The sequence below is a fragment of the Homo sapiens genome, chromosome 13, assembly GCF_000001405.40.
Source record: "Homo sapiens chromosome 13, GRCh38.p14 Primary Assembly".
NCBI classification, from domain to species: domain Eukaryota; kingdom Metazoa; phylum Chordata; class Mammalia; order Primates; family Hominidae; genus Homo; species Homo sapiens.
Window position 1 is genome coordinate 97,034,047 of NC_000013.11, and position 490,604 is coordinate 97,524,650.

At 39.8% G+C, this 490,604-nt stretch overlaps 2 protein-coding genes, 5 long non-coding RNA genes, 1 other non-coding gene and 2 pseudogenes across 63 annotated transcripts, besides 20 other annotated features; 4 read left to right on the forward strand and 6 right to left on the reverse strand.

Annotated features, from left to right (window-relative positions):
* Positions 1–23,332: 23,332 nt before the first annotated feature.
* LOC124903264 (small nucleolar RNA U13) lies at positions 23,333–23,434 on the forward strand. Its single transcript, XR_007063963.1, has one exon. It is a non-coding gene; the product is annotated as a small nucleolar RNA U13 (small nucleolar RNA).
* A 6,354-nt stretch (positions 23,435–29,788) lies between these two features.
* On the reverse strand, positions 29,789–35,559 carry LOC124903196 (uncharacterized). The gene is made up of 2 exons (XR_007063842.1): positions 35,010–35,559; positions 29,789–30,584 (listed from the first exon to the last, which is right to left on the reverse strand). It is a non-coding gene; the product is annotated as an uncharacterized LOC124903196 (long non-coding RNA).
* Positions 75,957–76,136: a silencer, noted in NCBI's record as "silent region_5449". NCBI's record gives its function as "represses an Ori minimal core promoter by ATAC-STARR-seq in GM12878 lymphoblastoid cells {active_cell/tissue: GM12878}" and the evidence as "EXISTENCE:reporter gene assay evidence [ECO:0000049][PMID:35858748]".
* Positions 98,329–98,853: an enhancer, noted in NCBI's record as "H3K27ac-H3K4me1 hESC enhancer chr13:97784629-97785153 (GRCh37/hg19 assembly coordinates)". NCBI's record gives its function as "activates a minimal SCP1, AML or CMV promoter by ChIP-STARR-seq in primed H9 embryonic stem cells {active_cell/tissue: H9 hESC(primed)}" and the evidence as "EXISTENCE:reporter gene assay evidence [ECO:0000049][PMID:30033119]".
* On the reverse strand, positions 102,989–119,526 carry LOC124903197 (uncharacterized). Its single transcript, XR_007063844.1, has 3 exons — positions 108,473–119,526; positions 105,925–107,962; positions 102,989–103,029 (listed from the first exon to the last, which is right to left on the reverse strand). It is a non-coding gene; the product is annotated as an uncharacterized LOC124903197 (long non-coding RNA).
* Positions 107,788–360,074, forward strand: MBNL2 (muscleblind like splicing regulator 2). 55 transcript variants are annotated; one of them, XM_047430004.1, is made up of 11 exons: positions 107,788–107,861; positions 187,391–188,485; positions 241,586–242,363; positions 300,230–300,394; positions 308,970–309,170; positions 312,758–313,021; positions 322,750–322,803; positions 323,436–323,589; positions 331,090–331,125; positions 332,413–332,507; positions 357,276–360,074. In XM_047430004.1, the coding sequence occupies exons 3-11, from the start codon at positions 242,190–242,192 to the stop codon at positions 357,288–357,290; spliced, it is 1,158 nt and encodes a 385-aa protein (XP_047285960.1). In that variant the 5' UTR covers positions 107,788–107,861; positions 187,391–188,485; positions 241,586–242,189; the 3' UTR covers positions 357,291–360,074. The 55 variants fall into 55 exon arrangements, with proteins under 55 accessions (XP_047285960.1, XP_047285958.1, XP_047285962.1 ...); XM_047430002.1 differs by lacking the exon at positions 332,413–332,507; XM_047430006.1 differs by lacking the exon at positions 331,090–331,125.
* On the reverse strand, positions 138,336–145,576 carry LINC00456 (long intergenic non-protein coding RNA 456). The gene is made up of 2 exons (NR_125725.1): positions 145,281–145,576; positions 138,336–138,818 (listed from the first exon to the last, which is right to left on the reverse strand). It is a non-coding gene; the product is annotated as a long intergenic non-protein coding RNA 456 (long non-coding RNA).
* Positions 188,309–188,368: an enhancer, noted in NCBI's record as "active region_7887". NCBI's record gives its function as "activates an Ori minimal core promoter by ATAC-STARR-seq in GM12878 lymphoblastoid cells {active_cell/tissue: GM12878}" and the evidence as "EXISTENCE:reporter gene assay evidence [ECO:0000049][PMID:35858748]".
* Positions 193,023–193,805: an enhancer, noted in NCBI's record as "OCT4-NANOG hESC enhancer chr13:97879323-97880105 (GRCh37/hg19 assembly coordinates)". NCBI's record gives its function as "activates a minimal SCP1, AML or CMV promoter by ChIP-STARR-seq in naive H9 embryonic stem cells {active_cell/tissue: H9 hESC(naive)}" and the evidence as "EXISTENCE:reporter gene assay evidence [ECO:0000049][PMID:30033119]".
* On the reverse strand, positions 201,365–205,504 carry LOC107984573 (uncharacterized). The gene is made up of 2 exons (XR_001749968.1): positions 205,422–205,504; positions 201,365–201,818 (listed from the first exon to the last, which is right to left on the reverse strand). It is a non-coding gene; the product is annotated as an uncharacterized LOC107984573 (long non-coding RNA).
* LOC101927385 (uncharacterized) lies at positions 208,808–264,167 on the reverse strand. 2 transcript variants are annotated; one of them, XR_001749966.2, is made up of 4 exons: positions 261,197–264,167; positions 260,476–260,606; positions 244,851–245,047; positions 208,808–208,859 (listed from the first exon to the last, which is right to left on the reverse strand). It is a non-coding gene; the product is annotated as an uncharacterized LOC101927385 (long non-coding RNA). The 2 variants fall into 2 exon arrangements; XR_007063843.1 differs by lacking the exon at positions 208,808–208,859 and having other exon boundaries at positions 244,391–245,047; positions 260,491–260,606.
* Positions 256,844–256,903: an enhancer, noted in NCBI's record as "active region_7888". NCBI's record gives its function as "activates an Ori minimal core promoter by ATAC-STARR-seq in GM12878 lymphoblastoid cells {active_cell/tissue: GM12878}" and the evidence as "EXISTENCE:reporter gene assay evidence [ECO:0000049][PMID:35858748]".
* Positions 261,329–261,623: a silencer, noted in NCBI's record as "tiled region #6469; HepG2 Repressive non-DNase unmatched - State 14:Gen5'". NCBI's record gives its function as "represses a minimal TATA promoter and a strong SV40 promoter by Sharpr-MPRA in HepG2 cells {active_cell/tissue: HepG2}" and the evidence as "EXISTENCE:reporter gene assay evidence [ECO:0000049][PMID:27701403]".
* Positions 274,327–274,471: an enhancer, noted in NCBI's record as "145 bp enhancer 219 fragment used in the MPRA reporter construct; PK_construct_883". NCBI's record gives its function as "activates an SV40 promoter by MPRA in HepG2 cells {active_cell/tissue: HepG2}" and the evidence as "EXISTENCE:reporter gene assay evidence [ECO:0000049][PMID:23512712]".
* Positions 274,394–274,405: a transcriptional cis regulatory region, noted in NCBI's record as "FOXA motif; enhancer activity is reduced when this motif is scrambled". NCBI's record gives its function as "necessary for full MPRA enhancer 219 activity {active_cell/tissue: HepG2}" and the evidence as "EXISTENCE:site-directed mutagenesis evidence [ECO:0005528][PMID:23512712]".
* Positions 325,674–325,743: a silencer, noted in NCBI's record as "silent region_5450". NCBI's record gives its function as "represses an Ori minimal core promoter by ATAC-STARR-seq in GM12878 lymphoblastoid cells {active_cell/tissue: GM12878}" and the evidence as "EXISTENCE:reporter gene assay evidence [ECO:0000049][PMID:35858748]".
* On the reverse strand, positions 328,926–329,055 carry RNA5SP37 (RNA, 5S ribosomal pseudogene 37; annotated as a pseudogene).
* Positions 399,220–399,359: an enhancer, noted in NCBI's record as "active region_7889". NCBI's record gives its function as "activates an Ori minimal core promoter by ATAC-STARR-seq in GM12878 lymphoblastoid cells {active_cell/tissue: GM12878}" and the evidence as "EXISTENCE:reporter gene assay evidence [ECO:0000049][PMID:35858748]".
* Positions 399,220–400,238: a biological region, named in NCBI's record as "H3K27ac hESC enhancer GRCh37_chr13:98085607-98086538".
* Positions 399,307–400,238: an enhancer, noted in NCBI's record as "H3K27ac hESC enhancer chr13:98085607-98086538 (GRCh37/hg19 assembly coordinates)". NCBI's record gives its function as "activates a minimal SCP1, AML or CMV promoter by ChIP-STARR-seq in primed H9 embryonic stem cells {active_cell/tissue: H9 hESC(primed)}" and the evidence as "EXISTENCE:reporter gene assay evidence [ECO:0000049][PMID:30033119]".
* Positions 399,510–399,639: an enhancer, noted in NCBI's record as "active region_7890". NCBI's record gives its function as "activates an Ori minimal core promoter by ATAC-STARR-seq in GM12878 lymphoblastoid cells {active_cell/tissue: GM12878}" and the evidence as "EXISTENCE:reporter gene assay evidence [ECO:0000049][PMID:35858748]".
* Positions 399,660–399,709: an enhancer, noted in NCBI's record as "active region_7891". NCBI's record gives its function as "activates an Ori minimal core promoter by ATAC-STARR-seq in GM12878 lymphoblastoid cells {active_cell/tissue: GM12878}" and the evidence as "EXISTENCE:reporter gene assay evidence [ECO:0000049][PMID:35858748]".
* Positions 399,860–400,219: a silencer, noted in NCBI's record as "silent region_5451". NCBI's record gives its function as "represses an Ori minimal core promoter by ATAC-STARR-seq in GM12878 lymphoblastoid cells {active_cell/tissue: GM12878}" and the evidence as "EXISTENCE:reporter gene assay evidence [ECO:0000049][PMID:35858748]".
* Positions 400,123–435,082, forward strand: RAP2A (RAP2A, member of RAS oncogene family). The gene is made up of 2 exons (NM_021033.7): positions 400,123–400,738; positions 430,159–435,082. Exons 1-2 carry the CDS (start codon positions 400,425–400,427, stop codon positions 430,394–430,396), a joined length of 552 nt encoding a protein of 183 aa, NP_066361.1. The 5' UTR covers positions 400,123–400,424; the 3' UTR covers positions 430,397–435,082.
* Positions 400,240–400,299: a silencer, noted in NCBI's record as "silent region_5452". NCBI's record gives its function as "represses an Ori minimal core promoter by ATAC-STARR-seq in GM12878 lymphoblastoid cells {active_cell/tissue: GM12878}" and the evidence as "EXISTENCE:reporter gene assay evidence [ECO:0000049][PMID:35858748]".
* Positions 404,151–404,344: a silencer, noted in NCBI's record as "fragment chr13:98090451-98090644 (GRCh37/hg19 assembly coordinates)". NCBI's record gives its function as "represses an EF-1alpha promoter that drives an FKBP-Casp9 reporter gene in an ReSE screen in HepG2 liver carcinoma cells {active_cell/tissue: HepG2}" and the evidence as "EXISTENCE:reporter gene assay evidence [ECO:0000049][PMID:32094911]".
* Positions 414,735–415,236: an enhancer, noted in NCBI's record as "NANOG hESC enhancer chr13:98101035-98101536 (GRCh37/hg19 assembly coordinates)". NCBI's record gives its function as "activates a minimal SCP1, AML or CMV promoter by ChIP-STARR-seq in primed H9 embryonic stem cells {active_cell/tissue: H9 hESC(primed)}" and the evidence as "EXISTENCE:reporter gene assay evidence [ECO:0000049][PMID:30033119]".
* Positions 425,815–425,864: an enhancer, noted in NCBI's record as "active region_7892". NCBI's record gives its function as "activates an Ori minimal core promoter by ATAC-STARR-seq in GM12878 lymphoblastoid cells {active_cell/tissue: GM12878}" and the evidence as "EXISTENCE:reporter gene assay evidence [ECO:0000049][PMID:35858748]".
* Positions 426,225–426,334: an enhancer, noted in NCBI's record as "active region_7893". NCBI's record gives its function as "activates an Ori minimal core promoter by ATAC-STARR-seq in GM12878 lymphoblastoid cells {active_cell/tissue: GM12878}" and the evidence as "EXISTENCE:reporter gene assay evidence [ECO:0000049][PMID:35858748]".
* PSMA6P4 (proteasome subunit alpha 6 pseudogene 4) lies at positions 441,657–442,585 on the forward strand (annotated as a pseudogene).

A 490,604-nucleotide genomic window follows, 5' to 3' on the forward strand; every position in this document is an offset into this window, starting at 1 on the left:
GCAAAACGTAAGTTCTGGAATATTGAACATTTATTCCTTTTGTTTAACAAATCTACTTGTGAGTCAGATGGCTGAATAGAACCCTCCAGTAATCTCTCTCCTGCAGGAACACCAATTTGAACAACTATCCACATAAGAGAGTACCTTCATGAGAACCAAAATATCAGGTGAGTAATCACAGTACCTTGTTTGAACATAATATAAAGGAAGGAGGCACTGAAGAAGGTAGGACAGACAGTCTTGCATTGGCTATACCACCCGTTCCCCAACCCCAGGCAGCATATGGAGAAAGAATCTGTGAGCTTGGCAGAGAGAGTGAAGTGAGGTGTGACTTTGCATTGAAGCTCAGTCCTGCCTTGTCATGGCAAAACACAACACAGAGCATAATTCTGCTGGTGCCCACCGAGGCAGCATTTAGACCAGCCTGGGCCAGAGGAGATTTCCTCATTCCAGCAGGAGGAACGTGAGTTCTAGCCAGCTTCACCACTGGCTGGAACCCAGAATAAATTTGAGTGGCAGTCAGGCCACAAAGGACTGCAGCCCCTGGGCAAGCCCTGGTGCTGCACTAATTTCAGAGGCAGTGGACTTATGGTACAATCCAAAGGAGCTGTGGTGGCCAAGGGAGTGCCTGCATCACTCCTCCCCCAATTCAGGAAGTACAGCCCTGGGAGAGACTCCTCTGCTTGGGGGAAGGAGCAAGAAGATTTGAGGTCTTTTTTCCTGGATGGAATTTCTAGACCCACCCTGGGCCAGAAGAGAATTCACTGCCCTGATGGTATGGATCCAGTCTCAGCAGAATTCACTACCTGCTGATGATAGTGGTCTTGGGCCTTGAACAAACACGAGAAGCAACCAGTAAGTAGTCGCTGCAGGCCTTGGGTGAGCCCCAGTACTATGCTAGTCTGCAAGACTTCAAGTGTGTCCTTGTGCAATGCCAGTTATGGTGGCCCCAGGAGTGCTTGTGTCACCCTTTCTCTAACTCCAGGCAGCTCAGAGCAAAGAGAGGCTCTATCTGATTGAGGAAAAGAGAGGAAAGAGAGTAAGAGACTTTGCCTGGTAACCAGGAAATTCTCTCTTATCTTTCCCAAGTCCACCAAGGCTGTGTATCTAGGAGTCTGAAAGAGTTGCAGGATTCCTGTGCAACTCTTAGGACAACAACCCTTAGGACAGTAGTCACTGTCTTAAGCCAGTGACCACAGGCTTAGAACACAACACTCAATCCCCTTTGGATTCATAGAAAGCCCTATCAAGATGGATGAGTATAAATAAGCCCAGACTGTGAAGATTGAAACAAATACCTAACTCATCAATGCCAAGACACTAACAAATGTCCCCAAGCATCAAGAACATCCAGGAAAACATGAGCTCAACAAAAGGACTAAATAAGGCGCCACTGACCAATCCTGGAGTAATGGAAACATGACCTTTCAGATAGGGAATTCAAAATAGCTATCTTGAGGAAGCTCAGTAAACTTCAAGATAACACAGAAGGAATTCAGAATTCCATCAGAGAAATTTAACAAAGAAATAGAAATTAAAACAAAAGATCAAGCGGAAATTCTGGAGCTAAAAAATTCAATTGACAAATTGAAAATTTTATCAGTTTCTCAACATCAGAATTGATCAAGCAGAAGACAAAAAGTAATGAGCTTGAAGATAGGCTGTATAAAAATACACAGTCAGAAGAGAAAAAAAAATTTAATGAAGCCCACTGACAAATTCTCAAAATGCCAAATCTAAGAGTTACTGGCCCTAAAGAGGATAGAGAGAGAAAGATCAGAGTAGAACAAGAAGGTTAAAGAACACCAAAATGATTCAACCCAAATAAGACTACCTCAAGGCATATAATCAAACTCTCAAAGGTCAAAGATATGGAAAAGATCCTAAAAACAGCAAGAGGAAAGAAGCAAATAGCATATAAAGGAACTTTGATATGTATAGCAACAGATTTCTCAGCAGAAACCTTAAGGCCAGGATTGAGTGGGATGACATATTCAAAGTGCTGAAGGAAAATAAACACTGGCAACAACCTATAGTATTATATACAGAAAAATCATCTTTCAGATATGAAGAAGAAATGAAAACTTTTGCAGACAAAAGCTGAGGGCTTTTGTAAGTCAGTAGAACTGACTTACAAGAAATGTTAAAAAGAATTCTTCAACTTGAAAGAAAAGGACGTTAATGACGCCTGGTGTAGTGGCTCATGCCTGTAATCCTAGCACTTTAGGAAGCCAAAGTGGGCAGATCACTTGAGCTCAGGAGTTTGTGACCAAACTGGGCAACATGGCAAAAACCCTTCTCTACAAAAAAAATATAAAAATTAGCCAAGTGTGGTAGTGTGTGGTGTAAACCCAGCTTCTGGGGAGGCTGAGGTGAGAGGATTGCTTGAGCCCAGGAGGTGGAGGTTGCAGTGAGCCGAGATCATGCCACTGCACCTGGCATCAGGCCACTTCTCCAGCCTGGGAAACAGAGCAACACGCTGTCTAAAAGAAAAGAAAAGAAAAGGAAAGAAAAAAGAAAAGGGGAGGGGAGGGGAGGGGAGGGGAAGGGGAATGGGAAGGGGAAGGGAACATTAACGAGCAACAAGAAATCATCTGAAGGTATAAAAGGATAATAGTAAATATGCAGACAAATACAGAATACTCTAACACTATAATTGCAGCATGTAAACCGTTCATATATTTAGTGGGATGACAAACCTATCAAAAATAATAATTACAAAAACTTTTTAAAAGATAGACAATATAAAAATATATAAATGGAAACAATAAAAAGTTAAAAAGTTGGCCAGGCGCAGTGGCTCATGCCTGTAATCCCAGCACCTTGGGAGGTGGAGGTGGGTAGATCACCTGAGGTCAGGAGTTTGAGACCAGCCTGGCCAACAGGGTGAAACCCAGTCTCTACTAAAAACACAAAAATTAGCCAGGCATGGTGGCGAGCACCTGTAATCCCAGCTACTCAGGAGGCCGAGGCAGGAGAATCGCTTGAACCCAGGAGGCAGAGTTTGCAGTGAGCCAAGATTGCACCACTGCACTCCAGCCTGGGTGACAGAGTGAGACTCTGTCTCAAAAAAAAAAAAAGCCAAAAAGTTAGAAGGGAGATGTAGTTGAAGTGCAGAGATTTTTAGTTTTATCTTTGCTCTTTTTTCCTTTTCTTCATAATCAGTGTTAAGCTGACATCAGTTCAAAATAATTGCTTATGTTATTTGCAAGCCTCATGGTAACTACAAAACAAAAACCTATAAAATATACAAAAGAAGAGTAAGAAATTAAAACATTTGACCAGAGAAAATTACTTTACATAAAGAAAGCTAGTAAGTAAGGAAGAAAAAAAGAAGACCAACAAAACAACCAGAAAACAAATAACAAAACAGTAGTGGTAATCTTTACCTGTCAATAGTAACATTTAATGTAAATGGACTAAATTATCCAATTAAAAGATATGGAGATAATGAATGAATAGAAATCAAGACCCAACCATATGCTGCCTACAAGAAACTCACTCTACCTATAAAGACACACATAGACTAAAAATAAAGGGATGGAAAAAGATATTCCATGCAAGTGGAAACCAAAAAAGAGCAGAAGTTGCTATATTTATATCAGATAGAATATATTTCAAGACAAAAACTGTAAAAAGAGAAAAAGAAAGTCATTATATAATGATAAAGAAGTCAGTTTAGCAAGTAAATATTTATGTACCCAATACTGAAGCATCAAGATATATAAATCAAGTATTATGAGAGCTAAAGAGAGACATACTCCCCAAGTCTCCAGAGGAGAGCCCTTCAGCAGATAAAAGGGCAACTCTTCCGCACGGGAGCAGAAAGATTCTTTTTTTTTTTTTTTTTTTTTTTTTTTTTTGAGATGGAGTCTCGCTCTGTCGCCCAGGCTGGAGTGCAGTGGCACGGTCTTGGCTCACTGCAAGCTCCGCCTCCTGGGTTCACACCATTCTCCTGCCTGCCTCAGCCTCCAGAGTAGCTGGGACTACAGGCGCCTGCCACCACCATGCCAGGCTAATTTTTTTGTGTTTTTAGTAGACACAGGATTTCACCATGTTAGCCAGGATGGTCTGGATCTCCTGACTTAGTGATCCGCCTGCCTTGGCCTCCCAAAGTGCTGGGATTACAGGTGTGAGCCACTGAGCCCAGTGGGAGCCGAAAGATTCTAAGAGGGCTGTTCCACAATGAAAAGAAACAGCATTTGGCCACAGGAGTTTTCCTGTTCCTGTGGAGAGTTTAAATAAAAATATTAATACAGAACAGACATAGTCAATTTAGCAAGCAAAAGATAAAAGAGGATAACATAAAACAGGCCAGTTGTGATGGCTTATACCTATAATCCCAGCACTTTGGGGGACTGAGACCAGTGGATCGGTTGAGTCCAGGAGTTCAAGACCATCCTGGGCAACACAGCAAAACCTCATCTCTACAAAAAATACAAAAATTAGTCAGGCATTTGGCGCATGCCTGTGGTCCCAGCTACTTGGGAGGCTGAGGTGGGTGGACTGCTTGAGCCTGGGAGATTGAGGCTGCAGTGAGCTGTGATTATGCCACTGTACTCCAGCCTGAGCAATAGAGTGAGACCTTCTCTCAAAAAACAAACAAAGAAACCAAAAAAACAAAAACAAAACCACAAACCATTTATTAATTAGATAAAAACAAGACATGAGACAAAAAAATACACAATATTGTTCACTTGTAATATTTATGTCATAATAATAGAAACTATGAATATTGACTGAATGAATAATTATATTAGTGTTTTGAGAAAATGGGGGGAGATAGATGGTAGAAAATTAAATCTCATCTACCAATATATATACCTACTATGTACCCACAAAAATTAATTTTTTTGAAAAAAGTTAAAAAAAAAGAAAACCTCATCTATTATAATACAAATCTATAGATATCTAAAATTTAAAAATGAAGAAATAACATTATGAGACTATTATTTTAAAACATAAGGTAAATTCCCAAAAAAAGCAGAAAGATTTTTAAGTGAGGGTTAAAAATGGACAGGACAAAGAATCTTTGTTTTTCCTTATAAATCTAACAGGAAATTTTGACTTTAAAGAGCATGAACATGTTTTACTTTGATACAAAATAGTAAAAATATTTATCCATAAATAATGGAAGAAAGTATTAAAACAGATCTTTTTAGTTGTAATACAGGAAATCTAAAAGCAAAAATGACTGTTTAATGAAACTTTGTTTCCATGATCTGGTTTTCTGTTTGTTTCCATGGTATTTTAGCAAATATTTTCATACAGTCTGAAATGGGCCTACTAAAACCCACTACAAAAACTAGATTCTTTGAAACATTAGAAAGGTTTCTGAAAAGAGAATTTAAGCATCTTAAGAAAAAAATGTACTGGAAAAAAATCTTAAAAATTAGCAATCTCTATGGTAAGGTTTCAGTCACCTCAAGAAATTTCCCTCTTTAAAAAATAAAATTATAACCTCTCAAAGAAAAAAATACTTTAAATTAAGTGATAATCTTTATTATTTTATAGTTTGTTAATAATTTGATAATAATTTTATGACTTCCATGAGCCCTCTATGACATATCATTTTTCTGGGGAAGCTATGTATGAGAATTTAGGTATATTTTTGGAATATAATGATAATTTGTAGTATTTACAATATAATATTGAAATTATGACTTTATGATTCATCTTATGTTCATATTCAAAAATAAAGTTGTGTTTTCAAAAAAGGGATTGAATCTATGTGTGTGTGATGAAGATTTATGTAAATAAGTAAAATAATTTCTAAAGTTGGTCTTTCTAACTTTTTTTTTTTATTATACTTTAAGTTCTGGGGTACATGTGCAGAACGTGAAGGTTTGTTACATAGGTATACACGTGCCATGGTGGTTTGCTGCACCCATCAGCCTGTCATCTGCATTAGGTATTTCTCCTAATGCTGTCCCTCCCCTAGGCGCACACCCTCCAACAGGCCCAGGTGAGTGATGTTCATCTCCCTGTGTCTACATGTTCTCATTGTTCAACTCCCGCTTATGAGTGAGAACATGCAGTGTTTGGTTTTCTGTCCTTGTGTTAGTTTGCTGAGAATGATGGTAGAAGAACCCTTAATAAGCTTACCAGGAGCGTGGTATCATGCAAGTAAGGACTATGCTTATAAAAAGATTTGGCTTTGAATCCATTTATGTATGCTCCCTCCTGTCTTCCTTCCCACCTCTTTTCTTCCTTCCTTCTTTTTATTCTCATGCAAAATCAAATGGTAACTCGCCAGAGAGGGTATGTTCAATAATAGGTTCGTGTAAACAGCAACTATATTGATTATCTTAGTGAATCACCTTAATAATGACTGGGTTGATAATCCTGGTTATATCTCTCTTGGAAAAAGCAACTATTAATACTTGTTTAAGAAAATGCTTATAAGGATATATAGTAATAAGCCAATTTTCCCCTAAACATGGTCCTACTTAAAACCTTTGTGTCTTTGCAAGAGTTGTTCCCTCTTCTGGAAGAGTTATCTTTCTAGTCTACCTAGAAAATCTTAACCATCTTTTAAATTTGGTTTCTCATCAACTCTTCTGATATTATTATACATGGTTTCTCTTAACAATATTCACTCCTAAACTCTCTTCATTAGCCAGCCATCTCTCTTGCTCTGTAAAATGCCCACAAAATGCCCAATACAGGCTTCTACTAGGATGTTCTGCAGTGCCACAACTGGCTTTCCCATTAAATAAATGTTGGCTAATTAAAAGTCACTTCAAACCACTTATACCAGTGGTTTCTGTTGTTGTAATCTTACAATTTAACTAATGCTTATCCAAGCCAAGAAAATGTGCATAGGCAAAAGATATATTTAATATCTTTCTGAAAGCTAATTTGAATGTTCTTTTGCGAAGACTCCATGAAGACTAAGTTCAAAAACACACACAAAGAAGTTCAAAAACTAAATAGGAAAAATAGGTTTGAAAATTTCCAAAACAATAAAAATCTAGAGGGATAGGAAACTCTGATGTTTCACAAGAGTATATATTTTTTTGTAATTGAAAAAATAATTGTACATATTTATGGGGTACAATGTAATATTTCAATACATGTGTACAATGTATAGTGATCAAATCAGGGTAATTAGCAAATCTGTCACCTCAAACATTTATTATTTCTTTGTGTTGGGAACATTCACAATCTTAGTTCTAGTTCAATAGCACTGCACAGTGACTATAGTTAACAAAAATTTATGAGTCTTTTTCTGTTCCCTGCTCTATAAATACATTGAAACTGAAAATCATGGAAGATACATTATAAATGTAGTTTACACAAGAAAGAGGCCTGTTTTCCAATTTGTAGGGTTGGACACACAAAAAAGATTCTTTGGTTCTTTTTCCAAAGATTAATGGAAAATGAAAAAAAATTAAAATTTGATGTTTTTATTTTTTTTTAAATGCTTAAGGCTTGTATGTCTTCTTTGGCTACCCATTTCAACTAAACTTTTGGATTAACCAATTAGCCATGATAACGTAAGTTGTTTTTTGTTTTGTTTTGTTTTGTTTTTTTGAGATGGAGTCTCGCTTTGTTGCCAGGCTGGAGTGCAGTGGCACAATCTCAGTTCATTGCAACCTCCACCTCCCGGGTTCAAGCGATTCTCCTGCATCAGCCTCCTGAGTAGCTGGGACTACAGGCACGTGCCACCACGTCCAGCTAATTTTTGTATTTTTAGTAGAGACGGGGTTTCACCATGTTCGCCAGGATGGTCTCAATCTCTTGACCTCGTGATCTGCCCACCTTGGCCTCTCAAAGTGCTGGGATTACAGGCGTGAGCCACTGCTCCCAGCTGATAACATAAGATTTAAAAATGGCTTCTATCATAATCACTTTCTCTTCGGCAGTACTGTTGCTCATTAACAAATACTACGAATGTTTATGTCACCCCAAAATTCATACATTGAAACCCACTCCCCAAAATGGTAATGTTAAGAAGTGAGGACTTCCGGGGATTATTAGTGAAGCGGCCACGTTGTCTGGGGTATATACTCTGGGGTACGTTGTCATGCACCAGGAAAATTTAGGACACGGACACACATGAGGAGTTTAGGAGCGGAGGTTTAATAGGTAGAAGGGAAGAGAAAGAGAACCAGTTTCCTCTATAGAGGAAGGGGTCTCCGAGTGGAAAGGACAGGCTGGCAGTGAAAGTGCCAAGTTTTATAGTCCAGTTTGAGGAGGTGGTGTCTGGTTTACATAGGGCTCACAGACTGGTTCAATCAGCTATGACGTTTACATAGTGCACAGGGAAGGCTGGTCACCCCACCCTAATCTTCTTACGTAAATGGGCTTTCCAGTTGATGGGTACCATCCTGTCTGCTCCTTACAGCACATATGGATGGCAGAGAAGGGAAGATGGAGCTGCCATCTTGAAAATGTCTAGTCCTTAGTTCCTGCAGGCATTCATCCATGGAAGCTCCCAGCTTGCAGGCTGCTCTTTGTTAGAAAATGATTTGGGGCTGCTTTTCATTAAAAAGAAAAACCTTTCCAAGGACCCCCATACCGTTGCTATTTGCCTAAGTGATTTCCTCTTAAGCCCTATATCATTAGGTCATGAGGAATCTGCCATCATGTGCAGGATTAGTGCCCTCATAAAAGAGGCTTAAGCGAGCCTGTTCACCCTTTTCACCATTTGAGGACTCAGCAAGTAGACACCATCTTCAAAGCAGAAAGTGAGCCCCCAGCAGATACTGAATCTGATGGAAAATTGATCTTGGATTTCCCCATCTCTAGAACTGTAAGAAATAAATTTCTGTCTTTATAAGCCATCCAGTATCTTGTATTTTATTACAGCAGCCCAAACAGACTAAGACAACAAGTTAAATACTTTTTCACTATATTCAATGCTTTAGGCACTAGGCTAAGTTCTGAGATAGAGCTATGAGAAAGGAAAATGTGGTCCTGCCTTCATGGGGCTTAAAATTGTTTAAGTTATATTATTTTTTAACATCTCATTGAATTATAAATATGTTTACATATCTGTTTTCCATGCTCTTTGACAACTGCCTAAAAGGTAGGAAATATAATTTCCATTTTTTACAGTTTCCATGCCTTACAAAGTATCTGGTACTTAGCAAAGACTAACTAAAAGTTGGTTGAACTGATTTACTAGATAAAGGCAAAAACTTCATTTTCTCTAAAAGTCCTAATACCTATGAGCTTATCTAGATCAATATTTTGCCTTATACTTTGTATATTTGTCTGCTGTAAACCAATGGCTGGAATTGAAGTTTAAGTGCATCAGTAACTTTTTAATGAAAAAATGACTACATGATTGCACAATTACGTATTAATTGGGACATCATTTATCAAGGAAAGTATTTACACAGCAAGCACCTACTTTCGGAAATTTTCACCATAGTCTGTCCTCAGCATGTCTCCAGTACAAAAGTTCAGCAAGGAAATAACCTCACAGTCATGCAAGTGCTTGAAAGTTAATGAATTTCATCTGCACAAAAGATGAGTCAGAATAACAATTCATTTCTAGTGAGGGAGGGCCCTTGAGCTGAGATTCTTCAAATGTTGTGTTCCTCCCCACACTTAACACTTTAATCCTGTAATAACAGCCTGGAATATACATAAGAATTCCTCAGAACAGCTTGTACTTTTAACAAGTTTTATTCAGCTAAAAATTCTTTTTATTCCTACCCAGAAGAAAAATCAATGAATAATCATATGAAACCTTAATCAATATCATTGATAATTTAACCTCAAAGATCTACATTATCCTCTCTGACTCTACAACGAAATCTGGTTTTGTTTCCAGGATCCCTTGCTTAATAAAATAATCTAAATGTTGTCAAGTATATTTGCTCTGTCATGTGGTCTTAACATTAGTTTTTGATGTTTCTTTGCTACCCATGGATGTCAAGATTTCTTTAACAGATGGTGGAGTTTCACACTTCTAGTTTCTCAATATAACTGGAGCAGATATCTGGGTAACATGCAGCCATAATTTACTAAAAGTACAGTCACCTTATTGTGTTGTTTTTCTTGAGAAATTTAAAAATATAGACAAGTACAAATAACATAGCAAATATCCAGGAACCTACCACCCATCATTGAAAGCTGTTAACATTTTGACACATTTGATTTAAATCTTTTTTTAGAAAGAAAATACAATAAGCGTTATGGACAAAATCAAAGTCCCTTTTGCTCTCTATTCCCAGTTCGAATTCTACCCTTCCTTCCCCAAAGGTAGCCTTTATCATGAATTTAATATATATTTTTTAGTCTCTTAAAAATACATATATGTTTGTTTTCAGGAACATAAAAGAATATTTATTTGTATGAATTTTTATTAATGTAAATGATATATATTCTGTATATTTTATATATTTTGGGATCTTTCCATCTATAAATATATATGTTTCCTTTTAGTGACTAAATGGTATTCTATCAAATCAGTATTCCACAATTCTATTACTAATTCACTTAATGGACTATTAGATTGTTCTAATTTTTAACCATTGTAACATGATTTAACCATTTATGTTTCTTTGTCCACAAGGTCAAGTTTCTCTAGACTGATGCTACTTAAAGGGTAGTCCACAAACTGGCTGTTCATCTACAACTTATTACAGTCTATGGAGAGATAAGGATTCTGTAATCAAATAGCATCAACTGTGTCCCAAAACACACTTTTTAGTTCACCTCACATCTCATAGCAAGTCTTTCTCAGGGGAGGAAGTTACCCTGGTTTACATTCTGATACAAGCTCTTTATCTAATCACGCATGGGGTAGGACTGCTTTAGATCACACACGTGGAAGTGGCATTTCTCAGTCATAGGGTGTGTGATATTTGATTTCACTCTGTAATACTAAACTGCCTTCCACAGCGATTGTCTCTATTTACTCATCCACAGTCTCTGAATCTTTCAATATTTTCCGCATTCTTACCCACTCTTTTTCTGGCATTTGTTTATTATAACTTTATTAATTTATAATTTGCATACCATATAATTCACCTAAAGTATACACGCCAATGGTTTTTGGTATGTTCATACAGTGGTGCGACAATTAATTTAGAACATTTTTTGTTTGTTTTGAGATGGACTCTCGTCCTCTTGCCCAGGCTGGAGTGCAGTGGTGCCATCTTGGCTCACTGCAACCTCTGCCTCCCAGGCTCAAGCAATTCTCCTGCCTCAGCCTCCTGAGTAGCTGGGATTACAGGTATGTGCCACCACATCCAGCTTATTTTTGTATTTTTAGTAGAGACAGTGTTTTGCCATGTTGGCCAGGCTGGTCTCGAACTCCTGACCTCAAGTGATCTGCCTACCTCGGCCTCCCAAAGTGCTGGGATTACAGGCATGAGCCACTGCACCCAGCGCAATTTAGAACATTTTAACAACCACTCCAAAAACTCCCAACATTCAACCTTCCCATCCCTTCAGCCCTAGACAACCACTTATCTACTTTCTGTCTCTATTGATTTGTCTATTCAGGACATTTCATATACATGGAGTCATATAATATGTAGTCTTTTGTGACTGACATCTTTCGCTTAGCATAATGTTTTCAAGATTCATCCATGTTGTAGCATGTGTCAGCACTTTAGTGCTTTTTATGGTCAAACAATATTTCATTGTATGTGTATACCACATTTTGTTTATCTGTTCATTAGTTCAGGGACATTTGGGTCATTTCTGCCTTCTTGGCTATTATGAATAATGCTGTTATGAATATTGATGTGCAAGATTTTGTGTGAATATATGTTTTCATTTCTCTTTGGTATATATCTAGAAATAGAATTGCTGGGTCAAATGATAACTTTGTGTTTAACGTTTTGGAGAAGTGTCAGACTATTTTCCAAAGTGTTTACACCATTTTACAGTTCCACAAGGAGTGTGTAAAGGTGGTAACTTCTTCCCATCCTCATCAATGCTTACTACTACCTGACATTTTGATCATATCCATTCTAGTGGATGTGAAGTAATTTCTCGCTGTGGTTTTGATTTATATTTCCCCAATGACTAATCATGTTGAGCATCTTTTCATGTGCTTATTAGCCATTTGTATATCTACTTTGGAAAAATAGCTATTCAGATCCTCTATTCCTTCTTTAATTAGGTTGTTTGTCTTTTTAATATTGAGTTACATAAGTTCTTTATATATTCTTTATACAAATCCTTTATCAGATGCAGAATTTGTAAGTATTTTTCCAATTAATTTTGTCCTATTCATGTTTTTATAATTGTAAAAAGGGTATAATATGTATATGAGACTGATATGAATCTTAAGTGTACAGTTCAATTAATATATAAAAAATTAACATAAACGTTGGTGTATGCATGTATATGTGTATGCATGTAAATATATTTATCTCTGTGCATGTATATATACAGATAAGTATATGTGTACATATATATATAATATGTGTCTATATCTTGCTAATATATTGCTGAGTTTGATTTTTCTAATACTTGGTTAAGGATTTTGTATCTATATTATGAAGAATATTGGTCTGCAGTTTCCTTTCATTATAAGGTTTTTGTTTTTTGTGCAAGTATGCTGGCCTCATAAAGTGAGTCTATTTGCTGAAGAATTTGTGAAGGATTGTTTGATTTCTTTTTTAAATGATGAGTAGAATTCAACAGTGAAGTCATCTGGGTCTGATACTTTCCTATGGGAAGGATTTTCATTACAAAGTATTTCTGTATTGGATGCCAGACATAGTGGATTTTGTCTCGTTGAATTCCAAGTTTTGTTACCTTCCTGTAAAGCATATTGAACTTTGCTTAAGAAGGTACTTATGTTACTTGTGGACCACTTGATTATTGTCAGGCTTATTTTTAAGTTTTGTTCAGTGGGCTTAAAATAACCTATACTCTAGGACTAGCTCAGTCCCACCACCAAAGCCAGACCCCTCTGCTGTCTTTATTGAATGTCCTGGGTGTGCAGTGCCCTGGCTGGATGGAACTTGAAGTTCTCTAGTTCTCTGTGAGCTCTGAGACTTGCTCAGCTTAAAGCTCCTTGGTAATTGGTCAATTCATAGAGTCTCCTACACTTAACAAAACTTAATATTCAGCCTAAAAGGGAACCCTACTCATAATTCTGGAGCCATGTAGCACTTCCTCTCTGTTACGCTACCCGACAAATTTCAGAGGTTTCCTTTTTCCCACATTCTCATCTCTGTTGCCTCATCTCACAGAGAGCACCACACTTTTCTCTGGGAACCCCTCCTTGCACCGTTCTCTAGTAAGTCTCTCTAAGAAAAGAGCTGCGTCCCTCCTCATTCCTTCTCCTCATCTCAGAGATCACAGACCTGTGCTTCCTGCTGTCCAGCATCTGAACATAACTACCTCGACCTTTAGTCTGGCTTTTGATTTGTTTATGATGAGAAGGTAAGTTCACATCCAGTTACCTATCATGCCAGAAGCAGAAATCTGCACATAAAATCCAAATTACTATGAATACCAGTCTTCATCCAACTAGCCAAGAGAAACCCGTTCTTTATTTTCTTGCATCCCCTTTCTGTCATCGTTTGGGGCTCTTACTCAGGCCAGGAGACCAGTACTGATTTCTGTCCCCCGAGATGAGAAGAAGAGACATGCCCTATGCCTGGAAGACTCTGGCTCTACCCAGGGTTGTCTGCTATCCTGGGGATTGCCCTATCATGTCCCCATCATAACAGGAGTTGGCCGGGCGCTATGGCTCACACCTGTAATCCCAGCACTTTGGGAAGCTGAGGTGGGCAGATCACCTGAGGTCAGGAGTTCGAGACCAGCCTGGTCAATATGGTGAAACCCCATCTCTACTAAAAAAAATACAAAAAATTAGCTCGGCGTGGTGGTGCATGCTTGTAATCCCAGCTACTTGGGAGGTTGAGGCAGGAGAATCGCTTGGACCTGAAAGGCAGAGGTTACAGTGAGCCGAGATCGCACCACTGCACTCCAGCCTGGGTAACAGAGTGAGACTCTGTCTCAAAAAAAAACAAAAACAAAAACAAACAACAACAAAAACAACAACAACAACAAAAAAACAGGAGTCAGCATCAGGGGCTTATCTCACACCTGGTGTGGAGTTCTTCACTGTTTTACCACCCCCGTCTCTGTACCACAAAATTATCGTTAGTAATAATCATGAAGTAAAATGAATATATTTCACATTTGAACTAAAACATTCATTTACCAAATAAAAATATAACCCCTTTCAGTGAGCTCTTTGTTTCACAGGTTTTAAAAAATTTATATAGATTTAGGGGGAACAAGTGCAGTTTTGTTACATGGATATATTGCATAACAGTGAATTCTGTGCTTTCAGTGTAATCATCACCCAAAGAGCACACATTGTATGCATTAGGTAATTTCTCATACCTCATCTGCCCCTACTCTTCCACCTTTCTGAATCTCCAAAGTCTATTATTCTACTCTCTATGTCCATGTGTACACATTATTTAGCTCCCACCTATAAGTGAGAACATGCCATATTTGACCTTCTGTTTCTGACTTATTTCACTTAAGATAATGGCCTCCAGTTTCATCCAAGTTGCTGCAAAAGATATGATTTCATTCTTTTCTAGCGATGAGTAGTATTCAGTATTCCATGTTGTGTGTGTATGTATATATGTGTGTGTGTGTGTGTGTATATATATGTATATATCTCATATCATATTTTCTTTATCCAATTATTCATTGATGGGAACTTAGGTTGATTCCGATCTTTGTTATTGTGAATACTGCATTAATAAACATGTGAGTACAAGTATCTTTTTGTTATAGTAATTTCTCTTCCTTTGGGTAGATACCCAGGAGTAGGATTGCTGAATTGAATAGCAGTTCTAATTTTAGTTCTTTGATAAATCTCCATACTGTTTTCCATAGAGGTTGTACTAATTTACATTCCCACCAGGAGTACATAACATTCCCTTTTCTCCCCAATCTCGCCAGCATCTGTTATTTTTTGACTTTTTTATAATATCCATTCTGAGTGGTGTAAGATGGTATCTCATCATGGTTTTGGTTTGCATTTCTGTAATGATTAGTGAAGTTGAGCATTTTTCCATATGCTTTTCATTTGGCCATTTATATATCTTTGCAAAATGTCTGCTCATATCTTTTGTGTACTATTTAATGGGTTTTGTTATTTTTGTTGTTGTTGAGCTGTTTGAGTTTCTTCTTTTTTTTAAATTATACTTTAAGTTCTAGGGTACATGTGCACAACGTGCAGGTTTGTTACATATGTATACATGTGCCATGTTGGTGTGCTGCACCCATTAACTCGTCATTTACATTAGGTATATCTCCTAATGCTATCCGTCCCCCCTCCCCCCACCCCACAACAGTCCCCGGTGTGTGATGTTCCCCTTCCTGTGTCCAAGCGTTCTCATTGTTCAATTCCCACCTATGAGTGAGAACATGCGATGTTTGGTTTTTTGTCCTGGCAATAGTTTGCTGAGAATGATGGTTTCCAGCTTCATCCATGTCCCTACAAAGGACATGAACTCATCATTTTTTATGGCTGCATAGTGTTCCATGGTATATATGTGCCACATTTTCTTAATCCAGTCTATCATTGTTGGACATTTGGGTTGGTTCCAGGTCTTTGCTATCGTGAATAGTGCCGCAATAAACATATGTGTGCATGTGTCTTTATAGCAGCATGATTTATAATCCTTTGGGTATATACCCAGTAATGGGATGGCTGGGTCAAATGGTATTTCTAGTTCTAGATCCCTGAGGAATCGCCACACTGTCTTCCACAATGGTTGAACCAGTTTACAGTCCCACCAACAGTGTAAAATGTTCCTATTTCTCCACATCCTCTCCAGCATCTGTTGTTTCCTGACTTTCTAATGATTGCCATTCTAACTGGTGTGAGATGGTATCTCATTGTGGTTTTGATTTGCATTTTTCTGATGGCCAGTGATGATGAGCATTTTTTCATGTGTGTGTTGGCTGCATAAATGTCTTCTTTTGAGAAGTGTCTGTTCATATCCTTTGCCCACTTTTTGATGGGGTTGTCTGTTTTTTTCTCTTGTAAATTTGTTTGAGTTCTTTGTAGATTCTGGATATTAGCCCTTTGTCAGATGAGTAGATTGCAAAAATTTTATCCCTTTCTATAGGTTGCCTGTTCACTCTGACCATAGTTTCTTTTGCTGTGCAGAAGCTCTTCAGTTTAATGAGATCCCATTTGTCAATTTTGGCTTTTGTTGCCATTGCTTTTGGTGTTTTAGTCATGAAGTCCTTGCCCATGCCTATGTCCTGAATGGTATTGCCTAGGTTTTCTTCTAGGGTTTTTATGGTTTTAAGTTTAACATTTAAGTCTTTAATCCATCTTGAATTAATTTTTGTATAAGGTGTAAGGAAGGGATCCAGTTTCGGCTTTCTACATATGGCTAGCCAGTTTTCCCAGCACCATTTGTTAAATAGGGAATCCTTTCCCCATTTCTTGTTTTTGTCAGGTTTGTCAAAGATCAGATAGTTGTAGATGTGTGGTATTATTTCTGAGGGTTCTGTTCTGTTCCATTGGTCTATATCTCTGTTTTGGTACCAGTACCATGCTGTTTTGATTACTGTAGCCTTGTAGTATAGTTTGAAGTCAGGTAGCATGATGCCTCCAGCTTTGTTCTTTTGGCTTAGGATTGACTTGGCAATGAGGGCTCTTTTTTGGTTCCATATGAACTTTAAAGTAGTTTTTTCCAATTCTGTGAAGAAAGTCATTGGTAGTTTGATGGGGATGGCATTGAATCTATAAATTACCTAGGGCAGTATGGCCATTTTCGTGATATTGATTCTTCCTATCCATGAGCATGGAATGTTCTTCCATTTGTTTGCATCCTCTTTTATTTTGTTGAGCAGTGGTTTGTAGTTCTCCTTGAAGAGGTCCTTCACATCCATTGTAAGTTGGATTCCTAGGTATTTTATTCTCTTTGAAGCAATTGTGAATGGGAGTTCACTCATGATTTGGCTCTCTGTTTGTCTATTATTGGTGTACAAGAATGCTTGTGGTTTTTGCACATTGATTTTGTATCCTAAGACTTTGCTGAAGTTGCCTATCAGCTTAAGGAGATTTTGGGCTGAGACGATGGGGTTTTCTAGATATGCAATCATGTCATCTGCAAACAGGGACAATTTGACTTCCTCTTTTCCTAATTGAATACCCTTTATTTCCTTCTCCTGCCTGATTGCCCTGGCCAGAACTTCCAACACTATGTTGAATAGGAGTGGTGAAAGAGGGCATCCCTGTCTTGTGCCAGTTTTCAAAGGGAATGCTTCCAGTTTTTGCCCATTCAGTATGATATTCACTGTGGGTTTGTCATAAATAACTTATTATTTTGAGATACGTCCCATCAATACCTAATTTATTGAGAGTTTTTAGTGTGAAGGGCTGTTGAATTTTGTCAAAGGCCTTTTCTGCATCTATTGAGATAATCATGTGGTTTTTGTCATTGGTTCTGTTTATAAGCGGGATTACATTTATTGATTTGCATATGTTGAACCAGCCTTGCATCCCAGGGATGAAGCCCACTTGATCATGCTGGATTTGGTTTGCTAGTATTTTATTGAGGATTTTTGCATCGATGTTCATCAGGGATATTGGTCTAAAATTCTCTTTTTGTTGTGTCTCTGCCAGGCTTTGGTATCAGGATGATGCTGGCCTCATAAAATGAGTTAGGGAGGATTCCCTCTTTTTCTATTGATTGGAATAGTCTCAGAAGGAATGGTACCAGCTCCTCCTTGTACCTCTGGTAGAATTCGGCTGTGAATCCATCTGGTCCTGGACTTTTTTTGGTTGGTAAGCTATTAATTATTGCCTCAATTTCAGAGCCTGTTATTGGTGTATTCAGGGATTCATCTTCTTCCTGATTTAATCTTGGGAGAGTGTATGTGTTTATCCATTTCTTCTAGATTTTCTAGTATGTTTGCATAGAGGTGTTTATAGTATTCTCTGATGGTAGTTTGTATTCCTGTGGGATCAGTGGTGATATCCCCTTTATCATTTTTTATTGCATCTATTTGATTCTTCTCTCTTCTTTATTATTCTTGCTAGCGGTCTATCAATTTTGTTGATCTCTTCAAAAAACCAACTCCTGGATTCATTGATTTTTTGAAGGGTTTTTCGTGTCTCTATCTCCTTCAGTTCTGCTCTGATCTTAGTTATTTTTTGCCTTCTGCTGGCTTTTGAATGTGTTTGCTCTTGCTTCTCTAGTTATTTTAATTGTGATGTTAGGGTGTCAATTTTAGATCTTTCCTGCTTTCTCTTGTGGTCATTTAGTGCTATAAATTTCCCTCTACGCACTGCTTTAAATGTGTCCCAGAGATTCTGGTATGTTGTGTCTTTGTTCTCGTTGGTTTCAAAGAACATCTTTATTTCTGCCTTCATTTCATTATGTACCCAGTAGTCATTCAGGAGCAGGTTGTTCAGTTTCCATGTGGTTGAGCGGTTTTGAGTGAGTTTCTTAATCCTGAGTTCTAGTTTGATTGCACTGTGGTCTGAGAGACAGTTTGTTATCGTTTCTGTTGTTTTACATTTGCTGAGAAGTGCTTTACTTCCAACTGGTCAATTTTGGAATAAGTGCGGTGTGGTGCTGAGAAGAATGTATATTCTGTTGATTTGGGGTGGAGAGTTCTGTAGATGTCTATTAGGTCCACTTGGTGCACAGCTGAGTTCAATTCCTGGATATCCTTGTTAACTTTCTGTCTCATTGATCTGTCTAATGTTGACAGTGGGGTGTTAAAGTCTCCCATTATTATTGTGTGGGAGTCTAAGTCTCTTTGTAGGTCTCTAAGGACTTGCTTTATGAATTTGGGTACTCCTGTATTGGGTGCATATATGTTTAAGATAGTTAGCTCTTCTTGTTGAATTGATCCCTTTACCATTATGTAATGGCCTTCTTTGTCTCTTTTGATTTTTGTTAAAGTCTGTTTTATCAGAGACTAGGATTGCAACCCCTGCCTTTTTTTGTTTTCCATCTGCTTGGTAGATCTTCCTCCATCCCTTTATTTTAAGCCTATGTATGTCTCTTCACATGAGATGGGTTTCCTGAATACAGCACACTGATGGGTCATGACTATCCAATTTGCCAGTCTGTGTCTTTTAATTGGAGCATTTAGCCCATTTACATTTAAGGTTAATATTGTTATGTGTGAATTTGATCCTGTCATTATGATGTTAGCTGGTTATTTTGCTCATTAGTTGATGCAGTTTCTTCCTAACATCGATGGTCTTTACAATTTGGCATGTTTTTGCAGTGGCTGGTACCGGTTGTTCCTTTCCATGTTTAGTGCTTCCTTCAGGAGCTCTTTTAGGGCAGGCCTGGTGGTGACAAAATCTCTCAGCGTTTGCTTGTCTGTAAAGTATTTTATTTGTCCTTCACTTATGAAGCTTAGTTTGTCTGGATATGAAATTCTGGGTTGAAAATTCTTTTCTTTAAGAATGTTGAATATTGGCCCCAACTCTCTTCTGGCTTGTAGAGTTTCTGCTGAGAGATCAGCTGTTACTCTGATGGGCTTCCCCTTGTGGGTAACCCAACTTTTCTCTCTGGCTGCCCTTAATATTTTTTCCTTCATTTCAGCTTTGGTGAATCTGACAATTATGTGTCTTGGAGTTGCTCTTCTTGAGGAGTATCTTTGTGGCGTTCTCTGTATTTCCTGAATTTGAATGTTGGCCTGCCTTGCTAGATTGGGGAAGTTCTCCTGGATAATATCCTGCAGTGTTTTCCAACTTGGTTCCACTCCCCGTCACTTTCAGGTACACCAATCAGACGTAGATTTGGTCTTTTCACATAGTCCCATATTTCTTGGAGGCTTTGTACATTTCTTTTTATTCTTTTTTCTCTAAACTTCTCTTCTCGCTTCATTTCATTCATTTGATCTTCCATCACTGATACCCTTTCTTCCAGTTGATCGAATCGGCTACTGAAGCTTGTGCATTCATCACGTAGTTCTCGTGCCATGGTTTTCAGCTCCTTCAGGTCCTTTAAGGACTTCTCTGCATTGGTTATTCTAGTTAGCCATTCATCTAATATTTTTTCAAGGTTTTTAACTTCTTTGCATTGGGTTCAAACTTCCTCCTTTAGCTCGGAGAAGTTTGATCGTCTGAAGCCTTCTTCTCTCAACTCGCCAAAGTCATTCTCCATCCAGCTTTGTTCTGTTGCTGGTGAGGAGCTGCATTCCTTTGGAGGAGGAGAGGCGCTCTGATTTTTAGAATTTTCAGTTTTTCTGCCCTGTTTTTCCGCATCTTTGTGGTTTTATCTACCTTTGGTCTTTGATGATGGTGATGTACAGATGGGGTTTTGGTGTGGATGTCCTTTCTGTTTGTTAGTTTTCCTTCTAACAGTCAGGACCCTCTGCTGCAGGTCTGTTGGAGTTTGCTGGAGGTCCACTGCAGACCTTGTTTTCCTGGGTATCAGCAGTGGAGGCTGCAGAACAGCGAATATTGGTGAACAGCAACTGTTGCTGCCTGATCGTTCCTCTGGAAGTTTCGTCTCAGAGGGGTACCCAGCCGTGTGAGGTGTCAGTCTGTGCCTACTGGGGGGTGCCTCCCAGTTAGGCTACTCAGGGGTCAGGGACCCACTTGAGGAGGCAGTCTGTCCATTCTCAGATCTCAAGCTCCATGCTGGGAGAACCACTACTGTCTTCCAAGCTGTCAGACAGGGACATTTAAATCTGCAGAGGTTTCTACTGCCTTTTGTTTGGCTATGCTCTGCCCCCAGAGGTGGAGTCTACAGAGGCAGGCAGGCCTCCTTGAGCTGCGGTGGGCTCCACCCAGTTCAAGCTTCCCAGTGGCTTTGTTTACCTACTCAAGCCTCAGCAATGGCAGGCGCCCCTCCCCCAGCCTCGCTCCCATGTTGCAGTTCGATCTCAGACTGCTGTGCTAGCAATGAGCAAAGCTCCATGGGCGTAGGACCCTCCAAGCCAGGCATGGGATATAATCTCCTGGTGTGCCGTTTGCTCAGTTGGAAATGCAGAAATCACCTGTCTTCTGCGTTGCTCATGCTGCCCCCCTTTAGTTTCTTTTAGGTTCTGGATATTAGTCCTTTGTCAGAGGTATAATTTGCAAGTATTTTTCCCCATTCTTTGGGCTGTCTGTTCACTGTGTTATTTCTTTTGCTGTGCAGAAGCTTTTTATTTGAGTTAAATTTGTCCATTTTTGTTTTTGTTGCATTTGCCTTTGTGCTGTTAGTCATGAATTCTTTGCATAGACCATTGGCTAGAATTGTTTTTCCTAGGTTTCCATCTACAATTTTTATAATTTTAGGTCTTACATTTAATTCTTTAATGAATCTTGAATTAATTTTTGTATACAGTGAGAGATAAGTGTACAGTTTTATTCTTCTACATATGGCTATCCAAATTTTAAACCCAAATAAAAAGTCCAAGAAATCACATAGATTGATAGAATTGGAATAACATAAATTTTCTTTGTCATTATAATCATTGTACTGTCATTGTTTATTTCTAACTTGCAGCTTAAACACAGAATGTGTGGTGCCATTGAGGTTGGTGACACAAACAGCTCCTGAAGCAAACTCAAACTTTTCCAAACCAGTACAGCATTACTCTTGAAAAGAATCCCATGGGGCGAGTGGATCACATAAGGCCAGGAGTTCAAGACCAGTGTGGGCAACATGGCAAAACCCCGTCTTTACTAAAAATACAAAAATTAGCCCAGCGTGGTGGTGCGTGCCTGTAATCCCAGCTACTCAGGAGGCTGAGGCAGAAGAATCTCTTGAACCCAGGAGGCAGAGGTTTCAGTGAGCTGAGATTGTGCCATTGCACTTCAGCCTGGGCAACAAGAGTGAAACTGTCTCAAAAAATAAATAAATAATAAATAAAAGAATCCCATGTAGCTAATTATGCAGATGTTGAGGGCTGACTGTATAACTGAGAGATCTTTGAAATTAACTTCATTTAAAGCACAGCATTTATTAAAGAATAGGTAATGAAATTGTGGTTACCAGGGGCTGGGGAAATGGGAAAATGTTGGTCAAAGTGTATGAAGTTTTAGTGGGACTATAGGAATGAGTTCTGGAGATCTGTTATGTAGCATGGCAACTATAATTAGTAATAATGTATAGTATACTTGAAAATTGCTAAGAGAGTAGATTTTAAATATTTTCATCACAAAAATAATAAGTATGTGAGGTGATGGATATGTTCATTAGCTTGATTCAAACATTCTGTATTTGATACATATATCAAACCATCACATTGTCCACCACAAGCGTACACACTTTGTCATCTGTAAATTCACATAAACAAATAAATACAATTTTTGAAATCTTGTTTAAAAATGTAAACCTGGAAGGAACTGATTTTTTTCCACAAGGGAGGATTTTATCACTGACATTGTTTGAAACTAGACTCATGGTGATAACATAAAGCAGACTAATGCTTGGCTGTCTTTACTGTTGTTTCCAAAACTGTCCACAGGCAATACACTCCTTATGACCTATACTCTGGATGGATTTCTTCCACTGCCTTACCCTTGTTATGCCATCTTAGCAGTCCATGACAGTAGCCTCTCTTGAAGAAGGCTGGTGATAGTTAAGACACCACAATTTGAACCCAAGCAGTCCAATTTAGTTTCTGCCCATCCCTGGGACCCCTTTAGTACCCCTGGGCCTCCATTTTCCTCAGTCTAGTAGAGGTTATTCAGGGTGTCAGAGACAGGGGAGGAGAACATCTCCATGGCTTCCATGCAAAAGTATGCTAGGCTCTTGATGTCCACACAACTCTCTTGTGACCCCAACCCCCACACCCACACCCACACCCACATGGCTGGATTTGAAAGGGTGTGGCCACCTGAAAAGATTTTACTTATCATTGTTGCATCTATCTTCAAAGCGATTGATATGTCTGTTTTTTGGTAGTTAATTGTCTTGGTTTGGTATCAATGATATATTGCAGAACAAGTTGGAAATTTTCTAGCTCTCTGTTCTTTCAAACAAAGTAAATACAGCTCCTTGAAGTTGTTATAGATTTCACCAATAAAATTCTGTGGACTGGAACCTTTGGGTGGGGTAATATTTGACTTAATTTTTTTAATTAAATAAAATTAAATTTAGCTTCTGTAAAAATTACATATGACACTTACAAATAATTTAATTAATACAGAAAAGACAAAGATGAGAAAGATGAAAGTAAAATACTCAAATCCCATCACACGTGAATAATCATTAACATTCATACTTTTGTAAAAACCAAATAATGTATTTTTCAATAAAAGGATTAAATGTAACTTATCCAAATTTAATAGAAGAAAAATAAACTGAAGTAAAACCAGTGAGATCACTTCATCCTCACATAAATGTTTCTTCACTCCATGAGATATTTCCCAACAAAAGATTCTTCTATAGTCTTCCAGATTCTTTTGTGGTTCAGAGCATGATAATTGGGTTTTCATGCTATGTGTGAGATGAACCTCCCTCAAACCTTGTTAAGACGTCAGCACATTACCAATCTGACATGAAGATACCAGGGAAGATACCAAATAAAACACTCAGTGTAGAATCATTACATCTCATTAAAAACACAATATGATTTTAGGTAGTGTCAAGTGCTTACCTGCAGGGCTAGATGAATGCACTAGCAATTTCATTCTTCTTCCTGTTTCAAGTATTTGTATTCTGTAACAATAATTCCCAAAGTTGTTTAGAATTTGTTTTATATATAAATCAGTTCAAGGCTCTCCACCAGTGCAGAGCCTTCATTTCTAAGCTCTTTATTTAATTTCATCTCTAGGTTTTTTGTCATCAAGGAATTTGCTGAAGAGGGCTCACACTGTATTTCATGGGAAAGCCTGAAAGTTTCCTAAATCTTTGAAAGCAGGGCTGACTTTGTTAGTGTGCAGCCCATGCAGCAACACAGAATCTTGCGCTGAGACAAGAAGTACCCCATGCTTGGGCTAATTCATGTTCTGCTGTCATCATTTTGAAATTCTTAATATATTTTGTATCTAGGGGTACCTTGTTTTCATTTTGCTTTGGGCCCCACTATGTAGCTGGTTTTGATGGAAAGACATTTGTTCTGACACGGTAGCTCTCAGTCACTCTCTCCTTCAGAACATAGTAGCAAATGCCTTCTAATAATTGACATCACCATAGAGAAGTTGGAGGTCTGCCTAATGGCTTTCCCTATTTAGGCTATTTGATATTGAAGCCTGGATGCCTGAAGAAATCCTTTTTTACCTTTGAAGCGCAACCACTAAACCAGAATATTTCTCTGTGTTAAGCCTCCTACATTGCAGAGTTTGGGGACCACAGTGTGCCCCTGCTTCAATCTGCAGATTTGTTTCAGGGAATTATTCTTGTGTAATATATTTAGGTATTTTTTTCCGACAGTTGAGAGGCCGACCCACACCTCCGTATGTTCTTGATTAAGCTGCTCTCCCCTTAGACCTCAAACTTCTATCCACAACAGCCAAGGGGAGGCTCAAACCCTCTCCCTCCAGGAGCAAGGAGAGAAGTCTCTTGAAAAAGCAAAATGAAACCCTGACCCCAAATCCCTCTCCAACTAATTTATGGTAAAATTCCTTGAAAAAGCTGTCTATTATTACTGATCCCAGCTTTGGAGCGGTGGTGGCTTCCTGCTGCTGCTAATCTCTTGGCTCAACAAAACCCATCTGTCATTGCAACTCTTCTCTCACACGTGGAACCAATTTCTTGCGCTCTATCCCCCCAACCCTGTGTTAAATAATTAAAGTGGTTTTCCTTTCTTTGGGTGACTCCTGACTGATGGACATGTAGGAGACTATTTTAGTAACAGCCATTAGATTGTGTTTATTATTCTTATTGTTTAAATACTGTATATCTTTTCTGATTTTTTTTTTTTTGTCTGCCTGGTCTATCAGTTGCTCGAGAGCTGAAGTTTCCCATCGTATTGACAGTTTTGCCAACTTTTCCTTATAGATCTATAATTTAAAAAATATTTTACTATGGTTCATTAGTATATGCTATTCAAGGAATATAAGATTAAAATAGTTACATGTTTCAAGTTGGAGCTCAGATCAATTTCTGCTCAAAGAATTGCATGAGCCTTTCCAGGCTTCAGTGGCCCGAAGGCTCCAGTGGGGAAAAGTGTGGTTTTAGTCTGCACATTTCTTTTCTGTGTGTAATATTTTTCTTTCTCTGGTTTCTACACCCTTCTGATCCAGTCTTCTTTTTCTTCCAAACATTGCTCAAAGTTTCTGGTTCTCTACATTGCTCAAAGTTTCTGGTTCTCTACTTTTGCACTTTTCCCCAGAAAGGTGATGGATGTAGTCTTTCTCATTGTGTGTGTGTGTGTGTGTGTGTGTGTGTGTGTATTTGACACACACTTACAGATATTTCCATTTCAGTGGAATGAATAAAGCAACTTTATAGGCTTTTCCTTTCTGGGACTGTTTTTGTGGTATTGAAATCATCAGTTTAAAAGCATTTACTGCTAAAATAATCAGGGCTTAACTTTGGAGAAGTAATTATTCGATAATGGTTTTAATTTTTTAATAGTTATTATTTCTATTGAGAGAAATAGAAGATTTCTATTCTTTCTCTCAAGTCATTTTGATAATATATCTATTCTATAAAAGTGAACTTTTATCAAGACTTTCAAATCTGCTAGCGTTATTTTATTCTAATTCTGATTTAATTTTTAAAATGTAAAACTCCTTAGTTTAATTTCTTTATGTATTCTTCTGCATAACTAAGGAGAGTCAGTGGCTTATTAACTTCATTGCCACTTTTATTCTTTTATAAATAAATAATTTTAAACTAAATTTTATAAAATATATTTTAAAATACAAGATGCATAAAGAAAAACTAACACCCCTCCCTCATTCTACCCTGTATTTCCCTGAGATCATCCTAACAGATTAGTGTTACTGCATTTCTCTCGTCTTCTGCAAGCCTGTGTGAACACAAGCACACACACACAGGTTTTTGTTGTTTGCTGTTTGCTTTTTGTACACTATACACATTATCCTTTAACTTCCAGTTTTCAATCTTGTGGTATATTGGGCACCCCTTCAAGTTAGGATGCGTAAATTTCCTTTACTCTTTTTAATAGCTGCATAGTATTCTATTGTGTGGACATATCCTAAAACATTCAATCTCTCTACTATTGAGGGTCATTAGAATTTCCATTTTTGAAATTGGTGGAAATTATGTTAAGTGAAATAAACCAGGAACAGAAAGTTAAACACCACATGTTCTCACTCATATGTGGAAGCTAAAAAAAGTTGATCCCATAGAAATAAAAAGTGGAGCAGAGGATATGAGAGGCTGAGACTGATAGGAGGAAGGGAGGGACAGGGAGAGATTTGTTAAAGGATACAAAATTACAGCCAAATGGGAGGAATAGTTCTAGTGTTGTATAGCACTGCAGGACAACAATTTTAACAATAATATTATATTAGTAGTTACAAATAGCTAGGAGGAGGATATTGAATGTTCCTAAAACAAAAAAATGATAAATTTTTGAGATGATGGATATGTTAATTACTCTGGTCTCATTATTATCTATTACAGGCATCAAAACATCACTATGTACCTCACAAACATAAACAATTATTATTTGTCAATTAAAAAATAAAATTTAAAAAAGAATGTTTACTTTTGAATACTACAAGCAATTCTGCAATAGAGTTTTTTTTATGTGATTTTAAATCTATATTATAGATTCTCTCTAGAACATTCGTAGGAGTTCGCATTTTTCACATTAATATTTATTACCAGATTATTTTAGTAGCAATTTAAACTTTCTCCAGCAGTGTAAAATAATGACCATTTCCTCATATCTCCTTCAGCAGTGAATAGTATCAGTAATTTTTAATTGGTACTAATCTTCTAAATGGAAAGGTTATCTAAGTATTTTAATATGCAGTTATGGGGACACTAATGATATTGATCTTTTACAATATATTAGTACGATCCGTCACATTTCCTTCTTTATCAATGCCCTGGTCACATCCATTCATTCCTTGGATTGTTTATATATTGTAGGCACTCTACGTTTGGCAGATTAACCCACCGTGTGGGTCATTTATTCATCTGATTTACAGCCATTGAGTGCCTACTACTTATCAGGCACTTTTGAAGGTAGGGAGTGCAGTGGTAAACAAAGCACAGTATATGTTCTCATGAAGCCTACATTCTACTGGGAGAGGCAAGGAACAAGTAATCTAAAGTCATATAATTTCAGGTAATGTCAAGCAGTGTGGGGAAACATCATGATAGATGGAAAATGACAGGGGTGAAGGGTTTCAAATATGGTTTGGGTAAACCTTAAAACACTTGAAAAAGTTTCCAAATGACATGAAGAAAAAGTCATGGTAAAACCTGAGGACGGTGTATTCCAGGCAAAGGAAGTACACATGCTAAGAGACAAGCTTGACTTCTTTGGAGGACAGCAAGAAAGTCCATGTAGCTGGAATGCAGTGTTGAAAGTGAGCTTGCAGAGGAAAAGGCTGGGAGCTTGAGGAAAGCCAGGTCATTTAGGGACTTAGAGGCATGGGGAAGAGATTACGTTTTATTTTAAGTGAGATGGTATTATACTGGAGGCTTACAACTAGAGGGAAACCATGGTCTGATTTATGTTTTCTTTTGTTTTATCATATTGGTCATTTATGGAGAATAAAATGGAGGAAGTCAAGAGTGTGATGGGGAATGTAGTTACAAGGCCATTGTAGTAATCTAGGAGCAAGATTATCGCAGTTCAATGATGAGAACAGCGTAACGAACAAGGACAAATGGGTGTCTAGGGAATGTATTTTTTTTTTTTTTAGACAGAGTCTCGCTCTGTTGCCTAGGCTGGAGTGCAGTGGAGTGATCTGAGTTCACTACAAGCTCTGCCTCCCAGGTTCATGCCATTCTCCTGCCTCAGCCTCCCGAGTAGCTGGGACTACAGGCACCTGCCACCATGCCTGGCTAATTTTTTGTATTTTTAGTAGAGATGGAGTTTCACTGTGTTAGCCAGGATGGTCTCTCAATCTCCTGACCTTGTGATCCGCCAGCCTCGGCCTCCCAAAGTGCTAGGATTACAGGCTTGAGCCACAGCGCCCGGCCCTAGGGAATGTATTTTGAAAATAATGCAAAGCAGCTTTTTCAGTGGCTAGATGTAGAATGTGAGGTTTCAGCAGGAAGTAAGGGTGATTCTCAGGTTTTTGGCTTAAACAAAAGCTTGGTGCTATTAATATTTACCTATCTTAGTTCATTTGTGTTGCTATCAAAGAATACATGAGGCTGGGTAATTTATAAAGAAAAGAGGTTTATTTGGCTCGTGGTTCTGCAGGCTGTATAAGCACGGCCCCAGCATCTGCTTCTGGTGAGGCCTCAGGAGGCTTCTACTCATGGTGGAAAAGGAAGGGGAGCCTGCATGCAGGGATTGCATGGTGAGAGACAGGCAGAGGAGGTGCCAGGCCTTTTTCAACAACCAACAACCAGTTCCAATGGGAACTAAGAGCAAGAGCTCACTCATTATCACAAGGACAGCACAAGCTATTATGAAGGATCTGCCCCCAAGACCCAAATGCCTTCACTGGGCCCCTCCTCCAACACCAGAGATCAATTTCAACATGAGACTTGGTGGAGCCAAATAAACCATAGCAAACCATAACATTAGCAAAACAAGTATTGCCAGAGTGGGGATGGGGAATCATTTTGAGAATGAAAATCAAAGGTCCTTGATTGGACATGTTGAGATAGAGATGCCTATTAAACAACCACAGGAAGGTGCTGGTTGGTGTTGGAAAGGTAAGTTTGGCTGTCAGGGAAGCAGTTCAGGTGATGTTAAATTGTGAATCTTCAGAGTGTAAGTGACCTTTGGTGGCATGGGATCCCATGGAATCACCAAGGGGGCATCTGGAAATATAAAAAGAGCTAAGAAATGAACTCTAGGGTACTCCAAAATTTAGAGGGAGAAGAGAGGAGTAAATTGGGCTGGAAAGCAGCAATCAGTGAGTGAGGTAGAAAAGAAAGCATGAGAGTGTAGCATTGTAGATAAAATTCAAATACTTGGAGATATTTCAAGGATGATGGTGCAGTCAACTCTGTTAAATCCGATATCTGTTTAAAATATATTTTCTGGTCCACTGTTCATCTTCTGACTCTCTTTAGGATTTAATTCATAATAAGATTTTTTAATATTCAAAATTTTTTTTACTTTATGGTTTTTGAGTTTCCTAATCTGTGTAAGAAGTTCTTCTCCAGCCAAGGATATATAAATACATACTTTCTTCAAATATTTTTACTGATTTTATTTTTACATGAAAATATTACATCATCATGGATATTTTTGTAGATCGTGTGAAATCGGGGTCTGGTTTCATTTCTTTTAGATGGAGAGCAAATTATGCTAGCACCAGCATTACAGTGTCTTTTCCTCAAGAAATTGAAATATGTCCTTTGTCATCTGTCAAATTTATACATTTTTCTGGATCTATTTCTGGATACTCTATTCCACTAAATGGTTTGCCCTGTTTATGATGACTCTAGGGTAACAATTATTATTAGCCCATCTTGGGTCAGGTGTCCATTCCTGGTCTAATCAACTCTGGCCAGGAAAAGTGGCATGATATGGCTTCACATCTCTCAGCTGTAGACACAAATGATCTGAGAAAAATGTGAGCAGAGCAGACAGATTGATCAGCATTTTCACATACTCCAGCAAAAATTTTCCTCTCATAAGTATGAAAGAGTGTAAGGACCGCCATATTTATAAAGTCTCTCTAAGTATCATTACAGATACAATATTTCCATTCATTTAATCATACAATTCTAGTCTCTGGTAACAATCAGTGAAAAACAGAAAATACTCATATATGTCAAACAATCCTTTAGTTTTTGTACCCTTTCAATCCTCTTTGGATTCTGAAATTTATTTTCAACCCACAGATAATAAATAGTACATAAGATTTTGTGGTTTTACAGATAATAAATAGTACATAAGATTTTGTGGTTTTAAACAGAAGTACCTTTTGAGATTACATTTCTATTAATTCCTTTTGTGTTGCTCTGTAGCTGATTCGTATTACCCCTGGAAAGCTAGTTTCGTGCCCTGGAGGAAATTCACCGTCACCACTACCAGTAAACCACAGGCAATTCTCTACCTTTCTTTAAGTGGGATGGAAAGAAATAATAAAATCATGCAAGATAAACTTACAGTTCAAAATCTAAATGGCGCTAAAACTAGCATGAAGTCACATGCATAATTGAGCCGTAGTGTTGTTAAAATCATCACATATCCACATAAATTCAGGGTAGCACAGAAATAGGACATAGTCAATCTTCATTATACACAGATTCCATATTTGCTAATTTACCTACTTGCTAAAATGTATTCGTGACCCCAAAATCAATACTTGCAGCTCTTTTCCAGTCATCTGTAGACATGCCCATAGGGGCAAAAATCCGAGTCTCTGGCTGCTCATGTGCCAGATGAGGTGGAAACCAGGCAACCCTACCTTCTAGCTTCAGCTCTCAGACAGCCAACAGGTGTCCTTGCACAGCCTGTGCAGTGCCTTTTTTTTTTTTTTTCATTTTTGTGCTTGCTGTTGGTGCTTTCACTCCTCAAAGTGGCCCTCAGAGCATATTGTGGAAGTGCCGTCCAGTGTTTCTGAGTACAGGAAGGCTGTGATATGCCTTCTGGAGAAAATACATGTGTTAGATAGGACATGAGTTATAGGGCTGTTGGGTATAAGTTTAATGTTAATGAATTAATATATAGTAAATGGATGCCTTTAAACAAAAATGCAGATAAAATAAACTTACGTATTGATCAATGAATGAAAATGTTACCCAAGGCTCACAGGAACTTAACCCTGTGTTCTTCCTAGGAGCAATGATTCAATATTTGCTAAATCAGTGTTTACAGCAACTTTCTAAAACATAGCTAATGTGAATAACAAGAATCAACTGTATTTCAGACAGGTGCACTTTTTGAGAACAAATGCTTGACGCTCAAACCATTTTTAGCAGTGTTCACACAAAATAGATAGAGTAAGATCCGGCTAGTTACTTTCTTTTAAAATCCCACACACAAAACCCAACTGATGACCAAGTTGATGCTTTAATATTAGCTAAGAACCATTATTGCCTCCTTCTTACCGAGCCAATCCTGAAAGGAGAGTATTGGACTATTAGAGGCACATTTCCAGTGGAAACTGTAATAGCAGTTGTCTTAGAATTTGGAAGGTGTTAAAGACACCTTTTTATGTTTGTTTTTAATAGCCATTCAAAGTGGGTCTAGTTCATGAATTATTCTACCATTGTATTGATGCTGAAAGTAAAGCACAGATCATCCAAAGAAATATTTTGAGATCCATTTTCTATTGAACAGGTGATACATTAAAAACACACATAGCAAATAATCCAGGGAGTCAACACAGAACTAAAGTGATCACTTTTAGAATAGGAAGAGGATTGATATCTATGGTACCTTAACATTGCAATAATAGTCATTATTAAGAACCTGAACCCAGCAATCTAAACTACTGAGTTTTCTGTCTAATGGATATGCCTCCCATTACTTTAGAAAGCATTTTATTAAAAAAAGAGGAAAAATGAGAGTGCCTCATTATTTCTCAAAATATAAATACAGCACTGACTGCAGATTAACTCTGAAGTGTTCCCAGGTCAGTTCAAAGGGTGGGTGCTCTCATGTATATGAGCATACACAGAAGTAACACTAATAATAAATTAAATGATACAAGAGATTACTTTCCAAGCTTTAAACACAAGCTAGGTTTTTGCTTTGTTTTCATACTTAGACTTTTTCTCTCTGCTATTATAAAATTCTCAGTTTAGATGTATCAGATGTATAGTCCACATTGACTATTAAACATAGAAGATGAGAATTTAATTACGACTACATCGATGGTCCTTCATAATCTTATCCCAGCCTTGAATCTCTTCACCACCCTTTGAACCTCCTTCAGTTGCTCTCACCTCCTGTCCCCTTTCTCTGTCTACCTCCCACAAGCCCTTACCCAAGTATTCTTTGAACTTCACATTGTCATTATCTTACCTGGGACTGTATCTTCCTTTTATATTATCCTTCCAGTTCCCATCCATTTCCTAAAGCATTCCAAGAACCCATTGAAAATATGTCCTCTTTTTCCTGCCTACCAAATTGTACCTATAATTTGCCCCATCTATGTGGCATTTTAGAAAATAAATTTACACTTTACATGTATGTGCATGGTTGACATACCTGTAGTTATGTTATGTAAGGTATTTCTACCTCAGTAAGATTTTGCGGGCATAGGTCTCTTGTTATATTTTTATTCTGTTTTCCTGAGCACGTAAATTTTCAACAAGTTCCTGTGAGTTACATTGTATTTCTTAATGGGTATAACTACAAACCAGGTATGGGAAAATCAGACTGAAGATTCAGGGAGATTTTCCAGGAGGAAGTTGGGAATAAGATAAAGGATTAAAGACAAAAATAATTTTACCTAAATGAATGATATAATTCCTTTTATAATCATCTCTCCTAATTTTCCTACTTATACGCTACATGATAGCCAAGCTGCACACTTCCCCAAATATTGTTTCCTCCCTCCATGGGTTTTCACATAGTCACCGTGAGCTGGGCTCAGATCCCTGCTGCTCGATGTAAGAGCTGCATGACCTTAGACATGTAACTTAACCTCTCAAAGTCTCAGTTTCCTTATCTGAAAAACAGGGATAAAACTGATACCTATAGCATAGAATTTCTGTTAAGACTGATCGATATTCATAATGCAAAATACCCCATCCTTGCCATCTTTTAAGGCAGTGTTTATTAGATAATAGGCAACAACTCATTGCATTGGGAAATAAACTTTATGGGTCCCAACCAGAATTTTTTGTTAAGTGGAAATCAATAGAGTATAGTAGAGTAGAGTGGGACATAACAGAGCATATATCTCATAATATGGGAAGATATTGTTTTGTGAAATTTTTATTCCAGATCTACATTAATGTGTGTTCTGCACTATGACACAAAATGTATTTCTCACTGAGGGTATAGGAATAAAAATGTTTGAAAAACACTTAGTTAACATTAGTTTCAATTGCATATCATTCATGAAGCTACTCCAGATTACATCACCCAGAAATGAACTCTCCTCTTCTGACCTTGCACTCTTTTTTTTATGCCACATTCTATATCATATTAGAGCTGTTTTTGTAAGTATCTCATTTTTATAGCAGAATCTCTTTGAGCATCTAGGGCATGCATTGTTCATCTCTGAATACTTGGCAGGGCTACTCTGAATACTCTTAGCATATTTGTTTGCACATTATAAATGCTAAGTGCATATTTTGTTAATAGATGACTAAGTTTCACCCATATTTAATTCTAGAGGTGACAAATTGACAAGGGATGCCTGAAAAATAATCTAGAGGCAAATGTGCGGGAATGTACTTCAATAGAAGAGAAAAAAAAACAATATCTACTTATTTGTTGCAATGAGGAATTCCTACCTACCAATATAAAACATTTTTGAAGTTTTCAAAAGATTTTGTTATTGGATAAAGCATTTCCCTCTTAACCTATAGAGGGCAGAACTTCTTAAACTGGGCTTTATGGATAAACTTTAAGAGTACATAAGCTCTGCAATTGTATGTAAAATCTGCTTATGCGTGTGTATATGCATATGCATGCGCACGCACGCGTGCACACGCACACACACACAGCCCCCCGGAGTGCAAGGGTTAAAAACTTTACATCCTCTAAGCAGATGTTCCATGATGTAAAAAACCACAAATATGCCTGTGACACATCTCTTTTAGGAAAACCAAATTTTTCAACTTTCTGCATTTCCCCTAAGCCTCAACCCTCTTTCCTCTTATCTTAAAAACCATCCAGCTAGGGTTAATAATCCAGTTTCTCTCCCTAGTCCAAAGGACACCCTCTGCTATGAAATTAGGCAGGGAGGGAGGCACTGTGACTCTTTCAGGCCATTAGGAAATCATTTAGCCACTGATGTCCTATGGCCTGACCCCTTCAGTAATCTCCTATTGGCTTTCCACAGCAGTAAATCACCTGTTGGCCCAGCACCTGGCCGGTTTTGGGAATATGTGATCATCATGCTCATTCGCCCTCTCTGGAGCTACAGAAACCCGATGGGTGGTGCAGAATCTCACTATGGTTCCATTTGCTTTTGATCTTTCGGCTGGATAAGGCATGAGCAACAGGAAAGCAAGTACAACCGATGGCTATTTGGGACCTCCTACATAATGGGTCCCCTAGGCGGGGGGCAAGTATAGCAGCATCCAGAACAATTGGGAGGGGAGAGCATCCAGTATTTAAGTGGAATTTAATGTCTGCTCTTTGGTCTGCAGCTCTGACTTGGGATTCCCCCTACCAGCGGGGCTTCTTCCAGCATAAACAGGAGAATGGCTGGGCAGCAGTGATTAGGATGATGTAAACACTGTGGCTATTTAAACAGCTGCTTCCCTTCACCTTGAAGCTCATCCTCTCTCCTTCATACTAATTTCCACCATTAAAACTGACCTTGCTCTCCAGAGATGAGATGCCAGAGCCTTGGGGAACCTGACCTAAGGTTTGAAACCCACGTAGAGATTTCCAGCCAGCCAAGAAGTATACAGACACCTTACTCTCTGATTGTTCCGGGGCAAAGTGTGCCACCTCTATATGGAAGTGTTCTGATTCCAACTCAGTAGTTCTCCAAACCTGCCCTTTGCCAGCCTACATGTCATCAGCTTGCAGGAAAGTAATCCAGGTTGGATGCTAACACAAGAAGGCTGGACTCTCCCAGCAGCAATTAGCTGGAGGAAGGGAAGCGTCATTCTGGCAGGTGAAAGAAATAGATTCCTGGTTTTGTTTTTCTACTGCGTGAGATCTAAAAGCTTGAAACATTCTTCTCTTCACATGCCCCTCCCCCTTGGCCTTAACTGACGACTTACCTTCTGGGCAAACAGTTTCGTGGTGAAATCAAATCACCAAAAACGTGACTCTTTTTGGAGGAGCGGATCTTAGGACAGCAGCGCTCTCCTTTGTCCCTTAGCCCCTGAAGGTGCCGTTTTCTATTCTTGGCTGAGTTTTTCTTTCCCCCCACTTACCATTATACTTCATACTGTTTGACTTTCAGCAGCCACAGCCTGGGGAACATCTGAACTTGGCTACCTTTCCTCTTTGCTGTCCATAATAACTCCCTTCCTTCTGGACGGGCAGGATATTAATTCTCCACATGGTTCCTGATGAATTGGAAACAGAACAGGCGGTATCCATTCGCCAGCGGACTCCCATTGACCCATAGTCAGTTTCCAGGGTAGAATTTGCCAGTAGTCTGAATTTTTCACACAAACAGGAAAGAAGGTTTCAAATTCCCATCTGTATCCACAACCCTCAGCAGAAAGAGGCGCAGTGGCTCTCTGCCCTCCTGATGGCCATTCCAGTCAGTAACCATGTAGTCTTGCGTGGTGAGCTCATCAAACTTCCTTCTGACCTAGAAATATTGGTGTTAATGGTAAAATAATAAAGATATTTTGCAGACATTTCTTCCCATTTGCCTGCTCTTAGCACTCACTTCCAAAACAGGCCTGTTTAGACTTCTCTGGAGAGGTGGTTATCATGGATGCTTGGAATTTGGGAGTTCTGCATTCCTCTAACGCAGCTGCTCCCTTAGCTTCTATTCCTGCCTTGGTTGGAGTGAAGAGAGCCTCACTTGCTCACTCCTCCCTCCCCAGCCCTCAGCCTCACCAAAGGGTAAGCAGTCTCAGCACTCATTCCATCCTGTCCACTGCTCCACTTTACTTTAAGCGTCACAAGCAGCCAGGCACTTTGGCTCACACCTATATTCCCAGCACTTTGGGAGGCTGAGGTGGGAGGATCACTTGAGGCCAGGAGTTTGAGACCAGCCTGGGCAACATGGCAAGACCCCATCTCAACAAAAATATTTTAAAAAATAGCCAAGCATGGTGGTGCACACCTGTAGTCCTAGCTACTCAGGAGGCTGGGGCAGGAGGATACCTTAAGTCCAGGAGTTTGAGGTTGTGGTGAGCCATGATTATGCCACTGCGCTCCAGCCCAGACAACACAGTGCACAATGAGACCTCTTAAAAAAACAAAAAGTACCACAAGGAGTCCAAAGACCTCCATGTGCTTTAACACATGAATTTCCATCCCATGAGATCCCCCAAATGACCCTATCACAGACCACCAGCCCCTCACTGTGCTCTTTCAATGAGCCACTCAGTAGCAAAACACTCTCTGTTCTCAATGCTTGTTCTAAAGGAGACGTGGTTGCCTCTGAGGGCAATTTGCTCCCGGCAGCTTCTTGCTCTCAGCCCTGTTAGTCCCAGGTCTGGGCTTCTTCCTTTGCTTTCAGACCTTTCTCCCCTTTCATCATTGAAGCATTCAGTCTCCACTCCAGTTACTCTGCCTGATTAGGCTTACTTATACAATGACCCCAGCACCGTCCTCTGTCACAGAAAATTGTAGCTTCTGGCCCACTAGTTGTGTCCTGAAATAGTTCCTGCTGATTCAACAAAAATGACCATCCCAACTCTCCAACCTCTCAACTCTGTGGTCTCCTCTTCTCTAATGACCACTGGAGAAGAGGGCCGTTCTCCACCGGTACTCTGCCGTGTCTTGGCCTCCCACCCCGACAGTCACACCCTAGACCTGTGCATTAGTAAGTACTGCATGCACTGTGCATTAGTAAGTCCTGATCACAATTTCAGTCCCCTTGCTTTGACATCATCACCTCCCTTTTGCCAGATCACTCTCTCATGTACCCCAACTCCAAAAATTATCCTACCCCACCAGGATTTACAAACCAATGAGGCCTGGAGTTTTCACTTGCCTTACCCAACTTAGAGCCTATGGTTCACATTCACAGTTACGTATTGCTCTGCATGTGCCCTTATCTTCTGTCTCCTTCCCTCCCTTTGCCATCATCTGGGAAAGCCCAGACCCTGGATTCATCCCACTTTCTGCCTTCTCCCTATCTCCACAGGAGCAGCTGGCCATGGCTGGAAAAAACATAAACCCACTTTGTCATGTCACTTTCTATTCATGATGTGAACTTTGAGTGTGTCTTTGTTTTTGGTTTATGTTCTCAACATGTTTGTGAGATTTACCCAGGCTTTGGGTGTAGCAGTAGTACATTCGTTGTTGTATAGTAGTCCATTAGATGAATATACCACTATTTTTCCATTTCACTACTCATGGACATTTGAGTTTTTACTGGTTATGAAGATTTTTGTAAATGCCTTTTTTTGGTATATGTGAAACCATATATGAGTAGAATTCTGGGTCATAGAGTGTACCTCTGTTTAGCTTTTGTAGGTCTTACAGTACTAAAAAGCACTGTATCGATTAATACACCCATGAACAGTGTACAAGACTTCCTGCTGCTCCACATTTTTACCAACACTCGATAATGTCAGGTTATTCCATTATAGTCACTCTGTTAGGCATATAGTAGGATCATATTTTTAGTTTTAACTTACATTTTTCTGATAACTAATGATGCTGAATAACTTTTCATATGTTTATCGATCTTTTTGGTAAAGTGACTGTTCCAATCTTATGTCCATGTTTTGTTTGGGTTGTCTATGCGTTTCTTATCATGTAGAAGTGTTTTCAATATTCTGGATATGAGTTCCTAGTCATTGAAAATACAATCATGCATCGCTCAACCATGAAGATATGTTGTGAGAAATGTGTCATTAGGTGATTTTGTCCTTGTGCGAACATGATAGAGGGTACTTACACACACCTAGATGGTATAGTCTACTACACACCTAGTCCATATGGTATAGCCTATTGTTTCTAGGCTATAGACCTGGGTAGCATGTTACTGTACTGAATGCTGTAGGCAATTATAACAGGATGGTGAGTATTCATGTATCTAAACATATCTCAAGGTAGAAAAGATGTGGTACAAATACAATGTTATAATCTTATAAGATCACTGTTTTGTATGTGGACCCAGACTGCATTGCAATTATCTCCTTATTATGGCTTGTCTTTTCATACTCTAAATGGTGTCTTTAGATGAAGAAAAGTTTTCAACTCATTAGTCTTCTCCTTTATGATTAGTGCTTTTTGTATCCTGTTAGAAAATGTTTGCTTTGCTTATCTTATGGAACACATTCTTCCATATTGAAAGCTTTATTATTTTATCTTTCACAATGAAGTCACTCTTTAATCTACCTGAAATTGACTAACAGATTTTTAAGTATGATGTATATATGAGTTAAGTCTCTGTTGAAGATTACTTTGGAGTGTAGGATATTTGAAGGTAAAAATCCTTAATATCCCATAGAGAAAGACTATGCCTACAGATACCAAAGCATCTGTTCAATTTAGGGCAAAAAATCTATTAATTTGATGGTTTCATATCATGTTGACCAACTAAATGAATGATATTCTAACATTTTGACTAAAATGGTTCAATTGCCAGTTTGGTTTTTGTCTTGTGTAAACACAGCAAAGGGACTAAACATAAAACTCTACTTGGAAAACAGTGATCTTGAAACTGGCTTCTGGCCCAGACATAATTACTCCCAAGATACACCTGTTAACAAACTTGGGCTTGATTTCCTTAGTCACCTCTTATTATGATTATAAATTAATCATTTTCCTGGCAGGGGGCTGAATCGAGTCTGCTAAGTTTCCTCTGGCTTTCGTATCCAGTGACTATATCTTTCTCTGCTATTCCAGGCAAATCAGCTGATTAATATGAAATTAAAACATAAGTAGGTTTAAAATTGCCACAGGCCACAATGGATAATGTTAGGTTTTGTGAAGGGGGCAAGATTATTTTTTAAGGTCCTTTTAGCTGTAAGAGTTTATATGTATATGTGTATGCATATGTAAACATACACTTATAAATAGATATACAGAGATACACAAATTTTTATGTGTACATTTATATATAAAACTATAAATTGTAAGAATTATTTATTAGCAATTATAGAGATTTCTGTGAATCATATTGCTTTATTTATTCAATCTTAAATCTTACCATTACTAATGTAACCTAACATTTCATAAAATTAATAAAGTAACCATCTATAATTCTATCACTCAGATATTACCAATTTTATTACTTTGGGGATATTTTAGATTTTGTGAAGGAGGAAAGATTATTTTTTAAGGCCCTTTTAGCTGTAAGAGTTTATATGTATATGTACGCATATATAAACACACATTTATAAATAGATATACATATCTATACACAGCAGTTAGAAATCCCATGGACAGAGCAAGCAATAGTGTCTTCAGGCATATGCCCCAATCAAAGTCGTGGGTGGAGGTGACAGCACTTAGCCTGAGCAGCTTCTTGTTTGGGCAACTCAGGCATCAGCTCAGTAGCAATGGGGATTTATTTAGTCAACGGCTCTCAAGGCTTCTCCTGAGAGCCTCTGAGCTCAGCAAAGGGCTGTTTAGTTGTAGAATTGTTGGATTCATTAAGATATCATTAAGAGTTTACATTTTAAGTCTTACTAGCTCCCTCTCATGACTGAATTGTCCTGACAGCATTCTCAATACCAGTTATTTTAAAAAGTAAGAATCTTAAATATTTGGGAATAGACTTGGCCTCCCTCTCTCCATCCCATTTCCCTAACATTTTATTCTTGGTCATGAAGTAGCCAGCTCAGATAATAGGGGGCACGGTTTCCTGGGAAGAAAGTTAGGTGGGATGTCCCTTACTTGTCTTACACTGTCTGTGTCTTGTTTTGTCCATTATTAGGCTTGAAATTTATGTGGGAGTGTTGACAACCATCTCAGGCTGGTAGTATGATGGAAACAAAGAAGGTATACTTTAAAAAGCTAAAGCAACCCTTTCTTCTCATCAGGACTTTGTTATGTAGCTCTGAAAACAAAAGTGACTTCCATGTTTCCTTAACTTTTTGGGTAGTCATTTATTGGTTATGTATAATAATATATATTTAAATGTTGATCCAGTGTTTAGCACTTTTCAGCTTTCCACCTTACCCCTATACCTTTAGCTTCTCTGCACTCTCTAACCTCACCTGGGTCACTCAGAAGCAGGCCTGCTTCTTAGACCTGGTCCATTTCCCCCTTAGGTAGTAAATCTGCAGTGTGGACTTACCTCTTATGGATGTATTTTCTCCTAAGATTCATTTGACTGAAATATCTTTATTTCACCTTAGTCTTAAAAGATATTTTAATGAGTATAAAATTCCACTTGCAAGTTATTTTCTTTACATGTATTGAAGATATCACTCCACAAACCTCTGTATTCTATTATTTATGTTGAGAAATCAACTGTCAGTGTTACTGTAGTTTCTTTGAAGGTAATCTATCTTTATTCTCTGTCTGCATTTAAGATTTTCTCTTTGTCTTTGATTTTCTGCAGTTTCTCCATAATGCATCTAGGTGTAGATTTCTTTTTATATATCTTGCTTTGGATTCATTGGGTTTGTGGGATCTGTGCACTGGTGCCGTTTGTCATCTTTGGAAAACTCTTAGCTATCATCTCTTTAAATATTGGCTTAGTCTCATTTATTCTATCCTTTTCTCCTGGGGCTTTGATTACAAAGATCTTACATGTTATTGTTCTGCCCCATATCATGAATGCTCCTTTAGGTAACTTCAAGTGTTTCTTCTCTCTATGACTTCAGTTTTGATATTTCTTTTGACCTATTCATCAATTTTGCCTTCACTGTCTAATCTGCCATTAGTGGCTCTTCAAATATAGCTTCTGTCCCATTCAATTTTTTTTCTTTCTTGAATTCTGGTTCTATACATTTAAAATGTTCTCACTTTATCTTCTGACTCTTATTCTCTCTTCTCTATTACCCCTAGTTTTGTTTTTTGTGTGTATTTAATTTATTCTAACTTATCTTCCAGTTTAGGAATTCTCTCTTTTAGGGTGTCTAATTTGCTGGTAAAGCCATCTTTTAAAAAGAAAAAAAAACAAACTCGGTTAATTTCTTTTTAATTTATAAAACTTTTATCTGATTATTTTTCAAACATGCAATGTTGCATTTTTAAAAATGGTTTTGTGTTTCTGCAAATATATTTAAGCTTATTGAGTGTTTCTTTATACATAGCCCAGTTGTTTTACAGTCTGTGTCTAACAGTCCCAATATATGAAGTATTTTAGGGTATTTTGCTGTTTTCTATTTTTCTGGTTTTACTCATGAAGACTAATTTCATTGGGTGTTTGGTTGTATCTTTGGCTGTGTGCTACAATGCATATGGAAAGTTATTTGCAGAAATTAGTTGAGCATATAGTGGAGGTACTTCCCTCTAGAAAGTGTTTAATTTTGCTTCTCCAAGGCACTTGTGGTCCCTATAATTCTATAATTGCCTTAAACAAAATTCCAGGCTTTACATTACCTGTGTAACCAAATAATTCAAAACTAGCAGGAAACTCCCCTTGAGCTTTACTACTTTGGTTTGCCCACACCTTTGAGTACATTACTTGGAATCTCAGCAGTTATTTTTTGAGGGGTGTGTGATAAGGGGTGCAGGGAGTTGGACTGCAGAGCATTTCTTATAGCATGCTCCATCTTGTACAGGCCATTGGATTTCTGTCTAGTCTCTGTCCACTGAGAAGGCCATCAAAGATTATAATAAATTGGGATTGCCAAACTCTCAAAACAAAAGTGACTTCCATGTTTCCTTAACTTTTTGGGTAGTCATTTATTTGTTATGTGTAATAATATATATTTAAATGTTGATCTACTTTTTAGCACTTTTCAGCAGCTTATGCAAGTAGCAGAATGCTCTGTGAAATACGTTCTTTCCCATGATGTTAAATTAAAAACTTGGGCTGGGTATGGTGGCTCACACCACCTATAATCCTAGTGCTTTGTATTCCTAGCACTTTGGGAGGCTGAGGTGGTTGGATCACCTGAGTTCAAGACCAGCCTGGCCAACATGATGAAACCCCGTCTCTACAAAAATACAAAAATTAGCTGGGTGTGGTGATGCACACCTGTAATCCCAGCTACTCAAGAGGCTGAGTCAGGAGAATCGCTAGAACCTGGGAGGCAGAGGAGGTTGCAGTGAACCAAGATTGCACCACTGCACTCCAGCCTGGGCGACAGAGTGAGACTCCATCTCAAAAAAAAGGGAAAATTAAAAAATAAAAACTTGGATATATTTTGGGATACAATTTATATGTGCAATAATTCTAAAAACACAATAAAATGTTTAAAATACAGTTTCTGCTTGTCGTGGATCACCTGATACTCCACCTGTGGCAGCCTCTGCTTCCTTTCCCGACAACCCTCATGCTCCCCAACATACACACAGATGCATAGAAACACCTTTTTTTGTTACTGTTTTTCTGTAGGAAAATAAATGAAGACAACTTTCCTATTTTATTTATATTACATCTCTTGGATCTATTCTTTTTGCTTTTAAATTTTTTATAGTCATTACTTGTGGGTTTTTTTTTTTTCTCACTCTGAGCTATGGAGAATTTCACAAGCTGTTTATCTAATTTCTTGATTTACTATTCATTCTGTTCTTTAAGGCCTCCACTCTATTTGCCATTTTTAGTCCAACAGTTTCTCTCTGAAAGTATTCTTTCTTGTTCTCAAATTGTTCCTTTTTCATTTATATAATACCTTATGGAATCCATTGAGAATATAAATTACATTTTAAAAACAGTTTTCTGCTGAAGTCAGCTTGGTGCGTGATCTGTCTCTTCACAGAACGTTTCCTCCGATAATTCAGATGCATCACTTTTTTTGAACTACGGAATTTTTTTCTTGTATAATATTTTTCTTTGTTTTGTTATTCTTTTAGATGTTTGTGTGCATCCAATATGTGGAGCTCAAATAAGTTGTCTTGAAAAAATATATAGAGAGAAAGAGAAATAATATATTTTTATATTCAAATCTTTTCATCCTTAAAAAGGAAGGAAAAACTTCTCTCTCTCTCTCTTTCTCTCTCATATCTATTCTTTGCCCAGGTAAGACTTTATCTACCTGTGGAAGTAGGAAGAGAGTTGTTCTGCAGAGAGTTCCACTGCTTACCAAGTTTTCTCCTCTGTTTGCCACTGCACTGCCTTCATTAGGAGCCCCTGTGACTCAAGGAGCTCTTGCTGCAACTTCCTGATCGCTGAAGTTACGAAAACCAGTTCTCTTCTCAAGGCTACCAAAGCAGTTTCTGGGCATGCTGAACATTTCTGTTAATGTCTCACAAAGCCCACTGCTAAAGAATATTTCCCCTTCTTACCTCACAGATATTCCCGTAAAGAGCCGTCCCTCCCGCCTGTTCTCTGGGAAGCCCAGCGTAATCTCTTCCCGTATTTAGGCTTTCACAAAAGGCAGGAAGAAGAGCCTAGGGCTTTTGCGTTCCGCTCTTCAACAATTCCCTGGGCAAGAAAATATTAAGGGCTTTCCTATGTGCTTGAAATTGGAGAATTAAAAGATAAAGAGAGCAAAATACAGCTTAGCTCAAGAATGGCAAATTGCTGTAAGGTATCTGGTTATCAAAATATAGAAGTCACATTTAAGTACATATTCCTTGAAAGAAAAAAGGAAGTAAGAACAGAAACAAAAAGAATAGAAGTTACTTTTTCATTTCTTCAGGAAGCTGTTTGACCAGTATTGGGACTGGTGACGGTTTTATTTCTCCTATTTGAAAAAATCAAAGCAAAAGAGCACATAGTTATTTTTAAATGTATGTTCTGAGTATGATGAAGAAAATGCTTTCACCAAATGTACCAAGTTTATTTATCATCAGTTGATGACATGGGATTGATGTCATCAGCAACTCTTAGGTGGTCTAGAATATGAGTTTTGATTACTGCCATGAGTGTCTAAGTTTTGATAAAATGTTAATAAAAGCTATACTTTGGGTCATTTCCATAGGAACTTGGGAAAATTCAAAGTGAAACAGTGAATCAAATTTTTAATGTGGTTTTGCTATCACCATTAAAAGCTGTAGGAGATAAAGAAACCAATACATGCCGGGCGCGGTGGCTCACGCCTGTAATCCCAGCACTTTGGGAGGCTGAGGCGGGCGGATCACAAGGTCAGGAGATCGAGACCATCCTGGCTAACAAGGTGAAACCCTGTCTCTACTAAAAATAAAAAAAAATTAGCCGGGCGTGGTGGCACATGCCTGGAGGCTGAGACAGGAGAATGGCGTGAACCCGGGAGGCGGAGCTTGCAGTGAGCCGAGATCGCGCCACTGCACTCCAGCCTGGGTGACAGAGCGAGACTCCATCTCAAAAAAAAAAAAAAAGAAGAAGAAGAAACCAATATATGACAATACCAAAATATGCCTCTGTGCTCCTTACATACTGGGTTGAAACTCTCAAGCATGTTTGATGGCACTGTATTTCACTTCAAATTGAAGTTAATAAGAGATCTCCCCAAACAATTATTTGGGTATTTGTATAAATAGTCTAGGATGAAGCTTTAATCTTAACATCATGGTCAAATCTAACACTACCCATCCCTGAGACACAACAGGAGGAGGTAAAGCTAACCTTCACCAAGTGCATCTATGCAGCTATGGTTAGCCTTCTTACATGGCTTTACCAAGTAAGGTGGGAAAATCACTGAGATAGTAGGCCACCAGGTTATTTTCAAGTGGTAGCAGGCCGTTTTGGGATGGTTGTATCTATTTTGAAAGTATGTAGAAACTTAGTTTACCACATGGACAATTGGTAATTGCCAATTCAACCTTGCAGATCTGAGAAATTTTGATTATATACCACAACTGCTAGTACCTGATATACGGCAAAGAGGATATATGTATCTGAAATACTAGGTCCTCAGTCCCAATATGGAACTGTTAAAATTGTGACTAAGTATAGCATTTAAATCACTATTAACATCACCAGCTTCATTATTAGAAAATTTAATGCAGTAATATGAAAATTTCAGTGAATAATAATAATAGCTTGTATTTACCAAACGCTTTATATGAGCTGAACATTGTGGTAAGTATTTCACATTTTTTTGTTCTGATTTAAGCCTCCTGACAACTTTATGACCTATTTTGCATAATAGGAAACTGAGGCTTAAAGAGGTTACGTAAGTTACAGGTGTCAAAGCAGGGTTTTGAATCTACATTTCTCAAATGCTAAAGTTGGCATCTGTATTAGTCAGTTCTCACACTGCTACAAAGAAATAACCTGAGCAGGGTAATTTATAAGAAAAGAGGTTTCATTGGCTCACAGTTCTGCAGGCCGTACAGGGAGCATGGCGGCATCTGCTTCTGGGGAGGTCTCAGGGAGCTTTTTTACTTATGGCAGAAGGCAAAGTGGGAGCAGGCATCTTACATGGTGGGAGCAGGAGGAAGCAAGTGAGTGGGGAGGTGCCACACACTTTTAAACCATCATATCTCATGAGAACTCACCATTGTGATAACAGCACCAAGGGGGATGATGTTAAACCATGAGAAACCACCCCCATGATCCAGTAACCTCCCACCAGGCCCCAACTCCAGCCCTGGGGATTACAATTGAACATGAGATTTGGGTGAGGACACAGAATCAAATCACGACAGCATCCTTTTCATTAAACCAGGTTACTTCATGCATAGACTTTCTATTAAAAGATCCCTTTTGCTGCAGTTTATTTACATTTGAGGCTTTGATTATCTAAACTTGGAGTGGATCTTTAAAAAGGGTAAAAAGTTGTGTATAAGACTTTTTCAAACATCGTAATCTGTCATATCTACCCTTAAATAAGAATGAGTTATAGTCAAAGTATGTGTAAGGAAAATATTGAACATGTTTTACTTTAAAGTATATAATGAATCTGTAATAACTTTGAACATATGAATAAGGATTGATGGATGCTTTGAGTTTTAAGTGTTGACAAACTTATCTTTGGAGCAAAATAACTGATTCAATAATATTTACTTTCTAATAACTCTAACCATGCTTTTGGAGAAAATAAATAAAGATATGCTTCTACTGTGATGCAACAGCTGTGGAGAAGAGAAACTGTTGGGGATCAAGTGATGTAGTAGAACAAGATTATACAGCCTTGTGAGACCCGATTACTAAATTTTCAAAAATTTTATTGCACATTCTCACTCATATGTGGGAGCTAAAAAAGTTGATCTCATAAACTAGAATGATGGCTACAAGAGGCTGGGAAGGGTAGGGAGGAGGAGGATGAAGAGAGGTTGGTTAATGGATACAAAGATACAGTTAGAAAGAAGGAATAAGTTCTAGTGTTCTGTAGCACAGTAGGATGATATAGTTGACAATAATTTATTGTATATTTCAAAATAGCTAGAAGAGAAGATTTTGAACGTTTCCAACACAAAGAAATGATAAATGTGTAAAGTAATGGATGACTTAATTACTCTGACTTGATCATTACACACTGAATGCATGCATCAAAATATCACATGTATACCATAAATGTTTCTAACTATGTATTGATAAAAAAATAAAAATAGGCCCGTTGGGGCATAGTGGCAAGGGGAAGGAGAGCATTAGGACAAATACCTAATGCATACAGGGCTTAAAACCTAGATGATGGGTTAATAGGTACAGCAAACTACCATGGCACATGTATACCTATTTAACAAACCTGCACATTCTGCACATGTATCTGAGAACTTAAAGTAAAATAATTATAATAATAATAATAATAATAAATAAAAAATTTCAAGAATTTTGTAAGCAAGTTGTTAAACACAGCCTTTATTTGTTTATTTATTTATTTAGATAGGGTCTTGCTCTGTCACCCAGGCTGGAGTGCAGTGTCATGATCTCAGAAATGCAGTCATTATTAAAAGTAAATTATATAGTGTTACAATTAAATTACATAGTCTTGCAATTAAATTACATTAAAAACACAGGTGATAAATACACGAGGTTACTTCCTAATTATTTTATTACATTGTAGTATCATCTATGCTCTTGCAGTTCTTTCTATTGCATATGAATGGTGGAAATATCACATGAGACCGTGCTACTGCACGTCTTCCCAACTCACATCAGCCTGGCATTGGCCATGGTGGGAGTATTTACACCACACAAACTGACAAACCCTACAAATCAAGGCTGGATTTATAGTTTTTTTGATTATCTAGACAAGGCTTGGCGAACCAAAATCAGTGGGCCAAATTGAGCCTATGGTCTTTTTCTCTAAAGTTTTATTAAAGAACAACCATGCCCACTTGTTTCTGTTTTGTCTGTGGCTGCTGTTGGACTACAATGGCTGAGCTGGGTAGTGGCGAGAGAAACTATGTGGCCCACAAATCCTAAAATATTTTATATTTGTCTCTTTACAGAAAACATTTGCCAATCTCTCAACTAGACTTAAAATACTGATGGAAAAACATGTTAATAATACAGGTTAAACATAAGAAAAGGGGTCATGTGGATTGCCATTACACTGTCACTAGCATACAACATTGGGAAAATATTCTGACGGTATTCAAAAACTATTAACTAATTCAGCAAAACAGTTGTTCATGTAATTCACAAGTGAGTAAAAATCTAATATATGTAGTGCCGAAGTTGAAAGAAGTTTCAGTTTAATGAATATAATTTGTTTGAAGGTGACAAATAGTTTAACGGCAGACCATATATCAGATATAATGATGATAAATGTGTTAGAAAAAGAGCTGGCAAATTGGGATGCAACTCTATGTGTCAAATCATGGTTGAATTGCAATAGTAGTTTGGCCGTAGATGCAAGAATTTGGCAAAAATCAATGAAAGCATTCTGCAAAAGACAACTCGCTGTATAAATTTATTATAAAAATATTGTACATTTTATTATTACTTGTGAATTGTGTGCTGCATATTCTTGATATCAGTAAAATTAATAAATATATGTACTTAATACATATGCATATAATTTTTCCAAGAGAACCAGTTGTTTAACATTTACCAGCATACCACCAATCAGGCTTCAATAAGTATCTAACTGGTGCTTGCCTCAGTGATGTCAGGAGACCCAATTTGTCCCTAAAGATTTTTTCTACAGGCAAACCAAGCAAATAAAAGTTGGATAGTGGACAGTAGTCAAATCAGACAGGACACTTGATAATCCTTGGTCACCATAAAGTGATAAGCATCATACCTCTCACAGCTACATCCAACCCAAAGGAGTATCTGGTACAATTAATTACCTTGAGGCCAGAGATAAAGAAAGTTGACAGTCAGGTGGTTGGTACCTGTGTTGATCAGGAAGTGAAAAATGCTATGGATTACAAACAACTGTAGAAGCTCAGTGACTCAAATAGTTTTATTTCTTGCTCACCTCACAGTCCAATGTGGTTTAATGAATTGGGGGTAGAGGCTCTGCTCCACACTCACGCAGGGACCCAGTGGCTCACTATCCCAGGGGTCATGAGTCCTCATGGGATGTCCTGTGTCAGGTTAACCCACAAGGAGTGTATGGCGGTTTGAGTGGGCGGTTTTAGGCACTAGATCTGGGAGTTACATGTAACACTTCCAGTTCATATCTCATTAGTCAGAATCCAGTTGGCAGTGGGGACTGGAAAAAGGTAATCTTCCCACTTTCCCAGGAAGAAAACGAAACAAGAATTTGTGAACATACGGCACTGCCTCTGCCACTACTTCCCTTTTTCTACTTTGCCTAGCAAGCTCCAATAAACAGGACATTTTCCCTTCCAAATATGCCAATGAGGATCCTTGATTTAGTCGAACTGTGTGGTAAACTTGAAATGACTTGGATAAACTAATCAACAGTCATCTGTTGCAGACATGCAGGTTTTGGGATGGTCCCCAGATTTTCCAGTATATGCATGTTGCTGGGAGATTGTGGGAGGAATAAGATGTGAGGTCAAAAGGACATTCTTGCTTTTATGTAATTGTTTTTCTACTTAAAGTTTTACAAAATAGTTACTCAAAGTACTTGCCCAGTTAGTGCATATATCTTTAGGTCAGTGTGTTCCTTTATGTTCTCGCAATCTCTTGATGTTTTTTAAGCTTTATATTTATGTAAGGGTGGGTGGGGGATAAAAAGAGATATTAGAAGTAGATAAAGCATAGAGAATACTAAGGAGAGGTCCAGGAACAGACCTGCATCCTGAAGAACATAATTATGTTGTTACATTTGCAAAATGCAAAGACAAGTATTCAAGAACGTGAACTAAGGGTAAAGTGCTCGCCTGTGTGTATTGTATGTCTGGGTGTGTGTTGGTGGGTGTGTGAGTGACTTGCTGAACTCTATTTCTGTAAAACTTAAAGTAGAAAAAGTATGATTCTAAGGGCAGCATAGTAGGAATGAGCTCCTGGAACAGCATCAAGCAAACAGGCGACCTTCCTCTTCCCAACCTGGGTGCCAATGGTGACATATATGTGAGGGAGGTGCCTCCACATGCCTCTTCCCATCTGCTTCCTAGGTTTTTTTAACAGAATGGAAATTCTGAGAGTCACAGCAAAGCCAGAGCCACTGCTGTCAGTTGGCCCAAGGACACCTGCCCTCACGGTGTTTGGCACAACCCAAGTCACCTACACTTTAATAAGGTCAGCAATCCAGGCCCGTCCGCTGCAGGAACTGCACGTGCATTAGAAGGCTGTTGTTCCCAGGTGTCTCTCCTTAGGAGAGCAAAGAAGCCATGAAACAGAGAAATTTGAGGACCCAGAAAGTTAAGCATAAGGACTGTTTAGCATCTGATGGGGGCCCTCTTTAGACCCTTGTTTCTGTGGAAAGTCTCCCACCTGTGTAGTTCTTGCCTGCATCTCTCTTCTGGGTCTCTCCTGGCGTAATTTTACCATCTGTCATAGGGAGTATTCTGGGAGAGGCCTTCCTATTCTTGTAACCTGCAGAGGAATGACAGATGAATGTGGGGGAAGGGGAAGCACATGTCCTCCTCTCTGAGTGGGCTTGTGTGACTTCAAGTCAAGCAGAGCTATAATTGCAAATGAGCTTTTGAAAGGAATATACTCTCAAATGTCAAGGGTTGCATCTTCCTTAACTGTCTTTCTGTTTGCCGTCTATCTTTTTTTCCTGAAATTTGTTTTTGATAAAGGGGAGAATCTTACTCCCCAAAAATAAAAATATTGGGACTAGGTATAGGGGGAGAAGTTGACTACAAAAGAGCAGCACAAAAGAGTTTTGGGAGGTGAGAATTTTCTATATCCTGATTGTGGTAATGATTACCTGACTCCATGCATTTATTAAAACTCATGGAACTCCACACCCAAAAAGTGACTTACTGTTTATAAAGTAAAAAGTAAATTTGCAAACACTTCAGACATGTCAGTAGGCATTGTAGCTCCCTTTATGAAAATGATAATGATGTTAATTAAAGGGACAAGAAAACATTTATTTAAATCGATTAAATTGTCCTACTCTATCCAATATGGTAGACACTAGCACATGTGGCTGTTGAGCACTTAAAATGAATAGAACAAATGGAAATAAGTGTAAAATACACAGCCATTTCAAGGACTTCATGCAAGAGAGAATGTAAATATCTCATTAACATTTTATATTCATTACATATTGAAATGGTAATGCTTTGGATATATGGGATTAAATAGTATGTATTATTAAAATTAATTTTATCTGGTTCTTTGTATTTATTATGGCTACCAGAAAATTTAAAGTTACATTTGTGATTCACACTGCTTCTATTGGACACTGCTGAGCTGATACTATGTACCAAGAGTAAGAGAATTATGGAATTAGTAACTAGTTTGGAAACTCCCTTGTCACTTACCCACTCCCCTGCAATTTTATACTCGTTATCCAAAGCTTGTTCTTAGCCATCAGCTATTTCTTCTCTATGTTCCATTTTGTTATGGAACCAAGACTTGAAGTATAATCTGTAATCAAATGACTCCTAAATATTGATATCCTGATCCTACATCTATCTAAACCAGTGGTTTTCCAACCAGGGCTGATGTTGTGCCACCTCCTCCCCCAGGGGACATCTGACAATGTCTGGATACTCTTAATTGTCACAACTTGGGGAATGAGAATACTACTGGCATCTGGTGGACAGAGGCCAAAGATGGTGCTAAGCATCTTACAGTAAGCAGGACAGCCCTCAGAATCGAGAACCACTCAGTCTAAAATGTCAATACTGCTGAGGTTGAGAAACACTTGTAAATATTTGTCAATATCCTCATTGATATAACAAATGTATATTGATAACCTATAATGTAAAACTATGCCAAGTATTTTGAGGAAATCAAAGATAAATTAGATATAGACCCTACATTTACCATACTTACAGAGATAAAATTCACAATTGTTTGAAACAGAGTAGGTGATCAATGATGTCAAAATAAGATAATGTCATAAGAAGAGATTATGATAAGTGATAGGTAAAAATATGGATGAGTTCTCACTTGCATTGTTTTCAAAAGCCAACGTAATATTTCTAGTTGGATATCCTTAAATCTTACACAGCTAAAACTTAACTCACCAACTTTCCCTATCACCACAAGAAATCATTTTCTAAGTATATCATTATTCATTTAATCTCCTAGGTTTATCTCTTCTGTCTTCTACATTTCTTATTAAGATTTTTAAATTAAATTCTGTAATGTACTTAATATCAATAATCTTGCTCATTTTTCTTTTTTTCCAAATGTGGGCAAACAATTTTAGGAACTTACTGGTGCATTAAAAAGTTTAAATATACAATATGGTCCCAGCAAGTAATTTAGTGAAGGAGGTATGTGAAATGCCAAAATAGGATGACTACTATGCAGATAGTAAATAACTGACAAATAAATGATAGGGATAAATATCATAGAAATTCTGGGGAAAATAATATCAATATAAAAATATGGAAGCCTAGAGCAATTTGCACATTATTCTATTTCAGATTCTCATACCTGTATTGCTAAAATAGACTGTTCTACAATTCCTGCTCTAAAACTCCCAAGTGTTATTTTTAGTTAAAATTTCCTAAAATATATATTTTATCATGGCATTTCTTCTGCTCCAGAGTCTACAATCACTTCCTCTTCTCTAAGACATTAAACATCTAAACTCCTCTTCTCATGTTTAAAGGCATTCTACAATTTGACCCAAACCTATCTTCATTTCCCACTATGCCCTAATATGCAAACACCACACCAGCCAGGTTGGCCTATTCATAAGCCCCGGCCTCTGTGTTTTTGCAGGCCTCTCTCCTCTCCTTCCCTTTGTTAATATTAATTCAAGCCATCTTTCCAGGTTCATCTCAAGCTCCTTGAAGCTTTCCCTGCCTCTCCAGGGCATGCTCTTTCCCTTCTTTGAATTCCTTTGCACTCATAATAAATACTGTAAAATTTTGAATATTCTTATTCTCTAGAATTTGCACTTGGAATCAATACTGTTTAAGAGTAAATTTTCTTATTCTCTGGGGTGAAAGAAGTCATGTTGAAATGTCCTTCTGATACCTGAGTTCACTTAACGGAGTCCCTAGAAGGTACTCAATGTCTATTTGCTGGTCAAAGAAAGAGTTATTGATGTTGTGCAATTGGAAGAATACTACTATGATTCTTCTATCAAAAAGGTATATAACTGATTCCTTTAAATGAACAGATCAAAAATCTCTTACATGTAATAAGTGTTACATTTCAAAGCAATTAACTTGAGGACAAAACACATTCTAATTTTCACATGTTTTTAGTACTCCTCTTTAAGAATTTCTTTGAGAGCCTGTAACACATCCTTTAATATATTCAAAGACTATACATCTTAATTCTGTGAAGGTTAACTTGGCTTTTCAAACTGGCATATAGAGCCAAGTTGGGGGATTAAGATGGGTGAAGCTGGGAATATCATAAGTGATTTAAAAAAGATGTGCAAAGGGGATCAACAGACTCAGTTTTCCTGTTGATTTTAAACTGTCTCTGAAGACAGTTTTAAATAAATCCTTGAGTTCTGATTTCACTTGGGATGTAGAAATCTATAGAAGATGTCCTTTCAAATCCAATAATGAAAAAAGTTTAAAAATTTATAAAATAAAAACTTTTTGAGCCAATCAAAAAGGTAAGGTGTCATAGCAACGAATTAAATTGAGTTCCAGTGAGTTACAAGTCCCTCCAAGGTAAGATGAAACACATAAATGGCTTCATCTTAGCAGAGTATGGAAGGAAGAGGTGAATATAAGTGGGTATAAAGAAATAACCTAAAATGGTACATGTTTAAAGGCCAAGTATAGGTAACTAAACAAGTTAGGTATAGCCAGGGGACCCAGATATAAGGGTAATTCATATACACTTGCAATCTCTTTTTCACGTGCTTCCATAAGATGTTCACAAGAAATATTGAGGGCAGGGAAAAAGACCCAAGGGACACCTGCTTGGTGGCCCAGGTATTCATGAAACAATTGTACTTTAAGTACAGAGAAACAAAGATAAGAGTGACAGTATTTTCTCATCAGGAACAATGCAACTACCAAAAGACTTATAAAGACATGAAGAATGCCAGGAAGGCTAGAAATGAAGGTAAATATAAAATACTTTCTTTTTCTTTCTTCACATTAAAATATAATTAATGTTATAAAGTAAAAATAGCAACACTATATTGTGAGGCTTATAACATGTAAAACTAAAATGTATGATAACACTAGGCCAAATAATAAAAGAGATAAAAAGAAGGAATTAAGCCTAGAAATCAATAATGAAAATATGTCTGGAAGTCCTCAAATATTTGAGAATAAAACAATGCATTTTTAAATAACAAATGGGACAAAGAGGAAATCACAAGGAAAATAGAAAATATTTTGAATTAAGTAAATAAGAACACAACATCAATATGTGTGGGACACAGGTAAAGCAGTGCTCGGAGGCAAATTTATAGCATTAAATATCCGTATTAGAAAACAAGAAGACTCTCAAATCAGTAATCTACATCAGAGGTCAGTAAACTTTCTCTCTAAAGTTTACTGAGAATGGCCAGATCATCAATATTTGAGGCTTTGTAGATCATATAGTCCCTTTTATAACTACTCAGCACTATGTTTCAGTGTGAAGACAGCCATAGACAATATATAAACAAGTTTATCTATGTTTCACTACAACTTTATTAATGGACACTGAAATTTGAATTTTATCTAATTTTCACATGCCACAAAATATTACTCTTTTAATTTTTTTCAATCTTGTAAAAATGTAAAACTGATGCTACAAAATTTAACAATACCAATCAACATATCAGCAGGAATTTTTTTGGTAGAAATTGCTAAGTTCATTCTACAATATATATGAAAAAGCAAAGGACCTAGTGGAGAATTCATACTATGTAGTTTCAAAGTTTACCAGAAAGATGTACTGATCAAAATGCTCTTGTATTGGCATGAGGATAGACATAAATCAATGGAATAGTATAGACAGTCCAGAAAGAGAACCAGACATTTACTTCCCTTGAGTTTTGACAAGGGCGTCTTGGTAATTTATTGAGGAAAAGATAATTTTCAACAAATTATATTCAAATTAGATATTCAGCTAGAAATAAAAAATATATCTCAATCCATATATCATGTTATAGATATGAATTAACTCAAAATGAATCATAGACTAAGTGTAAGAGCTAAGCTATAAAACATCCATTAGAAGAACACATAGGAAAAAATCTTTGTAATCTTTGGTTTGAACATATATTTTTAGATAGGACACAAAAGGCACAAACCATAAAAGAAAAAATTGCATAACTTCACTTCATCAAAATTAAAAACATCTGCTCTGGAAAATACTGTTAAGAAAATGAAAATACAAGACAAAGACTGGGAGAAAATAATTTTAATTTTAAAATACATATCTGATAAAGAATGTGTATCAAGAATATATGAAGAACTGAAAGTAAGAAAAACAATACAACTAAAGGACAGCCAGAAGATTTGAGCAGGCACTTCATAAAAAAAGAAATACAGGCTGGGTGTAGTGGCTCACACCTGTAATCCCAGCACTTCGGGAGGCTGAGATGGCAGGGTCATTTGAGCCCAGGAGTTTGAGACCAGCCTGGCAACATAGACCCCTCATGTTTACAAAAATCAAAACAAAAATATTAGCCAGGTGTCGTGGTGCATGCTGGTAGTCCCAGCTACTCTGCAAGCTGAGATGGGAGGATCACTTGAGCCCAGGAGGTCAAGGCTTCGGTGAGCCATGATCATACCACTGCATTCAGTCTGGGCAACAGAGGGAGATCCTGTCTCAAAAAAAAGAAAAAAAGAAAGAAAAGAAACTAAAACAAAAAAGAAGAGAGATACAAAAGGCATATAAACCAATGAAAAGATGCTCAATGACATCGAAAAACTATTAATACAAATTAAAGCCACTATGAGACACCACTACAACCTATTAAAATGGCTAACATTTAAAAATAGGCCAGGTGTGATGGTTCATGCCTGTAATCCCAGTGCTTTGGGAGGCCAAGGTGGGCAGATCATTGAGGTCCAGAGTTTGAGACCAGCCTGGCCAACGTGGTGAAACCCTACTAAAAATTAAAAAAATTAGCCCAGTATGGGGGCGGGCACCTGTAATCCCAGCTACTCGGGAGGCTGAGGCAGAATTGCTTAAACCCAGGAGGCAGAGGATGTGATGAGCCGAGATCACGCCACTGCACTCCAGTCTGGACGACAGAGTGAGACTCCTTCTCAAAAAATAAAATAAAATAAAATGGCTAAGATTTAAAAACTAAAAGCTGACAATAGAAAAGACTAGAAAAGATGCAACACATCTGAAACTCTCACACATTGCTGGTCAGAATGCAAAATGTCACAGCAACTTTATAAAATGATTTAACAGTTTATTGTAAAGTTAAACCTACACTTAATGTACAACATACAACCCAGCAATGCCACTCCTGAGTATTTAGCCACACACAAAAAAATGTGGCTACACAAAGGCCTACCTGCAAAATTTATTCAGAACTGCCAAGAAATAACTATCAACTGATGAGTGGATAAACATATTACTTTACACTCATACAAGGAGATATTACTCAGTGATAAAAAGCAACCAACTCTTGGTGCATGCAACAACATGGATGAGTCTCAAAAGCATAAAACTAAGTTTAAAAAGACAGATGTAAAGACTACATACTGCATGAGTCCGTTTACACGACATTCTGCACAAATCAAAACTATAGTGTAAGGAATCATATCAGTGATTTCTCAGTGCTGGGGAGTTGAGGAATGGTTGACTCCAAAGGAGCACATGGAAATTTTGGGGTGAAGGAAATATTCTCTATGTTAATTGTGGTAGTGGTTTCCTAACCATATACACATGTCAAAGTTTATGAAATTAAACTCTTAAAATGATAAATTCTGTGTTATGCAACTTCAACTTCAACAAACCTGACTTTTAAAAAATAATCAAAGTAGGAATAAAGCATAATTAGAAAAAAACATACAAACTCGATGTGCTCAATCTGCATTACCCTTATTTGACTACATTAAAAAGGCAATGTTGACCCAGCATGGTGGTTTACACCTGTAATTCCAGCACATTGGGAGGCCAAGGTGGGTGGATCACTTGAGGTCAGAAGTTCGAGACCAACCTGGCCAACATGGTGAAGCCCCATTTCTACTAAAAATACAAAAATTAGCCAGCTGTGGTGGCACGCGCCTGTGGTCCCAGCTACTTGGGAGACTGATGCAGGAGAATCACTTGAACCTGGGAGGTGGAGGCTGCAGTGAGTCAAGATCACGCTACTGCACTCCAGCCCGGGCGACAGAGTGAGACTCTGACTCAAAAACAAAAAACGGCAATGTTTTCCATTGTTCCAATTATGCAACAGTCATATTAAGCAATTTATTTTTATTTTTCACCTGTAATAGTGGGGTAGCTTTGAGGTAGCAGAATACTTGGTGATAAGAGCCTTGTCCTTCCAGGCAGGTCCCACAGATAGCTGTTAACTGGCAAAGCCAAGGTTTCTGTGGAAATCTTCATCTGCCCTGTTTGCTGCTATGTGCTACTCTCAACTCCAACTTTCCCTCACTGGTCAAGCACACTCTTGGGCAAGATAAATGTGTGATTTGCAACACCTGTAAAAGCCCTGCTCATTCCAGGGCAGCTATGATGATGGGGTGGTGGGAGTTGACTGCAGGTCATCTCCCTTCAGGTCTTTACTGGCAAATTTTAGGATTCAGCGACCTCTCAGTGAAGCTAAAAGGTGGTAGAAGATGGTAATCAAGTCATCAGAAGTAGAATGAATGCTATTGGAAAAGCAGAGCTACCTTAGCTGGGGAGAATGAGACTGAAGCTCTCTCTTCCTGCACCTCTTTGTGTGTGTGTGTGTGTGTGTGTGCATGCTTGCGCACGTGTGTGTGTGTTGGAGGGTAGAGCAGAACTCAGATAAATGGGCCAGATCAATTAAATAAGACCTCAATACCAACATTTAGACTTTTAGCACTGCCCATTTGTATTCATACTCAGCAACCCATTTGTCAAACTCCCATCACAGTTGGCTATGTTGGTATGTAATAATAAATTGATTTTAGGCACTACTTGACATCTGGGTCTTTTGTGAGCATTGCCCAATTGTATGAGCTGGCATATAGGACTCCAGCAGCAGGAAACAGGTGCTTTCTTGTGCAGTGGTTTCTTTTTCACACATTTATCTCTTTCAATCCTCACAGCGATGATCTGAGGTGAATGCAATTGTCCTTATCTCCAAAAATGGGGATCTTGACCAAGATCAGGTATATCACAAGTTATAAGTGAAACCACAGATAGCCAGGCCAGGCCCCCAAGCCTTCTGATTGTAAGTCTAAATGTGTGAGTCTCCCTGGAAAACCTGCCAGTGCACTCTCTGCAGGATTGTCTATTTCTGCTGGGTCTTCTGCAGAATCCTGCTCTGCCTTCTCCATGATGGACTGCCAGGACTCAAAACCTCTTTGAATCGGGGGCTCTTTTCATCCAACTGGACATTGTCAGTTCATGTCTACTTGTCCTTCTTGTTTTCTAAGCTTTAATGGAGATCTTTATGTCAAGGGAAATAAGCCACAGGAAGACAAATATTGCATGTTCTCACTCATATGTGGGAGCTAAAAAAGTGGATCTCATGGAGGTAGAGAGTAGAGTGACATTTACCAGAGGCTGGGGAGGGAAGGAGGAGGAGAGGATGAAGAGAAATCTGTTTGGGGGTACAAGAATAGTTAGAAGATATTTTTTAAAAGACAAAAAAAAATAGTCCCTTTCTATATTTCCAAATCTTCAAACAACCCCCTAGAACAAAGGCTTTGGCATGATAGTTGACATAGATAGAATGATAGTATGCATGTAGTCTTTTATGTCTCTCTGTGTTAACTGATTTCCAAGTTTTGAGAATCATTCAAGTTGTGTATATCACTCTATTGTATAGATACACCTTCATTTGATTGTCCATTCACCAGATGATGGACTTTACCCACTATTTTTATAAGGTTGTTTGTCTTCTTTTATTGAATTTACAAGTTTTTAGTATACTCTGAATGCCAATCTATCAAATGTATGTATTACAATCTGTATTGCAGATACAGTTAGATAAAAGGAATAAGTTCTAGTATTTGATAGTATAGTAATCATAGTTAATAATAATGTATTGTGCATTCCAAAATAACTAGAAGAGAAGAATTGTACTGTTCCCAACACAAAGAAAAGATAAATGTTTGAGGCAATGGCTATCCCAATTACCCTGATTTGATCATTATACATTGTATATTTGTATCAAAATATCACATGTACCTCCCATATTTCTTAAGTGGCATAAAAATAAAGAGATAAATGAGAGTGAACAATGCAAAATCACATTGTGATATTCTGTGGGTTTTCTCGGCTTCATTATGCCACTAGGTATGTTGTTGTGTGAGAGGCAACGTATAAGCTATTTGCTGAGTACATGAAAATAGGCTTATTTTCCTCTTTACAATTTAGAAAGCATTTCACATGTGACATCTAATTTGATTTAGCCTTGGCAAAAGAGACCAGGCACTGGGGCCAACCATTTCCATAGCAGGGGTTAATCGAGGTTACTTCTTTTAAATCAGTATTACTGATCTCTGTACTAAAAGACAGGCATGAAAGAGAAATTCCCTTAATAACTTACTGATGGGGCAAGCAAGGAACTATAAGCAAACCATCTTAAACCAGAGTTTCTCAACCTACTTCAAGTCATCTGGGGTGCTTGTTAAATATTCTGGGCTCCCATCCATGACTTACTAATCCAAACCTCTAAAGACAGTGTCTGGTGATCTGCATTATTTTAATAAGCTGTCCCATTAATTTTTTGCATAATAGTTTTTATTTTTATTTTATTATATTGAGACTGAATCTCACTCTGTTGCCCAGGCCAGAGTGCAATTACAGCTCACTGCAGCCTCATCCTCCTGGGCTCAAGTGATCCTCCTGCCTCAGCCTCCTGAGTAGCTAGGACCATAAGTGTGTGCCACAACAATTGGCTAAAAATTTTTTTGTATTTTTTGTAGAGACTGAGTCTTGCCATGTTGCCCAGGCTAGTCTTGAACTTCTGAGCTTAAGCGGTCTGCCTGCCTCAACCTCCCAAAGTGCTGGGATTATAGTCATGAACCACAATACGTGGCCAATAATTTATTATTATTATTGTCCAGCCAGTGGTCATAGGTTGGCTGATTTTGTACAAGATGATACTTTAATGTCCTTCTGATATATTTTCCATGGTCTGCAGTATTCAACTCACTGAGACTGAGGGAAATATTCTGCCAGACGCCTTGAAAGAGTTAATTAAAATAATTGATCGTGAGGCTAAGTTGAGTGCAACTGTCTTTATGAAGCCACTGTGGTCTCTTATTAGTTCCCTCATAGTCTGAGAACCAACACTGACATTGATTTTTTGTTAGTTTTGATTATTTTTTTCATTCATTTATCCAAAATTAACACAACTAGACTGCTTCAGAAAATAAAAATGTTTAGATTTTGAAGGAAAAAGTGAAATCCTTAATCACTGTGACATTGATACACATTCCGTCTTTGCACTAGATTTCCTCAGTAATACAAAATGAAACACTTTTGGCTCTGTGACTCCTGGAGAGTTAGGCAGCTAAATTTGGTCACCATCTGAGCCAACAGATGAAGTAGTGGAGGACAAAATGAAAGTTTCAAATAAGGCATTCTACGAGGTAACGCGCTCGTTGACTACTGAGAAACATAAATAGCATTGACCCATTTGGCTAACTACACAAGGAAAGAAGGCTGTCATCTGAGGAAGAACCAATGAAGCTGATGCACATTGTCTAAGACTTTTATACTCAAAACAATAAAAAGGCTTGAATATCAATCAGCTTTATCTTCACTGTTAGTCTGCACCAAGGAGTCACACCCTCTGCCTTCCTGATATTTGGGACTAAATAATTCTTTGTTGAGGGGGCTGTCCTGTGTGTTGTAAAATGTTTAGCAGAACCCCTGGCCTCCACCCATTAGGCGCCCACCCGAGACCCAGTTGGGACCAAGAAAAATGTCTCCAGACATTTCCAAATGTCTCCTGGGGAACAAAATCACCTTGGTGTGAACCACTGATTTCTACCACTAATTTCTGTAATTTTAACTTCTGCGATAAAAATTCTAAAAATTAAAGGAATTCCTTAAGATATGCTTAGCTTAAACATATATTTAAATATTTGAAAGCCACTCAAGAACTATGTCAAGATCAACGATGCAGTAGCAGGGCTAAGCATTCCTATTTCATGTGTAATGAAACAACTTCCATAATGAGCGGGTGCAAATTGGTATCAGTGGTAAGTGAAGTCTGAAACTGTTAAGATTCAAAGCACGATTAGTTTCAGCATCCTAAATGTCATGCTTCTAAAGCACTAAAACAAGCTTTTATATGCAAAACAGACTCTGATACCATCCAAAAAGTTGGAAAAGGCCGTTGTTCTCCTCCTTTTACATGAAATCCCTTGTAATTCAAATGTATGGATTTCAGAACTCATTCTGTTTTCCCGAACTTAACCTCTGTGAACATCAATCCTTCTGTGCCAGGAGTATATTTCTTTACCCATTTCTACTCCATTCCCCAAATCAGTGGAACCAGTGATTTCACTCCTTATGAATTCACTCTTTCCCGGTTATTTCCCAGTTAGGTGGTGTGTAAACTAAGACTAAGTCCCAAAGCCACAGATGGTGGCCAAAAGAAATAAAACTTCATCAGGTGCGGTGGCACCCCCCTGTAATCCCAGCACTTTGGGAGGCCAAAGCAGGTGGATCACCTGAGGTCAGAAGTTCCTGGACAACATGGTGAAATCCTGTCTCTATTAAAAGTACAATAATCAGCCAGGCATGGTGGCGGGCACCTGTAATCCCAGCTACTTGGGAGGCTGAGTGAGGTAGGAGAATGGCTTGAATCTGGGAGGCAGAGGTTGCAGTGAGCTGAGATCGTGCTAACGCACTCCAGCCTGGGTGACAGACCAAAGACTCAGTCTCAAAAACAAAACAAAATGAAGCAAAACAAAATAACAACAACAAAAAAAAAACTCATGAAAAGGAGAACAGGAAAGAGGGAATAAGAAACCTTGGTAGAAACTCCAGGATGAGGGGCAGGAAACGGGACCCTTGGGAATGAAAGCATAGAACTACCAAGGCCTCCTCTTGAAAAAGAAAAAAAGAAAAGAAAAATACTCATTAGAACACTTTTTCTTATTGTATAGGCAATGCATACCCATGGAAGGATCTCTGGTGGCTAAAAAAAGAAATGTAAAAAGAAGATACAATTATTTCACCTTTCTGCATAGTATTACCATCCTTGTGATATACATTGTTTGGGTTTGCATATTTTTGACTTTTATATACACAGAATTCACTGGATTTTTTTTTGTGATTTGGTATTTTCAGTCAACATGAAATTTTAAGACTCATCTGTATTGGTGCTTGTAAAAAATTATTTTCACTGCTGTTTAATATTCTACTCTAAGAATATACCACATTTATTTATTTATTCTACCCTTGATTTTGGTTGTTTCTAGCATTACCTATTACAGATAAGGCTTCCACAACTATTATTATGTGTCCATTGAAGCATATGTTCAAGAGATATTCTTAGGGTGAAAATGCTGGATTTTAAGTGATGTGCTTCTCCAAATGACTATACGATGCCAAAACATTTCTTAAATTGTTTTTACCATTTAATTCCTACCAGATCACCATTCTTATCAACACTTGAAATTGATAATCATTTTTTTATCCATCTGATGGTATGTCATATGGTTTGCCTGTGTCCCCACACAAGTCTCACCTTGAATTGTGCTAATCCCCACGCGTGAAGGGCAGGCCCAGGTGGAGATAATTGAATCATGGAGGTGGTTCCCCCATACTGTTCTTGTGGTAGTGAATAAGTTTGGCAAGATCTGATGGTTTTATAAGTGGGAGTTCCCCTGCACAAGCTCTCTTGCCTGCCGCCATGTAAGACTTTGCTCCTCATTCACCTTCTACCATGATTGTGAGGCCTCCCCAGCCATGCTGAACTGTGAAACAATTAAACCTCTTTCCTTTATAAATTACCCAATCTTGGGTATGTCTTTATTAGCAGTGTGAGAACAGACTACTACAGTATGAAAAGGTAGCTCATTGTGGTTTTAATTTGCATTTCCATGATTACTAAATAAGTTGAAATATCATATTTGAATGAATATTTATGTTTCCCCTTTGGTCAAAATTTTAGCTGTTTTAGATTTCATTATTTTTTCTTTTCTTGTTAATTCATGTCTGTTTGTATATGTCCATTCAAAAGATAGGAATTCTTTTTCCAGTTATACATATTTTCATGTGGTGTGTGTGTGTGTGTGTGTGTGTGTGTGTGTGTACCAGTTAGTGCTCTGTCTTCTTAAGGTCCTTTAAAGTTTATATAGGTATTGAAACTCAGCTGTAATTTTAAGATTCCAGGTGAAGAGAGAGGAAGGAGGGGAAACAAAAGGGTCATTCCTGGCTGAGGCAGCGCCCTTTAAGGATCTTTCTCAAAATCCCACAGTGCATTTCCACTCATATCCCATTGCCTAAGGATTACTCTCAGGGCCACAGCCAAACACAGAAAGGCTGGGAGATGGAATCATATAACTCAGCACTACTATTCCTAAAGAAATTCAGGCTCTGTTGCTAAGGAAGAAGGGGAGACTAGATATTGGGTAGCAACTAGTGGCTTCTGCCAAACGGACTGACTTTCCTGATTTTAGCTAATTTTAACAACCGTTGCATAACACTTTTCTTCCTAGTGGTTTTTACTTTCTTTGTTATTTATTTACATCTTATATATAACAAACCTATAAGATACTATTCTGTTTCATTTGTCTGTATGTTTTTTCAATACTGGCATGCTGACTTATTTATTATAATTTATAGTAAGATTTTGCTTGGGGAGCAGATTAATTCAATATCATTATTTCCTTCCTTCAGTTTTTCTAGGTTATTTTCACTTATTATTTCTTTTTCTATATAATGCAAGATCATTTTAATAAATTACAAAGAAAATCTTGGCTTTTATTAAAATGCTTTAAATCCTTATTAAGTCTTCCTATCCAGAAATATGAGCTTCTCCATTTATTTAATTCTTAGAATCACAAATTCATATATGTCTTCTGTATTTCTGATGTAACATTATTTCTACATATTTTATGATTTTCTTGATATTATGAGGAGAGATTTATTTCTTGTATTTTAAATTACTGGTGATACATGTGAAAAATAGATGTGTTTTTTGTTTGTTTTTTAAATTTGGAAAACTTTTTCTTTTAACTTTTATTTTAGGTTTGCGAGTACATGTGAAGGTTTGTTACATAGTTAAACACGTGTCATGGGGATTTGTTGTACATATTATTTCATCATCCAGGTATTAAGCCCAGTATCCAGTAGGTATCTTTTCTGCTCCTCTCCCTCCTCCCATCCTCCACCCTCAAATAGAGCCCAGTGTCTGTTGTTTCCTTCTTTGTTAAACTTGGATAACTTTTTTAAGGACTCAAAAGAATTTTATTGTGTTAGGGTTTCTTGGATTTTGGGATTAACTTTTGGATTAATTTTTTTATATTTATCTATGACTGCACATTATATAATACATGTATATATAATTTGATAATACAAATAATTGCTACTTCAAATAAACTTGTTTTATTAGTTTATATTTTTTCTATTTGGGAACCCTGGATAAGAAGTCTTATATTTCTACTACTCTTTGATTTCCTTCTGTGTTTTATTTATATTTTTCTTTTCTAGAAATGATATTATTCAATAACTTACTTTAGTATTTTCTCTTTTATTGAGTCTTACTTTTTAAAAAAATACTTTAAGTTCTAGGGTACATGTGCACAATGTGCAGGTTTGTTACATAGGTATACATGTGCCATGTTAGTTTGCTGCACCCATTATATCGTCATTTACATTAGGTATTTCTCCTAATGCTATCGCTCCCCCAGGCCCCCGCTCCATGACAGGCCCTGGGGTGTGATATTCCCTGCCCTGTGTCCAAGTGTTCTCATTGTTCAATTCCCACCTATGAGTGAGAGCATGCGGTGTTTGGTTTTCTGTTCTTGTGATAGTTTGCTCAGAATGATGGTTTCCAGCTTCATCCATGTCCCTGCAAAGGACATGAACTCATCCTTTTTTATGGCTGCACAGTATTCCATGGTGTATATGTGCCACATTTTCTTAATCCAGTCTATCATTGTTGGATATTTGGGTTGGTTTCAAGTCTTTGCTATTGTGAATAGTGCTGCAATAAACATGCGTGTACATGTACCTTTAGAGTAGCATGATTTATAATCCTTTGGGTATGTACCCCGTAATGGGATCGCTGGGTCAAGTGGTATCTCTAGTTCTAGATCCTTAAGGAATTGCCACACTGTCTTCCACAGTGGTTGAACTAGTTTACAGTCCCACCAACAGTGTAAAAGTGTTCCTATTTCTCCACATCCTCTCCAGCACCTGTTGTTTCCTGACTTTTTAATGATCGCCATTCTAACTGGGTGAGATGGTATCTCATTGTGGTTTTGATTTGCATTTCTCTGATGAGCAGTGATAATGAGCATTTTTTCATGTGTCTGTTGGCTGCATAAATGTCTTCTTTTGAGAAGTGTCTGTTCATATCCTTTGCCCACTTTTTGATGGGGTTGTTTGTTTTTTTCTTGTAAATTTAAGTTCTTTGTAGATTCTGGATATTAGCCCTTTGTCAGATGAGTACATTGCAAAAATTTTCTCCCATTCTGTAGGTTGCCTGTTCACTCTGATGGTAGTTTCTTTTGCTGTGCAGATGCCCTTTAGTTTAATTAGATCTCATTTGTCTATTTTGGCTTTTGTTGCCATTGCTTTTGGTGTGTTAGTCATGAAGTCCTTGCCCATGCCTATGTCCTGAATGGTATTGCCTAGGTTTTCTTCTAGGGTTTTTATGGTTTTAGGTCAAACATTTAAGTCTCTAATCCATCTTGAATTAATTTTTGTATAAGATGTAAGGAAGGGATCCAGTTTCGGCTTTCTACATATGGCTAGCCAGTTTTCCCAGCACCATTTATTAAATAGGGAATTCTTTCCCCATTTCTTGTCTTTTTCAGGTTTGTCAAAGATCAGATGGTTGTAGATGTGTGATGTTATTTCTGTGGGCTCTGTTCTGTTCCATTGGTCTATATCTCTGTTTTGGTACCAGTACCATGCTATTTTGGTTACTGTAGCCTTGTAGTATAGCTTGAAGTCAGGTAGCCTGATGCCTCCAGCTTTGTTCTTTTTACTTAGGATTGTCTGGGCAATGAGGGCTCTTTTTTGGTTCCATATGAACTTTAAAGTAATTTTTTCCAATTCTGTGAAGAAAGTCATTGGTAGTTTAATGAGGATGGCATTGAATCTATAAATTACCTTGGGCAATATGGCCATTTTCATGATATTGATTCTTCCTATCCATGAGCATGGAATGTTCTTCCATTTGTTTGTGTCCTCCTCTATTTCATTGAGCAGTGGTTTGTAGTTCTCCTTGAAGAGGTCCTTCACATACCTTGTAAATTGGATTCCTAGGTATTTTATTCTCTTTGTAGCAACTGTGAATGGGAGTTCACTCATGATTTGGCTCTCTGTTTGTTAATGGTGTATAGGAATTTTTGCAATTTTTGCACATTGATTTTGTATCCTGAGACTTTGCTGAAGTTGCTTATCAGCTTAAGGAGATTTTGGGCTGAGATGATAAAAATTAGATGTATTTTTATACATTTGTTCATACCCATTCACTTTACTTTCTCTCCCAGGCATTCTGAAAGAGTGTCCATGATTTATTTTGGGTAATTTGTATATCCCACAAGTAATTATAACTTTTTCCTCTTTCTTGAAGGATAGTTAAGTTTTATGAATTAATGCATTAGCCACTTCTTGCAGAATACTGTAAATTAATCATTATGATAGGGTGGTCATTACTCTAGGACCTGATTTTAGTAAGCATGGCTCTAGTTTGCGCTGTTAAATACGCTGCTGCCTGTTGCTTTGAGGAAAACTTTATGTTTTTGAGAAGTATGCTTCCATTCCTCTTTCTTTTTAAAAAAGAAATGTTTTTTAATTTAATTGCATGCCTTTTCCTATATACAGATAAATATTTCTGATATGACTTATTAAACATGTTATATTATTTTAAACTCTGATGATGTTTTTGGTTGTAGTGAATTATTTTACTACCTGTTAAAAATATAGTTTTCTAGTAGTTTGGTGGGACTTTTGTCGAAATTTTTGAGCTATCAGTTAACTTCAGTCGATAGTTATATTTGTGTGTGTGAGAAGGAAAGAAGGAATGGGCACAGGGAAGAAAAGATAGACAATCAGAGGAAGATGTTTCAGGATTCATTAACAGAATTGTTCTGACTTAATAAAATAAATTGGGTTAATCTAAATTGGTCTGCATTTTTCTATGTTCTTAGATTCTTTATGAAAAATAGGAAGTACATCCCTGAGGATTTGAAAAAATTCACCTAAAAATAATTAGTTCCCAAACTGTTCTGGGAGGTTTGATAATGTTTTGAGAGTGTCTAAGATAATTGAATTATTTGGGATTTCTACTTTTTCTAATGTCAGTTTTGACAATACACATTTTCCAGCAGCACATTTTAGTCCAGGCCCCAATCCCCCTCCTTTTTCTCCCTGTAGTTTACTTCTCTTTTTATTGCTTCCTACAGTTGTCCTCTTCTCTTGGTCAACTGCATACAGAAAGTCTATCTTAATTTTCTCCTATCCTCCTGACCCTGTGGTTTCTCAATAGCTTTTACAGCTTTTAAAATGAAAGTAACAATGGAAGTAAGAAACTGGAAGTAAACTATCTTTGCTTGACATTCTCATTTCTTTTTTATCCTTACCTCTGTCTTTTTCTACTCTATTGGTAAGAAAAATATCATCAAAGTTTCAAGCTGAATCTAAACTTTTGGTGGTATCCAAGACTAAGGTTAGAATTGATCTGTGTATCATGGGACAAACAGATTTACTTGAGATCCTGGGTTTTTCATTATAGATATTGGGCTGTGTTCCATACTCAACACACACACACACACACAATTCAGATTTCAAATTTTAATCTAACCTTTTGTAGTCATAACTGATTCATGCACTGCTCTGCCCATTTGCTCTTCCTTCTTTCTCCAAGGAATAACTGTATACCTCAGAACTAGTTTGAAAAGCTAAGAAAAGGAGTATAGTGAAGAAGAAAACAGTGGTAAGCTTTGTGGAATATCAGTTGTGTTGAAGAGAGGCAGGGGGCATAAAACTGGGAAAGGAGGAGAATAAAAATTCCTATTGCCTCCAGGTCTTCCAAAAGTGGCAGCTATTTGGGGACTCTTTTTTAAAATATATGGGAAATAGGTAGAGGTGTAACAATACCAATGCATCAGAGTCACTTGTGGAAATATATATAAATACATACATATATGTCTCTCTAGCTAGCTAGATTGATATAGCTACAGGTAGGTCTATATAGCTGTATAGAGATCTATGTATTCTGAGTCCAGTGATCTGGTGTGTAGCTCTGGAGTCTATATATCTGAAAGTGCCCGACAGGGGCAACTAATGAGAACTGCTACAGAATAAGCATTCTGGGATAGAATCCAAGCCCTACTCTTTCTTTTAACCTTAGAATGTTTAAAATGTTATTTTTTTACCCACTTAAAATTTAAAATTCAGTGGTTTCAAGTATATTTACAGAGTTGAACAATTATCACCACAATCAATTTTAGATCATTTCCATTGCCCCAAAAAGAAACCCCATATCTCTTAGTCATCACCCTCCAATTTCCCCTCCCTTCCTCCAGGACTAAGCAACCACCAATCTACTTTATCTTTCTATAAATTTGCCTATTCTGCACTTTTTAAATAAGTTGAATCATACATTATGGTGTATTTTGTGACTAATTTCTTTCATGTCACATGTTTTCAGGGTTCATCCATGTTGTAGCATGCATCAATACTTCATATTTTTTATTGCTAAATAATATTTCATGTGTGTGTTTATATATAACATTTTCTTTATACATTCATTCATCAGTTGATGGACATTTGACTTTTTCCCATTTGACTCTTATAAATAAAGCTGCTATGAATATTCATGCACAAATGTTTATGTGGACATGTGTTTTTACTTCTCTTGGATGTATATCTGGGAGTGGAATTGCCAGATTGTATGACAACTCTGTGTTTGACCTTTTAAGGAACTATCAGACTCTTCTCCACAGTAGCTGCATCACTGAAACTCCCACAGCTGTGTATGGGGTTATCTCCAGCTCTTAACATAGTATCTGATGCATAGAACATTCTCAAAAAATATTTGTTGAAGGCCAGAAGGAAAGGAAGGACAGGGGAATCAACATTCATAAGTGAGTGCTGGCTGTGAGAAAGTTGAGTTTAGAGAGAATCCTGATCATGGCTTCCCCAGCATGGGATAGGGGACAGGCCACAGCACTGACTCCAGGAATGACATAATGGCTTTGTGCATGCCATCCTGCTCTGATTCAAATTGTACTTTTTCTCTTTAATCTTCAGCTCTCTGCCTTTGTTTCTTGGGCTCATACCTGATATAGGTAAGCAGGAATGTTCAGGCCTCTTGGGATTCTTGTCATCCCAATAATTCCCAACACAGAAAGTCTCTCTCTCTCTCTTTCTCTCTCTCTCTCCGCGCCCCCCCAACCCGCTCCCATCACACACATACATACACATACTGTGATTGTATTAGTCCATTTTTGTATTGCTACAGAGTAATACTTGAGGTAAGATAATTTATAAAGAAAAGAGGTCTGTTGGGCTTATGATTCTGCAGGCTGTACAAGCATGGCCTCAGCCTCTGCACTGAGGCCTCAGAAAGCTTTCACTCATGGCAGAAAGTGAAGGGTAGCTGGCATCACATGATGAGAGAGAAAGGAAGAGAGAAAGCAGGAGGTGTCAGGCTGTCTTTAACAATGAGATCGCTCAGAAAACTCACTCATCACCATAAGGACAACACAAAACCATTCATGACAGATCCACCCCCATGACCCAAACACCTCCCACTAGGCCCCACCTCCAACATCAGGGATCCCATTTCAGCATGAGATTTGGAGGAAACAAATAACCAAACTGTATCGGTAATAAAAGTTGTTGAGCTCATGAAGATGTAAGAATGCAGCGAGAAGCGAACATGGGAGCAACCTGGCCCTGTCTGGGTGCTCTGCTTCCTCTGAGGCCCATTCCAGGGTGGGTAGCTGACATCTCTCCCTCCCCTGGGTCTAGCCTCGGATAGGGCTGGGAGGCCAGAGACTCACTGATATGGTTTGGCTGTGTCCCTACCCAAATCTCTTTTTGAATTGTAGCCCACAATTCCCACGTGTTGTAGGAGCCACTGGGTGGGAGATAATTGAATCATGGGGGCAGGTCTTTCCCATGCTATTCTTCTGATAGTGAATAGTTCTCATGAGATCTGATGGTTTTATAAAGGGGAGTTTCCCTGCACAAACTCCCTTCTCTTGTCTGCCACCATGTAAGACGTGCCTTTCACCTTCCACCATGATTGTGAGGCCTCCTCAGCCATGTGGAACTGTGGGTCCGTTAAACCTCTTTCTTTTGTAAATTGCCCAATCTTGGGTATGTCTTTATCAGCAGCATGAAAACAGACTAATATACTTGCTTATATCTTATTAGGAGAAAACTGGATGCCAGGAAAACAGCTACCAGCAGCTTTATGTTTTATCACACAAATTCTTACACCCCCAGCAAAGGAGAGTGCGTCTATATGACAGCCCCTAATTACATCAGATCATAAGTTATTGTGACAGTGGAGAGTGGGCCTGACCTATTCAGCCAAAAACGATGAGGACCAACCCTGAGGTGGTGATGTGCCAGCTCCTCTGGGATGGGATGTCACTGGCAATGCAGATTTGAATTCCCACTTCTGAATTGTTTTTATTCACAGTACTTTTGACACCAAAGGTGTGAAGTTTTTCCTCACACCAATCAATTCTCCAACTCTCTGGACACCAACTAGGTGTCCTACAACTCAGTTCAACTCTGATACTAACTACCTGGAGTTAGCACAGGCCCCACAGGTAAAGGGCTTGGTCCCATGAGACTGCCTACTCCCTAACCCCCGACCATGCTTCAGATGCCGATTCCAAGTCTAAGCCACCCATGCTCCTGACCAACCAGCTACAAAGTCAGAGGCTGCTCACAACTCCCTCCTCAGGCTTCAAATTTTGCTAGAGTGGCTCACAAAACCCAGGGAAACACTTTACTCACATTTACCTGTTTATTATAAAGGATACAACTCAGGAACAGCCAAATGGAAGTGCCACCTAGAGCCAGAGATGAGGGAGGGGTGCAGAGCTTCCATGACCTCTCAGGGCATGGCACCCTCCCAGCACCTCCGTGTGTTCACCAACCTGGATGCTCTCTGGACTCTGTTGTTTAGGGTTTTTACAGAGGTTCCATTACATGGCTTGACTGACTAAATCATTGCCCATGAGCGATTAACTCAATCCCCCACCCATCTCCGTTCCCTGGAGCTCAGGAGGTGGGGCTGAAAGTGCCAACCTGCAAAGACTGTTGTTGGCTCCTCTGGCAACCAGGCCCCATCCTGAAGCCATTTAGGGACCCCAGCCACCAGCCATCTCATTAACATATTAAACTCAGATAAAGGGGCTTATTGTAAATAACAAAAATAGTTCTTCTCACCTCTATCTCTCAGAAAATTAAAAGAGTTTCAGGAGCTCTGTGCCAGGAACTGGGGACAAGGACCTATTACATATATATACATATATATATATATATATATATATATATATTTTTTTTTTTTTTTTTTTTTTTTTTTTTTTACTGTATCTCAGCCACCCTTGCTGGAACTCCAGGCTCATCTCTCTCCATGACCTTCCCAATATTCCACTGTCCAGCATTACCCAGTGGTTTCCAGTTTCTGCTGCCCCTGCCTGCAACCCTGTCTCCATCACCAGCATCTGATGGGTCTGCCTCAGCTCCCAGCTTAGACCCTTCACTTCCTCCTGAGGTCTCTTCCAGTTCCCAAGGTCTGGCCTAAAATCTGCTCTTGGGTGCCATGCATCAGGCTCTATTTCACTTGGTTGAGCTGCATTGCATTTGCTGGTTTATCTGCCTTCCTTCCTAGATGGAAAGTTCCATGGTGGGCGGGAACCTGACGGTGGTTGTTCATCGTTATATCCTCAGTGCCTAGCAGAGTGCATACCACCTGGTAGGAATTCAGTAACTATTTGTTGAATGACTGAACGATGTTCTTTTCCAGTTAAAACAGAATGAGGGCATCAAATCTATTGGAAAGACCAGCAAGTGCCCTCACAGAACCCAGAGGAGAAAATAGCAGACCCCTGTGTCATGAGTGTCACATTCAGACCTCCATAAATAAACACTCCTTCACATCTGGGACTAATTAGACCAAAGAGAAGTTTTCTGTTTTCATAAATGAAAAACTGTCCAAATGGTTTATTGCCATAAATAGGCTAAATTAAATCTTAATCCTTGTATTAGTTTGTTTTCACATGGCTATAAAGAACTGCCCAAGGCTGTATAATTTACAAAGGAAAGAGGTTTAATTGACTCACAGTTATGTGTGGCAGGGAGGCCTCAGGAAACTTACCATCATGGTGGAAGGTGAAGGGGAAGTAAGCACCTTCTTCACATGGCGGCAGGAAAGAGAGAGCGGTGAGTGAAGTGGGAAGAACCCTTCATAAAACCATCAGAGCTCATGAGAACTCACTCACCATCATGAGAACAGCATGGGGGAAACTGCCTCCATGATCCGATCACCTCCCACCAGGCCCATCCCTGGACTTGTGGGGATTACAGGTTCGAGATGAGATTTGGATGGGGACACAGAGCCAAACCGAATCACCCCTGGAGTGCCACAGATAGGTCACATGTGTGGTGTTGGTCCCTTCAGTTCCTAGGGTGGTGCCGGAGGAGAAGAGGGGAGAAGCCTGGATTCAGACCTCTATAAATGAAGGAGCCTTTATCTATAGAGGTCAGAATGTGACACTCATGACACAGGGGTCTGCTACTTTCTCCTCTGGGTCCGGTGATGGCACTTGCTGGTGTTTCCAATAGATTCGATGCTCTCAGTCTGCTTTTAACTGGAAAAGAACATGATTCATTCATTCAACAAATACTTACTGAATTCCTTATTGAAGAAAGGAGATGCCTGGGGTAGCTGGACCCCCATGCCAAGGCCACTGGCCACGTACAGCCTCGTCTATGTGCCCCAGCATGTCCTGTGAATGTTAGCGTGGGGCATCTGGGGTGAGTTTGCACAAGCTTGAGAACACTGATGGCCACCATGTCAGCAAATACTCTGTGTTGTTATTATTTCTTACTATTTTTAGCCATTAGTACTTCTTAAATAGATATTTCTTTAGGCGGGAAGTCAAGGAAAGCACTGTATTTTCAGGCTCTGCAGAACCTAGCAGTGGTCCTGTCTCTCTGGAGACTGGGGTCTTTTCCGATTTTTAAAACAGGAGAGAAAGGGAGCACATAGTAGTAGTAGTAGTATGACTCTCAGACAATTTAACAGGAAATTTAGTGGTAGAATTTGTAGTGGTAATTGTGGTAAGAATAGTAATTAGTAGTAGAAGTAGAAGTGGTAGTAGTAGTAACTATCTTTCCAAGGCAAAAAAATAGGTAGGATTAAATATCTGTATTAGGGTTCTCTAGAGGGACAGAACTAATAGGATAGCTGTATATATAAAGGGGAATTTATCAGGGAGTATTGACTCACACCGTCACAAGGTGAGGTCCCACAGTAGGCCATCTGCAAGCTGAGGAGCAAGGAAGCCAGTTTCAGCCCCAAAGCTGAAGAACTTGGAGTTCGATGTTCGAGGGCAAGAAGTATCCAGCACGAGAGAAAGATGTAGGCCAGAAAACTAAGCCAGTCTAGTCTTCCCACGTTCTTCTGCCAGCTTATATTCTAGCCTTGCTGGAAGCTGATTAGATGGTGCCCACCTAGGTTGAGGATGGGTCTGCCTTTCCCAGTCCAGTGACTCAAATGTTAATCTCCTTTGGCAACGCCCTCACAGACACACTCGGGAACACTACTTTGCATCCTTCAGTCAAGTTAACACTCAATATTAACTATCATAATATCTAATCTTATATTTTCCATATGTGGGCCCCCAAGAGGTTAGAGGCCAAAGCTTGAAGCAACCAGGTACAAACAAGAAATTTTGTTTAAAATGTAAAGGAAATGTTAAAAAAATTAAACAACATTTTAGAATATTGTGTTTCATCCTAAAAACCCATGCAAAATTTACTTGCTACTTCATAATATTTCTGTGTCATCTCTCCCTTCCTCACCCCCCAAAAGCTGTGAGTTATAAATGTGCTCCTGGGGCCAGGTGCAGTGGCTCACGCCTGTAATCCCAGCACTTTGGGATGCCAAGGCAGGTGGATCACCTGAGGTCAGGGGTTCGAGACCAGCTTGGCCAACATGGTGAAACCCCATCTCTACTAAAAATACAAAAACTAGCTGGGCATGGTGGCGGGCGCCTGTAATTCCAGCTACTTGGGAGACTGAGGCGGGAGGATCGCTTGAACCTGGGAGGCAGAGGTTGCAGTGAGCTTAGCTTGTGCCATTGCACTCCAGTCTGGGTGACAAGAGGGAAACTCTGTATCAGAAAAAAAAAAAAAAAAAAAGTGCTCCTGGAACATGGGCCAAGTTCATCCTGGGACTTCGTGACAATCCCTCCTGTCCTCTCCTGCCCAAGCCCTCGGGGGCTGCACATTCCTCAGCTGAAGAAGAAACACTGCCTGTTGGCCCAACTTGATTCTTACATAGTTTCTTCTCTGGATGGTATGATATAAAAGTCAAACCACAGAGGTTCTAAGTTAACAGAGAAAATGGTGAAGGGGACCAAAAATAAAGAGAAATGATTATTATTGTTATTATTTTGAAGTGAATAGGAATAGGAGTTTTCTCTGGGCTAGCATGACAGCATTCGGGGGATGGAGCTGGCCTCCTGGTATCTTGCTGCAATATCAGAATGGTGGGGAACCCTTGCCCTGACAGCATCGCAGACTGTCAGTGATCCATCACTGTTTATCATACTCACATTAAATTATGCTTGGCGTGTACTATAAGTCTGGAAACCCTGCCAGATTCGGTCTCTGGCTGCAACGTGGCTGCCTCTGACTAAGGAGGCTTGATGGGTATTTTATCATCTTTTTAGAGATGGACGTCGCTTGGGCCTTCTTAGGTAATGCGAGGTATGGTGTTTCCATGAGACCAGAGTAGCTCTCAAGGTGTGATATTTTTCTAGGGGAAGAGCTCTGGGAAAGGGGCTCATGTATTTTTGGCCCTAGACCTGACTTTTTTTAGCTGGCGAATGTGATAAACAGGCTGAATCCTAACTTTCTGTTGGCTGCCCTGATTCTGCGCTGACTCAGCTTTCTTTGTGGCTTCCTGCCAATGCATGTAAGGTACCATCCAAAGTCTGGGAGAAGATGCTCAGTCATCTTTTTATTGTTTCTAGAGAAATGTCCTTAGTGAACAAATAGCCCTGATTGACAGCCATAAAATAAGAGAATTATATCATATAATGTCTACGGTGCTTTCCAGTGTGTGCATTTTTAAACTTTGAAATTTCCAGTTAAATTGAGAGGGAGAGATGCTTCATAGCCCCACAAGAGGTGGAGAGGGGGAACCTTAAAGTATTTCCTGAGCTGAAGTTTCCAATGAAGCAGAAGCATGTTGTAAGTCAGTATCCAGACTAGACAAGACTAAAGTGTCCACTCTCTTTATATCAGAGAGGAATCAAACTAAAACTTTTTGAGGGAAGGTTCAGATTGAGAGTTAGTCTGCTTAATAAGGGATAAATGACCCCACCAGCTCATTAAGTGGAACCTCAGGGACTCACCCTGGAGAATGTACAAATGTGCATCTCTCTCTCCTGGACCCTGATGAGCATAGGATAAACATGCTTAATTTGTAATATTCCTTTCTCTGCAACATAAATGACGTATCTTGGGCAGGCAAGGCTGACCCTTTGATATATTTCACCCATGGTAGGATCTTTAAAACATGAAAGTTTGTTCAGAGACCACAGCTCTAAGCCTGTAGATCATTTTGGAGAGGATGGAAGCCAGGTAGCCTTTGGCAGGGCCCCTGGCATGCTTGGTGCTGTCTTGCTTGATGAGAAATGTGTGGTTCCACCGCCGGGGGTGGGCGGGGGGATTATCCAACAATTTATTTCTACACAACAACGGCACATGAAAAAAAAAAAAAAAGGCTTGGCTCAGAATGTGAGAGCTGAAATGAACCTTCAGGGTCACCTCCATCAACCCCTCTCTCCGCAAACAAAGAACACCAGGACCCCACACGGCTAAGTGGGTGGGTCCCGCTCCCATAGCTAATTAACGGCAGACTCAGGTATAGAAACCTGGTATCTGTAATCAAAATGGCCCTAATTCAAAACCTGGTCGGGCCACTCAGTAAGCCATGTTCCCCTCGGTAATTTATCCAGTCCCCCCTGAGCCTCACTTTGCTCCGCCACAAAACAAGAATGACCCTCCTTGCTTTTTAGGGCTCCTCTGCAGATTAAATTCATTAGCACCTCGAACGTTGGAAAGACACAATATTTTCTTGCCCTCCCCTCCTCTTATCAGCTTGAATCGATGCGTCATGAACTCAGTGATTTCCTCTTCGCAAGCCTGCTCTGGATGCAGTCTGGTGTTACATAACCGGCTGGCTGAGGACGCAGGTCCCCTGGGCGCTGCCGGCGCGCTGTGACCAGACACGCGGGCGCGGGTGGGGGGTTCCGTCCAGCAGAGGGCGGCAAAGGACGCCCGGCGCGGTCCCACGGCCCTGCGGGCGAGCAGCAAGCTACTGCGTTCCCTTCGGGAAGGCCTAATGAGCTCTTCCTGCACCGTGTTCTTTTCGGTAGAAGCATTTTTCCTGCCTCACTTAAGTGAGTACACAGTGTTTTGGCAACTGCCATGTGTCCATATTTTTTTTTAGTTTTTGCTTTGTTTGGTTCTGGTTTACTTGAGGGGCGCTCATGACATTTGCTAAGCATTTCCACGCTTATGGTCTTCTCGCAGTTTGATGTCTCCAGTGCCCCAAAAGGAGTCATTTTTATTCCCAATTTACAGATGATGACGGCGATATTCAGATAAGTTTAGTGACGTGGCAGAAGCAGATGCCCTTTCTAAACCAAGGAAGGGGCTGGGATGAGGAAGGGGAGGTATTTAATTTGACCGTTTCTGCCTCCTTCTGTCAGACATATTCGACAGGATTTATTCGGTGCTTGAGGTAAGTCAGGTACTTTTGTAAGTGCCTGGGAACATGAAATAAAAAGGAGGTGGCAAGTCTTCAATTTAATTCGAAAGACTGCATAATTTTTTTGACCTCTGAAAGTGGTTTGGGAGGAGGTAGAGGCTGGGTTTCCTGCAGTGTAGACAGGGTCTGTTACACCCGCTCCCTCCCAGAACTGCTGGATCCCAATCTGCAGTTTCACAAGCCCCCAGGTGACTTATCCACACACTTTAAAGTGTGAGATGCGCAGCCCTGGAGGGCACCCAGGAGCTCCATTCAAATATTTGGAAGGCCAATATTTGAAAGAGTAAGTGTATTTGTTTTGTTTTGCTCTAAAAGATAGGTTTAAGTTTAATTAACATAAGCCACAAGAAAACGAGATTTCCAAATCCTGTAATGAACAGGGGATTTGGAGTCGGGCCTTCTCCTAAACCTTACTAGCTTGTTACTAGTTGCCAGGTGAGTTGAAGCTGGAGGGACTTGGCGAAACTTCTTCTCTCTGATTCTTATGACTCCTAAGATGGGAATGTTGTTCTCTAGCCCCCACTGGGTGACTGCTGTTGGCTTTTCCCCATCGAATAAGATAGGAAATTTGAAAGTTGTAATTATTAACTGCCCGGGTCAGAGATAGAGCGCTCTGCTCTGTGAGGTAGTAAGTGGCTCTTCACACATTGAGGGACAGTGCAAATGGAGGTGGGGATGTATATTTGGGGCTCTTATGAAATTCAGTATGGTTGGGGCATGTAGTGGGGATGGAGGTGGAGGTGAAGAATGCGAGAGCTGATGGCACAATTAGGACTAGAACCCAGAAGTTCACTCATTTCATAGTTATTGTGTTAGAAGTAAGAGCAGTCCCCACAATGCCCCACCCTTAGTTTGGCTCCCCCGCTCCCCCCGCCTTACAGACAGGGTCTTGCTCTGATGTCCTGGCTGGAGTGCAGTGGTGCCATCATAGTTCACTGTAGCCTTGAAACCCCCCTGGGCTCAAGGTGTGAGCCACTACACCTGGCCTGACGCCTTAAAACTAATGCTAGATGACATCTGCTTAGTTGGGAGCATCACAGACCACATACCAGGGGTGTCCAATCTTTTGGCTTCCCTGGGCCACACTGGAAGAGGAAGAATTGTTTTGAACTACACATAAAATACACTAACACTAACAATAGCTGACATGTTAAAAAAATAAAACAAACTCATAATGTTTTAAGAAAGTTTAAGTATTTGTGTTGGGCTGCATTCAAAGCTGTCCTGGGCCACATGCCACCCATGGGCTGCAGGTTGGAAAAGCTTGACCTGGATTCTTCTAGCTAATTGTGAGTATAGGAGAAGGCCGTCTGTTTACTGCTTCTGGAGCCCTCTGCGTAAGTGCAATTAGGAACGAGTGGAAACAATGAGGAGGGGAGCATAAGAATAGCTTGGTTGTGACCACTGGAACCCAAAGCAGCACTTGTCTTGTCAGCGCTGTGTTATCAATCAGGAAGGCAGCCGTGGCTTCTCCCGGGAGGCAGGCACCAAGATGAGGAAGCCTGAAGTTCTGGGCCCTGCAGAGTCCTTTCAGTGCAGGGGGGCAGAGAGAAGGAGCGTGAGGAGACCCACATGGGAGGCATGCAGGAGGCCCTCTGTGTATGTCTATGGAATGGGCCCCTCAAGGAGCCGCTAAGCAGCGGGAAACTCCACCCACTGGCTTATTCTCACCCCTGGGCTCCTCCATCCCCTCACCCTTCATAGAGCCCAAAACAAAGACAAAACTTGTGCCAGCTTCAGAAAGGTCAGTTCTGATTTAGACCTTTGGTCTGACTTGAATGGCATCTCTTAAATACTGAGTTAATTAAAGAAAGGGCACAATCTACAGAAACCCATTCTATCAAGTTCTGCCTCAGAGAACGCCCGTTAGCCTGACATAGGATGTTTCCTTAGTGTTGTCGTTGCCTGTTGTTGGGCCCTCCAGACAAGCTCAGCGCCGTAGTCGCTCCATGTTCGAGCTCTGTTTTGTAAGCCATCTAGCATTTTGCTTCCAAGGGTGGAAGGCTGGAGTGGCAGAGGAGCTGAGAAATGTAATATCAGCCAGTGAGGAATGCAGACTGGAACCTGAACCGTCTTTGGTTTACATAGTCTTGGTTGAAATGATGTGGTCATTTATCTCGATGGATGTTTATCCTACTCAAGACAGTTTCTTCCTAAACCAGGGCAAGACTTTCCCCCTCCCCTCCTTTCTCCACTTCTCTTCTTCCATCCCCTCAGCATTGAATCCTTCCAGTGCCCAGGAATTCCTCCAGATCCTATACGTTCCAGAAACAGGCAACCTCCTGCTCATTCAAGGAATGCTGGAATTTAATACTGTCTGTGCCACCTTTTTTTTTGCCCTGAATGACTGAATGAGTGAATGAATGAATGAATCACATAGAAAACACCTTGTCGTTTCAACTTAATTCTGAAAATACATTCAAATGTATTTTTGTGCTTTTTGCTGAGTTTCTACCTGAAACAGATGCCCATCCTTTTCACACCATTGGCAGTTTCGTGTGATTTTATTTTTTCCCTTCCTCAGATTTCCTGGTTACTTTTTTTTTCAAAGCATGAAGCTGTAAAAAGAGTGTGGGATTTGGAACTGGGCTGCCTGCATATTAGTCCCAGACTTGCCCCCGACTCGCTGACAAACCCTGAGCACGCCACTCACCCTGTGAGCCTCAGTTTCCCCACCAGTGAACAGAGACCCAGCCAAGCTCCCGTGAGTTCTGTGAGGATGTACAAAAAAGAGCTTTGAAAAGGTGACATGCAGATGACTCTCTTTCTTTTCTTTTCTTTTCTCTTTCTTTCTTTCTCTCTCTCTCCCTCCCCACCTCCCTCCCTTCCTCCCTCTCTCTCTCTTTCTCGCTCTTTCTTTCTCTTTCTCTCTCTTTCTTTCTTTCTCTTTCTTTCTCCTTTCTTTCTTTTCCTCTACTGTGTCATCTCCATTTGCTTTCTCTAATGTTCTTCTCTTTTCTCTCCTGAAAACTGGCATTTTAAAAACTGTTGCTGTTGCAATGAGTACTTGCCTTTTAAAAATCTTCAAGTTGCTAAGCAGCGTCAGCCCCCCCTTCCCCTTTTGTGCAGCCTGGTTGCCATAGTATCATCTGAGCATGGTAACAAGAGGCAAAGAGCAATCATTTTTCACTAAATAGGGCTGGGCAGACAGATAAACATGCTGCAGTGTTTCCTTACAACCTGTCTCGAGGAAGGGGGGATGCTGCTCTGTAGTACACAACTCTGTTGCTTTCATCAGCCGCTACCTTGGTTTCCTGTTGGCTGAGAGCGGCTCTCCTCACCTGTAGCTCCTGGCATGTCATCCCACCCCTGGCACAGCACTTCCTAAAAAAGGCTTTTGAAGGGATGCTGCTGCTACTCCCTTATTTGTAGCTATTTAGGGCTAAATGCAGACTCAGATCCTTCTCAGATAGTTGCTAAACATAGAACATTGAGTGTGAATCAGTACTGTGACTAAAGTTTCTTGTGTCGTAGCAGGTTTGGAGAAGATAATTAATAAACGTCATCGGAGTGACATCAAAGGGTGTTCTTCAAAAAATGGAAGAGGTTAAGAGAGAGATGAAAATAAAGAACCTACTTGAAATCAAACATGTATTTGAGAAATTTAAATCCAGATTCCTGTTCTTCAGCTCACAAGGTCAGATACATGATTAGCAAGGTTATGAACTGAAGCACGGGGCAGAGTGGGAAGTTTTTCCCCTTGGTCCATGTAGGCAGGGAATGTCCACAGGTATGGGTTGACTCATTAAAATACTGAGACATTTCCCTCTGCATTGGTGCTGCTCTAGCGCACAGTGTCCTCTTAGTGCCCGGCCACCCTCACTCCAACCCCAGGACCCTAGGGGGTCCCCACAACCCACTGTCAAAGGGTTAAGGCTGGCACAGCATGGGGTTCTCCAGGAGCCTGCAATACCCCCACCCCAGCCCCTAGATCTGAGGCCAGCAACTGTTCTGGTGGGTCAGGGTCCCTGCCTTACTCCCTTGTTAAGTCTTAGGAATATCGGCTCCTAAAGCTACCCACATGTACGCCTAACCTTTTTCTAAATAAGTCCATTTTTCTTGTGGAAGCAAAATTTACTCTTCCAGATTAAGCCATCAGCGGAGTGTGCCGCCCTCTGCAGACACTCAGCCTTCTTTGGGAAGACATTCCCTTTGAACTTGGGTTGCAGGATTGAGATGAACAAGCACTGTCACCCCTACTCTCATGCTCGACTGCCCCAGGACAATGACACACAATTGCCAGGCAGCTGCTTAAAATGAGGAGCTCACTCCATGGCTTCAGGGGGCTGTGTGTGTCGATCCTCTGAGCTGATTTCCCTACATCTTAAACATGCATGGCTCAGAGGGACCTACAAAGAGGCCTTTTCAGGCAAGGGCAGGGCTATCCCCAGACTCCTTTAAACAACTTCTCCCTTAAAGCGGAACCAAGTTTCCCCTTCCATGAGTTTTCCAGGACCTTTCCTATTCTTGTGTTTAACAGTTTCTGCCCTTCTTCCTTCCTGCTGGAAGCCACGTTAGGGCTAATAAAATGTCTTGTCAGAGGAATCCTGGAACCCAGGAAGGGAGAGAAGAGATTCCGCAATCTGCACTGGCCAGGCAGGAGCCTCCGACATCAGAGACAGACGGCATCCATCCAGCGTCTCTCAGAAGGAACTGCAGCTGCCTCCCTCAGTTACCCCACCCAGGGTCTGCTGAGCCTTGCTCAAGGAAAGTGCTCTGTGATGTCTAAGGAATGCCTCGTGGAAGTCTGATTTGCTTTTGTCTAGACTTGGGAGGAAGCAGAGGTTAGCTGTCAGAGTGCCCTGTATATATGCCCTTCTGAATCCCAGCTTTCTCGACTCACCCACCTTATTCGTCTATTTGGACTCCCTGATCAAATGAGAAAAGTTTCCCTGTCCATGTGAGTGGTACCTACCACACCCTCCTTAGCATATTGACTGGTAGGTCCCTTGTCTATAGCCTTGTCTGACTGCATAACAAAGCTGTGTTTCCCAAAAAGAACTCCTTCCCCTTTTCCAGATTCTACAAACTTCCACGCTATCCCTAACTTGACTGTGCCTAGAAGGCCATTGGTCAGAGCTTCACAGGGCTTTGGCTGTTTTGCTGGCCAAGTTATTTTTGGATTCAGTCCCAGTGGTATGCTGATAAATGTTTTATAACTGACTGTCAGGGGTATTGAGGGGGGGGCAGCAAAAGAAGAAAAGCCCTGATTTGTGGCAACTGGCGATTTCTCTTTCCTTTCTTTCTTTCTGTCTGTGTTTCTTTCTTTCTTTCTTTCTTTCTTTCTTTCTTTCTTTCTTTCTTTCTTTCTTTCTTTCTTTCTTTCTTTGTCTTTCTGTCTTTATCTCTCTCTCTCTTTTTCTTTTTCTTTTTTTTGATGGAGTTTCTCTCTTGTTGCCCAGGCTGGAGTACAATGGCACAATCTCGGCTCACGACGACCTCCGCCTCCTGGGTTCAAGTGATTCTCCTGCCTCAGCCTCCTGAATAGCTGGGATTACAGGCATGCACCACCACGCCTGGCTGATTTTGTATTTTTTGTAGAGATGGGGTTTCTCCATGTTGGTCAGGCTGGTCTCAAACTTCCAACCTCAGGTGATCTGCCCTTCTTGGCCTCCCAAAGTGCCGGGATTACAAGTGTGAGCCACCGTGCCCGGCCACATCTGACAATTTCTATGGTGTAAAAACTCCCACCATGGTCAACAATAAACTACCAAACTGGAGTCAGTGAATGCCGGACTGTGGGGAGATGTGCCCAGTTGGTTCTTGTGAGCTGGTGCAAGCTGGCTCTAGCACACCACTGAAGTAAACCCTTCTTCACGGGAACGTGGCTGTCCATCTTTTTTCGTGTTTTCTTCCTGTACCTTGTTTCCAACTAACATCTGTCAGGTGTGCCAATTCTTTCAGCCAGTGGTTTCCAATCTGTTTTTGGACAAAAGTCTTAATGTTCATATAAATAAGTGAAGTACATAAATGCAACAGCAGCCTGGTTGGGAAATTGGGGAAGGTTCTGGGCCCTACACTTTCCTAGAACCAGGGAGAACACTAGGAATCACCACTTTAGGGTATTTTCCTCCACTCATTGATGACTTGAAACAATCCCGAATTCTGTGGCGTATATGACATAGCTCTTGACCCATGATTGTTGTGTTGAACTCTTTGGCATAGTTGAAATGAACAATCTTGTGGATTTACTTGGAACCATTTGTAACACCCATTGTTTTCGGCCAGGAGGGGTTCTCAGGAGCTTCATTAATCAACATAACAATGATGACCTTATATGCACTGCAGGACAGGCAGTTACAGTGGGAGCCCTTGCTCTACCAGGACACCTAATTTAAGTGTTTGTCTACAGCTCTGAATGTTCTCTGGCTTCAGCTGTCTACCAAAAACTGAGAGCTATGAGTCACACCACTTAGCTGGCTGCAGGTTTCCAGTCCTGCTTTTTTTCTCAGTCAATACCTTTCTCTCTCTCTTGTTTTCTCTCTCTGTGTTTGGTATTATTTCATGTTAATTCAGATAGCCCTAAAAGATTTTTTAGTATATTTCCCCTCCAACAGAGTGCTTCCATTTTTATTAATCTATATTAATGTATATGTAATATACATTACATATAATGTAAATCATAGTTTAATGGGAATGCACCATTTAATGCATTTCTTTCATTTTGATGGGAGAAATAGCCTTGGAATTTCCTGAGGCTTCAACAATCAAGTTATTAATAGAGAAATAAAGTAAAAATTATAAAGCAGGAAGGGGGCCTATAAAGAAAGACAGAAGACAGAGTTGCAGGAAGGTTTTCCCAGTCTATGAACCCTTGATATCTCTCTGACCCATCGCTGCTTTATGTAGGATCCAAAGATTCTTCTTGTCCCAGTTATTCAAGGCCATGTTCTTAACTCTGAGAGCAGTTGTTAACTGGGACATATCAATGTTTGGGACTGTCTTCAGGCTAAGTGTGAGTTAAGTGGCCTTTCCAGTCTCCCACGCTGTAGGGAGGTACTCACATGCAAAAGCTTAATAGGCTTTAACTTTATGCTAACAGTGTGAAGTGCTAATAGTTGGATTTCAGACATCAAACTGGTTTAGGGCATAGAATGAGGAAACAACTTCTCTAGATGGATGGCCCTTATCAGCGCCTCCAGAATCACACCTGTAGGTCATTGTTACTTCCATTTGCATGTGTGGCCAGCTGTGTTGGTCCGTCAGGAATGCAGAAGACCAATCTGCCCCACATCTCCATTGTTGCTGGACTTCTCCATTTATACATCCTAACGGGCTTCACACAGAACCTATCCAAAACAGAACCACACAAGTTCAAGTTGTATTCCATGCTCCACATCTCAATGAGCAGTTGTTACTCAAGGTTACCCAGACCACAGGTTAGTGAGTCCCATTTGGACTCCTCTCTACCTGCTCTCCATTCAGTTGTCAAGTTCTATCAACTTCTTTTTCAATTTCCTTTCACATTTCTCTTTCTTTCTAGCTCCAATACTATTGCTCTAATTCAGGCTACTTTAATTTTTTCCTAGTCTGGAAGAATGTTTTATTCATAGGACATTTTCAATAACTATCAGTTAAATGGCTGGACGACTATAGAAGCTTCCTTTTAACTGGCAATCCTGCCTCCCAGACAATTGTGCTATATGCCTTTCATTTATACCCCATGCTTTAATGAAAGTTCTAGAACATAAAGTGGATCATGTCGCTCTTGGAGGTAGTAGCACTGCACACACCATACACCCCATCTTGCTTGTCTTACCCAACATGGTCTCACCTGCTCTTCAATCTGTCCTTCCAAGCACTTACGTAGCATCTGCTGCCTCCACAGGATCTACTGGACTTTGTTCCTCAGTGTTCATCCCACGCCCCAGCCTTACCAAATTCCTGTTTCAATCTGACCCATTTCTGGGAGTTATTTTAGTATCACATCTTTACCTCCACTCGGGATATTGTTTTTCACTTAGGCCTTGTGCCAGATTATCTCTTTCCCCCTTTCTGTGTTCTGGATCACAGGGGCTTCGAAGCCTGGGAACTACATTTCCCAGAAGCCTCCTTCAATTCTGTGAATAGGAAGATCTTAAGTGAAATTCAGAGGTAGAAGAGAAGGAGACAGAAGTATTGTTCCTGTGGCAGCAACAGTCAGGTTTAGGGACTTTTGCAGATGGCCTGCGTGAGATTTGACCATGACTTCCAAGAGTCCTTTTGTAAATCACCTATAGGGCTGTTGCAGGCATCTGAGATCTTGATTAAAGTTTCCTGCAATTCCTGAACTTCCTGATTTCCTAAATTCTTTTTTAATATTTTTACTTTTTAATTATTAATTGACAAATTATAGTTGTAAGTTTTCTTAAATTCTAAAAGCAGCTCTTACTGACCTTTGTTCCCTTAGCCTCCCAAAGGTCTTGTGAACCTTAAACTCCCTGCATCAAATCTTTTCTGCTGGAAATATCTGCAGTGGTTTCTCCTTTCTCAACCAAACCTTGACTACCACAAATCAGGCAGTCTATTATATGGAAATGATTTTAAGCCAAGTCTCAGCTTCAAGCTTGCTAAGATGTAGCCTTTTATTCCCTCTGTGGTTGCAGAAATCTATAAGATTCCATGCCTGCTTACGTTCCTGGCTTGTGTTTTGGGTCCATTGCATGCATTCAACCCCACGTGGTGGATCCCAGCCCACTTGGCTAAGACTTTGGTGCCTTTCCTAAATTTTACTGGCCTGTCATATGAGGGAACTTAACTCTCACCCCTTAACTCTCATGCCTACTCTACCTCTTGAAGTCGTGCTCTGAATTGGACAACCTTTCTGGAACCAAAGGGCTGCCATCACTCAACTTCAATATTTACTACTGCCTGGAAACATCTGCTCTAGTTCTTTACTCATTCTTTGGCTATAATCTCCTTTTTGGTTCCAGTCAATGTGATTAACCATTAAATCCTCGCCCCCTCTCTCCAGGTGACAAATCATACGCCAACTTTGCTGTTGTGACCTGGTCATGCCTCATCCCTCTTTTGTTCTAGTCTCTTTTCTTCTATTCTAGTCTGGACTTGAAGTCCCAGCACACTCCTCAGTTGGGCCTGTCAAGGTTATAGCATTAAGCTAATAACATAGCAATTCCTTAAAAGCATAGCATTTTTCTATCCTGTCATTTCACTTCAAGTCCTTCTTGTAGCCAGCCTCAAGTTGGGATATAACTTATAATTACAAAAGGAAGTTACTAGGATCATAATGCATATATATTATATTATTGAACATAGAAGCATTACTCTGGTCAGAAACACTCATGGCAGATCTTCAAATTCCTGATGGCACCTGCTCTTTTCTTGCTACATACAATATTACATCATGGTAACTTGTTTTACTTTTTTCTAATATACACTATTTCCAAGAGCGTATTCATTGTCCTGAGGAATCTCTCATTCCATATTTCAGGGATCAGTGATATGTGTATACTCCACTTTTGAATCAGCCCTCTGTAGTTCCTGTGTGATGCTGAAAGAGTTCTTTCTTTTCTCTGGCATTCTCTCGGCTTTTCCTCTCTGGAAAATTTTTGTAACCACATGTGTACATTTAGTACCACAGACTTTTCTTCAAGTGATAATTTATGGAAAACCAATCCATGTGCATTACGAGTGCCAATGTTGTAAGTCCATATAATCATATAATTTCAGGATCAGTTTCAGCCAGAAAACAGAGAAATCAATCTTTGGTATGCTGGCACAATCCTCATATCCACATTCAGAAGGGGATACTGAGTGGGAAAAATCATGGCAGTAATCATTTTACCTGCCTCTGCTCTTAATATTTCAGTGGAGAAATAATTTCTGCTAAAAATTAGGTATGGACATGCTACCTATTCTTCTTGGAAATATTTTAAAAGAGATTCCACCCACCTATCACATGGTTCTGCAGGATGAATCATGAGCTCTGTAATGCCACCAAAAGGCAGATTCTCACACATTTGCTCATGGACCTCCTGGCTGGAGAGATTGGCTGTTCAGATCTGTCATGTTTAGTCATGTACCAGTGATGTGCACTTTCCTTGGCACAAGGGCAATGGGGTCACTCCATTCGTCTTCAATGTCTGACTTCATTTTAGGGCTTCATCCTTTTCTTCTCTCTCTTGCCATCAAGTCTTGCTTCGGTCAGTTTCCAAAATCCAATTGCCTGCTTGCTGATGAGGGTTTCCATGGCAACTTCCATTGGTGGCATTATTGCCTCCATTGCTCCATTTGGTCTCTGCTTTGTGGCACTAAGCTCTTCTTTCCAGGTTAGACCTAAACATTCCTGATTCTCTTTCCAGCCTCTTTGTTCTTATATTGTGCTTGACTTGGATCAGAGCCTCTCTGAGTTCAATTTCCATATTGAATTTTGTTCTCAGACCAACCAGAGAGAATCAGAATCCCAGTCCACCCTGCAATAAACATATACCCATTCCTGGACCCCACCTAGAAATAATTCTACATGTTAACTACTTGAAAACTCACTTAATCATCATTTCTTTCTTATTGTCTTATATATATCTTTTTTCAGGTGCATTCCTCTGGTTGGAAATGTTTATTAGTCATTCACTCCTTAGTGTAAAATGACTCTATCACCCAGTGAGAAATTGGCAGTCCTGAATAAAGGTGGAAGATTGAGAAGTGGGCGTGTGGGGCAAGAGGTCATTTTTAAATGTAAAAAACTATGAAACAAGAAGGGAGATGATTCCTTCTATAGGGAGATGTTCCAAAAACATAAAGATTCTAGAGCTGGAGGAAATGAGACAGCACTTTGAGGAACAGAGTTTGGCGGTGCTGTTGATAAAGGAAGGTAAAAGGACAAAATCATTCAATTTGTAGACTTCTTCAGCACATTGGTGACAGTGCCTGCAACTGACTACTGGAAGCCACTGCCTTTTGCCCTTGACATGCTTTGGTAGGTTGTGTTGCCTATGTTTGTGCTGTATGTTACCAGATACAAATTTAAATCTTCCTCATGTAGTATTCTTAAAGAAACATCAGACGCATTTCAGATCTATCCCACTCTACCTAGAAGATGGACTTCGTTTCTTCCTTCCACATTCTTATTCTCTTTCCTCCTCTCCACTTTAATCTCTTCAGGAAAAGGCACATCAGTAGCCAGGCACAGTGGCTCATGCCTGTAATTCTAGCACTTTTGAGAGGCCAAGGAGAGAGGATTTCTTGAGCCCAGGAGTTCGAGGCTGCAGTGAGCCATGATCACCGCACTGCACTCCAGCCTGGGTGAGAGAACGAGACTCTGTCTCAAAACAAACAAACAAACAAACAAAAAGGCACATCAGTAACCATTCTCATAAGGCTTGTTGCCTTACTATCTAGAAGCATATAGTTAACAACATAAACACAAAAAGGAGAAATAAACACACAGTCTACTTAGTCACATAGGATGAATAGGTATTTAGAAATCTTTGAAATACCAGGCATCTTGCTCTTTACTCTCTTATAGTAGAGAGTAAAGGTTCTGTCTGGACTTGGCATGATCAGAGTGTGGCTCCTTATCCTGCCTCTTATCTGGCCAGAAGCCCTTGAGGAATTTATTTAACCTCTTGGAGCCCAAGATTATCCAGGGAAAAGGAGAACAAAAATACCTCTCTCTTAGGGTTGTGAAGATAAAGAGATAAAATTTGTAATGTGTCTGGGAGTGTTAATCCATATTAAATTTCAAGAAAGGTTATATTTAGTACACACTGGTGAAAAAAATAAAGACTCTTTAGTTCTCAAGATCTTTTGTCTTGAAATTTTTCTATCAATATCCATCTAAAAATTTATCTAACAAAATAATTATTCAGTGACTCATGTGGACCAGCCAGTATAAAATTTGATATCATTCCTTTTTCTGGATTTCAGTTGAGTATGCGACTTAGACTTATTTTGAAACCAAATCACGGGAACAGAGTCACCTTCATTAGACTCATGATATTTGTGCTCTTGTTGGCTGGTTTAGCATTCTCTGCTTGCTTACTGTATTTGAAAAACCAGTCATGATTCATCATAGAGTCTCAATTGTCTTGAGAGCCCATTCGTTTCAATGCAATCAATATTTATATGCCACTTTCTGTGTGCAGAGGGTTGTGCTAGACACCCAAAGGCAGGGAGTGGTTAAAGAAGAAAGAATAAAACACTGTTCTGTTTCAAGAAACAGTAAATATGGCTGAGAGCCAAAGCATCAAGCAGATGACTAATAGAAAACAATGAAGTGAATGCGATGAGCAAGTGATATGAAAAATATGGAGAGAGAGAGGTTCATTCTGGCTGGGGAAACCAATTAGTAGATGAGGTAGCATTTCTACCTAACCTTGAAGAATGAGCAGCACCTGACCTGGGAAGATGGAAAGAGAGAGACACCTGTGTAGACAAACAAGGTAAGCATCTATTAATATATTGTCATATTCAGGGAAATAGTGAATTTAGCCTAAGGTATAGCTTTGGAAGCACAGAATCACTAAATTTTATAGCTGGAAGGGACTCTAGTATCCGATCCACTCATTTTAAAAGCATGTGTTCAAGGAAAGTATGGAGATATGTTTTGAAAAGCATGCTGGATTAATTCATGGAGAGCCTGGAATGTCATTTGAAAAGTCTGGACTTCATATCACAGGTGATGGATATTTTCCAGAGGTTTTTGAGTAGTAGAATTGAATGCATTTATAGCTCTTATTTCTGCTTTGGATACTTCTATAACAGTTGTTCTCAAAGCTGGACCAGTATCTGGAGAGTTTGTTAAAATACTGATTGCTGGCCCCCAATTCTAGAGTTTCTGATTCAGTAGGTCTAGATGGGGCCCAATAATCTGCATTTCTAACAGGTCCTCAGGTGAAGGTGATGCTGCTGGCCTAAAGACCACATTTCAAGAACCACTGCTGTATTGCACTCTACTGGTTCTCAACCATGGATGTTCATTAAGGTCATCTGAGGAGCTTCTAAAAAGTACTCAGGCCTGTGCCCTGCCTCAGACCAGTTGACCGGGAGGCCCTGAGGATGGGAAATAGGTGGAGGTCGTTTTTCAAAGCTCCCAGGTGATAACCCAGGTCAGCACTTCTCATATTCTCTCGTGCATAGGAATTTTGTCAAGATGCAGGTTCCTTTTTAGTAGGTCTGGGTTGAGGCCTGAGGTTATGCATTTCTAATGAGTTTCCAGCAGATGTCAATGCTCCTGGCCAGTAGACCAGCAAGGCTCAAGGAAATTCAATATTCTTCTTCCTTTTTCTTCCCACTTTTCTCTCCAAGTTTCTATTTAGTGCTTGATTCAGTCTCTCTGCCCCCAGTGCAATGTCTCAATGCAATGCTGCCCCAACACACCATCCCTGAACCCCAATTTCAATTATGCCTCAGAAAAAAATCAGACCAGGCCAGGTGTGATGGCTCATGCCTATAGTCCCAGCACTTTGGGAGGCTGAGGCGGGCAGATCACTAGAGGTCAGGAGTTTGAGACCAGCTGGCCAACATAGTGAAACCTCATCTCTGCTAAAAATACAAAAATTAGCTGGGCGTGGTGGTGTGTGCCTCTAATCCCAGCTACTTGGGAGGCTGAGGCACGAGAATCACGTGAACCCAGGAGGCAGAGGTTGCAACGAGCCAAGATCACAACACTGTACTACTCCAGCCTGGGAAACAGAGCGAGACTCCAGCAAAAAAAAAAAAAAAAAAAAGAAAGAAAGAAATCAGACTGACTTGGGATTTGGCCAGCCATTGAGTTGATCTGGAGATGAGACTCTGGGCAGACACTGATGCAATGCAGGTGAGTGTGCCCCCAATAGCCCAGGCCTAGATGACTCCTTCTGTCCCCACCAACTCCTGCATGTGGTGCTTGGCAGGCCACCCACACGCCTTCATCGAACCTTTTCCTTACAAGCTCCTGAGCTCTGCCTGCCCACCTTCTCTCAGCAAGTTGCTTTTTTGCACAAATTACTCTTTTTTATAAGCATAATTCCCAAAGAGAGAATAAGAAGCTTTCTGGCGTATCTATTAATCATGAGGGAGATTGGAAGCTGGGAATAAGGAAAAGGGAGAAAGAGACCTATAAACTAAATAGAAAATGCCCATCTGAAACAAGCCTTCTCCGACAGGCCCCCGGTAGGACCTGCACTCCTGTCCCTTACCTTAGATGCCTCTTCCCTTTTCTTGCGTGTGTGTTGGGGCGGAGGACGGACGGGGTTAGGCAGGGGAGCAAAGAGACTTTTCCCCTTTTATTTTCTTCCGTGAATTATGACAATGGTTTGAAGTGCTCTTGCCTAGAAAACTGTGCTTGGAGGAGTGAAAATGAAAACATTTCAAGGTTGTAAGGTGAATCTTCTTCTCTTACAACCTTGGGTAGATCAACACCAGGACACCCAAATTATTTCGATTAAAGGAAGATATCTGAGTACAAGCTGCACTGTGCTGTTAATGAACAAAGAAAGAAAACAGTAATTGTTTTGCTAAGCTGTGTTTATATGAACAAAAGCCTCAGAAAGAGTTTAGCCCTTGAAATTCTTCATGGGACCTTGCGACATCACCACTTAGGAGGGGGAACTGATAATATGTTTGCTGATTATATGTGGGTGAGGACATTTTTGCAAGGGTTCCAGGGGCGACTTCCAAATGGACATGAATATAGACTCATGCAGAGGCTGCAGGAATTCAGGCCAATTGTGATACTCTGTGATACTCACAAATTTGGGTCACTCTCTCAATTAGTTTAGCTCCTCATCTGTGTGAGTACAGAAACAAAAGCTACTTGGAGGCCTTGTGGGTTGGCAGAGCATCTTAAAATACCCTCCTAAAGAGGCAGTGCTGCAAATTCAAAACAGACTTTCAAAATAAACTCAGCAGGGCAGCACTCCGGGGGTGCTTCCAGAGCCAGCCCCCACCCCACCCCCAGTTCTCAGTTCTAGGTGTTTGAAACTGCAGTACCCTTGGCTGTTACAATCCTCCCCTCCCCCATGAGCCTGCTTCTCCCTGGAGGAATCAATCATTCTGCAATACAGCTGAGATTTCTACCAGTCCAGATGCAAGCTTTCACAAACCCGACACGCCCCCTGTCTTCTGTTAGTCATTATCAATCTTCCCGTTGTGGTGGAGGGAATTAGGTGTACTTAGTGAGCTCTCAAATAAGTAAGTGGTCATGTGAAAAGCCAGGCATATGATACATACAGTCGGATCAGGACTTTAATCTTGGAAGTCGTCTGGGACATGGGGTGTTTTGCAGTAACAAGGACAATTCTCTCAGAACTAAATCCAAATTCTGTCTGTCCTGTTTGTCTCAGGCATTTCTGCCACCAGAGCAAACTTTTTATGCTTTGGAGCATAAGTACAGATCATCTGTTGTGCTTTAAAGTGGGTGTTTTTTTTTTTTTTTAAGGAGCTAATTCGGTTGTGCAATACCATCAAGAGGCGCCACTTGTAAATTATATTTAGGTGTGTGTGTGTTCCTCCCCTCGCGGGGCTGATGAATCATATCCATCTTCGTGTCATTATGTAACTCTACACTTGCAAGAAGGGCTGCGAGCCCCTGCCATACACCAGAGGCTCCTGCCCATCTGCGCTCCACCCAGCAGGAGGGTCTCTGCTCTTCCAACACCAGCCTTGGCCTCTCTGCGGAAAAGCAAGTGTAGTGACTAACTCATCCTCTGTTCCCAGTTTTAACTGAAGGTCCTGTGTTCAAATGGGATCAGCTGGCCACACTACCTGGTCTGGCTCTTTGCCCATTTCTGGCCTCAGGCGCTGAGGGTGTGGACATTAGCACGGGTCCTATGGGCTTGGGGTTCCATCCAGGCCTTCCTGTTCTAACAAGAAATCTGGAAGACTGCACACCCTGGAGGCAGGAGGCAGGCCTGGGGTACAACAAGATCTGCTGTGGTCGTGGAGAAGAGGACAGCACTCCCTTTCCTCGTGGAAGTATGGACAGGTGTGAAGGAGTTCCCTGTGCCGAAGCAGACAGGGGCCCTACAAGTGAGAGGTTGCTATTTCTATTACATGGCAGTAAGAATGAAACCAAGAGTCATTGTGTATGTGGGGGAAGAACACAAGGTTGGGAGCCAAACTGGGTTTATATATTAGTCATGCCACTCATTTATTGTTTCTGGGATGAATTATTTAGTCACTGTCAGCCTCAGTTTCCTTGTCATTAAAATAGAAATCATAAGTACTATACTCAAACCTCAAGACAGTATTTTCTGTATTAAAAGGCCATCAAATTCTGATTTGCTTCTCCTAGACTTCAGAATAAGGGAGTAACCTTGGCTTTTGGACCAGGCTTGCTTAGTCTCTGGTCCCTCTTCTTCCCTCCTCCTGCCCCATCCTGCCGTCTCTTGCAAATCTAATGTGCTTTGGCACTCAGGCAGTTGTTACTCTGTGTGCTCATTAAAGCAAAACAGCTGCTATAACAATCAACCCCCAAACTTCAGTGGCTTATTGTAATAGAAGTTCTCTCAGAAGTCTGGTGCAAGTGGGGAATGGGGTGCTCAGCTCCACTTGGACATTCAGGGACCCAGGAACTCCATCGTCCTCAGCACATGGCCTCTAAGGGTGAAGAAGGTACATCCACTTGTCTTGGAAGGGACACATATCACTAGAGTTCATTGACAAAAAAGGTAAACTCTGTAAAATGTTGGAAGAGATTTATTCTGGGCCAAATGTGAGTGACTGTGGCCTTTTACACAGGCTCAGGAGGTCCTGAGAATATGTGCCCAAGGTAATTGGGTTACAGCTCAGTTTTATACATTTTTAAGGAGACTGAAGTTATAGGCACAGACATAAATTATTAATGGAAGGTATACATTGGTTTGGTCCAGAAAGGCAGGATCTCTGGGTGAAGGAGGGGGGTGCCTCACAGGTCATAAGTGGATTCAAAGATTTTCTAATTGGCAATTGGTTGAAAAAGTTAAGCTTTTCCTAAAGAATTGAAGTCGGGAGAAAGAAATGTCTGAGGTAAGATAAGGGCGGTTGTGGAAGCCAGAGTTCTTGTTGTATAGATGAAGCTCCCAGGTAGCAGACTTCAGAGAGGATAGATGGTAAATGTCTCTTACAGGATCTTAAAAGGTGTGAGACTCTTAGTTAAATCTCTCTTGGATCCTGGAAAGGGAAGGGGATGCTCTGCAGAATGCAAATTTCCCCCACAATTTGCATGGCCATTTCAAAATAGGTCAAATAAATATATTTTGCAGTAAAGTACTTTGATTTCCTTCAGGGTTTGTTATCTGTCTTGTGATACCATACCAGAGTCAGGTTGGAATTTTGTATCTTACTGCCACAAAGAGTCTGTGTTGTCAGTCTTAGGATCTGTTTTACTGTTAACCCTGGTTAGTTGTGCCTGAATTCCAGAGGGAGGGGGTACAATGAGGCATGCCTGACCCCCACCCCCAACTCTTCTGTCATGGCCTGATCTAGATTTTCAGGTTTCTGTAGGATCCTATTGGCCAAGGGAGTAGGGGTAGGGATGTCCATTCAGCTGGTTGTGGGCCTTAGAATTCTACTTTCGGTTTACAAGTTCATACTCAGTTGCAAAAACTAGTCACATGCCCCCACCTGGAGGCAAGAGGGTCTAGTTGTGCAACCACTTCCCAGCCACCATTCTAACTAGGAATTGTCCTTTCATGTCCTAAGTTTTTCAGACTTCTAGATTGTGTGGGGCACTGTGCTGGGCATTCAGAATAAAATACATGATTAAGACACAGTCCTTGAAACTGTCCCCACAGGGTTGACAAGAATTGCATGCTTGGTTCTGGACAGAAAAATAGTTACAATTAATCAGGCTGCAATCTGGTCCACTTCCTTGTTGCTAAAAGTCACATGGCACTGGATACTATTTGCATACCGTTGTTCCTCTAGATAGGATTTCTGACATTAGAGTCCTAAGATTGCTTAAGAATTGAGTTGCATTCGTATTATTCCTATAGACAGGATCTCTGAGATTAGAATCATATAAGGCTTTTGTTTAAGGGTCAGTCATTTAAGATGTTTTCCAGACCCTGAATTCCAGCAACCAGTTTGAGGACCCTCACAAAGAAATGGGATCAGCATGAGAACACAGCTTCTTCCCCTCCCTGTCCCATGACTTCGCCCTGGACTCTTCGACTAATCAACCGTCTCCACACTTCAGCCCACTCCAACCCCTAAAAACGCTAGCCCCAAATTCCTCAGAGAGATGGATTTGAGGTTCCCTCCCTTCTCCTTGGTCAATGACCCTAAAATTAAGCCTTTTTCTCTGCTGCAACTTGGTGTCTTTGCATATTGACTTGCTGTGTGCACCAGGCAATGAACCCATTATGGTTACACCCATACCTCCAAGGAACTTGCCTTACATATTGGTAAACTATACTCCTCTTCCCTGGCTTGCAGCAATAAGATTCAGCCTTTTGGCATGTCTTTTGATATATAGGATAATGAATACAGAGTACAGGGGAAAAGAAAATCAGCTAGTAACCAAATTCAAAGCTGGGAGGGATCTTGGAGGTCATCTGTACAAAAAAAAAAAAATTGTCAATGGATAAGAAACATGAGACCAAGAGAATTTAAATGACTTGCCCAAATTCTTCTAGTTGATTAGTCCAAGAATCAGGTTAAAATCCTGCTCCTTTCATCTTCCAGTCTTTAACACTTCCTAATATGTCAGAATCTTTCTGACGACTGTGTAACATGTAAGAGTTTATGAGTTCAGTCCTGTTTTAGTATGTGTTTAGGCAAAAGGGGCTAATGGTGAGTCCCAATGTGGTGGCTTTTGTAGATAACATAGTCAACATTCACCATCATACCTGCAGAACATGCGGACATCATTGCCTCATTGGGAAATTATGTTGCCTCTTTGGAGTATGATCTTTGCCTCTTCTTTTAATTCTCCCTGCATTCAATAACACCTCAGCTCATGTGCCAAAAACCTGTCCAGTTCACCTCAGGTAATACTACCTGTCAGGTTTCATCTGTCCCATTTGAAGCCTAATGAGCCTCAAAAGTTTGAATAATGTTTTGTTTTCAACACACAGTGCTGTCTACCATGTACCCAAAGCGAATGGCCATATGTATAAATTGGTTTAGCTTATTTCTAAAAGCATAAATCCCAGAGGGCATAAGTGTATGGGTTCAAATGGCCAAGTCAGTATGATCTATCAGCTCTGGTTAGATTGGCATAATCAGCTTTGACATAGAGATATAAGGGGCACTTGGGGACTTTTAAGAGTGAGTGGTAATCCTGACCTTTGAGTCCCTGGTCAAGTGGCATATCCAGTATGTAAGGGAGTCATTTTTCTTAATGGAGATTTCCTTTCATGGAGATGCTCCTGACCAGAAAACTTTTACTTCCAGGAGCTCTCAGACTGGAGTATACTTCTCAGAGACACACTGACCTATGAGCCTGAAAGTCAGGCTATTCCTGAGGATTCCAAATCTCCTTTCTGGAAAAGTAGGAGTAGTGGATATATTTAAGTGAAGTGAGAAAAAAGAGTTTACCAATGTAAATATAAGCTTCTTGAGCGTAAGGCCATGTCTTCCTAATGTCCTAGTCTAGAGCTGTTGAGTGAATTCCACTTCTATTCCTAATGAGTCTGGCAATTGAGACCCTGGAGAAGCTTGGTAAATGGTTCTGAGACTAAGAAGAAACTGTATATGCCCTGCAATTCTGAAGCTACTCTTCTCAGACAGTAGGTTTACATCGTATCAGAGCATATGACTGTGGCATTTCTATAATAAACCAGACCAGTTTAAGGGCCTTGGAATAATCTCTCTCTCTCTCTCTCCTGCCCCACCCCAAAGTGCCCATATCCAACTGGGAAAGGCTAGAAACTCTATAACCTATTTCCCAATATGAAGATGTATGTGTTTCTGGACATGTGACTGAGTTTAAATTCCCTGGAGAGTCTCTGATTCTACTGCAGTCTAAAATTCATGTACTCAGCTGTTCAGCTGGAAGAAACAGGGCTGGATGGGAAGACTGATTTCTTAATATATAAATAAAATGAAGTTTTCCTACTATCCTAGTCTTGGAAATTTTACCTACAATTAAGTATTTACCTACATTTCTCCAGAAAGCTACCTAGACACTGATTTATCTTCTACAGACATGTTTTAGATTGTGCTGAAATGGCCAAGTTTTTCCTAAGTTGGCAAAAAAAAAAAAAAAATCCATTCCATGTGGCTGGAATCAAGCCCACTGAGATTTTCACCAAGGGCAAAAATACCTTGTATGTGTATCAAAAGCAGTTGGAAAAAACTGGCTCTATTTTTCTGCACCAACATCATCAGACTAATGGCATTCCAGTCAATTAGTTGGCATTGTTCTCTTTGGTGTGCATCAGAAGGGCCCAACTTAAGCTGGACTCAAAATCCTGTCCCTTCTTCTGGATTCTAAATCTGAATGGATAGTTTATGTTCTTGTCCTCTCATATGTTGATTCTTGAAGACTGCATACTACTGTTCATTCAGTCATTCAGCAAAGATTTATTTTGAGCTTACAATTCATGGGTCACTGTGTTGGGCATTAGGAATTCAAAGATGAATAAGACATGGTCTTTATATTTAAAGAGCTTACCTTAATGTCTAGAGAAGGAAACAAATATCTTCCCAGATTGACTTCATTTTGGGAGAGAGATCAAGTTCACTTAGGATGGTATGCAGTACTGCCCTACTGTACACCTCTAGCGGGGTTATGTATCTGATATTCTACATGACTTACAGCCCCTAGGATACAATGTGAATAATATTCTGGACATGTGCAATGAAGCTGCTCTGGGAGGGGTCCGCAAGTGCAATGAAGCTGCTCTGGGAGGGGTCCCCATGTGCAATGAAGCTGCTCTGGGAGGGGTCCCCATCCTAGGAGATGAGACACATGAGCTTTGAAAAGATGAGTACATAGACAAAACTTAGAAGGACATTGCAGAGAATAAGCAAAGGAACACAAACATGGAACGATCAATAAGCAAAGGTAGAATTCAGTGGATGAGAAGAAGTGTGGTAGGAGATGAGGTTGCAGAAGGAGGCAGAAGCCAGATAGCAAGTGTCTTGCATGCCATATCAAGGAGTTTGAAATGCATCCGGTTAGTGCTGGAGAGAGTCTTTACAGGGCTGTAACTGTGACTTGCATTTTTGAATGTTCACTTTGGAATCAGTGTGGAAAATGAACTTGTTTACGAAAGGAGTAAAGGGGTGGGCTGAAGAACAGGGAGGTTAGTGAGGAGGCATTGAAATAGCCCAGTAGAGAAACGATGGAAATTTGAGTTAAGATAATGAGTTGAAGATTGACTCAAGACCTTTGGGAGGTGAAATTCACAGGTCTGTGTGACGAGTAAGACACAAGAAATAAGCAAAGGGGGTTGCTGAGATTGAAAACCCTATGGGTGGATGATAAATCATTTTACCAGGATAAAGGACCAAGAACGAAGGTGCCTTCGGTAACAGAAACCATGAGTTTGGTTTTTGAATATGATAAGTTGGAAATTGGGACCACCAGGAGGGCTGCAGAGATAAGTCTGGAGTTGGGGAGAGAGGTCTAGGCCACAAAAAACAATTTAGAACAATCGGTGTTTAGGGCATGGTGGAAGATACTCTCCTAAATTCCTAATTTCTTTCCTTCTCTGCACTCTAAAATGACCTCTGATGAACTTTCCTGATGATTTAACTTTTTCAAAGCCACCACTGGCAGTCTATTCAGTCTTAGCTGTCAGATTGAATTACCACTTACATGGCCCTCTACTCGGTTTTTGCAACTCCAAGCCCCTTTCTGAGCACTCGTGCTCGCTCTCTCTCTCTCTCTCTCTCTCTCTCTCTCTCTCTCTCTCTCTCTCTCTCTCTCTCTCCCTCCCTCCCTCTCTCTCTCTCCCTCTCTCCCTCTCTCTCTCTCCCTCTCTCCCTCTCCCTCTCTGCCTCTCCCTCTCTCCCTCTCTCCCTCTCTCTCCCTCTCTCTCCCTCTCTCTCCCTCTCTCTCCCTCTCTCTCCCTCTCTCTCCCTGATTGCTTCTAGTGAGATAGTTGAATAGACTTTCTCCTGGGCTCTGGCGCATGTAATCCAGCGAAAGATCGAAAGTCCGATTTCCCACTCTCCCACTTTAGAGCTTGTGGTCTTGAGCAAATTCTTAAACTTCTCTCAACCTCAGTTTACTTATCTTTACAAGGCACTCCAGTAAAAATCTCAAAGATGCACTTTTTTGAAGTTGAAATGAGATAAAGTATAATAACATTCAGCATGCCACACCAATAGATGCTCCACATTGTTCATTCGATCATCAGTTCTATAAATCAGAATCTATTAGAGTTGAAAGAAAACTTAAAGACCATCTCACCTCATTCTATCAAATTCAGGAGAGAACTGGGCCCCAGAGAAAGAATATCACTTGACCAAGTTACATAGTCAGTTAGTGACAACTTTAGCCTTCATATTCTCATGTTTAACATTATACTGTGCTCCGACCTTCCAGGTTTTTTTATTTGTTTTTTTTAAGGGGATCTGTATCCCAATATATCACACAACTATATTGGGCTTCCTGTGGAAGATGGGAAGATGAGGGCTGTATTAATTATCTCTTATGGCACAAGAAATTCCCACTAAATTGTGGCTTAATGCAACACTTATCTATGGTCTCACAATTTATTGAATCAGAAGTTTCAGCATGGCTTAACTGGACCCTCTGCTCAGCTCTCACAGGGCTATAATCAAAGCGTTGGCTGGGCCATGTTCTCATCCAGCAGCTTGACCAAGGGAGAATGCACTTGCAAACTCATTGTCAGGTTGCTGACAGAATCCATCGCCTTATGGCTGTAGGACTGGGTGGCTGTTTTCTTGCTGGTTTTCAGCTGGGGGGGCCACTCACCCTGGGTTCCATCGGCCTTCTGACTGGTTCTCCATGATGTGACATCTGACTTCATCAAGGCCAGCAAGAGAGCATCTCTTTCTCTACTTGCAAGTCATATATATATATAGTGATGGGACATCATTATGGGAGTGACATCCCATCTCCTTTGCATATTCCATGGCTTGGAAGCAAGTCCAGGTCCACCAGCCCTTAAGGAGGAGAATCACATAGGGCAGGACACTGTAGGCCAGACCCTGGGTGGGGGGCACCTCAGAATTCTGCCCTCTGCAGATGCTGTGGTAGATTTCATTGCGAAAGTGTCACAGGGCACAGTCCAGTTGGCCCTTGGTCTCCTATAATCACAACCAAACACACGGCACTGCTTTCAGGAAAGCTGCATCTGCAAGGGCTCTGGGACAAGTGTGAGAGCAGAGCAAGGTATCCTCAGGAGATGCTGTTGGACCCAGAGTGACACCACAGGTCAGAGTGGTGCTGGTGCCACTGAAAGTGCACATGTGTGAATGTGTATGTGAATGTATATGTATGCATGTGAATGTGTTTAAGTGTGTATATGTGTGCGTGTATATGTGTCCATGTATATGAGTGTGCATGTGTCTGTGTGTGCATGTGCACGCATGTGTGTATATCAAGTGTCAGAGGGGTCCTTCCTGGAAGCTCATCAAGTGACTGCCTGCCATTTGACATTTTCTGGAGTGGCTCTTTCCAGAATTGTTGATACACTCTGTGACATGAGTCACGCTGCCTCTTTATTAAAATTCCATCTTCTCCAGCTGAGGCAAAGCAAATATTTACCCACATCTAACCCTGGTCCCAGCCTTGGCAAATGTCTGTGCTTCTCCATGGAGCTGTCCATGCCCTCAGGTGTGGCTAAGTGAAGGAGACATTCCGCTTTTCCTCAAGTTCCCTGGAGACTGAAAAATCAGAGGCTTTCTCTGCCTCCAGGCCCCTGCCTCCAGTGAATCCTGCCCACCGCCTGAAAGTCTTCTTGAAACTCTGCTTTCACCACGGTACTTGCTTGATCAAGGTGTTCGGTGGCTTCTTCTGCCTAAATCCATATGCATTATCTTATCCTTGAAGGTCTACCAAGCTTGTAACCCTTCTGCTCCCCACCTCTCCCCCTTACATACTGTAATTCCCCAATGTTACTCAGCACCCGCTCCAGTGAGGCCAGGCATGTTAAAACTGAATGACACCAGTTGCCGCATATCTGCTAGTGTGGTTCCACTGTACCCCTTCCACCCCACCACAGTCCGCTTCTCACAGTACCTCCCATCGAAAGCATAATGCTTTCTAAGCCCACCTGAAACCTCACTGCTTCCCTGATTATACACAGTGGCATTCATCTGCCCCAGCTTTGACCTCTCTTAGCATTTGCTAACTGAACTTGAGTGACTGTTTTAGGCAACTTATTGTGCTGCGTGTTGCATTATTTAATTATTTCATGAGAGTGTGTCTTGTTGCTCTAGAGAGGTTATGAGTCTCTTAAAGATGGCCAGATGCGGTGGCTCACGCCTGTAATCCCAGGACCTTGGGAGGCCAAGACGGGTGAATCACTTGAGGTCAGGAGTTCGAGACCACACTGGCCAACATGGTGAAATCCTGTCTCTACTAAAAATACAAAAGCAAAAACAAACATACTTGGCCAGGTGTGGTGGCATGCACCTATAGTTTCAGCTACTCAGGAGGCTGAAGCAGGAGAATTGCTTGAACCCAGGAGACAGAGGCCGCAGTGAGCTGAGATGACAGCACTCCATTCCAGCCTGGGCAACAGAGTGAGACTCTGTCTCAAAAAAAAAAAAAAAGTTTTTTAAAGATAACATTTACATTTTTCCACTTTTTCTTTCTCTCTCCCTAGCTTTTGCCTTTTCTTTTCATGGTGTTTACAATTTGGACTTTGGGCCTAGATGGACTTGTATTTAAATATCAGCTCCACCACTTTCGACCTGTGTGAAACCTCTGTGGTCTTCATTTTTCTCGTGCTTAAGTGAGGATAGCTACCTCATATTGTGGTTGAGAGAAGCCAGTGAAATAACATAGGGAAAGAAATCCCTGGCACATAGTAAGCATTCAATTAATGAAAGAAATCATAGAATCCTTCATTTCATGTTAATGACCATTTCTGTTCATTCCCGCAAGAAACAGCTGAGCACCTTCCGTGAGCCCAGAACTGTGCTTAGGTGATGGAGAGAGATCAATAAATAAAATGATCATGTTCCTATGGACTGTACAGGCTAGTGGCTATTAAGGCTTCCAGGAGTCTGCAGAATGTGTGATCAGAAGCCCTAAAAGCGACCAAAATAGTTAGTGATTTTTATTAAAAAAATTGAAGGAAACCACTCACAATGAATCATTATTTTAAAAAAGCCTTTTCATTGGTAGTGTGTGCCAGCGTACCTGTAAGCATTCATGTTGAGAGTGGCATAGGACTCCCAGCCACTGGTTTCCCCCACTATCCCCTGCTCCATGCAATGCTGTTAAAAGTGGAAATGGGGGCTGCCTCTGCAAAACAGGTGACCAGATGGTGCTGTTTTGACGAGTTGGTAATGAGATGAAGACGGATGCCTTCCCAATATGCTGGAGGTGGAGAGAGGGGCTGATCACCTTCAGTGTCCTCTTTCTCTCTGCCAAGCCCTTCACCCTCCCCACACGCATTCTTCATGCTTTTCAGAGATGGGGGAAATGTCTCATGATTCAAGTGCCTTCTAAAGCTCCTGGGAGACATTCACCTAAGGCTGGTAACTAAGGTTGGTAATGTCATAAGTGCCTAATAAATATCTGCTGACTTGTATCTCATTCTTTCGAGAGCTATATCCTATAGAACCTGCCCCAAATGAAGGAGATCAGCCTCCTGACAAGCTGCACTGAAAGTTAAAAGTGGAACTCAGGAAAATTATCTTAAAGCTGCAGTGTGAATGTTTATTTGGTTGTTTTGCTCAAACGTGGGCTTTCTGAAGAGTTCAGTGCTTTTCTCTCTCCCTTTTGTGGGTGGCTCAATGAAATGGAAAAGCTTCAACTTTAATTCCTATCAGAGTAAAACTGTAAGTGGTAGAAGTTATTGACTTTCCCTTTTATGGAATAAAAAGTGCCTTGATTATTGAAATGCAATACCACATTATGAAAGTCCCAAAGGAACAGGAGGTTTCTTGTTTGAGAGGCACGCACTGAGCCAGGAAGTCTAGTGCCAGTCATTGCAGAGGAGAAGGAGAGCATCCCATTGCCTGCCAAACCCCCTAAGCACCCTGCAGTGGGCACTCCCACATTTCTCCCTGGCATTTGGCATCCTAGGCTGTCTGAGCTGAGGAGTCGTTCCATTGATGTTGGTGTGTGCCATACGTCACCCATAGGCCTGCTGAATACAGAAAGTATTCCCCAAGGAGATTAAAGGAAAAGAGAGAGCTTCAGGCCCCTAGAATCCCCATGGTGGAAAAGAGCAAGAGGCAATTCTGCATCTGGGAAGCCCCCAGCCCCATGTCATTAAAGAAGAGACAGTTTTCCATTCTAGCTGTTCTTGCACCTATTTCTGACCCATACTTGCTGTGTAAGTCTGTTTTCACACTGCTGTAAGATACTACCCAAGACTGGGTAATTGATAAAGGAAAGAGGTTCAATAGACTCACAGTTTCACATGGCTGGGGAGGCATCAGGAAACTTGCAATCGTGGCAGAAGGGGAAGCAAGGCATGTCCTACATGGAGGCAGGAGAGAGTGAGAGCGAGTGAGCAGGGGGAACACCAGACACTTATCAAACCAGAATCTCATGAGAACTCCCTCACTATCATGAGTACAGCATGGGGGAAACCACCGCCCCACCCCCCACCCCCGTGATCCAATCACCTTCTACTGGGTCCCTCCCTCAACACCTGTGGATTACAATTGGAGATGAGGTTTGAATGGAGACACAGAGCCAAGCCATATCACTTGGATCAGGTCAGATTGGGGGAATTTCTGACCAAAACTCCTGACTTCCATACAATGACTGATTCTAATGGGTTTCCCTCACTCCAGACTTTCCCAAGACATCTCTTGTGAGAGTTTAATGGGAAAATAGGCACCAGCAAATGACTGCTGAATGCCTTGCTGGATTTAGCAATAGTAGCAACCTCTATATGGTGATCTTTTCCTGTGTGCCTGGCACTGTGCTAAGAACTTTACATACCGTTATTTGCCAAGGAGCCAGACTAGGAAAGTCTCCTTAATGTGCAGTTACTGGTGAGAAGACAAGGTCCAGTGATGTTACATTAGGTACCCAGGAGCACACAGCCAGAAAAGACGACAGTTGGAGTGTGAATCCTGGTCTCCTGATTCTAGAGTCTCAACTCTTAGCTACCATACTACATGACGCTACAAGTCTAAAAAAAGTCTCCAAAAATGTTGGCTTTCATCCCTCCATTTCCCATAAAATGTCCACTCCTTTGTGTTCTCTTTTCTGCTTTATGCCCTCTGTCTGAGTCTGTTCAGGCTGCTCTAACAAAAACATCATAGACTGGGTGGCTTACAAGCAGAAACTTATTTCTCACAGTTCTGGAGTCTGGGATGTTGAAGATCAAGGCATCGGCAGATTTGGTGTCTGGTGAGGGCCCACTTCCTGGTTCCTAAATAGCTATCCTTTCTCTGTGTCCTCATATATGGGAAGAGGCCAGGAAAGTCTCTGGGACCTCTTATCAAGGCATTAATCCTACCTCCATGACCTAATCACCTTCCAAAGGCCCCTCCTCCAAATACCGTCATGTTGGAGGTTAGGTTTCAACATGGAAATTTTTTATTTTTTATTTTTGAGACAGATTCTCATTCTGTCACCCAGGCTGGAGTGCAGTGGTGCAATCTCAGCTCACTGCAACCTTTGCCTCCCAGGTTCAAGCATTTCTCATGCCTCAGCCTCCTGAGTAACTGGTATTACAGGTGTGCACCACCACGCCTGGCTAATTTTTGTATTTTTAGTAGACACAGGATTTCACCATGTTGGCCAGGCTGGTCTTGAACTCCTGACCTTAAGTGATTGGCTTGCCTTGGCCTCCCAAAGTGCTGGGATTACAGGCATGAACCACCGTGCCCAGCCTCAACATGGGAATTTGGTGGAAGACACAAACATTCAGTCCATAGCACCCTCCACTCTCCCATCAAACTAGATTAGCCCATATTAATTAGTTCATTAAATATACCTACTGTTTTGGCACACTAGGTGCTGGAGTTCTACTCGACTTCACTGGATACTTATGCTAGCCCTTATTGCTGCCAATCATTCCACGAGCACAAGAAACAGAATAATGGTCTCTTGGTCTAGCCCAATGGGAAGGGTCCAAGAAAGGGGAGAGTGGTGGGGCATGGGACAAAGGAGCCAAGGGAGACTTTGGCCTGGGCTTTGTGACTGCTATAAGCACAGAAAACTTTGCCAGTGGGCAGTTTATTTGGCAAGTTTGAGCATTAAGAGGTAGGATTATGCTAGCTATGTTGATCAGGTTACCATCACCTTATCCCAGCGATCACTTTCAGCATCACGAAAAATAGGACCACCTGTGGATCCTGATGCAATTTGCTACGAAGTATGCAGCAGCATCTGTGCAGTCATTTTGCCAAATGTATACAATAAATTTTATCTAACTTCCGGTTTATAGAAAATATAGGGGTTAGAGAACCAAGATAAATGACTCAATGAGCAATAATCAGACAAATCCAGAAGGTAGAGCATTCCCCAAGACCCCTGCTAGTCTCTCCTCCTGGTCAAGAACATGAAAAGAAACATGCAGGGAAGGAGGTGTGGATGGGCTGATCGAGGTTAAAAGAGAATAAAGAAATATAATGAGTAAATGCAATTTGTGAACACTGATTGGCTTCTGCTTTGAATAAATGAGTCATAAAACTCACTGGGGCAACAACTGGGGAAATTTGAATAGAGAACAGGGATGATATGATATGCAGGTCTTATTAATTGTGTTAGGTGCCCTATGGGTATTGTGATTATATAGAACAAGATTAGTTTATAGAGATGCTACTAAAGTCTTCAGAAGTAAAATGTAGTATCTTGAATTTACTTTAAATACTACATTAAAAAATTAAAGTATATCCAGCAAAATGCTAACACTTTAAAATTCTAGGTGATGGGTATATGGTGTTCATTATATGAAACTATCATAACTATGATAAATCTAATGAAATGGAAAATTACAACCTTGGTTTGGCAGTGTGAAAGCAATGTAGTGATTTATAAAACCTCTTTAGGGGATAATTGCCATGAGTACAATGGTTATTAGGGACATTGTGAACATGTCAGATTCATTTTGGGGAGTCTTTTTGATTTTCAAACCACCATGTCCAAGTGCACTCAGAGGGCTTCTGTGCAAGGAGCGGACAGAATCTCCTTGTGTGTCATGGCCCAGCTTCAGACGCACATGGAGGGAATATTGCCTGAGACTCCAAAGATCCCCACAGCCAGAGGCCTCCATGAGGCACGTTTGGGAGGCTGATCAATCCATTTCACTACCAACATTCAGCCCCATCACAGCAGGGAGAGGCAGCAGCTGTGGTGGGCAGGGAGGATGCCACATTCCTGACCTTCAGCCATCACTTCCTCTATCTCTCTTACCTCTTGGGATTTCACAAGTGGCTGTTCCCTTCTTCTGCTTTCTTCCATAGGCTGGACCCATCCTCTTGCCTCCCTTACAGGTCCATGGCATCTGTCACTCAGCATTTCTCCCACTTCACTTTTCCAAGCTTGCTCCACTTCCTGATGCTTTCCACCATTTCCTCCACGGTTTTTTTTTTTTTTCCTTCAAGCTTTTCTTGCTGAATTTTTGTACGATTCTCCTGTCCCATTTTTACTCAACTTAAGAATTGTATCACGATTTATATTGCGGTTCTCTGTCAGCTTTTTTTCCCTAGTACCATCTGCCTCTTTGTAGAAGACTGGTGATATACAGGCAGATACACACACAGACACACACACACGCCTTTGGTAGATGTCATGTCAAGTTTGAGTTTGTGCATGTACTGAATGACGCTTAGGAAAATGCTTAGTGAGGAATGAATTTGTTCTTCAAAACCAGAGCATACATTTAACATTTGGATCATATTTGTGAGTTTCATTTTTGTTTGCAGTAACAGTATTTTTCTCTCAGTGGTAAGAGCAGCTCATATTCACCTTTCCCTAATGCTGAATTCTCCACTTACTTCCCTTATGTTGCATCCCGGTTTGTTTGGGGTAATTTAGGTTTTGAGCCATTCTTCTCTTGTTAGAGTCTATAATGCCTCTTCTAAATTGAAATTCTTCCTTTAGGGAGCCAAGAACTCGGATGCTTCTAAATTTACATCTGGGTAACAGATTTGCTACAAAGTTGGACTACTGGGGAGCAAATTCAATGTTTCAGAAATTTTACAAAGAGTTACATTCCTCAAGGTCTCATCCAGTGAGTTCCGTCACTGGGGACAGATGGTCTACTTTAAGTATAATCAGGAAGTTTCAGAAACATGACATAATGTTTATCTCTCCTAAGATTTTTCTCTTTGATTTGGCGTCTGAGAAATACTCCTTGTGCCCATCTCTCTCTCTTTCTTTGGCAGATTCTGACAAAAATAATGTCTAGAAAGGCTTTTGCATTGTCTTTTATAAAAAGAACATATTTGCTTCTAATAATACATATTGGCTATACTTTAACACTTTTAGATCACATAAGCTCAGTTTCTTTTTCTCTTATGAAAAATAATGTGCTTTATTTTGAGCAAACGAATAAGCCACAAGCTCTCTGAAAAAAGATGATTATAGGAGAAGAACCCAAAAGGTAATCATTTTGGCCCAGAATTGTGATCAAAGTTGTCCTTTATATCTGTCCTACATCTGACATTTAGACACAAGCTCTCACTGCAGGGAGTCTCATGAGAGCGTGCCTAGGATGGCAGGAAGGATGGCATTTCTTAAGATGGGTCTGACTACATGATGTATGTTCAGTAATTTACAAAAAAAAATCTGAAATGCAAATCAAATATAAACCATCTTCATAAGAGTAGGAAAATGCTCCCCGCTCCCAGCCAACTGTGCCAGCTCTTTTGAGGAAATAGTATTTATTGAGAGGAGATAATACATGTTTGAATTTTTCCAATTGTTCTTTATGCTGAATATTCTTCATTTAAAAGTAGCTCACATATTTTTTCTGCAGTCTTTAATTGCAGATGAGTTAGGTCTACAACTTCTTTGGTGCCTCTGTGCACACTACAGTTTGCACACACACACCCTGTCACTACTCTCTTTTATTCTATAGGATCGTTTTATGGAGTTCAAAGTCCTCAAAGCTTGCAGGGAAGGGAGGAGGGCTAGGGAAAAGGACGATTGTGCTAAGCCTGAGTGTAAACTCCCCTGGAGCAGAGAATGACTCACATTCTCTGTGACATGAGTCACTCCCATGCAAAACTGGAGTTGCGAGCTACTACTTTGCCTGTAGCTGTTTGTTTGTTCAGAGGCAGATGGAAGGCAGAGGCTGCGCAGAGAATGGAGAGCTGTGTCTGAGGAGCCTTGGAACATTCACCCAGGTAGAGGAAGGCCACCGTGTGATCACCTTTTCTCCTTGGCTATAGCTCAGAATATTCAGTTCCCTAAAGTAAGGCACTGCTAGTATTTTTTACCTAAGGAACTGAACCAGAGAGAAGGTTAATTTGCAAAACAAAAAAGAAAAAAAATTGACTAGCAACCGATAGAAATTGATAGAGAGGGAAAAGGGAAAAACTAATGGGGTAAAAACTCAGAGGGTTTCTCTATCAATTAAATTAAAGCTTTCTCATTTAATGAGAATTGATGCTTATTATAACTGTGCTTATTTATTCTTAGCTGTATATAAAACAGTAGAAAGTTGTTGATTTAATATGAAAGTTTAGAAAAGATAAGGTATTAATTCTGCATTCTAAAAACTCATTAACCAGGAGTGCTTGATTTCCTAGAAAGAATGGAACTTCGCCTGTCATAATTATTGAGACGATAGATTCACCTCTGATTTCTCAATTATAAATAGAATCATCAAATGCTGAAGGCAAGGACCTTGTCTAAACAATCTCCACTAGGTTATGTATTTGAAAGTGTTTGGAACTACTGTGAAAACTCGATAGTTCTTAGGTCTTAGTTCATCAAAACCTAAAGTGAAACATACCTCCACACATAGTGTGGGTGTTCATCCCTACATATTCCACCTCCCCACACTGGCCTCCTCGAAGGAGGCTTGGAAGAGTCTATGGCTGGCTCTGCATTGGTCATGCACGCCTCCACGGCTGCTTTGCTCTGTGCCCCGGCTTTCCTAGGTATCTCCTCTCAGCCTGACCTCCGCTTCCGCTTCCTGTCCCACGTCTCTAACCAACAACTTAAAGGGACCCTACCCAAGGAATTGTAACCTGTGGAATTTCCCTAAAGGGAAATCTCAGATATAGCTAGGGGCTCAGGGAATGCAACTAACATGCAACTTTGGGAAGATGGGTTTTGCTTTTTTATCTTAGACTTTTTTTTAGTTTGCCTTGAGAAAAATCAGAGCTGTTCTTTAGAAAAAAACAAAAAAATGAGAAGGTAGCAGGTCTTGTCTTCAGTCTTTCCCATTTCCCAAGAAGCACCGGATCAGATCCTCTTAGGACCATGAACTCTTCACTTCCTACCTAGCTACCTAGCCCAGATTTATCATGTCAGTTACCTCTGTAATATGGTGTTGGTTTATAATAGCTTAAAAATGAGTGTTGTGGCTCCCTGCTATATTTTCTTTTTTACTGGTTCTTCTTGAAAACTAAAAAATAAAAATAAAAAATCCTAAAGGAAGAATTCTCTAGTTGTAAAGTTTTGTCAACATAGTCAACACTGAGGGAAGCATTTGAAAACCTTCCCTATGTCCTTTGTCATCTCATATAAGCAGCTATTTATCTGTAACCACTCCCAATATTAGGCCAACTTGTATTTGATCATACCACATAGCCATTAGCTGATTTGGGTCTCAGCACTCTTGGTAACATGTTAGAATTCTTTGAAGGACCTTCCTGCCATCAACACTTCCTAAATTCCCCAAACCCCTGTGCCGTTGAAATCTATCCAGGAGGGGAGTCTAACATGCAAAACTGCATGTGACTCTTCAGCAAGGTGGAGAACAGGAGGCAGGTATGATAGGTTTGCTGGCTTCTGGTTTACTAGTCCCTGGTACAGATGAAATGAATAATGTTTGTACTCAAGTAAATGTACTCACCTTTCTTTAATTCACAGATGATGTTTTGTTGACAGCTAAGATTTAACTTTAACTTACGGATTTCCGTATAATTTTACAATGCAGTTACTTCCTAGGATTCATTCTAACTATGATTGATACTGAGTAAACTCTCTTTTATTTTTGCTTCATTTAATTTCTCTATATGTATAAAGTATAATGGGAATGGTTTTACCCTGACTTATTTTTCGATAGTTCAATGATGGCTATGGAGGAAGAGTGTTTAAATGAGTTTTTTGGTTTGTTTTGATTTTTTTGAGACAGAGTCTTGCTCTGTCACCCAGGCTGGAGTGCAGTGGCATGATCTCCTCTCACTGCAATCTCTGCCTCCTGGGTTCAAGTGATTCTCCTGCCTCAGCCTCCCGAGTAGCTGGGATTACAGGCTCCCGCCACCATGCCTGGCTAATTTTTGTATTTTTAGTAGAGACAGGGTTTCACCACATTGACCAGGCCAGTCTCGAACTCCTGACCTCAAGTAATCTGCCTTCCTCGGCCTCCCAAAGCACTAGGATTACGGGCATGAGCCACCACGCCCGGCTGTGTTTAAATGATTATTGATGTGGTGCCACGTGGAGTGGGAAAAGGGAGCGGCTGCTCTGTCTGAGCCTTCAGAAACCTCGCCTTAGCAGCAACAGCTGGGAATGAGCAGAGTCTGCTAGGATCGCACCTCCATGAAGGAGGGGTCTGAGCTAGGGCCAGATACCCGTAGGATCCTGATACTGCCTTCTCTTCTGCTTAGAGGACTATAACCATGTTATCCCAGAAATTGTGCATTAAAAACCATGAAGCTCCTCTCCCTGCCTCTAGACATGATACTTCTTTTTTTTTTTTTTTTTTTTTTTGAGACAGAGTTTCGTGCTTGTTTCCTAGGCTGGAGTGCAATTGTGTAATCTCAGCTTACTGCAACCTCTGCCTCCCGGGTTCAAGCAATTCTCCTGCCTCAGCCTCCTGAGTAGCTGGGATTACAGGCATGTGCCACCACGCCTGGCTAATTTTGCATTTTTAGTAGAGATGGGGTTTCTCCATGTTGGTTGGTCAGGCTGGTCTCAAAACCCTGACCTCAGGTAATCCGCCCACCTCAGCCTCCCAAAGTGCTGGGATTACAGGCATGAGCCACCCCGCCCAGCCTAGTGATACTTCTTATAATTACTCTTGGTGCAGCCACCACATGACGGCGGAGGATGAGGAGGAAATAAGGAAGATCTCAAATAGGAACAAATAAGGAGGTCAAGGTGCAGGGCTAGAGGGAAAGAACATTAGAAGCAAAGTATTCGGAAGGACCCTGACATAGAGCTGTGAAGGTTACATAATGACAGTGGTACTCATTAGGCGAATTTCAAATATTTGAACCCTCTAAACTTACAGGCACATGGTAGCATTGTGCTTCCCCCACCAATTTAAATTTTGTCTGTGTAATTTGCTTTAGCAATAAAATATGTGGGAAGTGATGCATATTTCATATCTAGGTAGAAGCTTCAGGAAAGAACGCAGGCTTCCCTACATGCTCTCTCTCCAACATTTGAGAAAATGGCTGCTTCATCAGCCTGGGTCCCTGAACAACTCCAATGAGCAACCTGTGACGGGCCTGTGGAAGGACTGTAAAATTAACTTTGTTGCTTTAAGCATCTGAGATTTGGGAGATGTGTGTTATTGCACTGTAACCTGACCAGGCCTGACTGATCCTGAAGGAGCAGATAGAAGCTAAACAAAGGCTAAAAAAAGCAACATGATAAGAAAGAAAAGAGAAAGAAAGAATTGGTAATGAAAGAGAGAAAAGAGAGGTCAGGGAAGATATGGAGAAAAGGAGGGAGCAAAAGGGACTGTAAGAGGCAAGAGAGAGGATGATGAGAAGAAAGAGAAAAGTGTCCAAGGAAAAAGAACCTAGGTGTCTGAGGATGCAGGTGCCCAGTAGCTTGCAGTGATAACTTGCCATATGAAGTGAGGGCATGGGCCTTGATGTTAACTGCATACTTTATTTCATAACTAGTTGGCAGCACGTATTCTGTTACTTATTCCTCAAGCTATATATTTGAAGCCATCATTATTTTTCCGTTGAAAAAAGCTAAAAGATATGGGCATTGGATGGTGTTTGGAACTGCACAGTGTAACTATATTATGAAATAATAGTTTGTTGCAGAAAAGAGCCTGCCAAGTGGTCTAGTTCTGAGTTCTTGAGCCCTTGCCCTCTGGTGCTATAAGGCTTCTTCCTGGTTCCCTCAGGGGCTGCTCCCTGAAACAAGGCAAGGCAGACCAAGCAGTTGATCTACCTTGATTCTCACCTGAGCAGTTGCATTTTTATTGGATGTGTATAGCAGGCTTCCATGTCAGGTTTTACTTGCAGACAGGGTTCTACTCTTTTCTTTTCTTTTCTTTTCTTTTCTTTTCTTTTCTTTTCTTTGAAACGGAGTCTCACTCTGTCACCAGGCTGGAGTACAGTGGTGTGTGGCATGACCTTGGCTCACTGCAACCTCCACCTCCCTGGATCAAGCAATTATTCTGCCTCAGCCTCCCGAGTAGCTAGGACTACAGGCGTGTGCCACTACAACCGGCTAATTTTTTTTTTTTTTTTTAATATTTTAGTAGAGATGGGGTTTCACCATGTTGGCTGGGATGGTCTTGATCTCCTTACCTCGTGATCCTCCCGCCTCGGCCTCCCAAAGTGCTGGCATTACAGGCGTGAGCCATCGCGCCCAGCAGGTTCTACTTTCTAAAAGAGTTTTGCCAACAACAGATCCAGTCTATTGTGAACAAAAACCCCACAACACTTCACTAACATTCCATCCAAGCATTAGGCATGAACATATGTATTTGTTCAGAATGAAATGAGGTTTGTAGCTTACAAATATTACCTATGAATGAAAAATGAGCACAGAAGGAGTGCTGTTGGCCAGGGATCTCACTTGATTGGTGGGCTTTCAGAAAGCACACTGGGGAACAAAAGACCTATGGAGAGGATTGTATGGAAGGAAGGACCTTAATCTTGTGGGGATAATTGAGACAGAAAAATTGCCTGAAGCTCTGACTTTAGAGAAGCCTTTCCCCTGTTCAGAATCCAAAGCCACATTCTAGAATATTCATTATAATGCATGGCTATTCTTCCCTCCTACCCAAAGCCAAAAAGCAGCTATCTGGGATGCTCAGGATGTGTTGTTCCCAGGTGACCATGGCCAGTGACCCAACAAGAGCACTGATGGATGAGGTGGGCAAAACCAAATAGAAGCCCTGCAGGCTACTTCTGGCTTGGATGTTTCCCTCTCAAGAAAAACCATACTGCCATCCCTCAGTTGAAAAGGCAACTCCCATTGGATCTGTCTGTGAATGGCATGGGGGGTTCCTGCTATGCTATGGACCACAGCAGACCTCTTTTTGTTTTGTATACTTTGGTAGGAATATGGCAGAGGTCAACAGTATCTGGAAGAGAGTGTTAGATACAAGATTACATTGGAAACAGAACATAATGGCAGTTATCCAAACAGAGACAAGAACAGCATCTGGAAACTTGAAAAGGTTAATGAACTACTATGGTTGGCTCTCTTGCTCCTTTGGTTGCTGGAAAAGTAGGCAGGTTGCAGGAAGCATGAGAAGTACTGAACAGTATTTGTGCTGAATGCACTGTCTGTTCACTTTATATTATTCCAGACATAGATACTTAGAGGAATGTTTTTTCTCTGTCGATTGGTGAGATTTTTAAGTTCAAAATGTATGAAGGTAATTTGAGCTGTGTTTATAGAATGTATGTTCATATTGGCAGTTGTCCTTACCTCTGTTTCCATAATCATTCCTCCCCACCAAGCACTGTAACTTTGGCTGAGTGTAAAGCAATAGTCCACCAGTGGCTAGGAATGGTCCTGCTTTGATCATCTGGAATGATTTTTTTTTTACCTACTGACTAAATAAAGAAATGCTCATATTTACCTGATTCTTCATCTTGTAAATGAAATAGTACATTTCACATCCATTTCTCATGTTGTTTAAAGTTTAGGAGATATTTGGTATTGTAAAAATATAATAGAGCCAATGAAAATGACAGCTTTCTAAGTCCTTAAAATCTAGGGAGGAAAGAAATAGCATTACAGCCAGAGTCCGTGTAGGTATCCAGGAAGGATGGCATTGAGCTGACACAGTGGAGATGCAGATCTTGGTTTACCTGATGTCCAAGGCTTGTTTTCATGAGGATAAAAGAAGAAATTCATGGTCTGAAGGCAAGAGAGGCAGCTGATTGCAAATAAGGAGGTAAGAAAGTGGGTTCCAGAGTTAGGGGGCAGTAATAAAAGACAAGACACAGAATGCAGGAGCAGGAGAGTAGTGGGAAGAGGAAGGCGGGGGACGTCCTGGCTCCTGGCAGCAAAGGGAGGCAACTAGAAATGGCAGCAGAGTCAGACGCCAGTCAATGCTCTGTTCACCCTGAGCTGCCAATGTACAGGTTTGCCCTTGGAAAGAAGAGGAGTCGGCATGGTTAAGGATACATGGTTGAGAAAGAAGATGCTGAGCGACCGGTTACATAAGAGGAAAAGAATAACAAAGCACAGTAAACTCCTGACATAGACAAGTGTTTATTCACAATGTCCAGTTGAGACCTCTGGGAAGGAAATTTCAAAAAATAGAGGCTTCTTGTATGATTAGCAAATGTTCTGCCTAAAAAGGTAGCTCTGCATTTCTTAGCTGAGACAATTCTGCCTGTAGGACCTGAGAAGAAGGACAACCTCTGTTAGAGTGCTTTTCTTTTTTTTTTCAATTTGGTAAGGCCCAGAGAACTATTAAAACAACCCATGGTTACATACCATTCATTATATATTTGTCCAAACCCACAGAATATACAACACCAAGAGTTAGCCTTTATGTAAACGATGGACTTTGGGTGATAATGATGTGTCAATGTAGGTTCATCAGTTGTAACAAATGTACCAGTCTTTTGGGGGATGCCAATAATCAGGGGAGGCTATTCATGAGCAGGGGCAGAGAGTGTATGGGAAATTTCTGTACCTTCTGCTCAATTTTGCTGTGAAACGAAAACTACTCTAAATAAAGTCTATTTAAAAAGAAAAAAATGATCATGCAGACTAAGAGGCAGCATCATAGAAAAGACAAATCACCATTATTGTCTTCCATGGGAAATATCAATATATTTATGCTAAGGTATACCTTGTATTTTCAGAGTTAGTGAATGTCGTTCATAAGATGTGATGGAATCCAAAATGAAATTCCGTAGTAATAATTACTGGTATTCAAAGTAAAAGTGGGTTAATTAGTTCTATTCCTAGGGTGAATACATACATGTACATTTGCGTATGCACTAACATACACATACTTGTACACATGCATACACACAAGAACATTTCCATTTCACAAAAATGCCTAGACAGGAGCAGAGGCTCCAACTCAACTCTGAACTTGGGGACTTTCCACGCAATATGTTTGCTGTGTGTGTAGATTTGGTGAAACAAGCCTGTGCTGAAGCCAAGATCCACTGTGGCTGTGGCTGTTTATCTTGGAGATGCAGGGCTTTGCCAGTGAACTGTGTGGGTGTAAAACAGAGGGGAGAGAAAGTGATAGGACAAGATTCAGCCTTGGCAGCCATTACGGAAGCGTAACATTATGCTTCCTAAGGTACCTTCTCACTAGTGATTAAATGATGATATGTTCGGGCTTCAGATGGAAGTTTAATACCTTGTCTTAAGTGAAGTGCTCCTGGAGCTCCTGGAGACAAATTCATCTGCTTTCTCGTACACTGCGCATGCTTAGTAAATATTTAATGTCAACTCTGCATCTTCCTCAGGTTCACTAAGTCGTTCTCTGCTTGCTAGAGAGCAGCCCCAGTGCTCCCCTAAAACCTCATTGGGCTATAGCTTCACAAGTAGCCACCTTGGTATGACTCTAGCTGACTAGGGGCAGACATGCTACCCACAGTCATAGCCAATAATAGCAAACACTTAAGAAGCTTATGAGTTAGCTGTGGGCTAAGAGCTTTGCCTCCTTTTTTACCTACTTTTACAGCAGCTTAAACAGGTAGTTCTTATTATTACCTCCAATTTACAGAAGAGAAGGAAGAGGTTTAGAGAGGGTCAGCTGCCCAACACAAACTAATACTAGAACTTGGTGGAGCAGAGGTTGGGACCTGCAGATTTCTAACTCCAATTGTGTAGACTTAGATCATGGACAGACAGCTTACTCTTCCACCCCTACAGTTTTTTCTAATGGCATCATTTGTCTGTTTTGGTTCCCATATTTGAAAGTTATTTCCTAAGAGGGCAGATGCCTCTCCCTCCTCTCTCTGCAGGGGAGTCGTTCTCCCAGAAGCGAAATTAGGAAATCCATTGAATGATTGGCCTAAAACACCCCCCTATATCACACACCACAAAATCACCTGAGGGTCAGGGCTGACAACTTAGAACGGGTTTTCCAATTGTGCTCTGGCACTGCATGGCTGCCTGCAGCAACAGGCGTGCTTTTGTCTCAGAAATTGTTGCCAATCTCGTAACTAAAAATGGAGAGTTTTTCCAATCCACAGTAATCAGCCATCCTACACTCACTGCTGGTGGGTGCACAGAACACAGAATAAAAGGAATCAGCAAGGCTTTCTACTTGCCCACCATATGTTTACGTTAAGTGATCTGCCCAGTAATGCCATTTGTTCTTCAGAGTTATCCATGCTGAGATGCCTCCTCACTTTTTGGAGCTGAAAAGCCGAATTTAACAAGATGAATGGTATGACCCTTGAGGCTACATGAAGCAGGAGCAAGATTATCTATTTCTCAATTGCCAAGTACATTCTAACGAGTTTTTAGACCTACAGGTCATGGGTCAAAGCCACATGGTCTCTTCAGGTTGGCCTGATACATGAAAAATTTTCTAAGACAAAAAATAACATGTATTTTACAAAGGCCAATAAGAGTAAAATTTCAGGAAGTTAAAGAGTTACCAAGTTTATAGCAGTTGGTGAAGACTTGAATATAGTCAGGCAAATGCTTACCTATACATGAGGACTTCATTTTCACTCAATGCGGTTCTCACCTGCCCTCAGTTGCAGTCTTGACCAACAATTGGGGCTGTTTATGCCTGGCCTGACAAAGCTACGAGTTATTGTTAGAGACGAGATCTTGCCATGTTGCCCAGGTTGATCTCAAACTCCTGGCCTCAAGTGATCCTCTTGCCACTTGCCTTAGCTTCCCGAGTATTTGGGATTACATCTGTCAGCCACCATGCCTGGCAAAGTTATTAACTGTAGTTCAAGACAGGTAACCTTGACTGTGGGGCTGCCCAGGGCCCAGGGAAGTCAGAGTATTTCTGAACTATTCAGGACTTTTGGCCTGCCCCTAACACAACATCCTCCTTTCAGTTAGACTTTTGGATAGAAAAGGCAGATTGACCTTGCATTTTCAAGGTCAATCTTGAAACTACTCAAGCTCCCTCAAACTACTAAAAGGACTATAAGAGGTTAAAAAAGACAGAAACCCTCAACAAAGAGGAGCAGGGGCAACAGAAGCCTAACTTTGCAAGTTGGAAAGCAGGTGGCTGAATGGTCACTGCCTTGGCAGATCCCAGAAAGCTGAAATCTAAGCTATCAGTGGGTGAAGCCAGGAAGCAAACTGAATTGCACTTCAGAAACCAGGAATGGCGGTGGCAGATGCTTTTCAAAGCGGGGGTGAAAAGGGGGCTGCAAATAGGGGATGATTTAAAAGTATATTTAAAATACAGTAAAACCCTGGATTCCCTCTCTCACTCTATACAACCCTGTGATCATGTTTCCTTTCCCCAACCCTGGCAGATGATGACAAGTATATTTCTTCAAGGAGGTTAAAAAAAAGAGGGGTTCTAGCATGGGAAAACACCATACACAGCAGATATAGTGTGTTCGGTGGTGCTCTGCGTATGTTTCACTATCAGCTTGGAAGCTGGGAAGCAACTAGGGCTCTAATTTGTAGTCATTGCCAATTGCAGTGGTGTAAATACTCCCACCAAAGCTAATTTCAAATGGACAGCATAAAGTCTCTGGTCATGGAGTTGGGAAGAGATGCACACAATCAGCTTTTTGTGAGCCTGTGCAAACTGGTTTCAAGTTTCAGGTTTGATGAAAATAGAGAAATTAAATGGAAGTTTACACACCAAACTATCAGACAGCCTCCATTTTCATCCCCCTTCTTTGTTTGATGCCCATGTTTAAGCAGCCAGGATAATACCTTTTAGGTAATAGGTTACAAGATTTTTCCCTGAAGAACCTGAATGGTTGGAGAAGATATGGGAGACCTGGAAATACTTATAGTAATGAGTTACCCCATGAAATGCTCAGCCAGATTACAATATAGTATATTTCATCTAACAACAAGCCCACCTACAAAGATCTTCCAACAGCACTTTATCAGCCCACTCATCTGTAAGCAGACAACCAAGGATGACCAGTAATTTTAGGAAATCTGCCAACCTGAAAGTCAGAGATGAAAATAAAGAGATAAAGAAATTTGAAATTAAAAAAGACAATGCAGTGAGAACACTTCAAAAAGATTAATTACATTCATGAAACAAAGAAGATGAAGTCTTTTTAAAGGAACATTCAGAACATTCTTGTAAAAGGAATCTAGAGATTAAAAAATACGTACAAAAAAGGTAAAGCTTAATAGATGAGTTAGAAGATAGGGTTCAGAAAACCTTCTAGAATGGGGAAAAGGCAATAAATGAATGAGGGAAAAATATTTTTAAAATGTGGTGTTAATCCAGAAGGCTTAAAATCAAATGATAAGAGTTTCATAAAAAAAGAGAAAACAGAGAGGAAAAAAAATCCAAGAAATACAACAAATAAAATTTTGAAAAGTGAAGTACATGAGTTTTCACATTAAAAGTACGGCCAAGTGCGAACACAATGGATAAAAAAGGCCCAAGCCCCAAGCACATCATTCTTAAATTTCAAAATACTAGAGACAAAGAAAAAATTGTATAAAGCTTTCAGAAAGTAAAGAAATAATCAACATTCAGAATAGCATCAGACTTCTCAATACCACACTGGAAAGAAGAGAAAAATAATCAATGCCTACCTTCAAAATTCTTAGGGTATGATTTCGAATACACTATTCTATACCTAGCCATATCATCAATTAATTGAGAGGATAAAATAAAGACATTGTCAGACATTCAAGGTTCAAAAATTTTTCTTGCACCTTTCTTGCACCTTTTCTCAGGAATGTAATGGAGAATAAGATCCTCTCAAATGAGGGAGTATATCAAGAAAAAAGACACTGGATCCAAGAAACAAGTAATCAAGTACAGACAGGCACCAAGGGAATCTCCCAGGATGCTGGCAAAGAGAGGTCCCAGGATGACATCTCAGTGGTAAATCTAGAGAATATTAACTCTAGATTGGAGCAGGAAGACAGAGCTCTGGAGAAATCTCTCAAAAAAGAAGAATAAATAGCAGACCTAATGTGTCTATATAAGAAGATTTACATTTCTGGTAAAGAGTTTGTACAATTAGCAATTGGCACATAGAAAACCAAGCAGCACCCCTCCAAATAAAAAAGTAAAAAATTACTAACTCCAGGGACATAAAAATGTAGTATAAGAAAAGAAATGTAATAATAGTACATTACATGGCTCAGCTGTGAATAGTGTGTTCTTGACTCAGAGCAATGTAAAACACTGTCTCTCAATCCAAACATCATAATATAATTATGTAGAAAGAATGTGGAAAGAGGAGCACATGCACGTGTGTTTGAGCGTGTGTGTGAGTGTGTGTGTGTGTGTGTATTTTCTTGGAGGGGGAAGAAGTGAAAAATCAAAAGTTTAGTCTTCTATAAAGAGTTTAAAAATTAAGAAGAAACAGTGTAAGCAAATTATTTAGGTACATGTAGATATAATCCAAACAAATAGTTAAAAGTTAAGGTAGCTGGCAACAGGTGAGAAAAGATTGTTGGGATTTTTAAAAAATGAACCTCGTAGAACAATTTTCATTTTTAAGCTATGAACGCATATAATTTTGATTAAAAAGTAAATATACAGTAAGAAATAAAAAGACCATTTAGGAAAAAACAGAAAACCTTTTATAAGGCTACAATTATCTGTGAAGGTCTAACTAGTCTCAGAATGATTGGATCAAAGCATAATATGTACCTCTGGCAGCCACAAACCTTAAAGCACTGCACCCAGCCCAGAGTCCTGGTGCCCATTTACAAGGGGGAGAGAACAAAGTAGACAACTACTTGACCATGTCTACTTTACCAAGAGACTTCCTAAAATTTGGACAGTTTGTCAATGTGCTGGCTTCCAAACATGTTGTGCCTATAAATTTCTCCTATATATCACTCCTATCCTTTGACATGCTTCTATGTAGAAGAGACTTTCCAAACTCTCTTCCAATGATGAGTTTCTAAGTCTGTGCTATCCAGTAAATGTTAACTTTATGAATTGTTTCATGTAGTAATATTTCTGTAGGATAAATATTCTGCCAGACTGTGCAGTATGCTCAGGAATAAAAGGCATTCATTCACTCCTTCATTCATTCAACATTTCTGTCTAACATGTCTAGAAGTTGGGGAGACTTGGTAAGTGAAATAAACAGAATTTCTTCCTCTGGAAGCCCAAAGTCATAAAAGAGAATTTGATGTGTAAAAAAAGTTAGACTGGAGATGGACTGATTCTTCCCATTCTCATAAAAATTTTAAATAAGGCTTTTAGCTTTCACAGAGGCTTTTAACCCCATTTTTTACCCGTTGGTTTTTTGTTTTTTGTTTTTTGTTTTGTGAGACAGAGTCTTGCTCTTTTTCCCAGGCTGGAGTGTAGTGGTGCAATCTCAGCTCACTGCAACCTCCACCTCTCGGATTCAAGCAATTCTCCTGCCTCAGCCTCCCGAGTAGCTGGGACTACAGGCATGCACCACCACACCGAGCTAATTTTTGCATTTTTAGTAGAGAATGGGGTTTTGGCATGTTAACCAGCCTGGTCTTGAACTCCTAGCCTGAAGGAATCTGCCTGCCTTGGCCTCCCAAAGTGCTGGGATTACAGGCTACCCAGCTGATTTTTTAAACATATGGATTAGCAACAGGAGTACAAAAGAGGGAGTGATTAAATTCGTTTGGATGATGCGGGGAAGGCAACACAAACTAGAATTTGAGTCTTACTCTGCCTTTATCCCTCATGTCTAGCAGAACTAGACACATAGTTGATACTATGTAAATGTTTCCTGAATAAATAAATGGTATAAGGATGGATGGATGGATGGATGGATGGATGGATGGATGGATGGATGGATAGACAAGCTGATTCAACTAAAATTCACCTTGGCTGAAAGAGGTGATTCTAAGATTAGAGGGACCAATATTGAGTACTGCACAAATAGTATTGAGGAGGCGATGCTGAGAGTATTGGGGACTTTTTTGATTAAAAAACCTTTTGGACAGACCTATGACTCCTATGCAGTCAGAATTATGAGTAATCGTCCCTTCAACTGTGGTATGTTCAATTGTGAGATGAGCCCAAACTCCTGGGAGACCACGCTTTTTAAAAGAACTCATTTTTAGAGCTTTTTGTTTCCTTAGTTTAGATTTCAGGGAACCATGAAACTAATTACACACATGGACTTTGGAATTTTTTTGTAGCTATTTTCCATTGAGTTGGAAATATGTTTTCCATTCTCTCATTCTAAGTTGTTCTCTTTATCCATGGTTAATATATATTTTTTATATCCAGGTTTTAAATAATTTTTTTTAGTCCCAAACCAAGTCTTGCTTCATTCATACTCACCCTTGTGTAATTCCAAGGTCATTATATTTACTGAGAAAAAAGTAATTTTCTTTTTTTTTTTTATTTTTTTTTTTATTATTATACTTTAAGTTTTAGGGTACACGTGCACATTGTGCAGGTTAGTTACATACGTATACATGTGCCATGCTGGTGTGCTGCACCCACTAACTCGTCATCTAGCATTAGGTATATCTCCCAATGCTATCCCTCCCCCCTCCCCACACCCCACAACAGTCCCCAGAGTGTGATGTTCCCCTTCCTGTGTCCATGTGATCTGATTGTTCAATTCCCACCTATGAGTGAGAATATGCGGTGTTTGGTTTTTTGTTCTTGCGATAGTTTACTGAGAATGATGGTTTCCAATTTCATCCATGTCCCTACAAAGGACATGAACTCATCCTTTTTTATGGCTGCATAGTATTCCATGGTGTACATGCGCCACATTTTCTTAATCCAGTCTATCATTGTTGGACATTTGGGTTGGTTCCAAGTCTTTGCTATTGTGAATAATGCCGCAATAAACATACGTGTGCATGTGTCTTTATAGCAGCATGATTTATAATCCTTTGGGTATATACCCAGTAATGGGATGGCTGGGTCAAATGGTATTTCCAGTTCTAGATCCCTGAGGAATCGCCACACTGACTTCCACAATGGTTGAACTAGTTTACAGTCCCACCAACAGTGTAAAAGTGTTCCTATTTCTCCACATCCTCTCCAGCACCTGTTGTTTCCTGACTTTTTAATGATTGCCATTCTAACTGGTGTGAGATGGTATCTCATTGTGGTTTTGATTTGCATTTCTCTGATGGCCAGTGATGGTGAGCATTTTTTCATGTGTTTTTTGGCTGCATAAATGTCTTCTTTTGAGAAGTGTCTGTTCATGTCCTTCGCCCACTTTTTGATGGGGTTGTTTGTTTTTTTCTTGTAAATTTGTTTGAGTTCATTGTAGATTCTGGATATTAGCCCTTTGTCAGGTGAGTAGGTTGCGAAAATTTTCTCCCATTTTGTAGGTTGCCTGTTCACTCATGGTAGTTTCTCTTGCTGTGCAGAAGCTCTTTAGTTTAATTAGATCCCATTTGTCAATTTTGGCTTTTGTTGCCATTGCTTTTGGTGTTTTAGACATGAAGTCCTTGCCCATGCCTATGTCCTGAATGGTAATGCCTAGGTTTTCTTCTAGGGTTTTTATGGTTTTAGGTCTAACGTTTAAGTCTTTAATCCATCTTGAATTGATTTTTGTATAAGGTGTAAGGAAGGGATCCAGTTTCAGCTTTCTACATATGGCTAGCCAGTTTTCCCAGCACCATTTATTAAATAGGGAATCCTTTCCCCATTGCTTGTTTTTCTCAGGTTTGTCAAAGATCAGATAGTTGTAGATATGCGGCGTTATTTCTGAGGGCTCTGTTCTGTTCCATTGATCTATATCTCTGTTTTGGTACCAGTGCCATGCTGTTTTGGTTACTGTAGCCTTGTAGTATAGTTTGAAATCAGGTATTGTGATGCCTCCAGCTTTGTTCTTTTGGCTTAGGATTGACTTGGTGATGCGGGCTCTTTTGGTTCCATATGAACTTTAAAGTAGTTTTTTCCAATTCTGTGAAGAAAGTCATTGGTAGCTTGATGGGGATGGCATTGAGTCTGTAAATTACCTTGGGCAGTATGGCCATTTTCACGATATTGATTCTTCCTACCCATGAGCATGGAATGTTCTTCCATTTGTTTGTATCCTCTTTTATTTCCTTGAGCAGTGGTTTGTAGTTCTCCTTGAAGAGGTCCTTCACATCCCTTGTAAGTTGGATTCCTAGGGATTTTATTCTCTTTGAAGCAATTGTGAATGGGAGTTCACTCATGATTTGGCTCTCTGTTTGTCTGTTGTTGGTGTATAGGAATGCTTGTGATTTTTGCACATTGATTTTGTATCCTGAGACTTTGCTGAAGTTGCTTATCAGCTTAAGGAGATTTTGGGCTGAGACAATGGGGTTTTCTAGATATACAATCATGTCATCTGCAAACAGGGACAAATTGACTTCCTCTTTTCCTAATTGAATACCCTTTATTTCCTTCTCCTGCCTAATTGCCCTGGCCAGAACTTCCAACACTATGTTGAATAGGAGTGGTGAGAGAGGGCATCCCTGTCTTGTGCCAGTTTTCAAAGGGAATGCTTCCAGTTTTTGCCCATTCAGTATGATATTGGCTGTGGGTTTGTCATAGATAGCTCTTATTATTTTGAAATATGTCCCATCAATACCTAATTTATTGAGAGTTTTTAGCATGAAGGGTTGTTGAATTTTGTCAAAGGCCTTTTCTGCACCTATTGAGATAATCATGTGGTTTTTGTCTTTGGCTCTGTTTATATGCTGGATTACATTTATTGATTTGCGTATATTGAACCAGCCTTGCATCCCAGGGATGAAGCCCACTTGATCATGGTGGATAAGCTTTTTGATGTGCTGCTGGATTTGGTTTGCCAGTATTTGATTGAGGATTTTTGCATCAATGTTCATCAAGGATATTGGTCTAAAATTCTCTTTTTTGGTTGTGTCTCTGCCCGGATTTGGTATCAGAATGATGCTGGCCTCATAAAATGAGTTAGGGAGGATTCCCTCTTTTTCTATTGATTGGAATAGTTTCAGAAGGAATGGTACCAGTTCCTCCTTGTACCTCTGGTAGAATTCGGCTGTGAATCCATCTGGTCCTGGACTCTTTTTGGTTGGTAAGCTATTGATTATTGCCACAATTTCAGATCCTGTTATTGGTCTATTCAGAGATTCAACTTCTTCCTTGTTTAGTCTTGGGAGAGTGTATGTGTCAAGGAATTTATCCATTTCTTCTAGATTTTCTAGTTTATTTGCGTAGAGGTGTTTGTAGTATTCTCTGATGGTAGTTTGTATTTCTGTGGGATCAGTGGTGATATCTCCTTTATCATTTTTTATTGTGTCTATTGGATTCTTCTCTCTTTTTTTCTTTATTAGTCTTGCTAGCGGTCTATCAATTTTGTTGATCCTTTCAAAAAACCAGCTCCTGGATTCATTAATTTTTTGAAGGGTTTTTTGTGTCTCTATTTCCTTCAGTTCTGCTCTGATTTAGGTTATTTCTTGCCTTCTGCTAGCTTTTGAATGTGTTTGCTCTTGCTTTTGTAGTTCTTTTAATTGTGATGTTAGGGTGTCAATTTTGGATCTTTCCTGCTTTCTCTTGTGGGCATTTAGTGCTATAAATTTCCCTCTACACACTGCTTTGAATGCGTCCCAGAGATTCTGGTATGTTGTGTCTTTGTTCTCATTGGTTTCAAAGAACATCTTTATTTCTGCCTTCATTTCGTTATGTACCCAGTAGTCATTCAGGAGCAGGTAGTTCAGTTTCCATGTAGTTGAGCGGTTTTGAGTGAGATTCTTAATCCTGAGTTCTAGTTTGATTGCACTGTGGTCTGAGAGATAGTTTGTTATAATTTCTCTTCTTTTACATTTGCTGAGGAGAGCTTTACTTCCAACTATGTGGTCAAGTTTGGAATAGGTGTGGTGTGGTGCTGAAAAAAATGTATATTCTGTTGATTTGGGGTGGAGAGTTCTGTAGATGTCTATTAGGTCCACTTGGTGCAGAGCTGAGTTCAATTCCTGGGTATCCTTGTTGACTTTCTGTCTCATTGATCTGTCTAATGTTGACAGTGGGGTGTTAAAGTCTCCCATTATTAATGTGTGGGAGTCTAAGTCTCTTTGTAGGTCACTCAGGACTTGCTTTATGAATCTGGGTGCTCCTGTATTGGGTGCATATATATTTATGATAGTTAGCTCTTCTTGTTGACTTGATCCCTTTACCATTATGTAATGGCCTTCTTTGTCTCTTTTGATCTTTGTTGGTTTAAAGTCTGTTTTATCAGAGACTAGGATTGCAACCCCTGCGTTTTTTTGTTTTCCATTTGCTCGGTAGATCTTCCTCCATCCTTTTATTTTGAGCCTATGTGTGTCTCTGCACGTGAGATGGGTTTCCTGAATACAGCACACTGATGGGTCTTGACTCTTTATCCAGTTTGCCAGTCTGTGTCTTTTAATTGGAGCATTTAGTCCATTTACATTTAAAGTTAATAGTGTTATGTGTGAATTTGATCCTGTCATTATGATGTTAGCTGGTTATTTTGCTCGTTCGTTGATGCAGTTTCTTCCTAGTCTCGATGGTCATTACATTTTGGCATGATTTTGCAGTGGCTGGTACCGGTTGTTACTTTCCATGTTTAGAGCTTCCTTCAGGAGCTCTTTTAGGGCAGGCCTGGTGGTGACAAAATCTCTCAGCATTTGCTTGTCTGTAAAGTATTTTATTTCTCCTTCACTTATGAAGCTTAGTTTGGCTGGATATGAAATTCTGGGTTGAAAATTCTTTTCTTTAAGAATGTTGAATATTGGCCCCCACTCTCTTCTGGCTTGTAGGGTTTCTGCTGAGAGATCTGCTGTTAGTCTGATGGGCTTCCCTTTGAGGGTAACCCGACCTTTCTCTCTGGCTGCCCTTAACATTTTTTCCTTCATTTCAACTTTGGTGAATCTGACAATTATGTGTCTTGGAGTTGCTCTTCTCAAGGAGTATCTTTGTGGCGTTCTCTGTATTTCCTGAATCTGAATGTTGGCCTGCCTTGCTAGATTGGGGAAATTCTCCTGGATAATATCCTGCAGAGTGTTTTCCAACTTCGTTCCATTCTCCCCATCACTTTCAGGTACACCAATCAGACGTAGATTTGGTCTTTTCACATAGTCCCATATTTCTTGGAGGCTTTGCTCGTTTCTTTTTATTCTTTGAAAAAAGTAATTTTCTTATGTTTAAAAAACACTATTGCTGTTACGGGAAAGCTCTCTGTTGTAACATTAATTCTACGGTGAAAGAGCCTTCTGCAACAAAATGGTTGCCTGTCAAGCCAATTACATCATTTCAGCTGAGTTGTAAGAAAATTCCAAACTGCATTTTGCTCACCTTGTGAGCTGGCTGCTCTGTGCTTTCTGCAAAAGGCAAGAAGAAGCCCCTCCAATAAATCTCAGAGTGCTTTTGCTGAAAGGAATTTTTGCTGCAAGTTAAGTATAAGTCCACTGAAACAGGATGCCACCTGCTTACTAGAAATTAAGAACAGATATGGCCTAATTTCTTTGCTTTTGTTGAACTGCATTTAGTTTGTACTTAACTCTTTGAAAACTCAGTATAGAAAATGAGGTGACACTAAATTTAAGTAGCTGGATTATGAGGCACCTAGACACGCACACACACACATGCACACACACACATACCCATAAAATTAGGCAGGGAAGCCCATAAATTTGCTTTCAGTTACATGGCTACTCATCGCTTTGTTAGAGCTGAGCTAATCCATATTTATTGGCATTGGCTTTTCATTCTTAAGAATAAACTCCTTAGAATGAGAATCAGGAATTCTGGCTTTCCAAACTTGTTCTTATTAGCATGGGTGCAGCCAGAGAGTTGTTGATTTTACAGCCTTCTGAAGAGGGATTTATTTTATTTCACTAATCAATAGTTTACTTCTTTAAACTTACATTTTTCTAACACTATAGTTTGGGCAAAAGTGGAAAGAGTTAATTCTCAATTTTTCAGTTGAGATAGTGTCATGCCAAGTTCTGTCCAAGACTAAAGATGGAATTTTCTGTGGTTTTTTGAAGATATTTGTTGGTTGTCAAATTGTGGCCTATGGACAACAGCATCAGTTCACCTGGAAACTTTTAGAAATGAGGAATTGAAAGCTGAAAGTCCCACCTGAGACATACTGAAGCCCTTTATCTTCTTTTTGAGAAAATTCCAGGTGATTCATTTGCATAGTAAGGTCTGAAAAGCACTGGTTTGGATGTTGTCTTTTACTGAAGCCAACACAGAATGGTTCCCAATGGCATTTAGCATTGAGAGGAAATTCAATCCCGCTGGAGTGCATACTCTGGTGGCTAAGAGCTCAGCACCTGCTTTTGCCCACCACCTCTACAAGCTTTGGGGTCCATTCTCATTGCTTACCCATTAGAATCATCATCTCAAATTTTTTTGCAGCTACATTGAACCTCACCATTGAGGGTAAGGATAGTCTTTGAGTAGTTTCCATGCCAGGGTTGGACTTCAAGTCTGAAACTCCCAGAACATGTTGGAACTTCCAGCTATTCTAGTGACTTTTACTGTAGTGTGAAAGTCAAAGGTACTGCACTGCCCTTAGTGCAGTAACACCTTGGGCTCAGTTTCAGGATAAATTTATACAAACAACTCTGAGTATTCATTATAATTAATACTATAACTGTAATTTATGAATGAGCAGAAAGTTTAAGCATCACCTTGGAAGTGTCAAAAATACATATCTATCATAGAATAGTATACTCTAGATGATCATGAATTATATCATCACACTGATAGAATATAAACATTCCTGAAATAACTGGGAACTTGAGAGCAGCTGACAAATGAGTGCTTGCCATGTCTTCAGTTGCCGTGAGCTGTACAGATTACCTAGAACTGGTACACACACTTGCATGGTGTTTGGGATTTATTTTTGAACACATAGTTATTTCTTACAAAGATAAAAAATTTAATGCAGGATACAGGGTCTGAGGAGTACATCTGTGTCAGTCCATTCTTGCATTGTTATAAGGAAATACCTGAGACTGGGTAATTTGTAAAGAAAAGAGGTTTAATTGGCTCGTGGTTCCACAGGCTCTACAGGAAGTACAGTAGCATTTGATCAGATTCAATCATGGAGGACAGCAAAGAGGAAGCTGACTGGCGTAGGAGGAAGAGGAGAGAGAAGGTGGGGAGGTGCTACACACTTTTAAATAACCAGATCTCATGATAACTCACTCACTCTCACGAGAATAGCACCAAGGGAGAAATGCGCCCCTAAGAGTCAATCACCTCCCACCAGGCCCCACCTCCAACATTGGGGATTACAATTTGACATGAGATTTTGGGCAGGGACACAGACCCAAAGCGTATCAACATCCAACTAAGATCTACATCAAATCGACTCTAAGAATGAAAAGTATGGTAGGAGAAGAGGAAAGAGACGGCTTACTGGATTGCAACCTTGCATAAGTGGAAATGTTAGGTCCATGAGTTGGGGCTTATATACTTGGATTCTTGCAAAGTAACCTCTCATAGGTGGAGAGGTGGGTGTATTTTTCTATTTCACACCTGTTACTTTTAACATGCATACTCATATGTAGGTTGCTTTGTCTTATGGCTGCAGTTCCTGCTGCTTATGGCTGAGGGAATTATAAAAATACGAAGAGCAGGTTCTAAAGCCCTGGGATAGATGTGTATCTAGCGCTCCTCACTGTTTCTTCACTGTTCTCAAGAGGAAGTCAGCAGTCATTATGGAAGAAAAAGAACATTGTGCAGCTCAGCCTCTCTCCACCAGCACAGACTGGCTGGAGTTAACATACTCATCTGTGCATACTGCTCACAGGAGTGTAAACCTATGAAAGATAATGTTTTTTAGTAATTTATCTTTTGAGATCTATCATAAAACAGGTTTATTTTTGAATGACTAGCTAAAATCTATAATGGGAGAAGACTATAGACTGAGTGAGAGAGATAGGAGAGTCAGGATATTTGGGGAAATGATGGCAAGAAACAAAGGTCGTGAGAATCTTGTTTCCTAGGAACCAGATTCTGAGGTTCAGGGGAAGAGGAAGGGATCAACACTGAGATGCTCGAGAAAACCATTTCCTTTGTCAACCTGAGCTGCAGAGTGATGGGATTTGTAGACCACCACCACTCTCAACAACACCAACAACAAAGAATGTGCTGTGTGCTTAAAGGTTTGAGGGTAACAAAGCAAGAAGCAGAAGAAGCATTACAGCATCAGGGCGTAGGGTCCGGCTTGAAGGATAACATCTTTGGTGATCTGACTCCACTCTTCCTTTCTTTTTTTTCTCCAGGCTATAATATTTGTGGTTTGGAAAAAAGGACAAATCGAGGTCCAGATACCATGTATTCAAACTTGTAAACAATAAAATAAGCAGTCCAGCAGCTAAAGAAGCCAGGCTTTCCCTAGAGCAGCCTTGCCCTGTGGAAGCCTGAGAGGGAGGTAGCCCTCACCACCTAACTGGGATGGGACAGGGTGGAAGCTGGTCCAGGCACACTCCTCAGCTGTGGTAGAATTTGGCAAATCTGGGAAGGGGACTGATCTCCAAAACTCTATGGGGTGCCAGGCCAGGCAGTTGCCCCTTCTCCGCACCTTGTATTTCCAGCTCAGGATTTCTCAAAACTGTTCCACCTGAGCAGATGGTAGGAGAAGAATTGCAGCATCAAGGGAGCCTAGTTTACCTGAATACCCACTGGGTGATTGGGGGTGGCCAACTTTATACAAAAGCACCTGCTCTTCCTCTCGCTCACACGGCAGAGGCTGTGATTGTAATCTCCCTGCACACACCTGCACACACTCTCAGCAACCACCCCCTATCCTCAGGGAAGGGGTGGGCCCTTAATCCACTGTGATGGGTGTCCTTATAAGAAAAAGGGAAATTTGGACACAGGGACACAAACAGACACAGGGAGAAGATGCTCACATGACCACAGAGGCAGAGATTGGAGTTTTGCATCTACAAGCCAAGCAATGCCTGGGGCTACCAGAAGCTGGACTAGGCAGGGAAGAATCCTCTGCAGAACTTTCTAGCACAGTTCCTTGGATATATTTTATTTTTCTTTTTACTTTTTTACTTTTTTCTTTTTCTGAAACAGGGTCTCGCTCTGTCACCCAGGCTGGAGTGCAGCGGCACAATCTTGGCTCACTGCAGCCTTGACCTCCTGGGCTCAGGTGATCCTCCCACCTCAGCCTCTCAAGTAGCCTGGACTATAGGTGTGCACCACCATGTCCAGCTAATTTTTTGTATTTTTATTAGAGACGGGGTTTCGCCATGCTGGCCAGGCTGGTCTTGAATTCCTGGACTCAAGCGATCCACTCTCCTTGGTCTCCCAAACTGTTGGGATTACAGGCATGAGCCACCGCACCCAGTTGGTTATATTTTATCAAGGCATTAATCAGATTGGCATATTAGGATTTTTATGCCTTTTGGTTCTTTTCAGTGCCACGACTCTGCTTTATTAACTGGTGTCTCTTAGTGCAATGCCTGGTACACAGAGGCCCTTAATAAATAAGGAATGAGCAGATGAATGAATAAATCAATCAATGAACAATTAAAAAGATGTGTGCAAAAGAAAACAATTTAAATGCCTAATTGCAAGTTTAGGTGAAGCAGCAGCCAAAATGCAAAGAGAGAAGTGAAAATGGTACCATGTAAATATCACTATTGTGCTGTAGCCTAACAGAAACTTTTTTTTTTTGGTAAAGTGGTATATTAATGTTTATATTATCCTTTAAGACAGAGCCAAATTTATACAAATTTTTACAATTAAAAAGGAGGTGATTGATTTTCTCTGTTTCTAAATAATGCCAAGGGGAAAAATGTCTCTTAATTCTGGAGAAACCCTGTTCTGATTTTGCTCCTGGTCTGATGCCCATCCATCAGTGACCAGGGCTCCTTGGCCACATATGAAGATTTGGTGTGGCCTTCCTGTGGGGCTGAATCGAGCAGTTCTCATTAAGTTTCCATTCTTAGAAAAAGAAAACAAGGCTGGGCGTGGTGGCTCACGCCTGTAATCCCAGCACTTTGAGAGGCCGAGGTGGCGGATCACTTGCGGTCAGGAGTTCAAGACAAGTCTGGCCAACGTGGCAAAAACCGATCTCTACTGAAAATACAAAAATTAGCCAGGCATGGTGGTGATCACCTGTAATCCCAGCTACTCAGGAGGCTGAGGCATGAGAATTGCTTGAACCAGGAAGGTGGAGGTTGCAGTGAGCCGAGATCATGCCACTGCACTCCAGCCTGGGCAACAGATCAAGACCCTATGTCCAAAAGAAAAAAAAACCCTTCATTTTCAAAACAAATTTTAAGGGTCTATGCTAAAATATAGCCTGAAGGAAATGAGGAGAAATGAATGTTTTTATAATAGTTCTTTAAAAGGGGACTGTCACCGTAATTTAATTGGGGCTTTGCTATTACATTTCATCTCTATCTGTGACACAGTTAAACTCTATTATCTAAAGCACTGACCCAAGATGAGCTACTTTTTCTTAAAAAATCATCCTGACATCATTTTTAAAATGCCTTTTATGGGTCCTTTAGTTCTGAATTAATTATTTGGAGGAAGGGAGAGTGAATCAAAATTTCAGTTGGGAGGTTTAGGGTTTACATAGCTTGAAAATCATATTCAACATTGTAATATGGACTTATTCCTAGAAAAAATTAAAATGTTTTAATAATGCAAATTATGAAATGTAAAGGGTAGTGAATCCGCACTAACAGAGACACTCAACAAGTCAAACATCTGAGTCTTAGCGACTCCCTAACATCCAGGACACTCCCTCAAGAACAATGCTATTTATCAGAATCTAGAACTTGAAAACTGTGTGATATAGTTATGCTTATTGAAAAGAGGTGTATACTTCAAAAAGCATGCCACCTTGTCTAGTCTCTTTATTTTCTCTTTATATAATTCTGACTGGCCATGACATGCAGAATCTCCTCTGTATATCAAGAGCCTTGAAGCCTGTTTCCAAACTCAGGAGCTGTAAGCTATTACTTTGTGTAGACTTTCTCCATCATTGAAATTCTGTTTGCCTCCTCTTTGGCTACTGTTTATCAAGGTTTTCTGATAAGTAAATAGAAAGCCTTTCTGGGTGGAGCATGGTTGCTATGCAAACACAAAGTAACAGTTGCACTGTTTGTTAAAGATCTAACAGGAGTGGAGAGAATTGTATGAGTCTCTTTGGAATATCAACATAGCATTCCATGTTGGGTAAAGAAAATATTAGGGGCAGACATGGACTTTTTTAAAACTTAAAGGATGTATTATTTGGGATATTTCCTTCTGAATTAAATAATGAGGTAGCACATGAATAGTATGAACTGAAAACAATCCTTGTGGTCTGTTAACATATTCATGCACTTACAGTAGTGGATCCCCTTTATCTTTACCTTAGTATAGGTGTGGATGAGACAGGTAGATAAGGCATAAGGTAGCCACAGAGTGAGAAGACACATGTGATGGTTAATACTGAGTGTCAACTTGATTGGATTGAAGGATGCAAAGTATGGATCTTGTGTATGTCTGAGGGTGTTGCCAAAGGAGATTAACATTTGAGTCTGTGGGCTGGGAAAGGCAGATTCACCCTTAATCTGGGTGGGCACCATCTAATCAGCTGTCAGTGAGGCTAGAATATAAAGCAGGCAGAAAAATGTGAAAAGAGGAGACTGGCCTAGCCTCTCAGCCTACACCTTTCTCCAGTGCTGGATGCTTCCTGCCCTGGAACATCAAACTTCAAGTTCTTTAGTTTTGGGACTCAGACTGGCTCTCCTTGCTCCTCAGCTTGCAGATGGCCTATTGTGGGGCCTTGTGATCGTGTGAGTTAATACTTACTAAACTTCCCTTGATAGATAGATAGATAGATAGATAGATAGATAGATAGATAGATAGATAGATAGATAGAAAGATAGATAGAGATATATATCCTATTAGTTCTGTCCCTCTAGAGAACCTTGGCTAATACAACACAGTTCTTTCCAATTCTGGGTAATTCTGATTTGTAGCATTCAGGGGAGAAAAACTCAACAACCTGAAATTTGTACTACCCAGGTCTTGTTCTAATCTGATTCTCCCCATTGGGCTCTGCTTCTGGTAACAAAGTTGAGAAAAGGGAAATGCCTTGAATATTACAGAGCACAGAGTAAATGCTCAGTAATATTTGTTGAACTAATGAATAAATAAATGTAAAGAATTAGGCAGCTGCTTGTCTATATTGAGAATAGCAATTAATAAAATAGCACAGAGTCATTCAACTTAAAATCCCAGGAATCGAGGCCAAAACCAAAATAGCAAAATAAATTACAAAGAACATATGCAAGAGGGTGCCTTTAGCTTAAAGAGGTAGATGAATTGCTGTCAGAACTGTCTCTTGATTGTATGAATTCATTTACATGCTCCACAATGTTGCCATCATCGTTGTCCAAACATGGAAAGATTCATTAATGCTTTATGTAAAAAAAAAAAAAGAAAAAAAGTGTGTCTAATAAATGAAAACCAGAAAGTAGATATTTTTATAGGAAAACCTAGAAAGTAAAGGGGATAAAGCGCAGGCAAAGAAAGCTAGAAGAAATTAATTTCCTTTATTTATAAAAGTCTATTGTTTTCTAAAAAGTAAAATTAACCTCAAATTGGACTTATCCATTATATTTTCCTTTTTAAATAAATCAGTTCCTTTAACATATTTAGGTGGGTAATAGCTAATTACCAATCTAATTTAATCATAAAGCAGAGGATTTAACTAAAGGTCTCCATTCTATATATATCATAGGCCTGGTCTTAGAAGTAATGACATTCCTGTCTTTCAGAGTCTTTTGTGCCTCATCAAGTTGAGACCATTTTGAAAATAGAAAATGAGGTCAGGGGAATGAGTACATTTCATTCTGTCTCAGAAAGGGTCTGTATCATGTTTAAAAAATTATTTGTCCCTTAACCTATATATTTGTCAAATTAAATTAATATATTGTCACATCAACACACTTGGTAACAAGAAAAGAAAAAAGACAAGGTCTATAATTTTTGTTTGGAGATATATATATATTTTTTTTTGAGATGGAGTTTGGCTCTTATTTCCCAGGCTGGAGTGCAATGGCACAATCTTCACTCACTGCAACCTCTGCCTCCCAGTTTCACGTGATTCTCCTGCCTCAGCCTTCCAAGTAGCTGAGATTACAGGCATGTGCCACCATGCCCAGCTAATTTTGTATTTTCAGTAGAGATGAGGTTTCACTAGTTGGTCAGGCTGGTCGTGAACTGCTGACCTCAGGTGATCCACCCACCTCAGCCTCTCAAAGTGCTGGGATTACAGGTGTGAGCCACCATGCCCGGCCTTGCGTATGTTTTAATTAAAAACAAATGTAATCCAGAAGTTTAAAAAGATCAGCTTCAAAACTTATCAAATCTAATTAATTCCTAAATTAACTTTCATTTCCCTTGCGGCTCTCCAAAACTGTCAATAAATGAAGAACAATGAAGAAAAAACAGATATTATATAAATAAAAGAGAATATTGTATAAATTTTGCACTCCCCATCCTTATCTCTCTTTTGTGCTTTATTTTTTCCCCTGGGACTTACTAGCTTATCATATTCTAAATAATTTTTAACTTGATTTGTTTTCCTGTGTCCCCACTGGAAAACCAGCCATGAGAGTCTGGATGTTTGTTTTATTTTCCAATGTCTCCCCAGTGTTTAAATAGTGCCCGGCACGCAATAGGCACTTTATGTATTTGTTGAATTGATTAAGCATAATGAAGAGATACCAATATAATGTAAACAAATAATCACTCAGGGTCCCAATTTTCTATCTGCATTTATTTAGAACAGAATATGGTGCAGTGTTTTTTCAAGGACTGCCAAGTCATGTTTTACAGAAACAGTAAATTTAATAACATTTCTGTGGCACTTCAGCAATTTACAAAGTGCTTTCTCATGCCTTGTCTCATCTGATCTCTCAGAAGCCTCTTGGGGACCTTTTACTATTCTCACCATGTTACATAGGAGGTATCTGAAATTTAGACAGGTTACAGAAGGTGTCCCAAATCACCAAAGACAGAAAGTGCTGGAGCCTAGACCTGCAGCTGTGTCCTTTGTGGGCAAAGGTCGTCTACTCCCCCCTTTGTCGCATGGCTTCTCATTTCTGGATTTCTTTCAGAAATGTACAGGGTGTGCTCAGAGATGCCCTCTACACAGCCTCCCTGTCAACAGCCATTTTAGGGACCAATAACTTCTTATTGATGTATCCAAGTCAGATTGCTGAATACTCCATAATCTGGGGTAACTCTTACTTGATTACTCTGTTCTTGTAGTTCTTACTGGACACTACTTTGTCAAATGAAACGAAGGGGCTAATCAACTCAGGTGGTTCCATTTTCTTACATTCAGATCCTCCAAGAGTGGATTGAAAAACCAAATAATGCAATAGTGTTTCAGACACTCTGCTGGACACCAGACATAGAGTGGTGACAAGAAGGGCTTGAAAAATGGATGGTTTAATTTCTATCTATCAGTTTTCGAATACTTCCTCCATGTGTCCCCAACCAGAGGCAGATTGGTTGGAAATTTCACAAAAGCAAGATTTCTCTGATCTCATAGTTTTCTGAGAAAACTCAAGCTGGCTGAAGCCAAATGTTTTATTCTGAAAGCGTTTTGTGTTTCTAAATGGCATCATGAATTCAGAAATGACCACATAATAGTCTTTCGCATTTGAAGATCTTCCTCCTTCCCAGGGCTTATGGTTGTATGGGTGAGAAGGTCAAGTTGAAAAGTATACACTACTCTTGCAGCCTGCCCTTCCATTTATGACTGTGCCAATCTTTCCAAACCTTGTCTAATATGTATGCTTAAAAGGAGCTCCATCATTTTATTTAACTGATGATGAGGTGGTTTCCTGGGAGGTTATTTCCCTACAATGCTGCCACAATGCTTGATGTGGCCCTTCGTCATGGAACTCACAATGCTGCACTTGATTTCTTGACTTTAATCCAAATGTGATGGCTTCAATTTAGTGCATTTTGGGAAAAAGATCCAGTTGCTAATAAAAAAGGATCTCGTCATCCTTTACTTACATTGTGACTTCATCCAAACAACCATCACCTTACTGCATGACTGAAATTATTATCATCTTAACAGTGGTAATTCTGGTCATTCTGACACTGCACTTCATAGGGTTACATTGACCCCTTTCAGTTTTTTGTGACTAGAATGTCAATTTCCTTACTTGCCTGAGTTCATCTTAAATTCTACATGCTGAAAGACAAGAATTATATGTAAGCTTGTGATTATATGTAAAGCATGTGTATATGTGTGAATGATACTGATAATTACCACTCCCATTTATTATTAACTGTGAACCAGTCATTTTGCTAAGTGCTTCACATGTGCTATCTCATTTAAAACTCTTAGTAATAATTATGGAACATAAGTATCCCATACTTGTAACTGCCCAATTAGTTTCCCTGCCAGTTGCACAAACAAAGATGACAGCATTGCTGTAGAGAGAGTTTAATTGACATGAATCCAGCCACACCACGCAGGGATATAGACTTATTACTCAAATCAATATCATGGAAAGCTCGTAGGTTAGGGATTTTACAAAGGAAGTTTGGGGGTGGCTAGGCAGTGGGTGCTTGCTGCTGATTGGTTGGGTTGGAGGTGAAATCATAGGAGCTGAAGCTGTTCTCTTGCACTCAGTTGCTTCTGGGTGGGGGCACAGAAGCCACTGGTTGGTGGATCCAGGTGGAGCCATGGGTATCAGACATGCAAAAAATCTGAGAAAAAAATTCTCAAAAGGCCAATCTCAGGTTCTACAATAGTGATGTTATCTGCAGGACCTCTGGAATAATGGCTGGCAATTGTTCATGTCTACAGTTTAGCAGAATTCAGGCTCCTCTCCTCTCCCTAGCCTGGTGGTCTCTTATTAGCTTTACATAGGTGGTTAAGTTTTTGAGAAGGCTTATTATCATTTAAACTATAAACATGTCTCCCAAAGCTATCTTGGCAGATTGAAGGCTAAAGACAAGAGGGAGAGGAGCTGGATCAAATCTCCTCCATTGCCATAATTTTCTCACTGACATAATTTTTGCAAAGGCAGTTTTATACTGAGTAAGTAACTCACCCAAAGTTGTACAGTGGAAGTACTGGAATTCAAATGTAGGTTGGTCTGATCTCACAGTTTGCACAGGACTGTCTCCCCACTTCAACCCTAGCTCTTTCTCCAGAGTTCAACTATGCCCACTTAAGTGTAATAGTAGTTCATATATAACACTTCCTATAAGCCAGAAATTATTGGAGCTTATACGTTATCTCATGTAATTCTCATATATAAGGCAAGTGCTATTATTGTTAAGGAAACATAACTATAGAGGCATAGAGTCGTTAGGGATCTTGCCAAAAGCCACACCATTTGTAAGTTATAGAACTGGAATTTGAAAGCTGACAGTGCCAGAATCTTTGCTGGCAACTACTATATTATATTGGTTTCTCAGCTTATTAAATTCCTTTGAAGACAGTTTTGCAAAATCATTAGAGCTGTAAAAAAATTTTTTTGAAGCTACCTAAATATATTCATGTGTACATACAATATACAACACACACTGTCATACTTCATACACTTTTCTTGATATCCTCATTACATAAATCATTTAGAGTTGAAACCAAGCCAAATATATGCCATCTGCCTACAGGGAATACATTTAGAATTATGCCCCTTTTCCCAACCAAGTCTACCTAGATTCCTGCAGTCAGCAAGTCAAACAGGATAGAAAGGAGGATGGACCTATGTAAAATTCATTCTGGGTCTTGATATGGTTTGGCTGTGTCCCCACCCAAATCTCATCTTGAATTGTAGCTCCCATAATTCCCATGTGTTATGGGAGATAATTGAATCATGGGGGCAGTTTCCCCAGTCTCTTCTCATGGTAGCGAATAAGTCACATGAGATTGATGGTTTAATAAGGGGAAACTCTTTTTGCTCGGCTCTCATTCTCTCTTTGCCTGCTGCTATGTAAGATGTGCCTTTTGCCTTCCACCATGATTGTGATGCCTCCCCAGCCACGTGGAACTGTGAGTCCATTAAACCTCTTTTTCCTTATAAATTATCCAGTCCTGGATATGTCTTTATCAGCAGAGTGAAAACGGACTAATACAGGTCTGCCACTTTATTTTCATTAGTCCATTTCAAGATGAGGGTGAAGAGCTTGTTTTTGTGGTATCCACCAGGATCACGGGCAGTGGAGCAGAGGTAACCAGGGTGACCCCAGCCACAGAGTGCTTAAGGAGCTCTGTTCACTGAGTCCTGTGTGTGGACTTTAAATAGTAGCACTCTTGTTCCGGGGCTGTCTTCCACCTAGCCCTGGGCACATTCCTATTTCCTCTATTTTGTTCTCCAGGTAAAGTGCTAGCAATCTATTTAGGGCAGCATTCTGATTTGGATGTCAAATAAAACTGATTGATTTTATGATTCTGTAAAGGTCACCTGAAAAGGTGAAACGATTTCTGCTGTGGAAGAGCACCCATAAATCCAAGCTATCTGTGACAAGTCTTGTCGCACTGTAGCAAGATGAATTCTTGGGTCTTCATCTAATCCTAGAAGAGACTGCAAATTTTCCACTGGACTTGGCTCAGGAGCTCACACTCTTTAGATATCAAGGAAGCTTACATATATGAAGACAGCATGGTTAAATGAGAATCTTTTATCAAATTGGTCGTAGCATAGAACTGTAAGAATGAAAACTTAATCACACTATTCAAAGGAATAGTGTGTAAATAAGAGGACACCTTTCACACCTGTTGGTGGCTTCATCACCATCAGTTAAGAGCCTAGAACATGAGGCCTCCAAATGACTGAAAAGGTCAGCATGTAACTGTAAGTCTCCCATCTCTTCCACCTCTTCCAGAGCTCAGTGAAGGCAGAGTTTTCTTCTTTGGTGCTTCCTATTTTGCACAGAAGAGTGTTTAGCACAGAGTGGAGGCTCGAAAAAAAATATATAGATATATATGTAATTACACAAGTTGCATGACCATGACATCTTTGATACATCTTAAAATTTCTGGGTATCATCAAAACTCACTGGGGTTCTTCGTCCATCAAATGGAGGAAAGGAGCAGTGGGAAATGAGTATGGAAGAAAAGTGAGGAAGAAAAGGGATGTGTTGTATGTATATGTGTGTGTATGTATACAAGCATCTATAAAAATAATATAACGATGAATGGATGGGCTTTGGTCCAGGCTAGTCTAAAGCAAAAGGATCCACTAAGACTGTTTCCTTGTCATTCCAATTTTCTTAAAACAACTATGAATCAAAGGTAAGACACTGAGAGGAATTGGAAGTTACTTAGAAATGTGGAATGAGGAAAGGGATAAAAACAACTGCTTATGTGCCAAGTGCTATGTCAGGCAAATATGGACTAGGTCACTGTCTTCTCTAATACAAAGAACTAACCAAAAGGCAGAGATTGTGGTTCCCACTATGCAGGAAGGAGGCTGAAGGACTTAGTGCACAAATGATTGGCAGAGGAGTGAGGTCCAGCCTAGTGTCTTGGCTCCAATGACTGCCTTTCATTTGTCCCAGTTTTTGGCATCACCAACATGGTTCAGGCCATCATTTCCACTTGCCTGCCTGCCCTGGCCTCTCCTTAGTCTTTATAGCCTGAGTGATGTTTCTAAGACCCAAATCAGACATGTCACTCCTCCTCTTTAAGTGGAACCAAAGAAGCCCGTGATCCAGCCATTTCCCTTTTCCAGCCTCCTTTAAGTCCACTCTAAACCTACCACTTCCTCCTCTTGCCTCTTTGTTCCCCCACAAACAGCAGGATATGTCTCACCACCACATGCTAGCTAACCCATCACCTGTCTCTGGAATATCTGCGCCTTCTATCTTTGCCTGGCTAATGTGGAATCATCTTTCAGTACTTATCGGATACCTCCATTCCTTTAGGAATCTTGCTTAAGTTCCGGGTTGATGTTAGGGCCCTCTTCTGCATTTCCATGGAACTCCCTAAATTCATGTGCCGTAAAAATTTATCACATTCTGCTAAAATTGTCATTTTATATCATCTGTCTCACTAGTTTATAAGTTCTTTAAAGGCAAGAGCCAGATACTGCCCATTTTTGTACCTATAAAGCTTTGTACAAAGCATCTGCAGTAAAGTAAACTTCTAGAAGTTGCTTTTCTCTATTCTAAGGTAAACACAAAGAAAAATGAGATTTCTCTTAGGCAGGGTGAAAAATGCCATTATTAATGTAAGCTGCTTCTGGAATGAAGCTGGTGGGTGGGCAGCTGGGCATGAGATAAGACAGGGCATTCAGGAGGGAATGGCTTTAACTTCCTAACTCTACAGCCATACTTTTCAGTACCTGATTTCTTCTGTCTGTCTTCTGGTTACACAGAAAAGTTGACCCTTCTCTTGACTACAGTTGCATCTATTCCTTACCTCTACTCGCTCCTCCAAACCAATAAGAACAAAGGAATAAAAATTATACAGACTCATTAGGACAAAGAAAACCAGAAACAAGGTCTACAATGAATGAATAATGTCAACCAAGTTTGGAAGATAAAAAGAGGATGGATAAGTGGTGATTGACTTAGCAGAGGGAAAAGAGCTGAAAGCTACATGTCTTCATAGGGAGATGCTAACAAAAAGCAAATCAATATGTGCTGCAAACCCCAAGACAAACTGAGGGATCAAAGGCAAATAGGTATTTTGGAAGGCAGGCTCACAGAGCATGGCTGAAAACAGGATTGGCTGTAGAAGAAGCAGACTCCTAGATCACATCTGCACACTTCAATGCCAATTAATGATCTCCCTTATCTCAGCATCAGAAGGTTTCTTTTCTGGAAAAATGAAAGCAGAGACTCTCTAGACTCTGGAATACTAAGGCCAGTGGAAACAGGTGGTGAGTCACTACCCTGGAAAAAAAAAAGACTCAATGACAGTCCACAAACTGATGATGGCATCTTCAGTCCTTTCTCCCACTTCAGCTCACAGATTACTGGGAACCAGACTTGGATCCCTGGGAAGGAGACTATAGAATTCTCATGTTGAGAAAATAATTACCTGTGGCAGCTGTGGAGGTGTGCCTCAGGTTTCCTTTAAGAAAATACCCTGCAGAGAGCATAGGAGCATTGAGGCCATGTGTCCCTGGGCTACATTCAGCCAATGACTGAACATTACAGTTGTGGAAGACTCTTCCAACAGGCAACCTTTGGGAAGTCTCAGGGACTTCCCAACAGCCTGGCCAAGCCACTCTAAAAACTACACTGCAATCGTGGGCTCTTCCTACCCAATCCTTCCTTCCTTCTCTCCTCTCACAGGTGCCAGACCTGCACTGCTGCCTGAAGGCTCTTCCTACCCACTCCTACTTCTTCCCCGTTTATCCTTCATAGGTGTCTCCCCCAGCAAATCTCTTATACAACGAATCCTGACTTGAAGTCTTCTTCTCAGAGGATTTGAACTGACCAAGTGATCCTAACAGTGATCCAGGAAAACGGGTGCAAAGATGGGCCTGGGGACTGACCCACACACCACCTGGATTGCAAAGAGGACCCCATCCTGAGTAAACATGGAGAACAGATTGCCCCTGGAATGAGATGGTGGCCAAATTGCTGAAGATGTCACTGGTGTTGACCTGGAAAAATGTCCCAGTAGAAGTTAATATCCTTTGCTAGTGTGATGATTCCAGATAATCAGGTATTTAAAAGCTAAGTGGAGAACAATGCCCCCAACAAGAGCAGAGTTGGATGGTAATTACAAACTTGTATTGCCACCCTGCAAAAGGGTGATGAGAAGCTGAGGGCAATAAGTGTGAGAGCCAGAGGGACTCTCTGGTAGCTTAAAAAAGAGGTACTTATTTTGCTGCAGTTGAAAAGTGGACACAGCTAAGGGGCACTCAGGACCTGATAGAGTTGCAGACCTCCAGTGATGTTTTAATGCATAGCCAAAGCAGGCTTGTTGTGCTAAGATCAGGGTCCTGGTTAGGAAAATCTGAAACCCTGAAACATGAGATGGGTATATCTGGATGGATGCCCCCCAGGATTTTGGCTCTGCACACACTGAATACTCAGAAACCCCTGAGGTGGCCAGCCGTCCCATCCCTAGCAAAAGCTATTACTCTGCCATGCTGGAAGAATCTGTAGAAGCTTCTCCTCTAAAAGTAAACACATGCTTCCCTCCTCTCTTTTCTGCCAGGCAAATAGCTCGAGTTAAATCTCAGCATATCCTGGCCAGGGACATGCTGGGTCTGACAAGAGAAGAAAGAATGCTCATCAAAGAAACTGAAAGAATTAGCAGGGATATATTAAGTCTGTATAGTACCCCTGGCATTATATTTTGAGGGTGATTGATCAAGGAGGTCAGAATATAAAGCTGCAGAATACAAAGCAAAAATACATTAACTTGGGGGCACTTTTTTGGAACACAGAATTAAATACCCTGGCCAAGGTCCCAGGGGTTGGGGCAAACTCACTGCTAATAGAAGCCTGAATATGCTTGGTCCACAGTAAAGTGGAAAGGCCTTAATTTCCACAGTAGATGGTAGAGGGAGGCATAAAAGATGGAGCAGTGCAGCCCTGCCCATGTGAACCTCAAAGCCTCTCCGGAGCATTATACTCCTCTAGAGGGTTCAGAGGATGCAATACTCACCTGGACTTCCACGAATGTATTGCAAGAGGGTAAACAGCATCATTAATGAGTACAGCTTAGCCTGCATAAGAATTTGTAGATACTTTGAGGGGAAAAGTTCTAAAGAATGCAAGTCTCACTTCAAAATGTTTCTCTTCAGTTAGAAATTTCAGTCCTTCAAGTCCTGAATACCTTAATAGCCTTTTCCTACCTCCCAGCAGACTTTCAAGGTATATTATATTTTTTCAATTATACTTTGTAGGAGAATTCCCCTACATCGACCTACTTTGCCACTACTGCAATTGGACATCTCACCAAACAACGTTTTTAGTCTCTCACTATTAAATATAAACCAATAGTCAAGGGTCCACAGACAATAGAGAAAATTCTCTCTCTTGAAGGGCAGAAAAAAAATATAGAGAATAAACAAATGGTGAGAAATGGATACGAAGCAAGGTACAAAAAATGTATAGTTATCTTTGCCATAGAAATAAGAGACACTTTGGCCAGGTGTGATGGCTCATACCTGTAATCCTAGCACTTTGGGAGGCTGAGTCAGGTGGATTTCCTGAGCTCAGAAGTTTGAGACCAGCCTGGGAAACATGGAGAAACCTCATCTCTACTAAAAATCCAAAAAATTAGCCAGGCATGGTGGCATGTGCCTGTAGTCCCAGCTACTCAGGAGGCTGAGGCAGGAGAATCACTTGAACCTGGGAGGCAGAGGTTTCAATGAGCTGAGATCACGCCACTGCACTCCAGCCTGGCTGACAGAATGAGAGACTCTGTCTCCAAAGAAAAAAGAGAAATAAGAGAAGCTTTTGCAGCCATGAAAGAACAATATGATGCCATAAAAATAGAACTCTTGATGAGGAATTAGAAGCTTTTGAAACTTAAAAATTATGGTAACACAAATCAATAACTCTGTAGGAGTTTCAGAAGATAAAGTCCAGGGTAAAGTACAACAAAAAGACAAAAAAGAAAAGGCAAATGGAAAAGAATAATATAAAAACAGGAGACCAATGCATTAGGTCCAATGATCCAGAATGAAGAAATAGAGAAAAGTTGGAGAAGAAAATCATCAAACAAATAATATGAATATTTTTCCAAAATGAGAAGATATGTGTTTTTAGAAAATGCCTGTTAGATACAAAGACTGAAAATGTAAACAAGACACATCACAATTAAACTTCAGAATGCTAAGTAAAAATATAATCTCAAAAATTTCCAGAGACATAAAATGTGTTAACATATAAAGGGTCAAGAATTAGAATAACATCAGAATTCTCAATTACAGTATTGAGGGCTAGAAGAAAATGAAACAGTATCTTCAAATTGTGGTAGAAAATGATTTTCCACCTAGAATTCTCTAAGACAAACCATCAATTAAGTATAAGCGTAAGTTGCATCCATTGCCAGACATTTGAGATTTCAAAAATTTACCTCCTATGTATGTGTTCTTGGAAAAGCTCCTGGAGATGTTGCACTACCAAAATGTCAGAATAAATCAACAAATAAAAAGACATTGAGTCTTGGAAACAGTGGATACTACACAGAAAAAGTCAATGGAAGTAAATCCACAGGATTCTGGCAAAGAAAATGCGAGGAACATAGCACTTTGGCATGAGGAGGGACCAACTAGGGTAGATTTGAACAAGAGGCTAGATGGAGGATGACACTGAGAATGGTTTAAATGGTAGCCATGACTATGAAAATGGAACTGATTTATTTATGTGTTTAACTATCTGAGACGAATATACAGTTCTATGAGACAGTATGTGGAATAATTAATGATCAGCACAGGGAAATTTAATGAAAAAACAAATAAGCTGTACAAAATGGAAAAAGCAGTAATAGTGTACTTTGTGGCTCAACATGAATAATAATTACATAGTAAAGACTGAATATTTAAGTAAAAAATTGTTATACAACCATTTTGGGAAAATAGAGGAGAAACGTGTGTGGGCCCATGTGATTTCTCCAAGGGTGCTTCAACCTCATCTTTCATAGCAGAGAGAATCAATAGAAATGTCTAAAATAAACACTGCTTAGAAATACAATAGTAAGCCAGGCACAATAGCTCACACCTATAGTCCCAGTACTTTGGGAGGCCAAGGCAGGCAGATCACTTGAGCCCAGGAGTTCAAGACCAGTCTGGGCATCATGGTGAGACCCTGTCTCTACATAAAATTACAAAAATTAGCCAGGTATGGTGGTGTATGCCCATAGTCCCAGCGACTGGGGAGGCTGAGGTGGAAGGATTGCTTGAGCCCAGGAGGTCGAGGCTGCAGTGAGCCATGATTACACCACTGCACTCCAGCCTGGGTGACAGAGAAAGACCTTGTCTCAAAAACACAAAAACAAAAAAGAAATACAATGGTATATATCAAAATAGCTTTAAATGTTTAATTTGAGATAAATAGTTGAAGCTGGGAATTATACATATTCTTAGTAGTCTTTGAACCACTTGAATCACTTTGGTGAAAACAAATAATCAAAGACCTGATCATTTCCACAATAAGGAAGAACAAGGAGTAATTCACAGACATATCAACATGGATCAGTCTCTCCCATTTCAAAACAAGCAACGCCTCCCTTAACGTAATGCACCACTTCTCTTTACAAGCCAGCTTCATTAGTGTTCACTACTCACTGCCTCTACTTCTCACTGGCCACTTAGTTATTCACCTGCCATTATTACTGACTTTTTTGTTGTTCAATACCATGAATTCTCTTCTCTTATTTGACCATGTTAAATCATCTTCTCTTTTGACTTACCTACTGCAACTTCTGACTCTCTATTTTCCTCTAGTCACTCTTCATTTCTTCACACCTCCTCCAAAAGTTCTACTTTTGCTATTTGACATGAAAATATACTCAGAAAACAACTGTTAGGCCACAGCAAACTCATTTCCTGGGTGGCATCAGAGTCGGGGGTGGTCTTCCCATTGCACTTCCTTAACCTAGGTTCCTGTCTGGACTGTCTTCTGGGCTGATTCCTTAGCAAAGTGCTTTCTCCCTGCTTCCCTGGACTTAAATTCCAGGCTTGCTTGCTTCCTGACCTGCTGACATGTAAGAGTACATCACCAGGTTCCCTTGAACTATGCCCTGACTCTCTGGGCCTTTTGCGCCTTCTTCTGCTCAGTTCCAACTCCTAAGAATGCTGCTGGGCCAGAAAATCCAGTTCGTGCTTGTCCCAGCTAAGAAACAACATGTGTGATGGCCCCAAGGAGAAAAGGAGCATGGAATGTCAAGGGGACAGAAGAAGAAGTCCAGGGTGGCCACAGTAGAGAGAGTTAGGGGGTCAGTGACCAGAGATGATGCTGGAAAGATGGGCAAGGGCCAGATGTCACAGGGCCTTTTGTTCCCCTTATAGATTCTTGTCTTAAAGAGCAATAGAAAACCGTTCAATTGCATAGAGCATGAACAATTTCTGACCAGATTTTCATAAAAAAATGAGTTTGTATGAAGTACAGAGAATGTATAAGGTATGAATGAGAGAAAACCAGTTATGAATTGTGCAGATGGAAGATTACGGTGGTAGAATTAAGGTGGTGAAGATGGAGAGATGCAATTGAAACAGAGAGAATTAGGAGGTAAACTCTACAAGACTTAGTAATGACTTGGTTAGGGATTTTGAGGGAACAGCATCAAAGATGACCTCCAGGTTTCTGGCTTGAACGTCTGAGAAACTGATGGTGCCAGTCACAGATAAAGCAGATACTGGAGGAGGACCAAGTTTGAGGGAGAAGTTACCAGTTTTTGAGCTTGAGATGTGTTTGTGACCACTGGGTGATGATTTACCAGAAGTCATTTGGATATACAATTCTGGAAAACATTGAATAGAAGAATGGGCTGAGTTGATATTTATAAAAAATTTACCATTTTTTATCAAATGGTGTGATCGGCCAGGCATGGTGGCTCACACCTGTAATCCCAGCACTTTGGGAAGCTGAGGCAAGCAGATCACGAGGTCAGGACTTTGAGCCCAGCCTAGGCAACATGGTGAAACCCTTCTCTACTAAAAAATACAAAAACTAGCTGGGTGTGGTGCATGGTGGTGCACGCCTGTAGTCCCAGCTACTCAGGAGGCTGAGGCAGGAGAATCGCTTGAACCTGGGAGGCAGAGGTTGCAGTGAGCCGAGATGGCACCACTGCACTCCAGGCTGGGCGACAGAGTGAGACTCCATCTAAAAAAAAAAAAAAAAAAAAAAAACATGTTGTACCAGTTCCTATCACTGCTCACTGCTATACAAAATTGAAAATTGTCACAATCTATCTGTTGGTGGCCTTAAACAACACAGATCTATTATTTCACAGTTCTAAAGGTTAGAAGCCCAAATGGGTTACATTTTATTAAAATCAATCTGTTAGCAGAGCTGCATTCCTTCTGGAGGCTCTAAGGGATAATCTATTCTCTTGCCTTTCTCAGCTTCTAGAGGTCATCTGCACTGTGTATTCCTTGGCTTATGTCTCCTTCTTCCATCTTGAAAGCCAGCAGCACAGTGTAGCATCTTCAACTCAATCTCTCTCTCTCTCTCTCTCTCCCCCCCACCTTCTCTGACTTCTGCTTCCATTGTCACATCCCCTTCTGTGACCCTTCTGACCTCCCTTTTATAAGGATCTTTGTGCTTACATGGAGCCCATTCACATAATCCAGAACAATCTCCCCATCTGAAGACCCTGAATGTAATCACATCTTAATTTAACCATGCATTTTGCCATATAAGATAATATATTCACAGGTTCCTGGATTTGAATGTTGACATCTCTAGGGACCACTGTTCTGCCTGCCACATGTGTAGGGACACGACTCTGTAAATGCTTATTGAATAGGTGGTTTTAAAAAAGGAACGCAATTTTTAAGTGAGATGGTGTTTTCCCCTAATCTGATAGAATCAAACTCAGAAACATAGGGAGATTTAATGGATGAGCCAGGGGAAATGATGAAATGTATAGTAGTGCTGAAACCAAGTTGTTTTTACCAAAAAAAGTTTTACGTGTTTTGCTCCTAAAAAATTCTCCCTTTTGAACACGTATAGGAAAGATAATTTATGCCTAAAGCCTGTCATCTTAGAAATTGGTTCAGCTTTTTTCAGGAGGCAGTCTAAGCATGACTTTGGTGAGTGTAATATATGATATATCAACCTCAGTTAAGCACCATTCAGTAAGAGGACAGCTATTCCTGGTCTTCTCTCTCTGGCTACTCACATCTTGACTGACATTGTTACAGCCTCAATACACAGAATACAAAGCCACCATGAAGATGATGTCTCTTATGGTTATGTCCAATGAGCTACTTGTGAAAGCTTTGTTTCCTGCCCCTGTAACTGAGATCTTCTGGTTGAGAAGTTTTAGTGCCCAAGAAAGTTGTCCTTCCATCAATGGATACAGAATGGTTCTAAAGGCGTAGTACTTCCTTGTAACCTGGTTATTTTAGGCTCATCATTGCCACTGGACAAACAAGCAAAAGAAGGGTTAGTAGGGGTTTTTTATTTTTAATTTATTTTTTCTCCCTGTCTTATGGTGCTGAGGGTTAGTGTTTAGGATGATGTATTTTACTTTGACTATTAAAAGATAATAGGATGCTGCCACAAAAGTGGAAGGAAGGCATATGGATGGAACCCAGGCAATCCTATGGATGCTGCCTTGCAATACCTTATATACTGATGACTCATGCAAACTAAACAGGTAGATCTACCAGGGCTCAGAATATACACATGTTAGAGAACCCCACACAAAGGGAAGTCAAAGCAGCAGGTGGACGAAGGAAGTCATAAATATTCAGTTAGCACTGGTGACAGATAACAGAACTAATCTTTGCAGCTATTACTTATTTTTCCTTCTTTGCTATGCAATACATATATTAAATGTTTTATCTGATTTTCCTTCTCTTTCCTCTACCTTCCTCCACTATCTTATATGGTGCATATTGGTGACACTTATGCCATTTAGCTTTAAAGTGGAAAACTGATGAGACACCACAATGGAATGAGAGGAGACATGGACATCACTCAGATAATCTAGGCTTGGAGATGAATGGGGTAACTGGTAAGACTTCGGGTTATCTTCCTTTAGGAAGAGGAGGTTAACGCACTTTTGACGTGTTAGGAAAGTTAACTTTCAGACATTTTTTGAACTGTCAAGATAGAAACGAAGATATGGTGAATTTTAGGCAACAATCAAGAAGAGGTTATAAGGGCACACGTAGATTTTTGTTGGTGGTGGTTGTTATTGCACAAAACACATTTCCCTCCCAAGAGCATCTTGAATTCCTTCTTGAGAATTATTCCCCTCCATTGTGTATTTAGTCTTAGCAAGGAAACTGGGTTGATCTTGGGGGAAAGGGGAAGAATAAATGCTCATTATGAGTTACCCCAAGTATAGATATATCTACTGCTATGTTTGGAGAATAAATTCAAGATTTTTACAATATCAATAAAAAGTCTGACTTCATTACTACAGAAGGAAAGTACATACAGTTTAATATGTAATTGCTATATAGTTAAGTCAAACATAAACGCAGATGCATCAAAATCAAAGGTTATGGACTAGGGTTGTGTTAACTCTAATATCTTTTCAATAAGGAATTGAGGAAATCTTAATCCATATGTGGCTATGGATGTTTTTCTAATTTGATTTTCTCTTCTGTTTTCATGGTTCAGTATCACTGATCTCTGTGTGTCTCTCTATCCCAACAATTTAGTCCTTGTATTATAATAGTTAATAGAAATCATGGCAAATTCTATCTTTCATAGTAGTTACCCAAAATTCAGCAGCTATGTTTCCTAAACTCTAGTTACCTCTGTTCTTAATCACATTGAACTTAAGAAGACTCATTCGGTTTCCAGTGCACTCATAAAATGTCTTCCCCTTCTTGCCTGAAATACAGGTTTGGCAAACACCTTCTCATCATCCTACTGATCTCTCCCTCTACCCTTCTCTGAGCCCTCTCCAAACTGTCATCATATTCTGCCAAATACCCAAAGGGATCCTCTCTGCCCAGATACCATTTGCATTTCTCCTAAGCACATAGTGGCCAGCACCTGGTGTTTTACAGTTTGACAATTTTACGCCCACAGTTGGGTACGCCTCCAAAAGCACCTTGCCCAGCTCTGACAGGAAGGTAAAATGGGCATTGTCCTGTGCACCTTCTTTAATTTTTCTCTTAATGGCAATTTTCAATCCTTTGCCTAGGTGGATGGTGGGATTTACCTGTTATCTGATATTAATAAAAGGGAGGAATTATTGTTCCACTTCCTCTGGCATTACCAATCTTTCTCAGTTGTTGAATTGCTTCCATAAACATGCTTCCAGGCAAGTGAGCTGATTATTTGGCCTGTACAGGAATGAGACATTTGGATATGAAACCAAATCCCCAGTCTCTTTTTTTCACAATCATGCTTTGGTCTAATCATTCTGATGAGAGAATGAAACTAAGACTTTTTAAATGGAGCTAGAGACTTCAGAGATGGATATAAAGTATTACAGCTTCAATGATCATTAGAAACTATCTGATCCAAACCATGGGTTTTAAAAATGAGGAAACTGAGGTTCATTGAATGGAAGTATCTTTCCCATAGCTTGTTAGGGGGAGAAAAGACTATTCTCACATTCATTCTGCTACCAGGCACTGTTTCTCTATCCTACAAGATATAGAGAGTATCAATTTAGGAAATTCTAAAGTGTGCATGCAATATAGTCTAGTTCTTGTTACACAGATCTACTTAAGTTTTGGTAAGACGTGAGAATAATCTCTCTTTTCTTAAAAAAATTGTTTTTCAAAAGAAGAGGACAATAACAAAAAAGCTTACTTAACCTTACTGCTCCCTGGGTTCCATGATGTTTTGCTCTCATCTTTCCTCCCTAAGCAATGATTTCCAGCTGTCGTCCTCATGGTCTCCAAAATAACCATCCCATCCTTCCGTGTTCCCCCCTCACCCCTGGAAATAACCCCTCCACTACCAAGCATCAGTGACTATCCGATTTCCAGGCATGATCTTGGCTCACTGCAACCTCCACCTCCTGGGTTCAAGTGATTCTCCTGCCTCAGCCTCCTGAGTAGCTGGGATTACAGGCACCCACCACCACAGCTGGCTAATTTTTGTATTTTTAGTAGGAACGGGGTTTTGCCATCTTGGCCAGGCTGTTCTTGGGCTGGGTGTGGTGGCTCACACCTAGAATCCGAGCACTTTGGGAGGCTGAGGCGGGCAGATCACCTGAGGTTGGGAGTTTGACTCCTCCATTTTCACTGTTTTCACCTCCTGTCTGCAGTTGGCAATAATAATTTATTCCTCCATCTTTTCCCTGAGTCAGACACATATTCTTTGGCATGTCACTTTTCAAAAATAGCCAAAAATTTTTTTTTTACTGTAGAATGCTTGAGAATTAGAGAAAAGGACCAAAGTGTGACATATTCCCATGTTTCTAATGAAACAACAATTATTCATTTTACATATTTCCTTTTGGGCTATTTTCATATTGCACATATGTTATCTCAATTATTTCTTGTGTTTCTGCATGTTTTCATGCTTTTAATTGTTGCATAATATTCAACAGAGTGTTCATACCTTAAGTTATGATGATATTTGATATCCAAAACAAAGAATAAAATTTATATCCATGATGTCCTGAATTACTCTAAGAAGAATCCCAAATTGAGAGTTAAGTACAAAATGTGGTGACCTGAAGTTGACCTGCAGTAAATAATTCACATCACTGAATAGAGAATAACTTAGTTTTATAAAAGAAATATTTCATAAATCTGAAATACCTTGGAATGAGAATCAGGTTTTTCCAGAATGCCTTTACATTCCTCCAGGAGGCTGAATAATCACTCTCCCAAAGATGTCCACATCCCAATTCCTGGAACCTGAGAATATGTTACCTTACATGGAAAAAGGGACTTTGCAGCTGCAGTTAGGAATCTTGAGATCTGAAGATTATCTTGGATTAGCCATATTGAGCTCAATGTACTCACAATGGACCTGATAAGAGGGAGATAAGAGGGTGAGAGAAGGTACTGTGACCACGAAAGCTGAGGTTGGAGTGAGAGGCTTTAAAGATGGAAGGAGCCATGAGCAGAGGCATGTGGGCAGCCTCCGGAAGTTGGAAACGACAAAGAGATTTTCCCCTAGAATCTCCAGCAGGGACATGGGTCCCCCACACCTTGATTTCAGCACAAAAGCACATTGGGGCTGACCTCCAGAACTATAAGCTGTAAATGTGTGTGTCTTAAGCCACTAGGCTTGTGTTAATTCATCACAGCAGCCACAGGAAACTAATCAAATTCCCTCCACCCTGACAGGCAAGGCTCTAGGCGCTCCATAAAAATCACCCATGACTTTCCTCTGGTGGCTCCTCCTTCCTTCAGAATGCTACCTCTCACCCGGCATTCCACTGCTTCTCTTCATTTTGCTACTTATGGCCCATGCCTGGGCTTTTTCTCTATACCCAGCTCCTCCAGGTTTAGATTCGTGAGCCAGATTGCCCTCAGCCTAGATGCTCTCTCTTGATAACTCAGCCCTTGTCTCTTCAATGTTTGGCCTTAATACCTGGGATTCTAGCCCAGGAACAGTGCTCAGCTAAGCACCAAAAGGGGAGGTGAGACGACGGTTTCCAGATGGGTAAATTTCATAACCCCAGAGCTTTCCTGATTTTTAGACCCATACTTATTAGGCATGCTACCGTAGATGCTTAAGTTCAACACATCTGAAACTGAGCTCGTAATTTCCCCAAATCCTGCCCCTTCTCCTGTAATCCAATCCTGGTTACTGGCAACACCTAGTCATCTCATCCACAAGCCTCAGAGTTCCATTAGATCTCTCTGACTTCCTACGGTGTACACTCTATTTTCCTGCTCCTACACGGAGAGCTGCTCAGATGTTCATTTTGGAATATTTTTAGTTTACCTAACCATCAGGAGCCCTGGTTAGAGTAGACCTTGGCTATTATTTTAGTATAATTGAGCTACCATTATCTTTTAATAAAAGTTATACATTATATATTCATAATATTAAAATTGGTTGATCAATTAATAAAGCAGGTCAGAATGACTATCTAACCATATGACTAGAAAACTATATTGGGCCTTCATTGGTCTAAACACGGGATCTGCCATCTCCAACTATGGATACTTTCAGATTCATCTGGAGATCACAGCAAATCATCGTTTTAAGATTAGGTTAGTATTACAGAAAGAAGTGATTCCTATCATCATGTTACTCTGATGATAAAACTTCAAATGATCATTCTGTATCACAATACAGGCATTGATATTTTGATCATACACCAAAAAAAAGGGGGTGGAAAGGGTGGCATTTCACACGTGACACCTCCAGTGCTCAAAGAGTATCACCAGGTTGAGATAATATATTAATTTTGGATCTCAGAGGCTCCCAAGTGATCACTCAATGACTTTGTTTTGTAGGGACCCACTGGCTTCCCCTGCCTTATTGCCACCCTCAAAATAGTGAGAATTCCATCTTCAAAGAATTTCTTGTCCTGTGCATTCTGTCCTATGGGGAATGAGATTCTTGGAGATCCCACCTGATCTTTACTAACAGATGAGTACTTAGAAAGTGCAGATGTTAAGAAATGCACAAACCAAGTTTCTTTTGGAGTGTAGACTAGAAAGTATGTAATTTTTGTTTTTTCACAAAGGACCCAGCCTTATTGTTTTTCTGTTTATAAAAGATAGTCTTATTACCAAAAAGAAGAGATAAGTACAAAGTAATAGAGACATATAATAAATACCATCTTAAATCCACCACTGAGATTTAGTCCCTGTTCACATTTCCTTTATATTCTTCCAGGATTTTGTCTAAGTAGCAAGTCACTCAAAGGCTTTTGTCTGTGCCAGAGATGGGGAAAATGAAAGAGAAGCTAAAAGGTTCAAAAATAGGAGAAGCAATCTCCTATTTTTGCTGTGGCAGCAAACATTAGGAATGAGGTCCCAGAGCCATGCATAGTACTGCCTAATGTAATTAGGAAGCCAAACCTGTCTGTTGCCTTCTGCCACTGGGAATCCTCAAACTATGCAGCTTAAAAAAAAAAAAAAAAAAAAAAAAAAAAAAGAGGCCGGGCGCGGTGGCTCACGCCTGTAATCCCAGCACTTTGGGAGGCCAAGGCGGGCAGATCACCAGGTCAGGAGATCGAGACCATCCTGGCTAACACACTGAAACCCCGTCTCTACTAAAAATACAAAAAATTAGCCGGGAGAGGTGGCGGGCGCCTGTAGTCCCAGCTACTCCGGAGGCTGAGGCAGGAGAATGGCGTGAACCCCGGGACGGCGGAGCCTGCAGTGAGCTGAGATCGCGCCACCGCACTCCAGCCTGGGCGACAGTGAGACTTCGTCTCAAAAAAAAAAAAAAAGAAACTGGCACAATATATTTCTTTAAATGCACTGAGGACTGAGAATTGATGTAGCCCTTGATTTGCTAGAGAAATCTGCTGGGAAATATTTTGTTTCTCATCACCACCACTGACAGATTCATGCTTAGAACAAGGCTGTTTTAGGTTTCAGAGGGAATATTTTCCCTAGATTCACCCGCAGAGTAATTGTCCTTAAAATGAAGTTACAAAAGGTGAGAGGAACCTTAGGAGGTACTTGGGCTGACAAATGTCTCAGCTGAAGCCATTACCAAGGAGGGGGTGTGATCCCATCACCACTCCAGACCTTGGTTCTCTCCTCTGCACCGGGGGCTCGCGATCCATGTTCAAACACCTCACAGGATGCTTCCCCAAATAACAGTTCCTAAGTGGGCATACGGGCACTCCCAGACAAGTACACTCATGCACAAATATCAGGAATTATCACCATTCCTGGGGCCATAATCATACCCATCATCTCAGAGTGGAGACATTTGCTGGGAGATACACCGGCTCTCCTTTTCCCCTGCATTTCTGTTCAGATCATAGAAACCACACCTGCCGCACACACATATTGAAATATGCATGCCTTTTCCTTAGCTTGACCTACTGCTTCCTGCAGCTTTCTGAATCAACCAGCTGAGTGAACCAAACATCTGCACGTGTCTGATGCACGTATAATTCCCCCAGAACACTAACACACGTGAAAACCCAGCCAAAAGAGAAAGGAAAAAAAAAAAAGGCAAAGAGAACATGCATGTTTGAAAGCTTATTTTTCACTCAGCCCACCCTGATTTCTTTTAGGCAGAGGGCCAATACTTCTCCAAGCATCTTATCCTGACACCCCAGTTCTCCATCACCTGATTCCTATCAATCTGTCTCCTCTCACTGTCATACTCCGTTGTCCACTTCCCCCAACCCAGCCCTCATTCCTTCCTTTATTTTCAGCCAAGACTGCCCAAAATTCCTGAAAGATCCATGCCCTCTGAAACCGCTACACCTTGACCCACACAGACTCATCTGTCCCTCTGGGACCCTTCTATTCCCGTTAACACCATCTCATCCTTTGAACAATTCATACATCCCTCCATCTAGGGAGACTTTGTCACTCCAGGGTGGACAATGTGCTCCACCTTCTACTTCTGTATTTTTTTTTTTTAAGAAATGTGTTCTTGCTGTCACTCAGGCTGGTCTCAAACTCCTGGCCTCAAGCGACCCCCTAACCTCAGCCTCCCAAAATTCTGGGATTATAGGCGTTAGCCACTGTTCCTGGCCATCTCCACACTTCTTATACTTAACTGTCAAAACACTCAGTCACCGAATTCTAAGGTCGATTTAATTACCTGTATCTCTCACTCATTGTTGATGGAGACTGTGCCTTCCATCTTGGTTCTACAGGTACTTGGCATATGGTGGAAATCAGTAAATGCCTATTGCAAAGAAAAAGGAAAAAGAAAGGGAGACAGGGAGGGAGGGAGGTAGTTCAAGGTAGATGGAGTACATTTTAGTTTTGTTAGGATGAAACTAAATGTTGTCGTAGGAAAATAACCAAAATAATTCCTCATTTGTGTACGGGAGGAAATATAAATACATGTAGGTGTGTATATATACTCATGTGTATACATCTGTACAAATGCATATGCATATACATATATGTATGTGTGGCTACATTCCTGTATATATGCATGCACACATGAGCATATATGTAAATATGTATGTGTGTCCATTTGCATACATATATGTGTGTAAATGTGTATGCATATTTTATGTCTATATATACATACATGTGTGGACACATACATGTTTTGGTCTTCTTGGCTCATCTATCACCCTATGTACAGAACTCGCGGTACACACAAATAAAATTAATATGATCACAACTTAAAGGGACAGATAAGGAATTTTAACCAATTTTCAGCAAATGGTTATTAATGTTTACTTTCAGAACCACACGCACAGCATGTGCAGCTGGTGACTCTGCGTGGGCCACCTGCTACCTAGTGCTTTTTCAATCATGCCTGATTACAACGACGAGGGAGAAAAACACCAGATAGCTCAGCCTGATATGTTTTTTATCATTCAGTCTGCTTTTGGGCAGAGGAGTTCAAACCACGAGTGTCAGCAGTGTGTAAGACAGCGTGGGGCTCGGGCCACCTGCCGCAGTGGACCCCTGGCTTAGTTTCCATGTGCTATCTTAGCATGGCAGAAAGCGGATTCCAACCAGCCACAGCAGGTGACAGGAGCTGAAGCTCAGCCCTTCCTGAAAGCAACCCATGCCCTCGAGGATGCTGACGGTGATCTGAGTACATTTTCCAGCTCCCTTGTTCTGTGTAAATAAATGTTTAAGAAGAAATAAGCACTAGCAGCGATCCCTAGCACTTTATGAAGACCAGGATACTGATACTCCCTTCCCGTTGGATGGCACACCACAGTTTGTTTGCATTTCATTTGCTATTTATAACAATAGAGGAAGAAAGACAAAATGTTTTTGTTTTTGTTTTAACACGTGAAGAACATGAGATCGGAAGAGGTAAAGTTAATTTCCCAGAATTATCTATGCTAAGCCTTGAAAAGCCATGTTTATTACAGATCAGATATTTACTCTAAAACAAAAGTGTAGAATAGCAGAAAAACAATGGACTTAGAGGTCAAAAGGCTATAATTTTGTCCACATACATCTCTATGATCCCAAGCCAGTCATTTACTTTCTCTGAGCCTGATATTCTCATCCATAAAGTGGAACCACCTGTCTTTTGCATAGTCAAGGAGGCAGTGCCCATGGAGGAGCACTGAGTTATAAAGGGCTAACTCCTGTGAGGGATGACTCCGGTCATGGTGACCAGTTATCCTCTCCTCTGAATTTTGTTCTTCAGAGGCCAACTTGAAAGAGTTTGAAGCCTGAGGTTGGATTTATAGGCACTAGAATACATCAGCTTCAAACATTCACAAATCAGGAACTGATTTCATCTCCTCTTGAAACCTATCATCTGTTAGCTAAAATAGCTCTGGTTGCTTTTATTCCAGATAATAACACTTAAAGTTTTAATGAGAGATGAGCATGTTCATTAAAAAACAAGTCAAATGAAACTAAAAAAAAAAATCATTTACTTGGAAATCCATGCCTGTAATGAAGTCATACTATTGTGTAGACAACAGTGGAATGATTAGGTCTGATTTTAAAAAAAGAGTTGTCACCAGCACCCTATGTAGAAAGACTTTTTTTCAATTTCCATGAGAGTTGTGTTCACTTGCAAATTGGTTGTGAGGCAGCCAGGTGGGAGGGGGTCCCCGGAAAAATTCCAACCAGACTGCGCCCTGGGAAGGGTGTGCACTGGGGTGGAGCCACAGAAGTGCGAACCCTTTGCAGTGGGGAGGAGCCTGGCCCCTCCTCTTCCTGGGTGGAGCTGGGGATTCAAGCTGCGAGGCAGTAAGCACACTAGATGAACTCTGGCCTTGAGGAGTCCCTGTTTCCCTTTTTTCCTTTTCACCCAATAAAACCCTGCTTTACTCACCCTTCAAACCATCTGCCAGCTTGAATTTTCATGGCTGTGGGACGGACAAGGACCCCGTCTTTAGCTGAACTAAGGAAAAGTCCTGCGGCAGTTGTGTGAGGTTATTAACACAAGCTACACAGAAACACATGTTATCCACGTTAGGCCAGCCTCTCCATGCCTATTTGATGGAAGTGCAGGCAAAATGTAAGAAGAATAACTCTGCTGTGTTTTGGATTAAAAGGATTTTTGTGGACTAGCATGATTATTTATTTACTGTACCTATAGGCAAATGTATTCATGAATGGTAGCTCAAAATGTTGCAAGTAGACATCAGCTGTTTTCAGAACAGCTCAGAGAGATGCCACCCTGCCAATGAGAAGAAGCTTAGGAAGGGGGAGCCCTCTGCAGCTGCTCCGGGTACTTGGCACATGGCCAGAAGGGATCCCACACCCTGCATCTGCCATGGCCTCTCAAAGAAAGAGAAGAAAATGTTTCACCCATGCATCGAACATGCCTCTATACAGGACAGTCATAATTTGGGTGTTTATAGGTCAGGGATGACTGTGATGCATTTCCTAACTTTTATTCTCTGCTGTAGCTATGTAAGATGGGGAGTCTTTAGCTATATGCCCTAAAACACAGAAATAACCTGACCCCAGGCCTGTTACTGTGGCAGCTTGGTTGGCCTTTAGAGGTTAACATTCAAATCCTCAAAAGGAAGAAACTCGTATGAGAGAATAACATCTTCAGATACTGAAGCAGAAAGAATATTAAAGCATATGGATTCAGAAAAAAAGAGAGGAAAAAATCTTCATTGTTCACGCTTTCCCAAAAATGTACCAGCTATTTAATTTAGATCAGATCTGACCCCACCCCTACGTTTCTGTGTTATCTTCGCTATTAGAATAGATATGACCCTGGGCTGGAACTGGTCTGTCACTAGAGGAGATAAGATCAGACCTGGTCCACCTGGCAGGTGTCAAATGCAAACAGTCAGAGGCAGAAGTGAGAGTGAAGAATTTGGAATTGAAGGCTGGGCTAACACCAGAGCTTAAGAAAATAATTAATACTCCAAGGGTGAAACCAGTTGGAAAGCAGAGGAAATTGAACTCCTCAATATAGACAGAGGGTGCCCAAGAATTATTGAACCTGAACAGCCTCGTGGGTGCCCAGCTGAGCTGCCCTATTTCCTGTCCATGGTTTGGCAATCAGGAAACCCATGATCCTGAGAAAAGGCTGAAAAGAGCCTTTAGACACCAAAGATTAGAATTAGCCAAGGACCTGACCTGTAGAGATTCTGACTTAGGGTGGGCCCAGGAACCTGTGGCCACAGTTCGAAAAACATAGTATTAGCTTTCACTCTCAAACAAGCAGCTCAGCTGCAATGCCTCTAAAGGTGTAAGTTATGATAAAAAGGAAGTGAAGTCAAGGTGTGTATGGATGTCCAGTATCCAATAGTTTCACCCGAAGGCTGAAACAAACCCAGGAAGCCAGCGGGTGAAAAATAGACGTTAGTTTACAATTCTGGGCTTTAGTCCCAAGACAATTCAATCAAGAGAGACCCGGCAGCTATTTTGATGTGATAGCTTTGTCCAAGCTGCTGTCCACTTCCCACCCAAGTCTAAAGAACCCTGACATTTTTTTAGCTCAGTGGTTACATGGAGGACAAGAGCTGTTTTGAAAGAAGGCTGCAGTTGGGTGCCTGGTGCAAAGGGTCAGACTTAATGTAGGTTGTCAGGAGGAAGTCAGAAGTGAAGAAAAGAGAAACCCAGCAGGTGAGAAAGGAACAGCAGTTCCGCTCTCCCCAGCGGACCAATGCATTCTCTGAAACACTTTCCATCCTAGACATTCCAGCCTGGGGGCAAAGATACCCTCTTTTAGTTGGATTTTGGTTCTGCCAAGTTGATGGGGCCCAAGGGCCCTACGACAGTTGAGGGCGAGATGTGGCAAGAGTGGAAAAGCAGAACACTGAAAAGTATGTTTGGTAGACACTGGGCTGGACTTGGCTTCCACTGAGATTAAAGTTGACAAATGGGGAGGATGTATTATACAATGTATGGGTTAAGAGCACAAATCCTGCAGCTGAACTGAGTTTGCAAATCTTGGCTTAGGTAAACATGAGCAAAATATTTGAACCTCAATTATTTTATCAGTAAAATGTAGATAACTATAGTTTCTACCTTTGGGATTTTGTGGGGATTAAACGTGATAATCAAGGTAAAGTGACTCTGGCTACTAGGTGGAGAATGGATTGCAGGTAGGCAAGAGTGGGAGTGGAGAGATCAGCATGTGGCAGTTGTCTGGAAAGGAAACCACAGTGGCTGAGACTTTAGTGGTGGTAGGAGAGACGTCAAGAAGCGGGTAGCCAGAGTCAGGCCATGTCATCACACTGCTTACTGCCCTTAACTGTCTTTCTCGAGCATCTTCAATGAACCTCACAGCCTTCCAAGGGCAGACTCCTGATCACACCTCCCACATCATTTTGGGTCACTTTCTTCTCTCTCGCTATGCTCCAGCCTCCCTGGTCTTTTAGTTTCTGCAACAGGTCAAACTCCTCTCCCATCTCAGGGCATAATGTTACTTGGAACATCCTTCCACAACATTCTTCACTCGACTTTGTGTATGAATGGATATTTCTCAGCTTTCAGATCTTTCTTTCAATGATACCTTCTTAAAGAGGTCTTCTCTGAACATACCACTCAAAGTCTTCCCATCATGCACAATTCTCAATGCCAGCATCATAATTCCATCATAGCACTAATAACAAATTGTACTTACTTTACTCATCAAATTGTTTTACTTTCAGTGTCTGCCCCATTGCATTCCTTTTAGAATATAAGTTCCACAAGGAGAGGGATCCTTTCCATTTGGTTCACCTTTATATCTTCAATGCCTACCACTGTACCTGGTACATAGGTGGGCTCCTTAAATACTTGTTAAGTGGCCAAATGAATTAAACTTATTAAAAATGTCAGTGATCTCCAGAAAATACATAGCACAAGTCAAACCCTTTGGCAAACAAGACCCCTGCCCACCCATTCAGCCCCTTTTCTCATACACAAACATCTCTTTGTATAATCCTGGAACTGTCAGAGGCATTCCGACCATAGCAACTTCGTCTTGAATAAGGGCAGGGTAAAATGAGGGTGAGACCGACTGGGCTGCATTCCCGGGAGGTTAGACATTCTTAGTTACAGGATGAGATAGGTCAGCAGGGCTGGTATCACAAGATACAGGACATAAAGACCCTGTTGATAAAACAGGATGTGGTAAAGAAGCTGGCCAAAACCCAACAAACTCAAGATGGTGACAAAAGTGACCTCTGGTTGCCTTCACTGCTTATTATATGCTAATTGTAATGCATTAACATGCTAAAAGATGCTCCCACCAGCGCCATGACCATTTACAAATTCCATGGCAATGCCCGGAAGTTAACTTATGTGGTCTAAAAGGGAGAGGAACTCTCATTTCTGGGAAATCCCTGCTCTTTTCCCAGAAAACTCATCAATAATCTACCCCTTGTTTAGCATATCATCAAAAAGTAACCATAAAAATAGCCAATCAGCAGCCCTCAGGTTTGCTCTGCCTATGGAGTGGCCATTCTTTTTTTTCTTTGCTTCTCTAATAAAGTTGCTCGCACTTTATTCTATGAACTCGCCTCGAATTCTTTCTTGTGTGAGATCCAAGAACCCTCTCTTGGGGTCTGGATTGGGACCCCTTTCTGGTAACACAAATGCAGCCATATCAATCTGGAGGCGACCTCTCGATGGAACATCGTCGTCTCAGGACACTACTTTTTACCTGGAATCTTCTGCCTGTGCCTTGTTCTCGAGAACTCAGGCATCATCTCATTTGTGATTTCAGTTGTCCCCCAGCCCACCCCAAGGGTGCCAACTCATACCTTCATGCTCCTCATATTCACTCTACTGTGGCATGGCCCCCTATTTAGAACATTTGTCTCTCCCAACCCTGCTCTCCTGTAGACTGTGTGTGCCTCAAGGACATATTATTTGTCACTGTTATCACCAGAATCTAGTACCTTACATAGCACAAAATTGGTGCTCAGAAAAAAAATTGTCTAATAAATTCAAAAATGAATAAATATGCTTGTTTGTAAGGCTCTTAGAATAACTGTCTTTGACTGCTCATTTTTAGTCTTGCTGCAATCAGTATGTTGATAATTTTAGGCTAGAAATTCAATATGGCATATAGGGTGAATTAACATGATCTAAGCCATGGTACTAAAATTATACATAATAGCATAATTATAATACCTGGTATCAGATAATTAGATGTGATAAGTGACTTTAAAAGGTTTTAGGTGCATTTTCACTAATGGTTGATTCTTGGTAATTCTGGACATTTTTAATATTGCCAATTGACATGTAACATGGTGAGGATCCATTTTAATTACGAGAGCCTCATATTCTACAGCATGTTGTTTTTTTCTCTAATGGTACAGCAAGTGTTGCTGTATACATGTACTACACTGGACAACATCAGTAAAAGGTAACTGAAGAATAATCTCCAAGGACTGCTATAGTCCCAGCAAGACAAGTGTGTATAAGTGCTGCATTCGTTTTAGCCTAAGGAACATTAGTTTTCAAATAATTTCAACCTTAATCTTACCCTTGCCGTGTCTCATATCAATTCCATAAAACAATAAGAAATATAATCTAATCTACCCTTTTGTGCCCTCCAAGGTTGAAGCTCTGCCCCTCTGGTATCCTCTGTGGGCAAGGTAGAAAACCGTAAAGGCTGAGAAATTACTGTTGAGAGACTCATGGATCCAACTGATATAGGAAATGCACATCTTTGCATACAGCCTATAATTCACCAACAATTTCTGCAGAGAAGTATTAAGATTGCACTACATTTGAAGTATCCTGGAAGGTATTCTAGGGATTCTAAGGCTATACAGTTCCTGCCCTTCCCCTTTTTGTTGCCATTTTAAAATTATTTAGCACTCCTTTGTCATTCAAAGAAGCAGAATTCAATTTAAATGGTTCAGAAAATTTTGAGGAACAGACGGCTATTTAGAGGTGTAGGCATAGTAAAGTGAACCTACAGGCGGTATTAAGGCACCCAGAGATTAGCAACAGCAGCAAGCCATTATCACCTTTAGGTCTGGAGGGGACTAGAGGGGAAGTGTTACTGGAGCCATGGAGGAGGGAGCCCAGGACAACACCTATAGCTATGGAGGTCATAGTGGCTTCTAGAAACGATGCTCAAAATGAGGAAGAAAAATGTCTTCCTCCTGAGTGTCCGGGTGATGAATCCTGGGTGTCCATAGGGGATCAATTTCTGGGCACAGAAAGGTGGTGTGAAGGAGAGACAAAGAATAACCAGAACATTTCCACAATTCTCATTACTGTGGTATTCCTTACACACTTTCTCCTTAACTGTCCTCATTTCCAAGGTATCTTTTGCCACCATATGGTTCTGAAGATCCCTCTTTGAGGACCAGCAGCCTAGAAAGATGCAATTTAAATTGAATGTCCCTTTAATGTCCCTTTTGTGATCTTTGTTATTCAGATTGTTTACATAGACCAAGGGTCACCAATTACTTTGCCCCTAGAGCTAGATTCTGGAATGCCAGGAAATTGCTTTCAGTGATACTGCAAATTAAAAAGCAGAGTCACAGAACCTCAAAAGACATTGATTATTCAGCCTGCTACTTGACTGGGAGGTCAGATGCCTCCCATATTAACTCTCCTATCTGTAAACTCAGCTCATTGTTTTTCTCTAGTTGAAGTAACAAATGCACTTTATTTCTTAGGTAGATACATTGTCTTGATATTGTGTTTCTATTTTTATTAAAAAATTATTGTCCTTTGCAGGCACGATTATTCTGCCTTATACCCCCTACACTTTTACTAAATCAGAAGAAAAAAGAATGACTTCCTAATCTCTGCAATAGATTCATATTTTTGTGAGACTATCTATTACACATCTTTGGTTAAAAATGATTTCTGGTTCCTAGTTATTGAGTTTCTATGTATATTCCATTAACATGTCAAACTCAGTTTAATGTTTATTCATTTTCCTGGAACAGTATTGATAATCTCTCAAAGTTCTCTGCTATAACCAGTTTTCTTTTCATTTGCCTTAGAGATGGTTTTTCATTTGTTCAAGCAGTTTTTGATTAGCTATTTTTTCTCTAGCCAGTTTTGCTCATTTTTGGTGCTTTCTTTCTCTTATTTAATTCTCTTGATAAAAATCACATGAACATTTGTTTGTGTTCTTTGATCTATGAATGCATTACTACTTTATTTGAAGTATTTCTAATTCCTCTAATTTTTATTTTCAGTAATGTAACGTTTCTCTAGAGAATAATATTATTGGGTATTTGGATTATGTTGGGATCCAATTAAACAGTTAAGGTTATTAACTACTTAAGCATTCGCCTGATTTTTATTCTTTGTTTTGTGGTTGTTTTTATTTATTTAATTCTATGGCTGTGTACTGAGCTCCTACTTCTATGCTGTATACAAATGTTTAGCAAGTTAGAAAGATATTAGTAGAAATAAGACTCTTGCCAGATCTTTCTTCTGAATCTCAGACTCATATTGAGTTGCCTTCCTCTGAGCATCTCATAGGCATCTCCCATGGTTGATTTTATATGTAAACTTGACTGGGCCATGAGATGCCCAGATACTTGGTCAAACATTATTCTAGGTGATCCTCTGAGGGTGTTTATTGGTGATATTAAAATTTAAAGTAGTAGACTGAGTAAAGCAGATTCCTCATTGATGAGACTGGATGAGATTCAATGTCATTCAATCAGTTGAAGCCCTGAGTAGAGCAAAAGTCTCATCCTCCCCAAGTTAAAGAGAATTCTCCTGCCTGATGGCCTTTGAACTAAAACACTGGCTCTGTTCTTGCCTTCAGACTCAAAGTAAAATATAGGCTCTTCCTAGGTCTCAAGCCTGTTGGCCTTCGGACTGGAAATACACCATGGGATCTCCTTAGTCTCCAGCTTGCTGACTCACCCTGCAGGTCTTGGGACTTGCCAACCACATGATCATGGAGGCTGGCAAGCCCCAAGATCTGCAGGGTATATAATAAATCTTTAATATATATATTTAAGATATATTTAATATATAAATTAATGATAAATCTATATATACACATTATATTAATTCTGTTTCTCTGAAGAATCCTGATTAATAGAGCATCTTAGACTTAACAGGTCTTTAATCAAAACCTTGACTTCCCTTCCACTCATTTTCTTTTCCCATAGTCTTCTCATTCGCAGTAAATGGCAACTCCATCCTTCTGGGCACTCAGGCCAAAATCCTTGGAACCATCATTGGCTTCTCTCTCTTTTTCTTTTCACAACAATCCTTCAGAAAGACCCATTGAATCTATCCTCAAAATATATGCAGACCCTCCACTTTTTACCATCTTCACTGCCACTGCTCCAATCCAAGCCAGTACTGTCTCTTGCCTACCACCATAATCAATAACCTCCTAACTGGCCTCCTGCTCCCACCGGTCCTCCTACCTATTCTCAGTGTGTGAGTCAGATCAGTCACTTCTCTGCTCAAAACCCTCCAGTGGCGTCCCATGTGACTCAGAGGACAAGCCATAGATCTTACAAACTGCTTGTGGAAGGTCCAGCATGATTTGCCCCACTGACTCTCTGACCTTATCCATATCCACCTTTCTCCTTGGCCAAGAGTGCTGGTCACACTTGCTGTTCTTCAAACATGCCCAGCCTCCTGCTGTTTCTGGCCTTTGCATTTGCCATTCTCTCTTCCTAGATACTGGTCCTCCAGAGATCTGAGAACTGGCTCCCTTACATCGTTCATGTCTCTACTCTGGCATCACCTTGTTGGAAAACCTTCTCCTAACCACCCTTTTGAAAAGGGCAGCACTTTCCATATGGCAATTTCTATCTTAGCCTTATTTTTTCCATAGCAGCTATGGCCACTTCATGTATTATATACACACTCTTTGATCTGATGTCTGTCTCCCTACTAGAATGAAAGCTCCATGAGGGCAAGGAGTTTGTCTATTGTGCTCCCTGATATGTCTCTGGCATCAAGATCTATGCCTGCCACAAAGTAGGGGCTTAAGTATTAATTGTGGAATGAATGAATAAACATGTGCATAGACAACCATTATCGAACACAGAATGTGTAATTGCTATACAAGACATTTAAAAAATGCTGTGGGTATGGAGAGAGATTACTTCTAACTAGAGAGACCAAGAAATGCTCATCCCTGGGAAGCCTCTGATCCGTATCTCATGGAATGGAATGCTGACAGCGCAGTGGCTAAAAGCTCAGGCTCTCTGTCAGATGTACCTATATCCAAATCCTCACCCTGCCACTGACAAATGTGGGGACTTTGGTGTCTCCTTAATTTGGCCTTGAATAGTTTTCTTATCTTATAGGGTTGTTGTATCACTCAAGGTTTGATCAAGAAGCAGAACTGCTTTGTATGATAAAACCTAAGGGACTCATTGGGGTTAGACCTCCCTGCAATTGTGGAAGCCAGTGGGGAAATCTCTGCAGGCTGTTGGCTCTGCACCTATGTTGAGCCTGAAACATGTGGTCTTTGGATCTGCCAGACTGGCAAATGGAGATGAAAGCTGGAAATAATTGAGAGCAAGAGCAAATAGGAGTCTACATTGATGAATTGAAGCCCCATAAATTCAACTGGATCCCACAAGACAAATGGGAGCCTGCATCTTTCTCTAGCCACCTCCAGCCTCCATGCTGTGGGCCACTTGCTGGAGATGCTGGTACCTTTCAGCACAGAGCTGCACGTACACCCACTCCAGGCCTTGGAGAGGTGTAAGGAGCAGATCTTTGGGGAATTGGAGGAGCGGTCAGTTGAAATGCTGAGCCACACCTACCAGGTGAGCTGGTCGATTAGCCTCATCATGCACAATCCACCACAGTGCCTGGGACCTGCATTAACACTCAGGATGCAGGAAAGATGGCTGCTGGGTCATGTCTACATCTCATGTCAAATATCTCTTGTGGCAAGTACTAACCCAGAACCATACAAGGAAAGGAATCTGGAGAAACATAGTTCCGGCTTAGCTAAGTGGACACACCACATTTGTAAGAATTTCTACTTATAATATTTACATTACAAGTAATCACTCCATATAGAATATTAATAGTCATTGGACAACAAAAAAATCCTCTTGGATTACATTTTTCATGATTTGACAGCAAACAGTTTTAAAGACATTTTAGCCACATCTCTTTAAAATTTGCAATTCACTGAATCCCTCAAACATTATTTGTGTTTGAGTATCTTATTTCATATTATAGCACCTACAGACACCACTGAAAGACGAATGAAGGAATTGTGAAATATTTTAAACTAAGTAGGCTTATTGCATTGTCGTGGGCTAAGGAAGCATGTCACTCTACCCTCCATTCCTGGAGAAAAACTCCAGTTGCTTTAGGGAGGTAGACTGAGTGACTTTTTGGAGAACCTTGGCTGCCTGACCTTCCACCCAAGGTCCTGCAATACTATGCTATGACTTATTTCCTTTAAAACTCTACTTTTGTTTATGAAAGTTCATTTCTCATCAACTATCTTTACCCTTTTTTCCCTACTATGACCTCAGACCCTCTTCTCCCTCTGAGATTATTTCCTCTATCTCTCTCACTCATCAAGCTAATGGACCAAAAAGAAGAAGAAGAAAAAAAAACTTTCTTCGAAAGCCACTTCTTCTTTGGAGCCCTTGAGTGATGAGTTTTTAATGATCTATCACTTTCTTCTTGGTAAAACGAGCTGGGGTCAGAGTCATCTGCCCATAAGAAGAAAAGTGGGACTTCAAAAGACCATCTTACCTTTAGAAACACATAGTCCTCCTGTCTGATTCGCATTCCCGTTTCCAATTATTTCTTTTTCTTTTTCCTTCATGTCACATAACAAAGTATGATTATACTTATAATGTTGCACCTCACATGCTTGACTGTGTTTTCTGTTCTTTTCACATATTATTTTAAAATACCTTTAGACATGCATCTTGCTAGCATAGAAGTAGGCACATAGATGGATGAACAAATGGATTGATAAATGGATGGATGGATAGATAGACAAATATATTGAATATCAGACAGGAAAGAGGCTATTTGAAATTATTTACTTATTATTCCTTTTGGACACCAATGATTCTATTTTTTTCAAATTTAGAAAGCTCTGTCTACTAAAAACTTTTATCTATTCATTATAATTTTTTGGAGCTTTATCAGTAGATACATTGAAATTATAATCTTCAGAAGGTTCTATAAGTTGAAAATTCTGAATTATTTATCACTGATAGTTCAAACCCCTTTCTATATATAGGAAACTGAGGTTTTATGAGTATAAGTGATATGCTTAATCACAGCAACAATACTTGAACCTAAACTTTCTAAATCCTATTACTTTCTACTCTGCCACATGGAGAAATATATGGCCTAAGCAACTTGCATGCAAAATAGTCTCATTTGATCAAACACCATTTAAGTGTTAATGCTGGAATACAAATGATGTGATTAGTGGGTTGGTAGATTTATTTCTTCATATGTACCAAATCATATTACACCTAAAAGATTATGACCTTATAGTTAAATCACAGCTTGAGGCTGGACATTTAAGACTGGAGGCTTTTAATGAATTATTGTTAATATTTTTAGATGTGATAATGGTATTGTGGTTATATTTTTTAAAGTTCTCTTTTAGAAATACATATTGAAATGTTTGTAGTTGAAGCGATCTGATATCTTGGATTTACTTCAAAATAACATTGTGTTGGGCTGGAAATAGATGAAATAGAACTAGCTTTATGTGATATTTACTGAAATTGGGTGATGCATACATGAGGGCTTATTATACTCTTCCCACTACTTCTATTAATGTTCTAGTTTTTCCATAACGAAAAGTTAACTTTAACAAACACTGCCACTAGAGCATTAAGGTGATGAGTTTAGGCTCTGGTGTCAGATGGGCCAGATTTGAATTTCGGATCTGCCAATTACCGGTACTCCATCTATAGAATGGGTGTAAAGTACCTACCTTCCAGAGTTGTAAAAATTAAATGAAATAATACACGTAAGTCCCTTAGAATAGCCCCTAGCACATTCGTAATCACTCAAATTTTACCTAATATGTAATGACTGTTATTGTCATTGATGCCTTATCTCCATGGTTTTCTGTTTCCTAGAATCCTTATCTACTGCAATGTTTAAAAAAAATAAGTATTAAATTAAAGACGTGAATACCATTATCCTAGGTTTTGAGATAGAAAAAATGCTCACTAAAGTTTTCAAATGCCATGCAGCAAGGAAGTCAAAAGGTTAAACTGTAGAACGTAGAACGGAAAAGGCAAGAAATGCTCTTGACTATAAAGATGAACCGTTACCCAAATCAAAGCAATCCCTTTTCCTCCGTTCAGCTGAGAAGTGGGTGCCATGGCTGGGTTTGAACTGGGGCTGGACAGTGGCTGGGTTTGAACTGGGGCTGGACAATGTGCTGTCTGTCACAGCCAGTAGATTTTGTTTATTGCGAAAGGAATTGCTCAGTGTTGACTCCCCTTGGCTCCACTTCTTGTTTTGTGCTCCTCCTCCTTCAGGTCTCCTTCCACCTCTGAGCTTCTCTTTCTTCCTTTGGGGAGGAGTGACATGATTAGAGTAATGGGTAGACCAGAAGGATTCACCGACAAGGGCTGTGCTGGACAATGGGAAAGCTGTAGGGAAGTATGCCTCTTACCAGAATTAAGGGTCTAGCACTTTATTCATAATATAGACCATTTGCAAATAAAAAGGTCAAGATTCACTGCTTTGCAGAAGACATTTCTGGGGGTCATCAGAAATTTACCAGTGCCCATATTAAACACTATTATGTGTATAGATGTGAAAACAAGTCCTGGTGTTGTTAATTCACATACAAATTGGCAAATACAAATGGATCAATAATTCTGTGAATAGAGGCGCAAGTCTTTATTATATTATATGACTCTGTACACCACCTGCAGCACCACTGGCCATCACCCCATCCCACATTGCTACTAGTTTAACCTGTATTCCTACCACGTCCATCCCCAACCCTCTGTGCTCCGGGGAAAAATGCCTCTATCTCAAGGTCTTTGTGCTGGCTTTCCTCTACCTCAAAAGCTGCGCTCACGGGTAACTCTATGCCTTGCTTCCTTACTTCCTTTTGGTGTTTGATCAAATATTACCCTCTTGGCATGGCCTCCCCTGCCAACTGATTGATACCGTCAAGCACCGCCTGACTCTTCATTCTTCATCCCTTTTCTCTGTTTTACTACTCTACCTAACCTTCATCATTTTTAAATACTCTATGTAATTCCTTTAGTTAGTTAATTATCAATCTCCCTCTTCTCCATGAGGACCTGTATTTAGTCTTTAAAAGATTCCAATGCCTAGAACATTGCCTGGCATATAGTCAGTATTAAATAAACACTTAATTGAATGAATGATAAGTGAATGGATGGATGGATGGATGGATGGATGGATGGATGGATGGATGGACGGACGGATGAATGGATGGACAGACGGATGGATGGACAGATGGATGGTTGGATGGATGGATGAATGGACAAGGTAAATAAGTACTAAAAGAAATACAAAACTTGTAATTGCAAGGTGTAGTTCAATCCTTTTTAAGTGGCAAAGGCCAGTTCCCTCTCCTGATGACCTGGGGTCTGTCTGCTGAGTCTAGCTGTCTCTCTGAGGATTGGATTTACCCGAGACAGAGGCAGCAGCAACACACGTACTCTTTCTGGGAGAAAGCAACCATGTGACCTTCTCCCACAGGCCACAGGATAAGGTCGTCTTCTCAACGCAGTGAGCCCCACTTTTATGTGAAAGACTCGCAGGTGAGGCGAGGGCTGGGATTTGTTATAGAGTCCCAGATCTCATCCATAGAGAGTTTGAAGGTTGGGACTTGAATTTAGTGCCTTGGTCAGTTATTAAATATCTTAGAAAAAGGCTTATCTAAAATAACAAAACATCCATTTAAAATACTTTATAACACACATTCAAAAGAAGACAATTTTGTCATTCTAAGTACACATAAGCTCTTGAAGCCATTAGCAAAGTATTACCTATATCAGGAACTCCTAGCTTTATTTCCTTAAATACATTAAGTTCATTTTTTTGTGAAGCATTTATTTGCATAAATTGCTTAAATTGACTTTCAGGAAGAAAAAAAACTATACTTTCTTAAGAATCTTGAAAAAATTCTTAATTATGTAGCCACTAAATGATGTATAGACTTATTTAGAAAACGTTTTCTTCTTGAGGAGCAGGGAGTGGGTTGCGGCCCAATCCATTTTGGCCTCACTCTGGAACTCCCTTCAGTGCTGGGTCCCCCAGGTCAATGTAATTGTCGTCTATTAGGTATTTCAGGCCAGGTGCGGTGGCTCAGGCCTGTAACCCCAGCATTGTTTTGAGATGGGCAAATCACCTGAGGTCAGGAGTTTGAGACTAGCCTGGCCGACATGGTGAAACCCCAACTCTACTAAAAATATAAAAATTCACTTTGGGAGGCTGAGACAGGGGTTCATGAAGTTAAGAGATTGAGACCATCCTGCCCAACATGGTGAAATGCCATCTTTACTGAAAATACAAAAATTAGCTGGGCATGGTGGCACGCACCTGTAGTCCAACTACTCGGGAGGCTGAGGCAGAAGAATCACTTGAACCCGGGAGGTGGAGGTTGCAGTGAGCTGAGATTGCACCACTGCACTCCAGCCTGGGAGACAGAGTGAGACTCTGTCTCAAAAAAAAAAATTATATATATATAAATATATAAATTATTTATATATTTATATTAAAAATATATATATAAATTAGTACCTGCTTGGTGACACATGCCTGTAATCCCAGCTACTCAGAAGGCTGAGGCACAAGAATCACTTGAACCTAGGAGCCAGAGGTACAATGAGCTGAGATTGCGCCACTGCACTCTAGCCTGGGTGACAGAGCGAGACTCTGTCTAAAAAAAATAAAAAATAAAAAAAAGATAATTCAGTGGTTTCTACAGAGTAAAGTTCTGCATATAAAGTATATGACAGAAGCAGAGTGTTCTCCTTGAACTTCTTGTCTTCTCTAATGTTCCTTCTTAGCAGGAAGTTGGAATCTTTAAGTCCTTCATTACTTAAGGGAGTATCCTTTTAAAAGACTCTAAATATGGCATTTCTGTTGGATTACACCTTAGATCAATTTTTCCTTGTAAGAAGAAAACTCTCATTTGAAATACAATCTGTCAGAAGGTGACAGCTGTTTTTTGTTGGATGTAGAATTAAGTAAACAGTTAAGACAGTTGAGCTTTTACTAAGATGATTTAATAAAGCTCATTAATGTTGTTGATTTACATAGCTGACCCAAATAGAACACAAAATTCAACTCTGTGTTATCAAAATATATGGAAGAATTACATGCACGACTGATGTTAAATTCTAATTTCAAATTTAATCAAATTTGTTAAGACAAAAGACAACACAAAGAAGGAAATCTTCGAAATATTGGGAAATGTTTTACATGTATTTTTCTTTGTTTTGTAACCCATGTGAAGTGCTTAGTCTACCTCATCAGGAAAGTACTAATAGCTTCACTTCTATGATAAAAAATGAGTTATTTTTGAGATTATAGATCAAAGCTATTAAATCAATCAATATAAAAGCCAATGAGTAGTCAGAGAAGGGCTTTAGTGCTCAGTAAACATCCTCCCTTCTCTATCAGTCATATCTACAGTAATGAATCAGAGAGAAAGCATTTGACCCAGCAAAATTTACTCCCCTGTCTGAATCGTGATTTCTACAGTTCTGATCCTCAGAGAGCAAGCCACGTAGATTTTTTTTCTTTTTTCTGTTTCCATGCCCAGTTCTTTCAATCTTTGTTCACTGCATCGTGACTGAGGATGTCATACAGTCTACTAGATAAGCATGTGATTCACTTTTCATATATTAAGATCTCTCAGCTTTCCTTCAGCTTTATGGGAGTGGAAGGGAGGGGGATTATATTTTATTTCTTATTCCAGTAGCTCCTGAGTGTTGATAATTAGGTTTGGCTGTGAATCTTGTGAAGTGTGAGAAATAAGCTATGAATTGTCATAATAAAAACAATTGGCAACATTTAATATTTATTATTTTCTGAGCACTAACTCCTTTAATCCTCCCACAATCCCATGAGAATTGCTATATCCTTGTTGCAGAGATAAAGAAGAATCTTAGGGACAGGAGACCCCAGGCAATGGCACATGCTAATAGTGAGAGAGATAGGACTTGAACTTGAGAACTGATTGGAGCCTGCTCAATCAGTTGTAGTAATAATGATAGTAATAATGATAATACTAATAACATAGTAACAATGATAACAGTGTAATATTGTAGTAATAATGATAATAGTGTAATACTATGCCAAATACAATGAAATGGAAAGAGAATGGCATGGGGTTCAAAGTCTGCAATATGGGTTCAGGTTAAAGTCATGACCAAACTAGTAGTGTGACCTTGAGCAAGTTATTTAACTTGGCTAAGCCTCAGTTTCCTCCTTTGAAAAATGGATTTAGTAATACAAGGGCAGGTAACAGGCTTGTCTTCCTTGAATGCCTGTTGTCCCTCTGCTGTGTTTCCTTTCCCTCTACTCACAACTTTCTCCCTACCTCCTTGGATCCCCTTCCCTTTCCTGCATGCATTCATTTTGAAGCTCAACTCATTATACAGCTAAAGTGCTAGAGAAAACCTGTAAATGGCCAAGGTTGTGCTACACACTCTATGATGGGCACTAAAAACCAGCAATCAATAAGAGTGAGGTTAGGGGATAGTCTTAAATTATGCAGAGAAGCATTATTTATTGAACTTGTTATTCTGCAGATTTGCATTTCCCAATGTGTATTTTTTATATTAACAGGAGTGTATTAGTCCGTTTTCATGCTGCTGATAAAGACATACCCAAGACTGGGCAATTTAGAAAAGAAGCAAGTTTATTTGGACTTACAGTTCCACGTGGCTGGGGAAGCCTCACAATCATGGTGGAAGGCAAGGAGGAGCAAGTCACATCTTACATGGATGGCAGCTGGCAAGGATAGAAAGCTCATGCAGGGGAACTCTTCTTTTTAAAACCATCAGATCTTGTGAGACTTATTCACTGTCATGAGAACAGCACGGGAAAGACTTGCCCCCATGATTCAATTACCTCCCACCAGATCCCTCCCACAACAGGTGGGAATTCAAGATGAGATTTGGGTGGGAACAGAGCCAAACCATATAATTCCACCCCTGGCCCCTCCCAAATCTCATGTTCTTACACTTAAAAAGAAATCATGCCTTCCCAACAGTCCCCCAAATTCTTAATTCATTTCAGCATTAACTCAAAAGTCCACAGTTCAAAGTCTCATCCAAGACAAGGCAAGTCCCTTCCACCTATGAGCCTGTAAAATCAAAAGCAGGTTAGTTACTTCCTAGATACAGTGGAGGTACAGGCAGTGGGAGAAGTTGGCCAAAACAAAGGGGCTACAGGCCCCATGCAAGTTTGAAATCCAGCAGGGTAGTCAAATCTTAAAGTTCCGAAATGATCTCCCTTGACTCTATGTCTCACATCCAGGTCATGCTGATGCAAGGGGGTGAGTTCCCATGGTCTTGAACAGCTCTGCTCCTGTGGTTTTGCAGGGTACAGCCTCCTTCCCAGCTGCTTTCAAGGACTGGTGTTGAGTCCGTGAAATTAAGTTTGGAGATAAACAAAATTAAACTTTTGTTTCTTGCAGGACTTCTCAAAGCCTTTAATATGCTCATGTGCAATGTGAATCTCCAAGTGGACAATGTAGTATGCATTGATTCCCACATAAGCCCAAAGGGGAATTCTTTTTTATTTTCCGAGATCATGTTGTGGGACCATTATTTAGCAGGAAAACGATGAGAAAGACTTGGACAGGAATAGTGCCAATTAATAGATGTAGGAATCAATGATTGAGGATCATTATTGTGACTTAGGCAGGGGACAACATACCTCTGATTCCTTTGTAGGGCTGGAACTTGAGCCTTTTGTGGAACCCACAGCTTGGCCCAGATTGTACAATAGAACTGGATAGTTCCTAGAACTACAAAAGTAAAAGCTGATTCATGGATTTCTCTAATCAATCTCCCGGGGTGTAGAAACCCTAGTCCCTAGTCTTTACCCTATTACAGGCCATGTAAAAAAAGTCTCAGTGGTAGATGCATGTGGGTCAGGGACTTGAGAAATTTGGAAAAATAATGACAAAACTAGGAAAGAGCCAGGGCAGAAACACAAAGATTATCCAAAGGTGAGAAGCTCCTAATAATGAGATCAACCTCTAATAACATTCACCTTCCTCAACCCTAACCTTAATCTAAAGATGTTAACTGGGCAGATGTGTACAGTTGAGTAGGTTGTGTACTATACAACTCCAGCGGTACATATACTTCAAGAATGTGGACTGTAGAATGGTAAGTATGACCTAAATAATGCTCTAGAGATTTTCTGCATGCAACCTTCATGGTCATACACAGTGGCCCTGGACATAAACTCAGCAATTAAGTAAACTGAGAATGTACACTTAAAAATTATTATTTTGATCAAACTGTGAGTGGTTTTTATATCCAACAGAGTTCTTAAATGCGGGGGCAAACAAATCAAACTGGCCAGCCAACCAGCTAAAAAGGTACAATAAATGAATTCAAAATCCTTGAAAGACATGATTTGGGTAATTATATTTTAAATTAAATCCCTATATTTCCTTTAAAATATTGCAGGAAGTTCTCTGTTTTCTACTTCGAGGATAATGTCACCCATTATTATTTTCTTCTATATAAACAAGAGAACCCACCAAAATTTGCCAGCTTGCCAACTCCCTGTCAAAACATGTTAATAGAGTACGAATCTTTGCTCCACTTTTAGGATTAGACTGTGAGTATTTGCCCCACTAAGAGGCCTAAATTTTACACAGAATCCACTTCAGCCACTAGGTTCTTTAGAGACCCAGGATTAAGTCTTTAACCTGATGTGCCTCAACTTCTCTACTTGTAAAGTGAAGGTAAAGAAAGTGACTTCCCAGATTGAGTGAGTATGAAGTGATAAATTACTGCAAAGTAGTGTTCAAAGGAGAGTGTGCAATTAATGCTTTATAATAATCTTTCCAATATTGAAGACATAAAGATAAATTAGTTAGCCCCTTTGTCTTCTTTGAGAACGATGATAAAACCCTTATTTGGGTGTCAGTGAGTCTAATTAAGGCAATTAATACTTATTAGTTTATACACTATGAAAAATGTGTACTCATTGCTCATTTGGTAAAATTTCTAGTTTTCTAGAAGTTTGATGAACTTTTTGTTTGGCTATTGTCAATATTAAAAAGTTCTTTAAAAAAAGACACTGACTTCTTTTTATTTTTATTTTTAACTTTTTGAGGCAAGATCTTGCTCTGTCACCCAGGCTGCAGTGCAGTGGCACGATCTCAGCTCATTGCAACCTCCGCCTCCTGGGTTCAAGCAATTCTCATGCCGCAGCCTCCCAAGTACCTGGGATTACAGGTGTGCATCACCATGCCTGTATAATTTTTGTGCTTTTAGTAGAGACGGGGTTTCACCGTATTGGCCAGGCTGGTCTCAAACTCCTGGCCTCAGGTGATCTGCCCGCCTTGGCCTCCCGAAGTGCTGGGATTACAGGCATGAACCACCACACCTGGCCGACATTGACTTTTAACCAAAAAAACCCAAAGTGTCCTCAGTATATTTAAATGTGAAATCTTAAGAACAGAGATTTTTTTCTAAGTGTGGTCCAAAGTATTAGCTCAGTGATGTTACATAACTCAGAGTATGTATCTATAAAGCAAGGTTATAAATGCTTAATTATGTTAAAAATAACTTTAAGATTCAAATAGATTAAAAATGTCATCTGTGTTTCTTAGTCAGGGACCCAGCAAATTGAGAACTTTTAAAATTACTTTTAGAACATGACGGTTAGTGTGTGATGAAAGCTTATAAAGGAAGTCTTTGTCTTTGTGGCATAGCTTGTGGTTTTGAAAACGGAGAGCCTGATTTTACCAAAGTGTAGTATGTATGTGGATAGTTTTCTATTCATTGACAGTGAATTTTTCATATTGATATATACAAATTTTATAACTATACATAAACACAATTTAAATGATTCTATACAACTGTGAATTTTTTTTTTTTTTTTTTTTTTTTTTTTTTTTTTTTTTTGAGACAGAATCTCACACTGTTGCCCAGGCTGGAGTGCAGTGGTGCAATCGTGGCTTACTGCAACTTCTGCCTCCCAGGTTCAAGTGATTCTCATGCCTTAACCTCCCAAGTAGCTGGGGTTACAGGCATAAGTTTCACCACATTGGCCAGGCTGGTCTTAAACTTCTGGCCGCAAGTGATCCACCCGCCTTGGCCTCCCAAAGTGCTCAGTTTTTTAAATGTTATTTGCTGTGAGACCAAAGTCAGTATTGAAACTTCTAAGTGGAAGGGACTCAGTCCAGTTCCTGGTGTGGGAAGGATTTCTGGCTGCTGTGATTTAGTGACTTGGGTATATGGGATTTTTGTGTATGGAGAAGAGGGGTGGTGAAAGGGTAGCAGGGAGAGGAAGGCAGGGGTTGGGTGGGGTGAGGGAAGGGGTGAGGTACATAACATTTGATGCATGATCTGACACCCTATGAGAATCCTCATTGAAATTTTGAGGAGCCACAAACTTCCAGGGAGTTAAAATCTTTTCTGTCTTTTACAAAAGTAAGCCTTGTCTTGCTGTCTGCTTCCTCATCTTCAAATAAGAAGCTAGGGTGTAGATGAAAGATTTCTTCTAGCCCTAGGATCCATGATTGTAAGCTCACCATAATCGTCTCAGGATTGGACTGCTTTGCGAAATAAAATCATTCTATTTGTAAGTGATTAGGCTTGTTGGAGAGGTTGGCAATCCCATGGGTTGGGGGTATAGAGCAGGAGTGTGTGGGCCTGAGCTTGAGAGAGACGAGGGTTGCAGGCAAAGCTGCAGCAAAAACTGGAGTAGAAAAAGCACAATTCTCATTTTGTTTTGCTGTGGAAAAGGGACCTGCTAACAGAGTTCAAGATTAGAATGACTCAGTGAATATTTAAGTATGGTTATTTCTTCCTTTTTCATTAAGCCTTCTAAATGCAGAGATCTATAAAGCTGTGGCTTGAGATTTTAGAGAAAGAATGCAGTGACATGAGACCAAAATGATGTGAGGTGATGACATCAGCATCAGAATGCTGTTGCTAAGGTGAGCCTGTTTTTCTCTCTAATCCAGCTGGAAGGCAAAATAATTGCCCATTTCTGGTAAAGAATATACCCATGACATGATCCCTTTTCTGTAGCAGATAAAACAAAGCCAGATGCCTTCTCTTTGCACAAATTATTTTAAAAATAAAGATTAAAATTTCATTATAAAACATAGCACATGTCCTTGGGAGAATAGGCAGAACATTTTACGTAAGTTTGAAATTTTAATTTATCAAGACTATATGCCGAGATCTAAATGGATATCGGAATGAGTTAGTGTGATGAATCTACTGGGAAAGAGATAGCAGTATTTTGGATTTAGGGAAAGGGGAGATGGGGAAATATCTAAAGGTGTCAAAGAAAGATCTCCAAGCTTATGGTGGCTGATAGAGGGAAGAGAGTGAGGAAAGTCCTGGATTTGAAGAAAGACAGGCAGAAGCCACCGTGCTATGGCTCTTGATAATGGTGCCCTTTGTACAAAGAGAACAGTATCAGTGGAATTCAGAAACAAGGGGTGGGACTCAGGCAAACTAGAGGCCAAAGTGGTTGCATGCAGAAGTCCCTCCCACATGAACGTTTTCCAGAATTGCTCCTGGGGTTTGAATATTCTGCTTGGAACACACTTCTCCAGAGATTTCTATTCATTTGACAGTGGAAACACACTCCCTCACCCCTACATGTCTCTGTTCAGAGGGCGCTTTCTGCATGAGCCTGTCCTGGCCCCACGGTAGAAGCCACAGCTACCCCCACAGTAGAAGCCACAGCTACCCCCTCCCAGCTCCACCTGATTGCCTGATCCCCTCTACCAGGCCCAAATTCTCCTTTTCCTTTTACTTTTTTCTTTGCACTTAGCACCTTCTGATTTGCCATATAATTTTTCTATTACATTTAGAGCCAGTGAGGTGTCGCAGTAGAGAACATGGCCTCTGAAGCCAGCCTGCCTGGGGCAAATGGGCTGCACCACCTGCCAGCTGTGCGACCCTGGAAAGGTTACTTAATCATTCAGGTGTTTTCCCATCTGTAAACCTGAGATAATAATAGTGTCATGGATTTCACACAATAGCATTGTGCTTGACTCAGTATAATCACTATGTACATATTTAATAAATAGATGTCTCTCTTTGTCGTCAACACTATGTGAGCACCCCAGAAGTGCTTGTCATGAGTAGCATTTGATGGAGGAAAGAGATGAGTAACACATTTTCCAGAAATTGATGTTTTCGCTGAAACATGGAATTTAGACAGGGTTAAGCTTTGGAAGGGTAGTTATGCCCATAGGTCACTAGACAGCTACCAAGGGCCCTCTACTGGTCAGAAAAACCCGGGCAAATCTTCTCTAAGATTTGCCTGAGGAGAAAGGCTACTGTGAAGATCTGGTCCAGACAGGAGATCCTGGAGCCACAGGGACTTCCCAGATAACCATGGTTGTGAGAAACAAATAGAAAGTAGCATTGAGGTGTGCTAGATGCCTCAAGTTAGTAAAGCTAAGGACCTCAGTCAAGTAAGAACATATAGCATCAAATAAAAGAGGTTGAGTTGAATGAGGTTGAATAGAGGTGACAAAGAAAGATCTAGAAGCTATGGTTGTTGACAGAAGAGAGTGAGGGAAGTTCTGAATGTGAAGAAAGATAGGCAGAAGCAGAGATGGACACGGTCTAATGAACAGGAAAAAAAAACCATTTTACCTGGGCCAGAGTTTTCCAAAATAAAACCCCCAAGAACACCATACTAGTTAGATTTCTTTTTTTAAGTAAAAGAGCCTCTGGTAAAATTAATTCTCAGACACAGTGAACTAGAAAACCCCGTCTTGGAAATTTGCAATGCACATTCCCAGAATCAAGGCTCTGAGAGGTCCTTCGGTAAAAACACACATTTAATGAGTGATTTCAACGGTTTCCAAACTTAGCCCTGGGTCCTTTTCTTCAGAAACATTTGAGATGAGTGCCCAGAGATCTCACTTTGGGGATCATGTGAAATAATGTGAGATTCTCGGGGTCCCATCTACATCTTGCTTATCTTTACATCATGAATGTTTCAATTGGGACCAACATGTAGCAAGTCACGTGATAAACCCTAATCAGATGAGTGAACAAGTGGATCTAGGTAGGGTGGTGATCCTAAAATAAACAGAAAGAGATGGAGAGGGGAATAGGAGCACTGACAAGTCTTTCCTTCAGGAACGGTATATTGTAGTAAATCAAAACCAGTTGCATTTAATTTTTAAAGTCAAGATTGTCATCACACTACAATAACACACATGCTATATGCTTCATCTATTCCCCACGTCCATTCCATACTCCCTGTTGGAGATGACAATGTCTTCATCAGGCAGCAGGCTCACATACTTCCACTGCTACAGAGACTCCTACAATCTCACCACAGTCTTGTGCTAGAACCCACCCACTTCTGAACCGTTGAAGAACAAGTTACGTTATTCTCATTCCATTAAAGAAAAGGTTATTAAAGACCCTTTGATTCCATTAAAAACTCTTTGTAGGGATCTAAGCTGCTCATCAAGCATCAAAGAAATAGAAAATCCTGATTCTGCCATAGCATACACTATTTGGTGACACCAAAGTGATACTCTCAATTGGTAGTTTTGACTTTTCGACTCTTTCCTGGTTTTTTAAAACTTGGCTTTAATGACCCTTGGAAGTCCCTTAGAAATGCCACATTAGCTTTGATCCTTGGCCTTGTGTCTCAAACCCAATTTCCTACTCATCCTGTACCATATTTCAGTCCTGCTAAATTTTGTTTAACAAATATTTATTGTCAGTCCCATATGTTGGGTACTGGACAACCAGTAATGAGTATCAAGTAGATTATAAATTTTGACAAAAGGCAGTAAATGCTCCAGAAACAAAAGGAAAAGTATAGCACATGAGTGTATGTCCTTCCATCCGATAGCCACTGGACCCATGTTCAGCCTGGCCCCTCAGTCAGAAGGTGGGCAGAAGGTTATAGACAGAAAAATCTTACTTTCAAGTATCCCAACAGGAGGGAGATCACAGCCCTCACCTGCAGCTTAGAGACCCACCTTTCAGGCTTGGACATTCTCTGTCAGAAACACCACTTTCATAGAAGGAGGTGGAGAAGGGGCTGAGAATACTCATCCTTTATTATAGGAGAAAGGGCGAATTCTAGTGAGCACAGTGACAGATGCACAGTGATCCCTCAGCCAGCCCAGAAGAATAGCAGTCAGGAGCTGCAAAAGAAGTCTGTAATTTTATTGAAGACAGTGACAGGGGAAATGCTCATTGCTGCTTCCTCTTTGTGCTTATATTTACAATTCACCATTTGGAAAGGTGGATGATCCTGGCAAGTTCCCAGGCCCATCAACTGTGGGCAGATCACTCAGCCCCTGCCTCAGAGTGTTCTTTCTTTGGCCCAGAGAACATCTGCAATCCTGGAGAACCATAGGCTTCGCCCCCATCTCCAACGCTTGGAGGATTTCACATGACCACAGCTTAAGGGCTGGGCATGTCCTGTAACCTTTGACCTGACCTCCTCTCTGCGACTTCAAATGCCCTTAGGCCTGGGTCAGGAGGCATGATATGACCATCAAACCAGAAAAACAATGAGACAGTTAACATTGGCCAAACTATTGGGACTTTTGCCTTAGTGCCATGGTTCCCAAACCATGCTCTCAGGCACCCTAGGAAACTGTAGTGAATTCACTGGGGTTCCATGGGCTGCTGTACATTTTCTAAGGAAATACAGCAATATTCATCATCTGTCAGACACTGTGCGACCTACTAGCTCAAGGTAATTCATGATTTCAATAGAATCACACTTTGTTCCTTTTGATGGTAACATATATCTTTGCAAAGCTGGGTTTTTAGTAGTTGTTAAGCTGATAAAACAAGTACCATGCAAGAAGCAATGTGGAACAGGAAATGAGAGTTGTGGTTGCAAACTGATTTCAAGCTTTGAGATAGGCATGCTACAATCCATTAAAAACTAATTCGAGTTAAGCATGTAAGAAAAATGTTTTTTTTCAAATATTTTGCATTAACTTTTCATATAACTCCTTACTTGTTAAAACATAAGCACTTACTAAGGTATTTGGATATAGCTATTTAATAAATGGAACAATTAGGTATTATTTTTGGCCTAGGGACACAGTGAAAAAAATTATGGAATACCAAGAGTGTCATGAAGCAAGGAAGTTTGGAAATCTCTACTTTAGTTATCACTTTTTTGGCATACAGAAATCACTCTCACTAGGATTCTAAGCCCTAAGGGCTATGATGATGTTGATAATGATAATAGTAGCAGTAAAAATAGTGGCTAACAGACATTGAGCACTGCTATGTACCATGTTCTATGCTAAGGGAGTCTCACACATGATTTCATTTACATGCTTTATGCAATTTGCTTCCTCCTATTTTCCTTAACCCAGAAAATGTTAGTCCTAATTTTCCCATCTTCTGCCTCTAGACCTACTGGAGAAAAATTAAAAACCAGTTGACATTTCTTGCGATAAATTCAGGAAAAAACACCATAACTTTTTTTTTCTGAAAATTATAAAACCAATTTTCTATTCCCTGCTGCATTTTCAACCAACATGTTAAAAAAAATACTAATCTCTTCGAAAGTATGTAAATTTTCTCCAGAATCCTAAATAGAAATCAATCAACCAAAATGAATTCAGCACCACTCCATGTTCGGCATTGTGGATGACGAAAAGTACTTTAATGCAAGGTCTGTACCCTCAGGGGGCTTATGATTTGGTTTATACATGAAATAACTAGAAAAAAAAGTAAAAAATAGCAGTACATACTAAAGGACAAAGAGGCGGGATAGGCTTGAAACATTATGTTGAGAGAGAAATAAGCCCTAAGATTGAATAATCACAGACCAGGCCCGTCAGCAACTTACCTTTCTGTCTCATCTCTCTCTTGCTATGAACAACTTTTTCTTCCTTTCTAGGGACCAGGCCATCTCTTCCAGTAAACCAAACACTACCATCTGTCCTAAGACACCTATCCTTTTCTATTCAAAGGGAGACTCTGTTTCTCAGGAAATCACCATGATTTTAAACATCATCAAACATTAATTTTCTCCTTGACTATAAGCTTGCTAACTTTGGTATGCCCAGCAAAGGAGATTACTTCATAACTGCATTGTGCCTTTCAGCTTTTATGCATTGCTTCTTTTCCTTCTCCGGTCCAACTTTAAATTCGTGCATGTGTGCTTGTGTGTGTGTGTGCATGCATGGATATATATTATTACATATGTAGTATATTTACACATACATAGAGTATAATATATAATACACATATAATGTATAATATGCATATTATATACATAATATAAAATGTATACATAATACATAATATATACGTAATACATATTATAGAATATAGAATATACATATAACATAATATACACATAATATGTAATATATACATATATACACATATGTGTTGTATATAATATATGATATATACATATCATATACAGTATGCATATAATATATAGTACACATATTATATATAATAATTATACATTATACATAATATATATGTCTCTATGGCTTCTCTACCAATTTTTTTACTTAAGCCCTGTAACTGTCTTTATCACCTTATTACCAGTGCCATTTCCAAGTTTATCCATTTAACCATTCAACAACTATTCAGAAAGTGTCTGCTATTATGCAATGCATGTTCTAGGCACTGGGGATAAACTGATGAATAGGAAAGACATGGTTCATTCCCTCATAGATTCTAGCGAGGTACATAAACAAGCAAGACATGTTTACTATGTACTGTGACAATTGCTACGATGAATAAAATGTCAAGGTGCCGTGAGAGTCATGGTGGTCAAAGAAGGCTTCCTGGAGGAGGTGATGTGTACATTGGGTGTTGCTGGATAGAAAGATGTTAGATGGGTGTGAAAGGAATAGAAGATTTTTCATGAAGAAGGAATCCAGGCTCTAAATTAGAAAAGACATGACACACCTGAGGGACTAAAGTTAGTTTAATAATACTGGATGTAAAGGTAGGAAGGAAGTGACTTCAAGAGGAGGGTGAAAGAAGATAGTTGGGAACTAGTTAGGGGACTTCTCTGGAAGATAATGAGGAGACATGGAGTGAGTTTATGCATGTAAACATTTTTAAAAAGATGATTTTGGCTGAGGTGTGGTAAATGGAGTGAAAGGTGAGGGGCAAAATTGGAGGCAGAGAGGTAAGGAACAGGTAAAAGGTGGTGGGGGGTTTAATTAGGGGCCCAACAGTAAAGATGGAGAGGAGTGGATAGATTCCAGAGACAGGAATTCACAGGGTGTGGGACCATTTGGTTGTTGGTGATGATAAAGAGTTAGGCATCAAAGATGGTGGCTCCATTTACCAAAGTGGGAAACGTAAGAGAAATGATGCTTTCACTTATTGAAATGGGAAATGATCAAATAAAAAATGATTTTAGTTTGGGACAAGGTAAAAATGAGTCATCTCTGGTACATTTAGGTGAAGAATTGGGCCGGCTGGGCACAGTGGCTCACGCCTGTAATCCCAGCACTTTGGGAGGCTGAGGAGGTCGGATCATGAGGTCAGGAGATTGAGACCATCCTGGATAGCACGGTGAAATCCCATCTCTACTAAAAATATAAAAAATTAGCTGGGCGTGGTGGCGGGTGCCTGTAGTCCCAGCTACTTGGGAGACTGAAGCAGGAGAATGGCGTGAACCCGGGAGGCGGAGTTTGCAGTGAGCCAAGATCGCGCCACTACACTCCAGCCTGGGCGACAGAGCGAGACTCTGTCTCAAAAAAAAACAAAAACAAAACAAAACAAAACAAAAAAAAAAAACTGGGCCTAGAGGTCAAAAGAAAAGGATGGAGTGATAGATCTCGAATTTATCAAACTGTACAAGACAACTGACAATTTCTATTGGGCAAATTCGAAGGTACTGTTTTGTATTTTCTTTCCTCTGGCCACCTCCTTTACTTGAATATAGTTGATATCTTCTTGCTACTTGTTCTTTAGTTTCTCAAACATTCTGCTTTCTAGTTAGCATGTCATGACCTCAGGAAAAATTAAGCTTCTATCCAGAGTTTCCAGGAACTTATGTAGATATAGAAAAATAAGGAAAGAAGAAGGAGGAGGAGGAAAAGGAGAAAGAAGAGGAAGAAGAGAAAAAAGAAAAAAGATTAAGTCCAGCTTGGATCTGTAGGACATTGTACCCATCAATTAATTCATTTAACATACATGTGTTACGGAGCGCCTCCACCGTGTGCCACGAACATACTAGATTAGATGTTAGAGAGTCAATTGTGACTTCTGAGGCCAACAGTCTGGCTCAGAAGGTAGACCTTAAGTAAATAAATAACAATAACCAAATTAATGTATAACCATCCCCTGTAATAAGTGCTATGAAGCAAACAACATCCATAAACATTTTGGTGCTCAAAGAATAGTCCGTGGACAAGAGCCATCAGTGTCACCTGGGAGCTTGTTAGAAAAGCAGAATTTCAGTATCCACCCAAGAACTATGGAGATGGGATCTGCATTTTAACAAGACCCCTGGGAGATTTGCATGCACATTAACATTTGAGATGCACTGCTCTGGAGTTCACAGGGCTATGAGAGAAAACAAGAAGTAGATCTGAACTCATCCTGTGGGTCAGGGAAGGGTTCCCTGAACAGACGGCCTCTGGCTAAGCTAGAGAAGCAGGCAGGGGCTACATGGCACAGAGCCTCATGGGCCATGTTGAGGGCTTTTATCTTTTTCCTAAAAGCAATCTAAAGAGAGTTAAAGGTTGTCTTAGTCAACTCAGGCTGCCATAGACTGGGTGGCTTATACAACAGAAGTTTGTTTTCTCATAGTTCTGGAGGCTGAAAGTCCAACGTCAGAGTGCCAGCATGGTCAGGTTCTGGTGAGGTCTCTGTTCCTGGCTTGCAGAGAGCTGCTTTCTTGCTGTGTCTTCACATGGTAAAGGGAGAGAGAAACAGGCCTCTTTCTGGTGTCTCAGAAGAACACAAATCCCATCGTGAAGACTCCACCCTCACGACCTCATCTAAATTGCCTCCCAAAAGTCCCATCTCCAAATACCTTCCTATTGAGGGCTAGGACTTCCACATATAAATGTTAGGGGGACACAATTCAGTCCACAGCAAAGGTTTTACACAAAGGAGTGTGGAAAAATTAGACTTTTGTTTTTTAATTCCTGTTCTGACTGAAGTGTGAAAAAAGGTTTGAAGGGGTCAAGAATATATTCAGGAGACCAGTTAAGGGGCTATTTAAATCATCATGATAAAAGATACCGATAGCTTGGACAAAGCCACTGGTAGAGATGAAGCAAAGTGAAACATTTCTAAATATTTAGGTGTTAAACCTGAAAGACTTTGATAATGGATTTCAAATGGTGGTTGAAGAAGGAGGTTTAAGAATGACTGCCAGGTTTTTAGCTCATGCAGTTGGATGAATATGATATCAATTCTTGAGATAGGAATCATGAAGTCAGCAAGTTTGTGCATGGCATTTTGCTAACTGCAATGAACAATGCATTTAGAAATACCAGTAAGAATGGCTATCATTAGTGAGCATTTATTATGTGCCAGTCACTGCATAGACATTTTGTGTGCATTATCTTAATTAATATACGACACAAGCCTTGATTTCTGAGATGGAAAAATCAACTCAGGCAAGCTAACTACAGAAGACTACATTGTTAAGGGTTTCAAAGCGTCTGGTACAATAAACAATACAGAATGCTTTCACAGGAGAACATCAGAGAGGGTAATGTGGCCACAGAAGACAAGACAGAATAAAGGGAAAGGTAAGCTGAGGTCTAAAGATTGAGTAAGGCAGAAATAAGCATGACTCCATCAGGAAGTTCACTTGGGAAAACAGTGGAGAAAAAGTTGAGTTGAAAGGGAGAGCCCAGATTATGAAGGCCCTTGAAAGTCTATAATTCAGATTTTATAGAGAGAAAGGTTTGAATGTGAAAGGAACATGACTTTACATGATTTTAAAAAACCCGTCTGGCAACAAGGGAGCTTGAAGATGAGGAGGCCTGAGTTCCAGAGACTGCCTTGTTAGCATTTGTGTTTTCCAGGTAATAGGTCAGAGTTCTGGCCTACCTGGGAGGGAAAATCAACAAGGCTTAGTTTCATTGGTTGAGAATGGGGGAATGTGTCAAAGATAACTGAAGTTTCAGGAATGGGATTCATGGAATGATAGTTTCAAAGACAGCAGAGGGAGATGAGGAAGAGGAGAATCACAAATCTGTTTAAGTATATTAATAATTAAAAGTAGTTTGTATCTGTTTGACCACAGAACTAATTTAAATTTCCAGAAGTATTACAGTAGATGAAAGCCTGCAAGTTAGGATATGTGATAGAATTACATGGGGAAGACAAAGAATGTAAGTATAAAAACTGAGGGGAATAAAGCATGGTAGTTATTGAAGAAAGTAGCCTAGAAATTATATGAAATATTATGTTTTTAAGATGCAATGGCAAAATAAAAAGAAAGCATTCCATTGCATTCTGTTGCTTCATTACAGATGCGCTGAACAGTTGCTTATAAAAATCGTGCATTGGGTTCAACCTTTCAGATGAATAAAGGCTTTGTTCTGTCTTGGTCTCATCATGTAATCATCATACTTTTTTTTTCTCAAAATGTGGTATTTAGGGGAGGAAAATGTATGCTTGTTGTGTTTGCTCAATGCCATATGTTTTTGAGTTTTTGTTTTCAAGGCATACAGAAATGCTGTAGACTGGGAAATAAATAAATAAATAAATAAATAAATAACCCTTCCTAAACTTTCTCTTCTTCTGCTTTATCTCAGGAAACTCCAGCACCTCCTAGAACATCTTTTGTGGAATGGCACCTCATGGGGGCCCTTGGATCATGTACCCCTTGTATTCAACAGTAAACATCTTCCTATAATCATTGCTTCATTAACGATAATGTGAGCCAATGCACAGTATTTATCAAATGGCATCTAAGATGGTTAAAGCACACCTAATCCTCTCGTGGGTGCCTGCCAAGAGTAGAAAAGGGTAGTGTATAGATATCAATTTTATTGTCCAGCATTCCCTAATCGAAGTCCCAAGTGGTCTGAAAACTTAGACGAAAGATAAATGGGCCGCAGTAATTAACCACTGCAATAACAGATGTTATACAGGAAACCTGTGTGTGCCAGAGCTATAAGCATGTTTTGATTTTGAATACGCACTTGGGCTAGCACATTCTTCCTCAATAATGGAAATATGTAAATGTTTTGTAAGGTATTAACTGCCATGGCAGACGTTGAATTATTTTTCCTTTAAAAAACATATACATATGCTTTGTCAGATAGTCCAAGGACTTCAGTTTCATGTACAACCTGGATTTCTTTGGAATCTGCGGAGTTTCACATTTTCCCAAGTGTTCACGGTGAAGCTCCTGGCTTCGAGCTGGCTGTCTTCAAGGGTGTTTTCTTGAGCTACCCCTCTCTCTGCTCTGCCAATTATGTGCCACTTTGTCTTGGTGCTATGATTGCTTTCTTCTGAGAGGGAAATTCCTCTTTCATCAGTATGGATGCACTGTTTTTACACACTGCAAGTGCTGTGTTACTGTGTCAGTCATCCTATTAGGGCCAGTTTCAGACGAGTAGGGCTGACGAGCTGGCTGGGGATTGGCTGGCCCCGGCTGGGAGGGATTTGTCGGAAGGAAGGGCTGCAGCTTACAGCAACAGAGTTTAGACTGTCTTTGCTTCATCATCTGAAGGTAAAATTTTCCAGATACGGCAGACGGCTTTCAGAGTACAATAAACAGGGAATGAGAACTATTTACATGGAAGTTTCTTTCTCATGATGCGGTGGAGAAGCCTCGGCCACTTGGTTCTGCCAGATGTTCCTGGGGTTACTGTAAATGGGAAGGACAGGCAGAGCTAAACAAGGTAGGAGAATCGCCCCCCTTTTTTGAATGTTTAAAGAGTTTGCTGCAGTATGCTGCATTCCATGTGTGCTGCTTACGGGAGCCAGGGAAACTGGATTCCACTAATTCAATTGTAATACTTGCGGGGGACCCTGGAGTTTTACGTAACATTTTGATTTGAGAAAAAGAAATGGCAAAGCTTGAATCTATGCCGCCTGTTTGGGGTGAGGCAAGAAATCGAGTTTTTATGCAAAGAATCGATTCATTTATTATATTATTTTTTAAAAACCATTTGAATTCTTTGGAGCAATCTTATTTTCTTGCTGTGAAAAATTGTTATATTGCCATAGCTAGTTCCCAAATAGATAAAGTTTACATGGATCCTATTATTTGAAAACAGACTTGCAATTAAGGATTAAAAAAAAATTCATGGTAAATAATCATCGGTTGAATGTTTGGCCAAACGTATGTGTCTATTTATTAAAAATTAGGGACCTACCTAGCTCTACAATGCTACAGCTTTAATTGAGTTTCAAAAGCACATTTTAAACAACCTAGCAAGAGGTAGCTTTCTGGCAAGTTTTCGATACTGTAGTTCAATGTTTACATTTCTTTTCCTGGCATGTCTGAGCCTTTGTTTCCAGCTTAAAAGTGGAACCATTATATTCAAAAGTAAAGCTGGGTTAATAATGCTTACTGCAATTATCTGATCTTTATGCATTTTTAATGAGAACACACAGCCAGCAGAATAATTTAATGAGGGCAGGCTAGCTTTTAAAGCTGTGTTTTCACTATGCCGAACCATATCAACTTTCTCGCTGAGAAGCAGCAGTGAGAAATGATGGAGAAGATTTATTTTTAACACACTTGGCCCAGGAGAAGGAAAGGATATATTTGCTAAAGAATTCTTTCTGCCCTTTTCCGTTTTAAATTTCTGCCAGGCATGAGGAAACTGTGCTTTTTTGTTAGGCCTCGGAAGCATGTGTTTACAATAAATGTGTAACATTTTTAGAATAGTTAGCAAGCACTGAAGCGAAGAAAAAAATCTGACTTGCCTAACCACCACCACCTTGAATGTTCTACAAGAAACATTACTGTCCCTTTAAAAGACAAAGGTTAAGTGGAAAGCTATTTGTTAATTGGGTAATGTGTGTGTTTTGGGGACAATAAGGTTTTTAAAAAAGGCAGGGGGAACATTCTTATAATCTTTAAATAAGAGGAAGTTTCTTCAGCTATCCTACTTGTTTTGCAAGGAGCAGTAGAACTACTCATTTAAATAAGGGCAATGCCACGTAGATTCTTCTAGACCCACTGTTTTTACTTTCAAGGAGAAGTGCAGGACACTAGCCCAGAACTTCTGACGTCATCCCCCAACTATTTCTGCTGTGTGTTCCTTTATTCGAGCTTGTGGAGAGGAATATTTCTTTATGTCCTGGCCAGGAACATTCTAACTCCCCACTGGCAGGACTTAAGTTATGTCTTTATATTTTCGCCTGTCTTTTGTAAATTGTAAACCTGTCCCCTCATAAATAGGGCATCTTCTTGTACCTGCCACATGTCGGGCCGGTCAGCACAGGTTTTCTGCAGGGCTTCTGGCTGGGCTGGCAAAAAGCAGCAGGGAGCAGGGCAAAGCTTTTTTTCTGGCCTGACTCCCCCTTGGTGCAGCCCAGCGCTGCCACCTGGGTGGATGGTCCCCGGGGCCCTATTCCCAGTTGCTCCAGAGCCACTATTTAGGATCCAGGTTGTGCCACCAAGTTCAAGGCTGGTTGTGATGGTGAGAACAGCTGCTTTCATAGAAAAATCATCATGTCCTAGCACAGATGGCCCCAAGCAGGGGAAGTACAATACTGCAGGCTGCAAATCCATGTCACAGGTGGCAACCTTGGTCACAGAGATCGGGGGAAGGGTAATGTTTACAAAGGAACCTTTTAAAAAAGATTTTGACTGGAGCACATTGGAGTTCTCGGGAGTTCCCAAAGCTAATTTGTGTCTCCTCTCTGACTACTCACGTAGTTTTGAGCAAGTGCCTACCTTGATTTTTCTGTCTTTTAATAGAATTGAATCATACTTGCTACACTTTCCCTCATCATTTAGCATTTTGAGACCTTGACCTTTTACCAAAAAAAAAAAAAAAAAAAAAAAAGTTGTTTGTCTCTTGGCACATTGAGCTATTTAAAGTACAAAGGGATAAAACCTCGGTATTAAGAAACTGTTGGCAAACACCTTAGAGTATTAAGATACATAGTCATATACACAAAACCCTTCACTCTACTTTGTGCTCATGTAAATTTTTTAGGGATACTTTTTCTTAGTTCAACAAATGAAATTTCCAAGGAAATCAAAGCGTTGTTGTTTGCATTTTTTCCATCGATCTAATCTAATATACTAGAAGCTCTGCAAAGCACACTATTCTGGCCACAGGCCTTGTAGTGCCCAAAACATTTAATGCTGTTTTTCCTTTGACTTTTGTGTTAAATTTGTGAAAGTGGAGTAAATAAGAGAAAAAACAAGAGGGAAGGAGAAAAATATGCTTGTGAAATATACTGGTTAGGTAGCTTTACTGGTTAACAGCCTGCCTTCTCTCTGCTAGTTGTTTCAATTTGCTGTTGCTATGGTGAAAACAAATCAATATCACATGGCTACCAGCCAGTCCCGCGCTCAGGGAGTGCCATAGAAATTCAAGATCAGGTACTCAAGATTCCAAGCAAGAATTGGGAAAAGAGGATTTAGATGCTGAGCTTAAGAGAATTCCTTATAGTAGAATAAGTAGGTTCAATCTCTCATGCATTTTCTCTTCCTTTTTTCCTGTACTTTCCTACCGATAACAAGAAAAAGATGAAAAGGAAGGTATACTGATTTGTTTACATTTCCAAAATGACAAAACAGATTATCAACATAGAAATAGGTTGGCAACATTGCAAGGGGTGAAGGATTCTGATTCGGGAAAAGGTGGATAACTACAAGACATGTTGGTTGTTGAAAACATAGTTTTGGGGGCCTTTACCATCTTCAGGTACAGCTACATGTCAGAGCTGGCTGGGTTGTGCCAAGCAGAGAAACCTGGCAACTCTAGGGGGCAGGTGGGCAGTGGAGATAAAGGGGGTTATAAAAAGGTAGGGAGGTGTGGGCATAAAAATCAACAAGCAAGAAAGCCCAGAGAGAGCTGCAGGTCAAGAGTCAGGCCAGGCAAGCACAGATCCCTGGGGCATGGCAGAACAGGAGAGGACAGTTCGCCCTGTTCACGAAATCTGCTCAAGACCCAAGCTAAAGGCCTAGCAAAGAAAGGCAGGAAATAGCTGCAAAGAGAAGTAAAGGTGTCATGGGCCCAGGCATCCTTTCCGGAAGGGTCGACTCAACTGGATGAGCATGGATGTCCACTGCTGGGGAGAGCAAAGAGCTTGATATTTTAATGCTTTGGTTTCTCTCAGAAGAATGAGGCAGGAAGACTTAACCGGGCTTTGTAAATTAGTTAACATACTATTTTTTTTTCTCCAGTTTTATACTCTTCTCAGTTTTTTTTTTCTTTTAAAAAATGTGCACAAACTATTTGTTGCAGCCGTGATAATATTCGTAGTAAAGAGCCAAAGGTGCTGCGTGGCTGGGTCTGCATCAGGCCTGGGCCTCCGACTGCACGGCTCCAACTACACAGTTGTTTATGGAGACCAGTCCCGGCCTCCTCTGCTGAGAGTAAAAACAGGTGTGAAAGGTAAGGCCTAAGGGTTTCTTTTGTAAACCTGAGCTCTGAGGCTGATGGACGAGTTTTGGGCTGGCCTGCCCTCCTCAATACAGCAGAAACGCTTGGTAATAAAAGTGGACTCAATAATTTACCTTAGTGTTTTGACAAAGAATGCATTGTCTGAATTATACTAGGTAGTATATTCCATCAATCAGTCAACAAGTGTTTATTAAACACCTCTGGGCTTCCCTGGCTTTTGCTATTTGGTGAGAAACCCAACTCAGTAACCTAATACCTGCCTTTGTGTGTGTGTACAAAAATAAATGATGCAAAATTGTAAGTTTCAAAGACTTGAATAACTTTATTGGCTAATATTAATTTAGCATTGTTAACCATCAGATTAATTTTAGGCTTGGGGCAGTTTTAGTGATTGGGGGAGAACAAGAGATGGACTTTTGAGTTTTAGGTATCTGTATGTATGTACTTTCTTGACCTCTGTTATATTTCTCCAGATAAGTACTGTTTAAATAACATATAAAGATGTCAGATGAGCAATAGATAGATAAGAATGGTGCAAAAAAAAATCAAAATATGAAGCTACTGAGAGCAATTTCTGAGTCTCAGCATACTGAGTTTTGGCCCCAAAGTGCCTGGGGAAAATGGACATATCATCTAAAAAGCTGTAAATACCAGCCAACAACAGGAAGTCTTAGACTCCTGTCCCACACTTCTGAGCTGCAGGGTGTGGGGGAAGCCCCATGCCTTTATCTCACTGTCTCTATCTCTAGCAAGGAAACCTGTTTCCTGACTCTGCAGAATTTCGCTTTCCCCCTTTTTCCTTAAAAGCAGAGTTACAAAAAAAAAAAACAAAAAAAAAATCAAAAAAAAAAAATATATTTCCTTTTGAAACACTAAGTTTTGGGTTTATTTGTTGGTTTTACCCTAACATCACAGTTAGTGTGTATTCTCTGGGCACAGACAAGCTGCGAGGTTCAGGGACGCAGCCTGGGGGAGAGCTGAGAGAGGAGGCTGAGGATGTAGCCATGTTTATAGAACTCTTTTCAGGCATGGGTCTTGGCAGACAGATGGGCAGGTCCAAGGTTTATGGGCATTGACTGCAAGCTGGTTGCTGTAGAAGAGCTCCAGGGTGGTACATGACCTCAGAGGAAAAAGGGAGGAGTCAAGAACACTGAAAATGCTGCGGCCGTTTGCAATCCACAATAGCAAGGAAACAAGATATTTACAAATGAGATAAGGATGGTTAAGCACTCAAATGTCTTCAGAAGGAGAATTAACATATGTGTAGTTTCTTACACTTTACAAAGGGCGTTCACAGGCATTATCTTAATTAGCAGTTCAAATAGAAAGTTAAAAAGTGGGAGTCTAAACTTAGGGCACTCTGGCAAGGATGTGCTGGGTAAAGCTGCTGGAGGAGATGCATTATAAACTGGATTTTTAAAACTTGGAGTTATTGATTTTTTTCCAGCAGCTAATTGACTTGAATTTTGAAGGACAGGAAAAACTTAGAACTGTCCCTGGGGGTGCACATGCTTGTCCCCAAATGCCTTCATGGGCAGCGTGTGCATTTAGACTAGACTTTGGGACCATTGGTAGCCTAGATGCCAAGGAAGAGCAAGAAGACAGGTTGATTTGCTTTGCTTTTTCAGCTCTGACTGCTAGGCATTCAAGCACAAAACCTGTGCTGGCTCTGCACCCCAAATGGTCACACAGAAGTAAGGTGCTTCTAGAACAGAAAATCCATGCGTAATTATGAATGGTCTGCAGATCTGGGAAAAACCAAAGTCTACAAGGAGACCAAAATTCAAAGCATTCAATTTTCCCATGAGAGCATCTCATTGAGTTCTCCTAAGCCTGTTACAGGGAGTTGGGGGGGAAATGAATATTTCAAGGGCATGTGTTAGAAACTGGCTGTTTTACATACATATCTCATATAATTTGAACCTAAGAAGAGCAGGAGAGCCCCACAAAGTTAATACTATCCCCAGCTGGCCAGTAGAAGAGAAGCTCTGAAAAGCTCTGACAGCCATGATCCCACAGCTAATACTTGGCTGAGCAAGTATTTAAACTCAGGCCCATAAGACCCCCAAGCTGTATAGGTAGGTGACATTATGTTTTTCAGCTGAACGAATGAAATTGAGGACATAAAAATAATTCATTTGCAGAAAAAAAAGCTCAAGGTGGAGGTAGGAGATTAATTATTTTAAAACTCTCAGATGTACTTTATATAGTTTACATTATAATATGCAAATACTGAGTGTACTAGTGATAGTAACATATATATATCTTACATGTATATATAATTTCAGTTTTTATATTTATTATCTTTTTTTTTTTTTTTTTGAGACAGAGTCGCACTCTGTTGCCCAAGCTGGAGTGCGGTGGCACTATCTCAGCTCACTGCCAACCTCTGCCTCCCAGGTTCAAGCGATTCTCCTGCCTCAGCCTCCCAAGTAGCTGGGATCACAGGCGTGTGTCACCACACCTGGCTAATTTTTGTATTTTTAGTAGAGACAGGGTTTCACCATATTGGCCAGGGTAGTCTCGAACTCCTGACCTCAGGTAATCCACCCGCCTCAGCCTCCCAGAGTGCTGGGATTACAGGTGTGAGCCACTGTTCCTGGCCTATTATCTCTTTTAATGGTCACATTTTGCCCTCTGTTTTACAGATTCAATGAAAACTCAAATTGAGTAAGGTTAAGCAATGTGCTAAAAGTCTCATTGGCCACAAAAGTAGAAATAGTAGTCCTCAAACCTCTGGGAATCCACACGTGATATTTAATGAGATAAATGAAATTAAACTTCAGTCTGACTTGGAGTTTTCTTTTAATGGATGTTGCGTAATTGAGTAGAGCCCAACCCAAGCAATTTTGAGAAGACAGTAATATTTTTAATTAAGATATTGAATTATTCTAAAAATCTATAAATTTCTGGCATCCTAGATGCAAGCTTCAATTAATCAAACTTAAAGTATTGATGCAATATATATTGTCTAAATGATTTACTACATATAATTTTCAGTGTTCTCAGAGTTCAGGAAAGTGGAGCTCAGTTTGGGTGGGAGTAAGAGATAAGGCTTCCCACAGGAAGAGCTGCCTCCTCTGGGTCTGAATGGATGTATTTGGTCTGGATCCATGTCTCTAATGTGGTATGTCCACACCCCGGGCCAAGGGCAAGATTATTCACTTGGCAAGGAAATAGGTGAACTTCCATCTTATATATTATTTAGCTCATCCTTTAAAAATGTCAGTTTTCATGGATGTTTGATAATGTGTGTAACATATTAGCAGGGTTATGCAAGAATAATATTTATAAAGTAACCATCCTTAGTGGTTGTTTCTGATCTAAAAAAAAACATTCTGATAAGAATGTATGATCAAAAATGTTTGGAGAGGCCAGTGGTCAAAATCTCAGGAAGGAGGAATAGCATGATGTGGTATAGTGGCCAGGAAGGAACCTTGACCTTGGAGATGGAGATGAAGTGTTAGGGTGCAGTGGGGAATAAAGTTAGATGGAGGGGGTGGAGTCAGGATATGAATGAGCTGAAGGGCCCTGTGGAAGAGTTTAATTTCATTACCTATAACATCACATCTAATGCTTTATAAAGATTCAATTGGGACTTGTAAGATAGGGTTAGAGGTCAGAACATTTGTAACTAGTGATGTCACCGGCTAGAAAACTTTCACAATATTCCAGGTACAAAGTGGAAAAGGGTTGCATTAGCATGACAAATGAAGGAGAAAGGGCAAATCCAAAAGGCATCTTGAAGGAAAAATAATAGAACGCAGTGAGAGCTTAGAAGAGTGAAACTGGGCCAGGCACAGTGGCTCACGCCTGTAATCCCAGCACTTTGGTAGGCCAAGGTGGGTGGATCACCTGAGGTTGGGAGTTTGAGAGCAGCCTGACCAACATGGTGAAACCCCATCTGTACTAAAAATAGAAAAATTAGCCGGATGTGGTGGCACATGCCTGTGATCCCAGCTACTCGGGAGGCTGAGTCAAGGTAATCCCTTGAACCCAGGAGGCAGAGGTTGCGGTGAGCTGAGGTCACGCCATTGCAGAAATTCTAGGAGGAGTGATATCAATGGTACCCTGACAGAAATGGGAGTGGTCTGAAAAAGGGACCAATAAATGGGAATAGGGTTGAAGGAGGGTGGGCGATGATGAGTTTTTAGACTTGAGAATGGTGTTTTTAGCTAATGATGAAACATCTAAGTGGAGATGTCTCATAAACATTTGACAATGTGGGAATGAAGAACAGCCTGGACAACAGGCTACAAATACAAGCTCAGACACACCTGTGTTGAAGCCGTAGTTGAAGCCATTGGTGCTCACACCTCGTGAAAGAAGGCAGCGTGAACAGAGATAGGCAATGACAAAGGATGAATCTTGGGGAACATGGCAAGGGCCCAAAAGAGAATAAGAGCTAGCAAAGAATCAGAAAAATAAATACCCACAAAGGAGCAAAATTGTTTTTAAAAAATGAACAACCAATACTATTAAGCACCATAGCCTAATCTCCAGGATTCCATAAGAAAACAGTGTAGTCTCCTGGGTTGAACTACTCTCCTGCACATAGCTTTTCCTCTCTGGCAAGGGTTTCTGGCTGTGGTCCTTTTGGGGCAAATATTGGTTCAGAATCTTGTTTAGAGCCACAGAATATTAGATAGTTAAGGGAACCTTTGTAGCTGTATCTCTCGTATATACAGTTGACTTTTTAAAAGTCGATCTTCACTAATAAGCAGAGAGAGTATTTAAAAACCAATAATTATCAATACTTCTGCATCCATCTCTCAAAATGTATATATTTTGGGGATGTTACTGGTTAGAACAGTAATTCCAGAGTGATTGGAGATATCACTTGACACTTGTCATCCTGTTCTCAAAGACCCTGGGGATTCATTTATTTCTGATTCTAGCAGTTCTCAATTGAACCCAGCCATAAGGACTTCTCTGAAGAAAATAGCCTTTCATGATGAGAAAGTACTTGAAGTATGCAAATAGATTGATGCCGTCACACCAGACACCTACCATAAGTAACCAGACAGCACTTCTCAAACTCTCATGTGCCTGCGAATCACCTGGGGATCTCATTAAAAATGTAGACTCTGATTCAGTAGGGCTGGGCTGAGGTCAAGATTCTACATTTGTAACAGGCTCCAGGTGATAAAGCTGATGTTCATCCAGGAGGCTCCAGAATACAATAGCTGCTTTGGAAGTGTCACTGCCACAATGTGAGTGGCAGCAGATCACTGGGTCTGGGATGGCTCCTTGGAGGATCTTCTGGCAGTCTGGAGACTGGGACCTACCTCCTCCACACAGCAGGTCTTTCCAGGCTGTTCAGCCTCAGAGTGAAGCTGAGGTTGAACTGATATATCCCACCAGCCTTGCACCAATGTGGCTGGGGCTGAAGGCATGAAGCCAGGGACTTCAGCAGCTGCAAGCAGTTCTGTGACTACACACAGCCTGTCTCTGGCTATCTCCCCATTCCCGAGACGTCTATCTTCTCAGTGGACACAGACTCTCACAAGTTCCCCAAGAGATTTGGTTACTGCCTCCAGGGAAGGCTGTTGTGTTTATCTGTCTGCTCCAGAGTTGTTTTTTTTTTTATTATCCTAAGGAATATATGCATTATAAACCGGCCTTAGATTCCTTTTCTTCTGGATGGTGGTCAGAACTGGAGCCCAGAAGTCTGATGTGCCTACTTGCATCCTCACATCCTTGGTGAATTAGGTCCAGGAGCTCTGACACATTCATTCCCTAAGATGTAGATAGCGCCATTCTCTCCTCCTCATCTCCAAAGAATGTGAAGGATAGAGAGGAAGGGTTATATGCCATTAACATCGCATTTATTTAAAAAATGCTAGTTTTAAAGTCTTGTAATAGAAACGAAGACATTATGAGAAGAGACAGCTGTCTAACGAAGTAGCTTAAGTGAAATGCCCAGGCCTGATTGTTGAGTCTCATACCTTGTTATAGGTCATCCATCTCGTGCCCCTGTCTGTCCTCCCTCCTTTCAGATGCCTTGTTTTCCTGTGTGTCCCACATGTGGCCCCCTCTTTCCTAGAACCAGGAGTCAAGCTAAACTGATTTAGAGGAAGTGTTCCCTACCCAGATGCTCATTTAGTCCACACACAGATGGCCGGTATTTTTATGCATTTTTAATTTACCAATAACCTTTTAGGAATGAAACAGAACTAACATTTATTGAATTTATTGAGCACTTACTATATGGAAAGTCCTCCTCTGCTGATAGCTTCCTGTATATCAACTCAGTTAAACCTTTTCATGAAGAAAATGAAGCTTAGAGAGACCAAGTTACTTGCCAAGGTTACAGAATAAGGGGTAAAACTCAAGATGGTAGGATGGAAACATGCAACCCTTGTCCACCAGTTCTTACTTGGGGATTGCAGCAAAAAGGGTTTGCTTTAGAAAAACTTCCCCGACAGTTGTAAGTACTGTTAGTGGAGCTCACTAAATAGTTAAATAGACATAAGCAATTACTGGCATACTGTGCAGGCATGAGTTCAGTTTTAGCCAGAAGTCCCTCCTCACAAAGGGACTTGGTATATTGCCAAGGATAGCTAGGGCATCATCTCCACTATTTGCTGTGATTATTTGTCGGCCTTTTTCTTACTCTTGACGCTATGTGTGTGTGTGTGTGTGTGTGTGTGTGTGTGTGTGTGTGCGCACGTACACTGAATGAACTTAAACAACTTGATGGATCTCAACATTTAGACACCTTAAATAGATACCATAGGTAAAAGCTCGTTATCAACTGTAAGACCTATTCCAAAGTGAAATGTTTGTGCTGTTGTGATTTTGTTGCTCTCTATGAGAATTCTTAGAGATCCCTTTTTTCTTTGACTTCCCTTCCTGTGCAGTGCCGTTTTCTTTGATGCTCTCGCTTCAGGCTCTTTTTCATATATATATATATATATATATATATATATATATATATATATATATATATCTTTTTATTATACTTTAAGTTCTAGGGTACATGTGCACAACATGCAGGTTTGTTACATATGTATACATGCGCCATGTTGGTGTGCTGCACCTATTAACTCGTCATTTACATTAGGTATATCTCCTAATGCTATCCCTCCCCCCTCCCCCCACCCCACAACAGGCCCCGCTGTGTGATGTTCCCCTTCCTGTGTCCAAGTGTTGAGCAGGCTCTCTTTTTCTAGTGCTCTGCCTGCTCCTGCGCTAGCCCATGGTCTCTTTTCTAATGTCCTGTTCTCTCTTCGAAGTCTGTACCTGGCACCCCTACTAAATGGCACACACAGACACCTCATATTTCTGGGGTTCTAGTCACACCTGAGTCTTAGCTGGTGGAAGGAACTATTTATTTTCCCCTTTAGGAAACCAATCATTTGAAGCCTCAAGTATCAGCCTCCTGGCAGCCACCACAAAGACCATCCCCTCAGGAAACAAAACAAGCTCTATCTCTAGAGTTTCCCTGTTTTTTTTTTTTTCTTTAAAGTTCCCTGGTGCAAGTAGGCTGCAATTAAGAGTCAGGATCAAAGGGACTGGCTGCCTCTGGGGCTGCTGGGACCAGCAGAGAGCTTTGGTCCTTTTAACTACTTACTTCCCACAATGCGTGCTACTCTAGCTGCTTCTTTGTTCTCCTGGGTACTCAAGTACCAGAATGGTGGTTTGCTGTGGGAAGACACATTAGAGTCAATGGAAGAACTTTTTCACATTACACAGGATTCTGACGGCCCCACCACACCACTCCTTGGAGATCTACCCAACTGACAAAAAATACAAATATAAGGTAGAAATTAGAAGGAAATCCCAAGTGGGAAGGCATCTGAGGGATTATTAGCACAATTCCTGTCTACCCTCTTCCCCAGCCCTGACAAGCTGTTTCCAGCTATTGTGTATCTTTCTTTATTGACCGGACAATCATGACCCTATGGCGCATACAAGCCATAACATTTTGTTAGAAAATTCTTCCTCATGCTGAAATGAAATGGGACTCTGTAACCTGCACTCTTCATCCTTGTTCAGGCCTTTGGAGTAACCCTAAGCAAATCAAGTGTCTCTTTAGGAGGCGAGCCCCTTCACGTACTTGAAGATGTCAGAATTCCTCTGACAGGACCAGTATGGCACCTCCCTAATTCATGATAGAATACCTTTATATATGCAACCCAAGACACTGAGCTTCTCTGGCAGTGTTGACCCATTGTAGACTCAAATTGAACCTTGAACCAGCTGTGATAAGAGAAAGAGGTGGGGCTCTTTAACTTCTCTCAGCTTGGTTCAGGCCTGAGCACAGTGCGGGGGCGGGGGGTAGTGAATAGATGAAGGTAAAGTGTGGCGGGACAGATGATCTTCCACAACTGCATGATGGGATGCTTTAAAATTGTTTTCAGTCCCAACCACAGGTAACAGCCCCCTCCAGAAATCCCTGGCAATGTGCGGGACACTGGCTTGCAAAATTACCCACAAGGACAATAGACTGATGGATCGAGATTTAAATAAACATACATGCAGAGATAGATTGAGGTATTTCTTCACATCAACCATTTGAATAACACACTCGGGCAGTGTTTAGAGATAAGGTACACGTTTTTGGTTTTCTTCCGTCATCGTCTATGTGTTTTGGTTCAACGAGCATTTTCGCAGTAGCGCTCAGTCCTCCCGAGTTTCTCTGCGGCTCTCAGCAGCTTAGAGACACACTTCGCCATCAGTAGGTGCCAAGGTCACTGGAGGAACTAATTAATCCCAGCTCCAGTCAACAGCAGGCTGCACTAACCTGCCCTCCTTCCTCGTAGAAGGAGAAACCAGGAAGGATTTTCTCCCTCAGTTCCGCCCAGGCCTTCTTAGGGACACGCAGAGCAAACAAAGGAAGGGTGAGGAGGGGTGTTGAACCATTTCTCTATGAGGTGACCACATTTTCATGTAGAGAAGGCCCAGAGCTTGATCTGAAGCTTTCAGACTTGAGTTGATATTTAACGTAGAGATCCCCAGGCCCCTACTCTATCACAAACTCTGTCTTTTTTTTTCCTCTGTACTAGTATTAGTTTTATTAATGCCCTATAAACCCAGCAAGCATGATTTGCCAGGCCAAAAATTTGCATTTTTAACAAAAATTGCCAGCTTTCTAGCTGACCACTCAAGAGCATGAGTTTTCCCCACTCGGTGAAATTTATGTTGTATAACGCAGACCTCATTCAATAATTGATCAGAAAATGTAACTGAGAGGAGTGATTATTTTTGGAAACATTGACGACCAATAACCCAAGATACAAAGTTAGAAAACATTGCCATTTAAAACCTTGTAGATACCGGAATTCTTGTGAGTCCCCTTATCCAGGTACATGTTAGGTCTTGAGTTAATTGCTCTGTGGCTGTGGATTTTTATTTGATGTTCTGATCTCTTCCTTCCAGTTTGATAAATTAGTGTAGAAAGTGGAAGAAAAACATGCCGGCGCAGCCTGTGCGCTTTGTCAGGTTAACAGAATGGAGTCCTGCTCTGGCATCAGTCAGTGCTGTTGTCCGAACCCTCTGTGGCTCCTTCCTCCCTCCCTGGGGCCCAGAGCTGCAGACGCTAGAGGGGCATCGGCCTGGGAGTGAGGTTCCCGCTACAGTTTGGAGAACCCAGCAAATCCTGGAGTTAGGTTTCTGACGCTCCCCATCTTGCTCCCTAGTTACAAACAGAAAAAAAAAAAAATCAAAACCATATGTTCAATACACTGTCAGCCTTCTAGTGAACATGTTACCGTTAAATAATAACCGTCAGCCTATCCGCAAATTTGACGGTGATGGGCGTTGGAGCTGACCTGCCCTGGCGGAGGCTGGGGAGGGTGGAGAAGGGCGATTGTGTTTGCTTCCTTGCTCAAAATGGCATGTCGCTGGAAGCCTTCCAGCTCCTAATGGTGGAGGCATAGCAAGGACTGCATTTACCGACTTATTTCCCTCTTTTTTTTCACGTATTCTTTCTTCCCCTCACATTTTCAGGACTGAAAATTAGAAACACTTTTCTCCTACACACAAAATTACTCCCTCACACACACTTTATTTTCCCCCTGCTTTGAAGTGACAGTTGCTGCAAGAAAAGGTTTCTCTCAGAAGAGCACAGGCTGTCCTGGCCAGAACGAAGGGGTTAATTTAAAATACAGCCAGCTAGGTAGTCCTAGGGGCATGCTTTCCCTTGGGGTTGGGGGTGGTATCTGAAAGGTTGGAGGGGGTGCTCCTGGGGCTCTGCTAATATTTTATTTCTTCATCTGGGTGTGAGATGTACAGATGTGTTCACTTTGTGAAAATCCAGTGGGCTGGATACAGGATATGTGGTCTTTTTTTTTTTTTTGTCTTTAATAAAGTTTTAAAAATGTAGCTGGCTACCTTGTACTTTGTATTATAAGATAAAGTTCGTGGGAAGGTAGTCCTATATTTTTATTCTTTTCCCACTTGGACCTCCGCTTTTTATTCATTTCTCTCTTCTGGAACCTTCTGGGCTTCCAGCAGTGGTCTCTGTTCCCGCCTATAATCAGAACCATGAAGGGTCATGACAGCCAGCTTATCATTCTACCCTGGACCAGACGGAAGTTAATGCTCCAAATTAGAAACTTGAAAGGAAATGATCAGTGCTAACTAATAATGATGCTGACAGTAATAATAACAGTTACTTTGTCATTATATACAAAACATCTCCTTGTTTCTCCCTATTTTTATTTTATTCAAATGCATGAAAGCTTTGCTTAAGAGACTTTTTTTTTTCTATTTGGCAATCAAGACAAATGGAAGGAAGGAAGAGTGTGGGGACAGCAGATGACAAAGCCCTTTGCCCTTTTCTGGCGGTGTAGCCCTAGATTAGCCTGTTAGTCTGTTTAAGTCAAGGGATTGCAGATCTCAAAAAATAAATAAGGATGGCTAAGGATGGCAGGAATGCAGTTTGTGGGTCATCAACACAGATTTGAATCCCGGGGTCCCGTAGGAAGCACGAGTTACCAAATTCATTGGACCTCTGGTTTCTTGTGCCCACCTCTCAGGATTTTTGTGAAGATTTGGTAAAACAATGGACCAGAATTGCCTTATGCATGGTGAGGGACCCTTTGTCAGTGGGAAGGAGCTGATGGCATTGTTAATTTAAGGACCTGCTCTGCCAGGGCAAATGTGTTCTCCTTAATGAAGCTTTCATTGGCTATAGAAAAGTTTGCAGGAAAAAGAAATGTATGAAAGATAGTGGATGAGGAGAAAATTATTTCTTAAGTCTTTCCCATTTCCTTTCCCCTCATGGAATTTATACTCTACCGTTACAGGTAAGATGTGTAAATAAATCACCATGGTGAAGGTATTATGCCACAAGGGAGGTATAAGATGCCTGTGAGATTAGTGCCATCCAAGTAAGGCAGTCAGGGAAGGCTTCCTGGAGGAGAAAACATCTGACATGGCCTTGAAGGATAGATAAAATCACATTGTGTGCACCTGAAAAGCACCCATGCAGGTTTTTCTGGAGCATGAAGTGCAGTCTAGGGTGTACTTGGCATGGACTAAATTGTGAATGACTTTGAATGCCACCCTATGTATTTCAAACTTTATTCAGAATGCAGCAGAGAGCCACCAAATATTTTTAAGCAGGTAAATGAGGGGTCAGACAATGCTTTAGAGAGATAATTCCGTGAGCAGAGTTTAGACCTGAGAATTGCAGACGCTCAGGCAGGTCATGAAGGCATGGGCTGGGATAGCAGCAATGAGAATGAGGTGCTGTGCTGAGGCCAGGAGCAACTTACGAAGAGCATGGGCAGGATTGACTGGGGCCAAGGGAAAGGGAGGGAGTCAAAGCCGACCTGGACACGATCAGCTTAGAAAACAGAAAAACCAGTGATGCCAATGGCATAAACACACAGGAGGATGGGGGAAGACAATAAAATTGGCTCTGATCATTAAGAGTTTGAAGTCGGAATGTCCTCTGAGAAGTATGGGTCTAGGCTTCTGTAGCGTGTGGAGCCCAATGTATATTTGGAATTCATCCACAGAAGACTGATGTTTGAAATCATAGAGGAATTGAGATAGCAAAGAAAACAAGTGCAATCTAGAAAATGGTAGACGACACAGGCTTGGGTAGATGACACAGGCTTGGGAAAGCCTTACATTGAAGGGAATTTCCTAGGCACACTTCCACTGGCACAAAAATCCAAAGTGAAGAGCATTTCATCCAAGGTGAGGGCACCTTGGAACAGGTGTATGGGCCTCATAACCTCTCTCATTGCCTTTGGATCTGTGACAAAGGATCATGCTATTCACTGTGTCATAGATTAAGGCTTCCTGAAACCAGGTGAGAATGGGAAATGGTGGCAGATCCTAAAGAAAGTTCAATAAAGATGAAGACCGGGCCCAGTCCTATGAGGTGCAGAAGCCAAGACAACGCCTCTGACCTTTGGGAAAGTCCCTTTTTGGAAGAGTGCTGCGTGGGCTGCTGAACTGCAAGGCACCAGGGAAGTGGAAAGTGAAAACGATTAGGTAGGGAGTGGGAGACAGGTAGCACAGCCAAAGGGGAGATGGCGGTGAGCAGAGAAGAGGCAGGGATAAAGTAAGCAAGTTTAGGTTGGAGGGCAAGGTGTGCTGGGCTGCCTGGTGGCACCTGGGGCAACTTTTGGCTCATTGGAGGCTGCCTGCTGGGGATTCATGAGCTGAGGCCACTGGGAAAAAATGGTTTTTGAAAATTGATAGGCTTAAGTATGATTCTGCTCTACCAGGAAAGGTGAAAAACATTAGATAAATGTGAAGGAAGGTGGTGAGGTGAGGTCTAAAGGCGTCTCCAAGGAGGCTTCCAGAGGCCTTTGCCTTGAAATGAATTCTGCTCTACTCAAAATAACCGTTTCGGAGAGGGCTCAAGATGCTACATCCAGCCTCACTGCTAATCAAACACGATCTCTGTATTACCACAGGCATAACTGCAATACAGAGACTGCTGCTTCTTTCTAAAGTGCTATACAAATATTTTTTGTACTACTGTTTATTATTTTCTTTAGCTTTTCCCTTCATACTACAGGGTATCAGCAAAGGCTAATTCATGTGCCTAGATAACTCTTCTCCTAAATAACAACCTGCCAATATAGATACCTCATATGGAATATTTTTAATGTCTCCTTATAGTAATCTCCATGCATTTTAAACTTGAGCCAATGTCTGATAAGTAGTAGATGCTCAATAAATAATGTTTGTGGAATACTTGTGAATGGCTGAAGTGTTTTAGTATTGAGGCAGGCATTTCTCTAGATAATTATTAGCTATGAGTCATACTCACAGAAATCCATAGTCCATCATCTATACAAATATACCCAGAAGTTTATATGGTGATGAAAAATGAATGCATTTTCCCCCTGGGAACATATGCATCTCTATGAAGTTGTGCTTTAGTGCTAAAGAGAGGCCAGCTATGCTCCAATCCCTTCAACCAGGGATCTTTTTTCATTTAAACTTCAAAGAAGTTTGGCTGATGAAGGCTGTGGACAGAGAGAAACTAAGTGTGAGATACGTGAACTGTGAGTTCTCTGGAGCGTCCTAACTCTTAAAATAAGTTTTAGCTGCTTGAGTGCTGTAGGATAGATACTTCTGGTTATGTGTGGCTGCACAAAATGTACAGCACGTCTGACAAAATGGATTGACCTATTTCTTTGCCCTTGAGGGCCACTCGAAAACTTAATAAAAGACAAGCACATCTACAGACAAACCCAGAATAAGATTTGTAGCCACTGGTACAAGGTTGTATTTCTGGACTATATTCACCTCTCCACCCAACTCCAACCCCAGGAGAAGAAGTTGTATTTTCTTTCCATACCCATTTCAAAAGCTCTCCCAAGTTACTCTGAAGGTTGATTTTGTTAGATACACATACTCTTGGGAAGCTTGTTAGAAGGACAGATTCCAGGGCCCCACCCCAGACTTCTGAATCCTAGGCCCCACCTCCCATGATTCTGACTCGGGGAGTCTGAGGTGGGGCCTAGGAACCCACATTTATTGCTAGACTACACAGTGATGTTGACACAAATTATTCACAGACCTCCTGGCACAGGGGTTAGGAGAACATTCAAATCCTGCACCCAAATCCTGGCTCTGCCACAGACTAGCTGCACAACTTCAGGCAGATTTTGACATCGATTTGAATCTCAGTTTTCTTATCTTTAAAATGGGAGTAATAATTCCCACTTCTTTGGGCGATGCTTGGGATTAAATGAGATCACCTCATGTAACTTAATTACATGAGAAAGTACTTTCTACACTGCACAAAATATACATTAATAAATAAGATATAGTTATCTGGGGTGGACATAAAGCTATTAGAGAATAACCACCAATGAATGCTATAGACCCTCTAAGCAATTCTAGAAAGAGCAGGGGCTTTGACATGACTATTTCTGCAAATTCTTAAAGGCTTGATATCCCTCACAAAGATCCCATTGTTCTTTTAGCAAAATGCAAGAAGGCTTTTTATTCTACAAAAGACTTTTGGGAATGTTTACATTTGAAGGAGATGGTAAAACACTGGAGCATGTTACCCAGACTAAAGGAATCATAGTATTTCTAGGATGATTGAAATGTAGCTGCTTTTGAAAACAGGAGGGCTGGGCTACATTTGGAAAGTTTCATGTAGTGCATGTGTGAAAATGAAGCACTTGAACGAGCTCCGTGATAGGCCATGCCTTGAGCTGTTTTGGCACAGATAAAATTGCTTCTGTCCTCACTCGGGCTGTTTTTAGGTTGTTCAAGCAGATGGTAACTGGCTCACACAGGGGCCAAACTCCTGAGCTTAAAACTTTTGGAAATGAATGACTGACTGACTGAATGAATGAATGAATTTCCTCTGGGTCCAGGAAACACTCCCATTATATCTGCCGTTCCATTCTAGCCCTCTGGTCCCTCAGGAAAGGTTAGCCTCTTTGTTGCTCAGAGCATGAATATGTAAGGATTGGTTCAAGGTGTTTCCTGGAACTGAAGTCCCCTTCCTTCCTGGATGTGCTGACCCAGTTGCCTGTGTTGGAAGACTCAATATCACATGTCCTTTTTTTTCCCCACTGAGAACCCATTAGCAGCAGAGATACTTTCACAAGTTAGGTGTTTGCTGGAGCTCTGGGTCATAAGATTTGGGTCACACACAACCAAGAGGAAAGAAGTGTGGTACAGAGTCCATTTGATCAGCACACAGGGAGAAATAAGAACAGAAACGTGAAAAAAATTCAAAACAGAGGAGGGAGTGCAAAGAAAAATGTATGCTACTCTGAAATCTAAGTCTCCGTTTCAGCTTTCAGTTGAGAAAGGTTTTCAATATTTTCCAAATCAAAGTATATCTACAGATCTTCAAATCCATTGTGAATCATTTTCAAAAGGCTTAGTCCTTTCATTCAGAGCACTGATTAAAATCCAACTGTGTGCCTAGTATCCTGATGCTAGGTAATGAAGTGAAACAATCATGATTGGTAGCAATGGAATTGAGCAGTTAAGACACACATATGCATAAACATTGCACACACGCACGTGTGCAACACAGGCATGCACCCCAAAAGCCATTGGAGAACCCTGAGACCAACCCTATTTCACTTGGGCCCTGGATACTTGCTGCTTCATTTAAGGTGGGAAGGAGGGAGGGGCCATCAGAGTTAGGCGAGTTGGGTCTGACTCCAATTGGAGTGGGCCTTGTGTTGAGCTTAGAAGGATGCCTGGTTTGAGATAACTGTGCAGGAGAGTGGCATACATCCCATATCAAAGGAAACCACTCAAACAAAAGCCAATAGGAGGAAATGAGCTCTTATTGTGTGCACACATGGGGTTCCTCCGAGAGGAAATTGCCTGATTGAGGACACTTCCGATGCCTTCTGAAGCAACAAGGAAAGGCTAGGCCCATGTTCCCACAACTCGGAGAAGGTGTCTCCCTCAACCCTGGGCTAGCTGCAGTGAAATGGGTAGGATTTTGACGACACCACTGCCCACCCCCAACACACTCCTAGACCTCCAGAAACTTCAATTACAAAATGTGTCTTTGGAACCCAAAAGGCAATGTTCTTCTTTGTGCTTTAGGGTGTTTAGATCTAGGAAAGAGGAGGGAGCGGGCACGTGGCTCAAATATGTTGCTCTCTTCATAGCCAAGGCTCCCGCATTTCTTGGGCTGCATTAGGCAACTGAGACACAGCCTGTGCCTTGCAGGGTCACCTTGTTACCAGGATCCTGTTGACTCCCTGGTGCAGGTCAGGCCAACTGAGATGATGTCCCTGGATCTGCTCAGAGGGGTTTTACATTCAGTCCCCTCAGCTAGACAGTAGAGGCATCAACAATCCTGTTACCTGCCGTCTTCTACCCAAAATATAATCCTGACCCTGAACTTGTGATTTTGCAGGGCACAGAGTGGTGTCTGAGACTTGTCCTCGGCCCCATGTGGAACACAGAAACATCCCCAGTCCCCGAGAAATGTAGGGTCTAGAAGAGGAGCATACATTGCAGTTGACATAGCAGAATGAGGACTTCCTGGGTCCCGGGAGCCCCCCGGGGTTGGGGATGAGGGTACCTAAGAAACATTAAAAGAGCTTGGAATAAGCAGGACTTACTTGTTCCTTTTTTTTTTTTTCCCCCCTCCTGTACGTTGCTTGATTGACAGTTTGAGAACAGTTAAGCTTGGATCTGTGGGGATGCTACTATAACTGGCATGTATTATGGAGTCGTTGTCCAATGACATCATCCTCTGAAATTGGTGCTGGTGGAAGGAAAATGAAAGCCGACTGAGCAGGGCTCCGCACGCGGCAGTCCCTCCCCTCCACTGAGCGCATGCGCTCCTGTGCAGGCGTCTCCTTCTTGCCCTCTATCAGCCTGAAGCCCCAAAGCTTGGGCATGAGCTCAGAGTGTCACCAACCCAGCCAACCCCTCCCATATATCCCCCACTGCCCAAGTGACTATCTGCAGCGGTGGCCAGTGGCAGGCACGGACAGTGGATGTGGGAGAGAGAGTTGAACAAAAGACAATGTCCCTTGAACATATCAAGTTCCACTGCAGTTTAGGTAGATGCATTTTCAGTTTACCCTGGAGGATGAAAAATCAAGGTTCTTAGATTGCCTTATGGACTGCTCCTGACGGCTTATTTATTTAGTCAGTCAACAAACCCTAAGTGAGTAGCCAGCATGTGTCGGATGCTGTACTAGGGGTTGGGCTACAAAGATGCATTAGCCTGGCTGCTATTCTGGCCAGGTACAGCAGCAGCAAGGTCAGCCTCAAGGAGGTGAGGATAAATGGAAAGGGGGCACAAGGATCAGGGAGGACAGGACTGGCTGGCTGGGGTAGTAGGGGTAGGGGACAGGGCTGGTCATGATTTTCCAACAAGGGATTTGAACTGGGTCTTGGAGGATGCCCCATATGCCAGAAATCAACGAAAGTGGAGAAGCACGTCAGTCTTCTAATTAGCATGTTCCTTCTAATTAGTTGCTTCTAAGGCATATCAAGTTGCATCTATAAGCTAAAACTAATAGACAATTGAGCATTTAACAGTTTCTTTTTCTTTTCTCTTTTTCTTCTCTCCTCCCCACCCTTGGAGGGGGAAAAAACAACAAACGAATTAAGAGCTAAATTTGCCAGCAAATAGCATTATGTGGATGCAGAGAAAGAGGACTATTTTGCTCATCCTGGATAGGGCTGGGTAACTGAGAATTTTATCCTCCGGCATGGATCTTATTTTGTTATCATTCATCAGAAGTGGCAGGAGAAAAAAGGTAGAGGGAAACTTCTCTGTGGGCTTCTACATGTTCTCCCTACACTTCTGTCTTTCACAGTATCAGAAAGGCAAGGGGGAAAAAAACACACTCTGGTTCTTGATCATAGTAAGGACAGTATTTTACCCTCTCTTTTGGCTAAAAATGACCAAATAAAAAACAGATTCATCTCATGTAACAACGAATAATGGTGGTTTCAAAGTCCTCACAGTTTAAAGGCTAACTTACAGGATTAGGTCATAGACATGCTTGTAAAATTCCAATGTGATTCTTTAGTCATATTTAATTTCAAATATTATCACACACCAACGATAAAAATTTTAAGAAACCTGCTAGTGAAATATTTTCAATGAATTTAAGTTTTCATGCATTTCAAACACGATGACTTTTGTAGCTGTCCTGAATAAACACAAGCTGTAATTTTGAAAGCAACAAATTGACGGATGCAGAGAGGAAACCAGGCCAGTGTCTCGTTAACACTGCTGAATAGATCAAGATCAGAAAAGCCAAGGAAAGCCTGTCATCTGCTAAGAGAAATCGGGAAACAAATAGAGACAAGTCAACTTATAGTCAGTATGAATCCCCTAACCATTGAACTTCACTGAGAACCATGAAACTTTGACTTTTTTCATGTATGAACAGCACTTTTGTGCCTTTGTTTTACAATGTAGACCAACGACTAGATAATGTGCCTTGTTCTTCATTGACTTTGTAATCTCATTCTTTGCCACAAATATAATGGCCTGTTTGTTTTGCTGCTGGTGCACATTGGTCAAAGAATCAGACATTTGTTTCACGGTGCTTGTTTTGAAGAAATCAGTTCTGGGTACATCTTTACACTGCCCATAAAAACAGGGGCTTATCTGGGTGAGAGATACACCAGGTCTGCACTGGGATGGGCTTACATTTATCCACTACTATAGAAAATGAAATTGAAATATAATAAAACTGCATTTTAATCTAATTACTGAAGAGCTTGAATTATAGACTATTCATAAAGATGTACAGTTTTATTCATTATAATGACACACAGCAATTTGAGTTGGCCAAGAGTATTTTATCTAATAATGACCATTAAGAAGTTCTTATTAATAAAGAGATAAGAATGATTTATAAGTAAGATTACAGGTATTTTATCTAAATAAATAGTAATAAAACTCCTGAGAAGTTTGGTCTCAGAAGTAGGGTAAATATTCCCATTAGGATTAGGTTAAGACTTAATTTCTTCAACAAGCACACCCTCTCTGCCCTTTTGTTAATAAATAGTTCAAAAGTAAACTTTAGCCCAGTCTATAAATGGTTTCAACTCACAAAGGAATTCTGATCAGTTGGTGGTGGCTGTCTGCCTCAAAACTTGCTTGAAGAAGTTTTTGGGTGCCAAGTCTAAGCTCCCAGGGAAAAAGTGCTGGGATCACTTAGTGATACCTGCCATGGACAGGATAGGGGGAAGGGAGGAACAGATACTATTCATTTGCTACCCTTGGCATATCATAGGCTATTCCAAGTGGTTACAAAGCTAGGATTCTCACAAAAGTCATCCCCCGTCTTCTCCCTACGAAAGCGTAATAACTTTTATGTTGCTGGTAACAATGTTTCTAGATGTCACCACAATCCTGAAGTTGAAGGTTCTTTCTGCAAGGGTGGTAGGCATTTCACTATCTTAATTGATTTAGACCCTAAGTAAAGAAATTGAATTTACTAAAGGTAGCCATGTACAATGCATTTTTATTTCTACTAAGTTGGAGGAATAAAATTATTTAACAACTCTTCTTTCTCCTGAATTTGATATTTAGGCAGGAGGAAGGGCTGTTACATTGGATTGAGTCCATCGAAATGGTATTTTAATATTTCATTTTAATTTTGCTTGTAATTATTATTGCACTTTTTGAAAGAAAATACTTAGTTCCTTCCACTGAAACAAATCTGAAATTCAGAGCCAAGTCCATGCAGCAGCACAATTTTCCATTATTTTGAAGTTAAGTAACAGATGATGAGTAGGACAAAGGAAGGGAACTAGTGCCTTTAAAGCACCTACTATGTTTCAGGCACTTTGATTTACTTTCAGAATGTTTTTCTCCCTAATTTAATGCTCCCAGCTACCTAAGAGATATATGGTATTACTACATTTTATAGATAAGAAATGTGAGGTTTAGAAAGGGACTGTTTGTTCATTGTGGAACTTAAATTGGAACTAGCCTCCAAAGTTGGCTGAAATTTCTGTTTGGAATTCAGAATTTGAATGCATACCACTTGTCCCAACTTATAAACAGGACTCTTGTAGTGAAGTTTTTTGGATTGACTAATATAAATTTAAGAACTTTAGCATTTTTGAAAGCCGTTAATAACTGTTGGCTACTGTTATTTCACACACACACACACACACACACACACACACACACCTATTTATGTGGGTGAATCCCTATTGAACTTCAAACATTTATTGCAAACCACTTTGCCTTTTTATTTCAAAAAGAAAATGTGAATGACTACTCCTTATGTTAGAAAATTATTTAAAACCTAAAAAAGTGAAAATTTTACATGAGGATAAAGACTGTTAACGTATACAATAAAGTCAGCAGTGCGTGTAAGAAATCTGAATATCGTCCTGACATTTTATATGTGTGTAAATTGAACTTCTAATCCAGAGAGAAGTCTGCTTTTAGTTAACTACTGCGAATAAACTTCTGTTTCTAAAATTCTCAGTCTCTGTCTTTGGGTAGGAGGAGGCAGCGGGATTTGTGGCAGAGAGATCCCCTTCCACCCCACCCCGAAGAGGCATTTTATTAATTTCTCTTGCTGAATTTTTGACCCTGTAAAGAAAAAAAGATGCATTGTACCAAACCACGCTACAAGACAGGCTCCTCCAGACGGGCTTTTTCCTTCCTGCTGAAGGACATGGATATCGGCTTTATGAGCTGGTTACAGTCAGCTTTATCGCCAAGCCAGTAGATTTTCTTAATATACTTATTGCTGTTCTGTAAATAGCACAAAGGCAATCATGAATCTGAATCACTTATGGGGTCACAGTGAGATTGATAAAGGTAATCTTGGGAAGAAAGTGTTGAGTAGCCTAAATAATGAAACTAGTAATTGAAATTCTTTCTTATTGTGCAGGCTGACAGTCTCGAAACCAATTCTTTGAGTACCTATTGTCTATCTCTGAAATTTAATGAGATAATGCATGCTAGAAACACTTTATTCACCATACACAATTCTATGTAAATGCCAGCTGATAATATTAAAGATAATAATTGTATTAAAAATTTTAACTAACACATGAAGAGAGCTTCGAGATTGTCTAGTATGTTTCTTTACAAAGTTGATTGATTAAAAACTGCAATATGTTTTATTTGTTTCCTTATTTTCAAGAATATTTGGAAGAAAAAGCACTTGAAGCCTGGCTTTATGGTAATAATATAAAAACCAACAGGGCACTGGGTTTTTTTCCTTTAAAATGGTATGCCACCCTGATTTTTAAAATTCCAAGTTACCCTTTGATTCCCCTTAAAAGTGAGATAGGAGAAGAGATATGCTGTAAGTTCTAGGACAGGAGATGGCTAAACATGAACCCCGACATAGGTCTTCTTTGTGCTCTTAGGGTTGGCTTCATTTCTCTCATACCTGTTTCTCTTGTTTATTGATTGAAGTTAATGATATAACTTGGAGCATTAGAATATTCCAATGTAAAATGTCATGGTTATTGAGGCAGTGGTGTTACTTATAAAAAAATTGTTTAGAACTCTAATATTTTCTTTAGTGCGTTCATTAAACAGCTAAAAGAAAGCAGAATGGTTAATTAGCAATATCATTTATTCCATATTTTAAATCACATTCTAGTTCATTCATCATTTTACTTCAAATAGCTTCATAAGCAGTTAATATTTGAATCTGCAGCCAATTAATTGCTCTACCTGTGAATTTTACCCCAAAATATAGGTTTACCCAAATCTAGAAAACATTTACTACTCAACACTTTCTCCCCAATTACCTTTTCAGTCTCAAAGCGTATACGACAAACCCTTCATCACATGTTCTAAACTTTTCATCAGAAAACCTTGTTCTGGTTTAGTGTTTTAATGCTACATTAGAAATGATATTTCTTGGCAAATACTCCTTTCCATATTTATTATCTGGATTTAGCATGTAATTATTTATTATTTGCATAGCAATTCACTTTTCATTATATATACGTATGTGTGTGTATACACACACATATACACACATACATATATATATTTTAAGATGGAGTCTTTCTCTGTAACCCAGGCTGGGGTGCAGTGGTGCGATCTCGCCTCCACCTCCTGGGTTCAAGCGATTCTCCTGCCTCAGCCTCCCAAGTAGCTGGGACTACAGGCGTGTGCCACCACAACCAGTTAATTTTTGTATTTTTGTATTTTGTATTTTTAGTAGAGATGGGGTTTCACCATGTTGGCCAGGCTGGTCTTGAACTCTCGACCTCAGGTATCTGCTGCTTCAGCCCCACAAAGTGCTGGGATTACTGGCGTGAGCCACCGCACCCGGGGCCCCATAATATTTCATAGTCATGGTTGAGGCTCTTGTACATGGGTGAATAGCTTAGTTGGTTAAAGCAGGAGACAGTGATTATAAGTCCCTGATACCACAGTCTCATATTTCACCCCAGACCTGAGCCAACCATTCCCAAAACATGTGCTATGGGTCTCCAAAGGGACAAAGCCCTAGCGTAATATCTCTAACCATTTAAAGCACAAAAAGAAAGAAATCTTGTGTTTATGATTACTGTAAAGAATAATAAAATCAAGATAACTTTTTTTTTAGAATCCTCTCTTTCTTCTAAAATCCTATAAAATCAGATAAAGAAAAGGTGGGACAAAATCCTAAATGTAATGTTCAAACTGTCATATGTGGTGCCTTAATGGTTAATTTTCTATTAGTTATGTTTTATTATTAGAAGCAATAATGAGCAGTTATAATTTAACATTTTTATGCCAAGTCTATGGAAAATGTTATGCAAATTTTACTATTATTAGAAAGCTACAATTTGCAAGCCATTGTCACTCCATTCTTTTATTTAATCTCTTTTCTTAAAAGTGGCCACCCCCAACCCCACTCATTGTGAGTTGAAATTATTCAAATTAATGTCAAGTTGTTTATATATTAAACTATATTTTACCTTGATACTTAGTTTTTAAAAACACATAATTTCTGCTACACAATTTGGACAGCAGACTGTGATATATGATATGCCTACTATATCGTCGTAATGGGCAAGGTTCATTATAACAAAAATGTGTCCAGACTTAGTGAGATAATGTGAATTCCCTATTTCTCAACTTGCTTGCATTTTAAGATGTTCAGTCTGGAAAGTGTTTCCACTGTTTGTGAATGATTGTCCCTAGATGGTGGTGACATTTGACCTATTGTTCAGTTTTGAAGATGGAAATGACATGTTCGCAAGCATAAAAGCCCAGGGGGCATTTTTAGAATTTTTGTCTTAGAATGTTTTTAGTTTTATTTTATTTTCTGATGATAAAATACTTGCTTCCTCAAGGAAAAATATATAACATTTAATATCTTCTGGTAAACACTGGAGCCTGACAGTCTCCATTGCTAGAACACATGGTTTTTAAGAGCTGCTTAATGTCTGATGAAATGAAGATATCATTATTTATTTTAGCATTTCCTGTTGCTTAACATTTACATTGGTTCTAATTGCTTATTTTCATAAATTGTGCTGTGATTAACATGCTGATACATAAATATTTAATCCCATGCCTAATTTTTTCCTTTAGGATATATCCCTAGAAGTGCGAGCTTTAGGAGCCGCTGAATTTTCTTTACCCTTTGCATATCTGAGAAGGTTTTTCATTTTCATGTTGGAAATAAAATGCAATTGGGTGTACTGTTTTGAGTATTAGGTTTCCCCCCTCAAAGTTCTATAGACATATTTCTATTGGCTTTTGCTGTTTTATGCTGCAAAAGAGAAGTTGGAAGCCAATTGATTTGTTTGTAGTTAACTTTTTTGGGCAGGAGGCTAAGTAACTTTAGAAATCTTCCTTTGTCTTTGTGATTGCTACGAGGTTCCAGCTTGGCAAAGCTTTTTGCTGGCTTAGCCCAGGACACGGAAGTCTGGTTGGTTCTTCTTTCTCAGCTTTTTTTGGAACTTTCCAAGATTCTCTAAGCTACAGCTTTTAATTATTGCTTCTATTTCATTTGTTCTTTATTTCTTTTTTCTCTCCAGGAACACCAATAATTCTTAGGTTGAATCTTTGTTTTCTGACTTCCATATCTGCCAATAGTTCTCTGAGCAGTTTAATCTCTTTTCCATGTTTCTCTATATTGTGTAAAAAAAAGTTTCAGGTATATTCTCCAGCTCATTGGTTCTATTTTATTTGCTGACAGTGCACTTTACTGCATCAAATTCAGGTTTTAATTCTGCTGTTGAGATGTTGGTTTCCTCTCATTCCTTTCTTATGTCAACCAACTGCCACTTTTATTTCGGGCTGTCTCTTGGTCCCTTTTCAGCTCAGTCTGCCTTTTCCCCATCTTTACTGTTCTGTTGTATAAGTTCTTTAACAGGCATTGAGCTTACTCAAGAATGAAGTTCTTGAACTTCATTAAAAACATAAACCAAAATGCTCTCTTCAATTTTTTTTTTAATGATAAACCTTGAGCTCCCTTTCTGACCCTCCTTTTAGTATGCAGAATCTTTCCATCAGTCATTTTGGATTTTTGTTGCATGTTGAGCTATTCATTTGTTTGCTTTTTATTCATTCAATGATCTTGAAAGAAAAGAAGTCTGTCCAGGCTTGGCTTGTTTTTATTTAAGACAGAGCTGAGAAATCATTTTAGACAGCCTCACTTCCTGCCTGATATCATTACAATCCTCTCCTCCAACACTAAGTAGAAGGCTCCTTGATGGAAATTTGATTTAGCTCAGTGGTACAGCAGCTTCAAGATAGTATGGAGGGAGTTTTAGCCATGGTATATACAGCACAAGTATGTCATCTTTGCTGAGTTTCTTATTGTAAGGGGTTACTTCTCTCCAGCCAACTTTTTCTTTTCTTAACCTGGATGCCAAATATACAACTCAGCCAAGCCTCCTTGCCATTGCTATTTCCACTGCCCAGGAAGAAGAACTCTTGTACGGTCAGTTTTGGATTTGGTGCAGCTACTGGGCAGAACTTAGGAGTTTTCTGTAAAACTACTAGGAGCATGGAGACTTCAAGGCATGTGGCTGAGGGAATGGTTAATAGGTACAAAAATATGGTAATGTAGAATGCGTGAGATCTAGTATGTGATAGCACAACAGGGTTACTACAGTCAACAATTTATTATAGAGTTAAAAATAACTAAAGGGGTATAATTCGAATGTTTGTAACATGGAGAAAGGATAAATGCTTGAGGTGATGGCTACCCAATTTACCCTGATGTGATTATTACACATTGCATGCCTGTATCAAAGTATCTCATGTACCCCATAAATAGATACACCTACTATGTACCCACAAAAATTAAAAACTAAAGAAAAAGACATAGCTGATACACTTTCTTAACCCTGCTTTAAGTTTTCTTTTTGCTGGAGATTAATAGGTAAAGTCAGATAGCTACTTGTGCTCAAGTGGATGTTGCACAAAAAAGTCAGAAGCTATTAGTAAACACGCACTGAAGTGTTTAAAGATTTATTTTTGTTGTTGTTATTCTTCTTTGCATTGTTTTGTATTGTTAGAAGGACTTGTATGTCTATTATCCATGAAAGATTCTTTTTCCCTTTGTGGATTATATTTTTAATTAGATCAATTGGTGAATCGATTGGTGAATAGAGCAAGTTGAGTTTATAAATAAATTTATTCTTTATTTTCCTTAACTTTTCAAACAATACTTACTGAAGAATAAGGCATCCTTTCTCCATGTGTGATATTTATTATCTTGTATCCTCAATTCTTTTTTTTTTTTTTTTTTTTTTTTTTTGAGACGGAGTCTCGCTCCGTCGCCCAGGCCGGACTGCGGACTGCAGTGGCGCAATCTCGGCTCACTGCAAGCTCCGCTTCCCGGGTTCACGCCATTCTCCTGCCTCAGCCTCCCGAGTAGCTGGGACTACAGGCGCCCGCCACCGCGCCCGGCTAATTTTTTGTATTTTTAGTAGAGACGGGGTTTCACCTTGTTAGCCAGGATGGTCTCGATCTCCTGACCTCATGATCCACCCGCCTCGGCCTCCCAAAGTGCTGGGATTACAGGCGTGAGCCACCGCGCCCGGCCGTATCCTCAATTCTTATATATACTGGGATCTCTTTCAAGAAATTATTAGTAAATTTCATTGATTTTTCTGTCTATTCTTTCCATAATAACAAATTGTTTTAATTGTTTTAGATTAATAGTACATGTATCCAGATATACCAAAGCCAATCCCATAAATTGTGATTCTTTTCAGGAATTTATGTTCTGTCCTCATCTGCTGTTGCTTCCAGAGATATGCCACAATCATTTTTCAGGTTCTTCCCCATACCCATACAGCCTCCCCAACAATAAAAAATCCCTTTGAGGTTTTATTAAAATAGGATTAAATCTACAAATTAATTTAGTAAGAACTAATATTTTTAGATGACAAGAATCTACAAATATCTTTCAATTATATTCAAATATTATTTTACATCTCTAAGTAAATTTTGTTAATTTTTTTGCTTGTCCAATACATTTTCAGTTAGCATTATTTCAAGCTGTCTTATTTTTATAAAGTTATTATAAATGAAATATTTTTCTATTATATATTCTACTTGATTATTGCTAGAAAACAAGAAAATTATTGGTTCCATTTAATTTTATTTAGTTATCTCATTTCTGGCAACTTAACTGAACTCACTTTTTCCTTGTGAGAACTAAATTTAATTCTCTTGAATTTTCTGGCTATATAATCATATCATCTGAAGATAATGATAACATTTTCTCCTCTTTTCCAGTAGCTATGCCATATATTACTGTTACATGTTAATGCATTGGCTGCACCATTTCTTGACTTTTTGAAAATTTCGAACAGCTTCTTTTCTGAAAATTCTCAAAAATAAATGGTTAGTGACAGAGGTCTCTCTCTATTTTACATCTTGTTGTGAATATGAGTTTCCCACTGGGAATTTTAAACTAATTATAGCAACCAGCAGCAGATTTTTCATCTTGCTAACTGAAATCTGAGACACTCAAGCATCTCATAAATATCAGTTTTATGATATTAAAAACAAAGTTCAGGATAGTACATTTAAGACTAATTACACATCAGTTTCCTGCTGGCATAGAAAATACAAATTGATATATACATTTAAAATAAAGATAACCAACTTGGTTTGCTTTGTTTCATCTATCCATCCATATATCCATTTATCTACTGAACAAATATTTATTAAACTCTGTGCTTGAAGCAAAGAAATGAAAAAGTATAGTCCCAACCCTACAGAATCTCATCCTAGCCTTATTAGGGATGCATAGTTCTGCTCATATAATTGTGCCCCAAATGTTCATGGCTTGAATAGATGATATCAAGTGAAAATGTATATACTTATTAAGTTCTTATTATATTCTAATTATACGCTCCTGAGTTAAAATTTGATCCTTTGAGATAGACACACCTGTGGCAGGTGAGTAAAAACAAATATCACTTGTGGATCCTTTTCATTCATTACCAAAGCCCTCTCCAGTTTCTTGTATTCTTATCAAGGTTTCTCAGATGAGGAAAGTTGGGAAGAATGCAGGAAAATTAAACATGTTTCAAATTTACTAGTTTTATCACTCATATAAAAAATTCTTTAGTTAATTCTCTTTGTAAAATAGCAATACACAAAACTTCTCATTTGAGACAGTAACATTGTATTTATTAATACGTATTAATTTATTAATACGTATTAATAAGTTCTTATTAATACTTATTACAATACAATGTTATATTGTGTAATGTTCTTTGGGCATTTACATTCCAGGAATGTGCTGAATTTTTTTTTTTAGGAATTTTCAATACAATTTTTATTTATTTGTTTTTGAGACAGAGTCTCACTCTGTTGCCCAGTACAGTGGCATGATCTTCGCTCACTGCAACCTCCGCCTCCTGGGTTCAAGCGATTCTCCTGCCTCAGCCTTCCAAATAGCTGGGATTACAGTCACGCACCACCATGCCCAACTAATTTTTGTATATTTAGTAGAGACAGGGTTTCGCCATGGTGGCCAGGCTTGTCTTGAACTGACCTCAGGTGATCTGCCTCCCTCGGCCTTCCAAAGTGCTGGGATTACAGGCATAAGCCACCATGCCCAGCCCAATGCAAATTTTTAAAATATGTAAAATTTTAACTATTAAATGCTGCTGAGTAAGAAGCATTTAGATATTTAGATTAAAATGTTATAACACTGAATAGTTTCCAAATGTGAAATGTTAATATTTCTTTCTCTTTGAAAAATAAACTATAACTTACACATAAAAATCTAAAATATAATTATTTTCAATTTTTGAAGCATGATAAGGGATTTTGATGCATTATGATTGAAAAGTATTTATCAATATTCTGAAAATAGCTCATGAAAATTTTGACTGTGAAAGTTTCAATTTAAACAAAATCCAGTGTTATTAACTTCCTCTGTCTCTAAAATGTCCACTGAAAGGCATTTGCCTCTATTCAGAAATTTTTAGAAATCTAAACATCTGATTTTAACTTCTGCGTTGACTTCTTTTGACCCTAAACCTACCCACCCCTCCACTGTTCCCCCCGCCTCTCTTTTATATGGGATCATAGGGATCGTAGGGATATGAGACCCTCTAAACTTCCAAATTTGCTTTTTAATTACTGTAGTATTTTCAGCTATAGCATAAATTTTTAACAAAAACGGTCAATGTGATGGATTTCTCAAGGCAAGATTGAGTCTTGTCAAATATGAGCAAACACGACTGAAACCCAATAGATGCTACTTTTCAGCAGCAGGAACAGCCCAGGTACTCTTGGGTGGCCCTGATTTCAAGCAAATAAATCAGTATTTCCAGCCGCAAAGGTGACACTAAAGCCAGAGCATACATCATGACCATTTCAGGCATTTAGATGTGGAGAAGTATTATTTTCTTCTCCAACAAGGGTGAGTGATTCAGATGAAATCATCAACCTTAATGAACCTGTGCTTCTGCTGCAGGGTTAACAAACCAAACCCCAATGAGTCACAAGCAGCTCCCTAAGGATCCCTCCAACTGCGAGGCAGGAAACATGATTCTTGGCATGTCCAAGGTAGAAAGCACCTTGGAGACCCTGCTGTTCACTATCTCAAGTTTTTCCACTGAAGCACCCTTAGAGCAGAGCAGAGTTAGAAGAACTGACAGAAGAAATCTGCTTAATTATCTAAAAAAGTCTTCTAAATCTTTCCTTCTACTCTATTGTATATCTTTGCTCTAATATAAAAAACACATTTTAAATTGCATACCACTTCAATTATTTGACTTTTCTGTTTAACCCTCATCAAGTTTTTAAGTAAAATGAATGCTTTCCTAGACTGCACTATGTTTTCCTTGGGCCACGTAGCCACTCACGTCTGAGTATGAAGACTGCAGCTTGGTCCAGAGTCGTCTTTTAGGATTGGGTAGACTGAGGACTGGACAGGAATTGTGACTTACTCTAAATCTCCCAGCTAGCATGTGACTGTGCAGGAACTAACACTCAATCCTTCTAACTCCCAGACTTACCCATTTTCAAATAAACAATTAGGCAATGAGGCTACCCGTAGATGGCAGCCAAATGTATTTCAGAGAGCCTTCACTTTTTACATTTTCCCACTTTGCAAATAGGAAAGCTGGTTGATCTTTTATTCAAGAAACTGTTTAGGACCTCATGTGCTGTGTTTAGATATAACACAGGAAGGGGAGGGCTGAGCCAATTATCCGTGAAGCATCCATAATCTACCTACTGACTTGCACATCCACTCACTCTTGGTAACTAAAGTGCTTCCCTTTCTAAAGAAAACCACTGGGGAAGCCAAAAGCATCAGCTAAGATAGATAACTGTGAGCATGATCGTTTAGGAATGGATATGGTTTGAACTTATTCATGTTTAGAGAGAGTGTCAAATTGAGAACTAGGCAGATTCACCTACTCTACAAATGACTCTGAAGCAAATTGGTTGAAGAAATTAGATCTGAAAGATTCTTGGTGGAGAATTTTGAACTTTTATCAGTATATCCATATTTAAAAGGAGATAAAAGAAGACAAAATAAAAAAAATTATTGCAAGGCTGACAGAACAGTTGGATTAAACATCAGTTCAATTAAAAAGGACTAACAGATAAATCTTTTGAAGATAAATTTTGACTCCAGTTCTTTAGAGAAACTAAGGTGACCTTGATGGGCAGTGGAAAGAATCATGACATGTGAAATTCCTTGAATAAAAATTTATTGACTTTAAGTAAAAAAAAAAACTGCCAGCTTGGGACATGGATTTTTTTTAATCAATTTTTTTTTTTAAATATTGGAACTACTATTTGTGAAGCTGGGTGGAACCTTGGAATGCCTGTTAGTAGGCTTGCTGGGAAATTGGTTATAGCAACCAGCATAGTAAAGAACTCATAGTCAGACGTAATAAATATTTGCTGCTGATGAGTCATTCGTACTGGAAAAAGTGAAGCAGACAGGAATATCTCCGCCAAATGCTGCAGGTTATCAGAGTGGCCTTAACCAAAATTTCCATGAGTAATGTTGCAATCTTCTTACCATGGCTTGGTAAGACCTCCAGGAATGATAATGCCTTATACGAGTGTTCTGTTTTAAGTCCTCCAAATCTTCCATAGACAGTATGTAGATAGAATCTCAGGACAACCTGGTAGAGAGGAGGAAACTGAAGTTTTGAGTTCATTGGCTTGCCCGAGGGTATAGGGTTGTATAAGCTGTTTCTTTTGATTCTTAGCAGTGTGGATTCAAGTAAGCAATCATTTCTCATTTAGAGGCACACTTTCGTTAAATGCTAAGTAAGTCATTTTGATTACCACCAACAAGACACATTTCAGTAAGCAGAACATCATTCACATCTGCACATACAGAGGGTTTCATTGTAATCATAAAAATTGTTTTGCATTTATTTCATCGTTAGTTAAAAAGAGACTGTATTGGCAAAATAATACTTTAAATCGGAAAGCATTACTGCATGGCCAATTTGCTTTTTCATGCATGCCTTTTGGTGATTGGAATATGCAGAGAGCATGAATAGGTAACCCTGTGATAATCTGCATACCAGTAAAAGGTATTATTCAGACCCTACCTTTTTTTTTTTTTTCTTCCTCATTTTATCTTGTCAGGTTGGGTTTGATTCAAAGTCATTGGTTCTCTTAGAGAAGGAGGTCAGACCAGTTTAAGGAACAAGGAGCAGGAGAAGAGCAATTGAAGCCTGCACGTAGGAACTCAGATGATAAAATCGTTTTGGAAAATAATGAACAAGTAACTTGAGAGCTTGTCTTGAGGGTGGTATCACAGGTTAGGCCAGGTTATTAATTTTCCTACTCAGCAGTATGCCTCTTAAAAAACACTTACAGGGAAATGGATATGTTTTTGAAAGAAATGCAATTGGCAGAAGGGAATGACGGAACTGCATGGAGTCCACAGGCCAGTGGACCTGGGAGAGCAAAACTACTTCCATGTAAATAAGAATTGCATAACTGAGAAAATACCCAAAAGATACAGCTAACAGGACAGTGTTTAGTACACCAAAGTCGATGTCTCAAGATTTCTTGGTTCATCTTTATGATGCCAAAGCACACACCCTCTACCTCGTTTGTTTCAGTCACCCTGGGTTCTTGTTGGAATGGCCCAGGGAGCTCCATGTAAATCATGAGCACAGGCGCCTGTGCAGGGTGTGCTCCTCAGATTTTACATTTCACTCCTCCATTCACAGGATTTAGGGGGGCACTGGCCCATTCCTCAGCTTCCCCTTCCATAAAATGTGAAGAACCACGTGTGCATCTCAGAAGTTGCTCGCGCCCAAGGGCAGATCAGTGACTGTGATTTCGCCTTTCTCCCCATTTCTCTGTTGCACTCCTCAAAGTGGTGGCCTGTTGTTACCATGGAGACACAGCACAGGGTGACCTTGCTTAGAAATGATGACAACTGGTGACGGCAGGGAAGCAGAGCCCAATAGTGACGAGCCTCTGAGGAGCGCCCCCCGTCTGGGAGGAGAGGAAACAGAAGGATCTGTTCCCAAGTAAAGGAAGGGGCGGTAGGATGCAGGATTTCATGAGTCCTGCCTGATGCATTTAGCAATAACATTACCTAATAACTCGTGGTGTCACATTTTTACAGAAGATATGCTTTGTTGCCAGGGTTTTTTTTTTTTAATTCCTCTGAACTGGAGGCTTTAAACACAGTAAATATTTGTTGTTGATTTCAATACCTAGCAGTTAGCTTAATTTCCTGAAAGATAAGAGGAATTGTTGACTCATTCATTTCTGTAGGCTACTTCATACTTGTGGTTTGAGTCATTGCTCATCGATGGCGATTTTTAGAAGTATGGCAGTACTTTCTTTCTTTCTTTCTTTTTTACTTCTAGGATGAAAGTAATAACAACAAAACAAAATCTTGTTTTAATAAATTACCCTCTTCCTGTTCCTAGATTACTGGGTTCTGCTTTTTCTGCTGAAGTCAAATAGTGGAAATTATATTTTGTTAAATATTAATAAAACCCCATCACCTGTGTGTGAGATCCTGCTGCTATCTTTCCCACAGTGTTCAAGTAAGTGACTAGCATTCTGTGTCCTTCTGAGGTCTTCTGAACCCTTGGATCCTCCAAGCCACATATCCCATATCAGGTTCTGTGCTAGAATAATTGGTTTCTGCAAAAATAGTGGGATGGGGCTGGATGTGGAAAGAGTTTGGACAACTGGATGGCTCTTTCTGGTAGATTATCTCCGGCATAGGATCAATAGCCAGATCACAGATCTTAGGAAGGAGACCTGTGGCCACTGCCTCAAGGGCTCAGGCCAGAGGAAGGCCTGCTCTCTGTGACCTGAGTTCAGACATATGTTAACCCCCCAGGCCAGAGGAAGGCCTGCTCTCTCTGGCCTGACTTCGAGATATGTTAACCCCCAGAGTATGCAATGCTGAAGGTTCATGTGACTCAAAAATGCAGTCTTTCCTTGTGAGAGAATACCAGAGCCAAGGAATGGGGCCTCTTGGAGCTTAGCCTTAATGAGAATCATGTTCACATCTTCTCAGACTCTGAGCAATCTTTTCTGCTGATGGCCTTCAGGACCCAGCACTGCCCCCATTCAAGTTAGAGACCCTTTTCTAGGTCCAGGACCGCAGTATCTCCCACCACCACATCATGAAGACTGGGCTTGGGTGTGCTGGTGAAGTCTTGGTGCACAGTGGCATTCTCTATATATTCTGTGCTAGGAGAAGAGAACATGTAAAGAAGAAGAATAAAACCTCTGGGGCACCAAGTCCCCCAGCTTTTGTCCTTTTCACAGTCCGGGGCATAAGCATTCCAAATCTACCTCCCCAGTCCTCTTCACCCCTGCACCGACTCCTCAAGGCGCTGAGTGCTACAGGCAGAACCTGCCACCTTTTCACCCTCCCTGAATCCCCTTTTGTGCTCCCTCCTTGGTTCTGGACTTGGGAGCAGGAAGAAAATGGGCTCCATGCATGTCCCCCTTCCCCCGATTCAGATGCTCCTTTTAGATCCCACGGCTCAAAAGGCCTGCTGACAAATCTAGGCCAAACTCAGCCGAGCTGGTAAGATTTCCAGAAGAGTTCCTAAAAATACACTTCTCCTTAAATCAGCCTTGCCAATCACTGTACAATCACAGAACTTTAAGGACAGAAGTGGCTCTAGAAATTGTTGGGGCCTCTCTGTTTTAAAGCTAAGAAACTGGAGTCCTAGCGTGCTGAAATAATAGCAACAACAGCGGTTGAGAAAGATTTCAAATCCCATCGAGAAGATGGAACAGAGCAAACCATGAAGGCGGGCACAGACTGTAAGCTCTGTGGCGTATTCATTCATTTATTTGCTCATTCATTCACTTGCTCACTCAGCAAATATCTATTCACTGCTCACTGTGTTCTAAAGTTAAATGTTGCCCTAGATGTTAAGGATACAGACAGACCATCCCCTTACAGACATTACAGTCTGGTTGAGAGAGAAAATGCACAGATAAACAAGTATGCATGTGAGTGTTAAATAATGATAAGGACTTTGGAGGGAAATAAAGCACGGTGAGTCAGAGTAAGGAGGTAAGACTGATGCAATATTACATCAGGAAAGACTGCCCCATAGGCTGACCTCCAAGCTATGTGACTATCTGGGACAAAAGTATTCCCAGCAGAGGGAACAGCGAGGTCAAAGCTCTAAGGCAGGATGTCCCTGGCTACTGAAGGAGCAGTCAAAGGCCAGGATGGTTGGGGGGAGTCAGAAAGTATGGGGCCAGTCACCGAGGTCAGTGTAGGCCGTCAGAAGACTCTTGACAGTCCCGCTCTGTGAGGTGGGGAGCCATTGGAGGTTCCTGGGCAGAAATGTGACATGATCTGATTACATTTTCAAAGAGTCCCTCAGGATGATTTATTGAGATGTGGCTGCAGTGCGGCAAGGGTAGAGGCATCAGTAGACTGGTGAGGAGGCTTTGCACTCATGTTGTGAGAGAGAATGCTGGCTCCAAGGCAGGGGCCAAGTGCAGCTGGTGAGAAGTGGTCAGACTCTGGCGCCGTTAGGAATGTGGATCCAGAGGCATCTGCCATTGGATCAGATGTAGGGTATCGGAGAGAGGGAGGAGGGGAGAAAGAAAGAACACAAATGTCACTGTCTAGTGGGTTTTAAAGCCATAAAACTGTACAAAAGAGTGCATTTGAAGCCATAAAACCACACAAGAGAGTGGTTAAACAGAGGCCTGGTGGATTTTGCAGCCAAACTGCCTGTGTTCCAGCCATTCCTTCTCCTCTCCACCTTCCCCATCCACAGATATGCTAACCTCCTTATTTTTTTTTTAAATTAGCACAGGCCACCAGGCATAAACCCTTGGATCACTCTCATCTTTATTTTCTTTCCCTTTAAAAACATTATCTCAAACACTTCTCAGTAAGTGTTTGTTCTGAGCTCTTCGAGGGTGTTGTCTTGCCAATGAAGATGCTAACCCCATCCCAGTAATCTATCAGTTGGCTCCCCACACTGCTTCCTCCAACACTGTCCAGCACCTGCCTTTTTCTTCTCCTTGATACCTGTGTGCATTCTTACTGCACCTTCTCTGCAGCTATTCATTCCGATAGAAAGGAAGCCCCCGGCTCTTCCCTCCTGTGCACAGCACATGTGATTATGATGTGCTGAGCCCATGATGGATACAAACCCTCTTGGTGGGGAGTATCAGCGATGCCCACTTCTGACATCATTCACTGCTGCCACTTGGCATGTTCACACTCACACACATGCACACACATCAAGAAATTTAACGATACACTCAGAAACAAATTGCAAGATCACAGATAAAATTTCCACCCAGGAGAGAACAGCCCTTTTATCCACCTCCTCAACTGCCGTCACCTCCATGTGTACTAGCCTCATACCTCAGGCCTTTTTGTTCTTTTAAATTGTCCCATCTCCAAGACCTTGACCTTTGAAATTTGGCAGCACCCTTTTTCTGCCTCTGCTTTCCACTGGCCAAGGGTAGATGGAGACAGCATAACCATTCATCTCAGAATAAATTAACGCTCTTTCGCTGAAGTTGTGCCTCCTGGGCCACTTGAGATTCCCTGCCTTTCTCTTTCCCTGCCATCTTCTGTAACTGCCCACCAAAGATTTCCCACACTTCAGGCACTGGCTGGAAGGCCCCAGCACCACTTTTGCAGCAGGTAAAACAGCTCTGATTTGACTGAGACGATAAAGGCTGCAGGACTGAAGCTGCCCTGGTTTCATTTCCTGCTGTCTAGCCAGGCTGCATCCCTCACTTCCCACCTTCTGTGGGTCCTGTGAGTGTGAAATGAGTGTCTCGTTTCCTCGCTGAGGCTGGGCCTCCATGACAGCCAGCCACCCTGTCCTTCCCCCTTCTTGAGGCCAGTGGCCGCACGCTGGCCCATACCTCTACCTTGCCATCTCCCCAAGCTCTTGTCCTGTTTTTCTCCTTCCATTAAAATGAAAGAAACGTGGGAAGGGTCAGGGGAGAAGCAGGTGGTCTCCCACCCTCCCAGGGGCTTCAGAGAGTGCACCCTTAAAACTCTCTTTACAAACCTGAGGTTCCAAAAGGGTAGCTGCTCAGGATCCCGCAGGCACCAAAGCATCTCTGACTTCAGAGCAGAGAGTGCAATCCCTGCCTTGCCGCCACACTGTTCTTGCAGCAGCAAGTGCTCCAAATTCTCCAGGCACTGAGTGCCTCCTTCCCCAGCTCCAACAGCGTCATGTCACAGAAACCACCCCCTTGAAAGCCAGCAGGGACTTCCCCTTCGTGACACCTAGCCACCACAAATTGTCCACATGCCTTGATCTCTCCGTGGCAGTGGCAGTGGACGCTTTTCGCTACTCCCTCCTCTTGAAACTCTGAACCTTTCTCCCTCACTGTTGCATTATTGGAAGGATCTTTTGTCGCTTTCTTTTTCTGTGGTTTGCCTTACTCCTCTTCCTTCTTTCACCTCCAAATCACTAAAGAAACTGTTCTTGATCCAGTCCAAGCCTTCCTGTTTTCTGTCCTAGATGTATACAAATAAATCCCTTCTCCCTCTCTTATTTTTGCCATTCCATGGTTTTAGCAGTCATTTCCATGGCCATGAACTCCAACTCTGGATCCATGCCCATCACTTCTATACCCGTTTCTAGCTGCCTTCTGCTTTCTCCTGGGCAGAGCTTTGATGTCCTTCTGCACACACAGGACCCACATTTTGAAGTCCTCCCTCGCTTTTTTTTTTAATAATTTTTTTTGAGACAGAATCTCGCTCTGTCCCCAGACTGGAGTGCAGTGGCACGATCTCAGCTCACTGCAACCTCTGCCTCCTGGGTTCAAGCAATTCTCCTGCTTCCGCCTCCCAAGTAGCTGGGATTACAGGCATGCATCACCACGCCAAGCTAATTTTTGCTTCTTTTAAAATTTATTTTATTTTATTTTTTTGGTAGAGTAGTTTCACCACGTTGCCCAGGCTGGTCTTGAACTCCTGAGGTCGGGTGATCCACTCGCCTCGGCCTCCCAAAGTGCTGGGATTACAGGCTTGAGCTGCCACGCTCGACCTTGAAGTCCGTTTTGATCCATCTATTTCCTACACGCCTCATTCCCAATCCCCAAAGATGAATTTGCTTCTAATGAATTGACCTCAGCAGTAACACCTCCGTTTTGTTCTCACCACTGCAGTGTAATTTTTGACCTTTCTGCTCTACCATGGCTGTAACCTTTAACCAATTTCCCCTCCCCTGCCAACCTTTTCAATTCTAATGTATCCTAGGTGGTGCTTCCAGAAAGAGCTTCCTCCAGCTGGGAATCTTGTCAAGATCCTGCCAGTGTTCCCCACTGTCTACTATACTAACTATGCTGATGTGTTACACCTGGGCCTACTTAGTGATACTTAGGCAGACAAAGCCCCTATGTCACTATTCATAATGAGGACCACACTACCCTGAGGGACATGGTGGAAACTTAAAGGACCATTTTTAAAAAAATTGTCCAAATGCCTGGGGGGCATCTCTGGAATTTAATGGACAGGAGTACAGGATTTTGATGTCTTGCAATGGACGTGACTCCCTTGGAGCGAGGAACCAGCCTGTACCTCTGTTGTTATTTATTGAGACGGAGTCTTACTCTGTCACCCAGGCTGGAGTGCGGTGGTGCTATCTCTGCTCACTGCAAGCTCTGCCTCCTGGGTTCAAGTGATTCTTCTGCCTCAGCCTCCCAAGTAGCTGGGATTACAGGTGTGCACTACCACACCCAGTTAATTTTTGTATTTTTAGTAGAGACGGGATTTCATCATGTTGGCCAAGATGGTCTCGAACTCCTGACCTCAGGTGATCTGCCCGCCTCGGCCTCCGAAAGTGCTCGGATTACAGGTGTGAGGCACTGTGCCCAGCCTTACTTTTATTTTTTTAATTATTAGACAGTTGTAGTATAATCGAATTTTTCAAGAATGCAACAACTGTGTAAACTGAGAGAAGATTATTCTTTTTCTTTTTTTTTTTTTTTGAGATGGAGTCTCGCTCTGTCACCCAGGCGGGAGTGCACTGATGCAATCTCGACTCACTGCAACCTCTGCCTCCCGAGTAGCTGGGGCTCGGGACCTCATGCCATTCTCCTGCCTCAGCCTCCCGAGTAGCTGGGACTACAGGTTCCCGCCACCACGCCCAGCTAATTTTTTGTATTTTTAGTAGAGATGGAGTTTCACCGTGTTAGCCAGGATGGTCTCCATCTCCTAACCTTGTGATCCACCCGCCTCGGCCTCCCAAAGTGCTGGGATTACAGGCTTGAGCCACTGTGCCCGGCAGAGAAGATTATTATTTAACTTGTTAGGAACTTCATCAGAAATTATTCAGCAATTTGATAAGCCATGCCTTTTATCAAACCTGTGTCAGTCTACATTTGTACCCGTTACATTCATTACAGTGCTGCAAACAAACAGGTGACAGCTTCTGACACTTCATTCTGTCTTCTAATATGCTTGTGCCTTAGCATCAAAATTTTAAAATACATATTATTTATTGTATAAAGTAGCTTTCTGTTGATATGTAAATTACAGTATTTATAGTTATGGCAATATATTGATTTTGTTTTTAAAGTGTGTCTGTTGGTTACACTATGATTTTCATTTGGTGATAATAAAAGTTGTGTTACAAACATTTTGTCAAAAAAGGGGTTATTAGTATTTATAGGTAGGTGTACAGGCCAATGAAATGGCCATTAGGCTGGTCACTGGAGAGAGAGAAAAAGACAAAGGTCAGCTGAAAGTGGTTCTGTCCACCCAAGGCTATGGCCGGGGAAGGAAATGGAAGTTCTAACAAAGAGTTCTCTGGGAATTCAGGGCTAGATTTCAGCTGACAGATCGATCATTGTTCTGTCTGGCTACAGCCATTGGTTCCTGGACATCCAGGAAACCGGTAAGTGCAATGCAGTTTTCAATGGTCTCTAATACAATTGCTTTTATTTCTAATAAGAGCATCTCCTAACTGAATTATAAATATTTGGATAGAAAACACAGATGCAGTGAAAAACATAATTTGAATACAAATACGTGTTGAATAGATTACATCTGGCTGTAGTTTCAAGAATATATTTAGAAATTTTCACTCTTTGAATTGAGGATGTGATTTCTTTCTCTACCCATTCCTGGAAATGGCAATGAAAAGAGATTGGAAATTTTTGCATGTTAAAATGAGCCCTGGATTTTATGACTTTTTCACTTGTACTTTAAGACATAAGATACATGAAAAAAAAGTTGGAAATTTCTCCTTTTGTTATTTTTATCATAAAACAAAGGTTGGCTTATCTGAGTCATTGAATGGCCTTGGGTAACCCTATGTTTTATTTCCCTTATATTAATATATCTGAAAGTATGTTCCAGAGGACAAAATACCATGTAAAATGAAGATATCATTGTCAGACACGGTTCTTTCTCTAGTTAGAAAGAATGAAAGTTTGGAGTTAGTTTTAGAAGACAGTCTATCAAGGGCGTGTCCAACTCACATGCTAGGCAGGACTTCATAGCTTGTACCTACCTTCAGAGAAAGAGCCTTTCTACTTTCTTTTACTTATACTTCGTTGACTTTGGAGAAAATAACTTTTAGTAAAAAAGTTATTTCCACCTGTCATTTTTGTGTGTGCGTGTGTGTGTACATGCATGTGGATGTCTCAAGAACTAATGTTGATACAGATTAGGTACCACATAGAGATTATTGATAGTATACTACTAAATATATTTTGGTTGCAGTGCATGTATTTATGGCTTAAGTGTTACTATCCCTTTGAAGAAAAACAAGGAAAATGAAGCTCAGATAGAGCAGGTGACATCACACAGCTATTCAGAGGCAGAGAGAGTAGAGTCCAGGTTAGAAAAGCTGGTCTTGTCCTTCAACCAAGCAGAACATTCAAGGCACCATTTTATTTATATTTTCAATAAATTAGGCCGGGCACGGTGGCTCACCCTTGTAATCCCAGCACTTTGGGAGGCCGAGGTGGGTGGATGACTTGAGGTCAGAAGTTTGAGACCAGCCTGGCCAACATGGTGAAGCCCCTTCTCTACTAAAAATATGAAAATTAGCCAGGCTTGGTGGCAGGTGCCTGTAATCCCAACTACTTGGGGGGCCGAGGCAGGAGAATCACTTGAACCTGGGAGGCGGAGGTTGCAGTGAGCCGAGATTGTGCCACTGCACTCCAGCCTAGGCAACAGAGCAAGACTTCATCTCACGAAAAATAAATAAATAAATTAATTAATTAATTAAAACAAAACCAATTTAAAGGTATCTAAAAGAAAAACCATTAAAAGAAATCTCTTTTGCTACCTGCCTCAATGTTTTTCTTTGCGAAGTCAATCGAGTTCTCTATTCACTTGCATTTGCATCTCATTCACATCTGTGTTTCCCTTGGTTCACTGAGCTTCCTATGGGCAGGCCCCAGTTAGGAGCCTCTTCTCCGAGGCTGTGATTACAGGGCAGTCTTACACCCTCCTTCTGGAGATCAAGTGGCTCTCAGCCCCAGTCCTTCAGCTGGCAGCTCCTCCAGGGCCCTCTCCGCCCAGGCGTCTGCATCTGATAGGCTTAGGATGCGGCCAAGTCATCGATCAACAGAGAGAGCACATTGAGAGCTATTTTAAATTAGTCTCCAGAAATAGAGTGGGGACGCTCCAACATTGAGCCACTCACAGGAAGGAAACATTATTTTTTAAAAATATATATTTTAAGAATTTAAAAATTAAAAATAGGAAACTCAGAGATTCCGAAAATTAGAAATAGGAGAGTCAAGGAGACAAGGTTTCTTTCTTGTAATTAGATTTATATAAAAAGAATTAAAGGCATCCTATAAATTACTTAATGGATAATGAGTTCTTGACTGTCTGACTCAGAAATAGGCTTGTTTTGCAAAGATCCTTTAATCAGCTCCCTAGGAGGCCGATGTCTGGCAGGCAGCTAAAATATCATAGATGACCCGAAAGTAAACTGGAGGAACTGTGTGCTGCAGAATTATTTCCCTTAAGGTGGTCTGAAATTTTGATCAATCTCAGTCTCAACATTGGACATGACTGATGTTTTTCCCTTAAAAAATGTACAAACTATCTAGAAAGCAATGGCACGGAGGAGACACCTGGGGTCCACAGCCCCAGCTTGTCTGAGAGGCGTGGAATGGAGGGAGGTCGCCTCCTTGCAGAGTGAAAAGCCAGGCTTTCCAGACTCACCCTGCATAACTTAGCAGCTGCAAAAGAATGTGAGCGGCAAGTTCTTTTATACAGTCAAAAGTGAATGCTTTCTGAAAATCTAACACTTAGAAGAGTTCTTAAATACATTTTGAAAAATGAAGTGTCATGTAAGTAAAGACCCTAAAAATAGCTTGGGATTATTTTGTACAGTTGAACGGCACATCCTTTGGCATTTCAGGAAATACTACAGAACCTCGTTTCTTTCTTCTCGAACTTCAGTCTTGCCTTTTCTTTAAAGATGAGTCAAGCAGTGAACCTGGATATTCCTTAAATCACACGCCTTCTGGAGAGGATGGGGCACTACAAAGCAGCTCCTTCTGATGGCTGAGCTGCTGGTCATCAGGCCACTAGTCCCTTTAAAGTGGTCCTCTCTCAGGCAAGTGTCCGTAAAACAAGGCCGCACCCACCCCCTCTAGAAGGCTATGGGTCATTGTCTTTCCTAATTCTCACAGAAGGAAGTCTTAGCTGAAACAAATCTCTCAGGTGTTTTCTGTGAGTCTGGCTGTTTTGTTGTTTTGTTTTTATTGATCAGAAACAGCCGCTGGGGGCAGCCCGGCCAGCACTCTTACAATTGTTTCTAGGGAAATCAGTGAACTCAAAAGCCTGCAGGTAACTCCAGGTGGACATCTTTGTTCTTTTCAGCAAGCAGCAGGATGCCTGGCACACAGAAGGCAAGGAATGCTTCCGACAGGGGTTTTCAAGCTTGAGCCTGCATCAGCCGCCCCCTGGATGGCTTGTTAAAACACAGATTGCTCGTCCTCGTTGTCAGGGTATCTGATCCAGGACCTTGGTGGTGGGGCCTAAGAGTGTGCTTTTCTTTTTTCTTTCCTTCCTTCCTTCCTTCCTTCCTTCCTTTCTTTCTTTTGAGACAGCGTCGCTCTTGTCATCCAGGCTAGAGTGCAGTGGCACGATCTTGGCTCACTGCAACCTCTGCCTCCTGGGTTCAAGTGATTCTCATGTCTCAGCCTCCTGAATAGCTGGGATTACAGGCGTGCGCCACCATGCACGCCCGGCTAAATTTTTTTCTATTTTTTGTAGACATGGGGTTTCACCATGCTTTCCAGGCTGGTCTGGAACTCCTGACTTCAAATGATCCATCTGCCTCGGCCTCCCAAACGCTGGGATTACAGGTGTGAGCCACTGCGCCGGGCCGAGAGTGTGCATTCCTAACAAGATCCCAGCGGATGCTGCTGCTGCTGGCCCAGGCACAACACTTTAAAAACCGCTGGACTAAAGATCTGGGCATTGAGGCTCACGGTGTGCATCCCTGGGGCAGCTCCCAGCCTCAACCTACCTGGCAGCCGCAGGGTAAGCCAGTGGCATCTGCTGGAATTTTCCTACAGATAATACTGGAATTCCCCATTCAGAGCATTAGTCCTTTAGCTTAGACTTTGGTTCTTATTAAAATGCAAATATTCCTTGGAGGAGGATCAGGAGCTCATTCAACAAACATTTGTCCAGTATATTCTGCATACCAGGCACTGAACTGAACTCTGGGGATTCAAAAATAATAGGCAAAGTCTATCAGATACCTGAGGCAAACCCTGTAGGAGTTTACACTGTGGGGAGGCAGATGGAGAAATCAGTATTTACAGTTCTTGTGAATTAAGGAATAATGATACCTATTTAAAAATAATGACCAGGCAGTATTAAAGATGGGCTGTAGGAGAGGGTGTCAAAAGGGAAAGGACGAAGGAGGGGGCGCTGTTCCGGATGCAGGCCCGTGAGGAGGGCCTGCCGGAGGGTGGCTCAGCTGAACCTTCCTGGCAAGCTCATATCCTTTTCCAGGAGGTGGCTTAGAAAGGCAGGAAGTTTCTAAATGCCTGAGGAGAAAAAGGAGAGGGCCTGCCAGAGAAATAATCGGGGGCAACTACTCCCAAACATTGCCTAGGTTCTGCACTGGAAGGAGCTAATTAGGGTAGGATTGTTTGGGACATTGGAAATACAACCAAAAAAGTCAAAAGAAGTGAAAGAAATGGAAGCTAAAACACACCAGTGAGAGAGACTTACACAAAACTGGAAAATAATGTGGGCAGAGACCCTGTTCCCAGTGCAGCCTAGAAACTTCTGGGAAAGGCTAAGGGTGCCCTGCATATAATGGGGCAATGCCGTTATACATGGAATCTTGATGGAAATTTTCCTAATTTCCAAAATTGTGGAACGTCTGGAGGTGCCCTCTCCAGACATTATTAACAGGGGCACCTCTGGGCAGATGAACTTGAAATGCCACCCCTTCCTCCCTGCTCATCCAGGGCACTGTGAATGGAAAAGCAGCTGCATTTCCACCGTGCCCTCAGGGAAGCAGGCTCCCATTGGTGCTACCAGAGTATTCCAACCCTGCTTCCCACCCAGGGTGACTGTTGGCCCCAGAGGTGTTCCCTTCACTTTTGGGTGAACAGCAGCTGGAGGAAGAAAGCGGGCTTAAGGTTTTTGTAGTGACACTTGGAAAAACCTCTCTGAGGCTCCCTTTGGTTGCAAAATAAAGGCGGTGTGAGAAGTGAAGCCTTCTCCAGATAAGAGGTCCAGGTACTGCTATGCAGTCAGACCATTGATCTCTAGGCACCTCCCTGCTCTCAGACTCTGTGGCTGGAGCAGATCTACACCAGGTCTAATCCTGGTCATCATATGGAACTATCGTAGAGAGAGAGGAAGCCTGAAAGTAGATTTTGTTAATACAGATTGGTATAGTAACTTTTAAAAATCACAGAATACTTTTATATTTCCACTATAATCTGTCTTTCATGGCAGCAACCATGTACATACAGGCAGGAACTATTATCGACATTTAGATGAAGAAGGTGGGTCTCAAAGAAATTGACTTGCCCAAGGTTATGTGACGAGATACCTTGGCAAAGTGAAGGCTGGAAGCTAGTTCTTAGGACTTTCTATCACCCTGGAAGTTCTGTTGACTAATAGAAGAAATGCAAAAGCCCTTGAGACAGCACCGTCAGTAGCAATAGAATGTGAGCTACTTAGACAATTATGAATTTTTGAGTGGGAAAAGGAAGCAGGTGAGATCAATTTTAATATTTAACCCAATATATTAAAAATATTAATTCAGTATGTAATAACTATGAAACAATCTTAATAAGATATTTTCACATTCTTTTTTTTCTTACAAGGCATGTATTTTTGAATTCAGTGTGTATTTTCTACTTGGAGCACATCTGAATTTGGATGCTAAATTTTCATTGGCAGTACTCCATCTGTATGTAGGTTTCATAAAATTTAAAATTAAAAAAGTAAATTTATATACTCAACTTGGTCTAATCACACTAAAAAGTTTTCCAATGACTGAATCAAGGGTGAGTTTTTAAAATTTAAATTCATTAAGAATAAATAAAAATTTAAAATTTAGTTTCTCAGTTTCACTAGCCACAATTCAGGTGCTTGATTGATATGTTGCTGGTGATTTCTGCCTTGAACAGCACAGTCTAACACATGCCCCTTCCTCTCAGCAACTGGCAGGCTAGTAAGTCCAATATTCTATTACATCTATATGTTGGCATATCTCTCAGTCCCGTCTCTTGATGGCCATGCTGAAATGTGGTCTAGCCCATCCTTACCCTCCATTGCTCTTATCTTTGGTAGAACCATCTAACCTAGCTCAAGTGGCTCTCTCCCTTTTCCCCACATCTGCCTGCCTGTACCCACTCCTTGGTACAGGTGCCTATGCTAACAGTAGCCGTATAGCTTTTTGGAAAGGAACAGAGAACAAGCTGGGAGAAAGAGTGGATTCATGAGAGGCTATGATAACAGTATGTTGTACCTGTGATATAATGCACACCTCTTTCCTTCTGAAACATCTTTGCTGTACAAGTGACTCTGGCCATCAGAAAGCTTGGGTACACCTGCTCTTTTTTGTTTTTTTTTTTTTGTTTTTTTTTTTTGAGACAGAGGCTCTCTGTGTTGCCCAGGCTGGAGTGCAGTGGCGCGAGCTCACTGCAATCTCCACCTCCTAGGTTCAAGCAATTCTCATGCCTCAGCCTCCCAAGTAGCTGGGATTACAGGCGTGTGCCAGGCTAATTTTTGTATTTTTAGTAGAGACAGGGTTTCGCCATGTTGGCCAGGCTGGTATCAAACTCCTGGCCTCAAGTGATCTGCCCATCTTGGCCTCCCAAAGTGCTAGGATGACAGGCGTGAGCCACTGCACCCAGCCTACTCCACTTTTTAAGATTTATTTATTTATTTATTTCTAAAAAAAAACAAACAAAAAACAAAACAAAAAAAAACAGGATACATGTGCAGAATGTGCAGGTGTGTCACATAGGTATACGTGTGCCACGGTGGTTTGCTGCACCTATTGACCTGTCCTCTAAGTTCCCTCCCCTCACCCCGTAAACCCCCAGCAGGCTCTCGTATGTGATGTTCCCCTCTCTGTGTCCATGTGTTCTCAGTGTTTAACTTCTACTTATGAGTGAGAACATGCCGTATTTGGTTTTCTGTTCCTGTGTTAGTTTAATGAGGATGATAGCTTCCAGCTTTATCCATGTCCCTGCAAAGGACATGATCTCATTCCGCTGCATAGTATTCCATGTTGTATATGTACCACATTTTCTTTATCCAGCCTATTATTGATGGGCATTTGGGTTGATTTCATGTCTTTGCTATTGTAAATAGTGCTGCAATAAACATAGGTGTGCATGTGTCTTTACAGTAGAATGATTTATATTCCTTTGGGTATATATACCCAGTAATGAGATTTTTGGGTCAAATGGTGTTTCTGGTTCTAGATCCTTGAGGAATCACCATACTGTCTTCCACAATGGTTGAACTAATTTACATTCCCACCAACAGTATAAAAGCATTCCTATTTCTCCACAGCCTCGCCAGCATCTATTGTTTCCTGACTTTTTAATAATCACCATTCTGACTGGCATGAGATGGTATCTCATTGTGGTTTTGATTTGCATTTCTCTGATGATCAGTGATGTTGAGTTTTTTTTCATGTTTGTTGGCTGCGTAAATGTCTTCTTTTGAGAAGTGTCTGTTCATATCCATTGCCCTTTTCATATCCTTTGTATGTTCATATCAGTTTTTGATGGGATTGTTTGTTTTTTTCTTGTAAATTTGTTTAAGTTCCTTGTAAATTCTGGATATTAGACCTTTGTCAAATGGGTGGGTTGCAAAAATTTTCTCCCATTCTGTAGGTTGCCCGTTCACTCTAATGATAGTTTCTTTCGCTGTGCAGAAGCTCTTTAGTTTAATTAGATCCCATTTATCAATTTTGGCTTTTGTTGCAATTGCTTTTGGTCATGAAGTCTTTCTGCATGCCTATGTCCTGAATGGTATTGCCTAGGTTTTCTTCTAGGGTTTTTTATGGTTTGGGTTTTAAATTTAAGTCTTTAATCCATCTTGAGTTAATTTTTGTATAAGGTGTAAGGCAGGCCATCCCTGCTTTTAAAAGCAAGTTTATCTTAAAGACAAATAGGGTGTGATCTCACTTAGAGGTTCTAAGTGTTCTCACAACTAAAAAATGCTAAGTATGCATATGTTAATTAGCTCAATTTAGCTATTCTACAATGCATACGTATTTCAAAATATCATTTGTATATAATAATCCTATACAGTTTTTGTCAATTCAAATAAATACTTAATTTTAAGCAAGTGTATCTTGGTAGAGTCTGATCATCTGAATTCTGGTGGGATTTTCATAGTAAGTTGAAATGGAAATTCTCCCAGGGGGAAAAAATATATATTTCTTCCAGGGGGAATGAAAAAGGCTTCTTACCTATAAGTATGAATAAAAATGTACAGCATTCACTGAACTGCATTGGAAGCATAGCTCCTGGAGAACTTTTAGGAACATCTGAGTAATTATTCTTGCCATCTATGCAACAGTACCTATGTTTACCTCTTTCTTTTCCTCCATGGGAGCCCTTGGGAGAGACTCTGCTGCCTTTGAGGTTGAGCATCTACCTTGGGTCCTGGTACTGAGGACTTGGGGACTCTACGTAATATTTTTCAAACACTAAGTGTGTTCAGCCCATCATTTGAAATATCCTTGTCATTGGTGCCTCATCTCCCTTGATGCAGGCAGAAATATGTCCTTGTCCTTTGCTTTCCTCATCCTTTGTTCTCCATGGGAGCTAGAGGTGCAGGTTGAGGTAATAAAGATACAAGTCCAGGCTGGTCTATGAAACCCAACCCATATTAAATTTGGTTATTAAACTCATCTTCTTAAGCTCCCTAGCTTAGGCTAGCTGATATTAGCTTCTGTGAATGCAGCGTTGCCAAACAGACATGCAGGAGCCTGCCTGGACCCCTCAAATATTTTATAATTGAAGTTTGCTATGTGTCATAGCTTTCAAGATTGCCAACTTCCTTAAATGTGCATGCAATTATAACTCATGCAAACACTTTTATTAAAATGTAAAAGAATTATTGGGATGAAGTAGCAATTCCCACCAGTCCCAAGAGATGTCCTGCTTAAATAAATGTTCCATCATCAGATAAGCTTGAGACACCATTGAGGCTTCTCCCTTATAAGGGACCCATCAGACACAGCAGCCAAGAAAAGCCCTATTGCAGGCCGGACGCGGTGGCTCACGTCTGTTGTCTCAACATTTTGGGAGGCCAAGATGGGTGGATCACCTGAGGTGAGGAGTTTGAAAACAGCCTGGCCAAGATGGTGAAACCCCACCTCTACTAAAAATACAAAAATTATCTGGGCATGGTGGTGGGCACCAGTAATCCCAGCTACTCGGGAAGCTGAGGCAGGAGAATCACTTGAACTCAGGAGGCAGAGGTTGCAGTGACCCAAGATCACACCACTGCACTCCAGCCTGGGCAACAAGAGTGAAACTCCGTCTCAAAAAAAAGAAAAAAAATTAAAAAACTTAAAAAGCCCTAATGCAAGGAAGCTCGTCTGGCTTGATTTACCCAGAGTTAAATAAACTTAATTGATTTGGGGTCATACTTTTTAAGGGAACACTTGTGAACCACTTAAAAATTATTGGGCCGGGCACGGTGGCTCACGCCTGTAATCCCAGCACTTTGGAAGGTTGAGGTGGGCAGATCACCTGAGGTCAAGAGTTCGAAACCAGCCTGGTCAACATGGTGAAACCATGAAACCCTGTCTCTACTAAAAATACAAAAATTAGCCAGGCGTGGTGTCAGACACCTGTAGTCTCAGCTACTCAGGAGGCTGAGGCACAAGAACTGCTTGAACCCAGGAGGCAGAGGTTGCAGTGAGCCGAGTTCATGCTACTGCACTCTAGCCTGGGTGACAGGGTCCAGTGTGGGTGACAGAGAAAGACTCCATTTCAAAAAAAAAAAAATTATTGCTCTCTGAACTTATTTGTTACCTGCCAATTTAAAATAATCTACTTCCAGTCTTCATTAAGTTCTTCTTAGGTATAAATTTTTTAGAAAGACATCAAGGCTCAGCAGGTATGTAAGGTCATTTGTGGCATATCCTATTTATGAAAATAATCAACTTCTGGACTTTAGTCCTTTATTCATGCTTGTCCCAGTAACTGGAATTTAATGTTTAATGATTTCATAACCCTTGAAAAAGTTAAAAGAAACTGAAGGTGCTTATTTTAGACATCTGAACTTACTGACTATATTTTTGTTGTAGCCATGTGTTTTAACTCCAGCATTCCATACTACAGAGCGTTTTTAGATTATGACTCAGTTAAAAACTAAACTGAACTCAACTAAAACTAATTTACATTCCTGCACTTAGTCATCAGTTAAATTGGTCAATAAATATTTCTTGAGGGTCTAATATACGCCGTAGACTAAGGCACTGGGAATACAGAAATGAAAACTACAAAGAATAGTCTTTGCCCTGTGAATGTTGCAGTGTAAATAGGAAGATAAACATTAGGTAAGTCATGGTGGAGAGGAAGTATTAAGATACCTGAGAAAAAATATCAAGAGGATCCTACCTACCCATCTCCAAGTCCACATCTCTGTAAACTAGGAAGAACATAAAGAAGAAAGAGCCCACACTTCATTCAAAATGACAATATCTTTATTACATAGGAGGGACACATCCCAAATAATTGTTTATAGCATTCCCAACAATAAAATCAATGGCCTAAATGTGAAATTAATTGGAAGCCACAGTCCTAATACACTGTTTTGGCGATTAAGCACATTAGATGGGATTGTTTCAGAAGGCCTAATTATTGTGTCTGCCACACTCATCTGTTTGAGTCATTCCTAACTTTTGGACTGCTGCCTAGACAATTCTGCAATACGGTTTCCGTTGCATATTCTTTTTTTTATTTAATGCATAACTTTTCTCACTATACTCAAAGCTCAAAGCTCTAAACTGTGCTTTTGCAAATTCTAGATAAGAGTTCAATAGTTCGTTGAAGTGGTGATTCCATTGAGTTTGTGTAAAGGTTAATATTTCATTTCTGTTTTGCAGGTTTATCATTTAAAAGTGCCTGTGTGAAGTCACTTTTGCTGGAAAACTGCAGCTTGGGAGCTTTCTTTGTATTCACATCCCACTCTTCTGTCAAGTACACTTTACCCTGACCTTATGAGTGGATGAAGATACCTCAGTTGTCTGACTTTGCCAATTGCTTAATTTCAGAATTTAAAAAGGGGAAAGAAAAACATCCTGCTAAAATATGAACATCTGAGTGTCTTATTTTCCAACATCGTCAATAGCTGTGAGCGTCAGCATTAAATATTCTCCCAAGGAGTGCCATGATATTGAAGTCACTTTATTAATAACAGCTGTATCTGCAAAACAGTCAAGAGACTCGGACGTTGAAAGCCAGAGATGACACTGAGCATGCTTTTATTGCGGCCTACCATCTTTAAGTGGGACATATTGATTGATGAGTGATTGCCTGTCCATACACTCTCTCATCATCCTGTTCCTTGGATTGGACTTCACTAAGCAATTTATCACTCACCTTCAGACTTACATGTGGGAGTTTTCACAACAGTAGTTTTGGAATCATTAGAACTTGGATTGATTTCATCATTTAACAGAAACAAACAGCCCAAATTACTTTATCACCATGGCTTTGAACGTTGCCCCAGTCAGAGATACAAAATGGCTGACATTAGAAGTCTGCAGACAGTTTCAAAGAGGAACATGCTCACGCTCTGATGAAGAATGCAAATTTGCTCATCCCCCCAAAAGTTGTCAGGTTGAAAATGGAAGAGTAATTGCCTGCTTTGATTCCCTAAAGGTAAGAGAATGCGTTTTATGTGTCATTTCAATACCACATTGGAATTGCAAACAGAAGGCTTTTCATTGCATTTTTACAGAAGTTTAAAAATTGCTTTTAGATTCTATTTTCTTGTTTGTGGTGACTGTTGGGAGATTTTTCACTCAAATTTTTTCATATCAGGCATATATAAATTTTTTACATACCCATGTTTAAATTAAAAATACATGATGATGTATTTCTGGTCTGGCATGACATTCATGTACCCAAGAGTTTTAAATCAAAGTCTGGCTTGTGACAACTGAAGATAAATATTTTATCAACATTTGATCTTCTGGAGGTTATATAAAGGTGAAGAAATTGAATGTGTCACTTTTAAGTGCCAGTTATTCTGGCTTAGCTCTTGAAGAGTTTTCTATTCTTATGGCTTTTTTTTTTTTCCTTTGACCGAGTACTTCCTAAAACGCTTTTCTGAAAATGTGTCATGGCTAACAGAAATTATTAAGTACACGCTCAATACTCAATACTTGAGAATCTACTTCATGTGAGTTATATGACAAAAGAAACTAAAGTGATTCAGATGGCACCTTTGATGAGCTTACTGTCTGGCAGGGACAATTCAGCATATCAGCAAGTATCTACAATGCAAGAAGGGGACACATGCCTTGTGGGAGGAACAGACAGCAAAAACATTTCTATGGAGTCCATAGAAGAAAGCTGGTTTCCAACAGACTGTTTCAAGAAATGTTTTTGGAGATTCAAGGCATCTGAGTCATATACTGAGTTGGGTGGAGTTAGGAGGATGGAGAGAATTTAATGAAAGATCTAGAAGTGGCATGAGTTAACCGCTAATGCTGGGGGGTGTATTCAGCCCTAACATTATGAATCTGAGATTGTCTAGGGCGTTCCTACAGGCATAATAATATTGTTTTCAGGAGCAATAAGTAAGGCACATAGGTTAAAAGAGCTCAGTGTTTACATCTCTGCAAGACTTCAGCAAGGTTACCAAACAGTTAAGAAAATTGTTTATCAATGCTCTTGACATATGACTTGAGAAATTATAGAGCTGTTAGTTTACAAAATAGTGACCCTAGCCTATTCTTGGGTGTTAAAGAGACTGAGTTGTCCTTTGGGATAATTTTGTCTTAAGTAAAAAATTATGTCTCATAAGACATAAGTCAAAATTTATAATTTTGTAAGACTTCAAACTTATATTTAAGTTTTAATATATCTTAAAGGGAAATTTTGTCAATACACTCAAAGCAGGAAAATGTATTTCTGACCCAACAAAAGTCTTTTAAGGGTAAAATTTTGACAAATTAGATCTGTAATCTACATCAATACCTACTCCTATTTTATTCCTTTTTATCATAAAAGGTTTATTAGACTAGACTTTAAAATGATGAATTGTTTTGCCTAAAATGGAAATGAATAGATGGATAAATCACAATTCATATAAACTATAACAGTACAAGCATGGTTATATGTTAGTATTTATTTTGCCTTAGTCAAAAAAGTAAAACAAGTCTGTATTTGCCTCTACGATTATCAGCAATAGAAACATTCACTATGAAAAAGCAGTGTAGGCCGGGCATGGTGGCTCACACCTGTAATCCCAGCACTCTGGGAGGCTGAAGTGGGCGGATCACGAGATCAGGGGTTTGAGACCAGCCTGGCCAGCATGGTGAAACCCTATCTCTATTAAAAATACAAAAAATTAGCAGGGCATGGTGGTGCATGCCTGTAATCCAGCTACTTGAGAGGCTGAGGCAGGAGAATCACTTGAACCCAGGAGGCAGAGGTTGCAGTGAGCCAAGATTGCCCCACTGCACTCCAGCCTGGGTGATAGAGTGAGACTGTCTCAAAAAAAAAAAAAAAAAAAAAAAAAAGCAGTGTAGATTTAAAACTAGATCATAAAAGCTTCAAGATATGAAAACAGGTCAGTGATGATAAATTAATTTTTCAGGTCATCCCCAATTTTTCCATCTTATTAATCCAAACCTTCTCCAATTGGGTATTTAATATTAAACATCACAATTTTTGCCAGATTTTTAAAAACCTTATATTCTTTAATGTAATTCGAGAAATATGGGGAAAATAATTCCTGACTTATTAAGGCCAAGTATTTTGTGACTATCAACTGGGCAACAACGCCTAGATCCTTGTTATTCATCACATCACTTTGGATTCAAGTAATCCAGCCCCCAGAATAAAGGGTCATGAATCATTTGTTCAGCATAAAAACATAAGCCAAGTTGTGAGAATGTTGAACAGCATTCAAGTAAAAAAGGGCTTTAAAAATCATTTTCAGAAGTGCCTGCTGGAGCCTTTTTGAGGTGTTGAAGCATAGTTACATAGTGCCTCAAGTTATCAGTTCCCTTTCAGAATTGCAAAATTTCAGGTTATTTAATTTGAGTGCAACATTACACATTTTTAAAACTGTCCAACTGAAAAGAATGTGAAAACGGCCCACAGGCACAGGAGTAAAATAGACCTGAGTCTAAATACCTGCTCAACCACTTCCCAGCCTTGGGTGTGTCATTTATGACTTCTTGACTTGGTTTCCTCATCAGTAAAAGGAGGATATTCAGCAGAGAAATTGGCTGAAGTAAGCACGGTCTGTAGCAACACGCTGGCATATTCACATTACGAGGTTCTTGTGAGGATTGCAAGCTGTTTCCACAGGACAGACCAAAAAATAGTAGCTAAAAAGAAAAATAATGACAATGATAATTATGAAGCTGTTTAACTTTATTTCATAATAGATTTTAAAAAGACAATGTTGCTCAGTGTGCAACAGAGAGAACCAGTGTGCAATACAGAGAAGCAGCAAGGGCTTTGAAATCAGAAGGACCAGGGCTTGACTAAGCCTGGCTGGGACCTAGGCAAGCTTCATTACTTGGGACGAGTTATTTTACCTCGTTGGCTTCAGTTTTCTCTTATATAAAATCGATATAATTCCTACTTCATAAGGTTACTTCAAAGACTGCCTGACCTGTGGCATCCCACATAGTTAGTCCAGGACCGAACAAGTTAGGACCTGGCAATATTAGTTTCTTTCCCTTCATAATAAAGTATCCCAGGATAGTCACTGATTTTGATGACCAACTTTAAAGGCAAGATCTTGTGCCCAATTCTTAACAAGTCCAAACTTTCAAGAATTAACTGTGTGAATGATAGTACCTCAATTATACAAATTAGTCATGACAAGAAAAAAGATTTGGGGGACACAATATTTTTGTTATTTATTACAAGATATTTTGTGCAAACACTGTGGACAATTTATTTATAACTGCGAAAGGAATCTATGTTGGCCTATCAGTATGGGGACAAGTCAATCTGAGTCTTTTTTTATTGTTGTTATATGTTATTTACAAATATGAGTAAACTTTTCCGTAAGTATGTACTAAATTTGTTGGTGGAAAGTGATTTGCTGAGTTCTTTGGCATGAGAATTATACATATATAAATGCATTTGTAGAAGACATTTTGGAAAATATAGTACAGTTCTTACTGTGAAATTTGTGCATTATTCACATACCTCGTTGCATTTTATGTAAAACACTGAACATACAAGTGGCTGTGATTTTTTTGGAAGTTTCAGTATTATTATGAACAGTAGACATTGTTTAATGATTTTTCTGGAAGGCCAGGTCACATTCCAGAATGCTGTGTTCCACGAGTTAGGTTAACTTGACAAAATGCAAACTGTTTTATGAGCAATCATTTCCCTTGGAGCAGAGGCCTTGACCACATTAACCGTGTCTCTGATGCTTTTACGATCCATGAAACGCTTTCCCTCACAGCTAAAATGTTTGAGATTTTTGTTTCCAGATTCTTTTTCCTGTGATTGATAGGAATTAATCTGAACCATTTGGCAAATTGAACATCAAGAAGGGGGTGCATAAATTAACTTTAATGCTTATTAAGACTAAAAGTGTCAGTATTTACCACTTTCGGGAAGTATTTATTTGCTTAAACATTTGAATTCACACTCAGCTTTAAAAAGGGACACAATTTTAAAAATAGTATTGCTAATTTTGGTTGAAAACACTCAGAGTATGGGGGAAAATTGTTTAGACAATTTTTAGAAATTTAGACATAATCTTTTGTAATAAAAATTCATTTCAAGTACAGCGAGATCCTTTTTAACACCTGCATCAGATGATGTCACTGCTCTGTTCAGGATCTTCCAGTGGCTTCTCACCACACTCAGAGTAAAGAGCAACACTGCAAAGGCTGCCTAGGCCCTGTGAGATCTGCTTCCCCCTCCCGCCACCTGACTTCATTTCTATCGCCACCACTCCCTCCAACCCACTCCAGCCACGCATCTTTGCTCTCCCCTGAATATGCCAAGCAGGCTTTGCCTTAGGGCATCTGCACTTGCTCTTTCCTCTGTTTGGAATACTCTTGCCTCAGCCACACAAAGAGCATGTTTCCTGGTTTCCTTAAGGTTTCTGATTAAAAATGTCAGCTTGTGAATGAACCCTTTCTGCCAACTTATTTCAAATAGTAATGCTGCCATTGCTGGGATCCCATTTCCTTCTCACCTGGCTTTACTGCTCCCCCTAACACGAGCATTTGATATGAGAGATGCTTACTTGTTTATTGGTTGATTATCTGTCTCCCTCCTCCACTCTGCTAGAACATAAGCTCTATGTGGATAGGGACTATGTCTGTTGTGATCACTCTTGTATTCCTAGAACCTAGAACAGTGTCTCATACATAACAGATGCTCAATAAATATTTGTTGAATTGCATGTTCTCCATGTTCATCAGGAAAGTTTTCAAGCCTCTCAGATAGGGCTGCTGGATTTGATTGTACAGGGGTGCACTGCACTCTAGGGGTGCCTTTCTCATCACAGTCCATGTGATTGACACCCCCTGGAGTTGTGCAGTGGACAACCTGTACAGACATGTGCTATTGCCCTGGTGTCAGTATCTCAGTAGATTTCAAAATCAGGGAGTTCTGTGTAGGAATTTCAAGACTCTGGAAGTATAATACAACATTGACAAATTTTCAAGTAAATAATTTGATTTCCTCTTCAGGGTAATTCAAGCAGCATATGATGCAGAAACTACTTTTTTTCTACCCTCCTTGTCTGTCTAAATTTCAAAGATGTCAAGTGTAAGTTGCTCATTTACCTATGGGATGCTGTCTGTAATGTAGCTGATGGCAGTATGTAATTTGCCAAGACCTTAAGTTCATGTTCTTAAATTGCTGCTGGGCTCCTTAATAGCAGTGAATTCTTTGCAGAAATTGTTTGAGTATTTTCTAAGTTATTAATTTTGGCCTGATTTGCAAATATAATCTCAGACAAATTGTTTATTATCAATAGTAATCATTGTAGTAACATAGAGCCTACTATATGCCAGGTACTTTTCGTGCATTATCTATTCCAATAACTCTGTCAGGTAAACATGATTAAGTCACCCTTATAGATGTGGATACAGGTTCAAAAATTTAAGTAACTCACTTGTGACTACCAAACTCATGAATGGTGGAGAAGGGGCCTCACTCCAGGTAAGTGTGGCTCCCAGCCAGCACTATCCATTCCCTTCTCGTAACTGCTCTTACTGAATAAATCACTGATGTGGTTAATTTCAAAATTCTTAATAGCTTAATAATATTCATATGTAACAAGATTAGCATGTTGAGGTCCAAAAAAAAAAAACATTCTAGGCCAAGTGCAGTGGCTCACACCTGTAGTCCCAGCACTTTGGGAGGCAAAGGCAAGAGGATTCCTCCAGCCTTGGGAGATCAAGACCAGCCTGGGCAACATAGTGAGACCCCATCTCTACAGATAAATTTTAAAAATTAGCCAGTTCTGGTGGCATGCACTTTTGATTCCAGCTACTTGGGAGGCTGAGGCAGGAGGATTGATTTGGCCCAGGAGGTTGAGGTTGTAGTGAGCCATGATTGCACCACTGTACTCCAGCCTGGGGGACACAGCAAGACTTCATCTCAAGAAAAAAATAAATAAATAAAAAACCATTGTAAAATAGAAGCTCCCAGGAGTAAACCTGTTTAGATAGCAGAAATTTCAATCTTTAAAAGACAGAGACACTACAAGAGAAAGTAAGGCATATGTTGTATTTGTTTCTGTTTTTGTCTGTATATAAATATTATACCATCACCTACTAAATCTCTGTAACAAAAATGGTTTTTGTCCAAGGCATTGTTGGTGTGTGTGTGTGCCCATGTGATTTTGAAATGCTTAAGTCAGTTTTATAATGCAACGGAGTACAGGCAGGTTCATGCTTAAAGATTCTTGGACCCACCAGTTGTACTTCCTGAAAGCAAGCCCATCTCTCTTTCATTTGGCTTCAGCTGTTCTGGGTATATCAACCACTTCCCCTGTGCACCCTCTCTGGACACTATTCAGACTTCATGTCATAGTTTACTCCTGGAAATCCATGCCCAGTGAGAGCCCAGAAATCCCATCTGAAAGATGGGATTGTGTCTTACTTATTGTGCCCCAGCACCTAGCGTGGCATCTGGCACAGAGCAGAAGTGCAGTCATCCCCAGAGAATGCAGACATGAACAAAGAAACCCTTACAACTTTTCCAGTTGAACCTAGTGCTGCTCCATCAGTGATCTCCAGACCAAAACCTTCCTTTTATGTCGTTCACCATTTCCTTTAACATCTCCGTTTCATTTTGCAGATTTGGTCATTCGAGGAGGATTCTCTCCTGCTACTTTTTGCCTGTGTTGTTTTCCTAGTTCTTTCACCACGCTCACCGCCCTTCCTACTTTCCCTCTAATGCCACCTCTTCCTCCCCTTGCTCCCTCAGTGTGGATGCTCTCCAAGACTTAGGATCAGCCTTTCCTAGTTCAGGTTCAGTCATCAGCTCTGAAAGCTTATCTGCTTTCATGCATTCATTTCCCACCTCTGTGCCAATGAATTCCAAATCTGGGTGTGTGCCCTTGCTTGCCACCACCATGGCTGCAACTACCTACTGAACATCCCCATCTGAATGGCCCATTGTCACCTCCAGTGCCACATCTCTAAATCCAAACTCTTGCCTTCCTACTACAATCCACCCCCACCCCTGGGTGCCTTGTTCCCTGGGCACAAAACCTGACCACTATGGCCCAAACTCTTGGTCCTTTCTTTTTTGTTGTTGTTTTTCAGGTTGTAAGGAAGTATAATACCTTTAAGAATTAATCAAAACTAAGAAATCTTTACCCAGGAAAGTATCCATACTCACAGACTATTTCAAACAATCTGCAGGGTTTCATGTTTGCTTCTAAAAATTATCTATACATTGCAAGTTAAGAAATCTTCATCTTAAGAGAAGTCTGAAACATTTAAGAAGGCCTGAGGATCATTAAAAAAATCTTTGGGTTACTTTACAAATTTTCCCAGAGTCAAGAGTAGCACCAAATTCCTCCCAATACCCAAGATATTCTGTGCTAAGGAAGGAGAAACATGCAGCTTTCAGGATAAAAGCAGAACCGTGACTCCCTAAGAGCAAGTGGAATCAGTTTCAGTGCCTTCAGTGAGCAAAGGAGTGAGGATTTTCAGGGCATCAGGCACCTCCAAATGTCTCACTTAGGGATGGCACATATGCACCATAGAGAAAGCCCTTTATCTGGAGAGAGAAAGCCCCTTTCCTGGAGACAGCATCCTCCAGCAAGATGCCTACATTCTAGCCCAGTTTACAATTTAGAGTTAGACAGGATCATCTCTGTTTCAGTTTCCTAGGGCTGTCACAACAAAGTACCACAAACCGTGTGGTTTAAAACACCTGAAATGTGTTCTTTCTCAGATCTGGAGGTCAGAAGTCCAAAATCAAAGTGCTCTTGGTCCTTTCTTTTTTGTTGTTGTTTTTCAGATTGTAGGGAAGTATAATACCTTTAAGGGCCACGCTCCCTCTGAAGCCCCTGGGGTTGGGGAAGTTGGGGGAGAGGGGTGGAAACCAGTTCTTGCCTCTTTCGGCTTTTGGTAGCGCTGTGTGTTCCTTGGCTCATGGCAGCATCACTCCAATCTCTACCTGCCTCTTCAGATGGCCATCTTGCTGTGTGTCTCCCTTCACATCATCTTCCTGGTGTTTGAGTCTGTCGTCAAATTTCTCCTTCTTATAAGGACATCAGTTATTTTGGGTTAAGGCCCTGCCCTTCTTTGGTATGACCTCATCTTAAATTACATCTGCAACTACCCTATTTCTAAATAAAGTCACATTCTGAGGAACTGGGGGTTAGGACTTCAACATATATTTTGGGGGAACACAATTCAACCCATTAATATAATATATACACCTAGAAAACATCAGAAATTCAACACTGTAGTCTAAGTCAATTCTAATGATCGGATTTGGCAAGAGAGAGGAGGCTTGCAAAACTCCAGAAAGTCTTTGGTACTGAATCGAAGAAGGAATGATGACAAACTGGCGTTCCATGATTACAACATTCTTTGGTTAAAACATGTAAAAATAATTCATGGAGAAAAATAGCAACACTTATTTTCACCTATAAATGAATGGAGTACAATATCAATGTTTATTTTAATTGTAGTTTTTAATAGTTAGGTTTGTTTTTACTCATTTTGCTTTGGGCAGTGATGCTAACTTTTGTTAGTCGGTGTATCAGTTCTTATGAAACCATTTATTATTAAGGTGTAAGGAGAAAGAAAGAAATATTTATCATGTTACAGGATTTGTGTAATATTCTATTCTTTCTAAAAATGAAAATAGTCAGCATTTTGTCAGTACACTTCTTTCAGTCAAACTTTTATTTATATTTTAGGATTTTAAAAAATGACACAATAGGAAGCAAAGATTTAAAATAAAAAGCCCTGGCCTGGGAATCTGCATCTGAGCCCTGGCTTTGTCACATGTAACTTTATATCGTTTCACCTCTCTGGGATCCCAGTGTCTCACAAGCAAATGTTCTTTAGCTCACTCATTCATTCATTCGTTCTCTCTTAACTAAACAAAAGGGGGCAAATAAAAAGGAAGGTGATATGAACAAATGACTCAGCTCTCTGTGTTGGAGAGACGCAGGAATTGCTGGAGACAGCAGAAAATTAACTGAGGAGCTCATGACCCCTTTAACGACAGCAGCTGCCACTCAGCAATAGACAGCTGTTGCCTGCCTTGTGATAATCTGAATAATTAATTGTTCAACAGAAACAGAAATTCAAATTTTGATGTGATGTTTCCCAATTTCTGAATCTTGGCGATCAATTAAAATCTTTTTAAACCTTGGAGTCCAAATAAAACACATCTTCAGGATGGATTCAGCCAGTAGACTGCCATATTTAACCTCTGAAATAAACAAATACATATTGATCACGTGCTCCTAAACACTGGGAATATAACAGCATACATTGTTTCTTCCATCAATAGAGATCATTGAGGGCACAGTGAATTTATCAACTGCTCTTAATCATCCTTGGAAGACTGTATTCACACTGATTTGGTGATTCACTCTCATCTGGTTTTCACCTCACCTCATTGGCCACTCTTCTGTCTCCCTTCCTGAATCTTTTTCCTTCTGACCTCTAAATACTGGACTCTCTCCAGACTTAGTCCTTGAACATCTTCTCTACACATCCATGGTGGCACCTGACTCTTCTTAGAACTCACCAAACACGTTCTTGCCTTAAAGCCTTTGTGCTTGCTGGAGCAGCCACCAGAACACTTGGCCTGCCACATGTCTTTATCCAATCCAACGACCATAAACATTTCTAGATGCTAAATATTTCTTAATTTCTATCTCAGCCCTGATTTCTCTCCTTAACTCTAGTCTTATGTATTCAACTGCTTACCTGACATATCTACTTGGATATTTATTTAATGACATCTCAAATTTAATGTGTCCACTAACAACTTTTTAATTCCCCATTCAACCTACTGTTCTCATTGGACCCATTCTCAGTAGATGGTACAATTCCTTGGGTGGATCAGATCAAACACCTTGAAACCTGCCTTCATTCTCCTCTTGTCGTTGCTGCCATATCCAATCCATTATAAGTCCTGTTCTCTCAGTCTTCAAAACAGATCCTAAACTAGAGCACTTTTCATCACTTCTATCATGACCACCCCAGTCCAAACCACCATCGTGTCTCACATGGACTATTATAGTAGCCTACTAGCTCTCATTTCTGTACTCTAGCACTCAGCGATCCTTTTAAAACATAAGTCACAGCATGTCAGTCTCTTGCTCAAAATCTTCCAGTAGTTTCCATTTCATTTATGAAATTCAAAGTCCCTTAAGGACCTATGTGATGTGGCACCTGTTGCATTTCTGGCCCCACAGATCAGCCACCTGCTCCCCAGCCCCCCACACTGTGCTCCAGCCACATTGGCCTGTTTATTCTTCAGGGCCTTGGCACTGGCTGTTCCCTCCACCTGGAATGTTCTTCTTCCAGGGAACTGCAAGCCTCAGTTCTTCATGTTAGTCTGGTCTTTGCTTAAATGCCACGTTTGCTCACAAAAGCACCCCTGGAATTATCTTTACGTGACGCTGTCTATCTACTGTGTCTCTCCACTTTCTGTTTCCTCCACTGAATGTAAGGCTGGGAGGCAGGGACCGCGTTGTTGTATCCCTGTGCCTGGCAGCTACTGGCTGTACACCCATACTTGCTAGTGAAGAAATGTATCCTTATATCCTAAATTTTTAGATTCTAACTGTTCCAATAAAATTCAAATCGCTTTTCTGGCTGACTATTACTCAGTTTTTCCCATTAATGTACAAACAGAAAAACATCAGTGCTACAGGCTTTGTACAAAGAAGGCTCTTTGGTTTACAACTCGAAAGGTGTGGCAGGCTCACTCGTGTATAGCTGTCCTAAAAGCAGGTCACATGGAGACTTGCTCACAGGTGTCAGCTAGAGCTATTAAAATTCATGGATCGGCTTGTTGGGAAACTTCATCGTTCCCAAAAACTTGGCCCTAGACTGATGCTGGTGTTTGATAAAATCTTCACTAGTATGCTGTGAAATAAAGACACTGAAATACGTTTTTCTCATTAAAGTAAATTCATTCAATTTAAAGGCTGTTTGTTTAAACTGACATATATTGTGGGGTACCTAGTGATGTTTCGATGCATATAATATATAGTGATCAGATCAGGGCAATTAGCATATCCATCAAACATTTATCATTTCTTTGTGTTGGGACATTCAATATTCCAGCCATTTGAAACTATAATTTATATATTATTGTTAAGTACAGTCATCCTATGGTGATATAGAACACTAGAACTTATTCCCCCGATCTAGCTGTAATTTTCTACAAAACGTTGTTTTTTATTCCAAGATTGTTTTCTTCTTATTCTTCTGATTATTATGTTTATTTCTTTCTATTTTTTCTTTTCTTTTCTTTTCTTTTTTTTTTTTTTTTTTTTTGAGACAGAATTTCACTCTTGTTGCCCAGGCTGGAGTGCAGTGGCATGATCTCGGCTCACTGCAACCTCCGCCTCCTGGGTTCAAGTGATTCTCCTGCGTTCAAGCGATTCTCCTGCCTCAGCCTCCTGAGTAGCTGGGATTACAGGTGCCTGCCACCAGGCCCGGCTAATTTTCTGTTTTTTTTTTGTTTTGTTTTGTTTTTTTTTTTTTTAGTAGAGATGGGGTTTCACGATGTTGGCCAGGTTGGTCTCGAACTCCTGACCTCAAACAATCCACCTGCTTCGGCCTCCCAAAGTGCTGGGATTACAGCCATGAGCCACCATGCCCGGCCTATGTTTATTTCTTTTATAAAATGATTGTCTTAGTAGGTGAGTCTTGTTCTTTTTCCATAATGCCTTTACTTGGCAAAAAGAAAAAATAAACGGGCAACTCTGTCAGTTTCTCTCTCTTTTTTATTATATATTACTGCTTCATAAAATTCAAAGGCAGGGATCTATCTGTCCATACTACTTGGACTGAAATCCACACCAGCAAACTCACTCATTTGAGTCATACACACTGGAAGAGTTTTGTCATAAGAAAGTCACTGTGAAATCCACATGTTACCTGAGAGGACCCAAGAAATTCCTTAAGCCATTTTCTGTTAGCAAATGAGGACAGCTTGATCCATCAAATAAGCTAATATCCATTTGAGGGTGGGGAAGGAAAGAGCCCAACCAGAAACCTCAAAACCTAGAATGGCTTTGTTTCAGTGCACATAATCAAGTCCCCAAGAAACTGAGAGAAGCCAGCGGAAAATGCCAAGGTCTAAACAAAGGCCAGCGGGCATGCCCCTGGGACTGGGGAGACCAGGTTTGTTCTGCAGGAGTTAGATCAATGATGAACTTCACCCATTTCACAATTTTTCCATTAACTGACCCTGCTAATACTAAATAGCACATTCTTTCCACTTGGTTTGATTCAATTTCCTCTGGCTCAAAGATTATAGTCCAGTGTATATTAGTCTTTCTCAGCACCATCATGACCAAGAAGAATAAAACTGATACTCCTAGGACAAATCCTCCCCTGAGCACTGACCTTTGGGATTCAGGGAATGAGTAGATATTGACATATTTATTTGTGATCAAACTTACCTAAGCCATCCTGCCTGACCAAACAGCATTTTGGGGCTAAGACTGATGAGACCATTTTCTTATGCCTGAGGTTGTACCCACACAATATTAAGCTCTGTAGAACATGATATATTGCCAGGGGAAGGAGAAAAAGAAAATGACTTAGAGGCCTTAACCTAGTTAAAGCAAAACAGAATGGCTAGATTCAACTTCAGGGATGATTATATTTCATTTAGATTATTATCATCTCAATGGAGCATTTCTTATTCTTAAAAAATACATAATGCGTCTAATTTTTTACTGAATACTGATGTGGGTGCTTAGGTACATTAGTAATCAATCTTAATATAAAAACTTATGTGTTGAAAAGTAGAATAGAATATATAGATGCTCTTAAAAAATGACCATCTGGTCTACATCTCAAATCTCATTTGGAGGAACATTTCAAGTGCTCCCAGCTCTTAGTAAAATCATTAATAATGACACTAAAATAATCATTTGCATACCTGCCATGAAACTAGGCATTGACCCAGATGCTTGGGATCTAAAATTAATCAGTAGCAGCCCTCATTGGAGGCATTTAAATCATATGGCCTTTCCCCCATTCCTGCTAACTTTCGGTTGTTAACAGAAGTTGGGATAGCTGGAAAATACCAGGAAAACAAAATTCTTAATGAAGAATTCTAGTAGGTCCAGAATCTTCTGAGTGGTATGTAAAGTCAAGGAGAAAGACATTTCACTTTCTAGGGAACTTTAAATCTCTTTATTCATTTATTTATTTTACAAATAATCATTGAGCCACTATTTAGTGCCAAGCACTATGTTTGGTGACCAAAGGAGAGGCGAGGACCTTGCTTTCGTGGACCTTGCAGCCCAATGGGGTAATCAACAGTATTCCAACACAGTGGTAAAGTAAATTAAAATGGAGACCAGGCCTGAAGAAACTATAAGCAGACATAGCCAGCAAGACCTCAGATGTGACCTGAACCTAGCTTGATTTGCAAACATAAGCAAAACTTAACTTGAGCAATTTCTTGTAAATGCCTATATTAAAGAAGAATACAACTTAAACTCCAACTAATCAGAAGTAACAAACAAATGTGTAATTATGTAACTAGGGAATTTCCAACAGGATAGATGAAATAAGGTAACTGTATAACTGCAATCAGTCAAATATTTTCTCTGCATTACTTCCATGTTTCTCCTATAAAAGTCTCCCCATTGCAATCCCTCATGGAGTTCCCAAACCAGTTCTGGTTTGGAGCCACCCAATTCTTGAATCACTATTTGCTCAAATAAGCCCATTAAATTTTTATTGTACCTCGGTTTACTCTTTAGCAAAAGTAAACAAACTAATAAAATAATCACAATTTCTGAAAAGTGTGATTTATTTATGAAATTTGGAATGCCCCAGTATGACAGGCAGTGGGCACACCGCTGGAAATACAGCATGTTAGAAAGGAGACAAATTTCTTGACCTCGTGGGATTTTCATTCTAGTGGGAAGTGACAAAAAAAAATCAGCAGAAACAGCCCTCCTTGGCCGGGCGCGGTGGCTCACGCCTGTAATCCCAGCACTTTGGGAGGTCGAGGCGGGTGGATCATGAGGTCAGGAGATCAAGACCATCCTGGCTAACAAGGTGAAACCCCGTCTCTACTAAAAATACAAAAAATTAGCCGGGCGCGGTGGCGGGCGCCTGTAGTCCCAGCTACTCGGGAGGCTGAGGCAGGAGAACGGCGTGAACCCGGGAAGCGGAGCTTGCAGTGAGCCGAGATTGCGCCACTGCAGTCCGCAGTCTGGCCTGGGCGACAGAGCGAGACTCCGTCTCAAAAAAAAAAAAAAAAAAAGAAAGAAACAGCCCTCCTTTCCCACCCAACAATTATTTATTTACCTACTATGAGAATTACTAGAAAGGAAATGGAGCAAGGTACTCTGATAGAAAACATTGTGATGGGGGAAGACTTTTGCAGAAAGGGTGGCTTGTGATGTGTTCTCCAAGGAGTTGCTTTCTGAGCTGAGGCCTGAAGGAGAAGAGAGGAAGGCTTCCCAGATGCAGGGGAAAAAGCTCTAAGCCTGGCTGGAGATGAATGCGTTTTGCCAATTCCTGGAAACAAGAGGCCTGACATCATGAGTAAGACAGAAACTGTGTAGGTGTTTGAATGTTATGCTCAGCACTAAGATTTGAGTACAGGGATGACAGGCTCTGATCTGTCTTATGGGAAGGCCAGTCAGCCTGGAGGAGGGATGGTAGGAGGAGGAAGGGCCAGGTGGTTGGTTAAAAAAAGCCTCTGCATCACTCACATTACTAGCAATGCCACCCGGCTGGGGTGGAGGGGGCAGAGGTAGGTAGATGTGTGGATTTACAATATGTTTTGAGGTAGAATTATTATTATTATTATTATTTTGAGACAGAGTCTCACTCTGTTGCCCAGGCTGGAGTGCAGTGGTGCAGTCTTGGCTCACTGTACCCTCTGCCTCCCGGGTTCAAGCGATTCTCCTGCCTCAGCCTCCCGAGTAGTTGGGACTACAGGCATGTGCCACCACACTCAGCTAATTTTTTGTATTTTTAGTAGAGACCGGGTTTCACCGTGTTAGCCAGGATGGTCTCAATCCCCTGACCTCGTGATCCGCCCACCTCAGGTAGAATTATTAATATTAGAAAAGCTGATGTGTCACGACAGGTTATTAAAAAGATCAAGTAATACACATCCCATCTCCATTTGCTCTTTACCTTTGTGGCATCAAGAGTGATTGCTTGGGTCGGGCGCGGTGGCTCACGCCTATAATCCCAGCAATTTGGGAAGCCGAGGTGGGCGGATCACTTGAGGTCAGGAGTTCGAGGCCAGCCCAGCCAACATGGTGAAAACCCTTCTCTGCTAAAAATACAAAAATTAGCTGGGCATGGTGGCATGCACCTGTAATCCCAGCTACTCAGGAGGCTGAGGCAGGAGAATCGCTTGAACCTGGGAGGCGGAGGTTGCAGTGAGCTGAGATCATGCCATTGCACTCCAGCCTGGGCAACAGAGCGAGACTCCGTCTCCGTCTCAAAAAAAAAAAAAAAAAGTGGGCTGGGTGCGGTGGCTCACGCCTGTAATCCCAGCACTTCGGGAGGCCGAGGTGGGCGGATAAGGAGGTCAGGAAATCGAGACCATCCTGGACACGGTGAAACCCCATCTCTACTAAAAAATACAAAAAAACTAGCCGGGTGTGATGGCGGGCGCCTGTAGTCCCAGCTACTCGTGAGGCTGAGGCAGGAGAACGGCGTGAACCCGGGACGCGGAGCTTGAAGTGAGCCGAGATCGCGCCACTGCACTCCAGCCTGGGCAACAGAGCCAGACTCCATCTCAAAAAAAAAAAAAAAAAAAAAAGTGATTGCTCGAAGAGGGAACGACCCTTTCCTCTTACGAAGGCATCTCTCCTGGCCCCATTTGCACTGCTGGTAATTTTACCCTTCATGTTCTCTAAGGCCATTCTTGCCATAGTCACTCAGGAGCTGGGTGTAAACCCAAAGCTTGGGGAGAACTCGGTTTATCATCTGAGCAGACTTCCCTTGGACTGCTTCTGTAGAAAATCCTACTAAACATATCCTGTGTAATTGAAGCTCCCGTCACTAATAGATTTATCTTGGTTCGTCTTGAGATTGGCTCCAGTCTCCTTAACTTTTTCTTTGCCATTTTAAACAGAAAGTTCTATTTGATCATTTGTTTTTTAGAATTATTTTTTATTTCCAATTTCAATTCTAAATAAAAATCTAGCTCATTTTTACATGAAGTTTAAGCCCACTTCTTTAATTAAATTGTAGAAAGTGTTGTCGATATCCAAATTCCTCTCTCGGTGAGCCCCAGGTCCTTCCAAAACTTCTAAAATCTTCACTTGAAGTAACTGTACTTCTTGATACATAGTACAATTTCTTCTTTATTTTCCTGTAGGATTTCTTCCATTAAGTTCATCTTGATTTACATTTTTCTCAGGGAATTATTTATTTCACCAAGATTTTCAATTTTATCACTTAAAATTATTTTACTCTATCAGTCTTCTCCCTAAATATGACTACATAGATAATTTATAAATTATTTGTTTTCCTTTTATTTTTTAAATTAAATTTGCCAGAGGTGTGTCTGTTTTATTTGAAGAACCTGTTCTTGATCTTAGCTACCAGTTCTACAAAGGACAAATTATTTTATCTCATCATCATTATTATTATTTTTACTTCTGTGTTTATTATTTCCTTTCTCCAGCTTTCTTTTTAATTGTTTTGTCTTTTTGCCCATAAATTCTGAGTAGAATATTTAGTTCTGTTCTCATAATTCTTTTTTCGTTGAAGTATTTAGGACTGTAAATCTGCTACAAAAAATAGTTTTGGCTGTATCTTATAGATTTTTGTTAAATAATATTCTCACTTTTGTTATTTTCTAGTTTGCTTGACTGCCTCAGTCATTATTTATGCAACCACTTCTAAAATATCCAAGTAATTTGGTTTTTCTTTTTCCTTTGAAATTCTAGTAATAGTTTGTGGTAGTATTTTATTATTAAAATAAAAAGGTACAGTTTTTACCTTAGAAATGCACTAAAGTATTTTTTTGGTGCAGATGATGATCAATGTTTGTACCTGGTACATGACACTTGAGAAGATGCATTTCCTGTTCTTAAGGTACAAGGTTATATCAGCGTGCAGATATTTATCCAAACATTAAATAATTCAAGTGCTTTGTGCCTGTAATTATTTATTTTTGTCCCCTTGACCTGCCAGAGAATTATGGTGATGCAAGAAATTTTAATACTCCTCACATGTTTCCTTGTATTTCTAACAATTTTTGCATTTCATAGAATGATACTGTGTTGTTCTGAGCTTAGTATTTCCTGAGTCTCGTACCTTTTTTATGGCTCTTGTGTATCAATATGCAATTAACCTTTTTTTCAATATATTCTTTATTTTTGTTTTTGTTTAAAATTTTTTCTTTCCATAGGTTTTTGGGGAACAGGTGGTATTTGGTTACATGAGTAAGTTCTTTACTGGTGATTTGTGAGATTTTGGTGCACCCATCACCCGAGCAGTATACACGGAACCCACTTTGTAGTGTTGTATCCCTTACCCCTTCCCATCCTTTCCCCCGAGTCCCCAATTTTCTTCAATTTATTCTTTAACATGAATGTACCACTCCTGCTTTTTTTTTCTTCATGCTTTCCTGATATATCTTGTTTCATTCTTTTATTTTCAACTTTATTATATCTTTTTCATCTCGTGTAAGCTTCATTTCATTGAATTTCATTTTTAATTTGAATTAATCTTGAAATCTTATATTTCTCTGATATTTATATTATTTCTAGCTTACGCTTCTGTATCTACCTTCCTTTATTTTCTTTTTTCTCCTACTGTTTCCAAAACCCCTCACCAATTAATGAATGACTCTGTTCAATATTGTGCCATACTCCCTGCAAGACACATGGAAATGTAACACTCAGTTCTTGTTCTTAGGGATTTTATAAACTAACTAGGAGACAGATAGCCATGCAGAATTTACAATTAAATACTAAACCATGTGTACCGGTTATTAGCAGAAGAGACTTTTTAAGAATATGGAAGTGTTAGCTGCAAGAACAACCAAAAAATGTCATAGCAGAGAGCATTACGGGCTAGGTAGAATTTAGCTAACTGGGAAGACAGACCTTCATGTTATTTACCCTATATCAGTGGCTGCCAAATGATATTCCTTCGGGGACTTATGGAGGCATCTGGTCAGTAGGTCTGGGTATGGATCCCAGTGTTCTGTATCTTTAGAAGCTCTCCAATGCTGTAGCTGCATGGCCAAATTTAGAAAACATTACTTGAAATAGTTATATCACCTACTCTGAAACAGTTATTACACTGTATAAATCTAGTAACTATCCCTGAAGGTCTTACTTAAAGTTTCCATTTGTCATAAAATGTTCAAATAAGGCACAAAGACTATGTTAACTCATAGATTACATTTCCCAAGTCAGGATAAAAAAAGATCAAGCACCTGCCCTACACCCTTTGGCTTTTTATTCTTGTGACAATTCTAATTGCAGTGTCCAACTATGCAGAAGCCTATAAGTCATTAACTATAACTATAAACAAAACAACAACTGCCCAGTTATTAACCACCCAGTTATTGCCAGTTTGAAATGTTATGGTATCATTGTGAGGGGAAAGTAAGCAGTATGTGAAAAAATGGAAATGAATGAACTGGATGTGTTCACCCTGGAGAAAGAAAGATTCGGAGAAGACATGATAGCCCTCTACAAATGTTCAGAGTTAGCACAATGAAGAGGAAGTAACTTGCTCTGTGTAAAGAACAGGGCCAATGAATGAGATCTGTGGGAAGACACATCTTTGTTCAATATGAGGAAGAAGATACAAACATACCTTGAGGGATAAAAGTTTCCATCTCAAGAGCTGCTCAAATAGGTGCACACCTGGGATTAGTCTTCAGACTGTCTTTTAAAGTTTTTTTTTTTCTATACCAAAGATACTAACAGACAGTCCCAAGCAGAACTAATTGCTAAAGTGGCCAATCCCAGCTTAGCAATAGAAGTTTTCCCCTGTGCCAGCGTTGAAATATTTGGTTGCCTAGCAACCATTATGTATCTATGATGTGTTGGAAAATCATTTGTTTGTGCCTGGGTTGATGTAGTTCTTAACACCATACTTGGTTCATTTCATTCATGACAAGTATCCCCATTATAGTTTGTTACATATCAAAAGGGTGTTGAGCTGCAACGTGCACCGTAGTAATCTTTATCAAACCCTACCCAGCTGGCAAGCTTAGCCATAATGATCACAATAGAAATAGATGTTTGATCCATGCAGGAGATGACAGGATAGGACGATGAGAGCACAGTAACAGTTTGGGGACTCATAAAACTGTTAACATACATTTAAATCTAGTAGAGTTCTTGGAGTGATGGTACAAGTTTAATCATGAACTCTTCAACATTGAAATCCTGTGAATTTTGAATAAGTGACTAATACCAGCATTTAAGGTATAGAACAAAGTTTAAATACATAACATACTTAGGTCATAACTTTGCATTTACAGTCTCCTAGGAAACCAACAAAATATATCTGGATAGTTTAAAAGTATGATCTCATCTATAAAGAGCTGCTTTATATCATAAGAACCAAAGAACTGTTATTTGTCAAACTTCCACATTAAATATCTGCCAAGATATCTTATTAGGTTTTCTTAGTAATAATGACTCAGTACATAAAATAAACCATGGAACTCTGTCAGATTCTATCCACGCTAAATAATTGAGACACTCATTTCCTCTCCTTTGTTTGATTTCTCCAACCCAAATCATAATGTTACAAAGTGATTGATTTTGATTCATTTCTCTTTCTCTCTGAAAGATTTAGAACTGCTTTAGGTAACTTTTTATTAGCCAGTCCAAGACATTTGTACAACAATATAATTAATAGCATTTTTAATGAAAATGATGGCATATTAATTGGTAATTTTTGGATGAGTGTTCTTCCTAATTACTTATTAACCTTTAAATCAGATATACACAAGGGAACAGAACAAGATTCATGTCTTTGAGTATCTGAAAGCTTTATCAAGGTGCTTTTTTTATAAAAAGAATCCAGAGAAACTGTTTTTCCCCCCAGAGGGAACTTAAAATTATATCAGGAGCTAAGTGTGGTATGATGCTCAGCACATTAATATGCTACAGAATTTTTCAGTGTAGCTATTCATGGCCCTTCAGTGAATCATCATTAATAGAAGTACGGTTTAATAGATAGTAAAGAGGATGCTGTCGATTTTTCTTTACCATTTAAATTTGAGCTAGTTGCAAAAAGGTGCTTAAAAGAGAAAAATACTATTACCAGTTGAGATAGTCTATTTGAAGATTTTGACATACATACTAGAAAATGAGGGAGGCTAGACCAACAGAAGATTTCTAGATCTTTGGCCCCAAACATTAAGTCTGACTTCATGGAGCTGAAGAAAGTTCTATAGACAAGGTGTGATCAAGCTGACTCATTGCCATTTAAATAATAGTCCTATCTAAATGGTTGAACATCAACTAGATGAAGAGACAGATGTGGATTTTAGAGGACAAAAGTCCAATTTCATTTTCTCAGATAGGAAAGGGCATCCCAGTCAAGGCTCTTGTCTGTGGCCCTGTCCTGATCTGAGTTTCTGTCTGGCCTTTTTGTCCATGTGGTACCATTGAAAGAGAGTTACTATTTGAAGGTCAAAGTTGCTTTTCCACTCCTTCTGCACATTCATTTTCTACTTATGCCTTACCTCAATGCCTTTGTTCTGTTAACTTTTCTGCTTTCTTCCTCCATCTCTGCCTTCATTCATTTATGTCATGGGCATTTATTGAGGGCCTAACATACATGAGGTTCTGTCTTTGACATAGAGGGTTCAGCAGTGAAGACAACACTACTGCCTTCAAATTGCTGATAGTCAGGAGAGGCATCAAGATGAGTATCAGCCAACTGCCGTACAGTATGATAAGTACCAGGAAGGGTCTCCATGTGTCCTGGAGTATGGTAAGATCTATGGCATGAGCTCTGGAAACACCTTGTGGGCTTAACCCCAGTCCAGGGGTTGCGGAGGTCAGAAAAAACATCTCATCAGACTTGACTGGGAGAATTGGGGTGGGAATGGGTAAGAGTGGGTACCATGGCCATCTCTGACTCTGCTTTCTCTAACTCCATGAAGCTGCCTATTCTCTCAGCCATCCCCTCCCTGTCCCTTCATGTCTCCTGCTTCCATGTTTCCCTGCTAGATCATTATCTGCCAAAAAAGTATCCCCAGCCAAGACGACCCATCAGACCACTCTGCAACAATAGAGACTAAGATGCTGCTTAAAGGCCTTGCTGCATGTTGAGGAAGAGTTGATGAAGGAGTCTGGATATCCATTCTTTTTCTATGGTTTGCCTCCCAGTTTCAAGAGGTCTGAATGCAGTTGCAGACGAAGTTTTAACTGTGGCTCTGCCTGTCATTCTAAACAAGCAAAGGCTGCCAGAAATAAGACGAAAAGACAAAATGCTAAACTATAGCTAGAGCAGCAATGAATAAATAAATAGGTCAATAAACACATAAGCAAGCACATATAGAAAATAAACAAAATATTTCTCGAAAGGAGAGGGAAAACAGACACATAGAAGAAAATGATAATAATAGCTGCCATTTACTGAGTGTATACTACACATTGTGAACTTTCTCGGACCTCTTCAGTATATTAGATATAGTTAATGGGTGCAGCACACCAGCATGGCACATGTATACGTATGTAACTAACCTGCACATTGTGCACATGTACCCTAAAACTTGAAGTATAATAAAATAATAATATAAATAAATAAAAATAAATAAATAAAAAAATTCTTAAAACAGTCCTGGAAGGCAATTTGTTAAAAACAAAATAAAACTTCTGGAGCCATCTTTGGCACAAAGTAGGAAGGCAGTAACTATTTCTTGAATACATGAATAAATCTGTCTATTTGCTTGGTGTCTGTCTTCCTTCTCTCCCTGGAATATAAGCTCCCTCATAGCAGGAACCTTGTTTTGCCTTCTGCTGTATCCCAAGCACCTAGAATGCAGGCTGGAACATGGGAGGCACTGAATGAGTATGTCTTCTCTAAAAGATAGAAAATCTGAGACTTAACAAGATTCAGTATCTTTTGCAAAATCACACAATAGCTGGGAAGATCTGGGACTGGACCCAAGTTAACCCATGCTGTTTTTCCCTTTACATAATGTCTGTCTCACCTTTTCTTTCTCCTCCCACAATCATTCTCTAGTTATCTCAGACCTGTTTATATTCCAGATATTCTTTTCTGTCAATAAATCACCAATAAGTTTCTGTTTAAGGACTTAGCACAAAAGCATGCATTGGTGAATGAATATTTCACACGTACCTATTAAAGTAGGGAATGATGGGGAAGTTTTATTCTTCTGTTTGTGCCGGAAAAGTACTAGAGGAATACACGGCATTAAGGATTGCTTGTCCCTTGCAGCTGCAGTGGGCCTTCTGCTATGAAGACAGTGCAGTCAAACTCACTGATGCATTACAGCTCATTCTCAGGATCACCTGAGGTCACATGGTCACCTGATAAGTGTAGGCAAGCTGTAATCTCATAGTATAATGATCATAGTGAAGAGAATAGCTTGTAGTGTACTTGGCTGGTTTGGGAAGAAGTCAGAAAGAAAGCAATGGGATGTTAGGAATTGCAGGATTAGGACTGAAAATTATTGTGCTGGTCTGAAGAATCCACATGACTCAGAATTTCACAAAGCATGGGCATTGATGGTTTTTGTTAGTACTAGATTCCAGCTACTTTCACTTTTCTAGTTTTTTTTAACATTCTTTCTGTGTTAATTTCTTCTCTGTTTTTCCTATTAGCTGAATGAAATTTAAAGTTTTCTAACATTGACAGTGTTTTAGGGAACTATGCACTATCATAGTGCATGATAGTGTGTAAAGGCAACACAAGGTTCCTGCCATCAGGGAGCTTATATTCCAGGGAGAGAGAGAGGAGACAGACACCAAGCAAATAAATAAATTTATGGAATCGATTGATGTAGGCTTTTTGGAGCACAATTTGTAAATATATATTAAATTCTGAAAGATTCACAATGGTTCAACTCAACCATTCCATTTCTAGATATTTATTCTAGAGAAATACTTGTGCATTTGAACAGAGGCATGTACATGGATGTTCATGTCAGTATCATTAACACTTGGTTACATGAACTATGATTCATTGATACTGTGAAATACTGTATATTTAGAAATAAGGTAGAATTACTATATCTATCTATCTATCTATCTATCTATCTATCTATCTATCATCTATATCCAAGATTACAAACACATGACTTGAAAAAATCTTCAAAACGTATTACTTAGTAGGAACAAAAAAGCTTGCTGTACTATTTTTATGCCATTATCTTTTTTACTTAAAAAACATTCTAAGAGATATATTCCATAGGTACATATGTAATGTGTTAATCAGGTTGTAGCAGCTAAGCTGTAATAAGAGACCCAACAATCATATGGCTTTTAACCATATGGCCTAAACCAGTGAGCAAAAAGCTTACTCTTGTCTCATCACAGGATGTTGGGGGTGTTCTTCCATCATTCAAGGCCCATATTCCTTCCATATTGTGGTAGTTCTGCCATTTTTCAGGCTCTAGGGCCTTAGAATTGCATAGTCAAGGCTGGGTCACTGATACAGCCAGGTCCCAACCAGCCGTAAAGGAAAGGAGAAAATGCGGGAGAGGACTATTCACTACCTTAAGGGTCCCACCTTAGGGACTGTACACATCACTTCCACTCACAACCTACTGGTGAAAACTTTGTCCAACAGCCATCTCTTACAGCAAGGAGGGTTGGAAATGCAGGCCCTGGCAAGATGACCATGTACCCAACCATAGCTCAATGACAGTGAAAGTAACAGAGAATAAGTTTTGGTGGACAGCTAACTATCTTCTTCACCATATAGGGCAGCAGCATCCCCAACGTTTTTGGCATCAGAGACCGATTTCATAGAAGGTCGGTGGGGGATAGTTTGGGGATGAAATTGTTCCACCTCAGATCATCAGGCATTAGAGTCTCATAAGGATTATGTAACCTAGACTCCCCACATGCGCAGTTCACAATAGGGTTCCCACTCCTGTGAGAATCTAATGGCTCTGCTGATCTGACAGGAGGCGGAGCTCAGGCGGTAATGCTTGTCAACCTTCTGTCTAACTCAGAGTCCGTAATACCTCCATGAAGCCCACTTAACCTCCGAACTGACCTCTCTTGCAACATTGCCTTTCTCTTCATCTTCTTTTTCACCTTCAACATCTTTACTCCACTATACTCTCTTCCATGCTAACCACCATTGATCTGCTTCAAAAATTTGGGTGCTCAATCCCTACTGGATTATAAATTTGTAAAGAAGTCAACCAAATTATAATCTGGTAGGAATTATACCTGTAACTGGCCTTTTACCCTTGCACTCGGATTTTTTTCACTCACTCCTTTACTCACACAAATATATTGGGCATCTATAACTATGATAGATAGATACAGTAGGAAGTTGGAGTGATGAGACGGAATTGTCATTGACACCAGCTGTCCCCTTTGGAAACATCTGTTGAATTAGCCAAACAAGACATCTGTGTCAGAACAGATGAATAACAAGGGCAGTTGATGTGCCTGAGTTAGTGGTAAAGCTATTAAGCTAAGTAGGACTTCAGAATGGGAGATGATAACTGGAGATTCCTTAATGAGATGAGACTGGAATTGTACCTCCAGGCATATGTGATATTTGTCTAGACATAAAGACATTAACATGTACGGTGGGAATGGAGTGAACACTTATTGACTGCCTGCTACAGGCTGTGCACTGTGCCAGGCATTTTGCCTGCGTTACTCCATTTATCCCTACAACACATTATTAAAATAGGTACCCTGATATTACAGAGAGAGAAAATGAAGCAGAGAGCTTATATTAATGCCTCAGGATCCCCAGACTGGGAAGCAGAAGAGGTGGGATGTATGTTCAGAACTATTTTCTAGATAGATCTAGATCTGCCTGGTTTCTAATGACCTCACCGTGTCTTGGAGCATTTCAGGCAGGAGGAGAAGCAGGAGCAATGTGATGGAAGGGAGCTAAGTGTGGTCCATCAAGGGACAAGGAGGAAGGGAGGACAGCGGGTTGGTGGCAGGATGTCATTCCATATGCTTTTAGGTTGAGGTCACCCTGGTGTCTGAGGTGCTGTGGTCCAAGAGAATTGAGTTACTTGCAGGAAGTGCTGTATCATGCTTCACTTGGCATTGAGTTCTCCGCCAGCCCCGGGGGAAAGAAACCCCACAAGTCAGTCCAGCTCCACTGGCCCAATTTAACAAACCAGTTTAGATGCGGGGTTTAGTTAACAGAAAACACCACCAGCCTATATTAGTTCGTCAACAGCAAATGCTGACCAAGAGTCCTACAACCTTCCTGTTTCGTGAGCATCAGTTGCTCTGGGTGACTTATGGTCACTAGGACATAGGGCAGACATGTCTTCCTGGTCCTTGACCTACATAGTCTCAGAGCAGTAAGCTCTACTCCTCTCAGATTTCTTCCGGTTGGATACTTGCTCAGCTCTTCATGAGGTGACCATATTCCAGTGTTTTCTCAGAGATCATGTTCTTTAAAAGTCCTTGAGATTTCTGCAGCAATTCCTCAGCACATACTTGGAGGTGTGTTTCTCCCTGGTCCTGCAACTATCTCCCCTTGCTTCTGCCCCGTGAAGGCCCTCTCCTCTGGAAAGCTGAAACAAAACTATCTTCCTAAGCTAGTTCCCCTTCTTTTACTCTCTGACCCAAGCCATAAACAATTCTCAAATGCTTTCTAAAGACCTTTTCTCTAGAAGTGGCTCATTATTTTGATCAGTCAGATGAGAGGAAGAGAATCCCTTTCAATTAGAAAGGCATAGTGGGTAATGCTTTTTACAGAGCGTTACCTCTGTATTATGGGGGACCTGAATGTTGAAAGTAGTTTGTCCTTTTTTCTAAAGGTATTTTAGCTGTGGGGTGTGGTTGGGAGGGGAAAGCCTTGGAGCTCTCTGAGTAGGAAAATGATAGGAGAGAATGGACGTAATCTGGTAATCTAGAGTGGTAATATGTGCCCAGCACAATGCCAATTTCTTTAAAAGTGTTCTTTCCCTTAATCCTCACAACTAACCCTATGATATTGGGCCCATTTTGTGGATGTGACAGATGAACCTTAGAGAATTTTATTTTTCCTATGACTGGTATGTGGCAGAGTTGAGTTTGATCCTGATAATTTCAATCCAAACACAATGGGTGTAAATACGTTACTAGTGAGGACAGAGAAACTTCTAGGAGGCTGTAGTGGAGTCTGTACTTCAGCTGGGGCCCAGACTCTGTTGGCTCTGTGAATAGAATAGAAAGGAAGGGTGAGGCTGTTGACAGGAAAGGCTGGCAGGCAGAGAGTGAAAAGGACAGTGAAGAAGGGAGGGAGGGGCACTGACTGAGTGCCCTGCAGCCAAGCGTGTTCCAGCGGCTGTGCCACCAATCCCTACAATCATGTCATGAAAAAGTTCTTATTTTCTCCATTTTGTGGTTGAGGAGATAGGTTCAGAGATGTGAAATGACTCTACAGTGCCCAAGTGGCAGAGCAGGGATTCGAACTGGGCCCTATGTGATTTCCAATTCGGAGCATTTTGTACCTCTCTGCACTCTTCATATGTGGCTTCAAGCTTCAACCTTGGGCATGAGGAGGAATCACGAAACCTTTCCCAGAAACAGGGAAATCGTGTCCCAGTGAAGGACATGTGGGCAGGCTTTGGGATCATGAGTTCCTCGGGGAGGTGGCAAAAGTCTTTTGGGGTAGAAATTTCTTAAGTATCTGGGGACAGGAGCTGGCAATGCAGATTTGGATGGCAGAAGTCACAAGGCAAATACCAGCCCCCAAGGAAATTCAGGTGGAGTCAGGAGGGTCCTCAGGGCTGGGCAATGGGTGGGGGTGCCCATAAGCAGAAGCGAGGATTAACCACAGGACCAGCAAAATCATGGAGAAGGGACCATTAGCACCATAGAAGTAAATAAGAAGGTGCCAGGGTCAGAGACAATCAAAATGGAGAAGGCATAGAGGTCGGAATCCAGGCCCACCCCAGCCAGCTAGCTGCCGGCTCTCTCAACCATGCAGGCTGCACCAGTGATATTTTGGATCGTTTCAAATTTATTAAGAATATATTACATTCCATTAAATGCTGCAGCCATGAAGGACACTGAAGTGTTTCCTCTCTCAGGCCTTCCTGCTCCGGTGGCAGAATGCCCCATTTTCTCAGGGGCTCCGTCTGACGGGTTATTGTTTTCCAATAAAGTATTTGCTGAATATATGCCTCACATAAACAAATAGAAAAATAATAATAATGTAGACTATCTCTGAACCTTAGAAGAAAGTGTAGGCTTTCATTTAATGAGCTTTGGAGACAACATAGCAATTTTTGATGTCCTGTCAAGTTTGTTAAATTGAAATTCTACCAGGATTTTACATTGAGCCAGAACCAGCATGTCCCAGGGTATAAATTAGGCATAATTGGATATACACCGACTCTTTTGGTCACTGGATATAATTTAAGGCTATAACTGAATAAGTGACACTGTTGTGGCCTGACAAGCCCTCTCCCAAAACTTCTAGCCCACTTTCAGGAAGTAACTGGGGAGGCAGAGTCCATCGTATGACTTGATACCAGTGTTTTCCAAACCTAATCCCACACCTGAAGAAAGGCTCCAACCCATGGCTATTGGTTTATATTTTCAATAGAGGGGACAGGAATTTGCATTTTAAAATCTCTGATTAATTCAGTTGGAAAGCTGTATTAGAAAACACTGTTTTATGTTATTCAAGGAGAAAAGTCTTTGTCACATATTGTATTTACCTAAAGTTTGTAGGGATTGACTTGGTGAGGCTTAGCAGGGAAAGTGTTTATTTGATTATTGCCTACACTGACTATTCATATGAGTTTAATTTTATATCAAAAATATTTACTTACCTTCTTACATATGGGGTCAAATGTAAAAACTCATTTATTTGCTTTTTTATTTTTAATTTAATGATAATTGCTATTATCCTTTGGCATGCTATCCAGAATATCTCATATACTCTAACTCTGAACAAGAATGCAATGATCTGACAAGTGAAGGATTTCATAGTGGATCATAGTATAAGATCTTTAAAGACTTGATTTTGGATCCCAGATCTGTCATTTATAAGCCAGATGATCTTATGCAAGTCATTTGCAAAGTGGCAATAATAATAGTAATATCTAGTCTGCTTAGCTCATAGAATTGTTATAAAAATCAAGTGATGTGATGAAATGACAGAGCTTTGCAAACTATTAAATGCATTATTACATATATATTATTACATATATAAATGCATTGTTACAAATACATTATTACATAAACAAAATGCATTATTGCATAGAATTAAAATAATAAGTTCTATAGTGTTACTTCCACAACAGTCCCTGAGGGGAGAAAGTTGGAGGGATACCAGCTCTGCCTAATTTAGAGAAGCTCTGTTTAACCTTTATACCTTAAGATCTGATTTTTATATTGACCTTCTACATGAGGCTTCATTGGAAATCTGCTGCTTAAAAAAAATAAAGGTTGAAAATCAGTCTTCTGTGTTCTGTTGGGCTTTCTGCCCATATTCTTCCTTCTTTTAATTACCAGCCCACCCTGGATCAAGTAAGTGCTAATTACCACCTTCACAGATATTGTAAAAAGGTAAAATTCCAGTTAGCATCTTGACTTGACTTCTTATCAGGAGTTCTGGTTAAATTCTTAGGTTTAGTTGAAAAACAATGGCTAACATATATTTTTAGATGAATTACTCTTATTTTCAAATTTTCTTTCTACTACCCCTATGCATAATTAAGAAATTGCTATAACAGGAGAATTTCTATTTACAATCTACTACTTGGAAATAATAGTGAAATCTAAGAGGTACACATGTATCAGATGATATGAGCAAATCAGAAAACATATCTATCCCCAATACTCAGCCAATATTAGATTGATGTAATTTTAGATTAACTGTTTAAAAGCCTAAATCATGACTTCAAAATCCCAAATCAGCTGGGTATGGTGATTCATGCTGGTAATCACAGCACTTTGGGAGGCTAAGGCAGGCTGATCACTTGAGCCCAGGAGTTTGAGACCAGCCTGGGCAACATGGTGAAACTCCACCTGTACAAAAAATACAAAAAATTAGCTGGATGTGGTGGCACGCACTTGTAGTTCCAGTGACTCGGGAAGCTGAGGTAGGAGGATCCATTACTTGAGCTTGGGAGGTTGAGGCTGCAGTAAGCCGTGCGCACACCACTGCACTCCAGCCTGGGCAACAGAGGGAGACCCCGTCTCAAAACAAACAAACAAACAAACCAAAAATCCCAGGATTTTTATATTTTTTGTCAGAGTCTCATGATGAGTTTCTTCATGAAAAGTTCAAGATATTTGACAGAGAGCTACCCAAGCAATAATTATTTCTAAGAGGAGCGGAACAGGGAGGAAGGGGAAGAGAAGGGATAAAAAAGGGAACAGAACAAATGTGTTAATTCCAACAGATTCCGGTGGGCCTTTCTCTGCCCTGAGCCCGGAGGTGTCCTGGCATTTTTTGTGCCCTCACTGAGCAGCTTCCACTGCTAGTCTGCACATGTTCCCTTTCTCTCTTCACACAGGGGAAAGGTGGAGAAATGAAAACATTTTCTATGACATTAAAAATCACTTCCTCTCCTCTTTCCCCAGTGTCCCTAACCAGAAGAACCTAACTTAATAGGAGATTTCAGATGACAGAATTGTCCAGTCTTCCTCACCACCACCTCTTAACCCTTGCTCACTGCAGGGCAACCTGGTTGTTGCTCTCAATACTCCACCAACTGCCCTGGATGAAACCACCATTAACTGTTTAATTGCCACATTCATTGATCATTTTTGCAGCCCTTCATTTTATTTGACCTCTCAGCAGTATTTGACACGGTTGAGCACTCTCACTTTTTCTCACTTTCTTCAAACCTTCCCATCTTCTTTCCTCTTCTTCAAGGCACATATTTCTAGAGCCTTCCATTACCCTCTGAGAGCAAACTCATGGTGGTCACTCCTTGCCAGGACTGTGACATAAATGACACCTCTTACATTATATTGCAATGATTTGTAGACATGATGGAGAGGCTGGGACTGGACCACCAGTGTGACTGCCTGGGACATAAATGGGAAACTTACCCCTTGGTGGTCCTCATTTCACTTTCTCCATCTAAGCAAGGAACAAAGAAGCAAATACTTCCAGAAAAACTTGAAGGGCTTCCCAGCACCAGAAAGAGATGAGGAGAATAGGTGTCCTACTTATGAGCTCATTTTTCATGTGGAGGAAACCTGCATGGGAAGTAGACAGCCTTTGGACATTGGTCTCCTGGGGCTCAGTAGAGTCTGGTGTTGTTGCCAGGCAACAAGAACAAGGCTCAAGGACTATAAGTTCTTGTCTAGTTGGGAAGAAAATTTGGATGGATTCTCAAAAGGATTTCAGGAATGTGTGGAGGCTCTGCCTTGGTTGGATCACTCAGTGTTCATGAAGTCTCCTGCATGCCCAGCCCTGTAGACTTTTGATTTTTATCAATATAGCATCTTATTCCTTATTGTTCAAGGCATGTTCCTGTTATCTCCCTGGTTAAATTGAAAACTTTTCTGAAGGAGAGAAAGAAAGTCTAAATCTCGTGGGTTCCATCTCCCAGCATCCAACATAAATAAAAACGTCTTCAATAAAACCATGTTGATTGATTGGTTGATGATTGATTATTTGACCTGCCATCCTAGTTGGTTGTCAGAAATCCTCTCCTTATTTTTCTTGGTGGACACAAGTTTAGTGATACTTGTAGAGGCCAACTTTGCCTTTCAACTTTGAACTTCCATTGATTTTTCCACTGTGTGTGCCAAAGCCTTAAATTGGTTCCAGTTGCTTAAAAGAGATGTATATTTTTCTTCTACACATTTTATGGAAAAAAAAAAACCTGGAGCGTATTTTCCCTAGACTCCACCAAAACCAGATAGTTTTTCCAGAAATGTATGAATGAACAACAAAGTGGTTACTTTGGAAGCCGACATACCGTTATATTGGATTTCAGAAAAGTCAAGTAATCCCATATTTCATGTGATTCCAGGTAAAAGAAAAAATATTTAGTCCACAACAGGAAGGGAAAAATAAATTCAAAAGCTCCCTTGTGCAGATTTGTGATATAAACACTGAAAAATTTAATGTAGCAGCAGTATGACAAATTATATTAGTAAATATGAATTGCTTTTTAGACAAAAGGATATTCATGACATTTTTGCTGTTTAAAGATAAAATGATCTCTTTCTTCTTCATTGAATCATAAAATCTTGGACCTGGAAAAGACTTTAGAGAATTAAATTATTTTCCACCCAAGTGCCAAGATAGTGACTCCTCGAGGGCACGGATCGTATTTTCTGCTCCCTCTTCAAAATGTCCACAGTGCTGAGTCAAACGCTGTGCACTCAGTTCCCTTAAATAACAGTCAATGATGAGAATGCTGTTCACAGATACAGGGGATAAAAACAAAAATCTTATCCTCACTTTCTGGAATTGTGTTTCTCTTTGATAACAACCCATTTTGAGCCATAGAGCTATTATAATAAAAGGGATTACATCTTTGGGATTTTCCTTGTATCACTCATTAAAATGTCATGCAAAGAACCACACTGGTCCTTTTGTTGCTGGACGAACACTGGCTGGCTGCCACATGCCTGCAGGCCCCAGTTCACAGAGGCCCCACACATTGACCTGCTCATTCAAAACTGTTGCGAGGGCTTTACCTTTATATCACCACAGTACAGTGACTTACAATGATTCCAGATCAATACTCCTCTCAGAGTTTGTCTAGGAAGTCCTACCAGCTGTCATGTAAGGGTAATTAACACATCTCTCTCAATTATGCATGCTGGTGGAAGAATTTCAAACATTTGGCTGGATAACAAATCCATCCCCTCTGTTAGAGAAAGGTCATCCCTCTGGCCATCTGGGTATTTACTTTTCTTTAGAAATGAGCTTCATGGAATTTTCTGTTGGAAGGGGAAAATGATGAGGACAAAGGGAATTTCCTAGTAAAAATGATGATGGCCCATTTAACACTGCTCATACCCACACACCAACAATCTTAAATCTTACACCTAATGCTTATTTTATTTATTCCACTATCTACTAACCTACATCATGTGTGGCCTGCCCACTATTATGACAAGAGCTGCTTTAGAGGCCCCTGAAGTTTTATGATGATCGATCTGTATAACAGAATATTTCTTTTTCCTCTGATTTGTTCACAAAAGATACAAGCCTTCACTTTGGGGGAGTTGAGAAAGAAAAGGCACTGAGAGGCATGCAAGGATGAGTAAGTTCCTGCTCTTAAGGAAGGTACAGTCTAGCATCAGGGAACACACAAGTGACTGTGACTATGACAATGGTCATAACCCTTCATTTCTAGCAAGATAAGCAAAAGAAGCCCTGGGAAGGAGGAGACGTTTCTGAGCGGGACTGAGGAGTCATCATGGAGAAAGGGCATCAGAGATGGGCCTGTGGGGGTGAAGTAAGAGGGCAGTCTGTGCAGAAAGAGCCCATGAGCATAGGCGCAGAGGCAGAAAAGTGTGGGTGTGTTTGGAATCTGAGAGTAGCATGGTTGGACTGCAGCATAAAAAACCATGGGGTATGTAGGGAGATAAATAACAACAACACATAGGAACAGGGCTGTGGGGAGCTTGCACGCCCAAGTGAGGAATTTGGACTTTATTTGGTAAGTGGGGACAATGGAAGACTTTGAGCACGGAAATGAAAAATGTCAAAATGACCTTTGCATTCAAGGGCAGTTGCATCACATCTCCCCCAAAATTCATACCTTGAAGTTCAAACCACTGTTGTTGACTGTAACTTACTTGGAGACAGGCCCTTTACAGGGGTGGTCAATTTAAAATGAGGTCATCAGGGTGTCTTAATCCAATATGACTGGTGTCCTTATTGCAAGTAGAAATTTGGACACGGAGATAAGCATAGATGGAAGACAGTGTGAAGAGACAGGAAGAAGATGGCCATCCACAGTCAACAAGAGGGTGCTGGGACGGATCTTTTCCTCAGGGCCCTCAGAAGGAACCAACCCAGCACACACCTTGATCTTGGACTTCTGCCCCTAGAACTGTGAGGGAATAAGGTTCTGTTGTTTGAGCCACCCAGCTTGTAGTACTTGGTTATGGCAGCCCAAGCAAACCAACAGCTGGGAATGAAATAATGTGGGCCTCTCAGAGGATGGTAGCAATGGGAAATTCAGGGAAGAAAGAGAGATGAAAAATATCATAGCGAGAGATGCTTGAGCATGGCTCATGCCATGGGGATTTGAAATTTTAAAATTGTACAGTGTTTCAACCCAACAATAAGAGCTAGCTCTTGTTCATTAGTTGGTTTCATTCAAGTTAACACCAAGAGTAGAAGTTCTTTCCCTTCATTCAAAGAAAAAATAAGATCGAGAATAGCACAGAGAAGGACTATCTGTAATGGAGTATGGGGCAGGCTATGCAAAAGGCGGAATATTGGTGTTTGAACATTCATTTGAAGAGATTTAACCAAAGTGGAGGCCTAGGAGGGTGGTAAGGACAGAGGACTGTCGGGCAGAGGACTTAGCCCCTGGCAGAAATGTCAAGGTGTAAGGCTCAGCAAATAACCAGCTTCTCATGCTGCCTTCAGGGTTCTGATTGGGCTTGCAAAGGCCTGGGTTAGGGTTAGTTCCGGCTCTGACTCCAAAGAGTCGTGTGATCCCAGACAAGTCACGTTCTCTCTCTAGCTTCAGGGTCTGTACCATAAAAAGAGGGGATTGTCCTGGATCATCTTAGAGATTCCAGTGCCAAGAACATTTTCATGATACAATGCTAATTATGTGAAGTTTTATGTTAGATATAATAAATACATGTTTGTATATATGTCTGTGTGTATGTGAGTGAGATTTGTAGCCCTCCTATTTCTTTTTTTTTTTCTTTTTTTTCTTTTTTTTGAGACGGAGTCTCACTCTGTTGCCCAGGCTGGAGTGCAGTGGCGCGATCTCGGCTCACTGCAAGCTCCCCATCCCAGGTTCACGCCATTCTCCTGCCTCAGCCTCCTGAGTAGCTGGGACTACAGGCACCCGCCACCATGCCTGGCTAATTTTTTGTATTTTTAGTAGAGACAGGGTTTCAGCGTGTTAGCCAGGATGGCCTCCATCTCCTGACCTTGTGATCCACCTGCCTCAGCCTCCCAAAGTGCTGGGATTACAGGAGTGAACCACTGAGCCCGGCCTATAGCCCTCCTGTTTCTAAAAGGAATTTGAAAGAACTTTTGAAATTCAGCATCTTTTTTTTTTTTTTTTTTTTAAAGAACAACTAAGTAGAAAATCAACCCAAAGGAAAAGAGAAACATATTACCGGTCACCTGAGATGAACTCTTTATTAGATAGAACTTTAGCTCTGAGTTTCCTGGCAGTTAAGGTAAAAAGAAAAACATGTGCTCATTGTCTGATAAAAATCAATGTAATATGATTAGGTCTTGAGAGAAACATGTAGATATGCTGAGTGCTCAGATAAGATTACGTTTGAGAATAGGCAGATTCAAGACACATTAAAAGCCATGCAAAAATCCATACTCCTTAATCTAATAATTCCAGTTACACTGAGGAAATAAAAAAGAGGGGGAGGAATGACTATGTGTGTGAAAATGCTTTTCACAAAATTATTTATGAAAGTGCAGAACTGTAAAGAGCCAGAATGGGAGGTAGAGTTAATTGTGGTGCACTCATTCAAGCAAACACAATGCCGGCATTGTAAACAGTGAGGTTCTCCAGCAGCACAGAGAAGCAAGGTGCGTGATCGGCTCCATAAGAACAATCAGGAGATAAAATTATTTGTTCACCAAGGTTCTAACTATATAAAAATATGAAACTGTCAAAAATGAGTCTTCAAACATGGTGGTAATTATGGTAGAGTGATGCTTTTAAGCGTGAATCCCCTCTCACCATGTTTCCCAATGTTTAATGATGTTTACAATTAAATTTAAGCAAACAAGCCAGCTCACACACTTAAGCTTTTCATTCTAGCTATGCTTTATGGGATTACATTTTTTAATTAAAAGAAAAGAGATTTCATAAATACAAAAATAGCAAACTGAAATTGTATTCCTTAGAAAAATCAATTTCTTGAGATAGCGTTGGATTTTTAGAGGGGATTTTTTTTCTTTTTTTTTTAAAAAAAAACCATGTGTAGATGTGTGGTGCTCATGCAGAAGTCCTCCTTGTTTGCTTTGAGGTCATGGAAGCTGCCTGAATTAAACATGTGAGGAAATACCGTTAAGGGGCTACAGGTGGGTTAACGTCCAACAGTCCTCTCTCCTTAGCAGCCTCCTAAGCCTCCTCTTCGGTTAAATCTCTTTAAGTGAATGTCCAAACACCAATATTCCTCCTTTTGTATAACCTGCCCCACATTCCATTACAGATAGTCCTTTTTTGTGTTATTCTTGATCTTATTTTTTCTTTGAATGAAGGAAAAGAGCTTCTACTCTTGGTGTTAACTTGAATGAAACCAACTGATGACTAAAAACTAGCTCTTAGTGTTGAGTTCAAACATTGTAAAGTTTTAAAACTTCAAATCCCCATGGCATGTGAGAACATTCTGGAAACGATCCAGCATAGACAATAACTTGAAAAACAGATTCATATAAGAAAAGTATAGCTGCACATGTCAACAGTTGCTCCAGCCTTTGGCAAAGTGCTTCCGAGTGCATGAAAATCAATCAATGGAATACATTCTGTTAATGGAATAAGGGGACGGAAAACATCATCTCAGTTGTTACATAAAAAGTATTTGATAAAATCCAATATCCTCTCATGATTAAAACAGAGAAGTTTCTCTTCTACTTGCAGCATTTCTTCCATTTCACCTTCCTTTTTGAGTACTTTTCCTTATTTCATGTTTTTGCACTTGTTTCTCATGAAGTCTGTTATTTTCTCTCTATTCTAACATCCTCTTTTACTGGAGGTAGGTAATTAACAAATTACTTCACACTGAAGCTTTAATGATTTCAGGATTATTATCATTGCAAAATTCCTGGATCATGAAGAATAGGAAATATCTCCAAGAAACGAGTCTATAATGGTAGCTCTCAAAGACCAGGAAACCCTAGAATGTCTCTTCTCCTCATTGGTCTTCATAACCCATAGTTTGCTCTAACCACAGCCATTGAGTTAGAATTCTAAGTAGCCCACAACTTAGATTCATTTTATTACTTATCATTTACTACTCATATGTTTTCAAAGAATTAAAATTCCTCTTTTGGCATTGAAAAATTTTCTCTGTGCATCTATATTACTAAGTATGTTTTCACTACCTGTTCATTGGGAACACACTTTACAAAAATTACTGTGAATTCAATTAAAAATTATATGTCTGAATCTGCATTTTATTCCTCACAGTAGAGTTTATAACTTTGGAAACTATCATACATGTACTTACTTGTAAGACAGTATTTATTCAGTCTACAAGCAGTATTTGGTGCTACATGCAACCATGTTCCCCTGGTGACAACTTGCATCCATTGGGGTAGCAATCGTCTACAGAGGGAAACACTGAGAAGCACAGAGGAAAATAAATTCTAGAAATTCTTGGGAGAAATTGCAAATAGATAGGCCAAAAAGAAGTCAATTCCTCTAGACCTCAGGACCATGAATTGGAAAGTGGAGGCTCCTAGTGGTGCTCCCTAAATTCTAAAGGTCCAACGGCTCTTTGAATCTTTGCCTTTGTCAGGATAAAGGCAGGTCCAAGGTGTTAACTCTAAATCCTCAAAATAGAATCTAAGCTATCAATTTGCTTATTCTGAAGCAATTTTCAATGGTTTTCCCTGCTTTTCTTTTCCATGCATCTAACTGCACTCTTGTCTTCTCACAACACATAGGACCCACTGCTGCACAGAAGGAACTTGAATTCTAATCAGCCAATGTTTTATTTGTGGGACATCCCATCAAATTTTTTAAAAAAGATCTTATTGAACAGAAGAGGGAAATGGAATTTGAGGATGACTTGACATTGTGAGATTAAATGGGGTTGGCAGAAGTTTGACCAGGACTTTTCCCTGCTCTGCTGGAGAGACTGTCTCTCCTCTTGGTGCCCTTCTTGGAGGAGCATTTTCAGCCTGCTGCCTAAACAGCTGTTGATGGATAGCTTTCTCCCTGCAGCACTGCTCCAAAAGCTGGTAGCAGAGATGGCTGATCTATTCCCAGCTGTCTGGATTTTAAGGCTGAGCTGTAGGCTTCAGGGATAGCCACACACATTCTTTCAAGGTCTGAGGCAGGCACACTGGAAATAGTGTGGCCCACTACACCTGGGCTTCTTACATGTAAGCCCTTTATGCTCTCCCAGGCTCTGACCTGCTCTGTGATCACAAGGGCAGTCCTAAATGGAGATCTGTATGAGATCAGCAGTATTTAGCAATTGGGAGTTTGACATAATGCACTTTCTCATAATTTATTAAAGTTGCTAATACATTTAAAAAATATGTGAAGAACATGGAAACCTCTCAGTAATATGTTCTAGTGCATTAACCCTCCATTGATTTTGCATCTCAATCAGAGTAAAAGCCAAAGACCTTATGATGACCAGTAAGGGTCACCATCTGGTCACCTCACTCTCCCCACCTCTCCAATCTTAAGTTACTGCTCTTACCCTCACTCACTCTGCTCTAGCCACACTGACCTGGTTGCTATTCCCAGAATATTCTAGGCATGCTCCTGCCTCAGGACCATTGCATTTCCTCACTCCTCTCCCCAGAAGCTATCAGACCTGCTGCCTGCCCCCTTAACACCTCAAATGGCATCCTCCCTTTGAGATCTTCTTTGTTCATCCTATGAAAACTTGTAAAGTTTTCTGCACACACACTTCCTGTCTCTCTCAGTTCTGTTTTTCTCTCTAGCACTTATCACCATCATCATATTCACTACATGTTGTATTTATTGATCTTGTTGAGTGTCTGCATTCACCCATTAAAATGTAAGCTCTATGAAGGCAGGGACTTTTGCCTGTTGTGCTCATTGTCTTGTCTCTAGTGCTGAGATCAGTGCTACACAGAGTACCATACATTAAATATGCACCGAATAAATGAACACTTATTTATCACTCAATCATGCAATGAATGGATGAATGATTGAAAACTGGTAGTCAATGCTGTCCAAGAACATGACTCTTGGGAGACTCTTGCCATGCTATTTTTTCTTCTTTGAGATAATCCGCAGCTCAGGCACTGAGGTCAACAACTCTAATGTTCAAGATCTTCCAAGTAGGAGGGAGGAGGTTGGATAAACAGAGTTTGAGTAAATTTGCCCTTGGCTTTTGAGAGAGCTAAGTGAGAATCCTGGCTTTCCCACCTCCTAGCTCTGTGACCACTGATAAACTATTCAACTTAGGTCAAGCTGTTCAACTCTGGCCTTAGCTCACTCAATATGTAAAATAGAATGATATGAAATTCAGGGATTTATAAGAATCAGGGTTGAAAACATTGGGCATATAGTAATATACTCTTATTAAAATGAAATGTATTTTCATATATATAAATAATTTGTATTAATTTGTAGAAGTTTGCTTATTGATAAAGCAGACAGTCATATATTTATTGACATTTTCATTTTAGGGGACACACCATATCTATATTTAAAATAGTATTTTTTGTCTTACTGGAAAAAAAGCCTCCTATGTATACTTTGATTAAATTATCACATGTATTTCTGTTATTTAAGGATCCTAAAATGAAAACAAATAGCTTCTAAAGCAGTTAAAATAATTATCAAGGTATATTTGTTCACTCCAGATCTCATCCCACAAGGTTTACAAGAGTCTTGGCTTTTGAAATCTGTGTCTTCCAAAAATTCATTTGTTAAGCAAGCACTGAGCACTTGCTCTCTTCCAGGCACCGGGCTCTACATTACTGGCTATTCCCAATGGCAGGAAAGAGCTTCTGCTCATGAGAAACTTACAAGATAGGCCCAAGATGGGATCTGACATCAATACTGATATTGATAATGGTTAATAGCAGGCATTAGGGGTTAAGTGCTGCCCCAGAGGTGCAGATTGTTACAGACATGCAGAGAAGGGGAAAGATGCTTTCTCAAGGAAGCTTGGAAGTGGTCAGAGAGTCATTCATGTGAGGGAAGGTCAGGGGACCAAAATAGAGGAATGGAAACAGCTTGAGCAAACTCATAGACGAGGAAGGAAGGCATAAGTCTTTGGATTTTCCCAACTCCAACTGACCTCAGCATGAAAAGAAAGCAGGGCTTGGACTGGAAAGGAAGCTCACTCTCTGGCAATGTGGAAGGCCTTGCTCATGGGTGAGGATGTGGAAGGCCTTGCTCGTGGGTGAGGATGTGGAAGGCCTTACTCGTGGGTGAGGATGTGGAAGGCCTTGCTCGTGGGTGAGGCAGTTGGATGCGATTCAGGAAAGAATGGGGGTTCTCTGAGGGTTCAGTGGAGGAGAGAGATACACTCATGGCCATAACCAAGGGTTTGTTCTCAATTTCTTTCATACGCCAATGACTTCCAGACCACACCTCTCTCCTGGACTCTAGATTCCTGGACCCAACAGCCTGCTTGGCACCTCTCTTTCAATGTCTTATAGGCATCTCAAACACCACTCCTGCTATTTCCCCCACATTTGCTTGAGCCGTGCTTTCTGCACCTCGACTGATGACAAAAATCCCCTTCCAGGGGCTCAGGCCCAAAACCTTAGAATCATCCTGACTGGTCCCTTTTCCACTTCACATTCAGTGTGTCAGGAAATCCTATTGGCTCCACCTTCCTCCACTGCCAGCAGCCTGGTCTGAGCCACCGTCTTCTTCCCCTGGGTGACCACCACAGCCTAACTGGTCTCCTGATGCCACCTCTGGCCCCTTCGGTCCATTCTCACACAGTAGCCAGAGCCATCCTTCTAAAACACCAGTGAGATCACATCACTCCTCCCCTCAAAATTCCCATTTCCTTCAAAGAAGAAAACAAGTTCTTACAATGGCCTGCAAGACCCTACCTGGTCAAACCATGGTTGTTTCTCAGAACTCCTTTCCAGCTTGGCCCTGGCTCATGGAGTCCAGATTCTCCAGCCTCTTGGCTGACCCTCAGATGCACCAGGCATGCGTCCTCCCGAGCCCTTAGTGCTGGCTGTTCTCTCTGCCTGGGATATGCTTCATCTGGATACAGGCAGGACAACTCCCCACCTCCACAAAGTCTTTGCTGCTGAATTACTTTCTTAGTGGTAATGGCCCTGCCTATGTAACTAAAAAGGGCCACCCAACCCACCAGCACTCCCCATCCTACTTACCCACTTGTTCTTCCCCAAAGCCCTCAGCACGTTCTGCTGTGTAACTTGTGTATCATCTTTATTGCTTATTGTCTGTCTCCCCTAACTAGAAGCTAAGTTCTGTGTGGACAGGGCCATTTGTGAGTTTTGTTGTTGATATCCCATGTCCCTGGAACACTGCCTGGCCCAAGGTAGACTTGCAACATATGCCTGTGGAGTGAATGAAGGGGATAGTGCAGCAGAGGGTATAGGAAGTAGAGAAGGCATCTGTTGGCAGCACTGTCACACATCTGATGGCCTGGACCAGCCTGACAATGCCAGTGGGAACGGAAGGTGGCAGGGGATGCAGGAGACAGGGTGGGTATGTATCTAGGGCTGGGTAACTCAATGTGGGAGATGCCAAGCTTTGTGATGGATGATGCATCAATTGGGCTTCAGTCCCGTGTGGTCCTATAAGTGTCACTCTGTTCCAGGGCCGGGGATCATATGCTTTTCGCTGCTGAACTGTCTGTGGATCACAGAGGCAACCAGGTAAAACTGGGTGGATAAAATGAACAAAATATCAATCCTGTAAAAATAGCTCAGAACTGCGTACCCTCCCAGTGGACCCCACAGAGTGTCAAAGTATGACATGCTCAGGACAGGCACGTGTTTCATATTGGGGTCATCTGAAGGAGGTGGACAGTTCTCCCACCCTACTGTTCCTAGGGAAAATTCCCTCATCTGGGGCTTTAGTCTTTTGCCATAAGCAAAGCATTGATATGTGCCTAAAGTATGCATGCAGAACTCTTAAATGATAGTTTTATGTATGCATAATCCTTTTGGCTGTCTGAAATCCAGGTGCCTCATTTGCAGATTCTGAAAGCTTGTGATCTCCCTGTAACAGGGCAGTCCCAGAGGCTGTTAGTGGTGCCTTGTCTTGCCCTAATAGACGGAGATATGATGGCAGTGGCCTACTTTGGTTATTCACTTCAATTATTAGTTTGAAGTATTAAAAGCCAACCATATTTATAAAATATACTCGATCACTTTAATGGGATTTTGAAAACTGTATGATTTATGAAACATTACATAGATCCTTCTGGCTAATATTATACTTAAATATTACTTATTACCATGCTTTCTTCCCTTCCATTCATGTGTATATGCATTGCAGATTTATGTATGTAGAGTTTCTCAAAGATAAGAACAGTTTGCTTTTCATCTTTGTAGCCCCTTGGGCCTAGCACAGTACCAGACATAAAGTAGGAATCAATAATTTGTATTCAGAGAGTGTGGTGGTTCTGGAGCCAGGCTGAGTAGGTTCAAGTCTGGATCTTCCTCTTACTAGCTGTGTCACTTTAGACAAGTTATCTAACCTCTCTGTGCCTTGGTTTCCACATCTGCAAAATGGGCATAAAAATAAGACCTACCTGAAAGGCATATTGTGAACACTAAGGAGATCATTCCTGTAAAGCACTTAGAGGCATGCTTGGCACATTGTGAGAATTCGGCAAACATAATTAGTTTTTATAACCATATGAATGTGTGGAAGAAGTATAGTGATTAAGAGCAGTGGCTTTGGAGTCACACTGCCTGGGTTCAAATCCTGGTTCTGTATCTTGCTACTTGCACACCCTAGGACAAGATCATTCATCTCCTCAGGCCTCAGTTCTCTGTCTGTCAAATAGGGATATTAAGAGCACCTCCCCCTCTCAAATGTTTGTCTGAGATTTTGCATGTGAAACAGCACGGTGTCTAGCATGCATCTAATGAGTAAAAATAATAACAATGGTATTTGACTGCATTCAAAAGCTGTTACCAAGTATTATTACCATCTATGTAATTCCTTTTTAAAAAATAAAAAATTGGACTTCATAATAATGCATCAATTCAGTTTGTAAATACATTTGACTAGCAGTTTCTGGACTACCCAGAGCTTAAGTATCCAGCCAGCAGTGACAGATGAAGAACAGCTGGGGTTTGCTGAGGGAAAAGACTTCTTCCACAGTTTACAGGCAGGTCCTAAGAGAAAGAGGAAGTAATGTCATAGCTCACTAAGTTGGGCTGAATTTGACCAGAAGAGACCCCAGGGTCTGAAGTTAGTTCTGCCCACTGGGACACAGAGATGGAGATTTCAATGCTGTGAGCCTGGGTGTGTTGTCTCAAGGTCTCCGCCCTCTCTAGGTACGTACTGGAGAAACATGCAGCAGCAGGAATTCTGAGAAAAATTAGCAGGTATCTACTGAGGGTGGACCACAGTGAAGAAAAACCCTGGATGGGGACCCTCAGAAAGGGTGAGTGAGCAACAGCTGCACAGCAGGGGACACAGGACCCCAGCCTACAGGCAGGGTTTTCTGGAGGCAAAGGCAAAAGGCAGAGCTTCACTCTGGTAAGGAGCCTGGAGGGAGGCAGGTTCTCAGACCTTGAACTTGGAGGCAAAAAGAGAAGCCTGCGGGACCCTGTAGCATAAGACGTGGGACACCCGGCGGGTGTTAGGGCTTGAAACAGAGCAGCTGTCTAGTCAAAGCTAGGGCCATGAGTCAGCATCAGCTGGTGCAAAGATTCAGTGTCACTTGAGGATTGATTCTGGGGACTTGGGTCTCACTGGGGGAGTGCTGGCCAGGCGGGAGCTCTGGCAATGACCAAGGGCACTAAAGGCTGGGCCTGATGAGAAGGAATGAATAGGCAGGGTGGTCGTGAGGGTGATAGAAGACTCCAGCTGAATAGAGCAGGCCTCTCCCCTGTCCTCCTCCCTACCACTGTCCCTCTGTATGTCAAAGTGCCAGCGAAGATGACCCCACCCGTGTCACGGGTGAGACTCTGCCAATGCACATCTATCTAGCTTGTAAAAGCAACTCCAAATTAATTGCTGGCCACATTCACCCATTTTCTTTGACTTCCATCCTGCTAGACTGAATGATTTTCTTTCCCCTCCATGCAATTTTAATATCAAGGATGATTTTTATCAAGTCATTCTCTGTAATCAGAATACAAAAATTATCCCAACATTTCTCTTTGAAAATGGATCTTCAGAGACCCAGTAGCCCTTTATGCATTACTAATGAGTTCTTTAGTGAAACATTTTGTCTTTTACTAAAATAAATCTCTTCTATTAAATCTTCCGTGGGAAAAATCGGATGGCATTTAAGCTGACTAGTTTCACTGGTAGAAAATCATCGTACTTGTTAGGGATTTGGGGGTTGTTATAGTTTATTTTTGAGCAAATAGGGAGATCTCATTACCTAAGATCATGAAAAAAATTGAATACACATTCACAGAAACAACTCTTAGTGTTGGAGGAGACTGTAGTATTTTGCTGGTGTAACCGCCAATCTCAAGACAAAATACATTATCTAACATTTGTTAGAGGTGGCTGTGCTCGCTTCCCAAGGCTGCTATAACCAGTATCATAAACTGGATGGCTTAGAGCAACAGAAATTTATATTCTTACAGTTGTGGAGGCCAGAGGTCCAAAATCCAAGGGTCAAAGGCTATGCTCCCTCAGAAGATTCTCTGGAAGGGTCTTTTTTTTTTTTTTTTGAGACAGTCTCTCACTCTGTCACCCAGGCTGCAGTGCAATGGTGCGATCTCGGCTCACTGCAACCTCCGCCTCCCGGGTTCAAGAGATTCTGCCTCAGCCTCCCGAGTAGCTGGGACTACAGGTGTGTGTCACCATGCCCGGCTAATTTTTTGTATTTTTAGTAGAGCCGGGGTTTCACCATGTTAGCCAGGATGGTCTTGATCTCCGGACCTCATGATCCACCCACCTCAGGCTCCCAAAGTGCTGGAATTACAGGCGTGAGCCACTGCTCCCAGCCTGGAAGGGTCTATTTTAGACCTCTCTCACAGCTCTGATAGCCTCAGCCATTCCTTGGCTTAAAGATGGCCATCTTCGGCCACGCAGGGTGGCTCATGCCTATAATCCCAGCACTTTGGGAGGCCGAGGTGGGTGGATCACCTGAGATTAAGAGTTCGAGACCAGCCTGGCCAACATGGTAAAACCCCATCTCTATTAAAAATACAAAAAATTAGCCGGGCATGGTGGTGGGTGCCTGTAATCCCAGTTACTTGGGAGACTGAGGCAGGAGAATCGCTTGAACCCGGGAGGCGGAGGTTGCAGTGAGCCGAGATCGCACCACTGCACTCCAGCCTGGGCGACAGGATAAGACTCTGTCTTAAAAACAAAAAGATAGCCATATTTTCCCTGTGTCTCTTTCACATCGTCTTCCCTCTATGCATGGATCTCTGTGACTAAATTTTCTCTTTTTATAAGGACACCAGTCATACTGGATTAGAGTCCACCCTAATGTCCTCCCTGTAACTTGATTACATCTGTCAAGACCCTACTTCCAACTAGGATCCCATGCTGAGATTCTGTGGGTTAGGACTTCCACATGCAGGGAGACACAATTCAACATGGTCAACCAGGGCACTCTGGCCTTGTCACAGTATATTTATAATAAGATGTGATATTCAAAATATTTTACCATAAGTACCTCCCAGATGGGCAGCAGCCAATCAGAGTGCACCACAGCTAGTCCCGGAAACCCCCTGCTGTGTGGGTTTAACTCTTTGATTGCTGGGGTCCAGGAGGGGAAGATGCTGGGACTGTGGAAGAGGCACTGGAGTGGCCAGAGAAGCAGGGAAAACACTTGACATTTAACAGGCTTGGGACAGTGTCTGTTTTCTACTATCCACTGTCACCTCCATCGAGTGCATTATCATGCAAAGTCACTCATTCTGTTTTAAACAAATCTCACATATTGAGCCAAAAATCTGTAACCCCATAGTGTCTCCCATGGACCACAGCAGGCGATGGAGAAGGCACGTGTTTTGGTGAGGGAAGAGCAGTATTTAGCCCTGGTTGACTTTAACAACATGACCTGGAAATTACCTTAAATCTCTCTGAGCCTCATTTCCTTACCTTTAAATTGGGGTAACAGAAAACAAGAATATTGTGAAGGTCTAATAAGACAGGGTGTGAAGAATGCTTTTTAAGGTGTGATATAGAAGTTCCATCGTGAGTTTCTTAAAAGCAGCTCTGGGTAGTGCTGACGGCACAGAGTCCCAGGCCAGCCAGCTTGACTGACTGCACAGATCTGCCACTTACTTACTAGCTGTATGCCCATGGAAAGTTATCTCCCCCTCTCTGTGCCTCTGTTTCATCCCATAAAATGGGATTATTAACATTACCTCTGCTAAGAGCTTGTAGTGAAGACTAAATGGGTATGATCTCTAAGAAGCACTTAGAAACTGCCTGGTAGATGATATGTACAACGTTATATAAGTCTCTGCTATTTTTATCGAGGGCAGGGCCACAGCTTACAGTCCTGTGTGCAATTCCTTCCCAGTTTCTGGCATAGAGCAGATGCTCCAAAACTGTCAGATGAGTAAAGGAGGAGGCACACCGCTTCCACCCTCAGGAGGTGCAGGATAAAGCCCACACCTCTTCCCTGTACCTCTGCTCTGCATAGCCTTCCCCAGCCGGTGCATAAATGCCCACGCCATGGTGCAAGCTGCCATGCCCTCCATCTTCCCAGGCTGTTTTTTCTGAAAAAAGTGCAGCTTCCCCCTGCTGCAGTCCAGGACTGCAATGCAGGTCTTTCCTGAGACATCAAGTACAGAAAGTCCCTGGCTTATAATGGTTCAATTTACGATTTTTGACTTTAGAACAGTTCAAAAGCAATATGCATTCAGCACACTCCTGGACTCATGATGGGGTTACATCAGAAAAACCCATTGTAAATTGAATATGTCATAAGTTGAAAATGCATTTTCAACATATACTATTTTCCATTAACCATGGGTTTATCAGAACTTGAGTCTATGGTAAGGCAAGAAGCATCTGAAATCCAAAACCGCCTAAGAGGAATGTTCTTTTCCTGTGTTGCTGAAAACGAAGGAACTCTTAATAGGATGCTCTATTTTTCCCATCTTCTTCCAGTGTTTCTTAACCTAGTCTTCCTTCCCCTCCAGCCCACCCCTTCCCTATTCCTGTCTCCATAGGCACACAACCCTTCTCCCACTTCTTCCCGGAAGCATTCCCAACTCCGACACCAGCAACCAAGGCACTCTGGCCTTGTCATAGTATATTTATAATAAGATGTGATATTCAAAATATTTTACCATAAGTAACCTCCCAGATGGGCAGCAGCCAATCAGTGTGCACCACAGCTAGTCTCAGAAACCCCCTGCTGTGTGGGCTTAACTCTTTGATTGCTGGGGTCCAGGAGGGGAAGATGCTGGGACTCTGGAGGAGGCACTGGAGTGGCCAGAGAAGCAGGGAAAACACTTGACACTAAACAGGCTTGGGACAGTGTCTGTTTTCTACCTGAGATGGAAGTCATTTCCAGTGTTTAAGTAAAATGGCACAGCTGTGCAGGAACACACCCACAAAATGTCGGCCTTTAATACATGTGTCCAAATTCCAGGCAGCCTTCTGTGGGGGTAGGTGATTCACCATATAGTATTGCAATCAGTTTGAAAAAGGCTGTAACAGAAGATGCATAATAAGGTTTTGTATCTTTGGACAGATTTCACTTATTTCAAAAATTGACTAGCTTCTGGAATTGCTAAGGACTGATGATAATAAAAATAGAACCCAACATTTACTAAACATTCAGTTGGCCCTCAGTATTCGTGGATTCAACCAACTATGGATTGAAAATACTAGTTAAAAATTGCGTCTGTACTGAACATGGTCAGACTTTTGTCTTGGCATTATTCCCTAAACAGTAAAGTATAACAGCTATTTACATTAGCATTCACTTTGTATTAGGTGTTATAAGTAATCTAGAGATGATTTAAAGTATATAGGAAGATGTGTATAGGTTATATGCAAATACTAGGCCGTTGTATATCAGGGACTTGAGCATCCTGAATTTTGGTATCTGTGGGAGGTCCTGGAACCAGTTCCCCATGGAAACTGTGGGATACAGATGTCATGTGATGGTGTTTATAAGGCTTCAGGAAGTAAACCCCCATAGAGTGGTTGTCAATTACTCTGGCTTCTTTTAATTCTCTAAATGGCTAGCTCTAATTAAAAAAAAAATTTTGTGGGTACATAGTAGGTGTATATACTTATGGGGTGCATGAGATGTGTTGATACAGACATGCAATGTGAAATAAGCACATCATGGAGAATGGGGTACCCCTTCTCTCAAGCATTTATCCTTTGAGTTACAAACAATCCAATTATATTCTTTAAGTTATTTAAAAATATACCATTAAGTTATTGTTGACTATAGTCACCCTATTATGCTGTCAAATAGTAGGTCTTATTCATTCTTTCTGTTTTTCTTGTACCCATTAACCATCCCCACCTCCTCGCTCCAAATGGCCAACTCTAACTCCCACCTTCCTCCCCACTCTCAACTAGATAATCTGATAAATATCTTAGCTTAAATGTTAAATGTCCCATCCTCTGGAGTCATCCCTGACCTCTAAACTAAGGAGAGCTCCCTGCAATGCATTCACACCGCCTATCATGGCATTGATCACTCTATTTTAATTGTCATTTTAATATCACAGGGCTTGGCACATGGAAGGGGTTCAATACATATTTGTTGAAGGAAGGAAGGAAGATCACTGGATAACATGCACCCGTCGTATGAGGTTTCCTGTACGGTTGGGGTTTGAGGAGAAGTTCGGGAAGTAGACAGAAAAGGCCTGCCCTCCCTAGCAGGAGAAATTCCAAGGCTCAGATAAAAATGTTTCATGGGATTTCTATTCACCCATGGGGCTGCAGACATTAATGAATGTGGTATCAAAAAATCTAGACTCTATGAAGTCAAACAGCCACTAGATTGGTATATTTGTCAGTGTTCTCTAAAAAACAGAACTAATAGGATAGATGTATATATGAAGGGGAGTTTATTGGGAGAATCGACTCACACGATCACAAGGTGAAGTCCTGCACTAAGCTGTCTACCAGCTGAGGAGCTAGGAAGCCAGTCCAAGTCCCAAAACCTCAAAAGTAGGGAAACCAACAGTGCAGCCTTCAGTCTGTGGCCAAAGGTCCGAGAGCCCCTGGCAAACCACTGGTGTAAGTCTAAGAGTCCAAAAACCAAAGAACTTGGAGTCCGATGTTCGAGGGAAGGAAGCATCCTGCATGGGAGAAACATGAAGGCCAGAAGACTCAGCAGGTTGTTCATTCCACATCCTTCTGCCTGCTTTTTTCTAGCCTTGCTGGCAGCCGATTAGATGGTGCCCACCCAGATTGAGGGTGGGTCTGCCTCTCCCAGTCCACTGACTCAAATGTTAATGTTTGGCAACACTCTCTCAGACACACCTAGGAACAATACTTTGCATCCTTCAATCCAATCAAGTTGACACTCAATATTAACATCACAACTGGTTTCATGTAAGGTTGATATATGATTATGGTCCACACTAACCAAACTACCCCCGTGACTCAGAAGACATTGATATTCTCATTAAATAAAATAATTTCCAAATGAAGCATCTGGTGCCTGGAAATTTGTTTCCCTGAATCTCTAAAGAACTGATGGGCTATTTTTAGTCTCACTGATTTCTCTTAACTGGCACATTTTCAGTTAATGAATAAAATTAAGAGAATTAACAATCCTTATCGGTAAGAGGGGTTTCTCCCTTCATCAAGCCAACAAACAGCTCTCCCCATCACAAGACACAAGTAGTATGAGAAATTGGAACTGCCCAGCCAACCAAAATGCATTTAAAATTTTTTTAAAGACTGGGTGCAGTGGCTCACGCCTGTAATCCCCGCACTTTGGGAGGGCAAAGTGGGAGGATTGCTTGAACCAAGGAGTTTGAGACCAGCCTGGGCAACACAGTGCGAACCAGACTCTACAAAAATAAAAAAATTAGACTGGCATGGTGGTAAGCACCTGTAGTCCCAGCTACTTGGGAGGCTGACGTAGGAGAATTGCTTGAGCCCAGGAGGTCGAGACTGCAGTGAGCTATGATTGTGCCACTGCACTCCAGCCTGGGTGACAGAGTGAGACCCTGTTTCAAAAATAAAAATAAAAAATTTTTAAAAGGCTTAAACATGCTATGAAATGGCAAACTACAAACAATTCACCTACTTTGCCTTTCTTCCTCATTTACTAGTTGTTATGCTTTGTTTATTTAAAATAGTCACAAAATTAATGTCAGGGGCCAGTGCCAGTGGTGCTTGAAAGAAGAGGGCAGTTGCATTGGCCTAATAAGGAATGAGTCACAAATCTACTCCCAAAGCACCTGTGGTGGCCTGAAGGTTTTTCCCAGCCCTCAGGTGATAGCAAGCTATCCTAAATGCAAATCCAGAGATGAGAACACTCAGATTTGCAACTCCCTTGAAGAAAGGTAAAAGCACTATCATTAGAGAAGAGCTCTGCCCCATAGTCCAGGTGATGCAGTGGAATGATGCTCTACACCTATTTGTATGGGTTTTTGGAAAGAAAATGCAAACTGATTTGGTCCACTTACCTATGTAACTTCATTCCCACTTTTCTTTATCCTCTCCTAAACCCGTAGCAATTGGTGGTGGTGGGTAAAATTGGAGGTAGTAGTGACTGTCTACCACTATTTGTGTTTTTCCCTCATTTATCCACCAGGCTACACTGCCAAATATTCCTTATATCATTCTAGGCATTTCTTCCATATAATGGAAGCAACAGAGAAAAAGAACACACCAGAGAAGAAATGTAAATACACCATTTTTATCTGTCATTAATAAGTACAAAATGTTGTGGTATTCACCAAAAATTATTTGCATATCTAGACTGTTAAGGATAAATTGTAATATATGTTGAACCAAATAATAAACAGAAAGAGCTTATTAGAGGCTTATGCATAATCTTGATGATACTGGTAATTATTCATGTTGATAGACATTCTGGTTATCATTTGTTTATAATGATCCCCTGAATCTAAAGTTACTTTCTAATTCTGAAGCCGTTATGTGATTGCATTTTATTTGCTATATTAGGTAGTTGGAACTAATAATACAAGGAGCTCATGTGGTTCAATTAGCTTATTTAAATTCAAAAGAAGCCCAAAAGCCTAATCTGTCACTTGCCTTAGAGTAGAGCTATTTCAGTCTCATAGTTAATGTCATAAATTAAGCCTTGATGTAAATAACCATTTTATTCCCCTACACTTTTACTTGCCCATATCCTTCTGGAAATGTACTGGGAGGAAGAAGAGGAGGTTCAGGCCAAATGTTAGACTCAGCCTTGGCCTATGTGACTGAGACCTGTATAAATGGACTAATAAGAATCGGCTCACCCACTCTAACCACAGCCTTTATTGCTTCCCCACTTTCAAAGACCTTGAGAGCTTTTGAAACTATGGGGAAACTGAGGCTGGGAACATCTGATACACCCAGTCAGCTTAGTCACTTAGTAAATAACTGCTGAACAACTTACGTGGCACAAGGACGAAAACAGAGGTCTGTTTGATCGAAATTTTCACTTCCAAGCTGTGTACACTGTGGGTACTTAATAAATCCTCCTAGACTTAATTGATTTTGACTTAATTCACCACTTCTGCTGAATCTCCTCAAACCTCATCACGTAGACGTCTCATAATTCTCAGAACATACCTGGACCATTGCCAACATACATCCCTGGTGTCACTTTTTACTGTAACTGTTGTTTCATGTGGCTTTCCCCTTTTACTAGATTAGGAGCATTCAAGGAGAAAATAGATCTGGAAAAAATATAGATAACAATTTACGTTTCTTCCTGAGCAACTCCTGCTCTAACAACTGTCAGAAGGAGTTGAGATATAGGAACAGGATCACCCCTATTTGACAGATGAGAAAATTGAGGCACAGGCACAGACTATTATACGTTATTTGTAAAAAAAAAAAAAAAAAAAAAAAGTTCATATAACCATTTTGGAATGAAGCCACAGCCAGAATTTTGGGATTTTCCAACCACAATACATAGCTGCTTTACACTCTAGATAAGTCATGCCATGTTGATTAGCCCTGGCAAGTTTCAGCAGGGGAGATATCAAAGAAAAACAGATCTGAGGCTGTTTGAAGAGATAAATGACCAAAGTTGGCACTGACAGAATGAGAATAGCAAAGGTTTAAAGAGATTGGTAGACAGGCCAGAGAGGAGCACAGTGATAAGGAAATGGAGCAGGTATTAGAGAAGTTGTTTTCAATACCATATATTTTTACCTACTATGAAAAGAAAGTGTCAATAGTAATAGTGATGATGATGATGATTATGATGATGATGAAGCTTAGGGAATGCCTACTATGTGCCAGGAACTGTTAAAACACTTTATATGCATTAACTCTTAATCCTTATTGAAAGTCCGTGAGGCAGAAACTATTCTTAGCCCCATTTCACAGATATGGCAGCTGGAAGCCACAAGGTCCCACTTGCCCAAGGTGCCCAAGAACAGCAGCGCTGCATTTTAAATCCAATTAGTCCAGTTCTGAGACGGTTTCCTTAACCCTTTTTTTTTTTTTTTTTTTTTTACACTGCTTCTCCAGGAGAGGTTGCAAGACAAAACAGGCTTCTGAAATGTAACTCCAGAGCAAGAGCCTTTGTCTTGACCTCGGGATTTCACCAAGCTGGCCTCAGCCATGTGGAATGCGAGGAATTTCAGAGGCTCTTCCATGATTTTCCCTGGCCAGCTTTGGGGTCTAAAGCAGGCTCCAGGACTCAAAGTGTCCCTGAAGGCTGCGTCTAAAGCACATGCCATCTGCCCTTAAACCTTAGGGCCAGCACTTGCCGTTCCGCGGCCTGGCCTGCTTGCTTGAAAATATCATCATGCACCTACAGCAGCAAGTGCTGCCAAGGTGGCACTGAAAGAGGCAAAATTCAGAAAATCAGGTTGGGATTCCAGCCCTTCGCTAGAATCGTTTTCCCCAAGAAAAGTGTTGCTGGAGTCTGCCGGTCAATGACTCAGCCCATGTAAAGACACAGTTCAAATTATTCCAGCGGAATACAAATGGCGGGGGCCTGTTAACTGAATTGTAGATCGTAGAAATCCATTGCTTTTCCCATGAAAAACTAATGGGATGCAGTTGTCTGACAGCTATTCCTATGGGCAAAAACTATTGTTAATGGGAGAGTCTTTAATAGTCTTCTATGTTTTCTTTTTTGTGCCCATATTTTAATTGATTTTTTTTCAATTAGGAGCATACTAGAAAAAGATTCCAAAAATTACTTGTTTTAAAATAAGCCATTAGGAAATCTCATCCTTCAATTATGCTTTTTCTTTCTCACAGCAGCCTGATTCTGAAGTCTTTTCTTAGCCAAAGTTGCATTTATTCTATCCCATGCCATGTAATTTAATGGCTATGTAATTCCAATAGCACCAATCTGTTGTTCTGTCAAGTACATATTACAGTTATTTAGCATCTTCCTTCCTCCTGTCGAGAATCAACATGAGTATTCTGTATTAGAATCTTTCATGGTTGCTGATTTTAATAAAATTAATTCAGCTTGAGGTTCGAACTTGATTCTAGCCATCATCCCTAATCTAAATATTCCTGGAGTACAGATTATTCTTGGAAGTAGAAACTGCACAAATCCAATGTCGACTCCATCAGAATTCTGTTATTGTTTTTAAAGAGGTGGTCTCCAAACAATATAAACTATAATAAAATTAGAAATATGAAATATAATAATCAGGGTGCGATTTAAATGTAGCATAAAGCATAAATCTGATCTTGTTATTCTCCTGCTTAAAAACTTTCAACAGCAGGAACTTCATACCCCTTGGCTCGTCTCCCATTGTGTGGCTTCTTCCTGCTTCACCTCTTCTCACTCCTCATGCTCCTCCCCACACCCCTTCTCTGCACTGGCCTTAGAGAGCTGCGTGCCTGCCCCTAGATGGGACATTCTCCTGGCACACGCTGCTCCTCTAAAGAACATTCAACACCCACAACACACACACACACTAGACACACAACACACACACAATACACACACATGCAGCACACATACAACATACACAACACACACAATACACACACATGCAGCACACATACAACATACACAACATACAACACATACACCATACATACTACACACACAGCACACACACAACAGGAAACACACAATACATATAATACATACAACATACATGCATACACATGCAACACACACACACACACACACACTTTGACCACCACACACTCCCTTGCCAAGTTCCTACTCATTTTTCAGGTCTCAGTTTAAATGTCACTTCTCCAGAGATCTCCTCTGACCCCTGGTCTCAATTCTGACCCTCTCCCACCATTCCTTCTCAGCATTCTTCTCTAGAATATGTATCACAACTTGTAACAAGACATGTTTTGTTAACATCTGTCTTCCCCACAAGACTGCAGGCTTCATGAAGGGAGACACCATGTCTTGATTTTCCTCACCTTTGTTTAACTAGCACTAAGCACAATGCCTGGCACATAGTAGAATCTCAAGAAATATTTGTTGAATGAAAGAATGAATGAGATCGTAGCCTGGAAGTATATGACCACCTGCTGGTTCCATACCTGGCATGTCCCACGTGGGATGAGCAAAGGCCCTGAGGGCTTATGTGACCCATGAGCTGGTCCCTGGTGTGAGCCCACCTTACTGGCCCTAGCTGAGGCTCCTAGCTCCCAGTTCCTGGGAGGCTCTTCACAAGCACTCTGCAATGGCGCTCTCCATCCCCATCTCCGTCTCCACCCCACAGAAGCTGCACCAGTCCCTGCCACTAGGCACTGGACCCTCCCTCCCTTATCTCTCCAGAAATAGTGTGTTACCAAGAACTAAAAGGGAGGAAGAGTTAAAACAAAACAAAGCAAAAAACAAATCCTAGCTGCCACAAGGAAGATTTTTCCCAGACATTTTTGTCTTTATTTCTTGGAATAAAATCAGAAGACACTATTTTTGACACCTCTGTTTTGTTTCACAATGATACACAAAGACGCTTTACGCTTCTGCACACTGCCCTGTACCATTTGGCTATGACAAGTTGCTTTGATAACCAACAGCTTTTGTACACTGATGCATATCCTGGCAAATCTTATGCCTTAACAAAAACTTCCTTACAAATTGTTCACTGTGTCAAATAGCTTGTTTTATTTTGACAATAGCTTATCCATTAGGATTTTACAATCCTATAGGATCCATTACTAAAATTCTGTTACGTAGAGTCTCCGAGGGTTTGAATTAGTGTGCCTCAGACATCCGTGGTGCATAATTCTTCAAAATATTAATACTAGATTGTACTAGGGTTCAGGGTTGTCTCTTAAAATGTGGACACTTACACAAATACCCTGTAGAGTTGAAAATAATTTTAAACATAAAATATTTGAATAAGTACAATTAAGTAGCTTTTAACATGTTTGGTGTGAAAGTTTATTCTGTGGAAGAATCAAAGAGCCAGTCAAAATACTACTAAATGTATGATTCTGTACTTACTGAAAATGAAATATCATATAGAAACATTTATCTTTCTTTTGATAATAACATTTACTCAGTGCTTACTATGTGCTAGGCATTTTTCTAAGCCTTATGCATGTGTTAACTCATTTAATCACACAACAGTCCTGAGAAGAAGATACAATAATTATTTCATTGAACGGATGAAGAAAAAAGTCAAGTAATTGCTCAAAGTCATGCAGCTAAGAAAAGGTCGAGCCAAGTTATGAGACCAGAATCTGTGAGCTTGATTACTCCTCCATCCTCCTACCAACGGATAGGTCCATGCAAATAATTGTTTCCCATTCCCAAATCCCTATATATACATATCTTATTATATTTAAAATTTTGTTATGCATCCCATTATTATACGAAAGATCATCATAGATTTTTATCCTCCCTGGATTTTAACTATTGCTAATGAATAGCTTGGCAGCGTGATGTAATTGGGTCAGGTAGGTCTGGATTTAAAATCTAGTTCTACCACTTACCAGTTATATATGGCCTTGGGAAAGTTTCTTTATCTTCTGAGCCCATCTGCTATTTTGTAAAAATAGGGATCATTACTGCTGTTATAAGGAGAAAATGAGATGACCATATATAAATTGCTTGGCATGTAGGTGATCAATAACATTCTTTACTCCAAGTATGTAAGTAAGGACACTAGGAAATTACAGCAATTCTCACAAAAAAGAAGGTTTCATTGATAAACTACTAATTCAATGTTGTAAAATACTTTCTATTAGCTGAAATAGCTTATATGGTTCCCTATGAGTCCCAGTTTTATCAAGAGATAAGAGCATTTATAAGAAAATTGTATTTTTCCAGCCAAATTGAAATGTGTGTGTGCAGCCACAAAGCATTACATTAAAAAACTAGTGATCAAATTGACAAGTATATGAGTGAATACAATATAACAGCCATACTGGTAGAAATGTGGACATTTCATTAATTCCATCCTCATTTTCTGGAATTCTGCTTTCCCAAGTCTCTCCATTAGACCCATCTGTGCACCTTGAATACATGAGCCTTTCTGGGTGTCAGCTTCCAAGAGCAGTGTTTGTGGCTAAAGAGAGTTTGGAATGAGGTTAGAGAAACCTGGGGTGGCTTATCCTCTAAACAAGAAATGCATTCTGTATAACCCTCCTCCACCCCAGCTGATGGGCTGTGGCTATGTTTTGATCCTCATGGATACCTCACATCACAAATGATAGAATTGTATTTGGCCACCTGATATAAAGGCAGCCAATTCAAAGACTTTGCACACATGAACTTTGTAGGAGCTGGCTCAATCTGAATGCTCTCTTGGAGATTTGATTTTAACAAACAAAGAGACAAGCAATTGTCAAGGAAGAAAAGGAAGTAAAGTAAGAGATGCCTGAAGCAAGTTGACAGGGCTGGAGGGACCCTGGCAAGTCATAAAGCAAAGAGATTTAGGATTAAAAATTTTAAAAAGATTCAGTTTGCAAGAGAAGCAGATGAAGAGAGAAAAGAGAGATTCGTATACTACTTTGATTTAGATTAGTGTCCACTTCACCTCTGTCTTTACAATAGACTTTCCAATATTTTCCCTGGAATGTCCATGTATACATAGGAAGCTGAATGAAACATCAACAATATGAACTTGAGACTAAGGAGACATGTTGGCATTACCCATTGTTATAGACTCTTATTAACAGCAAACAAGGACCTATTCCCTTTGGTGTCCTTGGCACCTGCCTGGTTATCCTCCCCAAAGAGGGTGACGCAACTATTAACGCTGCTAACAGTAGATCCTCAGGACAGCATTTGTTGATTAGCACAGATGCCCGGGACTGAACACAGGGCCCATGTCTGCCCTTCTCCATGGTGGTGGGGGAAGATTCAAACTCCAGAGAGGAAGTCTGAGCTGCCAAAAGTGCGGATGAAATTAGTGGGAAGCAGAGTGAGAACTCCAGATGTTTAGAATTAGGATGACTATAAACAAATTCATTTCCCCAGATCCCCCAAGCTTGCTTTTTAAAATTATTTTTATATCTGGTAAACAAATCAATACTCTCTTTTCTTGGCTGCAAATGGACTAATTCTTTAGGGAAGTATGATACTCAAACTGGTTCACAGTTTGCTCTTCTTTCTCCAGAAATTGTATAATTCACACATCAATGTAATTCTTTCAATTGGTAGTTTTGAAAACTTGGGGATGAAGTATAAACACCGCCATATGCAATTACCCTTCCAGACTGGTTTTATGTACCCTGTCACCTAATTATTATTTTCCTTTGTTTTACCAGCTTTGGCTTCCAAATATTACTTTAGCCATAAACACTCTTCACTATGTCACATCATGACATCAGATTTGATACTCCTGTCATGGGAGGAACTCCTGTCATGAGGGCAAGGCAGGTATATAGAGTGACAGCTTTTGTGTAGCAAAGTAATCACTTGCAGATGATTATCTGAGCTCAAGCCTGAGAATTTCATCTATGTGTATATCACCAAGAAATGTCCACCCCTGCACACTATTGCCTCTTCATCCATAAGCTGAAAGAAAGAATGTCTTCAGCTAATCTGGAACACACATTTAAAATTCTTATTACTCTCTACTCCACAAATTTGTTACATAATTATTCATATTTGGACATCACTCTAGCATGTACAGACAACTGTATAGCAAGTTCAAAGACTCCTTCTGATAGCCCACAATAGATATGCCCTTCTGATTACCTTCCATACTGTGTAGGGGAAGGACCTTTCCTTTCTCTCAGCAGTCACACTTCTTTGGAATCTTTTGTCAGGGTTTAGAATCTGAAAGGAAGAAAGGAAAGAAAGAAAGAAAAGAAAGAAAGAAGGAAGGAAGGAAGGGAGGGAGGGAGGGAGGGAAAGAAAGAGAAAGAGAGAAAGAGAGAGAGGGAGGGAGGGAGGGAAAAATCCTCAGGAAGCTTCTCTACTTAACATGTTCTTAAGATTAGCAACCTTGATAATCATGTAATGTTTGATTCACTTTTCCCCAACAAACACATGAGCATGCGCGCGCACACCCACACACACACACACACACACACACACAGGATCCTTGCTTTTGTGCATAAGAAGTGATTGTTCAGTGGTTGACTTTGGAGTTGCAAGCTACTTAAAATAGTCCTAAAACCAACACTTGTTTTTACAGGGCCGTTGTTCGAGAGAGAACTGCAAGTATCTTCACCCTCCGACACACTTAAAAACTCAACTAGAAATTAATGGAAGGAACAATTTGATTCAGCAAAAAACTGCAGCAGCAATGCTTGCCCAGCAGATGCAATTTATGTTTCCAGGAACACCACTTCATCCAGTGGTGAGTACATCTTTATTCAGTGATGAGTTGGATGGTTACAGTGTTGGTATGGATGATGCCACGTTGACCTAGGGTGGCCTCTCTCCACTTTGTCACTTTGGTTACAATTAAAGCAAATAGCTTTAAAGCTCAATAGATGAAGGAAAATAGGCTTTTAAAAAAATTAATAGAAAAATATTTGTGGAAATAGGAGGCAAAGACAATTTCTAATCAATATCTGGGAAATCTGTATCACTCCAACTCTTTTCACCAGTAACTCTCTATCTCAGCCATCTTAGAACGGAAATAGTTTTAACATGTTCATTTACAGTGTGAATTAATAATCTATGTATCAATGAGTTTGTGATGCCTAAAAATATTTTGAGCCATGTAGTTCTATGGCACCATTTAAAGGATGAGGAAATTGAGAAACCAGAGAAGTTCAATGATTTTCCGCAATGTCATGCAGCTAATAAATCTTGGAGCTGGGACTTAACTCAGACATGTTAGCAGAGCGCTTTCTGCAGTGTGTTCCAGGAAGATCCTAGTAACAGCCCCCAAAGAAGGATGTCAAATGCAGCAACACCAAGGAAGACCCTACCTGAGTGACTTAGGTCTCAACCTGCCTTTCAGAGGCCTGCAAAAGCTGTGACAGTTCTGACCATTGTCACAAGACCAAATGCCGGAGGGACTTAGCATATAAATATGTATTGCACAAGATTTTTTTCCCTGATTTCACCCTGTCTGAAAGTACTTCCTTAAAGGTCTGGAAATTGTTTTAGGAATGATATCCTTGGGGAAAAGGAGTGCATTTAATTTTAGTAGGTTTCATTTACATTTGTGAATTATTTGTCAGAAACAAGCTCTTTTTTTTTTTTTTAAAGAAAGGCAGTGAGTGAAATGTGTTTGTTTCTAAAAAGTATGTGCACAAAAGGCTTTTGTATAAAAATCCCTTTATTGTAGGAAAAGTCTGCATGACTGAAACCTACTAAATTAGGAGGGATGGCTACCAGCAAATTTGATTTTCTTGTTGTGTTCCCTGTGAGATGGGGTGTGGAGGGCAGGGCCTGCCCAAAGGAGAGTAGAGAATTCCGGCAGGTTGTCAGCCATTCTGCTTGTCTCCAGGCTTCTGTACAGAGTAGCCAGGAACCAGCTCTGCCCAGAGTAAAAGAAATGCCAGGTGCAGAGGGCTCCAAGATAAATAAGATACAGTGTTTTGGGGATAGACAGACACAAGAAAAGGGCAAAGTAAGATTCAAGCACAGGAAATGACGAGACTGGACAAGGAAAGCCTGCCTGGAGGAAGTCTCAAATAAGCCTCTTGTAAAGGGTGAGTAAGAATTCGCCCAGATTAAGGACTAGACGCAGATAGAGTTCTGAATATATTTAATCCCCAAAATAGGCATTTAAGTGGTTCTGTTTAAACTACACACATGTATAATTTATGGTTCTCTCTTTATTGATGCTCACATATAAACTATTTTATTAAATTACCTAAATGCTAAAATAATTTAGTTATACATATTAAATAATGTCTATAGCAATAAATTTAGAGCCAGCAAAGTCAACATAATACCACCACATTATGTGTCTCACTTATTTGACTCATACACATCCTATCTATTTAGAATTAATAAAGACTGACCCTGGTACTCACTGGTGGCCGTGTTAACGAGAGAATCCCATCCCTGCTGTTAACTATTAGTTGAACTTTTTTTGAAAGTTATGGTTATTATTGTCTCAAATATTAATTAGAAGCTCATAATCACCATTTCTCTATGAAAAATGAATATTACACTTAAATATTTTAATAGAGGTTTTTAAATCACTGGAAGTATTAGAATAAAAACTGTGACATGTTTAAAAATTACCAACTCTACAAACAAATTAATTCAGTCTCAGAAATGAATTAGTGACCTAGTAGAGTATACGTGGCTGAATAATGGCTCTCGGAGGTACCTGGAACCTATAAATGTCACCTTATAAGGAATCAGGGGCTTGACAGATGGGATTAAATTAAGAATCTTGAGATGGGGAGACCCTCCTGGATTGAATGCAGTTGCAAGCGTCCTTATAAGAGACGCTCATATAAGAGAGAGGGAGAGTTAGCACTGACAGAAGAGGAGCAAGGCAGTGTGACCACAGAGGCAGATTGGATTGATGTGGCCACAGCAGAGGAATGCCAGCAACCACCAGAAGATGGAAGAGTCAAGAAATGGATTCTCCCCTAGAGCCTCTGGAGGGAGGGCAGTCCTACCAACACCTTGATTTTGGCCCAGTGAAACCGATTTGGAACTTCTGGCCTCCAGGACTATAAAGGGATAAATGTGTGTTATTCTAAGCCAATGGGTTTATAGTAATTTATAGCTGTTTACAGCAGTTACCGGAAACTAATAGATGCAAAAACTGCATAAGACAAGTCAATTGATAAAGAGAGTCAAGTATCATTCCATTTTAGGTCTCATAAACTAAACTTCTTTACAGTACTGTGGATATTTCTTCATTCCCTCCTTCTTCTGTCCACTCCTGAACCCATTCCCCTGCAGTCTCTCACCAGTGTCCTCCATATTACCAAACCAACGGTCACTTTTTGCCTTTATTGTTGCTGTGGTCTGAATGTTTGTGTCCCACCAAAATTCACGTTGAGTCCTAACCTCTAAGGGCCTATGGGGAGGCGACTAGATCCTGAGGGTGGAGCCCTCATGAATGGAATCAGTGCCCTTATAAGAAAAGACATGGGAGAGACCCCTCACCCTCCTGCCATGTGCGGACACAGCAAGAAGGCACTGTCTATGAACCAGGGAGCTGGTCCTCATCAGACATCAAATCTGCGGGCACCTTGATTTGGGGGGTTCCAGCTTCCAAAACTGTGAGAAATTCAATTCAGTTGTTTGTAAGCCACCCAGCTTATGATATTTTATTATAAGCAGCCAGAATGGACTAAGACAATTTCTTCTACCTCTCAGCGGTGCTCAAGTCATGTGATGAATCTCTCCTTTGTTAAACACTCCTTCCTCCGTCTCCTTTGCCCACCATTTTCCTCTTCCATATGTTGAGGTTCCAAGAGCTGGATATTTCTTTCCATCTGTCCTCTCCCTTGTGGTCTCATCCATTCCTGTGTCTGTCAATCATCTATAGACTGAGGACCCCCAAAAGTATGCATCCAGCCCAACCTCTCCTCTGAGCCCCAGGCTCACATATCCACCTTTCTACTGGCCTCACCTTTAAATTTCTTAAAGGAACTTGACCCGTTCAAAATCAAATTCTTCCCATTTTAATAAATGGTACTATCAACTGGCAATCGAAAACCAAAACCTAGCAGACTCTTTCCTGAAATCACTGGAAGTATTAGAATAAAAATTGTGACATGTTTAAAAATTATCAACTCTAGAAACAAATTAATTCAGTCTCAGAAATGAATCAGTGACCTAGTAGAGTATAGGTGGCTCACTGACATCCAGTTCAACAGCAAGTCCTGTCATATCTGCCCTGAACCCCATCCACTCCCCTGTTTCTCAGCTCCCTCATCTAAGCCACCATCAACCTTTTATCAAAATATCATAAAAGCATTTACTTCCTAATCTATCAATATCCACTCTTGCTTTACTCCATTATATCCCACAGACAACAACCAGAGGAATCTTTTTAAAACATAAATAGCATCCTGTCACTCCCTTATGTGCCCCTCCATGCTTTTCCATCTTACTGGGACAAAGCCGAAACTCTGACCTTGATCATGACCTATGGCTTCTGTGATCTGGTCACGACCCTGCCTACATTGCTGGGTGAACACACACAGCTCGTGTGTGTCCCAGCCTCTGCCTCTGCTGGCCTGTCCATGTCTTAGTGCTTTTCACACATTAACTCACCTCATTCATAAGGACTCCAGGTCCACCCCTGTAACCCACATGCAACCCCCAGCATTCTCTACCAGCGAGCCCTCCTCCTTCTTTGCTTATCCATACAAATGAACTGTAATTTTGTTTGTTTTCTTCTTTCTCATTAGGGCTTCAGTTCAATCAATGTACACAGTGTTCTGGCACCATGTCTGCACCAATAAATATTTATTAAGGGAATGAAAATTCAAGCCTTTCTCTCCCCTGACAACCCTTCTGTCTCAAATTCACAGTGTTTGAAAAGTCCCCTTCATTTATTCCTCCTAGCAGCTTTTCTCTCCCCAATTCCTGATAGAATAGGACAGGAATTCTTCCCTCCTTCCCTTCCCAGAGCGCGCACCGCCTTCATATGTGCACTCAAGATAAAGAAGCAAGTGTGAGCGACCTTTAGGAGGATGGAGGTGGAAGAACCACGAGGGACAAGTCTTGCATGAGTCTTGTGCCCTCCGGAGCTGCTTCTGGCAGTAGAGGGAGGAGGCTTAGGAGACGCCGTGTGTCAGCCTTTTAGCGTGAGTGCCAGGCACGTACCCTTTAAAGCAGACGCATTCTAAACGAGTGGGACGACGGCATTCTCGCCTACTGACTGCACTTTTGAGCCATGAAATACCTCGGGCCACTTGGCCATTACCCTTGGCTAAGCCCCCTTGCTGCTACAAAATAGCAAAGAATGTGCATGTTTGCGTGAGAGTGTGTTGAGTACGTAAGTATGAATGTGTAGTTAGTGTATATGTGCAAGTGTGTATATGTGTGCATGCAGGTGTGTAGTGAGTGTATATATGTGTGCTAGTGTGTATATGAGTGTGTTGTGTGTGAGTGTACGTGTGTTGAGTGTATGGGAGTGTGCTGTGAATGTGTATGAGTATGTATTGTGTATATGAGTGTGTTGTGTGTGTGAGTGTATGGGAGTGTGTTGTGAATGTGTATGAGTATGTGTTGTGTATATGAGTGTGTTGTGTGTGTGAGTGTGTGTGGGTGTGTTTGTCATCTTTGAACCTGGACCTGATGTCCTGGGAGGGAAAGCAGGGCATGGAAGACTGCGGAGAGGAACACGGGAAGGTGGAGTAGAGAACAGGGGCAGGAAATCGCAAGACCAGCATTTCAGAAGCGATTTTCTTCAAGAAGGCTTCCCGCGAATCTTGTCCTCTGGCCTTTTTAGCTGTGGCTTTGAGCTGAGAGATGACGTGGACCAAATGGATCCTGTCTCAGACAGCCTGGCAACAGCACTTCTGCAGAAACTGTAGGGCTAATTCTCCCAAGCTGTAGTTGGTGCGCTTCCAGGAACAGAATCATTGGAAGGTGCTGCCCTTCTCTTTTCTCAGCCGCCAGCTGAGAACCAAACTCAGACACCGGGATCCGTTGTTGGCCGAGATTCTACCTCGGGAGTTTAATTTGAATTCAGGATCTGAGAACCACTTTTCCAAGGCAGCAGGCCCCACACCTCACACCTCCTGTCTGTAGAAGGCCCAGGCTGGCTGTGGGTCGTGTTCCTGTGCAACTCTCCACCAAACGCTCTCTGCATTCTCTCCAGAAACATACGGGCAACTGATTTGTGTGTGGGCGGGGGGGGCGTTGTTTTTCCTCTTTTGTTTTAAGAAATAACCAACAAAATCTAGTAATCGCAGAAGAGTGGACATGGCCTCAGACTAGGAGCCAGGAGTCCCGGGTGTTCTGCCTTGACTTTGCCTTGCAGCATTGACCTTGGGTTATCCATTTAGTGGCTCTCCTCTAAATTGTTTTCACCTGGAAGGCTGAGCAATTCTTGCTGCCGCACTTGCTTCTCATGGATTTGAGAAGATTAAAGAAGACAAGTGTGAGAATGCCTTGAGAACTACCAGAACCTTTCACAGATGTAAAGCATTATTATCCACAATAATATTAACACGGAGTGAGCCTCTCTGCAAATCACCGTAACTGTATTTTTTAACTAATCAACTTCAATGAAAAACATGCTACATCAAAAAGGAACATATCCAACTGCGTCTGTCTTCGTAAGGCCTATGAACTTGCAACTTTCAGTTTCACGTGACAGAAAATATTTTTTTCAGTCCACATTTCAAAAGGAAAGGGAAATTTGTTGCTATATTTTTACTCACTTTTATACCCTTACTATACTGCTATGCTCATTACATCCCTGTTGCAGAACTGTTAGATAATTTGAGGCCAAAAAAACCTTGATGGACATTGATTTTTACAGTATTAATGAGAGCTGCTTTTTACTGAGTTCTGACCATGGGAAATGGGAGTGCAATAGCGCCTTGTTCTGCCCAACCCTTTCAGCTAAGTAGTTTCACTTACTCATTGCAGATAAGAAAATTAAAGCCCAGGGAGGTTAATTTCCTCCCCAGGTTAATGAGTAGTAAGTGTCAGAGTGCTAGGTTTGAATTCAGGCCTCTCTGAGTCTAAAATCTATGGTTTTACTTTAAAATATTACTATTTCTCTGTGAACTGTGTTATTGCCATCATCAATAAAACATACTGGGACATTGATTTTAGACTATGAAATCAGATGAACAAGTGACATATATTTTTGAAGACAAAAGTTACCTAATTGGAATAGATTTGTCGATATCCAAAATGGTTTTGGGAAATGAGTTTTGAGGTTCTCAATCCTATCGACAAAGCAAAGTACAACCCGTATTTATGGTACCACACTAACCCTAGCTTCAAATGATCTAGCATCAAATGATCTGTGGGCTGGGAGGGTTGAGAATTTGCTTCCAGAGAAAATAAAAATGGCAGTATGGGGGAGGGCTCTTTTATCTAAATGTTTACGTTGATAGTCTCTGGGTTAAATTACACATTTAGTGCAAGTTTTTTAATACTATTTTTACTCCTCACATATGACAATGCTCCCCAAATTTGGCCATGCATCAGATCATTTAGTAAAATTTCTAAAATTCAAGTATCAAGGTCTCAGCCTAGATCTACTGGGTCAGAATTTAATCACTATTTGTAAAATCTCCCCCAGGCATTTCTGACAGAGCTAGTCCACTGAATCACTGATGTGCTGTGATTTATGACCTTTCAGAATTGATTCTTTTTAAAAATCCTAACATTACATAGTCCGTAAACCATTTAAATCACTTGGCTTTTTCTCCAGTAGTACTAAATTATAAAAGCTACAGTTACTGAAAATCATAACTTTCTATAATTATGACTCAGTGAGTAACATACACATATAAACATTTGTTGACAGTAGAGGAAGAAAAAAATTCTAACTGCCATCTATTTCCCACATTCAGACCTCATATTGCAACTTTCTCCCAAAGTGGATTTTACGTCTGAGCCATAGAGATCTAACAGCATCTTGTGGGAGTACTGAGCCAGGACCCCTCTAAGACCATTAGAACCACCCCTTCTAGCCACTTTGAAAATAGGCTTTCCTGCCTGTCTGATAACTGCCTGCACAAACTATCAATAATTTACTCTTTTCTATAATGACTTTTCATAAGAGATATTTTTCTGTTACTGCTATAAAGAAAAAGTATGTTTATTAAACATAGGTTGTCATTTTTCCCATATGTTAAATAATCCATCCAGGGTCATAAATAGACAAGAAGAATGTCACCCACAATGTAGAAACAGAGAACAAGCATGACACAGCATAGTTCAATGTTAAAAGTGTGACAAGCAACAGTTAAGTTCAGTGTTAAAAGACTGCATTAATATGTAATTGCAAATTGAAATCAAATAGGTTAAAAATCATCTATAATTAACAACCAACCAAACAAATGAAAAGAAGCATTCAGGTCCAATTTGGTGTACAATTTATTCTAAGAAAAATCTTTAGAATTTTAAATTACTTAACAAGGTTTGTTCTCTTAAATGTACATTATTTACTTTCTAAAAGGCAGAATTATTTACATATTATTAGGTGGAGCTTTTAAAAATAATCATCACCTCAACCCACTAGCATATTTCTTCTTATTCCTAGATGAGGAATATAGGGACAGAGAACAAATTTAATAAGATTCTGTATGCTCTTGTCACTGCTGTGTTGATTTTGTGACCTAGGAAACCAAACCAACTTTTAATGGCCAATCACAATATTGTTTGATTAAAAAGCTCTTCCAGAAAACCTTTCAGGAAGGGAAGACTGACTGGATCTAGATGTAGTTGAACTACAGCAAAAAATCGTAGGTTTATTTGAAAACTACATTTGAATTTTGGGAATATACATGCTAGTGATGGAATACGGAAACATACTGGTGAGTCTGGACAAAATAAAATTCCAAGTAACCCCACTGTTTGAGAATGCATAGACTTGGCCAACTTGAAAATCAGGCTGTAATCAAAGGGTTTTGTGACTCCTCTCCCTTTGAGAAACATGTAGAATAAATCAAAGATTATTAGTCAGTATTCTATAGCTTTTACTACCTTAGTGTTATAACATTTAATAGTTTGGAATGTTGAGTAATTAGAGTTGAAATTATTTTCTTTTGTTGAGAACACTTTCATAGGGACAAAAGCTTAATCTAGTTCCTGTAACTAGAGGTTTTTTATGATGTTCTCTCATATTTCTGTATGGTTTGGGGAAGAGAGGGTCTACATGGATGTCATTTTTATTATAGGTCAGCATTGAGCTATACAATTAACACAGAGTATATGATGAATACATTTTGCTCAAATGACATTTGCTGGTAATTTTTTAAAGTTTTATTCTAAATAACTCTTTCTCCTGTGTTGTCTTCCTTTAACAGCCCACTTTCCCTGTAGGTCCCGCGATAGGGACAAATACGGCTATTAGCTTTGCTCCTTACCTAGCACCTGTAACCCCTGGAGTTGGGTTGGTCCCAACGGAAATTCTGCCCACCACGCCTGTTATTGTTCCCGGAAGTCCACCGGTCACTGTCCCGGGCTCAACTGCAACTCAGAAACTTCTCAGGACTGACAAACTGGAGGTACTTCAATTCTACTTGTGTTTTGACATGCATTTGTGGTAGAAATATACTTCTGTGTAAGTGATTGCTTGTAAGATATTAATTCAGTCTTGCAAAACAGCCATGTAAACACACACACACAAACTCACCTAAAACCCATGTATTCATAACTCTGTGGTTTGAAGTTAAGGCCAAGTATAAAGGAAATTAGTCTATGGAAAAGACTAGTTTTAACACAAAAATCAGCTGCATGGAATATGCGTTTAAGGGAAAAATATTAAACAATCAATGGAACAGTGACTCAATCATGATGCAGCCCATAGAGATGGCTCCAGGTCCTGAAGGCCTCCTCATGTCAAGGTGTAATCCTTGCAAGACCCTGGAAAGTTCTGGAAACTGGTGGATCAGGAGCCCAGCAACCAGGGCAGCCGAGGACACTCAGGGACACTGGTGGGAGTAAGTGGGACTACAACTATTTACCAATTGGTATGATCATATTTCAATGTCTCAAGAACAAGCATGGCTGCTCTAGTGTGTTCTGGCATATTAGTTCTGATTGTGTTGTTGCTAAACAGGGGAAATTGGAGGATGAGTAAATTTAGTTTTTTGTTTTGTTTGGTTTGGTTTTGAGACGTAGTTTCGCTCTTGTTGCCCAGGCTGGAGTGCAATGGTGCAATCTTGGCTCACCACAACCTCCTCTGCCCGGGTTCAAGTGATTCTCCTGCCTCAGCCTCCCAAGTAGCTGGGATTATAGGCATGCGCCACCACGCCTGGCCAATTTTGTATTTTTAGTAGAGACAGGGTTTCTCCATGTTGGTCAGGCTGGTCTCGAACTCCCAACCTCAGGTGATCCGCCAGCCTCGGCCTCCCAAAGTGCTGGGATTACAGGCGTGAGCCACCGCGCCCAGCCCGTAAATTTAGTTATTAATTGAGATATTTTCTTTAACTTCAATTGTTCTATAACATTCAAGAAAACAAGTTCCTATATATAAAAAACATCGTTCTTAAGTTATGAATCAAACCAAACCTCCTGTACTTTGTTGGGTAAAATTTCTCTTTAATCAGAGCTGTAGAACTCATCTATGTATCTTACTGCTATATCCCTATGATATTCACTACAGCATTTCATAAGGGTGTATAAAGATTCTCATAGATTTTTCAGAGAGCTCCTTTAATTCCATTACTGATTAAAGGTGTTAGGTGATGCATCTGGTTAGGACGTACACAGTGCTTTCTGTTAGTGGGATTATTAGAGAATGTTCTTTCAATGTGCATTTGTTTAAATATTAACCCAATAAACCTTGAAGGCAATAAAATGTGGCTGCCTAATAACCTGTGCAAGTTTTAAAACTCAGAATTTCAAACTGCAAATATTTTAGAAGATATTTATTTTTTCACTTAGTTTCAATCTGGATGCCCAGATGAAGAGAATGGAAACTCTAATTGTTACTATTTTGAAAAGATCCAGCCTACCCTTGTCAATTACTGAATAGACCTTTCACAGGACTGGAAAAGTGTTTTGGGCTCCACCTGCTGGACCCACGGAGCTTTTGTGTTCAGTATGTGACTGTACTTTAGAAAACAAATTAAATCAGTGGAATTGGGAACAAATTGTCCTTCTCAACAGGGCTGGTAGACAAAGACATGTAAAAATGAATCACAATGATTTTAGCAGAGCGGCTTTTGGTTCATTTCAAACCAGGAATGAAGTCAGCTGCACACAAAGCACCTTGGTAGGAGCCTGATGGCTGGTCCACACCTATGATGCTATCAGACAGAAGTCATTCCATTGATGGAGGAAGGCTTGCTCAGAATCCGTGGGAACATCTTAGTGATTTATTTTGCGCATTTTATGAACTAAAGTTAGAATGTTGGCTAATATCCAAAGTAGGAGGAAACAATTAACAATCTGGTGATTTATGCTATCTACCTTCAAGCTGGCCTGGTCACTGGTCAGTGAAACAGTATTTCCTAAGTATGTCTGACTTCCACAATACTTGAATTTCATGTCAGGGGCCCTTCATATAACATCACTAATGATCAGCGTGATGATCATTTACATATCCACTTTGGAATTGGAGCCTAAAAATAAATAACTTACGATTCTACTCATAATTATTTCCTGCTAATATTTATGAGCAGAGAAGAATTATATAAGCAACATGCATATGTTATTTATGCTATTTTATGTTATCTATATGCAGGGCATAATTAAGAATACTCTTCAAATTCTAAAGAAATATTTTTTCATACAGTAAAATCTTGATCCACCAGAATTCTCAGGGGATAGAGAATCCTAGTTACTTGAGATTTCAGGATAATTTAGCATTAAAGAATTTTTAAAATAAACTATTTCCCTCCATTTTTCTTTCTCTATATCTCTTGCCGTATTTCTCTCCTTTTGTCTTTTTTTTCTTTTCTGTGCTGTCAAAAATAGTATAGTGACCTTAAAAATGAAAATTTTGGTGTCTTAGATATTGTTCTTCTGATTTATGATTATGTTATCTTTGTAGAGCAGGAGAGAAGGAGTGGGAAACAGGAGTGTTCAGATTCCCCCCACCCCACCCCACCCCACCCCCTTAGAGAGAGGAGGAACAAGTTTGTCGTCATTTTCTCTGATTCTTTTTGTACAGCTATGACCTGGTAGCTTGATATAGGTGAAATTATCCCTCCACACACACAAAAAAAAACCTATAGCATTGTCAGAATTGTCATACAAGTAGGTGATTGAAGATATAGAGAGAGGTAGATAGATTATAGGTGATTGACAGATTAAATAGATAGATTATAGGTAGGTAAGCAGGTATATAGATAGGTAGGTAACTAGATTAGATAGATGATTAATTAATTGATAGATTTTAGATAGATCAGTAGATGATAGATGATGGATGGCTGGATGGATAGATGATAGATGGATGAATGAATGGCTGGCTGGATGGACGGATAGATAGATGGTAGGTAGGTAGATAGATGATAGATAATATTAGGTTGGTGCAAAAGTAATTGCAGTTTTTACCATTAAAAATAATGATAGATTAACAGATAATAGATGGATGGATGGATGGATGGATGGATGGATAGATGGATGGGTGGATGGATAGATAGATGGATAATAGATAATAGAGGGATAGATTGATAGATGATAGATAATAGATGATGGATGAATGAACAGGTGGATAGATGATTGGATAGATTGATTGATGGTAGATGATAGATGAAGGAATGGATGCATGGATAAATAGATAGATGATAGATATATGGATGGATGGATAGACAGACAGACAGATCGATAGACAGCTGCATAATATGCTACCCAGGGACAATGGAGGCCTTGTTGCTTTTCCTTTGTTATTTTAGCTGAACTGCAGATTTCGTATTATTTTCTCAATATAGATTTTCACCCTAGAAAAGGCGGTAAAACAAAACTCAAATGACTGTGTCAGAGATTGTGGTTACCTGGGCTCCGCATAATCAATCTTTTCTTGTCAGTGGTACATGAGCCACCATTGAAAGCGAGGCAGCCTCCGCTCCTCCCGCGGTGGCCGGGGCCGCAGGGGCGCCTGGGCTCAGGCTTGCCTCTGCAGCGCGGCTCTTCTTCCCTGTCTTAGGTATGCAGGGAGTTCCAGCGAGGAAACTGTGCCCGGGGAGAGACCGACTGCCGCTTTGCACACCCCGCAGACAGCACCATGATCGACACAAGTGACAACACCGTAACCGTTTGTATGGATTACATAAAGGGGCGTTGCATGAGGGAGAAATGCAAATATTTTCACCCTCCTGCACACTTGCAGGCCAAAATCAAAGCTGCGCAGCACCAAGCCAACCAAGCTGCGGTGGCCGCCCAGGCAGCCGCGGCCGCGGCCACAGTCATGGTAAGTGCGGCCGCCCGCCGCCCCTGCACCCCGGCGCCTCTGCGGAGGCCGCTCCGGGCTGGGACTTGGATGTTCTTCCAAACACTCGGGAAACATGGAAGGCTGCTATTCCTGCTGCTCCGCTGCCTAAGTTTTGCTGTTGTTTTCCCCCTTTTTGTTTTGTTTTGTTTTCCCCTCCTGCCCCCCTTCAGCACAATAAGTAAATCCCTCAGGTGCAGGGAAAGTCCTGGGGTCCCTGAGCTCCGTTCCCCCTCCTAGGGTGGCGGAGATTGAGTGTGCTCACTTAGGGTCTTTTTAAGAGAGGCTCAGGGGCCTTGTAATGAACATGAAGGTGGGCACCGCTTCGGAGAGGGGAAAGAAAGGTGCATTTCTGCACCTGAGCACGAGGAGGCACCCAGCTCCTTGGAGCAGCCACGGAGGACATCTGTGGCCTAAGAGAAGCCCAGAGAGTGATTTGGCTTTTCGCTACTCCCATTTTCTCCTCTTCTTTCACTTATTACAAGGGCAATGCTGGTCAGATTCCCCATCTCAATGAGGTTTTATGCAGAATAGCAATGCATGAAACAGATGAAAGTGGAGCCATCCTGGCTGGTGCAGAAAGAAAAAAAGACCTGTGACCTAGGCTTGCTTCCCTGAGTCACCCTACTGTCATTAGAGACCAGCAGTACATCATCATTATCATCGCCTGGGAGCCTGCTCAGAATCTCGGAGAGCCTAACTGTCCCTTAGAGACCAGATGCACCATTATTAGGATCACCTAGAAGCCTGTGGAGCCTCCAGAATCCTCAGCCTCACCCCAGACCTCAGGGAATCAGAATTTAAGTTGTAAAACATCTCCCAGGTGTTTTGTATGCACATTAACATTTGAGAAGCACCTGCCTAGACATTGCTTATCAAACTTGGCTACATTTTGGAACAACCTGAAGGGTCTGACCTGACATCTGTCCCTTTCCCTGAAGTTTCTTATTTTCTTATTTAGTTGGTCTGGTGTGGTCTGGGCAGTGGGATTTTTTTTTTTTTTTTTTTTTTAAGACAAGGTCTCTGTCACCCAGGCTGGAGTGCAGTGGAATGATCATGGGTCACTGTAGCTTTAAACTCCTGGGCTCAAGTGATCCTCCCACCTCAGCCTCCTGAGTAGCTGGGAACATGCCCATCTAAGTTCTAATTTTTTTTGTAGAGACAGGGTCTCACCATGTTGTCCAGGCTAGTCTCAAAACTCCTGGGATCAAGCAATTCTCACACCTTTACCTCCCAATGTGTTGGGATTACAGGTGCGAGCTACCATACCTGGCGACAGTGGCAGTTTTTAAAAGCTCCCAGGTGATTCCAATGCATCGCAAAGCTTGAGAACTTCTGCATTAGGTTGCAGAAGTTTCTAATTAATTTGTTTTCATGTGAGCTCTCTGGCTTATCAGAAGTCTATGTTAATATGTGATAGGCACTATGCATTCATTCTTTCAAAAAATTTTATGAGACCATGCATCAGGCACTTGCTGGGTAGAATAAATAAATCAGTCAGGTTTCCTTGCCCTCAAGGAGTTTGGAGTTAGTAACTGAGAGCAATAACATGCTCCTCAGTGACATGATAGAAATAGTTAATCGGGTCCAGAGGGCATGAAGGACTCAGTGGCCAGTCCTCCCTCAAGAAGGAGAGCTATGACTGCAGAGATGAAAAGTACAGTTTGAAAACACTTTGTTCTAGTTAGCAGCCATCACCTCAGCCATCACCTCATACACTGATTACTGATTAAAATGGAAGGGTAGCTGTCACACAAACAAGTTCACAATTACTCAACATTGTTTGCGCAAATGTTTATTAAGGCATGGACCTGTGATCAGTGATAGGGATACAGCGAGAAAGGCACCATCTGCCCTGAGGTAATCACCACCAGGTGCGGAGTGTGTGGTTCTAGAGACCTTTCCAATTTGAGCTGCTTATTTCCATACACCTTGAGCACTGGCCTCGTCATCTAAATCACTGTTTTTGTTTTTGTTTAATCTCTGAGTCCTTTTCTTGTCCCTTTAGTGTCCTTTCCTCTCGTCCTTCTCATTCATATGTTATTGGACCTAATATTTTTTTATTTTGCTGAGTGTGAATTCCTATATATGTGGAGATGTATGTATCCACACAAGAGGGTCAATAAAATAGAGAAATTCTCCCTTTTTTTCTTCTAGTAAAAGAGTAGTTTCCGAAACTCATTATAATTGGGAATGGGAGGAGGAGAGTAAACTGATCACTTAAGGCTGATAAAAAAGGAATTCTTTCAGAGCACAAATGAGATCTTTTACACATTTTGCCAATGCGACATCCATTCTACTATCAACCTGGTGAGGATCTCATCCCATAGGAAGCAAATTTTTTTTTCATTGTAATCATTATTTTAGGCCAGCTCCAACTTATCCTAATTGGTGTGTTGATTGATGGGCACTAAGAACACATTTTTCCACAAAATTTGTTTATTTATTTGTTTTTTGAGACAGAGTCTTGCTCTGTCAGTCACCCAGGTTGGAGTGCAGTGGTGCGATCTTGGCTCACTGGAGCCTCCGCCTCCCAGGTTCAAGTGATTCTTATGCGCCAGCCTCCCGAGGAGCTGGGACCACAGGTGCATGCCACCATGTCTAGCTAATTTTATATTTTTAGTAGAGATGGACTCAGGAACGCCTGGGTTCAGAAACTTCAGAACCAACAGGTCACTCTCTTCTTTCCCCTGCCTGCTTCTCTTACTATGGCCACACCATTCTCTAAGGTCAGCTTCTCTACAAGACCCAGGACCAAGGCTTTGGACCTCTATAGGGATGTATTCTTACATCTTTTGACAAGAGAGAGAATGGTGTCTTTTATACCAGCTCTAATTAGGTATTGGGGCAGGGGAAGAAGTTAAAGGTCATTTTGGTGGCTGTCCCTGTGGTCAGTGACAGGATGCTGTGATTGACTCAGCCTGGGTCCCAGTGGCTATCCTTGGTCACTGAGGTATGGAATGAGGCCCTGATAATGGAAATATTAGTCCTTCAAGTAAAAGTTCAGTTCCAGACCACTGCAATGAAGCGAGTATCACAATAGAACAAATCACATGAATTTTTTGGTTTCCCAGTGCATATAAAAGTTATGTTTACACTACACTGTGGTCTATTAAATGTGCAAGAACATTATGTCTGAAGAATATATACACACCTTAATTTTAAAATGTTGCTTAAAAGATGCTAACCAATAGTCAGAGCTTTTAGTGAGTCGTATCTTTTTGCTGGTGGAAGGTCTTGCCTCGATGTTGATGGCTGGTGACTGATTAGGGTGGTGACTGGTGAAAGTTGTGATGGCTGTGGTAATTTCTTAAAAATACAATTTCTTAAAACACAATGAACATTGCCACATTGATTGACTCTTCCTTTTATGAAAGATTTCTCTGTAGCCTGCAATGTTATTTGATAGCATTTTGCTCAGAGTAGAACTTCTTTCAAAATGGGAGACAGTCCTCTAAAACCCTGCTGCTACTTTATCAACTAAGTTTATATAGTTTGCTAAATCCTTTGGTATCATTTCAACAATGTTCAGAGCATCTTAGCCAAGAGTAGAACCCATCTCAAGAAACTACTTTCTTTGCTGCTCCATAAAGCGACTCCTCAACCATTAAAGTTTTATCATGAAATTGCAGCAATTCAGTCACATCTTCAGGCTCGACTTCTATTAAGAATTCTAGTTCTCTTGCTATTTCCATTACATCTGGAGTTACTTACTTTTTCCATTTAAGTCTTGAACCCCTCAAAGTCATCCATGAGGATTGGAATTAACTTCTTCCAAACTCCTGTTCATGTTGATATTTTGATCTTCCATGAATCATGAATATTCTTAATGGCATCTAGAATGGTGAATCCTTTACAGGTTTTCAATTTACTTTGCCCAGCTTCATCAGAGGAATCACTATCTGTGGCAGCTACAGCCTTACAAAATGTATTTCTCGATTAATAAGACTTGATAGTTGAAATAACTCCTTGATCCATGGGCTGCAGAACAGCTGTTGTGTTAGCATGCATGAAAACAACATTAATCTCCTTGTACATCTCCACTGGAGCCCTTGGGTGATCAGGTGCATTGTCAATGAGCAGTAATATTTTGAAACAAATCTTTTTTTCTGAGCAGTAGGTCTCAACTGTGGGCTTAAAACATTCAGTAAACCATGTTGTAAATACATATACTGTCATCCAGGCTTTGTTGTTTCATTTCTAGAGCATAGGCAGAGTAGATTTAGCATAATTCATAAGGGCCCTAGAATTTTCAGAATGGTAAATGAGCATTGGCTTCAATTTAAATTCACCAGCTGCATTAGCTTCTAGCAAGAGTCAGCTGCTGTACTTTGAAGGTTTGAAGCTAGTCCTCCTCTGTAGCTCTGAAAGTCCTAGTTGACATCTTCCAATATCTGGCTTGTCTACGTTGACATCTGTTGTTTACTGTGGCCACCTTCATCAGTGATCTTAGCTAGATCTTCTGAATAACTTGCTGCTGCTTCTCCATCAGCCCTTGCTGCTCACCATGCTCTTTTATGTTATGGAGATGGCTTCTTTTCTTCAACCTTGTGAACCAATCTCTGCTAGCTTCCAACTTTTCTTTTGTAGCTTCCTGTCTCCTTTCAGCCTTCATAGAATTGAGGAGAGTCAGGACCTTGCTCTAAATTAGGTTTTCGGCCAGCGTGGTAGCTCATGCCTATAATCCCAGCACTTTGCGGGGCAGAGGTGGGTGGATCACTGGAAGCCAGGAGTTTGAGACCAGCCTGGCCAACATGGTGAAACCCCGTCTCTACTAAAAATACAAAAATTAGCTGGGCATGGTGGTGCACGCTATAATTCCAGCTACTCGAAGAGCTGAGGCATGAGAATCGCTTGAACCTTGGAAGGCAGAGGTTGCAGTAAACTGAGGTCATGCCACTGCACTCTAGCCTGGGTCACAGAGTGAGACTGTCTCAGAAAAATAAAAATATAAATAAATAAATAAATAAATAAATAATAAATAAATAAATAAGGTAGGCATTGGCTTAAGGGAATGCTGTGGCTGGTTAGATCTGTCCAGCCCAATAAAATTTTTCCCACACTGGCAATAAGGCTGTTTTGCTTTCTTATCATTTGTATGTTCACTGGAGTAGCACTTTTAATTTCCTTCAAGAACTTTCCCTTTGCAGTCACAACATGGATAACCTTGGCACAGGAAGCCTAGCTTTTAGCCTATCTTGGCTTTCGACATGCCTTCCTCACTAAGCTTAATCATTTCTAGCTTTTGATTTTAAGTAATAATCTGTGACTCTTTCTTTCACTTGAACACTTAGAGGCCATTTAAAGTTATTAATTGGCCTAATTTCAATATAATTTTGTCTCAGGGAATAGGGAGGCCTGAGGAAGGAGAGAGAGGGGTGATAGCCAGTGAGTGCAGCAGTCAGACCAGGCATGACGTTTATCGATTAAGTTTGTGGCATGGTTCATGGTGCCCCAAAACAATTAAAATAGTACATCAAACATCACTGATCACAAATCATCATGAGAGATATAATAACAATAAATTTTAAAATATTGTGAGAATTACCAAAATGTGACAAAGACACAAAGTTAGCACATGCTGTTGGAAAAATGACTCTGATAGACTCAACATAGGGTTGCCACAAACCTTCAATTTTAAAAAACTGAAGTATCTGCAAAGTACCATACAACAAAGTGCAATAAAACAACCTATGCCTGTACTTATTAACACAACATATCAAAGTACTAATAGTGACCTTAGGGCTGAGCCCTGATTTCATCTGCCTGTTTCCTCAATGGACCAGTTTTAACATCTGCAACCAATATATACTTCAGTCATTAAAGGAACAATACACCTAGTATATATCAGTGGTAGATGACCTGGGCTGATGGGGATAAGAGGGAAAATGGCCATTTACACAAACAGGTCATTTCCCTGCTGCATTTCTTCAAGTCAAAGCTGTACTCTTCTGTGTACCCTTCTACACATTTTCACATTACATTCATGGTTACATTCATCAAGCTGCATAAAGATTATTGCAGTGGATGCCAACAGTGTTAGTTACCATAGTTTCTTGGATTGTTACACTGTGCCCAAATTTGGAGTTCTGATAAGTCAGAGGATCTTGCAGCATTGTCAAAGACAACCCAAAGGAATGTAGTTTCAGAACAAAAGCCAGGTTCTTTCTGACAATGACATGAAAATTACTGAATCTGTCATGTGTTTTTAGTTGAAGTGAGAGGCTCATTTGAAACCAGCCTAGGTGCTGTTGGATAAAGTCAAAGTATTGCTACTCTAATAGCAAAATTACTCAGTACACAGAAGAAAAACTATTACTTTATTTCCTTATTTAAAAGGACAAACAGGAGTGATGAATAGAGTTAGAAGATATTAATATTCCATTCGCCTGACTTCCATATAGAAACCCCAAGCATTTCCAGGGTGAAATTTTTATTATTGTCTGGAGATTTCCTGCTTATTTTGATTCATTAGATCCTTAAAAGGAATGGAAAGCTTTGACTCCAGAATAAAAGACATTTATTTCCTTTGGAGTCTTATTCTTTTAAGTACTTCTTAAAACATAACCATCACCATCACCAGAATTTTTTAAACATGAGAATAAGACAGACAGAACTTTTCTTTGGTAGTGTTAACACAAAAGGTGTCTGATCTTCATACAAGCAATCTTTGCTCACATACATCAAAATGGAATGACACAAGGAAAGAACCATTTTGCAAAAGGAAACAAGACAAGCTGCCGTCAGCTAGATACGTTTCGATTGTTCAGGAAAGTCTGTACAGGAACTTTGATTGGCATCCTGCTTGTCTACCTTCTTTCCTACTTTAAAGTGGTAGCTCTGATCATTGTTGTCAGTGTTTTCTGACCCCTCAGATCTGGTCTTTGCCTATCATGTCTGATGTAGGCACTTGGTTCGATTACCTTGATTTGCAGGTGAATTGGTCCTCAATCCAAAAAAAAAAAAAAAAAGCCTAGCTGCCCATAGGACCTCTTCTGACTCATCACTCATGCACACCAAGCTGGAGAGGCCCAGAGAAGCAAAGCCTCAGAATGTTGGTGAGGCCAGTCAGATGGATTTCCAAGTGGCTGATACATAGTGAGGGCTCAATTACCTGTCTTGGTGCTTAAGGAGGATCTTAGGATACACTAGGCTTGGTGACCTGTGAGATCTGTTCTAAGCCTGAAGATCTTTCAATGTAGGTAAACATATGCAGCAGTCAAAATCACCAAAAACTGAGCATCTGTATATGAAAATGCTACATTATAACATGATTATTCATCCACATGGATTTTTAAAATACATTCTACACATACCTGCTTCACAATGCGAGATGAACAACATGTTAATATGCACACCCCGCCCTCCAAGACCTCAGTGTTTACTTTAAAAGGAGAGATCTGCCTCTAATAAAGAAAACTCCCACCACAGAGTGGTAGAAAGAGATACACGTCACTGTCCTGCTCACTCTAGAGATCTCAGTTTTTTTACATTCCTAGATTATTCTAAATTCTATGGAAATTAAGTTTCATCACACTAAGACAGGAAGAAGAAGAATATTAACCTTCCAGGTGACAATCCTAAAGGGAAATATTTATTATTTTTCATTGTACTTGGAGATTTCATTAAATGATTCTTTGTTAAGTCAAAATTTTGTTCATGAATATCAGCCTTTAGAGACATAATCGCTCATCTAGTTAACATGTCAGAAAAGATCAACCCATTAGTGGATTCATTCTGTAAATACTTAGGACTGCAAATGGGAAGGGGAAAAATTGAGTCCAGAAAGTTAAGGCCAAAATGATTTTGAGTTTAACGATCCAGTTCATGTTCTCAATGTGCTCTATGAGAATAGGCTTTGTAACCTTCTTTAGCTGATGCAGATTAATTGAAGCTCAAAAAACAAAACAAAAGAAAACCCTGCACTACTTAACAATGCAAAGCTGTGCAAGGATGGAAGATTCGAAACAAAAATGGCATTATGGAAGTTACATGATGTCAAAGTTACATGCAAGGAAAGAATATCCAGTACACAGATGTTTTGTCAGCTCATTGTTTTTAACGTTCACAATTGTACTTTCACAACATTGATTTCATGTTATTCGATGACTCCGATCAAAACTACCTTCCCAAACATTTTCTTCTCCATTGGCCGTTCTAAATCTCTTCTCTGCCTGTAGTCCTTTCTACTTGATTTCTAGTCTCTTCCCCTCCATAGCTCTCCCCTTATCCCCTATTATCTCCATACTTTTTATCCTGAATTATAAAACAATAATAAACATCCTTTATTTATCCAGGAAAATGTCATTAACTGTTTCCCATTTTAAAGGTTTAGTACTGTCTCATGTCAAATGACAAAGTTCTATTTCAGAACTTTAGAATATAATATTTGTATTTATTAGAGAAACCTTAGGGACTTACCTATTGTGCTAAGCATAGAAAAGGGTATTTCATTTTTTATTTGCATTGGAGCAATTCCTTTGAATTATTTTATTTGCAAAGAATTCCATCATAGAATTTTTAGTTTTTTTTTTACAACAATTAACAAAGAATAGGAAAATTTTTCATTGTGGTCTAAATCAATCCATATTTGTTTTTATTTCAGTTGTTTAAATGAAACTGTCTTCCCAAAATTATGGTTCAAAGTTAAAGATAGTATTTTACTTCTAATCTTTCAAGCAGTTCTTTGCTATTATTTTTAGCTGTTTGCTATTTTTAGCTGTTGTATTTGTTCTTTCCAAGAGTTCCACTTTTCATTAATGGGGTTGCTCACTGATTGTAGCTAAAAGTACAAATAGAATTACTAAATAGAAATTATTTTGATAGCTGGGGACACTACATACCTTTTAAAGGTTATTTTCTTAGTATAATCCGGTAAGTTTTTTGAGATAAATGAAATGAACATTTCAAATGTAGTAGAAAACAGAATGGATGATAAGTTGGTTGTTAGAAACAAGATGATGGAATACAAGTGGGGAATTCTGGAAACTCACTATTTAAATTCAAGGCACTAAATTTGGAACTTTAGTCCACATTACAAGACTCGCACTAGCAGAGTGAAGACAAGAATTGAGACAATTATCCACATGATTCAGACAAAAAATAAAGATCCAAACCCAACAGTTTCGCCTAAATAATCTTGTGTTTGAATATTTTTTTGCCTGAATTTTTTGTCTCAGTTCGCCACTTCATTTTGTTAGGCCAGCTATGAATTTTAAATTATTTTTATGAAAAATTTCAACTTGGGTCATATCCTTACTCGATGGACTCATTATTTCATATTTGAAAACTAACTTATCAGAAGTTCTTCGATCCTATGGCCCTTACAAATTTTGCATTTTTTTTTCTGAAGCAATATAAAAAATGCTTATGGTGTGTATGCAAGCTGCTGTTTTAATTAACTTTCCTGAATTTCAAACATCTATATTTTACTCTCTTATATGCTTTTAACTAAGGTATAGTAGATGCATTTTTGCTTCAATACTAATTTAAGGTGTAATATTCATTTCTTTAGAGAACATTTTTGTTGTTGTGCATGCCTAGTGTTTTGTACGTTGTATATTGCATTCAGAATATTTTTTTCCTTCTCACCTATCCACAATGCAATGCCGTTCCCATGATGCACCTCTGCTTGCTGTTTACCTGTATGTTAATTCGCTTGAATCCCATTGGCCCACTGCCATCATGTGCTCGCTGCCTGTTATTAAAAGACTCAGTCGACTGCCAAAGCAATGAAGCGACCTCTCGAAGCAACTGTAGACCTGGTACTTTGACCTTTCACCTTTCGCTTTGCATGTAGCTTTTCAGAGAACCATCTGAGATTTGTATTACTTGTAAAATACTGGTTGCAAACAATCATTATTATTAATTTATGGAAAAAATCCAATAAGGTGTTTAGCCATCTCATTCTCATATGTAATCTGTGAAATAAATTAATCCTAACAAATTTTAATACCTTTTCCAAAAGAGTGAAGCAAATTTAAATTATTTGACTCAGAAAATGTTCATTATAATTCGTATTAACCTTTAAATTCAAGAAATTGCCATTTAGTTAAAGAAAAGAATAGGTATTAATAATAACACCAATGCTTCGTCCCCCCTTAGAATAGTTTAACTCATTTTAAAAGCTGAAGCCATTTTTTTTGTTGTTGTTGCTTGATAGTTTTTCTTTTCCTTAGTTGAGATGCTACCGTTTTGGGTTACAGAAATCATGCTTTCGCTCTCAATAACAAATTCTCACTCATTCGACATTGCCGCTGTTTAAATTAAGGTGCATGGCAGAGGCATCTCCTTAGCTGTCATTTTTAAAAAGAATGTTGCAATTGATGATCTCTGTGAACATGGAAGGTGTGTTTGCTTTAAGTTAGACATATCTTATCGAATTCTTCATTTCTAGGCCTTTCCCCCTGGTGCTCTTCATCCTTTACCAAAGAGACAAGCACTTGAAAAAAGCAATGGTACCAGCGCGGTCTTTAACCCCAGCGTCTTGCACTACCAGCAGGCTCTCACCAGCGCACAGTTGCAGCAACACGCCGCGTTCATTCCAACAGGTATGTGCCCTTACTGCCCTACGTCCTGTGCCCTTCTGGTCATGTGCTTTCTTCTCATTTCTCTAAGCTGTTTGGTGGCATCTAGTTTGCTTTTGAAGGTATAATACAGTTTGAAATTCATCGTTGTCCTAGCTATCTAAATGTATTTACCTTACTTTGAATGATAGCTAAAGACTGTTAGGATTCTAAAGCCAAATATTTGATAGATTGAAGAGACAGATTTAACCCATGAGAAACAGCAGTTAGGGCTTTTGGTTTCTTGTATTTGCACAAGCCCTGTAAAATTGTTTATGTAAATAAGACCTTTTATGTGTGACAATTGAAATTTGTCCTTAACTCTGAATGACCTAAAAATAGCAATTCCAGTAAATACTAACCATTTTTTTCTATTTCTATTCAGAGCACTAAAACAATGAGGCTATTCAAATTAAAGCAATTCTCTACTCATATTTTTATATTCATTCTATCTCTTTCTCCATCCTTCTCAACTTTCACCAAGTTCACAAGTATATAGAGCTCTTATCCTCAGTGTCTAAGCCAATGCCTGATACTATTACGTACGATGTGCATTAACTATGATTCCACTAAAAGATCCATTGTAATAGTCATAGAATCTTAGAGTTTAAAGGACTCTTAGTGATCTCCTCATCCAGCTGATTGTTTTACAGATGAGAAAACTGAGGCCCCCTAAATGAGAAGTGACTTTCCAAGGTGCCACAACTAATGAGAAAAAGAACTGAGTTTCCCTGTGACCAAACCCATTTACATCACATTCTACCACCTGGGCCCGCCTATATATACACATTCCACAGAGTTCTCCTGAAAAAAGAAAAAAGCAGATAAAAGTGAATTTTTAAATAACTGACCCCAAAAAGTCAGATAAAAGTAAAAAAACAAAAGTATAAATCATGTCATCCCTCCCCCATTTGCACCGACATCTCTAACCACAGACACACACACGCACACCATACGCAAAGATAGTCACCATAATTGACCATGTTTTTCACCTTTTAGTCAATGTTAGAAGCAAGGGGTAACTTAAGTCCTGGTGGGAAGACCATCCATTGAGTTCTTTGAAAGTCAACATTTTTCAGCCCACGATAGTGAAATGAAAGTAAATATAAATGAATAACAATTCTAACAAAAAGAGTTTTTTGATTCAAATCCATTAGTTTGAACTTTTCGAGCTTATTATCCATTTCCTTAAATCCCATAGCTTATCAGAGTTAACATCAGAGGGAGGTAAAATATTTCTGTGATATTCTTTGTATAAAATCTACACTTTGAAATGGATTAGTAACCTGTGAACAATACATATTTTAGTTAACATATAAATTATGTGAGCAAAGTGGTTTTCAGTGTTTTTTTCTTATTTTAGTTTTGAACCTGTCTTAAACTCACAGACTTGTAGAAGAAATCTCTAATTCAGTATTTATTAGGAGTTCACTTTTGCCCTATTACAGCCTTAATTAGTGACATCCCAGTGCTGTTACAGCATAGCAGTGTCTTAATATGTAATCTAATTGAAATAACACATTTGTAAAATAATTACTAGAAGGTAAACTTACGTTAATGTCCTGTGTGGTTTCTACAAAGTGTGTCATTGTAGACCTCTTGGCCACTAGATATTTTAAGATAAAAAAAAAAAAATTAAGGAAGAATATACTGAGGGGAAAAACGTAAAAGGAGAAGCCTGTTTCTGAAGAATGGATGTTACTGCCATTACCATGTCCTGGGAATACCTATGAAGCTCTGGTGCTAAGCCTGCCAAAAGAATCTGAAGCCCTCCAGCACATGTTTAACTCTCAAACCCAACAATGACTGATTTGTTAAATCACTGAAAGAATCATCACTTTAAAATGTTTCACCTTTTAAACATTTTAAAGCAAGGATAAACATTTCCAAAGCAAGGATAAACAACATCCCTTACGCAACGACCTGATTTTTGTTGATGAAATGTATCTCATGAAGGACCCATACGGCTACATTGGCTGCTGTGGTTGTGTACTTCCGCCCTCTGGTGGATTCTTTAAGAACAGCTTAAGTGTGTCTGGCAACCCTCAATACAGTGGGCTTTGGAAGCCAAAAAGTGGGTCCTAGCGCACCAATACAGTGACTAGAAGGGTTTCCATTTCTTACATGACATGAATATCAGAGTGAACAAGCATGTGGATCTAGTGTTCTGAAATGGTATTTCAACTGCTAAGAATTTTCACATTTCTCTTAAATGAGGAAAGAGAAAATAATTTTATTAAAAGGAAATTAAAATAATCTTTCTCCCGCTTAAACCCATACCAGGAATTTTATTGTTCATTTTAGCTTAAGTTTTTGCTTCTGATTTTCTTTCTTATAAACCCATTTTCAACTTTATTTCTAAAATGATAATGGTAATAATCAATCATTGTTCATCATTGTTGGTTTGAAACCTCTGCAAATCAAGTGAAGATGTTCAAAAATAATTATTATAACTTGGTACATAGAGGACCCATTACTTTTAAATGAACAGATTTTGATTTTTCTATAAATGTTTTACGTAAACATAAATATGAAACAAAAATAGCATTTTTGTTTTAACCATTCATAGTTAAAGCTTTTGATATGATACTAAAATTCTCCCATTGACACAATGTGAATTTGGATTTTAGGAATTCTGCCTCCAGGTTGCAAAGATATTAATATAAAATTTTATGCAAAATATGAGAGTCTTCTCCCAAACTATGCTAAGATAATTATTGCCCTGCTTGATGGCCTAGCACATTTGCCATGGGTGGGAGTTTTCTTTTTTTTTCTTTTTTCATTGGGATTATTTTAACCAAGTAGTTAGACTTTTTCTTTTCTATGTTAGGAAAGTGGCAAAACCACACACACTTACAAAAATAGCAGCATAATAATTCTTGGCATTTCTCTGACAGGTTTATTCTAAGTTACTGTAAGTGTTCTTATAGACATTATCTCATTATTCTTCAAGATGTTGCAGTTCTGTTAGTGGCAGGCACGGTTATTTGCATTTTGCAGATGGAAAAACTGAGGCTGTGTCTACACCGCAAAGTGGAACTACCCAGATAATTCTGGCTCACAGATACGACAGCTGAAATATTTGTGCAACTGAAGCAGAAAACATTTGAGAAGTCTTTGTTCATAGAATTGGTGCCTAGTGAAGTGCTTCAGCTGATCAGAACAAAGGCAACCCACAGAAGCCTTCCTTGATTTATTTCATTATACTGGAAGTACAGAATAAGTAGAACAGGGGACAGTGCCCAGATACAGCCTAATTATGAGAAACGTGTAAATGTTACATCAGATTATCACATGACTTGGTGAAAGATTGATCAGTGTTTAGTGGCATCTGTATCTGCATAAGCACAACAAAATTTATTCCATTCAATTCATTAAAACATACCTTGAACCCGTGGTATGTTCTGGGTTCCAGAGCCAGTAATGAGAATACAAAAGAGTTCATAAAGAGGTGAAAACCAAATATTATACAGAGGATGAAGGAGTACCTGAGGGTCTGGGCAAAGCTATTCGAGAGTGAAGGAGAGGAGACAATGAATTCTGCCTTCAGCATGTGCACCAGGTGGTGGTTACGAAGGATATGGAGAAACAAGACTTTCTGAAGTAGGAGAAATTTGCCTAGGAGTTTGAAGAGAAGCAAGATTTTATCAGTGGGGGAAAAGCATCCCAGTTGGGACATGGGAAGAGTGTACTTGAAGAATAGAAAATTGTCCATTGTAGCTATAACATGAAGTACATACAGGGTATATGCAGAGAGTAGAGGATGGGAGTGTTGTACAAAGGCAGAGATGGGGCTTGCTAAGAAGATCAGGACCAGAATCTGGCATTAAGGGAGCCACACATGCATAAGTTATGCATTTCCAATATCACATCACTATTAGGCCACTTAGAGAGAGAGGCTCATGGAATTAATTTGGTTAAGGATTTCAGCCACATCCAGGACTGAAGCCAAAGTAACATGACTGATCCTAGCCCAGTGTGGCTACAGGAGCTGTGGATTATTTGCAATCCCAATGATATTCACATGCATGGCACAGCAAAGCTCTCCAAGACACCCCCCTCCACACTGGAATGAAAGAAAAATAAGAGCGGATTTTTATAGGCGTAATTTTTTTTTTTTTTTTTTTTTTTTTTTTTGAGACAGAGTCTCGCTCTGTCACCCAGGCTGGAGTGCAGTGGCATGATCTTGGCTCACTGCAACCTCCGCCTCCCGGGTTCAAGAGGTTCTCTTGCCTCAGCCTTCCAAGTAGCTGGGGTTACAAGCGTCTGCCATCACACCTGGCTAATTTTTTTTGTATTTTTCGTAGAGACAGGATTTTACCATCTTGGCCAGACTGGTCTTGATCTCCTTGACCTTGTGATCCACCCACCTCAGCCTCCCAAAGTGCTGGGATTACAGGCGTGAGCCACTGTGCCCAGCCATTTTTTTATGAGTACAAGTTGAGTGCCCCTTGATCCAAAATGCTTGGGACCAGAAATATTTCAGATTTTGGATTTTTTTTTCAGATTTTGGAATATTTGGATTACATTAACAGTTGAGCATCCCATATTTGAAAATCTGAAATCTGAAATGCTCCAAGAAGGATTTTCTTTGAGGGGTATGTCAGCACTCAAAAAGTTTTGGATTTTAGAGCATTTTGGATTTGGATTTTCAGACCTGGAATGCTCAACCTGTACTATGAATGAAAAAGTAGAGTTCAGTGAGATTAAAAATAGAAACTGACTTGATGGCATGGGGAGGTAGGTAAAATAACAATTGAGCATTTTCTAAAGAAGTGACATATACCCTGAGATCTGGAAGATGAAAAGAGTGGGGTGAAGATTATTCTAGGCCAAGGGGACAGCTTGTGGGAAGTTCAAAAATAGGGCAAATGTGTAATGTGTTCAGTTCAAAGAAAAGAAAAATTAATCTGTCTGGAGCATGGTGCCAGGGAGGTGTAAGATGGCCTGGGGAGGTAGTCAGAGACTAGACCACACGGGACCTTTATCCTAAAAGCAATGAGAAACCACTGAATGGTTTCCAGCAGAGGAGTGGCCAGGCCTGCATTTGGAAAGATCTACTCTGCCAGAAGCTGGAGAATGAACTAAGGAGGGACGAGAATGGAAGCAGGAAGACCACTTAGGATGTTATCACATAGCCAGCCTAGAGATAATAGTGACCAGGACTTCAGATGTGGCAGTAGTGATGGATGAACAGATGAATGCAAGCTGCATGCTAGAAGCAGGATTGCTTTGGCTGATTGGTCAGCTGGACCCAGGAAGTTCACAAGGGGAAGGGGTGTGAGGCATAACTTTCAGTTCGGTCTAGAGTTCTAGTTAGATGGTGATGCCCATCAGGCATCTTCTGAGGTGTAGAAAGTTTCTCCCATCCAAGTACTAACCAGGCCCAACCCTGCTTAGCTTCCGAGATCAGACAAGATCTGGCGCCTTCAGGGTAGTATGGCCATAGACCGAGGTGTAGAAAGTTTCTGTGAGAAAGATCAAAGTTTGTCCCTGTTACATTTGAGACACTTATGAGACATCCAAGCAGAGAGGTGAGGAGGGCAGTTAGAGGAAAGGACCTGGAACTCTGAGAAGAGATCTGCGTGGGATACACAAACATGGAAGCTCCTGGAATCCAAACCCATGAAGTGAATGATACACCACAGGAAATGTAGCGTAGATGAAAAGGACCCAAGACTGAGTCCTGAGGAACTCCAGCATAGAGAGGGTGAGGGAAGGAAGATCGTTCAGCAAAGTAGACAAAGGGAGTTGCCAGAAAGAAAAACTGTGTGTGTGTGTGTGTGTGTGTGTGTGTGTGTGTGTGTGTGTGTGATCAAAAATCTAAGGGAAGAAAGTGGCTTCCGATGGAGGGAAGGGCGGAGTGCTGAATGCTGCTGAGAATTAGGAACAGTGAGATGAGGACAGGAGAGTTCCTGCTGGCTGCAGCAATATGGGATTTTTCTGTGGATTGGCATTCACAATTTAAGTGCAAAGGTCAAATGAAAGCCAAATTGAAGAGGAATGAAGACTCAGTAGGGATAGGGAAGTAAACATTTATGTGTAGGTAGATTTCCAGAAGTTTGATTGTGAAGATGAGAGAATAGGGCTGGAGAAAGGTTTAAGTTGGATGTATTGGCACACATTTGTTGAAGAATCTGGCAGTAGCCCAGTTAAATAGCCCCCTCCTGACTAGGTCATGTTAGCTTGATCGAAATGTAGTTCAGGCAAAAAGTCGCCCTCCAGCGTGAACAGCTCCACAGAGAGAATAAAGACCTACACATCTCAAATTCTCCAACTAATATCTCAGAAGTCAGTTCTGAAACTCTAAGAGGGCACTCCTACATTTACGAGAAACTACTTCTCAGGCACCTACATGACACCCAGTCTTCAGTGATCTAAATCCATGTATTACCTTGTTTTTCATGGAACTGAACCAGTAGCAGATAATTCCTCAAAGCTTTCAATACAGCTTTCTTTCAGTTCTCCACAACATGCCTGAATATAATATTCATGGTCAGAGTCATGATGCGTGTATGTTATTATGACCACCACAAGTAAGACAGCTATTTCTAAGAAAGGGTTGAAATTGCCCCTCCCACCTCCTACCTCCCCACTCAGATGCCAACTTGAGATTTCCTAGGAGTTTTGCCAGAAATCCCCCTCAGGGATCACTTTGTAGTAGTCATGACCAAATTCCTTAGCCCTGGTCCTAACTCAGCCCCAACTCTGCACTATTTTGCTCTACAGTGTTTAAGCTTTATTGCCAGGCACTACTCCTTTATCATAATGAATCTTACAACAGAGAGAAGACCACGTACTCATACAGGTCATTCCCTGTAAGAACCTCAGTCTTCTTAGGTTATTGGGCTTTCAAGCAGCAATCTAAAATTCACCCATCCTGCCCTGCAAGCTTCTGATTTGGAGAATATCTTAAATCTTAAACACTGTTATTTTCATACCGTTGGTGACACAAAACATTTACAGTCAAACAAACAAGTAAACGTTTAATGCAGTAAGTTCAGTGTATTCTAGTGAATATAAAAGTTGACCTGGATTTACGAAGAGAATTCTATTTCTAGCCTTCCCCTTGACCCACACCATGCATGGCCTTGGAGGAGTTACTATGCCTCAGATTTTTCATCTGTAAAATACCTACTTCCTACCTTGGAGGATTAACTTGATAATGTCTGTAAAATACTTTGAGGTCTTAGAGGAAGGACACCACGGCATTATCACATGTCATTCTTATTAGAATCATGTCGATGCATATGAATAGAAAGTGTGAACAGTGGTCTAAGGAGTGAGCTTGGAATAATACTGGCTTAAAATAAGTCAGATATATTTGTGTCTGTACTGACAATGTGAATGGCCCTAAAAGACTGTGTTAACTAACCCTACTTATTTCTGGTTGTGCTTCAATCTCACTTTGAATGTTAACTCTAAACCGCTAACCTGTTTCTTTCCCTTTATTCACTTTTTCCACCCACCATTGCATGACATCAGGGTCAGTTTTGTGCATGACACCCGCTACCAGTATTGGTAGGTTTCAACCTTTTTTATTTGTCTTTTATATGATGTACAATACCTTCACTTGCTTGAAATTTATTTCAGAGATGGTAGAAATGCTATAGGAAATAGTAGATTTGAAGGCTTATTTGGCTTTAGAGTTAACATATAGGTTTTTAAAAATGTACTTGTATATTTAAGAAAATGACGGTTTTAATGTGACCTCTTGTGCTAGAACAATCACTACAAAAACATAAAGCCACAAGTACGAGTCTGCTTTTTAATGATTTGTGTTTTGTTTCTCTTTATAGTTTATATGGTATAGCGTAAGGAACAGAGCTTACTCTATCAGCGAGGCAGGCTAATTTCATCAATGTTTGAAAGTTTCATAGTGGTGTGCCTTTATCTCCTCTTTGCTGTGTGTTAGAGCGATCAGAGTTTCCCAGAAGTATTCATTTTTTACAAATTATAAATGGATGTATTTTGAAACCGCATGTCTGAGCTTCCTAACTTAATTATCTTTTCTAATTTTAAGTGCTGATTTATTTGGGATGATTTTTCTGCACCTCAGCATTCCCTTAGCCGTTCAATTTTAATAGCAGATAGTTGTCCTCACACACATGAATGCCTTGGTACAAACGTCTGTCTTTAGGACATATGGATTAGATCTATTTAGAGTCAAGAAAAAGAAACATTGCAAATTTTGCCTGGCTATTTCAGAGTAACTGTATTAGAATTTGCATCAAGGCTATGATGTTTGCTCCATCATTTATTGATTCAAATAAACCACAACCCACAGCAGTTGCATTTCATATAAGCAGTCCTAAATTGAAAAAAAAAATTCAATTTAACCATAATTCCAAAGAACATCCTATCCCAAATTAGGTCTCCATATGGAGACTTGGATGTCTCAGAGTTTATGATTAAAAGTGATGATCACATATTCTTACTTCACTGGACATCACCTTTCACAATTTTAGAAACAACCATTATTGCATACACTGTATACACTGAATTGGGAATGGATCTATTGTTAGAAATAAAATGTTTATAAATACATCAACCAAAGTAATCTGCTTTGGCCTTTCTGGGAATCACTGATTATGTTTTAAAACTTCCTTTAATTGTACTTGTAATAAGCTATTTTCCCTTTTTTATTTCTCTCCCATGCTTCCTTGCTTTGCATTGTGATTGCATGCCATCTGCTGGTTTAACCCATGATGGCTTGCTGCTCTGATATTCACCATGCCAAAATACCACTTCTATTACCATAATGCTACACCCTCCTGTTCATTGCTCCCATGGTTCCCCTCCTGAAAGTACCCATGATGCACAGCGCTACGTCCGCCACTGTCTCTGCAGCAACAACTCCTGCAACAAGTGTCCCCTTCGCAGCAACAGCCACAGCCAATCAGGTTTGCTCCTTTTAAAGCTTTCTTTCACAAATCCCAAACTCTAAATGAGTGCTGATATTTAAAAAAAAAATTCTCGGTGAGAATTTTTTTTTCATGTTTATCCATCAAATTTTATTTTTTTAATTAGTTTATAGCAAGCATTTACAGACAGGTTGCACTTATTTAGAGTTAACATTTACTGCAAATAATGATGTAGCTATGTTTTGTGTTGCACTGTTTGTTTTCGTACCTAATATTGTGTAATTAACCTGACAGGCTTAAATTCCTTTTAGTACAGCATTACCTATCCAGTGGTTTGTGAATGGCCACATAAAAATTGTAGACGCGCACCCATGGGTGCTTCAAAACTGGCTATATTTTAATTCGGTTCATTCAGACCCTATCATCTGTGTGGAGGAAAAAAATCTCCTCTTAGAAAGAGTCATATTTGAGGCCTAAGTGTCATATTTGAGGTCTGAATAATTCTTATGATCATTTGACCTCAGTCTTAGGTTCTGCCAAACTCACTTGGTTCCCACCTTACAATCTGCTCCAATACTGGCCTAAGAGCCAAACCATCCGGAATGAAGAGTCATGGGTGCCGCTGAACTCACAAAGGCTGGATATAACTGATGAGGAGCATTTAACTCTGTTGGTTTAATGCATGTGCCAGTGAGACCATGGATGTACTATTTCGTAGTGACAGCCAGCTGCTATTTCCTACTCTGTGGTCACAAGCTGATTGTATCCGTGACCCTAGCCTCCCAACTTGCAAACATGTGCTCCTAGCCACAAGGAGACAGCGTGAGGGTGAGTGAGCAGAAACTCTCACCTCGCCTGGAAGAATACTTCATTGCGCATGCCCTCCCTTCACAGAAGAACAATTTTGGTTTGGTTTTTAGTTTCATGGGTTTTTAAAAATAAAATCAGCTCTGCTAATAAAAGATGACAAGGGATAAAAGAAATTAGGGGAAATCGTGTTGGGGGATCACGGCAGTCCCAACCCGCATTCTGCAGGCTGGGAGGGCTGAGTCATGCTGCTTTCCACATTCAAGTGAATCCACGATTCCAGCTCTGCAGATTTCATCCCTACAAAGAGAGGCGTGAGTGGACAGGAATGCAGGAATAAAAGTTAAACCCCGTGACAGTGCTGACTGTGGCCTCAGCATTGTGACAGAGCAGGAGAGAGCAGAGAGTGGGGGAGGGAGGGGAGGCCGAACAGCAGTGCAGAGGCAGGTGTCAATCAACTGAGGACGATTCTTCAGCAATTCACTCCCACCTCTAAAATGCCAACCGGTCCTCTAAGGAAAACCAACCCAGCTTCGAAACAAACAGAACAAAGAACAGGCAAGGATTAGTTCCTTAGCTGGGAAGATGATGATGATGATTATTATTTAATGTGGGATGGGAGAAGGGAGTGAGACTGTTTGCATCTTTCCATTATTAGGTCCAAAGCTCTTCTCAATCACTCATTCTTAATAGGGAAGCTGGATACCTGTTTCTTTCAAGTCTGAAGTCCTGCCTCCTTGAACTATGTTTATGTGATTTTTGACCCAATTTTTATTACAAAGTCCTTTTATAAGAAAACAAGTTTGGACTGAGTGCAGTGCCTCATGCTTGTAATCCCAGCATTTTGGGAAGCCGAGGGAGGAGCATCACTTGAGCCCAGGAGTTGGAGACCAGCCTGAGCAACATGGTAAAATCTGGTCTCTACAAAAATATGAAAAAAATTAGCCAGGCACGGGGTGCCATACACTGTAGTCCCAGCTACTTGGGAGGCTGAGGTGGGAGGATCGCCTGAGCCTGGGGAGGTCGAGGCTGCAGTGAGCCATGATCATGCCACTGCACTCTAGCCTGGGTGACAGAGTGACACCCTGTCTTAAAATAAAATAAAATAAAATAAAATACAAGTTTGAAGTATAATATAGCAGTATTTGTTACAGTGAAATTCTATATGATAAGTTTAGCCTTTTGGGCACTTAGAGATCTTTTTTAAGAAAGGAAAAGAAGCCAAGATAAAGAAATAGTTTGGAGTTGTAGGATAAATTATTTTAGCATAATAAATATTTGACCATGTGTCATATATATTGTTCAAGCCTAGTGATTCTTTGGCTCCATTTAGTAGAAAAAAAACTTTGAGAGAGAGATTCCATAGGTATATTCAAGTTTGTGTGTGTGTGTGTGTGTGTGTGTGTTCGTGTCTGTGTATGTGTGTGTGTAGGGAGGCAGAGGTTGGAAGCATGGAATATTCAGAAGCTAAAATATATCACTTTCAGGAAGGGTGCGAGTGGAAAAGGAAATAAGTTGAGGTTTCAACTTCTTTAATTGCAAGCATAGCTGAACTCTGATTTCAATTTAATCCAAAGAAATGTAATTAAAGGAGTACCTGACAGTAGCTTCAAGAATCCTATATTCAGTGTTTTGCAGTTTATCAGATGTAATAGTTGCTGCTGGATTGCACTTAAATGATGAAGAAGAGAAATCCTTTAGCAGCTCTTGATGCAGGTCTGCTTGCAGATAAAAACCATGGAAAAATAAATAATAGTGAACACAAATTTCCAGATATGATATTCTTTATGTATTTTCAATAAGTTTCAAAGAGCAAAGCATCAGCAAAAGACCTTGGCAATTATTTTAGCATCCAGTCATAGGAAACCCAGGGCTTGGTAATGACTGAAATAACAAGTTATCATCTTGTTAAGATTTCACTCTTTAAACTCAAATAGAATCATACCCACGTGGATTATGTAAGTCATTTAAACATAATGAATCTCAGTTTCCTCATTTGTGAAAGGAGGAGTAGAACTAGATGCCCCTGGAGTCCCTCTCAGCTCTGAGATTCAGTGAACCAAAGGTTCAGTGACTATTATTTTAGGCCCAAAGCATGAGATTACAAAGATAAACACAAACAGAATGAAAGTGAAACTAATGATTCCAGAGTTCGATGACCGATAAGCACCCTGCCTTCTTTTCTGTCTTTAACACAAAATATAGTGGGATTTTGACAGATTTTTTGTTAATTTGATCAATTCAGACTGTCAGTTCAAATATTTAAAATCTCACAGGCATTTGTAATTAGATACAAGTCATTGATTGAAGAAAGAGGATAGATGAAAACATCCCATGACAGCTTCTTAGGTCTAGTGCTATTTACACATTACCCCACGGGGAGCCAAGCTGAACAAGCCACTCTATCCTCAGGCTGAATCAAGGTGCCACCAATAAAAGTTTTCACTGAATTTAGACTGGTGGTTTGAGATTAAATAAAGACAGAATCCAAATATGTTTGGGAAATATAAAATGTTTTTTGATTATTTAGCTTTGGGAGCAGATAAGGAAACAAAAATACAACAAACAGATTTACTAAGCACTATTTTCTGTTTCAGTTAAGGTATTTGGGCCTTAATAGACAAATTATACCTAATAGTAATAATATTATTATTATAAACCTCTTATTATGTGCCAGGTATGATTCTAAATGGTCTCTCTCATGTAATATATTACATATCATCATATATTCTATTATATACTATGTAAGACAGGATAGTTACGTATAGATGTAGACACTCAATTCTTAACAATAGTTTTATGACATGGGTACAATGATCATCATCCCATTTGATAGATGGTAAAACTGAAACAAAAGTTAGCTACCTCAGCCAAAGTCAGACAGCTTCTAAATGGTCTTGCTGGAGTTGAAACTTGGCTCCAGAAGACTTGCTTTAACCATGATGGTATACTGCCTTAGCAGCTCAAGCTAAGATGAATCTTACACTGGAGAGATGAGCTGGATTTGAACAGAGCTTTGAGCTAGTTATGTAAAGTAGCCAGGTCATCTTTAGAAACCATATAATGGGCCAGGCGCAGTGGCTCATGTCTGTAATCCCAGCACTTTGGAAGGCCGAGGTGGGCAGATCACCTGAGGTTGGGAGTTCGAGACCAACCTGACCAATGTGGAGAAACCCTGTCTCTACTAAAAATACAAAATTAGCCAGGCATGGTGGCGCATGCCTGTAATCCCAGCTACTCGAGAGGGTGAGGCAGGAGAATTGCTTGAACCCAGGAGGCAGAGGTTGCAGTGAGCTGAGATCGCGCAATTGTACTCCAGCCTGGCCAACAAGAGGGAAACTCCGTCAAAAAAAAAAAAGAAAGAAAGAAAGAAAGAAACCATATAATGGACCTTATTATTTCAGTGTAATAAAATAACCAGTGAAAATTATCAATAATTTTTATAGAAGTAAGATAACCTAAGAAAAAGTTAGTCCTTTGTCTTAGGGAAACAGGTTCATGGGTTTCTTTTGTCATAGACTTTGTTCCTAACCTCTACTAATCATCTCACAAATAGCTTGTTAACAAAAAAAATTGGTTGGGGGGGAAATGATAGGTAGCATGTAAATTAGTCAATCTGAGTCCATTGACCAAGGACCAGAATATGTAAATCTGTCAAAGATGCCTATATTGAAACAAATTTAATCTTAGAGTGTACATTAGAAGAGGTAAAGCTTAGTAATGGATTACCTGCTTTTTCATATGAAAATAAATTTTAATAAAATGAGAGTGCAGAGTAAAATTCCTGAACTTGAATTATTATAATATTCTAAGTTGTAATTTGTTTAGTATTTTTTATTTCAAAGTTACATTCTATTTCAAAGGGAGAGAAAATAATTTTCAAATAAATATACTTTAAGTTTCTTCATTTATAAACAGATCATTTAATTTACTTAATCACATTCTTAAAGGCACAATTAAAATACAATTTATACTCCGAATCTTTCCCTGAACATCTCTCTCCTCCTCCCCCAGCAAGAAGTACTTTCCCTGTCCTCTGAATTCTACAAGGACTTTGCACATTCCTTAAGGCACCATCATTAAATAGAAAGAAAGACAAATGCAAGTCTACAAAGAAAGCTGGGGAAGTATCAAGTTCAGCTGGAGAATAACTCCCATTCAGATTGATCAGAGCATCCGTTTGTGGGAGCGGCTGCAGCGTAGGTTTGATTCTGATTGATTGTGTGGTACCTTGATGCCAAGTTAAAGGGTTCGGCCCTGACTTGGCCACTGAAGGATTTTCAAGCAGAATAGTGATGGAAACAGTACTCTAGGAAGAGTGAGCAGATGGATTCGAGGCGGGAGAGTCTGTAGAGGCCATTAAGAGGTTTTAACAAGAGCCTAAACTGGGACAATGGCAGCTGGCAAGTGGCCTACTTTGTCTTGCCTTTGCCCATTACAAAGGGAGGTTACTTTTAGCAAAAGAGAAACATAAAAATGATTTTGTACTATGGCAAAACCTGTCTAAATAAATGTCACATGGTAGAAAGAGAGATTGAGGCTGATGTGAAACTCAGTCCCTGCCAGCACAGCAGTTGTGTGGCCTCGCTGTTTGGACACATGCAATGTGCTCACCTTTCACATGGGCCTTCCCATTTCCTACCTAAATGAGACTCAGAGCCACAAAAGCTCACCCTACCTCCAACCACAGGCTTCTGCTTAAAGGAAAGAGTCCCCTCAGGTGTAGAGTCAATGCATATTGTCCATGTCTCCAAATCAGAGCTCTATGGACAGTGAACAGATTATCCATCTAATTCATTCTGGCCCGTGAGTCCCTGCTAGGGAAAGAGATTCTTACATATTAATATTGGGAATCTTTTTACGGAGCATCACAAGAAGTGCCTTAGAAGCTAACGAAATCAGATTATATTCTGGGCAATATGTTAACCAACACTTAATCACATCTCCAAAAATGATCATTCATGTTTAATATTATGACCTCAAAGTCTTACCACATCTTCTGAACTCTCCTCCAAAGATTAAGTACATTCAACAGAGAGTTGGCCTTAGGAAGAATTTATTGGAAATTAGTTGATAATATGTCATAAAGGTCTTACCACATCTTCTGAACTCTCCTCCAAAGATTAAGTACATTAAACTTAATGTACTTAATTGGCCTTAGGAAGGCCTTACAAAGTTGGCCTTAGGAAGAATTTATTGGAAATTAGTTGATAATATGTCATATACATACAGCCCTCTATTTATATTTGATAAATTAGAAAATCTCATTTTCTAGACTTACCTGACATAGTTTTATTATATATGATCATCAATTTCAATGATATCTTATCAGAAAGATAACATGTAACCAGACATATATTATGTTTTATCTGGCCAGCTATAAAGTATTGAAGAGGGAAGAGAAAAGCTTGTTTCTCACCTATAAACATGAACATAACTTTAAAGTTATTTGTATATGGGTTCTTGGATATATAAATTAACCTATACTAACCAAGAAGTCTAGAAAGGTAAGATCGTGTTTTATTTCATCTCTCATCTCAGAGTTTTATAAAACATCTATTATTCAATGCCATCTGTCTGGACTATATTCAGACAAATGTAGGAGGCATTAAACATTCCCCACTATTCACCACTTGACCCATTTTGGGGCCTGCATTTTGTTTCACAAGAAAAATCTTGGTTCAGCAAGGCCCCAGTGTGGGAGGAGTAGGATCCTGTCCTCTCTCTCTCCTGAAATACATGGTAAAGTGGCCAGCCTCTATGGATGGCTGATCAAACTGTGAAATACTCCTTTCTCGCAGTTTGCTTGTGCCTGGGAACAGATTACAGAAAGCAGCTGGGCCCCACGTATGTTGTTCTCCAAAAAAGCAGAGACAGCAACTGTCAGAATCCAGCCCTTGTAAACAGTAATCAGGGCCGAGACATCTCTCTCTGCCTTATGCTGCCTAAGTCGTTTAGCCACCTCTAACTTTTTGCTTACATTCTAACTGTAGAGGGGGGATTCAGGTTGGAGAATGGATGTGGTTACTTCAGATGAGGGAGAATTGCCATATCAAACATTTTGTAGAGAAGGCAGGAGAGAGAGAGAGAGTAGAGAGAGAGAGTGGAAGGATTGAGATTGAAACCTGCACAATTTCTTTGTGTAAAAAAAAAAAAACTATAAAAATTGCAGCATTTGCATTCAGTTAACACTATTCGTTAAAGCTCCTTGGCAGTTTGAGGCTGAATTCCACTGTATGCATGGCTAAGGATAGCACAATCCAGACTTACTTAGTATGCTAAAAATATATATATATATATATATTAAGGGTAGGAGGAGGTTGGGGGATACTCTGTCTATCTTAGGTGGTCTTGGATCTATGAGAACAATATAGATGCACATTAATTTTTCTCTTCAAGAAATTAGAAAATAAGTAGACAATAGACTTTTTATTTTCCTGCCTCAGCAGCAGCTGCTTTGCAGGCCTACCCTGAAGTTTAATTAATAAATGCATCTGCAGATTCTCTAAGAAAAGGCTCAGTTATGTAAGTGTTGTAATCTAGTACATTTTCATTTTTCATGAATAATTTACACCTCTTGGTGAGAAACTTGGGTAGAATTCTTTTGTATATAGCACATAAAGACATCATATCAGCTCCAATTCTGTGCAGCTGAAGAGAAAATGTCAAGAGTCCTTATGCGGCACATTCCTGCCTGTGGACGGTCCTTTGCATAACACCTCAAATCCCATCCTCCTTTGCATTTTTTTTTTTTTTTTTTTTTTTTTTTTTGAGATGGAGCCTCGCCCTGTCACCTACGCTGGAGTGCAATGGTGCAATCTTTTTATTTTATTTTTATTTTTTTGAAACGGAGTCTCGCTCTGTCGCCCAGGCTGGAGTGCAGTGGCGCGATCTCGGCTCACTGCCAGCTCCGCCTCCCGGGTTCACGCCATTCTCCTGCCTCAGCCTCCCGAGTAGCTGGGACTACAGGCGCCCGCCACTACGCCCAGCTAATTTTTTGTATTTTTAGTAGAGACGGGGTTTCACCGTGTTAGCCAGGATGGTCTCGATCTCCTGACCTCGTGATCCGCCCGCCTCAGCCTCCCAAAGTGCTGGGATTACAGACGTGAGCCACCGCGCCCGGCCGCAGTGGTGCAATCTTGGCTCACTGCAACCTGCGCCTCCCAGGTTCAAATGATTCTTCTGCCTCAGCCTCCTGAGTAGCTGGGATTATAGTCGCCCGCCACCACGCTCAGCTCATTTTTGTATTTTTAGTAGAGACGGGGTTTACCATGTTGGCCAGGCTGGTCTCAAACTCCTGACCTCATGATCCACCCACCTCGGCCTCCCAAAGTGCTGGGATTATAGACATGAGCCCCTGTGCCCGACCTCCTTTGCAGTTTGATGGGACTGGAGGGGGTCTTTTATAGGCTGAAAAGTCATATTCCCAGTCGTATTTTGGCTTTTGTTGATGGTAGTAAAATCATGTTCCATTTCTCCAATTTTAGGTTTTCTCATTGGAGCAAAATGAATATATAGTTCATCCTATATGGGTGTTTATTTCCAGCTCTAGATTTGTAAGGAAAGAGAGACTAGCTACAGTGAAGGAATTCAGGTCCATTTTCAAGGGATGAACAACGGGCAGGGTTTTCTTCTCTATAAGAGTTGCTGTGAGCGGAATGGAATTCCTACTCATGGGCACTTATCTACCCAAGCTCTGCCCCCGATGCCTACCTTCTCACACGTCTGCCTGCGCATTTGGGGAAGTTGACAGCTTTTCTGTGCAGGTGGATGTGGAGGACGGACAAACCCAAGACTGAGGCTCCACTTACCAAACACATAAGATGCTGCCACACGTCAAAGACACACTGGCATTTGCTCTGGTCTCTCAGCCCCTTCTGGCATTCCTCTGGGGTGACATTGCTGGAGGCAGTGACTCCCAAGGTCAGACTGGACTGGGTCTGCTGACCACTCTAGAGGCCACCAGGTTGGGGAAATGCTAACGATACTTAAGAGCTCACTGCCTAGTCAAAGAGATCTGAAACAAGCAGAGAATGTCATAAAACACCAAGTCCAGCTGGCAAACGTTGCTGCTGGGAAAGTAAGCGCCATGGCATGGCCTCATCCCTGAAGTGTCATAGGTCTGAGGGGTGTGTAGGAATGAGACAGAGAAGGGACAGGTGAGGTTATTCCTGACACCATGACCAGCTGGAAATTGAAGAGGTGGAGATGAGGTAGGGCAAAGAGAAAAGGGAACCCATGCTTACCCATGCACCAGCCATCTGCTTTCCACACGCCATTATGTTAAACCCACCGGGACTCTGTTTCCCTGTTTTACATGTGAAGACGTCACATGTTTGGTCACAGCTCCAGTAGGTAGCAGAGCCTGCCTTTGGCCTCACATCTGTCTGACTTTGAAGTCAATGCTTTTCCCCTTGTTTAACATTCTTCCTCGATAGCATGTGTGGTTTAGAAAGGAACTTCAGAATCCATCTCAGACTTTATATCTCATGATAGAAGAAGAGAGAACAGCTGTGATTGTGTCAGATCTAAAGAAGAGGGGACACTGTGGCTTATGTGAGCCAGCGAGTGGGGTGAGTGGGAGACACCAGGGAGCGTGAAGAGGAGGATATGGTGGGGCAGTCCTAGAAATTGCAGCTGAGTGGATCAGAAGGTCGGGTTATGGAGGGCCTTAAAGTGCAGGATGAGAACAGGACAGGACAGGTTCCATGAGAGGCTTGGAAACTCAAACCAACTGAAAGTGAATGGGTAGAGGTGTGCAGGGACAGCCAGCCCAAGTCAAGCTAACTGGTGAGAAAGCTGCTTCATCGACAAAGTGATGAAACTGGGATAGAGAGAAAAGAGAACATTTGAGGGGAAAAGGGTGAATCATTCTGAAGCAGGGAAATTCAGAGAGGCTCCATGATCCCTGGCTTGCCTTTGCTCACCCAGAGGCTGTTCTCTGACTTCTGTGGTGTCTGTGGATTTCACTGCCTTTCTCCTCTCTGTCACATAACGCTCCTATGAGACCTCTCTCCCATTGACCATAAAAAGGATGGTTCTCATCTATACCCCTTCATTTTGATTTGTACTATAAAGGACAAATTTGTTGACTGGCATTTTCTAACACCAGTTTATGACAAACTATAGCTAATCTAGCAGTTAGAATTCATCATGCTTTAGCATCAAGAACAAAATGTAAGAGCTTTTGGTCTCTTTGTTTTACTTTCGATAATCAAATTATATTATTCCTATCATTGCTCCCCTTGCTCTGGAGTATTCAAAGATCTCAGAGCACATGTCAATGAACTTCCTATAATCTTTACTGCTTGCTGCAATGCATTTCTGGAAGCAGCATCTTTAAGGCGATCATTGTAGAATGTTGCCCATTTTCCCCTGATCACAGGCACATCAGGCATTGTAGGTCTGACTTGAGACCAGCATCAATTACATCATAGATATGAAAGGCAGTAAGTCTTAAGAGCAGATTTTCCACCATCATACCATACCTCTACAAAACATAAAAAAGAAAAATTATGATGCAAATTACATTATAAATTGGAATAGGAGCCCAGATGGGCAAAGTGGCTTACCCAATTCACACACATAGCAAGAGAGCCAGGCCCAGGACCTGATCACCCATGTCCTGCCTAGAACAATATTATTTCCCTTCCCAACACTGCCTTCCTGAGAAAGTGCTTTAACGGATCGTGTAAGGGGCCTTGAACTGCTCCAGGGCATACAGACAGCGACAACATAACTCAGCTACCCTCACAAAGAACCCACCACGTGCCAGACACTGGGTTAAGCCTTTTGTATGAATTATGTCATTGAAACCCAACACGTCCTGTAAGGGACCATTATGATCCCCTCTCTAGCGATGAGGAAACTCCAGTTTAGAGAAGCTGAAGAAATTGCTCAAGATCATACTATAACATTAAGTGGCAAAGCCAGACTTAGAACTTTCCAGAAGCTCCTAATATTTCATATTTCCAATGAGGAAAAGGACCTAGAGTGGTTAACTGACCTTAGTCAAGTTTACATAAGGGATTAGGATAAAACTCAGTCTCCTAATATGCTTAGTCCTCTTTCCCCTCCATCAAGCCGCAATTCAGCTTGAATATGCAGGTTCTACATTTATTTGAACTTTGTTCAATAAAATAAATTTGCTTCCTCCCTACAATTTAGAACAGTTTTTGAGGAATCAAAAAGATACTTGAAGAAGTCAAACCTAATTCCCTCCTTTTCTCCAAGTATTTTTTCCTAGTAATAATTTCATAACAGTTCCATTCATCATTCTTTCAATATTTGTCATTGTTATACTGAAATATGCAAAAGGTCCAGAGAACCGCTTTAGCTTAGAGGATTTAGGACAGAAGGAATTGTTTAAATCGATTCCTATTGTTCATATTCTTTTCTTTGCTTTTCTCTGAACCTCGTAACGTGAAGAATGGCTTTGCACAAGGAAAAAAGTTAAAATAGGGAAAGCGAAGAAGTGTGTAAAGAATGAGAAGAAAAATTCCATTGTATTCCTTTGCCTTGGACAAAGGTATTTAAGAGTTGTTGGGTTGGAGTTTTTGATCAGTTGGTTGAATGGTTTAACGTGAACTAGAAAGCGCCCTCCATCTTTCCGCTGCTTATGTGGAACTTATGTGGGGAGAGGTGAAGGCTTGGAGCTTGAAAGACAGATGTTTATTAGATGAGACTGGATGCACAGAGGTGTCCGTAGAGAGTCATTTACTCTCAGCACACTGATCTAAGAATTATTAATAAACACTGTGCCTTTTCAACATATTCACATTTTGTGGCTTAGACCAGGAAATGAAAATAATTGAAATATTACTATATAATATTACTTAATTGAAACATTACTTGAAAATAATTGAAATGTTATTATGTAATAACACTGGCATTTATCATATGCTTACTATCCCCAAGCACTTGTTAAATACATTATCTGATCCTCACACCAACCCTGTAAGTTAGAAACAATTTTTAATTCCCACTCCAGAGATGAGTAATACTAAGAATAAAATATGTTTACTAACTTATGTATGGTAACATATCTGTTAAGCCTAGAAGCCGGGTTTGAACCAAGTTTAACTTTAAAGAGTGGGAAATCCTGCCCTTCATGGGATGTCAACTTCCTACTGCAGTGGACACTGATTATCATGAGCTGGTGGCTGTTGATGCTTTCATAATAAAATATTTTAGTTTGAAAAATGATTAACATGAATTGACAGTCAATACTTTCAGGAAAAATCAGAGAAATTCGGTTTATACTTTATCATCAGTGACAGTTCAGGAGATACACATACAGAAAAGGAATTAAGTGCTCATATTTAAGAATCTTAATCTCTTCAAAACCAAGTTTATTTCCAACATACGGGGTGCCATACAGATCGTATAATATTTAAGTTAACCATAGTATTATTTGAATGTCTATTTAAATAGAAACTGAAAAAAAATTATTTAGGATTATGAATCCTAAAATAATAGCCTAAGGAAAGAGAAGCAACATTTATCAAAAACCACTATTACATATCAGATGTGTATATACATTATTTCTCTTACTACTCAACATAACTCTGTGAAGTTTCTTATCTATTTTATATAAGTGAGCACATCTTAGAGAATAATTTGCTTAAGATTCAAGCAGGTAGGAAGCAACTGGATCTGTGTAGACCTCAGGCTTGCATGCCTGCAAATCCTGTTCTTTTGTGAACCCACCTTGTTTGAATTAGATTGGAATCTATGGTCAGTGTAGGCTTGGGATGAACCTCTTCATATGACTCCCCTTAAAAACTCCGAACTACTGAGTTTATTGCTTTGAAAAGTTTTGACTAGTTGAGAAGAAAGTTTAGTAGAAGCGAAAACTTTTTAAAGTCCAAGCTCAATATCAGAAATGGTGTGAAAATATTGTTGCTTGGTGAGAATAGCAAGAGAATCCAAATTTCAGTCCAGTGAACCAGAGCTAGAAAGCACTGAGAAAAGGCACCATTCACTCTTCCCAGGGTGGGAAAACTGGCACACAACTTCTGCCTGAAAAGAGTCTATCAAAAAGAGTCCTCTCAATCGAGACTCACTTTTTAATTTTTAACAATAATAATTTAAAAATAAAGATACTATTTTTCTTCACCATCCCCACAGAACCTCACTTTCAAATTGATCTCAGGTAAACGTAACAACACTAGTTGAGGATGAATATTTTAGGCAGCCTGCAGGAGCGACTGTAAAGGGAACAACTAGAAGTTTAATTCAGTTGTAAGTGAAACCACAGAGCTAAATGAGGAAGCAAACGGGGATCTTAATGATGATTCAGATGTACAAGCAGAAAGAGCCAGGGGTCTCACTGCGAAGCCCCAAATGGGAAGGAGAACAGAAAGGGTGGGAGGGTGGGAAAGAAGGAATGGAAGGAGAAAGGGATTCAGGATTGGCAGGAAAGGGGGATGTGGAGTTATTCTCTAACGGGGGCAGGTTTCATTTGGAATGAGGAGACATTCTGGAGATGGAGGGTGGTGATGGTGGCACAACCAGGTGAATGGAGTTAATGCCACTGAACTGTACGCTTCAAAATGGTGAAAATTGTGAGTTTTATGCTATGTCTATTTTGCCACAATTTTAAAAAATAGACAAAAGATCTGAGTGGTCATTTCTCCAAAGAAAGGATTAAGGAGTGACAAGGACAATGTCTGATTGGACCTAGGTTTTCATTTAATAAAATCTTATAGTATAAAATGGTTCTTCTTGCATTAAAAATTCTTTATGGCTGCCACATTTCCCTTTAAGAATTCTGTTTTCATAAGGTAAGGAACTGAGTGCAAAGACGTATTCTTTCTAAATGAAACCATGTCTGTGGCAACATATCTTTATATCTTCTCTCAACAAATGTACGCTAAGAACCCACCTTGAGCTGGGCGCAGTGGCTCATGCCTATAATTCCAACACTTTGGGAGGCTGAGGTGGGCGGATCACATGAGATCAGGAATTTGAGACCAGCCTGGCCAACATGGTGAAACCCCATCTCTACTAAAAATACAAAAATTAGCCAGGTGTGGTGGTGGGCATCTGTAATCCCAGCTACTCGGGAGGCTGAGACAGGACAATCGCTTGGACCTGGGAGGCAGAGGTTGCAGTGAGCCAAGATTGCGCCTTTGCACTCCAGCCTGGGCAACAGAGCAAGACTCTAGCAAAACCAAACAAACAAACAAAAAAAAACCACACCCACCTTGAGCCATGTACAGTTCAGAATTGTGGGAATACAGCAATGAAAACAGTAGTTCCTGCTCTCATGGGTCTTACATGGTGAGGGGGACAGGCGATACACAAATGTACAAATAATTACAGTCAGAGTCCTTATCATATGAGAAGGGTCATCTCAGAAAGTAAATGGTGATGCTGAAAGAATGGGCCTCACCACCGAGCTTTAATGGGGGATGGTTAGTAATAAAGAAATACAAGATAATGTGGGAGCTCTCCTCCTCCTCTAAACATTTTCCTCCTTTGGTTTCCATTTTGCCGACGATTGGCTATTTTGGCACTTCCTGAGGGCTTACTGGGGAGGGCAGATGGTGACCTGGCTTAACTACTTACCGCACTGCAGAGGTGCCAGCGTGATACAAGCCAAGTGAGGAACTAAGGCTCGAAAGGGCACAAATCTGACTGGTGGCACAGACAAGCCTCCTGAAATTCCCCTCCAGTACTCTTTTTGATTTTTCCTTTGCACCTAGATTTTACACACAATTGAGTGGTTTTTGTTAACCTCTCTCTCTATCTCTCCCTCTCTGTCCCTCTCTTTCTCTCTCCCTCTCTCTGACACACACACACACACACACACCACACACAGGCAAAGAACTAAAAAGAAAAAAACACTAATTTTTTTGCTGGAAAATTTGTTATATGGCAGCAGCATCCCACCAGTTTGAGAAATGTGTAAGATGATGACGATACACAAAGACACATGTCCAAGTCCAGTACCTTACATTAATCTTACTGTTCCTTTTACTGCATTTTAGCATTTGGTTGCTTTTCTCCCTTTGATGCCTTGAAAGCCAATTCTTAGCAGGCTAAATTACACATTCTACTCCACTGTTAAAATGGGTACTGTGGCCAAAATGTGCCCAGGATTCTAAGTCCAACATAATGGTAATGGATACAAAAGCAGGGCATTGAGCAGGATTGGACATTTTATGTTAAATCCAACAAGATCTTGTTTCTGTGATTTTTCTTGACCTGAATCTTCAATTTATTACTGGGAGCAAAATCTCATTTTGAAAAAAACCCATATCATATATGAATGCTTTTGAAATTTCTTTTCTGTTGCTGCATAAATGAATTTTTTTGGAATTCCCTTGTTGCTTTAATTTTTTTAACTTTCACGTTTATTAAATTTTTATTTTTCACTCCTGAGTTGCCAGTTCCTGTTCTTTAAAATATTCCAGATATACTTATATCAACAATAACCATGAACAAAAATAGATATATTAGGAAAATATTTTCAATGTATACAACAAGGTAGGTCTTAATATTATGTTACATATTATATTAATTAATATTATGTAACATATTGTCTGCATATTACATATATTACATATTATGTTACATAATATTAAGACCTACCTTGGGAATACAGCAGTGAATACAGTGCTGATTTTTAAAGGTATAAAAATGTTTTCTCAGATTCTACTTTATGTCCAGGAGTCATCTTCAGTGAAGCAGCCTATTTAATCTCAGAGAGCCTCACTTCCTACACAACTTACTGTAAATATTTTAAACACTTTCAAATATTTTCTTAGTGTGTCCCACATATTATATATTTTTTCTTGATTTAGTAGAGGAATTTATCCTGCTTTAGTACACATACAGTCCCTAATTTTAAACATATTCAAAATTACCTTTGTCATTTGGTTTGAAATTCAGTTCTCCTACAGAGACAGCCATGGCCTTGGTGGTTAGATCTCTGGGCTGGCCTACAACCATTTTATTTAGTTTGTGGCATTTTTATAAGTAACACAGTGCTAAAGCATGGCCCAGGCCAAATGCCACTCATGTCTATGATGTTGCTATATCTTTGGGATTCAAGAAACATATCACCAAACCCCCAGATGTCCATGCAACAGAAAATAGAAAATTCCGTCACCTCCTCCACCTGCTGGAGCTGTGGAGGCGCCATAATCCCTGGTGAATTCCATGACTAGAATGTCATCCGGGGAAAGCCTGTGGAGTCGGAATGGGAAGTATGGTGTGGAATCACAAATGTTGGGTAAGGAATAGGAAGATAAAATCTCGGGCCTGCTTCTGGGTAGCCACCAGACCCATTCACACCACCTTCTTCCCCATTTCTCTTGATGCCATGGTTTCATCTGCCAACTATTTTTTTTTTTTTTTTTTTGAAAAGGGTGTCTCACTCTGTCACCGAGGCTGGAGTGCAGTGGCGCCATCTTGGCTCACCACAACCTCCAACCTCCGCCTCCCGGGTTCAAGTGATTCTCCTGCCTTAGCCTCACTTGGGCCATGCCTGGCTAATTTTTTTGTAGAGACAGGGTTTCACTTTTTTTTTCCTGGCTATCATGCAGTCCTTCCAATCTAGGGTTTTGTTTTGATTTTACCTTTTCTGGCACCTGCTGAGGAAACACAGTCGCATAACTCCCCTCCTTCTGAATAAATACACAGTGCTCTTGAATATGTCTTTGCTTAAAACACTTCTAGAACGCCAGCGGAAAGGGCCAGGAAAGAAAAGTCTCCTTCTCATGCCTCTTTACCTTCATCCTCATTTATATCATATAGGAGAAGAAAAGTGTTCACCCTTGGATGACATATGGGTTGTTAGATGGTCTGAGGACAAGATTCCCATCTCAGCATGAGAGCCACAGAAATGATCCTCAGAATTCCCCCAGGGGAGCTAGGATTGAAGGAGACTGTCTGGAGTCAGGGAGGGGATTATAATCAAAGCCTAACTGCAATACTCATAAGAACCTAGATGTTTTTACATGTGACATGGACTCATGCAAAGAGCAGAATCTTATTCAAAGTTGAGCATTCCCGTTTATGAATTTTATCCAGATACTCTAAGTTGTCAATGTGAACCCTGGTCAGTAATCTTCAGCGAGGACAGTATTATTGCTTTTCATGTAAAACGTCAATTATTAATAGTTTTAAATGACAATTTTTCTTTAGTATATCTAAAAATATTTTGTTCAAATATAATCAAGTGGAAAATATTGGACAGAAATGAGTCATCCACAAAAAGTATCATTGAAACTAGGGGAATTAGAGCTTTGAATATAAACTTTCTACTAAACAGCAGAGGACAAAACAATAATTCTGGCAAAACTCCTCTTGAAGGTGCTATGAAATATTACGGACATTACAACCTCAGTGTGCTCTTCTCCAGAGTAAAGCTGATTGTCATATTTGATAATTTTTCCCCAGGACCTCAGTGTATGCCTTTTCTGTGCAAATAAAACTACATTTTGAAAATAAGTCAAATATGGCATGACACTGCCCAACCTCCGAACAATATTCCCCCAGAATAATGAATCAGACTATTTTTAAGTGTCTTTTCATATACTACTGATGATCTCTGAGCTTTTTATATAATTAATTTTTTTTTTTTTTGAGCGGGAGTCTCGTCCTGTTGCCCAGGCTGGAGTGTGGTGGCGCAATCTTGGCTCACTGCAACCTCCACCTCCCAGGTTCAAGTGATTCTCCTGCCTCAACCTCCCAAGTAGCTGGGATTACAGGCGTGCACCACCACACCCAACTAATTTTTGTATTTTTAGTAGAGACAGGGTTTCAACCACGTTGGCCAGGCTGGTCTCGAACTCCTGACCTCAAGTGATCTGTCCACCTAGGCCTCCCAAAGTGCTGGGATTACAAGCATGAGCCACTGCACCCGGCCTATATTTAAAATTTTATAGTCATGAAATAGGCCAAAGAAAGTTCTTGAAAGTGTACATTTGTTAACATGTATAATTATAATTGCTTTAATTACTTTTTTATCTGATACCATATATTCACTAAGAGACTAAGACACTTCTTTTGACTTCAGTAATCCATACTGTGATTAAGTACTGAATTATACTGGAGTCAAAATGTACACATGTCCCTTTGCCTCTGTGCAGTTTGCTTCAACTGAAAGATCTCACAAGTGTAGCCTCTCAGGCAAGATCAGGGCATTTCAGACAGTCATGGCTGCTGTGGAGAAGAGGTGTGGGGCAGTGGGGAAAAGGTGGAGAGAATATTAAATGGTGCACAGACTAAAGGAGGAAGCAATGCTAACAGAGAGTGGGAAGAAGGAACTTGTGAGACAGAATCAGAAGAAAACACTGGATGAAGAAACACAGACTGGGAGGGTGAGCAACGTGCGAGCCTCCTTAGCTTAGCCCTATTTTTAGGAAATGCCAATTAATTGCCTATTTTTAAATTAATAATAAATTTTGTTTAAAGAGGCAGTGAAATATTATTAATATCTTTAACTGCCTTCTGGGGAAACAGGGCCTTGTAACCATGGCAAAAGATTTCTAAGAAACCTACCAAGTCTAGAAGGTTACTTTAGGTGAATTTTTATCTGCTGTATTTCCCTTCTCTGTGAGTGATTCTGCCCCCAGCCTGGAATATTTTCCCCTTTATCTATAATGGGGAGTAGGGAGAATGGGAGAATGGGGAGGGAATGTTTATTTCTCTTAGATATTTCTGAGTCCTTAACTACCCTAACAAGGTGCACAGATGACACATCTTGTGCAAAGGGTTCTTTTTCTGCCCCATTCCTGTTTCTCCCATGAATGGTCTGGTGGTCTTCTGTTGATGCCAGCATTGTGGCACTGTGTCTTCAATGACTTCAATTTATTTAGCCATCCATGCAAGCAACAATTAATAAATTCCCAGCCCTATCCTAGATACTGGGGCTATAAAGATGAATGAGACAGTCCCCCTGTCCTTAAAGAGCTTGGTTTGGCTGTGGACCCAGTTAGTGCACCAGCCCTGCTTGGAAGTACCCACTTGAGATTCCATGTTAGTGACATCAAGATGCATTGAGATTCCTTAGTAGTTTAGCAAGGCTGCACAAATATGTTATAAGGTATTTTTTATCTATGCCATCCAAACTCAACATTACAAAGACAGTCCTAATGGCTATTCACAGGAAGACTGAACCAAAACATCCATTATTTCTCTTTTCTAATTGCTTGATGACTTGCATATATGGAAATTCTTGGCATTTTCACTGGAATGTTTTCCTATCAATTAAGCAGAGCAGGAACAGTTCTTACCAAATTTAATATTGAGCTATCATTTTAAAAAATAACTCATCTGACATCCTTGAATCTTTGAAATGAGCACTTTTACATAAGAAGTATAAACACTTCTAGAAGTCACCTAGAAGCCCACAGTTTCCAAAGTTATACATACGTACAATTCCTGGAGATCAACCTCAAGGTAGAAAACCCAGAATGTATTAATACTTGGTACCTCTGAAATACTAAGGAAATTCTACGTTGATTTGTCTTCTCTTGCACCATTCTGCATGAGGACTGGTTAGTTCAGCTGTTAAGTTCATGGTGCTGATTAGTTCAAGTTCAGTGTTTCAGTCTCTGCAGAGACTATTTTGCTTTGAACCAAGTGTGTTTCTCACCCTGTTCAGCTCTTTTTTGAGCGCACATCATGAGTGACAGGTATGGATGGCTCAGCCTAAATCCATCATCACATGGCAGAGACAAGAAAACATGCATGTTTCATAACTGATGACTCAGTCAAGGGAGGGTTGGTATTTTCTTTTTAGGTAGAGGGTGCCTTGTTGGTCACATACTCTCTTTCTTTGGGCGAAAGCCAAATGTCTGAAAGTTGTAGGACTAACTCTCCTGTAAACCTGCTCTCCTGGTCTCACTCTTACCACTGCTGCCTGCCATGATGTTGCCTGTAGCGTTGGCTGATGCCAGCTCAGGAAGCCATCCAGACTTAGTGAATATAGTGGATATTGCCTTCAAGAAAGTAAAGCTGATGAGGACACAAACCAGCAGCTCTTAGCTGAATTTAGCCCAAAGATATATATGATCCTTCTGTGATGTGAATTCATTGCTGAATTTCCAGCTTCTTTTGGCAAATGAAAAGGTCAAGTAATATGGAGCCCATGTTTCCGCAGGTAGCACTTGGCTGGGGCTGAGTGGCTGTTGCCACACCCTCGACCTGGCCTATTCACTTACATATCTTTCCTGCCTGGCCCCAGGAGGCTTAGTATTAGACAGTACCTAATCTGGTCCACTTTTTAGTAAGGTTGGCTACCACTGCACTGTGAGTCAATGGCAGGCAATTCACTGAGGACACTATAATTATTAAATGGCTGCTCATAACATATTTGATAGAAAAATAACCCATTTGATGCTTTTGAAGCCATTCATGCTTTGTCTTCAACAAGTAAATATGAAACTAATCAGGTACTGGATTCACATTGGGGTAACTTGAGAACGTATATTGAGCAGAATCATCAGATTCTTAAATCCAACCACCTAGGGGAGACAGTTTAATTCACTTAATGTGATTTCCTTTCCTTATTGATAAGCAGACTCCATTGTAGCCAGCTGATATTTTTGCATCAGAGATACTCTTGTTCCACCCAGAGGGGCCACTGAAGATTTAGAAAAGTACTCATGATTTGAGATCAAGTGTATCTTTGCCTTAAAAACAGAATCACAGATACTGTGGGCATCAGCTATTCCTATTTTTGTCTGTTCTCCTTTTAGTGGAAAAAGGAATTGAAAATAATGCTTGCAGTTCAGAATTTTGATTTACCATACTAGATTAGCTAGAATCTTATTTAATAATTTAACTTCCTTCTCCTGTCATGGTGCTTTGTTATATAAAACACTACTTACTTGAGGCAATAGTCTCCCAGGGAGACAAATAGAAATATAGCTTGTTGAATATCTTTGATTTCTTTCCTACCGTCATAGTTTGCCAAGATTTCTCAGCAGCTGAGGCAGCGGCACTGTGGTGCGGTAGGGTGTTCTGATGCTATAAGCAGACACGTTTGCAACATCCATCTGGAGGAGCCCTGGGGCAGGATGTGGTTGACCACCCAGGCAAGGATGCCCTGAATGAGAGGCCCAGCAGCCTCACAGTCCCCCAGCAATTTCCACCCATCTAGCCCCTCCAAACAGTCTCACTGTCTCCCCTCTAAAGCTCCAAGTGCATTTGCTGTAGGTTCCACCCCAGGGCCTCGCCTTCCCCTGATTCCCAAGCTCACAGGGGTTCTTCTAAGCACCCTCTGAAGCAGGCTCCATGAGGCACAGCCATGCTCTTTGGAACCTCTGTGTCCCGTCGCCCTATCTCAGACCGTCCCCATGCCCTGGAGGGGATGCCTTCACCAATGAGCAGAGTGACATCTCCAAACTCATGCTGGTTTGTGCAAGCACTTTGTACATTGTGCAAGCCAGTTAAAATTATGCACGTCATCTTTTCCATGTCTGCAAAATATGATCACAATACTGACCTAGCTTGTAAGACTCTAGCTTGTAAATTCTCAGAGCCTCCTGAAAATCAAGGGGATATATCTTAAAATTCAAACAAAAACAAGGGTGCTTCAGAGAGGAGACTGGCAGGAGACCCCCAATGTGGTGGCTGTTTCTCTGACTTACGCATACCCTGGCAGACCCTATGAGTTTTCCACTTCCCTTTCAAGACAGCATGGGGTGCTGTGCCTTGGAGGTTGAGTAGGGAACTTTGGGCACCAGCTTTGACCAAATGCAGGACAGGAAAGAAGTGATGGACAGTTGGTCTGTTGAGCTCACTTTGGTGAACTGTATTTTAATTAGCATTTTAAGAAATGGAGAAGTTCAAAATTAAGGTTGATCCACATCAGATGAGTAGCCCATGTGCCAGGGCCACATATAAGCCTGGTATTTTAAGAAGGTATGTTTCTTATCTGTAATGAAATATTCAGGCACCCCATGAAGGTTTTGATCCTCCTGGCCACAAAACTACAATAAAGATGGAAAAAGTTTATACATATACATACATACATATATATATATATATATATATCATTGGTATGGGAGAAAATCTCTGAAAAGAGGTAACAGGAAAGCACACAAAATGTATCTATTCATCAAACATTAAATTATGTTTGTTTAGTGCTAAATCAACATATAATCTGAATAAAGAAAAGCCATGTTAAAAACTAGACAAGAGGTTCCTCTTTCTCTCAAAGCAGCTTCTCCTCTCCCTCCCGCCAGTCCCCACAAGCACACACACTTGGCTTTCCACTTTCCTCCTGTCCTGTGGGTGGTCTTCCGGCTAGATCTGTCCCACACTCCCCTGGGACTCTCGGGCCTGTAAGGTCCTGTGCCTCCTAACAACAGAAGTGCAATCAGATGGGTGCTAGTGATATGACAGGCCCTCAGTTGATAACTGTTCTTGATCTGTATCCCTGTTCTGTCTATATCTCCAGGGCATATTTCACCCCAGAGTACAGATAATACAGACTGTATCAGCAAGCTGTATTTCTCAGGAAAAAAAAATTTAATAATCAGAAGATATTTCCAAGAAAAATGCTGCCACCCAAAAATGGAACCTATAAGGAAAAACACCCAAAGCTTTCCCACCTTCTAAGATTAAATCTGTTGAACCTCTTGAAGTTCACAGATGCCAAGAGTGTGATTCGTTTTTTATACCAAATGACAGCCAAAGACAAAGACCAGGGGATGGCCAGAGTTTTCTGGCCTAGATGCCAGGCAGCAGTCACAGCTGAGAGTTCAATAGTCCCAGGGCTCATTTTTATTGATGTCTTTATTCATATAATAGCTCATCGGTAGACTGGGGCAGAGGGGAAGTGCAGTCTGGGTGAGACTAGTTTATGCTTTAGTTAGCTCCAAGACTGATTTACAGTCCAATTAAATTTCAGTGGTCATTTATGTCTGTTCGTCAAATACAAGTTCAAAGCCTTGCCATAGGTAACTTCCATAACCCACGTTTGCCCATTCTAATTTGCCATTGCTATGCTTTTCATAGAATACTTCTTTTCCAGATGGTTAGGAATTTCATTCTTTATAGCATTTCAATTTCAGCAAATAAGCAAGAATCTAAATGCATTCTAAAATACATATTATTATATATCAATTTAAGAAACTGGCTGGGTACAGTGGCTCACGCCTATAATCCAGCACTTTGGGAGTCTGAGGTGGAAGGATTTCTTGAGCCTAGGAGTTTGAGACAAGCCAGGGCAACACAGGAAGACCCCATCTCTACAAAAATAAAAATGGAAATTAGGCAGGCATGGTGGTGCGTGGTTGTAGTCCCAGCTACTCAGGAGGCTAAAGTGGGAGGATTGCTTGAGGCCAGGAATTCAAGGCTTCAGTGAGCTGTGATTACACCACTGCATTCCTAACTGGGCAACAGAGGGAGACCCTGTCTCAAAAAAAAAAGAAAGAAAGAAAGAAAGAAAGAAACTGCAATTTTTTTTCCAGAGTTATTTTAGAAACTTTTTTTTTAAAAGTAAAAGAAAAAGAAAAATCAGACATGATTTGATGGACTAGGGTGCGTTCTTATTTGGAAAACTTACAGATAGGCTTGAAACTAAGGGATGAAATCAAAACATTTCTATTTAATATCTAAATCTAGAAAATTTGAATATTACCTATTGGCAATGATAATATTCAAAGATAATAGTATTCAAATACTAGATGCTGTGTTTACATATAAAATAATATCTTATTAATTTTATTCATGTCTGTTAGTACACAAGACAAGGAATGCTATTTTTCCCAGTTAATTTTACATTCCTAGGAATATTTAAGAATCAAAGAATGACCTTATCTGAAGTTTTAAGTTTCCATTTACTATAAATATTTAATGTAAATTAGTTCTTTCTCTATTTTTATGAATTCTCTACACATCTGTCTGTTTCAATAAAATAAAGAATACTCATGTTTATTTCATGGGAGGAACATATACTAAAATTGTTGCATATAAAGTACAGGAGCACTCACTTAAAGGGAAAAAATATCCACGTGGAGAAATTATACATAACAGGATAATACAGTATGCTTAGGAAAATAAGGCTTTTGTTGGGAATTGAATCCTAGTGTGCAGAAGTATTAGCTGACTCTCATTATAAACAAATTTTACCAGTTATTTCCTAACAGACTCTTGTTTAATGAATAAACGCTTTGCTTATTAATTACACAAAATTTGGTCAAAGCATTAGAAAAGATTAAATAGTTTTGTTACGGTGTGTTAAAAACTTGGCTTTTAACCTTGACATTTAATGGATTGGACCACACGGGCCAAGTTCCTTCTCCTTTGCAAAGGTATGGAGCTGGAAATGAACTTAGAGATCAGACTCAAGGGACCACAGCTTGCACTTAATAGTTTACCTTTATCTGTGCTTTAGCTGTGCTTTTGGATGTATTAAGAACTTTTTAACTGCCTTAATAGACTGTTATCCCTTTTACTCTTTGATATGTGACATTTAAATATACCTTGAATTTGAACTGGTTGTCGTTATGTGTTGGGAACAAAATTACTTTTGATGGGAATACATTTTTGAATTAAAAATGCAAGTTAATAGATAAATAATATCTGATTATTATAGATTTTGAAATATTTATATTTAAGCCTTACAAATGACTTTTCAGTACAAACAAATTCTCTGATTAGACTTTCTGATCACCGTAGCAAATATGAATTGGACAATAATGTGAATGTATAATAAAGAGCTATAAAGCAAAAATTTTAAAAAGAAATTGTGGTCTAAACATGCATGCCTCTCTATATGCTGCCACAGTTTTCCAGAAAGTACTGTGCATTTGAATCATCTTTCTTTATAGTGGCCACATAGCAGAAGTGGTTAAGTGTAAAGTTTTTCAGCATGAAGGGCGGGTATTGTGCAAATTTATAATTGCATCAAAATAATGAGAGATTGAAGAAAACTCTGATTTTCAAATGTCTATTTTTGAAGAGTAAAACTTAAACTCATTATTTTTCCTCCCAGAAGGATACCTAAATCATGCTTGTCTTTCTCTTTAACAGATAATTCTGAAATAATCAGCAGAAACGGAATGGAATGCCAAGAATCTGCATTGAGAATAACTAAACATTGTTACTGTACATACTATCCTGTTTCCTCCTCAATAGAATTGCCACAAACTGCATGCTAAATAAAGATGTAGTTCTTCTGGACAGACCACAACTCTAAGAAGCTAGTGCTGCTATCTCATATATGAGTATTAAATATGGTATGCTTAGTATATTCCAACCTAAGATAGTTAACTACCTGAGACCAGCTGTGATGTTTAAAGACATAAAGGATAAAGTTTACTTTTAAAGGGTTTCTAAACATAGTTTCTGTCCTAGGAATATTGTCTTATCTCCATAACTATAGCTGATGCAGAAAGTCCAGCCAGTTTACTCATTTCGATTCAGAATATTTCAAATTTAGCAATAAACAATTAGCATTAGTTAAAAAAGAAACATATTCCAAGGGCAGGTTCGATTCTAGCTCTAATTACTGTCATGTCATTTACCCACTGGATCAAAGGGTATGTTTCACTTCTTGACAATATAAATGCTGCAGCAAAGATGAGAGGTGAAGTAAAACCGATACCTGTCCTGCAGGTCTAAAATTTGAATGGAAATTCAAGCACAAGTACTGGGGACACATCAAAGTGTGGTGTTTGGTTTGCCTGGAGATGCCACGTTGAATCATGTGATTCTAGATTAACATTAAATAGATTGAAAAAGAAACTTTGCACGGTATGAGCTTCATACCCCACCAAACAAAGTCTTGAAGGTATTATTTTACAAGTATATTTTTAAAGTTGTTTTATAAGAGAGACTTTGTAGAAGTGCCTAGATTTTGCCAGACTTCATCCAGCTTGACAAGATTGAGAGGCCCATGCCAACAGTCTAATCTAAGAGATTAGTCTTTCAAACTCACCATCCAGTTGCCTGTTACAGAATAACTCTTCTTAACTAAAAACCTAGTCAAACAAGGAAGCTGTAGGTGAGGAGATCTGTATAATATTCTAATTTAAGTAAGTTTGAGTTTAGTCACTGCAAATTTGACTGTGACTTTAATCTAAATTACTATGTAAACAAAAAGTAGATAGTTTCACTTTTTAAAAAATCCATTACTGTTTTGCATTTCAAAAGTTGGATTAAAGGGTTGTAACTGACTACAGCATGGAAAAAAATAGTTCTTTTAATTCTTTCACCTTAAAGCATATTTTATGTCTCAAAAGTATAAAAAACTTTAATACAAGTACATACATATTATATATACACATACATATATATACTATATATGGATGAAACATATTTTAATGTTGTTTACTTTTTTAAATACTTGGTTGATCTTCAAGGTAATAGCGATACAATTAAATTTTGTTCAGAAAGTTTGTTTTAAAGTTTATTTTAAGCACTATCGTACCAAATATTTCATATTTCACATTTTATATGTTGCACATAGCCTATACAGTACCTACATAGTTTTTAAATTATTGTTTAAAAAACAAAACAGCTGTTATAAATGAATATTATGTGTAATTGTTTCAAACATCCATTTTCTTTGTGAACATATTAGTGATTGAAGTATTTTGACTTTTGAGATTGAATGTAAAATATTTTAAATTTGGGATCATCGCCTGTTCTGAAAACTAGATGCACCAACCGTATCATTATTTGTTTGAGGAAAAAAAGAAATCTGCATTTTAATTCATGTTGGTCAAAGTCGAATTACTATCTATTTATCTTATATCGTAGATCTGATAACCCTATCTAAAAGAAAGTCACACGCTAAATGTATTCTTACATAGTGCTTGTATCGTTGCATTTGTTTTAATTTGTGGAAAAGTATTGTATCTAACTTGTATTACTTTGGTAGTTTCATCTTTATGTATTATTGATATTTGTAATTTTCTCAACTATAACAATGTAGTTACGCTACAACTTGCCTAAAACATTCAAACTTGTTTTCTTTTTTCTGTTTTTTTCTTTGTTAATTCATTTAAACTCATTGAAAACATAGTATACATTACTAAAAGGTAAATTATGGGAATCACTGAAATATTTTTGTAGATTAATTGTTGTAACATTGTCTTTCTTTTTTTTCTTTTGTTTCATGATTTTGATTTTTAAAATTATTAGCACACAACTATTTTCAGCCCTTTAATAATGGAGCATCAAAAACATCACCTGTAACCCCAAGCAAATATAGAAGACTGTATTTTTTACTATGATATCCATTTTCCAGAATTGTGATTACAATATGCAAAGAGTCATAAATATGCCATTTACAATAAGGAGGAGGCAAGGCAAATGCATAGATGTACAAATATATGTACAACAGATTTTGCTTTTTATTTATTTATAATGTAATTTTATAGAATAATTCTGGGATTTGAGAGGATCTAAAACTATTTTTCTGTATAAATATTATTTGCCAAAAGTTTGTTTATATTCAGAAGTCTGACTATGATGAATAAATCTTAAATGCTTTGTTTAATTAAAAAACAAAAATCACCAATATCCAAGACATGAAGATATCAGTTCAACAAATACTGTAGTTAAGAGACTAACTCTCCACTTGTATGGGAACTACATTTCACTCTTGGTTTTCAGGATATAACAGCACTTCACCGAAATATTCTTTCAGCCATACCACTGGTAACATTTCTACTAAATCTTTCTGTAACACTTAAAGAATTCCCTCATTCATTACCTTACAGTGTAAACAGGAGTCTAATTTGTATCAATACTATGTTTTGGTTGTAATATTCAGTTCACTCACCCAATGTACAACCAATGAAATAAAAGAAGCATTTAAAAGGATTGTATAGTCTTCCTTCTTTTTGTGTTGAGACAGATTGATAATTCACCAAACAAAATAGTTTTCACCTTCACACATACAGTATTTGTTAACTTCAAAGAAGACCAAACTCGGGTCTTCGAATGGAAAACTGATAGTTTTTGCTTTTGGCTTTGGCTTTTTAGCAGCAAGAAAAACAATTAAAAATGGTAATTTGAGAAGTATTTTTAGTATTCTTTAAAATTAGAAGTGAAAATAAAGCCCACCACTCAGCCCTCTTCTTCACATCTCAGACTGATAATGAAAAGATATGGGATCAATGGCATCAGTAACTAAATGGGAAACAAAATGTCAGTTTCATGAATAGATTAGATTTTAAAAAGGACCCATTAAGGTATAATAGAGGCTTCTGTAAGAGCTTGATGGGATAACATGAATCAGACCTGAGGCTGCAGAAAGAGATAGAATGGTGAGTTCTATTCTATGCAGAGGTCCTAGCTAGGTGGCTCAAGAATAGAACAGGAATTCAGCAAAGAGAGGGTGATGAGGGTCCCTGCTATTCTGTCAGTAAGCAGTCTCCTCCTAAGAGGTGGTGTGTGGGCAGAAGGAGCAACAGAAGCTCCTTCTTCAGCCTTTTGAGACCCACCATATTTGTCAAGGAAGGTGCTATTGGCCTTTTGGGTGGGAACACTCCTTGTCACACTGAGATTAGCAGAAATTGCCTTCTCTGTGGGCCAAGGCAGAAACATGAGTTTTCTCCATGGCAGATTTAAAGCTTCAGGCCTCCTGAGTGGTTATGATATAGCATAGAAAACACCCATATTCAGCAGATACAAATAAAGCTGCTTGTATTTTTTAACTATCCCATCAGGATTTCCAAGGCTAAAAATACTTTTAACACCTCTGTGGATATTTGAAAAAATGGCTATATATTTGGATGAGTGATTTTTGTACTGTAATGCAAAGGAAAACCTATCTCATCAGTCACTCCCTGCAAAAATCATTCTGTTAATAGTAAGTTCAAGATGTCAACTTCAGAGAGCAAGTTATTATTTTAAGTGAAAAATCTAAAACTGTAGTTCATGAAGTATAATTTCTATCAGTAGACTGGCTATTTATGGTACTACATCAAAATCAAAAACAAAACTTAAACCTCTCAGGATAAAAAACTATCTCTTCAGCATAGAAAATATTTGGGTATAAAATATCAATTATCTTATAATTATCTGACAAAAGAGAAGTGTCATTTCAGTTTTGGGCTCTCCAAATTTAAAATGATGTTTCAAATCAGAAATATACTCTTTATGATTAAAGTTCTATTGCAATGCCACAGATTTTAGGGGCAGCTAGGAAAACCAAAATAAAGTTCAATGTTCTGATATTTACAAAAAGACGGTAGTGGTTCCCTGCAGAATGATTTCTGCAGGGGCAACCCCCACCCCCTCTCCCCACCTCCAAAATATCCTAGGGTGTCTCTGAAATATTAGGCAATTTTTGCTGGACTGATTTATCTCCATAGAAATGACTGAGTCACTGTGAATAAGTATGATTCACACAGAATGAAACATAGTAATGATTCCCTCTATGCTCTTAGTTGGGGAGATAGATGGCAAGGATGGGAATGGGTGGAATTGAGAATGTTCACCAGGGACCTACTTATGTGCCAAGTTCTATGCTAAATATTCTATATATGTTTCTAACAAGCCCACCCTGTGTTGGAGAGAATTACTAACAACTGATAAGTGAATTCTGACTGATACAGAGATTCCTCTTCAACGTACATAGAGACTCTGCTGTGAGAAGCAACTTGCTTCTAGATCAACACTACTAGTGTCTGCCCTTAGGGTGACTAGCTGCCCGGCTCAGCTGAAAACCTCTGTCCAGTACGTGTCAAAGCTTTCACCAACTGGCTTGTGACTTCAGTTTCCTCCACTGTCAGCTACTTTGAAAAATGTCCACCCATTTGAGGTGTCCCTGTGGCACCCACCATGTAAATTGTATAAATGCTACTTGGCCTAAATTATAATGAAACAATTTCAGATATCCCATCAAATCTGGTGAAAACCCATATAGTTGTTCACATGAAATAAGGCATAAACAGAGAGTAACTGGTTTTGTTCACATACATTTTACGTAATCCTTAGGGTTACAAAGAATCTATTATACCTATAATGTAGATGAAAAAAATCAAGACTCATAAAAATTAAATAACTCTCGAAATCACATAGAGCAAACCCTGGCTTGCCCCAACTCTACAGCCAAGTTGAAATGAGCTTTATTTGTGGTAGCCTTCCAGTCAAAATTTCACTAAAAAATTCAGAGTGAAGCATTTATCCAGGTTTAAGTTGAAGTTATAAGAATCCTTTACTTGGTTACTTAAGATAAAGATATTCTTCCCTATCCCAAGAATATGATTTAGGAAATATTTTGAAACTATGGGCTACAAAGTACTCTGCCAGATTTAGGACATGGCCCAATTCTTTATTCGGACCGGAGGCAATAGAAGAAATGTTACATTGTACCATTACTCCAGTGTTACCCAGAGTTTTTTTGTTTGTTTGCTTGTTTGTTTATCGAGCTTCTATGTGGTTCTCCTGAAATAAAATATATAATGATGGTCATTGAATTTCTCCTAATAATAATGTGGCATCAAGTCATGATGCAGTTAGTCACGTGGAGGCAGCACGTGAAAAGATAGAACTTGAAAGTCTAGGGAAAAGAGACAGAGAGAATAAATTTCTGCATAAAGGCCACACATGAATGTGTACCCCTAAAATCCAACTGCATCCAGAGAGGCTGAGAAATTGAATGTTACTATTGTTGATCCCTTTCTCTCATAACTTTTCTGTGGGTTTTTCCAATTCTTTGTTTTATATAAATGAAGGAAGAGATTTATATTTGTCCTTGTGTGTAAACTAAAATGATCTAAATCAGAGCAGTCTAACTTTTCTTTTGCTAGAGAACATCTCCTTCCAACAAAAGGTCACCCTACAAAAGTCCACAAGCCAAATCGTAGCAAAGTGCTCCTGTTGCAAGGAGGTCTCTTTCCTGAGATCCGTGAATAAGCTCTGCAGTCCAGAGATGGAAACCCATGCATTTAATGTAAAATGTGTGGCTTTACAGAGGGAGAGAAATGTATTCAAAGTAGCGTGACAGCTTAGAAAAGCTGCCTCTTAAGCTCTAAATATGTCTGAGCAAATTGATCAGATATATACGGAAGTAACAAACGTACTACAGAATAAATATATTTTCAACACTCTCACACGCATATATTTATATAGAGAGCAATCTAAACGCATTAGCATTCATAAACACAAAGTCGAATGTTTTTCAGAGCTACAGAATGGAAAGATCAGTGTCTGCATTCCACAGTAGTTTAAGAGCTGGTTAAGAGCTAAGTTTCTGGTCATGCTGCCCAAGTTTAACTCTCAACTGTACTTTTTAACAGCTCCTAAGCATCAAGGTTTTTTCGCCAATAAGCCGAGTCTCACAACCGAATGTACCTTGCTGGGACATAATGAAGATTAAGTGAGATAATATATGCTAACCAGATAGAGCGGGACCCGACACTTAGCAAGATTTCAGTGAATATCAATTATTATTCTTAAAATAATATTAAAATGAGCTCTTGTGTTTCCCTGTAAGTATTTATTTCCTTTTTCTGTCCAAACATCTCTTGGCAACTAAGAGGCGCCTCTTCTATTTCCTCAATGACAATTAATGCCAAAAACTGATGGGCAAATTATAGAAAATTCATAATAACAAATAATGAGCCAGATTATTTTTGTGGAAACCTATAATTACTTCAATTCAACAACTGTTCACTGAGCACCATCTAAGCCCTGCTAAGCCATTAAAGGGATGTGAACATGGCCAAAGTCCAATGCTCTGCCCTCAAGAAGCTTATCATGTGGCAGAACAGAACCTGTTAAAAATAGAGAAAGGAGGAAGAGGATTGTATCAGTTTCCTAGGGCTCCCATAACAAACCACAAAAAGGGTGACTTAAAACAATAGAAATTTTAGGCTAGGTGCAGTGGCTCACACCTGTAATCCCAGCCTTTTGGGGGACTGAGTGGGCATATCACCTGAGGTCAGGAGTTCAAGACCAGCTTGGTGAAACCCTGTCTCTACTAAAAATACAAAAATTAGCTAGGCATGGTGGTGCGCACCTGTAATCCCAACTACTTGGGAGGCTGAGGAAGGAGAATCACTTGAACCCAGGAGGTGGAGGTTGCAGTAAGCTGAGACCGAGCCACTGCACGCCAGCCTAGGCAACAAGAACAATAACAACAACAAAAACAATAGAAATTTATTCTCTTACAACTCTGGAGGCTGGAAGTTGGAAATCAATGTGTCAACAGGGCTGTGTTCCTCCTGAGATTCCAGTAGAATCCTTTCTTGACTCTTCTAGCTTCTGCTGGTGGCTCTCAGTCCTTGGCATTTTTTGGTTTGCAGCTGCATGGCTCCACTCTGTCTCTGTCATTACATGGCCTTCCCCTTGTATGTCTCTACCTTCATGTCTCTACCTTCACATCATCTTATGAACACACTTGTCATATTAGATTAGAGCCCACCCTAATGTCTTCTTCTTAGCTCTATTATATCTGCAAAGTCCCTATTTCCAAAAAAAAAACCACATTCACAGGTATGGAGTTAGGACTTAAAACGTATGTTTTTGGGAGGACACAATTTAACCCATAGCTATAATAAGGGGGGTTGAATAAAGATTGCTTTCTATAGATTGCAAAGAATTAATAAAATATTTCGATCATGGTTTCTGTTGCTTTTCAGTTAGGAGACATGACCCACAGGGAATGTGATGGCCAAAGCCACAATGCCTCAGGGAGAGCCTTATGTTTGTTTGTTTGTTTCTGTTTTGTCTGCAGAATGAAGCAATTGGAATACAAGATCTTTTAACTTCCATTCTGGATACAACAATCTGTGATTTATCAACATCTAGCACATTTCTGACTGAACTCAACATTTATTGTACTTGGTAATTTTGATTTGCAAATATATTTCATTGTTTATAAGTTTGCATTGACCAGACTAATTTTACTTAGCCTGTGTTGTAGGGGTAGGCCCTTGCTTTCTTTCAATACACATAAGAAACTTCAGTAACCCTTCCTAAGACGTCATAGTCAAGTTTGGCCCAAAAGGCCAAGTGGGCTGTCTGCAGCTAGAACAAATATATCTAGCATTTTTTGTACCCTTATATTGTGATAACCTCTTAACATGAAGTGTCTCATTTAATCTTTACAATAAATTGAATGATTGATTCTATTATGAGCATCCCTATTTATAGATGAGAAAACTGAGGACTAGAAACTTTAGATAACTTAACAAGTCACAAAGTTTGTAGTGAAGTGAAGATTCAAACACAGCCAGTCTGCCTCTAGATCCCTAGTGTTTTGCTACCTTATTACTCCAAATGTGGTCCTTGAGCCAGCCACAGGACTACCTGAAGACTTGCTAGAAATGCAGAATCCCAGGCTGCACCCCAGACCTACTCCCAAGGGACCCATATGCACATTAAAGTCTGAGAAGTGGTGCTGTGGTACTCAGGACCAATCCCCCTTCAGATACTCTATTGACTCTGCAAAGCAGTGAATGAAGACCAATGACAACACTGGACCATTTTGATGTTCCTTGTTAGTAACAATTCAAAAGAATTGTCATTGGATGCAAAGACATCCAAAGACATCATATGTCTCTAATTTTACTCTTGTTCCTTCTTGATCTGCTCTCCCTCCACATGGCAGCCAGCACTTTCATAAAATAGAAATCAGATCACGGCATCATTCCCATCAGAGATGGATCCAGGCTTTGTGAGGCTGGAAACTTATAAAACTGGGGAAGGGAGTTCTTAAAGAAAAAGAACCCCCAAATAAATATAAAGTTAAATACAAAACTAAATATATAGAAAAGCCATTTTTATAAATTATCCATTGGACACACTACTATGATACGTTTAATTTAAATTTCTCACGGCATCGCCTTTGATTACATCCTCATATAACACTTTTTTGTAATATCATTTCCTATACAGATAACAAAAAGGTAATTCAATCTTACTTGTAGTGTGGTTGGAAGAAATTTGCTTTTTAATGTAGATGTTTTTGTATTGATAATTTAACATGCAACTTCACACATATACATACGCACACGTATCCTCACTGCTTATCATACAAACACAAGAATTCTAAGTTCTATTTTACACAATTCTTATTTGAAAAGGAAAAAAATTGGCATTTATAATTGTGCTTTGTTATCCTAAAAGATAAGTATAAATAAAGAATAAATCCTCTGCTTAGAATTGTAGGCATCTGATGACTAGAATGTCCCATGGACTAGCATTCACCACATATACCTCAAATCGTTTCCTTTCCACTACCTGCTTACTCCCAGGGCTGAGTGCTGTAAGACACACTCACATTGCGATGAAAACCAATGGTCGTACACTGTACTTCATGTCATAGTACTGGGTAAGCAGCACCTATACTGAGATGGCTAACAACATTAGCCAAACACAGAAATGGCTATGAGCCATGTAACTGTATTTCACCAAGCCCAAGCTAGATGTATACCAGTCAACTTCTTTGGAGCCAAAGATCAAAAATGACTATGGCCAGTCCAATGCCACTCCACAAAAGGGAGTGTGATGGAACAGATGTCAGTATGGAAAAAGAGAGTGGTCCTAAACAATTGCCAATTTTATAAAACCATGACCTTGCATGACCTTGAACACATACAAAGCTACAAAAGCTACAGTTCCTCCCAGGTTTGGTTTTCTTTTCGTTTTCTTTCTGTTTTTTTTTTTTTTTTTTTTTTTTTGAGACGCGGTCTTGCTCTGTTGCCCAGGCTGGAGTGCAGTGGCATGATCTCAGCTTACTGCAACCTACTCCTCCAGGGTTCAAGCGATTCTCCTGCCTCAGCCTCCTGAGTATCCGGGATTACAAGAGCATGCCACCACACCTGGCTAATTTTTGTATTTGTAATACAGACTGGATTTTACCATGTTGGTCAGGGTGGTCTCAAACTCCTGACCTCATGATCTGCCCACCTCAGCCTCCCAAAGTGCTGAGATTACAGGTGTGAGCCACCTCCCAGGTTCTTAAAAGGACTCACACAAGTGGTAGGTCCTGAAGCTTAAGCTTCATTAGTTTCATGGCAAATCTGCCTCTATCCTCTATTTTAAACAAACAAGTAACAATGACAAGAAACTTTCACTCTTCTCTGACTTCCCACTGCTCTTAGGATAAAATTCAACCACTTTGCCCTGACCGACACCTTCTCCAACCTCATCCATTACCATGTTCCCCTGAGCAAACTACCATCTAACCCCTCTGAATGCTTCCATTTCTCAAAGGACACAGAGTTCTTTCTGCCTCCTGAATTCCCTTCCTTCTGCCTGAAATGCTTGTCTTCTCTCTTGGGTCGTAGCAAAATCATTTTCTTCTGAAGGCGATATGACCTCATCCCAGACCTCAGGTGGCATATTTCATCTCTGCACTATGTTTATTGCTGCCATAGCAGCTATCACATTGTGTAACCATCTTGCTCATCTCTGTATCAGTTGCATTATCTGCCTCTCATTGGAATTTAATCTCTGTGATGGTAGGTCCCTTGCTTTGTTCACCACCTTTATTAGTCAGTTTTCATGCTGCTGATAAAGATGTACCTGAGACTAGGTAATTTATAAAGAAGAAGAGGTTTAACGGACTCACAGTTCCACTTGGCTGGAGAGGCCTTACAATCGTGGTGGAAGGTGAAAGGCACATCTTACATGGTGGCAGGCAAGAAAGAATGAGAGCCAAGCGAAAGGGGAAACCCATTATAAAATCATCAGATCTCATGAGACTTATTCACTACCATGAGAACAGTATGGGGGAAACTGCCTCCATGATTCAATTATCTCCTACTGGTTCCCTCCCATAACATGTGGAAATTATGGGAGCTACAATTCAAGATGAGATTTGGGTGGGGACACAGTCAAGCTACATCACCACCATATCCCCTTTGCTCACAACGGTGTCAGAACACAGCAGACTTCAATTCGTATTTGTTGAGTGAATCATTAGTAAATCTGGGATGTCAGAAGAGATAGGCATAAATAAAAAATCTAAAACTATGAAATTAAAATAGTGATTCAATACATTTGCTACACCCACTCTACATTCTTGGCTAAGGAGCTAAGCAGAGATCCACTTATTTAACAAGTATTTTTGAGCCTCTAATGCGTGTATTACAAAATGCTAGAAAACATGAAAAACAAAGGGCTTATTTCCTTATTAGATTGTAAACAATCTGAAACCATCATAGTCTTGCTATAATTTACAGAAAGAAAAAAACAAACAAATGGAAACAAAATACATGATACATATTGAGATATCTCATGACGAGTTCCAAATTATTAAATAGTGAATGTCATGGGCGATTGGTGAGAGCTGGAGATGTGATGGAAGTCTCCCTAGAGAAGTCTCTTGAAATGGATCTGGAGAAGTGGTAAATACAGAAATTGGCCAAGCGAGAAGCCTGAGAAGCAATAGGAATAAAAATGCACAGGTGGGTGATTAGAATGGATGGGGGTTCTATGCTCAAAGGAGGGAGTGGCACACAAAAAACGGGGGGGGGGGGGACATTGGCTTTTGCAAGACAGCCAGAACCGAAAAAGTGAATAGCAGAGTGGAGCTGCAGTGTGCTGTCAGATCCTCCTGCAGACTGAAGTACTTACTCTGCAGGGTCCAGGAGTGCTGCAGCAGTCAGTTCTTCTGGAATTGCATTAACTAAAGAGAAATGCCTGATCCAAAGTCTCACTCCGTCTCCTCGCATGCCCCTTGTCCAGTTGGTTGAAGGAAGAGGATGAAGGCCCACAACCTTGCCCCAAATCAGAGTAACTCTGAAGAGTCATCCTCAGGTGTTCATGGGGCCAGCTGAGGCCTTTTTGAGACTGCAACAGAGCCCAGCTTCTCCTTCTGCCTCACTGTGCTTCCTGCCCTCCCTTCCACATGGGTTGGTCCCAGGTGTCTTCCCTAAAAATCTTCATGCCCACTGGTCCCCACCTCAGAGATGACTTCCCAGGGAATCCAAACTGCTATCAATAGGTAAATCCATCATTTGTCAATTCCATTATTGAAGCACTTGATTTTCTTTCAACTGATGCAAGAAATAGATTTTAAATTCATAATTCGATTCTTTTTTGACAAAGAAAATAATTTGCCTGTAAATGTATCTTGCCTAAGATAGTACTAAATTAATCACAAAGAAGAAAAAGGAGAATGATGAAAAGAAAGAACTCAAAGCTGAAATATTTTTTATTATGATTTCAAAAAGTAGCAAATTTTCACACATTTTAAGGAGAAATATAGCCTTTAAAAAAAAAAGGCACTAGTAAAAGTCATGTTTCACTTGGTCCAATTTTTTTTTAGTCTTTTACATTCCTGAGCCCTGTGGCAATACTTCTTTCAAAAGAAACCAGAAAAAATAACCAAATTAATTCTATGTAAGCCAGGTATCATCATATAAGATGAAAGTTTGTATTTGTTCAATACAATTCTGGAACTAAATTCAATTGTAGAACACAAGGGATATAAAACTCTAGAATCTGGTCTACCCAACCCATCAAAGCCATTTCACAGCTAACTGAAGTGATTTGTCTATGTTGTTACATATTGTCTGCAAGCTTGAGTGGGGCACACTTGGGAATTAATACAGTTGATGGGTACTATTGATAAAAGCAACCCTTAAGAAAGCAACGAGTAATTAAAGAAACACATATCAGTGTTCAGATAATCCCAACTCCTTCAAGAGTCATCAATATGTTTTGAAAGCAAACGATATATGAGGCGGTTTTACTCTGGTAAAAATCCTTACAGAGGTCAATTAACATATTTAGGGCATGAGCTGATTGCTAGCTGTGGACACAGGGACTATAACTTTTACATGTTCTACTCACAGGAGCCACTGCAGGAGACAGGAAACTGGGTTAATATGAGAACCCTTTGTTGATCATTGGTCTGTGCTACCACTCACTAACCACACTTCATTCTGCGATCCTAAAAGGCAATAGGTATAGTGTTTACAACCATAGAATTGGAAGCAAAGCTAGCTCAAATCCTGGCTGTCCACTTTCTGCCCATGTGAACACAGGCAAGTGAGTGAACTTCCAGTCCTGTCTTCCTTCTCTGCAAAAGGGAGCCAATCCTAATGGTATCTATCATATAGGATGGTTGTGAGAATTTAATGAGTTACCATATAAAAACTCTTGGAACTGTGCCTGGATTATAAAGGCATTAGCTGTCCTTGAAAAACAAATCCAATTTTTAACAGTTTGCCATTTGAAATGAATTTCTGTGTTTGTGTCATTTCCCAAGCAGGATGACCTCTCAGCATTATTCCTGGTAAAGTTAACTGGGACAGTCTGGTTGCCTCACAGTGGAATCAAGTAACCCAGGAGCCAGCCATCAGGCACTGGCTTGGCTCAGCAGACAACTCAGGTTTTTATATCTTACAGTAATAAACATTCCAGAGTATCATTTCTGGAGGCACAATGGGATAAATACATTGAATGAGCCTCTGGAGGAGAATAACAAAGACAGCTGGATAAAATATTAAAACTGTCTCTTTAAAAGCACTTTGGAGCTATCAAGAAAGGAAGAAATGCTCAGAGGCTTAATAAAAAACAAGAACACTTTAACAGGAGCTAGGACAAAATCTATCCTCTGCCTGGTGGCATCTGCCCAGCTCCAGTACATCGGAGCCTCCACAGGCACAGGAGACCAAGAAAAAGACTTGGCCTGGACCAAGCTGTCTCCAGGGCTGGATCACCACTTACTCACCTGTCTCAGGTATAGTAATTAAGGGAGCACCAACAAACCCAGAACTTGAGATAAAGAATATTTTAATGTAATATTTTTAAAAATCAAAACTAATACAAAAAAATGCCATGATGAACAAAATAGCAAAACTATAAACAAAGATAAACTGTTGCTGTTTATTTGATTTGCAACCCAGCCAAGGACAGTAAAGTTATGATTCAATGTAATTCATGAAACAAATATATCCACACATTATCAATTTCATGGAGAAAAAACATCTTTCCAAAGATGCAAACACATCGTTAAATAACATCCATTTATGATAAAATCTCTTTACAAACTAGTAATAAGAGAACTTTCATATTATTGTAAAGAATATATACAAAATACCTACACCAAGAACAGCAGCTAATGGTAAAATGTTAAATAACTCCCTTCCTTATCAAGACCAAGGCAAATGGTACACCATAGCTGGTTTTATTCAACATTGCACAGGAGACATCAGCTAGTACTGTAGTATAAGAAAAAGAAATAAAATGTGTAAAATATAGAAAAGAATATAAGCAAAGCTCATTATTACCAGGTAATATCATTTGCATGCAGAAAATAAAGAATCAACAGGTAAATATTAAGATTAATAAATGTTTATCAGATTTCCAAGATTAAAATTAATATGCATTAATTAAGATAATCTTATTTGTTGTAATAGATACATCTCAGTGGCTTAACAAAAGAATTTGTTTCTTAGCAGGTAAAGCTAATTTAATGGGAAATAGGTGAGAGATGGGGCTCTACTCCACCAAGTCACTTGTGGGCCCACTGATGGAGATGCCATCCTGTTCAACTTGTGACTTCCAAAGTTATTGTGAGCATCCAACAACATACAGGGAAAGAAAGACTGGGGAGCTGTAAATGAGGTTTTTATGAACCAGATGACATACCTAGGAATTAATATGACAAAATATGTGCAAGTGCTTTTTGAGAAAATTTTCAGCTTTTTTGTAAGATCTTAATAAGCAGAGAGATATTCCATGTGCACAAATGGGAAATAAAACAATATCATTAAGATATCACATCTTCCCATATTAATCTATAGCTTTAATGCAATTGAATCAAAATATTAACAGCATTATTTATGGTACCTGGAAAACTGATTCTAAAATGTATACAGAAAAGCAAAGAACTAGGAACAGCCAAAACACTCTTGAAGGAGAATAAGGTAAAGAGCTCTCCCAACCCCTACCAGGGCTAATTCAAAAACTGTAGTAACTAAGGCAGTGTGGAACTGATATAGTGTTAGACAAGGAAGACCAATGGAATAAAACAGAAAAGCCAGAAACAGCCCACATTTTAAAAAAAAAAACAAAAACAAAAAAACAAAACAAAAAAAACCTTGGCTCATGACAGAGTGACAGGCATTGAAGATCAGTAGGGACAGGGGAATTATGCAATAAATGCTACTAGGGAATTTGGTTATGCAATGGATTAAAAAAAAATTTAGGTTGAACCCTTACCTCCCACCATTCATAAAAATCATCTATTCAAATTAGATAGAAGGTTTCATTGTGAAGGGAAAAATTATACATTTTTGAGAAGATAGTGCATAAGAATATGTTTCCCATCTTGGGGGGAGGGGAAGATACATGAAATGTTTTTATAAAGTTTAGAATCTTCGGGGAAAAATTAATAAATTCAACTCCTTTGAAATTAAGAAATTCTACTTGTCTAAGGGCTCTAAAGGAAGACAAGAAAATGAACTAAAAGAAGATACTTGATACACACACAGGAGATAAAAATTAATATTTGAATATGTTAAGGACTCCTACAAAACAATACAAAAAGGGATAAACAACCCAATATAAAAATAAGCAAAAGACATGAACAGGCATTTCATAGAAGAGGAAACATAAATGGCCCCGAAACATGAAAAATTCTCCATTAAAAATCGGGGAAATGCAATTAAAACCATAACGAGGTACCATTTCATATATATCAGGTCAGCAAAAAATTTAAACATTCAACAAAAGGTACTCTTATGTAGTGTTTGGAGTTTAAATTGGTATCACTTTAGAAAACTATTATGTGTTACCTAGTAAAACTGAGAATGTGCATCAGTGAAAGGCTGAGGTAGAGATCTAAGCCGCAACTTACCAGTGATAACAGCAGCCAGGGATGTGACAGAATCTGTCTATATCAGTCACTCACGCCAATGTCCCAGTTTAATGTCTTCAAATATGGGAAGAGAAGTGGCTTTGAGGTCAGATTGCCTAGGCACCAATCTTGTCTCCCACTAGTTACTAACTGTGAGCCTTTGGCCAGACCTTTAACCTCTCTGTGTCTCAGTTTTACCATCTACAAATGAGGACAAGAAGATTGAACACTTAGCGAGTGCTGTCATGATGATGAATCCTGTGAGAATTTCACTGGAGATGAGGATGAAAGTACAAGGAGCTGGGGTCCCCGCTAGAACATCACCAACTCAGGACACTTAGTTGATATCCCTTAATATCTTGGCTCACCATCGCCTTAGGACTGTTCCGTAGGCAGTGGGTGATGTCTCAGGTGAAAGCCGAGTTTGGTACATCTTTATTTCTTAGCTAGAATATGGCGTGTCCCTAACAATTTCACAAAAGTCAGAAAAATTCCCCACAAATTCCATGTCCAGCTTCCAAGCATAAATGAAGAACATGAAGTCACTTGCTATTTTAAAAGCTAATTACTAGTAAAATACTTTCAGATTCACATTTCCTGTGAAATAAAATTCTGCCTTTGAAATGAAAGTCTCTGGCAGAACTACTCAGCAACACCTTTGTTCCAAGCAGGGGTTTTCCTTTAGTACAGAACACACTGTTCCCTAGTCAGAAAAAGATTTATTTAATTTTAAAGGGGAGACAATGAAAGCATATAACTGTTAACACACATTTAAAAATATATGTGCCACATCACCAGCGAGACATAGATGTTGGTGAGCTCTTTTGTTTTTGTAAGTTTTATGGCGAAGACATGAAATAAGATATGTAAAGATATCCAGCTTAGTGTCTGAAATTGAAAATAATAATGAAGTATTTGACTACTTTATCATTTTCCAAACAATCTACCTTTGGACTACAAATCGTAGGAGACCTTCATGTCATCAAATTTCAGCTTCTTTGGAAAAATACTCCTTATAAATAGGTTCAATGACTGAATATTTTTAACATTGATACTTTTTCTATATGTATACTATTGATTCTTCTCACAAAGCTAGATTAGTTAGAGAATAATAAGGAATATGAAGAAAAAAAATCACCTCCAGCTTGTACAGACCAAATAATAAACATTATTTCACTAAGTTAAATATATTGAGTTTAAGCACATAATTCTACAGCTTCAAATGTTGGTTTCCCTAAAAAATTGTACAGACTGTTAAATTCTTCCAAATCATTTGGTGTCAAGAAATATTTTAAAAATCATTCTCTTCTTTTCTTCCCTTCCACTGAAAAAAAGGTGGAAAGAATAGTCCTCTCCTGCCCTCTCCATTTCCTCATCTCTAGTTCACTCTTTTCATTTTGGAAAAGCATTATGCAATGTTTCAGATCTAAAAAGGTATAAAGTCCAGGTGTGGTAGCTCACGCCTGTAATCCCAGCAGTTTGGGAGGCTGAGGCAGGTGGATCCTTGAGGTCAGGAGTTCAAGACCAGCCTGGCCAACATGGTGAAACACTGTCTGTACTAAAACTTCAAAAATTAGCCAGGACTGGTGGCGGTGTCTGTCATCCCAGCTACTTGGGAGGCTGAGGCAGGAGAATCACTTGAACCCAGGAGGTGGAGGTTGCAGTGAGCCGAGATCATGCCACTGCAACCTGGGTGAGAGAATGAGACTCCATCTCAAAAAAAAAAAAAAACCTAAAAATATAAAATAAAAATAAAAAGATATAGAGAATACAGCAACAAATGCCCATCTACCTACCTCCAAGCTTAATAAGCAACCTATTTACAACACAGTTGAAACTTTCTGTGAATGCTTCCAGATCAGATAACTCTCCCTCTTGAATTTGGTTTATACCATTCCCAAGCCTCTCTTCATAATCTTATTACTTATGTATCCTAAACCACATGAAATATTGCTTGAATTTTAAATTTGATATGAATGATGTCATAGATTATGTATTCTTCTGCAACTTACTTGACTCACTCAGCATTATGTGTGTGAGAATCATCCATGCACATCCCGAGAGTTAATGTTCATTCATTTTCACTGCTGTATAGCATTCCACTGCATGAAGATGCCATAACATGGTCTAGATTAGTGACTACTATAAATACTAACTCACTTCTGTGAATGGACACTAGTTATCTCCAGATTATGAAACCCTAAGTAGGTTTCATAATCCCGCTTACTATTTCCAGATTTTTATGCCACATTCTCTCCAATGTTTGATATAGTCTACTTACCTTTTTGCCAGGTCATTTAATTTACATATCTCTGATTACTGGTATAATTAAGCCTCTTTTTTTGTAATAAGTTTTTGGTTATTTAAGTTTTATCTCCTGAAAATTGTTCTACATGTCAATCTTTTTGGGGGAGAGGTTTTTTGTTTTGTTTTGTTTTTTACTTTTAACATTGTCAAATTTATCAAGCCTTTCATTTATGGTTTAATAAATTCTTCTTTATCCTAAGGTCATAAAGATATCTTCTTATATTTTTCTTCTATAGCAATTTTGCCTTTCAAATTATTCCACTAAGGATTGATTTTTGTATATAAAGTGCAGCAGGGATCCAATATCATTTTGTTTTTCCCTGGAGGACAGTGAAATGCCCTAGCACCATTTATTGAATAATGTATCTTTTGTCCACTGCTCTGCAATACCCTTTCAGACATAAATCAGTTTTCCATATATGTGTGGACTTCCTACTCCTTCCTTCTGGAAGGAAATTTCTCATTTTTTTTTAATTGAAGTGAATCCCTTAGCAGTTGTTGCTAGAAGGGTCAGTGGGTAGTAATCTTTCTTAGAAATGTATGAAAATGTTTGCCTTTTCTTAAATGACATATAAGTGGATATACAAAATCTAGATTCCCCCAGCATCTTGAAGATATTGCATTGTCTTCTGATATCTATGATCACAGAGATGGTACATGAGAAGTCAACCCTTGATTTGGCTTGTTCCTTTATACATGATCTCTCCTCTAGCTTTGTTCTTTTTCCTCTTTATCTTAGGTGTTCTGCAATTTTAATATAAGGTTTCTAGAAGCAGATTTTTAAAATTTCTTTTGCTTGGGGTTCTGCATGACTTTTCCAACTAAGGATTCTTTTTTGAACTCTTAAAGAGTTGTAATCATTCTTTTTATTATTGCTTCCCACCAGGCTCTTTATTTTCTCCTTCCAAACATTCTATTAGCTGTATATTGACTCTTCTCAAGTAGTTCCCATGTCTCTTCTTTCTGCTTTTCATATTTTCCCCCTCTTTGTCTCTCTGTGATGCATTCTGTATAGTTTCATCAGCTATACTTTACATTTCACTAATTTTCTCTTCATCTGCATCCACTCTTGTTTAATCTATCTTGATCTTTAATTACTATGTCTTTCATTGTTTAAAATGTCTGTATGCTTCATTTTTATAAGTCTGTGTGCTCCTTTTCCCCAAAAATAAGTCCCACTATTGAATTAGGAATCTTACTCCTTATTTTCTCCCTTTGAACAATTTAAATGTTTATTTTAAAGTCTCTGAGATACTGCACTATTCTGTTTTAAAGTGTCTTTCCCATACAAGTAAGTCTCCTCAGTCCTTTGAGTTTTTTCCTCTAAGCTTCTCTCAGCACCACTGTCTACTGTGGCATCTCTGGGTTCTGCATTCAGGAGATTCGATTCCTGCCCAGCGTCCAGGGCAGATGGAGCAAATCTCGCATCTTTTTCAGGCCAGTCAGTGAAGTTTTTCTGGGCCACTGACTAGATAGCCCATTTGTTGGTCCTGGCTCCCCACTAAACAGGGAAACTATAGACTTGACTCTGGCCCTAAGTGGGTTTCATAATCCCACTTACTAAGATATGTTTCCTGTCCTGGAAGCTGAGTATACATTCTTGACTCCCTTATATTCACATCTGATATGCTCATCCTTGGGAAATCCATTCACTTCTTTGGGATAAATAGTAATATGCAACTGTGTCAACTTCTGTTCACTACTTTAGCTGAATTCCTTCCTCAATTCTGGAAACCAGAGAGAATACCTTAGAATTCTGCTAAGTATTTGGTAAAATTTGTAGTTCAGCCACGATTTCCATATGTCTACATGGAGAGTTAACATTTGTCAATCCAGCTCATTCAACCATTCGTAAATGGGAACTCTCCCTCCTTCCTTCCTTCTTTCCCGCCACTTCCTCCCTCCCTCCCTTCCTCCCTTCACCGGTCACCATCTTCTATCTCTGTCTCATTCTCATGGCCTTTCCTTCTCATTTTTTGGTGCTATCTTTTTTCTCTGTTCACAACACAACACATGGTCTCTAAGCTTCTGACCTTGGCCCTCTTATCTTCATTTTCTACAGGTACACTCTTGAGAAATTTGTTCAGTTCCTTGGCATAAATTCATTCAATTCTTTGGCAGAGTAACATCCTAGTGACCAACAAATCCAGGACAGATAGACCCACTGAGCTCTAATGCCATGCATTTACTTCCTACAGCATATATAGGCACTGCAAACCTCCCAGGCACTCCCATCTCAACATACCCAAAACAAAGTCATGATTAGCCTTGTGAAAATCTTTATATTTACTCTTTTTTTTTTTTTTTTTTTTTTTAGCAGAGACGGGGTTTCACCATGTTAGTCAGGATGGTCTCGATCTCCTGACATTGTGATTCACCCACCTCAGCCTCCCAAAATGCTAGGATTACAGGCGTGAGCCACCGTGCCTGGCCTATATTTACTCTTACATTTCCCTTCCCTTTGAGTGACACTTTCATCTATCTGCTCAGTCACCAAAGCCAGAAACCTGGGTAATACAGCAAATGTACCCTTCCTCTCAGTAGCTATATCCAATCGACAATAAACTTCTACATATTCTACCCATTTGGCAACTCTCATGTCTATCCTCTCTTCTCCATTTCCACGTGATGGCCTGAGTCCTGGTCCTGAGTCCCTCTCTCTTGGGCTGCTGTTACAGTGGCCCAGATGATCTTCCAACTTCCCTTCAGTCTCACCTGACTTCTGTAAATAATCACAGGCAAGAAATATATCGTGCAATTTTCTTATTTCCATTGTAACAGGAAATCACCAAAAGGAACTTCAAAATATCATGTGCTCATTTGTGGTCCAAGATGACATCTGGATAACAGTTCAAGATTCAGCCTTTCTCAACTTTACACTGAAACGTACATGACACACACACAAAAGAATGAAATGACAAAAAAAGAATGAAAACAAAGACTGTCAGAACTGTCAGGCATCCTACTACCGCCAGGCTATGGGAGGAAATTTCACAAACGAAATTTACGAAGCCGAAATGAACATCAAAATCCATGATGACACTGAGTCACACTTTGAGTCCTGAAGAAGAGCACATGCAGGACTGCAAGGTAGCAGAGAAAAGCATTGTTTGTCCTCCATCACCTTCCTTGGGGCTCAAGGGCCCAGCGTCTTTATGAACCAGGCCACCAGGTAACCAGCCTCTTCTGCAGATAGTAAGTTTTAATACAACCTGAGCAGGATTTGCCCCGCTTCCAGCCAACAAAACCCTTGTCCCCACCTCAAATAGATCCAAGCCAAAAACCTCTAGAGAATAAGAGGACCAGACTAAAAAGAATACTAAGAACTGAGCTGGCCTCCCTGTTAATCTCTCACCACCTCTTCAGAGTAGAATTCCAGCTGTCTTACTAAACCACACTAAACAAAAACTTACTAAAACTCAGATCAAGGTAAATTCCCTAATATATCCTATTACAGAATAAAGCCCAAATTGCCTTATATAGCGTTTGAGGCTTACTCTATACATAGGCTCCATCTACCTTTATCATCTACTCATTATCTCCAAACATTGCAAAGTCCAGCCACACAGTATTATTCAACGTTTTTTAAAGCATCCTTCATGCTTTCCTACCTTCTTGTCTAGGTTTCCCATGTTCCTTCTGCCTAGAAGACCCTCTTCTTCCTCTTTAAGCTCCCTGAAATCTTCTCTATTATTATTATTTGAGATGCAGTCTCACTCTGTTGCCTAGGCTGAAATGCTGTGGCACGATCTCAGATCACTGTAACCTCCGCCTCCTGGGTTCAAGTAATTCTCTTGCCTCAGCCTCCTGAGTAGCTGGGATTACAGGTGCATGACACAACACCCAGCTAATTTTTGTATTTTTAGTAGAGACGGGGTTTCCCCATGTTGGCCAGGCTGGTCTTGAACTCCTGACTTCAGATGATCTATCCACCTCAGCCTCCCAAAGTGCAGCTTCTCCATTATTAAAGATCCACATTTCAAGGTCCAAATCCTTCCTCAAATCTTCCAAAATCCCTAAATTGGTATTAGTATCCCCTTCCCCTGTGCTTCTATAACATTTTATTTGTACTTCTATTTTAATACTTATCATTGTCTGTCTTAGATTGATAACTGCAACTTTGCTCCTCCCACTAGACTGTGAATGTTTTCATTTTATTAGCTAACACATACTATAGTGCCTTCTGTATCAAAGATATGCAATGGACATGTGTTGCATCAATTGGAGATGAGATGAAAATAAACTACAGAAAATTTCTTGCTCAGGTCTCAATTTTTACTATTTCATATTATATTTACATTTAAAACAAATGCTGGGTTTTGTCACTAGGCCAAGCAGCAGGCTGAAAAGGAATGAAACCTTGAATTTCCTTTGCAATTTTGAAGAGGAAATCCATAGGTGACACCTTCCCTGACAAAGGAAAGAGGAACTAAAGGCCATAAGGGGTGGGGAGGAGGGGGCATTGAGGTCATAGAACAAAAGGAAATCCCATTTTCTAATCTCTACAAGATAGTCGTGTTGCTGATCTCTCCTGCTGCAATAGAGCAATAAAACATGTCCTGGAAGGTCAGCAGATATTACAGCAGTGGGAAAAGCAGGATATAATTATCAATGATCAAGGCACTCAGTGGGTCCATCTCAATTTTCTCCTCTTTCATTCTTCCAACCAAATGATAGAAAATTGATATCAATTCCAAAGCCACTTATGTATTTGTGGCACGATAACGAATCATCCATTCAAACATCTTTCATAGTTATTTCCTAATGAGCTGACACTCTATGTGAAGGTTGCTGTTCATTTGTATAGTCATCCCTGTGCTTAAAATACTAAGGAAAACTTGTCCCTTCTTATTGGCCTCAAGGATACTGATTCCATAATGGTTATAAAAGGCACAGAAGTTGTGTTTTGCATTCCTTTTTCCACCAAACTCAAATGCATAATTGCTCTTGCTTTTCAGTCACTGATTCAACAAATGGTAATGGAGTTCTTACTCCACTGCAATCACCACGCTAAGAACTAGAGGTAAAATAATGAGACACCTGACTTCACGGAACTTACTTTCCCTTTGGAGAGACAGGCACCAATAAAATAATACCATGGATAAGTGAAAATTTTACGGAAATCAAAAGAAGTTTTGTGGAAAGGATATGAGAATCTATAACAAAGGGATCTTTGTTCATCTGGAACGTTAGAAGGCTTCCCTAGAAAATCTTGTATACTGAGATTAGAAGGTTGAGTGTGAGTTAAATAGGGAATGAGGAAAGAGAATGTTCCAGGCAGGAGGGAAACAGCACACATAAAGACTTTGCTGCCTGAGAAAAGATGTTTATGAACACAGGAAAAACCAATCATTATGACCTCAGCATACTGAGCTCTCTATCTGCAATGCTATTTTGCGGCCAAGTCCCTGGGATTCTACAATAGTATTCTATTTAATAAAAGTTCATATTTAGCTGTTTGGAAACCTTAAAAAATGAAGACAATTTTATGAAATTGGGTGACAAACGTAAGTCTTAATATGAGGCGAGGCAAAAAAATGATGTGAATAGCCGAGTGTGGCCTGAAATTTTTGAGCTCGGGTTCTTAATTTGTAACCCATCTTTGTCCCTCCTCTGTCCTCCCCAAGTCCAGATGCATAGTCCAGGGCCTAAATCTTCCTTTACTATGCACTTTCAAGTGAAGGCAGCAGACAAAACACCACTCAAAAAGGATTTCATTAGCAGTTTTCTGAGCATTTTGTCACTGGACTTACTGATTAAGCTTATTGAACATTTTGCTTGGGGATCTTAGGACAGAAACCAATATTATTTTTTTAAATGATCAGCTAAAGCCAGGCCTGGTGGCTCACACCTGTAACCCAAGCACTTTGGGAGGCTGAGGCAGGTGGATCACCTGAGGTCAGGAGTTCGAGACCAGCCTTGCTAATATGGTAAAACCCCATCTCTACTAAAAATACAAAAAATTAGCTGAGTGTGGTGGCACATGCCTGTAATCCCAGCTACCTGGGAGGCTGAGGCAGGAGAATCACTTGGACTTGAGAGGTGGAGGTTGCAGTGAGCCGAGATCATGCCACTGCACTCCAGCCTGGGCGACAAGAGCAAAACTCTGTCTCAAAAAAAAAAAAATAAACAAAATAAATAAATAAATCAGCTAAGCAGAGGCTGGTGGGTTTTCACACCTGAGAGTTCCTTTCTTAAAATTTCCAAAGTTTGTTTCACTGATTCAGAATGACTTTTGAAACCATTATTTAATTAATTTTTTTTTAACTGCTGTCCAGCATGTTCTAATTTCTGTCTTGGCAGGAACAAAACATTAATCTCCCCCCATAATCCTGACATGCAGGATTGGCACAGCATTTATTAATTCACCTTTCACTTAAATTGGTTTTCTTTTTAGCTGCACTCCATCCAACATCTTGGACTAACCATATCTATATTTTTAGCATAATATAAGATGGGGTCAAACCTCTACTTCTTGAGCTGGGTTTAATAAATAAAACTAATAGCTGAGATTGATTACCCGTGTAGACAGCAAACTACAAAACCCAAGATGAATTGTGTAATTTGCAGCTCTGTGACATGTATTAAATTTTGAGACATAAGATAAATAATTCATGTAAATAAGCAAGTGAGGACACCCAAGAATGAAGTCTGTGGTTACTCTTTTACAGCAGGTGAAATAAACAACAAATTTCGTTACCTTTTGACTTAGGCCTTTTAAATACATTTTTACTAACCACTGCCTAATTGAGACTGCTGTATAAAGAAATTCTGTTATCTGCCCTTAACTAGAGACATTTTAAATTCAATATCTAGACCCCTCAAAAAGTGGTCACTACATTTACATCTTACTTATGCTAAAGTCAGCCTACCACCTTCAGATTTAGAGAATTAAAGTCCCTCAGATAACTGGGGGAGGTTAAAAAACAAAAACAAAAAACAGGAGGCATAAATGATAAGGTGCTAAATTTTTCTTCTTTGGTACCTGCCAAGTAGAACCCAGTGGATAAAATATGGAGCAAGTGTTGAATGTTGCTTGCACTTCTTATATGCCTAAATTAGTATGCCTGACATAATAATTTAACCAAACAAGTTTTTCAACTTGCAAGATAGGGATGAAAAGGTCCACTAATTCATAGGGTGGCTTCATGGTTTAATTAGATTTGAAGAAGCCAAGATAATCCTGAGATCCTCCAAGGAGGATGTATAAGAAATGATATGGTTGTTTTTCAGAGCATTTAATGAAGAACTGTGCTCATCTCCTCTGCCACTGGGATATTCCTGCCTGGGATCAGAGAGTGGTAAGATTTCTAAGCCATCAAGAACGGGACCTGTGACCAGGTGGCGTAGTTTTATGGCCCCAGGGATACAAAGAGGAGACCTTCCAAGTCTTCCATAGCTCAGAGTACTGGTACTAAGTGCTCAGCTGTGGACACGATTCTTTGGTCAGTTAAGTACTTCCTCCCTGAGTGTCTACAAGGCAGCAGACTAGGTTTTTCTGAAATGTTCTAAAGGCAAAAGGAGTCCCTGCTTTCCAAGATTTACAGTTTGTGATGAGAACTGTGAGTAGTGGCCGGGCGCGGTGGCTCACGCCTGTAATCCCAGCACTTTGGGAGGCCGAGGCGGGCGGATCACGAGGTCAGGAGATCGAGACCATCCTGGCTAACACGGTGAAACCCCGTCTCTACTAAAAATACAAAAAATTAGCCGGGCGTGGTAGCGGGCGCCTGTAGTCCCAGCTACTCGGGAGGCTGAGGCAGGAGAATGGCGTGAACCTGGGAGGCGGAGCTTGCAGTGAGCCGAGATCGCGCCACTGCACTCCAGCCTGGGCGACAGAGCGAGACTCCGTCTCAAAAAAAAAAAAAAAAAAAAAAAAAAAGAGAACTGTGAGTAGCTAACATGATGTTTTCTAATCTTTAGAAGAATTTTTATTATTATCCCCATTTTACAGATGAGAAAACAAAGGAACAGAAACAAGAGTTTGGTGATTTGTCAGGTGCAGCCTTCACCTCATTCTCCACCCTGCTGTTTACAGAGCTGTAAAGAGACTTGCAACTGAAGATTTCTTTGGGGCTAAATGTTGTCTTCTCATAGGATTAAAGGTTAGCTAAACTTTACCAGGTTTGAATTTTAGAAATTCTCAGGTATTTGTTTAAAAGTGCTGGAATAATGCCAGTTCTGGGTATAATTTCTCCTGAGTAACCATACTTACTTGGGATAGAATCACCTGAGCTGGCTCGGTTTCTGCAGACACTGTATTAAGCTGCAATAACCAAGGCGTCCCTCGCTACATACTGTATCAAACCAGTCTTTGAAATTTTTTGTGAAGATTGGAAATGAGGCAACGTTTTGTGTACAAATGTACTATTTAACCTGAATAGAGTAAAACAAAAGTTTTACATAATCTGAATAAAGGAAAAATTTAGGGGAGTCAATGGGTGTCTTTGAGATCCTTCCAGCAAGTTTGCATCCACAGTGATCTGGGGGCTACTCCCTAGGCCTAGAGATCGAGTCACCCTATTGTAGCTCCACCTCCTCCCCTCCCTCAACAAATAAGAAACCAGCACCTTCAATGTCAAGCCTTTTACTCAGGGCCTTTTTTTTTTTTTTGCCTGCAATTATTGGTGTGTTTCCAAGCGGGAGACTTCTGCAGCACGCAGTCTGGGTTATATGAAGCAAAAAGAAAACCGAGGAAACTCACATTTGTGTCATTTATTGGATCTCAAGGTCCCTGGAGGCTTTGTTTTCTTTTCTCCACCTTTTAGACTCTTCTGTTTGTTCTACATATCATGCATGTCCAGGGGTTTTAGCTGTGCTCAGTGAGAAATAGAGAAAAGTGAATCCACTCCATCTTTCCAGAAGTGGTAATCCCCTCAACTTGCCTTTTTAAGAACTGTGGTTTTACAGACAGAAGCCACTTTAAGTGGCTTTAAGTTCAGCAGCATTAAATACATTCACAATGCTGTGCAACCATCACCATCATCCCTCTCCTGATCTTTTTCATCAACTCAAGCAGAATCCTTATACCCATTCAACAACAATTCCGCATTCCCTTCTCCCCCTAGCCCCTGGTGTCTTCTACTTTCTATATTTATGAATTTGCCTGTTCTAGATATTTTATATAAGTGGAATCATACAGTATTTGTTTGTTTGTGATGAGTTTATTTCACCATAGCATAATGTCCTCAAGGTTCATCCATGTTGTAGCATGTGTCAGAATTGCCTTCCTCTCTAGGGCTGAAACTCGGCTATGTGGATATAGTACATTCTGTTCATCCATTTAGTCTGTTGATGGACACTTGTGTTGTTTCCTAACTTGCCTCTTTGGTGCTGAGAGCTGATGTGAGGGGGAAAGTGGAGGTTCGTGAAACTCTACCTTGGTTTCCCCTACTCCTTTCCCTCAGTAGTAAAGGCAGAAGAATACAAAGAGCCTGACTTTTAGGATGCAAGTCCTGGCATCCTGGATCAATCTTCAGGCCGCTTTCCTTTAAGCAGCCTGCTAGAGGCTACTATACAGCTTATGTGGTTGGCAGACTGGTGCTTAATGACTTAAATAACCTTCCAATATGGATTTATTCACAATGTAATCTGATGCTTTTTAAATGCCAAAAAGGAAAAAGAAAAAAGATATTGTGAGTCGTGCACATCCCTGCTCCTCCAGGCCTCATCAGTCCCTGCCAGAGCACAGCCTTACTCTGACTGCCTGGTGTCATCACTGATCCCAAGAGAACCAGCCATCCAAAACTGCAAAGGAAAACAAATCCAGGAAAACCCTACACAGGTCAGTGAATGCCTCTACACCAATCACATCTTGACTGAAGCTACCGTGAAGGTACCCAGTCCTATAGTTCAGGGTACCAAATAAAAAACGTGCTAAAACACTGTGGACACTGAGGATCTGAGAACAGTGTGGCTCACTGATAGGAACTTGCACACCATAAAGGCAAGCATACATCTGCATCCTGATGCATGCTCCATGTCCTTCAAGGGTTGAGTTGATGTGGACAGAACTTCTTGTGGTGACCCCCGTACTCCTACTCAAAAGTGAACCCTCCACAAATACTACCTGACCCGTTGTGATTATTCCCAGTAAAACAAATAACCCCAGCTCCTTGGCAAAGTTTAAAATTCGCAGTTTCACTGCCATCAGGGTTTAAGGTTGGTGGTTTTAATTCAAGATACTAAGTATTTTAGGGTAGGAGACTGTTTTATTTTGTTTTCCCAAAATATTGTGATGGACTATATCACAATATATAATGGACTCTGAGATTTTTAGATCCTGGCGCTGCTATATAGTGATGGACTTTGAGATTTTAGATACTGGCTCTGGTTTCCTCTGTTAATTCTGTTCATGAAAAAAATTAGAAATGGCATTCTGAAAGATGTGAAGATCAGGAGAAGTCTAATCTTCACTTATACCAAAATCTGGAGACTAAACTGCTGAGAAAGGGCCCTTGGCCCCATTCCAAACACTTGTAATTATTGAACAACATATAGCAAATATAATTACATTAAAGCCGGGATTGGAAGATAGAATGGGAACTCACTAGATACAGAAACAGAGAAGAAATTCAAACCTGGAGTGGAAATTAGGTAGTGAGGTTAAGGCTATCCACAGGGCCAGAGGACCCCAATTTAAGTCCAGGGCTTGAGGAATGGAGGCAAGTTGGGATTTTAACACCAACATGCTTCCGATAGGTCCCATCTCAGTCAGGGAGCTGGAGGGCTGGGCTATAGCCAGAAACTTTAAGGAGCTGTCAAATACATGAAGGAGAGACTAGAAGTTGGCAAAATAATAATAATAATAATACTCTACTAAATCTAGACCCCTCTCCTCTGGAAGAATTGGATGGCAAACTTTGGATTCAATTGGAAAAGGCCTCAGAAAAGGATCTCTTGGCATGAGAAAATTCCAAATCTTTACTAAGCAAAGACCCTTGTCTGGGTCTTGCATTTGTCTGTTTTCTAAAAATTAGGATTAATTGAAACAAAGCAGGTAGAAAAATCAAGTTGTGATTTTTTTTTTTCTGATGCACATGAATTGGATCGTCATCATCCACATTGTCAGTCTTCATTAATATCACAGTTATAATTCTCTAAATGTGATCACCAATACTCCATGCTAGACTTCTTATAAACAAATTGTAGGAGTGGCTTTCTCCAAAATAACATTTACAAAACAGATAAGTGAGGCTCAGATAAAACTGTTGTATTACTAATCAACCTGTTGTACTTCATCAATAAAACGATTAAGAGCAACTTAACATTGTGATATGATTTGGCTGTGTCCCCGCCCAAATCTCATCTCGAATTATAGTTCCCACAATTCCCTCATGTTGTGGGAGGGACACAGTGAGAGATAATTGAATCATGGGGGTGGTTTCCCCCATACTGTTCTCGTGGTAGTGAATAAGTCTCATGAGACCTAATGGTTTTATAAGAGGAAACCCCTTTTACTTGGCTCTCACTTTTCTCATCTGCCACCTGTGAGACGTGCCTTTCACCTTCCACCATAATTGTGAGGCCTCCCCAGCCAAGTGGAACAGTGGGTCCATTAAACTTCTCTCCTTTGTAAATTGCCCAGTTTTGGGTATGTCTTTATCACCAGTGTGAAAACGGACTAATACACATTGTTCGCAGAGTTTATCAATCCAAGCCTTTGATTTCACTGTCAGGAGCCCTGGATGGGTAAAACACATCTGCAGCCCTACTGTGAATCTGAAGGTGTTAGAATTCTCAGGAGTCATAGTATCATGACCAGTCCATAATCGTTCCACAATGTCCATGAAAGACATTATTCTCAGTGGGAATAGCACAATGCTGCTGTTTAGCATAATGCTAAACCCACGACATGCTCATGGGTTTGCTTTCTCAACTATTATTCTTCACTTATAGTCACTTCTGAAGTCCACATGCACTATAAGCTCTTCTTATGGAAACATCTCTCTCACCTTTAAATGGAGACTTTTAATTTCTCTTCTCCCATATTAACAATAATGAGTAACAATAATGCATATTATTGAATATACACTAGGACCTGTGCCACGTGATCTATACACATTATCTCATTCATTGTTGCAGATAAGGGAAGAGAGACTCTGTAAGCCTAAGTAACCTCCCAATGTCATATATCTAAAAGAAGAAAGAGGGCTTTTGGGTCCAGGTGTGTTTGACTTTGATGATGCCTGTAATCATGGATGTGCTTCCATCCGACGTAATTGCTCTCTGTGTCAATAAAAGCCAATATTGGGAATAGAGAAACTCATTGGCAATATTCTTACTTTAGTTATAAGAAGGTGCAGTGCACATTTATGACCTAAATATTCAATAATGACACTAACCTTCTAATAGGAAGAGGAACTAGTATTTAATGATCATATACATCTATTTATGTGGTATATATTTGATACCTTCACACACTACATATCACTTAATTCTCATAACATTACTAAAAAGTTGTTATTCTTACGCCCATTTTACAGTTGAAAGTATTCCAGTTTAGGCATCCAGGATGGTTTGGAAACCTCGGCAAATTCACAGAGGAAATAAGTGGCTAGATTCCAGTCCAGGTGTTTGTTGCTACGCCATGCTGCCCAGTATGATTTTATAATGTGTACAAACCTTATTCATAATATTCTTTTATGGATATTCATATTCTGTATCTTATATTGAATATGAATCAAAATAATACAAATTTCTCCAAAAAGTAAAACTCTTTCATAGATGTGTCATTGATTACGGACTATTCAGTGCTGAAAGGGATTTGGAGTTACCCATTCAATTGTAAAGGTGAAGAAGCTGAAGCCCTAGAGAAGCTCATTTCTATAGCTAGTGACTCGTGGTGGGATCGTGGGCCATACTCCAAAATGGCGGCTAAAATTTGATTTGGTCAAAAACCGTGCCAAAAATTGTTGGGCTTCCCAATATGTGAGTTACTCACAAACCAAGAATGCAAAACCTAAGAATAGGGTAATACTATCATCCAGTTTGCCTGGGTCAGTTCCAAGGCCTGCTTTCATTTTATTATTAATAGCATCCCGTTTTACTCTCAAAAGTGTCCAAATTTAGTAGGTAAATTATATGGTCTAGCAGTTTCATTTTCAAGTTAATTTAAAATATAAATACAGCTATTTTAGACATTATGTCAAGTTTTAAAATGTGACCGAGGCTATGATCCAGAAGCCCTGAATGCCCCTCCCTGCAGGTAGGACAATAAGGAAATCCTTGCATTCACAGGATCCCAAGTACTGTCTTAAAGAGGAACTAGATGATTTCATATTACTTTTCAGTTTCTCCAGATGACAACTGGAGAATTGTTGTTGCATAAGGACAACAATAAATAACTATTTATTGTTATTGAAGCAAACCACCTCTCTGTATTTGTTGAATAGCTGAGGAAATACTCAAATCCTCCTGGATTGTCCACTTGTTGTGGGGCTGGCACGGGGTTCTATGTCTGGGTTTGTGAGATAAGCTGATCCCAAGCCTCATGTCACATGACCTGGCTAGTGCCTGGAGCTTTTGCACTGCATCTTGTTATTAAACCTGCACGAGAGACATTATTTCCAACATTACAGAAAGGACAAACTATCTCCTCCAGGGAATCTGGCAGGACTCTCTAACTAACACTATCATAAAACAGCTCCAGAAGCCACTGTCATCAGCTATATGCAATTAGGTTCTGAAAAATTATTGGGCCATACTTTATAATTAATGCTGACAAACTGACAATAGAATGCTGTTCATTTCCAATGTACTTCTAACAGAGATATAAGAGAACATGATCTAACAGGATAATTTTGTCTTTTTCAGGAACCTTCTGGTTGTAATAGAAAACCAGAAAACCACTGATACTAACTTAAAGGAAAATTTAGTGTAATGTTGGGGTAGAGGCGGGGATCTCAATGCCAATGGTAGAAAATGCAATTGGATCTCCTCATGAGTAGGAAAGCTCTCAGGAACTAAGTGAGCCATCACTACTTCTCTAAGAATCGACTTTATTCTTTGACATTTCTCTGTATATTGGCATTTCCGCTGAGTTGTACACACAGCCCATCAAAGGCTTTCCCAGTGTGGCTTTCCTTACTTCCTAGTTCAAATGCCCAGCCCCACCCTCTGGACTCCAGTTCTAAATTCCTAGGAGGAAACAAATCTTACTGGCTCATGAGCTAGGCACCGTGTGCCAATGACCACATCAACGATCTACGACCAGAGAACTCATGTGCTACAAACATGGGTCCCCTGGAGCCTGATAAAACTCCCAAGAAACCTACAAATGGATAGAGTCATGCGCATTTTTATTGTATGTCTCTAGTACTAAGAATGCCTATTTTCTATTTTTCTCAAATACATTTGAAAATAAGTTGGGCATATGGGCACACAGAAGCATCATGTTCTGAGTAGGTAGTAATGCCATTTTAGCACACTCAACTGTGCCTCTAAAATCTTCTGTACAGAAGTAGATTAGATTGTGTAATTCATGAGAACCATGCCAAAAGCTCCCGACCAAGGCAGCCACTGTGAACTCACAATGAGGCGGCTGGCATCTTTCATTCTCTCTCCTGTCTTCTGGATATTCTTGCCTCAGCCCCTATGAAGGTTCTGTGCCTCCCACCATCTGTAAGCTTTCCTATCCTGCCTATACCAGCCCTCAGCTGGAATGTAAAAGGGGGTCTTTAATATGGGGACTGAAAACATCATAGTTTCCTTTAGGCAGCTTGTCAAAGTCCTGCCAATCAGATGTCCTTGATTTCTAAGCAACAAGAAAAGCTACTGAAATTTTAAGGGGACACAAGACAAAACTATATCAAGGACATGTGTAAGTTTTTATATATTTTTCTAATTTTTTTTAACCTTGATGACTCATATCTTTTAAAACTCGTTTGCCTTGGTGATTTGTTTTATTCTCGTTGGTTTTTTTTTTTTTTTTAACCAGTTAGAATTGCCCTATTGGCTATTTTTGATTCAAATAGAAGTGGAAGTGATTCTTTTTAAGAATGATTTCACACACAATGAGATAGAGAAAATGGGAGTTTTTCTATATTTTCCATTACTTTATCACATTCAGCAGTTGTTTCTGTTTTAGTATAAGGATTTGGTTAGAACATTAAAAATGACTGCTTAAAGGATGAGACCCCATTGCAGTTCTTGTGAATTAAAGCCTATATTACTGTTTTATGAAGAATAATACTGTTTAAAATTTCACATTGTTATGATTTCATATAGTTTAGAGTTTCAGTTCAAAGTTGAAAAACACCATTGATTTCCCTTCAATAGAGAGAATCATTTGATAATTTGAAAATTAAGCATACTTTTCATAACATTTAATGTTTTATATTTAATCCAATTCATTCAGCATTTATTGAATATATACTATTGACTAAAGCATAATAAAGATTAGAAAGATGAAAAAACTTATAGATTCTCCACCCTCCTCCCCATCAGACATCCATGAGTCCATATACTAGCTGAAATCACAAAGATAAATACAATGCAAGACAAATTGCAGTACATATGAGAAGAAAAGTATAACATTTTTGGAAAATATGGTGAGAGATTAGTTTAAGGAAAACAGGGGGAGGTGGAATTTAAGTTAAATTCTGGATTTGGGGTAGGCCATCTCATTAGTCAGTATCCTTGGTAAAAATTTCCAAGATCACCAGTTACTTTAAGTGTGACTTTTACTTCAGAAAACACATAGTATTGTTAAATTGATTTTCAACCCAGAGGCAAGTCAGAATCATTTAGAGGATTTTGTTCAATATACACATTCCCAACCCTCCTTCCCCCAGACTATTCACTGATGAGACTTGGGAAGGATTTGGGCATTAACAATGCTCCCCCTACCCCAACCCTAACACACACAGAGCCAGACAAAGTGTGAATGCCAAGGTGAAATCTATTTAAAGAGATGTACACCAATGTGCAACACAGTTTCTGAAAAAACTTATTTTGAATAGATAATGTTAAGGTTTCTTGAAACAATCTATTTGACCCTAAAACTGGAAATGTATTAATATAGATCATTTTTATTGAAGGTTTTCTTATTTTTATTTATCTTGTATGTATTTATGAAATGTACTTTAGTCCTTCTGGAATCAAGTGGAGGAAAAAAACAAAATAGATATGTTAAAATAGAGATCATAAGACTAATGGAACAGACTCCTTGTGGCAATAAAGTACCAAATAATAAATGAGACCTAAGGCCATGCCAGAAAAAGCTGAAGTCACGTACCCCTACCCTTATAGAATAAACTATGCTCTAATTGCCACAGGTTTTTCTTATTCTCTAGCAGCTAAACAAGCACTGGCCTCAAGATAAGCAGTATTGAAACAATCGTAGCTCACTGAGCACCAGATGCTGACTAACTGACCCCTCTGTTCCACAAGCCACAGCTACAGCTTTGATTGGATAAAAGACTGATTTCAGTAACTTTCTCCTGATAAGAGACCACTGACCATCTTCTGGTTCTGTCTGGTTTACAGAGGCTGAGCACTGAGTGCCTTCCTGTCCCTGCTTCACCTTTTGACATATAGGGCTTAATTGGAATGCATTTAAATGTGAAGTCTGCACCCCAAAGTGAACAAGGGATGCATGTAACATCCATGTTTGCTTACTATTCATGCACATGCCCCCTCTTCATGGATATGTATAGCTCCTCCTACAATCTGTTAAATAAATATACTTGGCCAATCCATTCAGCATAAATTCCTATCTCATCCTCCCTTGAATAACTTGCTTTTGGTCTCTGCCTGAGGTTACACTTCCCAGCCAGTTAGGATGGCCACCCTGCTGGCTGCAACTCTTGGTAAGAAATAAAGCTCTCCTCTCCAAATTTATAGATTTCATGATTTTAAGTTGACAGGTAGATGGTAGACATTGAAACAGAGAGCTAGTTAATGTTCGCTATTTCTATGTTTGTGAGAGCCAACATTTAAGGAGTATTATACAAAGCATGGTTAAATGTCTTACTAAGCCTCAGCCCAGCCTCCACCCTATCAATCACATATCCAGATAGAATCCTCGGGCTTAAGAGAGTCTACAGCCCTAATGTAAAGAGCAGCACTGAGCACTTTGAAACTCTGCAACTTTAATATAAAAATCTTAAGAATCATAACCTTACAGCACCACAATTTGTCCATTTTAGTTCCTTTCACTTTGTCAGTGTGCAGTATAGAACTGACTTAATCCATTCCAGCTTTGAAACTAATTGTTGCTTATATAATTTAATTACATTGACAGATTAATATTTCTTAGGTAATTTACATGCAATGTTGTATCTTTTCATTGGAAACATTAGTTTGCATGGAAAATGGCCAAAATCTTTATTAAAAACCTAACACCAGAGACCAGTCCCCAAAAGAATGTAATCAAGACAAAGTATAAAAAAATACTTTAACTTTCCTTGACTACCTGGTACACCAAGGAAATAAAAAGGCTTACTATTTCTGAAATGTCTCCCTCAGCTTCTCTCATTCAAACGTAGACTCTGATCAATTTCACCATCAATGCCATTGCACAGAGACAGCGCTTTGACTAAGTAAACAAGACATCTTTTTCAACTAGTGCAGCCCAATGAATGTGGTTAATAATTAAGTGACTAATATTTTGTAAGGCTGTGTGAGAAGCATTAATTAGGATAATAGTAAAAGATGGTGTACTGTTCTGTGAAAAGCAGGAAACCGATTTTTGAGGAGATAATTCTAGAGAGCAGGATGAGTAACTTCCCTTGACAAGATAACTGGATGGCTGCTGAGAAGAGTTGGATGGTCCTTACACCATAACTCTGCTCTGTCTTCCCCAAGATGCCTCCAAACCATTGCTGAACACAATAATGTGAGAAGCAGAAGAGAAATGGAAGGAATCAGACAAGGCATGCAGCTTCAAAGTTTAAAAAATTCTTATAATCTCATAAAAATTAAAAAGTATTTGAAATAAGTTTAAGAATCTAGTAATTGTAAAGGCTGTTATTTTTCTTGTTACACCATGTGGAGTGATTAACCTTATTGAAACAAATTAATAAGTGTATGACAAAAATACAGTGGATTTCCATGGCCTTCTTATACTCGCTCTGGGCACATACTCATGCCATGACTTATCCCCCAATTTAAACTACGTTCTTCTATTTTACTTTCTTCATTTTCTTTTTCATCCAGGTAAGCATAGTTGCATGCCCCGAAGTTGACAGACTGATGGTACAATTTAACTGTATATCTCCTACTTACATTTTAATTGGAAAAAAATAACTTTTACATCAAAAGACTAAAACCTAAGTGCAGAATTTCAGACAACAGTCAGTTGATAGAAGACATGATTTTTCAGATCTTTCCTGGCACTCCTAAATTCCAGGTCTACAAACTGCCATTGACTTTGCCTGTTGGAGACTTACTGTTTTTGAGATACAAGCTTCTTTGGAGATTAGACCAACTTTGGAGGACATTTACATCAACCTCACCTTGATTTGGGGAAAATCCTTATTCCTTTCCTTTTATTCTCATCTTCTCTGTGTTCAAAACCCAGGGTTTTTAGAAGCAACATTATAGTCCACTCAATTGCTCATTTATTTACAAACATTTTATGAATTCCCACAATTGTTTTTAGGCGATGTGCTGAATGCTGGTAAAGCAAAAATGAACAAAGCACTGTCCCTTTCCCCAGTCACTGGAGAAGACAGTGCAATCATGTGTTATTGGTGTTAAGACAGAAGTCTGTTCAGGGTTACACTTGGGGTCACAAAAAGTGAGTGGTAAATCCTACCTCCAGTAATATCAAGATGTGTTCATATACCTACCATAGCTTAATTTAAAAAATTCTTATATTTGTACAGAAAATAGCATTAGAAAAATTAGTACAACCATATTTGACCAGAAACCACATAATGCCTAACAAGTTCTGATTTTTATTACAAATATTTATTATTGTTGCTCTACTATTACATTTGGCACATCTATGGGTTTTTTTTTATTTCAAAAATGCTTTGCTAATCTGTAACTTATTATGACTTACAGCTTTTTTTGTTGAAAAGATTTTCCTACAGGAAGGTACAAAAAGGCATTCTAGTGAAAACATTTTAAATTACACTATTTACCAAAAAGCCTACCTTTATGTATTACTGCTCTATTGAAATTTTTCTTTTCAAACAAATTCCATTCATTTCTACATAATGCATGTCAATAACAGCTATCATGGAAAAATAACAAGCAAAAACTGTTTTTCTACCTGTCTTCATTTTTTGCCACTCCTCATGTTTCCTTCTATTTCTATTTGTGAAAGTTTGAATCCCTCCTTCTTGATGCCCTTAAATCCATAATTACTTCTTATGACAACTCTTTTGACGCCCACATTATAAATTATTCATTATTTTGAATGACGCCTTAATTTCAAATGCACTCTTGTACTCCTACTTTGTCTTCTGTATTTTTCTCCTATATTATTTTTATACCTTTAAATAATCTTGCTTTGAGACTTCTGGCATCTTTCTGTCTTTTTCTCTGAGAGATGCCCCTAGAATGCTGTTGCTACAGGGAATTTAAAAAATCAAGTGATTCTGGTATTTCCCTCATTCACTCTTACTTCATTCCTGCTTTCTTCCTTTGCTCTTCTGGTTCCTTACATCTAGAGTGCTCTCTTCTGCCCCATCTAGCCTGTCCTTTCGCCACTTCCTTCAAAACCTGATACAATATTAATTTGCTTCAGACAACTCTCCTGGACTAACCTACTCCAATTTACTGTTTCTCTCGACCTCTGGGAATGTCAGTAAAAACTATACATTTCATTCTCATTTACTTGGAAAGTGTTTGTTTTTGTAATTTCATTCAGTTATTTAGTTATATATTTTGTAATATTTTATTATTTATATAATTACTATATACCCTTTCTAATTCCTGATTTTTCCTTATTAGTTTTAAGCATAACCATTATTTTATAATATAAACATGTAATTGGTTGCTTAATATCTGTCTCTCCTGCTAGAATACAAGCTCTTTTGGCTAATTGCTTATTGTTTTATCCCCAGAGCCTAAAAAATATACACAGTAATTACTCAATTAATATTATAGTATCTTTGAACTATCGTTCAGATATTAGTGAAATGAAAGTGCTCACAAATGCTTGCTGATTTTTTAAAGCCCGATTTTGGCTGGAATCCCTCATACTTTTTGTTAACAGGTGGGATGTATTTTGCTGTAAGATGCAGAAAACCTTACCAACACACACTTAAATTGAAAGACACCAGCTGTTTACTTAGCCATAAGTCCAAATGTGGGCAGTTCTAATGTTGGTTTGACTGTCCAATGTTGTCATGCAGGACCTAGGTTCTTCCCATCCTCCTCCCTGGCCATCCGAAGTTGCTGGCTTTCTACAGTATTGCACCATAATGTCATAATGCATCATAGCCCCCAAATGGAGGCCACATTCTCATATTTCAATGTGTAAAGCAGGAAGCAAAGAGAGCGACATCAGAAAACGGGGATATTTCCTCACTCTTGTCAATATCCTAGAAATCCCTCCAGCCCTAGCAGCCTTCTCCCCATTCCAATGACAAGAACTGAGTCACGTGCCTACTTTTGGACTAACCGTGGGCAGAGGGAAAGCAATGCTATTAAAGTCCAATCCTGATTCATCCCAGCTTCTTTGGCAAAAATAAAGGGAAACTGCTGGGTACGCAAGCAACACTGTGCCTGCTCTTCTGCTTTGTTAAATGAACCACACTGAAGCTCTGTTTTCCGCAGAATCCTCTAGCTCTTAAGATTCTTCAGGCTTTTTCTTTTTTCTGCCTACATTTTAATCATTACGTCTTTTCTTTCAGATTTTTTTTCTGATTAAAATGGCCTTTTGAAACATCTACTCTCTCCACCCATACGTTTCTTTTATTGAGTTGTTTCCATACTCTTAATTTCTGCATTCTAATTCCTTTTCTTTTCAAAAGCACTGAGACATATCACATTTTTTAAAGGAAGAACAAAGTTTATTTTGCCCCTTCCTTTCCACTCCACATATATACTGCAGATTCTCAACTGTATTAGGAGCCTCACAGGTCAAGAAACCATCGTCTGCTCTCCTTATACTTGCCAGCAGCGTTTCACAGGTGCTAAATGTACTTGACATGCCCTTCCCCTTTATGTTTAATCAGAGGCATGCAGGCTTTAATAAGAAGCATTAGGAATCAGGGTTTTACAGTCGAAAAGTACCCCTCGCATTACAAACATCCTCTACTAATTTGTTTCTATTAAATTATCTGCATATTTGCTTCTTGCTGGTGTCAGGAAGTCCCAGAATACAGTACCTTTCCCACTTCATACCACCTTTTCCAACACCTTTTACAGAAAGAAAGGATGGACTTGGGTTTCCACGGTAACACAAGTGCGATAATTGAAGGTATCTGGCTATAGGTGAGATAACTCCCTTTCAGATTTAGTGGAGAGAGGAGAAATGAAGATTTTCTTTCTTTTTATTCTCCTGGCAATGCACTTTGGAAACTAAAGGGATCCTGCAGTGTCAGTTACTGCGTTAAGTTTTCACTATCTTACAGATTTACAGCTCTTGGGAATAATTCAAATTTCTTTTATATCATTTTTATTTTTTATTTCCCACAAACAAATGAAGATATAAGTTATTTCTATAATCATCTCAAAATAGAGTTTATGCTGGCATCGGAATGAACATGACTAAGGGGTTAGAAAATAGACATCCATCTCCCACCCAAGTCCTCTAAATTCTCTACACGTCCTGACATCCTTTTTATAGCAGCTAATCTTTCACCCAACATTTCACCTACAACCACAAATCAGGTAAGTACCATCATTTAAGCCAGAATAGGTGAGAAAATATGCTCCGACCTGTCATGTTTCTTTTGCCTCTTGGTGGTTAAAAATCAACCTTTATGGTACTGAGCATGAAATCTGAGGCCTGTCAATATAAGGCCTGTAAATAAATGAACTGTAACCACCCCAAGGGCTGCAGTCTCTATACCCCTTCTTATCAAAAACGTCAGCATTGATGAGAGGTCAGGGGAAATAGCCTGAGAAATGTCACAAAGCTGTCCTACTCTGTATTATGCTAAATGGAGTGACTACGGAGCCCACTCACTATTTTTGTGACAGCTTCAATCCAGAGCTTCTCAACATCTAGGGACCTAGGAGTCATGAAAACAGTTACTTAAGGCAACCTTCTGGACCCCACAATCCCAATACAAATTTCTCAAAAACATTAATCACTGGAACTTCATTCCTTGCAAAGTAAATGGACTTAGAGCTCCTTTGTAATGCAAGGTACTAGATGAGTTGTCATGATCTAGAGAGAAAGCTTCACGCTTCCTGGCTCTATTTAACAACCCTAAGAACTTCTTATCACCAAGATGCACAGTTAGAATCTTAAGACAGTCTGTCTTTCCTTGGAAAAGAAGTATAGCTTCTACTAACCCAAAGTAACCATGAATAAGCATACCAATTTTACACAAAATATGAGACTTCTGGAAAGCTAGGTGAACACCATACTTACCTACATCCTCTTGAAACATCCCTGCCAAAGTAGCTCAGATATGAAGCATCCATGTAAGCTCTTTCAATTTTAATTCACTATTTCATGTTAACTAGCCTAGGATGAAATAGTAGATCCTCTTCGGTTCCAGTTCCCTTAAAACAGTCCTGATTCTTAGTCCTTTTTATTAATATAATACCTTCACTGCTGATTCTGGTGGCTCAGATAGTACCATTCATATTTTAATGATATGTAATCAAGAAATGCTGAGTTATATTTTACTACATACACATTTTTAAATTCAGAGGACATTTGTCCTTGATAATTTTAAATGAAAACTTGGTGTGTGTTCATTACAGCAAGGTAATGCAAATATAAGTTATCCATTCTAATATAACGAAGCTATAGGGAAATAAGAAACTACTAAATTTGAGTAGTCTTTGTAGTAGTTTGACTATCGACAGAAAAGATGGTGAAAGAATACCTGGCTTTTAACTCAGACCAAAATCCCCTCTGCATGATGACCTTGTGGGAAAGAGGAACGGGGAGAGGTATGCCAGGCTCTAACAACAGAACTACAGAAACGTGTTATTCGCAGGAAATGTGCGACAGTAACGAACAGGTGAGACTAGTTTGAGAAGGACATAGTTTAAAGAAAGTAAACTGAATAACCAGTTACTGCAAAAAATAATGCAGGAAAGCTTGGGGATGTATCGTCTCCTAAATTTGACGTTATGGGTGGGAGAGGATGTGTAACTAAGATGCAATGCTAGCGACAGAACGCTAAGTTTTAAAACTCAATAGTGAAAGAAAAAAAATAATGTTTTGGGAGGAACGCCTGGAAGACCCATGCAACTGCTGCACGATGTTTCCTTAAGGACCGGAACATTTCTCACCCTGAAGACAAAAGTCCCTGTGTTCTCGATTCAGCCCACATCCCTCAGCACCATTTCCATGCCCATCATTTAGGCAGAATGCCACGGAGGCGACGTGAAAAGTGGAATTCATCATTCTGGCTTGCAACGCATCTTGTTCTTTTGCCAGAACAGGGCACAGCAACTGGCTCCTCAATCTCTGCCCCTCCCAAACCCCAGCAGCCGGTCCCTGTCTCCATCCCGCCGGCCTCGGTGGCAAGGGGCTCGCGAGCTCTGGTTGGCTTGGCCGAAGCTTCCGTCACTCGCCAGCTCACCTACGATTGGTTGGCAGAGCGTGCGCGAAGAGCCCCGCCTGGCAAGGCACTGGGAGGTGGGCTTGCGGATCCTACGACTAGCGTTTTTCTCGATTGGTTGAAGGAGTAAAGGCACGTGGTATGGGGGCGCTCTCTTATTGGTCGTGAATGGTACCTTGTGGTACAGAGACGTGATGTGGTTGGCTAGAATGAATCCCAGCTTCCCACTAGATGCCCCTAGCTGGCTGTTGCTATGAGGAGTCCAGGGCCTTCCGGCTGCCGTTCGGGATTCCGCTCTCCAGGTTTTCAACTCACCCGTGGCTGACAGGGCGTGGGAAGAGCTCGACTTCAGTTCGGCACCGAAAGGGGCGGGTCTAGAAGAAATGTGGGCGGGTCCAGAGGGTTGGTGGGCGGGACCCCGGCGACGTCAGCGGGCTTGGACCCGACTTCCGTGGTGTGTGGCCGCCTCTGACTCGCCCCTCTGGCGCGCTGCTAGAGGGGGGCGTCACCCTCCCATCAATGTCCTAACGCTCCAAAGCTTCATTTTGTTGCGTTTACACAACTTCAGTCAGAAGCCTGTAGGTGCCCCCCCCTTAAAGCTTCACATGCTAATACAAGATAAAACCAAAGCTCTAGGAGTGCTGACAGACTGGGTGGCATCGGACAAAGGCCCTCGCGGCCCCTCTTGGGCCTTGGGCATCTCTCCTTCACTCCCCGCCTCAGGATAAAGCTTGGAGGTAGCTCTAGCCCCTCTACCATCTCATCCCTTCCGAATTCTTAATGTCTCGGGAGTCTCAGGTTGACGCTGCTCCTGGCTTGGGCGGGAACTGCGCATGCTCGGTACACAGGCCCTGGGGTCTGACTGGGCGCGCTGGGTTCGGCGCTGCTCGGCGGTCGCGGTGCTTGTTTATCTCCGCGCGGGCAGAAGCTTCCGAGCCCCGCAAAGCCTCTCGGGAGCGCTCGCGGCCCGTCGCCTAGGGGGCGGGGGCGGGGCTGCGCCGCGGGCTCCGCCCCGGCCGCCGGACCCCGCCCCTGGCCGCGCTGCGGCTGGGGCTCGGGCGCGCGCTCGAGCGCTGGGGGTAGCGGCGGCGGCGGCGGCGGCGGCGGGCGGGGATCTGGGCGTGGAGGCGCGAGGGGCGGGGCGGGCGGCACTGCGGGCCCGCGGCTCGGGCGGCACCAGCGGCTCCCGGTCTCTCTCTCTGCTCGCCCTCAGTCCCACCCGGTGCCTACGGGGCCGCATCGCCGCCCGGCTCGGCCCGGCCCATGCCCAGGGCCGCTGCTCCCTCAGTTGCCGCCGCCGCCGCCGGCGCCCAGGGGGCCGCCGCGGCTGTGAGGTGGGGGCGGCAGCGGGAGGCGGCGGGGCGGGCCGCCGGGGCCGGGGCTGGGGGCGCAGCGCGGCCGGCGTAGGTCTATGTCGCGGGCGGCGGCGGCGGCGGCGGCCGCGGAGGGACGATGCGCGAGTACAAAGTGGTGGTGCTGGGCTCGGGCGGGGTAGGCAAATCCGCCCTGACCGTGCAGTTCGTGACCGGCACCTTCATCGAGAAATACGACCCCACCATCGAGGACTTCTACCGCAAGGAGATCGAGGTGGATTCGTCGCCGTCGGTGCTGGAGATCCTGGACACGGCGGGCACCGAGCAGTTCGCGTCCATGCGGGACCTGTACATCAAGAACGGCCAGGGCTTCATCCTCGTCTACAGCCTCGTCAACCAGCAGAGCTTCCAGGACATCAAGCCCATGCGGGACCAGATCATCCGCGTGAAGCGGTGAGCGAGGGCACACGGGGGCTTGGCGGCTGCACCCCGGAGTCACCGTCCCGGGGCTGGAACTCCCCGCGCGGGGCTCCGGGGAAGGGGCTTTCTGGGGGGTGGCTCCAAGCTGGAGGCTTTACTATTGTCATTCTGCTCCTCCTCCTCAATCTCAAATTTGAGTGCTTTGTTTCACAACTAAAATTTGGCATCGTGTTAGCCCACAGAACAGCTCTTTGTCTCTTGGACGTTGTTAGCATTGCTTGTTACAGAGCCCCCAAGGAAACAAAGTTTAAAACTTGCAGGGGGGAAAGGGGTGGATAGATTTGTCTTGGGAAGAGAGGAACTGTGCAGGTATAGTCGAGACATTTGCAGACTGAACAACAACAATCTGCCTTGGCAATGTTTGACAGTAAAAATCGCTCACACACCTATACAGTAAAGTCAAGTCCAGAGGAAGGAGACCTTTCTCATCTCGTTAAAGGTTTATGGTTCCAAGGCGTTTTACAAAAATTAAGTCTCTAATTTAGTGCAAAACTTTAAAGACAGATTATTAAATTATTTGAAGACATCATAAGCTAAATGGGGTTTCGAGAATATTAACAGAGGAGTACAAATAAGCCATTCACAGGAAAAGAATGCAGCTTAACTGTTTGTTTTTGTTTTTTTGTTTTTAATATAGCCGCCTTAACCCCTTCCAAAAAAAAAAAAAAAAAAAAAACACCACCACACCACCACCACCAGTTCCTGGAAACAAAACAGAAGCTTCTTCAAAAGTGTGACACAAGTATTAGCTAATTTAAAGTTAATGTTAATAAGCCTTTATATATATATATAAATTCTTTTCTAAAGTATACATTTTGGAAATATGGCTGATAAATGATTTAAAATGTTTGTTTTCTCTTAAATTCACTGAATATATTTTTCCGTGTAATTTTAAGCATTAGAAATGTGATAATATCTTAGTTCAAAGTTTTGGCAAATTTTTCTAATTATCATTTAATTACACATTACTGTTTCATCTAGTTCTTGTTAGTTAATGCCTGCTGATAATTTTGGTGTCCTTTTTTTCCTGCCTTATTCTACCTAGAGCCTAAATCTGAAGACCTTTACTGAAAGATGGTTGTAAGTGCACCGTAGACACAGTCACATTGTAAGTCAGTTTGAGTCCACTCATTTTGAAAGAGCAAGGACCAAGTTATGTGTACCCAGGGGATGATCAAAAATTCATTACGAGTAGTGAGTTTTTAATGCAACCTATGAGATCAAAGAGAAGGCTCTCTCTCTATTGCTCCACCCCCCCTTAACTGAGTATGCACTTTAATCGCTGAACTAAAATCGTGCATGTTATTCATCCTTGTGTTAAATTCCAAACTAGAATAAAGCAGATATTTTCGTGGTCTCTGCTGCTAAGATTTGTAAATTTGATAGCTTTGTACTTCTCCAGTATCATTTTCCTAAAGTTAAATGTTTATAGTTAAGAGATGAACAATTCTGGTGTTAAACTTAGTATGAGGATGGCATTTAAGGGGCTACATTTAAGTTACTTAAATTCTTATTACCCCCTCCCCCAACCACTCAATTAAAAAGAAACAAACCAAACCAACTGCAGGGTAGTCTGATACATTGCCACATGTCAATGTTAGGCCAAATGCATACATCAAAAAATAATCTAAGTAAATGCCCCAACAGCCTCACCCTTCACATTTAGATATATATGCTTAAAGATATGAAGATGCACATATACACTGATAAAGCCACATACCCATGGCTAACTTCTTGACACAAGCCTAGGGAACAAATATGGCAAAATATTATTGGATAATATGGTCCACATAATTTTGTAGTTTCTTGTAATTTAGTGCAGATTACTTTTCTCAGTTATAATAATAGGTTAGTCTAAACTCAGCATATTGGAGCAATTTGTTTATTTTCACTATGACCCAGAGGAAAAACATAGAGTAAAATTCTGCATGCCCAGTATCATTTTACTCACTAGTCTCAGTTCTTGATATAAAAAGATCATTGATCAGCTGAAGTAGAGTTCATAAATTCTCTTCACCAGAATTCAACCGTTGTATACATAAGAACCTCTTGGACCCTCACTTGTGTGTCTTTGTAATATGGTAGTAGTAAGGTATTTTACACCTCATCCTAACCCCAGCGTCTGGCTTCCCATCATTGATGGAGAGGACATGTGAATGCAGGTGGCCTCTTCTTTACCAGTCTTTCAGTATTTGATATCTACTGTCAAATTCAGTATTCAGCTTTAGGTCTAGGTCAGCACTTTTCAATAGAGATATAACGTGAGCCACATATGTAATTTTAACATTCCTAGTAGCTGATTTTTTAAAAATAACATAAATATATGGAATTAATTTTAATGTATTTTATTTAACCCACCATATTTAAAATAGAATCATTTTGACATGTCAGTATTCAAAAATTATTAATAAGGTACTTTACTTCTTTATACTGTGTCTTCAAAGTTTGGTATGTGTTTGACCTACCACATCTCAATTCAAACAAGTCACATTTCAAGTGCTCAGTAGCCGTATGTGGCCACAGGCTGCCATATTGGACAACAGAGGTCTAAGGTGTATATGATTTGGGGAAATGCTTGCTTATTTCTCTAAGCTTCAGTTTCCTTATCTGTGAAATAGAGATTAGCATGCACCTTCCAGAGTCCTTGTTAGAATTAAATGAGATAATGTATTTTAACATTCCCAAAACAATACCAGTACACAGAAATTGCTCAAAAAATTCTAGCTGTCATTCTTACTTTAATAACTTTGTCATTTATCTTCCTTAAATGTTACCCTTGATATAAATGTAATTTTAGAAGAAATAAATTTGTAATTGCATTTTGGAATTCATTACTTAGTATATTCAAGATGAGACTAAAAAGCAATGAGGTTAAAATAATCCTTGGAAGAATTGTGTTGGTATTCTCTTGAAATTATTTCCCCTTATGAAGGATCTGATGGAAAAGGGCATGAGAATGAACATTTAACTTCAAGTACAGTATAGCAATAATGCATAGCACTAATGCATAGCCAAACAACGAATGGAGCTTTTCATTTTTCATTTTCATTTCAAATAATAGCAGTCATTTTCAAGGATTGCTATTACTTGAAATGTTTCACTTTTAAGAAATGTGAAACTGACCCATACTCCCTTAAGTGTCTGTAAGTGTACATACCTCCGTATACATACATGACCTCTTGTCAAAGCCAAGTGGACCAACTGAAAATGGCTATATTTGTAAATTCATATGCTTTCTTTTCTTAACTTGATTTTGGGTGAGATGACACACACAAAGAAGAGTAACAGGGATATAGGAAATGTTTTTCAGTTGAAATAAAACTAGAATTTTTTTCTGATTTTGTAATTGCTTTTTTCATTGTTACCCATGCCAGGATCAGCCATGGTCCTGACATGAAGTTCTTGGAACATGATATACAAGGCCTCTTTGCTGTTAGGAAAAAGTCCAGAAATCTTCAACATGACCTTTCACAGTCCAGCTTGCTCTTATCCCTCCCTGCCTGTGCAGCCTCACCTCTTGCACCCATCCTTTTATTCTAGCACCCAGACCTTAAGTCCTTGAAAGTACCTTTCTCTGGGCTCTCCTTTGGCCTGTGGAAATCTACCTTTTTGCAGAGTTAATTCCTACTCCGTCTTTCACCCTCACCCCTGCTTAACCCATTTATACCGGAGGTTGCAAATGTTTTTTGTGAAATATCAGACCTTAGCAATGACCTTGAACAGTAGGATATAAATAACTCCCACAAGCTTAGTGTTCCAATAATGGAACACTAGGCATAGATGAGTTAAAAGATTTTTCCCCACTGAGGGAAGATGTCCTCTCAAACCAAAGTAACCCCTTTCCTGTCTTCCCTTACTAAACTTTATGCCTCACCTCTTTGCTCAATCACACATACCCTGTCCTTTCCCTTTTCTTTGAAGCACTCATCCAAATTTAATTATTTGTGTGATAATTTATGGGTAGCCAGCCTTTCTCACAAAACTCCAAGCCCACGTAGGTGACACAGCTCCTACTAGCACATAGGAAACAAGAAAAAATGTTGAAAAAATGAATGTTCAGAAAGAAAAGTATTTGTATTGTTGTTTGGCCTCAGTTTCCCTAAACATTTTGATTTCATAGATGGAGGAGATGATCTTTTAAAGTTCATTTTGCAGATGGAGATGATCTTCCTTCAGCTCGAACTTTCTGTGAGAACACTTCCAGTTGGGGCAGTGTTTAATACGAACCTCAAAGAATCAGAAACATGATGTATTCCAGATGGAGGAAATGGCACAGGAAATGCATAGAATATGTTTTTTGGATGTTAAATAGAGCAGACTGGCCAAATGGGGAATGTATATAGAAGTGTGAGGGGAGGTAAGGTGAAAATTTTTAAAGCTAAATTACTGAAGGTTAAAGACTTAGGAGTTGATCATGTAGTCAAGGACCATAATCACAATTGTCATAGGTATAGCAATATGTAGTGATATGGTAGATGTCTTAGTGGTAATAGACTACTCTGTTTCATAACAGGAAGAATAGTCATAAATGTTGTGATAATCCAGTTTTTACGTGAAGTGTGAAAATCCTGAATTAGCATGGTGTCTGTAGTAACAGGAGAGAAAGGATGCAAGGAATGTTGTAAAGAATGAAGTAATCAAACTCAGTGGTAGAGGAAGAGGAAAAGGTCAGAAGTAACCTTGACATTTTGAAATGAACAAATAGGATTATGGAGGAATAGCTGGGGGAGATTATTTTCAGTTTTGGAGATGGTAATTATCCAGATAGCCAGCCTAATAAGTAATTAGAACATTTGAATAAAGCCTGAAAGGTCAGGTTATGTATGAATATGAAGACTCAGGATCATCTGCGTAGTTCAGATTGGGAGAGTAGATGAAACCTACTGGGTAGAGTATAGAGACAGAAATGAATGGATATGGCTAACAATAGAAATGAGGAATGAATGAATATAGCCAAGGATAGAACTCGAGAGTTGTAAGATACACAGTGGAGACTTCCTATATTGCAGTAGGCGAGAAGGCGTGGGGTGTTTTAAGATTGGGAAAAAGATAGTTGACTAGCACTACCCAAGGTGAGTAAGTTGTTTTTTTTTAAGATTATTATTAATTTTCTATATCACTTAAGTGGTCACTTTCAAGTGAGCTGGCTGATTGTTTACACTTTCCCCCTTACCATAAGTAGCTATTAAAGCCTACTCTAAAACAGAAGCATATTACCAATTGTTACACATAGATCTTTGGCCCATGACAGTTTGGTGCTGGAGAGCCGAAACGAGAGTATACATCAAAAGATGTCTGTCCCAAGTAAGTGAAACTTCTGGAGCTCTGCTACCGTTTTTCCCTCTAAAAATACCTGCTTCCCCAGTACCAAAACTTAATTCAAAGCTGGACCTCCCAGGTACAGAGCCTAATAGCTGTGGGTCACTTTTTTTTTGTTTTGTTTTGGTACTGGTGAATTAGTAGGAAAAATTTTTAATAATAAATATATATAACATGAAGAATTGATGACTAAATCCTGAAAGTCAGACATAAATCCAAACAAAGAATTTGGGTATGAAGATAAGGACTGATGGTGAAACCTCTATCCACTTAAATACAAAACTAAGATAAAAGAATTGTGAGAATTATGGCTGCCAAACAGAATATTAAAGTTAAAAAGACTGACAATATGAAACAAACAATATAACTAGTAAGTCAGGATGAGAGGAGGGAAATAGTTATGAGTGCTCACTTCATCTTTCATGAGAGGGATTTAAATGGTCAAAAAATTGAAATTTGTTTTGAAAATGACTCGAAGAGCTCAGTGTTTTTCATGATCTTTTTTTCTTTAAAAACCACTTTATTGAGGTATGATTGATGTACAAAAAGCCAGACATATTTAATGTGTACAACTCAGTGAGTTTAGAGATAAGCATACACTTGTGAAATCACCACAATCAATGCTGTAAAACTATCCATCACCTCCAAAAGTTTCCCCCTGCTTTATTTATCTATCCATTCATTCATTCATTCATTCATTTTTTTTGTAGTAAGAACACAACATAAGTTCTGTCTTCTTAGCAAATGTTTATACAATACAGTATTGTTAACTAGAAGTACTATTACCATACAGATGTCTGGGACTTACTTATCTTGCATAACTGAACTTCATACAGTGAATCACTTTATGTGGCCCAGAAGTTTTTCCTGAAAAGGAAACTTTTGTTTTGGCTGCATTGTAAAATTACAGGTTACAGTATATAGTTTTCTTTTTGCCACTCCAGGATTGTAATTTTTAAAGCTCAATTTGGAGTTGGAGGAGATGATGTCTCTTCCTCTCTAACATTCTGTGAGAGCACTTTTGTCTGGCCGGGGTGATGAGGGAAGGGGTCAAGTTTAATATGAACCTTAAAGAATCAGCAGCCTGTGACCCACAATTTTGTCTAGTTAAGATTTGATAATTGTATCAATAAAATCTACAATAAGGAATAATTATACTAATACTTATTTTTTAATGGAGGGCAAAAATAATTTAAATTATTAAACATTAAGGAAGAGGTAGAGGAACTAAGAAAAATCACTGGATTTCACAGCCAACAGGAAGAGCCAACAAAGTTGGAATCTATTTGCTAAAGTTTCAGTAGCAATATACTTGAGTGATTTAATTTCTGTGTGTGAAGTTCTGGGAAATTACATATGGCACAATAAGGTGCATATATTATGCATGTATATGTACATATTTTTAAGCAAGGATCTTTACATAAAACCAAGTACACTGTACTTAAGGGAATTTTTTTTCAGGGGTATTTTTTTCTTTTCAGTTCTCTTTTAGTCATTGTCTTTAGAACCTTACTGCCTAGGGGAGCATGTATGCCTTACTCTGGGGTTTTCTTTGCTTCTGTTTTGATTTTTCCCTGTTTTCTGTTTCTCTCCATCTATTCTTACCTACTGTTTTTTTACACACTTATATTTTTCAGGCCTATGTTGTAAAAAGAGTTTTAAGTACTCTAAGTTTTTTTGGAGTAATAAGAGTTTGAATACGAGCAGACTTTCAAACAAGGTAAAACTGATGGTGACTGAATAGTTACTAAAGGAAATGTATAGATATTGTGTTTATGTAGGAAATTTATCTTGAAATTTTAATGGTGTGCAGAAATATGCCATATATTATATATTGCCATTTCATTTGTTACTTTGACACTTGTGGTTCATATCATTAAAAATTATTCTCAGCCTGACAGAGAGAAGTTTAATTTCTTAAACATCCTTTCTGCTTTACCAGATCAAACTCAGCCTTTTAGTAGAGTAATATCAATAATAGTAATGCTGTAATTGTGGACATCTGCATTTCAGTCAAGTATGTTAAATAAAGCATAAATATATTAGTAAAATTTAAAGTAATCAAAATAACTAAAAACAATATTTGAAGATTCTAATACATAATCTAGCTAAGATTTTGTCATGGTATGTATTAAATTCTTTCTCTGGCATAATTGTATAGATGGGGATTTGTTTTTGTTTTTTATTTCTCTAATACATTTAAGATTTTAAAACATACCAAAATTTATATTTAGGGAGAAATAAGGTGACTTATAATTTTTATTTTTAAATTGTTATCTGTCAAAAAGCCAAATATTGGAAAAAATTAATAACTATCTCTATTTTTATAGATCCACTCAGCAGGGGATTTCACATTTTCTTAACCAGGGCCCTCAGTAAGAAGTACATTTTATATTGTGACTTAGTGCACACATAGGAATAAATACATCTAGCCGAAATCAACATTTCATAAGACAGTAAACTTGCTATGTTGCTTGTATTACTTTTTCTATTTATTTTTTTCTATTTTATTTCGTTGTTTTTAAGTGCTTTTCATGACCCACCAAATTGATTTTATCACACATAGCTTGGAAACTGCTATCCTAGGACATTTTTACTCTAAGAAAACTAAATGTAACTATCTGTTTAATATTTCATCTTCTCTCTCCTGCTTTTCTGGTTCCCAGCAATGCTGTGTAAGATTACGAAAATGAAGTACTTCCCAATGTGAGTTAGTAAATACTACCTGTAATTCAGAGAAAGATAGCATTTAGTCACTGAACAAAAAGATATAGCATATCTTTTGAGAAAGCATTTATCTCTGTTGTGCATATTAGAAATATGAGAATGTATTTCTCATGTAATGTTGTTCATTCTAGTAATTCAAGATAACTTTTGCCTTGTGAAAACTTAGAACAGAGAAAGGGAGGTTGTGGTAGTATTCAGACTTGAATACATGAGTGCGGGATTATCTATTTCAAGAACAGTTGCTGAGGAGGTTCAGAAAACTCAAAATAGAGGTCTGCTGCATCTATCCAGGATAACACTGATTCACCTCTCCCTGTAAGACAGTAAAACTATAAATATCTTAAAATCACTTAGTAAAGTTACCCAAGAGAAACATTGAAAAACCTTTATTTAAAACATTTAGGAGTGTTCTCATGCTTTCCTGACCCTTAGAAATTAATAATTCAAATGTGGAAATACTATATTAATAATTCAATGCATATTAGTATTTTCTCTACTAAGTATCTTTACAGCTCTCTCTCTGTAAATGAAATCTTAGAGTATTTTAAGAGACAGGGTCTTGTTCTGTTGCCCAGGCTGGAGTGCAGCGGCGCCATCAGAGCTTACTGCAGCCTCTAACTCCTGGGCTCAAGCAACCCTTCTGCCTCAGCCATCTGAATAGCTAGGACTACAGAGCAGGCACCACCGCATCCAAGTAATTCTTTAAAAATTTTTTCTAGAGATGGGATCTTGTTATTTTGCCCAGGCTGGTCTCAAACTCCTGGCCTCAAGTGTTCCGACTACCTCAACTGCCCAAAGCACTGGGATTACAGGCCTGAGCCACTGCCCCTGGTCCTAAATTAATTCATCTTTAGGTTTCCAATGAACATTATGAATACTGTATGTATTATAATTCTCGAATGGAGTATTTTATTGTATATACTTATCTTCTCATCCATGAAGACAGCGAATGTTAATCTCATTAAAGCTGAGATCCAGCACTTATTAGTTATGTAATTAGGAGCAAGTTGACATTCCTTGCATTTTAATTTCCTCATTTGTAATATGAGTATGATGTAGTAACTCGTGAGATAACGAACGTAAAGTGTTTCTTTACATAGTGAACCTAAAATATTAATAATAAAGTTTCACCAAGAATCACAGAAATAGGAATGAAACCCAGCCTTTTATCTGTATACTGCCACGTGACTTCTTAGGAATTAGGCTCAATTGTCTTACTATATTGAGATGAATTATATACCTAGTATAGTATAACATTTCTGTTTTTCCCATTGCTTTCTCCTCTGTGTTTTAAGTGCTCTAACACTACGTTATAGAACTTATAGCATAGACCTTGAGTGCTTTGTGTTTTTGCCTTCCCCTAGAGACCTAAATATATTGGCTATAAATGGTGGCGGTAAATTTTTTGACTCATGAGGAATTGTGATGATTTTTAGTACACATATTTTAAATATTAATATGTGACATAAAAAGCAATCAGCATATTAGTATTTGTTAACACTTCTCTTTTTAAAAAAGTTAATAATGACAGTAGACCTCTTTATGAATACCAAATATGCATGGGGTGAAGATAATTTTAACAGTCTTTATGGCTAGTTATATATAGTAACATGCTGGCATAGCTTTTTAATAATCAAATTGAGAAAAGTTTTGTCTTTGTATAAAAGTCATCACTATCAACTAATATCATTTAAGCCACCTCATTTGCATAGCATTGCCTTGGGCATTATACAGAATAAGAACAAGATACTATCTTTGTCCTTCTGGTGTGCCAAAATGTCCTATAAATGGGTATATATTTTGCAGTATTGAGTTATACAGAAATATATTTTTAAAGACACTTTCATTTCTAAGTTTCAAAATATTTTTGCACCAAAAACATTGCTCTTATTAGGCCACCTTTTCTAAGGAAGTTTTTATTCATTTTATGGAAATTCAGAATTTTGTCTACAAGACTAATGACAACAATTGTATATTTATATATAATCGCCTTTTTGTATATGTCTTAGTCTCTTCAGGCTGCTATAACAAAATTCCTTCGACTGTGTAATTTATAAACAATAGAAATGTATTGCTGACAGTTCTAGATGCCAGGAAATCCAAAGTCAAGACACCAGCAAAATTCGTGTCACAAATGGTGCCTCTTGCTGCATCTTCATATGGTGTAAAGGGCAAAATGGCTCCCACAAACCTCCTTTATAAGGGCACTAATCCCATTCATGAGGGTGGAGCCATCATGACCGAATCACTTCCTAAAGTCCCCACCTCTTCATTCTATCACATTGGGGATTAAATTTCAACATATGAATTTTAGGGAGACAAGCATTCAGACCACAGCAGTATATTTAGTACATTTTTATCCTCCCTATCTAAAATATAATTTCTCCTTCCCTCAATGATCCACTTACACTCCACTGCTTTCTTTTTCTACTTCGTGAACCAACAGTCCCAACAAACTTTGACAATCAGTAATGTTGACTGGTAAAGTGAAGCACTGAAATCCTATTGTTAAGTAGCCACATACATACATACATGCATACATACATAGATACATGAAAGCTAACCAGAAAATGAACTAAACTTAATTATTTTTAGTTTATTTTTTATGAGCAAGTGATGAGAAAATAATTTCTAATGGTTAATCCAGTTTATGCATAATACCAATGATATAAAACTTTTTTACAATGGTCTAGCATTAAGGAACTATAATGTTTGCATAAACCCTATGTCTGTTCTTGCTGGATGGTCAACTAGTTTTGGAGTGCTGTTACCTTTATTGAAGAAGGATGTAAACAGAGCATTATCTCAATAGGTGCAGCTGCTGTGTGGAGCTCTGTGCAGGGAGAGTCCCCCAGCTGTGTGTGAGCTCAGTCATGGGAATACTGTGATCCACCAGCAGCATTTGTCCTGAGAGAGGCAGCCAGGATGTTGTATGTTTACCATCCCTGCTGAACAAATCAGTATCTTAATTATGGTAGGATGCCTCCCAGAGGTATATACATTTTAAAAGGCTACTCTTGATGACAGAAAATGTTTATTCCTAAGGCCACCCTGAGCACATCATCTGGTTTTATTGAAGGAAATACTTGTACATTTATGGAGGGAAGGAAATTTATTTTATTGCTTGCATCAGCATATCCTACTAAGTAATGAGTCCTGAAGCTTTTCTTTATAGGCCACAGTGAGTGGCTTCTTAACAATCACATATCTATTTTCCTTTGAATAAGTACCATTGCTTCAATCTATTCCCTTTTCTCCAAAGGTGACTGTATGTCTCTTTTATCTGGGACAGTTCAGGTCTATGCTTGTTGTTCTCTACATTTATTTACAGTACCCCTTTCCATCTTGAAAGTATCTCAGTGTGGGCAATAAATTTTATGGTCACTATAGACTGTTACCTCAAACTCTCTCTTTTTTTTTAAATCATGACAATTCAAATCCCATTTGTGCATATATTTTTGAGATACCTTGTTTAAATAAACAGTATCTTTCTTTGACCTGGCCAGCTTCCTTTTTTAAAGCTTTTGTTAATTTGGGTAAACAAATCCTCATGAACTGGAAATGTTGCTCAGTTTTGAAAGATGACATCTTTTTTACTAAATGCTCTTGATTAAAGATGGCTGCAGATTCTTTGACACAACTTCCATTGAGAAGTAGGATCTGTTTCCTCTCCCTTTGAGTCTGTGCTGCCTGTTAAGACTGTGTTGATCCATAGAGTATGCTGGAAGTGATAACCAAGCCAGTTTGGGGCCTAATCTCTGAGAAGACTAACAGCTTCCGCCTTACTTTCTTGAAGCCCTGAGCTACCACATAGGAAGTCCAGCTATGCTGCTGGAAAATTCACGGAGAGGCCCGGAGGCTAGATAGAGAGGAGGAGGGAGCTCCCTTCCAGCCATTCCTACCAACGTGCCAGGCCTCAAGTGAGGCCATCTTTGACTCGCCAGCCCAGCCTTGCTCACTATAACTAAAGACCTCTGAGTGGCCCCAGTCAATATGATGTAGAACAGAAGAACTGCCCAACTGAGTTCTGCCCAAATTGTTGACCCACAGCATCATGCAATATAGTAAAATGGCTATTTTAAGCCCCTAAGTTTTGGGATAGTTTTATGCAGCAGTAGTTATCTGGAACAATAACACATTTTTAGATAAACATGTTATTTTAGAAATTATTTTGGTAAGAGTACTATTGATCCTTTTGGTTTCTTTGTGAAGATCTTTAAAAAAAATTTATTGAAGATGATTGAATAAATTTTAACTCTTAAAATAACAGCAAATTTATGGAGCACCTACCAACTGCCCTTGCAATTGATCTACCCGATGTCATTTGACCACTCTCACCCATGCATGATTAACTGTACTTTGAAGATCACATTTAATCGTATTAAGAATGTAGTGTATTATGGCTTAATTTCAGCAGAAAATTCAAATGTATGTATGTGCCCTTTGCAACTGTTTATACTCATAGTCTGAACTGCCGTCTCCCCCTTCACTCTACCCACAGGGTGTACTGTTTATAAAAGTAATTGATGTAAACCATCTAATTTCTGTTGATGAAGAAAGAGTCTATTATTTGGTGGTGCTCTGCCTCAATTTTGATATCTAGCACCTGACACATAGAAAATATCTAGTAAATATTTGTTGAATTTATAAGTAAAGATCCCTGCATTCTGTATTTTGACAGTTTCCCTCCAGATCCCAGATCTCTGGAGACCCCTTATGCATCAAATCAATTTAAGCATTTCAGTGTCTAACACAAGGCATGATAAAGAAAAATAATAAAGCATTTTAGATAGTGTACATCCAAAAATGCGTTTTTAGCCTGGTGGCCATGGACATGTTTGCATTGATTTTGTGACATTTTTGTTACTCCAGACACCATGGACTACTTAAGGAAAGTGTCAGATTTGAAGACCATCACTTCATTATCTCATTCTACTTTGTGTGTCTATAAGTGTCAAGAACTGATTCCAGCACTGGGGATACAGCTGCATATAAAACATTCATTGCCCTTGCCTTCCTCAGGTCCCAGATGTAACTTTAAAGGTAGCACACCTGGCTTCAGGCAGAAACAAGACTTTAGCTCAAAACTCCTTATACTACTCAGAGTTCTTGGGTTTTTTTTTTTTTTCTTTTTTCTTTTTTTATTAACCCACCTTGTCTTAGCTAGGCCTTCAGAGCCATGGTTCACAGCTAGTGACTTGACTTAGTATTTACTGCAGGAAGATGAACAGAATAAGGAAAGCTACTTCTGTTTGGAAAAGATGGTATTAGATATTAGAGGGAAAGGTATCTATCCTGTTTTTCTCAAATCTTTTCCACAAGAATAATGGTTTTCAGACTAGATGGTTAGTTTTGGCCATCCTTGGCCAGAGGAATGGAAGCCAGAGATAGGAGATAAAACATAAATAACAGTTTTGGTACATTTTTACAGCTATATCACCATTAAGATTCTAGAACTGCCTTACTAACAGACGATTTGAGAGAACTTAGAGAAGGATAATTCTCATTTCTGTAGTATTTTACAATATCCACAGTACTTATTAATTCACGTATGGCTGTAGGGCGGGAGGCTGTAAAACAGGCTGATTGCCCAAGTGTGGTGTGTAACACCACACTAAGCTGTTAGTAAAGTCATCATCATCATCTTCCTTAACATTACACCTAAGTATCAATTAATGTTTGTTTCACAAATAAGGAACCTGAGGCTCAGAAAGCTCATGACGTATCCAAGGAGGCAGAGCTGGGACTTATTTCTAGGTCCTCTAACTCTAGATCCAGCTCTCTCTTGTGGTACACTTCATCTTAATTTTCCCCAGTGACCAAATTGTGGTTGGCCTGGACTGTTAATCTAGAAATAATTTACCCAGAAAAAAACTCAGGTTCGCTCACTTGATGAGTAACAAAGAACTCCCCATGAGAATGTGGGTTTTGATCAATAGGAGTTTTATTACTTGGTGCTAGGAAGTAGGACACTGTAAGGATTCTTCAAGGCACTGCCTCCCTAAGGAAAAGCAACAGGAGGGCTTTATGGGGCAATGGAGAGGAGAGAAGGGTGCAGCCTTGAATATGGAGGAGGGATCCCAGGTGCACAGATGCAGTGAGCCATCATGCCAGCACATAGGTCGCATGTTATGGTAATGAAGCTGTTGCCTCTCCCACAGTGGAGACTTTAGCATAGTAAGTTGCAGGGGTCTGTCAGGAGCTAGTTTAAGCCAACAAAGTGACCGCATTCCACACAGGCTGTAGGGCAGGAGGTTGTAAAACAGGCTGATTGCCCAAGTTGATGAAATTCCTATAAACCCTGGAAACCTCCTTGTCTGCTTACAGATAGGCTTTTAGCTAGTCGCTGTAGATCTGCTACATATTTTTATGGGATAGTTGGTTGGGGGAATCACTGAAAAAGCAATGTTTTAAGGTAATTATTACGGAAGTAGCATAGGATAGAGTAGAAGAGTGAGAAATTGGAGGCAAGACCAGTTAGGAGACTGTTGCAGTGTCTTAGGTATGAGTTACTTTGGAAATGAAAGCGTTTTTGTAGTGGGAGTGAAAATGATGGGACAGATTTCCTCACATCCAGTAATTCCTGTTCTGTCCATCCCTGTAATCACTACTGGACTAGACCTGTTGTTGCGGCCTCTCATTACACCTGATCATGCTTAGAGACTATTGGACACTCTGTTGCTTACCATCCACTCTCCCTTGCCCCACAGTGAATTCTTAAAACTATCTTTCTGACTTCTTTCATTTCAGTGTTGGCTTGAACCCTGTCAAAATGTAACTCTTCATTCTCCATTGGCTGCTGTTGAGGGCCATAACCTCTGCCAACAATGATAGTTTTCAGCTCCTTTCTTCATTGTGCATTTGTTTTATTTTTTTTTTCCATGTCATCTGTTACTTCTCCTGGTTCAAGTGAAAAGACCTTTTTAATAGGCATCGCCAATAAATCTCATGCCAGTTGAACCAACCAGTTACAACAAGCCATGAATAATGAAGGTACTCCTCTTCCTCTTCTGAGTTGTTTATTGCTGGGCAGAAGAAATGCTAATTCTGTTGGCCTCATAACCTGAGTTTTCTAGAAAGCTGTATTATAGAGATTCAGTGTTTGGGGTTTTTTTTTTTTAAGTTTTATTTAGTGTTATGTGTACTGAGTGATTTAGAAATGATAAATATTCTAAGATCTTACTACAACAATAGAAAAATCTTGCAGGATAAATACTCTTCTGTTCATAATTTAAAAGTTCCTAAAAATCTTAGCTCTTCATAGCTTTCAAGCTTCTTTATTTAAATCTTCTTCATTCAGAGGTAGCTTTAAAAAAGTAGTGTAATTGAACTTTGTGTACTGAATTTTCATTCAAAACATTTTGCCAAAGATGCTGAAAATGAAGAGGTGTTGAAAAGATATATACTATAATTTAATCCAGATGTAAATTTAGGTAGCAGTTTCAAATAACTTGCCTATTCCTGAGTAACTGACTCAATTTAATCTTTTCAAGTACAATAGTCAGGCCTGTTTTTTAATGCACAGGTTTCAGATTTCAGTTCTCAAAAAGATAAAATGGATGTTGTATGTCCGAATACCTCTTCCCCTTCGAGAGATGAAAGCTGTGTGTTCTCCATATATGTGCCCGAGCTTCAGTTTTCCTTACTATTTAAATTATGTAAAAAAGCATGCTTTGTTGACAGATTTTTAAATGACATATTTTTTATTAAAATGTACACTCTAGCTACACATTCAAGTATCAAATACAGATCAATGACCACTTTCGTCCACCTTATTTTGAATGACTTAGATATTACGCTTAAAAAAAAAAAAGAATCAATTAGTTTATTCAGATAGGTTTTTTACATTTGGTTTCTAAATGATAAGGTTTGGGGCTTCTATTTGCAAACACTTCCTCACAGATAACACATTACTGGCACTTTACAGTGGAAAATCTCCATTTCTAATTAAAAAAACAGATTAAATGTAGTTTTATTATATTCCTTTTTCTTAACATGGATTTTTGAGGTACTGTGACATCTTGATATGCCTGAAGAGCACTGTGGTCAATTGGATGCAATATATAGATCTAATAGTGAAGGAAATGTTTAGAACTATTGTTTTTATTTCCAATAACATGTTGTACTTCAGTGTTAATATTCATTATGCTTTCAGTCTTTAGCCAGTTTTGGATATAAATTAAACAGTACTGCATTGTACAGAAGTTTAAAATTGGTTAGTGATATTCTGCTGAGTAAGAAACTGACTGTGATCAGCTTAATCATGTGCCTTCCGTGATGTAAACACACAGCCAACAGGCATGTGCATGCAATTTGTCTTGAAGGTTATATTACTTTTCCTGTTTTAATGAAGAAATTGTTTATAATCTTACTGATTTTTTTTGTTTTTTTTTATTGAGGTAGAAATTTTATGCAGTAAAGTGCACAAATTGTAGGTTTACAGCTGGGATGTGTACACCTGTAACCAAATCCCAAATGAAGATGGACAGACATTTCAGGCAACAAAGCAGGCTGCCTCATGTTCCATTTCAGCCACTTCCATACTCAGAGACCACCATAAATGAGTCATGCCTAGTAATGAACTTCTGGCTTCCATCATTCAGCATCCTCTATGGGATTCATCCGTGTTGTTGCATGGACCAGTAGTTAATTCTTTTTAATGGAGGTGCAGGATGCCCCTTGCATGAATATACCAGGATTTCATTAATTGTTCTGTCGATGGGGCATCTGGATAGTTTCTAGGTAGGGGTTATGAATGATGCTACTAAGAACATTCTAGTACATATCTTTTGGTGAATGAATATGTGTATACTTTCTTTTGGTGTAGCATTATTGGATCATAAGTACATGTGTTCAGTACTAATGTATACTGCCAAGTGATTTTTCAAAGTAGTTGTAAACAGCAAGAGTAACAATTATTCCACATCCTAACCAACATTTGATCAAGTCAGTCTTTTTAATTTTAATCAATCCGATAGGATTCTAGGAACCTCAGTGTGATTTTTATCTTTGTTTTCTTGGTGTATAATGATGTGGAGTACCTTTTCATATGCTTTATGACCATTTGGGTATTTTCTTTGGAGAAATACCCATTCAGGTCTTTTGTCCATTTTAAAAATTGGATTATCTTTTTTTATAATTTGTAGAAATTCTTTATACATTCTGGACACAAGTTCTTTATTAGATGTATGTATTGCACATACCTTTCCCCAATCTTTGGCTTACCTTTTCACTCACTTAATAGTTTCCTTGAGTGAGCATAAATTCTTAATTTTATTGAAGTCAAATTTTAAATTCTTTTTATGGTTAGTTCCTTTTTGTGTCCTGTTTAATATATCTTTTTCTACCTCAAGGTTCTGAGGATCCATTCTGCATATTTACTTCTAGAAGTATTATAACCTAACTTTAGTTTCTATGATCCATCTCTAATTTGTACGGGTGGTGTGAGATAGGGGGTCAGGGGATTTGTTTGTTTTGTTTTGCATATGGCTATTCAGTTGACCCAACATCATTTATATAAAGGACCATCTCCCCAGTAAATTGTAGCCGTACCTTTGTCATAAATCAGGCAAATCTATCTGTGTGAGTCTGTTTCTAGGCTATTTTCTCTTTTGCATTTCTCCCTTCTTATGCCTAAACCACAATCTTAATTTTTGTAACTTTATAGTAAGTATTGATATCTGGTGTCTAATCCTCCAGCTTTGTTTTTCAGATTTGCTTTGGCTCTTCTAGGTATTTTGCATTTCTGTAGAATCCTTTGCATTTTCAAGAATCAGTCACACACACACACACGCACACACACACACACACACAACCAACGGAACCTTCTGGCATTTTGATTGGGATTGCATAGAATCCATAAGTCAATTAGTAGAGAAATTATGTGTTAATAATATTGCATCTTCCAGTAAGTAAATGTTATATATCTTTCATTTTATTTAGATATTTTTACATTTCTGTAAGCATTGGTTTGTAATTCTTGTTGTGAAGGTCTTTTACATCTTTAACTAGATTATTTTCAGTATTTGCTGTTCTTTGGTGCTACTGTAAATGGTTCATTTTAAATGGATTTTCTAATTGTTTTCTAATTCTAATATGTTTGAATTCTAAGTGTAGATTAACCTGGTATCCACAACCCTTACTTTTTAAAACACTTTATAAGTTATGTTTATAGTTTTTGTTTGTGTCTTTTTTTTCTTTGCCTTTTTGCACTGTCTGGGAACTTAATTGTACATAACATTTCCTTTTTTATACTTAAATATTCTTTTAATCATTTTGATTATAAAGCATAAATTACATATGTAATTACCTTTTTAAATTAAGTGTTTATAATTACATGCAGTTTTATGAAATAATCAATTCCATGTACTCTTTACCCAGTTTTTCCCAGTGAGGTAACATCTTGCAAAACTGTAGTACAATATCACAAACAGAATATTGGCCTTGATACAGAACATTTCTATCACCACAGGATCTCTCGGGTTGCCCTTATAGTCACACTTACTCCCCTCCTTCCTTCCATTCCCCTTCCCCATCCTTAGTCCCTGCCAACCATTGGTCTGTTCTCCTTTTCTATAATTTTGCCATTTCAAGAAAGTTATGTAAGTGAAGTCATACAGAATGTAACCTGTTCGGATTGGCCCTTTTTACTCAGCTAAATTCCCTGGAGATTCATCCAAGGTGTTGTGTGTATCCATAGGTCATTCCTTATTATTGCTGAGTAGTGTATCTGATATAGATTTACTGCCGTTTGTTTACCCATTCACTTGAAGAAGGACATCTTGGTTGTTTCTGATTTTTACCTGTAAACATTTGTGTACAGGTTTTTATGTGATCATAAGTCTTTATTTTTCTGGGTTAAATGCCCAAGGGTGCAATTTTTCACTCGTGATGATTATCATGGTTAATTTTATGCTGCCATACTCTTCTCTAAAGTAGTTGTCTAATTTTACATTCCATCAGCAATGTATCTAGTTTGCGTCCTCGCCAGCATTTTAGTGTTGTCACTATTTTTTATTTTAGCCATTATGATAAATGGCAAATGATGTTGCACATCTTTTCAAGTTCTTATTTGCCATCTACATCCTCTTCAGTGAAATGTCTATTCATGGCTTTTGCCCATTTTCTAATTGGATAGTTTGTTTTTACTATTGAGTTTTGAGAGATCTTTCTATGTTCTAGATATTAGTCTTGTCGGATCGATGTTTTGAAAAGTTTCTCCAAGTCTGTAGTTTGTCCTTTTATCCTCTCAGGTCTTTCACAGAGCAAAAATTTTAATTTTGATGAAATCTAATTTGGTTAGTGTTTATATGATATATCTTTTTCTATCCTTTTATCTTTAACTTATCTATTATATTTAAAGTGGATTTCTTCTTGATAGCATGGATGTAGGTCTTTTTAAAAAAATTAAGTCTGAAAATCTTTTTATTCATGTGTTTAAACCTGCGTTTAATGTAATTGCTAATATGCTTCAATTAGGCCCACCATTTTACTGCTTGTTTTCAATTTTTTCACCTGCTTATTTTTTTCTTCTCCCTCTTCTGCCTTCTTTCTGGTTATGTCTAATTTTTTATATTTTATCTGTTGTCTTTTATGTTTTTTAAATGGTTGTTGTAGGTATTACATTATAAATACCTAACCGTTCACAGTCTACTTAGAGTTTGTATTGTACCACTTAGAGTAAAATGTAAAGAGCTTACAACCATGTAGGTCTCTGCTTTCCAGAGTTTTTGTATGCGTTACATCCACCTATATCAAAATCCTCAAAAAGGACTATAATTTTTTGTACGTTTATACATATTGTAAAGAACTTGAGGAAAAAATAATCTTATATTTACATAGTATTTACTATTTTTCTTTCCTCATTTTTAAAATTGCAAGATTGCTTTGATACTATTTTCCTTCAGCCCAAGGAATTTTCTTTAGTATTTCTTTTACAACAGATTTGCTAGTGATAAATTTTCTTAGATTTCCTTCACTTGAGAATATTATTTTCCTTTAGTTCTGAAGGATATTTTTGCTGATACAGTATTCTGTGTTGACAGGGTTTTTTGTTTTTTCATTTAGTATTGTAAAGATTGTTCTACTGTCTTCTGGCATCTGTGGTTTCTGATGAGAAATTTTCAGTCCTTTTGTTTGTTCTATATGTAATGCATTTGTTTCTTTGGCTGCTTTCAAGATTTTATCTTTGTCTGTAGTTTCAAATGATTTGATTATACTGTGCTTTGACATAGTTCTGCTCATTTATTTTTTCAATCTTTTTTCTCTCATTTATTCAAATTAGATCATTTTTGTTGATCTGTTAAGTTTACTGAATCTTTTGTCATGTACAGTCTTCTCATCCGTGAATGTTTTATCTCAGATATTACAGTTTTCAGTTCTAAAATTTTCATGTGGTTTATTGTATTTTATGAGAGCATTTTATTTTTCTGTTTATTTATAGAGTGTTTACCTCATAGAGCATGGTTATAATTGCTTCTTTAAAGTCTGATAATTTCAGCATCTAGGTCATATGACATCTATTGATAGTTTTTACCCTTGAGAATTAGTTTTTCTGGTTCTTTGCATGTTTGGTTATTTTAGATTGTGTTGGACATTTTTAGTATTATGTTGCTTAGTCTCTGGGGCCCTGTTACAGTCCTCTGTAGAATGTAGATTTCTTTTTTCCTTTTAGCCAATAACCAACCCACTGAGGTTCAAACTGCAAACTTTCTCCTTGTTTGGAAGATGATTCCGATGTCAGTTCAATTTTCAAAGCCTTTACTATGCTGTCTTGTGTATACACCACTCAGTGGCTAGTCTGAGACATAGGAGTGGTTTAAATTGTAGTTCAGTTCTTTAACCTTTGTTATACTGCTTTGAGTCTTCCCACTCATACACAGCTCATATTAGCTTATGTTGATTCATACACAGAATTAGGGAATCTTTTTCTCTACTTTTCTCCTCTCTGGAGGGATCTCTGGGATTCCTCCTGTTCTCTTTAGACCACAAGAGCCCATTTTTGGTCTGGCCAGAAACATGGTGTTTCAGAGTTTTAGCTTTCTGCACTGCCACACAGTTCTTGCAATTGGGGTCATCCTTCTGGTAAAATGGGAAGAGAAAAAGAGGAGGAAGTATACTGGGGATTTCTCCCACTCTCTTCGGGACTGAGGGCCCATTTCCCAGTTCTCTAGCCAGAAAGACAGATTTCTAATGAAGTTTTAGCTACTGGCACTGTCTACTGCCCCAGCTCTGCTATCACTTACTCTAGGTGAACTGTGAAATAAGAAGGAAAAAAGTGAGGGTTTTCAGCCCACACACATACTCACGCTCAAAGGGCCCCCTTTACCCTGATCTTCTGGTTAAAGACAGTCTCCCAGAGTTCTAATTGTCTGTGTGCACCAGGAAGTGCCCACCCTCAGCTCAAGGCCACAAGAAAAAAAAAAACGGGAAAACCAGGAAACTCACTTGCATGTAGGTCTCTTTCTTCTTCAGGCGTTGGTTCTCTTCCACAAACTGCTTTTTTCTCTTTACTTTTCAGAGTTCTTTGGTAATTGTTTTTTGTGTTTTGTCCTGAGTTTTTATTTGTAATCAGCAGGAGATAGGCACTTTAATGGGCTTATGCTATCCTGGCCACAATAGAAGTTCTCAAGTGGTTTTTAAATAAAACATTTAAAATGGCTGTGAGTTGCATCTCCATCATCAGTTGGTCCATTGTGGACCAGTGGTCCACAATCCAGTGGTCCAATGATTGTGATAATCAAAGCATTAGAAATCTGTTCTGATATAATGTCAACACTCAGTTTCTATGAAAGCAGATTATTTTATTGGTTGAGATACTCCTAATAGCTTTGAATATCTTCTGGGTATCATTACTCTCCTTACTTTTTACATTACATTTACACATTTCTCTCTGTTCATCTTCAGTATGCATTCTGAAACCAACAGGACATCAGAGCTGGACTGTGGTTTTCTTTAATTATTCAAGCTAAATTACCAGAAATGCCCTTTTAAGATGAAATATTTAGTCGCTTCAAAACAAGTCAGGTTGGAGGAAGAGGGCAGGTTTACTTAGCTCATGTTTTTCATCCTTACAAGCAGTATTGATGTTTCATGCTAGCAAACTGTGGTAGAAGCCTTCGAGTCCTAACCAAAAACAATTCTTTCTTCAAAACTCCCGTAACACTTTATCAAAACTCCCATAACACTTTATTAAAAGATTAAAAATGTAAATCCTAAGGATAGGGTAACAAGCACTCTTAAGCACTATTGGTTTTAGTATAAATTTCTAGATGTTCACTGAAACTTTGTGTGTGTCTGTGTTTACATGGCAATTTGATGAACTAAGCTAGGAATATGATTTTTCTGGCTCAAAAGGTATGCAAAAGATTATAGGTATAAACACGTGAGAGATATATATATATACATATATATATATAATGCATACCCTTTGAGGCAGAAATCACACTTCTAGGTGTAGTTCATCAGATTGGCTGCTTATTTTAGCCAAAAAATGGGGGTGGGGGCCTTCATATGCATTAATGGAGTACAGATAATTAAATTACGGTACAGTTATAGTTTCTATAAAATGGAATGCTACCTAGCCATTAATACGATACATATTATTAAAGTGGAAAGCTCTATAATATTAAATGGAAATTGAGGCTACTAAATATAATACATCTTCATATACGCTAATGGAGGACAGATAATTAAATTATGGCACAGTTATAGATTCTATAAAATGGAGTACTACCTAGCCATTAATATGATACATATTATTTATTAAAATGGAAAGCTCTGTAATAGTGGAAATTGAAGCTACCAAATATAATTGGTATAATCTCTTTTTATAAAAGCTATAGGTATACTTATATTGATATATGGAGGAAAATAATTTGGAAGGATAGATATCAAAATAGTTATAGTGATCATTCTCACAGAGCCAAGATTAAGAATTAAAAAAATGTTTTTTTGTTTCCTATTAAGTATTGCCAGGTATTTTTTTAAAATCATGACTTATTTAATTTGAGCAAGAGTAGGAGGGACCTATATCATGTTGGAGAAAAGATTTCTACATTCTAAAGGGTAAAAGAACTAGAATCTATGAGAAGAAGGGGCAGGGTGTTACAGATCACAGTTCCTTATATACAAGTAAACTTTTAAACTGTGACTTTTTAACACTAACATTTAACAGACCTGACAGTACAAAATGGGTTGCCTGTAGGTATGAGTTCCACGTCACTAAAAATGTTCAGACGTAAGCTCCAAAGCCATTTGGTAAGTTTATCATGGAAGTAATTGAAGCATCAGTTTTTTTGACGTTTTGCCTTGGGACTCTCTTGGTAGATGATTTTAACTGTGTGAAAAGATGAATGAGGGGACTTAGAAAAGCCTTTCTGATTCTCATTTCCAAATTCAAAGAGAATTATATTTCAACCTGCTTATCACTAAGAAGATACCAGCATGTTAAAATTCACATGAAGTATGACCTTCTTTAAATACGCTACGATGCAGCACCCTCAAAAGTAAAGTACAGAAACTGACAGTAGTGGTATCTGTCTACAGTTTATCATTGGTGAATAAATGAAGGGAAGAAGGAATTGAGTCTGGACTTGCCGCATATGGAACCATGAACTATACACATAGAATGTTGTTTGGGGTCACAAAGTAGTAGATTAGGCCAGTGATTCCTAAACCCTGCTGAACTTCAGAATCCATCTTCAGAGCTTATAGATATAGACATATTACATATTTTAATAGACTCTTGGGTCCTGATCCCACAGATTTAGATTAACTAGCTCTGGAATAGGGCCCAGAAATCACTATCTTTAAAAGAATTCTCAAGTTGTGTTGATGATCAGCCAAGTTCAGACACGACCAGAATAAAATATATATACGTATACATACCTACATATCAGGACAGTTACAAGAAAGGAGAAAGCAAAATAAAGTATTTTGATAAACACATCAAGTTCTTTTGAGTTACTGATATTTTAAAAAGCTGTCTCGGTGAGAAGCCCATTAACATTCTACAGCTAAGTGATGCTACAGCCAGTATTTCTGATGTTTCATTCAGTCCATTAAGCAGAGCTGCTTAAAAGAACTAGTTTTATTTATTTATACATTTATAATCAGGTTCATGAATACAGTCAACACTATGGAAATTCTTGTCAATAAAAAAGTGTTTGTCCACAGACTACACACAGAAATAAAATTATTAGACCTGCATCAGTCACCGTCTGAGCTGGTCATGCCCTTAAAGGAAATTTCAAGGAAGATGGGCTGAAGTTGGTGAGATATCTGCTGATGTTTAAGATGTAAGCAAGGTGGTATCTTACTCATGATCAGGTTAACAATAACACATACATTGAACAGTTTGAGAATTTTGCATCTTTAGCTTTATGTCCAAATGATGAAAAGGGGGTAAGGAAGAAATGATGAAAAGGGGGAAATGATGAAAAGGGGGAAAATGAAGGCAACCTGCAAAACTGATAATGAAAATAGAACATGAAAGTAACTGTCATCACCCACTAACAAAGCACCTCATCTTCCTAAATAACAGAGTCAGCCCTCTAAGTCAGTCTGTCATAAGTGCCAGATTTGTTTTCTGAGGCCACTTTTGGCACCCGAATTCCTGAGGTCTAGCTTCAAATGAGCATTTCCTCCACTGCCAGAGTCCTGCAGGAGGCTGTAGAGATGGATCCCACAGCTGGTCCCTGCACTGACAGGCATGCTGTCGCCGGCTCAGGCATTGTCTAGGGCATGTCCTGCTTAGAATGCTCTTCCCCTAGAACCTGCACGGTAGGGAGCAGATTCCCAGAAACCCTTCCCATCTTTGTTCACAGCCACTTTCCCAACAAGGCCTGGGATCATCTTATTTAAAACTGTGGCACCTGTGCTCCCCACCCACCACCTGATCCACATCTTTTTTTCCATTGCACTTAACACTTTTATTGTAAACCCAGAATTGACTTGTTATGTTTATTGTTGATGTCTGCGCCCTCTGCTAATTACAGAGCTTTATTTGCTTTGTCCATTGATGTAAGTGTCTAGAATAGTGGCTAGCACTTAGTATATAAATATGTGTTGAGTGGATGGATAAGTACATGATGTATTGATTGTTCGATTGTTCATTACTAGCTATTTATGCCACATCAGGCAGTTTTCAGTATAGCCTTCAGTATTCACGTAGTTAAAACCATCCCAAATATTTGTGTTTGAACAACGTTGTCTGTGAAATGGAACTGCCTAGGTCATGAGTGCATTTTGGAGTTCTGCTGTTGAGTCAGAGCATGCTGGCAGTAGTGGCTCCGCTTGTAGAAGTGAAACCTCCTGCTTATGTTTTGGCCCCATGAGATCTCATAAGATTTCCCCCAACATTTTTGGCTTTACTCCTGATGCACACTTTCATATCTCTTAAAGATCAGCCTGTTGGACGTTATTCTTAGAACAGTGCTAAGCACTCAGCAATTAACCTAGTCAATGATATGTGTTGACTGTGGGTGTGACCCACCATGTCTGTTGTGATTTTTAACTTCAGAGTATCTTAGGAATTATCCAGTCCAGCTCATTTTATACTTCAAGAAACTCAGGAAACCAAGATTAGGTTAATCTTCTAAATTCACAGTACTAGCTAGAGGCAGCCCCTTCTGGGACAGGAGTCCTAGTCTGTTTGGTTTCTTTTTTTTTTAAACCCACCATATTGCTAAAACAGATAGCAACACCAGCTTCCTCATGCAGTGCAGTCATCTACTGTCAACACAGGTCTTGGCTTCTTTCCCTTCAGCGTCTCACCCATCTTTCTTAAGGAGGATCCAGATTTCTCCAAATGTTACCTTCATATGGGACCCTATTCTGTCACCCCAATCCAGAGCCTTCTTAGAATGCCTTTCCCACAGGGGCCAGTATATTCTCTCGAGTGCCCGCTGTTTGGGAATGCTTGCTTTTCTGCTTTCCTAGGCCCCCATCACCATGGATGTTCAGCACAGGGACTCTGGAGAAGCACCTGGTTAGTGTCTGGTGGCTGCTTTGTTGTTTTTGACTCCCATCTTTTTTGCCTGTCTCTTCCTCCAGCTTCACCCTCAACTCGGTTTGCCCTCAGGAGTTCTTTACCTCCTTTGATCAGTTTCTCCGGCTCCTTCTTCACCCTTTGTGGCTTCTCAAGGCCACATCACTAGAGTTAGGAGGGGAAAGAAGCAAGCACCCTCCTTTTATCTAGTACTTCATTTTTTTCAGCATTATCTCATTTGCCCTTTACAGCAACCCTGTGTTAAGTGGGAACAGATACTCTTACTCCCTTTTTACTATCAAAGAAATGAAATACAGATATGTAAAGGAAATGATCTCATTGGCAGAACTGGAAGCAGAGCCTCCAAATCTGGGTGTAGAATCTTTTCTACTGTCCCAAATTTTAACAGAGAGACAAAATTTATCACCGTCTGGTATTCTGAAATGTACATAATTTTTCTCAACATCGTACTCAGTTTAAAAATCTTCTGAGGATATTAATGTGGATTTCTCTAGTGTCTTTAGAAACTTGATTTTAGAAAAGGCCACTGACAAGTTAGTGATATAATAAACAGGTCCTCTGATACTGACTGCATTTTCATCTACATTTACCAGTTATTAAATGCTGTTATATGTGGAACTGTGTTTGCAATATTTTATTTACTGTTTTGAGAATTAGGTTGATGGTAAGATTTATTCAAATTCTTGATTTTAATAATGTATCAATACAACTTAATAATTTGATTTATTTGCAAGTTTTGAAAATCCACATATTCTAGTAGATCCTGAACTTAACTAAAAGTGTAAGAAATATTTCACATATAAAACATGATACAGGCTGGGTGCGGTGGCTCACGCCTGTAATCCCAGCACTTTGGGAGGCTGAGGCGGGCGGATCACGAGGTCAGGAGATCGAGACCATCCTAGCTAACACGATGAAACCCTGTCTCTACTAAATATACAAAAAATTAGTCGGGCGTGGTGGTGGGCGCCTGTAGTCCCAGGTACTCAGGAGACTGAGGCAAGAGAATGGCGTGAACCCGGGAGGCGGAGCTTGCAGTGAGCAAAGATCATGCCACTGCACTCCAGCCTGGGAGACAGAGCGAGACTCCGTCTCAAAAAAAAAATATATATATATATATATTTATATATTTATATTTATATATTTATATAGATATTTATATATTTATATATATTTATATATATATTTATATATATATTTATATATTATATATATTGTATTTAAACATTCTTTAAAATATTTATCATTTATCTCAACTAATAGAAAGTGATCTTATCACTTTTTATTATTCATAGACAGACTGAAATTTGTTTTAACTTAAATTCAACCAATGTTTTACTTAATTTTATTAATGTTTTTAAGTTACTCCACTGTCAAGCAAAGCATTTTAAAGTACACTGTGATGTATATACTTTCATAAGAAAAACGAAATGTAATTACATTTTGCAAGTAACACAAATTGGAAGCTGACATTGTCCTGACATGGCTGGCAGTGTCTGCTCCCTGCCAAGCTTCTCTGTATAGCCAATCAAGAGAGTTTATATGCAAAGTAGCAAATACATGGTGTTTTGTAATGCAGCTTTATTCTCACTGCCACTTGCCCTCCTAGAGGCCATGGGATGCACAAATTGTTTGTATGTAAGAGTCCTAGAAGATGTTAAAAACCCTTGTGTCTTATGTTCAGAGCTGTCAGCATGATCTAAGGCCCGAAATCGTAAGGTACAGTAGTGTACAGTAAATTTATATAAAGTCCTTTGATATAAATTGAAGTTGTCCAAATTCATTTCCTATAAAATGATAATATCCAAATTCTAGGTTTGCCTTTGATGTTGTTCCTTCCACTCATTTTTAAGTTGTTTTCATGTTTCACATTGCCAAATGGCACACTACCTGGAGTATGCCCTCTTGTTGAGACCATTCTTAGTTTGATATAGTGTCAAAGAAAAAAAGTGAGAATGTTGGGAATTTGGTTTGCTTTACAAGTTAGGATGAGTGGAGAGAACCCTCTTGACAGGATGAAGAAATCTGTGGAAGTATCATAGCGAACAATAACCACCTGCCTATTATCCAGTTTCCTGAATGATAAAAATTGTCTATGCATCCTGCCTCAAAGGCTTGACCATGGGGTGGTTTTCTCTTCTGACAGATTTAGCTGTTTCCAGTCACATTTGTTATCACTTTTGTGCGATCTTGCTGTTTAGCTCCTTTAAATCAGAAATACATTCTGCTTATGGGAAGACACACACACACAAACACACACACACACAGATTTATACTAAAATCACAAAAACCTTTTAAAATGTCTTGTGAAAATATATTAGCTATCTTTCTTAGAACAAACATAAAGAAGAATAGTAAATAAATGTGCAGTCCAGCACCAGTGTTGACATCTGTTGTGAAATGTGCTACATGGAGTAACCATTGTAGAGACAATCATCTTAGGCACCAAAATGACTTAGGAGCTTCTTTCTTTGTTCTTTCTTATCACTTACTATTTTTATTAGTTTAGCTTTTTCCAAACGTGTTTACTCAGAGATACCTATTTTAGTTAGGAAGAAAAAGAGAAATAACACCAATTAAAGCTAATTGAGGCTGAATTCTTGTCAGTCTTAAAAGAATCCTAATTGTTTCTCTTTGAACTGACTAATCCATAAAAGTTTTCTGAAGGGATGGGGTGTGGTTGTATTTGATAGCTTCCATTTGGATGATTTCTACTACCTTTTTTCTTGTTTGAGAACTATTAGAACGAACATGATCATTTTTTCAAGCTGGAGTGCGGTGGCACGATCTCAGCTCACTGCAACCTCTGCCTCCCAGGTTCAAGCGATTCTCCTGTCTCAGCCTCCCGAGTAGCTGGAACTACAGGCACCTGCCACCACACCCAGCTGATTTTTGTATGAACATGATCAATTTTATACACATAGAACATAGTAAAATGCTGATAATTATAAGTTGTTTGTTTACTCATTGTAGCTATTTACTGTGTGATCAACTGTGAAATTTTGTGCAACCCTCTCTCAGAATGGAAAAAAAAGAGGATTTAGTCTGAGTTTCTGAGAATAATTTTCCAAGTATATCTGGAAAGGTAAATTGATTTTAAAGGATATATAATTGATTAATTAAAACATCATTTCATAAAACTCATTTTATCATCCACTGTGAGAGCAGCTTCAAATGCCCTCAGATCTAAGTATCAAGCCAAGTGGTACAAATCATTTTCATGCAACTGAAGATACCATTTATGTTGGAATAGCCCCCAAAAACGAAAATACACGTGACCTGTTTAACTTTGTGCTAACTGTTACAATGTATGTGTGTTTTGTTTATTCTCTCATAGGTATGAGAAAGTGCCAGTCATCTTGGTTGGGAACAAAGTGGACCTGGAAAGTGAGAGAGAAGTATCGTCCAGCGAAGGCAGAGCCCTTGCTGAAGAGTGGGGCTGCCCCTTTATGGAAACTTCCGCTAAGAGTAAAACAATGGTGGACGAACTCTTTGCAGAAATTGTGAGGCAGATGAACTATGCTGCTCAGCCTGACAAAGATGACCCATGCTGTTCTGCATGTAACATACAATAGCATCCAAATATGGCTGTCCTGGATGGGATTTGCCCAATGTCGTAGGTGATAGAAAACTCGCCTACTCCACTGCAGAACTTGCAGAATGCGTGGTGTTAATCTACAGAGAACTGCAGCCCTTATTCAGAATTGAGCAGTGATTGTCAGTTGATATCTCTGAGTAACATTTGGGTTCAGTAACTACAGTTTTCACCATTTGTCCTCAGTCTCCTTTATGCATCTGCAACTTTAAGGCATAGTCCATCGATCTACAGGGTGATCTCATTTGAAAGCTATGATGGCATTGTCGCTGAGTTGACAGAAGCAACTATTGTACAAATTAAAAATAACCATAAGGGAGAAACCAGAAGAATTCCTCTGACCACTTACAATTAAAATATTTTGTCTTCTTTAAAAAAATAAGTAAAGGAGAAATATTTTCCTACAAGAGTACTGAATTTCAGGAAATGGGATAGAGCTTCTAACCAATGTATTCCGTCAAGTAAGATAATAACAGCTGACCTGCCAACAGCATTACAGGGAGATTCTTTGCTCAGCTAACACATTTCTGTTTTTCAAAATTGATGCTTAATTGTAGCTGTTATTCTAATTTGTGACATGGAACTAACTCATGCTTCAATCCTTGATAGAGCAAAACTCAGAACAGGTTATGTAAAAATATAGTCTGGCTTTAGAATTTGTTAATTCACCTGCTTTGCCACAGAAAATGGAGGCTTTCACAAGGGTTTGATCAGAATTAAAACCCCAAACCCGCCCTCTGTTAGGGGTGGTCTTTATAACTTTACTGAACAAGAGGGAAGCAACTGTGATGGGAAGAGATTACCTAGCCTTACTAACAAGAAGCATTCTAATAGATAAACTAGTACCATCATGTAAGGAAGATGAAGCCATGTTGCATCCACATGTTCCCGTTTGCAGAAACCTCACAGGACAGTACGAATATCTGGCATTTTTAAGTTCATTAAAGCAGCAAATTCCTTCTCGCCTTTAAGGGCTATGGTTGTAGTGTGACCCGTGGCTAACCTGCTTTCAAAATCAAGTATTTGCTGTAGCAGAGCTTTATTGCAGGCATTTTAAAAATTGAATAACCATGTGAAATAATTTGGGCTTAAAAGTGAACATAAATTATAGAGTGGAAGGTAAGGGACAAAAGCCTTTTACCTTTAATTTTCCTGGAGAATTATATAAAGGTTTTCTTAGAACAATTTTGCCCTGATTACTGAAGCGTCAAATAAAGCTGGAGTGAAAATTTTGTTTTGAAAAGGTGCTCAAGCTCTGACATTTTTGGTTTTCATAGTCGTGAAGTATTTATCATTTGCATGACTAATGGCACAGGAAAAACCTATTCATAAGTTTTACAATCAAGTATAGAGGGGTCTTCAGCTAACTTAGTTATACATAAATGCTGAAAAGATTATCTTGAGCTGGGCCTTGGGAGAAGAATTTGGCCTTCAGAACTGCAATATCACTGAGCCTGCGATCTATACACCACCCCACATTTTGTTGGTTTCACAGTCTTGTGCAAGTAACCTCTGGTCTTACGTGTGTAACTGAGAGAAGAGTGTGTGTTTGTGTGTGCATGTGTGTTTATTGTTCCTAAGAATTTGGCACAAGTCAGAGATAATTGCCTATACTAAGAATCTATACTGCAGAATATAGTGTATCAAAAACTTTTTTCTTTTAAATTATTAAAGTGTCTTTTATACTTTTATGAAATCATTGGTAGCCCCCCAAGTGTTTAATAACTGGCATTAAGCTTAGAGGGTGAAAAAAAAAAAAAAGATTGATAGTATTTTTCATAATGAAAAAACTGAAGAGATACGTGAATGAAACCAGGCCATAGCTGTCATAAATCTTTGACTTTTGAATATTTACATTCTTCAGTATAATTTTTTATAATCCTCAATTATGAACCACCTTGTTTATAGGACAAAAAAATTTAACCAATTTTATTGAAACGAATTTCACTGTGTAAAAGTTGGTTTGATTCAAACATGTAGAGAAGTTGTAGATTCAAGATATATGATTTCTCTATGGAAATAAAAATATTTGTTAGTGAATTGGTTGAGTTTTGATTCCTCTAACTTCTCAGAATGATTCTTTAGAATTCTATAATTCATAGCAATTTTTGACAAGTAAGATTGCAAAATAGAAATATCTATAAAGATTCCACAGTTTGACATTATGGCTTGCTATGCAGATGTGAAAATAGGTTAAATAATATGAAAGATATGGCAGAATGTAAAGTGGAAAAGATGACCTAAAATTTTGAGTTGTATTAATAGTTAAAAACATTTGTGTCAGATGACAGGGTGGGCTTTTACTGTCAAGACATGAATAAGAACTGATCTGGCTGCCTGATGAGTGTTTCCACGCAGCCCTGCATATTTAGTGACCAAGGCATCAAGGACATCCCGAAACTGGAAATTCATATCCATCTGGTATGAATATATAACTCAGCTGGCAAATGAATGTGTTTGTTGAGATATTACAGTAATAAAACACTTAAGAACAGGAAGATTACATTTGTTGGCATACGAAACCTTAGTGGCTACAGAAGAAAGTTGACCTTGTGTCACTATTTATTTTATGCCCTGATCAGACTAGCAACTTAGATAAGTGAAAGTTTTTCTAACATGCCTTAAAAATATTATGGTTTGATCCAAAGACCCACTTTTTCTTTAGCTCTTGTGATAAGATTTTCTTTTTTTTACTTTTATACAAAGGCAGCATCTTTGAATTTTTTTTTCTTTTGATGTTGCAACTTTTGGGTTCTTTTAAACTGTGATAGTGATGGTAACTGATGCCTTTCATTTTGTTCAACTTATACAAAACAAGCCAGCATCTGATCAAAAGTATTACATAAAATATTTTCTTAAACTATTGAAAGGTGCTTTGATGATTTTCTCCTTTGGTTTGTAGAATTAGGACTGAACTTTTGACTCAAATTGCTACAGTTGCCATCACCTTTCTGTGGTAATACTACTGATATTTGCTTTTCTATATAAAGAAATGTTGCCTAAGGCTGTCTGGTATTTCTTTTCAAGGGTTTTCCAGTATGAATGTTAATGTTGTCAGTGTATGTATGAATATGAAAGTGCTTTGTTTTGTTTGTTGCTGTTTTTTGTTTATGTGTGTGTTTTTAATTTTTTTGTTCTTATCAGCAGTCTTGTGTTAGCACTGGGTAAGCTTTAATTGTCCCTTAGCCAATCAAACATTAAGGACTATGGAGGTCTTTTTTTTTTTATTTAACATGTCATTGTTCATCTATTAAATCTTGATCAGGGTTTCAAGAATGACTGCAGTGGGTTTTGGAAACAGACTTATCATTATTGATTTGAGGTTTCCCAGAGATATAGTTCACAGTTAATTGTTGCGCTCTAATACAACTGACCATTTAAAATTGAACAAGTTTATTGTTTTGTAACAATGTCAGTTGTTAAACCTTGACATTTCAATTAAAACATGAATTGTAGTTATAACTCAATGCAAATTCAACAGTTGTATTTGGAGTTAAATTATTTTAACAAATAAATTTATTTAATGAAACTCTGGATTTGCTTTGTTTTGTACATGCTCATGAGAGAAATGTATTATATACAAAAACAATTAAAAATTGCCATATAATGAATTTAGTACTCTTCATACAAAAATATTTTAGCTGATTTGAGAGTTCATCATATAAAAAGGCAGGTAGGTAGATAATTTTCATAGTCTTTAAAAATAAAAATAACATGTAAGAGACTGTAAAATCAGTTATTATAAATATAAACTTATCTCTACAAATGATTTTATATTTTGAATGGTAGCTGGTTAATTTAAAGCCTGATGCTAAGGTTAACAGAATTGTTCAAATAATTAACATTAATTAGCAATATCACTAAAATGATTCAGAGGCCTTCTAGTGATGGCTTGAAGCCGTCTTTCTGTTTTCAGGTCATGTGGATCCGAAGGTGCCAGAAGCTGAAGGTTGCCGCCAGGCTGTAGGGCCTGCTTGTTCTATATGGGGCCCTATGAAAGTTGACAGATGCTGTTAATTGTATACAGCCTTCAGCTGCTCTGATAAGGAGCCCATTCATTTCCTAAGCCAATTTAAACTATGCCTTTTGGTTATGTTGCCTTCAAACTCTGTTGAAATCCTCTGGCAGCATTCCACCAGTTGAGAAGCTTCATTGTTTTAGATTATAAGAATAATTTGAATGAATATAACAGAGGCACTGTAGATAGAATCCCAGATATTTAAAGGAAAACATGCCTATATTTTAGGAATATCTTCTGAAGAACTTCATAATTTTATTTGAAGTGTTTGTAAATTTTTTAATAAATTATTTAAATGTATCAATAGTGGATAGTTGGAAGAACGTCTTTGAGGCTAAAAAGTAGTACTCTGAAATTCTCTCAAGTTATATTATTTGTCTGTTAGAGGTCCACGAATGAAAATATATGTAGCTAAAGGAGTAAGGTGCTGCCCAATTTGGAACCCAACTGACCTCTAGGATCTATGAAGCAGAGAATATTACCACAAACTTCTGAAAGAAGCTGTTGACCTCGTTTCTTAATTTAAAATATGTTGCCACATAAATACTAATAAAACATAGTTGCTCTTCATCTCTTAAATGGATCATTCCAACTGGTTTTACATCGTTGAATATTATCTAGTATTTTTAATAAATATTTTCATAAATAGTTTTTGTGGTTTTTTTGTTTGTTTTTGAGACAGTCTCGCTCTGTCACCCAGGCTGGAGTGCAGTGGTGTGATCTTTGCTCACTGCAAGCTCCCTCCCGGGTTCACACCACTCTCCTGCCTCAGCCTCCCAAGTAGCTGGGACCACAGGTGCCCATCACCATGCCTGGCTAATTTTTTGTATTTTTTAGTAGAGACGGGGTTTCACCATGTTAGCCAGGATGGTCTCGATCTCCTGACCTTGTGATCCTCCCACCTTGGCCTCCCAAAGTGCTGGGATCACAGGCGTGAGCCACCATGCCTGGCCTATAAATAGTTTTTAGATAATATTCAACATCCCCAACATCGAGGTATTGAGTTTTAAAAGATTTGCTGCTATTCTAGGTAAGACGCTGTGTTATTTCTTTCTATATTTTCTTAGTAGTCTTCATGTTAGCCTCTAAGGATTCCTCCAAGATTTCTCAGCAGAGAAAAAGGTAGAGGACTAGCTGCTTGAAAGAGTAAATACGAAGACCTATTTAGTATGTATGAGTTGGGAATAAAACTGAAGGAAAGATTCTTGGTTTAGCTTATGGGGATTTTTTAGTATAAGATCCTCCCATTTTAAAAACTTCAGTATCAATGATTCATATTTACAGTTTTACACTATTTTGAGTGTGATGTGCTTTTATACCTTTAAAAACATCAGGATTAGTGAAGGGAAGAAAAGGTCACCCCAAGAGGATCATGAGGTCAGGAGATTGAGACCATCCTGGCTAACACGGTGAAACCCTGTCTCTACTAAAAATACAAAAAATTAGCCAGGCGTGGTGGCACACACCTGTAATCCCAGCTACTCGGGAGGCTGAGGGAGGAGAATCACCTGAACCTGGGAGGCAGAGGTTGCCATGAGCCGAGATCGCACCACTGCACTCCAGCGTGGGTGACAGAGGGAGACTCCTTCTTAAAAAAAAAAAAAAAAAAGTCACCCCAACTTTCAGTTCCCCAAAACAGCCATGTTAACAATGGATGTAAATCATTCCCAGCATCTTCCTATGCACATATACATATGCAAGTACGTGAACATAGGTAGAAGGATAAATAACTCGATGTTACTTTTGAGAAACTGGCTCTAAGTACTAAAAATGAATCACTGAAAGTCACACAGCTAATAAAGTGGCAGAGTTGAGTTTCTAACTCTGCCACTTAATTTCTAATTCTTCTAACAAGCTCCTAACTCTAAATGACCTTTTCCCCACTGTTAATCCTTTCACTTAAATTGAATCCACTCATTCCATGCTCATTCAGCTATTATTTATTGAGAGGTTACACTTGCATCTGGCACTGCCACAATACAGAGATGGTCATCTACACATAAACCCTGATGTCAAAGACATCCTAGTCCTGTCTTCTTGCCATTCCTTTTTCTCTTAAGGCAGATACAGTTTAGTTTACTAGCAAGAAATAATTTGTACCTTCCCTACTTTCACATGTCAGCATCCCAGTAAACCCAGGCTGAGCCGAAATTCCAGACACAGCCCCAGAGACTGCTGCTGGCTCTGTTCACTTTTCAAGATCGGTGCATCAGCCTGAGCTAGTCCCTCCCGGGATCTTGAGGTGTCTGTGGGACACAGTAGACGGGGATGGCAATACAGCAGGGCTTCAAGGCTCTACTGTTACAGGCTGGGTCTACTTCTCAGGAAGAATTCAGAGTAAAAATAGGATTAGTGAGGGGCAGTGGGGATACAGAGGCAGGTTGGGGACAGCAGGGCAAAGGGTTCTATGTATCAGATACTACACTGAAGAATAAATGCTGGGTCCATGCCTATAGTTAAATACCAGGTGTTTTTAGGTTTCAGTGAGTTTTTTTAGTTTAAAATGTTGGTTTGTTCACAGCACAGCTCTGTAGTGTGTTCTGAAGAGGTCTTATACCATGAGAGGGTTTGCTGAAAACGATGATAGAGTCAAGCAAGTTTGGGAAACCCCACATAACACATCTCACATCTTGGAAAAAACTCAAATTCCACTCATGTCTCAAAAATAACTAGACCCCAGGACACTTTCTTTCAATTATACATAGTAGCACTCTCTGGAGCACAATTTGGAAAATGCTGCTATTAGATATTTGGCCTCCAAATGCTGATGTGGGAACTCTGTCCAGGTGAGGGGACCTGGATCGGTTGTGAGCGTGAGAATTCCTCTGACCCCTGTAGTCTCTAGAGGGATGGCAGAGAAAGGGAGAGGGTTGGGTGCAATAGCTCATGCCTGTAATCCCAGCACTGTGGGAGGCCAAGGTGAGTGGATCATTTGAGGTCAGAAGTTCAAGACCAGCCTGGCCAACATGGTGAAACCCTGTCTCTACTTAAAGTACAAAAATTAGCCAAGCGTGGTGGTACATGCCTGTAGTCCCAGCTACTCTAGAGGGTGAGGCAGAAGAATTGCTTGAACCTGGGAGGCAGAGGTTGTAGTGAGCCGAGATCAGGCCACTGCCCTCCAGCCTGGGTGGCAGAGGGAGACCCCATCCTAAAAAAAAAAAAGAAAAGAAAAGAGAGAGGGAGAAGAGGAGAGGAGGCAATCTACAGTTGATGGACATTGGAGTCATTCCCAGTTTGAGTCTATCATGAATAAAGCTGCTATGAACATCTGTGTACATGACTTTTGGTGGATAGACACAATACTCACTCCTAGGTCACTATCTAGGAGGGGAATTGCTGAACTACAAGACTTGATTGTCAACTTTGGTAAACATTGATAGTTTTATCAAGTGGTTGTACCAGTTTACATAAACAAGCAACGTGTGAGTACTCCAGTTGCACCATGTCACAGGATGGATTGCCTGGGAAGAGGGCTGTGATACAGAGCTTAGTGTGCAGGATGCTTATTACCAAATGTCCTTGGGATTAACTCCTGTGGAAGGGAGTAGAGGAAGTAAGATTGGCCAGAGGGAGAAGTTGTGTGATGCAGGGCCAACAACCCCCAGACAGAGGGAGTTAGAATGGGGCCCTTAGAATTGTCCTGAGTTGGGCTCAGATGGTTTAGTCCTCTGTACCCTCTGCCTGTCAGTCACTGTGACCTTGAACAAGATGCAGAGGCAATCCCTGAAGGATCAGAGAGTGAAGGTTGTCAGCATTCTCAGCAGCAGGGCAGCAGTTACTTGACTGAAAGGAGGTCCAGGTGGTGCCTCATGGCATCTACCAACTCCACCTTCCACACACATACCTGGCACTGTCAGGCTTTGTCATTTTTCATTTCATTATTCTGGTGGGAGCGTGGTGGTATGGCATTGTGGATTTCACTTCATGTTTCTCTAAGGCCAATATATTTATATGCTTATTGGTCATTGGTTACCCTCTTTTGTGAAATGGCTATTTATGTTTTTTGCCCATTGAGTAAATGTTTTGTTTACTGTTTCATGAAGTGACTCAAAAAAGATTTATTTAATCTTTTACTTACATATTTGTAGGAGTTCTTTACATTTTCTGGACACGTGTTTATAAGTACAGTGTACTATCCCAGTCTGAAGCTTGCCTTTTCACACTCTTGTTGATATCTCCTGATAAACAGAAGTCCTCACTTTTAATGAAGTCAATGCACCAATCTTTTATTTGATGGTTAACTGTTTTTGTGTTCTTTTAAAGAAATCTTTGCCTACTTTAGGGTTGTTCTTGACCTCCAGCCCCTCAGGGGTATGCTGAGTTGACCTTATGAATATGATAATAGGAAAATAACCATTGTAATCATACAGTTTATTGAACAGTGATACACCAACCATCATCATCAGTCTTTGTTTCATATTATTGATGAAATATTTAAACATTAATAGAGCTGGCTCTTGGCCAGTGTTTCTGCAAATGTGTTCCATCAAGTACTAATGTTGAATAGGAAAAAGATTTCCATGGTCGAATAAGTTTGAGAAACACCTGCTTAAACAAAGTTAAATAGGCTCTTGTGGTTTTCAATATCCTAATGTGGATTATGTAACATTGTGAGATATAAATACATTATGTTCTGCAAACTATTTAACCATAGGATGCTAGCTTTTCTTAGAACATGTCACAGGACTAGTATTTCATAGTTTGGTAAATACTTCGCAAGGCAAAGGGTATGATGTCCAACAAAAAACAGCTTAATAAAAAACTGAATCTGAGAGTTCATAGTGAAATTAAAAAATAATAATAAGGATGAGCCATTTATAGGATACTAGCTAATAGATATGGAAAACAGAACCAAGAAGTCATCCCTTCCAATCCTCCACATCAAAGTAGATTCAGGGAAGGATCAGCAATCAGCAATGCTGAGGCCATTGGGTGGAAGGGTTAGAGGGAAACATATATTCACAAATTACTTCTTACTTGCCAAGGGAAAGAGGTAGCCTTTCAGTGATAAGAACTGGCGGACACCACATGAACCAGGTGATCAAACCAAGCACTACCAACAAAGGGACAAAAGTCTATCATGGGCCCCTCTATGACACAAAAGGAAGCACCCAATGTCACCTATGTGGTATCTTCACCTGGATCGAATCATGGAGAAACAATCAGACAAATCCACATCATGAGACACGCCACAAAAATAGGTTTGGATGCTTCCAAACTGTCAATGTCTTGAAAGACAAAAATAATGGGATGGGGGGTTAAGGGGCTGTGCTAGATATAAGGAGACTAAAGAGATTTTTTTTAAAGAAAATAATGCATCCTAACATTTTTCCAACCTCCATCTTTCAAATGTGCAACATAGCTCCATCAAATTCTACTGTGTATAGAGACTCTCAAAAGAAGGAAAATGTGGCCCTCCCCTTAACAGGATGCATCAGAATCCATGTGGCGGCCAGGCGTGGTGGCTCACGCCTGTAATCCCAGCACTTTGGGAGGCTGAGGCGGGTGGATCACGAGGTCAGGAGATCGAGGCCATCCTGGCTAACAACATGGTGAAATCCTGTCTCTACTAAAAATACAAAAAATTAGCCGGGTGTGGTGGTGGGCGCCTATAGTCTCAGCTACTCAGGAGGCTGAGGCAGGAGAATGGCGTGAACCCAGAAGGCGGAGCCTGCAGTGAGCCAAGATGGCACCACTACACTCCAGTATGGGTGACAGAGTGAGACTCCGTCTCAAAAAAACAAACAAACAAACAAAAAATACATGTGGCTCACTGTAGAAAAAGCCAGTCTTTCCCCTGCCCTGGAAATCTGGGAACCTCCTTCCATTGCAGATTGAGCTCTACTCCTTTCCCACTGAGAATCCCTGGATTAAGCTAGGTGTTCCTTGTAACATAAGTGAGACTCTCAATACTCACTGCCCAGAGAGCCCGACTGCTGATCTTTTGCTGCCTTTATGGTTGACCAAGGCACTGCTGTCCTGGGGCAACAGCAAGAGCAAACCAGTAATTGCAGAGTTTATGCCATGAAAGCTGAATGGAAGAGGTGGGGCTAGACATGTATGGGCCCCTTAAACCAATTCAGCTGTGTCTACTCTTCCTTCCCTGCTCCTTCCCTCTTTTCATTCCTTCTTTTGCCTCATGTGCCACGAGGACCTTTCTGTAGCCCCGTGTCAGTGGATTTTCTCCACATCCTAAACATAGACAATTGCTAATTAAGTCATTCACATTATTTCCGTTTGAGAATGATTTTGGCCTGTTGATTGTTTTTCTAGCAATAAACATCTTTCTGGAAGAGGAATTAGCTCACTTGAGCAGCTGGTTTCAACAACTCCCTGCATTTTCCTTCAGCACCCAGGGACATGTGATTTGTAACTAAAACAAAATAAAAATGCACAAACTCTTCTCATTCACTCATACCAATAGTATTCGCTGTGTAATTTTTTCAAATGACCGACTTCTTTCCAAATATACACAACAAAACTGGTCAGCATTAAAACTGCGAGGACAGTGGTTGTCACTGTTTGCCATTAGATCTGTCAACTCCTTTGTGGAGCCTCTCAAAGCTGCCCATGGCCATAGCCTTGGGCCTGGGGTTGGAGTGGAGAAGAGCTGGCAGAAATGGCTGCGGACTGGAACCCGGCTGGAGAACCAGGGCAGGTACTTCTTGGGAAGGACCAAGGGAGAGTCCTTAAAGGGTAACCTGACAGCGTCCTCAGGGAGGAAATGTGATCCTAAGTGGAAAACCATAAATAATGACTCCTCTGCTCACGACTCAAAGGAATTCCAAATAGTAGCAACAGAATACATCTTTCCTTTTCATCTTATCTGAAGAGTTGCTAATGTTTCTTTAAGATGACTGTGTCCTCTTTTTCTTCATACAATGACTTGTCACTTCAGTCCTGAACAAATATTGTCTGATATATTAGCATATCAGTGGCTTAGAAAAATATAAAGGTAAAATGTACTAGAGCTGAACAATATAGATCCCCTAGTCACTCACTTTTAATTACATTTGGATGGATTATTCATTGCCATGGAAACTCTCTACCCTTACCAAAATTTTTAGGCAAGGATCTCCTCCAAGTTTCACAGTTCTGTGTCTTAAAGACATTTCTTGTTCTATTTATGAGTTTAGAAGCTATGCGGCAATTTCCCATTGGGATAGCATGCAACTGTAGCTGCTGTCAGTTGCTCAAGACAGTTAATATAAAAGATATTGCACCAGAGATTGTGAGTGAAGTAGTGGGTGTACCAACACATTCCATGATTCCAGCACTGGTTTTGACCGCCACCTTATAATTTTTTCACCCAAGGTCCAGCTCTACCAAGTACAATATGCTTTTAAGGCTATTAACCAGGGTGGCCTTACATCAGTAGCTGTCAGAAAGAAAGATTGTGCAGTAATTGTCACACACAAGATAGTACCTGACAAATTATTGGATTCCAGGACTCACTTATTCAAGATGACCAAAAACACTGGCCGTGTGATCACAGGAGTGACAGCTGACAGCAGATCCCGGGAACAGAGGGCGCAATATAAGGCAGCTAATTGCAAATACAAGTATGGCTATTAGATTCCTGTGGACATGCTGTGTAAAAGGAATTGCTGATATTACTCGGGTCTATACACAGAATGCTGAAATGAGGCCTCTTGGTTGTTGTATGATTTTAATTAGTATATTTGAAGAACTAGGCCCTCGGGTGTACAAGTGTGATGCTGCAGGTTACTACTGTGGGTTTAAAGCCACTGCAGCAGGAGTTAAACAAGCCGAGTCAACCAGCTTCCTTGAAGTGAAGAAGAAATTTGCCTGGACATTTGAACACAGTGGCAACCGCAATTACATGCCTTTCTACTGTGCTATCAATGATCTAAAATCTTCAGAGACAGAAATTCGAGTAGTTACAGTTGAAATTCCTGAATTCAGGATTCTTACATGAGCAGAGACTGACTGCACCTTGTTGTTTCAGCAGAGACTAAACATTGTCCTTAGTTTACCAAATCCGTGATGTCACTTCCTCTGTGTTTGGTAACAACAAACCAACTTTATGGAGGTCTCTGGATTGAAAAAGGAGGCTCTCCCGCTCCTCCTACCACTGAAGAGGTTAGGACTCTGTATTAGTAAAAACAATGCTTTTTGGGAAAAATGTAAAAACTAAAAAACGATCGTTTGCTTTCTATTGCTACAGATTCTTTCTATATGAAACTACTTCCTTTATTGTCTTTGGTTCAGTTGATTCATTAAATGGCTCTTTCCAATATGGTAGCCATTGGCCACATCCATGTATGGCTATTTAAATGTATATTATTAAACTTAAATAAAATTAAAATACAGTTATTCAGTAGCACTAGCCACATTTCAAGTCACATTAGCCACATTCTAAGAGTTCAATAGCCATAGGTAGGTAGTGGCTACACATTAGTGTGATATACAGCATTTCCATCATTGCAGAACATTCTATTAAACAGTATTACAAATAAAAGTTTGCTTATATCAGAACTACTCAATTTTATTTGTTCAAAAACAATAAGGGACTAGAAACATATATGCAGAGCTAGCTTTATGTGTAAACAACCCTACACTTAGAAGAAATCAAAGCTCGGTTCAGTGCTCTGTTGTAGTCCTGAAATTTTTAATAATTTTGAACAAGGCTCTGAGTTCATGCACAAGGCTCTTCAAATTAAGCAGCCAGTCTTGCACTATATAAGATGAAGCTTGGCTGTTGAATTCTTAGTTTTCACTTCCCCTGCAATTGGTTCTTTTCCAGCTGCCTTTTTTTTTAGAGCAAGGAAGAACAGTTGACACATGAGATAAAATTCAGGTGCCTGGAATCCTTTAGACCACCTCAACAGTCTTATCAGGGATCCAGCTTTAAATAACACCTCTTAGGAATGATAAAAGCCTAAAACAATGTTTTGGCAATTCCAATACTAAGAAAAAGTTTAGCTTCTCTTAGTAACAGGTGTTTTCTACCAAGAAATCTGAGTTGCCCACAATGGAATCCCTTTCTCTTATACAGCCTTGCCAGAGCTCTTTTTTTTTTTTTTTTTTTTTTTTTTTTTTTCAGACAGAGTCTCGCTCTGTCGCCAGACTGGAGTGCAGTGGCACAATCTCGACTCACTGCAATCTCCACCTCCCGGGTTCAAGCAATTCCCCTGCCTCAGCCTCCGAGTAGCTGGGACTACAGGCGCGCACCACCACACCTGGCTAATTTTTTTTATTTTAGTAGAGATGGGGTTTCACCACGTTGGCCAGGATGGTCTCGATCTCCTGACCTTGCAATCCGACTGCCTCGGCCTCCCAAAGTGCTGGGATTACAGGCATGAGCCACCGTGCCTGGCCTGCCAGAGCTCATTTTTAAGATTTAGCCTGACTTGTTTTATTCTTCATCCACTCATTCCTTTATTCTTATAACCCTTCATTCAACAAATATGAAGCATCTATTATGTATGAGACACTGTTACAGGTCTGAATAAAAAATTATGTGGCACATACCTACTGTTGCTATCTGGTAAATTATGTGCTGCAATTAACCCAACATTAATAACAGAAACAGGAGGACAGTAAAATCAAAGGCAGCCTGAGTATCATCAAGGATTTATTAGCTACTCTCCATGTTTCCATGGTCACATTAAAACAACAAAACAGAAAGAATGAACAATTCCTACTGATTCATGTACTATGTTATAAAGAGGAAAATTTCCCAAACAAATTTTGGTTAGTTTTTTTTTTTAAATATACCAACCAGATGAAGAAAAAATAGCACAGATAATAATAATATTAGTGATAATTTTGCAATTAATACTAAAGTCACTTTCACTTGTATTAGGAACTCATTGCATGATGTACCTTTCTGAAAAATTTGATTCCCAATTATGTTTGAATTAAACTAACATTTGCATTGGTGCTGCCTTCCTGGGCTCATATGGTTCAGGTATGTATCGAATGTCAAAGGAAAGACAGCATGTGACTACACAGGCCAATGAAAATTTGCAAAGCCAGAGACACTCATGCTGAGAACTGCAATGTCATATAAAAACACTTCTTCTCGCCTTTCAGTATCTTGGGAGGCTTTTAGAAATGCATACTACATAAACTGAATAGGAAATAAGGGCAAAGAGAATATAGTAGAAAAATAAGGAAAAAAAAACCATCACAGGTAAAGTTATTATTCACAGTGCATGACAAATGGTCCTGTATTTAAAAAAAAAAAAAATAGAAATGGAATATTGCTTGTTGCCCAGGCTGGCCTGTACTTTTGAAAGCTGAGTTCTTCATACTTAATTCTGAGTTCCCTGGTAGTCAAAACCAAGAGGAAAACAAAATTACACTATTTATAGTGCTTTTTTTTTTTTTACAGTGTTTTATTTTTCCTTTTTTTTTTTTTTTGAGACAGAGTCTTGCTCTGTTGCCCAGGCTGGAGTGCAGTGGTGCAATCTTGGCTCACTGCAACCTCTGCCTTCCTTGTTCAAGTGATTCTCCTTACTCAGCCTCCCGAGTAACTGGGATCACAGGCGCCCACCACAACGCCTGGCTAATTTTTGTATTTTTAGTAGAGACAGAGTTCATGATGTTGGCCAGGCTGGTCTTGAACTCCTAACCTCAAGTCATCCATCCACCTCGGCCTCCCAAAGTGCTGGGATTACAGGCGTGAGCCACTGCGCCTGGCCTAAGTGTTCTTGAGATAAAAATAAACAACTCTAGAGATCGACACCAATGTTTCCGTGGATCCCCAAAAGAGCACACTGTATGATTGCAGTAAATGACGCCATCAGCCACAAAGTGGGGACTATTTAAGTCTTGTAACCTCTATCATTTGTTTATTCGTTAACATTTATTCTTGTCAATGCTTAATGTTTATAGAATAATTTTGTGGCTTTTCCATAAAGGGATAGATTTTAAAATATTTATTTATAGCATTCCAGGAAGAACACAGGAATAAAAGAAGAAACAAAAGGAGAGGTGGGCAGGAAGACTGATTAGGGAGCAGAGAGCAGTCCTGAGAAATTAGCCCTGTTGGATTTAGATTCCTAAGCAGTGACCTAAGAATGTCCCGTGGGAAGATGCGAGGCATTTAACAGAGGCAGAGATGGAGTCCAGAGAGTCTCTGGGCACGACGTCCAGATAGTATCTGAGGGCTATTTAAACATATATATTTTTAAATACACTTTACTTTTTAGAACAGTTTTAGGTTCACAGAAAAACTGAGCAGAAGTACAGAGAGTTCTCATACACTCCCTTCCCCCACACCCACAGCCTAAGCCACTATCAACATCCTGCACCAGAGTGGTGCATGTGTTACAGTCACTAAACCTGCACTGGCACATCATGTTCGCCCGAAGTCCATAGTTTAGTGTTCACTCTTGGTGGTGTACATTCTATGGATTTTGACAATGCATAATGACGTATCTTCACCATTATAGGCCCATATATTTTTATCCTCAAGAAATTCCAGTTCCTTGTAGTCCTGAGGCTAGACATAAGCATGAGGTTAAGAAAAAGTTTAGGTTCTGTTAGTAACAGGTGTTTTTTACCATGAATTTTGAGTTGCGGGAACAAGAGTGCAGGATATGAGAACAGCAGAACCATGTGGTGGAAATGTTCCTGTTCCGTGGTAGAAATCAACAGGTCTAGGCCAAGAGAGTGGAGTGAGTGGTAGACTTTCAGCTCAGGAGTTTGTTTTTTTATGAACTCCAAGCTTTACTTTCTCTAGTCCTGGTCTGGAAAACTATAAATTCTGGAGGGCGGTGGAAATAGCATGTATAATGGGGAATAATGGAGTGTGGGATAAATCTAATTAGGAAAAGCCAATTATAATCTTACCTCAGAAGACTGAGATGCTTAGGGAAATGGATTAAATTTTAAAGTTAATTAGGCAATAATATATTACACCATTTGTTGAAAATCTTTCTAAAATTTATATGTTCATTTCAGAGTTACAATAGCAGCAAGTTTTGGGGTCATATACCAGTTCCTAATTCCCCATTAAATTGGGTGACAATACTGAAAACTAGACTGAAAAAGCACCAAAGTCAAGGTGGAATTTCCACTGACTGCATTATCCCTGGGTCCACAGTAAATAAACACACACACACACACACACACACACACACACACACACGAAGGTAAAATTCTAGAGATAATCCTAGTATGGCAAAGGACAAAAAAGAATTTCCCATATGATTGCCATGATCAATATTTAACATATTCTATATCAGAGACTTGAGTGCCCTCAAATTTTGGTATCTGAGAGGGGTACTGGAACCAATTCCCCATAGATACCAAGGCCTGATTTCAAATCAAGGCTAACCATAGTCAGCTACAAGATAATTTTAAAAAATCCCACTCATTAATGTTAGAAAAAAAGAAACAGAAAACACCTCACTAAGAAAGGTGAACAAGCTATGGTGAAGAAACCACAAAACTAAATAAGGTTTCTAAGAGCATCTTGACATCATGTTGCTAGAAGACCTGATGCTGTTACGATGTTACTTTTCAAGGATTTAATGTATGCCCTTAATGCAACATCAATTAAAATGCCAATTTTGAAGAAATTGATAAAATGATTATTGTATATAATTCATTCAGAAAATAAGTTGAAAGAAAGAGATTGGAACATTTCAATAATGTATAAAAATGTGAGGGAATCTTGGGTGTCTGATCCTAATGTGTTTGATAAAACTACATTAGTTAAAATGAAAAATAAATACAATTTTACATATGTTTTGGAGTCAGACCTGGTTGGTTCTGTGCCAACTCCTAGCTAGGTTATCTTGGGCAAGTGGTTGAACCTTTCTAAGAAAATGAGTATATTACATGTATTATAAGATTGTGATTTGAACCAAAAGAGATAATCACTTAGCACAATTCCCACTACAATTCTACTGTTGTTTTATGTGATAACAAAATATTTAGGAAAATATGTCCTATGAACCAAAAGGTCACTTTTTAAACCTGATAAAGCAAATAATTTACAATGACATAATATTATGTATCTATTCATGCTGCAATAATACCTATTGCTGGGAGTGGTATGGCAAGGTAGACCCAAGAGTGTTGCAAAAGTCCTGGAGAGTAGCTTAGTAATACTTACCAAGAGCTTCAAACATGTTTCTACCCTTTAATGAAGTAATTTAATTTTAAAAATCTAACCTAATAACAAGTGATATAAGGACTTATATATTAGTTGCTGTATTATATGTAAGTATTTAAATATTCACCAGTGAAACTATTAAGTAAAACATGATATAGCCACAGGAGAATATTTTAGGCTATGTATATTTATGCAAATAAAGAATTATAAATGACATCGTAAAATGTTAGAGCAGAATAAAGAATGGATATACTGTATAATGCCAAATTTGCAAGTTAAAGCCATATAGATATCTATGTATGGCAAAAATAAAATATAACATATGTTATCTCTGAATTATTAAATTTCTTTATGCTTTTCTATATTTTCCAAATGCCACAATAAGCAATTACTTATAGTAGAAAATATGTTACTTAAAATAATGTCAGAATAGACAAGCCACTGTAGACCAAGAAAAAAGAAAAAAAGTATAAGATCTAAGTATTCTTTAAATGAAATAAAATATGTCTACTTCCTGCCTTACTATTAGCTTGGTTCAATTAGCTTAATGGATATTTTTGGTATTGATTTGGGTTATTTTAAAAGGCTTGGGATTATCTCTGAAAATACTAATCTTTCTATAGCATTTACAAAATTAGACTATTAGGCCTAATGTGTGTTTAGGAGAATGACAGAATAGTCACTGGAATCATATATATAAATACTTATATCTTAATTGCTATTAACAGCATTACTGTTATAATTTTTCTTTTTCTCTTAAAAAAGAAAGTTAATGAAAAGAAATTGAGGGTCACAGGTACTTGGATTCTTGTAAATGGAGATTCTCCTCTTTAATGAAAATTACAGAGTACCTATATGTAATAATTCCCTTTCTCATTAAAGAAATGAGCATAGCCCTTGGGATGTGTGAAAATTTGGTGGGAATTCCAATTTACTCACTAACTGCATGACTTTGACCAAAAACTTCACCTCTACCAAACTTGGTTACCTCAACTAAAACATGGGGACAATCCTGAGTTGTTTTGAAGTTATTCCTGATGCACCTGTGGCTAGGATTGGAAAACCCAGGCTTTTCCCCAAGCAACTAAATTTAGGGGACATTTTAAATAGAAAACAATGTGTAATTTTAAAACGTGTTGTATTTAGAAGACGAGAGCAAATCAACATATTCTTTCAGCAGTACAGAAAAACACTGATTTTAGAACAGGGTTAGCAAAAACAAATTGTTATAATTGGAATAACAGACCAGAGGGTGTGTTTGGAGCTGTATTTACTATTTGGCCTCCTTGCGTTTGTAGTAGAAATGCTTAATACATTCCCCAGCCCTCACCCCTGTCTTGGTCCGCCCCTTTCTTCCTTCCAGGATCTTATAAATTGGGTTATCTGGTTTATTAAATACTCTGATTCAAGAGGCCAATGTTGACGTATAATCTGGTAAAGAGAAGACAAGGACATTCTACGTGGTTGGTGGGAAGCAGACAGCAGGAGGGAAGGTGGGTAACAAAACGTGCGCAGTATCCAGTGACCACCTGAAGAGCAGAAGGTTTCTTTCTCCCAATAACTAGCTAATTCTTGGTGGGAATGGTCCACCCTTCAACTTCCCTAATTTTAGAAACATTTTTCTTCTTTTTGTTTACTAGATATGTGTTATAAAATGAATTATGTCCTCCCACCTCAATTCATAGGTTGAAGCTCTAACCCACAATGTGATTACATTTGGAAATAGGGCCAGTAGAAAGGTAAATAGGCACAAATGAGTCATGAGGATGGAGCTCTAATCCAATAGGACTGGTGTCCTTATAAGAGGAGGAGGAGATGCCAGACCTCTTTCTCTCTCCGCTCACACACAGCGAAAAAGGCCATATGAAGACACAGTGAGAAAGCAGCTATCTGCAAGCTAGGAAAAGAGGCCTCAGCAGAAATCAACTCTGCCAGCACCTTGATCTTGAACTTCCAGCCTTCAGAACTGTGAGAAAATAAATTGATGTTGTTTAAGCTATCCAGCCTGTAGTATTTTGTTATAGAAGCTCAAGCTGACTAATAGAATGTGTTGCTCCATTACAAAAAAAAAAAAAATTCTGATTCACTGGTATTACCATAAATGCTGAAACAGCCTACACACTCCCAAATAACTAAAACCTAATAAAATGAACTTCATCTGAAACTACTCTGAATACATTCACAGACTGTGAACCACAGATTGTATCTGAATCTCTGTAGATTAAAACATTAACTCAAGATTTTGCAGGATTGTCAATTTAAGCATTATTTGTATAACGTGATACATAAAATCCTTGTGTTTTAATTTTAACTTTATGGCTTTCTTTGTACTTTTAAAATAAGAGTTTGTGACAACAATGTGATAATCACAGCTATTGGAAAAAAGAAAGGTGAATTACAATACATTGGGAATCTCCTGTATTGGATCAGAAACAAACGGAGTCAGATGTTGCAGAGCCCAGTGATTGTGTGGATATACACAGATGACTTAAAGATTTAAAACGACTTGGCTTTAAACAGTTGCCTTGAAAAGTGAATACAAATCAGGGACTGTGGCATTTTTATTTGTGGGTATTTGTGTTTGTAAATGTACACATCAACTGTTTGAAAATCAGAAATCTCTAGGGCCTGGGCAAATAAGTAGAACATAACAGAACATACTTTATATCTACACCCATTTTCTTTACAGTATTTAAAAAGATGAAAAGTAGCTTAAGTGGGGACCTAAGAGGGGGGAAAAAAAGAAATACTATAAATAAAATATTCAGAACTCTGTAAAGTGATTACTGTAAGAAGGAGAATCAATATGAAAAGCACAGTACTGTTTGGCTCTCGTCTTTCTGACTTTTTTAGCCCTGGACAGAGGGACAGTCTTGATAGAAGAGGAGCTAAAACATTGACTGCTGGCATGCATATGTACATTTTGGTCCAAGGCTGTGTGAGTTAATCACCAAAGGGGAAAATGATAGCATTGGGTTTTGGCAGTAAGAGTTATAGAGTTAGCTAAATGATAGGCCTGGACAATAAAAATATTGGCTCCGTGGAAGAAGGTGGAAACCAACACTAAGGAATCTAAGTATTAAAGGAGGTTAAAGAGACCATCTTGTGTATCCTTGTTAGTAAATGGATGCCAATTAATCAACTATGTGGCCTGTGGCCTCTGTGGCCTGTTCTGGTCTCAGGACCTCTCAGAAGCCATTCCCAATCCCTCTTAGAATCCAGCTACAAGAATTAAAAGAATAACTTCCAGCCCGCATTTTGCAACATGTTGGACAAGTATCTCAAGAGATATCTACCAAAGATAAAGCCATTTGAATTCACTTTCATTTAAATATAAATTGTATGTATCAATTTGAAGAGTGGAAGAAGGTATCAGCAAAGCAAATATTTTAAAAAGCAAACACCCAATTTTGCCTTTTTGCTGACCACAGAGCATTTCCACATTTAAAAACTAATGTGAAATCTTCATAAATTCTACTCTTATTGATCCTTAAATACTATACTTAGCATCATAGAACTTGAAGGTAACCTGGGGATCAGCTTATTCAAGCCCTCAGTTTTATCCCCAAAGCCCAGAAGTTTACAACTGCCCAGGACTCACAGGTGTTCCACAGAGCCACAAATGCTTCAGTCCCAAACTGAGCTCATTGTGATGCACCAAATTTGTTCCTTTTCTTACAACGTTTATGTCAGATAATAGTGGAAGTATATTCCAATTACCTAAAAATTTAGGAAAATTTTAAACTCTTTTCTTAATCCCAAATTATATCATTTCTATTTATTCATTTGTTCATCTATTTATCCATCCATTTATCCATCAAGCATTGACTTGTCATTGACTCCATAAAGACACTCTGCTAGACTCTTCATACTTAGTAATTAAGTAGAATACAGTTTCTGCTGTCCAGAGTTTCAGTGTCTGGATGGAGAAAGTGTATGCAAATAAACAGTGAGTGAACTGCTCTAAAGGAATGCTGTGGTATAACAGAGAATAAAGGTCTGAATTCAGCTTGGGGTAGAGTCAAGAATACTTTAAAAAAGTGCCTTTTCCATTAAGCTTTGAAAGTTCCATAGGATGTCCCCAGGTAGATCGGAGGAGGAAAGGCAGACATCTTTCCACCTGGGTTATGCCAGCAACCTCCTATCACACCTTCAGTCTTGTTCCCCTTAAACCTATTCTCCCTACTATAGCCAGATTGCCTGGGCAGACTTTCTAACTCTCCTTCCCTTTTCCTCTCCCTTCCTTAATTCTTTCTGCTCTTGTCACTTTGTTTTTTGTTAATCAAAACATAACCATAGTTAATACTTTTGTTAGAGTGAAAATAGAAGAATGAAATGTTTGACTCTAAAAAATGCATGTAGACAGAATAAGAAAGCAGGTTGTTCATTCAAAAATGCAAATTAAGTAATGCTTACAACTCTTCCATGGTTCTCTTATCTTACATAGAATAAATTCTATTTTTTTCTTTGAGATAGGGTCTTACTCTGTTGCCAGGCTGGAGTGCAGTGGCACATTCACAGCTTACTACAGCCTTGACCTCCAGGGCTGAAGTGATCCCCTCATTCCCATCTCAACCTCTCTAGCAGATGGGACTACAAGTGTATGCCACCACACCCGGCTAAAATTTTTAAACATTTTTTGTAGAGATAGGGACTCACTATGTTGCCCAGGCTGATCTTGAACTTCTGAGCTCAAGCAATCTTCCTGCCTTGGCTTGCCATAGTGCTGGTATTACAGACTTGAGCCACTGCACCTGGCCTAAAAGCCAAATTCTTAACACAGATGGTAAGTACCTATTGACTGCTCAAATTCCTTTGGGGAAACTGCGTGCCCTCAACTAATGAGGAGTTGGCCAGGCATAGGCAACACATACAGGGCCACCACTTCCCAATGCAACTCCTATTTTTGAACCAGAATAAGACACCATCCCTACACAGATAAATTGTAAAAGTCATGAGTTGGCCAGGCATAGGCAACACATACAGGGCCACCACTACCCAATGCAACTCCTGTTTTTAAACCAGAATAAGACGCCATCCCTACACAGATAAATTATAAAAGTCACCCCGTCCATGGGGAAACAGCCCTATGCATACACAGGCAGGCAAGCAGACACCATCTTGTGCAAATGAAAAGCTGCCTTTCCCTCCAAGAAAATGCAGCTCCATGCCAGGATACATAGCCTGGTGAGCAAATGGGCCTGGCTTTTGGCCTCCATTCACTCCCCGTGACCAGATGCCTTTGTGCAGTGCACAAACCATGGACAAATGATCTGGACTGCAAGCAGAGACTGATTCGTTCTAGGTACAGTGATCAACTCAGGAGTAGGTAGGCGACCAAGCAGCCAAAGTTTTTCAAGATTGATAAATAGATGTGAGGACAAAGAAGACCTTCCCCCCTGGGGTTATTAACCTGGGAAACTGTATATTTTAGCCTGTTGTAGCCATTTTTTCACCATGTGGGAAGAGGCTATAATGTAAATAAAGGAAATGCATAGAAAGACATACGCACAGAGAGAGAGAGAGAGAGAGAGAGAGAGCTGATACTACTGCCTGAGCTTTTATCTATATCCAGCTAAGTCTGAGGCCTTGTCTGGCTGTAGGCTGTCTATGTAAGACAATGGATTCCATCTTTTTTTTTTTTTTTTTTTAGACGGAGTCTCGTTCTGTCGCCCAGGATGGAATTGCAATGGTGTGATCTTGGCTCACTGCAACCTCCGCCTCCCAGGTTCAAGCAATTCTCCTGTCTCCGCCTCCAGAGTAGCTGGGATTACAGGCACACACTGCCATGCCCAGAGTTTCACCGTGTTGCCCAGGCTGGTCTCAAACTCCTGAGCTCAGGGAGTCCATCAACCTCAGCCTCCTAAAGTGCTAGGATTACAAGTGTGAGTCACTGCGCCCAGCCAATTCCATCTTTTAAAGTTGGCTTGTTTCACTAAAATATTGTCACTAAAATAGCCCATATACATATAGCTTATCATAGGGTTTGCAAATTCATATGTCTATAAAAATCCTATGCAAAAGAAAATATGATCGAGACAATATGGAGTGTTGGGGACTGTGACAAAATTGGGAACCATTGCCCTATCTTGAAGAACCTTCTCCTGCTTATCTCCAATTGACCTGAAAAATTTATGTCCAGCAGAGCTGAGTCTTGTACTTTTATTTTAAAGGGTGCCCTGGAAACACAGATATTTATGCCAAAATCTCCTAATTTTTTAAATATATCAACTAACTCTAAGTAATGTTAAAACACCATGCAGGTCAAATGTAATATATTTGCAGGCCAGATCAAGTCAGCAGTTTGGAACTGCTGACATATGTTACTGCAGAATGTGTTCTGTTCTTCCTCTCTGCTCCATGTCATTCTACTCCCAATTACTTTCCACCTTACTCTCTCTGCTCCAAACTTTTTTTTTGAGATGGAGTCTCAGTCTGTCACCCAGGCTGGAGTGTAGTGGTGCAATCTCGGGTCACTGTAACCTCTGCCTCCTGGTTTCAAGCGATCCTCGTGCCTCAGCCTCCCGACTAGCTGGGATTACAGGTGCCTGCCACAACGCACAGCTAATTTTTGTATTTTTAGTAAAGACGGGGTTTTGTCATATTGGCCAGGCTGGTCTCAAACTCCTGACCTCAAGTGATCCACCCACCTCGGCCTCCCAAAGTACTGGGATTACAGGTGTAAACCACCCTGCCCGGCCCAAAACTTCTTTTAGCTCCTTGAATACCCCACTCTCTTTGGAACTTCCAAACTCTTGAGAATACTGTTTGTTACCTCTGACTCAAACTCTTTTGTCCGCTCTTCTATCCTTTGATCTCAGCTCAATTGTCACTTCTTCCAAAAAACTTTCTCTGGAATCATAAGTCTGGGTTAGATACAATGCCTCTGTGTATTTTTTGAAAAAAAAAAAAAAAATAGAAGAAACAAACAAACAAAAAAAAAGAGCTAGTTCATTTGAATTCATACAGAACTTTGTATGCCAAGGTAAAGACTGAAATTATTTCTCTGCTAGTGGTTCTCAATCAGGAGGAAGACCTTTGGTCCTTAAGAAAAATGTAAGGCCAGGCGCGGTGGCTCACACCTGTAATCCCAGCACTTTGGGAGGCCAAGGCAGGTGGATCACAAGGTCAGGGGATAGAGACCATCCTGGCCAACATGGTGAAACCTTGTCTCTACTAAAAATACAAAAAAAAAAAAAAAATTAGCTGGGTGTGGTGACACGCACCTGTAGTCCCAGCTACTCAGGAGGCTGAGGCAGAAGAATTGCTTGAACCCGGGAGGCGGAGGTTGCAGTGAGCTGAGATCGCACCACTGCACTCCAGCCTGGGCGACAGAGTGAGACTCTGTCTCAAAAAAAAAAAAAAAAAAAGAGAAAAGAAAGGAAAAATGTAAACATCTGGGTCCCATCCCCAGATATAGGACTAGGCCTGAGGCAAAAAATTTAAGGATACTCCCCAAAACTCAGCAATCAAGATAAATGTTTGGAAGCAACATTTAAAAAAATCAAAATTAATGCAAACAATTCCATAATAAACAAAATACCAAATTTTTAATAAAGACAGAATTGTAGTTACTGATATTTCCCATTAAGTTCCAACATGACTTGGTATAACATTTCTTTAAATTTTGATATTTTGTTAATTATGGATTTTGCATTAAATTTTATATTTTAAAATATTACATTAAATTAATATTTATCTTGAGCAATGAAGTTTTGAAGTACCCTTAAATTTTGTGCCTGAAGGAAGTGCCTCCCTTGCCTTACCCTAGCCCTGGTCCTATTCAAGTGTAGCGTAAGAATTTACAGTAGTACATTTCCACTTCTCCACTCCCGGCCTTTGTGGTAATGTTGTCATTCATTTTATTTAGTTAGTTATTTTTTACATAATTATAAATTCATACTATGCTATCATTATTTTTATTTATACTGGCAATTGTCTTTTAAGGAGATTTATATATTTACCTCTATAGTTACCACTGGTGCTACAGATTCCTTTGTATAGAAACATATTTCCCTCTCATATCATTTTTCTTTTGCCTAAAGTTCGCCCTTTAACATTCTTGTAGTGCAGGACTGCAAAGTATAAATTTTTGCAGCTTTTATGTGTTAAAAATAAATCTTTATAAATAATGATATTTTTTCTGCATATAGAATTATGGATTGACAGGATTTTTTACCCCACTCAATACTTTAAAGATGTCCCACTGTCTTCTCACTTACATTATTTCTGATGAGAAATGTGCTATAAATCTTGTATTTGTTCTACTATACCTAATATCCTTTTTTACTGTGCCTTTATTAAAGATTTTTATTCTTATTACTGATTTAAAGCAATATTTTTATTATGGACCTTGTTATAGTCACCTTCATGATTTTTGCCCATTTTGGGATTAAGATGGGAGAATAAATCTGGTTCCTGTTATTCCATCTTTGCTAGAAACAAAACTTTTTGGGTCATTTATCCTTGGTATAACTCCTAATACATTTAGACAAGCCTACCATCTTATCATTTGCTTTCTACTTGTTCTTTTTTTTTTTTTTTTAGTTTCTTTTTTGTCTCTCAAAGCAAGGAGAGAACATCTTGCTTTCATTTTGATTATTTTTGACTACTCTATTTTTTCCTTCTACTAGTTTGAAAGTTCTGCCTTCCTTTACTATTATTTTAGTGGTTACCTCAGCAACTATCACAAGCAGCCATGGTTTTAAATACTATTTTTATGTGAAATGGTTATGCTTTTCCTTAGCAATGCAATAAATCAAGCATACTTTATCATTATTTAAGCTCTTCTCAACTTACATACCCTTATTTTCCTTTATTTTAATTCTATATATTTATTGACTCCCAAGATATTACTTTTGATATTCCTCATTTAAGTACATCCACATGCTTGACATTTTTATTGCTTCTTAATTTCTTCATGAATATTTGACTTTCTACTGGTATCATTTTCCTTCTCCTTGAAGAGTAATTTAGGTCTGCAGGTGGAAAATTCTCATGATGTTTTATTTCTGCATTAAAATGTTTCTTATATTATCTTTACTCTGTATATTTTCACTGGGCATGAGTTATACAATAGCATTTATTTTCTTTCAGCAGACAGGAGATAGTATTTTATGTCTTCTAATACTCATTATTGTTTTTAAGAAGTCAGCTGAAATCTAGTTATTGCTCCTTTAAAAGCAATCTCTTTTTTTCTGGAAGATTTCAAATTTTTTCTCTGTTCTTTGGTTTTCTGCAATTCCAGTATGATGGATTTGGGTTGTGCATTTCTTTTTATTTATCCAGTTTGAATTTTTGAATATGTAGATGCATGTCTTTAATTAACTTAAGAAAATTTCAGCTTTTATCGCTTCAAATATTGCTTTGGTTTCATTCTTATTTTCTCCTCTTTCTTATTTTAAATTTGCAAAAACATGTTTGGTTATTCTCATCATTACCCCTATTTTTTTTTAATTTCACATTTTTTTTAATCTTGTCCCTCTTGCTTCCTTCTGAGTATTTTGCTTTCATCTATCTTCCAGTTCACAAATTCTCTTTTCAGATGTGTCTAATCTGTTACTAACCATGTCAACTGAGTTGTTAATTTCAGTTATTGTATGCCTTAATTCTAAACTTCTGTTTGGTTCTTTTCTAATCTGCTGCCTATTGCTTTAATGGTTTTAAGTTATCTGTCAACATTTTCAGTCTTTAATTTCCTTGAACATCAAAAGCATAGTTTTTAAACATCTGTGCCTGATAATTCCAATATCGGGAGCTCTTGAGGGTCTGTTTCTGTTGTTGCTTGTTTCTATTTGTCTTTCTTCAAATTTTATTGTCCCTTCATGTGACTGGTTATCTTTCATTGTGTGCCAGTTATTGTATTTGAAAAATAATTAGTCAGGCAACTGATATACTAGCAATCCATAATTTTATTATTCAATTTCAGAATTGAGTTCTTTTTCTTTTTAAATCAGCCAGACCACTTGAAAATGGATTACTGCCCTTGTGGGAGATTATTTACTTCTGGTTTATTTTTTCTTTAAGGTCACAATGCAAAGTAAAGCACTTACTATGACCTCTACCTTTGACAGGCTCTGAACTGCAGTGTTTACTTCCCAACAGTTCAAGGCTGTCTGGTACCAGCCAGAATGTTAGCAGTCTCACTGACATTAGCAAACACCCTCAGGGGAAAAAGAAGTATCAAATGACATTTTCCCTCTGAATTTTTATCTTCCCTTGGATTGTGCCCCAATAAATCTGCTCTAACTTATAAATCCACCAGTGCCTTCAAGAATACAGCCCACTTCACCCCTTGCTGATTTTCTAATTGTCTTCAGTAAAATGATTGGTCTGAATTTAGGTAATTTTAAAAAATTTAATTTCCTTTTTTTCTCACGAATGAGGTTAAGCATTTTTTCTTTAAAAATCATATGCATTTTTCATTTGATTTGTAAGAATATTATCAACATTTCAAACTCATGATTTTTCCTAATCTACTGTCTGGTTTAAAAATTGCCAAAGAAATATTTTGGGGAAACAAAAACTATAAAAATTATAATACGCTTTGATAACATAAATTGTTTCTATTCAACCAAAAGTATAAAAACGCTTTTTATTCATTGAAAATTAGACTTTATCTCTACTTCTTTACTAAATAAACATTTTAAAATATTAATTTGAAGGGCAAACTACTGGCCTTCTCTGGAGTGATCTGCCCTTGACCTCACGGGTGAAGCCTGTGCATATGCAGTTTTAAGAAGTGCTACAGATAATTGAGATCCTGGTTAATATGCTGAAGCAGATGTCATTGAATGACTCAGTCGGCTTCTTCAAACATCCTGTGGTCTACCTTATTGCATGCAAAAAGGTAGAAAACTAAAGGTTATATTTCCCCAACTCCCTTCACATCTTGGGGTTAGTACTTAACCAAATAACCACACCCATACAATATTTGGAAAGGGAAGTGAGGCATAACCTGTGCTTTTGTTTCTGAAGGCCTATTTCCTGTAGTAGCATCATTGGGAGTTCCATTGTCTAATCCTGGCTTTGTGGCTATTGAGTGGTTTGTGTGGATTATCCATTTGTTGGCATTACATGGGGGCTTGGAGCTCAATCATGGTGGTGGCTTCCTGAACTTCAGTTCCTAGTTGCTGTTGTGGCTGTGATGTCCTGATTCCCCAGTTTCCTGACTATTGCAAAAATAGCAGCACCTTTGGTGAGCCAGTTTTGCTATGTTTTGGGTGTCATTCCTAGAAGCTCAGCCTCAAGTACCTACTTTATTATTTTGTAAGCTTTTAGTTACCTGAGGAACTAGATTGGTTACTACTCACTACACCTGAAAAGCAGGCTTCCTGCATGAGTAAAGTCTCAGAGGACTTAAAATGAGATGGGGCATGATCAGAATTATGTTACAGAAACAGAACTCTGGCTTAAAGAGGGCCACCAGAGAGGCAGGGAGGTCAGCTACAGACAATCAAGCCTAGTCAATTTTACTTACCTGGTATTTCTCAAATCTACATTTCCTGTATTGCCAAGGATTGAGACTGCCCCATCTCAACCTGAAACTCTTGACCAACTTGATAAATCATCTCCTTTCTCCTCCGCCCTATTCCTTGCTTCCTCTGTGCCCTTCGTACCATTGCTAGAGGCTCTATGATTCAGACAAAATGGTGTTGCTTCATTGCTCAGTGGTCTTCAGTGCTGCTCTAACATCAACAAATGTTCTAGCATTGGGAAGAAATTTCTTAGTTCCTTTTTTTTGGCCTTATATCCTACCATTTTTCCTGTGTACCTGGTCTCTAGTCATACCTGAATACAAGGCTTCAGGAAATGTAGAATCTTTTTTTTTCTGTCTACCTACCTCTGCATTTGCTTGTCCATCTCCCTCTCCTCTTGTCTCTCTTGCAGCTTTTTCACATCTTTCAAGATTCAGCTCAAAGATTATTTCTTCTGTGAAGTCTTCACAAGTAAAGGAGCTCACACTTTCCTCTGTGTCCTCACAGTATCCTCACTTTCCTCCACGGCAACTGCCATCTCTTCTACAGGAAATAAGTCTTGCTAAATTTTTTGTGCCAGTACAAAACACAGCTGCTGGCACATAATGAATGAACATTGCTTGTTGAATGAATAAACAAACTGTTTGCCACACTTGGATTTAAGCCCAGTTCTAGGATTCTTCCTACCACACCATATTGTTTCTCTCCTTACCTCATAAATTCTACTGAAACTAAATTAATTGCTCAATTGTGGAACTATCTATAATTTATATTGCATTATCCATAATTTCTTGGATTGTCTAGTTACTGTTAAAAAAGGGGGACACCTTTCTAATTGCCAATAACTTTATCCATTGCATATTAAATACACACACACACACACACCCCACACATACATACAATCACAGCTAGTAGCACTGAAGAAGCTACAAACAGCTCAAATGTTCTATGATAAGTATGGGCAAATTATAAAATAGCCATTTATATATATTGTTTACTCTACATTCTAATATTCATTAATTCTTCTAATGTGCCTAGTACCATCCTCAGATCTGGGGTTGCATTCACACTAATCAGGTAATGCCCTCACTCTCAGACCTCCTATCATAGAGGGGATAGACAGGAACTAACACAGTTGCACAATTACACACCCCAAAATTGTTAGAAGTGCAAAAAAAGAAAAGCACAGGATGTTATAAAATCAGAGTGACCCTATCTGGTCTGGAAGGTGAGGAAATCTTCCCCAAGGAGAAGTCTGAAGTGAAATAAGTAGGAACAAATAGATACAATGAGGGCAGGGAATTCCAGAGAGAGAGAATAGCATGTGCAAAGGCCTTGAGATGGGAACAATAATAAGATATCTTAGGAATGACAGGAGGCCAATGTGGCTGGATATCAGGAAGCTAGGGGTAGAAAGGTATATATGTGGAGAGGCAGATGGGAGTTGGATCATGTAGAACCATAGAGGCAAAGTTAAGGATTTTGTTCTCTATCCAAAGATCAATGGGAAGCCATTGAAAGATGACTATTCCTTAAATCCATTTTATCCATAGCATTGAAAATCTAAAATTGTGCCTTTCGATGACAGAGTAAATAGAACATCAACGGTCCTAATCACCTCTTCTCCAAGTATTCTGGCAGCACAAATGGATTTTCAATTTAAAGTACTTGAAGTAGGGAGGAAAGGGCTTCTGACTACTATTTCTAGAATGAGCAAGTCCTGCTTTAGAATCTGCCCACAAGAAAATCCTACGGGAGTTCCTTGACAAACATTATTGCCAAGCCAACTCAAATATCATCAACTTTCTTTTTCCCAGCCTCCCCTGTGGCTAGGGGTGAACATGTTAGATAATTATGGCCAACCAGATATAAGTTAAAGTCTTATGAGTGGGAATTATGCTTCCCTGATGAAAATAGAGATTTGGCAGAAGCCTCCTCCCCCTCCATCTTTCTTTGTCTATGGTTCAGATTTAAGCTGTGGAGATACAGCAACCATATTGCAACCCTAAGACCACAGCATGAAGACGAAAGGTCTCCTACTAAGGAAAGAAAAGAAAGAAGAAACCCAAAGATATGAAGAGGCTGGGTCCTTGATGACTTTGTCGGGCAGCGACAGCAACTTTAGGCCTTTCTGGGTTTCTTACAACAAAATTAAACCTCTAATTGTTAAAATGACTTCAGGTTTCCTGGTTTTCATTTTGTTTTGTTTTTACAACTAAACCCATTCCTAACTGATGCAGCAGGGTCTTTAGGAACTTTGGACAAGAGTGAAAAGGGTGGTCTAGGAGATCCAGGTAAATCAAGTATGAGCCTGCTTCTACCAAACTTCCTCTTCTGCTAGAAAACCAGAGTGGAAGGGGAATGGACTGTCAAGTCCATGACTATGCCAAATGTCATGCCCGGGGTCAGGTTCGAGCCCTAGCTGAGGTCCAAGGGGAGTGGGTGGATGGGCAGATAGCTGAAAGAACACTTGGGGTGGCGGGGTGCGTAGGCAGGTGAATATGGTTTTATTCAGCAGCTCTCTTAGCAGCAGCTCTCTTACACTGTCTGCGCTGTTCCGGCTGCTTTCTTCAGACGTTCCCAGGCACAGCTGCGTGGCCAGCTCTCCCTTTAGGGTCAGCAGCTTAATTCTTTCTCTCCCTGAGCACAAGCCAGTTTCTGGCTCCCCCCGACCATCCATCTGCAAGACAGACAGCTTTGATTTTCTCTCTTTCTCTGAGCGTGAGCAAGCCAGCACAGGAGCGCCTATATAGCATCCGCAGGGCAGTTATACCTTCTTTAAACAATAGTGGCCCTGAGCCCAGTATGAGCTTACAAAAACAGGTTATGTAGCAAGTGGAGTATGTACCTGCACCCTAAACTCGCTGAGTCATGCAGGCCTGGATGTCTGCCTCAGCCTAATTCTTGACCAAAGCACATCCATGTACCTTACATGGACCAAAGGTAGTTAGATTACAAGTGTCGACTTCAGCTTTCTACAAGCGAGAAGGAATAGTGTCATGCGATGTTAACTGCATTTTCTGCAATGTTTACTGTTTAAGAACAAAAGCATGCTGGAACCTTTGGCTTTCTTGGAAATATTATTACTCTGGGTTGCTTCCCGTGCACTTGCCAGGCCTTTGATGGTCCCGTCCTTCATCCTGGGACTCCAATTCTCAAAGTCAAAAAAGAAACATGAATGCTTGAGAATTTTCAAATGGTTTTTAACACATTCTTGAACATGGTTAGTGTTAACTTATGATGTGTCTTATTTATGTGCCTGATGAGACTTTAATACTTTCTTTAACTGTAAACTTTTCTTAATAGAAAAATCTTTTCATTCTCACCACAAAAGCAGTGCCGAGACTTTAATAAAGATACTTTCTTTAACTGTAAACTTTTCTTGATCGAAAAATCTTTTCATTCTCACCACAAAAGCAGTGCATGTTCATTGTAGAAAAAGTAGTCAGAAGACTTTCTCTTTATTTCAAGTCCTTTAAATTCAAAATCCATTTGTGCTGCTACAAGATTCTTTCAGAGCAGAGGTGCTAATGACCTTTGATATTCTGTTTACTCTCACATCAAGGGAATCTACAGAAAGAACATAAGGGTCTTGATGGGAAAAGTCTGAGTGAGTCACAGCTTGATTGCAGCTAGCTGCCCTGTACTCAGGGAGCTGCAAGGAGGCCAAGCTCACAGCTGATTTTTCTCAAATGGCTTGACTTTAAATTAAATGGGGTTGTGAAGACATCTGACTCCCAGCCTGAGCAGTACCTTTCTGTAGCACTTCCATGGAGGCGAGGATTGGGCTTTCTCATTTACTGCTGCATCCTCTGCACCTAGCATGATGCAAGATGCAGTGAAGACGGGTGCATTCTACACTTACTAAGAGTTGAATTAAACTCTCCTTGGAAATTATAGCCCAATATAAAAATCTCTGCAGATCACACCAAGTCATTGCGCTTTGTAATGGGTTCTTTTATTTGGGGATAAGAAAAGTATGTCTGGAGCTGGGCCCAGTGGTTCATGCCTGTAATCCCAGCACTTTGGGAGAACAAGATGGATGAATCACTTGAGGCCACGAGTTCAAGGCCAGCCTGGCCAACATGGCAAAACCTTGTCTCCACTTAAAAAAAAAAAAAATTTAGTTAGATGTGGTGGCGCACACCTGCAATCCAGCTACCTGGAAGGCTGGGGCATGATAATCGCTTGAACCCAGGAGGCGGAGGTTGCAGCAAGCCGAGATCATGCCACTGCACTCCAGCCTGGGCAACAGAGCCAAACTTGGTGAAAGAGAGACAGAGAAAGATAGAGAGAAAGAAAGGAAGGTAGGTGTATCTTGGGATGGGAGAGTCGTCTAAGCATCAGCAAGCAGATTTCAACACAAAAGATGGTCAAAAGAGTGTCTCCATCAATAATAGCAGTAATAGCTAATGCTTACAGTACTTACGGTATACAAGGCACTGTTCTAAATATTTTACAAATATTTACCAATTTAGTTCTCATAGCTGCCCCTATTATCTCATCCCTATTTAAGAAATGAGGAAGCCAAGACCCACAATGACTAAGTCACTTTACTCCCGGTCACATCACACACAGCTGGGATGGAATGCACAGCTAGCTCCAGAATCTGTCCATTGCTGCGCAAACCTCCTCTTAAAAGTGTGCTTAATACTAAGATCTTCCAGCTAAACTACATTCTGCAAGTTGTTTCCAGGAACTGTCCTAGAGTTTATTTCTCCTTTGACTGGGGTCCACAAAGAGCTAAGAATTGCACTTGGCTCTAAGATTCAGCAGCATTGAGTTGCTGAAGCTCAGGAATTCCACCTCATGAGTAAGAGCACTGGGCCTATTTGGTTCGGTCACACATACCCTATAGACTGCTACTGTGAGCTAAACCCTCCAGACCTACCTGACATCCAGTTTTGAGGCTCATGCTTAACTTCTCTTGCTGGTAGAGCACTGCATTCAGAGAGATTCAACGTTTGGGTGGCTTAACAACTACAGATGCTGTATTGGAGGGAGTTTTTGGAAGAACCTTCTAGAAGTCTCTCCACAGCCTTTCTGTCCTCTGCCAGAGGGCACAGTAATGGTGTAGCCAAGGACCCAAATCTGTCAGGGTCCTCATAGGAATAGATGGCACAATCCAAGTAGAATCCAGGAAGGGCTAATTTATAAGGTGACTAAGTTACAATAATACCAGTGAGGTGTAGGGGAAGCACGGGGACAGTACAGAAACTCTTCTGCTGTCCCCATTCCCAGAGCTGAGGGAACAAAGAGAACAAGTGGCCGTGGCATCTAGAAGGCAGCTCAGGCCTGTTGGTTGCTTTGAGAGGAGCACTGGCCTTCAATCAGGGATGCAGCCAGCCCCAGGAAAATCAGGGGAGTAAGTATCCATCCTCCTTCTCCTTTCTATTTCAGATCTCTTGACAGGAGTCCTCCCTGGCTGGACCCAAAAGGAAGCAAGGGAGATTGAGATTCCTTTGTTATAGTTCATACAAGTCAGCTTCAGGGGCAGAGAGCAATAAGGAAAAGGGAAAACGTGGATCTGGAAAGAGAAATGAACAGTATCTGGAAGCAGGATCAGCCAGACTGTTAACAGGCTGAGGCCTATGCCAACAAGAGAAGGTAATAAAGAGGTCCAAAGCAACAGAACAAACATCATGACAGAATGGCAGCCTTGTCTCCACTCTGTAAGAACTGCAAGCTGAGAGTACTAAGCTAGCCTACAGCTGGGGTCAGTGGGCCATTTTGTTCTCTGGGTATTGCACTAAAGGATGTGTAGAAAATATCTGGAGGTAGAAAAAAAAGTCTGTGTTGGGACAAAGGAACAACCATGCAGACTTGGCAGTTATGATCCCAGAGGTAATGTCAGTATAACCTGTATCCTTCAACCTGGCAGAAGTGCTTGCTGAAGACTGGTAGATGAACAACGTGCACTTTCATACATCATTATATACCAACTATAGGAAAATTTGAGACCTAAAGAAAAATTGTATCTGAGCCACATCTCTAGCATCTGAATATTAAACAACAAAGCGGTTAAAATAACAGTCGGCAAATAGCATCTAAGTGCCAATTCATCTTGCGTCTGTTTGTGTAAGTAAAGTTTTATTGGAACAGCACCATGGTCATTCACTAATATGGTCTATGGCAGCTTTCCTGCTACAGTGGCAGAGTTCAGTAGACAGAGACTGAGTGGTCCGCAGAACCCAGAAGATTTGTTTACTATCTGGCACTTTACGAATAGAGTTTACCAGCTCATGAATTCGGGTCAGTTTTTATAGATGCAATATGACCTACAGTAACATCATGAGTGGGTTTCAGATGACTGTGAGTCAATATCTACCGCTAGGTCCAAACTTGGAAAAGGCAACAACTATGTCTGTCTTATTCATAGCTCAATCCCTGGTGCATAGCACAGGCTTGGCACAGAATGGGGGCAGAGTGAATGTATGTTCTGTAAAGGCTTGAATGTTCCTGAGGGCAGAGGATATAGGCATTTAGAGAGGAACTTCCCTTTAAAGAGATGTGAAATAAACCACAGAACTTTATAGCATTTTTCCATAACTGGCTTTGTTTGGGCTTTTATCTTTATCTTCCTCCTTTAGTTTACTTGAAAATTTAATGTGAACTGTTTGAGGAAGAGAAGGAAAGTGGCAATTGTCAATTGTACATGGAGTAAATGAGATTTTTCATCTGTCTCTGTTCTCTGATTATGTTTCCCATGTTGTGTCTGGACCGCTGATTTGGTAAACGAGGACTGAGCCTAGCATTGCCCAGAAGGTTTCTCAGTAGTGTTAACAAAAGACCATGTGATCTGCGGAGGAAGAAAAGGACAGCTTTATTTCCTATAAAGGATTACAGGTTGGGAAATGAAGCCTCTGGCCTAAACCAAAAGCACTCACTTCAGAGAAAAATAAGGGGAGGCTAGCATTTATGCCTGACAGGTTAGCTACAGCTACATATTCAGTGGGTTATAGGAGAATCCATAAATATTTATGAGAGAAACCAAACACATGTGAATAAACATATATGTTACATACATCCCATGTTCACTTTGGAGTGGAAGTTTAACATTAAAATGAAGTGAAATTTGTCTCTTTATGTCAAAAGGTGAAACGCAGGGCACAAACCCATCTTGCGTGCAGTCTGAGTGGACTGGCCAGCACCAGTCTGTGGTGGGCAGTCACTCATTAAGAAGCAATGTTGGCCGGGCGCGGTGGCTCACGCCTGTAATCCCAGCACTTTGGTAGGCCGAGGCGGGTGGATCACGAGGTCAGGAGATTGAGACCATCCCGGCTAAAACGGTGAAACCCCGTCTCTACTAAAAATACAAAAAATTAGCCGGGCATGGTGGCGGGCGCCTGTAGTCCCAGCTACTTGGGAGGCTGAGGCAGGAGAATGGCGTGAACCCGGGAGGCGGAGCTTGCAGTGAGCCGAGATCCCGCCACTGCACTCCAGCCTGGGCGACAGAGCGAGACTCCGTCTCAAAAAAAAAAAAAAAAAAAAAAAGAAGCAATGTTTTGCAAGACTGGTTAGCAAAACCATAACGGGGGCAAGGGAGTTTTTGGCCACAACATTAAGGTGGTCTGTTAAGATTTGTGGAGAAATCTTCCAGACATTGTTTTTCAGGAACTGGTTTCTGTTTAATCATAGGAAAGCAAGTACTTCTAGCGGTTAGCAAGGTAGGAGAATATTGACTTCTGACTGACCTCCTGCCTTGCCCAAGCCAGAGAATCTGGTTTAAAGTTTTCTGGGATTTCTTTGTGCCACAAAGACTCTGTTTCATTCTGCCCTGGGGGTTTTAAGACTCTATTTCTATTTCACAGTGGTTCTAAACCCTCAGAAGTGACCATACTATTTGTCAAGTCTTTCTCAGCCTTTGCTATAAAAGGAGTGAGACCTCAAAGCCATTCAAGAGATCTAGCTTCTAGGTGGGTGGATTGGGAGAGAAAGTCAAATATTCACCTGAGAAAACACCATCTTCTGAGGCATTCATTCATTCAAAAAATATTTATTAGGTGCTTATTCTGTGTCAAGGAATCTTTCAGGTATAGGAGATACAATAGTAAACAAAAAGACAAAAATAAAATTCCTGCCCTCATGAACTTATATTCTCACGTGTGTGTAATAGAGAGAGGAATAGAGGCAAAATTTTTCCTTAAAATAAGTAAAATGTAGTACATTAAAGGGTGTAAGTTCTATGGAGAAAAATAAAGCAAGGAAGGACCCTAGAGGGTGCTAGATTGGGAATATGGGACATTTCCGTTAACTCTCATGGTGGTGGGTAAATGAGCTCATTCCTACTTTAGCATTTGGCATTACGAGAAGAAATATCATCATTGCACTAGAAAAGTATTTGGCTATTTGATCTTCACTTTAGGGAGGAAAGTATTGAAATCTCAGCTTTCTGGGAGTTTGAAATTGTTAGCGTGGTTACAGTAACAATTCATTCCCCTACCCTGAACCTCTTGTGTGCATCTTTGACATAACACACTTGCCCAAGTAGAAAATCATAACTTGGTCCACCAAGAAAACAAGAACACAGAACACAGAAGTTGGCTAAAGTCGGCCATTTGAATATGGACTGGCCAAACTCATATAGTAGTTTTCTTATCAGGGTCAGAAATCTCTGCAAGCCAGGCAACTATCCTTCATGCTCCCTTTACTTCATTAGGCATTTTCCAAACAGAAGGAAGGACCCATGTTTCAGAAATTCTGATCGGAATATTTGGGTGGCCACATATGAAAGTATTCCTTCGTGCCTGCCAATGCCCACTCAGCAGTGCCAAACCTTGCAAGAAAGCAGGGGCTTGGGGAGAGGGCGTGAGTTTGAAACATACTGCGAATGCATTGAAAACCATGAAAAAAATCTTCTCAACTTAATTGGCTTGGCCAATGAGATTGAATCATTTGCAAAACCACTTTTATGAAGCACTGTCCAGAGACTGAGGATACAGCATAAAGATCTAAACACCCCCCAGTCTTCTCCTAAGTAGTGACATGAGTCTTCAGTGTCTGATGAAACAAAACCAAATTCCATCTCTCAGAAGGTGGGAAGGGAGCCACATGACCTACACTGTACTCCAGAACCTCAGGTGATATGCTGAACGGGAATGGAGGGGAAATTGTGGAAGAGCTAGAGAAACTTCCATGGATGCTCCTGGGGACACTTGCAGTGAAATTGAGGATATCTGGCTTCCACAGCTCTCTAGGGAGCTGGTTGCAGATTTGATTCCTACAGCCTCTTCCCTGGAGTGGATTGGCCTCTTCTCCACTTCCCTCATTTTCGCCTGGGAGCCAACGAGTTTCCATAGTGTGGAATGGAGCTAGGATTTCCCAGGCCTGGGACGCAGTCCAGAAATCAAGAAGAGTAAGTTCAGAATTTCCCAAGCCTCTGCACTCGGTGTTCTTTCAGCTCAGCTGGTCCCACAGAGCAGCCTTCAGAGCCATTCAAATATGCATCATGTCCCTCCTGTTTTCCTATGGATTTGTTGCCCTTTCCCACACTAGAAGCAGAGAAAAAAAAAAAATCTGTATCCTTAGCTTCTCTCCTTCCTCATTTCTCTTCATTCTCCCTCCAAATTTGAATACAAGTTACCTAAAATTGTTCTTAAGATTTTTAAAGGTATGTATCAACAGAATCACTCTGTCAGCCTCCCAATTAAACAGTTTGGATGTGACCTTCTGCCTGAGTTTATCATTTGGGCAATATTTGCCCTGTTTGAGAGCAGTAATAACTCCAGCCCTCTTCTTGTACTTATGCCAAGCATGCTGCATTTAAACAGCACTGAAATTCCTCATGGCATTTTCTTTCTAATCTTTTAAATATTTGCTTATTTTTTCCCACAGGAAACTTTACAGTTAAATGTGCATTCCTAAATCAATCCTTGTTGGTTTCCTCCCCTTCTCTGCCCACTCCCCCCAGTACTTCCCTCTTCAGCAAATCCTTGGGCAGCTCACTGTGGACGATTCTCTTAGTTTGACTGCTCATAGCAATGGGAGACATGCTCCTTTGCATTGCATGATTTGATCAATGGCAGTTAGTTTTCTCATTTGCTCAGTAAATCTTAGCTATTGCCTTGCTTAGGACTCTTCTTCACACATAGGAAGCATCTCCAAAAGCTAATCGAACTCCATTATTTTTTAATCTCTCCTAAGTTCAGGCTCATCTTTTCCTCTTGATGACAACTCAATGGGCCCTCTGTGGGGCTGGCCATGTGATGCAAGCCCCACCACACTCTCAAATCCAACAACTGCTTGACAGATTTTGTTTCCCAGTTTTACATGAAACATCACAATAAAAGGAAACAGGAACTCAATGAAGATAAATTAGAAGCAGTAGCTAATACCTACAGAAAAAAATTCCAAGTAGCACACTCCAAGGGATCATTTTATAGCCTTTATTCTTTATTTGGGAGAAAATGAGCAGACTAGTCAAAAAATATAACCAACTAATTTATATCTGCCTTACCAGCCATTAGAATAAGCCAGTGAAACATGTCTCTGGTGAAATTCTTAGCTTTACATTTTCATCACAGGCAGTTTCGCAAGCCATAAAATGTTATCAAATATCTGCAGAACAGATCAATGGTACTGCAACAGGGAAGCCCTTTGTCATAAAAGGCCAAAGACTGGCCACCATCCTTGAATCTCGGAAAGATCTGTTAGCAACCTTTTTGGTAGTCACAGGAACTTCTGGAACTAGATGGAAATGTTGTAATCAGTAACTGTTCCCCGTAATTGGCTGTGTTTCCATTTAAGATCAGAGTGGAACTCTGAATGAGAAGGTGGGAGATTTAAGTGTTTCAGAAGCACTTTTCATGGCTGGATCTAAATTGAGATTCAACTGAATTCTATGAGTACTTATGGGAAATCTGCTCCACATACCCCACTGTGCTTAACATGGCCATGTTATTATACGACTCTGGGCAGAGGCATTCACGACCTAGTCCCTAGGATTGGCCTCCCTAGAATTCCTGCACAGTCACATATGATGCCCATCATGTTAGATACCATGGGCCTTTCAAAGTCTGAGGAGGACTCTCTCTGCCTTCAAAGAGCTTTTAGGCTGGCAGGAAGGAAAAGATTGCTACAGAAGCAACTATTATACCAGGCAGAACAAGCTTAGTAGCAAAATGGAAGTGAGTAACCAAAATTGAACTCCAAGTTAACTCAAAATGTAAGGAATGGGCAAAGGAAGGAGGATAGTGGGGAGAAGAAAAGCTGGGATTATTTTGTGGGAGGCTCCAATGTTTGGTGTTCAATTGGTAAGGCATCAAGAATTATGCTTTTGGAAGAAAAAAGTGACAAGAAAAAAAATGGCACATTTTTCAGGAGTCTGGAAGACAGGTAAAAAGACACTGCAAATAATCTAGATAAAAGATAAGGGGGCCTGGGCTAGTGTGATAACAGTCAAAATGGAAGAAAGGTGATGGACTTGGAAGATGTTTTGACATTTATAAAAATTCACTTCTGTTCACCATAAAGTTATAGGTGAGAAAATTTGTAAGAAATAAGGGCTGATTAATCCCAATTTTAAGAATAAGAAACAATAGAGTTAAATATATTAGGTTGAATAATATTAAATTGTCCTTTTCGTAGGTAACAAAATAGTTGACTATTGATAATTTCATAAAATTTATACTTACTTTATAATAAGTGCTCTTAAATATACAACTGTAGAAAAAGCATAGCCCCAAACTTAATAACTTTAGAAGAAATAACAATTAACTGTAAACAGAAGAGAGCCAGAAATCATTTATTTAGCAGTGAAACAGGTGAGGGCATGTTTTAAAGAACAGATACAGTTCTTAAGGGATATTGCCCACTAGAGAACCTCTGGTGGCTTTCAGCCTAAGGAAAAGGTTCAGACAAAAGTGGTTAGGTCACTGAAAGCCCTGTACTGTTCTGGAATAAAAGAAGGGCATTGTAATTTACTTCCATTTATAACCTGTTATACACCTCCCTTTGGGGCTTTCTTAAGAAGATTTGAGCCAGAGTCATTGGCAAGCATTGAAAGCACCTCTAGTGAAATTTTCCCTGAGTCCATTTCTATCCACACTTCCTTCACCATAATACACACTGAAGGCAGAATCTAGGAATAAATAAAGCTTAACTGTGTTGTGCTAAACTTAGGCAAACTTTCCATTACATGAGGATGTTATTAAGTCACCCCATAAATGTTAATGATTACCTGAGGGTGAACGCTGTGAACCCCAGTCAGAATGACACAGGCTATAGAACCTCCATAATTTTTACCTCCAAATTCTGGGCCACATCAATCTGCCTCCAGGACTTTGTTCCTGTTCATCCCCTTTCCTAGAAAGTTCTCTCCCCTCCCTACTTCTTTGCCTCCCATGGAATGACAACTCATCCTTCAAGTCCTGACTCCGAGTTCACTCCAGAGGAACCAAGTCTTCTTCTATGAACACTCAGTTCATGCCTTTGTTTTCATTTTTGAGTTTGATGTCTACCAGTCTAATTTTGGTTTTCAATCAGATTTGATCAAGAAAGGTAAGCACAAAAATGTGTTGAGCAGTTTAAAAAAAAGGAAAATAAATTTCAGATTGTGTGCTGGTAATATGCTGCATTTGTGTCAGTAAAATGTCAAAAAATGCATTGCAAAAGAAGGCAAATATTTTCATTTGTGCATAAAAGTATACATGAATTATGTATAATAGAAATATGTTTGCATAGGCATAGAAAACATTTGAAGGGATAGCCATCCATTTCCCCTAGGATGTTGGGAAGATTAGCTACTTTTACAGTATTATTTAATCATTTCTTCATTGCTTAATTTTTAAAAGAATACTTTTATTAAAATAAATATACATACCCCTCCCACACTGGGTCTTGGAGAACTGTGGTTCATTCAAGATCAGCGTCAAAGGGGATATGTACCAAAGCCCACAACACCCACTCCCAAGTGAGACCTGTCTTCAACATGTTCCTTAGTGGTTTCCATTAGAAAGTGTTTGTCATATTACAGGGTGACCTTTCCAAAGCCAAACACAGCCAGGTTAACTAACTCCGGAGGCTACACTCCACAGCCTCCTGCACTGATAATTTGGGGTGAATGAGGCAACCTTTTACTTACTTTTTAGAGTAACAAAAGGGATTGTTGCCCAAGAAAAAAAGGACTGGTAAAAATTGTGCAGTAGTTCCCCCATCCGCAAAGGATATGTTCCTAGATCCCCAGTGGATGCCTGAAAGCATAGGTAGTACAGAACCCTGTGTACACTATGTTTTTCCTACACATACATACCTATGGTAAAGTTTAATTTACAAATGAGGCACAGAAAGAGATTAATAGTAATAACTAATGATAACATAGAACAATTATAACAAACCTCAGCCACACTACTCTTGTGCTTTGGGACCATTATGAAGACAAATAAAGGTAACTTGAACACAAGCACTGTGACACTAGGACAATCAATCTGATCATTGAAATGGGCTCCTAACAGGATGGTAGTATAGACAGTGTGGAGATGCTGGACAAAGGGAGGATTCATGTCCTGGGTGGCATGGAGTGAAACTGTGTGAGATTTCATTGTGATACGCAGAATGGCACACTGTTTAAAACAGAGTTCCCCAACCCTGTTAGGAACCAGGCTGCACAACAGGAGATGAGCAGAGGGCGAGTGAGTGAAGCTTCATCTGTATTTACAGCTGCTTCCCATCGTGCACATGACCTCCTGAGCTCCACCTCCTGTCAGATCAGCAGCAGCATTAGATTCTTGTAGGAGCGGAAACCCTATTGTGAAATATGCATGCCAGGGATCTGGGTTGTGTGCTCCTTATGAGAATCTAATGTCTGGTGATCTGTCATTGCCTCCCATCACCCCCAGATGGGACCATCTAGTTGCAGAAAAACAAGCTCAGGGCTCCCACTGATTCTACGTTATGGTGAGTTGTATAATTATTTCAGTATATATTAGAACGTAATAATAATAGAAATAAAGTACACAATAAATATAACATGCTTGAATCATCCTGAAACCATCCCCAACCATGGTCTGTGGAAAAATTGCCTTCCACAAAACCTGTCCCTGGTGCCAAAAAGGTTGAGGGTCACTGATTTAAAACATATAAATTGTTTATTTCTGGAATTTTTCATCTAATGTCTTCAGACCACAAACATTTGAGCCTTACATTTGAGTCATTAATCCATCTTGAGTTAATTTTTGTAAATGGTGAAAAGTAGGAGTCCAGCTTAATTCTTCTGTATATGACTAGTCAGTTACCTTGACTGAAGGTACCTGAAGTCATGGAGAGTGAAACCCAGATAAGAGGGGGACTACTGTAAATGTAATATTTGACGTCATTGTATGAAGCACTGAGCAGCCACTTCCCAGCATAGGATATTCTCATGGCCAAATAAATGCTTAGGCCTGAGCTTCCCACCATCTCCTTGCTACTCTTGCTTCTCCAACATCTTCTCTTCCATTTGCTAGCTACCAATCTTCAACCATCGACTTCCTATTCCTTTATTATGCTAAACTTTTCATCCTCTCAAAGTAGGTTTTAGATTTACCTTTAATATCCAAAAATGTCAAAACTCACATTAAGGGGAGCCTGCTTAACAAAGGACCCTCTATCCAAGTCTCTTTCTGTAGCAACCAACAAATAATTTGGTGAACCAGCATCACATTTCTTAGGCAGGGCTTCTAATCAGACCAAGCAGAGCCCACTGGAGATTCTATCACTAGAATCAAAGTTAGAAAATTAGAGCTTGGCTATATACGCCTGACATTCTCACTGACAGGACTTCCACATTGGGAGTGAAGTGAAGTAGAAGGAAGGTCTTCCTAGAACAACAATGAACATTCATCAAGCACTTTCTATGGACTAGCCCCTGGACTAAGGCATCTTTCATGTAGCATCTCACTTAGTTTTAACAACTCTGTGAGATTGCAATGGAAAAATTTATCCCTGGCTAGGCTTGGTGGCTCACACCTGTGATCTGAGCACTATGGGAGGCCAAGGCAGGAAGATCACTTGAGGCCAGAAGTTCGAGACTGAGCTGGGCAACATAGTGAGAACCCCATCTCTACAAGAAATAAAAAAGATTAGCCAGGTGGTGCTGGTGCTGACCTGTAGTCCTAGCTACTTGGGAGGCTGAGGCAGGAGGATCACTTCTGCCTAGGAGTTCGAGGCTGCAGTGAGTTATAACTCCACCACTGCACTCCAGCCTAGGTGACAGAGTGAGACACTGTCACTAACAAAAAAAAAAAATTGTCCAGAATATGGTCTGTGTGATGTAATCACAGTCTTCTTAGGAAAAGAAATTAGACTTTTACTGATAATATATTTAAGCAGTTTTCTGATGAGCTATAAATGGGATTAACACTTGCTCTGGGAAATGATCACTAATTCACAGCTGATAAATCAGTGTCAGATTCTAGTGATACTTTCTTTTTTAAAATGTAATTTCAACTTTTATTTTAAATTCAAAGGGTACATGAGCAGATGGGTTACATAGGCAGACTGCATGATGCTAAGTTTGGGGTAAAATTGATCTCATCCCCTGGGGAGTGAGCATAGTACCTAAACATTAGTTTTTAACCCTTGCCCTTCTCTCTTCCCCCTCTAGTAGTCCCCAGTATCTATTATTGCCATCTTTATGTCCAGGTGTACCCAAAATTTAGCTCCCACTTACAAGTAAGAACATACAGGACTTGGTTTTCTGTTATTGCATGAATTTGCTTAGGATAGTAGCCTCCAGCTGCATCCATGCTGCTGCAAGGGACATGATTTCATTCTTTTTATGGCTGTCTAGTATTCCATGTTGTGCATGTACCACATTTTCTTTATCCAATACACTATTGATGGCAACCTAGGTTGATTCCTTGTCTTAGTTATTGTGAATAGCACTGCAACGAACATACAAGTGCATGTGTTTTTTTTTGTTTTTTTGGTAGAATGATTTATGTTCTTTTGGGTATATGCCCAGTAATAGAATTGCCGGGTCAAATGGTAGTTCTGAGTGTTTTTTTGTTTTTGTTTTTGAGACAGAGTTTCACTCTTGTCACCGAGGCTGGAGCACAGTGGTGTGATCTCGGCTCACTGCAATCTCCACCTCCCACGTTTAAGTGATTCTCCTGCCTCAGCCTCCCAAGTAGCTGGGATGACAGGTGCTCGCCACCATGCCCAGCTAATTTTTGTATTTTTAGTAGAGACAGGGTTTCACCATGTTGGCCAGGCTGATCTAGAACTCCTGACCTCAGGTGATCTGCCTGCCTCGGCCTCCCAAAGTGGGTAGTTCTGTCTTAAGCTCTTTGAGAAATTTCCAAACTACTTTCCACAGTGGCTGAACTAATTTACATGCCCACCCCCGCCCCCAACAGTGTATACATGTTCCTTTTTCTCTGCAGTCTTGCCAGCACCGGTTATTTTTTGACTTAAAAAAATATTTATTTATTTATTTATTTATTTAGAGATGGAGTCTCACTCTTTTGCCCAGGCTGGAGTGCAATGGTGCGATCTTGGGTCACTGCAACCTCAGCCTTCCAGATTCAAGTGATTCTCCTGCCTCAGCCTCCTGAGCAGCTGAGATTACAAGTGTGTGCCACCACACCCAGCTAATTTTTGTATTTTTAGTAGAGATAGGGTTTTTTCATTACATTGGCCAGGCTGGTCTCAAACTCCTGGCTTCAAGTGATCCGCCCATCTCAGCATCTCAAAGTGCTGGGATTACAGGCATGAACCATCGCACCCAGCCAGCCACCATGCCCAGCATGACTTTTTAATAATTGCCATTCTGACTGGTATGACTTGGTATCTTATTGTGGTTTCGATTTGCATTTCTCTGATGATTAGTGATGTTGAACATTTTATCGTATGTTTATTGGCCACTTACGCATCTTCTTTGGAGAAGTGTCTGCTCATATCTTTTGTCCATTTTTTAATGGCAGTTATTTGGTTTTTGCTTGTTGAATTGTTTGAGTCCCTTGGATGGTAGACCCTTGTGGGATGCATAGTTTGTAAATATTTTCTCCCATTCTATAGGTTGACTGTTTACTCTGTTGAATCTGGTTTGTTTTTGTTTTTTTTGCTGTGCAGAGGCTCTTTACTTTAATTAGATCCCACTTGTCAATTTTTGGTTTTGCTGTAATTGCTTTTAAGGACTCAGTCATAAATTTCCCAAGCCAATGTCCGAAATAGTGTTTTCTTCTAGAATTCTTATGGTTTTAGGTCTTACATTTGAGTCATTAATCCATCTTGAGTTAATTTTTGCATATGGTGAAAGGTAGGGGTCCAGTTTAATTCTTCTGCATATGGCCAGTCAGCTATCCCAGCACCGTTTATTGAATAGGAAGTCCTTTCCCCATTGCTTAGTTTTGTCTACTCTGTCAAAAATCACATGGCTGTAGGTGTGTGCCTTTATTTCTTGGTTCTTTATTCTGTTCCATTGGTCTGTGTGTCTGTTTTTGTGCCCATACCATGCTGTTTTGGTTACTGTAGCCTTATAGTATAGTTTGAAGTCAAGTAATGTGATGCATCTGGCATTGTTCTTTTTGCTTAGGATAGCTTTGACTACTCAGGCTTTTTTGGTTCCATATGAATTTTAGAATAGTTTTTTTTCTAATTCTGTGAAAAATAGCATTGGTATTTTGATAGGAATAATGTTGAATCTGTAGATTGCTTTGGGCCATATGGCTATCTTAACAATATTGTTTCTTCCAATCCATGAGCATGGAATGTTTTTCCATTTGCTTGTGTCATCTATGATTCCTTTCAGCAGGGTTTTGGAGTCATACTTGTAGAGATCTTTTACCTCCTTTGTTAGATGTATTCTTATTTTATTTTTTGTGGCTATTGTAAATGGGATTGTTCTTCATTTGGCTCTTAGCTTAAATGTTATTGGTGTATAGAAATGCTACTTTTCTGTACATTGATTTTATATCTTGAAACATTACTGAAATGGTTTATCAGTTTCAGGAGTCTTTGGGGTTTTCTAGGTATAGAATTCTAGGTTTAGAATTATATCATTGGTGAAGAGAGGTAGTTTGACTCCGTCTTTTCCTGTTTAGATTCCTTTTATTTATTTCTATCATCTGATTGCTCTGGCTAGGACTCCCAGTACTATGTTGAATAGGAGTGGTCAGAGTGGGCATCCTTTTCTTGTTCCAATTCTTAGAGACAATGCTTCCAGCTTTTGCCCATTCATTATGATGTTGAATGTGGGTTAGTCATAGATGCCTCTTATAATTTTGGGGTATGTTTCTTCAGTGCCTAGTTTGTTGAGACTTTTTATCAAGAAGGGATTTTGGATTTTATCAAAAGCTTTTTCCACATCTATTGAGACGATCATATATGGGTTTGTTTTTAATTCTATTTATGTAGTGAATCACATTTATTGATTTTCCTATGTTGAACCAACCTTGCCTACGAGGAATGCAGCCTATTTGACTGTGGTGAATTAACTTTTTGATGTGCTGCTGGATTCAGTTTGCTAGTACTCTGTTGAGGATTGTTTTGGTCTATGTTCATCAGGAATATTGGCCTGTAGTTTTCTTTTTTTCATAGTGTTTTTGCTAGATTTTAGTATCAGGGTGATACTGTCTGCATAGGCTGAGTTAGAGAGGAGTTCCTTCTCAATTTTTTGGAATTGTTTCAGTAGAACTGGTACCATCTCTTCTTTGCACTTCTGGCAAGTTTGGCTGTGAATCCATCATATCCAGGACTTTTTTTGATTGATAGGTTTTTATTACTAGATCAATTTCAGAACTCAATATTGATCCATTCAGAGTTTCAATTTCTTCCTGATTTCATCTTGGGAGGTTGTGTGTTTCCAGCAATGTATCCATTTCCTCCAGATTTTCTAGTTTGTGTGCATAGAGGTTTTCATAATAGTCTGTGAGGATCTTTTGTATTTCTGTGAGATTGGCTGTAATGTCACCTTTGTCATTTCTGATGCTGCTTATTTGGATCTTCTCTTTTTTACTTTGTTAATGTAGCTAGCATTCTATCAATCTTCTTTATCATTTCAGAGAACCAACTTTTGTTTTCATTGACCCTTTGTATGAATTTTTGTTTCTCAATTTCATTCACTTCTGCTCTGACTTATTTCTTTTCTTCTGCTAACTTGGGGTTAGTTTGTTCTTTTTCCACCTCCTTTAGATGTGATATTAGATCATTAATTTGAGATCCTTCTTTTTGAGATAGGCGTTTAGTGCTATAAACTTTCCTCTGAACACTGTTTTTGCTGCGTCTCACAGATTTTGATATCTTGTGTCTCTGTTTTCATTTACTTCAAAGAATTTTGTGATTTCTGCCTTAATTTCGCTTTTTATCCAAAAGAGCAAAGAGCAAGCTGTTTAATTTACATATAATTGTGTGGTTTTGCTAAACCTTTCAATTGTATTTTGAAATTCCTTTGATGAGTTTTTCAGTTCCAGAAGCTCTGATTCAATTCAAGATATTTATCTCTTCCTTCATTTCTTGGATTGCTTTAGTAGTTTCTTTGTGTTGATTTTCAACCTTGTCTTGGAACTCATTAGGCTTCCTTGCAACTCATGGTTTGAATTCTTCATATGCCATTTCTGAATTTCCATTTTGTTAAGAACCAGTGCTGGAGAGCTAGTATAATTTTTTTGTGGTGTCACTATACTCAGATTTTTCATGATGCCAGAGTTCTTACTCAGGTCCCTTATCATCTGGAGACACTGGTAGTTTTAATTTTTATAATTATTTTTGTGCAGTTAAGAAATTTTTCTTTTCTTTCTTTATGATATTACTGTTTTCTTCTTTTTCTCTTTCCCCTTATCCCTAGGGAGTGTGACTGTAGAAAATGTTGGGTAGGGTCTCTTGACTTTGCCTCTATAGCCCTATGCACTTCCATTGGCAGGTTTTATACTGGGCTATGCGGTTTGACCTGCAAGCCTGTAGATGGCACTTATGGGTAATTGCTGGCTGTGGCCAATCTGGCTGGGTATATACGTGATCCTTATTTACTGGGAGAAGCTCTCTGTTGCCTCAGGCAATGGGCTGATCTGTGTAGTGCACAGTGGTCTGACCTCCCTGCTCAGCCCAGGGAAGAAGGGGCCACCACGGGTAGGACCAGACCAGGCAGGCCTGCCTACAAGTCCACCAACGGCAGGCACAAGCACCACCACTGGGGGAATCCAGTGGGCAGCCACCAAGTGCCCAGAGGTGTGCCTAGGAGTTTCCCAGTGTGCCTGGGAAGCCTCCTCAGCCTTAAGTTCTCTGTATGAGTTGGGGGTTGGGGCTGTGGCCTAAACTCATAATCCAGGAGCATGGGTGTTCCTGATGTCTGGAGATCTGCCTGGGCATGAAGTGGAAAGGGCTCTCCTGCACCCAGATCTCTGCACAGGAAAGATGGGGTGGTGCAGGCTGCCAATCTGGGCAAGCAGGTACTTTGAATGCCTTGGGATGGAGCAGAGAGGATCTCCCTCTACCAGAATCTCTGCACAGGAATGGTGGGGTGGATCAAGCTGCTGATACAGGTAATTGGATGCTCTGATGCCTGGAGATCTGCCTGGGTGTTAGGCAGAGAGGGTCCTGCTTCATCACAGTCTCTGCACAGGAAGGATGGGGCAGCTCAGGATGCTGGTCCAGGTGAATGGGTGCTCTGAATGCCTGGAGAGCTGCCTGGGTTAGAATGGAAAAGGCCTTGGTGCACCACAATCTATATGCAGGAAGGGTGGAGCAGCTCAGGCTGTCAATCCAGGTAAGCAGGTACTTTGAAGGCCTGGAGATCTGCCTGGGCATAGAGAAGAGAGGACCCTACTTTACCACAATCTCTGCACAGGAAGCATGGAGTGGTCAGGCTGCTAATCCAGGTGGATGGATGCTTCAACTACCTAGAAATCTGCCTGGGTGTTGAGTTGAGAGGGTCCCCACTATACTAAGATCTATGTTCAGGAAGGGTTGGTGGCTTATGCTGCTGACAGGTTGGTGGGTACTCTGAATGCCTGGTGTATTTGCATTGCTATGAAGGAATACCTGAGGTGGAGTAATTTCTAAAGAAAAGAGGTTTATTTTGGCTCACAATTCTATAGGCTGTACAAGAAGCATAGTGCCAGCATCTGCTCCCGGTGAGGGCTCAGGAAGCTTCCAATTATAATGGAAGGCAAACGGGGAGCTGGTGTATCACACAGTGAGAGAGGGAGTGAGGGAGAGGGGTAGGAAGTGCCACACTCTTTTAAACAACCAGATCTTGCATGAACTCAGATTGAGAACTCACTCATTACTGCAAGGAGGGGGCCAAGTTACTCATGAGGGCTCCACTCCCATGATCCAAACACCTTACACCAGGCCCCAGTCCAACACTGGAAATTATATTTTAACATGAGTTTTGGAGGGGACAAACATCTAAACCATATTACCTGGAGATCTGCCTAGGCGTGAAGCAGAAAAGGCCCCCCTGCACCAGGATCTCTGCAAAGGAAGGGTGAGGTGACTATGGCTGCTTGTCCAGGCAAGTGGATACTCTCGGAACGCCTGGAGATCTGCCTGGGAATGGAGCGGAGAAGGCCCTGCTGCACGATGATCTAGGGGAGCAGGCTGAGGCACCCAACAACAATACACTCAGACCAGTTCCAGGTCACCAAGCCGGTCCTGGCTGCAAGTCTCATCACCCAGGAGAAACTGCAGCTGTAGCAGCTCTCTGGCTGCCCCAGGCCTATGACAGGGAAGAACACAATTCCAGTACCGACTGCTGAGGCACTTTCCACCATTCTGGCTATGGAGGCCCCTACCCTACTCCAGAGCAGATGTTCCTATCTCTGGCCCAAGACTAAAATGCCTGTGTGGCTACACTGCCAGGTCACCAAAGAATGACTGATTTTGTATGTGCCTGGATTAAAAATAGCATGCTGCTCCTGGTCTTGAGTCTGAGAAAATACCTGCAGCTTTTCCTGGTGTCTGTCCCTCTCAGCATCTCCAAGCCACTTTCCAAGTTAGCTTCAGGGCTTCAGAGAAAGAAAGTGCTCCTCCCTCGCCCTGGGTCACTCACATCCCCAGTGGAGAGGTGAGTCACAGAAGGAGGCTTCCTGCCACTCTTAAACAGAGGGGCTTCATCGCTTTTATCAGCCAGGTGCCATCTTGGGGGCTATTTGCCTGCATTCTCATCCCCAGCATCTGGGATGTCATTCATGACTTGGGTGGATTCCCGTTTTTCTTCTTGAATTAAAGCTCAGAGAGTTGATCTTTATGCACTATTCTGCTATTTCCAAGTGGCTGAGGTGTGCTAAAAACTCTAGTGACGTATTCTAATGACTTATTTTTCTTTAAAGAATCAGTCAAACAGTAGTTGTCCCTAAACTGTCTACTCCTGTAAAATGTCTCTACCAAAAGTGAATGCTCCTTGGCCTGTAAGAGGATGTTTTTCTCCTTGTGAGATTTCCATAGAATTTGGACACATGCTCATGACCAAATTGCCTGAATGTTCTTTTAACTAAGTAGAGATGACTGTTTTCCCATGTGATATCTAATGAGTAGCAACAGAGTCACAGCATGAAGGTAGATTTGTCTGACTCCAAAATCTGGGCCTCTAAGTATTCTAATTGGCCTCTCACTTCATTCCATTCTCATCCCACAAAGTTTGTGACTGACAATCCCACTTCTCCAATAAAACTGTTCTCTGTAAGTTCTATCAGTCAGGACACTGGGCACACCCTAACTTTCCAATTTTGATCATGGTGATAGAAGCTTCAAATGGAGAGAAAACCTGGGTCCACAGCCCAACTCTTGTGTCTCTGTAGATTATTTTTTACCTGAGGGCTCGCCTTCACCTCCCTAACTATCCCTGCTGCCACCCACAGGCCTTAGATGGGAAATTGCCCCCTTTCATGTCCTGGGTTCAATGGCAACTGAGAGTCTTATGCCCTTATCCCAGCTGAGAGCTGCCTTGACACTTACACCAGATTTTACTCAGGACTTGGGAGAAGAGAAACAGGGAGCAAGATGCAGGTGGATGACATGCTGTGCAAGTTACAGGAACTCACAGTTTAAAGTCTTCAATAAATGGACTACAGAGTCAGGTCTCCTGCAGGCCCACGACAGAAATCATCTTAACCTGACACCCAGGAGGGTCCTCAGGTATGTCTAGACTCCTTAAATTCTAAAGCCCCAGAGGATGAAGCCAAAAGATTTTGGTTACCTGCCTAAGTATCATCTTAGGAATTTCCAATCACCTTCCATAGGAACACATTGTTCTATACCCCAGAAATACCAGCAAGTATCTTAAAACACATTTCTCTCCCATAGAAAAATGTCTAATCATTGAATATCCATTCATTCATTCATTCAGGAAACCCACCTGTGCCCTCTCTCCTGCCTTTGATATTGCTGGTCTTCTTTCTGAAAGGCCCATCTTCCCCTCTACTTTCTCTGGATGACTCACTCTCATCCTTTATGTCTCAGCTTTAATATTCCTTCTCCAAGAAGCCTTCCCAGATACCCCTTAATGCCTTGCTCTTCAGCCACTATACATCTTATCCCTCTTTATTCTAATCACCTCTATTTTTGTCACCAGACTCATACATAAGCCCCATGAGTTGAAGAATTGGGCCTACTTCTTCAACACTGTATTTCCAGTTCTTGGCTTAAATAAAGTTTTAGGTACATATTTAATTAATAAATGCATCATGTAGCATAATGCATTGCACATGGCTCTTGATACATGTTGGTTGGATTAAACAAAGTGCTCAAATTCGGTTGTTTTCTCTTTGGCATTGTTGATGTCTGCGGGTAGAATGAGCTTCAAATACTCTATCACATAACTGATTCAAGTTAGTTTCCTCTTTTTTGCCCTGGAAGGAGTTTGGATTATACTGATTTCCTTCCTCTAGTCTGCTTATGCACCATGTTTCTGTGAGATGATTTAGTTGCATTAAATCAGGGTAGCCATTTAGCCAATGGGACGGTGGAGCATATAAGGCCCTACATATTATTTCTGACTCTGCTCACTACCTTCAGCAACTCACTCAGTGGTCTTCTGTGTCTGTCCATGAATTAAGATGTTCAATGACCAGCGATTCTTAGAAATTCTCGGGTGCAACTGTTCCCCAATTCTCAATCACATATAATATTCTCAATTCAATCATTATTGGTGTACCTGAGGAGAGAAACCCAACCTTATTAAAATGTCTCTTTGAGTGTTGTTGACTGTAAATTTAACATCAGACCACCTGCACTCATCCGCACTTAGGTAAAAAGTACTCCTGCCAAGCCAAAGATCAATTCAAAGCAAACTCTTACTAATGGGAAATGTTGAAATTATAAATTTCCCTGCATATGGCTCCAGTTATGATCAGCTTAGCTTTTGAAGTGAACTCCAACTTCCAGTAAGATAGCAGCTGGTGGCACTTCTTTTGGGTTCAGGAAGAAGTCGAATCAGACTATTTATCACCTTTTACAGAATGCTAGTAAGCCAGAGTGGGATGTGGGAAGGATCTGTGGATGACCTACTATAAGCAATTCTACTCTTCTCTATGTCTTTGATTAACCCTTACATTGAAAAAGAAATACATGAAGGTGATTTTCATCTCTTTATATTTGTTTCTTATATTTCTAATCTACTAATATTAAAGGATATATTAAATGTGGTTTTAACAAAGCAAGAGATTCTTTACCTATAGGAATACATTCCAATTGGTTTCTTTTATGGGAAAATAAAACCAGAAACTTTGCATGGGAAAATAAAAGCATTATAGAGCAATTTCAGAATGATGAATCTGATGACAAGAACAGTTCTGGAGAAACACATACCAGGAAACCTCTGTGAGGGAAGACAGTCCTTGTCAACTTGGGAGTGCTTTAACATCACACTTGTAGCCTTGAAGGTATCGAGGCTATGTGTAGCTCACTCTGACAAACTGATCAGAGTGAGCGATGGATATGTCTTTGCCCATATTCTAAGCAGGTAGTGGCTTTTGTCATTAAAAGAAATTTTATATCCTCCTCCCATGAACTCAGTGCAGGATGCTGATCCCAGAGATAGTGCAGCTGGCAGAGAGAACATAGGCAAGACCTCAGCTCACATTAAAGAGAAACTTGCAAAATCAAGGAAAGAATCAAATATTATCCCTTTGACTAATATGTAAAAAAGCATCAGCACTTTGCAGAGTGTAGAGAAAGGAAGCAAAGACTCCATAATGACTATATTCAGTGTGGACTGTGTTTTGCATAGGCTATGACTGAAGATCATCTAGAGATAGTCACAGTGTTTTAAAAGTCCCATCCTCGTGCAGAATGGCATGAGACAAGATGTCATGGGACTCATGGAAGAGAATCAGTGGAACTTGAATGATGCAACAGGAAAAGAGATCCAAGCTATACCAGAATAAAGACTGTTTCTCAAAACACACTGATTAAGGGGTCTGCCTAGATTCTTTGCAAGAACTGAAATTTTATATAAGAATCCCACTACATATAACTTTCAAAGATGTATGCTTTTTTGTTTGTTTGTTTTTTGACATGGAGTCTCACTCTGTTGCCCAGGCTGGAGTGCAGTGGCGCGATCTCCACCCACCGCAAGCTCCACCTCCCGCGTTTGCACCATTCTCCTGCCTCAGCCTCCTGAGGAGCTGGGACTACAGGCACCTGCCACCACGCCTGGCTAATTTCTTTGTATCTTTAGTAGAGACAGGGTTTCACCATGTTCGCCAGGATGGTCTTGATCTCCTGACCTCGTGATCCACCTGCCTTGGCCTCCCAAAGTGCTGGGATTACAGGTGTGAGCCACCGCACCCGGCCTTGAAGATGTATGTTTTTAAATGTATGTGTGAGTGTATACCCATATACATGAATATATGAATATATACACACACACACACACACACACACACACACACGAATGTACATATGTGTGTCAGGTCATTCTTGCATTGCTATAAAGAAATACCTGAGGCTGGGTAATTTATAAAGAAAAGAGGTTTAATTGGCTCACAGTTCTGCAGGCTTTACAGGAAGCATGGTGCTGACATCTGCTTGGGTTCTGGGGAGGCCTCAGGAAGCTTACAATCATGGTGGAAGGTAAAGGGGGAGCAGGCACATCACATTGCCAGAGCAGAAGCCAGAGAGAGAGCGGAAGGGGGAGGTGCCACTAACTTAACCAGATCTCGCAAGAGCTCACTCACTATCACAAGGACAGCACCAAGCCATGAGGGATCTGCCTCCATGACCTAAACACCTCCCACCAGGCCCCACCTCCAACACTGAGGATTACATTTCAACATGAGATTTGGGCCAAGACAAATATCCAAACTGTATCAATATATCAACATATGTGTGTATGCATTGCCTTGTTAAATATAAAGTAATTCTCATTTCAACTGTTCTAAAATTACTCTGATATATTTATGAAGTATTGAGTTATAAAATCTCTCAGTGTGTTATATACAGGCTTTGAGCAGGGTGGCTCCTATCTGCTTCTTACACTCAGGATTTTAGAACCCAGAGTGGGTTAAAGAGATAAGTAGCCTCCCTTTCATAGTCCTATAAGGATAGAGTTTTATTTTATTTGGATTGACAGCATATTTCATGTGTAGTGTGCACTGTGTATGAATTTTTTTACTTTAAATCTATGTCAACTAAGATTCAGAAGCTGTTTGCCTTCCTTCCAAAAAGAAATATTCTGAAGCCCTTAACCTTTTCACCCCAGCAGTGTGTTGAATTGTGTCCCTCCAAAAGATACATCTGTGAAAGTCCTAAGCCCTGGTACCTAGGGTAACCTCATTTGGAAATAGGGTTTTTACATTTGGAATCAATTTAAGGTGAGGCCATAATGGATTAGGGTGGTCCCTAAACCCAAAGACAGAGAGTCCCCGCCACCAAGAAGACTCTTACCAGGTGTGTCCCCCCTTGACCTTGGGCTTCCCAGCCTCCATAACTGTAAGAAATAGTTTTTCTTTTAAATTAACCATTTTAGGTACACTGTTATTTGCAACAGAAAATAAACTAAAACATGCTTTTTCATGTTGAAGTACTGTGTGTAGGGTAATATCTGTGTCATGACCTTCAGCGACTGTCTTATGCCCTTCAAGGTGCTCCCATGGACAAAGTCATTGTCTTGGACAAAAATAGAAACAAGACAAAACAATATGTCTTATATCTGAGTAGAAAATATAACACGGGTATACAGAAAAGGTTTATTCTCCATTGGCACTAGAACTTTGTCCTCTGTGGTGCAAGGAAAAACTGGGAGGAATATAGAGCTGTGCTTTCCAATGGAACATTCTGCATTTATAATCTGCACCACACAGTACAAGACCCATGAGTCACATGCAGCTACTGAGCACTTGAAATGAGGTTAGAGTGATTTACAAACTGAGCTTTGAATTTAATAATTTAAACTTAAATTAGACTATGAAGACCCAGAATCTAAACAACATGGTAAGAAGAGACTAGAAGTAGGAAAAACAAATAGAGAACTTAAAATGAAAAAAGCACAAAAATCTATTTAAGTCAAACCCAGTAAAAACTAACAGAAAATAATTGTTTAGGTGGACTAACCAATAAAGTTATACAGATAATTCTTTCGATGATCATGTTTATCTAATATAAAGTACCTAGAAGAAGAATAATTGTGCTAAATTAGTAATAAATGTTAAAAAGAATTTCTGGAATAATTAATCAAATCGGCCAAAACAGATACTCTTGTACATCCAATGGCCACAGTCTTACTGGACTAGATAGATAGAAATCATCATTCTTATGCACAAAAAAATAGACAATTTAATAAAGTGAGGGTATAAGATGAAAATTCAGTAGAAGAAAAAGAAATGAAAAGCTCCAAGAAAGACTAAAAGAATCATTCACTTTTTAATAGCAATAGCAAAAAAGGGACAGGAAAGAAGAAAGAGAAAAGAAGGAAGAAGTTGGAGGAGGGAGGTTGGAAAGGAGAAAAGGATGAAAGAAGAGAGAGAAAGAGAAGCAAAAGAAGCAAACTCTCATCCATAAATTCAAAAGCTGTTGGCATTTGGAGGAAACATTTGGGAAGTTCCTAAAAGTTGAAGCGGTGTTACTACTTTTGAAAAGAAAACCCCAAGACAGATGGCATGAGGAAATGTCATATGGAGACATCTGAATAGAAAGATGCCAGTTCTTACAGACCAGCTAGAATCTGGAAGTCCTCATCATCTGATATACTTCACAACCAGATTTAGGATCCAGTTGAGAAACTCACGATGGCATACAGGTCACTTGCAATGCTCCCTGAGCTCTCCATCAAAATCAGGAATCCACTTCTGTGAAAACTTGGAGATAATAAATCATTGAATCTGGCCAAATGTATTCTACTAACATTGCTAAAAGAATTATACTGACATCTGTTTTGTTGGGAGTTTGTAATACTGCCTGTGTCTATAGCAGAAAGGAAATGAAATCAGTAAGATCCCTCAATAGGGGGGTAGTGAAAATACCCCATATTTTGGAAAGATCTTTGGAAAGATCTTTGGAAGATCAAAAATCTTTGGAAGACCAAAGATTGCAGGAAACCTGTAACAAATCTAGTCCCTCTTGTGTATTGAGAAATGATTTTAAGTTGTGTCAAATTTTATTGCATTTTTTAAAAACTTGGAATCAATGACATGGATGACCAGTTAATCAAGGCTGCCCACTTGGATGCCTTTTTTCATGTCTCTGCAAATTCAGAGAATTCATCGAACATTCACTAAGCATCTAGAGCCAGGAATGGTGTGGATACTTATTAAATTATTGCTGAATAAAATAGTAAACCACACTTACTTAGAAGCTGGTCTTGCAGATATTACAGAAACACTTGTCAATCATAAAACAAGATGCATGTGTTCTTATAACCTGCTGACCGGTTTATCAAAGTTCTCCTCAGAGTCTTCCTTAGGTAACTGCCATCTATTCAGCTGGTTTCCCTAGCAACAGCTGACATCCTGAGAAAGGCAGCTGTGGCTCTGCCTTAGCTCCATCCATTGCTCACTCTAGTGGGTTTCTGTAATTTTCCATAGCAGCAGCACCTATGTTCATGTTGTATTATCTTCTTATTGTTCTTGTGAATTTTAAAAAAATAAGGGTGGGTTATATACACAGTTCGACTCATTTCCAATAAAAACAATTAAAATGATGGATAAAATGAAAACAAACAAAAAACTCACCATCATAAATATGTCCCCAAGCTGGCAAGAAAGTAAGGAATCCTCAGATTAAAAACTGAATCAAGACAGGCACCCAGAAACAAAAACAGAGACAACCTTTGCATTGAGGATATTTGCCATGAATTTGACCCTAGGTGTTCAAGGTCTTGCAGGGTATGGAAAAACAGAGACAAAGACTAGGGCCCAACCAGGTTGTGATTTAATAGAAACCCCACCCCCACATATAAACCCTGGACACCAAAGCCTATACCCTACAAGTAAACATGCTCTCTGCCCCTCTCCCCAGGGGACAGTGAGGACACATACTATCTGGAGTCACTGACTGTATTAGTCTGTTTTCACGCTGCTGATAAAGACATACCTGAGATTGGGTAATTTAAAAGAAAAAGAGGTTTAATGGACTCACATTTCCATGTCGCTGGGGAGGCCTTGCCATCATGGTGGAAGGCAAAAGCCATGTCTTACATGGCAGTAGACAAGAGAATGAGAACCAAGCAAAAAGGGAAACCCCTTATAAAACCATCAGATCTCATGAGATTTAGTTACTACCAAGTGAACTGTATGGGGGAAACTGCCCCCATGATTCAGTGATCTCCCACCAGGTCCCTCCTATAACATGTGGGAATTATGGGAGCTACAATTCAAGATGAGATTTGTCAAGATGAGATATAAACCATATCACTGAGTATACAGGGAAAGTCTCCTCTGGGAATTTGCAACTGTACACTGGCCCTCACATGATTTGTAACCCAAATTCATACAATCTATGTTGTCTAAAAAACATACCGTCAAAAATGTAGTTTAAAGTGATCCCAGGCTGGTAGTAGTACTGCTTGCCTAGCAGAACCAAGTGCAGTTCTTTTCTGGAAGAACTACCTTGCTTCTAAAAACAGAAGGTAAGATATGGCCTAAGACAGAATAGTGAATTTAAAGATAAACCTAAAGAAACCACAAGAATAAAGCATAGAGAGAAAATAAGATGAGAAATAGGAGAGTTTGAGAACCATGGAGGAGAGAATGAAAAGGACTAACACAGGTCTGATGTGAGAATGACAGGGAGAAAGAAAGAATCAGGTAGAAACAATATTCGAAGAGAGAACAGCTGAGAGGTTTTTAGAAAGCCATCTACAGATTGAGAAAACCCAGCTATGGCTGGGCGCAGTGGTTCAAGCCTGTAATCCCAGCACTTTGGGAGGCTGAGGTGGGTGGATCACTCGAGGCCAGGAGTTCAAGACTGGCCTGGCCAACATAGCGAAACCTTGTCTCTACTAAAAATACAAAAATTAGCCAGGTGTGTTGGCACATGCCTGTAGTCCCAGCTACTCAGGAGGCTGAGGCAGGAGAATCGCTTGAACCTGGGAGGCAGAGGTTGAAGTGAGCCGAGATTGTGCCATTGCACTCCAGCCTGGGCAACAGAGTCAGACTCTGTCTCCAAAAAAAAAAAAAAAAAAGCTATAAATATAACCATAAGGCAGGATAAATGCATAGAACTGCACTCCTGGACACAGCAAAATGAAAACTGAAAACCGTGAGAAGATAAAGTCTTCCGTGGAGAAAAGACATACAACCTTTCAAGAAGTGATGCTTAATTTGATAGCTTGCCTCTTAATGGCAACAATGGGGGCCAGAAAATGGCAGATCTGTACTGAGAGGAATAAAAACACTGATGGAGAAGTTGAATCCCAGGTTCCACATCTCTCAAATATAAGGGCTAAGTAGACATTTTTAAACAACCCAAAACTCAGAGAGTTTGCAACATTTAAACACCCAGTAAGGAAAATTCTAAAGGATATTTTTTTCAGGCAGAAGAAAATGATCCCAGATGGAAAGTCTGATGTAAACAAAGGATTAAAGAACAAAGAATATGGCAAATGTGGGTAAACCAAAGCTAATATTGATGGAATGAAACATAATTAAAATATCTTGTGGAGTTAAAAAAGCATGATAAGACTAAAATACTTGGCAATAGCATACAGATGGGAAGAGAATAATATTGAGTTTCTTGTGTTTGGTGGGAGAAGGATAAAAATACTGCTTTCCTGTAGAATACAGTGTATACAACTTTCAAAATAGAAGAGGAAAAACAATGAGAAAATAATAATCAGTCCAAAAGAAGGTGAGAAGAGAGAAGAAATGAAGTATAGAATAAGAGAGAACAAACAAAAGGACAAGATAACCAGGTACAAATAAATCTAATTTATAAATTTAGTAATTATGACAAATATAAATGGACTTAAATCTTTAGGTACAAGGCTGTGTTTACAAAATGTAGTTATATGCTTTTTATCAGAGATAATATGAAATACTTACAATGGCAACAAAAGCTAAAATTGACAAATGGGATCTAATTAAACTAAAGAGTTTCTGCACAGCAAAAGAAACTACCATCAGAGTGAACAGGCAACCTACAAAATGGAAAAAAATTTTTGCAATCTACTCATCTGACAAAGGGCTAATATCCAGAATCTACAATGAACTCAAACAAATTTACAAGAAAAAAAAACACATCAACAAGT

Bases quoted from the DNA above. Each gene is read 5' to 3' on its own strand.
- MBNL2 (XM_047430002.1), top strand. From the start codon at position 242,190: ATGGCTTTGAACGTTGCCCCAGTCAGAGATACAAAATGGCTGACATTA. The intron at 323,590-331,089 runs GTATGTGCCCTT...GCATGACATCAG, and splicing joins CGCCGCGTTCATTCCAACAG to GGTCAGTTTTGTGCATGACA. The intron at 331,126-357,275 runs GTAGGTTTCAAC...TCTCTTTAACAG, and splicing joins GACACCCGCTACCAGTATTG to ATAATTCTGAAATAATCAGC.
- RAP2A (NM_021033.7), top strand. From the start codon at position 400,425: ATGCGCGAGTACAAAGTGGTGGTGCTGGGCTCGGGCGGGGTAGGCAAA. The intron at 400,739-430,158 runs GTGAGCGAGGGC...ATTCTCTCATAG, and splicing joins CAGATCATCCGCGTGAAGCG to GTATGAGAAAGTGCCAGTCA.